Source organism: Zootermopsis nevadensis, unplaced genomic scaffold (genome assembly GCF_977971745.1).
Source record: "Zootermopsis nevadensis isolate Lab colony 2312 unplaced genomic scaffold, Znev_1.0 Znev_ptg000007l, whole genome shotgun sequence".
NCBI classification, from domain to species: Eukaryota; Metazoa; Arthropoda; class Insecta; order Blattodea; family Termopsidae; genus Zootermopsis; species Zootermopsis nevadensis.
Window position 1 is genome coordinate 5132489 of NW_028259139.1, and position 408438 is coordinate 5540926.

Here is a 408438-nt window from a genome sequence, read left to right on the forward strand (position 1 = left end):
TTTCAATTTTTCCGAAAATTTTCGAAAAATCGAAAAACGTGGGAAATCGCCCAAAAGGCGCACAAAACTAAGAATTTTTGAAAATTTTTAACTTTTAATTTTCTTTCGAATTTTCCGAAAAATTTTGGTTTTGAGCGCATTTCAGAGCGTTTGCAGCGTTTTCCAATTTTTCGAAAAATTTCAAATTTTTCAAAATTCCACCACCTCATGCGTCGCGGAACCGGACTCTCTCGGACTGTTTCTGATGTAAAAGTCACTTGTCCCAAGTCTTGACAAGTCACTTGTCCCAAGCCTTGAGAAGTCACTTGTCCCAAGCCTTGAGAAGTCACTTGTCCCAAGCCTTGAGAAGTCACTTGTCCCAAGCCTTGAGAAGTCACTTGTCCCAAGCCTTGAGAAGTCAGTTGTGTCAAGCCTTGAAAAGTCACTTGTCCCAAGCCTTAAGAAGTCACTTGTCCCAAGCCTTGAGAAGTCACTTGTCCAAGCCTTGAGAAGTCAATTGTCCCAAGCGTTGAGAAGTCACTTGTCCCAAGCCTTGAGAAGACACTTGTCCCAAGCCTTGAGAAGTCACTTGTCCCAAGCCTTGAGAAGTCACTTGTCCCAAGCGTTGAGAAGTCACTTGTCCCAAGCCTTGAGAAGTCAGTTGTGTCAAGCCTTGAGAAGTCACTTGTCCCAAGCCTTAAGAAGTCACTTGTCCCAAGCCTTTAGAAGTCACTTGTCCAAGCCTTGAGAAGTCACTTGTCCCAAGCGATGAGAAGTCACTTGTCCCAAGCCTTGAGAAGTCACTTGTCCCAAGCCTTGAGAAGTCACTTGTCCCAAGCCTTGAGAAGTCACTTGTCCCAAGCATTGAGAAGTCACTTGTCCCAAGCCTTGAGAAGTCAGTTGTGTCAAGCCTTGAGAAGTCACTTGTCCCAAGCCTTAAGAAGTCACTTGTCCCAAGCCTTGAGAAGTCACTTGTCCAAGCCTTGAGAAGTCACTTGTCCCAAGCGTTGAGAAGTCACTTGTCCCAAGCCTTGAGAAGTCACTTGTCCCAAGCCTTGAGAAGTCACTTGTCCCAAGCCTTGAGAAGTCACTTGTCCCAAGCCTTGAGAAGTCACTTGTCCCAAGCCTTGAGAATTCAGTTGTGTCAAGCCTTGAGAAGTCACTTGTCCCAAGCCTTAAGAAGTCACTTGTCCCAAGCCTTGAGAAGCCACTTGTCCCAAGCCTTGAGAAGTCATTTGTCCCAAGCCTTGAAAAGTCAATTGTCCCAAGCCTTGAGAAGTCCCTTGTCCCAAGCCTTGAGAAGTCACTTGTCCCAAGCCTTGAGAAGTCACTTGTCCCAAGCCTTGAGAAGTCACTTGTCCCAAGCCTTGAGAAGTCACTTGTCACAAGTCTTGAGATGTCACTTGTCCCAAGTCTTGAGAAGTCACTTGTACCAAGCTGCAGAAGCCGGTTGGTGGGAACGAGGCAAGAAGCAACAGGGTGAGATAGAGGCTGTCTATGGCAGAGACAGCATGTGGCATTCACCGAGACTGGCACGCATCTCTTGAGGAGACGTTTGAAGAAAATTGAAAATTTTAGAAAAATAATAAAATGCTGGAAATTGTCTGAAAAGCGCACAAAACCAATTTTTTTTGAAAAATTCTGAATTCAAATTTTCTGTCGAAAATTTCGAAAATTTTTATTTTTCTTCGCGTTTCACGCCATTTGCAGCCATTTTTAATTTTTTTAAAATTTCGACAATTTTTGAAAATTTTCAAAGGGGTACCCCTTTGAGAAATTTCAATTTTTCCGAAAATTTTCGAAAAATCGAAAAACGTGGGAAATCGCACAAAAGGCGCACAAAACTAAGAATTTTTGAAAAAATTTAACTTTTAATTTTCTTTCGAATTTTCCGAAAAATTTTGGTTTTGTGCGCATTTCAGAGCGTTTGCAGCGTTTTCCAATTTTTCGAAAAATTTCAAATTTTACAAAATTCCACCACCTCATGCGTCGCGGAACCGGACTCTCTCGGACTGTTTCTGATGTAAAAGTCACTTGTCCCAAGTCTTGACAAGTCACTTGTCCCAAGTCTTGACAAGTCACTTGTCCCAAGCCTTGAGAAGTCACTTGTCCCAAGCCTTGAGAAGTCACTTCTCCCAAGCCTTGAGAAGTCACTTGTCCCAAGCCTTGAGAAGTCACTTGTCCCAAGCCTTGAGAAGTCACTTGTCCCAAGCCTTGAGAAGTCATTTGTCCCAAGCCTTGAAAAGTCAATTGTCCCAAGCCTTGAGAAGTCACTTTTCCCAAGCCTTGAGAAGTCATTTGTCCCAAGCCTTGAGAAGTCACTTGTCCCAACCCTTGAGAAGTCACTTGTCCCAAGCCTTGACAAGTCACTTGTCCCAAGTCTTGAGTAGTCACTTGTCCCAAGTTTTGAGAAGTCACTTTTCCCAAGCCTTGAGAAGTCAATTCTCTTAAGCCTTGAGAAGTCACTTGTCCAAGCCTTGAGAAGTCACTTGTCCAAAGCCTTGAGAAGTCACTTGTCCCAAGCCTTGAGAAGTCCCTTGTCCAAGACTTGAGAAGTCACTTGTCCCAAGCCTTGAGAAGTCACTTGTCCAAAGCCTTGAGAAGTCACTTGTCCCAAGCCTTGAGAAGTCACTTGTCCCAAGCCTTGAGAAGTCACTTGTCCCAAGCCTTGAGAAGTCACTTGTCCCAAGCCTTGAGAAGTCACTTGTCCCAGGTCTTGAGAAGTCACTTGGGACAAGAACTTCTCAATACTTGGGACAGGTGACTTCTCAAGACTTGGGACAAGAACTTCTCAAGACTTGGGACAAGTGACTTCTCAAGACTTGGGACAAGCAGGTCTCAAGACTTGGGACAAGTGACTTCTCAAGACTTGGGACAAAAACTTCTCAAGACTTGGGACAATTGACTTCTCAAGACTTGGGACAATTAACTTCTCATGACTTGGAACAAGAACTTCTCAAAGCTTGCGACAAGTGACTTCTCAAGACTTGGGACAAGAACTTCTCAAGACTTGGGACAAGTGACTTCTCAAGTCTTGGGACAAGAGACTTCTCAAGAGTTGGGACGAGAACTTCTCAAGTCTTGGGTCAAGTGACTTCTCAAGACTTGGGACAAGTGACTTCTCAAGACTTGGGACAAGAACTTCTCAAGTCTTGGGACAAGTGACTTCTCAAGGCTTGGGACAAGAACTTCTCAATACTTGGGCAGGTGACTTCTCAAGACTTGGGACAGGTGACTTCTCAAGACTTGGGACAAGAACTTCTCAAGACTTTTGACAAGTGACTTCTCAAGACTTGGGACAAGAACTTCTCAAGACTTGGGACAAGTGACTTCTCAAGACTTGGGACAAGAACTTCTCAAGACTTGGGAAAAGTGATCTCAAGACTTGGGACAAGAACTTCTCAAGACTTGGGACAAGTGACTTCTCAAGACTTGGACAAGTGACTTCTCAAGACTTGGGAAAAGTGACTTCTCAAGACTTGGGACAAGTGACTTCTCAAGACTTGGGACAAGAACGTCTCAAGACTTGTGACAAGTGACTTCTCAAGACTTGCGACAAGAACTTCTCAAGACTTGGGATAAGTGACTTCTCAAGACTTGGGACAAGAACTTCTCAATAATTGGGACAAGTGATTTCTCAAGACTTATGACAAGAACTTCTCAAGACTTGGGACAAGTGACTGCTCAAGACTTGGGAAAAGTACTTCTCGAGACTTGGGACAAATGACTTCTCAAGACTTGGGACAAGTGACTTCTCAAGACTTGGTACAAGAACGTCTAAAGAGTTGGGACAAGTGACTTCTCAAGACTTGGGACAAGTTACTTCTCAATACTTGGGACAAGTGACTTCTCAATTCTTGGGACAAGAACGTCTCAAGACTTGGGACAAGTGACTTCTCAAGACTTGGGACAAGAGACTTCTCAAGACTTGGGACAAGTGACTTCTCAAGACTTGGGACAAGAACGTCTCAAGACTTGGGACAAGTGACTTCCCAAGACTTTGGACAAGTGACTTCTCAAGACTTGGGAAAAGTGACTTCTCAAGACTTGGGACAAGTGACTTCTCAAGACTTGGGACAAGAACGTCTCAAGACTTGTGACAAGTGACTTCTCAAGACTTGCGACAAGAACTTCTCAAGACTTGGGATAAGTGACTTCTCAAGACTTGGGACAAGAACTTCTCAATAATTGGGACAAGTGATTTCTCAAGACTTATGACAAGAACTTCTCAAGACTTGGGACAAGTGACTGCTCAAGACTTGGGACAAGAACTTCTGAAGACTTGGGACAAGAACTTGTCAAGCCTTGGGACAAGTGACTTCTCAAGACTTGGAATTAGAAATTCTCAAGACTTGGGACAAGTGACTTCTCAAGTCTTCAGACAAGAACTATTCAAATCTTGAAACAAGTGACTTCTCAAGACTTCGGACAAGAACTTCTCAAGACTTGGGACAAGTGACTTCTCAAGACTTGGAACAAGAACTTCTCAAGTCTTGGGACTAGAACTTCTCAAGACTTGGGACAAGAACTTCTCAAGACTTGGGGCAAGTGACTTCTCAAGACTTGGGACAAGTGACTTCTCAACACTTGAGACAAGAACTTCCCAAAGACTTGGAACAAGAATATCTCAAGACTTGGGACAAGAATTTCTCAAGACATGGGACAATAACATCTCAATACTTGGGACAAGAACTTCTCAAGACTTGGGACAAGAACTTCTCAAGACTTGGGACAAGTGACTTCTCAAGACTTGGGACAAGTGACTTCTCAGGACTTGGTACAAAAACTTCTCAAGACTTGGGACGAGAACTTCTCAAGACTTGCGACAAGTGACTTCTCAAGGCTTGGGACGAGTGACTTCTCAAGACTTGGGACAAGAGACTTCTCAAGACTTGGGACAAGAGACTTCTCAAGACTTGGGACAAGTGACTTCTCAAGACTTGGGACAAGTGACTTCTCAAGGCTTGGGTAAAGTGACTTCTCAAGGCTTGGGACAAGTGACTTCTCAATGCTTGGGAAAAGTTACTTCTCAATGCTTGGGACAAGTGACTTCTCAAGGCTTTGGACATATGACTTCTCAAAACTTGGGACAAGTGACTTCTCAAGACTTGGGACAAGTGACTTCTCAAGGCTTGGGACAAGTGACTTCTCAAGACTTGGGACAAGTGACTTCTCAAGACTTGTTACAAGTGACTTCTCAAGGCTTGGGACAAGTGACTTCTCAAGGCTTGGGACAAGTGACTTCTCAAGGCTTGGAACAAGTGACTTCTCAAGGCTTGGGACAAGTGACTTCTCAATGCTTGGGACAAGTGACTTCTCAATGCTTGGGAAAAATGACTTCTCAAGCCTTGGGACAAGTGACTTCTCAAAACTTGGGACAAGTGACTTCTCAAGGCTTGGGACAAGTGACTTCTCAAGACTTGGGACAAGTGACTTCTCAAGGCTTGTTACAAGTGACTTCTCAAGGTTTGGGACAAGTGACTTCTCAAGGCTTGGGACAAGTGACTTCTCAAGGCTGGGGACAAGTGACTTCTCAAGGCTTGGGACAACTGACTTCTCAAGGCTTGGGACAAGTGACTTCTCAAGCCTTGGGACAAGTGACTTCTCAAGGCTTGGGACAAGTGACTTCTCAAGACTTGGGACAAGTAATTTCTCAAGACTTGGGACAAGACACTTCTCAAGACTTGGGACAAGTGACTTTTACATCAGAAACCGTCCGAGAGAGTCCGGTTCCGCGAAGCATGAGGTGGTGGAATTTTGAAAAATTTGAAATTTTTCGAAAAATCGAAAAACGCTGCAAACGCTCTCAAATGCGCACAAAACCAAAAAATTTCGGAAAATTCGAAAGAAAATTAAAAGTTGAAAATTTTCAAAAATTCTTAGTTTTGTGCGCTTTTTGGGCGATTTCCCACGTTTTTCGATTTTTCTAAAATTTTCGAAAAAATTGAAATTTCTCAAAGGGGTACCCCTTTGAAAATTTTCAAAAATTGTCGAAATTTTAAAAAAATTAAAAATGGTTGCAAATGGCGTGAAACGCAAAGAAAACTAAAATTTTTTGAAATTTTCGACAGAAAATTTTAATTCAGAATTTTTCAAAAAATTTTGGTTTTGTGCGCTTTTCAGACAATTTCCAGCAATTTATTATTTTTCTAAAATTTTCAAAATTTTCAATTTTCTTCAAACGTCTCCTCAAGAGATGCGTGCAAGTCTCGGTGAATGCCACATGCTGTCTCTGCCAGAGACAGCCTCTATCTCACCCTGTTGCTTCTTGCCTCGTTCCGACCAACCGGCTTCTGCAGCTTGGTACAAGGGACTTCTCAAGACTTGGGACAAGTGACATCTCAAGACTTGTGACAAGTGACTTCTCAAGGCTTGGACAAGTGACTTATCAAGGCTTGGGACAAGTGACTTCTCAAGGCTTGGGACAAGTGACTTCTCAAGGCTTGGGACAAGTGACTTCTCAAGGCTTGGGACAATTGACTTCTCAAAAGTTGGGACAAGTGACTACTCAAGACTTGGGACAAGTGACTTCTCAAGGCTTGGGACAAGTGACTTCTCAAGGCTTGGGACAAGTGACTTCTCAATGCTTGGGACAAGTTACTTCTCAATGCTTGGGAAAAGTGACTTCTCAAGGCTTTGGACATATGACTTCTCAAAACTTTTGACAAGTGACTTCTCAAGACTTGGGACAAGTGACTTCTCAAGGCTTGGGACAAGTGAATTCTCAAGGCTTGTTACAAGTGACTTCTCAAGGCTTGGGACAAGTGACTTCTCAAGGCTTGGGACAAGTGACTTCTCAATGCTTGGGACAAGTGACTTCTCAATGCTTGGGAAAAATGACTTCTCAAGGCTTGGGACAAGTGACTTCTCAAAACTTGGGACAAGTGACTTCTCAAGGCTTGGGACAAGTGACTTCTCAAGACTTGGGACAAGTGACTTCTCAAGGCTTGTTACAAGTGACTTCTCAAGGCTTGGGACAAGTGACTTCTCAAGGCTTGGGACAAGTGACTTCTCAAGGCTTGGGACAAGTGACTTCTCAGGGCTTGGGACAACTGACTTCTCAAGGCTTGGGACAAGTGACTTCTCAAGCCTTGGGACAAGTGACTTCTCAAGGCTTGGGACAAGTGTCTTCTCAAGACTTGGGACAAGTAATTTCTCAAGACTTGGGACAAGACACTTCTCAAGACTTGGGACAAGTGACTTTTACATCAGAAACCGTCCGAGAGAGTCCGGTTCCGCGAAGCATGAGGTGGTGGAATTTTGAAAAATTTGAAATTTTTCGAAAAATCGAAAAACGCTGCAAACGCTCTGAAATGCGCACAAAACCAAAAAATTTCGGAAAATTCGAAAGAAAATTAAAAGTTGAAAATTTTCAAAAATTCTTAGTTTTGTGCGCTTTTTGGGCGATTTCCCACGTTTTTCGATTTTTCTAAAATTTTCGAAAAAATTGAAATTTCTCGAAGGGGTACCCCTTTGAAAATTTTCAAAAATTGTCGAAATTTTAAAAAATTAAAAATGGTTGCAAATGGCGTGAAACGCGAAGAAAACTAAAAATTTTTGAAATTTTCGACAGAAAATTTTAATTCAGAATTTTTCAAAAAATTTTGGTTTTGTGCGCTTTTCAGACAATTTCCAGCATTTTATTATTTTTCTAAAATTTTCAAAATTTTCAATTTTCTTCAAACGTCTCCTCAAGAGATGCGTGCCAGTCTCGGTGAATGCCACATGCTGTCTCTGCCAGAGACAGCCTCTATCTCACCCTGTTGCTTCTTGCCTCGTTCCGACCAACCGGCTTCTGCAGCTTGGTACGAGGGACTTCTCAAGACTTGGGACAAGTGACATCTCAAGACTTGTGACAAGTGACTTCTCAAGGCTTGGGACAAGTGACTTATGAAGGCTTGGGACAAGTGACTTCTCAAGACTTGGGACAAGTGACTTCTCAAGGCTTGGGACAAGTGACTTCTCAAGGCTTGGGACAAGTGACTTCTCAAGGCTTGGGACAATTGACTTCTCAAAAGTTGGGACAAGTGACTACTCAAGACTTGGGACAAGTGACTTCTCAAGGCTTGGGACAAGTGACTTCTCAAGGCTTGGGACAAGTGACTTCTCAATGCTTGGGACAAGTTACTTCTCAATGCTTGGGAAAAGTGACTTCTCAAGGCTTTGGACATATGACTTCTCAAAACTTTTGACAAGTGACTTCTCAAGACTTGGGACAAGTGACTTCTCAAGGCTTGGGACAAGTGACTTCTCAAGGCTTGTTACAAGTGACTTCTCAAGGCTTGGGACAAGTGACTTCTCAAGGCTTGGGACAAGTGACTTCTCAATGCTTGGGACAAGTGACTTCTCAATGCTTGGGAAAAATGACTTCTCAAGGCTTGGGACAAGTGACTTCTCAAAACTTGGGACAAGTGACTTCTCAAGGCTTGGGACAAGTGACTTCTCAAGACTTGGGACAAGTGACTTCTCAAGGCTTGTTACAAGTGACTTCTCAAGGCTTGGGACAAGTGACTTCTCAAGGCTTGGGACAAGTGACTTCTCAAGGCTTGGGACAAGTGACTTCTCAAGGCTTGGGACAACTGACTTCTCAAGGCTTGGGACAAGTGACTTCTCAAGCCTTGGGACAAGTGACTTCTCAAGGCTTGGGACAAGTGTCTTCTCAAGACTTGGGACAAGTAATTTCTCAAGACTTGGGACAAGACACTTCTCAAGACTTGGGACAAGTGACTTTTACATCAGAAACCGTCCGAGAGAGTCCGGTTCCGCGAAGCATGAGGTGGTGGAATTTTGAAAAATTTGAAATTTTTCGAAAAATCGAAAAACGCTGCAAACGCTCTGAAATGCGCACAAAACCAAAAAATTTCGGAAAATTCGAAAGAAAATTAAAAGTTGAAAATTTTCAAAAATTCTTAGTTTTGTGCGCTTTTTGGGCGATTTCCCACGTTTTTCGATTTTTCTAAAATTTTCGAAAAAATTGAAATTTTCAAAAATTGTCGAAATTTTAAAAAATTAAAAATGGTTGCAAATGGCGTGAAACGCGAAGAAAACTAAAAATTTTTGAAATTTTCGACAGAAAATTTTAATTCAGAATTTTTCAAAAAATTTTGGTTTTGTGCGCTTTTCAGACAATTTCCAGCATTTTATTATTTTTCTAAAATTTTCAAAATTTTCAATTTTCTTCAAACGTCTCCTCAAGAGATGCGTGCCAGTCTCGGTGAATGCCACATGCTGTCTCTGCCAGAGACAGCCTCTATCTCACCCTGTTGCTTCTTGCCTCGTTCCGACCAACCGGCTTCTGCAGCTTGGTACGAGGGACTTCTCAAGACTTGGGACAAGTGACATCTCAAGACTTGTGACAAGTGACTTCTCAAGGCTTGGGACAAGTGACTTATCAAGGCTTGGGACAAGTGACTTCTCAAGGCTTGGGACAAGTGACTTCTCAAGGCTTGGGACAAGTGACTTCTCAAGGCTTGGGACAAGTGACTTCTCAAGGCTTGGGACAATTGACTTCTCAAAAGTTGGGACAAGTGACTACTCAAGACTTGGGACAAGTGACTTCTCAAGGCTTGGGACAAGTGACTTCTCAAGGCTTGGGACAAGTGACTTCTCAATGCTTGGGAAAAGTGACTTCTCAAGGCTTTGGACATATGACTTCTCAAAACTTTTGACAAGTGACTTCTCAAGACTTGGGACAAGTGACTTCTCAAGGCTTGGGACAAGTGACTTCTCAAGGCTTGGGTCAAGTGACTTCTCAAGGCTTGGGACAAGTGACTTCTGAAGGCTTGGGACAAGTGACTTCTCAAGGCGTGGGACAAGTGACTTCTCAATGCTTGGGACAAGTGACTTCTCAATGCTTGGGAAAAATGACTTCTGAAGGCTTGGGACAAGTGACTTCTCAAAACTTGGGACAAGTGACTTCTCAAGGCTTGGGACAAGTGACTTCTCAAGACTTGGGACAAGTGACTTCTCAAGGCTTGTTACAAGTGACTTCTCAAGGCTTGGGACAAGTGACTTCTCAAGGCTTGGGACAAGTGAATTCTCAAGGCTTGGGACAAGTGACTTCTCAAGGCTTGGGACAACTGACTTCTCAAGGCTTGGGACAAGTGACTTCTCAAGCCTTGGGACAAGTGACTTCTCAAGGCTTGGGACAAGTGACTTCTCAAGACTTGGGACAAGTAATTTCTCAAGACTTGGGACAAGACACTTCTCAAGACTTGGGACAAGTGACTTTTACATCAGAAACCGTTCGAGAGAGTCCGGTTCCGCGAAGCATGAGGTGGTGGAATTTTGAAAAATTTGAAATTTTTCGAAAAATCGAAAAACGCTGCAAACGCTCTCAAATGCGCACAAAACCAAAAAATTTCGGAAAATTCGAAAGAGAATTAAAAGTTGAAAATTTTCAAAAATTCTTAGTTTTGGGCGATTTCCCACGTTTTTCGATTTTTCTAAAATTTTCGAATAAATTGAAATTTCTCAAAGGCGTACCCCTTTGAAAATTTTCAAAAATTGTCGAAATTTTAAAAAAATTAAAAATGGTTGCAAATGGCGTGAAACGCGAAGAAAACTAAAAATTTTCGAAATTTTCTACAGAAAATTTTAATTCAGAATTTTTCAAAAAATTTTGGTTTTGTGCGCTTTTCAGACAATTTCGAGCGTTTTATTATTTTTCTAAAATTTTCAAAATTTTCAATTTTCTTCAAACGTCTCCTCAAGAGATGCGTGCCAGTCTCGGTGAATGCCACATGCTGTCTCTGCCAGAGACAGCCTCTATCTCACCCTGTTGCTTCTTGCCTCGTTCCCACCAACCGGCTTCTGCAGCTTGGTACAAGTGACTTCTCAAGACTTGGGACAAGTGACTTCTCAATGCTTGGGAAAAGTGACTTCTCAAGGCTTGGGACAAGTGACTTCTCAAGGCTTGGGACAAGTGACTTCTCAAGGCTTGGGACAATTGACTTCTTAAGGCTTGGGACAAGTGACTTCTCAAGGCTTGACACAACTGACTTCTCAAGGCTTGGACAAGTGACTTCTCAAGACTTGGGACAAGTGACTTCTCAATGCTTGGGAAAAGTGAGTTCTCAAAACTTGGGACAAGTGACTACTCAAGACTTGGGACAAGTGACTTGTCAAGGCTTGGGACAAGTGACTTCTCAAGGCTTGGGACAAGTGACTTCTCAAGGCTTGGGACAAGTGACTTCTCAGGGCTTGGGACAACTGACTTCTCAAGGCTTGGAACAAGTGACTTCTCAAGCCTTGGGACAAGTGACTTCTCAAGGCTTGGGAGAAGTGACTTCTCAAGGCTTGGGACAAGTGACTTCTCAAGACTTGGGACAAGTAATTTCTCAAAACTTGGGACAAGAGACTTCTCAAGACTTGGGACAAGTGTCTTTTACATCAGAGACAGTCCGAGAGAGTCCGGTTCCGCGACGCATGAGGTGGTGGAATTTTGAAAAATTTGAAATTTTTCGAAAAATTGGAAAACGCTGCAAACGCTCTGAAATGCGCACAAAACCAAAATTTTTCGGAAAATTCGAAAGAAAATTAAAAGTTAAAATTTTTCAAAAATTCTTAGTTTTGTGCGCCTTTTGGGCGATTTCCCACGTTTTTCGATTTTTCGAAAATTTTCGGAAAAATTGAAATTTCTCAAAGGGGTACCCCTTTGAAAATTTTCAAAAATTGTCGAAATTTTAAAAAAATTAAAAATGGCTGCAAATGACGTGAAACGCGAAGAAAACTAAAAATTTTCGAAATTTTCGACAGAAAATTTGAATTCAGAATTTTTCAAAAAATTTTGTTTTTGTGCGCTTTTCAGACAGTTTCCAGCATTTTATTGTTTTTCTAAAATTTTCAATTTTCTTCAAACGTCTCCTCAAGAGATGCGTGCCAGTCTCGGTGAATGCCACATGCTGTCTCTGCCAGAGACAGCCTCTATCTCACCCTGTTGCTTCTTGCCTCGTTCACACCAACCGGCTTCTGCAGCTTGGTACAAGTGACTTCTCAAGACTTGGGACAAGTGACATCTCAAGACTTGTGACAAGTGACTTCTCAAGGCTTGGGACAAGTGACTTCTCAAGGCTTGGGACAAGTGACTTCTCAAGGCTTGGGACAAGTGACTCTCAAGGCTTGGGACAAGTGACTTCTCAAGGCTTGGGACAATTGACTTCTCAAAACTTGGGACAAGTGACTACTCAAGACTTGGGACAAGTGACTTCTCAAGGCTTGGGACAAGTGACTTCTCAATGCTTGGGAAAAGTGACTTCTCAAGGCTTGGGACAAGTGACTTCTCAAGGCTTGGGACAAGTGACTTCTCAAGGCTTGGGACAAGTGACTTCTTAAGGCTTGGGACAAGTGACTTCTCAAGGCTTGACACAACTGACTTCTCAAGGCTTGGGACAAGTGACTTCTCAAGGCTTGGGACAAGTGACTTCTCAAGGCTTGGGACAAGTGACTTCTAAGGCTTGGGACAAGTGACTTCTCAACGCTTGGGACAAGTGACTTCTTAAGGCTTGGGACAAGTGACTTCTCAAGGCTTGACACAACTGACTTCTCAAGGCTTGGGACAAGTGACTTCTCAAGGCTTGGGACAAGTGACTTCTCAAGGCTTGGGACAAGTGACTTCTCAAGGCTTGGGACAAGTGACTTGTCAAGGCTTGGGACAAGTGACTTCTCAAGGCTTGGACAAGTGACTTCTCAAGGCTTGGGACAAGTGACTTCTCAAGGCTTGGGACAAGTGACTTCTCAAGGCTTGGACAAGTGACTTCTCAAGACTTGGGACAAGTGACTTCTCAATGCTTGGGAAAAGTGACTTCTCAAAACTTGGGACAAGTGACTACTCAAGACTTGGGACAAGTGACTTGTCAAGGCTTGGGACAAGTGACTTCTCAAGGCTTGGGACAAGTGACTTCTCAATGCTTGGGACAAGTTACTTCTCAATGCTTGGGAAAAGTGACTTCTCAAGGCTTTGGACAAGTGACTTCTCAAGGCTTGGGACAAGTGACTTCTCAAGGCTTGGACAAGTGACTTCTCAAGGCTTGGGACAAGTGACTTCTCAAGGCTTGGGACAAGTGACTTCTCAATGTTTGGGACAAGTGACTTCTCAATGCTTGGGAAAAGTGACTTCTCAAGGCTTGGGACAAGTGACTTCTCAAAACTTGGGACAAGTGACTACTCAAGACTTGGGACAAGTGACTTCTCAAGGCTTGGGACAAGTGAGTTCTCAAGGCTTGGGACAAGTGACTTCTCAAGGCTTGGGACAAGTGACTTCTCAAGGCTTGGGACAAGAACGTCTCAAGACTTGGGACAAGTGACTTCTCAATACTTGGGACAAGTTGCAAGACTTTGAATCAACGTAATCGCGGAAGTATAAGAGATAATGTTTGCACAAACTTCGTATCTACGTGTTTGAAAGATTGTCGCAATAAATTAGTACTTTTAGTTTAAAGTGATCACGAGAGTTGCAATTATTGGGAAACCTCAAAGATTGTCTTGTATATACTTGACACTGACGGGAAGGGTTGAGAGACTGACGAAGTTGCAATAAGTCCTTCATGATTATATACGTATCTCTTCACCTAGTAATGACGAAGCGATGAGATCAAAGCCGATGAGATGGGATGTGTATGCAGAAGGCGTGGGAAACATTTTAGACGGAAATCTTTAACTTAAATCTTGCGAAGATTGGTGTGAATTGGTTTATCCATTCTCGACCGAGAAGCAGATATTCGTATTGCTTGTTCGGTCAGACAAGAGCTGCGAGATGCGCGGGAGGGATTGTAAGGACGCCTACTAAACTCAAAAACATAAGTGCAGATTGAATTACCTCCAGTGGCTGATGAACATTTTACAAAGTTTCTGTTCTATTTAATTCCCCATCGGCTTCTTCTGTAACGTCTTCCTTTCCCTTCTCTTCCTCACCACTGCTACAAATGCTGGTATCACTCGTTTTGTAAGTTAACTATAATGTGTTCCGAAACGTCGTCAATAACTGCAAGTAATTCTGTTCGTACTGACGGGAATTGTTGCAACTCGAGCGCCATTCTTCCCTAGTGCTTGCTATCCGAACAACATAAAACATCTTTCCCAGGATTCGAAGGAAGGAAACCTTTTCAGGCCCAGATACGATGGGCTCAACAGCGCCCGAGAGAGCCTGAAGGGAGGATACCTCTGGGAAGACTTCGGCGTAGGTGGGAGGATAACATAAAGATTGACCTTAGGGAGCTGGGACTTGATGGAGCGAACTGGACACAACTGGCTCAGGATAGACCCTGGTGGCGGGCTTTTTGAACACAATGATTAACCTTCTGGCTGAGTAAAGAAAGTGGGCTTTCTTTGACAATTCGAGTACCAATCGACTTCCATACAATATCTTGCACAATGCACTGTATGAGCAAGGTAATGGGGGCGTGGAGCGAGAGGTGTGCAACGGGTATATTCGAAAGCCTGTGTAGAAGAGGCCGCTGTGGCGACAAAGACGTAGATGGGAGGATAATATCTGGCGTGATCTATCGGAGATAGGAGTTGAAGCAGACTGGATTTTGTTGGCCCTGGGCAAGGTCTGATGGAGGGTTTTGTTTACTTCGGTGATGAAATATCTTGTTCAGTAAGCCGTCTATTTAGTTAGTTAATCAGTCACATTTACAGCTTTGTCATTTCTATATCAAAGAAACAAACTTGGTCCATGGAGCCGAAGTCGTGCTTGAGAATCTAACAGTAGCCCAGGTTATCAAATGTCTCGTATTTTATGAAACATGAAGTTTCATGACCGAGTTTAAAAGACCCTAGTGTGGAGGACAATGTGCACATTTATCAAGCGTAAATGCAATGTATGCCTACTAATTTCGTGATATCTGACAGCGTTTCCACTTACTGATTCTATCAAATACCTATACAAACAATCTTGCTAATGTGTTTCACACGGAAATTATTTCAGGGAATATGTTAATATGGACGAAAGATGGCCGTCTTCTGGGTTGTTGTGCCGTGTAGTCTGCTAGAACTTTATATGGCTCAATAACCCAGAAGACAGCAATATTCAGACTCATTGCCATGAAAACCTCAACTCCCACTTAATATGGACTGCTATGTTTATATCAAATAATATTTGTTTTCATATTGACAATAAAACATGGAACCATCTGAAAGCATTCTTATGAATGCGTTTAATGGCTTGTGCAACACATTTAACTCACCAGCAAAAGGGCATTGGACGTGTAACATGCATCTAGATCCACTGGATGATCTATGTATCAATTAACAAAATATACACAAAGTAACAAATGCAATGACAGTGCTTGTTATCTTGTTAGACGCAATAGACACTCGACTGAAGCATGTTCATCCTCCCTAGATACAAAACAAAATGACTGATACATTTTGTGCCAAATTAACTTATTTGAAGACACATCTGTTGAAAGCACCACAATTACTTTCGGATATCAGAGAACAAATTGCAAGTAGCTCCAAATACTTGAAATGTCTCTATAAATTCACTTTCTGAAGCATTTCAATGCACTAGTCTCTGCTGATTCAGTTGTCCCATGTAATGAGCAAGTTCTGAACCTATGAACTCTGTCTCATCCAGGTCTTGTAAACTGGAGTTGCTAATAATGCTCTTGGCACTGTCTGCACTCACATGACCTGGTGTCCCATGCTGTTGCTCAGTGATTATGATCTTTGCGTTACCATGTAACGGAAGACAGCTGAGCTTCTTTGCTAACACACCGATTGTACCGGCATGTGGTACAGCCTTCAACCTGTTAGTTATGACGGTTATACTATTACGCCTGGGTGGTTCAACACAATTACTATGACACTTTAGTTTCCGCCTTTCTTGACTTATAATGCTATTTTTACCCTCCGTGTATTTAGCTATATCATCAAATATCTTGATCTTGCAGTCTTCAGTAACTAGAGGATCTAATTTGGATAGTTTACAATGGCCATTAATCGTCAACGATCCATCGCGTGCGGTAGTTTCTTCACTGACCGGTAGGGCTGTTTCCGATTGACAGCTGTTACTCCCTTCTTTCAAACTGAGTTTGCCCAGTGACGTAGTTACAGTCGTTTGACCGGAGTTCGTCCATCCCATTGGACGATGAACGTACGTGGGAAGCGAACAAGACATAATGGTGTCCACAGACGATTCCGCTGGTCTGCCGTGAAGTCTGCGTTCGATCAGCGCAAAACTTTGTTCTTCATCATCTCCAGAACAGCGTCTGTTGCGCTGTTGGTATGCCTGCTGTCGTGTCTCGTTCCTTGCTGATTTCTGTTGTTCGGTGTTTGCGAACGAGGGTGTAAGGAGATGTTTCTGAGGGTCGTCTGAATTATTTCTGTGGCCTTGCAGCTGACAGTTCTGCTGTAACGACATGTGTCTGCTTGTCTGCTGACGTCGCAACACACCGCAAGTTGGCCTACGTTGTGTGACTGAAGCTTTCCGGTTATATCCACACGGATCTGCTAACGTCGACTGCAACATGAACAAAAGAGAGCCGTATTTAGGAGGAAGGAAAGGTCCAGATTCTGAAACAGTTTTCTTTTCATTTCATTAAACACAACAAAAGTTTAAACCATTAATGAGATGTCTGTATCTTACAACATGTACCCTCTTCCGCCACCATAAATAGTTTTCGAAGAAGTCCTTACTTTCTTTACTCTATAAAGTGAAAGAGGGTTTGTACTGAACCTAACTTAACCAAAATAGAATTTGTCCAATTTTAATCCACTATAAGATGCAGTTTTTCTTACAGTTTTATAATGCATAGTTTCCTACTAGTTCTGAGAGGGCTGTTAGGTAAGTAAGGCCATAGCTAAGTAAAGCTGTCCCGCTATACGCCATGTCGGCGCTTGTGGGGAGAGATGATATACGAGCTCTTAGTGGTAATGCTGTAAAGAAAACATAATTTTTAATTACGTCCTCTGTTCCTCTCAGAGGGACGGCTTCATGTTTACAGAGGCCGGCTGATGGATTGCTCTTTATCGTAAGATAAAGAAATAAGTTCTTCGAAAATGACACTGTAATTTAAGGCATGTTTCTCCTACAGATAAACACCTTTATCCGAGCAGGGTCAGGACCAGAACTTCCGCATTAGAATTACGTCAGCGATCCATCTGTCTTTAAAATTTTCACTGGTGGTGCCAAATCAAAATTTTCAAACTTTACGTAAGTTATCTCCGCGATACTGGTGATTTGTTTTGTGTGTTGTGAATTTATTGAAAAGGGAGTGCATTTAACTGCCCCCGCGATTGGATGGTATTTTGAATGCATTAATAGGTCTACGTCAGAGGACTAGCCTTACGGTGGGCAGATTCCACTCACAGAGTGATTCGTCACTGTCCAGTTCAATGAATTTACTAGGAAGAACGTTTGATCTGTAGTTAAGGACTAATCTATCATAACGCAATTTACACAAGTTGACCGTTCCACTTGGGTGATAAAGTGCGACATAATACACACCCCTGAGCGCCTACGTGGCGCGTAGCGAGATAGATTTACTTTCTTTTTACTGTTTTACATCCAGATGCTCTCCAACCAGATGTCAAGTGTTTAGGTGCATCCTGTGTTTCTGTTTTTAAGATCTGTGAGGATCCTCGTTTCAGGACCTGAAAGAATGAAATGAAATTGTTGCTATTATTTTCACTTTCGCAGCGGTTTCCCTGGCAACGCGGAGTACATACACAGAATTGGATCATCTCGTCTTGCCGACGGCAAACAACTTCCCCATTTGCTGTCACACGATTCGATCATTTGCTCCAATCAGTTCTACTCCCGACTGTGTTAAAAGTTCCCAACATTTTTTCAAGAACCAGTCTTACTGAACAAGAATCCATTTCGCAGACCGTGCTTCTAAAAGTTTGACACAGAACTCAGAAAGGATGCAACCGGATGTAAAATATTTCAGTTCCACGTTTTCTTCAGTAATGCGAATCCACACGGCGTTAGTATCAACACGTACAGAGGAGACAGCTACTCCCTTCTTCTATAATTTTGAACCCAGGGTCCATGTCTCGTGCTTGCACACGAGTCCGTCGTTAGTTGGTTGGTGTTTGCTACGAACCTGGACTGTCTTCAAACTGCACAATCCTTCTTGAGAAGGACTAACAGTCGCTCAGTTGGTCTTTTGTGTACCTCGAAGTTCATTACCGCTTTCACAAAAATGCGTTCCTTGTCACTATTCTGAGACACAGGAATCCACTCCGCGCCCTGACAAGTCTGAAGGCTTACGTCTGAGAACGTACTGTAATTATTATTATTATTATTATTATTTCCCCCACTGAGTACAAAGAAACATAAAAGGTAGAACTACAAGGAGGAATGGAAATGTATTTATTTCTCCTGCACAATGCAGCGAACATTCGAAAGATTAGGGGGCAATGCCTCTCTATAGCCGTATCTTTACTAGCCACGGAACATTAAGCTCACAAAATACACAGAATCATTGTTTATGTTCACACAACAAATCCAGGCTTGCAAGCAGAGTGGATGCCAGTCCGAATGTTTCATCGTCTCTGAGAAAAAAAGAGAGACCAATGCGTTTCATAACATTTTTTTTTAACTTCCAATAGTTTCAAAATGTTAATTCAGAAAATGGCAACTTTTCCGAAACTGTTTGGCGCCTTGTTTCTTACAGATAACAGGACGGATATAAAACGGTTTACAACTGTATGGACATGTTACAGCTCTGAACACATCATCACAACAAATTTCAAGGCCGACTCGAACTTGCCATCTACAGTAAATTCAAAAATGAGTGTTTTCATTTTACTGTAACCAAACTTGAACCGGAACTGTTTTGTGGCTAGGTTAACATTCTCACAACAATAATGACAACAATTACAATAATAAAAATAAGGCACGAAGGAAACAGGAAGCTGTAAAATAGAATAAAAAGAAGACAACAGAGCTTCGTCCTTCCTTCCTTTAGGTTTAAATTCCATTAGAGAAAAGCGACGTCTAGCTTTCACCGCGGCCTTACCTTGAACGCCTCCCTGAACTTGTGCGACATGATGTGATACAGCACAGGGTTCACCGTCGTGGACAGGTAGTAGAGGACGCCGGACGTGTACGTCAGCGTCTTGTATACGGTGAGTAGCACTGGGCTGTCCGATTTGTTGGCGCGGGCGTACACCGCCAAGAGGCGTTGTGCGTGAAACGGCGCCCAGCAAATGAAGAATGCAACCACCACCGCAACTACGAGAAATAAATCAAACGTCAGAGGCTCACGGCGTCGTTAAATGGACACGACGAGAATGTGAGTCGTCAGTCACCAGCCTCGCGTCAAAGTCCTTTACGTCTTTCCTTCATCTTTTCGCATGAAAATTGCTGGACGAATTTGGCTGAAAGATAGAAGGGATTGGGGTTTACCAAAAAATCGTCCCTCGCGTGTTTCTTTATCAGTTCGCATAAGTTATTTACGTAAAATATATTTTTTTTATATCACGATTACATATGTATCTCAACTGATCTCCTTCCGTCAGGATTACCAGCGAACATTTTGAATGCAATTACTGTTTTCCAGTGCCTCGCGTCTTTGATTCAGCCACCGCAACATTCCGCAGGCTATTAAATTTCTCCATTCTGCTGGTACACGATTCGTGTCGGCTGAAGACATTCATTCTCAGACACTTCGGTCTATGCCCCATCTACGGCGTGACCGTTTTCCACCAACCTTGGGAAGAGCGAGAAATGTTTTATTATTCTGAATTAAAAGGAAGCATTTGATTTCCGAAATTAAAATAAAAAAAATAAAAAATTCATAATGAATAGGCCTATACATAATGTTAGGTTGTTATGGTAATTGAGCAAGGAACGTAGGATGGTGTTTTTATTTATTTATAGTTTATTTAACGACGCTTTTTCAGTAACTCAGACTATATAGCGTCGAAGGATGGTGCCATTAAGAATGTACACGTCTCGTTATTTCGAGAACATTGGGGGGGGGGGGGGGAGAGAACTTCAAAAATGTACGGGCACAATTCTGGATAAATATAAAATGGTGTTCAGAGAAACAATTTCAGTGGACGTGATATCAATTGTACTGGCACGGTTTGTGGGTTTTGTGACAACGGAAATGAACCTTAGATTCTATGAAATAAATGTCTGAAGTGCGTACGAAGTTATACGTGATTAATTACAGTGCACGACTACACGAATTAAAGAAAGTGGCGTAAAACTGCGCTCATACATTCCGTTTTGCAATTGTAATCAAGATATGAATTTACTAATTACAAGTCTACCCTGAATTAATGAAGCCAATTGGTTACAAAGATAATTTTTACTGACGTTCAACATCGCATATAGAACCTCCCTCTAACAGCTAAGTTGCTTTAAGTACAGAGTACATTAATGAAGGAATGTCGACGAGCACACAGTAACAAATCCTTGTTCGCACTTGCACAAGCGAGAACTCTGTGACCTAGAAGTGCACTGCGACTTATGAATCACCCTGTACTAGTGTGTTAAGACTAGGTATGAATGAGCAAACGGTGAACTGCATGTAACATTTCTTCAAATCATGAATGATGACGGGACAGCAGAGCCAGACCCTTGGCACGGTTCCTTCCATACGCAAGTCCATTAAAATTTGGCGGAGATGCACGAGTTCCAGGTCACGTGTGTGTGTGTGTGTGTGTGTGTGTGTGTGCGCGAGTCAAGACGTCATTTAGAATAACAACCTCACCAGGAGTGGGTACAACTGAAGACAGCTCATACCAGTTTTCGAGACGCAAAGAACTTTTGTATGACCAGGATACTACTTTAAATTTCTAGAATATCTGCAGTGACAGTGTCTCAGTTAAATATGGAAATGCAACTGTTATTGAATAAATGATTCAGAGATGAACATGCAGACCTTTTTCTGCTATATTGGATAAAAACATGGATGAGGACATTCCACTGAAACTAACCAAGACACCGGTTCTAAAAGGTTGCAACTACGGCGTGTTACATTAAATATTGTTTTTTCTCGGTTAAATTCATCGTTCAGTATATCAAAATGATGCCACGACGTTCCAGAGACTGGGACTATCCCCTCCTAGCGGACCCTACAAAGCAGGTTATATCAGCTGAAGACGGAGGAGGAAACAGCCCCTAAAGCCCATTCTGACGTACTCAACGATGAATCCAGTCCATCTGAATTAAACCGAACGGTCGCCCTTCTAAAAAAGTTCTCTGCGATGATAAGCCGCGTCCACAGACAGCAAGATTCCGACGTCACTTGATCATGAGATTGACTATCCAAAAAAAATTCGTTGTATCAAATGGAAACTTCAGACATTATAACTCATATCAACCTAACTAAATAATTAATAAATATAAATGCACGAGAAGCCTGAACACAGAACAGCAGTAACGATACAGCACAGTACTCGCAGCCCCTCTCTGCCCCCCCCCCCCCCCGGAACATCATGCTTTGTAAACATTCAAGAGTAGCCTTCCGGTGATACCAGCGTTCTTGGTCGGACGGGACCGAAGTTTACTGAGAAAAACAGAAAACAAAGTTCGTTTCTCTTTAGAAGCAATTTTGAATTCCGTCGTGGATCATTTGCTACCGAGAAATTCAAAACATCTTACCAAATGGTCGCACGAGTTCCATAAAAAAGTTTCCTAACATACAAACTGTAAATTTTACTTTCATTGCTACATGGCTACATACACACAGCTTGCATTGTTAGGTTAGCCCGCATCTCAAAATGTAGGCTTTTTACGTCGTGTGAACTGCGACGCCATCAGAGAAGATGGTTCTTCGGTCAAAATTCGAACCGGGTACCAAGTAAAAATGATACTCATTATCCAATCTGATATCTGCATTGATACAATCACAGAAGTTGAAACAATAACACACCAAAATTTGATCTGAAAAATTCAAATCCGACAGAATGTAGAGTAGTCGGGATGAAATCACGCGTTCCACGGCCGGGGAACGTAGATGGCAAGGAAAGCTTAGTTTATTTGTGAGGTCAAATAGAATCAGTCGAGGTGATTCCATTTTTGAATCTCAGCTGGAACAAATGATGCAATTTAAGATCCCTTTATATTCAATGCACACGAAATATACAAGATTCTGCTTGGTCTTTGTAATATTTGTGTGGACGCTGAGCATCGCGACGCTTATAATCGTCACGCAGCCAGGGAACGCCGTATTTGTGGAATTTGAACCTCAGGGGTCATCTGCAAAAACGCCGCTACGCTGAGAAATCGACGCCTGGCATATCGTATCAACGTCGGGAAATGACGTCGAGGAGACTAGATGAACATCGACGCGAACGTGAAAGATAAGCGCTGATCGTCGCGGCGTGGAGCACGTTTCAGCTCAGTTGTGGGAAGGGACCTGAGTAGAAACGAAATGGTGCAGGATAAATCTTGCTAAGGAAATTACAAAGGTCTGATGAGTGCCCCGAGAATCGTAAGCAACTAGACAGAAAATATCCGGAAAGTAATTCGAGTAACAAATAGTTGACAATCTTTCTCGGTAGAAATTACTTTTCTCTAGTAAGGCGAAGCACTGTGTATTCAAGAAAGGCGAATTGCTGTCTTCTGAGAGCCGAGTGCTGAGGAAGACGTAGCTGGAGGCTGCTGAAAACTGCATGTTAACAAGCTTCAGAATTCATGATCTTCACATAACAGTTTTAGGGGCAAATAAATAAAGTAGGGTTTGATGGACGGGCATGTAGCACGAATGGTAAAATATAATAAATCCATACAACATTCTGATCAAGAAGTTTGGAGTGAATAAATCACACAAGAAAAATACAGTATTCAAATAGATCTTGCAGTAAGGGAATATGAGGTAGGCCTGTAACATGCCGGTTGATCCGGACCTACCGCTAAAGTATCGTACTCGGACATAAGGCAGGGATCTCTGCGAAACTGTGGTCACATTTTCTGAGGCCACTCTGTTCGAACCAAACACGTCCTAAGAATAAGCTGTGTACACAGAGCTGTCTAAACACGCAGAGGAAGACCAGTTCTTCTAGCTGATGTGTAAGGCATTCTATCGTTTGAACGGAGCGATAAATAATATGAATGTTTTAAAACCGAAAAAGCTATTCAGGAAGGAAGGCGATTTGCAGGAGAGATTTCACACTCTTACAGATCGTGATCTGCTCTTACTCTGTGTGTCTAAGAAGAGAAAATACCTGTCTCTTACGCCCTTCTAGGCATGCTTCTTTCAAGTCAATGTTGCGTTAATGATTGAATTGTCTCTTCCATCAGGTCATGAAACCATCACTTTGAACGTCATGTCACTCGTGCGTACTACACGCCCAGCTCATCTCATCCTCAACTTCATGGAATTTGGAAGGCATACTTAAAAGCTAACTTGTGCAGTGAATGAACTCATATACGTCCCAATGACAACTTACTTGTAATGACATTATCGTTATGACTAATGACTTTAAGTGTCGTAATATTTATACTTCAACATTTCATCGGTAGGTAGCAGGAAGTTGCACTCCTGATGCTAATCTATGCTTCGTATTTGCGATGCTGAACCTCTAGAATATTCTAGCATAACGTTAGTTTATGCATAACTTTCATATCGTAGATCGGCCCTGCGCTTCCAAGCCACGAGTCTAGTCACGGGACGCAGTGATTTACATGAGGACATTTGTCGACGTAGCCTGCAGAGGAGAGCCCTCGCATGTCGGGGATGCAAGAAGGAGGAGGTTCCTCGCTTCACTGACCACCTTCCACGTGTATGGTCACGTGATGTGGATGAACGAGGCTAAAACTTACTTATTTCAACCTGCATCGTATTAAGGGACAGATAAAGGAAGTCACTGCCGTCTATTCACAAAATAGACTAAGTCAGATTAGGCGGAAATATTCTCCCAGGCCGAGTTTATGACGCAGATCCAGCTGTTCCAAGTGAGGGTTTTCGTGGTTGACCTCAGTTTCTCCATCAGAGTGGGTACCTCGAAATGAAGCAGGGTCGGTTAGTTTGTCACTTTTCCAGGTTTATCCTTTTGTCTCAATAAACACTAAATAACTCACACAGTTGATACAGCGTATGCACCAAAAGTACGAAAATAAGTAAAAGAAAACATACACGCAAGATGGAGCTGAGTAATTTGGTTGACACGATTTGCAATTATCTGATGCGTCGTGTAATAATAATCTTTCCACTGTTTCCACAGCAACGTCACTCACGGGACGAGAAAATGAACAGCGACTGTGCAGGGACTAGACAGGCGTCTAATCCTAGCAGCAGCGTGGCTTCTTCATATACGCAAAAATACTGAACGTTGTGGGGTGCACAGTCTAGTCTGCAAACTGCGGTCCATTGTTTGAAGTCGAACACAAAGAAATACGCTGCGTAGGTCATGGCCTGACGCCGTATTCAAGTTATCAGAATGTGCTGCAGTTGTTGTCAAGGTGAGGTGACTCATTAACTCTTCCCCTCATTGTTACAGCAATATCCGCATTCCTGACGTTCAAATAACTCACTAGATCTGCGTTGCAATTCCTATTATATGAGCGATTCAATTCAATCAAATATTTTATGAACATCGGACAACATTAAAATTTCTAAGCTGGACAGGTTTTCAATTGAAGTTTTTCAGCGCTTAAGGGCGTCCTTCTGCTATAAGTTCATCGACGTTTCAGAGTTCCTTGCTACCTCCATCATCAGGGCGATGATTAATCGGTTTGAGGTATAGGCAACTGCAAGTCATGGCTAAGCCTCAAACCGATTCCACGGGCACGGCTTACCCATCGCCCTGATGATGGTGACAGCAAGGACCTCTGAAACGTCGGTAATCTTCTACACGGCGCTACAACCCAGAAGACAGACATCTTCGGACTCACCGCCGAGAAAACAAAAAATCGTACTTAATAAATTTCCTCTGCAATTTCTCACTTTCTTCCCAGTTTCTTCACCGCCACTTAAAACTGTCTGCAATTTTACATCTCTGGCCGTCAAACTTTCAACACACGGTAAATTCAGTTTTGAGTAAGTGAAGAAACATCGGCGTAGAAGAAAAAAAACATGGAAACTGCGCGTTACTTATTTCGCCAGGATCTTTCCGGGCTCGTCAACACTTCCGTCATTCCTTAAGTCGATGGCTTGCAGTACCACAGAGAAAAATATCGTAAATTCCGTGAACACGCGTCTTACAGCAGACTCTTTGGTCACTTCGTTATAAAGTTTTTACCTGCTTGTACGGGAGATTCAAATTCAACTGCTCATTATTCAAAATGCAGAAATATCTCTTGTTCCTTGAAGACCGTAAGATACTGAATAAGAAAACAAGAAAGCTTGAATGCACTTATAAAAATAAGTTACTGGGTGCACGAAACTTTGAGCTCCATTATGTAAACTGCGGCTTGTTGGAAGTGGGTCCTATGGTGCAGACTGTAAAATTATTCGCATTTATTTCTTACGATGCAGTCTGCAAAGCAAAGCAATGAAAATAAAATAAATCAATTACAAAAACAAAGGTTCGAGTGAAGTCACAGAAGGCGCCAGAATGTTGTTGATAAACCAGGATAACAGAGTGGTAATTTTAAATTACTTATTGCCTGTGCCTACATTTTATGTGGATTTAGGAAAACCTAGATGACTACAAGGACATTAATAGGACTCGCTAAAATCCTACAGAGGACATTAACATTTCAGCGAAAGCGAGCCCAGGTCGCCACGGTTTGACGAAAAATGTTCAGAATTATTGGACAGAAGAAACAACCAATAAAAATGCATAATATATGGGTTGGCCGCACCACACTGTAATAAGTTTTGCAACTGGTCACAATTCATATTTAATGCATTCTGTTTCTATGATTAATAGATTATCATCACAGACTCAACATTTTCTTTTAAGAAATGGCTCATGATATTTTGCTTCCAGTGTGTATTCTTTGCACAGGGCAAAAGAACAGACAGCCAGGCATGCCAACTGTCGCTTTCTAAACTCGTAAACGTCATATTAGATTTAGATGAAATTGTGTACGCTCTAAAATTTAGTTCTAAACTACAACTGTCCTCTGTCTTGTTAAAATCCTTCGAAATTATTCGACAAATACTTTAAAACACCCGTAAAAAATAATTTGTTTTTAAGAGAACAGAAACAGATTAAATGATAGTAATTCTACCACTGATTACAGCGCGTAGAACGCTAAAGTGGGTTTGTTAAAGTGTTTAGTTTTACTGCACTAGAATAGTTTTTTAGAGATCACATTAACATCCGGGCACTGTATTTTACGGAACACAAAATTTTCTTTAAATCTGACAGAAGTTTCAGGACTTGAAAGAGCGAGACGCGTCTTTTCAGACGTTAATTTTCTCTCGAACGGCAACCAGCACGCTGGAAATGAAACCGACGAGTAGCAAAACGACGCGGGATGACGGAATTCCAAAGAGATTTTTGAATATGGAACGGAAAGGAAACTCCCAGTAGGGAGATCGTGATAAAGATGGCAGCAACAGGTCAGGAGAAGGGAGGAAATGCAGAGAAACTGAGGAGGTGAAGGAGAAGCCGCGGAAAGACAAAAGACCGAGAGGCTTGGTTATCAGACGACCCACTTAAGAGCGAAGACGTCTTAGGACAAAGCGGTAATCAAGGGTACAGTTTGTTCAGTCGTGTTATTTCTAGTTCCTTGTCCCATTACAACAAAGATTCAGATTCGATAGAAATGGAGAAAGTTAGGTGAATGAAGACTGAGAAGAAGGCGAGTAAAAATTTGGGTGGAAGAATAAGGCGGAGAAAATGATGTTAGGTTCGTTTATTTTGGCGTCGGACACTAAAAAGTAGGCAAGTTGAAAAATAAATAAATAATTTTATATTTACGACGTATAAATTACATGCAAACTGAGCATGGCAGCCTGATGGGCCTCCAGCCCCACGGGGTCCCACCCACGAACTGCAGCTTGAGTCAGCAGCTTCGTCCTTGATCTGCATACAATCGGACAGTGAATCTACTGAGACCGTGTGGGTGTACAGGTATCACGTAGTTTTAAAATATACAAATATCCGTCAGTCTGCACCACACTGCAACGGAAAATTCTGTTCCTGTTATGTTTATTTCGGTCTTTTTTGATAATTATATTCAAAGATGCCTGTGACGTAACGTCCAATTGTACTGCAGAAACTCCGAAAGGTTTATCACTCATTTTCATTTCGTAGTCGAAGAGTTCAACAGCAGAAACTACACGGAACTGTTAACATTGTTTGTATGGAAACTACTTTCTTACCACATTATAGTTCTTACATGTTTTATTATTCGTTTATTTAATTACGGTTTTCAATCGCTCAAAAGTCAAATATCGTTTGTCTCCACTCGACTCGACGCTATATTCCATCAATGCAAGTGAGATTTTCCACTTATCTCTTTCTTGCAGATAATATTAATATGTTACATCTACAAAAACCGTCTTTGAAACGTTCCCATCTGCACAAGCTATTGTCAGTTCACACAACATCGACGCTTCCTAAACGCCAGTGTAAACACCTCACAAAATGACGGCTGGCATCACAAAGCAGGTGCCTAGTTTAAAATCGTTGAACGTAACGTTTGGGGAAGTCCTAAAATACGTCAAGAAACAGCCGAATTCCTGTTCACTCACGCAAATGATGAAGAATGAGGTTACGTGGGAGGTGAGACCCAGAGGCTCGCCGTTCGCACTTAATTAAAGTGATCGGACACGGGTCTCACGAGGCGAGAGCCACAATTAGACCATCGCCCGAGGAACTGCAGCTGATCCGTCCTCAGGAACTCTGCCAAAACTTTAGGAGCGCGGACGCCGTTCGCGGCGCTGCAAGGATTCAATAACAGGCGGTACCTGCCTTCAGTACCAGAGGAAAACCACGAGAACTTCACTATAAATGCTTCTGCCGACAGGAAGAGGGGAGTGAACGACGACAGAACACTGTCCCATGCTATTATAATTGTCGCTGCCTAGGAAATTTTCAGCGGAAACTCACAAAGGGAAAACCTGCATCTATTATTTTTAACGCAGTACAATCTAAAAACAACATGGCGTGAGTAGGGGCGACACTCTGATGTAATTTAAACTTCGTTTCAGTGGCTGGTGTGTTGCTCAGAATATCCACAGGCATTTATACGTTCCCGTCCCGCGCCGTAGCCGTGCGGTCTGAGGCATCGTGTTTCGGACCGGCGATACGGAACGCGCGCTGGTTCGAGTCTCAGGGAAAGAAATTTCCTATGAGATTTATCGACCAGTGTATGGGACCGGTGCCAACCCAGCATCGTGAGGAAATTGGGCAGCTACAATGAGTAGCGTAATCCGGTCATGAAAACTAGCAATGGCTGGGGGTTCGTCGTGCTGACCACACGTCACCCTATATCTGGCTGGATGATCGTTCACCTCTGCTTAGGCATGTGAACGTGAGGCCAGCAGTCAAGCTAGTCGGCTTTGGCTCTCAGAGGGCTCTTACGCCACGGATTATTATTTACACGTTTCCCGATTCACGATTAGGTTAGGTAAGCACGAGTGAGCCACTGCGACTGGCAAGCCATAATGCATACGCTTGTAATAATCACTCTGTGTACAATTGACACTCCGTAAAGGCGTATAGGGGATGTGGAGGCAAGGCAAATCACTGATCAACTCTTGGCCTTATACAGTGATACTTCTGCAGACTCAACACAACGTTGAACCAGTCGTGTATTTATTTACACGGGTCAGCATCGACACAAATTCCGCGTGAAATGGAACGCCACTGCGGATTGCAAGTGTTACATGTGGGAAAGAAAAGCAAACAATCCAAGTTGCAAAAAATGTTATTTCCGATTCGAATTCTTCTACAGAAACACAGTTATTTAATCCCCAGATCGCATAACCCGCTGAAGTGAAAGGAACGTTAAGAAAAGTGGCGTGAAACTTTCGGATCGCTTCTCAACTTATCGCTACTTACTTGAAAATGCTTATTTATGAACTTCTTTCTTCTGGTATCTCAAGTACATATAGGGAGACAATATTATTCCTCGCCAAAGTGTTTTAAGATCTTCAGTAGAAGAAATCGGTGTTGTTTCTTTGTATCAGATTTATTGGCCAACTTACAAACTGAGCCATCCCGAAAACGACACTTTCTGTGTCGTGTCATTTAGCACATTATAAGATTAAAGGCACGTCGAAACGCTGACTTACCACGAACTTCCGCCCTGTACGAAGATCTGCCGAAAGAAGTACGCCTATGACAACCATTTCTCGACAAGAAAGAAAGCATAAATTTTAAGTTTTATGAGAACGAAACAAGTCAGGTTTTTACTTACGAGGTGCGATCGGAAAGTTTCCAGACTGCGCGTATAAAAACCCGTACACTTATCTCAGGTATTAAATTCATCCATCACCCTCGAAGTAGTTCCCCTGGGAGTGAACACAACGATCCCAGCGCCGCTGCCAAGCCTGGAAATCTTTCTTTGTCAGCCTGTCAAGCACCATCTGCGATTCTGCCTGAATCTCTTCTATCGTCTCAAATCTCCTTCCCTTTAGCTGAATTTTCATCTTTGGGAAGAGGAAGAAGTCACACGGCGAATAAGGAGGGTGCGGGATGACGGCCATGGTGTTTGAGGCCAAAAACTGCCGAACTTTGAGGGCGGTGTGCGCTGGCGCGTTGTCATGATGCGTCGCATGTGGAGTTCTTCCTTTAGAATCAGCTGACAGGTCCCATAGCCTATCCCAACAATGTCGCACAAGTCGTTGATGGTACGACGTCGATCTTCGTGAATGGCCTGCCGAATCTTCGTAACATTTTCGGGCGTTGTGCTCGAAGATGGTCGTCCAGAACGCTCGTCATCATCGACAGAGGTTCGGCCATTTTTAAAACGTGAATGCCACACAAAAGTTTGTGCACGACCCATTGCGGACTCCCCAAATGCTTGCTTTAGCATTTCATAGGTTTCCGTAGCCGTTTTGGCGAGTCTTTGGCAAGAGATTCAGGCAGAATCGCAGATGGTGCTTGACAGGCTGACAAAGAAAGATTTCCAGGGATGCTTCCAGGCTTGGCAGCGGCACTGGGATCGTTGTGTTCACTCCCAGGGGAACTACTTCGAGGGTGATGGATGAATTTAATACCTGAGATAAGTGTACGGGTTTTTATACGCGCAGTCTTGAAACCTTTCGATCGCACCTCGTAGTCTTCTGAACAAAAGAGACGCAAATTATTTTAACATTGACCTGGATTTTAAAGAAGCAACATTCTAGTACGGAACCACGTAAATAAAATTAGTAAACGCAGGGTTGAAGTCAAACAACATAAAATTTCTACTTATTTGAGTCCAATACGATGCTGTTCGTTATAACTCACTGCTTAAGCAGTCGTGACAGCAGGCATAAAGTGGCCATGTAGCACGGACGCCGTAAAAGGCAGTGGTTGGCACCTAAGAGTACAGAGCCGAACTATTTGACCGCATTTATGCATTTTAGCACAGACTAAAAGGTTCGCAAATATTCGCCAATTCTTGGGATATTGTGCAATAGTTTGGGCACGCATTAGCATTTCGTTACCGTTAGAAATGTCCCACTTGGATCACCGAGGAGATGGAAGGATAATACTAGACGTATCTTAAGGAGGATGTTTGTGAGGACGGCAAAACTAACTGAGGATCGCATCTAATGGTGACCTCTGGTATTAGCAATGCAGAACAATTCAGTTGTGTAAGTTTTATTTCTAGTTAGTATCCTACGTATTTATTTTCACACGACAGAACCTATACATAAACCATTGATGTGTTTTATAGAGCAGCATTAAATAGCACGCAGTCATGGAGGGTCATTATTGGAACAAATTCAAATATTTATTATACTTCGTTGTTTTGCGCAATTACTAATGAAACTGCTATCCAGGGACTTAAATGCTCCTCTTGTCTGCGTTCTTGAGTTCCTTTTCAAAGACTTGAGACACATCGAACACGTGACCTTTTAGCGCGTCTCTAGACAATTACCAGATCAGGGAAAAGTTGTGTTGTTCAGAAGTATAAATTGAACGTACTATTGTTTTAATTTGGTGTGATTAGTGATCTTTATCTCTGAGGAAATGACACTATTTCAGGTGTCAGATTCCAGTTTCCACCGCCACGTGACAATGTTTAGGCAAAATTGGTACTTCAACCCTGACGATGTCCCCCAGATGCATAATTCACAATCAAAACCCAATTTCATGCCATACACGATAACATACGCAGCTGAAGATAGTTTGTTAAACCAAGCGACGAGCTAAACCGGAAGGTACGTGACAAGGTGTGTTCTTAAAACAATTAACTCCTTCTACATTATCCATCGTCTTTTTTTGTTGTTAAAATAACGACGTTTCGGGGACAGATTCTAATCTAATGGTTTTTAACAAAAGTCAAGATGATGGATAAAATCCAGGAAGTCAATCTTTTTAAGCAACGAACTGATTTAAACGAAACTTTCTTGAAAGGCGGCAGACCTCCTGCGTTGTATAAATTCATGCTTAGTGGAGTTTTCAACTTAGAAGTGGCTGAAAAATTGTCTTACAAGAGATATCGTTACGCGGTCTTTTTATAATGTTCCAAGATTTGGCTGGTCAGCTCTGTTTTCAAAGGACAGACAAGAGAAAACTTCTTATTTTCTCGTTACTTTGTAAGGATGGCGTTCATGGAACAGCGAATATGGAACGTAATGACGATGCCCTCTTTCCACGGCAGAGTGCTCAAGTCATTATGAAGACAAGTTCTATGACAGCGAGCGGACGCCAAGAACCATACAGGTCTTGAAATTCTTTTCAAGTGCACGTTGCTACAGCGTGTCCTTGACCTAGAAGTGATGCCTCAAAACGCCCAGTGACCTTAATTATTGTACTTCCGATGTCACGAAACGAACTAGAAGGGCTTCAAACAGCGTGTTATGTTTCTGTATGAAGCTGTTGGTTCTCAGAGTATTTTTGTGTGTGGGACGTTAAGTTTAGTATCAAACTTGCTGTGCGCATTACAGTAACAATCTCTTTTTAACGTCCGCGTCAATTATTTCATAAAACGAAGAGAAAATGGATGTGAAAGCTTCGCTGGTATCCACTTTAAACTAACTTAACTTCGTATTCTGAATTTATTAAAATTCCTGTTTTAGTAACACTTGCATCCAACGCACTATGCTCATTAAAACTATATTTCAACACCGAAGATGAGTGTCACCTGGTATTCTGGGTGGTTGTGCGGTGTAGTCACATAAATTTTCGGCGTTTTGGAAACTTACACAATGGTAACTCGTACGTTTACTGGACATAATTTTGTGAGGCGGAACAGAAAATTGAGATATTAAAAATAACGATGCCCGTAAGTGGTGTTATGCTAGTAAAATGCATCGTGACAGAATACGAACATTTTACAATACAAAATTTCGGCCTACGGGAAGATGAAACGCCGGATGACAGGTGTGATCAGAAACTCCCGAACGAGCTGTGCAGATCTCCAACTACAATTACTAAACAACACTAAATACATTTAAAATGTTGCGAAGATATTAATATCTTTCCAGCAACATTTCTTAAATGCCACAAAAAATCCTTCTAAAATTACCCTGTTTCCATATTTTTATAAGTGCTGGACGCCTCACTACAATGACATTATCCATCCAGCAGGTTACGTAAGTGGTAATACGTGTGACTCGTATGCGGAAAATCTAGGATTAAGATCTCAATTACGTCAACGGTTATCTTGAAATGTTTTAGAATTTTTGTCAATCAAACCTCGAGAAGAACAGCTTCAGATATATTATATTCACAGTTATTTCAATTCTTCCGAATGCGCACCTATTACCAGTTCCAATTCAAAACACCTACGCAGTTGATGCAGCATACTTAAATAACTGACGAATGCGTGTGTTTTTCCACAGCCTCTCTGAAACGGTTCGTGAATAACAGGCGGCTCTGTTGATTTCTTCCAGAGCGCAAGACAACCCGAAGCTCCACCCCTTTTGTAAAACAAGACGACCTGGACACAGGCCTACTACTTCAGTGGCAAAACCTGTAAACATTTTTAAGTAAAGATAAACATTAACGCAAAGCGGACCGTCAGGGCGTCTTCCTGCCTTCATAAAGTAACTTGCTAATGACATCAATGTTGAAACTTTATTAAGAGACGCAACCTATTTTCATGGCTGGAGGTCGCCCACTCATTTGAGCTGTTAGTTATTTTGTCAACTGCGAAATGTCATCGTACGAAAGTAAAAGTATTTTAGCACTGACGGTCCAGTTGCATCCCGAAACCAATCCCAGGAGAAGTCACACCGAAAGTTATGTCTCCCGCTAGGTTGTGCAGAGACACGAAAATTGTAGGTCGATGTGGACCAACCCTGAGCTAACCTTCCATAAATGTAAACAATGCCCGGGGCAGTTAGCCCACCCGCAGCGCAGCATCTACGCTAAAGTTTTTAATTGAGACGCCTCTGTATCTTTGTATCATAAAAATATTCGAGACTACTGTTCTGAAAACGTAAATAAGTTTTCTTGCAGTCGCCAACAGTGAAGGACGGACTAGCCTTGCGTTCCTCAGCAGCGCAAGGCCGACCGAGGTCCAGGCAGAGTTCAGAAGGAAAGCGGCGAATCTCTCCAAGTCCCAGAGGCACTGCTCGCTCTGCGACAGGAAATCCGTCTACACATTTTATGACCAGAGGCGGCCGCTTATTTATATTGCGACGTCTTTGGTTAACAGCGTTAACAAGCCAGTGACAGTGCTTCGAGGCCACCGCCAATGTCACAAATGTTAATATGAAGAGAAGTCAAAGCTTCCGACCTACCGCGGTTGTCTATGCAGTGTTCCTCAACGTTAAGCGTCCTGTACTTGATTTAAAATATACATAGTCCCAAAAAGATGTATCGGACAACTTAAACCAACACCACTAATTACGAATGAAATACATATTCATCATCATAATTTATTTCTTCGATATGATACATCCTCCCGTCTTGCTTTTAAGTTTGCCTTGTGAACTCATGTATGCATCTCTACTCTCTGACATGCGTAATAAAGGTTGATCTAAAAGTCACGTAACCCACATTAAAATATTTACTGACTCAATACGATTCGATTGCGTTAAGAGACCCAATATCGCTGTGGCTATACAAGAGCCGACTCGGGTCTCGTCATGTTGCAACCTGCTCGCGCCAGTCCGTCAGTTCTCTTGCAACAGCCGAAGTGCACGGATGTCTTTTTCACGAGTGCAAAGAGTGTTCATCGCCGAACATAACTTGGCATCTCTTTCTTACTTAACTTACCAGAAGAGCTTAGGGACACCTTTCCCGAAACTCCTCTGAGAAACAAATCGAAAACATCTCGTCTTGTAAAACAGTAAATGCACGCATCGCTGAACGCGGTCGATATTTTCAACACTCAATATAGCAGTTTTTTTATTTATGATTTCATTGTGATCTGTGTTTTGTCAAACAGAAAGTGTATCAGGAAAGCATTGCCCGACTTTCCGATAAACCTGTACACATCGTCAATTCAAATTTTTAAATTATCATCAGATGCTATCCACCTGTCTACCCTGACATAAAGCGACACAACCCGTCTGTGTGCTATTCAAAGTAGCATTAACGTGTAGTGCTAAAGCGGAACAAGGGTTAGGCTCCTGAAATGACCTTCCATGGAGTAACCCTCCAACTCACTCATCCACATCCGTTTAAACAAAGCACACATGACGTACAGCGGGACAGTTCTAATTTACTCTTACAGTATTTTAAAGTATTACCAGTAAACTTTATATCAAATCAGACCAGGGAAGACGTTTTTTCGGTGTACTAGTAGTGCATCACGTGACTTCGGAGTTCGCGTACGTCACAGGGACTTATTCGACTCTCGCGTACAGTACGCGCCATTTCACAAATTGCCAAAGAGTAATTAACTGGCCCCGCAAGTACGTTTCCTCAACAGCAGAATCAGGAGTGGTTCAATTTCCCTACCTCGTGATGAAATGCACTTTTATCGACGGGTCTCACCGTAGGATGAGGAAAGTTGCGTCGTCTAAAGTAACTTCAGCTCCGGGGATCATGTGAACAAGAGCTGCCTGCAGCCAATACCAGAAGCTTATTTCTCTGCGAGTGACACAGCAAACGCCCAGCAAGAAGTCTAACTTTACGGGGAATTACACAAGTTCAGGAAATGATACGTTACGTATGATAATGAACTGCATCAGTTTCTGAGAATAAGGAACACATCAAAATAGCATAGAATGCTGAGAACACCAAAGAGTGGAAGAAGGAGACACTGCGAGAAACAACGCAAAACAATCTGCAGAAATTTTGTGATAACATGAGAATAATTAAATATTGTGTAAAATGTTGCCGGTATTAAAGGGGAGAAGACTTTATCTATGGAGATATTAAATCTGAATAAACAAAATGTAGCAAGAAGTAACCATAATGGACGCCAGATTTATTCTCCGAGACAACCTCATCAAAATCTCGACGGACATCACCCGGAAGTACCGACCTGAGCAACTGTGACGTAACGAAAAGAATATCCTTAAGCAAACCTCAGTAAGACGTGTAATTTCGTTCGCGATGCTTTAAAAGCGACTCAAAATATTTAACGTCGCTCTTGAGCAAGAAGCCCTACAACATAGTATTCTGCAGGTCCTGGGTTCATATTTGTGTCCGGAGAGGGGCTAACTTTGACTGAGATTATTCGCGAATTTTCTTGGTCCACGCCCGCAAAATATGGAACGGTATATTAAACTCTGTCAAGACCGCTTTGTTCCAAATTAGTTTTAATTCGTGGCTCACGCAGTCAACCTACCATTTGACGCCGAAAAAAAAACTCCTTGAATAAAAAATAAGGAACGAAAGTTACACGACTCTTCCACTTTGTCTCGTGCTGTGTGCAATAAATACCTGCGTCTTGGACACGCAGCCTCATCACTCACCAAGCATGCGGATGACGTAGTTCTGCGGGGAGCTGCCTTTGCCGGCAAAGGCACAGTCATTGCCCTTGTCGGTGCTGCTGCTTCCGACGGACGCCCTCTTGGCGGCGGGCAAGAGCCGAGAGCGTCGTAGCTTCAGGCCGATGAGGGCGTAGAGGACGGTGATGAGCGTCATCGGGGCGACGAAGAACACCAGGGTAGAGATCTCGAACGCGTGCTGAACCAACTCCGAGGTGACGGTACACAGGGCCACCTCGGTTCCGTCTTCGGCCTTGCGCTGCAGGACGCCGAACTGGATGGCCTGTGGCACAGCGAGGCCGAGGGCCACCAGCCAGATGAGCACCACCAAGCGTACCGCTCGTGACAGCTGAAGCACGAAGCAAGCAGTCTGACGCCGGAGCTACGTTCGGTTGCAATCGCGTGCAAGTAAAATTGACATTTACTTATTCTAGTCCTGACATGAATTCTTTGAAGTTCGTAGATCTGCCTTCTTCTTACAAGTCCTTGCCGCCCCCACCATGAGGGCGATGATACAGGCAGCAAGGACCTCAGAAACGTCGGTAAACTTCTACCAGACTAAACGGCACAACAACCCAGAAGACAGTCAACTTCATGGGACTTACTTGTAATTGTATCAATAAACTCGATGATTGCCGATTATTCTTGGCGAGATAAATCGTTTAGACGTAAGTAGAATACGGTCTAGTGGAGGGCTTTTGTGAACACTGTAATGAAACCTCTGATTCCATAAAAGGTGCAGAATTTATTGACTAATCGTGCCTCTATTTCGCGATAAGGAGGGCCATGTTGGACTTCGAATGCAGTAAGAGGCAGACTAATCCTTGTGTATTTTCGAAACCGAGTTTTCTTTTTAATTCGAAACAAATGTTCTAGAGAAGCCGTCACTTTCATTCGTCATGTCATCCAAGGTCATCTTTATTACTGTAAACATACGACGTAAAAATATAAAACTACAGGTTCAAGGTCACTTTTTCTTTTCTCTCTTGTATTATTGCCAACTTATCACATATTTGGTCATTGCTACAGACAAGATGACATACAATAAGACAAACTTTTTTCTTAATTTACAAAGTAACGCAAGTGTAAATATTTACTCCTAAAGCAACAAAGTCATAACCTTTAAGATCGAATATTGTGACTGGCGAAAGAACACGCAAGCTACTTTAATTGACTTAAGTGTAACGACAATATGTCCACACATAAATGCCAATTAGATAAATTGTGGGCTCTAGTGCCGAGACACAAGTGGTAACAGTGATGAGATGTGGGGGGCTCAGTCTCAAGAAGATCGATCGATCGAACAGAAGCAACACGCACTTCGCACAGTGCTTATTGAAGGAGGAAACTCGCGGATGAAAATTCTGCACTATAATTTCATCTTAAGCCTTTGTAACTTCGTTTTGTGCACGGACGAACGGTCGGAATGTGATCTGAAACGATGTGGAAGGCAGAATTCGTGGCTTATTTTTAAGAATTATCATAGAAGGCACTGAATAAAACCACGAAAACACAATTCATAATATTGGGTACGTGAGAACCTCCCGGATACAAAAAAGGAATTCGACCCTGACAGACGTGTTGGGATTTGTCTCTTCCTATCACCACATCCCAAACTGTTCTGATGCCCACCGACCAGACAACGCAATTGGTACCGGGAGTTGTCTCTTCGGGGTGATGTGATGTGCACCTTTAGAAGAACCGAAACCCGACATTCCATTTTGTATTTACCTGTTACGAAATATTTAAGGAACTAAGATGCTGTAAAATATCAGGAGTACGTATTACACGTCGCTAGAAATGTAAGTGAAATATTCTTGCAGACATAAATTACGCCAAGGTATGTGAAGGCTAATCTTACAGGCGTGTTTACAGGTTTCTACTAGAGTCTCCAACCTCATTTCACTTCGTAGCTCGAAGATAGCGGCAAGCAGGTGAACGTATTTTACACAGGATTCGTGCAAAAGAAGTGAAACTTCGTGGTTCAGAGACGATAAACGATTTCTTCGGAAACTGTGCACGCCACTTGCGTCAACTTCAAATAACTCACAACTACAGCTACTAACTCCATAGAACAGAGCTTTTCCTGACAAGCTAATAGTGGCTTGGATGGCCAAGAATATTCCTGCCTTTAATGGAACCGAAATGTTCATTGCCGCATTTACGAGATACAGACACTAGTCGTTGTCATCGTCGCATTTTGTTCTAATCTACCAACTACGCCTAGGTCTACCAATTACCTCTCCTCTTGCGGTTTTCCAAGTAAGATGTTGATTACACCTCTTGTCTCGTGTCCCACCCAACTCATCTGCCTCAATACGATTACCCAAATTATGAAGTTCCTCACCACTGTATTTTTTCTCCAGGCAGACTTTAATGATAACGGAAAACGTATAATGAATAATGTGTTGGGATGAGAAAATACGTGGAGATACTGAGGAAAAAAGATTACAAAATGGATATAACATCACTCACAATTTATCTAATAAAAAGCAAGGTCAGCTGTTTGTAATCTGCTCATTCTTATAACTCAATGATTATGCAACTTTACATTAGACATTGCGCCTACCCACAAAATCAAAGAGACACATTTATTCACGGATCAGAACCACTCACCTTGGAGAATGTGTGTGACTGGAAGGGGTGGCAGATGGCCACGTATCTCTCCACTGTGAACGCCGTTATGGTGAGTACAGTGGCGTTAGCCGACGTTTCGGCAGCAAATCCCTGGAGGACACAGACGGTCTCCCCCAGCATGTCTGGATACCCACGCCACCAAATGTAGTACATCTCCTGAGGAAGACCCGACACCAGGAGAAGCAAGTCTGACACGGCAAGGCTGAACAAGTAGTAGTTGGTGGCTGTGTGCATGTGCCTGTTGCGGGCTATCACCACACACGTACTCACGTTTCCCACCAAACCGGTCAGCAGTATCACCGCGTAAATCACCGTGATTGGGATCAATATATACAGCGGGTCTCGTTTACTCACCACGTCATATCTGGTCAAGTTATCCCGTTCGGTGCCATTGTAAACTCTGGATGAAAACGGCTGAGGTGTGGAATTGAACAGGTCTGCATAGTCATCAAAGGAGTTGTACGTTCCATTGTCAACGGTGTCGATTTCAAACTCACTCATCATCGTGCGTCGGTTCTACTACGCGATCACCAACACTCATCGTCGCCTCCGAAGCGTAACTTATCTTAAACAATGAAGAAAATCTGATAAAACCACTGTTCACCGAATGTAAATATTGCTAACACCAAGAATTGACAAGCGTACAATCAGTAAGAAACCTTCCCTGACCTCGCACAAACACATTTCTTCACTGTTTGTTATAAACTTGACGTTCACAGTTTACATTACACGATAGTATTCAAGGTCGCCCACGTCATTCAATTAATTAATGCAGAAACGCAACACTAGAAGCTTCTTGTGGGCACAATACTGAGGAACACGTACAGCAATGTAACAATGTAAACCGATGGCCAACCGTTTGCTGCAGGTCTCCACGACCTGTCTCTTCCACGGCGCGCGGTGTTGATCTGAAGATGTGAGCGGTAGAGGCAGGACAGCTCAGTCTGTAGCAGTGGGCAAGTCCACGCGATCGCATTGGACGTGCGAGCCAGAAGCTAGCCAAATTGGGCGAATGCTGCTAAGTGACATTCTCAGAACGTAATTCACCTACAAACATCCACTTCCTACGAGACAAATTTTTGATATGCGCATTTCAAAGTTTACGCTCGTGTTTACAAACTCTTCCTTCTTCTTTTTTTTTTTTACATTCAAGAGTTTGTCACTTGGTTTTATAAAAGCATGATACGGTGTCAGGAAAAGTGTTTTGAAGTTTACTTGTTAATTTGCACTTAGATGACAGTAATAAAATATGATGTGCTGTAAAAGCACATCGTAAAAGTGAAACTGCATTACATTTGTCGCGCTTTTCTGTATGAAATATGTTGCAACTTGTGATTCTTTTTAAAAGATGCTATATAAATTTCGGCCGTCCATAATTATAACTCGGCTGATGTTATCTTGCCTTGGGACCACGTTCTTCAGAATCTGCGAAGCTCACGTCACGAATATCGACTCCTCCATTCTGAAACAAAAGTTAAACCAGCTGATGTGCGTTGTTCGATCAAGCGAACTTCAAAAATGCTATTACCATCAAGTGTCAAAACATTCTAACGAGAGGAGACGACAAATTTCTGGGGGCTCGCATATTGGGTCTAAAATGTCAGAGATAAACAATGTTGTTGGGGAGCCTTCATTGAGGGGACACGGTAGGGAGGATATTATTAAAATGAATCACAGAAATTCGAAGGTGCGAATTGCTAGACTGTGGTCGAACTTCGTATTAGCTGTAAATTTAATAATTTATTGATCAGCTGAAGCTAATTATAATCAAGAATCAATTTAATAATACGTTTCGAATACGTATTATCATACTTTTTATAAAATTAACTTGTGAATATTATTAAAAAACATGTGCATTCACTTAATCCTAAAAGACCTGTCTACAAACATCGTTAATTTGTTTGTCTTCAGAGAATTATGACAAGTCAGTCAATTTGAATGTAAATTATTAAAACTTTTGCCTTAAACACACACACACACACTTATTTATGTCGTCATCAACTAACTTCCTCTACCAGACGTTTTCTGAGAAACAGGGTGCTCATGTAAAACAGACGTTTCAGTAAGCACATCAGTTATCATATCCGAAATTTATGTGACAAGTTTCCAGACGCTCAATACAAAGGTCAGCTGAAATCCCTCTTAACAATGTGGAAGATGCAAGCGGGCGGAAGGACATGACTTCGCCTAAAACCTTCTTCACGACGCTAACAGGCGAGGGCGACGACAATCAGAATCGGGTCGCAGTTGTAAATGGAACGTTAAAATATAATAAGCGTTATTATGTACTGATGACGCATATGGACAACATAAAAAGAAAGTTTTGTTGCGAGCCCGAGTAGGAAATAGAAGGACAACGTGATTCATATTAGGGAAATCGATTAAATAAGCCCACGGGTCGCCTCCAATAATGGACTTTCTTATTATCGGCGCTGAATCATTTAATTTATGTTGCAAGACGCAGTTATTACAAAAGCTAAGGAACAAGAAGGAGTCTGCTGCTATTTATCATAACACAGCCTTCTGTACCGGAGACTAGGCCTATTAACTTGTTCGGTCCTGACAGTGAACTGAGAACTTACAGTCGTGGAAAATTTTCCGGCTTTATTTGCACGAGCCTCTGTTGAGTGGTAGGCGAACTAAGTAAGAAAATCAAAAGTTAATATTAACATAAATTAGTGGTACATTTAATGTGTTAAATTAGAATGAGTGGTGAGAACCCCTGATCTAGACGAATCCACTGTGAGGAACTGCTCTCTACTGAAACGACACGAAGGAACACTGAACAAAATTCGGGTATTCTGCGGGAGAGAAAATATCTGGGGGACAAACAACCCATGCAAGCAGGCGGAAGGTAATCGCAGATGTTGTTATTGGAGTTTTGAAAGACGATCAAGTCTCACGATGTCACGCAAAAGCTTGTGACCAGATCCCCTGAGATGTGTCGGCGTGTTGTTGGTAGTCACAGCAGACTGCCTTCAGTCAGCTGCTCTAAACTGATAATGTTTCGTGTCCGATGTGTGCTGTGCGCAGGGTCTGTGATTCGTGTGTGTTATCCAAATGTAGATTATGTCAATGGCTCACAGGAAGAATATCTTTGAGAAGTCGACATTAGTATGGAGGCCTTCAGAAACAAAGCTGCAGACACACCCCACTCCTTCCAGCTCCAGCAATTACACCCTGGATGGATGCCATTGTGTGTTAATGCAGAAAACATAGAAATCCTTTGTTCTATGGTAATGAATTGAAGGTGCTAAAATCTGACTTGGCCTACTTTCAAGAACATTTTAGTCTTCTGCCGCAGTGTATTAAGAAAACCAGAAAATTATCAAAAACAGCAAAACGAATCGACGACATCCAACATATTCGCTGCCGTAAGAATCTGAAATCTCACGGTAATGAATCTTTGGGTTGCATAAAAAATGGGAGCTTTATTGACTAGCTAAACAACTATCAGGTTAACTGTGTTAATTTGAGTTATTAATCACTAGGACACAAGAAACTCGTGGCGACATCGAGAAGTACCACTCACTATTCGACAAGGGAGGGTACGGACGAGACAAATCTCGCTCCTGCATTCCAGCACAGTTTAGCTTGTAATATGTTCTACATTAACTGCAGTAATCGCGAATTTGGAGCAAAGCAGTATTAATTTGTCGGGCTCCGGAATTAATAACTGCACTTGACTGAACAAAACGTTCCCTACTGTGTAACAGAGTTACATACCACTTGGGGCATCGTAATTCTGAGACGGTCATTGTCGTGCGAAGAAATAATTATTAAGGATAAGTAATTAACTGTAAGAGGTGCGTAGTTTTATTAATAGTGACGCTGGCATTTCTTAGGACTTGCAAGTATTCAGGTCATAATTATCAGAAGTATTTATTCTGAGTGACTGAGTACTTCCACGTACCAGGCACCAATGCAATAAAAATTAAAGACTGTCACGTATCAATAACACACTAATTTAGTAAATTAATTATTCGGTTTTTTCCGTCTAATCACAATTATATTTAAAATTTACAAATAAGATAATTAAAATATCATTTTTTGTTCCACATCGAATAATCGATTTACATTTGGAACATTTTTACAACATGTTTCGGTTTCATCGAACCATCTTCAGGTGTAAAATTATATCAATAAACTTAAAACTCAATTACAATTTCTGTTGTGTAGCTTTTTGGTGCCTTCTCGAAGGTATCACCACCTTGTCGAAGGCAATCTGCCGGGTGAGGAGGCTTGCGTGCTCAAATGACCCTTAGGGCTATGCCGGCCTGAGCTTCGGCTCATGGTAGGGTCACCCAAGCCGGACAGGTCTAAGGAGATGCGCTAGACTAAGAGTGATACCCTGGTCCTCCAGGTTGGGGGTTGGGTGTAGGGCTAACAACCTTTCACCTTTAAAAAAAATATGTGTTACGAAAAAATCAACCAAGCCTCGGATCAGGACGGACTCTTTGGCACGACCACGGCAATTGAAAAAGGACATGAGATTTGGTACCTGGAACATTAGGAGCCTCTATAGGGCTGGGGCACTGAAATCAGTGTGTAGGGAATTAGGGAATTATAAGTTAGACTTAGTGGCAGTGCAGGAAGTGCGATGGGAGGGGGAGGGCACGATCCCAGTGGACAATTTTACATTTTTCTATGGAAAGGGGAATGACAATCATCAGCTAGGGACGGGTTTTTTTGTTCATAGCAGAATTAGGGCAGCAGTTAAGAGAGTAGAATTTGTTAGTGACAGGTTGTCTTACGTAATTTTGGAAGGACGTTGGTGCGACATCATTGTCCTTAATGTTCATGCCCCAACTGAAGACAAAAGCGATGATATCAAGGATAGCTTTTATGAAGAATTGGAATCAGTATTTGATACATTTGGCAAGTATCACATGAAAATTCTGCTAGGAGATTTCAATGCAAAAATTGGGAGGGAGGATGTCTTCAAACCCACAATAGGCAGCGAGAGTCTCCATGCACTTAGTAATGATAATGGCGTCAGAGCAGTGACCTTCGCTACGTCAAAAGATTTAATTGTAAAAAGTACAAAATTTCCACACCGTGATGTTCATAAATACACTTGGACTTCCCCAGATGGCAGAACACACAATCAAATAGATCATGTTTTAGTAGATAAGAGAAGGCAGACAAATGTAATTGATGTGAGATCATTCAGAGGAGCAGATTGCGACACTGATCATTATCTGGTGGTAGCAAAAGTGAGGGAGCGGCTTTCAGTAAGTAGACGAACTAAACAAAATTTTGACACAGAAAGATTTGATTTGAAAAAATTAAGTGAGGGAGAGGCAAAGGAACAATATCAAGTTGAAATTTCGAATAGGTTTCAAATTTTAGAGACAAATGAGGATAATGAAAGTGTGGACATCAACAGGGAGTGGGAAAATGTCAGAAACTGCATCAAAATTTCAGCAAAAGAGAAACTAGGATACTACAGGAGAAAGCAAAATAAACCGTGGTTTGATGAAGAATGTTCAAAATTAATAGATCGAAGGAAGCAAACAAAATTTCAATGGTTGCAGAACCCAAACAAAACAAATGCGGATAATCTATGTAACGTGAGACGTGAGGCTAGTAGAACCTTTAGGACTAAGAAAAGGGAATACCTGAAGGGCAAAATTGCTGAACTTGAGACAAATAGTAAGGAAAAAAACATCAGAGACCTGTACAGAGGCATTAATAACTTTAAGAAAGGATATCAACCCCAGACTAATTTGGTAAAGGATGATAGTGGCAATTTGCTTGCAGATCCAATAAAAATTGTGAATAGGTGGAAAAATTTCTTTAGCGAGCTCTTAAATGTTCATGATACTGGTGATATTAGACAGATTAAAATGCATACAGCTGAACTGTTGGTGCCAGAACCTAGCTTAGATGAAGTGGAACTAGCCATTGGGAAGTTGAAAAGTTATAAATCTCCAGGAATTGATCAGATTCCGGCCGAATTAATTAAAGCAGGTGGCAAAGGGTTGCATATGAGGATCCATAAGCTTATTCAGTTAATTTGGGATAAGGAAGAGATGCCACATCAATGGAAGGAATCCATAATTATTCCTATTTATAAGAAGGGGGACAAGACTGAGTGTGGTAATTACCGAGGAATATCGCTGCTATCAACCTCATACAAAATTCTATCCAACATTCTTTTGGCAAGATTAACCCCATATGCGAATGAAACTATTGGGGATCATCAGTGTGGGTTCAGACGAAACAGATCAACGATTGATCAGATCTTTTGCATTCGTCAGATACTAGAGAAAAAATGGGAGTTCGGTGGGACTGTACATCAGTTATTTATAGATTTCAAAAAAGCCTATGACTCTGTGAAGAGAGAAGTGCTATATAATATTCTTATTGAATTTGGTATACCAAAGAAGCTAGTGGGTCTAATAAAAATGTGCTTAAATGAAACCTGCAGCAAAATTCGAGTAGGTAAATATGTATCTGAGACATTCCTCATCAAGAACGGTCTAAAACAAGGAGATGCTTTGTCTCCCTTGCTCTTTAACTTTGCGCTAGAATACGCCATCAGGAAGGTCCAAGGTAGGCAGGAGGGTTTGCAATTGAACGGGACACATCAGCTATTGGCATATGCTGATGATGTTAATTTATTGGGGGACGATATAAATACAATAAAGAGGAACGCAGAAGTTTTACTAGAGGCTGGTAGACAAGTGGGGCTGGAAGTAAATTCAGAAAAAACTAAGTACATGTTAGTATCTCGTCATCAGAAGACAGGCGGGCAAAATTATCTTAGGGTAGCTAATAAATCCTTTGAAAGGGTTACAAAGTTCAAATATTTGGGAACAACAATAACAAATCAAAATGATACTTGTGAGGAAGTTAGGAGGAGACTAAATTCCGGAAATGCTTGCTACTTCTCAGTCCAAAATATTTTGTCTTCCCGTCTGATTTCTAAGAACCTGAAAATTAAAGTATACAAAACAATAATCTTGCCTGTTGTTTTGTATGGGTGCGAAACATGGTCTCTCACTCAGAGGGAGGAACACAGATTGCAGGTGTTTGAGAATCGGGTGTTGAGGAGGATATTTGGGCCTAAGAGGGAAGACGATGGGGCGTGGAGAAAACTGCACAATGACGAGCTTAAAAATCTGTACTGCTCCCCCAGTATTGTGAGGGTGATTAAGTCGAGAAGAGTGAGATGGGCGGGACATGTAGCGCGCATGGATGGGACAAGAGGTGTGCACCGGGTACTGGTTGGGAAACCTGAAGGGAAGAGACCGCTGGGGAGACCTAGACGTAGATGGGAGGATAATCTCAGGCGGGATCTATCCGAGATAGGAGTTGAAGGAAACTGGATTTTGTTGGCCCAGGACAGGGTCCGGTGGAGGGCTTTGGTTAATTCGGTGATGAACCTTCGGGTTCGGTAAGCCATCTAGTTAGTTAGTTAGTTAGTTAGCTTTTTGGTGATGTTCATATCCAGATTATTTTCATATATTGGAGCGAATGTATTGTTTTGAAGTGAAATGCTTTTGATGTTCTACATCGGCCAAAGATGAGAGTGTAGACATGTTGATGTGTCTGGAGGTGTCTAGAAGTATTCCTACTTCAAAACAAGACATTCGCTCCAATATATGAAAATAATCTGGATATGAACATCACCAAAAAACATCACCAAAAAGCTACACAACAGAAATTGTAATTGAGTTTTAAGTTTATTGATATAATTTTACATCTTAAGATGGTTCGATGAAACCGAAACATGTTGTAAAAATGTTCCAAATGTAAATCGATTATTCGATGTGGAACAAAAAATGATATTTTAATTATCTTATTTGTAAATTTTAAATATAATTGTGATTAGACGGAAAAAACCGAATAATTAATTTAATATTTGATTCACAATATGACGCAATTATACTACACTAATTTAGTGTAAAACGCACAAGTTTATTCTGCATTAATTTATAATTTTACTACCGATCTTGAATCAGTGCCTCTTAATACGCCATGATGTCAAATGGTCGCCAGTTGGAATCTTGCTACTGACATGCATATTTACATATTTTCTCTTAACTTAATGACCTATGACCGCAATGTCGTGACCGAGCCACCAGTATGATGAGCGTGCCGTACTAAGCATCCTTTGCTTATTAACACAGTACATTCCCAATGCTGCATTATTTACCGCCACGGGGCAAAAGTGCGATGCTTTGTGTCTCCATTCCGTTAACTCGCTGACATGAAACGCGCTGAACGACACCCATTAATGTCAGCAGGCAGAGGATGCGAAATGGAGAGGCCTGTCAGCTGGAACGTTTCTTCTCCGAGAGTAGGCCACTGTTTTTCTAAACCGAAATTTGGCGCTGGGAATTTGAACGAAATGTTGCCGACTGAACGGTTCCAAACGAAGTATATTCAGTGGGGCAATGCGGTGTAACATACATTTCAGCACATGTAACAATTTATAATGTTAATTGCGAGACAGCCCATGAGAACACGCTGAAAGTCGCAAATGAAGTGGGAACATAAGCACAGTTTCGTATTCGAGAGGTCCCAGGTTCGAATCTGGGCTAGGAGACAGCTAGCCTTACGGAGTTTCCTCGCTGTTTTCCTCTGTCACTTCAGGAAAGAGCTGAAGTGGTATCTTAAAAAGCACCATGACAGCTTCATCACACATCCCGTCCAATCAATAAATCGCAAACAGCTTCATATTCGACGGTACATAAACTATTCAGTTGAACAAGAGCCGTCAAATGCGCAAAGGATCAATATATGGCACAGAGGTATGAGCTGCAATATGGGGCATGGTCGTGTGGTCTGCGGTTTTATATATCTGCAGTTTCTGTATGTAAATCTTGGTGATGTAAAAAAATACTACGTGGTCTGAGATTTGAGGATCTCACGGTGGTCACCTAATGTCGCTGTCTTCTGGGTTGTAGCGCCGTGTAGTCTGGCAGACGTTTACCGACGTTTCAGTGCCTACAACATGGTGATGAGTGTAAGAACCCAGAAGGCAGCTATCTTTAACAGACTCCAAATTCTTCAACGAATTTCGATTAAAATGGGTATAGGAGTCTGTAATAAAAGCTTCACTGGAATGCAATTTTGGTCCACATTAACTCAATAACACATAATTTGCAAGGACCTTAAAATAGATTTTATCAATGTTCCAAAATATGGCCTATTGTAAACTAAGTTTATTTATACACAGTAATATACAGATCTCATTTAAGATGCAAAAGAGTTTTGAATGCAGGAAGTTCATAAAACACAAAATGAAACTCTTGACTATTCAGTGCGTTATCTTTAACGTCATCAGATTTCAAGACCATATTTATCTTCAATAAATTTATATTAAGGATATTTTGCTGTGAAAAACTGCAAAACATGTCTTTGCACTGTTCTTCACAACTGACGAACGTGAGATGGAATGTCGCACTAAACTGAAAGCACTTCAAACGAGCGACTTCACTACTCTGTAGCTCTGAAACAGATGCAGAGCGGTGAAATATATACAGAAGTTATTCCTTACCAACACAGTCTAAATGGCGCCACATTGATAAAGTATGGGTCTTTATTCCGATGTTATAAACGTATCTGAAGCAAACAAAAATAAACGAATAACATGTTCATTTAAATATTTATCCCCACTAAACTAGAAAAGTGTAATGTTTTAGCACCGGTCACTTGAAGCACGCGGATAAGAACGTACACTAACTAACTAACTAACTAGATGGCTTACCGAACCCGAAGGTTCATCACCGAATTAACCAAAGCCCTCCACCGGACCCTGTCCTGGGCCAACAAAATCCAGTTTCCTTCAACTCCTATCTCCCATAGATCCCGCCTGAGATTATCCTCCCATCTACGTCTAGGTCTCCCCAGCGGTCTCTTCCCTTCAGGTTTCCCAACCAGTACCCGGTGCACACCTCTTGTCCCATCCATGCGCGCTACATGTCCCGCCCATCTCACTCTTCTCGACTTAATCACCCTCACAATACTGGGGGAGCAGTACAGATTTTTAAGCTCGTCATTGTGCAGTTTTCTCCACGCCCCATCGTCTTCCCTCTTAGGCCCAAATATCCTCCTCAACACCCGATTCTCAAACACCTGCAATCTGTGTTCCTCCCTCTGAGTGAGAGACCATGTTTCGCACCCATACAAAACAACAGGCAAGATTATTGTTTTGTATACTTTAATTTTCAGGTTCTTAGAAATCAGACGGGAAGACAAAATATTTTGGACTGAGAAGTAGCAAGCATTTCCGGAATTTAGTCTCCTCCTAACTTCCTCACAAGTATCATTTTGATTTGTTATTGTTGTTCCCAAATATTTGAACTTTGTAACCCTTTCAAAGGATTTATTAGCTACCCTAAGATAATTTTGCCCGCCTGTCTTCTGATGACGAGATACTAACATGTACTTAGTTTTTTCTGAATTTACTTCCAGCCCCACTTGTCTACCAGCCTCTAGTAAAACTTCTGCGTTCCTCTTTATTGTATTTATATCGTCCCCCAATAAATTAACATCATCAGCATATGCCAATAGCTGATGTGTCCCGTTCAATTGCAAACCCTCCTGCCTACCTTGGACCTTCCTGATGGCGTATTCTAGCGCAAAGTTAAAGAGCAAGGGAGACAAAGCATCTCCTTGTTTTAGACCGTTCTTGATGAGGAATGTCTCAGATACATATTTACCTACTCGAATTTTGCTGCAGGTTTCATTTAAGCACATTTTTATTAGACCCACTAGCTTCTTTGGTATACCAAATTCAATAAGAATATTATATAGCACTTCTCTCTTCACAGAGTCATAGGCTTTTTTGAAATCTATAAATAACTGATGTACAGTCCCACCGAACTCCCATTTTTTCTCTAGTATCTGACGAATGCAAAAGATCTGATCAATCGTTGATCTGTTTCGTCTGAACCCACACTGATGATCCCCAATAGTTTCATTCGCATATGGGGTTAATCTTGCCAAAAGAATGTTGGATAGAATTTTGTATGAGGTTGATAGCAGCGATATTCCTCGGTAATTACCACACTCAGTCTTGTCCCCCTTCTTATAAATAGGAATAATTATGGATTCCTTCCATTGATGTGGCATCTCTTCCTTATCCCAAATTAACTGAATAAGCTTATGGATCCTCATATGCAACCCTTTGCCACCTGCTTTAATTAATTCGGCCGGAATCTGATCAATTCCTGGAGATTTATAACTTTTCAACTTCCCAATGGCTAGTTCCACTTCATCTAAGCTAGGTTCTGGCACCAACAGTTCAGCTGTATGCATTTTAATCTGTCTAATATCACCAGTATTATGAACATTTAAGAGCTCGCTAAAGAAATTTTTCCACCTATTCACAATTTTTATTGGATCTGCAAGCAAATTGCCACTATCATCCTTTACCAAATTAGTCTGGGGTTGATATCCTTTCTTAAAGTTATTAATGCCTCTGTACAGGTCTCTGATGTTTTTTTCCTTATTATTTGTCTCAAGTTCAGCAATTTTGCCCTTCAGGTATTCCCTTTTCTTAGTCCTAAAGGTTCTACTAGCCTCACGTCTCACGTTACATAGATTATCCGCATTTGTTTTGTTTGGGTTCTGCAACCATTGAAATTTTGTTTGCTTCCTTCGATCTATTAATTTTGAACATTCTTCATCAAACCACGGTTTATTTTGCTTTCTCCTGTAGTATCCTAGTTTCTCTTTTGCTGAAATTTTGATGCAGTTTCTGACATTTTCCCACTCCCTGTTGATGTCCACACTTTCATTATCCTCATTTGTCTCTAAAATTTGAAACCTATTCGAAATTTCAACTTGATATTGTTCCTTTGCCTCTCCCTCACTTAATTTTTTCAAATCAAATCTTTCTGTGTCAAAATTTTGTTTAGTTCGTCTACTTACTGAAAGCCGCTCCCTCACTTTTGCTACCACCAGATAATGATCAGTGTCGCAATCTGCTCCTCTGAGATAATTCCCAGAATATACATTACGTGTTGAATTCTATTGAAAACACTGAATTACGCTGTAAGGGTGGACCCTGGGTTGACACGGCTGAAGACTGTACAGATGCGTAGACCTCACCTTACCAGAATCCTTTCCGTGCGTTCGAATAACGCACGAAACTTGAAGGAGCTGAAACAAAATACTGAATAGGCTGTTGGCAACACTGACCCAAAAACATTTCGCAAAGTCACACGAAATACAATAAAATGGCGGGTATATTGTCTTCGAGAAGATGGCGGACATTCTCAGAATATTCTATAAGGGCGTCTGTAAGTTCTTTACAGCTTGAAAAATTAAAAACTATATCGTCTGTCTTTTATAGTGATGACACCATAGCTTACAGATACTGCTGTAATAATGTTGCGTCTTTGGTGAAACATTCTGTACAAGAGTTAAGTCTTCAACAAACATAACATTTATTTTAGCTTTCAAGATGATCGTTCGTGTGCATTTGTTACGATGACTGCTTTATGGAGGGAGAGGTGAATTATTGTGAATTTTGCACAAAATCTGTCGTGTACGTCGTGAAACTTGAGCTAGAACGACGTTGGCGTAGATCTAAGAATAAAGGCAAGTGGCGACGTACAGGAAGATACTTAAGATTTTATAACACACGTCGGAAAACATACGAAATGTAAAGCTGAAACAGAAAAGTGTCCCTTGAAAACCAAGCCCGAACATCGGGGTTAGATGGCTGACAATCTTCGTGAGGATTGCTAACAATTCAAATTCTAGTCGGGGCATACTCTGCTCTGTAATTGTTACATCCCCCCCCCCCCCCGTCCCTACTTCAAAATGACAAGATGAAAGCGAGAAAGGCGACGGGCCTGTTAGATTGCTGGCGAGAACCTTGTTAATAAGCTTGCAGCGTGTGGCATTGATGATTTGCGAGAATAAAGCGTAATATCGCCCACAAAATTTTTACCAAAATTACAATGTTGAACTTCACATCGCATTTGTCAGGAAACTTACCTGTTACGCTGTCACCCAAAGTAATTTTATCTTAAATTCTGAACAAGTTAAACATCTTCGACGCTCCTCCTACAACAGCTCAGTTGTAAACTGCAAGTACAGAACGAAAATTCATGGGAGGACGTTTCGAGAGTGATACCAGATAAGTTCAAGGCGAACTACGTTGAAATTGCAAGCAATTTACTCTAATCGAGCACTTGGAGAAAATGAAAAACTCTATGAAGAATCCGACCTCAGACATTATCTCCCTTCCTTCGTGAACATTACATCATTACCAGATTGAATTCGCTCGTGAAACAAAGGAACGTGCAGTGTGTCTGAGGTCGAACATTACTGTCGAGTGATCGATCAGCAATCCTACACATTCGAGAGGTCGCAGATTGAAATCTCGTACCGGAAAATGGCTAACCTGGCTCAGGGTTTTCTTAGTTTTTCTCAGTCACTCTAGGCGAATTACGCCGCACAGTGCCTTAAAGTACGCCACGGCCGCTTCCTCTCACATCCTCTCAGTTCATTGCTTATCAACCTTCATAACCTAGCTTTAGTAATTAAAATTATCGCGAAGTGAATCAAGAATACACAGATGTGTATAGATTCAATCCCTCCCTTACCCACGCACTAATTCCCCAGCCCGTTACATCCCCATCTTTATTTCCTCTTCATTTCTGTTCTTATTCCTGTCTTCCGTCCTTCGTTATTTGCTTTCTTCTGAGTCTCATTTCTAAATTATTATTCAGCTTTGATGTTCCCACAATACAAAGACTACGATTCTAAATATGATCGAATCAGGTCAGCACTTACTTTGAACATAGCCTATTTTTAACATTCCAGAACCTTGATTTTATCGTGATCGTCCGTCTTTCCAACAGACCAAAGTCTCCCTCCCCGTATCCCCACATCCTAATAGAAACAAAGGAGCACGACCACTAAGAGTGGCCTTCCACAAGCAGACTGAAGCACTACTACAAGCTTTTATCGGAAATCAAGGAGCTTAATACAAGCTTCAAGCACCAAACGGAAGCCATCGACACAATGGGACGAGGCGTCTTCCTCTGTTTCCAGCACAGAACACTAGGAGGGAGAGTCGTCAAAGTGGCCTGGTTACCATCTAACGGTAAATGAAACTCGCAGTGTCCCCTCATAAAACAAACAAACTCGACGCAGCACAGTCCTTGTCTAGAAGCTGACAGTCGCGCAGCTAGTGAACAGTTTCTTCCACATTACGTCTAGTCCGCCTCTTCCTTTTACGGTTTCCTTATAAACTTTTTTGCGCATTTCCCACTTCTTCCATAAGTTTCACAGGTCCCGGCCAGCTCACCTTTCAATGACGTCAATAACCTCATCATCCCTGAAGACAACCATCTTCGTACCTCAAATGACACTGATTATATCTGGCGAAGACTTCGAATCACGAAACTTCCCATTATGCAAATGTCGTCCGTCTTCTTGTAACTTTCTCTCTGTCAAGTCAAAATGTTCTTGACTCCCTTCTCCCCTTTAGGCAACTTTCAGTCAGGCCTGGAATTTTCGTATAGAACGAAAGACCAGCAGGCCACACAAAGGAACCATTAAATGACCATCACCTAAAGGACGAGGAGTTATTCAACTTGTCGCCCATTATGGCGGCATCAGTCTCATTCATTGTCGCCCGTAACATTCGACACGTTTGGAATTCCGTCTCTTTGAGATGCAGAGACACGATGAATTAGCTCTGACATCATCTGGCGGCCCAATACGAAATACTCTTGGACGTAAATTCAAACGGGAAATCAATCGAAGTTGATGTCTTTCCAAAGAGTAGCCGAGTTCTGTTTTCTTTCTTTCTTTTTTTTCTTTTTCCCTCGTTCCTGGTGGTCAGACTCCTCGGATGTTTAACGTAATTTTCCGTGGCTGAACTGCAAAGTGGGGAACGCCGAGCAGAATGGCGATGCTTAATGACGACTGAAGACGAGCCGGAAACATGTTTAAAAAAAGTTCTGTGCATCACAAACACCCCAGCACCTCGTTGGCACGAAGCCTGTTTGGCAGGGGGACAGAACACGCGTATCTCAACACTACATTTCATATGGGCCTAATTATGAATCATTTATTACACTTCTTGCTACGTCGATGCCTTGCAGTTTAGATAAATGCTTATTGCCTCCGCCCAGGTTTTGTTAAGTGGTTTCTGCATGTAGTCCCTTGGGCCTATGGCAGGTAAGCCCTGTCGTTGCTTTCATCCTCAGCACCTCTTCTGTTGGCGGGTCTCGATTTCGATGCTCTGTCGAAACCTGTCGTAAATATGTTGAACCAGCGGAGGGGATAATGAAGATCCCACAGCGGCCGCTTGAGGTCCTTCGTCGATTTTCCCCTCGTGTACGCAGGTGGACCTGGAGGCATTCTGTGGGGGTTGTCCTGGTGTTAGGTGCTCCTGAGCCATATCCAGCGTGTCGCCCTCTGAGACCGCTCACTCTGATGATGGCAACTGCAGTATTTCCCGAAACGTTGGATACATTTCGCGGCTGGTCCCCGAAGTTTGTGCCTAAAATATAATCTCCGACTTGGATTTCCGGTTCAGTGTACTTCAAAACGAAACTATCAGTATCATGAAGTGAGAATAATCGTTTCGACGCAAAAATACACACTCATCAATAGCATGTAAGTAGCCCATGTTCGAATTAATATAAAATGTTTACAGTTCATTACCTCATGGTTGCAGTGCAGTGTAGCGTATCTGTTAATGATTACCTTTGTGAACAACTGATTTGTATAAACACAAAAATGAACGCAACAATAAAATGTCCTAGTGGTGCATTTGTGGAACACGCGGTTTACAATTAAAATCCTCTGTCATTCCTGAGGTGTGGGATAGTACCGAGCAGCCAACACTTTGTGTGACACTGCTTACACATCGTGGCTTGCGACCCGGCAGTTCTCCTGACTTCGAGTAACTAAATTTAATCAACAGGCAGACTGGTATGATGTATTTCGACAGTAATTTACATGTCAGGGCTTATTTTCATTTATGAGTTCCTCGCACTGCGTAAATAACAGTTTAGGTGTTGTTAGTCCTATGCATCGGTGTGCATTCGTGTTGGCAGTAATCTCAAGCGAGTCTGATATACGACAGCGTTTACTTTTCGTTTATGCGTCATCTGCTCTGCAGGCAAAGTACGTCATGAAGTCAGGCAAGATAAGTCCGCAAAGAGATCCAGGTATATAAAAATATCAGGACAAATACGTCAAAGTCACTTTCGTTCAGGCAGAAGTGGTAAGTCTGGTAGGTGAGCTGTTCCCAGTCCAAAGAAATGTATAGCACGAACACGGCGCTACAAGAAGAGGATCCAGGGTCTTACATCAGAGCACCCACAGACATGATCCGGAATAATACGATCCTTCTTGAGGCGTCACCGAACGTCGAGGCCGAATGGTTAGCATCCCTGCTTCGTATTCTTAGGTTTCTGGGTTAAAATATTAGCCGGAGACCGGCTAGCCCAACTTTGGGTTGTCGTGACTTTCCTCAGTCTCTGCAGGCAGACACCGGGATCGTAAATGAATTGACCACCGCTTCCTTCCACTTCATCCTCCCTTAACTATCCCATCCTTCGACGCTGCACAACCTCAGTTATTGGCAGCCTCGTTAAATTGACCGCAAACCGCAAACCGGTAACTGAAATGTGATGGCGAGGAACCACTTCTCGTATCAAAATTGTGTCGAAACACACACGAAAAATTGTTTTGGTTGTTCATCCCGTCATATTTAAATGGATGTTTAATCCGTGGCATCACTAATTCCCCGTTCCTGTGGGATTAATTATGATCCCCATCCAATTACGTTTCGGCCAGTCGCTTATAACCAACGCAGTTGATTTGGCTGTAAATCCATTAATCGACTAATTCCGTTCCTCTAATCAAACAAACCCAGCGTACATTTTGTTGACCTTTCCTCCAAAATGGCAGCAGTTAGATCGTATCTTATACAACAAATGATTAATAGGAACAGTCGTCATAAACATTGCTTGTTATAGAACCGTAAAACGTAGAATGCCTTCACTTTTGTTGCATTACATTCTTTACTTCACTCTCATTTGTTTTGTCTGATGTTTAATTCCGTACAGCGTCATGCTACGTGAAATAATCACATAAAATCTCCGGCTGTGTTGTTGCAGACACGGATTACAACAAAATATTTCTTCAGTGTTTACAGAATTGGAATTTTGAAGACATTTGTGAAAATGTCTTAGAAAATTGTGTGGATCTAAGTATCAGACTTATTCTGTTGGGCATAATTAATCTAATATAGATTTATTTGGAAATGAAGCTCAGAACAGGTGACATCGGCTTGTGACTGACTTGCATTCTTCGTTATGAGACACTAAAACCCGACCAGCAATGGGAAAGTCTCGTCGGTCTGTCCGTACGTCCGTTTGGTTCACAAAACTACTTAACGTGTTCCGGGGAAAAATTCCATATCGACAGAGGCCAAATGTTTGGAAAGAACCGGAAGTGAAAAATTTCGTGGTATTCCTCCAGCACAACGCCATAGATAGGGGCTGGTGAAAACGCCAAGGCACTTTGAGAAATTTCAGTGACTCGACCAAGTTTCGAACCCAGTGTCTCTCTTCATTACGCAACGCCAGCTGGACGAGTTTTTGCAAAGTGAATGGACGAACAGCGAGAGGCAGTGAATTCGGTTTCATGCAATTACAGGAACGTATTCCAGAAAATGTCGCGACGTGACTTTGACTGTAGGTTAATGTTGTTTTTTTACGTGTCGTACGGGTGAAATAAATTAGGGTTTTTGTGTTGTAAACACGCGCGAAATCCTTGCTAGCAAAAAGACTCCAATATCCTGATGTCTGGCCAACTAGAAAGTGTGTCGCACGAATTCCTTCGCAAGTCCATTCATTCATTTTTCCACGGGACGCGATTATCAGCACAAAAGTATTTTCCTTTCCCTCATAATAAAAATGTACGTACGATACTTAGCGGAATATAAAACGCGCGCCAAGTATCGTACAAACATTTTTACGATTTTCACTACAACTCTTTTCTCATCGCCTATGATATGTCCGAAGATGGCTTTCTTCTGGGTTGTTGCGCCGTGTAGTCTGGTAGATGTTTACCGACGTTTAAGAGGTCCTTGCTGCCTCCATCATCAGGGCGATAAAGTTTCAGAATGCTTTTCTGGACTCCTTGAACGATGGGTCGGATTCTCGCTAAGGCACATCACAAGAAAAACATTTATGCCTCGAGCAAGATTCAAACCCACGACCGCAGCATCCAAAGGATCAACACCCACGCCTTCGACCACGCGGCAACTGATAGTGGCTTTGAGGAAGACGATTATGAAAGATGTTGGTACGAGTGGCGGAGACTGCAAGGACCTCTGAAACGTCGGTAGATTTCTACCGGACTACACGGCGCTAAAACCTAGAAGACAACCATCTTCGGACTCGCAGCCCTGAGAACCTCAAATCCTGGTAAGGGCGCATAAATGATGCAGTACGATGTGTGATATGAATCCCTGAGCCAAAGAACCTTGCTTCGGTGATCACAGTTACACAGATGGGCCAGCAATTCTTCTTTGGGGTGGTCGGTTAGGAACGTACATACATCAACACCTCTTTCTTTGCCAGAATATTTCTCTGTTACATAAAGAGAGATAAGACTGTTTCTCTCGTACTTCTAAATCATCTTCATTCATAAGACTTGTGGGCAATTACACACATTCCTCATGATAGGGCCTGCGAGCGTGGAAATATATCGATGTGTTGATAAGTGGCATCAGAACTCTACTATACAAAATGCGTCGCATCAGACCGGCGCCAAACGTCGTTTGATGACCAGACAGCCACTGTATGAATCCACTTAACAGAACACGTGTTCATAAGCACAGCTCCAAGGCAACAGAAGTTCGCGCTGAACAGTTTACCAACGCTTATTCCGAAGTCTGGGTCTACAGATTAAACCGACCAGAATGCAGAGGCGTACAAACGCAAGTCACGGTCGAGTGGTTATCACTCCAGCTGCGTATTTACGCTGTCCCGAATCTCGACCGACGTGGAGGTACAATATCATAACCTAGGCTTCCGTGATTTTCTTCAGTTCACATAAGAAATCACAGAGTGGAAACTTAACCTCTTCAGTTATATCGCTTAGAAGATCTGTCCTGAAAGAACATAGCCGGAAATCTCAACATTTAGAATAAATTATTCGTCCATTTTAACCAGCACATACATTACAGGAGCATATCTAATTCTTCTTCCGTCTCTTCTGCTTCAATAAATATTCCCTTTGGTCTCCTTCGTCCTCATACAAACTCGTGCTTCCATTTTTCTTTCGTCTTCCTGTTTCTCAGAGTGCTTCGGATTTGTAACATAAATAGGAAGAATATTTTCGTCCAATGTTAAAATTCTGTTAGTGTTTTTCTATTTTATACTTCCGTTCATTAATAAAAACGCTTCCGTATTTCTCGTAAAATCCCTGAGGACAAACCGAGCTACCAATCTTACGGGTTTCTCTTGTTCAGTTCCTTTCGCATGACCTAACCTTAGCCCAATTGCATCAGGCCTATGAAGCCAATGGTAGTCACATATGACGCCAGGTGTTCAACAAATCACGCAGGTTTCTTAAATGCTCAATGGAATGCCCCAAGCCTCGTCTATCCTATCACGCTTTAAAAGATAGAATTTTGTAAAAGATAAAACTGACTACAACGTTGGCAGTGGTCCATTTGTAACTTAAAAATACACCAACATTCTATAAACGTTTAACAAATTATGTACGCACGCTAGAAACGATAAGAGTGCAATGTATGAAGGGCTGATTTGAAGCGGAATGGCGTTAGCAACAGAGCTTCGAGACCTCTCCTCCAACTTGTTTTATGAATTCAGATAAACTGACTACTTCGTTCAGATAGAGTATAAATACAACAGCACTTATTAAACCAACTTCCGTCGTACTCAACCACTTCACAACTTCACAACTCTAAAACTAAAGTACACCACCAACCATGAAGCATGTAACGGTGGACCGAACCCGGCAAAACTGCAATACCAGGTCGATCCGCGACCGGAGTGAAGCAAGCTTCTAAACTCCAGTCATTTTACAAAAAGTAGTTTAATATACTGATTCTGCGATGCAGAATGTATCAGATATTAAGCTGATAAGAACAGATACTACACATTGATCTAAGCCCAAAAGGCCGAGAAGCGATACCATTTGTAACATTTCCGGACGTTAAATTCTCTTTCCGACACCGGCCGCCACCGGCCTTTATTCCTCGACGCTAAAATTAAGCATTATACTTCGTCATTTTTTGCTACATTAAAGTGAACCAGATGCAAATCGAAAAAATTGAAGCTTACTGCTCCCTTACGCACATCATTACAATTTAAATAATTATTATTAAACTCTTCATTACTTTAATATTCTTAAATAAATACACTTTAACGCATACTGCCATCTAGTGGTAGGTAACGTAAAGTTGTTGTCCCATAGTGAAAAGACTATAGCTCCCTCTCTTTTTAGCTCCTCAAGCTCCTGAACAGGTTCTCCGAAGAGCCATTAGCATCCAACAAGGATTTGGAAGACCTGAGCGGAATGGATTTCCACGCATTGCTTGAACAAGACAAATGCAGCTGATCACTTCCATGACTCGGCTGGGTGATTCCACAAATGAATGGAGATTCACTACAAACCGCAAGTTTAAGGACCCTTGCTGATGTGAATTTTTCAAAACGTTTATTCCAATTTACATTTTTTGCTGACGCCAAGGCCTGATGATAGAGGCAGTAAGCACCTCTGAAACGTCGGCCAATCTTTACCGGACTACATAACGTACATTCCCAGATGACTGGCATTACAGGAGCCCAACGTAGTGTTCTCGTCCTCAGTAATTTTTACAAGACGAGAGAGAAAATTTATAAGCGCTGTTGGAGTGCAACATTAATAAACAAATCGGAAGCGATGAACAAATATTGTGGCCACATGTGAAAAATAAAAATGGTCCCCAAAATATTTATTCATCTACCAGAAACGTAACCTGAGTAAATTCCAGGTGTTTCTTTATATTTGACCACAATATATAACATACATCTACCAATAAATGTAAGCAGAAATTTTCCAGAAGACAAAGAGAACAGCTCAGACAAAGCGAAAGACTGGAGCCCCCCCCCCCCTTCTGGGGGCTTGGAAAATGAAAGGAGCAAGGGCAGAGGCCTGCTTCATAAGTAAGCATAAATGCCTGTCCGATACAACTTTATATAAAGAATGTCTTCAGACTCCCTCATTGAGTGAACGAAGTAGCAGATTTCACCGATCTTTTTCCTACATTGTGGTGCATGTGGTAAAATCTTGTAGCAAATCTTAAGATTTCTACAGATGGAATCGCTGTTGAATGTTTCACAAATTGATCTTCGTAGTGAGACATACAGTTTAGGCACTTAACCTACTTCGTATGTTCCAGCAACTCTAAAACTTTTGACGGAGATTAAGGTACTGTGCTTATTTCAAAATTAGTTCGTACGTGATAGAAACTATCTTCACATATCCGTTAATGTTTTAAGGAAAACTTAAGGACGTGAGCTTTATCCTTCCGTTTGGAAAATTATGTTTTCTTAAATATTCCGACACGGCAATCGCGAACAAGCTGTGACGTAATATTCTCCAGCAACGCTCACTGTGTAACATTAAATCAGTGAAGACAAAGTTCGGTCGGTATTAGACTGAGCAGTGTCTTTACGTTAAGTACCCACACTGTAACACAATGTAAGTGAAATACAATAACACTGTAACAGTAAAACGCATTTGTGAAACGACAATTCTATTCTGCTACATACCAGAACCATTTTCAAAGAAAATAATTGCAGAATGTGTAAAGTTTCTGTAGTCGATTATTACTAATGATTACATACTCGTAAAGGAAGCTTGCTACCTGAAAAGCGAGTAGTAACTTTGGTAGTTTAAGACGTAAGGTACACACGACTTTAATCGGCCACTCTTCTTCAAATGCCTCCATCCATATACAGAGCTAAACTGCAGGGGCATTAAGCATTCAATTTGGTCACGGCTACTACAGTGACATTCGTACTGCACAGATATCGGAAAACTCATACATGAATAACATAATTTTAATTACGACGGATGGAAAGTTCTCGTATATCAAAACTAAATTATGAATGTCTTCTCAGAGGAGAGACCTTGAAGTCCATAGACGAAATGTACATACACGTTTTAACATCTATCAGAGCTGATTTTAAAAATAAATTATGAACCATAATGTTTAAAAAACTATTTCTGGAGTCGTAACCGACTAGCCAACCAGTCTAATGGGTGCCGAAGAACGCAACACGCTGCTACAACCATCAGCCAGAACGCATCTGCGAAGGAATGTTAATGACTGATTCTGAAGTGGAACTAAACATGAAGGACACGTCAGATGAAACGCAAGTTACAACATGACTTCATCATTTTTGTCACGCGTAATCATATTCCAAACACGTTCAAGACGACTTCCAGGGACAGGTATGTTTATTGCTCAGTTTCGCAGTTAAGAATTAATGTACTAATTACAGTTTATTATATATCCTTCTTAGGATTAGTGTTCTTTTGTCGATGAGTGTGTAATGTTAGTTTAGCAGATCACGTCTACAAACTCCATTTCTATGTCGCCATGTTATATCGCTGACGAAGTGACAGCCTCAAGACAGCGACTGTCACATTAAGAATCTTGCTTGTCGGCAATGGCTGTTTGCTGGTGCACTTTTTACTGTAATTTACGACTACGGGGAATCCAGCGATGCGATATAATGGCGCCAGTTAAAACAAATATGCGAACGAACTGAAACACGGTGCTGCTAGTATTACAAAGTTGACAAAGGTCAGCAAGATGTTCGATCACTGTAACAGCAATAAAAGTTGTTTGAACGTTCATGTCTGAATACGCCCGCACTTGAATGTCGGCTGTTAGTGCTGTTTTAAGTGGCGTGAAGGCACGTCGTGAACAGTTCATCTTTAGTGATAATGCAGACTTAATACTTCTGCAGATTTTGTGCTACTGTGTGACTTCCCAGCATCTAAGAAGAACTAGGGAATGTAAGTTCGTACACGCTAGTAAGAAGATAGTTACTGGCGACTAAAGATTTATTTCTAAATGCTATATACCGCATGCGACTTATCCTTATTTATTTAATAACAGTGTTAACAAATGGCAAAGATCACAAATTGTAAAGCTCGTCATTATGCAGATTTATCCTGTCTCGGGTTACTAACTTTTGGGCCCAAATGCTCTTCCAGAATGGCGACAGCGATTTCACCATCTTACAAACTCCGAGGACGGTCATTAATATCGGGGCGGCGATGGCTTGTAATCGCACGCCGTTGACACAGAAGCCCATTGCCCCTACCGGGATTTAAACCCAACCGTCTAGCCCGGCTTGTCCCCCGGAGCACGGGAAGGTATTTTCACGTCGGACGCACGGAGATGTCAGTCTGCCTCTCCCATAGCGAAGTTAATGGATTCCCGTTCGTTGATAAGGGTATTTGTCTTGATGTCCATGCCGGTATAGACCGTTACCGGTCTGCAAATATTGACTGCAAGCTACGGTGACATCAATCTCCCAAAGTGAAAGAACTCCTTGAGAGCACCTGCCAGAAAAAAAAATCATATCGAGAACGAACTCCGATGTGCTACGAAGCGTCTTCAGGTCCCATTGTCGTTTATTTACTTTTATCAATTGCGGAGGTCATCCAACATTTAATCACATGCATTTGCATAATTATGAATATATAATAGACAGGAATTTAGAAGGAGGAGAAATTGTTTCATCTTAAAGTATGTTTGGCTGACGTCAGCTTGATCTACCTACGTAACGCACGTCCATACCTGGAGCAGGTTTCGAACCCGGTATCGCACGCCCCCAGACGTCCAAAATTCTAAAGCCATGGCATTAGTTATACACTGATTACAAATTCATTATCGTTTCAGTACAGACTTCGCAGAGAATAATAAAAGAACATTCAGTGAGAGAGTTACATACAAGTAGCCCAGTAATTCCTCGGATCAGAGCTCGTCTCGAGGAACTAACAGTCTAGTTCAGATAAGGAGAAGAAGAAAAAGTCATCACTTACTGTCCTCAGGGAGAAATTCGTAGGAGCATAAAGCACTGGACTGAAGACGGAGAAGGCCTGTTCTTGTACCGCAGAGAGAAAAGACTAGAAAAAAGTCGTGCTTTAAATATGAACATAGATAGCACAGAAGTTAAATCATACGGGAGGAAAACGAGGATGAGTTATGTTGGGACCAGCCACCGCTTGTTTAATGCACAAACACCCTGTCTGATATCGGCCTTCTCGTCTGGATATATGGACGAAATCTATCAGCCAGAAGGGCCACTGATTGGAAAAGCAGATGGATGGTCAGTGGCTGGTTATAAATGTTCTGTCACCAGTCTCAGGACGCTATCGCGCGTATAAACAGCAAGCCGTGATCACAACGCTCACAGACAAAGGGGGCGAAATGAACAGGCGCCCTACATCGACGTCGGAAGGACGCTTCATCGCCCGTCGCCGTGGACCTCGGTTCAACGACACGCTCACTACCTTCTGGCGTTCTAAACGTTTTACGGATTCTAGTAACTGAAAGTTTTCAAGGGTCCGATGACATTGCGGAAAGGGAAATGTAAATAAATGTCCACGTATTCCTGAACTTGGCACCGACTTCAAGAAACACGGCCTTTGGTGAGAGGTTGATTGATACTTACGTGGTACGCCAAGGTCCGAGGCTGTGTTCGTAACAGTTTGACACCAGACCCGATATTTAAGCAGATCAGCCTAATCGCTGCAATGTTAGGTTACCCTGTCGCGTGCGTCTCGTCATTACAAGCGGCTACTTTTCTTCAGGCTTTCCCACTAAAATGTATGATTTTCCTCGCCACTCCAATTCTTATCACATGTTTTACCCACCCAAGGCCCCCCTTCCGCACATCAACTTAACCATGCATGTTAGAAGAATACAAAATTACGATTTGTGATCTCACACGTTCAAATGTTTTCAGACACCCCCAGACTTTTTTTTTGGTGACTGAGGAAAATCAAACAGGCAGAATTAGAGTCAGTATTCCTGCATTTTAAGCTTCAGGTTTCCAAGTGCCATTCGAGAACAAACACAGATCCGAGCTACATGCACAGCCCATCGCCGTATTCTAAACTTCACAGTCCTGTCGACAGAGTTTCTTCAGCAGACAATACATTGAAAGACGGAGGCCGTGTTCTTCATACACGTCACCCCGAGAACCTGAAATCCTACTTCAGAAATTAATCATTTTTTGTCAAACTTCAGTAAATTCAGTCTGCGAGGTACACAGTTCACCTGAGAACTAGGCTACAAAATACATCATCCAGAAAACATTACGTTCTAGTCTCATCTGGATATCAATGCGGGATATCCTATGTTCCATCCCGTTCACATCCGACGGGAATTTTGAGCCCTCTTAGTTGTCCCTCGGCTCAAACAGCTCAACATACCACGAGGACGAGTGTCGGATGAGAACGCTGTCCCTTTCCCAAAGGGAATTTGCTTTCCGCATTCAGTCCGCCTACATTTTGCCGAACTTCGGCTACCAATTAAGACAAAGCTTTAGGGAGCTTTAATCTAGAACTACAACACGGTCCTCTTATTCAATTACAAAGGTTTAAACAAACGATCAGCCTATAATCCACTTAAAGAACGTCGATTATTAATAATATTATATTACTGTTGGCTCTTCATAGTTGGCAAACACTTTTAATAACGAATTTAATTATTGTTAATACAGTGATCAAGTTGAAGATGATGAGGTCAGCGGGATATGTAACATGTACGGGAAATGAGACAGAAAAGCGTACAAAAATTTGTCTAAAACCTTTTTTAACCACCGGACTGATTTCTGCTGTACGTTTCCAAACATTATAACATCCCACACGACAGCCATCTTCATATAATAATTAGCCCCATTCGACCCTATATTGTTCCAATATCTGATGAATGCGGAATATCTGATCAGCAATTCAAATGTGACGCCGAAATTGACGTCAGTGACGCACATTAATTATTTGTGCACGTGGAGTGAGCCATACGAAGCGCCAATCTATAAGTACGTCGAAACCGGAAAGAAAAGAAAATGCACGTCTCTAGTTAATGAAAGAGTGGCGTTCGAAGCGATGATTCGCACTGCAGAATGAAGACACCACTGTGGCAGAATGCTCACGACCGATGCAAGATATATTATCTTTCTTTTGTACTTTTGAATAGACCTGTCTTTATATTTTGCCCGAGACCTCTCTGTATTTATAATCATTTATTTAAATATAGCGTTGCGTCTGGCTTGTTTAATGTGATAAGTTACGAACATTCATGCTACGAAGTTTTCTGGTCCGTCTACAACTTAATAAGCAAAATTCAAATGCAGATTTCGTATATTACAGAAGCAGCTAGAAAAGACAGCGTAACTGGTATGGGCCATGTATTGAATTAAGAAGAACTTCCGAAACTTGTGAGCTAAGTAAAACCGACGTCTGAGACAAAACAGAACCGAGGAGCGTGCGCACTGTGTATTTGTGATGCCAGATTTTGCTTATTATTAACCGTTCACTCTTCTTGCTTTCGAAGAATGAAGAGTCTATGAGGGAACGGCTTGTCCAGTTTCCAACCCTCTCGCAAATTCGTGACGCGAAATAACAAGCCTAGATTCAGCCACGTCCTTCTTCACGTCTAGGAATAAAAGCTTAAATCCTAAATATGCATTATCGGGTGGCGCTAAGCTCTGCTTATTTTACAAGTCGGTAAGATTACTGACTTTCATATACCGACAGCATGATGCACATGGACAGTTAAATGAAACCGCTTCGTTAATCCAAAACGTTCGGTTTTCAAAGAGGGTAACAGATTTGCCATTGCATTTGACTTTGGTGTCGGGAAAAATAAATAATAACACAGACACTATTAATCACAGGCCCGTTTCTTAAGAAGCGACACTGTATTAATACAGAACAAGAAGTTTCTGATTTAATCTTTGATTACCGGTAATACGATATCCACGTATATTTTAATTAAACTGTATTATTAATTAAAATGTTACTGGGTTCGAACCAGGGAAAAAACGTGGCTGCTCCATGCGACTTATTTCAGAAGTATGAGTCATAGGAAATGTACTTGGTTAATAAATCACATTTTAATTACTAGCTAGAAACGACGCTCGAACACAATGCAACGAAAATATCTTCAGTAATTGAAATGTAATGTTCAAGCATAGGGACAGATGTTACTGCCTCACACGGTTATTTCGAGAACACACAAGAGACAAGAGTGCAGACACCATAAAGATCTACCGCTGTGTTAAACTGCATTTTCCCAGTCGCACAGTCAACGATTACCGGTAGGTTAGGTTAGGTTAGGTTAGGATATTCATACGAAGTTTAATGAAATCGCTTCATTAATTTGAATATTGTTATAGTCGCATAAAGCGACAGATGTAACTGTTCTGTACGATCCTTGCTTCAGAAAACAAGCATAACAATACAGAAATTATGAAACACGAGACGCAGTGCATTCGCTCGGATAGGAAATCACATTTCACTCCGGTCGGAAGCGTTCCCTCCTGTCCTCTGCATTTGCTTCACGACCTCTCAGTGTTCGTTCGTATTTTATAGCCCTGGGCAGTGCCCTTTATGTCCATGCCCTATAGGGCGAGCTGTGTTTATTCTCTCACACATGTTTCATTATTGGAAACATAAAACACGGGTTCATATCCACGGGATCTGGACCATGACGTCATCTATTTCAACACAGTTCTGAAAGCCGGGTTTGAGGCAGTGCTACTGAAGAATTTCTTCAAGAAACAATTTACTTGTTGCTGGAACTAATGATTTGGGTTGGTTTAAATTCACTGACAGGTGGCATCTAGATTAACTGTCGAATCTTGCGGGCATAAAACAGTACCAAGATGCCGTATTTAGGACTAACGTGTTGAATTTTTATTCAGGAACGTCTTATTCTACACTGGAGGAGAAGCAGCAGATTCTTCCGAAATTGTTACCACTTTGATATGGAGCGAAGTCTGGAATAAAATGTATCGCCGTTGGAAATTGAAGTTATTGGCTTCTTGCTGTTGGCAAACACGTAACTAAATTAATTGAATTGAATTGAATTACTAAGTTGAGAGTGTCTGAGGACAGCGTTAAGGAGACGCAACAGGAGGGCAGAGATAAGTGCCTATTCTTAACTTGAGGGTGATGGATGACTTGAGGGAGGAACTTCGATTTGACGTGTAATGGGAAGTTGGAAGCTGTGAAGAGAATCTATATTCCTTGTGGGAAATGAATTTTACACAGTATTTGGCTTTTAGAGCTCCTCCAGCTATGGTTAATGCTCCTACCACGCATTTCGAAGGTATATTCAAACGACATTTTCGTTCTTTTTCTCGGTCCGTCCAAGCAAACTCCGGGCAATTAATTTTAAACTCAACCAACTGAAACCTCGGTTATCCGCACATCCGCTCTGACATTCCTCTTCAAGTGATATTCTGCTCCTATCCCCACTTGCTCTATCTTAGGCAAAAAATCGTTTTAAAAATACTTTATTTTCGTACCACCACAATTTATGTCCTTCCGACCACACGAAACTAATACCACGATCACTTTTTCCCTCTTTAAGAAAGTTGATTTGCTCACACAAACATCCATGACGTCACTTCTCCTTAGTTCGCGTTAAGACGAGCAATTCTATGCGATGTCTTCAAGTCGATTTCCTCCATAATAAGATAAATACGCCTGACCGACTGCGTACAGAAGTGTCCCTTCTTTATTTCAAAGCAAAATACAGCTTTCTAGAACCAGCTACAGTAGGAACAAAAGAAAAACACGCAGAAGAAAGTCAATCCCGAGGGGGAAAAAATCTCATGAATTTTCTTTCATCTACACGACAATTGCGCGATGTTTATCTTCTACGACAGGCTTCTGCTTCTCCGCGAGTGATTTCTGTAAACTTATACACATTTATCTCTGTCTTCTTACACAAATATTGGATCTTTCACTTACTAAAAATCGTGAGACAGTCGAATCCCTTCTGCCCAGGTTCAAATCGGATTACGTCCGATGCATCCCGACCAACTCCTTTGAGCAGAAACATCTAAATGACTCACGACAAACAGCGGAGTTTATTTGCTTTAGGAGCCTTTTATCGTGTGTATCATCGGCTGCCAAGGCAAAATTTCAGCGAATTTATTTCGCCTCTTCGCCGGGCTATACTTAAAATGTACACAAGTTAAATGCAACTCCGGCACAAACATGTCCACTGCCAACTGCGATAGTAAAGTTACGTTCCGAACGCCGTAGCGTACAAAACGGTGACAGGCGAGGGCTCATGGGAACTGATCCTCGCGAGACACAACCAACAAAAGATTAAATAAACGCCCTGTCCCGAGACAGTTGACACAATCCATACCACACCTCCAACTGTTATAAGATCTATTTTAATATTATGCAGAAACCAATGGTCAGGTTTCCCAAAACGCATATTAACTCCCTTCAGGTTTTAGAGATTAAATTATTGTGTATTTTCGTGTTGCGTCTTCCGTTTAACTCATCATCCAAGGAAACTAAAACCTCCTTCTACTTCACTCCTTTCAGATCCAAATATTATTCTCCGCACTTCGCCTTCGCATGTGGTGATGAAGCGAGAAATCTGAAACCCCTTACTTCTGCAGCACAGTGACTGGCCACGGACTGGACGACCGGGGTTCGATCCCCGACGGGGGCAGAGGACGTTTCCTCTATCCCCTGCGTCCAGACCGGCTGTGGGGCCTACCCAGCCTCGTATCCAATGGCGGCCGGGGTGTGACGCTGACCACTCACCCCCATCTAGTGCCGAGGAGCTATACCGTCTCTCCCCCTAAGCGCCTATAAGGCGTGCAGCGGGACAGCTTTCCTTTTACTTTTTTATATTGTTCCTTTGTGTGTAGGAATCGCACTGAAGTTTAAATGTCGGTAAACCGAATTAGAGGAGGGAAATTGGATATTACGAAAAATAAATTGTAACTTTTGAAACAGGCTGTTGGGAAGATGGTATTCTCTTAGCTAGTAAAGAAATGTCCCGGCCGTTATGGAACCCAAAGTAAGAGCACGCCACCGGACTTCGAACTAATTGAAAACAATGCAGCCCATCTCGACCTAGGTCTTCCAAGTGATCTCTTTCCGTCAGCTCTCGAATAAAAATTTTACATCCATTTCTCATCTCTCCCATGCCTGCTGTATGCCCTTAACGCATCATTCCCCTTCATTTTATCACACAAACAATATTTGATTACGAGTACAATTTATGAAGCTCTTATGTTACTCCTCGTGTTTACTGATGCTACATCATGTGGCCACAATGAAACGTTTCAGCGCTATAACCGAATTACCGCTATGAAAAGTGCGATGTTTTAATTTCAATGTTTTTGTGTTTCCTTTGTTTGACACGCAGACTGACGATGGGCACTGCAGCTCACTGGGTCTGACAAGAAACCAGTCGATTCAGACTCTAAAACATTTGGAAAATTAAAAACTTTGAAAAAAATGAGATAAAAATATGTTCTTCCCTTATTAATAATAATATTTGTCCGTGATAGGGTTCTAAATTCGTCTTGAAGTTAATTTAACAAACAACTTCTTACCATTTTCAGTCTGACATCTTTGTACTGATTTTTAGTCTATAGATTTTTTGTTTTATTTTCTGGAATGTATGAGGATATCATTTTATAATGACTTCAGCCAGTATTATAATTAATTAGCCCTTTCATCAGTAGTAATTGTTAATTTGCCTTAAGTTGGTTAAAGAGACCGTTACTTGATTTCAGTCACTTAATGACTCCGTCAACTTGAAACTTTGATCAAGGCGTTAACTGGAGTTATCCAAATGCTGTAAATCTACGACCGACACATCAATCCAGCTACAAGCGAAATAAGAACTGTGAAAATTTATGAACTTACATAACGTGAATTTGTTGTTTCGTGCCGGTGCGCCCTCCTGCTTGCACTGCAATTCCCGGCCACAGCTTTGAACTGTGCGGCGAGGGGGAGCTACTTGACAATCGCAGCGTCCCGACGCTGAATGCGATGCTACGGGTCGAGACTAAGTAAAGGCGCAACATTTGAAACCAACGCGCATGTGCAGAGCCAGACAAGGTACGAAGAATGAAATAACAATGAGGGGAGAGACAGAGTACGGCTACAGGTGTTAGAATCGCTTGACATTATTACCAGCCTTAATGAACGTCATTTGTTAGGAACGTATCTGAAATGCTTCGAACTTCGTCAGCTGGTGTGAAAGTACAGTACATGAACATGGCTAAAATCAGAAACCCGTTTTTCGTTGGAGAAGTTTCGGATTTCAAGTTGGAAGTAAAGTCAGCCAATGGAAGCATTCTAAGCCAGCTCATACCAATTCCGTCTCTTCACTATCTGTCTCCCTAAGACACATCTCAGTGCGGCGTGAATGATGAATTTCAGGTGGTGGAATGAATGGCAGCGATCCCAGCCTATTATAAATTAACTTGCCTTAAAGAATTTTCCCGGAGGGACTGAGAAAAATACGGAACACGTCAGTCAAGATCACAAACGCCAGGAATTTGATTAAATCGGTGTTGATGCATAAGAAGCATTCTGCAGCATCTCAGCTGACCTCGGTAGACACTTAGGCTTTCATGTAAGTGGGAAAAGCCCCGTTTTATTAGCGGAGAGAGTCAGCGAAGAGAGAGAGACATGAAATACAACGTTTAAGGGCCGATCTCTTTCTGCGGGTGGGTTAATGAGTACATTGACTGCGAGCGTGGGAAATGGAGTAGATAAAAGAGGAGAAGAGAAGATAAATGTGACCTCAGGGGAAAGTAGGTTGGCTGTTTCCTTCCTCTAACAGACCTAGGGGCGAATAAAATCTATAAAGATACATTTATCTCATTTCTGTACATATGACACAATCCTTTCTAGAATTATCCCAACCTCACTACTCTCTCTTCAATTCTTCTTTCTTGTGGTGCAGCCCATGGAAGGCGAGACAAAACAGACCTTAACTAAAGTGTAGGCTGCAGCAAAAGAGGACAAGGTAAAAGGTAATCGATTCAAAATTCTGGAAACGTCGGAAATACAGCCTTCGTCCATGTCGTCCGGGGACTGATAATCCCTGCACTGTGCCGTGGTTCCTCTTGATTCATAACCTACAATGGATCATGTTTGTGGGCGATGATACCGTATACATTTTTATAATACTGCATCAATCCCGTTTTACGCTTAAAAATTACAGTCCAAATTAAGGTAATAAAACAACAAAGATGTTAAATAAAGATAACTCTCTTATGGGATATTGCGTCGTGGTCTAATAGAAGTTTACAGACGTTTCAGAGGTCCTCTGAAACGCTGGTCAACTACCCAGAAGACAGCCATATTCTTCTCGCATGCTTGCAATATCAACTAGCCTCAGCAAGAGGACAATCGACTTTTTAAGGATATCCAAATAACCTTCCAGGACTTCTCCAGGATTTCTCCAGCAATACTCCATGACAAAAAATTTCCGAATTACGTCTCCAGGACTTGTCCAACACTACTCTAGGACTTTTCCAGGATTTCTCCAGAATTTTTCCTGGAATTCTCCAGCACTTCTCCAGTACATTCCCACGACCACCCGATGAAGACGATTCAAATTCTCCAGGACAACACAACCCATCGTAAAACAACATTATATAACCTACCCTTAACTTAACCTTAACTAAACCGAACCTAACCTAATCCAATCTAACACAAAACGCAACCTATCCAAATTAACTTATACCAATCAAACTTAAATGAATTCAAAATAGCCGACCCGCATAGCATCAAACCCACCACCGCTTAAGGATTTCCAAATAACTTTCCAGGACTTCTCCAGGATTTCTCCTGGAATTTTCCAGATTTCTCCAGCAATACTCCATGACAAAAATTTCCGAATTACGTCTCCAGGACTTCCCCAACACTATTCTAGGACTTTTCCAGGATTTCTTCAGAAATTTTCCTGGAATTCTCCAGGATTCTCCAGCACTTCTCCAGGACATTCACACGACTACCCGATGAACATGATTCAAATTCTCCAGGACAACACAACACATCGTAAAACAACATTATATAACCTAGCCTTACCTAAACCGAACCTAACCTAACATAACCTAACCTAACCCAACCTAACAGAAAACGCAACCTATCCAAATTAACTCATACCAAACAAACTTAAATGAATTCAAAACAGCCGACCCTCATAGGATCAAACACACCACGGCTTAAGGATTTCCAAATAACTTTCCAGGACTTCTCCAGGATTTCTCCAGCAATACTCCATGACAAAAAATTCCGAATTACGTCTCCAGGACTTCTCCGAAACTACTCTAGGACTTTTCCAGAATTTCTCCAGAAATATTCCTGGAATTATCCAGGATTCTCCAGCACTTCTCCAGGACATTCCCACGACCACCCGATGAACACGATTCAAATTCTCCAGGACAACACAACACATCGTAAAACAACATTATATAACCTAGCCTTAGCTTACCCTTAACTAAACCGAACCTAACTTAACCTAACCCAACCTAACACAAAACGCAACCTATCCAAATTAACTCATACCAAACAAACTTAAATGAATTCAAAACAACCGACCCGCATAGGATCAAACCCACCACCGCTTAAGTAACGGAATTTTAGATGTTTTAAGAGCGACACTGAATATTTAGAACGGAGGATGTTACCCGGATAACGGAGAATACTCCGTCTCGCGCTGTTACGAGGAAAATCATGAAACAGTTATAGCAGAATTTGACGACGCACGATCGCTGCATCTCCTGAATGCAGACTGTGGTATCAACTCTGCTGTTTGCTAGTGATAAAGCGGGCTGGCAAGTCAAGTTCTGCTAGAATTAGGCGTACGAAGTTTGTGAATTCTTCTGTGGCGCGTCAGATAATGACGTTATCGGCCGTGTCCGATGATTGCTGAGTGGCTGAGGAGAAGCAGCTTTTAATGCACCAACAGAGCATGTCGACTCGTTAAACAAACAAACAAACACTCATTCGTAATCCCAAGTAAACGAGGTACTCCTGCTGTAGAGGCATGCGGGCGGCTGGAGTACTTCAGGGTCCTAGAATTATGGGGTCGCTGTCTAACCAAACTGCCAGGCGGACACTCAACATTACACCCCCACTTTCTGTGTTGATGCTACATGTTTTTCTTAACAAGAAACTAGAGATGAATGTGAAAACAATTTACTTTTATCGGTCTCCATTACGTTCTACGTCTTGATGAACGGAATCCAACACGAATGCAATTCGGTGGGGCTGGGCTTGATTAAGAAAGCTCCACATGGAGACCAAAGCTTAGTTACATTGAAGTACTTAAATAACCAAGCATCAGCGCGAGCCTTTACGTCAGTAACTTTGTTTATTTATACGAGACTTAAGCCTATTATGACTAACTGAACCAGCAAGACGTATTATAATGCACTAAATTAGTACTGACAAAATAAAGTGCATACTTTATTTGTGTTCGTCTTTTTCAGGCATAAATATATTTTTGAATGGTTATCACATTAAACCCGTACGCCAACTTTTAATGTCAGCAACCAATACCCAGTTTCATGACCTTCAGCGGAAGAGTTCCAGAGATGAATAGTTCGTACGGACGGACAGACATGGCGTTCACACTGTGCGTTAATTTTATACAAAGAAAGAGCAACTGATTCGTTGATGTTTCATAAACAAAACTTTCATGAGTTGGCTTCACCGCCACATTTTTCGTCAGAACCTCCCGGCAAATGCCAGGAGCGTCCCTCAAATGACGTCATTTCCTCCCAGAATTCCCCACTTCATCTTTGGGTGGGTGTTCTCGACGCTTTGGCGTGAACAAAGGAAGGATTGAGAAGGGACAGCTTTGGGGACTGGGCGTGGGGTCAATAAACCTTCGCTACAAAAAATAGTTTCTTACGAAATGCAGTACAAAGCCTCGAAATTGGTTGGATCTGTTACCAGAATGTGACAGTGGGGACACGCACTGAATTTCATACAAATCTGAGAAGAAAATGAGATCAGTTTGATTAAACGAATGCTTTGTAGTGCTGCATGTTCTCCCAATATCATGTCTAAAAAGCTAAGGATTCAAAACTGAAACTGCGGTTTCACCTGTTGTTATACATGGGTAGAGAACTCTGTCGGTCTGTCTCGGAAACAAGTCTTGTTCCGTGTGTGAGTGGGTTGACGAGGAAGGACGAAGTTTTCCTTGCCTTTTAATAAAACCTCTGCGACTGAGGTTAATTTACTTAAATTGGAGAAAATAAAACAAAGTTCGTAACAAGTTCTGTTTCAGATGCGAAAAGATGTGGAAGACCTCAAAAATACGCGGATGTCAGCACCCGTTTGCAGGAGTCAGTTATCTGGAACGCCCGAAAAAAATTTACAATTTCCACTCGGCCGTCCAGTCGACTCATGCGGTCCTCGTAAATGAGGACGTTGCCATCGAAATTGCATCTGATAGCATCGTAACAGAGAGCTGAAAACAATACACGGACAGACATGTGCGGTCTGCCCTAATTCTTCGCCTCGCGTTAATTTCGATCGTATTTCAATGACAGGCAGTCGACGCGACGTAATAACCACCCTGAACAAACGATCCATTCATGGCATTGCCTCACTGCACGGCAAAAGTCCGCACTAATTCACTGATAACAGAAGCCGTCATGTCAAAAGTGTTGCAACGAAAATCGATGTTCCGTGCAATTCACACACTGCAGGCAGCCATGTAAGATCAATTTTAATATTATACTGCTATCTCTTCGGTATTCTTTTCAGTAATGGTTCTGTGCCAGAATCATGAATGGCTGTCTTGTAACGGAGAGTCGCAGGAAGATGCTTTATGCACTTTGCTTAGTAAATTACACTGTTTTTTTTTTCAATGGCATCAAATAATCCCAGAAGTTGATATAAAGTTAACAATTAATTTGGAATAATCTAGTAAAACCGGGGTAAACGTTGTAACGACCTAGATTCAAACTGGATACGAGTCAGCTGCATTACCTCGGCTAACCCGCCGAAGGCAGCGTGACTTTCTTTTATGCACTTTGCAGCACTGAGGGAACATTCCTGAACACGAATCCTCGCCACGAGTGTTTCATACATTATTCAGAACAAAAGCAGTTCGCCCGAGTTTACACATTCCAAGTCGAAACCTTCAGTACGCATTACGCACGAATATTTCCCACATCAGGTTTACGAGTTGGCAGTAACGAACGAAAATGCTTGTGTTACGATTCGGGGTAACAGAACAGAGAAAAAGCCAAGAAGACGTCTAAGTCCCACTTCGTGGGCACTGCGCCAACTTTAAACATGAAAAGTAGAGGGATAAGCCATTTATCCAGCATTATAAAAATACGTGATACTAAGAGCCGATCCCAACTCGGTACGGACAGTCTGCAAGGGGAGTGGAGGTAATGAGTCGTATTCATAACCTCGGTACTGTGTGGAGAACAGCGATCAGCTTCGGCCATATTAAGCCCGATACCAGTGTAGAGAAGGTTGTTCAGACGCCCCTCCAACGCCCACAACTGGTTGTACAACCAGCAATCTGTCAATTTACAGAATTATTTATCCCATCATACAGCCATGTTTTATAAGCGTCTTGTTACATTACGCGTTTCGACTCATACATTTCGTGTTCCTCGTCTTCTAAATCGCCCTGTTTGCTGCCAAGAGACACAAAACCACACCCACCACTTACGCCTACCGGCTGCAAGTGCACAATTCGCAAGGATTAGGTTATTAGTTCAGATTAGGGCTAACTGCAAGATAAATGCAACGTCTACCAGGCGTCGTCTGTAATGACAGGGACAAGAATTTCTATAACAAATTTTAGTATTTTTTTTTTCGAAAATATGTCGGCTAAACTACACATCAATATTTCGGAGGATGGAGGCGACAGATCCTTCCAACATGCTAGTAATCACCCACAAGAGAATACGGCGTCATAACCACACCACATTTTCAGCGCCGCTAAACCTCAAATTTCACAAAATGTTACATTTCCACCAACGTCCAAATTTCCATTCACGTTCCTGACCAAAATTGTGATGCATTTCTCATACGCAAAATTTCGGTTGGACAAATACTTTTAACAAGGAACGAGTTACATTTACAGTCATTACTTTAATTATACCTGGGTCGACCAGCCTGTGACGTAGCAAGGCCAAAATTAGGCGAAAAACAAAAGTAGCACTGCTGTCCAGCTGTTAATTTAAACTGCAGAATTCCAGGCCCGGAGCGGTCTAGATCTAGAACGTCCGGTCAAGCAATAAGGATTCATCATAATCAGATTCCACTTCTACGCCTTTCGAAATATTTTTAGACAGGAATATCTTCGCACACAAGACGGACCTGGGCAGTCGCCATGGGGATTGTGGTAGTTCATGACGGTATCGAAGTTACCGGATTGTGACAATAGCGAAATCCGTCGACCCACACGTCTGGGGAGTTAAAACCTCGCATGGGGCTAGAAGTCACGTTTCGGGTTAATTGCTTGACTGTGAGGGGCACGGAGCAAAATTCTTGTTTCGAATTGTGAGAGACCAGATAACAGAAGTGGGAGCATATCAGTCCGTCCGCACGATTCATACTTGTTGTATGTTCTGAAAGGATTACTTGTTTATGTGTAAAAAAAAAACTGTAAATGAAACGTTGCTTATAGTCATACGCCATTCCTTCAAAATTTCGAAGGGCGATATTGAATCATCGTGTGTTACAAACGAAAAGTCAGGAAACAACCCGTCTCCTTTCGTGAACTGCTCTGCTGGGTACGTAGGTAATGCATAAAATCTGGTTTCCATATCGAGCAGATAGGCATTTGAGGTTTCCTGCGATGTTATAATTGTTAGATTTGAAATTCTGCAGCAGGAACTGAAAGTTGCATGGCTGGTTGTGCTCATTCTGTGTACGCCCTATAAAAATAGCTTCAAATAAAAGTTATATATCGTGAACATTCTTTTTTGTATGTATTTTTAGACACTAATGTTTCTCTCTGGGAGCCGGGATATTTTGAAAGGTCGATCGCAGTCCGCACAAAGTAGGAGTTGCACTGGACCCATAAAGACCAAAATAAAATAAAATTCTCTCTATAGAAGTCCCATTAAAATGTGACCGAAGTCTATGAAGAGTTTCAGGAAATGAATCAAGTGTAAGAGTTGACGGACAAGCGCGACATCCATATTACGCTTTCACTTTGATCCTCTCGTGAAAAGAGAAATTAAATTGGAAGAGGATTCAGCGCACGCCGCGGCGGAGATTAAAGTCGAAACGTTCGTAATTCAGCTATTCTGCACCACGAAGGGGCAATGATTAAAGTAGTTCCGTTTCCAAGGAGAATTTATCTGAAATAGCTGTCCGAATCGTAAACTCTGTCTTCATTTCGCCGGACTGACCTCGAAATAGCAACGGCACAGTGTTTGTCTTACTAAAGCTTTCTTCTTGCTCTCGAGAGCTTTCTCAGGGCTAGTGACTCTGACGGGGCTTAAAGTTCCCAAATGTCAGGGGTGTCTAACATAACAATGGACAAAAAATCTCGAAAATCTCTTAATGTTGGGCTCCAGTGCAATAGAGTTCTGTCTTCCGAGAGCTAACCTAACGAGCTGGGTGAGTCTGTGTTTTTTCAACTTAATTCCCAATTAATATTTTAACAAGCTACTCGCAGTTTTACCTTCCACGTCCGTATCGGAATCTCTTCAACATCCAAATGCAAATTCTACAAAGACTACAGATTTTATCGGAGGATCCTTACAATGTGGCCACCCATACGAAGCCAAGTCATGGATCTTAACAAAACCAACGATCGAGCACGGATAATCAAGTTCGCAGGTCGTCGTCAAATTGAAAACTGACAGAAAGGCACCGATGTCTAAACTATTATCCACTCCGCAAGAAGGTTATCAATTATCAACATCTGCACCAGTAAATAAAATTAAAGATATTTTTCGTTCATGACGGAACCTTCGTTATCACAAAGCGACTTACAGCCAACCGCACGTGACAGACAGGCTTCTGCTGCTATCTAGCGGCAGAATATGATACTCTTCACGCGCAGCAAAACCCCGAACAAGAGATCGGACATGGCAAAATATTGATCAGCTTCCACGAAGCCACCGAATAACCGTGAATCATACGAGGACCTTCCTGCACTTCTGTTCCATTCGTCATTGTTATTACGACACCGACAGCCGAGTTTGTAAAGCAATTTCGGATGGGATGGAAAATGTTTTCTCTCCCGCCAGACCCGCCCTCTTTTAGTGGAAATGAAACGAGCAGAAGTTTCAAGCTGACATCAAACCTCACGTGACTTCTGCCTGCAGTTATTAAAGTATTTTGTTTCTTTTCCCACATACATATTTATAATCCTCAAAACAAACAAACTTCTTCCAAAACACTTTGTTTCTGTGGACTGTGAACATTTTCCGTCCCTCACTCTGGAAAGTGAGTTTCGCCTTCCTGAACTGAAATTCGCCAAGACCCATTTGGATTCAAGTGGTAACAATGTTTACTAAATAATATAATGCTCAGTAAATCGAAATTTCACCCTCAGAATGTATTCATGGGTTTCATTACGATTCTAGTATAAACAGACTATGTTTCCGTATACATCATTAAGAAACTGTTACAGGTGCTGAATATTACCTCGGAGATGCAAATGAACTTTTGCCCCAATTTCCTTCCTTATGTTATTTGAACATGACATAAAACTTGCTGTCAGCGCGATAGTCATAACAACGAATGACTAGAAAAAAGCATTTGTGAAATTTCGTATGAAGACAGACAAGTCAATACACAAACACGCCTACATATCCTGGTTGAAATATTGTTTCCATGCCAACAGTTACGATGGAGCGATTATTTTGTGGTATATCTGGCTGATACAACGCAGTGCAAATCTGTCTTGTGGAAATTAGACCGGAAACGGAGTGCCGTATCTAACGCACTTTCTCTTCGATTAATATCCGGGCCCACGATGTGAATCTTGCATCTTTGAAAGCAGAAATATACATGAGTGAACAAAGCCAGGTACACGAGCGGATCCGAGAGCCACCGTGTCCTTTTGCATGGGAAAAGGTAAATTACTCGAGAATAAAATCCGCAAGAGAATGGTCGAATAGAAACAGATTCACGCGTCCTTCATGACTCAGACTGACGACCAATTAGAAACAAATTGTTCTACTGGTACCGTTAACAGTGCGCAGACTTCGGGACAGAAGAGACGCCAACTTCTGACCAAAACATCTGAAACAAATTAAGTTACTTTTGGGGATGCAGATTTTACGTAATTCTTAAATGGGACAGTTGAGTGTGTGGGCCTTTGTAGGACTTTAGTTTTTCACGGCAGTTGCTTCCGAAGATCGCCCTGATGATGGAAGTAGCGAGGTCTTCTGAAACATCGGTGAACTTCTACCAAACTACACGGCGCCACAACCAAGAAGACGGCCATCTGCGAAGACCTTTGTTCTGACAAGGCTAAGCCAATACAACATCAAAACTTCGCTTCTTCAGTTCCCGGCCGCCAGCGAAACTGCAACTTTTTTACGGCGAGGAAGAAGCTCTTCTGCTATGCGGGCAGTGTTTCGGAGCTGACTGCTGCCGGGTAATAAACGCCTAACACCCCCCCCCCCCCCAACGTTCGTATTCAAGACGGTCAGCACTAACCAACCCGTAATAATTTTGGCACCGCGACAAAGAAACACGAGTTCCATGTACAGCATTTAAGCTGAGTTCGTTTATTCTAAGCACGAGCGGAACTTCTCTGCTTTCGGGGATGAGACAGAGAACGGAAGGGCACAACGTAGGTCATACCTTCAGGTTCAAGGGCTAATAGAACTGCAAAACTGTAAAAATACAATATATATCTAATCAGCCAACACGCGGGCGTATTTTGGCGTTTCCCAGGCATCTGCCTGAAGTGACTGAGAAGAAAAACGATGAAAAACACCAGTCGCGTCCCCGGGCCAAGATCAGAACGCTGGAACTTTCAATGCTAGTCACTCGGTGGCGCCATTTAAAGGCGAGTTTCAAGAACACTTGCCCCTGAAACGCAACTTTTCGATGTCCTTAAACGTTTATTTCCAAGTTCACTTATTCTTCGCCCCCTCAGTCACTGCAAAGAGACATTAGGCCGAAGTGCGTCAGAGAATGCAACTAAAGCAGAAGGTATGCATGTAAATGCAAGAATTTACATGTTCATTTGCGTTTAGAAGACGTTTCAGAATCGTTTGTTTTGCATTTAACTTGTGTTAAGACGCGGCAATTATAATTCAACGGACTTTTCCCACTAGTTACAGAGACACGCGTTTTGTTTCACGTTTGAGCTACGTTTTTAGAATCTTTTAAATAATATTCGGGCTTCAGTTTGACATGCACAAGTTTAAATCATGACGTCGAAACGTTAAATCCTTCGGCTATGTTACCGCTGACATTTTGCTGAGTACTTAATTTACAGTCAGAGCACAGAATTTTCGGGGCCTCAGCGGGTTGAAGGCGTCGTTTCATCCCCGTCTAATTACAGCGGCCACATGTTCACGTTCTTCTTCAGTCTTAGGCCTTAATGGCAGACAGGCCGTGAATATGGTAGCGCTATAAACATTTGCGTACTTAACAGAGTTGGCACATGCGCCTTACGGGACGCGGTTCAACACGTATCCAGGCGTCTACCGACGCTCTCTGCTACAGTTCGGCGTCGTGACGGCTGCAGATAGGACGAACTTCACGCGTCGATTCTAAGCTACTCAGTCTCGGCTCACGTCCGTTTTAGTTTACGATTTGGTCAATAAACATGTCTGAAACCGTTTACACGACTTGATTTATGCAGTAGTTATAAAAGAGATAATCTGTTTCAAATTCTGTGCTTGTTATTATTTTAAACAATTCAGAACTCTAAGAATCTATCTCATTCTGACTTCACGGAAAAAAGTGTTTATTATTAGTGTCTTTCAGAGATGACAGAAATTATCATAAACTCATCATTGCTAATAACATTTATAATTACTACAAAATTTCAGTTAAAAACTGGGTTAAATCATACCCTGGTCTGTAATCACTCAGGTAGATTGCTATAAATCACTGTAACTACAGAAACTGGGTCACAAATAGCTCCCCAGTGTTAATGCACAGCATTAAAACGTAATTACTTTTCTGGTGATAAATCATCTGTTGATTCTGATGGTATTAAACAGGATACATCTTACGTTCGAATTGTTTTGATAACGTAACGCATTCAAAATTACTTTTACATTCGATTATTAAAATTCTATTGATATTGTAATATGATGTCACAAATTTTTAACTAAACACTGACAATCAAATTGTAAACTAAACTGAAGTTTAGAAAAACAATTTTTAGTAAAAGGAATGAGTCTCAAATAGCAAAATTTTACTAACAATAATCATGTAGTGGTCATCATTTCGTGACTCTGAGGGTACCTATATTTTTGCAGAATATTTTTTTATTTACATTTTAAGGTATGATATTTTTATTGAAATTGTTAAATCTTTCTAAATCCAGATATTAAATATAATGTCGTAAACATTCAACTAATCACCGGAACTTAAATTTCAACACGTGACCTAGGTGCAGTCGGATACTTTTATTCAAAGAATAAACTTTAGCCTTGTTTCTATCCCGAAGTGCAATGTGTAAGGTTAGGTTAGGTTCAGCCGGAAATTATGCGGTGTGACTCAGATGTTTCAAGCTCCGTTGAAAGACGAAACGCTCAATACGTTCCGTTGCTCTACTGTTTAATGAAGAACAGCGAATGTGAAAAAGTATTTGTTGAAAAGTAACGTCGATTCCGAAAATGTATGTTGCTATTACGCGGAATGTCTGCATCTTACCATCCTAAGTCCAGGGCAGGAAGAAGAACATCTGTGGCTGACTGGGTCTGGTGGTGGCTTAGGTGAGTTACGACACGCATTTGGAAATTTTAAATCCATCAAAGGCTTGCAGACAGCATGAGCGTTGTCATCGTAAGACGAAAATAATATGATTTACCTTAGGCCTACATAATAATACGTAAACATTGTGTTATTTTACATGTGCTATTCCACAGTATTAGCCCTGTAATGTATGATCTTGTGCTTAACAATAACTTTGTTATAAAAGTATTAAGTCTTCTTAACCATTCACCAAGCAGAAAGTACGTAATCATTCTACATAAAGATAAACATCCTCACAACGCAATTCACGAACTGCAATACGCATTTCTTGCGACTGAAGTTGACGATCTCAGAATGTAATACGAAGTGCAACGTTAATCATCGTTTGATTTGTATAACACAAACTGCAGAAAGATGGGAGGAGACAGGAACATAGGCTAATTAACGTAAGACACGTGTGTGTCAGATTCGGACAGGAAAGGAGAAATTGCATTATGTAATGTTAGGACAAGTGACGAGCGACGGATTAAGCCCCCCACCCACCCCACCCCGAGTAGCTGAAAGTTTGCTCAACTAGTCACGAATTTTACAACCTTGTAGGATATGAAGATTAATTATCGTCTTGGTAAGAACCCGACACTGCATCCTATCTTTACCCAGAAGAATCCATCTGAAGTCCACAAATCCTATTTATTTTATATTATAGTATTATTATTTTTCAACAAAATCTCGGGCGAGGTGTTTCCCTAGTCGCACCCGAAATTTCCTTTCTCAGATCGAATATAAAATACCTAAAACAATTTGCGAAAACTCTACCAAACGTTTCCTTGTAACACATGGCAACACATTTTTGAATTGCGATTTCGCACTCCGCGTTTCAAAGTCTTCAATCAGGAAAGGGAAGTTTCGGATCTGCGTTCCATCACGTTGGCACGACTTCAGTGGAAATTGTCTCCATGCGCCATTGCATTCCCTGCTGTAATGAAACTGGTATCTGGTGGAAGAAGGAGAAGCGATGATTAAGTAATGGCGGTGAACTAGGTGATCCGTGAAGCCTCTGGGAACTCTTTGCGATCCCAGAGGCTTCACGCTGAGATGTAAATCAGCCACATGTCCACCACAGACCGAAGAAAGATAAAGACAAGATGGCGGGAGAGAGTTTCGACGACGCATTAGTGATCCGAAATTCAGCCATCGTACAAACAGAAAGTAATCCTTGTGGCAGTGTTAGTGGGCTACTCAAGGTTCCGAAACATCGACTGTTAATTCGATATCGCATCAAATTCACACACACATACAAAGATACGAGTCTCAAATAAGAAATTTGTTACTTGTTTCCGTAACACACCCTATCGTCTGAGTCAAATCAGCATTAAACGATACCTTAAATCAAAAACTAAACAGTTTTGAATAAATGTTAACAAAGGAAGTATTAAAATTTAATGATCATTAATCTAACTTCGAGGTCGGGTGATTATCAGCTCTGCTTTGAATTTTTGAGGTACCCGGGTTTAAATATCGTGCCGAAGACAAGTATCCAGACAGAATTCTAATTTTCCTCAGTCTTGCCAGGCAAAGACCGGGACAGTACCTTAAATTAGGCTACTATGACTTTCTTCCGAATCCTTTCCAATTCCCTATTCATTAATCATTCTATAATTTGACGCCATATTTTGAGATAATGAGAGCGTCGTTAAATAAAGTACAAATAATATTTAATTATCTTCATGTGAAATCAAAAGCATCAAAATTCAATTACAAAGCATTAGGCGGAAAGCCAAAACTTGACTCACTAAGAAATGTTACAGTCCAATGGCTGCCTGAATCTTACTTCATTAACGCACTGAATTTTAATTAAAACATCATAAACACAACGAGGCCCACAAATGAGGTATTTAGGCTGTGACGCAGTTCACGGGACGACTGATCTCACGAGGCACAGCAATGAAGGAACAAAGAAAGAGAATTACGAAAGCACTGAACAGGAGGAAACAGACGAAGGATTCAAAATAAAACAGCAGGTACGAAGCTCTGCTGTTCGTTCAACTGCAGAGCGAATGTATTACACGCTCATTTGTGGTTTATTTAACGACGTTCTCAGTGACACAGGCTTATAGCGTGGAATGAGAGGATGATTAACAAAAATTAATTAGAAACGAAGTGGTCGTAGCCTGATTTACGGAATTACCCCAGAATTTGCCTGAAAATCACTAAAATACCTCAGTCGGAATATCAGGTTTCGGGTCCCATATTTCAACCCGAGACCTCTCGAGCACGAAACAGAAACGACGAGCAAATACGATAACTGTCTGACCGAAGCAATTTACTCCGTAATACAGAGTGCTCTTCGAGAAAGCAGGACTCAGGTGGTACAGCTTCAATGGTACCTGAAGGTCCATCACTCTGTCCATAAAGACCAGCAATCAGACACAGTCCACACCTTCAACCCCAGTTCTCTAACATCCATTTTAATATTATCCTCCCATCTAAAATATCTCTCGCAGTGCTCAATTCGCTTCATGATTATTAACCAAAATGTTGTAGGCAATTCTTATCTATTTCATACAGAAAACTTTCCGTTCCCAAAAAATTTATTTGGTTTAATAACCACTGTAATGTTGGGCAGTGTTACCATTTTACCCATTAAGACATTTTAAAAACATTTCATGTTTTTATTTATTATTTCGTAGGAAGGCTGTCAGCGAGCGCCTGATTGTTCGAAAGTTTTGGTATCCATTTTAATGTTTGCGAACAAATTTTCCTAGCATTATGTTGCACGACTCACTTCACTCAACGTCCCAGCAATAGCTAGCTATTTCAGTCCCACGCGTTTCGAAAATGACTGTACAGGGGCGCAAGACCTCAATAAATTATCTTCGCGACATTCAACTGTCTAAGAGCAATAGCTCCTTCGCCGCGGTGATCCGAATGAATGAACAGTACATCAATGTTAGATTAATACGCCGACACACTCGTGGAAGTTGCAGGCGACAGCATTCAAGCTGCCACAGCTGTCCTTTGAACAGTCAAAGGGTCTTACCCCCCCCCCCCTTTCATTACGAGTTCGATCATTTACACCAGATGATCAATAATGGGGTAATATTGGCCGAAACGTCATACACACAAATGTCAAACAGCTGTACTTGCAGAAGATGGCTGTCTTCTGGGCTGTTGCGCCGCGTAGTCTGGCGGAAGTTCACCGACGTTTCAGAGGCCCTTGCTGCCTCCATCGTCTTATCGCCCTGATGTAACTCTGAAGTTATTGATTAACATCATGACCCTGATTAACACAATCTTAACCTTTTTAATTTTAAACACTGACTACCACATACGTTGTGTCTTACTGGCATTCTTAATTCAGTTGATGTACTGCATGTACGTAATATTTAAGTGCTTTTCTCGTGTTACTCTTGGCTCAGCTGCTACTGGAGGATATATACAATGTGTCCCTCGATCAACATTACAAAACTTCACCAGAATGTAATCGACTTTTCTGTTTTATCGATATATTGTTTGTCTCTATAAAGGTGGCTGCTGGGTGATATTTTCAAAACTGCCCCCAATGAATTTCAGGTGTGTCTGTACAATTTTGTAACACCGAAAATAGCCGAATCTGAAAAAGTCGGCCATGAAATTATAAATAAAGAGCCTGGAAGCAAATGGACGATTTGCAGAGGGCAAGTGTTTTCGTTTGTAGCCTGATCAGGACGAGGAGAGACGAAGTCGAAAAACAAAGTCGTTCAGAACCGTTCCCCGCGGACCTGTCAGCTGAGCCCAATTTGGATTAAGAGCACTGCCTAGAAGTTCCATAAGAGCGCTATTCATATATTCTTATACCCCGCATCCTTCACTAAGAGAGCACTTCACGTGACCTACTTCGGTAGACCGTTAGAGTAACTTGCTGAAGAAAAAACAATACACGCGCTTCCTTCTAGGAATTAATGCCTGCGTTCGGCTGTCATAATGGTATCCGTTTTCACAACAACGTATCTAAGGTCAGGAATTGGAAACTGGGTAAAAATTTCAGGTACATTAAAATAAGAGGATACATAAGCATACAAGCTAATGTGTACAGGAGTAAAAGCAAGTAACCGTGTCGAAATATGTCGCCAGATAGTTACTCTGCATCCCGAAGTACACAACTGTGCAAAACCCATTTCAAATTTCCTACTGCTTATTGCTTGTAATACTGGGTCTCGGGTTCGATTCCCGGCGGTGCCCGAATTTATAACTTGTGTTGGGCAAGGCCGTGGTCTAGGCAACACGGAGTTTTCATCCGTGGCATCCCAACAATTACTCCATTCACACACAGAAGAAGGCAATGGCAAACCACTTTTGGATCATCTGCCAAGAACGTATATGAACAGGTCCCAGTCCGAGAAAAGGATGGAAGAATCCTGTTCATATGGACCTGTCGTCAGACAGAACACTAAATAAATAAATAAATAATTCACAGGAAGTATAATACATTCCTTGCAATTAATGCATGGCATTCGTGTGTGAAATATTGTGATTCACTGTCTTTTACTCTAGTTACTAAAGAACATAGAAATATTAGATGTTGGTCGATACACGAAACAAATATAAAATTATGTAATAATACAATCTAGTGTAATATATAATCATCATATTCGTCAGTCATCAAATCATAATTAATAATATATCATAATTTTCATCAAAACATCAGCTAATAAAAACCAGCATAATTAAATAATCATGTAACAAAATTATCAGATTATCACTTAATAATCATCATTGTAATTTAAAAAATCAAGTAGTTCATACTATAACTGATAGATAGCAGCACGACCTCTTAGACTGAAAATAACGATGGACAGACAGACAGACGAACAGACTTTCTATATTATTGTACCTATTACAAACTAATGTACCTGGTGTATAATGGGCCAAGATTGACGCACCGTTTCATTCAAAAGATTCTCTTTTGGCACAGACTACCGAGTTTCTTGCCAACAGTGAGAGACTACGTAGTACTATTGTAGAGCATGCCTGTTTGTTTGTTTGTTTTGTGTTCTTCTCCATCCAAAATCTTGTAAAACTAAAGTATTCAAGAAAAGAAAGTGTTTTATAAGTGAATAATGGAGATACCACAATTCTTATTTTAGTATGTAAGATCAATATATATATATATATATATATATATATATATATATATATATATATATATATTCCTGAAATAAATTATGTGGTTTCAACGATCGTCGGCTTACTTTCGACGGGAACATTGCCTATTTATACGGATTGGTGTGCTGTTAACTAACACGTTGTTTTGCAGGACAACCTCTTTTAGCTCTGTTGTTGACGACCGTGTCCCATTTTCATTTCGGAGGAATCTTCCATTTCGGGCCCAACAAAAATGTCAAATCATCATAATCACTGCATCAGATTATGAAGCGTTATTAATAGGGTCATATTTTACCGCGTGTCAGACCATCGATAAAGCGGGAAGTGAATGCACGAAGGATAGCTTGTTGCAGATAAGCCAGTAATGAAATTAAATTACATTTGAACCGAGTTAATTCACAAATACAAGTCAGTGTGAGACTAATCGCCATTTTGACACCTGGTTTTATGGTGATAGGGCAGTATTAATTTTTTTAAATGCTCATAAAGAAGTCAATACAATGTAAGTTTGCTGGCTGATCCACATTAACTATTAACCTTTCTTTAATAACTCTTACATCAGATTTTCATTTGAAGGTTCCCTTTGCTGTTGTGTTACTGACAGAGCAGTTTACAACAGCGGAAATATTTTGACTTTTACTCAAGAGCATCCTTTTTATGTTATGAATAAATAAATTACAAGTTCCTTAAAATCTTCCGCTAGCTTACACCTGGACACGTGATATTTCTTCCAACACTTTAAATAACTAAAAAAAGTCTGAATTTAAAATTGTTGACGTTGACGAGTTGTGTTTCATGTCGTGTACAAATTTACAGAAAGTTTGTCGTGAGTATTTCGTAAAGTAGACTGTTGTGTGTCCGTCACTGACCAAAACTGAATTCGCCAGACATTTATAACAGCAAATTTAATTTAAAAAAACCTTCTCTTCAAACGCGTTCCTTTTATGAAACAGTTGCATGAAAACCATAAAATTATGGGTCAGACAGCTTAATAAGAACAAGTTTCGATGTAAATTCCTGAACAACAAATCCGTTCCTGTTATAACGAATATGATCACATGTCAACGCGTGTTTTTGTAGTGTGAACTGAAGCCCTCGCTGACATTTCGGAAGTCTGCAAGGGCAGAACCCCCGGAAGTCTGAATCAGGACAGCCGGTCTCCGGTCCAGGACACGTCCTCCCGAAAAAGAAGCGTGATTTATGTCCTCTTAACAGCGACGCTCGTTTGAAACTTAAACACAGGGGGGTCATAAAAGGGTTGCATAAGAGTTAGTGCCTCATTTCGCCGTGTCCAGAGGCGGCGTCACGGCATTTGCCCCCCCCCCCCCCCCCGAAAAGTTTCAAGGTTGAAATTACCGAATACGGACGATGAACGTCAAACACCGTTCTGTTGCTCGAAGGTCACAAGTAAATGCTGGCATGATGAGGAAATTACTGCCTCATTCAGTGATGTTCTTAATTATCAGGTTGCAAGCAACTTGAGTGTAGTTCGTTAACTTCCATTGTGGCGTGCACGCAATAAACTCAACACCACTCAGTTTTCGATGTCCACGTTCAGTATCAACCGCGGTCAGCATTCTGACTGAGGTAAGTTCTGCACGTCAGGTCACTCCGTCCGTGTGTGTGGCGAGGCGTACAGGAAAGGAGGAAGCCGTCGAAATGTTTGCTGGACACTCTTCCAGGGTTCAGCCATTCCACGATTCTGAACGCCATCCGCTGCTACGCCATAAAACAACCGAATGAAACGGCAAAGAAACGCATCTTAGTGTCGGAGCAATCGATTTGTTCACAAGCACTCCTTACGTAGCCAATAAGAAAGTTCAAAATTGTATCGTGTTTGCATCAATATTTTTAATTATGTTATGCGTCATTTATCATCAAATAATTGCATAAAATTTCTGAAGACTTCTTCAACAGCGTAATTAATTTCTCCCAAGTTTGAGACCAATCTTCAACTGTATTTCTCGCAAGTTTTGGAACTGCTTGTTGCCAACGCGTTCGATCACCCTGACGACTTTCAGCCAGAAACGCCGACACAAATGTATTCTAAAATCGTGTTTCAAGCGTCTTTGGATGTCCTAACCTCGCTTTACCCACGAGGTCTTACCTTCACACATCGCGGGTTTGCTGTTCGCTGCTGCGTTCAAGAAGGGGCTCTGTGCTCTGCACACGGCGGCGAATTGAAGGACAAACTTCGATGTTTACACGGTCCTTCGGCCTAGAACGTAATCTCGCCAGCAGTTTTAAAACGAAGCTTCGGAAGTTGGCACGGTCTGTTGTTTCATAATATCGGCATTTCATTCTGTAGCTGCTGCTACGTTCATTCTTTCATGTACCAATTTCTATCCCGTGACAGAGCAAACCACTTTACATAAGCGCCGTGACTGAGCTTCGAGCTGATGCCTTAGCAATTCTATTCCAGTTGTCTTCTTCAGCATCTTCATACTCCAGCAATGTCCTTCCAGCCCAGATTTAGCGTCCACGTGCCAATGTGTGGCTAAATAACCGTACAATAATTATATATCTATAAATTAATAATACATAACGATCTAACACTAAAATAAATTTTTAGCATCTCTTTAACAAGTGGATGTCACTGGCACCGAGCCAGGCGAATTAATAGTACAGCGCTACACAAAAACCGTTGTAAAAAATTATTTCCCATGTTAGTTTCTGACTTCCATATGACCCCCTTTCGAGATTCATGCTACGTTCCCAGCCCCCGTAAATATCCTTAATTTTATATTGGCGGCACTGCAGAAGAAGAAGGCGTATTAGCGCAGTGCATTTTAGGTTTATGGAGGATCAGGACCTGAACATTTACCACCTGGCTTACTGCGAGCTCTTGAGTTCGAACAACCCACAAAATCAATGTCATTTACATATCAATTTACTTACGATCAGAACTCGTTTCAAAGCAGTCACGTTGTTACTTTGCAGTTTCTCGTCAATTATAACCCGCATGTTGAATGTCTCCTGTGTACTTCATTTTCATGGTAACAAAACGCGGGCCTTCAACAGCAATTAGGCCGCACGGACCTCTCGATCGCCAGTAAGGATCTATAATACCGATTAATGTAACTGGATCAGGCGTGCAACTGCGAGGCGAACAGGCACTCCCCCCCCCCCCCCCCCCCGGGAGATCACGTTTAGAAAGGGCAACTCTGTACCATCGAGAACCTCAAAAGAAAAGGTGGAAAATGCGATCAATATAAACGGATTTCAGCGCAGTATTAATTTCTTGACTTATCAATTAATTCTTGCGTGTGTATTCGACTCAACTGTGCTGGTTAAACGAGACGTTCAAAATAAGGAACAACGAATTCAAAACACGGGATGGTCGTTCACTGGTTCAACCGTTACGGATATGATAATGAGGTAAACGCTCTCCGAAAGCAGTAAGTCATTTCAAAGCAGGCTAGCTAATTGTACTGCGACTTCCCCAAACTTCTATCGCATGCAGCTGTGTGACATTACTACGCGGATTTCACAAATGTTTCAGTTCTGGTTATTAGGGGCGAATTTCCAGGAATAACTGCAGCATCATCCGCCACTAATGACACCAGAGGTGAATTCAACGCAATTTAAAGCTTCTACTACAGAATACAATCGGTCCTGTAATTTTATATTCAATCCTACGAATGGTTTCATTACCCGAGGGACTGAACGGGTTCGACTACAAACGCGAACAGTGTTAATTAGGAGGGTTTGTATTTAATGCTGATGAGAACACACGTGTCTTTTTCCTCCTTATATCTGCGTGCTCTGAACAGAGTTTCATCACAAACTTCTTTTTTATAATTTAAGATAAAAACTAAACAAAGGCATTAAAGAAAAATATAACGCAAGGAAATAAAGATAATTACACAGGCAGACAGACAAGCATGCAAGGTATTATCTCATCAGATACTGAGGAAAACCACGAAACATCTATCACTGCAGGCTGAAACCCGGCCTAGTTTCGAACTGGTAACCTGTGGAGCAACTAGAGGAAACAGGGCCAATCTCAAGCATTTTTCAATATTAAGTTTTTTTTACAAAATGGATAATTTATTTCGGGAAACACGTTCTAACTGGGATTCAAATGGAAATTTGGTATTGTTAATATTAATGGCATTTAAAAGCAAATTGACTGTAGACGCACAATATTTAAGACAGCATATTGCGGTCAACAATCCTGACGGTTTAATGACAAAGTGGAGCATAAATTTTGAATGATATTCTGAAATTAGCTACAATCGACCTGTTGTGAGGTCTGATCGACTGTGCACATTTATAATCAGACAGCTTTAGTACGTGACTTACAATTGTAACACACTTAAAATCGAATTAGGTTTCCGGTAATAAAAGAGGATCAGCCACATTAATTCTAAACACAAATGTCGGTCACCACACTGCACCCGATTTAAATGGAAATTCAGTGTTGGTGATGAAACTCGAATGGAGAAATATAATGGACTTTGAACACAACAATTAAATCACACTGAAATACCCTTTATTAATACGAATATCAACAAGTGATCATCGGCGTTGTATCCGAAACGGATTTGTTGTTCCCGGCATTTAATGACCTTTCGCGTGCTTCTCCATGTTCATTCACTGTTGAACAAAAGTTCTTTCTGCCTAAATTGGTTACATTTTGAATAAGCGACTGATATTTATTTCAGAGCCATGATGATAACTGCGTTCTTCCGGCTTTTGGCGTCGTGTAGATTGGTTGTTAGACGCGAACTTATTGGAGAAACATAGATTCGCACTGCCACTGCTCTTAGCCGAAATATTAGACCGTAATAAATTACAGATCCTACTCCGGCGTTGTCCCAAGCCGCGTCCAAGTTAAGTTCATAAGAGCCGTCGTTCTGTTGGTTTACATTGTACAGGGAATTATCTGCATAGTTTTTCAACGTCAATTACCAAACACCATTTCAGGAACCTAGACAGAGTGGCGCTACCCTCGCTTCCATCTTAAAAGTTCGTCATGTTTTTATTACCCATTTTAGTAAATTACGAGTCTGGGTTAGCCACTATACCAAATTTCATCATAATCCGTTCAGTGGTTCTCGAGTTGAAACACGCAGACAGACACATCAAACTATATAAGCCAACACGAGCTCATTTCGTGTACACAGATGGAAACAACGCACAATAATTAAGCCTAACCTAACCTTTCACAAAGCTTTTAGAGAAAACAAAGACGAACACAGCCTTCTACACGAAGCGACGTCCATCTACCGCAATTGCCTTCAATAAAACTCAATGCCAACGAAAGTAAGGAAAAATTTCGCTTTCTCTGCATACAAATGAAAGCATATATGCCTAATTATGCTTTTAGAGCTGCTCATTCGAGAAAAAATATGTCCGACCATCACACAGCAGGTTTAAATTTAAAGATGTATATTAAACGACAACTGTCCCACTCAACATGTCATATTTGCCTGTCTCCTTTCCAGAAACTACCAGAATTATCTCAGAATCTCTCAGCTTGCTTTCGAAGGCAAATGTACACAAAGACACTCATTCGATAAGATGAAGATAAATTCAATGTTACATTTCAGTAACACGCAATTAACGTGCAGATTTCGTACCTACAAGATGGATGGAAGTAACCAGCTACAAGCTTCCGACGCTTTACTCTCAGTGAGAGAGAGAGAGAGAGAGAGAGAGAGAGAGAGAGAGAGAGAGAGAGAGAGAGAGATTAGTGTCCATAAGACAGAAGAGGCCTGAGAACTGTTCTGGATGTGATGACCTACATTCATGTCTTTACGAAACCCAGCTGTGTTCCGGCGAACGTTTTCCTTATAAATTTCCTTATCAGTTCCCTTTATTTTTTCTCGTCGGATCATTACGCAGCCGAGCACCGTATTCCTAGCATTTCACATAAAATATACGACCTGCCGTAAAACCATCGAAGAGAGCAGACACTTGTGTGACAGAACTAACAAGTGACAGCGAGATTCGAGGTCTGAGCGCCGAGGGCGTCTTCAGACAAGAGAGAATGGAATCATGAATACCAGGTGTACATCTCACTTGCCTTGTACTGACACCTTCCAGTCTGGGTCACAATACCTAATATTTTTCACAGCAGCTCTAAAATCAGTTACTTCTGTATCTCACATGAGAAGTGTCTCTGATTATGTCCGCTTGCATCGACAATCAACAAGCTCGGAAAACGCATTCCTTACCGGAATTCACATAATATCCTCAGCCGTTCTTTGCAGCGAGCATTTAGAAGCACTAAATCGGCATTGTTCGACCGTTCCCACTTTGGCCACCAGATCGCCGCGCCTCAGCGTCTACCTCACGGCTTTCCTCATCCGTCATTTTGTTATCACAGCTCGTAGGATTTTCGAAAAATACGTTGCCGAGGTCGAGCAGAATAGCACAACCTCCACATCGAATTTAATCGAAATCCGTCAAGTGGTTCTCGAGTTGAATCGACTGGAAAGACGGACGGACAGATACGAACAAGCCATAATGGATTCTCGCTCTGCATTTCGTGCAAAGAACGCAAAATGACATTTCATCTAGTATTTATGTGTATCGTATGATTCTCGCTGTAAACAGCGTTAACCAGTTGATCTCTGTAATGGTGAAGAGATGTGTTTTCTTTGCGGTACGGACCAGATTCCTAAATATTCACACAAGCTTGTGGTCATCTTCATATGACACGATGAGAAACTTAAATTTCAGATCTAATGAAAATGTCTGTATGAATCATGTTGTGAAGTTCTGAGAAAGTGATTTTTTTAATTCTACTCCAGAATGAAAACAAATGAATGAAGGTAAAGAAGCATGATTTTGTGAGAAATGGCTCTTGCACTCACATTGTTTTGAGGATCTGAAACTAGACTTCGACATTACGAGAAGAAAACACACTACGAAGTCTTAAACGAGGCCTTTAATGCCTCACGGAAGGAGAAACGAAGACAACAAAAGAAAGAGCTAAGTACGAGTGGATTGAGTAGCAGAAGTAGCAAAGTACGGGCACCAAACACCAAATTCAATGCGAAATGTAAGAAAAATGTTATCTCCGTAGGAGCGGAGTGATTGCCAAGACACACCTCGTTACGTGTTCGCAAGAGTCCGCCACCGGGACTCATCCTGACCCAGGTCAGTGAGTAACTCCATCGCCTTCACACTGTTTCTTCAAAAGTAGGTAACTGCTGAAAGGAAGAATAAATGAACGTCGTTTAATGGCAGGAAGGGGGAGTACACTGTCTATGTAATGTTGATGACCGCAACTGAGAACCTTGGACGTTTTCCTGGACAAGGAGCCGATGGTTGTTGAACACGTTCTACGTTTTCTGGCGAATTCCTTTCTTTCAAAACACCCGCCCTTCTCACTGTCAAAACTTGTTAACTAATCAGTTTTTTTGAAGAACTGCTTTGCGCGTGACAACGCAGATACTTCATTTTACACCAAAGTGACATCGAACTTTAATAAAAATCTTAAGTTTGTTAAAATTCATCCACTAGGCCACGTAGTTCAGCGATGATTCGTGACGTCACTAGGAACAGCGCCCTTTCCGTAGACCGCTGTGATAAGTTACACAATGACACTTCTCACGTACTTTAGTAAACACATGCAAAATATTGTTTATTCTCAGAATTACGCCTGATATTTTAGACGAAACAAATTACACATGTTCACATAGCGCATTTACACGTCTCGTTAATTTTAAAGTGCCATAAATAATACGCATTATGCTTATTAGGGCTAATTTTGAAAGCGTTCCGGATAAATTAAGACTTGGCGGAAGAGCCGAGGATTAAAAGAAGTTAATGTTCTCTGTATTATTAACGTCTGCTGGTCTTAACGTTCAAGCATGCAGACATCAGAGAGCATAATTTTAGCTTTGCTTCTGAATGACTTTAAAAAAATCTAAAGGGCGCAGAGTTCTTCTGTAGTCATGGTACGCTGACATGTTAACAATCTCCGAACACTGCTGCCAACTGCAGTGGTGTGTCTGTGCCACTGAAAGCGTGCTTTGATCGTCGAATATGTTCGTGAAATGGCAGGCTTACAGCCGTGTGGTTATGGCTTTATCTTCGTAAGGATCAAGGACATTTTCTCCGCTGTAACACAGATAAAAGCTCCAGACCTACTAAACCTCTTGAAAAGAAAACAAATTCATGGCCACGCTTAACAGTAGTCATAAACTGGCAATGATGCTCGATGCCCATTTGAATATAAGCCGGGATAAATGAAGCTTCGCTTGCAAACCCACTAAAGCATAAATCGCGACTGCCCTACCTCTAAAGGATACTTGCCTCTCTGTCTTTCTAGTTTCAGATCAATATTTTATCCTATATGCATTCTGATTTAAAATTCTCTGACAAACTTTTTCCAAACTATAAAGTAGTCTACGGAGTCCATTAATTGTACGACGCGGTCCGTCTGACGCGTTCCTGATGCATCTTTATTTTGTGTCGAAGCACAGCAAAAGAAGATGTTCATTTATCCAAGCCGTTGGAGACCGTCGCCATATTTGTAGGTCGATGTTTGTCTTGTGGGTTGTAACGCTGCGCGGACTTGGAAGAGACACTAGCGTTTCGGGGTAACGCGCTGCTTTCATCTTCCTCCGAAACGTCGGTAACTGCTTCACTGCGTTACAATCCAGAAGACCAACATATTCACCGCTATGATAATCTGAGATCTCCTGTTTTTAATTGTCGTTCAAGATATACGCCAGTAAAAAAATTATAAATTTCATCTTGGAAAGTTTGAGGCTGCAAAGAAACAAATCCTTGCATGTCCCTTAATTATAAAACGGCGTTCAACAGGTACGTGTTTACAATGATACGAACCACGCATAAGAGTAAATGACTAATTTCTATACACATCCAAAATGGACGACGTCACAGACGAAGGTAGGCGACTGGAATCCAGTCGTGCCTGACTGCGTTACAACAGCGACATTAAAATTGGACGGACTGATCCTGCACCACACCTTGTTTTATGGACCATAATATCGATTGTTGACGTACGAACACGAATTTCGTGTGGGCGGACTCATAGGCCGCTAAAGTAGCCCTCTTAAAGGGGTCACAGACACCTCCAGCGAAGGCAAACACAAATAATACAAAAAAAAAATTGCCGTCCTTTTAAGGTTGTAAACGATCCAATCTTGCAGACACTAATGTTAAGCGGTTAACATGCCGTAGTCAAAATTCAAAGCGGCAAGTCGCGCCATTTCAGTTCTTGTCAATACAGCAAAAAACTTCGTGAAAAGTTTCAGTTTTCACAATGACTCGCTTTTATAAAACGTGAACATGCCCAAAACTAAGAACCCGCAGCGAATACGATGTTCTTACTAAGCCTTTAAAAGAATGTCAGAGAAAATACGTAATTTACTACATTGTTCCCGTAAGATGACGTCGAAAGAGCTCGTGGACACCAGCAGTTAATGAATTTCATATCAAATCGCTTCTCTGTGGCAACTGCGAGGTGTTGCCTAAGGGAATAAAAATAAATTTAGTGACTTATTAAACCGTTCCGTTGGTAATACGAGAAGAATTTATGAAAACAACTGAGATGTGAGGAGGATGTCAAAATTATTTCACTTTGATGTCAGCCTGCAACGGTCCAGCTTCAAAAAGCAATTGACGTTCAAGAGTTGAACGAACTTCACGCTGATCTCACTGTGGGATAATATTTTCGCAACCCCAGTGCCCTCCAAGAGAATATTTTCATTAGAATGTCGATTCTACTCGATGCAACCAGCCGATTTGATTTCCACACTCGAGCGACCTGTGAAGCGGGTCTAATGTTTGTAACGCTGTAACCAAGTGGACATGTTTTCTATAAGGACAGTTTATTCAAACAGAATGTCCATGCAGAGTGAACATAAAAGGACTTCATACTTTCAAAATTATGCGGAAAATAAATCTTCACACCCACACCAGTCGACAGAAAAACCCTCAAAGTTCTGTTTCAAATGACCCGGGTGACTGTTGTTGTTGTTGTTGTCTCTCGCCTTCTCTAGATGCCACTACCTTTGAAAATGGCTACCCCCCACAACAGAGGAATTAGAGGAGTGTTCTGAGACAGAGTCTGTAACAACTGTGCAAAGTGCATTTCGGACAGAATTTCACACGGAACCACCCAGCCAGAGTATCCATTCACGCCTGGTACGAAACCCTGATAGTCCCTCAGCCGCCCAAGAAAACTATTTTTTTCAAAGGACCTGAATGTTCATTACTGTGATCACAAAACCCGCCAATCCACTTCCTACATTAACACTATTCCTTCGATATTCTTTCAATAACATCTTCATATGTACGCCTGATTATATTACTTGACATCTCACCAGGATTTCCGTCAACAAAATCACTGTTGCCGTTCTGTGTGTTACCTAGGCGGAACCAAGACAAAAATCAACCAAAATCCTTCAAATGGAGACTTAACACATCGTTTACCCTAAAACGTGACCAGCGAAGAAACGTCGCTTGCCAATGCCCTGCCTGAGGTTCGAATACCGGACAACACAAATGCGAAACAGGAATGCTAATCACTGCCTCAATTCGTTCTAACACTGTCCTCCCATCTACAATCACGTCTTCCAGGCAATCTTTTTCCTTTAGGATTTTAAACATGTATTTTGCGCGTTCTACATACCCCGCCCATTTCATGGGTTTATGGTAGAACGTCAGACGCCTAAGACATATTTATTTTTCTCGTTACTCACTGGCGAGAACTCACCAAGATTATGAAACGAATTTTTTGTTCTTAGAATAAATCGCCAATTCTTAACCGCCGTTCCATTAAGGTTCGTTAGGAGCAGATGTGTTTTTAGCGGCCACATGTAAAAATCTTCTCTCTCTCTCTCCCCCCCCCCCCCCCATAATTGTCCTCACGGGAGGAATTGGGCTAAGTATCTACACGCCCGGAAAGCAAATAACAAAACATTAGACGCAGCTTTTCCTAGGACCCACACTTTGCTTGACGCAGTCTATAAACAATTAGCTCTGAAATGCGCCAAATGCTTCTATACACAACAGTTTCTTCACTTTAAAACCAATTGTGGGGCTCTGAAGATAGAAAGCAAGAATAAATAAAGAAACAAACAACGGAAACGAAACATTTCGTTTTTTTTTTCTGAGCTGGTGCATAAAATCGTCTCTCTCATCAAGAGGGCGCTGCTGTGAGTGTTCGGACCTGGGAAGGATGAGGCGACATAAGACTGGAGAAAATTACATAATGAGGAGCTTCATGATCCGTAAGATGAATCTACGGACGATGAGATTGGACATGTTATTACATATGAGAGCATGATAAATGAGTTCAAAATGACAGCTAGGATAACCTTAAGTGAAAAGTACATTCGGAAGACCTAGGGGTAGATGGAAGGATAATATCAAAATGTATCTTCGGTAAGATGAGGGTAGATTGTATATTGAATTCATCTGGCTCCGGATAAAAATGTTGGTGGGATGTTATGAACTCTGTAACGAACCATCGGATTCCGAGAAAGGTGGGACACGGTACTAAGAAACGGTAACGAAGGATTCCGCTCCATCGAGTTGATTCAAGTTGATTTGTCAGAGTGTTTCTGAGTAACTTCTGCAAAAGCATCCTCGTTAATTCTTCACTGCGTAGGCTGCAAGTACATATTTTTCAACATCCAATTAGCGAAGCGATTTCTGTGGCATTATTCTACACTTACCATGCGTATTAATTATCACAGATGAAAACTACAAGGTACAAGTCTCTAAAGCCTTTAGCTGATAACAGCCACACCAAGGATATAAAAATTTCCAGGCGTTGAAACGCAATGCAATTGTTGGATCTCGCAGTATGGTTGCAACTTTTACTTTCATATGTAACCAGTGCGTGTGTGTGTGTGTCTGGGGGGGGGGGGGTTCCTGATTCCAGTCGTGCCTGGATATGTAACTGCGTCGCTTAATCACTCCCAGTTTCAACAAAGTTTTATGGCTTTTGAAAGAGACAAAATGGAGTGTCCTGAAAAATAATTGAACAATTTCGTTACAGAGCGTCTGACTATTAATTTTTATGAAACCCCATTACCATAAACGTATTCAGATTACATCTTAAATTATTCTAATCTTCGTACTTTTGAATTTCTGAGGACGTAATCGTTATCTGCGTGCATACAGAGCGGCATGGGGGTAAGATGACACCCATTTCCGTTCTGATAAGCAAAGAATTCGACGGTTTTCTGCTCAACTTTCCTAATGAAACCTTTTCAGAATGAAAACATGACGACTGCATAACAGAATCGATAATCGCTTTCACAGAGTGTGCGTCGTTATGATAAGATCGGATATTTTAGTGTGCGTGGTGTCGAAGCATGAAATTTATTGTCGAGGAAACAGAGCACTTGGTATTCTTAGCACGAAACAACAAAATATCTGTGTCGTATAAGATAAAAATGTTATCTGAATGAAAGTGACAGTGGACTGGATGCATTTTTTCCCCCTTTCTGCTCACGGTGTTGGGCCTTCAAATTCCTTTATCAACTGAATTTTTAGTGTTAAAACAGACCTACGCTGTGGGTTCGATTGTTTGAATACTTATTGTGTCCTGTTCCAAGGGGCGAGCGACAGCCGAAGTGATGCACCCTATAAGGACATAGAACGTTAATGCTGAAGATTCTGTGGGTTTGAACACGACAGATGTCAATGTCACAGATCAGAAAGAATAACTAACTCCATGACGAATAGTCCTTAATGAGTGCTTCTGGTACATACAAAATTGAATCCAACATGGTTAAATACATTTTCCGTACGATATATGTATATGATGAATTTTTGGGGACCAAGATTTCGTATTTCGACTCGATCTATCGATTGCTAAATCGATCATTTTCCAGATACATTCAGAGTACAATGGGATACTGTACAGGTATTTATAGACACCAAAGGAACATCGGAGCGATATATTACGTAATATTATCACTGAGTTTGTGTATCGAAGGAACAAATGAAGTTAATTAAAATGTGTTTAATGGAAACCTATAACGAAGTCCGTATAAGCAAGCATTTGTCTGATGCCTACGCTATTCAGATTGGCCGTAAAGGAGAGATGATTTATCACTATTTCTTTGCAAAGTTTCTTTAGAATACGTCATCAGGACGTGCCAAGGAAACAAAGAGTTATTTTAATTGAATGTGACATACCACTTTCTGGCCTACGCTGATAATAATTCTCTGCGTCAACGTAAGTAGGATAAAGGCCCTACCAACGCTAGAAATGAGGCTAGTCTAGACAACGTAGTACTGTTCCAACGTCATTGACAAATCAACTGCTTATCACTTTTAAGTTATTCCGTAACTTGGACGTAGCTGATAAAACGCTCTTTCGGTAATTTCTTCGATAATTCCAAAGTTTAATTCGTGAAGTAGGGACTACATTCATGAGCATAGTAACCCCCCCCCCACCCACCCACCACTACAGAACTTGTTGGTATTTCTGTATAATCTGATAAGAGCAGGGAAAAGTAAATCCCGAATCACTCCTTCATATCACAGCAGTTGGCAAAGAGGCAGAGAACGGAAGCATCCGGAGGACACCGCCATGGGACGTCGGACTGGAAGAAACAACTAAATTGCGTAATTTCACGAAACCTCTTAAGATAGAAGAATGGTTTTGTACCCCAAAGCGACCCTGGGGCCTTAATGGTGAGGATGTACCTAAGGATTTCTTCCCTTGTCGTCTTCTGAAGAGTCCATTTAACTTGAAGATTAAAACAAACAGCAGTCCCCTCAAACAAAAGAACAAGCCATTCTCGGACATGTAGTAACTATAATAGACCCACTCGCTTTACAATTAAGTTTCAAAGCAATATTTCCACCGCTGTGAAAACAGAAAGAAAAGTTTGAATTTCACTTTTATTTCAAGGAGATCCTGCAGAATATTTAGGAGGAAATGACTGCCTGAGGGGGTCCTTCCCCTACCACTTGAATCGATGGGCGAGGAATATCTTAAAAATATCTTTCCACTACGTCTTCCAGAGGACGGGCTAATTTTCTTTATTCCTATGAAGACCATTAATTTCGGTCAGGAAAATGTCGCGGACACAATACTTCGACCAATCAGTTTCTAATCTGTAACTGTGACGAGAGAATAAAAAATACGAACCGTAGAGTATCGCGCTGCAACAAAGAAGGTGCATTCATTTTTCAGAGGCCCACAGACATCCGACAACAGACAAGGCGATATCCGTCCCCTAACTCTGCCAGTCTACAGCACGGAAGCATTTCAGAGGCAATACGTCCTGGGTTTATGGCCGGTCCGCGGTACTGAGAGCCTCCTCCCCCGGACGCAGACCGCGATCTCGCCCATCCGTAACCAGTACCGGGTCGGGGGGGGGGGGGGGTGTCAAAATTTATTCTCCTGTTTTTCTCATGCCACCGGAGATAGCAGCGCAGAACATGGGCTGGCGGACTATTCAGTTACTGTTGGAGTAGAACGGAGCCCCGCCTTGCTCGCTCTAAGGAATTATCGCTTTAAATTTGCATGCGCTGTATGTGAGGAAATGCTATGGCGAAACAAGGGTCTACATAGACCAAATGAAAGAATTTGTTGAAGCCATTTATTATGAGCGCATCTGTACTGCATTGTATTTATGAATCGCTGGCACACTCTCAGTTTGTCTGCGTACTCCATCTGTCTTGTTGAAGAAAATCTCCCAAAAGACAGGTTTCAGATTTTAATATGGTAGCTGGGAATGAAATGATTGCATTACAGCCGCCTGTGACGAGATTGAAACTAATTACCTCAGATAAAGCCATCGTCCCTTGGCAGCCCACGCGCACATTATGATAAAAGGCGCCCGATAACGCAACTTACCGGTGGCCATCCATTTGCTACTTTTAGATAGCACCGTTATTAAAGAGCTTTTTGTAACAATGACAAAAGAACGGGAAATATGAGTCGGTAAACACCATATAACAAATCTTATTAATTTAATTACTATTGTTATAAATACCTCCATTATTTAAAAAGTCAGAAATACAAATGTTGGTTTTCAGCAGTATATATATATATATATATATATATATATATATATATATATATATCTCTGCAATAATTTGGGGCTTACGACCTTTGTACTTTGCCTTCTTAAAAGGTAAAAAAACTCTGCATCCAAAATCAAGAATCAGGAATTCCCCTTCGGGAAAATAAAACAGCAGGACTAAAGAATTTTCGTTCTGAGGTTGTGTAGAATACACGGTTGAAAGTAGCTGAATGCTGGTCCATTATAAACAATGAAAAATGGACGAATGTACTGCCCGGAAATTGGATTCACGTTTTTATTTTCGACCAGATTTAAAAATTCTTTTTTCCCCAACGCTCGGCATTTGCAGTACATATGAAAATATAATTTACATGCAACATTTATATTGTTTATTAAACAATCAGTTTTGCTCATGAACATAAACTTTGATCTCGTGTTTACGTCACTTACAGGTGGACTGTACGTTTTATAAAAAAAAAATGCATTGTGACGTTCGGCGAATCGTCCCTTATACACTATAAAATAAGCCGACTTTCCGCCACATTTGTATTTGTCTTAAATAACGCACACAATACTGGGCTTTGTAACCAGAACGGTAGAAGGAAGGTCTCGCCATTTGCCTGGCATCAGCGAAGTTGTTGGGGAGGGTTGCGAGTGATTATGCTGAGCTTCAGAATAGTTAGTTATGCGAGACAGAACACCTCTATTCGATTTAAATCAAATACCAGTAGATCAGTATCAGCAGCCGGAGGACGAGAAGATAATTAGCAGAGGATGTGACACTGGAACTGAGCAACGATATTTATGTAAATTATAAAGGCACGGTAGTAAATCGTTCTATTTGCGTACTACTAATTATTGAAGGCCGTTAAACAGTCAGGAATGGAAATTATAAATTGAAGTTCTCGGAACGACAGTGGGTTAAAGTGCGGCTTTTTAAAACTAAAAAAAAGTAGATATGATTTAACATTGACAAAAATGACCGTTCAAGTTAAAAAGGAACCAAAGTTGGCATACATATTTCTAAAGCTTTTATTATGCCAATGGAACTGCAAAAGATAGCTTTACATAGAATAACTACTATAGAAACATAGCATATAGATGCATGATTCAAACTATATAGAATTATAATTTCTAAACGTTTTTATCAACAGTGGGCTAAATCGCATATTTACTTCAACATAAAAAGTGGCGTTAAATTTATATGGATGCCACAAAACTATTTATTTAAAAAAATCAAATGAAAATCTTCCTTCGATTTAATTGATTTCACGTTATCATCGCCAGATTTCAACCAAACTGGAATATGCTGACAAACCGCTGCAAACTCTCCTGACGCAAAAGTTCATAAAAATCTGTTCAGCAATTTTGGACTTGTAACACTCGGATAGAAGAACGGACAGACGTGAAAAAGCCAACAGACACATATTTGCAGGTTTAATTGCAAACGCCCTAAAAAAAAAGTTAGTTGCCCAGTTAGGGATGGAATGTATTTTTCTCTTTTTCGCATAAAAAAGGTCACCACTATGCGCCTCGATACTTCCCCTCGTGTTGTAAATTTGCATTAAGCCTTATGAGGTTAGTGTAGGAGGCAGAACGCAGAAAAGGTTTGTTTTTATTCATTTGCGCAGTGGACTCTGCGTAATAGTTCCGTATTATACTATGTACATCACGATATAGGGCATAAATTACTGTTCGTTCTGCCTAATCATGTTTAATGTCCCTCTGTTACTAAAATACCACAACCAACTTTCACTCTGCTATCTCAAAAAGAAAAGCACAAAATTAGCAAACAACGAACAGGCCAACCGCTCAGCGAATTTATTTTATTTCAACATCATCGACTTGACGACTGTAGCCATTCATTTGTTTCTAAAACGGCTTGAAGCTGGCTTACAGTTGGTCACTCGGGCGTTTCTTTCAGCGTACATTTTTTTGAGTCTGCGGGTGTTTACGTGGTACAAAATTCAGGTGCCATGTTACGCGGTTGTGCCATCTTACTTCGTAACTCTCTCACTCTCTCTCAGTGGTGCAGGATATTCTTTGAAAAGTCGACTGTTACGCCCACTTTCTTTATGGAACCCGGATGTTCATCACCGTACTCACAAAAGACCGCCACCTGACTCTATCCTCAGCTAGCTGCATAACTTACTATTATTATGTCTCTGATATCTGAATATTCAATTACGGGTTTCCTCACTGCGTTTAACCAGGGCAGTGTCGTTTTTGTGTTGTGCTGTCCTGTACAGGTAGACGCCTGACGACGAGTTATCACTCGCCCAAGGGGTCCTACCAAAAGCCAAAAAATATTAAGAATCCTCCCTTGGGTGAGTATACCAAAGTCAGTCACAAAATGCAACGAGAGACAGAAAAAGACGTAGGACAGTAAATGCGACGGGGGATAAAGGAGGGCGTCATACCCATGTAGTACTTCGGAGGTCACCCGGAGTTAGAAAGAAGTGGCTTAGAGCCCGTGGCTCGCGGAACGAGCGACAGACGTAGGGGAACTCATTCTCGACGATGCGACAGACAGGGGCGTCTGAGAACTTGGTGTCGTAAGGCGACGGTCAGTCGTGTAAGCCAGACGATGAAGTTCATTGAAATTCCTCATAGATTTCAGATGTCGGGACTGTACGCTGCAGGCGGCAAGAACTGGTTCTTCTTGCATCTATCTCAACTCACTGCCGATACTCAACCGAAGTCGCATCCCCAACATCATTTGTCTCAGCGTCTTAAAATATCAGAATTTTGTTTTATTTTTTTTATTTTAATAAGTTGCGTGACTTTTCGATCAGCGTGTAACGCGTCACAGAAAAGAATAGACCGCGATTTGGTTAGGTCTCCTGTAACGGAATTCTATTGGCCGCTGCCTGGACAGACGATTCAGGGGCCGCGACTCGGCTGGTGAATTACACGGATGGAATTTGTAATTGCACTATTTAAATTTAATAGCAACGCTAAAATACATCAAACATAAAGTACCTTTTCGCGCTTGGCGAAGTGGCAAAATGCTGAAAACAAAGAGAACAACGAACGGCCGGTGGACTACATTTGCTGGTACCTGAACCCAAACCTTTAGCGCCGCTCATACCAAATCCCAACGCTGTATGCGATCCCGTGCACAGTCCCAACCAAGACACATCTTCGAGTTCTGTTTTCCTGCGATCATCTTGACATTACTCCGCGTCTCTTAAAACGGCTTAAAATTACCAATTTTCAACAGGTGTCGCCACCAAACTCTATACCGTTTTCTTTCGGTTCCAATCCACACGTCACCCTGACGATGGAAGCAGCAAGTACCTCTGAAACGCGAGAGTCTTCGTCTTCCTTGAAGAACGAGTGTGTATGAGGACAGTCTGTAATAACACTTGAGACACTTTAATGTATTCTAAAATGAACACAAACCTTCAGACTCAAACCCCGCGGAAAAGTTTTGCGCTCATAAGGCCGTGTGTTTTCCTTCGAAGCCTTGACATTTTCGTGGAACAGGGAAATAAAACCAGGAAAGTCAGAAAATTTTCTTGTACATTACACAGCGATTTAAACTTCTTATACCGTGGTCATGTTTTCTTGGAACCATTCAGAGAAGAAATATCTCTCTGGCCTGCTGGAAAAGTATGCGTTACAACTCTCGGTCGCTCGACAACGTCCTTCGGACTAGGACAGACTTACTCTACAGCACTCTGTGTCCTCAGTCTGCCGAAATACTCGTGTATCTGCATGTAAGCGTAAGAAAAAAAAAGTTTCAGCGCCCGAAGAACTTGGCAGCTTCCATAATCGGAGTATCCGTGAAAGATGTTCCATCTGACTTGTAAGTAGCGTTGCTTTCCGCTTTCGACTGAATTTACCTGCGAAGCGAGGGCAAAAAAACAAAAGACAGGCGCAAACACGGAAATGAAGGCGCACTTGATGAGGACTCGATCGATAAGCGCGATTTTCTCTTTATCTTGCCTTCCCTTTATGTCTTTCTTTCTCGCTTTGATCTCATTTTCCTGTCTTCCTCCAGGCGAGTTTCCTCAGTCCCTTCAGGCAAATGCCAGACCAGCTTCCTTCCACATCCTTTCCAATTTATCCTTCATTAACCATCATTTCAACCGACGCTGTATAATCTGAGACCCCAAAGCGCCGTTAAATAAGCCATATTGCAATACAAAAACAAATGGACGTAGCTGCTGACTGGTTGTCACTCCCACTTCGTATTGCGGAGGTCTCGAGCTCAAATCTCAGTCCTGACAAATTTTCGCGGGGACATTGCCTAAAATTCTGTCACTATAACTTCTTTCCACATCCTTTCCAATTCAATGTTCATTAATAATCATGTCATTCGACCCTAAGTGGTCGAAGCTACTACCAGCGTACTTAAATAAACCCCACAAGTAAAATAAATAAACTCTTCCTCTGCTGAGGTTCTGTAAGTAATGTTACATAAACCAAAAACAATTGCACACCGTTTATTCAATTTCTCAGTAAAATAAACAGCGTATAAATGCGGTTCGGTTACGTAACATTTTTACCCTCTGCCTCTCTCTTCCCACTTTTAACTTCCCTGGAATTGTTCCTCAGGGGAAAAGCGGCGACCTTGGGAATGCGGACCCACGCAAACAGCTGATATTTTTGACGAAAATTTTTCTCTCCTGGGTAATAGACCTTTCTTGATACTCACCTACGCAAACAAGTAATTGCTTAACTGCCTACGTTACCTTCCTCAGCTACTTATTCGTCCCTCTCCTTCTTCATTCACCTCACACTATTTTTCTCTCTTTCACCCTTCCTTTCTTTCTTCTGTCTTCTTTCTTCGTGGTCCTCAGACCTGCCCCTGGGAGTAGCAGAGTCTGCTGCATTTTGTAATAACGACTACTGTAACTCGTGGGCAACTGTCCTATTTAAAACTCGAATTGAACTGGGAACCAACCGAATATCTACGGGCTTACATTTCTATCTCGACACTAACAAACATGACGTATGACAATTACCTCCGAGAAGTACATACACTAAACAAAGCGTACGTGATTACATGTAGCCAGACGTAGGAGACAGTTGTTTTACGTCAGTAATGAAGGGCACTGGGGGCGAAAATCCCTTAATAGAGTTGCCTTGACAACGGTTCTAATAATTCATGCGTAAGACGCAGTCAAGGGCAGTGCCTCACAAGGCCCAAAATCCCTTAACAGCTTCAACACGGCACAGGTTATAATAACGCACGCAGACATAATCACATCGGATTGTTACAGGAAACAAACTTCAATTCTAGGAGGAATGTAACCCTCTTCTCTTTTATAAAGCAATTATGTCAGACGTGCCGTTGCGAACAATGAAACGGGCAACAATGACTACGGTGACACTTGCTTTAGTTACATTTAAATATACAACGATAACAATCATTTCGAAATGAAATGGAACTCCATCAGTTCACCCGTAATTGTTGTCCAGAACAACAAACCGAATAAATGCTTCAAGACCGTGAACTGAAATGCATAAATTATTTCACAGATCGGTAAGAATACAGCTTGACCGTTCAGTATCTCATGCAGTTAGTCACCGGCTCCTCAACGTCGAAGCCTGGGATCGCGCCCAGCTCAGACCACGTGGAATTTGTGTGAGGCAAAATGGCAGTGAGGCAGGTTATTTTCAAAGCCCCTCGCCCCCCCCTTAAATATAATTCAACCGCTGCTCCATATTCACTCATGTATCATCAGGGGCTAAACAAAGGGCCCGACTAAGACAGAGATCCACAGAAACATAACCTAACCCCAACACAACAATGTACGCAAAAAGACGAACTGTTGGGACGAGGACAAACGAAAAACGCAGATTTCTTTTTAGCGACATTCAGAATGTATACAAACTTCACCCCCGACTGACGATCTTCAAAGAGAACTTTATTCACTTGCTCAGTGAGTGTGCGCCTGCCTAATGGCGCAGAAGTGCCGCAGAGAACTCCCAAGTTTTATCGCGTTCCTTGCCTTGGATTCCGTCCGCCTCATACGACCGTGTTCTTTCCCACAACTCGTTCTGAATCGGTTCTTCACAAAACGCGAGATTCATGTTCTGCCTGCATTCTGTATATAAAGCGCTTTTAGCTGAAACTTGCGTTGTTTTTAATAATAGTTTGAATGCCAAATTCTTTATTCGAGATTTGAGGTTCTCAACACACAGTTGCGAACATTGGCAAAGGAAAGAGACAAATTTGAAATAAAGAAAACCGACATTTCTTTGTTCAGGTCCTGGCCCAGACGGTATCCTTCGAGATTCTTCGTAGTTTTCCTCAGTCTCTTGAGAATAATGTATTTGAATGTTACCTTAAAACATATTCTTTAAAATTCTGCATTCACATAATCAAAGTAGTTCTAAAACCGTCATGAAGAAAAACAAGAGTGAACTATTTTTTAATTTCTCTCTCTGCTGGCATCGTTAAATAACGAAAGACTCAGTCAGTTTAAATATATCTTGCTGCACTTCCTTCTGATCTTGCAATCAATCAACTGGCCTTCTTCTCACCGTCACCCGGGGTTCAGCTGCTGTCAGCAGCGCGATGGCGTCAAAATGTGGCACTAATCTCTCCCATCACACTCTTCGAAAAGAGTAAGGATATCTCTCACTCACTATTCAAAATATAATTTAATATAAATGTTAATTACCACCAAATTTTATTCTCGTCAGTCTGAAAGTTGCGTCGACAGCACAAACGTAAAATCTGAATAAGCTATTTGGTTCGCCAGTTTAAATCCAGACACGTTAGTGCAGAGCGTGTTAAATCTAAAAGTTAAATAGTTTTGCAAGATGAAGGAAACTTACGTCAAACTTTGCTTCTCACTCCGAAGAAGAAACGCATACAGACGCTGTTTCAGAGCAAAGTTCTGAGGAGCACGGAGTAACAGGATAGTGGAACAATTGCTCAAATGCGACGTTCCTGACTTTAAAATCTATCTGAGCGACTGTCAGCTTCTCTATAAGGACTTTGCTCCATGGAGTTAGTTTTTCTTGCGTCCTATAAACAGGCTAACCGAAAAATGCAAAGAAATGACCAACAAATGTAGTCTGGTTCAAGTTCGCCACGCCCTAATGATGGCGCCAGCAGGGACCACTAAAATGTCTGTAAACGTCTACCAGACTACACGGCGCTACAACCCAGAAGACAGCAACCTTCGGACCCACGGAACTGTTTGTCTGTTCGTCTGTTCAGAAGTCGTCCTCTCACGAAGGCGCCCAGACGATCGCTGGCAACCTCGCGTTTTACCTGTCGCTTTGTAAAAGTGTCACGTGCCAGTAAGTGCTACTGAGGTTCCAGCAGCCCCATTTCCACTGGGAATAATTAAGCCATGACTCACACGTTCACGTAACTCCGAGGATTGGCGTTCAAACCTCCACCGCTTGAATATCGAACCTCCTTGTAATTCAATTTGTTTCATTCTTGAAGAGAATCCGCACAGCACCTCAACTGCTCTGTCTTCAAGGCAACATAAAATAATTATCACCAGTTGAATTATTCTGTAGAAAGAACTCCACATAATTCTCTTTCTTTCTAGATTGTGTTCGGTCCAGGAGGGCGCCATGACAACAAATGAAGTTGTTGTTTTTTTAACCACTTACGATCATTGCACGTAAATTTATTCGTCTCCACCACTCAGAGAAAATTATTGTTCATCCATCACAACAAATGAGCGTTTCAAACCCGTTCTGAACATCATAAATTAAAGCATTTACATCCACGTTTAGATCTTCCTGCATTTCGTTTTACTCTCTGAACAAATATGCAAATCACTTTATAAGTTTGCCCGTTTGTAGTTTATCCTCATGTGTCGAACTTTTTTGGAATTTCTTTAATTATCCACCAGTAGCTTGCAATACGTAAAATGAACTTTGCTATACAGAGCAGTTTGGCGTAATAGTAACACATTAAGATTCGTCAGTGCGACTAAATTCTGAAAATTCATCAGAACCAGTTTAGAATGGTTTAAGTGCTGTCTGCGTGCCAAAATTCTCATTGTCATGTCAAGGCTTAAGAGCTTATTATTTAGAATATACGCGTTTAAGGTCCGCGGTACTGCAACATCCCAAACAAAATTTGCTATTGACATAATGTTTCAGTATAATTTAGTCCTTTTACACACTGAAAGAATGCGGCGTGTCCTAAGTTACAAATTAAGGCATCTCCTTTAATACAATTCGCGGTAAAATTCTGAACTGACCTTTTGCGTGTTCTTAAAATAGAAGTTATTAAGGAAGTTGTAAGGGAAATAATATCTTGGGCCCCGGCCAATTACACAGCAACGGATGACGGGGCGTAGTACTTTATGGCGCAGAAAACTCCTCACTTCACAATTCATATTTACACTACGATAAAACTCGCATTTCAGCTGAAAATTCACCGCCATTTTGTCAACTCGATATCAGACTCTGGAAAATAAGCAGAATCATGCGGATTACGGAAATGGCTGCAAACTGTACTGACAATGTCTTCCTTGGCCTTGTCACTCTGCACAAGGCACACCGACTGACGTTCCAATGAGCCCTTTCTCTCGCTACTAAACGAAGGACGTCATGACGTCTCGAGCTTTATTAAGGCACTGTACTGAAAAATTGCTCTGGAATTTATCATAATTTATTTTTCATTAATTTGTGTTTTGTTAATTTATTTTGTATTAATTATTTTCTTTATTGTAATTTATCATGACACACCTCAAAACTATTCTCCTCCTCCGACTAAATCCTTTCTCAACTTTACTCACCCCGTTCACAATAGGGAATGGTTTTGCGCGAAATTGTATTCAACCGATAAAGTCTGAAGATGGCTGTCTTCTGAACTGTAGCGCCGTGTAGACTGGTATGATGTTACGACATTTCAGAAGTCCTTGCTGCCGCCATCTTCGCCCATAACCACACTACACGGGGCTAAAACCCAGAAGTCAGCCATCTTCACACTCACTCCCGTGAGAACCTCAACTACCGGATGGGACTCAGCTGGCAGCAGCGAAATCTCCATCTGCAGGTTATGAGCAAAGCGAAACCCGAACGAGCCGATAAGCACCGCCATTAAACAGGTGATGCCAATAGAAGTCACAGTAATGACGACTTTTGTGAAGGAGTAAACATCAAAGAAAGGTCGTGAACTTTGCGGGAGGACAAATGACAAGGCTTTAAATAAGATAAGACACAATGTGGACCTTGTGAAAATTGCTTCTTACAGTGGACAAGCTATTACAGATAAAGAAACCGTGCTGGGCTTATTACACGAAAGAAGTTAATAGGAACTACGGCTTTAGAAACTGTACCACGACATTAACTTTAAAAGTGCCGAGGTTTAAGCGGCCAGTAACCTACAGAGGTCCAAAGTTAAATGCAAGGACATTGTTACTCGTTACTAAGGCAACTATATCTATAATAATAATGACGTAAAACAATGAAACGAAAAATCTGCGATTTTCGATATTACTGAACCAGAGATAACGTTGATTACGAAACGTATTATGCGAATTTGTATTTACGTTTGCGCCACACATACACCGATTCCATGCTTAATATACGCTTTTCGAAAGAAGTTACTAGGCAATATTGTTGGGGAGTTTGCGATAAGTAGCTCCCCAGATATTCACATCGATGTAAAACCTTTGTTTCAGCTGCACATTCGAAACACAACTCTACAAGGTGAATAAACACTTGTCATGCTGCAGGTAAACGAGGAAGTGACTAACTTCGCATTGTTCAGTTATCGTAAACATCGTACTTAGCAACAATGGGCTCAACACAGATCCATACATGTGCTAACACTAACAATGTGAACACACAATATACACTTCTAGAAGTTTGCTTGTGTCTGACGGCACACATTCTTTCGATTTCTTTGACAGAACACAGGAGTGTCTCTAAATCTAAGTGCTTTGGAGGGGCGTGGGTGCAATAAGGGTCCATGTCCTTCTCTTGCACTCCGGCATTGGGCCGTATTCACGTCCTTACAAGTTCGCGCCGATTAGTTGCTTTCTAATCTGTCAGTGGCAGACTTTTTTCCCACAGGACTTGTGGGAGTATCAAGATGCTGGGCTCAAGACCAAGGTTTTCTTCCACTCCGAATGTATGATGACATTTGTTCGACATTTGTCACTTCTGTCGACGTGCTCCATGAGTGTGTTACAGTGCCGGACGACATTAGGTCTTATGGCATTTCAATGCTCGTCTCCAGAAATCCCCACTATCTCCAGAATAAATAATCCGTAGTCGCAGGTACACCTCTCTTGTATATTTTCAGAAACTGTGGTTAAATATTATACAATTTTAGTAACGTAACTTTATGGTCATGTCGCCATCAAACATATTGGGTTCCAATGATGCGGCGATCGAACTGAATGAACATTTTGCAAAACAATGTCCGCTTGTGTCCGTAATTGGAGCCCGCTGCTGACTGTCATACGCAGTCTTTGATTGCAGGATTTTGAATTCTCTGTTTTCCGAGCGATAAAATAATGAAAGCATATCATATTCGTTTTCCGCTGTTTTTGGATGTTTCGCAGTGAAGCCACCGGCCCCCTTGAAAAGGATACCGGAAAACAATTACTTATTTTGAGAGCCTTGTAATAAGCATGATTCCTGAAGTTACATCACTGTATCTCGTCCTAAGTGTGAGGAAGGAATTGGAGGAGGGTGGAGAATCACAGAAGCGATGCAGTTGCGTTTTGCTTCCCGGCAATGACTACTTTACACACCCCTGTTTTTTTCTTCAGAATGTCGCTTCTGACGTAAACCAGAGAGCACTTGAAACTCTCCTGTACTTGACATGGTTATGGCTGTAAAATACTGGTCACTTTGCTACTGCAAGCTGGATAACACCTTCGACTTCACTAACCGTGCGGATATTAGGCCACATCGTCTATCCACGACCGTAAGCACGGGGTGGGTAAACGCACCCCGTAATCGTATTGAGAGGCTCTCGGTTCGAACATCCTCCTCGAAAGTCTTTGTGGTTTTTCTCACAGAATGCCGCGATGGAACCTTGAAATTTTACCGTGGCAATTCCATCTCGAACCTTTACCCACTAATATTTCAACTTCCCATTTAATTCGGCGCTACATGGCCCCCTAGAACCGAAAGGACGTCGCTGTGAAGCTTGAGAGACGATTAGTCGCAACAAATATGACTTTTCAGACTGTACACGAGGGTCGTGTGAATTGGAGTTCAAACTTTCGTTAGGTTTAAGGCTACTTCAACCAGGAGGCCAATCAGACAGGTTTTCTATCCTATTTTCCCATTTATAACTAATGATAAAATCAGAATTCAGCTTTTATAAATAACAACACAGTCATCTTCGTCGCCCTGAGAACCTCAAATCTCACCAGACTGTGGTTTCAGAAACATCTCTCGGGAAGGTGGAGCTACGGCACACCATTTTATTCTGGTAATTTCTCAAAACGAACAGAGGCTCAAAGTCTAACTACCCTGATGAATGATGATTAGATGTTACACTAAATTCAAACTATCGTAATTTACGGTTACATATGAGGTCTTATTGTCCGGTCTGTTGCTATGTATTATAATTAATTTAGTTTGAATTAGGACTGTGACAAATTATGTTCATTCTATTCCACAGTACCACGAAAACACGTTACTCTGTTCTCCAAAATAATTAGATTTTAAACGGATTAACATAGCAGACAGCGCGAAGTAATTGGAGTAGCAGGTGTGATCGGTATACAAGAGTATGCGAGGACACGCACAACGTTTTAGTCTCTTTATATCTCACACTGAGGGTCTCATTATCTGTGCCTTCTTTGATTCATGACACAGGACATCCGCCTCATTTGCGGGTTTTTCGCATCGCGGGTTTGCTTATTCGGGGGGGGGGGGGGGGAATGTTGTGGTAATATTTCTGCATCGCCTCCATCATCAGAGCGCCCTGGTGATGGAGGCAGCCATCTACAGACTCTATCACCTTAAATAATAATAAAATTGTTGGCCATCTCCACACATCTGAACAGTCAATTATCTGAGAACGAAATTAGAATCTACTTCGAGTGGTTTCGTCTTCACCAAGCTAAAAGTGATAGACTTTTGTGTAATTTCCTAAAGCATAGATTTCCTTAACTCTGTGTGTTAGATTGCCAGGTATTTCTTCAAAGGCCCCTTTCATCAAATCAGTATCTGACGCACAAAACAATTTTATGCATCATCAACAACAACTATGGTCTTGATACTAAAGTCTCATTTTACCTGAAATGGTTAATCGGCTATCAGTGTCAAAACATGGCCTCGGGGGATATTTTTCCCGACAAATTAGCGTAATAGGAATCAGTACTACAGAAAATCATCGCATACAAAAGGTTAAGTAAATTGCTTAGATCCCTCTGGCCCCGCCGTGTATACTGGATCAGCAGGAGTGCCAACGTATCATGCTTTATTGTTACAAATTTTGCTATTTTGTTTATGTTTTGTTTCTCAAACCTCTTACACAGAACTGCACTCAAAATGTTTTCGTGTTTGAGCCTGGGACCGAATGGGTTTGTTTTGCCGTCACGGAAAAGCCCCTGGAAGTTGTTGTCCCGCCGTGTGCCAGCAGGTTTGCAGGGGAAGTGCCTTTTTATCCTGAACCAAGACCGCTAGCTCGGGGGTTGGATTCTAGAGTATTTTGAGCAGAAACCTTTAAATCATACGGAAATAACTTGTTGTAACAGCGTATCACTGCAACAGTTATAATAATTTAAGCATAAAACAGACATGCACTCATTTAAACATTGCCCTAAGAGGTCGAATGTCCTTAACAGCGCTACGTGGCTACTACTGTAATAAATTATGCATAACAGACGCAAACAATTATAAAGATTGTGCCATTAACATATAAGATACTTCTGTAATTATAATTATCAATCGCATATAATGTTAATTAATCTTATAAATCACTTAAAAGCATAGCCACGATCTAAAGTGTCCATGAACCTTGACCGGTCCAGGTTACAGTTCGGCCCCAGGAATTGATGAATATCACGTAATTTTGCAGGAGAAAGTAATGAAAGTTTCAGAGGAAGACAGAAAAACTTTTAGAGAAGTCAGTGTTGTTTTGTTTGAGGCAGAGACTCAAACCAGCAGACGTTGAAAAATGTTACTATCGCAACACCCGGCGCCTGGATAAGCGCTTTGCTTCATGCAACTACCTTAGTCATTGAACCAATCAGACGTTCGTCTTCGTTGTCAGGACTTCTCACTCAGTCTATAAATATGACAGATCCATTGCACGCTGGATGCTGTGCGTTGTGCCCTTTTCCTACAGGACCGGAGTAAAGTGACGTTCAATCTGCTCAGTTTCAACAACACCAATTTCATCTCTCGGGACATGGTCCTGGACCGTCGGCTCACGCCGGCGTCCTATTACGTGGCACAGCTGGTGCCCGCGAAAGTTGCTCGTGTGCCTGGCAGTTAACAGAAGCCCCCAAGAATCACGTGGCTTGACTAGTTATAAAACTCGTAACTTTGTATGGCACTGATGAAGGCGCGCCAAAACGTGACCGAAGACTGTTTTCCTGTCTGCCTGTCCGCGTGATTCAACATGAGTACCGCTGACGGAAAGATGTGTAATTTGATATGGACGTTGGGCCCCTGGGGACTACCCAAAAATCGTAACACATGCGCAAAAATTACCATTGACGCAAAAATGAGCAGCGATTAGATTGTCGAAAGAAATTGTTGACACCCCCCCCCCCCGGGTCTTGACGTACAAACGACGATTCCACAACATTAAAACTATGACGTGTTTCAGACTGAAGAGAAATGTGGAAAAATTAATTTACGTCACAGTACTCATAACTTGACGCATAACTGGACTGATCTATCTGCATAATACCAGCATTTCGTGCAGTTTAATTACAGCATTCCAGTTCCAATATATCAATATATCCTTGCAAACGTCCATCAGTCAGCCCACTGCCTAAAGCTCCATCTACATTCACTTAACTCACTGCAAAGCCGTCAACCATAAACCAAATACGAACCAATAGGGAGCTGTATTTCACGTGACCGCTATCACAAGTCGTTCTGAGTTTGGCGATGTGCGATTTGGTCCCAGACGCAGGTAATTGCATTAAGACGAGACAATGGACAGCAGATGGCATTTGGAATGCAGCTGAGGTGGTTAGGGGCTGTGACGTAGAAGAAAGACTGGCAAGGCGTAGTAAATACCAGAACGCGGTTTCCACATGCGTTCTTAATGCCCCTCACTGACGTGAAAGAAAAATTAATTAACTTTCTTTTTAATTTAACGCACCTTAGCGTACTCAGTTTTCGCTTGCCACCACCATCGGCTACTTACTTACAGCAAATAACTCAGAACTTAAAGCAGTTGGAGCCTCGGTGCAAAACTTTTAGATTCTAACCGATGCATATAACGAAGTCAAAGTCTGAACTCTTTTAAATTATGCACAGAAATGGACCAATAATTTATAAAGGCTTTAATATATTGTTGTTCTTGTAACTTAAAAATGTAGATTAAAACATTTGGATGCTACCGCGAGTTCTTCCAGAACGTCTTGTTTTAAGTTAATGAGCGGGTGAATTATTGTACAGAGTCACGAATGAGTTTAAGGTTTAATGAAGTAGTGCCTGGGTAGGAGATTAAAAGACTTTTGCACGTGACTCTGAAATGCCCTCAGTTCTACACCCTGATCCAGGTCACTTCTCCCCAGACACGTGTATAACGCAGAGCTTACACAACGAACTAAGTTTCAAGAGTCCCAGCGTCAAATCCCGTGGCACTTCAAATGCACGCTTCCACGCCTCTAATAACGAAGGCGTGTTCCCTAATTGCATCAGATCCTGGGTCACAGTCCAACGCGAAAATCCGACGGCTCAAAGTTGTTGTTGTTGTTTTTTGCGACAACCCCATTGAGCAGAGTCCGTTTCAGGGCGCGAGTGATACTTGAGCTAGTCAAGCAATTCCCTGCAGTTTATGGAACCGAAACTTTCATTAACGTATTCAAAAAAATCCCATCACGAGATCCCGTTTTTTTCGTAATACGCATAAAATTATACGCACTCTGACTCAACAGCCACATGGCGAGATCAAATATTCGGCTCTTGTGAACTTTCGGGTCCCACAAAAGAGACGAATTTGTTGACCACCGGAGGAACTACAAATATTTCTAGGAAGGTTCTGCAGTATGGAGTTAGTTGATAGAAGCGAAGCGATACTTTAATGAATGTGTAGGTTTCGTTATGAACTAAAGGAATTTCAAACCACAGCGCAGTCTTTTTTTGTGTGTGTGTGATTTATTCAACTTTGCAGCCAGTAGCTCAGACTGTCTAGCGTCGAATAATAGGATGATTAACCCTTTAAATCTCAGTGGGAGCTGAACGTACCACCTGCCTTAACAATTATAAACTTTTGTAATTTTCATTTATGGGTCATGTATGATTTTCAATGTAAATAGGGATTATTTCCAAGAACATAATTAACAAACTGATCTCTGTAATGGCGAAGTGTTTTGTTTTCTTTGAGGTACGGACTGAATTATTCAATATAACTGGGGCGAGCTTCGGCTTCAAAGGCCGAGTAATGAGTGTCAGTGTTCACAACGCGATCTTGATTTCCGACTGAATGGTCTCAGAAGAAAGCGGAAAATTACGTGAATTCATTCTGTAAAGAAAAACGCTTTTCTCTCCAAGAATAACCCATGTGGGCTGAAGGAGGTTGATCATTCAATTACGTCACTGCACTATCCTCGCGATCAGACATTTTCTTTTTAATGACGATTATTTATGACGGGGGCGTATAGACATAGCCACTTTTTATTGACATAACTGTAGAAATCTGTGCAGGAAATACGTGGGTCAAAGGACAAAGTTGACGGAGAAGAGATGCCGAAATTGTAAAAAGTTGCATGTATTAAATTTAACAAGGCGAAAGAAAATTCAACAGCACGCAATCAGTGAACGACTCTGAAAGATTTATTCCGGTGGCATCAAGTTCGCATCTCTTGTGGTTTTACAGCGCACTGCGATGGTACAGCTGTTCCTGCCAGCCTCGATATAAAGTTTTGCGGCCGACACACTCGATAACCTCTTCGATTCTGGCTTTCGACTTTCTCGAGTGTGAGCACTCTCTGACATCGACTCCTTTAAAAAAGAAGAAGAAGAAGAAGACGCTACGTCAGAAGACGCAGATAGCCGGCGAACTAAGAAATCCAAGCACCCGTAGAATTTCTGCTCAAGCTTTCACGAACAATTCAGCCAAAATGTGGAAACGCGTGGTATCTTTTGTTTGAGGCCTAACGGTGTTCTTCAGCATATCTAAGAAGAAATCTGGTGGACGTTTCACACGAACTTGCTGCTTCCATCATCAGGACGACGAATCGTCAGTAAACTTCAACCAAACTGTGCGTCGCAAAAATCCCAGAAGAATGTCACGTGCATTACTTGCCGCCTTAAGAAGCTAAAATGTCACGAGAAAAAGGAACCAGAAATTTTATGAACGACCTGGATGCGGAGTAACTGGAGGGGGGGAGGGGCACGACTTTCGGAGGTGAGCAAAACATATGATTTCGTTCCTAGTAATACGTGTATCAGTTAAAAACTCTGTCATTTTGAAATTTATAACATTTTTGTTCTGACCTCTGTCCATAATATAGCATTCTTTTCAAAATTGTTCTAGTAAGAGATTAAAAAATGTAAATCTTGTGATTTTGGAAGATGAGTTGATAGTAATCGGTGCCCCAACATTTTTGGTTGCAAGCCATGACTGGCGCTTTTCAAATGACGAGCGAAATGAAAAACTGCGACGCGCATGACGTCACAAATGATTCGGGGGCATTTTGGCAAGAACGCGATACACAAAACACAGCAAATATTTGGTTATTTGTGTCAGACTTCCGAATTGTGTACGAGAACGTATCCCAAACCCTGTCTCTTTTGCAGCACGAGTGACGAAACCCCAGAACCAAACAAAATTCGGTGAAACTACGTGGCACACAAAAGAGGAAGACCGAAGCAAAATACGAATTTCTTTGACCATTTTAAGCACGAAATCCACGCATATCAATTCGAGAATTTGTGTACCATAGTCAGAGCATGTGGGGAAATGTCGGAACATTGGGAGCAATCCTGGATTGATTTATTGGTTATTAATGACGTTATTTCAATCACGTGTGTCATATACCGTCAAATGAGGCAGGAATATCGTGTCAATAACGAGTGTGTTCGAATAGGCCTGTAAAAATCCTTCGGGACGTACAAGTTTATGTTCCATTCTAACAAACCAATGGCAACGACTGGTTGGGGCGCCCGGTAGGAACCGCACAGGGCTCTCTCTCTCTCTCTCTCTCTCTCTCTCTCTCTCTTTATTCGAAATTCTTTACGCGACAGCGCTTGTCATTTGTCCTGTCGCACCAACTTACTTGGCAACCTGCGGGTCACCGTGTTCCAGTCAAACATAAACAGTCATTTACTTCTCTAATTGCTTTAAAGGGTGCGGTGGAGCGGAAGTTATGAAGACGTAAATGCCATATAAAAGAACACAGAAACTGTATAAGACGCAAGTGTGGAGGTTGATCTAAAAATAATCAGAGAAAATTAAATTTATGTTCGATTCTCGTCACCAGACTACTCGAGTACAACAGCGCGCCGTTCATGAGATGCGAAAACAATAAAGATCAAGTACTGACGGTGGCGACTCTGGTAGTAAGAAATGCTGAAGAGGCTACGGTGGTGTCTGGCGTAGGTTGCTCTTGGCACGAGTCTGGCTTCAGTCGCGGAGAAGATATTTAATAAATTTTACACTTTCAGTGCGATCTGCAATGATAATGCTCGTAATGAATGTTATTACTGTCCAGCACAAAAAAGTCAATCCCTTAACTTTAATGGGCCATACTTCGCTAGTTACTAAATAAAACCTCTGAACATGTGACGAAGGCCAAATGCTCTGTAAAGACAGTAACAGACCAAAATTGTTTTCACAGATAAATTAAGAACAACTTCAATTCGGGGATGGCTGGCAACTGGACAGTACTGAATCTTCTGCCCTAACTCACGCAAACGCGCAATAAAATAACGAAGTTTGTCCTCAGTCTGGAACAAGAAATCTAAGTTAAATTCCTCCAAAATGCATTTTTCAACGTCTTTTCCCGGGGCGGGGGGGAAGCAACGAAGCGAAAAAGTGATTCCATCCACGGTTTTTTGGCTGTTATGGGGAACGTCAATACGCTCCTCACCCTCGACCGGAGGAATCCTGTTTGTCCTTGCGCCGTGCATTCTGGTATAAGGGCGATCGCCCTGATGATGGAGGCAGGAAGGACGCCTGAAACTTCGGTAAACTACTATCAGACCACACGGCGTAACAACCCAGAAGACAGCCATCTTCAGATATTTTGTGGGTTTCCGCCCGTCCTGTACATATTAATGGGTGGAAAGTCTGGCATTGCCCTTCCCCGTCGTCCGGAACGTCTCACAAAACGAGTACAAGGAACTTCCGAATGTGCATCATCTTGATGCATGCAGGTCACCAACTTTTCCTTGAAACACGCTGAAGGAAATCAGTTCTCATTCGAATGGATTAGTCGTAAATCTTTTGCTGCGTTCTGTTCCTCCCATTATTCTACACATTTTGACTTCTCTATTTCTTCATCAAAATTTTAAAGAAAACCGCAACAGGTTCTCGAGACAATGGGAAGAAATTTGAGGCTTCAGAATGCCACACAAATAGGGAAAGACGTCAAATCAAATGTCTAACTAAACCACTTTGTCTCCGTTATGAACGAGCAAAGAGATTCCAGTCGAAGATTTCATGGACGTTTCCTGCCATCACCGACAAGAGACACAACAGACACGCCCCACTGTGGGAAATCATTGCGATAAATCTTAATGGCCATAAAATAGCACAGGCCTATCATTACTCAAGACCCTTTGCAATAACGGACTGGTTATCACGGCGATGAGTCTGAAGATGGCTGTCTTCTGGATTGTTGTACCGGATATCGGGTAGATACTGACCGAAGTTTCAGAAGTGCATGCTGGCTCCATCACCAGGGCGATAGCCCAGAAGACACTCATCTTCAATAAAAGCATTTGTGAGCCTGAGAAAGTATTTTTATCCCGAATTGTGATATTCTAAAGAGAATATGAAATTCATGCTTGTCCCTATAAAGTGCGCAGTCAGTAACTTTTTGTTGAACTACAGTAACCGCATTTACATTTTTAGTGTCACCAATTTTACGTAAATCTTTTTGTATCAAACTTGGATTTTATATATCGGTTTTCACTTTTACCTAATATGCCCACATGTCTTGATTTACTTCAAACATGAAAAATTTACCATCAGAGAGTAGATATCAGCCATATTCAGAATTTATTAAACTATCAATTTTTAAGGATGAAACTACAAAGTCTGCAGAAAAATAAATAAAATATATGTTCAGTATCTGCATAGAGGGTGTCGCTACCTTCAGTTATCTCGTGGTACGGACGCAATAGGATTGCCCCTGTCACATGAATAATGATGTCAATTGAGACGATGCTGAAGCAAGTACTTAACGCATCCACTGACGCAGAGGGCGGACTCGCAAACCAAATGATGCTAATAATTAGAATTTGCTGGCTGGCAGTCGGCCGATTCCACGTGTTGCACAAAGCGAATTTCTGTACGGTTTCCTACTAAAATAAACGGACGGGAACAATGTCGGGGGCACGAGAGGAGTTGCATCGCGTTGATGTATATTGCCTCCCGTTAATCGTGGCGCTGCGATAAATACGTCAAAGCTACGTGCGATTAGTCTGATCGGTTTGCAGATAGCCACTGTACAAAATTATTAACAATATTTTTGATAATTTTCGAGAATCTCGTATAATAACGAAGTTAGACCACCTTCGTTTACCAGTACTTGGAAAGTACAACTGAAAAATATTCCTGAAAACGATCTGTTCTTTGTCGAAATATTCCGTAACAGGCATGAGACACATAATAGTTACCGATTAGTATCAAACAAAATTTTATTTACAGTTGAAGTTGGCTTGTCTTCTGGTAATCGCCCTGATGATGCAGGCAGCAAGGACCTATGAAACGTCGGCAAACTTCTGCTACATTACACGGCGCAGCAACCCATAGGACAGCCATGAAAACCTCAAATCCTCATACATTTTTCTAACGAACGTACCTTTTGACACCACAAATTCCCAATCTAGGACAAAGATTTGTTCAGCGATCGCAGTAAAGTATCACACGCATACAGAGACATCTAAAAACCAGAATACGTGATACAGTGCCCGAAATAAATTAAATTAAACGAAATGAGGAAGCTTCCTGTGCAGCAGAGAGAGAGAGATGAGAAAACATGTAAAAGTTTTGAAACATCGTATTTATGCGAGAACTTCCAGCTTCAGTGGTATTCAGTATGGTGTAACTTTGTACTGTATTAATGCACTCCATCTGTTTACGGCATTCTAGTTTAGTTTACGAAGATAATAATTGTAAAATAAATAGCACCACAACATGGCTTGCACTGAGGCGGTATATATTTTGTACACGTATCTTATATATATAAAGTGGAACTGCGGAAAATAAAAATGCCAGAAACCAGCTGAACTCTGGGACACAAAGCACACCCGTAATTTTAAAAATTTATGGTGGTTTCTATTATGTCAGACACTAAAATATGAGAAAAATTGAAACCAAGATGCATTAAACACTTGTACGGAACAGAACAAAAATATCCTTACTGTTGAGATTTATTTGCACACTCAGAGAACGAAGTGTTACTGAAAGTCCATTACAGACAGTTTCTCACATTCTCCTGCTCTTTGACTGCCAACAAAATTAAATTAACAGCTTTGAGGATGCGGCTATTTCTTCCCCAATAAGCCTTTCTCTCTTTGCGAACTGAATGCAAACACAAATTCCAAAATATTTAAATCAACTTAAGTTTAGGGAACCAAACTCACATAAATTCAGAATACGAACACCCAACATCCTAAGAGATATTCGTCCCCGATACTTATTGGATTCCGGACAAAAGAAGTGATAAACAATTTTTCCTCCGCATATTTCTTTATTAACCAACATAGATGGATTTCATTCAAAGAATACATAAGGCTGTTTGCTGTGTGTTTTTCCAGAACACATAGACTGCGTCTGCGTACAAGGAATCTTCCTGCATTCCGTTTCCCTCCCTGGTACTAACATGTCTTTAATCTTGATGCGAGTGCTTATAATCGAGATAAACTGCTCTCGTCGATTTATTTTGACTGAGGATTGCAAATGCGACGTGTGTATTAGACGCCACATCGTCGTACCTCATCTCTTTCCCTCTGGGCACAGGACAAAAAAGCTAGAGTACCAATGAAAGCCAGCGGTGCTTTCAACAAGTTTCGCTTCCGTTCTTAAAATTCTGGATGACACCGTCGGTGCCCACACCCGCGTCATTTGCGCTCCTACGCAGGTCGTTCGTAGGTGAAACAAGGCGATCTGCTTTTACATTTACCCTGACCAATGCTTAAGAATATCAAAAGTAAAAGATAGAACTAAGTTTTTTGATAATGTAACAAGAGTACTAGTCAGAAAAGCTGGTCTCACGGCGGCCTTCGATACAGGAAAGAAGGAATTGTAACCACTACAGCGTATCTTTCTCTCACGAGCGTGAAAACTGATCCACGTTGCAGCAAATACTGGTGACGCCTAGAGGGTTATGCTAACCGGGCAACTTGGAATTCGGGTGAACATTATTCGCCTGTAACTTTCATGCTTCGGTCAATCTACGAATATTAGATTCCCTTACTTCGCACGATGTGAGGCGCCTGCCAAGTATGTGTATAAAAGAGAGTAAGATCCCGAAACTGCAATTATTTGTAATTTAACGGCAACATTACCAACTAACAGCTGCTTCATTTAATTAAACGAAGTTCAAGGTGTGCTTATGAACCACATTCACTTGTTAATATCTCAACGTACCCAACGACACACACCAGTGTTCTTCTTATTATCACCTTTTCACATTCATAAACCCACGTGCTAGACTAATCTGCTTGAAAAAACAAAGCCTTACCCAGGACCTCTTGACGCATTTGCTTAAAAAATACCAATAAATAATTAACTCACACAAAGTGACAAACTAAGAGTGATTTCAAACGGCTTGCTTTTAACGCGAATCACAGACGTCGAATACGCATATTTAAAACAGCGTGTATGAAAATATATTGAATCTTCCTACTTGTTAATTAAACTAACAAACAGCAGAAACAGATTAAATCCAAGAGACACTTGCTTTAATTCATTTCAGAATCTCTCATATTCCCGAGGGTCACTATGTTCTAGAATGTTACACCATATAATAGGGTACGCATTTACCGACGTTTCAGAAGTGCTTGCAGCCTCCACCATCAGAATTATCGCCCAGAAGACCGTCAAATTCACACTCACCGTCGTGAGAACCTCAAATGGCAACTTTATATTCCCGTCTCCTACCTTAAAACGTGAATGTCAAAAAACTTTGTGATTGCTTCTTGTTTTTACGTGTGGGGAGGGGAGAGGCTGAGATCAGGGCGATGAGAATTTTCGGATTTAAAATGTGTAATGAACAGCCTCCTCACTTTTACTCCGCCAAATTTTGTGGGCGGAGCATCAACACAAAATGGAGAGGTGGGAATTACTTAACGCATGTCTTCTGTTTCAGGTTTCAGACGGCAGAGTGCATCGTCGCTAACAGAACCGAAAGACGACACAGCAAAGGATTCATTCAAGCGATCCAGTGTCTCTTCGGTGCTCCGTGATTTGGGGAACTCGCATAATCTCATAAATAATGTACAATCGTGAAGAGACAGCATATCGTGTTCGCGTGACGTTGCTATGACGTAAACCAGCCATGTTAGTAGTTCATGAAATCCCAGGAACTGACTTCAACGTCATCCCATATCCAGACAATGCCACGTTCTTCGCCGAGTTGAATTGGTCTATCTCCACGCTTCCAGTTGCAACGCTGACCAACGCATCAGCTTCTCCAGTGTCTTTGGCAAATTTGACCAGCACATGGGGACCTAAACGAGACCCTCTGTACGTCGTTGTGCCGATCACGGTGATTTACGCGGTGATACTACTGACCGGTTTGGTGGGAAATGTGAGTACGTGTGTGGTCATCGCCCGGAACAGCCACATGCAAACAGCCACCAACTACTACTTGTTCAGTCTTGCCGTGTCAGACTTGCTTCTCCTGGTGTCGGGTCTTCCTCAGGAGATGTACTACAACTGGTCCAGATACCCGTACATATTCGGTGAAGCATTTTGTGTTCTTCAGGGATTTGCTGCCGAAACGTCGGCTAATGCTACGGTCCTCACCATAACGGCGTTCACAGTGGAGAGATACGTGGCCATCTGCCACCCCTTCCAGTCACACACCTTGTCAAAGGTGAGCTCATATTCTGTCCAGTGTTGTTCTTCGGCAGCTGAACTCGTTGTTTGTCTTAAATCTTACTTTAAGAAGCAGCAGAGGCCCCCCCCCCCTCCCCGGTGTCCTAACAGCGCAGTAAGAAGACACACAGATTCCCTGTCATGGAAACCAAACTTCGACACGCAATGTAAAAGTGACTTGATATTCTTTCAAAAAATTACAGTTGTAAATGTAACTTACTTAATGGAAATTCCTCTAACCAAAATGAATATGAAGTTCTGTATTTAACAAATCTGCTTTCGTCACTTCCATTTCTGAAAAAGACACGTCTTCTTTAAACATGATCTTCCGTGTCCCTTCTCAAAGGAACCAGTTCTGTCATCCGTTCACACTTATGAAACGAAGAGTTCGACACCCAAAGACTTAAATTAATTTGATATAACAAATAAAGAATCTGAGAACTGATGTTACTGGCCAAATTCCTATGAATTCTACTGTAATCCCCCCTCCGCGAAATTTATAAGTAATAATATAGAAAAGATTTGACTGTTTTAGGACCAAAGTTTGTGATCGCTAAAGTCCCTTTGTAGAATACCGTGACCCAACGGCATTCCGCTCGCTTCCAGCTGTCGCGGGCGGTGCGTCTGATCCTCTTGATCTGGCTGCTGGCAATGGGCCTAGCAGTTCCCCAGGCCCTCCAGTTCGGCGTCGTGTACGAGCAACTTCCGGGCGGACAAGTGCTGGACGCCGAACACACGGTCTGCGCCGTCAAACGCGTCGTCATCCCGCACTCCTTCGAGGTGTCGTCGCTTCTTTTCTTCGTGGCGCCCATGACACTCATCTCGGTGCTGTACGCGCTCATCGGCCTGCAACTACGACGTTCCAGTCTGCGAAGCAGAGGGGGCAGCGTCCGGCTCAGGACTGGCGTCGGGCGACGCAGCCCCCAGCAAATGGCTCAGGACGGCCGCAAGAATTTCTCCAAAAACGCGCAGATCAAAGCGACGAAGCACGTGGTCAAGATGCTCGGTAAGTGGACAACAGCTCATGATCTGAAGCTTTCGCCGCGACCAAACTCAATAAAATCATCTCAGGAAATCAGCCGCGTAAATCGGTTAAAGACGATGCCGACGTTTCGGGAACTACTTCCGTCGGCAACACTCCAACAGAGCAGGTTACCGGCAACACTGTATACAAGTATTTCCGTCTGTAATACGATAAACTCGTGTATAATCAAGTAGTGTAGTTAGACATGTTAGTTTCTTCATCTAATTAGATGATAAGCCAATATTTTGACGTCAAGAAAAATAAAATTAGATTTAAAGCATTTTTTTAAAAACAATATATTTATAATAAAGCAAATACAAATAAATATTTTAAGGCGTAAAAAGGTGGGTGTCTTCCAGAAGCTGTTCTGTAATTAATTCCGAGCAAATAAGAGCGAAAGCATAGCTCGCTCGTCTTGTTAAACTTATATCACCGAAGTTTATAAATAATCGTCATTAGGAATTATTTATCAATGGAACATTCTGTTACAAAGGGCACTACAATTTTCATACTGCAAAACAAATCATGCTGAGACACTGCAAATTTATCTTCGTAATTACGAATATTCTTATGGGTACCTTCGTTAAGCTCTGAAAATAAATCACTCGCATAATTTGTATATGAATTGACGGCAGAATCGTGTTCATCAAAATCCCGAAACGGCATCTTTGAAGCTCATTTATGTTCCCATCACGTGATACGTCCATAAAAAGCGGATCCAATATTTACGTGCCTCAGATGAGAATCAGAACGAGAGTTAAATATAACTTAACGTATGAGATCAACAACATTCCAAGTAGGAAGGTCACGGTAACAAGTTATGGTATTTAATCTTTAACCTGTGTAAATAAATTAAAGCTTCTGTGTTAGTGTGTAAGCCAACACAATCAAGTGTTAATTTTAACCCATTCGCTGGTACAGCAGCCAGCTATCATGAATAAATTTGGTGTCTAGCAAAATCGGAGAAAGTACACTTGGGACGACGAGACACAGGAAGACCAAAGAAACGATGGAGAGTCATGACCATCTTCTTATTCTTCTGCGGTTTGGTGTCGTGTAGACTCCTAGGTAGACACCAACGTTTCGAAGATACATAATGTTTCCATCTTCAGGCTTCAAATGGTGATGCTAGGAAGTCGAGGGATTTATATATGGCTGGAGGAAGTGAAGGACAAGGGATCTACCTCCGAGTCTACACGGCGCCAGAACCCATACCAAAAGTAACATTATTATCCTCACCGCCCTGAAAACCTCAAATCTCACACGGCCATCTTTGGATTCACGCAAACAGGACTTCAGAGCAAACAACGATGAATAATTAAAGATTTCGACGAAGGTACTTGTTGCATTTCGAAGGAGTCCTGAACGTTCAAACTTGCGAAAGACAAATGTGAACGTTAATCGCACACCGCATTCTTCCATAAGCAACTGCCGCCTTGGAGAAGAATTGGTCCAGATTTGAGACAGGCTCCAGCTACCTGAAGACGGAAGCAGAAGCAACTTCCGAAACGTCGTTGCTTATTAAACACCCAGACGATGGATAAAGCCTAACCCCCCCCCCCAAAAAAAAAAAAAAAATTACACAGTGAGTCTCACCAACATCAGAAACATTAAAACTTTAATTTCTCCCAACTTTGCTCCAAATCGGATTCGATTGGTTAAGCCAAAGGCGTTGTTCTGATTGGTTTAGTGTCGCCCCTCCAGAAGAGAGAATCTCGAACTGTCGATGTTGGTCGAATGTGCTGTCACACTGCGTGAACTTCGGACTTCTCTGGCCGCCTTCTACAAATTAGAAGTCGTATTGTCACTGGTCCATAAAGCAAATACTGGTGCATTGTTATCATTACTATCGCTCATTGTTGCACTGACGTATGACGATGTCTCAATGAAGATGTGCCCGCTAGCGGACCCACAGTCTCCCGCTCCAATGTACCTCCGACATATCCTAAGACTCGTAGCTTTTACACGCCGTTTTCATATAAATTTTGCACGTGCACGACGCAAAATTCTGTAGCGGATTGGGCCTCGTATTTCAGGTAAGGAAGCCTAACGAATACCACCTAAAACGGGGGCCCCGTTGGCGTATATCCCTATAGGCTACCACCCTTGCAAAATATGGAAGAAGAGTATCGATTCTAGCAACCGACTCTCGATACTTTCAGCACAACCTACGTATAGTCATGCCATGAAGAAGGCTCTTAATCTGCTTTGCAGGGCTCAGTATCAGCGTCAGACTGCTTCCGTTTGTCTCAACCGCGTTGGTTGATGCTCAATGAATTGAAGGACAGAGGGAATTTTGGGCAACCGCAGTGCCACTGGGAAAGTTAAACGGTCCAGGCAGTGCACGGTGCCCAGGGTCCAGCCGATAGCAGAGTAATTCCTTTCTTCCCTAGGGATATTCGAAACTGCAGAACACTTTAATCCCTCGACTTCCACATTCTGGACTTCACGGCTGATGCATTGCATGTGCTCAGTCCCTATGGCATTCTTAGCCACAGTTTTTGTGTGTTAGGTTCTTTAACAACCGTGTATCAACTGCACAGCTTGAATGAGACGGGAGACGCAGAACTAAACACGATTTTAGGCTTGGAAGAACGAGGTTTTATCATTCCTTTATGTATTCTCTTCAGGATTTTCGCTTTGCAGTAAACACAAAAAGACGTTGAGGTCTGTGGAGGTACGAGGCAGGTAAAATAGCGTGCAGTATAATCAGGCTTATTTGTCGATATTCAAGGTCTGCCCCCTTTTTTCCCCAATTTTCCTCGTTGCTTCAGGAAGCAATAACCTCCCCCCACCCCTGGCGAGATGACATGTTATGGCGGATGGTCTGCCAGTTAATGCGGCGAAACGGAAGTGGAAGAAGAAGAAAAAGAAAGAACGTGTCCCGTCGGACTGGCAACAACGCGGTTCTTATAGGATCCCACGCAGCCTCGAATAATGAACGTTTCATTAAGTCATTTTGCACATTTTGTAGGACTATGCTCATACAAGCACACCTCTGAAACGTCGGTACACTTCTACCAGACGATACGGCGCTGCAACCCAGAAGACAGCCATCTTCAACTTCACACCCTGTTTAAGATCATCTTAAAGGTTCGGCTAAGTCTCCCAAATATTCTCTTCCCTGTGGGATTTATCCAGAAATTTTGTATGCATTTATCTATCACCTCCACTACGCGTTCTATATGCCTCGCCCATAACGCAACCCTTGATTTCTTAACCGTGATAAAAATGTGAAAAGTATAAATACAAATCTTTTCCTTCGTCAACTCACAAAACGTTTTAAGCCTATTAGTCAATATCGGTCAATTTTACAGTTCTTCACACCCAGTAGTTTTGAAAGCAAACACTAATTTCACACACCAACAACTGTCATTAAACCAGTCGTCATATTAAGCAGGCCAGTCCGCCACTGAAATGTTGAACTGCACTTTCACTACTTTCCCTCCATCTGACGCCCGCCCTAAGGCCACCTGAAAAACTGCGCTTTCCCTGGTTATTGTGAACAAAACGAGGAGAGAAGCCAGGGAACACACACACACACACACACAGGGCAGATGTTCTCTTGAATTTTATCGAATTCAGACTCCTCTGTCTTTGGGTCGTTTTTAGGATTTATCTCTCGGTTTTCTCACTTTCTGTTTTTATCTGGCCCCCATATCTCATTTATAATTGTCTCCCCTACTTCGCAAAGTTCCATGCTCTCCCCATAAATCCTATTATTCTGCCTCTAACCTTATTGAAATACACCGAGAAAAATCAACAAAGCGTATCGATGCAGTAAAATCTTAATCGTGGAAAATCTGACTTAAAAACCGATAAGAGTGCTTACTGCTTGAAATAAACTTTAATTGAACACTGAGACTGCTACCATAACATAGGATCCACGGCCCTTCCCTCAAGAATTGTTCTGCCAAGTTCTCGAATTCTTCTTGGGGGATCGGCCCTTAGCGTTGCCACGCCTCTAACTACACAGGGCAGTAAAACAGAAAATTTGTGGGAACACACATCCACGTCTCGAGTGAGATTCGATCCTGCTATTTCAGTGTATCTCAAAATGAACTAGGTCTAAAACTGTCCACGACATAAAACATTGGCCCACAATTCATGAAGATGTTCAACTTTTACATAAAACATTTTCCCATAGCCTACGGTTTATACTGAAGGCATTGCAATGAAATGTGCCCAATGGCTTTGTGCAGTAAAGTATCGACCACATACGAACAATAAATATACCGTCTCTTTACTGCAGATTTCGCTACGTCAGCGATCAATTTGCAATTGAAGTCCATTCATATAAAAGTCAACAACAGATGAAAAAACGCGATGAACGTATAAATAAAAAAGCGAAAATCTTCTTTCAGTTTTATTTTATGAAAGGTGAGTACTTCATTTTTATTGGCCAGCGGTACGGCATTTTAAGATGCACGCCACTTTGAATTGCTCTTTCGAAAGTGAAAAGTTATTTTTTCATCCACGGTACTTTAAAGTTTACATAAAGAATACCATTCTCTGGACTGGGCCACATAATTGCCCACAATTTCTTAAACTTCCGTTAGCAAAATGTTTCGCGGTACTGACACGAGCGGTGATCATTTATCCACTTTTCTTCTTCTTCTTCTTCTTCCTCCGACTGTCTCTTATTTAATTTATTTCGTCTTTAATGGATATTACCCTTGGACCTGCTCCAACGAACGCGACAGTAAATGTACTCAAATCTCCACAGAGCTCCCTCCCTGGGTGCGATATCTCATCAACTAACACGTGATAACACCACAACATCCAGGAATTCATCCACAGCATCATCGGGATTCGGGATGTATTAACAATATCAACACAGAGAGACGTTCCTCGATTCCGTGACACAAGATCTTATTGGAGTAGCAGACGCTCGCAGCCCGAGACCGTATCGCCGTGAAACAAAGACTTCAAAACCTGCTTCTGCGGTTAAGGTACAATTTGGCTGCACGCGACAGAGACAAGCGACCGAGGCAGGCGACAGAGTTACGAGACCGAGACTGGTCGCTTCCTGTCTGCTCTCTGTACAATCGTATGAAGTACAATTACGAGCGCGAGACAAAGACAGGCGACAGAGACAAAGCACAGGAGACCGCTCTCGGACCAGTAGTGTCTCGCGACTGGCTAAGGCAGCACGTGTGTTGTTGAGTAAAATAATGGCAGAAATTAAATTTACTGGTGACCAAGATGAGCAATTGGTAGAATTAGTAGCAGAAAACCGACCACTGACCTTCTTCGCGTCTGGTTTTGAATATTGAACTCATAGGTTTTCTTTGTTTCTTTCGCAACAAATAACACAGCAACACATCATCTTCTTCGAGTAACCTTTTTAGAAGCAATTTTGTACTCATTTTTCACAGAATATGTGCACGTATGTCTCAACAAAACAAAGAAAACAAACACTTCGCCGCATGTCTCGGTAGCCACCTCAGAAGTGTGTGGCGACAAGCTGCGATGTGTCCGTCTCCCGTCTCTGTCGCCTGCCTCGGTCGCTTGTCTCTGTCGCGTGCAGCCAAATTGTACCTTTAGACACTGAGTGACATTGTTCAAACTACCGTCCCGTCCCGTAAGCTGGTAACTAATCTGCGTTATGTTGCTCACAAGTGTGAGAATTCACTGTAATTAAGCAGAGTGAGTTTCGCTGACAACAACAGTAGGATCGACGAAGCCTGTACTTAAGGCAAGTCAGCTCCGTGTGCAATCAGGAGCACCGGAAAGTCGTTTTGTACGAGTAAAGGTGGAGGATAAAGGACAGCCCTCAGACAGTGTTGAAGAATTTGACGTTAACGCATTTGAAGACGTTATCTCCGAGATATTTACGAGAGGTAGCGAGAGAGAGTTTAATACAAATCGTGAGCACAGAGAAGTAGTACTGAGAGCTAGACTTTATGAAAATTACTTTTCGTAAATCTGCGATCTTTCTAGAATGCATTCACAAATTAAAAAAATTCATTTCCACAAATGAAAGAAAATTTCAGTAACAGCCCGCAGAATCCAACCGCGACTTCTTATTATCTCGCTGCATTATTCTTACTGTTTTATGCTATAGAAGCAGAGAGAAATTCTCATCAGTCTTAAATAAATGTAACATTCTCCACCTCTAAAGACTGATTCTTCAGATCCTCGGCTTTATCCTTATTAAACACTTGACTACACACATTTGTATACTATATTTACATTTAACATATGTCAAATTTTCATGTTAAACTCCTGACACAGTAAAAGAACTGTAAATATTTCAAGATATCGATCTTCTGCGTTGTTTACTAAAAATGTACACCTCTAAAATTTGAGATATTCTGCTCCGTCATAAATAATTATATTTGTGAATATTATTTAAATAACTATTTAACCAACTTGGCTACACTGCAAATAAAGCAAGGTTGGAAGACATTTCTGTATGTTCTCATGAAACTTCGGTCCTCGCAACAATCAGTAGTGACATGCAATCTAAACTAAGCCAGCGCACAGAGGATCCTGTAACTCCAAAAACAAATGAGCGCCACTGGCATTCAAAATCGAATTAAGACTTTGATTTTATCCCGATGTCCCACGTTAGCAAGAGCAAAGACAATCTTTAAAGGTCGCGCGTTCCTAATTAGCGAAAAACCAGGTCAGTGATGTATGCTCTAGCAAACACAACGCGCTTTGTAACAATCGCGTCGGGATCGGACTAGAATTCCAGAAAGTCCTAACTAATAACAAGGCATCAGTCCACACAGCACACATTTAAAATGGCGTGTTTAAGTAATGCCAATTATTTCATCGGTTGTTAGAATCGCCCTCCATTTAGTAATAAGTTTTCACCAAAAAAAAACCGCTGTGTAGATGTTTAGACGCCATCAAATATAAGTTACGCCCTGATTTCAGAACTTTTAAAATGTAAATAAGTGGTTCTTAAAATCGATTAATATCCCAAGGTCCATTTTTTCTTTGAAAATGATGAACATTCGGGATCACACACAGAAACATTCAAATAATAGGCCTACATCAGGCAGCTGACCCCGACTTAATGGCGAAGTATCTATAAGAATGAGAAACGATCTTTCTAGACCTGTGCTCTACCTGAGCTCAGAAAATTGGGTAATAAACTACGTCCACTTTTTATTTAAACACGCGCTGTGCAATGCCAACAATTCAACGGACAGAACAGCCATCATCAGACAGACAGAAACGTCCAAGCGTCCATTCGACGACACTAAGAGCAAAGTTGTTACTTACCCGAGGTTAATGTTCTTGCTTCTCGTGGCGCGTGAAGGTACTTTTCTCTGTGACGTTCTGCCGCCCGCCCGTAACCAACCAACGGGCAAATATTCTGCAATGAAATTGTAAAAGGGAACATCGAATTATTAAACCTGGAATTCTGTTAGGTAACATAAAGTATGAGAGAACTGCGGGGATTTCGACTCCTCTCACTCGAAAGATAATGGAGACTAAGAAATTAAAGCTTCGTGATCAGGCCAACAGAAGATACGAAATTATGTCATTTCTCGTTCGCACTGTTGGAGCACATTCAAAGATGTTCTGAAGAAAGAAAAAACCTAACACAGACTACCCGATGCAGAACTTGAGGTTATCATGGCGGTTCATTTAGAGATGGCTGTCTTCCGGGTTGTAGCGCCGTGTAGTCTGGTAGACGTTTACCAAAGTTTCAGATGTCCCTGCCGCCACCATCAGCAGGGCGATCTACCATAATACACGGCGCTACAACCCAGAAGACAGCCATCTACAGACCATTTGGGGTTGGAACGGTGGACACGAAACCTACATAACGACTATACTCGAGGTTGACACTGAAGATATTGTTTTTGTTGCAGTGGCGGTGGTGGTGGCGTTTTTCATTTGCTGGGCGCCGTTTCACGCGCAACGCCTTCTGGCGGTTTATGCGTCTGGCAGCAATGACGAACGTCCCAGTGCCTCCATGATTATTGTGTACCACACGCTCACCTACACATCAGGCGTCCTCTACTACCTGTCCACGACGGTGAACCCTGTGCTTTATCACATCATGTCCTACAAGTTCCGGGAGGCATTCAAGGTATGTTTAAAGCTCTGTATTGAATATGTGACAGAACGTCAGTTATACAAAACAATAATTTTGCCTCCTATTTACACGTGTGCGGAACATGGTCTCTTGCGTTAAGAGGTGTCTGAGAATATGGCAGTGAGGATAATGTCTGATATGTGACAGGACAGGAAAAGAAAGGTGCATCATCTGAAGCGGAGAATTCATTCACTAACTGAGCGACTGTCAGATTCTCGAGAAGGACTTTGATCCACGGAGTTATTCAGAAAAACATACATTCGTAATTTTCTTTGGTACAGAAGCATATGGCGTGTTCTTTCATGAACGCTTTGCGCGCTTGAGGTCCTGTCATGTGAGCACATGTTCAAAATGCGATCCTTCGACTCTCCACCTCCTGAAGAAGAATGTGCTGCTTGCTGACGTACGCACGATCTGAGTGGTTGCCGCAAATGAAATAAATTAAAGCAATTCTAGAAAATATCAAATGGCATAAATTATATTTTGCGTCAGATTTAATAAGCATGTATATGTAAAGACCTGAAGATGACCCTGAGTGACTGAAACACGTCTCCGAAGCAATACCTTTGATTGTCAATAAAATATGTATGACGAATCACGTATCCTCCGTAGATTTGCTAATAGTGATCACAATACGACGCATAAAACGGGTATCAGTGTTTAATACACATTTTATGCACGACGTGCGAAGAACGCGCAATAAACGAAATGCCCGTGGAACGTTACATGGTAATGTTTACTCTCAGTGCTGTGTGGAATTATTGCACAGCTTCAAAATTAACTCCTCAGCTGCGCCATATAACTTCTGTAGAGGTACAATGTACTTTGTGTTCAATAACTTGGCCGTTTCGGCATCCATTCCGTGGTTTTACACGGCAGTAAAAGTGCCTAAAGCCACTTCAGACTCTGGGCGACTTGCAGACGTCACAGAATGTCAATAGGATAATTTAAAACAGTTTCATTCGTAAACTTGCCTTGAACCCAATGCGTAAAGGAAATGTATGAACGGATTTTAGTGCCTACTCGTCAGTTCATTTACATGTTTCATGCGCTAATTAAGAAATTCTTATGAGGATCGTTACGGAGTAAAATGAATTACGAGTCAAAAACTTCCTCCCATTTGTGGAATTATGAGTCGACTTTTGTTGCAATATTAATGTAAATTCTCCAGGCTTTGCGGTTAATTACGTGTGTAGCAAACGAATGGAAGCTTTTTGATTAGAAACACAGTTACCATGCGTTTATGAAGCTTCTTTTCATGTAAGTTATATCACTGACAGAGCAACTGTTCTCTAGCAGTTATTTTTCCTCGATATGCCAATTATCGGCCCCATTTACGAAATAAACCACACGATAATTAAAGTTACAGGCAGAATTTCGCATCGAATCTGAATATATAAGATAACAATTTTTCTGAATTCTGAAATTACGCGTAATTACCCGGAGCAGAGATTAGCTTTTCTGGCATTTAAGAAGGACGGAAGTTTTGATTTAAGATCACACATGTTGTTTCCCCGCAGGACACGTTGGCGCGCTACCTGGGCAGACGACGACCGCGACGAGGTAGGTGGCAGTGCTACTCGATTCTGTCCGCCAGACACAGCAATACGAGTAACGCCAGCAGCCTGCGTCGCTACCTGGACGCCGATATGGCGCGTCTACATACGTCGCAGCGCCCTGTCGTCGTTTCGTTCCGACGTTATCATACTCAACAACAGGACACCACCGGAGATACCGAGATATCGGGAGGTTCCACGTCAACAGGGCCAGAAGTTTACATAAGCTTGGAGGAACTGACCAGAAATCTGTCTCGTAATACTTCGCGTAAGAGTAGCAAATTGAAGAAAAATAGGGACAGGCTTAATGATACTTACTTAAGCGTGATCTGCAAGCGTCCGAAATCAACTTCTAAAGACGCGAGGGACAAAAATGCAAAAGAAGAAACCGACAAAGAAGACGCTTGTTCGGGATTTCCATCGCCCGCTAACTCTTATTTCCCTTACAGTCCAAAACATGATAATCAGTCTCACGATTTTATGGTACCATCAGCGTTCACTGACAACGAAAGCAATGCACTCCATCTCACAGGTATTAATGTTGAAACGTCAAAGGAAAACTCACTGACCAAAAATAACACAGAAAAAATACTCGATAATGACACCGAAGGGTCAGGGGCATTTAAGGAGCGGATGAAATATCCCAAGGTTGAAGATATTGAAATATTCCAAGAACAACACTTAAAGATCCAAATCCCTTTGAAGAAGAAACATGTGCGTTCAAGGCATAATCGCCACCAGTCAAAAGCACCGAACGCCCTCACTTCATCATATAATACCACTGAGTATTACCACAGAGAATCACGTGACAGATTAAGGATCAAATCTGACGAAATTCAGAACGACAGAATACATGAAGGACCCCACTGCACTGTCCTTCGTTCATCAACACTTCCTTCTTTTCAGACTGCAACAAAGGACACAGAAACATGTTTTAGTGACACGGAGGCAAAGGCTGAGGACCTGAACCGGGCTCCGTTCCGTCAAAACACCTGCGACTTTCAAAGCGATGATAAGTCTGCAGGCGAAAAACAAAATGTCAGACTATCAAGGCAATTCTCAGAAAGAGTAAGTCACAACAGGTGCAAATCTCCTGATGTTCTACGTGGTAATACTATTTTCAAACCAAAATCGTATGTAATACAAGACAAGAATGAATCCGATTTAACTGATACTCCGACAAAGATAGGGCACACGCGTGTCCACAACATTCAAAATAATGTTTTAAATAGCAATGTCCCCGACGGAGTACAATCACCGCTTGACAAAGAAACCAGTTTGTTAGTAAAAGATGATAAAATACAGTGTGAAACCAACACGATTCTCCACGTACATAAAGGCGTAATTAACGAACAGGACACGTCACTTGTGTCTGAAAATGGCACCCTGCAGCCACAGAACATGGCCACAGTCATCGTCAGAGGATGTGACGTTCTTGATACAGCCCAACTCTGTTGTGAAACCACAGCCAAAGAGGATTAATGTCTCGAACACGTGGCACAAACACACGTTGCGATTCTAGAACGAAATCTTGCACTGATCTGAACATTGCCCGAACGTGTGTCAGTGAGACGGACAATGGAAAATTGCTCACATCCGACGTACAATCTTCTAGCCCACGACTGACTACGTGTGACCTGTCACTGTAAAAATAACCCAGATGACGCTGGAATAATCAGACAATAACTTTTTCGTACGTAGAGCCAATAGGAGCTAATCTAGATTTACATTATCAGCTGTGCTCAATAATTCTAGTCTCAACGTAAAATTTATAGCTGTGATCACTTGTCTGTATCATAAAAGTAGACTGTTCTGTTTTCCGAAGAAATAATGTCAAAAGGCCAGTTGGTGAAGGCTCCGACAGATGTCAGAGGCGAGCGATGACACGACATGACGAAGTGGAATTAAGGACACAGGTACTGTAAAATGTGCGAGGAAAGTGGCTTATTTGTCACGAAGAATGAACGAAAGTTTTATAAGCTTGCAGTTTTAGCGTTGTGCACGGTAGGAGCTACAAGGCTGATGATCATGGCTTACGTCACTGACTGCACGTTTGAAGTCAGAAATCGCAGCTGCAGGCAGACGTATTCCTCTGAACATACCCTCACAGAAGCTAGTCAAATTTCTAATCCAGCTTTAATGTGACGATAATGAGGGTTGTTTCTTTTCCACTGAAAAGAAGATTATGTACCACAGTAGAATCGTTCACATACCTAAATAATTAATTTGCACATTTTATGTTATAATGAAAGGTTTCCCAGTTTTAATACAACTCGGTTGACGTGACTGTCCATTCTACTTGCGATACGAAGTATGGATTTTTACTAAAAACAAATAACCAACGTCATACTGCGATTTCAAAATTGAACACGAAAATTAGAATAAATTCTGAAAGCGTGAAGTTTGAAGGGCATGGAACGAGTCGTTCACTGGTAATTTCAATGCAACAACTGAGTAAAACCACGAAAATCCTGTCATAATAACCAGTAACCTCATCAAGATTCGAACTCGGTACTCTCCGAGCACAAATATAGAGCTTTACCGTTACATCGAGCGGCTTGGTAATGTACTCGTAGTTTCAAATGGAGTACATTACTGTACTATTGTTTCAGGAAATTGTCTTTTCATCCCTTGTCGTGAGTTCTATAATCTTGAATGTTCCGCAGCATTTGCGTACATTGGATATACTTTGAGAGTATGAAATCTTTCCTGTCTAACTTTCATGAAGTTGGTCGACTCAAATCCTTACCTTCCAGTATTATAACAATTTCCTTCTAGAGACTGTAGCACAACGACGTTGTATATATAAGCTCAGATGTTTTGAATATTTAATCTAAAATAATTCCACTACGAAGATTCAAGCTATAAAACATAATGAAATTTGAAACAAAACCAGTAAGTGACAGGTGCTCTAAAAGTAAATTATTTGGTAGGATGGAGACGACAGAAGGTTTTTCTACACAGCTCATATCTCGCAGAAAACTGGGATTCTGATTTACTTAATTCGTTATTATTACCTATTTTAACTAACTCCATAGGACAGACTTCTTTTAGAAGCTAATAGTCCACAAATTTTCTGGGGCTTACATTATTTTGGTCACAGTATCCCACAGAAGAAGCCAGTTTAACCCGTGACATTTTCTTTTAATGCCAACTGCACCAGACAAACACAAGTTTTCTAGTGGTTTCTCCTTTCTAGTTTTTGCGGCAACTCTTCTCGCCATGCATTCTACGTGTACTGCCAATCTCACATTTATTCTATCTCTCAGGGTTCACCGTACAATGAATAATCAATCACCTTTCGTCACGCTGTTAGCAGCTCATCCCACATAGGGTCCAGTGATTGATGAATAAGGAATTCTAAAGGATACAAAAGAAGTAGGCGGCAGTATCCCGGCACTTCCTTGGAGTGACTGAGAAAAGCACTAAAACGCAATGCCAAAAGCGAAGGGGAAGGATTCTTTGCAGAACTGAGGTCACTGGGTCACCCTCTTATGAAACTCCTCCGTAATTTCGGATTTCGATGAGGCATTTGGCCCCCAGCTGCTCGGTCGCAGCGTCTCGAGACCTAATGTCTGCCCCTTACCCTCTTCTAGGGGTTCTAGGGACGTTACGAGGGCACTGCTCGCTAATGAACAGTTACCTGCTTTGTTGACTTACTCGGCGCAAACGTCACGGTCGTATGCAAACAGAAAACCGTCAGTCACTGGACCCACGCCATTCATTAACCCGACTGTGTCAGCCGCGGATGAAAAACTAACAGGCTTGCTCGGGCGATCTCATATAATAACTCAACTTGCATAAGACGACAAATGAATTCAGGTAAAATCTCTAGTTATCGGAACATTTATTCGTTCTGGAGAATACAGGCCAGACTGAAACGAGCATTATAAAATTACAAAAACGAACAGAAACTTTTAATGTGGAAAGAAGGGAAGTTTTTTTTTTCCCAGACAGGACTAGACGACCGACATTCGATTCCCTGCAGGGCAGATTTCTTATCTTCGCCACAGCATCCAGACCGGCTCTGAGCCTAACGCAAATTTTATTCAGTGGGGACATGGCGGCTTGGGCGTGAAGCTGCATCAACTGGGCAAGATTAAGAAGGAACTGAGGAGTACCTCCACTTCCATGCTCCACCCGCGGCACGCTTACAGATGTCTACCGAAAGGAAACAAGTGTATTTGACTGGAAATGCCTCGGCTGAAAGCTAAATATTTTACGCGGATGGCGGGCTCTTGTGAACACTAAATGAACCTTCGGCTTCCACTGATGACAAGGATTCCTTGAACAGATGAGAAACTATCAGCTTCGTCGAGCTAGATAAGAGTTTCAATGCTTGAAACCATTTCAGTTGCTTTCAAGCGCTGGTACGGTCCTGTGAAGGCGGCACCTGGCAGCCGACAACTGCCGTTTTCGAGGAACGAGTAGCTTCCATCTTAGACAAACAGACGCAGCTGGAACTAGAAATAGAGGGTCTATCTGTAGACGTTAAAGGCAGACTACGGCTACACGCGTGGGTTATTGCATTCTGTGAGTGATCAGCTTCATGTTCCGGCTACTTTACCCCCGAAACGCATCAGATGTGAGAAAGGGCAGTCTTCACGGTCGGTCCGGAAGCAATGGGGAGGATTATAATTCCTCGCCCTGAAGAGCAACCAGTAGCCAGTCACTTTTCTGAACCACCCGGTTGACATTCTAACAATCATTGGACACGGTCATAAACACAAACATCTGACTGACAGACTCGCGTATCCCGTGAATCTGGGCTTAAATACGGAGCCCATCTGACACCAAACACGAACATGACACGGCTTTCGCCAAGGAAATCCCATTAATTTGCCTCCGATGTGTTCGGAGTCCGTCGTCTTCAGCTCAACCTCGGTTTCCTGCCCCATTAAGGTTCAGCCTTGTACGTCGTATTATGTCTCTTACAATGGCTCGTTCCGTTTACGATTTTGAATGTTCTGCAAGAACGCGCCATTATTTATGTCCTCGCTCCGAAGTTACGATATCGGCTCAGCATTAAACCAAATCTCTGGTACCTACCAAAATGCTACGGTTACCTTGCAAACCACTTACGTTATAGATTCTCTACGTCCTAAATAAATCAAAAACAAGTAACGCCCATAACATGATTTACGTTGCTCTTATGTCTTTATTTTATGTATTCTTGGTCCGTTGAACGACGCTTTAAATTGCTAAGATTAAGCGTTATGCAGCGTCGAATGATGGCATGATTAGTGAATAATCAATTAGAAAGGATTGACAAGGAATGGTTGGTGGGCTAATTTAGGTACAGAAGGAAGCCACGATGAACGTCAGTCCGGGTATCTGGTGTCCTACGGACATTTCAACCGATTTCCTCCCGAATACGACTCGACGTTTGTTTGCCTTTATATCGAATTTCTTCCATTCATCAGACGTTTTAGAAACTAGTAAAGAATCATTTCCGAGCGACTCCACTTACTGGGTTGATTACTCTTACTGACGTCAAGAATGTTTTTCCAAGCTCTGCGCGGTAGTGCGAACCTGAAGACAATCAATGCAATTTTACACAATTAATTTGTAATAATATTACTGGTGCGGTGTGTGACGGATATTTACAGTGTGTCCAGCATAACGTGGAACGCGCTATGACAGCTTACCGCAGCAGCTGCGAGCGAACTGCCGGACAATAAGTTAGTCACACACCGGTATACGTGGGACTTCTGATGCGGAAGTGGTTTCTATATTGTTTTTTGATAGCACAGTAATTTCGGAAACAAATATGTCCATAAGATCGTGTTATCTCATAAACGACATTTAAACACGTTATACGGAAACACACATGTATTTCCCTTATTCGACTGATAGCTTCGTCTATTTGTCTTGTTTATAACACGCCCATCAATTCAGCAGCAAAGTGGTTAGCACCGGGACTTTGGAGTCGGATTCGTGGAGTCGGAAGCAACTTTAGGTGGAGTCGGAGTCGGTAAAAATGTACCGACTCCGACCTCGATATGAAATCTTAAGAACAATTTCTCTACCGTGTGAGCCGTCGGCGGCCTCACGCTTATTGAGCCCCATGGTGTGGGAATAATGCTTTGTAACTTTGGCTCCGGTGCCTTACGAATACGAAGGGTCTACAAATCAACCGATTTCTGCAATAATATTTAAATACAGGTTATAAGTCTAAAATGTAGGATGATAATTCACGTGGTGGTGATGAAATCTCTTATGGTGCTATTTGCCATTTTAGTAGGTTTACCCTTATTTATACCTATTGAGCTTTTATGAAAGAGTCGGAGTCGGAGATTTTAGCACCGACTCCTCAGTCTTTTCTAGTACCACATGGTGATACGCCCTTCCGTGTCTGTCCCCCTAATTATTTAAAGAACTTGATTTTTGAAGATTTCAGAAATCTTCATACTCACCGCTGTGAAAACCTCAAATCTTACAACTTTATTTTTGTATAAACGTCGTACAGACATGAAAAACTAGTAGTTATACGCGCTTTTTAATTTTCTACGATCAGTAATACCAACATGACGTGGTGCTGAAGACAAATGTCCAGCCTCCCGGCGCCAGGGATCAGACCCGAGCCGTGAGGGTTCTTTCGGCTGACATTTTCCTGACGCGACAAGAACTTGTGCGCTGTAGCGAGAGACGGTGCAATATTGCAAACAACTATTACCCAGGAAAAGGCAGTGGATAATCAATTTATTGTGGTCTCAGCTGGACTGGATTCAGTAAATGGGACAGCATTGGTCCGGCTGGCTGTTGTGAAAGTTATCTATCATTTACAATGTTGATGTTTCGTCTGAATACCCTTGGGATATCACAGACAGCACGTGTTATGAATCATTTCGCGGTAATTAAAAGAAGTAAAACAGATACTGTATTCGAACCTCGAGTGTTCATTTTTCTCAAATGCTTTCTTACACACCTCACCGACTCTCACATTCGATTATTGTAGATAGATAAAAATTGTTACAAATAAACGAGGCGAATTGTCTTTTTCTACACGCCGTCACAAATTCCTAACACCAAAAATTATTTCAAAGAAATTTTTACATAATAACGGGTGTATTTTTTTAAAGAAATTACAAAGTTCAATTCGAATTTAATTGTAATGGAGACGCGTTGTGTTTACTCTGAGGTAGGAGTTAAAGGGTTAAAAAATATGTATTATTCCAAATTTACAAACTATCGGCCAAACGTTTGTTGTGATTAGAAGATGGCTGCCGGGTGGTATGGTATACCTTTGCCGATTCAGAGGTGCTTGCTGCCTCTATCATCAGGGCGATCGTACCTCAGAAACGTCTATAAATTCCTAAAAGACTGTTCGGCGAAACAACCCACATTAACAGACTTCGATTGAAGTCGGTAAGAAAGTCCTTATTTTTTATACGTGATATTAAATCTTACAATGGGTCTGGGTCGCTCAATCAGTAAAGCGAATGGTTACGACCTTCATGTCCGTGGTTCAATTACTGGTAAGAGAGGGATTTATCTCCTTTCCACCACGTGCAGAAATACGATGCAACTCGCCGGGGATCATTCCCCGGGGAGTAAAGGAGATGGAGCGTGAAGCTACATCCTCAATTCTGAGATTAAGAGTTCTAAATCTCAGACGCGTATTCAACAAAATATGAGAAATAACGTTTATATGCAGTGTGACAACATTATTATCGATTATCGCGTGTGTCAAATTGCAAACTGTACACGTGTAAAATGTGTTGTACTCCACGACGGAATGCAATGTTTCCGTGTTCCTTTGTGGCATCTGACACGTAATTTCATCTATACAAGCTCGCCTATAAAATCAGTTCAATTATTTTGACATTAGGCGCCTCTAAATTAGTAATAAATTTCCCTGTAAGCACTCATACATCTGTAGTCTATCAAGTTAATTATTTTACAATTAAACCAGAACAATACCACGCCTGTCAAAGCAGCTGGTGGCACACAGACGAACGAAATTCTTCGCCCGTGCACGTGAATAAACACCTGGCGAATTAATGGTTAGGGTTACAGAGGACTGACCACGTGTACGTGTTAGATCAGACGCGAAACGTAAACCAAAAACAACGAACATGCACATAATAAATTCCAGCATTAATGAGAATCTGACAGTGGGCAAACGTGTTATTGCTACTGTTGACATAATGACATCTAGAAGTCCTTAGGTTCGTTTGACGTCGGTATTCAAAGACTTTGTATCAACTGCTGAAAGCTTCTGATGTCGTGTGAAGCGACGCTACATGAAATAATCGATAAGTAAGTTATCGTGACCTATCGAAAGAACTACTGGAGAACTGCGAACTTCTGTGTCAGAAGAGCCGGTGACCTGTCGGGAATTGGAACCGGGTACCTCCCAAACAAGTCAGACAAATTCGGAAAATGTTTTAAGAGATGCGACATGCGACGGAACTTGTAGTTGTGTGTCGTAAATGTTAAATTATGAACATGTTCGCCACCTAGTCACGAATGTCAGAACTACGTTAACGTCTTGACTCTGTTACCATTTAATCAATTCCGCGTGCGGGTTGTTCAAATAACAGGAAGTGAGGAATGTCTTACGTAACAATCACAAGTTTTCTCATTCCTCACCTTAACTGGAAACCGCAACAATGGGGAGAAAACAACTGTTATTTCACTTCACGTTAGTCTTAAAATGGCGACAGACGAATTTTCAGCCCCAAACATGAAGATCGTATATTCATTCCCCTGGCGTTACAACCCAGAAGACCAACACCCACCCTTTCAGTGACCACTTCCATTTTTTAGCGTTGTAAAAAAATCTCTAGCATTTCTGCTGTGGTATTGCAATTATAACAACAGTTTCTTTCTGAAGCTGTCACTCATTACGCAATGCCCCTTAGGGACTGAAAAGTGCGCATGCGTAATTGTTCATAATTCCTTCTTCTCATCCATTATTTAAATAAATGTCGAAAGAGACCAACAAATGTTAAAGTGGTTTGTTTCACTAAAATAAGCTTCAAAACACGTCGGGACATGAATTCGTCTTTCATCCAAAGTCAACGTCGGCCTTGTAGCTAGGTTTATTTGCTTAACCCAAATCCGAAGCAACGACAACACGAAACAACATTTACTATTCACATTTTAAACACTTCATTTCCATAAGAGCAGTCGAGTACGCCTTCTAGTTGGGAAAATTGTTATTGCAGCGTAAAAATATCGTATTAATTGGAAATTGATATTTATTTTGTGAAAGTGTTATTCGCGTGATGTTTTATTAATATTCCCTTCTTTGCAGAAACATTCCACTCATCTTTCAAGTATTACGTTTCGACTGCGGGAAAGTCAGGCCAGAAATACGATGCAGCCGATGTATGATACCTCCTCAAGATTACGAGCAGGTGCAATTCGTCAAGAACGCCTCACCACGATCGTTACACTGGTATGGAACAAACATTTACCCTGTTTGACTTCAAAACTTTTTACATTCTGCATCAGTAACATGGAATGTGTTTTAGTTTGTATGTATCCATGGTTATAAATCCCCGTAATTCCGTTTATAAAGTACGTTCCAAACCTGATACAAGGGTAAAATTTCAGGTTCACATAGCGCCTGTATGGGCATGGCTGTCTTGCGGGATGCTGAGTCGTAGAAATTGGCGAACGTTTCAGAGGAGCTTTCTGCCTCCATCATCAGGGAGACGCCCTCTCGACTGGTCTGTTCATTAAAGTGAATATTAATTGTGACAATTTGCGTGTCAAAGGAAGTTGTAGATTTACGTCACATTATGGCATTATTGCATTACGTTACAGTCTTATTTACAATAATCGGTTGCAGTAAAAAGCCTCGTTTGCCAGCTAAAAAAATTCATTGATACCATGACTCAACAACTCAATCCGTTTCGATACCAGTTTGTTTGTTTCTTATTTACAGGTATCACCGTTGCAAATCCAAGAACCGTGTGACGTCCACTGCCCGTTGCTTCCTTTTTCGTTACACATCAAGTTAAACACCTGGCGTTGTTAAACAAGTAACAAATGTGCAAATAAAACGCAAAAGACTCTACAAACAAACAAACACGATTAATTTATATACAACGTCCATGGATGAACTCTTACAATCGGTGCTGAAGAAACGAGGAAACATTGTCCTTCCGGCATTATTTGAACTGGGTGCAGTTTCAAATTAATGTAATACCTTGCAAGGATTCGAATAATTTGTCAAATGATTAGTAAATTTGATGAAACTCATTGTTCACATTCATAAAATTATTCATTTTAAACTGTAATTAAAGACGCTTCGTGCTTTGTTCGATAGTCTGTGATCATTGTAGAGATTTCTAGATATCGGAGCATGTGAAAGTGGTAAGTTTACCGACGTTTCGGGGGAACTTCCTGACTTGGATGGGTGACCATCACGCGCCACAATTATATAACACTTACAACGTCCTGACGAATTAGTGCTCCGAACCGACACACACATATATTTTTTTTAAGCATGCTGTATTCCTACAGAAACCTAGTCACACCACTCTTCCGTCATTTCAACCCTGATTAAGAAAGTTTCAGGTTGTTTTGAAACGTCGGGAAATTCTGTCACATTGGCACATTAATGTCGTGCTTTTAAATACCGTGTCCAATGTCTGTGTAACTGATGTGTCAAATGTGAATCTGAATTTAACCAAAAGTAACATTAATCTTCCATCACTTGAGACGTGCTTTTTTGTCGAAATATCGACACTTCATGCCATGGGATACAAAGAGCAGTAGCTTACCATTCGCGTAAACCTTTTACTGGGATTCTTTCAAGGGATCCTTATTAGTGAGTAGCTTGTATATGTCTGTCTGTCTGTCTGACTGTCCATCCCTCCCCTGTTTTGGTGGAAAATATCGATTTTATGATACCTAAATGTGGAAGTGTCATGGAAATCAGTCTTAAGGAAGCTTAACAGAAGTTTACAATGGTGATCTCCTTGCTGATTCCAGCAGTCTTTTGAACAGGTAAAAGAGTTTCCATATGTGTGGGTTTAATTCTCATAAACTACTAATTTTAGAGAAATTGTCAATAAAACAAAATGTATATTACTTTAAGTAGCAAAAAATGTTTAACTGACAGTTCAAAAATCTTATGTTGGTTATGACACATTCAGTTAAAACTGCTGCATAAAACATCTACTTCTATATTTCATAAAGATTCTTAACAAAAGTGTAAGTATTTAAGAAGCCTCAAAGGCTAATAAGTGACAAAACATTATTTTTCTTTTGACGTTGCATTCAAATGACTGGAACAGCAGATAATATAATGATTGGAAGGGTGTACACTTTTAAGTACACTGACATTCCAAATGTGTTATTCACACCACATCATGGTCATGACACGTCATAAAGAAATTTTAGCAAAGTAATCATTATGGATGATAGAATAAGTACTATTTTATTCTAGACTGTTTCCAACCGCAAGCAATTCATTAATTTAATGTACTAATGGACCAAACTTCTCAAGTTTAAGTCATTCTGAATACACCTAATGATGACTACATGGAGTAAAAACATGTGGTGAATAATATATAATGCTGACCTATGATTGTAATAAAATTATTGTGTACATTCTAAAAATAAAGTCTTTCTGTTGTGTATGACTGTAAACAAAACCAGTGAACTATACCAAATCATTTAAGATAAGTATATTTTCAGAAAATGTCTTAAAGGATCCAAACAGAAACCCATTCTTTTAGAGCGAGACTTATCAGTTTCACATTTGACAACCCAAATACAATCTCAGACCTAGAAATTGACAATAACACACTGCCACATGAATTAATAAATAAAAAAATTCCCTAACTTTTATGCAACTCAAAACTTCATTACCACATTCAAACGAGTCTGCCATCGGTCCTTATACTGAGCCAGATTAATTCAATCCACACCAACCTACCCTGCTTCCTTCAGATCCATTTTTTTAATTTTATTTTATGTAAAATTACTTTAAAATATTAACTAATTATACTTTCCTCTTCATATTAATTCATGTATTATAAATTAATCTCAAAGACTTGCAATATGGGAGCAGATAATGTGCTTTGTAATGCCCATAAATTATGGTCTATCTTAAAAATGGAAACGTAGATTATTTAATATTTGGGAAACTATGAAAGAAAGTTCAACTGGTAATTATATACACATCACTGTTACTATGAACAGAATTATGTTTCATTTACCAGATTGAATGACTACCTTCTGACAGTCTCCCTCTGCTTACCAGGACTGTCAGAAGACCGCTGCTGCAAACTAAGAAAGTACTGAAAAGATTGGGTGGAAACCAGCATGCATTTAGGAACTGTAGAAGAAAATGTTGTTGTTTTCATAAGTTACAAAGATTTAAAATTCTCCTGGGTACAGCCTAAATTATAGGTTAAAGATCTAATGGGCCTGCTTCAACATCAAGGTCAGAAGACATATTTAGTAGCGGCACATACACTATTTTCTCAAAACGGATCATGAAAAGACATATCAGATTCAGACATTATGTGTCTTATTTCTTGTTCTGTGACTTTAAATCCATGTTCAAGAGACCTTATATGCATATTACTTACCTCTGTATGATTCACCTTCCAGCCCTCTGGAGTATATTTCAACATATTTTAGATCCTTTCTAGGCACACACACTATTCACCACTCACAATATAAAATGTATAATAAAATCAAACAAAAAGATAATACTGTTAATATTAATAAACTCCAACATATCTTTTTTGTATAACTTGTGGAACAATGTTTCTCAAACTTTGGTACCAGTATCACTTGGGGTACCAGACATGCTTTCCATAGGTACCATAAATCCTTGTTCATATGCATACGTACAGTATTAATTAAACGCGAGCTTTGACAAATCCCATTGTTCACGTGCATTTAAAATTAGTACGAGACACATACATTTTGATAACCACTGTTCTAGAAGAATTCCCGCTAAAGCGAACAAAATAAAGCAGAAAACGACTACTAGGTAGCAGCACTATGTACCAGCGACATGATACAGTGCCGACTTTCTGACTACATACATAACCTGTGTGATTGCTGATTAGATGCATCCGTGATTAGAAGATGCCTCCATACACGGTAACTACAAGGGCAATAGACGCCTGCTCACCAGACTTTTATGAAAGTTATGTATGCTGCATTGAACATGACTAGAGTAATGGCTATATGGACTGCTCAATTCAAAGCTGTTTGCATTGCGTAGTTAAACTCTTCCATACATAAATGTCTTCAAAGAAGGCTCTGTACATGACCCGTGTGATGGCTATCCCGACGCCTACATATGCATTGCTATATTTGTACTATAGAAGCATCCACACATGCCGTCTGTAATAGCAATGCAGACGACCTCTGCACTTACGCCCTGCAATATTCATAGACAACCTCCATACGTTCAATTTTTTGCGAATTATAGTAGCAAATCAAAACTGTATTCATGACGAAATTATAGCTTGCTTGTTACCATGCAGCTCAGAACATTTTGTCTTCCCAACTGATAATGTAAAGATATACAAAATTATGTTTTGACTGGTTATGTATGGGAGAAAGGCTGAGGATGTTTGGACCTAAAGGGGATGAAATAGGAAAATGTTAGGATGATCAGATCAAGGAAGATGGGATGAACAGGGCATGCAACTTTGGTTGGAAAGCCTGTTGGGAACAGACCACTCACAACCAAAACATTTTGCACACATAATATACACTGCTTACAGCATTTCATCAAATTAAAACTTAATAATTTCCAGTAACACATCTATACATTCACAATGAATGTGCAAAATGTTCTGACTGCTTCAAACTTTATAAAAATTACATCTCCATTTCACTAGCCTTTACATGTCATAACATCTATGAAATCATATACAAAGAGGCAAAAACTGTTTGTCAGCTGGCTTTTGTAACAAGCAAAGCACTTTTACATATCTACAGAAAATGGACACATTTCATATTTTCATATAAGGCTGGAATATCACACAAGTATGTATAGTAGTATAAATAGACGGACAACCCACACAAAGTGTAATCATCTCACACAGAAGCAGTAGTATAAATAAGCTCTTATTCTGTTAAATATAGGTTTTCTTTAGATCTGAAATACAAATGATGATCTACTGAATATTACTGTCATTTGCAATCGGCACACATGATCAAATAGCATTTTCAAATTCAAACTGTTTACTTACTCAGTGGTTCCATGAACTGATGACAATGTCACAGTGTATGATGAAGCTAAGGCATGTTACATTAATAAGAGCACTTAACATCGCCTTCATAGTACACTGTAGACGGTTACAACAAAACCGTAAAAAAGCTCAGTTTCCAGTAAGGTTAAAAAATAAATGAAAGTTGAGAGGTTCCAAGGACATTAGTCATAGTGATTAAAAAATCATCTCACTGGGAACTGAACCTCAGCTGCCGAACCTGAAGTATCGCTGATAGCGTAAGTGCCCATACCCATTGATATGTTGCAGAATTGGGGCTGAACTGGGTTTCAGTTAACCAAGTCCGCTTGTCAGCCTCCAGAGAACTAGTGATAAAGGGAAGACGGCTGTCCTTGGACTCACCACTGGAAAACCTTAAGTCCTACTTAGTAATAAAGGGACTTAAACAGAACACTGCAAGGAAACTGTCCACAGACTTCAGCGGGCACAAGTTCTTCCAGTGCAAACAGATTTTCATTTTGTGAAGTATCATGCAGTAAAACATTACTAAATCATTTATATTAATTTTCACAGCACTGGGTTACAGAGCTTTAAAACGTAAATAAATTTGTCTTGAAGTGAAGAATACTTAGAAGCTTTTAGAAGATTCCAGAAGTGGAGTAATTAGTTTCTACCGTACAAGAGTATGAGGTGTGAAACACCACATGACAGGGCCCCCAGTTGAACTTCAATCCCACAGTTTAACAGTTTGCTGGTATGCTATCGCAACACATGGCCAATAAAGGTTAATTAAAGGGACTCATCAGTCTACAGTATTTTCATGTGATTATCACTTCTTTAAAAAAGGTCAGTCCACCCTTACCAAATATGTAAGAACTATATACAGTCCCGATTATCTGACCTTCGGTTATCCAACACTCCATTTATCCAATGTACGTGACAGAAAGCTCAATTTTACCAACAGTGAACTCTACATGTAGAGGAATAAATCGCATTCCCCCACCTTGTACTTTCTACATCTTACGTACTCAGCTGCTACATTCTAGTATTCGGTTGCTGGCATGATCTTGCCACAAAGACTAGGAAGAAAGCTCAGAAGCACATTACTAATTTCCTAAAAAATAAACTCTTTAATTTACATATTTACATTAAATAATAATTGTTTGTGAGATTTTGATGCCATATCGTATTTTCTTCTTAATTAAATAATATTGTAAGTTGAGTTATATACTGATGTAATATCTACCCTCGTCTTTTTCGTTAGTCCTCTTTCTTCTTCTTTTTTCTGACTGTCCTTTCGTCCCATTCAGGTCAGATAATTGAGACTCTATTGCAAATTGTTTAAAAGACAACTTTATAAAACACTACATTTCATGTATGCACACACACATAAACATATCAACGTGCACAATGCAGAGTTACGCAAGACATTAATTCAGAAGTTCTCATGTTTCAGTTTGCTTCTGACCCAATCTTTTGAGGCAAATCTGTTGTATTTTCATTTGTCCAAGTTTCTCAGCTTCATGCAGTATTCTGCGCACATCTTCCAGACGACTGTATTTCACTGCCAGTAAGTATGCAGTCTTCAACTGTCGGCACTTGATGTATGCTGACACCTGTTAACAATTAACTACTGTATAATGTCTCAGAAAAACCTAAGTTAAAAATGCATATATTTAAAGCAATGCAATATCTACACAGTGAAAGTGTCGTGGGTCAAAGTTACTAAACACAGAATGGATTGCATGACATATTATAATGGTCACAGACAGATCTTACGGAGGTGGACTGTGAGGAAGGTAAGTGGATGGAGCTGGCTCAGGATCATGTCCGGTGTCAAGGTTCAGTGCTGGACCTGCAGGTTCTGCTGCCATAACTCACCTTGTTTCCTGTATCAACAATTAATCTGACCAAAGGCTCCACATCTACTGGCTCCTGTTTCTCAGCCAGGACTTGCACACACAGGACAAGAACACTGTCACATACAGAACTGGTATCAGGCACTCCTGAGTTCTGGATGCAAGATATGAGCTGCTCTATATCTGTGAGGCGATAGTCACATGCCAACTTCTTCCCTGCTAAGCTGTAAATCTCTGACGATTTCAAACGGTAGTCCTCAATAATCCTTGAATAAAGAATATACATGATTTTGTATGTAAGAAACCTGAAAATCAGAGTACCTACTCTTTTAATTAGAACCCATGAATTTCATCAAATTGTTCCATTTTAACATCTAATTTCAAATTAAAACACATATTTTTAGCATAATTAACTATTTCATCCTTTGCTTCCAGACAATTTCAGTCTTCAGTTGCTGTATCTGACACTGTGCTCCTTCGTTTTTCAGTCCTGTAACTGTTCATGTGATTCACATACCAATTAACTGTGATAAATTTCTCAAATCCTCATTAGATTTTGTCCTTCTGTACTTCAGAGATTTTTACAGATTATTTATTCCACTATAGCACCCAAAAGCATGAAGAAATGGTGGTGTCATCTGTGCAAGTGTGCATGCACACACAATGGCAACCACGCGTATGAGCAAAGAAAAATTGGAACATCAATTAGGACGGAAACGTAGCCGAGAAATTAAAGTGAAATAACAACTCTATGAATGAAAAAGTTAAAGACGTGTCACGATGGCCAAAAAAATTCCTTTTTGATGATGAATTTGTCTCTCTCATATCATACTGATCTCAAACCAAATTGTAGAAAGCTGCTTTACCTACCTGAAAGCTAGGCCAAAACCTTCCTCAACATTTTTCCCACAAAGAATAGCCAACACTGCAAGCTGCACACGTTCCATGTTGGATCCAAATAATGTTGGAACTGAAGGTAACGTACGTTTGGCGCTAGGGACCGCACTTGATTGCAAAGTTTTAAGCAATTCTGGTATTAATTCTATGACATGACGCTGTTCTATCTCACAACTGTGCAAGAACTTCGTCACCTCCACTTGTCGCAAGATAGTACTTAAATGGTGATTCACTTCCTTTGGATCCAGCTTCATTGCCAACTGCAAAGTACCATCCATTGTCCTTACTGAAACAGTTAATCAAGTATTACTAAGTTCATTGCCATATAATGTTATGATATTTTTGTAAGAAAGACATGTGGATGGATGGACACAACCTCCCCATCGTGTGTCCATTACAGACTTTGTAAAAAGACTGAATAGGGATAAAGTGAAATCTCCCATTCGTGATAAATGTAAATTGCATCTGAACAGCATACTAAAGAAAACCTTAAATGAAGGCAATTTAATGGCTTAAGAGTACGTAGAATTTCAAACCAAGAAGCATTACAGTGGCATTATGGTATAATAAGAAATGACATACCTGGTGAAGATCTTGTGCTGGGTCCCCACTGAGCTGTTAAAAGTTCATTTTCTAAGTGGCTCTGAGCTGCATGGAGATGCCCTAGATTAGCAGCCAAGTCGCTGTAGCTTCTTGCTCCCTTCTGATAGAATCGTATGCAAGTCATTGCTGCTCGAACATGATCAAGCATATGAAGCTGTAACTGGTACAGCAGATTTAACAAGCCTTGTTTCTCAAAATAACGACATATGTGGCACAAGTACACCTGTAAATACAGCATAATTAAAACTGAAGCCACGAAAGTATATCTTTCAATTCAAAGCAATCAATAAATACAGAACATAATTTCTCTTAAATAAAATTTAAACATTTATTTCACTCTTGTTAATATACTTATGATGATAAAATGTCAGGTCTAAAATAGTTATTTTAAACTTTCTAAGCAAGATAAAATTCAGACATCTAATATGCCACATACCTTCCATACTCCAAGTGTTGGATCAACAGTTGATAGCTCATGATACAGATCTGAGACGAGACCTTGGCGTAAACAGGGTATGTATATCATTTCAAGAAATATCTCTGGATCCACTTTCTGTGAGAGAACATGTTTCAAAGCTGCTAACAGATCATCATGACTGAGGTAGAAACTGATGATTCCCGCATGACTCCCATATGATGAAAGATAATAACAACACTCTTCATAAAATAAGGGATCTAATTTTGGACCGATCACAAGAGGGTTCAATGGTGGTGTTGCTTGGGGATAATTCCCATGAGCAATTTCCTTCAGTGATGACAAGGTATGAAGTACAGTTAGGGCTGGTGATGAGAGAAGTGCAGCAGGTACAGTGCTTGAAGCTCGAATCTTATCAGCTTCCTGTATCACCTTGCGATCTACTGTGTATGCCCCCTCCTCCAATATCTGCACTATCTCCATGAGCAACGGCGGGCTTCGAAGAGGACGGGCCGAGTCCGGTCCGAGCGCCACTTTTTCAAGGCAATGGGAAAACTTATCACGTGCCTCATCCCAACAGCCTGCCCTTAAACATGCTTTGCCCCACGCTGCCCACACTCCAGTCCGCTCAAGGCCACTCTTTGTAGACACCTCCATGGCAAGCATCCAGAGCTCCTCTTCCACCAAGCGATCGCGCAGGCGCCGCAATGCATGGCCATTCAGGGGTTCTGCTGGGATAAGGGCAGAGCAACCACTTTTCACCAGCATGTTGAGCAGGTCCACCTGACTCAACAGTTGGTCACAATGAGCAACTCCAGTGTTCAGGCCAGATCTAGCATGCTTCACCTTAGCAGCCACAACAAGAGACCTATGAATATTAAAACAAATAAAATTGTTGTGCTAAACAATGTAGTGATATCAAAGTGACTTGTTTTCTATGCTGCTGTGCCATGCTGTCAGACAGAAGTTTACCAAAGTTTCAGAGGTGCTTGCTGCCTCAATCATCAGGGCAATCAGTAATCATTGGCAAACTTCTACCAGACTGCATGGTGCAACATTCCAGAACACAGTCATATTGATATTTGCCACTATGAGTGCCTCATCTTCTGATATTAAGTCTATGAAGTCTAATAAATAAAGTTTAATGTTACAGTTTCTGTGCAGTGACTGACAAAAGACACATTCATCACATCTGGAGAATTCTCTCTTCCCCCCCACCCAACCTTCAGCAGGACAGATGAACTCTGGCCAAAATTTGAACTGGGTACACATTAATATTTCAACCTAGAGGCTATTCTGAAATGTATCACTAAATCACAATGATGCACAGACTCACGTACCTAACCATCCTTATGACGAGGCTGTAGTCCACTTCAGGATTTGCCATGCTTGGGCCCACTGGTTGCAAGAGTCGCAGCATTTGATGACAAGCATCCAACAGAAACCTGAAGAATACAAAATGCAAATGACTCCAAGTTTTACTTTCTATGATTTCATTATTTGGAATTTTGTGTCAAAAATCAGTGTGGAAATTCATAACAAAATCAGAACACAGTCCCGAATGACTTCTGAGTGTTCATCAAAGTTACATTTTCACCAGCTCAAGGGTCATCATATCTGTTTTCACTGTTGGTTACAGCAGCACCTTCGCTTACTGCAACTGCTTGGACTCGCAATGCCATCATTTATACCACAGATCCCTAGTAACAACCGAATTCTCCCCCCAAGGCACTATACGTAGCGCTACAGGCAGCTAGCAGGGACAGTTCTTTACTGGAGAATTTCAAAGTATACAGGAAATTCCAATTCCCATGCTTTCAAGGGTGCAATGTGAGAGTGGTGACACACGGTATCAGCGTTTGATTATCACACAAAATTTAATTGCAAAACTCCATTCCACTGTAAATCCACTACACCCAAACTGGCAAAATTATGAGTCTGCCTCTGCACAAGATACATATTGACTTCATGGAATGATGACGTTAAGTTTTGCCCCTATTTTTACATTGCTTTCCTTCTGCATACCCTGAATAAGCTCAGTATGTAAATATGTTTCTGAACATTCACATCAAAATATTATTTACAACTGAACACAAGCAAGGCAATTTTTCTCATTAATAAACAAGCTGGCCAAAACAAATTTGTTTTCATGAATGCAGCAAAAGCAAATAGCTGCTGTGACATTCTAACTGCTATTACTAACCTCGGATATGCCACGTGTTCTGAATGAAGCTTAAGAATAGCCAAGCAGAGAGAAACACTTGGTGCATGCTCAAAGCCAAATTCTTCTCGAAGGGTAGTATTGTAGGCTTCGTCTGATGTCAGCTTCCACGTCAAAGTAGAATTTACTGAATCTTCGAAATTCAGTGAGAATGGAAGCTGATCGTCACCTAATGTGAGACTTGTCACCTGTTCTGAATCATTTTCCACCTCACAATGACAATCATCACATACCCTAACTGCTACAGTGCCATACCCCACAACCTATAAATTAAGAGAAAAATACAGTTTTTAAGCAGAAAAAGCAGTAAAAACTTAAGTTTAAAAATACTGTTGTTTAATTGATGGTACTATCAAATACAAATTTGTAAACCCAGAGGGTTTTATAAATTGCAATAAGCAATAGTTGCGCTGGTAAAAAACGTACTGCACTTTATTATAGAAATAAGTATATCTCGCAGATGTTTGAACAACGGAATGGTTACAGCAACATTAGTTTGTAGAATATATAAATTTAATGATATCAAACCGAATATCTACCTAACCGTTACCCACATTAAATTGTCATTCTTCTAAAATAGTAAACAGTCATGTTACATAATCAAATTCAAACCCTTCATAAACAATTTACATAAAACTTCATCAAATCTTGTATAAAGCTCTTGAAATAACAACCATAATTTAACATGATACACAGATTTAACAAGCCATTACCTTCATCCTTTGAGTGGAACATGATCCGCAGATAACACGACCACATCTCCTGCAGTGATGTCGTCGATTAAACATAGAAAAAGCCACAGACTGGCAACACATGCATTCAGTAATCTGGGAACAAAGCACCAACTCCATCTGTATTATCAAAATCAGCGTAATTTTTTTTTTTTTGTGAATGTCTAGTTACACAATTTATTACAAACATCTGGCTGTATACTACTCCCCCACACACATTGAAAACAATTTTTATTCAATCAAAACCTACTGTAATGTCAAAGGTGATGTCCATTTATGAGTGTCTTCTGCACAATTCAGGAATGGCTAGATCAGCTAAGAACAGGTAAAATACAGCCGGATTTGAGGTTTTCATGGCGGTGAGTCCTTGCTGCCTTCATCATCAGGGCTCATTACACTGATGATGGAGGCAGCAAGTATCTCCAAAATGTAGGCAAACTTCTACCAGGCTACATGGTGCTGCAACCCAGAAGACAACCATCTTCAGTTACAATCAGCAGAAATCTAGTGACAATATTTTTCTTCTACCATCATCTCCAGTTTACAAATGGTGGATATACTCCAAGTTTAATTAAAGAATAAAAAAGAACAGCACAATACCTCATCATTTGGCACCCATTCATTCTTTGATGGAACTACTGCTGGCATTAAAAACTCCTTACTGTGCGTAGATCCTAATGACAGAGAAACTAATAGTTTCTCCTCATAAGGAAAAGATTGACAAGGTGCTGGATTCCGAACAACTCTGAAATCCAGAGCTTTGCTGGCGTAGTGCCTTAGCATGGTGTCAATACTGCTCAAAGACACTGGAGAAGTAGCAGGAAGCCGAGCTAAGAGCGGGCAAACTTCTGAAATCATTTTTTCTAACATCTCCAGTCGTGTGTTCATGATGAACTGCTCCACAATCAAATGTGGTTTCCAAATCAGGTCCCAGTGATGGACCTGATCTACATATGGTATAACCGCCATCATTTGAATGCCTATAGATAAGTTTTGGTAGTCATCTAATTGTTCAGAGGATAAATATGAAGAACAAGAATTCACGATAAATGTGGTTATAAACTTCAGACATAAAACTGATCTTAGTTGTTGAATAAGTTCATTACAGATGGCAACAGTTTGATGGATTGGTAAAGACTCCAACAGCTGAAAGAGAAAAAAAAAAGGTAATGTAACAGTTGAGTTAATGTGAATGTTAACAATGCCTACACATAACAACAATTAAATAGATAATTCTTTAGATAAATCACTTTTGAATCTTTGTCCCAATAGAGTAAATTTAAATGATGCTTATATTCCAGTTTTAAACACTAATCATCTTATTCTTTCAGTACAGCAATCAAAATGTTCCCAACTCTTAAATAATTATTTGGTGTATCAGAATTCATCTTCTCACAGAATCCACTTTATGGTGCTCAATAAGGACTTAAGTGAATATAAATTGTATTTTGCTTAAGAAAGTCCTTCTTATAAAGAAGCAAAGATTTTATTTACTACCTTAAAAATAAATCAAAATATGAAGAGTACAGAGAAAGAGGAGGACATGACTTATTTCTGATTTTAAATGAGAGAAATTTAAAAAAAAAAAATCCCAGATGCTTTATAAACACTGATACTTTTAGCTAAGATTCTTACATGACTATTCCACTTCACCAGTTTTTCATGCCTGTATATTTGATTTGCTATGAAATAAATGTTGGGCACATAAGTTGCATTAAAAAAACCCTGTCATTTCCATCTTTCCTACTTTCCTCATTTCATAAGGCTTTCTGTACCATCACGTCTGTGCATCTGTCTCTCCCCTTAATGACGTCTGTAACCAACTTGAGTTCTATAAAAATTTGTATGAGCATTTAATAAAGTCTCAAATGAAGTAAATAACTTCCTCCAGTCAATAAATCACAAATTATCCTACTTTCTAAAGGAAAAATATAGTGAATATGTTAATTTCATTCATGATTTTTGTACCTCCTTTCAGATGTAATGAAAAGAAATGTATTTTACCTTTGTAGCAGATGAGAAATCTGAAGAATCATGCTCCAAGAAAAGGAGAAGAAACTTGAAGTCAACAAGGTGCTGTGCTCGTGTGGCAATGTTTTGTAATTTTGCCCACTCAAGGCAAATCTGAAACTAAGTATCAATCAACAGCTGTAAACAATCAGAGTTTTTAATTTTTCAAGAGAATTTAATTTTATTAAATAAATAATACATCAACTGATAAATAATGTTATAAAATATATTTATTCCTTACTTCCTTAGCTTCCATCAAGAGCTCCAGAATGAGACCAGGATTTTTCTCTGATGTACAGCTGACATCAAACCAAGTGTTCATACCAGCAGATTCAGCAAAGGGCACAATCTGTATATTAATTTGAAAGCATCAAAATCATTCATACCACTTCTCATATTACTGCTCTAAACATACATTGGCACGTTTATTTTTAACAAATTAAATGAAGAAAAAAGGACACAAATATGGTAGTTACATTTAAAATTGTGGTTCTGAATATTAATTTAATATAAGCCAAATTTAAGGAGAATGGTACTTGAAAAATGTACTACCTTTTCATAGATGGTTATTTTATGCAGCATCTCTTGCAGCTGTAATTTAAGTTCTGTAGAAAGTTTCTGATGGTGATGCCCCAACACGACCTTGAGAGCATCCCGACATCCTCGACCTGGCCACCGAGGTAGATGCAGTAACAAGCACTGTGCCTGGACAGACAAATCTCCTATATGCTGACAGTACCACCACGGACTGAACCTTCCTGGCAACAATCATTCATCATTGCCTATATTATACGCATTACATACATACATTTCTTACATATACATTAATCCTAAATGAAAAATCAGGGAAACTTTTAGGAAAAAAGAGTAAATTTCTGAAAGACAATGTGACCAGCTGAGCATACTATTAGATTCTCAAGGACTCTGCACCATGAAGCCAGTTAGTTAACTGAATTTATTTTCACAGCAGAAGAAAAAAGGTCACAGATCATTCTGCAAATAAGAATAACAGGTAGACACAGGATATTATGATTAAGATTAACTGTAACAGAAGGTAAGAAAGGAGAGGATAAAATGTGTCACCTTGTGTTGTTTAATGACATCTACTACACAACATTCATTCTCATTAATAAAAGTACTTTACCTTCATCTGGTAATTTCGAGGCTAGTTCATACATGACTACATCATGAAATGTTTGTAGTTTTGGGTCATTCTGCAGTTCTGTTTCAGGAAGTGCCCACAATATCTCAGCACACTGCCGCCATTCTCGCTTCTTTACGAGCTGATCAAGCAAACACCAGAGCTCTGTCATATCAGGTTTTGAATGCAGTGCGGCAACAATTAGGTTATTCTGAAAAACTGGCTTTAATACATCCACCCACTTTGATCTGAACAGCTGTTCAAGGCACTTAATCCTCTCGTCAATCATTTTATGTGATGGAGTTTCATTTACTGGTGAAGCATGAAGAGCCTTTTCCTGATGAACCCTTCGCACCAACACTGATAACATCCAACAGTGGCACTCCAAGAATTTTAGAACAGAATCTTGAACTACTCTGTGTTTCCACGTATCTTCAGAAAAATCACAATTTTCATTGGACTTGACAGCAGTAACACTGGTACCATCTTCAAATCTACTATAATCCAGCAAGATGCTGAACTCATTCATAAACTTCTCTACTTTCACAATTGTCCCTGGAAGTGACAGAAAGAAAGATAATTATGCATACAAACGTTTTATTCTCGGCTTGTTCTGCAAATCTGACACAGACCACAGACAAAGAATTCCTAACTCCTTAGAAAAGACAATGAGAGAAAGATGCATACTCAGAGACAGAAATAGAATATTTAAGAAAAATTTTACACAGACCAAAAATGTTTAGGTACCATCACATCCTAAAATTAGGGCAAAGAAGAACATGGAAAGAACAGGAGATAAAGAAATAAGATGATGTTAGAAAGATATGACAGAAAACAACAGGGGATACAAATAAAGCCTTGTGGAAATTGCTCAATTATATTTGTGAAACTGCACTGGATACTGACCCAGTATTGCAGGAAAAACATAACCACATGGAATAACGATTCATGTCAGCATTCTATCAAATTGTATCTGAAACAAAAAAATGAACCTTACCTGGAGTGTGTGTCTGTGGGTCTGAAAGAGCACTAGCAAACTTGGTAATCTCAATCTGCAGCTGTCCGCTGGTATTATCACGTAGGAAATCAACCAGCTGAGTAAGTCGCTCTCTGCTGTAGAAAGTGCTTATTTGATCATCATCTTGTTCTACATAAAAATGGTGGGGTGTCTTCACATCTGGCATGTAGAATATCAATGTTACAATTTGATTAGTGAACACACAATTCTATCAAAAAAATTCTCACATAACTTTCCGTACGTAAAAATACCGTAATAATAATTAAAATAATGCAGAAATTTGGGTCAAGTGGTAATGATTCTGACCTACTCTTTGTTAGATAATCCTAAAGTACAAAACTACTGATATAGGAGAGGATGAATATGCAAATGTGATCCGGTGAGTACATACTCGTGAAGGCCGGAACAGCAGAGTGGCTCTCTGGTTCCTGATTCAGCTGCACATAGTCCAGATAGAAGTGTAGTAGTTCAGGAATGACCAACTGTTGAGATTTACTATCAAATTTCACGCTGTGGTCCAAGAATTCTGTCATGCTTCCGTCTAACTGAACGTCCACACTTTCAGCAAACAACACCTTGAAAACGCATAAATAAATGGAATGTACATATCAGAATAGAAAACCTGAAATCTATATACTTCAATTTACAAGAAAACTTACTTGGATCTTAGTTCAAAATCACAGATGACAGACTGAACTTTTAAACCATATTACCACATTTATCCAACGACCACATGCCCATGAATAAGACAACTGCTTCAGGTTTTATGGCATTTCTAAGAAATTATTTGAAAAAAACAAAAAGTAAAACATCTACATGTGATGGCTAATAAAATTACAGCACCATGAAGAAATAACAAAAAATAAACAAGACACCATACTTGTAATTGCCAGTGTACGCTGCTGCTGCTATCACTAACTTGAGCCAATTCAATCCTGTTCACATTCTCTCTACCTATTTTTCTCTCCTTCGTTTTAGTTACTCTAATACGAAGTCACAAAAACAAATTGTTAAATTTCTCATGTAATTTCACGTATAATTTTGTAACTTTGTCTTTTGCACGCAGCTGAAAAGACGGACGTGCGTTTTCTTCTGTCTGTGTGACACATGATTTATAAAGATGTATCAAGATTCAAACTGCTGTTTCTGTAAGCAAATATGTCAAAGATCTGTGTGCAGGATCACATAATCTACAACATGAAACATATACATACCTGTATTTTTGGCGACTGCTTTTGTCCGTTTAGCAACACAAATAAAACTCTAGGATCAACTGATGACGAATCTAACAAGAAGGTATTACCCCTTAGAACTTTTCCCAGAAAAGAACAATTCTTTAACGACGACGCAGATGGGAAAGTCAATTCACCCTGCAACTGCTTATAAAGTTCTTGAAGTGAAATAAAACCTAGTTTTCCAACATTGTAACCAATGCTCATCCGAGCAACTTGTCTTTCCAACGAGTGTGAAGAAACGAGGCCAAAGTTTGTAGTCCAACACTGATCAGAAACAGAAGCGCTCACAACACTACGATCTTTCATCCTTTCTAATAGGACTGAAAGATCTGTGGACTGAGGAGGACTTGCTTCTAAGAACAGAAGGCTGTGAATCCACATAAGATTAGCCAAATTGGTATAAAACGCAAGGGTTTCATCACCCGGCACAAGAAGGTCTAGATCGATTACACCGAGTTCACATGTGTCTGCCAAAATAGTCTTCACAGTAAGATTTTCAGCCAAAGCACATAAATGTAGCTGATTTAAAATATTTTTGTCTTTGTCCATAAAACTTTCACTCTGTTCTTGAACTGTGCGAAGAACATCAACCAGCAAAGATCTGACAGCAACTTCTGGATGTCGAATTGGTCCACTCCACTGCTGTATGGATAATAAACAAATGCCAATAACATTAATAATAAATTGTTTGAAGCACCTTTTGTTAATATTCTCCTGCATTTTGGCTCTGAAACAGTATTCATTTATCTGTGCAAGGCAAGATGACTATCTTCTGGGATGTTGCACCATGTAATCTGGTAATATCTCCATCATCAAGGTAATGACACCCTGCTGATGGGGGTTGCAAGTACCTCTGAAACATCAGTAAACTTCTACCAGACTATACAGCACAACATCCCAAAATATACTCAGACATCTTCATACTGACAAACATGAGAATCTGAAATATCACCAAATTCTTTGATTAGAAAATTTATGAACATTACAAGGTCATCCTTCAAGAGTTTACCGACAATCGTTCTGTGTTACAACCCAATATGACGATCACAAAGCAATGTTACGGGAAGTGATGTGTGCCACGTCTTAAAGTTTATGGTGGACCAACTTGGGATGCCAGCAATAAGGATAAGACGCACATAAATGAAATTTACTTCTATATACTTACTCCTGAAGCATTTAAGACAATCCTTCCCCAGTTCAGCTTACATCCACTTTTAAAATTTGGTGTATCACTTAAAAGTGAATTAGGAATTTTTGGGCAACAATTGCTGATAACGTTGTACACTAGATTCAGTTTCAACTTCTTGGCTACAGGCTCCAAGTATGACGGAGAAACATCACATTCAAACACCAGCTGACCCAGTAATACCATCAGGCTACTGTTAAAAAGATCAAAATATTTCACAGGTCTTGCCAGTCCACAATGTTGCGCTGAAATAAAACATGACAACATGTTTTTGTTAAAGTTAAAAGAGAAAAAAAAAAAAACAGCGGACATAACCAACATCAAACATACATAAAACGTATATCATACCATATCAGTTGGTAAGTAAGAAATTTGATAATGGAATACTTGAGAAGAATTTATCAAAGTGAAGTCAGGAAGGGTGATGGATATTAATAAAGGCCAGTAGCTGTTGAAGGAAAACTGTGAGAATACGTAGAACATAAGCAGAGAGATCAGAATTCCTGCAGAGAAGTTGTCATTTATACAACGTAACATTCAGTTTCCTTACTGAAGAAAGAATGGGTCCTACAAATCATGCCCCAACCTTTCCCACTGATCTTATTCTTTTTGTATGATGCCACGGTGGTCTAGTGGTTAGAACGCTGGCCTTGTAATCCTGGGGTCTCGGGTTCGATTCCCGGTGGTGCCCGAATTTATAACTTGTGTTGGGCAAGGCCGTGGTCCAGGCAACAAGGAGTTTTCCTACGGGGGCTTCCCCGGTTTCTCTGTGACATCCCAACAATTACTCCATTCACACACAGAAGAAGGCAATGGCAAACCACTTCTGGATCATCTGCCAAGAATGTATATATGTATCAGCAGGTCCCTGACAACCTGAAGAGGATGGAAGGATCCTGTTCATAATATATGGACCTGTCGTCAGACAGAACACTAAAATAAATAATAAATAATGATGCACCAGTAATTAATAACCGTATCTGAGCTGCAGACACAGACGTCCTTTCACAGTATTGAAACTGTTTTGAAACTTAAGAGTCTAGCTAGTGACTCCAAATGGTAATACATTTTTCTATACTAAAACAGCAGGTTTTAGTATAGAATGCCAATACCTGGACTGTATCATGATCAGTTTAATCCAAACCACATCACTACTACCAATTTCTGTAAGTTTCAGAACAAAACCATTCTCCCTTCCCCTTCTCTCACCTGAGCTATACACATTTTGCTTAAAATAAATTAAAATAATTACCCTGGTGAGCCTAAGAGATACATTCCTCATTCAGGAACACTCGCTATTCCTTGTCACTTTCTCTCACCCATACACAAATATTTATAATAGCTCTTTGATTTAAATTAATTTAAATTAAGATCTTAAAAATATAACATGGCACTGAACAAATATGGAAAACTTAAAATAAATTTATACCTGTTTCTGAGGGATGATTCTGCTGAAGTAAAGATGTGACCAACTTGAGATATGTATACACTTGTTGAAGATAGTCTATGTAATTTCCACTGGTTCTTTCATCAACTGGTCGGCCTACAAATAATAATTACTTGTGATAAAATAACTTACAACATAACAGTTACAAACAGCATGTTGCACATCAATCCTAGAATTAAACCTTTCTTTCCTCATGGCCAATTAGAACAAAATGGAAACATCAACAAACCCCGGTCGACAGAACATGATTGAGCCAAATAATTGTGGTAAGTCATTCCAAGAGCCGTCATTTAACTTAAACATCAACTCTCTATGCAGAATATTTTTTTACCCATGGTAATTTTAATAAAACATCTAAATCAAAAGATTTTTATAGCATTTAGACCCATTTATTTACCTAATGAATCTAATATTTACAATTTATCTAACGGTCCAGAAGCTCAATATAAGACCAATTTTCTTTTCTTGTTATACATAGATCATCAGAGAATTAAAATGTTTTAGCAATTTTTACAAATGTATTGTGCCCAAAGGATCCTCTCTGCCCCTTTAGCAGTTCTAGGGTTAAGTCCAATTCCTTCTCCTAGTGGTGAAGGTAGATACGCCAAGAGGAGGAGACAATTACAATCAGAGTGAATTAGTTACTTTATACAATCCCCCCCACCAAACAAAAGAAAAATTACTGAAAATATCAGCTAATGGAATCATTCAATTAATTCTTAAGAGCATTTAAGTCAAGAAGGTAGAACGAACAGTAGAAACAAGAACAGCATACAAAAAACATTTTGGTTGCAAGACCTCATTGAATGAGATCTCTTAGAATTGTAAAAATGTAAATGAAAGGATAATATTGAAATGACTATTAGGAAATTAGGATGTGAACTCAATCATGAGAGGAAAAATTAAGAATAAATCTTTGGGTTGTGTAACAGGAAATAATTTAATGGAAGATTTCCTACCAGTCATGGAATATCATGTACTAGAGAGGTACAGAACACGTGGTACGAACGCTAGTTCACGCACAGCGTGAGGATCAAGTTTAAATAAATATGTGATGCCATTTTATTTTACCTTTGCAAATCTTCAGTAGTCTCCTGAAAACAACATGTGATTTCACAGTGCAGCCATCACTGGACATGGAAGCAACTCCCACACGTGATGAGGAACCACTCAGTGCGGTGTCTACAGTTTCCTGAAATTCAACTACCACATCATGCAAACTGTTCCAGAATGTAATATGATCCTTCATCGTTTTCAGTGACAATGGAAGGTATTCTGAGCTGAGAAGATCACAGAGGGAAGTAGTGGAAGAAAAAATGTTGCTGGAAGACTGAGATTTGTTTGCCTCTTTCAAAAGTTTGATTATGCGCCTTGTGAACCAGATATAACCTGGAACAACGTGTCTGTTTCGACTTTTTGTGCTGTCTGCATCTGCAGAGCTTTGAACCTTCCGTAGGACATCGCAGCGTTTACACGCCGCATCCAACAGACTTGCCGAATGCTCGTACGTCGCGCCGACGGTTAGTGCCAAGTCTAGTGCTGTCATTGCAGCAGAATTTTCAACACCCTCCAGCATGGCAGCTTCATGAGGATACTCTAACAAGAAATAAAATTGCATATGGTTATCCGCTAGTCTACAGAATGATTGTAAGCAGGCCAATTAATTAATTCCTTTATCACTGGTTATTTTATTCAGTCAAGTAATTAAGGCTCAAAACCTTGCACTACTCAATATTCTTCTCCAGGTACAAAATTTAGCTTGGAATGTTATACACAATTCTTAATTTTTAATCACAGTGATAATTATAGTACCAATAGCATTTTCCAACGTCTCTATCTTACGGTCTAACTGCAAAGTGCTCTTAATTCTTCAACTACTTGCAGACTTCAAATTATTCGTTAAACATAAAAGTCACTACTAAATTAGATAACATTTTAGTTTCAAGATATGTTCCCATTAATTGGTTAATTTACCAAAGAAACATCTGATGGCTTATTAGTATCTAGTAGACAAATTATTTTAATTCATATTTAATTCATGACAATTCACATTCTTCTAACCAAACATGTCTATGTCAATAAAATTAAATGGAAAATTAAATTAATGAAATATAACACATACCATGAAACATTCAGCTTTCAAAATTGTCAGTTTATTGACTACTTGATTAATACTGGAGAAGGAAAATTAAGGTTGAATTATAGCCACAATTAAAAACATTAAACATCACTTTAGATGAAAAATAATTCTTACATTTTTTGTTCTACTTAACAAATTATTTTTATGCAAAAATATCGTGGAACTTGTATAATTTTCACACTTTATTCTTAGATGGATATTCCCCGACACCTACAAAACAATATAACTACGGCTTCATAAGAACTGTAATGTAAAGGGTGGAACAAACCTGTTACAACTTTATCAGCTCCCTGTATGTCAGGAATAGGCGTGACGGATAAAAATGTCTCTATTTGATTCGTCAATGAAGTAGACTGCATTCCAGCCCTTGCTGCTTTCTTTATACTCTGCGGTAAGAAAACACTAGGATGAAGCAAAAATAATGGTTACATGATAAAAGACAGGAGACAAGGCCCTTGTTTTCAGTTTTACATTAATAATTTATAATGCTGCATAGTCATCCAAAGTTTCTTTCACTTCCTTACATTTAACCTGGCATGGAAGGCAATTCTAAGAATAACTGAGAGTCTACTGTGTAGAGTATTACACACAAATATTAACACACTTATCACTGACTTCCAAAGTAGATGTCTTCTTTCCTGGTGGCACTGACATCACTGTTTGTTGTGAATCTGTTTGGCTGCTTTCAACATAGTATCTTAACTTGTTCAGCAGAGTCTGGTAAGCTTCTATAAACGTCACTTCCAAAGCAAGTGGATTATCATTCTCTTCAAACATCTACAATCATAAATCATCATTAGTGAAACTGTTTCAATTACATTCAAACACAAACATTCCCTTAATAATTACTGAAGTTCCTACCCTACTTCTGGTCTTTAATGAGCTAAATGCAAATGCTTTGAAACAAGGAGCTAAGCAAAAAAAATTTGACCCAAGAGATATGAAGTAATATGAAAATTTATAATACCCTATAAATAGCAAAATTTCCAAATATTATCTTTGTTATACATCTTGTTTCATATTGCAAAAACAGGTGGTTCTAAAAATTATATACCAATGGGAAGGTAGATGGGAGTTCATTATAAAAATTAACTTTTAAGAAATATATTTTGAGGGTGTTCACAAGAATGAACTGGTTCTGGATTCCGCTCACAGGTTTGCTACATACTAGTGATATTGCGACAAGAGTTTGTCATAGCATAGGTAAATATCTACTGAGTGACCCTGGTAACAGCTTCTTTCTTCCTTGATCATCCTTAGCGAATATGATATAATTGCTATATTTCTGAAATAATAAAAGTACAGTTTGAATGTATGTGCAATTATTTATGCAAATGTGTTTAATTAAAATTAATGAACTGACGAATACCTAGAAAGAAGACGATAATAAAAATACAGTCTTAACTGAGTACCCAATAACGGAAAAACCAAATAAATCAATCTGATGATACAAGTAAATGAATACATTATTGTTGGGGTTATGTTGTCTAAAATCTTTAAAAACTGGCTTAAATCACATTTAAAATAAACAAAGCCAATATTTATTCTAGTTATTTCAGTAGCCAATAATAACCAATGTCAAAAGCTGCCAGATACTATCAATCAAAATGTACGAAAAAAACAGGGGTTGGTAACAAAAATATCCCAATCCTAGAAGAAAATATACCGAGCAGTGTTTACAAACATTCAGAAGGCCAAGCGTTAGCTTGCCATTGTTGTTAAAACTGTTTGTTAAACAATGCACAAACAAACGCAAACACACATAAAGAACGTAAGAAAGTTGATTTCTGTTCATTAGCAACCACAATGGTAATGAAGTTGTACATAATCATGTTATTGCTGCAACATAACGTTTTAAGCTTTTGGCTTCCGTCTTATAAAGCAGATATAACACATCATGAGAATTTCGTCCTTTCTGCTGATGCTTCATTTTCAGAAGATGATGATGAGGAAATGCTGAAGGAAGACGACACAGCCTCTTCGCATTTAATCACGGATAACGAAAATTTAGATCTTCTGCTCAAGAAATTCAAACAAAAGGAAAGTCCATCTTCCCTGGAAGAAAAAGTAAAGATTCCAACACCAGAAGAATCGTATGACATGGAGGACTCATCACTGAAAATAAGGTATCAGAACTAATGTTATATGAGTGTGATCAATAAACTCCTATTTAGTACGTAATGAGAAGGTATGTTATAGAGACATAACGCAAAATCTGCTAATTTGATCTGAAGAACAGAATATTAGAATGTAGTTTACCCGTATTTACTCGTGTATTACACGCATTATTTTTAAAGTATTCGTTCTTAAAATCAAGGTGCGTGTACGAAACATATATTTAAAGGTGGGATGGAACTGGCTGTTTTTTGCGCATAGTAGAATGTAATCAGATACAATTTCAAACTTAACATTTGTCAGCAGTTTGATTTAAATTGGGTCATCAACAATTCGAGAACATGTGTCATTCACTATCACTACCAGCTCTGCTATCATCACTATTATCATTATTCTCACTTTCACTGTCTATGTAATTTATAACGAATTCCAGCGTTAGACCTCAGTTCATGCTTCGTTGCCGTAAAGCGACCTTGAATGGCCGATTAAGAACGACATTCAGAGGTTACCTGCTACCCGGGATTACACAAAGATAGGCTCTTCATCGTCAACTTTTGCTTTCGCTCTTTTTGTAATATGTCCAGGGATGTCTAAACCTGGCATAGCTCCTAGAGGCCTTTTCCACACCACGTTCGACCATTGGAGGATAAATTCCTAAGCAATCCACCCTTGTTTTTGAACTCTCATAATAATTCCTGGTGGAAATGTTTCCTTTTGAGAGTTTTCCCAACAAATCAGAAGACGTGTGCAGGCACAGAGTGTATCAATGATTTCTAATTCCAAATTTTGAGTTTTCTGTTTCTTTCAAAGAAAAGCCACCAACAATTTCCCCACCATCTGACTGTTTAAAACACAAGTGCATCCAGTTTCATTACAAAATACCACCAGCAACAAAGAATAATTAATTTTCAGACATATCATATCACATAACCTCTTTTTGTTTTGTCTACCTACATATTATTATTTTGAAGAGTGTAATACGTGAATACTTTAATTTTTAATTTTCCAATCAAAGCATAAGGGTGCCTGTTATACATGAATAACTAAGGTAACAGGGTCAATGCCCCTTATATATGACAACAGTCAAGCCACTGATTTTGTACAAATGACAACCGAATAATACTTACAATTTGTGCTAATCTCATTAAAAAGACTGAACCATCTGAAGGAAAAGAGGCATCATACCTTCCTCCCAAGAACTTATCATACGTGATTTAACCTTAATCATATGAGTATAAAACACCAAAATAAAGGGCTGAGGGGTGCCGGCTAGGAGTTTTGTGGTATACTAGTGCGATGCATGGCCAGGAGGATTGTGAATAAGCTGTGGTGTGCAGTAGATAAAGGACAAGATAAAATACTGCAGTCTAGTAAAATATAATTGCAAAATTGTATCACAGAAGTATATCTCCAGCAAAAGAAACAGAAAACAGATTCACGTTCAAGTCGAGGTTAAGTTTCGTCTGAAGTGCTGAATATCGTATGGTTCCTTCACTGCATTTTCTCCCTCAAATAAAAGATGAAATGTTACTTGAAACTAGCCTCAATCACTTCCTCACTAATCCTTCCCACTACACCTTACTTACTCACACTCTCGTCTCATGTAACATTAAATAACCTCTAGTGTTAACACAAAAGTTTTAAATAACTTCGAAATAAATCAATATTAATACTGTTACTATTATAAAACTTATTTTCAGAAAGATGACACTGGGAACAAACCTAAAGAAAAATGACGAATTTATAAATAAAAGTATTCAAGACCAAAAAGTTGACAAGCGCTCCACAAACGAAGATAACAAAGAACAGCTAGAGACATTATCAAAGCCAGGCACTCTGGAACCACCTGAAGAATATGATTATGAGAGGTTCAACAATGAGTACTACAATGAAATAGAGAATGCACTACATAACACAAGCTTCAACTACACAAAAAATGGTTTACATGACGCATATGGAGACGCCATTTTTGAAACTACAGACTTTGAAGAAACAAAAAACTGCAGCATGGAAGAGAACAGAATCTTTGGAATTAAATCAATTAACTGTTTATGGGATGACTTCATAAAATCAAATACAGAACTGGACAAAGTACAACTCACAAAGAGAATCATAATGGGTCTGGGCATATTACTGTTGATATATATTGCAATTGCTGTACCCTGTTGGTGCAAATTTGGTAAGCAAAATATTTTACCCTTCTATTTAGTGTTCATAATTTTATTCAAAATATGAAATAGCAGCGTGCAGTGCTTGTTTGTCAGACCTAGGACACAACAAGAACAAGTGACTCACAGCAAAAATTATTTATGCCATTACTGACTGGTCCTTGATGCAAACCGAGTGCGTCCTTACCCAATCACCCTTCTTTCTAAGCAGCAAAATCTTCCAGTTTCAGAAGTATAATGATGAAAATTAAATTTTGTAAGAATAATTTAGGTTATTCAAATCTATTCATATTTGATTCGTGATGCCAAATGAATATGCTTAATCGTGACAAGTTTTGCTCCTAGCAGAAAAATGTGTCTTTTTTACAACTATAAAAAGTTGGCTGCTGCCGTAAACTAATATTCCAGACACTCTCTTATGAATCTTGACTATGTATTTATCCTAATTAAGCACTCTTCAATAATTGGCTGTTTTGCAAACTTTCATTGTCCACTAAAGAGCAACATTTTAGTAATCAGTTCTGACACTGCTTCTCTCTCAATAAAAAAAATGGCCATGTTTTGAATACTAGAGTTTTCAAGGCTGTGGCTCATTCAGTTCAACTAGTACAGGCCTGGCTTATCAGCCCAAGTATCTTCCATTCTCTATTTTCTTCTAACTAGAGCAGGGCGCTCCTTTCGGAGCTCCTACGGGGGGGTTGGTCAAGTTTGTAAAACGCAACCAAGCTTGTGTAAGAAACTAAACTAACCGTCCCGAATTGAGGGTTAAAACAATAGGGGGTTGGTTGCGTTTTGAAATCTTAAGTAACATGCTAAACTAACTGCCCTTCGGGGGGTTAGTTAAGTGTCTCATTCAAGTGTTTTAACCCTTGAGTAAGAAACTAAACTAACCCCCCCCCCCCCCCGAATGGTGGTTAAAATACTTGACGAACCTCCCTCCGGGGTGGTTGATTGCGTTTTAAATTCTTGAGTAAGACACTAAACTAACCCCCCTTCGGAAGGATTAAATTATGTCTCATTCAAGTGTTTCAACCCTTGTGTAAGAAAACGACAACTAATCCTTTCGGAGCGCTTCTTGTAATCTGATATTTTACTTCTTTACGTCGCTGATCAGAGGCCAACAGTTCTTGGTTAGTCAACTATCTACGTCCAACCCCAACCTTGCAAGTAATACCCCCTTCGCTTTTTTTATTTGTCAAGTAGGTCTTATGTTTTAGTTCTTTACGTCGCTGTTCAGAGGCCAACAGTTCTTGGTTAGTCAACTATTTACTTCCAAACCCACCCTTGCAAGTCTTAGTTTGTTTTCTTCTGCTCTTATGTTCTTGTTAAATAAGTTTTTCTACGTTCATTAATGTAAATATCCCTTCGTTTTTCTTTACTTGTTAAGTAGGTCTGATGTTTTAGTTCTTTACGTCGCTGTTCAGAGGCCAACTGTTCTTGGTTAGTCAACTATCTACGTTCAACCTCAACCTTAACCTTCCAAGTAATTCCCCCTTCGCTTTTCTTTATTTGTTAAGTAGGTCTTATGTTTTAGTTCTTTACGTCGCTGTTCAGAGGCAAACTGTTTTTGGCTAGTCACCTTTCTACTTCCAAACCCACCCTTGCAAGTTTTCGTTTGTTTTCTTCGGCTCTTCTGTTCTTGTTGAATACGTTTTTCTTCGTTTAGCAATGTAAATCTCCCTTCCCCTTTCTTTACTTGTTAAGTAGATCTGATGTTTTAGTTCTTTACGTCGCTAATCAGAGGCCAACTTTTCTTGATTAGTCAACTTTCTACGTCCAACCCCACCCTTGCAAATCTTCATTTGTTTGTTTTTGCTCTTCTGTTCTTGTTGAATAAGATTTTCTGCGTTTATCAATGTAAGTCTCCCTTCCCCTTTCTTTACTTGTTAAGTAGATCTGATGTTTTAGTTCTTTACGTCGCTAATCAGAAGCCAACTGTTCTTGATCAGTCAACTTTTTACGTCCAGCCCCACCCTAGCAAATCTTCGTCTCAAAATCGATCATAAAGTCAGTTTTTATAATAGTTTTCATAATCGTAATATATCGAATGAGTATCACTTTACCTTGTTGGAGTTGGTACTTCAAATACTTGATAACGTCTTCTTTCACTTTCCTGATGTTTTAGGACAACTGTCAGTCAATATTCAAGAATGCGACGTGCTGCTTGTAGAGCAGTGATAATGTGACTGGCTTGGTACTAAGCGTTATTTGTTTTCTCGGCATTGTTGTGTTGTACTCGGCATTGTTGTGTTCCACAACAATGCCGAGTATAAAAAAAACATAAGTTGACATTGTTGATGACGTCATTTTTTGATGACAACGACTAATCACAAATTTTTATAAGGAGAAGACAACAATAATAACATCATTATTGTTGTACTACTAATATTTTTGTCATTGTTGTTATTGATCACAGGACTGTGCTGCTGTTGCTTTCGCTGTAAGTTCTGCTGGCCTAACAGAATTATAAATGATGCTAAGAAGTACTTATCTTCTAATCCACCTGGAGTTTCAGTTGTAGACGGAATAGAGAAACAACACGATCCAACAGTTTATGAAACTAAAGCTTACGATGACCTTCTACTTTATATCCAAGAAGCATAAGAATATACACTATGATATAGGATAATGTGTTTTTCATGTTACAGATCACAATTTAACTGTAAAATTAGGAGAAAATATTACAATAATTTAGATAAAAATATTATTTATAAATTTCAAAACTGTAATATTTCATTTAAACATGTGAAAGGTTAACGAGATTCATTACACTTCATCTCTGTTGAGTACAAATATTTTCCTGGACATTTGCATACATCTTAATTTTTTTAGTGCTTTCGAAAGCACGTAAGGTCTTAGGTTTTCATTGCAGTCTGGATTCACTGCAGAGACTTCTTGGTACCATATGTGTTATAAAAATATCAATTACAGAATTTGGAGCAACTTGCTGCTGCCTTCTTCAGGTCTAATGTCAGTTTCACAGCTAAATATGTGAAAGACTCTGTAAAGCATCATAACAGTTTGTCAAAAAACAATAACTGAACTTCCCTGTATTTATTCTTATGTTAATTATGTTAATTTCATTATGAACCAAACTGTTGTTCTAATCTGTAAAAGTGGTGTTTTGGAATTAGTCCATCTTCTATATTTCAGTCAAATTACATTTCAGAAACTGGATCTTCTTCTGTCTTCAGGTAAAGAAAACAGGGAATGACAGAACCCTAGATGTTGGGCCCCCAGGGGGAACTAGCCTCAGATCTGGACAGATTCAAAGTAGGAGTGCCTGGACCAAGAAATGGCAGTCCAGGTCAGAGGCTAGCACAACCAGGGGGCCCAACATCTAGGGTCCTATCCTTCCCCTTCTTCTTTACCTGAAGACAGAAGAAGACCCAGTTTCTGAAATGTAATTTTACTGAAATATAGAAGAAGGACAAATTCCAAAACACCACTTTTACAGATTGTAATGCACCGTACGAAACCTCCAGACTTCACCAACTGTTGCTTGTTACTGTTGTTCCCATTATTATAAATCTTAAATATTTTTGAATTATGGTCTTAAATGGTAATATATCTTTGAATCGTTTGCAAGATCTACTAGGGCAATTTTGTATGAAAATGGGAAAAAAATCTGGTACCATCACATAATTTAATCATTATATGAAACTTGTACTTTGAAAGGATTACTTCAAAGACAAATTTATCACAAAGCAGTCCTAGACTGGGTTTCATTCTACTTTACTTCTGGTTCAATAGCACTGAATGGGAGTTAAATATTTTGAATGCTCTCAAATTATGGACGTTCTTTTATGAATTCACAATCTAAAGCTTTTATTTGAAATTAGATTATAAATTTTTGAGGTCAAAAGAACTCCAGGGGAAAAAGAAAACTGATCTAAAGTGAAGAAAAACATTTGAAGCAGTACATGCATGGTTGAAAGAATCACTGACCTTAATGACTTGCTTTGCTTTGGGAAGTTCTCCATAAATGAGACACCTCACAGCCAAACTACTCTGCGATGATAACATCAAGTTGATAATTCCAGTTGGTAATGAAAGAAAAGAACCGTGTTTCAGCATACACTTATTCCAGCGCACCTTGTGATGACTTGATGCCGATGTCACAGCGCCACCTAAAAATGTAACATAACCCCAACCAATTGTAGTAGTTTCTCCCTTCACAGATATTACAGAAAAGTGCTGTTTAGTACTGTCTCCTCTTTCTGGCAACGTGTTCAGAATCCTGTATCATGTACCATTCAGTAGCAAATTACACACGACTTGAAACAACCTACAAACTCCATTATCATAACTTTCATGTAAAGTCTCATTCACAACTGCCAATTCGAAAATATATTCTCTCACTACTTTTCCAATTAAATTTTCATGTGGTAGTCAGGAAACTGATCACAGATTCAGCCCTCAAAATGTCTCCTTTTTCAAATACACCTCAGAGAAAGAACATCCCAAACATGATTTTATGATGATGAATGATTTATTGTTAAAATATTTTAGAAACTTGTCAGCTCTGTACTGTTACATAATTTATGAAATTCTACCAGTACCAACCTCTTGACTTGTTGGACTGTGAACCAGATTCACTTGACTTCTCAGTCTCAGACCTTGATCTCTTGCTTGCTGGTTTCTGTGCCTTGCCGCATCCTACACCACAGATGGAAGCAGAAGGTCCTCCAGCCTCCTTTTCATCTTCGCTCTCACTCTCCTCACTGTGGTACAGCCAGTCGTCCTCCGTGTCACTGACACTTGAAATGCGCTCCGGAACAGAGATGTGACCAATTTGCTGCGCAAATTCTGCGTCTGTGAAAAGCTGCAGCCGCCATGCAGCTTCACTTACACACACAGAGAGTCTACGGCAGACAAAAAATGATCATGTAAAACACTTTTCAATCCAAATTTTTTCATCAGATATATGAACAATGGCATTTGTAACGTGATCTTTGCATCAAATGCAATTGATGTAAGAACAATGGGAGCATTGTGAGGTCCATCCACTTCTCGCCTACAAAATAACACAACAGTTATTGAAGAAACTTGGTCTACAATATAAGATGTTGGAAAAACTTAATTTCAGTCAGATCTGGCCCAATATAACTCAATTTTAACATGTCACAAAAATTTAACTATCAGTTTTCATCATACCAAAGAACTGTTACATGACAAACTATAAATCATATTAAGTGCTACAATGTTTATTTGAAACATGTTTTATTATGGTATACACTTAATGAAACACAAAATAAAAATAATTCAAGTCTCTACAAAGTGTAATAATTGTGCTATTTGCTAGCTTTGTCAACATGAACATTTATTACTCTGCAATGTGTAATCTGCACTGAGGTAAGAAAATATGCTGAGAATAAAACTGTACTCCAAACTGCACACCTTTCCCTTGTGTTCTTACAGATTTTGTTCACAGACAGACAAATCCTGATTGCAGTACCACTTCATACATCAGATGGCACACAAACCTGCATGAATTCAATAATGTTATAAAGTTGAAATATTTTTGGATGTGAAAGATCACAACTTGCACATACAGCATGATGCAGAGCTGAAGATCATTATGGTACTGAATACATGACAAGAAAACTGAAAGACAAATATGAGAAACAGGAATAAATGTGGAAACAACTAAACACTTATGTACTGATCTCGGATTATATAAATATACCTGTAACGGCCCATAAATGACCCTGCGGGAGTCATAACACATCACCCTAGTAAATGTATTATTAAAGTAATGCAAACAGCATTCATGTTCAAGAGATATTACATGGATTACGTACAAAATTCGACAGATATTGCAGAAGTTATCGTAATTTTAGTCCAAACACACATTTTTTGCGAAATCAAAGCTCCACTTCCCATCCTCACGTTATTTCAACTGATTTAAAACCTCCATTGCTGGAGTCTTTACCTGTTCATATGTTGCTGAAGTAATTCTGGTTGAACAGATGACACAACTTCAACTTTCTTTAAATTTGCAGTATGAATAGATAGGGAGCTGTAGAATGCAGCACTTGTTTCCACCAAGCATTCCTTCAGGCAGTGTAGTAAATCACGTACCAGGTACCGATTACATATAAATCCCTGATTAGTTCCCTTTATTGTCATATTGCTCACTCCACTTTGAACACTAGTATTTTCAGAACAATTGCTTTTTGTCGATTTTCTTCGCTCTGGTGGCTTTGAAAACTGATTAATGTCTCCATGTAACTGTGAAATGTCAGAATTCATATCTGAAGATAATGATGCTGACCGAACAGACTGAACAGTGTGTACCTTTGCTGTACTGTACATGTTTGGTACTGAACTATGTTTGGCATTGGATACATATCCTGCTGGCAAACTTGAGAATTTATTAAACTGACCCAACTGTGGTGATGAACATTTCTTTGTACCTGTTCGTTGCCTAGAGATGTTTTCACGTGATTCATCAGATATTTTGGAAGGAGATAACATTTCCATGACTTGTAGAGGAGATGTAGTAGGACTATTTGCAGATGTGTCATATGTTTTATGAAGATAACACTGATGCTGAGCTTCAGCAGGCAACATATCTGAAAGTTCCTGTGACGGAGACCCAGACACATGAGCTTCAATTACAGGCATCGTCCGTAATGAAGAAGATACATCGCCTATTTGCTGGAAATTGGTCATGCTGTGAGTTACTTCAGTTTCTTTAAAATGTTTATAACCTGTACTGCCAATTAATTTGGAAGTAATTTCTGATTCAGGAAGAGTTTGTTCATGATCCCCATCGTCATCATCTGCACCACTGTCTGAGGAAGCCTCTTCTTGAAGGTCCTCATATCTCAAAAATAGTAATGAAAATATATTTTCCAGAATTTCAACCCTGTTAAGACACACAAACTCAAATTAATACAATTTTACAGTATTCTGTTATTAAGGTGGCTTACACTTATAAAATTATTTATTACGCAGTCAGTATGTTTAAAAAACAAGACAAGTGAAATGTTTTAAATACAATTCCACTGTTTCTTTAAAGAAAAAACTGTTTATTGCCTAACCATTTCCTTATATTTTACATTTATTCAATCATGGGAAATTCGCACACATCATGTAATTCTGTAAAAAAAACAATCTTAAACCCTATTTTCTTACATGTCTGAATTAAAATTTGAATGCTTATGCAGATTAACTAAGGCAAATACTTTCCAACCCACCTAAAGTTTAGAGGGAACAAGTGGCACAACATGGTTTTAATTTCCTGCAGCTCTTTTGTTATTCTGTCTTTGTACAATGTTTCTACTGTAACTGGATTTGAAGTGCCATGTTCTGTTTCCAATGACGGATGTCTCAGAATGACTGAAAGAAATCATACATACAATGAACTCTTCAAAAGCGAACAAAAATGAAATTAATACATTCAGAAATACAAATGGGAAAAAACGTACAATGGAAAGAGAATAATAGTAGTTATATTAAGAATGCAATGTATGAACAGGTATAATACATGGACAACAGGATTCCCTATAAATTTAAATTATGAATATGATTCTCTGTAGGTCTGTGACCATGGTTGATACTTCATACAAATACGATGTTCACTGTCCAAATAAACCTCAGACCCAGGCAACGTTCAACTTGATATAAACAACCACTGCAGAGACCAAGTGAGATAATAAATACAAAATAAAGGTGGGAAGGAAAGGACACATATTATAAAATAATGCATAATACACAATATAAATGAGAAAACTTTGTCACAGGACAGCTCAGCTTTGTGGAAATATACTGATTTTGATAAATACCATATTAATATATTTATATGTCTGCAAGGAATGACATCAAAGTCTTGATACATTGCATACTAGCAAATCCTATACTTAAATAAAGATAAAATATACTGATACGAAAAAGCCATGCTCCAGACAGTATTCAAACAACGCGAGTATAACCACAAGCCATTTTCTTATGAGGCATGCTACACCTTAAAAGTATCTCAGCACTTTAAAATGAAAATTAATTTAGTGAATCGTGCAAACTCAATGCCAGGCTCAAACTCACGAAAGACCATTAATTACTTAAGATGAATAATTTCTTTAATATGACCTGTTGCCATATAAAATTTCATTTGCCTTAGACAGTCTACCACAAAACAAAATGTCAACATTGAATGGTGCTAGAGATTCTCCAACTCAGGCTGCCATGTTAGTATTACTGCAGGTAGGAATTAAAAATTAATACCATGGTGGCACCCTGTGTCAAAACATTCATACCAACTTCCATGGAAATCTGTTAAATGGTTTAAAAATTATTCAGTAATATTAATTAAATAAAAAGATTGACAAAATTACGCTTGTAGTATGAGTTTTAATTCTTGAGTTGTTAACACAGCTTATGAGTAATCATATGCCTTGGAAAATAAGTTTTAGAATATTGTTGACAAGACAAAGGACTGTGGAAAATGATCATACTTCTTCTGATTTATTCTATAAGTTTACATTATAAGTTACACATAAACAGAAATACAAAAACTAAAATTTCTACAATATTTAAAATTAAAATAAATGCACAAATAGCAATGAAAACACAAAACCAGTGACAGCAAGTATGAATAAAATACACATACCTGATGGATAGTTATGTATAAAATAAGCTGGCACAACAGGAATCGTTGATGTCAATGAGACATCACTTTTTGATGAAAATGAACTAGACCTGTACATTTTCTTGCCTGAAAATATTACAGATTTGGGTAGATTTCAGGTTATATTTTCAACTTGGTAAATCTGTAAGGGGTCTTAAACAGGAAGCCAAAAACATCCACAGCAGTCAGGTATCATTATCCTTATAAAGCAAGTTAAATGCAGACAGTAACAATCCCTTTCCAAAAGTTGAGGTTATGTCTTTCAAAACTGTGGCAACAATTTGCATGTAAGAAAATGTACACACTTTATATAGAAAACTGTAAATAGCTTAGCAAAATTTTTGAACTCAGAAAATTGTTGCAAAAATTTTTGAGTGTTAAGTAAAACCACATTTTTTGACAAGGGAGCAATGTATAACAGTACCTTTTTACAAATATCTGTCGCAAATAACAGTTTATTCCCTTCACTGCTAGAAAGTGTTTCACAGCCTCAAGGACTAGTATAGGCAGTAAGAGTTAGTTAAAAACCTGATATAAGTTGAATTGACAACACTTACCAATATGAAGTCCCACATAGTAAATACTGTAGACTCTGGCATGCTATGAAGTTAATTCTATAAGTAATGCAAAGCACCACATGCTAAATGCAAGCCTTGATTTGATCATCCCTTTTAACTAGAGCATAGTATGTCATCAGGCTGTAATGGAAGAGATAAACAGCTTCCAAATATGGAGAGCAGCTGTGAATATAACGAATGAACAGATACAGAGAATTGACCACTGGTGGTCCTTCAGCTTGGGGGTTGGGTAGTGGCTAAATCTCCTCACCATAAAAAACCAGAATGTTACAAAATGTTACACAGAATGGCATCACAATATTCAGCTTAAAGGCAAGAAAGCGCCACAGCAAACTTCATTACACAAATAGCTTCACTCACTCAGACGTTCAATTTCCACCGATGCTTGAAAAATGGCAAAAGCCTTCCTCAAGACACAAAAACCATCAAACGTTTTGAGCTCCCAAGAATTATTTCCAACTTCATTTATTGTGCCATGTACTTTATTTATATTTGGAAAACCTGAAATGAAATGAAACATCTAAACAAAGAAATGTTTTAAGTACTTTATGTTGTAGATACAGAACATCACTGCTGTCACATTACAAACACTGCCAATATGCAGGGTATTAAAATTAATATGGCGATGTACATTTCTATATGTATTAAAGTGCAATACCATCAATATTTATGTAATGATCTTCTCTATAACAATCAATCACCATATAACAAACAAATTTTTTTAATGCCAGCATAACGCTAAATCTTTATCATTTGTTAAACTTTAGTAACATTTTAAATTGTACTCATCTGTATACTTTGTACTTGTGTATTATTCCATATCGTCTTGTTAGTCTGACTAAGTTTTGGATGTGTCCATGTGTACAAAGCTTACATTTCACTTTATGAAAGTTTGATTCTGCGTTAGAGTATGATAACCTAATATAAAAAAATAAAACTTTGGAAATGCTTCAGCAAATTTCATAAAATTACCTTGATCATTATTCGAAAGCAGTAACATCCTGGCTTCATTCAACTCTAAATCCTCCAAACCTGCAGTTCTCCGCAACACCTCTAGGGTACTGTGTTCCATTGTCAGCTCTAGAAAGTCTCTGTTGTTCAAAGAATATCTATGACCATGATCCTTACACCATTTCACTACCAATATTTGCTGGTCCACAACAGAGCATAAGGATGAAAACACTGGATCATTCAAGCCCTTCTGCAACAGCAAGTACAAGAGATCAGAAATGCAGTGAAACCAGAGTACACAACACATGAAAGTAAGGGGACAACAAATATACATACATAATATAGAGTGAATAAAACCAACAACTATTAACACTATAATGGACACTATTGCCAAACGCGTTTCGACCTCAAGAGGTCATCATCAGTGGCATCAGGGAAATTAATACATATAGTCAAATGGTTCGAGCAAATTTCATAATTAAAATGAAAGGTAATTGACAAGATGACTGCACTAGATGCTGTTATTCACAGGAGTAAAACTCGCACTTAGCTGTTGATCCCGTTGTACGGTGGCCGTTGCTAGTCTCGGCGAGCTGTAGTTGTGTCGTCTGTACCTGTGAACTCCAGAACCGTCCACTGATGATGACCTCTTAAGGTCGAAACGCGTATGGCAATAGTGTCCATTATAGTGTTAATAGTTGTTGGTTTTGTTAACTCTATATTCTAATACACTACACGGTATGCAAAGTTTTAAGATTATGCATACATAAGGTGGAAGAGCGAACAGCATTCTTAAAATAAAGATATAACACAAATACATAATTGGAATGTCATGTTTTCAAAATTTTGCTTTTGGAGCCTCAGGATTTGAAGCACAAAAACAGAACTGCATGTTTAAAATTGAAAATGTTTTAAGTTATTATGACAACCACCTTTCTTTGATGAGAAATTCAGCATTCCTCATAACTAAAAATTAAATGAATAGCTGACTAGTAGTAGTAAAGAGCTTCAGACTTGCTACTACAGCTCTGCTGCTGAAGTTTTGCATTAAATTTATGGAATAAAAATTCATAGTAAGTTAAAAATAATGTTAAATCTTTAAAAAATTAAGATCCTTTAAAGCATCTTAATTCAAACACAAAATCAATGGGAACATCATGTTACCTCCAATCATTCAAAAATGTAACACCATTTAAAACATCCCTCTGTGGCATTTTTGCACCTTTTATATGCATTATTGTGGCACCAATGGGAACATTCAAGTTCTAATATTACAAAACTTTTCCAACAGCAGATTATTAAATCTTGAAGGAAAACATCACGCCATGACTGAATGAGCGGCTTATTTCTTGAAATATGACATTATAAAGGTTAGGAGTAAAGAAAACAATAATCATCACATACATACCTTGCACTGTTCAAGGAGAAAGCTCAAGACGGCAAATATTTCATCTCTGTCAGAGAAATTCTTCCATACATGAATCAATATGAATGGCCACAATTTACTCATTGTATGATGTAACAAAAACTTTTTCACTGCTTCAGTTTTACCGCACATCAGGAGGTGACTGCATATATCCTAAAAAAATAAAACACAGCACACACAAGAATTGTACAGGTAGTTCCTTTGATAATGAAAGGTGTTTGTGCTCTGCCATCAGCTAAAGACCTGACAAGGCACTCACTACATCTCATTGTCACCTTACACAACTGCCTTGTCACAGTCAGTCACCGATGAGTTAACATTAACTTCCAAAACCAAAGGAACTCCCTGTATATTAACTCAATGGTTTTCTTTGCTGTGGGATGCCCACCTATTCAGGTAGTTGCACTTACTGATTAGGCGTGCCCATTTAAAAACATACTTGCATACTGGGTATGTACTTAAACTGTCATCTGTACCATACTCGGTGGTCTTCATTACTGTTAACATAAGAGCACTAGTCTGTTCCTATCAATATTAGACAGACTTTTAGACAACTATGTATTTTATGTAATAATTTTCACATTTAAATAAAAACTGTAATACTTAAAAGTAGCAGAACTAAAAAATGATTATTTCAACTAAACACTTATAACTTACCACAATATCTTCAATCCAATGCTTTTCTTGTTTCACAAGGCGCAGGAACATTTCTTCAATTTGTATATTCCCAAACGAATCTAAGAACTTGGTAGAGATTTTCTGGAGACCCAGTGTATCACTGACAGTACTCTGTCTCTCATACCTATCATCTTCCAGTTTCATGAGCAGTTTTGCCAGTTTAAGCTTTCTCCGTGATAAAACACCCAGAAACAAGAGTTGTCGTGAAACAAGTCCTGATTCACACACATCCAACAATCGAGGATAGAAACGTTCAACAAGATTTTCTTCTTTGTCTTCCGACATTTCAAGCAAAGAAATAATGCACAGCAGTGTGTTGCACAGATCTTCCGTACTCTGGTCATATATGGGAGCTCCGAAGACATCTAATACATGAGCTAAAATAATTTACACAAAAATTAATAACCACGGAACGTTGAGAAAGACCAACCAATAAATCAAGTAGGTCCAAGAAGAATTTATGATACCTATCTCCTTTAAGGTGCTTTAATTTACATGGCAAGGCCAACAGAAACTATAAACTGTAATTGCACAATTTTATCATCCATGTACATACATACTTTCTAATAGCAGATTCCAACATTACATTTTCTATATAATGTTGAGGGTCGGCATGACAGCCATAGGTAACAGTTCAAATGCTAAAGTGTATGTTTTGATATAAAATTAAGCATTCTAAAGGTAAAGTAAAGTTTGTCCCGCTATGTGCCATACAGGCGCTTGGGGTGAGTGGAGGTATAGCTCCTCTCTTTCTTGACCTCGGCACTAGATGGGGGTTAGTGGTCAGCATCACGCCCCGGCCGGCTTTACCCCCAGGAAAGGACCCCGGTACCCATTGTAGAGGAGGCTGGGTGGGCCCCAGAGCTGATCTGGACGCAGAGGCCAGAGGAAAAATCCTCTGCCCCCGTCGGGGATCGAACCCCGATCATCCAGCCCGTAGCTAGTCACTATACTGACTGAGCTATCCCGGCCCATAGAATTCTACATTATGTAATTAATTTTGACTCTTAACTCCACATTTAAATACATTTACTGTATCTACATAAGAACCTCAACCTTCTGCTTCTAAGCAGGTCTCGCACCTTCTGAAAATATTTCTTGCCATGAAAAGGTTCGTCTTAAAATATTTGCAATGCACAATAAATCTTGGCACCTTTGTGTTGGAAAGTCAAAGAATGTGTTAATTATAATTTTGCAAATTAAAGCAATTACATGTTTTTATACTCATTCCACTGTTCCTGTTCTCCATTTCCAGCATACACAAGTGAAGAGCTTCGGTGTAAATGTTCTGCAATTCACAATCTACTTGCAAGAAATGAGGACACCACACACACAACAAATGCTGAATTACGGCATTTGTAGTCACTGGGTCTAGCAAGAAGCTGTTGCGTATGAAGTTGTGTGTCTCTTCTGACAGACCCTGTACCAGAGATTTCACACAATCTGCTCTAATAACCTGACCATAATGATGAAACAGTTCCTGGGGAAGAAGAAGAAGAAATATCAGTAACTACAATTTTACAAGCCATGTTAACTACATGCAACAGTCCTAAATGGATAAGTAAATTAAAATTATTGGTTTTGTATGTTAATTCTAAAAGTGAAAATCATACAATCTAAAACTTTTAATCATAATAGATCTTAAAAAATATAAAAACATTTGTTGATGAATGTAGTTTTTGCAGAATGTGACACAACACAGCAGCTGCATGTATAAAGACAACAGCTTTCTGTTCAATGTTGTAGCATATGGACCATCAGGTCCAAGCATCTGAAATTTTATAATGAAACAAGTGATTGTCTTCTGGGCTGTAGTGCCATGTAGGTTGGTAGAAGTTTACCAAAGCCTCAGAGGTCCTGCTGACTCCATCATCAGGGTGATGAGTACTCATTACCATAATAAACCTCTATCAGACTACATGGTGCTGCAATACATAAGAGCCTTTTTTGGATAATGCATAATAATCTAGTATATAAATGAGTGCTAATTATTTCCTTGTGAAAACTTTTCTATTCAGATGATAAATGCAATGAGTACAGGTAACCCTCGATTTACACCGGGGATATGTTCCTGGACGAACCGGCGAAAATGGAATCAGTGTAAATTGAAACTCTTTTTATACTGTAAATCAATGGGAAGTCAATGACATGCGATCCCGGCACCCAAACATTGACGAGTAATATAATGACATTACATTTAAAGTTCTGAAATAATGTAAATAAAATAAAAGAATTTAAAAAATATATTTTATACACTTACAATCGGCAATTCATTGGTCCCCGCAATTGACCACGATTCTTTCATGTGAATGATGTGTACAGTCATCTCTGCTGTAATGCGATAGTTGCATTCATATAAGACGCTGACCTATAGAAAATCGCGTGGTAAAAATAACCCAGGTACCTCCGCAGAGATTAAATTAGCCATTTTAAAGTTTAAAGCACCAGGAATGAAACTGCATGAGAGCAAACTCGCATATGCAAAAGTTTGCATTTCACAATCAGCTTTAACCGATTCATTGATCTCATTGGAGCAAATTAGCATTAACGATACATACATAATTGCAGAGGTGACTGTATTTATAATTTTTATCCAAAATCAGCGATGTAAGAATTACAATTTAGTATAAGAATCAGTATGAGAAACATTGTAAAACGTTATAAATAATAGCAAAATAAATTTTCTTCACTTCTTGACTTGCTAGTTTCAAAATCGGAGTTATTCTAAATCAGTGCAAATTGAGGGTTACCTGTATAGGTATAAATTTTTTTAAGAAACCTATTTTCACAGAAAATGGCTAAAATATTATCCTGAGAAATTCTACTAAGAAACACCTTTTAACCAAAAATCATGTAAATCTATTACATTATGCAGTAATATGGCTTACATTTTACTATTCTGTAGTGATTCTGATATTAAGCAAGACACCCAAGTTCCAAAATATATATCTCACATGCCCAAAGCAGGATAGTAGTTTTATAAAAACATGATACTGATGGCAGATCACTTACACAAATTACTTATCCTATGAAACCTGGTTATGTACACACCTCAAGAATGTTATAGTATGATGCAGCTTCTGGTAAACTGTATAGAATACACTGAAATTCTGTTTCTTTCTTCATAACTTCCACTTCGTTCATTGTCACAATATTTCCATCCATGATAAATGGTTTGATGGTCTGAATAAGTATTACAGCCAGCCAGCTTTGATGCCAAGGACACCTAACAATTCGAGATGAAAAGCTGAAATAAAGTAAAACTCATTATATTAAAAATATAAGTCACGACAGTTCAGTTTAACTGTGTAATTAGCTTCTTTTAAAGTATGTACAGAGTGCATGAACACAGGAGGGAATAATTCATCTCCAAAATTATAGTGACATTTGAGATACTCACTGAAAGTAATCAGAAATAATATATCCCCATTTACAGTGAAAAATCTTACAAAAAACTGGATTTGTTTCTTTCCCAGAAAATATTCTTAGGGGCATTCCTCTGACAAATACAAATTGGTAAAATCTGCACCTAGTAATAACTTCCTCTGTTACTGTACAATGAATGCATACTTATAAACAACATTCAGTACATGTCACTGCTAAGCAGCTCAAGGATAAAAAGTGTTATTTATGGTTCTTTAACGTTGCTGTTTATAAAGAAATAATGTTGCAGAAAAGTGTGCAATGCAGCCATAAATTAGTGTTTCAAAAGTGGCATTGAATAATCTTTGTGAGCAAGAAACTCTACAAATGTTATACAGATTATCAGTAAAACTGTATCACCGTTTATTGTGAGGGTCACCAGCAGCAGACCAAAGTAACTGCACCGCAAAAGCCTTCTTTTGTGGATCAACAGGTTCGTCTTCACGAAGAAGCCCTGTAACAACACTCCAAAGTCCATGTCGTAGATAGTAACAGATTTTGTCCATTTTATGTTTCACAATTCTCTCTGAACTTTCGTTTCATATCCTCCGTTAACATACGTATAACAAAATAAAGTATGAATAATGTAGACATTTCACAACATAAAGACTGCGCCATGTTTAAATTGCAATACTGTAATCGCATTTATAGTCAGCTGATTACTCAGGTATACCAACGATGAATGGTTATTTGCAAGTTTCTTTAAGTGTGAAAAATTATGCAAAACTTTTCCATTATCTGAAAATAGAGATGTCGTGAGATCATATATAAACATTCAAATATTTTTATATTATAAACGATAGGGTAGGATTTCCATATATTATAATTAATATGCAGCACATTTGTTATAGACGATATTGAGGTTAAGGTGCGATTGTACTGACCTGATGTTACTAAAAATGCTAGGTTATGTTAGATTAAATTAAAATGATCTTAGATTAACTTTATTTGTTTTGTTTGTCATTAGTAATTTTTGTGGGTGGAGAGTTCTGACTTGTGGGGCTCAATATCCCATGGAAAATGCTTGACAATTTTGAATATCTTCCTCATTTCGTCTTCCTCCATCAAGGAGGATCAGATGGGCACATGAGTAATGCATACAAAATTATAGTTGTTTACCCTGGATGAAGACACCATTTGGAAGACCCAAGCATATATGGGAGAATAATATTAAATTTCATCTTAAGGAAATAATATATGATATTTCTGGAATCATATTGCTCTGGATGATGACTGATGGCAGGCTGTTGTGAACACAATAATGAACCTGCAAGTTCCATAAAAGGCAGGGAATTACATGGACTGGCTTGGTGACAGCTTCTCAAGGATTCTGCTTCATGGGGTTAATTACTTTACAGTTTTTATTGTCTCATCATTAATATTGATCTTTTACTTCTTAATTTATAGGATAGGAATTGGTAGGAGGTGGTTGTGAATATAGTAATAATACCTATTCATCTTCTGACAGTATATTTTATTTAAGTTAGACATAAACTCATATATGCCTCCACTGCATGGAATAATTCACAATATTCATGTTTCATTAACAGGTGGGCCTACAATGTTTTACTTCAAATGGCTTAGGCGTTTCATTAGAAGACATACAAATCCCATACCTGTTGATAGAGCTGCAACTGTTAAAAAGACATTATCTGTTGCTTATATGCTACTTGCATGGAATGCATTTGGTTTTGTATGTTACATGATCTATACTGGACGTGGTGACTGGGCTAAATATTATGGTTATAAATCTGAAGCTGAAGCTTCAATCCCACCTGGTAAGATTTAAATTAATGGGTATTCCAGGTTCTTATATCAGGATGCAATATGGTTTTGTTAAACAATAAAAATGTTTAAGATAAATTATCTCTGTGCTTAGGTTAAACAGAAGAGTAGTAATGGCTAGTTTTGGTTAATAGTCTACAAACTATAAACTTTGCAGTTGTGAAATGAGCTACAGAACAAACCATATGTTGTAATTCCCTGATCATTCTGGGTAAAACCTGTAATCTCTCTGAATTTATCTGATACATTAATTGGCTCATAACAGCTGCACATCTAAATTGGTCTTGATTTAAAGTGGAAGGAAGGCACTGTAAGTCAGACTGAGTTATGTTAAAGACAGTGCTCTTTTATAATACAGTAAATTCAGTTACATAATACTGTAGCAACATAAGTTTAATATTATTATTGTTACAGCTCAACAGTGGGCCAGAACTTTGAAAATAGATAAAGCAAAAGTAATTCGGTTGAGAGGACTACACAAAGAATATGATTATGATTATGAAAATGAAGACCTGAAAGAAGGAAAAGAAGAAGTAAACAACTTGGAAAAATAATACTGTTAATATTATGATTTGTATTTGTCCATATGTCCAAAAACAATTCTCACACTAATGCTAGTTCAGTACAGAACTTAAAAAGTGTAAATGGATTTGAATGCAAGATAAACTTGGGAAGTTATTTGTAACACCTTGTTCTTCCCTCAAGTTATACTGGCATTTAAATGTGGTAGTTCAGTAGACTTAAATAAATAAAATATTTAAATTACAAAACATTTTCCCCTAAATATTATTCTCAGTTCAAAATGTTGGGCATGCAGTAAGTTCTGGCTTTTTCCTTGTACCTAATGCAGGTAAGTGAATTTTGTCTGGGAAGTGTTATAGTTAAATGAATGGTGCACTTAATAATTGATTAGTAATAATATACCTTTAATCTGAAACTAACATCATATATGTGCACAGTATCTTTTATGACAAGGAAGCACTTACTGCTGGTGATCAAGCTTATTTTTATATTGTATATTACAAGCTCTATAAGCTGATCTTTGTTCTTATAAGATGAGGAGGTAGTTATACAGAATGGTCTACTTGGATGAAAGTATGACAGACTTGTAGTCTCTCAGAAAACAGCTTATTTTTGTGTACTGTCTTTTGTTTATCAAATATAACTTAATGTATAGCATATATAAATGTCAACAACTCTATCACTGCATGCACGAATTCAGCAATCATCTTTTAAATAAGTTGATAACTTGTAATAATTTTTATTTCCAACGATATGTTATAATTTTTATATTTCTTTAATACAGATTTATGCTCACTTAACAAATTTTTATCCTGGGGTTCAGTTTTCCTTGACGGAAGTAAAAGTTGTCAATAGACTGTTGGAACTGAACCTGTGTTATATTCACATGACACTATACAGAAAAAGAATAGAAAAAAACAAGATTATTCCATAATTTAAAGTTAGACAAACCTATTCCTGAACAATTCAGGTACAGCATATACAGCAACCCCAAGTACTAAGCAGGAAGCTACATAATAAATATGACACATATAGTATAAAGTTATTCCTCCAAAAATATATATTTATATATCACATGGAAAGTTAATACATGGAACCTTCATTATTTAATTACTGCATCTACATAAGGAACTCTCAACCCTCCTGCAAGGTTCTTCTGAAGACACCTTCACAGCCTGAACTACAGTTAAGACATTAAAACGAGTGGGTTTGTGGCTGTTCACCTAACTTGTAAGGAGGAAGCAAGTAAGATATGACACATCATGAAACTTAGCTTACCAGAGTTTACTATTTACAGCACATATGTATATCATTAAAACCATTTCTCCCAATAGGTGAATACCAGAAGGAATTAAAACTTACAAATTTTGATAAAATCTAATTTTAAAGATAGATCCACTGTATGATGCAGTGGTCAGAACATAACAAAAGGCACAGTAGACTCCCGATTATACAGGGGCAGATTAACTGGGCTCTATCTACTTTAAATAAAACCTGAAGTTTACGACAACAGAACATTATTACTACCCACTAGAATCGCTTTTTTAAGAATATAGTTGGCATGTTCTGTATTAAGTTTTAAATAAAATCCTTTATCACAGCTGTGTGTGTGTACAGACACAGGGGAAAGCAGACAAAGCAACTATGGAAGCAAAATTAGTATGAATTCTAGAATTTTACAGTTACTGGCAAGTACTCTTTGAGAAAACTACTAACGAAAAGCTAAAAGCTGTCCCACTATATGCCATGTAGGCTCTGTGAAATGGTTCATTCTATAAGCTGCATTTCTTGTGGTTATACAGATGTGTTTTAAGACAAAATCTGACTTGAAATTAAGGACTTTTCATATTTCATCCATTTGCTTTGCTGATTTTTTAAAAAATATTTTGCATCAGATCTCTGTATTCAATTAAGTTAGTTGTTCAATTTCTACATCTCTGTTATTGGCCATAGCAATGATCATACAGATTAAAGGAATATTATGTAGTCACATTGAATGAGGTGGGCATGTCATGTATTTATGCCACTGACAGCTGAATGGTCTGAATCACATGTAGGAAATAACACCCACATTATTAGACCTAAAATGTAGAATATAAAGTGTGTATTACAAGTGTAAAATATTCACATACTTATAAGTCACAGGCACTTAACTACTTAAATCGTGATTCCACCATATTTTGTACACTTACCATTTCTTCATACATTGCAGTGGTGTATACAAATATTACAAGAATCAACTACTTTTACTCATTATTTGTTGGCTTTTATTTACATCATTAGATACAATTAGTCACACTAAAAAAATAACTCACAATGGGACATAATGATATTACATTCAAAACTGTCTCTCGTGATGTAAATAAATGTCAACAAATACCAAATAAAAGCACTTCGTCCTTGTATGAGTTGTTTTTTAGATATAAAGACAAGCAAACAATAAAAAAGTGGTGATTTTGCATATTATAAGCAGTACAAGATAATATGTATGTAGGAAGCAATTTTCAGAGCAGAAACAAGAATTTCAACGTATCAGAAATTTCACAAGTTGGTAACAACACACTACCACAAATATCTAAACAGGGGCTGTATTTTATCACCAGACTGTGAAATTAATGAAATAGAGAAACTCCTGCACTGACTCCCACTGGCGCACATATCCTCAGCATGTGTAATGCACACATTCAGCCACGACTACAGATTTTCTTCTGAATGTTTGCAGCTACCAGATGCATACTGTGTGTTTAACTTCAAAAATTCAGTACAAGAATTACACTTTTGTCTCCACGTGCTGAGAGAGTGCTGCTTCTTTCAACATGTCTGTAGCTGTTTCTGATTCATCTGGAGTGGGTGCTGTCAATCTGTGATCCATTTCACAAAATAAGGAAGCCCTGAAAATTTATATTAAAATGATAAGATTTCATAACACATACTTTGATTCAATATTTCTGTACCATCTATGGTTGAAAGTGATCCAAAAGATATTCAGTGTTGAGGGTATATGTAAGAACTTTATAGAGATTCGTATCAACAGTAAATCCAAATATTCATTCTTCCACAGTTAATGAAACTAATTCTAAGTTCAAACAGCTTGAGTGTATGTATTAAGTGACATGACACCAATTTTGAGGACAAAACTCAAGGCATTTATTCAAATACTACGGTTGGGTTTAAAAGCGTGACTAACCTTATAATTTAATTTATACTTGAAATGAACTTAAAACAAAATCATGTTATCCAAAGAAAAAATAAGAAAACAATTCTTACCATTACCTTCAGTCAGATATTAATGATTCTTTTAAAATAAATTCTACGGAATAAAATGTGCACATGCACAAAGCATGTGCACACACATACCTGTATGCTTCATAGCGCATAACTATTTCTTCAAGCTCCTGTTTATATAAACGTGTCAACATTGCATTAAAACAATCTAACTCTGGTAACCTGAACATTTCCCAACGAAGTTTGTGATCTAAGTCTTGAGATGCTCTTGAATATACAGTCAACCAGTGTGGAATCACTGTGAAATAACATGAAAAACATATTACTAACTCACACTTACCGTTACAAAGTGTGTACATTCCAATGTATTAAATATCTTGGAGTTATGCTGGACACACTGACTACATACTCCGATTATTTAAAGGTTCATAAATGCAGGATTTTATTTATTATATCACTTCCCCTTTCTCCACTGCTGATGGCCTCTGTGTTTTGTATATCACCCCTGTGCAGCCCAAACTTGAGTACGCATTTGCTGCTTGGAATTCCATCGATGAATCTGTCCGACCCGAGCAGCATTCAAAGAAAATTGCTGCCTTATGCTACAGCACATATTTTGTGGGTATATGCTGCAAAAATGTTTAAGGTGTACTAGCTAGACTGAATCAATGAACACTTTATTCCAGGAAGTAGCAAATGAATGCCCTATTTTTTATCAATCTACTTCAAAATAAAAATAGTTGTCGTTCCACATTCGATTCTTAGTCTTCATATCCCACTACAAAACGTAGAGACCACTCTATATTCACAATTGATCACAATTTCAAGGTTAATCCCTCAGCCACATGATACTGCAGCCAATACGATTTGAAAGGATACTGACATTTTTAACAAAGATTATATTTTGCTTATAAACCTTTTATAACATTATAGCAATTCCTCCCCATTCATGGGTTTGTGCATCATGGTTTCTTGCTTACTTACAGAAAAAACTATTGTGCATCACCTCTCAAGTGCAGAGTAATACACAACAGCTCACATTTGCCAACACATCTCAATAACTATATAGATATCTTGCCACACCGAGTGTATTTCACCTGTACTTTTCACAGTTTACTGCACTCATGTTTGATCACCCTGACAACTTTTAGCCAGTAACGCTGACATCTTCTCAATAAACACCAACACCAATGCTTTCATGTTTATTGATCATAAATTACCTATTAAGTATCACGTTTAATGTGTCTTTGGTTCCCATAAGGTATTAACTTTGCATGAAAACAAAAGCAATCTAAGACCTTACAATTTTCACTTAAATTTATCCTTCAAGAAAGAACCTCGCTATACTGGCACATCAGTATATTAAAGTCTTTCAGATTCTCAGAATAATGATTCCTCTTTTCTCCTGAAATACAACATACATCAAGTACAGTTTTTAAAGCGTACCTTCATTCAAATACGGATTTGCAGGGACCAGTACACTATGAGGATGAAAGTGGGTGTGCCTAGGGGGAGGTGCCAGAACCCGTGGCTGAACCTCCATATGAATCCGCACCTCTGGCTGATAGATATAATGCGGAGCACAAGGATGTTCATACTGAGCCTGACGAGTGATGTGACTGAAATGCAAAAAGTATCCACATACTTTCCAGTTCAAGATTCATTAATCTGACCTATTGTTTGTGTGTTCATTGCATCAACATCTTTGGTTATACATGCCTGTACACAATTTAGGTTAAAAAGTAAGCATGCCTCAGCACTGTGAGTTTCATACTTATCCCAATAAGATAGTACGTTAAATTTAACATCAACAGTAACAAAACAATTCAACTGCACAGATACCTATCATTTAAAATAATTTCAACTATACGAAGTGAATAGGTAAAATCCAGTTCCATCAGGATGGAACAATAAAATGTAATAAAAATCACCAAAAACAAACAACAGAACAAAAACAACAAGAACAGGGCCAGGATGTAAAAAAACCTGGCAGGGGCACTGAGCTATTGTCATTAAAATAAATAAATAAAATATACACGTCAAAATTCAAAGTGGCCAACCACATTTCATTAAGTGACTGATTATATATATGCAGCATATTATATTCGAAGACTTCATTCCAGAAGTGTGTAACCAAAAAGATTATGATTATAGCAGATTTTATTTTCAAACACAATTTTCTCTGGGTAAATTTCTAAAACTTGGTCTTCAAATACTCACTTGACATAATACACTCCACATTCTGGTGATTCTATTCTTTCCCAACCTGTTGGAAGACCTTCTTTCTCAAGAGGATGGCTCCAGTGAGTAGTCTTTGTGTTATGGTCAATATAATACTTTCGTCCTCGCATAGTATAATCAATAGACCAGCCTGGCGGCAAAGGCAGTTCTTCAGCCTGATCAATACCAGCACCTGAAATGAAAACCATGGGGAAAACTCTGTGGAGCAGAGTCCCTCCTAAAAATCTGGAAGTCAACCATGTTCAAAAGAGCCCACCCAAGGCCTATGTACCTCAAAGAAAACACAAGGTTTCCCCATTACAAAGATAAGCTGTTCAGTTACATTTAAGGAGATAATTGCTGTTTACTCTCAGGATCATATGAAACAATAAAAGGCAAAAGGCAAAGTTACGGATTATTAAAGTAGGTGGTATATTTAGTTACCACTGTGCTTTATAGGGTTAGCGAGTTAAGATTCAGAAACTGGTACTGATGTAATTTTACCTTGAGAAGAAGAAGCTTGCTCTCCTTGTCCTTGATGATGAGCTGGTGGGTGAGCTGGCATTGGCAGACTGTGAATATTGTGAGGAGTGCGGCAGGAGTGATGGAGCGAGTGGGGAGGTACCAGGTGTTGACCAAATGGTACTGACACCTAAATAAAAAACAAAACCAGAACACATTTAATGTCCTGTCAGGTCTATTCAGGACTGAGGATAGCTCAACCAGGGGACCCAACAGACAGGCTTTCTGTCCTCTTACACGAAGATGGAAGCAGGATCTAGCTTCCAAAAGATAGTTTAATGATTTCATAATTTGACAATGGACAAAGTCCAAAAGAACAATTACAAACATTATAATGCACCATCATCAGAAACCTACAAACTTTGATTAGCAAGCATCTACAATAAAATGTCAAACCAAAATTGAGAATTTGAATTACATGGTATATCCTGCTGAGGTTAAACCAAACCAGTAATGCCGAACAGACCTAAAGATCCAAATCTTGATGATGATCATCATATCCTATGAGGATTAAGTGCAAGGTCACTGGGCTTAAACTTATCGTATCCTGCACTAATTATAAGTGATGATGAATACAGTGCTCAGCTGGACTTTAGATAGAAACACTACTTTCTGACTGTGAAAACTAAATGTCATGTAAACGCTGCTTGTAAGATTACCTGTTGATAAGGTGATAAACGATAATCTTCTGCATGGTTATGATACACTGATACATCATTGTAACCCATTTCATGATGTAGTGGAAGTTCATCTCCACCCTGCATGGCAACATAACCGGAGCCGAGCTGAGGACCCTGAAAACAAATAAGCAGCAGCTGCAACGACAACAGTAACTGCAAAAAAATTCATGTAAGTTATGATCGCAGAAAATGTGTACATTGCCATTCTAATGACACAGAAGCCAAAGTTACATACCTGAAGCTTATCCAAATTGTATTCAGAGCCTGTATACTGGTTGATGTACGTGTGACTCATAGCAGGAGACAAACCACCTCCATATAACGGATGGGTCAGGCGTGGACTGCTGCTGGATGCTTCACTTCCGCTACTAACTGATAAGCTTGCAAATCTGGTATAAATAAACATACATTACTGCTTAATTTCAATAAATTAAAAAAATATTAGCATCTGGATGACATCCCAGACAATGATGAGCGTATTCCCACGACACACGTCCGGCTCAGCTATCACAGGCACCTGGGGTTACGTGCATGTGTATTCCATAACCCTTTGATTACTACTCTTACTGTACACAGAGCACAATGACACGTTTCGTGCAGAAGGAGCACTAACAGCATCACTGTCGGATGGTATATACCACCCCATTTGATAATAAATATCTTGAAAACTACACATCAGATATTTGCTGCATATTCTGTAAAAGGGATTGCACTGCAGAGCGGTTGTATATAAATTCTCTTCACTTTGTGTATGCGTCTATACACACACACACATACCTTTGTGCCAAGTCCGGAACAGAGCTGCTAGGAGTATATTTTCCTTCATGGCCACCTAAGGTACTTGGTGTCATTCGGGTGTTGCCAAACTTCTGTACGATACTGGTTTGCTGCACTACTGTCTGTAAACAATTCAAGGAGATTAAATTCAGTTTTGCATCTAGAAGCCATTCCATAACACAAAATAGCACTAATTACAATAGGACTTTTTCTCTATTTAAACAACAGCAGTGACTTCACATACCATATTAGGTGATGGGGTTTGATTTCCTCGGCGATGACCTTTCCTAGTGGGCTCTGTTGACCACACATTGATAACTGCAATGATAGCGCAATGTCAGTCTACCAAGAAAAAATTAAGGTAGTCTTGCATGCAAAAACTAAAAAATTCTTCTCCTTTCCTTTTGGAGCATAATTTAGTAAACTGAGTATGTATAAATTTAAATTATACATCAGATAACTTACTTGGCATTTCAGGTGGGGTTTCCTTCTTTACATATTTGCCAACAACGCCTTCCTTTATTGTCCTTAAGTCCTTTTTTCTGGACAGCATTTTATAAAGATTATATTACATACTAATGCTAAAATATGTATTGAGGGTTAGCTGAGTTCAGTGAAGTCTCACTCAGAACATAACTGCCACAGTGATAGCAGGTATTGCATCCACTCGCCAGTGTTTTGAAGCAGAAAGTCCTGAAACAAAAACAAAACTTCAGCAAGTTCATTTGGACGGACAGACAGACATGACCAGCCCAAAAGGTATTCTTCATTCACACTAGGGCATGGAGAAACCTATTAAGTAACAGACATGTCTTGGTTAGATTCATCAAAAAAACCTGTCTCTGGCCAAGATTTTACCTGCACCTCCCAAATATGGAGTCTAATCATACAGCTAAGACATTCTGTCTCTAAACACACAAGAAAGTTTTCTACAGATAACTTTTCTGCTTATCACAGGTCACTATGTCTTTGTTACAGATCAGGCAGTTCATGTACTAACATGCTCCTTTCCTAAAACATTCTGTGTAGTACAGAACACAGTAATAATACAAAAAGTTTACTCTTTTATATTTTCCAGTTGCAACATGCAATTGTTTATTAGTAAACCAAAGAAATGCTAGACAAAGTTATGCCTACAGATGAGACAAAATTACACAATGAATCAAAGTACTATTTGTTTCACAAACGTTTCTGAGTTACGAAAATACATCGCTGTCATTAATATGCATCTCACGTTACCGTTATAGTTCGACATTTCTTACATGGGGTGTTGTAAAGTACTCTAATATAACGTAACAACGTACAATTTGTAAACATTCCTTGTTAATAATAATATTACGTTATATAATTCCAAATCACATTATAAGCAAACGTTTACTACTTGCAATAACATTTACGATCATTATTACACGCCTTCTTATAATTTATTCTCCACATAATATAAACATCCATATTTTCTTCTCTGTTAGCATAACAAGGCAGCTCTTACGGTCTACCTCAGTTAGGTAACCATGTCCAGAACAACCTAACCTTCCTTCCTACGATCTATTCATTTCATGCCTCCACTACAAGGATAACCCACCACGGATTATACCATAGATAAATTGAATAAACTATATACCAACCTACTTTACGTCATTGAGTAATATCAACCAAACTGTACAAAAAGCACCACGGATTGCATATGTCTACTCCACGGAGTATATAGCACAGTTCATGGTATTTGTACCTCCCTCTAGTTCTCGTGACGAAATTTTCTCTCCTAAAGGAACGTTCCAATGTGATTGATAAATGGTTCCATCTATTAAATGATTATCGAACTTGGATTATGCAAAGGCTTCAGGAATCGATATATCTCTCATTCACACACACGATTGATAGAAGTAGTCATATTTACAGGATTAAACTATGTTACTGCCTGGATCAGGCGAAATATATTACTCATTTTGTTATGGAGTTGATACTACGACCTCTACAAGCAGGACGAAGATCGGAAACATGTTATAATGCAACAATTCAGATCTAAGTTCTGTCGATTCTAAAGTAGACACATAATTCCTTTGATGACGTTCCTGTGATATGATAGTGAATTGCTATGACTATGATAATGAAGCAGAAATTGCTCTTTAGGAATATTTATGTGTGGTAAGATATATCAAATTACAGAAGGCAGAGGGAACAATTTAGGAGCAGCAAAGGAAGTGCAGGAAATGGTCGAGAGTTTTGAACTATTTTTCAACCTAGAATTTGTTCAACAAATTGCAAAAGAGACCAACCATTGCGCTGTACAGTTTCAAAAATCGGCGGGGACGTTTGTTCGCATGGAGCCCTAGCCTTCTCCACGATCATATTTCAGCAATACATAAAATCAATAACACGTATTACATCTGGGTCTTAGCGACATCTGCTGATAGAAAGAGGAACTATTTCTTGCGTCCAGTAGTTTTCCGGCACTGCCCGCTGTTCATTTAATATCTACTGACGGAACAGAAGGCGAAAGTCTCTGAAATTGTACAAGGTCCATGGAAATCTGCCAATGTTTGTAGCCACGATTGCTTCTTTCATCGTCTGAACAAAGTTTATGGTACACTAACCAAACATGATTTGCGTTTATTTTTAACGCAAATTATTTTAATTGTATTAAAATGGCATCTAACAATTTGATGTCTGTCCTTGCTCTTCCAACGGTATATAAAGACGCCTAAACAAAATCAAATGTTATGTGAAAGAAACGTAAAAATAAAATGTTTATGACCTCCATATGGAACCCACCAACAGAGTTTAAAGGTCACACTGTGACCTGGCATTCATTGCGTTATTCATACTATAGAGATGCTCCATACTGATGTACTTCGTATTTGGTTACATATTCTACTCATTTTGTAAATAAAAAATATGTCAATATCATGGTGTGACTTCATAGCAGGATCTGCTGCTGGTATGGATGTATTCATTAAATAATTTTCAGTTATTTAGAATAATTTTAATATGTATATTAAAGCAACAAACTTGTAGCTCCTGTTGGCAGTAAAGCAAATTCATACTTAACATAAATAAAAAAATTTGCAGTTAAGTTTTCACGTTGAGGAATTATTATATAGAATTTATATTCATTCGTTTATGCAAAACCAAAATCTGATAAGGTAAAACAAACTAAAATGTAAATTTTATTTCTTGAGAAAATTATCTTTTTGAACTAGATGAGCCAATTGTAAGATGTTCTATTCACACTGTGTGCTTAGAATAATTGTAATAATCTTTGATAGGAAATGTTTTCATGGGATATAAAAATAATAGTAATTAAAACATAATTGCATCCTATTTGTTCACTTTTTGAAACGTTCTTGCAAACTTATTGTCTATCATTATATTTTTATTCTCTGCATATAACTTGATACACAATCTTTCTGAGATGTTTCAACAACTGGTCAACATCAGGCCACAGGCCTATATACGTATTATATTATATAGCATAAAGTAACTAAATATTCATGCTCCTAGTTCTCGGTCAGTAACTGCATTAATAGGCTGGAATTCACTCCAAATTCTTTTGTGAATTAAAGGTTAATATTGCAATTTAAATTAAAGACATAACTGGTACTTATCACCAACACATATAATTGTACATGAATAAAATAATATATATCAAACTTCAGAAGTGTAAATAGCTGCTGTGTTTCACTCTATATGTAGGGAATTTACACACACACAATGTGGAGTAGTCTCTAATGGCATGATGTTCAAAATGAATTTAATGAAATTCTGTAGCAAACTGAAAAAAATATATATACACACAAACAGATATGTACTAAAAGTCTAAAACTACGTTCTTACAGGTGTATGTGGATTATTAATTGGACACCCTGCAGATACAATAAAAGTTCGACAACAGATATTTCGGTCTTCAGGAAGCATACATATTGCTATCCAAACAATCAAATATGAAGGTGTAAGTGTCAAGGAGAAAAGGGTTTTTGAAGAAAAGGCATCAGATTTTTCCTTAAATCATGTGTCTGAGTCAGTCAATCAAATAACAAAATATTAGTTTTTGGAACCATGTCATGCTGTGTTGGCAAATTAAGTAGTGTTTTATTTTAGTATCTATTTTGTTTCTCAGGGTATTTTGTTGAGATATGTTAACTGCTGTCTACTTCCTATAAGAGAACACACCGATAAAGAAATAGACTTACCTGTTTTTAAGATTTTATTGGATATTCTGGACACAGACTTTGATGAATTAAGCCATACCTTTTCAAGCTGTGATTAGGCCTGTATGTTATGTCTACATCTTGGCTCTTTGTCAAATATGTAACTTTTGGAAATGTTGCACGATTCCTAATGTTTCTTATGATAGGTCATGTAAAAGAACATTCTTTATATATGTAAAGAAAAGTTCAAAGGATATATAAATTCCCAAGAATATTTAAATAATTTTTGAGTCTTTTTTTTTTACAAGTCTGTTGATGCCATATTAAATTAAACTTTGAGTTTACCTCTCTTTCTTGCAAGTATAATGACACCCACACAAAATGCCAAATAAAAAAATATTCATTGATAGGTTCAAGTGCATTGCTTAGGTCACAATTAAAGTTAGTGAAGAAAAGAATTCAACACATTTATTATGCAGTTCAAAAACTGAGATCATCTTGTCACCTTCCAAAACACAAGATTTTAAACATTTGTGAAATTTGGTTTACTTTGATGGAAGAACCTAAATTACTGGTGTGTGGAAACAGCATTTAAGAGACCCAAGACAGATAAAATAAGTAAAGAGTGGAGGATATTACAAAATGTAGACAGCTCATCAAATGGACAGGAGTTTCATGAAACAGATATGAGTTTTCTTTTCAGCTGTATGGATTTTATAAAGGTATGGGTTTTCCACTGCTCACAGCTGGTGCATTGAATTCAATATTCTTTGGTGTTTATGGAAACTGTCTAAGAGCTCTTGAGAATTGTTGTAAACGGCATGATCCAGGGAATAGTGACATCAGCAAGTACTGGTATACAAATGTGTTTATGGCTGGTGTAGGTGCCGGTATAGTCCAGGTAGCATTTGCTACTCCTATTGAACTTGTCAAGATCCAGTTGCAGTCTCAAACAGGTATGGCAGGACTGTCCTAGTTAAATTCCTGGTTGTTGCTTATTAATAATATGTATAATTTGAAGCTTTTATGGTGATTATGGTTGAAATTACTTACCCTTATAATAAGGCTGCCAGGTATCCCATGAATGTCTGTTTGCATCCATACTTGTCCTGTACTTAAATATAATGACTTGAAATACAGTTAAGCCTACCACGCAAACCACTCGAACTGCTTCCATACACAACAGTCGTGTAGGTCAGCTTTGATGAAGGACACAAACAGAATTCTTAGGTAGAAAATTCTTGAAAAGCGGTCACTTTTACAATTGCGATGATAGGAGGAGAAAATTGAAGTGGATCTTTGGAAAACAGACTGATTGTAACAGTATGAAATCAGATGACTACTCGTATATGCAACATGGCAGGGTCTCGTGTCAATGGCAATGGACGCTTTGTGGTATACTGCCAGTGGTCTCTTAAACGAGTGTCCTGCGCCTCATATTGAAAATCTAGAACAAGTATGACTCATGGTCATACCTGTGGCCAGCTTAGGATGGACTTCATCTTTATGCTAAAACTTTTGAGAGAATGTTTATCATGTAAATGGAATATGATCTTAAGCATTTATCCCAACTTCTGTACACAGACATTGAAAATTCTGTTAATAGCTAGTTCAGCTTGAAGAGCACTGTTCTAATAACTGAGAGCCTATAAGCTGCATTGCAGTGAAGTTATTCACAATATGTTTCACAGGAACATGGGAGAAGCAACACATAAGGAAACATGTGGGGCCCATTAATTGCATTTTACATATAGTTAATGAACATGGCCTACGAGGATTGTACCACGGAAGTCATATAATGTTGTATCGGTAAGTTACTATTAAACTAAACTACCTTTACTCTGAGATCAGCTTAGTGCCAAGTCAGGGAAAGCCAGTACGTAACTTATGTATGAGATACGATAATGTGCTGCTTGGTTAGGTCTACTGCACACCTTGAGAGATAATAGTAGAGGGAGTGATCTTCCCTACCTTAATTTCAGGGACTCTCTTTCATCAGGCCTTTATGTATTGACCTACGCTGTATGTCTGGACTTGTTGCACGGACCTCAACATGTATGGACAGTTATCTTTGCAGGAGGGATAGCAGGTGAGTGTTTATTATTATGATGGGCAATGGGAACAATCATTGAGCAATCTCCCTTATTTCTCATTTGATATCTTACTACAGAAGTGACATATTGCACAAACTGAAATAAAAGATACAAATGTAAGGTTATATAAATTTGACTTAACATACGAAATATCATTATAATGAACTGTGTTGCGATGGTGTTCATAACTACATTACAACAAGGAAGAAATATACTGCATGAGAGATTCGCTGTAAAATGCATTTTTTTCAACAAATACAGTTAATAATGAAAGATTATGGGCTGAAGTAGTCAATAGCAACCTTAACATATTCATTTTGTGTATATTACTAATAACATTTTGTTCAGTAGGATTTAGTGTTTTCACAGAAGAAGATGGTTGTCTCCTGAGTTGTAGTGCTGTATAGTCATTTACCAATGTTTAAGAGGTCATTGCCGCCTCCATTATCACAGTGACGTGTTCGTTTAGTTCACCGAATATCCTCATGAAAGGAAATCCACCATGCACTCCAATATGAAGTGAATTAACAAATAGTATGTTGCATTGAAGACTTAATTACACTTTTAAGGTGTAATCTCTTGGGCTTCAATAATGCCACTGGATGTTATCAAGTCTCGTATCCAAGCTGATGATTTAGCAAATCCTGAATACAAAGGCATTGTGGACTGTACAATCAAGAGCTTCAGGAAAGATGGTCTGCACGTATTTGGTCGTGGGTTTGTCATGTGTTCATTTCGATCATTCCTGGTAAATGCTGCAACTTTCCTTGGCTATGAATGGTCTTTAAGATTTTGCCAAGATATGTCGAAGGACTTCCCCACTCATCAAGAACTTAAGGACATACGACAGTAAGTAACCAGAAGACTTTGCAAATTAATATTAACCATTTTTATTCTGAAGATGGGAACAGAACTGATCTACCTAACAATAAATGGTCATTGAGAACACAGTGGCAAACCTTTCAATTTTGTAACAACAGGGAATTTCTTGATGAGCCAAATAACTACCATTCTCCATGAAAGACCCTTTATCATAGTCAGTTGTAAACATCCAGCTGAGTACACTAACAACTCTCTGTGCCCCAGTAATACTGTGCATTATGACTTAGTATTACCAACTCTGGTTGTGACCTTAAATCACAAGTTCATCTCTTTAATTCAGTGCTAATGATTTTTTTCAGAACAAACTGAACAGAAGGAACAGTTGATGCAGATGAACAAGACTGGACCAAATGCTCAACAGAACCAATAAAATTCACATTATGAATAAAATATTTTCATTTGTATGACGTCTTTCATAAATGACAACTAAGCTTAGTACAATGTAATGCCTTTGTCACCAATTTTCATCAATTTCATTTTGGATGCCAACTGAGCACACAGTTTCATAAATGTTACACCTAGTACGTTTCTGTACTAACGAGGGTTTGAACACCAAATTTGTTCTAGTTGTATCTATACATTTTGATATTTTTGTTGAGATGTTCTGCTTACCTTTGTATGATATAATGCAGTCCACATAGTTGAAGGTACTGACTAATTGCTCCAGTATCTTGTTATTGATTCAAATTTTGCTTCTAATATGGTCTTTGTTGCTTCAAGATCAAAGTAAATATTCTCCTTATTGTATGACAAACAATTTTTATTTAACTTTCACAGCTTTAATTTGAATCACCTTTGTAATAACTTTCAGCATTATACAACCGGTTCATTTGGCAAAGAATCACAGAGATGCCATTTTCTGGCGTGATGTCCCGGTGAAAGATTTGTCACTTAACAATTCTCTAAGTATGTCAACAACTAAAGGAAATAATAATTTGAAAATCTTGTTTAAATGTTATGCTGTCACCTTACTAACTTTAGTATCATTACATTAATGTTAATACTAAGCAAGAAAGAAAGAAAACGAAGCTGAATAACATACATTTTGTTTCCTTAATTTAAATCTTACAGACTTCACCATATCATTATTTCTACATACAACATAGCATATACTATCACGTAGGTTCTATGAAAACACACATCACGGATCAATTATTTTCTAAATAGCACCAATATTAGCAATGGCACTTTTAAGTGTAACTACAGGTACTACACATCTCTGTATTTTGTGTATAATGCAAAAATTCTTACTTACACTTAAATGCCCCCAATAATCTAAAAATATGTCAAATGCCAGTAAATGAACTTTGAACGTAGAAGACGATAAACAAAACATCTCCTTCGGTGAAGGCAACTGGGCTGACTTCCTCTCACAGAAAATTACGAACAAATTCTTAGGGGACAGAGAAAGAAAAGATGGCAGTTCCAGCACAAATTGTAGCTCTTTATTGTTTAAAATTTGGTTTGAATGCAGCTATACATATTATTTTTCTTGGTACTTCAGATTCCTATAAAAGACATACTCCATTTTTAACTTTGTTTTTTGTTATGGTGTAAGGGGAAAAATTAAAGTTCTTTAATCAACGCACATTATTTACACGCAAAACAACACTGCACGATCTTCGAGGATAGAAAGGCAAGGCAGGATTAAATTTGCAATGTTGCAGGGAAGTTCACTGGTAGTATGGTTCATTCATTATAATATAATTAACACACTTGAGTTTTAACTCCAAGTAAATGTTGGATGTTCATCATTGAGGAAAAATCTGACTGAGGGGGGAGGGGGGTAAAGACATGTAAACAAACTTAATCCTTCCGTGTTTCACAAACAATAATCATTCTCAACGGCTTATTTTTTTATGTTATCACTTATCAGATACTCACAGTGCATACCATTTTCCATTCTTATTTGACATTATGTATACAAGTATGGTATAATACTTTTTACATGTTGAGCTTTTGCCCCCACACACACCACTGGGAACAATAAAATGTCAGTTGTGGAAGGATACCATAACTGCACGATCTGCAACCGACCTTGGGCATCACTCTTTTACTTAATAAGGCAGTTAGGGCTAAACCTTGTGATTAGACAAGTGAAATATTAGTTGACACAAGACACCAGCTGAATGAAATTCGCGTCCAGGTTACGGTGTACACAGCAGTGTGATAGTTGATAGTTGTTACTTGTAAAACCAAACTGTTCTATAGCTGCAAGTTTGTGCCTAAATAATTTTCAGTTAACAGACAAAATAAAACAAATAAAGTAAGCTATGGTGTACCACTGGAAAGTTATAGTAAGCCTGGCTTACAAATCCATCTGAAATCTGTACAACCAAATCACCCATTAGTTCCTTTCAGTGTAACTTACTCTGTAAATACGATTAGTCTTCCTGTTCCCAACACTTACCCCAAAGTTGACTAATTTCTTCACCAGAAATAGATTTGGTGCTACACAGCTGATAATTTGTTAAGCACAAAATGAGGAAGAAACTACATAAAACTGACGTAAATAGCATCAATGCTGATAAAGTTAAAATAAATCACTGCAATATTTTTGATTTCAAAGTACCATATACATATAGTGTAATCACAGTGACTACATCAATAGAAGGGTATACAATACCATTTTACACTGTAGCAGCAACTCTTTCAATACAAAAATTACTACATTGATACAATGGTTATTATGGTTTTTAAACAAAACCATTCAAAATCTTTAACGTTCTTTGTAAAACCAATGAACATATTCAAAACAGCAACGAAACTTTCTGACAACTGAGTATCTATCATGTATCTTTATGATAAATTGAACCGATTACCATCTTTTTATTATAATCTCTGACCCTGATATTACTAATCTTCTTGAAACGTTCTATGCACTTGGAAGATCACTGAATTACTGTTCAGCTGAAGATTAAGTTAAAATCAATTTTAAATCCTTCTGTTTTGTTTGTCACAGTTCTGACAAAATAACTTACCTATCCATCCAACTAATCGCAGCTTACACTCTTACCACAGTCTCAAAGCCACATGCCTAAACTTCAGTGAATGAGTTTAAAAATTAACAGTTTAACTAATTCTTATAGATAAACCAGATTCAGAAGTTATGTGAACATAATTTTCCTCTCAATAAGAACATTGTCGTAGGATTTGAGGTTTTCACAGCGGTGAGTCCGAAGATAGTTGTCTTCTGGGTTGTTGAGCCGCGTAGTCTAGTAGAAGTTTACCAACGTTTCAGAGGTCCTGGATGCCTCCATCATCAGACTACATGGCGCAACAACCCAGAAGACAGTCATCTTCAAGAACATTGTTTCTTTCTTCAAAAATATGACTAAAATGTTTCCAGAGAATCAGTGGGTTTTGACATCCATCACGTCTTAATAAATACTACAGTATGTATATATATATATTATAAATACTGATGACAGTCAGTTGCATCTTATCCATAAAGACTTTGAGATCAAACCGGCTCACTGATAGATAACTTCAACTACTGTGATCGCTATATGCCATGAGAGCCAATACAAATGGTACCATATACCCTTACACAATATGATGCAGTGATAACATGTAAATAAATTAATATACGACAGCAACCTAGCTTGGAAATGACCCACCCACAGTTCATGTTTGACAGCGAACATCTTAAAGCTCCCACACTTGCAGCAGAATTGAAAAGACTATCTACTTCGTGCATTGGGATGATTCAATGACTGCCATCCAGTATACAATGGTTCACTTGAGTCCTAACTAAAAATCTGAAGCAACTAGTTAGTTAATATCATCAATCATGTTTCTTTATGGTTTGTCTATAGAAATAGCCAAATGAAGTCTTTAAAATACATGCTAATTTTTGTTGCCCATATCTTTTTATTATTATTTTTGGTTGCGGTTTACGTCAAATATGTATACACTATACAGTATTTTATATATAATATATGTTAATGTTATTTAAGATTTCTGTCGGTGGAAATGCCAACAATTTGTGCAGAATGGTAGCACTTGGTGTATGCACATTGATACTCAGTTTTACCTGCTAAGAATTACTGGGTTTTGGAGGTACAATTACAGGTGAACAACGATACCGCCAGGGATGTCTTCCTTTCCGTCCCGATCCGCTCGACCACCGACAAGGTTCATTCTGTATGCAAGTTTAAAAACTGAAACAATCTGAGCCTCGTAATCTCGGTTTAGCACCATGCTGGCAGCTGCATCGCTCCATTCCTCACTCACTGTTTTTGCTGCTCGAAACAGGTCGATCGACCGACTCTTAAATGATCACTTTTAATATCTTCGGGTCCAGACAATCGCACTTCTCATCACACAACAAATATAACAGCAAATAAAGTTCTATGACTTTTTTTCATTTAGATATATCACGTGGTCAATTTTATTTGGGTTATTTCTTTTTTACTTTGTTATTAACTTCAAGCTCTGACAGTCTCTTCCACAGTTCATCCCTCTCTTTCTCACGCTTCTTTTCTCTGGAAAGGAATAATTAATAATAATGACTGTAGAAAATTAATTTTTACATAGTTTATACTGCTACTTCATTCATTTTAAATTTGTATTACATACAAGATTTTAGAGCATGTTTGGTGTAAAACATTGAAATTCAAAATTAAAGAGAAATTGAAACTGGATTCAAAGAACAGCCACTGTTTCCAAATGAACACACCTTACACCACAAATGACCAAGAACACAGAAGGTACAGAAATTTTACATCATGAATACAAATTCTAACTTGCTAGCAATGAGTTTAAATTATTAGGTACAACATCTTTCAGAAAAATAAATTATTTCAAATGACACCTGTCACTGGTTTAGACATGTACTTACATTACTGCAGGACTTAAAAGTAGAAACTTTAAATATCACCAAACTTCTTACTGGGATCTCATCTCAGATTCACTGTATATATGTCAAGAGATAATACAATCATGTAAAAAGGTTCCTTCATCTTATCTTAAGAAGAAATCTTCTTTGTTATTCAGATTGGCTCAATTCTTGAACAGCGTATAACAACAGGGTTGGCAGGAGGAACACTGTATTCAATCGAGGACAAAAGCTAGCAGAACTCTGTAAATCTTTTGCACATGAGAACTAGGTATTAACATTACTTCTTATTCACCAGCTCACAGAAACAGTAACACACAGAATTAAATATACTGGTTAATCGGTATTAAACATGGCACTGACACAAAGACGTGGACTAATGAAGCAAAAGAAAAGCCAGAAAGAAGACTCTGAGGCTGGTACAGGCTTTAAGTAGTCTAGCCAATAAAGATAATAACAAGCAAGAAGTACAGAGCCTTCATGACTACTTACTTTTGTCTCTCAGCCTTGTAGGAAGCTGTGAGCTCATCAAAAAGCTTACTGTTCATCTCCATGAATGTTTTGAGCACATTGTACACAAGCGCCACAATGGTCTGATTCCAGTGCTCTTTACTGATGCGGTACAGAGCCGGGAACATTATTGGCATAATCACGTGGTTGTTCTCCTCGATCAAGCTCATAACGTATTCATTATTCCAGAAGTACAATGCGCGCTCAGCCACCTAAAGATGACGACCAATTTTGCGTAAGTCAGATTTAATTAATTATTAAAACATAATCTACTACAACAGTTGTCATGTAAGAATTCTGTGAACAAATGGTATGACATGGAGATACAAAATAAAAGAAACGTGGTTAGTCGAATAACAACTTGGCTATAAATTTAATTATTTCCACTACATTGCTGTAAATTGTACAGCTCCATACAGGGTAACAGCGCGTATCTTATTTCTACTTCACATTCACCTTTGATCATGAAACAAACAGGAACAAGGCTCGAAGCACAAGCTTTTCTCATTATAGTATCATAAATCCGTACCTGAAAGTGAGGACTGGAGACACATCTCGAAATCTGTCTGAACAATGGTTCCTGGACTTTGGCAAACTGTGATGGTTCAATTACTTCTAAAATTTCTTCAATTTCACCAAGGAACATCACCTGAAAGGAATATGCGCATTTTGCGTAAATTTTCAATCTAACGGCAGAGGAGAGATGTGGGGATGGAAGCAGTACAGAACAGACTGTTAGTCTGCAGAAATTCAACTAGCACAACTGAACGTTCGCATGGCTTCTATTCAGAAGGAAAACTTTTTCAGAGGCCAAGTGGTTAAAATTTCTAGAGTAACTTTAATAGAACATTATTTATCATGTTACATAATAACTATTCCACTTACCTCTTTTTGACTGCATGTTTTAGGCCAGAACTTGAGTAGCCCTTTGACAACAGGTTCAGTTAGCGTAGCATCCTTCTCAAGAAACTGAACGACACAATATGCCAGCTGTGCATGGTACAAGGACAAGCATTTCACTTTGTGCAATGGCAGCAGAACTTTCACGAGAAACTGCTTGTGTTCTGACTTCAATGGTAGAGCAAAGCCATTGATAATGCTGAAATCACCAAAATTCATTAGTTTTACACTCGGCACCCAAACAAAATTAATGTTGTGGTGGACGCTTCTAAAGTTCTAAAACCTAGATCTGTCAGGACCTAACACTATAACTATACTGTACTTACAGTTATATTCATATTTCTTACTGGAACAGAAATGGGCCACGGATGTTCTGACTGTAAAAGACAAGACTTCACACTTCTAAGCTTGGAGGCTGTACCAAAAATAGGTTACATTTTTCCCAGATGTCAGAAGACTTACTTGTACAATCTCAACTTTACACAAAAAATTTCCCCATTTCCAAAACAAAACTCACAAGACTGACACAAACTGTCCACTGTTCCAAAGCTAAAAGCTTCTGATGTTAGCCGTCATCTGCAGATGCCTCCATTTTATGGCACTGCGATGTAGACTTATGTCACTCTAAGAAAACACACCACCCAAACGTACATAAAATGAAAAAGTGGTGTATCATGTGATGCAATTACGGTGATGCTGATTGACCAGTTTCGTGTTCCGTTCCCAAATAGGTTACCTTATCTTTAACTTCTTTAATTACTATGTGTATCACAGCTACAAAGACTGCTAAATTTTACTTATTTTTAAGTCTTTGCATTTATTTATTTCTGTAACCGAATGACTCTAGGAAAAAATATATTAAAATGGTCTGACTCACCTTCCTAATATTTCCAACAACTCTCCAACACCATTAAAATGCTCTGTCTCATATACAAACCTAAAATTATAAATCATATTTATTAGGCAAATGTAATCAATATTTACACATTTAACATTTTAGAACGGGCATATATGTGAAATATATCAAGTATCTATTAATATCCTATGCCTTCTTTAATTACCTTTCAGCTCAGTACATGATAAAGATACTTAACCATTTCATAAACCAGCTACAGATACACTGAACATGAAATCGTGCGAATTACATATTCTGTTCAAAAACCTGCCACATAATATACAAAGAATTTTACTGGGAGATTAAATATTTAAGATTCTGGACATACCAAGATATAAATTTTACTGACCTAAGGAAGATATTATTTATTTGTTTGCGTATGAAAGCACGTAGCCCCAGAAATTTTCCATAGATGCGATGCAGAACTGTCTTCAGGAAATCACGCTCCCTAGGATCTTCACTGTCAAACAAGTCCAACAACTGCAACACACATATAATTTAATATAGTAAGCCTAATGATGTAACTATATGCAGACAATATAAATGGACAGATAAATGAACACACACACAGCATTAGGTCCAGTGTGCACTCTTCCTCAACAAAGTGCCATCGTGCTATTCATTCTTGGTTACATTGCACTACGGCCCTTACTTTCTGTAATCACTAGTGTGTGTCACTAAACACTTCCCTCTTCAGGATTCGGCATTTAAAAAAATATCTTCAATATTCTTCAACTGCTGCTCTGCTGTTACCATCGCAGAATCCACAAATGAAAATGGGCATCGCAGTATTAAGCAGGCACAAGTCGCTGATTCATTTTACCACAACGCACTGTCACAGATCAGAACCAAAAACAGCTGACATAAGAAGCAAAGAGTATCAATAGTGGTAACATCTTCAAAGAAAACTGTCATGAACGTTGCCCCTACCACCTTCAGCCGAAACTGACGCCTGTGTTGCCATCTATGAAGTATGCGTAAGCATTTGTTGTTGGCACAGTTTTAAATGTCCACAGCCTCACATCCATTGGAAGGACCAGATATTACATCACAAACCTTAATGCAGTACCAGTTTACGGACATCGGCCATTCTTTTATCATATTCTAGAGATAGAGCAATCTTGAACTGAAGCAATAAATTTCTGCAGGCATACACTAGTGTCTCAAAACTGAAAAAGAAACACCCAAGTAGTGAGAGTAGATGGCAGCGTCTCCGATTTACCTGCTAGTGGTGTGGACTAGTGCCAAGTTCTGTATCCCCATTCTTCATCACCATCTGCCTTTAGGACTCGGTGGACCAGCAATGGTCATCGACTGTTCACGATAAAAATAAACACACAAAAACTTCATATATCAAGTCGTGACCAGAAACACACATACCTGTAGCACAAATTTTTGGTCTATAACTTTCTTGCCAATGGTAGGTTGAAAATCTGAGGATTCCAAGAACCGTAGGAAAAACTCATACACCAGCTGCAAAAAAGAAACATTAAATATAAATTTTTATATACCAGTACTGAAATCTTGTTATTAAATTCTAAGAAAAATTATCTATCATTCACGCTGTTGAATAACGGAGACCTCGATACTGCATCTAGAATCCTTGGGCCTGCTCAAATATGGTGTGATATATGAGGGGGAGGGGTGGAGAGAGGGAGAGAAAACTCAGTTTGGGCAAAGCCCCCAGAGCAACAAGCGCGGGATGCAAGGCCCCAGGGAGCAAATGACAAAATGACAGTGTAAGCTCAGAATTTTGGAAACATTTTATACTTACTTGTTTTGCAACTGTTTACTTATGTTCCTGTTTAATTTTTATTTTAATCTTTTTTTACATACACATTAAATTTTTAAAAGCAGAATAGCGTGGTTTTATAAAAACGGAATTTCAGTTACCTGCAAATATTACTTAAAACAAGAAAACAATTTAGTATCTATACGGAAATACATATTCATTAACACTCCTGCATGAAATGATTCTTCAGAAAATATTTCCCATTTCCTCTCTTATGTGATAATCTTGTAACAAACTCAATTACATTACATTCAAGTTGGTACTATTTTTGGGCCACTATAATATAAAAATATTTAATTTACACACGCGCACACACAAATACAAACCTGCAAGTGTGGCCATGATGCTTCTAATGTAGGATCATCTTCTTCTGGATCAAAATCTGGGTTCTCGCTGGGCGGCAATGTCCGGAATAGATTTGCTGAGATCTGTCACACAAATTTAATATTGATTATTAGTGAAACTGACGTAATTCTTTACTAAAATACATGCAAGCGATGTAAAGTTCTTTACTTTCCTGAATGGACTTGCGAAAATAAAAAATAGGTCTACTATGATGTTCTGATTCAATGTGTTATCAATCTACTAAGGGCCACGTAAAATGAGGTGACTGTTCCTGCAGCCATCACGTGGATAACTGCTACTTCTACTAATTCCACGTTTAAGCCTATGATACATTGTTGAAATAAAAATTGTTGAATGATAATTGTTATAAGAATCCAATTATAATCGATTGATTTGAGCAATTAATTTATCTCTTAAAACTGTTAACACTTAATTTGCCTTATCAGTTACTTGTATCATGAATGGGCTATGAAACACGACTGTGACATACCATTCTGATGATCTCGGGATAAACAGGCTCAGTAAGCACACCGCGGCCTGCTGTAATGTAGTCAACCAGTTCATTCAACGTAGCCCGCTTTATCTCCTTTCCCTTCAGGTCGGCCACTGGGTCCATGAAGTCAAACGCAACACAGCACTGTCGCAGTTTGCGAATAAACAGCTCCTCCTGTTCTGATGATGGGACATCTGCAGCAAAGGGGAAACAAAAAAAATCTGGATTAAAAACATGTCCAGCTCCAGCCTCCCACTTGTTACTACTGCCTCTTGCAGTCGGTGTTTTCCTTCGACCTCCATCCTGCTGCCCGAATTAAATAACACAGTAAAATAAATAAATGTGCCTTAGGAATTCAACATCAGACAAGCAGCATTTTATCACCACTTCATTAGAAATGAAGTATTGTGACAATACGTCAAAGAATTTCTTAATATTAAAAGAATTATGTGAAATATGCCAGTGTTCTTGTCAAATCTGAATCTTCTAATTCTCAAAAGTGGTATCTATCTGACACTGTATGTACAAAGAATACTTCACAAATCCAAATACTACTAGCACATTTAGATGTATATGTGTAGAATATCGCTGTCAACACACCTATTTCTGCCTGATAGAGCCATTTTCGGGTGCACTTCGTAATAATAAATGATTATGTAACCCAATGAAACATACCGTCTCAATACCTGGACAAAAGGCTCTGATTTTATAACGATAAAAGCTCTTTTTCTACAACTAAAATGTTTAACATTATACAAGCAGGTCTAGACAGATCACATAATACACGCCACTTACATTTCCAAACAAAAAGCATAACTTGACAATTACGAATCTTCGAGCCATGCACCTCCGAAGTTATCAAACGTTATTGTACTTTTTTCAGTCACTCATGACACAGTGAGATTGTCATTCGCTGCAAGAAGAACAGAATGCATCTGGGAAGCATCAAAAATTACGAAAGACTGTCACTATCCATTCTGTCCGGATGTAGGCAACACACGTTGCAGCAGGGCTTCTTCACCAAGCTAGAATAAGGTGGCGCCTACAGACACAGGGCAACATTTTATTTCGTCCACTTCAAACGTTTTAATCTAAAAATACGAAATGCATGATACACGTTATTCAACGGGCAAGCTATTTCAACTTTCACCCGACAACTTTCTGAAGTAACTGCACAGTCAACGCCACCAGAAGAAGCTGATGACGCTCAAAGAATGCCAGCGAATTTCCAAAACAGTCCATCACAGAAAACCAATAGTGAAAAATACGACATTCCCAGTAATCACAGGCAATGACGTATTTTCCATTAAGGCATCAGCGTTTACGTAGCAAAATGAAAGACAAGGCTGCAGTGAGCCTTCGAATTAAATCACCAAAGCAACAACAAATACAAACAATTAAATTTCAAGATGGCTGTCTTCCGGGTTGTTGCGCCGTGTAGTCTGGTAGTCGTTTACCAGCGTTTCGGAGGTACTTCTACCAGACTACTCGACGCTACAAATCAGAAGACAGTCATCTTCATACTCGCCGCCATGAAACCTAAAATATCAACTAGATTTCAGAAGACGAATCACTGTGTTTTAATCACAAAAGAAGGGTCTTCTGAACAAGTGCGAAGCTCGCCCATTTTCGTTTCGTCTCGAACCCTCCATACAAAGATTTATAACGTTATTTAGTGTGAGTTCTAAAATAAGGAATATTGACTTCGCCCATTAATCTTTAATAATTCGCACAAGTTATTAAACTTTTATAGACTACGAGTAAGTGGAATGTAACCACAGTAAACCAAGCCTCTTGGCCTACTGAAAGGACTGGTCGTAAAACTGTCTTATTCTGCCCACTCAAGAGGACAGCTGTAACAGTCCCTTGCACCAACTGTTTCGCTTCTTTACGACTCAATTATGTGAACAGTGATATTGGAGAACAATGTCCATTAACAGGCGTTTTGATGTCAAAAGTAAAACAAAGGCATAATTTTCTGATGCGTCTCCAGGTTGGCCACAGGCCGAAGGACTTCTTCTCAGGATTAAGATAGAAGAAAACCAAACCCTAAAGGCCATCCTCAGGAACGTCAAAAGGACTCATTCAAATCAGGGCACGAGGTTTGAAAACACAGAGAAATGAACACTACCACTGAGTCGTCCTTTCGCCAAAAGACCAACACCCACATCAGCAACAGCTCGTATCAGCAGCTGACAACAGAATTCACCTCCGGCCTTCTGACACCGTCGAGATCCAGCTGTCTGTCTGTCGTAAGCTGCAAGATGTTTAAACATACTAACGTTTTAAAGAATATGAGAGTATCCTTGCTGGTACAAACACCCCTCAACCAAATCACGTACATAATCCATCTACGACGTTCAAACAACATACACTAAAAGTTTAACAGTTAATATACAAGGAATAAAAAACCTAGAGGTAAAAATAGCGAGAATCATCCCAATCATTATGAGACTCAATACACAGTTTCGCGCAGGAAAAAAAACGCGTATTATAAGTAAAAATACAACACCCTTCCGGAGTTGAAAAATTTATCTAGGATGAATTAAAGCATGTATCATCATACGAAACATTTTCAAAACGCCTGAACTGCTATTAACGATGGGCTTATAACCTTTATGAAGACTGTCTCTGAAGTAACTGAACTTCTATGCACGAGTATTCTGCCAAATCCTGAGATTGGTTTAACTGTTTTCTCCATTCAACAATTATCCTTACCTAAACAGAAGTTAAAACAACCGGAATTAAATATAAAGTACGTGTGATTATATGATTACACTGATTTCACATGGTACGAAATTTATGTCTCGTTGCCAGGTTATGATCAACGTAGCAACGGTGCACTGCCGCGGAAACAATTTTGACCGCGAGGAACTGAACGCAACGACAAGTTGTTCTTCCTATATCACCCTTTGTAATTTCGACGACAGGGTAACGAACAGTCACCAACTAACTAACTAACTAACTAACCAAGCGGCAACACGCGGCGAGCAGTGCCCGAGTATAATCGTAAAACAGCTCACTAGAACCCGTCCTTGCATGTCACGATGTTTTCCGGACGGATTGTACCTCCCGTTACAGCTGGGTGACCCAACAGCGCCTGCATATCTTGTTGCCATGGTAACACACATGCGTACTGCCGGGATCAAACAACGGAGAGTGTATAAAGTATCTCGGAGGGGGAATCTGTGCTAATGACGTCATGACGTTATTGGAAAATGGAGGGGGGGGGCAAGGGGACCGATTCGTCTTCACACACGTTCAGCATCAAAACATTGGGCACTTTTTGCGAAAATCAATCTTAGTCTAACAATGCCGTGCGCGTTGTATTATTCCTTTTTTTATATTTCCACTGCAACCATAAAACTTTATCGAAAACGCGCTGAACTGGCATCACACAATTGCTTCTATAAATAATACCCCTTTTCAGCCCAGCCGAGTTGATTCATCTCGTGCCATTTTCGAGTCTAATTAGCCTCCTGAGAGCCGAGTGTCGGTGTCACACTGAACGAGTGTGTATTTTCTACAAAACTCAAACATGGAGTTGATCTACTGAAACCACGAGAGAGAGAAAGTTCTCAAGGCGATGACTACAAATATGGCTGTCTTCTAGGTTGCATCGCCTTCATCAACCAGGAAATAATAGCTCTGAAGACGGAGGCACCAAGGATCTCCGAAACTTTGGGAAACTTCTACCAGACATGAAACGCTACAACCCAGAAGACAACCATCTTCGAAGACAAAAATAGTGTCCCGTAGCTCAGCAATCAACGATGAAAAGATACATGTCTGAAGCCTTCAGGGCGACTGAGTACAATGAATTCTTCTCGGGCCACCAGCCGTGTCAGGCGGTTGGATGGAGAAAACGCCGGTGTTTTGAGAAACATCCTCGTTCTCTGAGTACTGAGATCCCGTCCGTGCTCTCTCTATACCTGACCAAGTTCCGTGTTATTGGCTGCACTTTAGCCTACAGAGACTAGTGTGCAGAGTGATGTGCCCTCTATTTGCAGCCCAGCTTTCCGACTGGATAACGTGTTCCTTACCGGGTACCAGACCAGCTCAATGTGAAAACCCCGTCTCTGTTGAAGTTCCCTGAGTTCCGTTCAACTTCAACCACTTCATCCACGAGGCGGTCCACATATATGGACAGGACTCCAGTAACTTCAACGGACTGGATGCAGCAGTAGCACCTTCAAGAGGCGAGACAAGTGCTCAAAATGTGTATTCAAGTAGGTTCACACCTCGCGTCCCAGCATAAAGTGGTACAGAAGTAGGGCTATTGCTGAATTAAATGTGAAAAACTACACGACCGCTTGTATCTTCGGTACTTTGCGATGTTGAAACGTCGACGTCATGTGGACTGAGATATGGTAGTTCGACTACACATGATAAATCGGAAGGAACGTGGCAGATCGTGGGCTATTTTAAAGTCAGCCCCAAACATATGACTGGAGATATTAAATAAAATCAGATAAAGTTCAACTATTCTGCCCACATTACAACTAGCAATCACACAAATTACGGACAGGTGCTTTATCGCCATATGAATACAATCGATCTAAACAAGATAACAATGAAACATGCCGTAACCATTGCGTCATGCTCACCAAAATCTGACTTCTATAAACAGCACCAGTGACGTCAGAGCTTCCCCAATCTTCATTTATCATCTCATATACTATTTCCTCTTCTCTGGCAACGTAACGTAACCCAACACAACCTAACCTAAGCTAACTCAAACCAACCTAACGTTGCCTTACGCAATTCATCCTAACCTAATTTAACCCCTCCTCCCTTATCCTCTCTTCACTGTTCTCAGCTCACGCTTTCTCTCCAAGCCCATCATCTCTTCCCCTCTGTTCACCGAAAAGCCTTCAAGGAATAAGACATTCACCGCAGATTACTTTAGAGATGACATTTGAAGGGGCATAGCGACGGCCGACACCTTCGAGAACTTTCGTCGCGACGTCATAACAGACCACACATATGTAGAATGGTCAAGAGTGTGGCAAATAGACGACGGTCGTCGCGACGCTAATCGCCTTACGCAGCCAAAGAATGATACATATGCAAATTTCAGCTGCCGGACCATCTCAGACGACGTAGAATAACAGACTCCGGGCGTCGTTAAGCCATTCGTCACTACGTCAGTACGGAGTACACTTGGCATCGCTAGTATCCTACATGGCCTAGGACGCAAGCTTCAAAACCGACGCCGATCGTCGCGAGGCTTATAATCGCGACGCCACCAGAGGACGACGTCTGTACGGAATTTGAACCTCAGGTAATTAGTCATATCAACGGAAAACCGACGCCGGACGTCGCGACGAAACAAAAGGCCATATTTTTCATCGGTGACACTCCACAATGCCTTTCAGAAGATTTTACAAAACAAACACCAAACGTCGCGGAGCGTCGCCTAGACACTCATAAGAGACGCCACATTAATGCTAAACTGCAAGGGATGCGTTTGGAATTTGAGTTGGAAAAACCGACGATATGCGCCGTGACGAAATTCGTCCCGACGCTCCCAAAATACGCCATTATACTGTAGCTTTTCAAGGAATCAGTTTGGAAATAGTTGGAAAACCGACGCCAGGCGTCGTAATACCATTCGTCGCGACGGCGCCACAAAATGAGATATTTATCATCGGTGACACTCCGAAATGCCTTTAGGAAGATGTTACAAAACCGACGTCGAGCTACGCGACGCCAGTCGTCGGGACGCTCAAGAGACGCCACACCAACGCTGGACTGCAAGGGATGCGTTTGGGATTTGAGTTGGAAACCCGACGCCAATCGTCCCGACGTGCCCAAAAGACGCCATTATACTGCAGGATTGAGTGGAATCAGTTCGGAAACTTCGTTGGAAAACCAACGCCAAGCGTTGCGACACCATTCGTCGCCACGACGCTCTGCATGTTGCATGGTACGAACCTCTGGATTAAAACCGGCGCTAAGCGTCGAGATATTCGCAGCGGTTCATCAATAGGACGCCAAATTTGAAACACTCGAACGTCGTTATGACATCGAGCACGCCGGTAGAAAACCGACGTAAGTATAGGCGTCCACCTTCGTGACAAAATACGCCAAATAAATCGACCGATAGAGCGTCGCTAAACCATTCTACGCATTATAAAAACGACGCCGACTTTGCAATGCAACCTAACCCAACATAACCTAACAACCTAACCTAACCTAACCCAATCTATCTCAACCTAACCTCTCTTCCGTTATGCTCTCTTAACTTCTCCTTCGCTCTCTTCCCTTATCCTCTCTGTTATCTCGTCACTGTTCCCTTTTCCTCTCATCTCGTCTCTTCTCCCGCATCTACTCTCTTTACTTCTCATTTTTCCACTGCAATCTTCATAACTCGTCTCCCCTCAACACTCACCTTCTCTCTTCACTTTCTTTTTACGTTCTCCTTTCTTCTCTTCTCAGTCCCTCTCTTTTGTCTTGCTTCCACCTCATATACCACACTCTCTTCTCTCGTCTTCTCTTCACTCATCTCCTGTCATTTCTTCTATACTCTCTTCTTCCTCTAAACTCTTATCACTACTATCATCCCCTTTTCCCTTATCCTCTATCTTCTTTCCTTTGTTCCCTTACGCCCTTTTCTCATCCCTACATTTCTTTTCCCGTCTTCACTCTTCTCGTCATACACAAGGCGGCGAGTAGGAACATGGCTGTCTTCTGGATTGTAGCGCCGTGTAGTCTGACAGCAATAATACCAAGACAACAATTGTAGACTACAACAGTAATAATAGTAATGATGATAATAATAATAATAATACGTCCATGACGGTCTTCTGAGTTGTGGCAGACTTGTAGGTTGGTACCTACGTCTCAGAGGAGCATACTGCTTTCACCTTCATGACATAACAACCTAGAAGACAACTACGGGCATCTTCACTGCCGTCACAATATCAAATTTCGGATAAAACGTATTTATTGTTCCTTATGGTCACGTGTCTACAACCTCATAGACGCAGACTTCTATTTTAAAAATAGACTGTCTATAGCACATAGTTAGGGTATCAAGTACTGGACGTTTCCGCACGTCTCTGTCCCGTTAATAGTTATTAATATGGAATGCAGGAAAAGACTCCTGAAGGACAAAAGCGAGCCGGGTATGTAGGCTACCAAGTGGTGTTCTGTGATAGCAAGTACAAACAATGCATTCAGTTATTGGATTGAAACTGAAACGAACATCAACACAAAAGAAATATCTCATTACCCACTGCACACGAATTCACTACAAACACTGAGGAAAACTTTAAACGTTTATATAAGCCTGATACTGCCCCATATACAGTAAAACAATATTCTCACCTTCAAAATATTCGTCATTCACGCAAGATCGCCCTAGAAAGGGGTTAATCCATAAAAATGCAATAAAACTAAACTACGATTTATCGACTTAGAACGCAACACTTCCGAGCAGTACACAACTTCCAATTCATATTTTCATATTAATGATCCGAGGAAACTAACATACATGCCATAGTCTCTGGAACTCGTAAAGTTAAATTATTTTGAAACACAAATATGCGACTCAAACAGGAATTAAAATCACGGTCTGTCTGAGCGGAGAACTGACTCGACCTTCACACACAAGGACCTCTTTGCGCAGGCGCACAGCCGTTTAAATACGCGAAAAAGAAACATCGTCTGACTCAATTCTCCGACAGATTTATAGCTTTATTGCGCCATTTCATTTTTGCATTCTTAGTATTTAAGTTTACATAGAATTTAGCATGTTAGCCGGGTCTCAGGTAACACACAGAGAATGAAGCATCATGTACATTGCTCCTACAACGGAAACATTTTAGAAAGGGGTGATGTTGTTGGACAACAATGAGCATGTCGCGGATTCAAATTCGAGTTAATTCTCCGCTCAGACAGAGTATACAAACTACTGAACCGACCACACAAACAGTAATTGCAATGAAGTCGTATCTAATACGTTCCAGACACGAATTCAACACACATTAACTCAATTCTGCATGCCAATTACATACTGGCAGTCTCAGGCAGGTCTACTCACAAACAAGGATTGTAACTGACCCACATGGCAAAACAAAGGACGAAGGCTGCACCAAGGACCTTGAATTTATCTGATTCTTTACAGTGGAGTCGCGAAGCATAAGTATTTGCGCCGCTTGCCAACGAAGCTAACCTATTGACGAAGCATCGATCTTTATCCTTTACTTTCGCTAATAAAGTCGCTGAAGTAACACGTTTCTGGATCCCGAACGTTAACGAAAATCATGTAATACATAAAAGAGATACAAATTAAAATAACAGTAGAAGAGACAGACTCAGAAGCCACAGAATCGCGTAGAAATACGATGCTATTTATTTTATTTTATTTAGTGTTCTGTCTGACGACAGGTCCATATGAACAGGATCCTTCCATCCTTTTCTCGGACTGGGACCTGTTCATATACGTTCTTGGCAGATGATCCAGAAGTGGTTTGCCATTGCCTTCTTCTGTGTGTGAATGGAGTAATTGTTGGGATGCCACGGAGGAAAACTCCGTGTTGCCTAGACCACGGCCTTGCCCAACACAAGTTATAAATTCGAACCCGAGACCCCAGGATTACAAGGCCAGCGTTCTAACCGCTAGACCGCCGTGGCTAAGATGCTATACCATTAATAAAAACGAAAGAAGATTCACAGCTGTGTAAAAAAAATATTCAGAACAAACTAGGAGGAGAAGACCAGAAGAAGGCAAAACAAATCTAACGCAAAAACTGAACCCAAAGTGAAAAGGGAGAAGGGAGAAAGTACTTTGCTTTGAGATCCACATATCTTATTTACTATACATCATGAGAGTCCAAAGAGTCAAAACGAAGAAAGAAAACCAAAATCAGAGGAGAATATAAGGCAAATATTTAACTTTCTCTTGAGTTCTGGGCCGGGATTAGACTCAAGGAACCGGTGCGTAGGTTAGGTTCTGACTGAACGCCGTTCTGGATAGGCAACTTCTCCACCTCTTGGGCTCCGAGGGTTGTCCAAGCTACGCGCTCGCTCGACAAACCATCTCGGACCACACGCCGATGCCCCGTTCTCATGTGGGAAATAACAAAGCCGAAGTCTCTGGTGTCACTGTACGAACCCTTCCTTTTGGCCTACAGATGACATACAGAGACTTAAAGGTAATTATGCTTTCGAATGGTATTAATTATTATTCATGTTCGTTGGCTGAAAATTTGTCTATTACTTGCAAAATAATTACGTTTATAGATTAATAAATAGTGTTGTCTATAATTTCTGCCAGTTTCCAATTTTACAAAAAAAATGCCTTAGCTATGTTAGAGGTCAGTTTCAGGTAACAGCTTGGCACTAATAAGGATTAAAAGCTCAAATTGCAACTCCTAAAATTCAATTACTACTTACTGGCACGTCCTCTTATGGCACTAATGACGTGAAACAGCTGAATAAGCATTCCTCGTTTCCAACGATTTCAAGAAGTATCCGAATTCACCACATAAAACGGATATACAAGCTTTCCGTTCTTCTCATCGGCGATACGCCAGGTTAATTTATGTTTATATTCTTATTTAAAGGCTTTTATGGTATCAGACACTTAAAAAAGAAACTGGTCATTCAACTTTAAAAAATGTAGCATTTACAGGTATTGAGATAAACCTGAAATTCTGGTCATGATGGAAGTTTCTAGGTAGAATCCGCCGTCCATTAGAAGTAACAAGCTGACTGCATCCAACTCTGACATCGTATGTAGGATTTTAGGTTCACACGTCGGTGAGTCCGAAGATGGCTGTCTTCTGGGTTGTTGCACCTTGAAGTCTGGTAAAGTTTACAAACGTTTCAGAGATGTTTACTGTCTCCATATTCTGGGCGATCGCCTTGATGATGGAGGCAGCAAACATCTCTGTAACATAGGTAAACGTTTGTACCAGACTATACGGCGCTGCAACCCAGAAGACAGCCATCTTCGGACTCACCGACGTGTGAACCGAAATCCAGTAAGAATCATTGATCTAATGTCACTGAATTTGGTCGACATCTACTTAAAAACCAGGATGTTCGTTATCGTTTTCACAAGAGTTCGCCACTGGACCTTATTCGTACCCAATCAACATCCTTACATACAATTTCTTTAAGACTCATTTTAAAATTATCATTCCTTGGTCTTGCAAATGGTCTCATTTCAAGCCACTCTATTTAAATTGTCTATGCGTATCGTTTCTCTTTATGCCAATGGCTGATATACTATGAGGAGAATGTTTACGACTGTGTTATGCATAAATTATAATCACGGCCACCGTGTACCTGTCAAAGGATTTCAGACCTTAATGGGTTAATGTCCGTATCACTACGTGTATGTGTAATTCTTATATTGTTATAACCGTTGGCACTACAATGTTGTTAAGGGATTTTCGGTCTTATGGTTTGAACAGCCAGCCGTAAGACCACTGTCTCCTGGCAAACAATCGTAATCAATTTTTTTTAGTAAGTGTAGTTCTTGGCGGTCATTCGTAACATATGCGGAAATTTATTTTACAGGTAAACATGGTTCCCAGTTGTTTTTAAACAAAATAGCGGATGCCCGTGATTCTCACTGTTAACACCCGAATCTGAAAATTTTACACTGCATTATATCACCAGATTGGGAAGAGTTTGGGGTCGCAACCGCTAGGTAGCTCTGGAAGCGCGGACTGTGTAAAGGTCGACTGACGCTCCTAAGCAGACGGCGGGTCGCCTAGCTTCGCCGCCGACGCCCTTTCTGAAGGGAAGGGAAGGGCAAGCCAACAGCAGCCTCTGGGCTGTGCTGGAATCAATAACTGAAGTACTGTACTGTACCTTAGGGCAAGCACCAGCATTCCAAAGCACATGAACGACAGCGTTGTAGCATTTCGTCCGTCGAGGAAGGCGGTAGGCGCTGGGCTGGGCCCTGCGCCACAGTGTGACTCGGAGGTTTTAGTCGTCTCATTTGTTAATCGGTCAGTCACGATTCCTACAAATTATTAACAGTTTTCCATATTACTAACGTTCATAATCAGATAACAGGTAATATTTTTTGACTCTAAGAATTTCCACGTAAGACGACTTCAGAGGCAACGCGGTCTGAGGCTTGGTCTGGGGTTGTGAACACTGTAATCGTCAGATCGAAACCCCACTCGAGGCATGCATTTTTCTCTGCGTCTTCCTGTGCTGTGTGTAGAAAGAAGCTTTGCAACAGGTAGTACCCCGTTCAAATGCCGGAAGGAGAGAGTAGCCTGATGTAAACTAATCCTTAAATGTCTCATGAAACACATTTTTTCTGCAGAAAATATGTGGTCTCTTCTGCAATAGCATCGTGAACATGCAGAGGCTTCAAAACAGATAATTCTAGTAAAATTATTTACATCTGTAACACAGCGAGCCGTACAATATAAATGTTACTGGCATCAATAGGATATACTTTACATATAATTTCTGACAAAGGAATGATCACTACGTCTGGCTGCTGAGGATACAAAAAGGATGGTGATGGACCATAAGGATGGTGGACACTGACCGTGGCTTCCAGTTTCTCATTCACTGTTAAAATGCATCCTGGCCACCAAACATTCTCATACTCACGTCACAAAACCTCTGGCGTCGAGTGCCATATCCTCTTACAACTAAGTGCCACAGCATTCTTCAGACTCTGCCGGGGTGCAAAGATTCTTCACAATTAATTTACTTTCTCGTACTAGCATAAAACATGAAGATTCCTTCCGCTGCTATAACAACTCTTCCTTATTCCAAACAGAATTAACAAATTTACGGGGCTCAAAACGTAACATATTACCCCGTGCATCGATCGATTGCGCTGGAATATGATCGATCGCTAACGATTTATACGTTTTAAACTTGTCAACAGCAATGTAAATCTCAAAACAATTACATTTAATTAGTCTGCCTAACACTATGTGCATCCAATAGCTGATAAAATTAATTTTTCCAACTATTCAGAATAATGCGGGTATCTGCCAGCAGTTCATCAATTTTCACCTAATTCGACCAAGGAGATAGATGTCTCTAGTAATACTGAGGTCATGCACTAACCAAGGACATGAAAACCTCTGAAAGGGCCGACACAATGTCACCGCCGAATTTTTCATTTGCGTGTTCTGATAACTGAACTGCTGTTTAAAATTAAATTCCATACAAAATTACAATCCCTGGTTCATACCGCTTCATTTTAACCACTTTGTTCCAACGAAAATATTTCTAATCCCTCTTCGAACACAGGAATGGTATCAGCCCGCTCCCACTTCCGGACGTTCTGTTGTTTCACGGCTTTGGCCAGATAAAAATAGTGCAGCTCGACCTGCCCGGGGTCAACCAGCCCGCGTAGACCCTCGTCGTTCGTGTGTACGTATTTTAAATTCTCGCTTCGGGGCACGAATCACATTCACTTCTGATAATGTCAAAATTAATTAATCATGGAATCGGATGTTGCAACAAACCACTGAAAAGTTCAATGAATTTCAACGTAAAATAAAGTTGCCTCCGCACTCCACTGAGGCGCTTGTGGGAGGAGTAACGAGCAATGGTTGCCACGATCCTGGTCTTCTACGCTGTGACGCCAAAATAGAGGACTGTTTCACTTTGAAACGTTGGTATCTACCTAAAAATCCACACTACGCTACAGCTCAGAACATCAACTTCTTCACCGCCGTCAAATGTCATGTAGCCTGATGCATCACTTTTCCACTAATGACTCGATAGTCAGGAACTTTGCCTTTTACGGAACCGAAAGTTTCGCTGTCCACAAGAGGCCCCCACTGGTCACTATGTATCCGGTCTCTTATCTGAAATCGTACCCAAGTAGATTCTTTCTTCCACCTTTTACCAAACGGCATTTTGTATTACTCATCTCCGTGAGTGCTACATGCCCCGCCCATCTATCCTCCTCGATTGGACGGTCGCAGTAATATTTGGCTACACTCATGTTGCTCTTTTATTTTGTTCCTGTCTCTTTGAACTCGGCACCCTGTTCACGAACACCCTCGTGCAAGCAGTGATGCCTGCTTGTGTTGTAATTCCTTCTGAAACGATGACTCAATCACGCGTATGACTGATCCCGAACTACGTCAAAGTATGAGACGGATATGTGAGGGGCAAGGGGGGGAAGACGCAAGGCGCCTTATGCGCTATCGCATCCCCTCCGTCCGCGTACCTGGGGTACTTCGCCACAAACGTGCTGTAAACAAAGCACGGAGATATTTTGTGACAAGTACGTCTTCGGTTCTGAGAACTGGACTGGCGGTGGCGAGTGAAGCACTTTTCAAAGCGAGAGCTATTTTATATGTTCATGGCTCCTCCTCCCCCCATGTGGAAAAAGTCTCTGAAAAGTTAGTTTGTGTAACCAGACGAACCACTTGCGCAAAATCATACATTTGGTAACACGGCAGTTAAATGACCCACACACTCCTGGGCGAGGTGTGAGTTCGCATTGTTTTGACATGAATTTTTAGCTCAATATTTAATTTACAAATTAAAAAAGTTTAATTTTACATCTGAAGAGTGTTTTGGAAATTCCTTACATGGCTGTCTTCTAGGTTATAGCCTGCGTAGTCTGGTAGACTTTTAAAAATGTTTCGGAGGTCCTTGCTGCCGCTATCATCAGGGCGACTCTGAAACGTAGGTAAACTTCTGCCGGTTTACACGGAGCTACAACCCATGACAGCCATATTTGTACTCACCACCGTAAGAACCTCAAATCCTACCTTGGAAATTACTCGTTCTCAAAATCAGAATGTCTACTTACGTGCTACAAAGGACGTCAACACTATTACGCCAATGTCCCACTCACCTAAAAGAGAAAAAAACAACATAAGTCACGGTTCAAGCACAGCTTTCAAAAAGTCAAATTTCAAGGATGCAAATGTTTAAAGCAACTAATATTGTAAAATGAATCGAGAGCTATCAAATCTAATGGAAGCGGTGATGATTGTGAAAATGGTCTAAACTAGCCGAAAATAATGAACAGAAACATACGAAAGACGGAAAATAACCGCTAATAATCAACGCACTATCCACCAGTCTTTGACAAGAACGGTCTAAAACACCATCATTCTGTATACACGAAAACTGATAAAAGTTCATGTTGCAATATGACATCGATTATCATTATCATCCTTAATACAGCAGCCGTCACGAAACTCCATGCATCAGGGAAATGGAATCCCCCCCCACCCTCCTCAGAAGCTCCAAGTCGCCAGTACAGCGTACTGCTACGTACGCTACAAGTTTTGAGCTGTCTTCACTCACTTTGGCTGCTCTGTTAGCGCTGCAATGCTCGATCATAATAATCGATTCTCATACCAATGTCGCCTTTTCAAATTCCTACGTTATACAGCGTTCAATAACCGTGGAGGATGGCAAACTCAAAAAGTGAAAGGTGGTCGGTCATGATATAATTCAACGTACCATCACGGCATTCGTCTTAAAGAACTCCGGAAAACCACGAAGTACTTCCGTCAGGATTCGAACCGGAAACGTTCTGAATACAAGTCTACACCAATGTCGGTACACCAGTCTGTTTTGGTATCTAAATGTTTAACACGTCTATGTTTTAGCACGTTAAGTCCTGTGAATAACAAAATAAATAGACAAAATTAGCTGCGATGTGCTATGTGATCGTAATCCTGAAGATAACATACTTTTCAAAGCTACAGGCTACTACAGGCCACTTCTTCAGTATGTTACAGCAAAGTAACACACATTGCGTAAACTTTGTGCTCGTTATCTACAACGAACAGCCTCTCTCTGTCGATATCTCGATCACAGGAGAGCTCATATTTGTTTTTCTGAAATGCTGTGAGAGTATTTGCTTAGGGAAGCCGTGGAATCAAAAGGTATAGTCACTTTGTCAGTAATTTGTTCCCTGCAAGATCCACGGACTTGATGCCTCGATAGTAAGCATGGTCCCAAGATTAACTTCATTTATCACATACAGACTCTCGAATTCGAACCAGGAACTTGCTAGTGTCAAATCACTCGGCCTCAACTGATTCCGTGCCAATGGACAACCCTGCTCCAAATCAAGAGATACAGGACAAAAGATTACAACACGAACATGGATCTAAAACCGTTATTAGTACGAACTCGGCCTTGAAATTTTACTTTCGTTAATTACTCGTGTCCACGGCTAGTCAAGTATGCAAGACCTATCAGTAAACAAGGATAACTCACACAGCCTAATTGAATAATCTATACCAATCCAAAGGAGAAACTTACGAGTCTCGTAAATCTACTTCCACGCTGAAAGAGAACAGAACAACGAAGTGTCACACAGTTAACGTGTAATTAGCCCATCATTGTAATGTACGTTTACGCCAACAACAATGCCGGGAATTGTAAAACTGAAAACATTCCCGTCTCTTACCATCTTCCCACCCACGCTCAAAAGTTTCCGAGTTCCCCCCCCCCCCTCAGGCTATGTAGTCAAAAATTTGTATGTGCGATCCCACACCGCCCCTGATATGATGATAATGATGAGTCTTGAGTTATTGAAAAAACGTCGTAAAATCAATAATAAATAAATAAGAATATCACGAATGAACTCCAGGATCTCTAGAATGAGCCGAATAATGGACTGTCCTTATATTAGCATTGTTTACACTCAAGCAGTAACAAATTAATTGCTTTCTGTTTTTAATTAGACACAATCCATATTTTAACTTACGCTCACGATCGCCTGCTCGAGGCTTCTTTCACAACAGAGCCATTTGAATTCGTAAGCAATTCGTCATCACTTATTACAAAAGTTGTACCATTCACCAACGGATGTTGCGGTCTCCCATGGCGCTGCAGGCGGATTACACTTCCGGTGTAACCAACCCCTTTCTTACGCTTCACACAACACATTCAGCGAGTGTGATCACTCGACATTTATAAACAATTCTTTCATTTTTTCTTTGTTACTTACAAGACAGTTAAGTAAAAATGTCTTGTGCTATTTACTCTATATAAAAATCGGTGATAAATAAACCTCAAATTAAGTGAGTGGTATCCACGATTACAGTATCCATAAACCTTTATACATTTTGAATAAAAAACTAAAGAACTTTTGCAACATAATCTGAAACGTCACATCACGTAACATTACGGCAACCATCGCACCAGACCTAGATCGACGCAAGTTCGGAACTTTTAAGGAAGTAGCAGCCAGAAGAAGAAATATTGCAGCGAAGTCAATTCCAGTTGGAAACAAGGCTGGCTTCGTCGGCTTTTCGTGTTGACAAGGGCAAAGCAAAACATCTGGAACGTATCTCAGGCTGTGAAATTCAACAGTACCGATCGATCGACGTGCATTCTACAAGCGACGTTTCTGCCGAGCTGAATTTTACATTACAGACCACGGAAACAAAAATAAAAAGTCGCGAGTGTATGTCTCTTGGTCGACTTTGAGAAATAAAGGAACACGGAATGAGGCAATGAGGGCTCAAACTGACAGGCCTCGAATTTTGATTTAATATACGAATAATAACGCATCGGTGGATTGCTTTTCGTATGACTCTTCCATTTCAACAGTTCTTAAAGAGAAGGCATTGACTCAGACAGAACTGTTTGAAACAAGTTACAAGGAATGAAATGTTTCACGGTGTAGTTCAGATCAGTTCGGCCTGACGAGCACACAAGCTTATTCAATCATCTACGTATCTTGTGCAGATCTTGGAAATTTCAAATAATTCCTTTCTGGAAAAAACACGATCGTGTACATTGTTTAACATTTCATTTAATAACTCAATCGTTTTGAGATTCTTCTCAGACACTCCATATATTATTAATTTACAGTGCAATGTGAGTTCCAAATGAATATATCACCAAAAAAAACTACAGCTGGAATTAACTAACAGTTAGAAATATAACAGCCAGCAAGAGGCGAAGAGTGGCTACTAACATCCGCCACTGCATTAATCTGTTGTGTTTACGTCAATAAATGGCACAACTAAGTTACTTTAAAATGCCTTCGTCAGTCGTCAACTAGTTGAGGCATGTGGCATTGAACAAGGTGTAAAGCTGGTTTTTCCTAGGCTGACTGTCCGTTCTAGAAAGCGCACGAAATTGATAAGAACTGGATCACGGGAGGAGGGAAAAATCACAATAAATAAAGACACTGAATTCAACGACTCACGCTCCTCTGCAGGTGGCCCTACGTAAAAGAGTGCGTTCAATCGCACACCTCTCTATAATAAGCTCCTTGGCCCCGGCAAATGTCATGTTACCACAGTTTAACTTCTCCGTGCACTTAAAATTCTGCTGGAAAGGAAAAATATATCCAAAGTCTGAAGTTACTACACTCATCGTCTTTCTATTATGAAAAAAAAAACTTTTTATGCATCTTATGTTCACAATCTTGATCTAACTTCAACAGAAATGAAGTTTTATGTCACAAAGAGTGATGGAAAAATAAATTATCCCAGTGTCAAAATGTTCATGAAAGTTTTAATTCTTCTGAGCGTATTTCAGTGCAATACGAAAATGTTTTACGAAAGGTCATTTGCCTTCTCTTCTCGAAATAGTATTCAAAATTTTGTAGGCATTCATGGTGACGGATGTACGTAGTCCTATAAGCTTTCGACTCGATTCGATATAGCATTGTAACGAAGCCTAGCGGGGGGGGGGGGGGGGTAAGGAGGAGAAAAAGGTACGATCAGGGTCGTGTCCACTTTGTTTTTACACGCGCTCAACTCAGTGAGGTATTAGCTGACAGTTAACAGTCTAGTCGCTTGCTTACATAACAAGTGTTAAGTTCTTCCATAATAATAATAATAATAACAACAACAAAAAACGTGATTCAGAAATTTCTGTAAAAAGGCGAATAGATGGAATAACAACAACAATAATAACACACATACCGTATTTATAACTGTATGCAACAGAAATGTTGGCTCGAGTGAGATCTGATCCTCTGATCATCTGCGCAGGAGACCATGGGCTTAGCACTTTATCGTTGGACCAAAGACTTACATTACCGAGATACAACACAAAACAACACAAGACTTGTAGTACAGAAACTGTGTCCGTAGCTTCTTTTCACCAGCATCACTGACTTTGATCTGACGAGGCGCACTCAAAGCCCACATGCAGTTCAGTGTTTCTACTTCAGACGAGAGAATACCCTCCTGAATCCGATTTTGCTCCCCGTGTTTGTGACGTCACACGGCCAACACATGACGTCAATTGAAGCAGCGATCCATTACACAGCAATAAAATTACTACAGGCCGGGTATTCGTCCGTGTTTATTAAAAAGGAAACTTCGTGTAAAGCTGAAACCAGGCGATGGCACACACGACTTCCACAATGCGAGGGTTCAAAAATTGTTTTTCAGGCTGAGTTTATGCTGGTAACTTTTCTAAATATTCACCTCTAAGCACTCTTTGGAATTACTTACATCTAACAAGCTGCTGTCACAGAACGACAGAGCACAACAAATACAAATGACCACAAAGACACAGAAGACCAAGACGCAAAGAACTAAATGGACCAGAACAGAATCTGAGAACCAGAAGAAATGTTTGCGAGCCTCAATAAATCGTAAAAAGTTTTTCTTATTTTGAATTTATTCACAGCTGCAGTATGCAAGGATTGTTACAGAAGTCTGGTGTAAAATATGGCAAGAACATCGTCATCTAATGGAAAATATACACACCAGCGATACTCGACGTTTCCAACACCGCCAACCACGAATAATTACGTCATGCATTTTAACTGAATAGAATAAAGCCTAACTAAACTACAGATCAGAACATATAACTGCTTCCGTCACTTTCACTCCAACGTATGAGTAAAAAAAAAAGTTACGTAGAATGCGTAGAACTTACGTTCTACCAAGTACAATGTACTCAACTCGCGGACCCCTGGTTGACAAACACTGCTCTACGCTACGCATTGCATTACTGGGTACTGATTATATCATAAAGTCACGCCATCGTTTGAACAAATGGCATATCGATAACTTTTATACTGAACATTTCCATCAATGCAAGAAATTCAGTGAATACCTTGGCGTATAAACCCCTTACCTGTAAGACACAGATACAAATTTAAACAGTCTATCACAAACTCATTTGCATGTCAAACATTCGCGGCATACAAACAGCGTGCTTAATCTAATTTAAACTTGTAACGTAACTCGATTAAAAGTATTCAGTTTGCTCTTACGTTGACCCGAAAGAAAATGTTTGATGTTCATAAATCTCGCACGTCTAAAGAAACTAGTTCACAGACCAGCGGCACCTTTAAAGACATGTTCAGATCGAGCTCTGAGACCCTTCATTTGTCCAAATCTGTTACTTGGACACACTTGAAAATACAGCCATGCCCCGTTGTGGTGAGTTACGATGACGTACTTTCATTTTCCAAAATAACGCACAACGAAGGTGATTAAAGATTATTACGTGACAGGTAAAGAGCTTTTAGAACACTGGGTTCCTAATGTTTACCCGAAAAAAAACGTATAATTCACCAAGCGTCATTAATCTTTCGTTGATATCGACGGAGTCTGAAAACATCTGAAAATGGACACACTGAATGCATGCATATTTGGAACATGCCGACCACTTGGGATTGCTACTTTACTTTCAGTGAGTTTGCCTTTCTGTCCACGAGACCAAATAAACAGAATGCAAAATATTTCAAGAAGAAGTTATTTATCATTATCTTATTTGGCGCTCTGTAAGCGACTTTTGTACAACCGTCTCTCCCTCTCTCACTCAATTCAAAAGATGTGATCCAATTTACTTATGCTTACATCATAACAGCTTAACAGAAGTGTCTTACAAGTGCAAATGAGCGATTATACTGATAATCAACTACGCATACTACATCTTATTTATTGACTTGTCTCGCACCGCACTACCCGTTGAATAACGCATTCAGGACTTCGCCCAAAAGAGAAAACTCCTCAAAACCAAATCCTTTCAAGTTCACTTAGGAATGAGATGCCAGTTTATCCCCTTCGACCATTATGCACAAGAATCATTGTATGCTTTCCCACACGCCTGCTGCAAGTGTCACGAAACAACGATAATGTCGTAAAACCACGATTCTTTACGATTCAGTACGACATTCGCTGTTCAGAACCCACGAAAGGGTTTCAATGTCGCCTCTGATCCATGTCCTGCAACATTCGCCGACACCAAGTTGGAGCCAATGTCGGAAACAGCACTACAAGCGTTTTCTCAAAATTGCATACATACTCAATTTAATTTCACGTAAAAACCTTACGAAGAACAAACTCCCAACTGAAAAACAAATTGAAGCATTTCGGACGCCCATAGTCGCTGCGGCCAACGTACGTACGTCAGTCACATCTTATCCCAGAACGCTTCAAAAACAAGGTCGTTTAATATAAACTCCATTCCTGGAACAAACGTCGAAACGTCACTGAGTCTGATGACGACAGCAGGTCCTTAAAATACCACGCCAGTGTCTGAACAAGTGACTGGTTCCTCAGCTCAGTTCGGCGTCTCTCCAAATTCCGAAGACTCGACCGACGGTCGAGGTTTCAGGAAGAGTTTCAGCGCCCTCCGCCGTCGTGCACCCAACACGGCTGACGCACGCAGCGGTCTAAACTGACTCCCCGTATTGGACGACGGATGGAGTGCGGCCCAACGGGACAAAAATATCCCCTGGTGACGACCAAGCACATTCTCCGTCCGTCCGTCCGATCATTAATGCAGAAACACAGAGTGGAGGAAACTCGAAGATATTTCAGAGTTGCGTTACCTAACTTCCGGTGTGAAGTTTAACGCGACTTCATTTTCTGACATGGACCTTGTTTCCCTGGCCAGATCAGACCATCAATGGAGCACAGCGTAATTATTTTTGTCGATAATATTGTATAACACGAACACACACAACTACCATATCCTGGAAAACGTCAAGAATAGATAACAAACGCTATTTTCAGTAACGAACTAATCACAAAATTTGTGGGATTTCCTTTAAGTCAGCGACATGAATATCGATATCGCAACATTTAAATTCCCTTGACATCGGAACTTCAATTTTTGGTTCTCAATTATTTCCCTCGTTTTTCACGACTTAAATTTTCAATTAAATATGCTCCAGCGTATTATCATGGAGTTGCTATCTTACGTGTACAATTTTAACTATTCAGTATACACAGTATCACCTAAAGAACGAATTTTGCGGAAGACTTTTTTGTTTTGGTGAAACACAACTTGGGAGAATTTCACAGATCACTCTCTTACCCAACTGTTCACTGTTGGAGCAAACTTAATCAAAATGGCGGAAACTCGGAACTACACACCGAATGAATAAAAAAATCAATACTAATGGAGAGTCATTCACTGTTATTACACAATACACTAAAACAGCCTGTTCAAGAGATCTTCAAAGTCGTATTGTAACAGAGTATTAAATTTCCAACAAGGTCTACACTCAATTATTTCCTCTTAGCCGCTGCCATCTTACGCTGAAGCAACCTACGTGTTTGTTTTAGCGTATTTTCATAAAATTATATCACGACAATTCACGGTGTTACGTAGCGTGCCATTAAAATCGTCAGATCTAAATTAAAACAGTTCAACAGTTTTTCTCCCAAATAAACTAACCGGTTTAGCCCCTCTCGAGCTGTTTCATGTACACGGAGAGATGGGCGGATCAATACGTGCTGAAAAGAATTGCAAACGCTCCCCAAACAAACAACGCGCGTCTGCAATGGACGTTTCATTTCTCTGCCTCTGCTTAACCTATTACAATTCCCATTTCATCGCCCTATAAAAGTCCAACAAAATCCACTCTACCTAAGAATAAGCGAGATCTTTTGTCTTTGCGAAATGTTTCGTGTTCTCAACCAGTGAATATGGATGGCCAAGCGAAGCGAAGTCTTGGCTTCCTTTTGCCGTCGAACCTACTCACACGTCTCAGAAAAGTCACTAACTTTAATTTATTTGTTTCTTAAAATTACGCAGGAACTGGTTAGTGTCTGCGTGAGACATCTCATCATCAGGACCGCCCTGATGATGGAGGCAGCAAGGACCTCTGAAACGTTGTTAAACTTCTATTAGACTACACGACGCTACAATCCAGAAGACTCACTTCCGTGAGAACCTCAAATCCTACTTACAGTAAATGCCTTACAGATGAAAGTCTGTCTTTAACTCGTTTCTATATATTATCCTACATTAAAAGACAAATTTTATAGCAAAGAAACAATTGTGTCCATCACATTAGCGAAAAATTTCGAAACAGTTTTGACGCAAAAGTTGAAACTTACTTGCGTACATTCTTTTAACAGCGAAACTGAAAACATTTCCAGTACAGTCTGAACCTTATCTTGGCTTATTTGTTTACTTCCTGACATAACAAAGGTTATTGGCGCCTTTACACACACCACAACCTGTGGTTTTAATTTGTCGATCAACGCGTCTGGAGTTAACAGGAAACTCACTCGAATAAGAGTTACGTCATCTCACGATCCTCGCGGAAACGTAAATTATCACATGCATATTAAATGTTTAAATTCAGAGAACTCTTGTCGAAGTGGACAACCTTTAACCCATGTTTTGTAAATTAATTCTAGCTTCGTGACACATTTGACACGGGTGGGGTGTGGGGGGGGGGGGACTGACCACCGTAGTTGACGCTGAGCACACATTTTTTGGGATCCCTATATACAACACAATGAGTTAGCCTTGTGGTAGCGTACATACGTGGTGTCAGGACATAACAAACACTGGTCGAGTCAACTTCTTTCGTGCAGTCACCATGTTGTTTCACGTCACACAAAGAACTGCGATATTAAATTTATTTTTCGAATGCCTATTACCGTGAATCATTTTACGGCAAGGCATTACGAGGCGTTAATGTCGATTCAAACCGACAAGTTCGTTCGTCCGCTGCACAGGAAACAACAAATTTACGACACCCTCCAATGGCTTTATGTCTGAAACAAATTCCATCTAAATCTGCAAAGCGGTTCTGGAGTTGAATCACACGGTCGGACGGACGGACGCATCGTTCAAAGAATGCATAACAATGTGAACATAACAGAGAAAATGCGGGCTCAACATGACATGATCAGGATTTTGATAATTTGCATTCCACGCGTAATACTGGCAGGGCGATGAGTAGAACATGTAGCATGCATATACGAGATGTAAACATGCCTGACTGTAAAATGCATAGGAACGAGAAAATTTTGGCAAACGCCTGCAAATGGGATAGGAATACGCTACGTAGCAACACAGTAGATTCAAACTCAACATTACACGTAAATTACAACGTTTGGTGTGAACGCGGTAATAGTTACTTTGATTCAATAAAAAGCGGGAAATCTGTTAACAAACTTTTCAATTACTGCCCTGAATCACGGAGTGCGTTGCATTTCCAATTTGAAAAAAGTTTATTACAAACGCTTAAGAAACAAAATCTGCACTGCAAACATTTTGCTCGCAGTGAAGGAAGTTATTCGCGGGGGCTACACAACATGTGTTGGCGAGAACCGTGTTAAATAAAACCTCCGCTTTAGTCAACGCAAAGCAGCAGTGACTACCAAGAAGGTCGGCAAGGAAAACATAAGTTACGTAAGAAACGTATTCTGCCAGGCTGTCGACGTGTTTTGGTGATTACGTCAAAAGACGGCACCAGTTCGAATGTAACAATAAAATCTATTATTTCTATTTAAATCCCAGAACAGATTTTTCATCGAGAAACCGCAACGAAATTATATTATTTTCAAGAAAATAAATTTACTAGCTACCTTATCAGTAACATAGGTCTATGCTATATATCCCGGAAGTTGAAACTTTTACTAAACCATACCAGCTGCAATTATGACAACGGTAAACACAAATTACTGAAACTAAGTTACGTCATTTTTACATCTAGACAATGCGTAATAAATAAATCACTGCTCTGCAAATCAATTCTGGAAAGATTAAATTACGAAAAACAATACCGACATCACAACCGTTATATTCCGCAATTTTAATGCACTTCGAAACAAAATATTCTCGAACTGTGGCCAAAATTTTGCACGACAACAAAATGGTACTTGTTACACTGTTTCTCCGCCAGGTGATGTTGAAATACAAACTGCAGAATCATTTAAAACCACGAAATGCCACTCATAAGGGACGCTTTGCAAAGCACGGCCTAGCTTTTTTCAATCAACAAACCTATCTCAGACCAAATTAATATCCAGAATTTAATAATTCTCCGCATGTTGCAAATATTTTCCTTTTGACAGAGCCGAACTGTTAATTAATATTGGTAAATTGATATTCTGTGGTAACTGCTATCGATTTTTAATGCTCAAAGCACAAAAATTTAAATCACATCTATTTGCATCTGTCGCGCCAGAAAAATGTTTAATCACGTTAAACTTTCAAAATACTCCTTCACGTTTAAAGGGCGACTGTAATCTCGACTTGCAAGGAATGCAGGAAGTCCGAAGCGTTAAAGGCTGGGCAGGCATCAGGTATCAGACTACTACCTCAGATGACAGAAAAGAAGAGAGAGAAGATAACAGAGGAGAATAAAGTGTCCTCAAAAGCATAAATTCATTCAAAAAAATATACCTTGGCAAAAACAATCAAAACTTAGAATTTTATAGAAAGCCCTTTATGTAGAATTTAATGAGTGTTAGCACCAATCGGGGTTATCAAAAGCACCAATTTTCGACACAACGCCAAAGTTCCCCCCCCCAGGAGCATAATTCCCGTAGCTGGCAAAAGATTACTGAACACAGGTAGGAGAACGTGTTCCTGGAGCGATAATTTCAACAACGAAATCAAGCATTCAAATATTGTCACTGATCCATTTTAAGTGACTTACGTTGATTTATTATCGGCTAGGGACTTAGCTGTCAAGACAAGTGCCCACGCTCGCAGCGTCCGCCCACACAAACAGCTCTTTTTTTTAAAAAAAATGTCGTTATGACGGTTATGTCAGTGTAGGTCATCCATCTACGTAGCTGCATTCCCAAAAGCGAGGCAGTCTTTTATGAAAACACACGGACTGATATTGTCGAGACCATAACATGACAATGACCTGTCCGTGACCTCAAACTGACATGAGTATTGTCACTCTGATTCCTACTGATCGGCAGAAATATGCGTTTTAAAAAATAACCTTCGAATGACCTTGAGATTTTTAAAAGCCTCTATTCGGAAAACCCTTGGATTGATATTGTCATGACCTTGACATGACACTGATTTGTCTGTGACCTCAAATCTGTATGAGTATTGTCACTCTGATTCCTACTGATCGGCAGAAATATGAGTTTTAAAAAATAACATTCGAATGACCTTGAGATTTTTAAAAGCCTCTATTCGGAAAACCCTTGGACTGATATTGTCGTGACCTTGACATGACACTGATCTGTCTGTGACCTCAAATCTGTATGAGTATTGTCACTCTGATTCCTACTGATCGGCAGAAATATGCGTTTTAAAAAATAACCTTTGAATGACCTTGAGATTCTTAAAAGCCTCTATTCGGAAAACCCTTGGACTGATATTGTCGTGACCTTGACATGACACTGATCTGTCTGTCACCTCAAATCTGTATGAGTATTGTCACTCTGATTCCTACTGATCGGCAGAAATATGCGTTTTAAAAAATAACCTTTGAATGACCTTGAGATTCTTAAAAGCCTCTATTCGGAAAACCCTTGGACTGATATTGTCGTGACCTTGACATGACACTGATCTGTCTGTCACCTCAAATCTGTATGAGTATTGTCACTCTGATTCCTACTGATCGGCAGAAATATGCGTTTTAAATAATTACCTTTGAATGACCTTGAGTTCCGCAGACAGCCTCGCCTTGTCTCTCTGAGAAGCTGATCGTCGCTCAGACAAATTACCATGTTCACAACAGCCCGTCAGTGGCGCCTACCCTGAACTACACATAGCCAGTCAACGTCCTCTCGACGCATTTTTAAGGCCCATTTCAATGACAGACACAGCCTCTGAACAGAGATCTCAAACATCCAAAGAACCATTTTAACGCTATCCTCCCAACACCTGTTTCTCCAAAGACATTTCTTCCATTCATGTTTTCTGGCCGAACGTTTGTGTTATCTTTCGTCTCTCCCATGCGTCCTACGTGCCCAGTCCAACACATCCTCCCTTCGTTGATCGCCCTAACAAAATCTGCTGACGGGAACGCACTGCGTAATTTTATCTTTTTGTTATTTTCTCCACGAGCGGTTTTAATATCCTTAAACATTCTCACAATCCATGTTCCTCCCTAAGGATGACAGAAAAGATTTCACACCTTCTAAAACAGATACAATTTGAGTTTCGTGTATTTTGATCTTGTTTCGGACACGAAACCGGGAAAGCTGAAAACCCTGAAATTAATGGCAACAAGCATTCTCCAAGACGAATCTAACTTTCTTTCAACTTCTTCGTCAATGCCATTTGGATTTGCAATTATCGTTCACAAGTATCATGTTTACGAAAACTGTGTTTGTATTCTGGTGACGAAATATAAACATAGAAACCTACTGAAGCTTCCTTTATGATAGTCGATATTCTACGACAGCGCCCATTGTTTCTTGTCGGATCCTATCCGGCTAGCATGATTAAACTTTTGCCATGCAACCTGGTTTGTATAACAAAGCTCTCGCCTCATGAGGTACGTGATGCCCACACGGCGTGAACAATAGAAAATCGATATAGTCAGCCTTCAGCCACTGGGGACGTCAAAACAGCATTTATTACAGGTCTTATGAAACACGCTATTTTAACTATATATATATATACATATATATATATACACACACACACACGTGGGCTCATGAGCACGCACGCACGCATTCCTGGGGCGTGATGTGTGTTCAGTTCTAACGGCAACGATAAACGGTGCTACGCGCATATTGGCAATATATTATATAGTAGTGTGGCAGAAGTTTACCGACGTTTTAGAGGACCTTGCTGCCTCCATCATCAGCGCGATTTGCCCGGCGCAACAAACCAGAAGGCAACAAACTTCACACACTCCCACTTTTTCCTATTATTTTTCAAAGTGTCAGCCAAGCTCACACGATTAACATGAACGCTCCAGCCTGACTTCGGTTGGAACACAACTAAAATTCCCTAAGAATTCTCTATTTATGCCTACTTAGCACCTGTTTGTAGAAATAAAATTAAAACAAATAACGCAAATGTGCTCAAAAGACAACGACATTACACATATAATTTACTGGTGGCCCATGTAACACACCACATTGTGGCTTCTTGCCCAATTCGTGTCGTAAGCGAACACGGAATGCAGCGGGCGATCATTTTACGAAACCCGCGTGTAAGCCTACCTGGCGTGTAATCTACAAGTGAACTACCGACATGTTTGTATCTTTGGACTACTTAAGACTTCAGCAGTTCGCAATTCCCCCCCCCCCCTTCCGTGCCTGAACGCCCTTCCATGAAGATGTACATGGCGTTAACGTGAAACGCATTCGATAGCTCGACTGTGCATATGATCGACTGGCAGCTTCACACTTCGGTTCCTACACCCACTGAATATAAGGCTGGAAGATCCATGGCAGAGAATAAAAATTCCTCCCTCTGCCAGGGATAAAACCCTGGTCTTCGGTTCATTAATTAGACACCTTAATATCTGAGAATTCCCTGCTCACAGCCTGTACAATCAACGCAAAAATATTACTTAATTCCATTTCGCACTCTCGATAATGCCACTGAAATGAGAAATCAAAAGTTTACGGATCGAGAGATTTTGCATCTTGTCTGCTGTTTTGAAACTTTCGGCTCAGTGCCTGCTGAAGCCACATCGACTTTTAACCACCGGATGACTCCAAAAAATCACTTAAGAGAAAGCTTGAGTGATAACATCTGTTCCAACGTACGTTGTTCTAAGATGCTTTAAAAATGGTTGGCATTACACAATTCTCATAGTGGTTGCATTGCGAATTAAATTTCAGTACGGACGACTCTGGTTATCCACGGTGGTTGCGTTCCTGCAAACAGTCGTGTATACTGAAAACGCGTAAAATAAAAAACACACAGCAACAGACATTTTAAAGTTTGAACTGGCGCCAGAACTCGTTTATGCTAAACGTATCTGGAACACATTCCTTCATTAGCGTCCAGAAGGCTGGTTTTAAAATTTTGCCGCGGATAGCGAGAGCGCGTACAAGGAGATTTACATGTACTGCCATATAAATATTTGCTTGGTTGTACTAAAATACGTGTTATATGGTCCTGAACGGGTCCCGTAGTATTCATGACATACCACAAAAAGTAAAACTTTCTCGCTACGCGCCATGTAAGCGCTCGGGGGAAAAGGAAGGGTGTATCCAACTCATTCTCAAAGCCGGCAGTACAAGGAGGTGAGTTAGCTTCACGCCCCGGCCGGTTTTACCCCCCGGGGAAAGGACCCCGGTACCCACTGGACAGGAGGCTGAGTAGGCCCCAGAGCCGATCGTCCAATCCGTAGTCAGTCGCTACACTGACTGAGCTTGATATGCCACAAACGAATATAAATGAACTTTCGCCTTTAGACTACACTTTCAGCGCTTCACGGGGAGGAAAATCAATTCCAGGCGAGACGAGGAGGCAAAACCATTACAAATTCGACTTCGGCACGACCTATGAAAGTACGTCTACACTTACTTACTCCATGGAGCCAGGTGCTTACTGACAAGCTAACAGTCGCTCAGCCACTCAAGAAATTCCCAAAATCTTATGAAACCCGAAGGTCCATTACCGTGTTCAGAAGAGCCCACCACCGGTCCTTACCCTGAGCCAGATGAATCCAGTCCACACCACCCCATCCTATTTCTCTAAGATCCACTTTAATAATATCCTCGACACCAACGTCCAGGTCTTCCAAACGTCTATAGGAAGCAAAATTACTGGCGCGACATATGCCCTTCTACAACGGATCACGAGAGATATTCTGCAGCGAATTGCATTAGTGTAACTGAGTTGGTGGAACTCGGCACAAATATTTTATTTTAAATACAGACGAGTAGCGCAGTGAATCAAGACTCTTAGAGCAGTCTTGAACACGTGGCTTTGAGGCTGAAAATGGGATGCACGGGCTTGAAAAAAAAAAAAAGCAATTTCAAAGGGACGAGCTGGAAAATCGAGGACATGAGATGGCGCACTGGCAACATAAGTAAAAACGTGACTCAAATGAACAATCTTAGGATTGCGACAAATGGCTGGTTTATGTGATGTTACAGATTTCTACGAAGACTTGGTTAAGACTTCCTCAGCAAAACCCTACCGCGGGGTCCTCAGGAAAAGACCAAAATCGTGCGTTGCATAACTTGGTAGGATTTGAGGTTTTCCGGGCGGACAGTCTAAAGATGGCCGTACGAGATGGGACAGTTTGGAACAATATGTTAGGATTCACTCAAATATCGATATAAAAAAAATTCGACACAATTCAATGACAAGAGATCTGGTAAATGGAACACTTAAAGTCCTTGTAAGGCCAAGATGGATGTAAAAAGTGATCGAAAACATAATGCAAGAGAACTGAAATAAAGCTGTACTGCGCAGACAAAACGTCGTCATAATTACAGTCATCTATTTTACGGACGGACTCTCAAATCATAATGTATGGATTCACTTCGCAACGATTCCTGTTTGAGGCAATCACACTGTTGTCTTAGCAGCGCAACTCCGACAGACAGGCCACGCTTGAGGTCTCTTGAGGGACGATCGATCGTCGGTCAACAGCCGACATTCTTAATGACGTAAGGAACTGCCACCCGGGTGACCTTGGTATGAGTAAGGCACGGGTTATATGGCCCATTGTCAGATGCAGCCCGACTGAACGGCGGATAAGAAACTTTACGCAGTCTGGACCCATCACCTAATGAAAAAAACAGTAAACGTAGAATAATTTACTATCGAAGGTCACCGTAAGGTGTGTTAAAAAACGAGAATCGTAAATTTCAAAACTTATTTTTCTATCCATACGTGTATGCATAAATCACGCAAGTATTAAACTTAGGTTCAAATATTTCCTAAACAAAAAATGTCGAAAATCACTGTTCTTCGTATTCGGCAGGTTCTAGGCTCAAATCTCGACCCGGTACCGGCTATTCTGACTGTTCCGTGGTCTTCCTCACGTTCTTCAGGCAAATTCCAAGACAGAACCTTGAATCCTTCCCACATTATCAGTCATTAAATCATCTTGTGATTCGACGCCATGTAACCTACTGAGGGGGTCGTTAAAAGAACCATAGATGAAATGAATGATAAAACACCAGATTACTTCTCGCACTGTTCTCCAAAAAGGATTTCATGAACAAAAGTGTGCGAAACCTCAAAACTAATGGTCACAACAGCAAGCGACCATTTTTAAAATTCGTCGGCGGAATACAACATCGATTACTTCCCAGCGTTAACCAACTGAGCTTTGTAATGGAGACGCGTTGTAGTTTCCGTGAGGTAGGAGATGGTGCGGTGTAAACCCGGTGGTAGACGTCCATACGTTTCGCAGAAATCTACAGTCTCCATCTTCTGAACTTCGGCGCCAAAACCGAGGAGATCACCATCATCGAAAACATTCTTTAGAACTTAGAACAGATTCGACTTCAAAGGGTTAATATCCGCTTCTGGCACTTTAAAGGATTGGGCACCCTTGTAAAAGGCGGCGTGAGTCACGGAGTCTGCGATCGATAGGGAAGGAAATACGACCAGGCAGAAGACCGCAACAGCAATCTCAGAGCCTAAATGGATCCATCATCAATTACCAGGAATCACACCACGCGTAATAAGTTAGGCAGAGTCCGCGATGCTTCGTTTCTACCACTAGTTCCTACACTGGAATTAAGCTATTCAGTAATCTTCCCCCTACTATCAAAGGCCTGAATCTCACGATATAAAAAGGTTTACGCCAGCACTAAGAGAGTATCTCCTATCTCACTCGTCCTACTCCACAGAAGAATTTATCGCATTCAAAAACTCTCAGCAATAATCATGACGATTTTTTGTGTAATTATTTTCGCTGTAATACTAGAGGATACTGTAAATCCCCGTTTATTTATGCTGACATCCTTGACCCACGAAGGATGTATAGAATGTTGAGTACATTCTATTCTGCTGTCCGATGACCCCCTCCGACATCTGAACCATTAACTCGAAACTGCACGAAACGTAACAAAATGTCACTCCTCTTATTAAAAGAAGCCTCACCCGCCTCCTGGTAATCTCCAGCTTATCATTCGCCTTGATGGTTTACGCTCTGTGTTATGATGATTACGGCATTAAGCGATTGTGATTCCAGATTTAGTTTTCCTGTAGCGATTTTTACTTCCAAAGCGTTACTTTCGATCCATATTCTATTCCACATCCTTCTACTGAACGTTGCGGTCGAGTGGTTAGCACTCCTACTCCATATTCGGGACTTCCCGGGTTCGAATCATTGCCCGGTGACCGGCTATCTCGCATTTTCTCCTAACTGTTTAATTGTAACACCTACATTCTGATTTAAGTTTTTTGTGGCAGTTATATTTTATGCAAATCCATGCGTTGCCTACCCCAACCACTTGCAGTGCGTAAAATTTGAAACTGAATCACGATCTCTGCTGGTTACATCAAATAAAACAGTCCGTCATTCAACTGTTGTTGTTTTTTTCCTTGTATAACAATTATAATTAATTTTACTTCTGATATTTTATGCATCAATCTCAGCACGTTTTTCAACCCTACTTGGAATTAACCTTCCCCGTCTTTTGTAATTAAACCTTCGTGCGAGTGTATTTTGTTAAAATTTATATTGACACTGAACTTCAGCAATCTCAATTTCGTATTCTGGTATTTATTACGCTATACGCATTTCCTTTTTCTTCGGCGTGTATTATCAGAATGAACAAATCTTAAAGGCACGCGATGTGGCACAAGACGGGGCACGTACGCACGCACGAGATGAAGAAATTCTTAAAAATTTTAATCATTAAACTTGAACGGGACAGACCACTTGGGCTACCTAGGTGTAGACGGGAGGATAATATTAAAAACTTAAAGATATGACAGGCGTCATGGTCTGCATTCATCTGGCTCAGGAAGGAGGTCACTGGGAGGTTCTTACAAACACGACATTGAACGAAGATGAATGGATCAATTAAACATGGTCAAACACCTCATAAACAAAACTTCTATAACAGTCCTCAACCAAAGCTGTTCATTTAGCGGAATTTTATATTTGTGATGTTAATGCTTTTATAGCAGAGGTGGGGCAGCTCAGGTGGTGTTCCAACTAGGGTACAGGGTGGACAACCAAAATTCAATTTAAAGCATGAGCAGAGATTTCTCTCTTTACTGCATCTGCACAGACTCTTAAATCCTGCCTGGCCTCTTATCCAATGGGTAGTGAGGACTCTTACCTCAGGGGCAAAGCATCCAAGTTGTGTAGTTGCCCACTCTCATTTGGTGCCACAGTGAAGAATGTGCGGACCTACGCTCCACTTCCCCACACACCTTCATGGCACAGCGTTCAAGTACTTTGTGTTATGGTGTCATGGTAAATTAGTACCTTCAGTACGATATTTGAGGTTATCACAGTGATGACAATGTCGATGGTGGTCTTCTCAGTTGTGATGCCAAGTGGACTTATAGGTGGGTACCAACATCTGAGATGAACATATTATCCCCATCTTCAGCCTTGAAGATGGAGGCAGCAAGGAAGATGCAGACAGTGTGTTGACCTGAAACGCTGGTACCCACCTACAAGTCCACACAGCATCAACATCACACCAGCACAAAATCTTACATTTAAACCAAGAAACTTCCCACAACAGCTGTCACTTACTGCCATTACACACTGGGGAACACCTTATAATATAGTCTGATTTGGCCATTTACTATGTCCCCAATAAAAAACGTTCTGAAACTATGCATCCTACGCTGCTGTGGTTAAAAAAAACTGAATTTCCAGCACTCAAATAAAATATGGAAAAGCCTGAATCATTTACTTCTCTGCATACGAATCAGCATTTAAATAGTAGCAAGACTGGTGCCAAAACATGCCAAACTGCTCTACAAAACATTAATCGGTCAAGTGGTGGATTGTCCTCTATCCAATCACCTTTGATATTTAAAAGAACTGTGGCTGGCAGAAGACAGCTGTTGAGTTCTTTGGTGGTTTCATGTAAGGTCCAGAAAGGAACTGATTCTGTCACAGGACTTTAATAATAGTAGCAGCAGCAGCGAGTGGGTGGGTGTACCCACCATCCCTTAACATGGTCTCTATGTACATCCTGTTAAACTATGTATTTCATAAGTAATGCAAACCACCACAGTTTCACATCTCTAATTTAAATTAATGTTATACTTAAAAAAAGATTTTATTCTACACTGCTACATTATAAACAAATACAATTAAAAAAATCACAAAATACTAGCTCAGGCTTCTTTAATATTGTGTAGAACGAATGATGGGGCACGGGTGATAACAACGCTGATCACATACACTGTGGTGGCAGATACGTTTTTGACGAAACTCATAATACTACATCAACATGGAAGCTCTCCTTGCTGAATACAGCCATGGACCTGTGTGCCAAGGTAAAAATCCTTCCTTGAAACTGTATGATGAAAGACAAATTTTGCCTATTAACCTTTTAAAAATTAAACAGTGCATAAGTGATGGCAAACTCCCCTTTTCACCACAGAACAACAAACCTGCTACAGTTCTAAAAACTGCTGTAAGAAAATTAACCATGCAGCAGTAGAAGACGTAAACCAGAATAATGACACAAAGAATGCCTAAACACATACCACAAAAGGAAAATAAATGTTAATATAACTAAACACAAATTAAATGACAGGCCAGCATCCAATATCAAAATCCTCAGTCTGTAGCAATTTGGAAAATTATGAGTGTCAGAAGAATATAAGAAGTAGCAACTAAACTTTGAACATTTGAGAGTAGTTACTTATGATACCACATAATTACCACTGCTGTATAAAATCTAAAATTTGCTGAAATAAGTGAAGTCTAGAGCGCAATACCACACACTTCAGTTCCAAGTCAAAATGTGTATAAAAACCACCTTATATCCAACATGCATTGGAAGTGTTCTTGTCTGTAAAAATAAATTCCTTCACATTCTTTGGGGTAAGAAGGAGGTGTGAGGGAAAACTAAATACCTACAACAGTTACTTCCAAACAGCATAATAAAATCAGAAAATAAATGTTCATCTTTCCAAAATGGACCAACTACACCTTATAAAAATGTGCCAGCTGATAATACTTGTTCCACATAACCATTTAAATAAACATCCCTTAACAATGAACCTTTCATAAAACTGTTGACTTCTTAGATTTAACACCGTTATCATAAGAAACCTAGAGACGAACACTAACGCTCGTAAATGGTAAAAGCTTTAAAGTTGCCATACCTTTGAGGAGTGGGAGAGGCTGTAATTCCAAATCTGCAGAATTCCTGTATCTTGATGATCCCTGCGACTTTTTGGTTTTCTTCTTCAGGGAACGTTTCGCAAATGGATCTATCCTATCCACAAAGGTAGCAGAAGACATGTTGTCTGATTTATACTCTACTGTAACAATCTTGCACCTTTCATTAACTTCGTTATTTAAAGTTTCTCTTAGATTGCACACTACGCATTAATTCAAACATTATTGCTTATTGCACGTAATGATAAAATTAAAATATTATCTAAAGTTAAGCACGCCTTGAAACAAATATATCACTGTTTCTTAAATCACATACAAACACTGATACTCCAGCTTATACTGTTCACAAAACAATTACACAATTCACTCTATGTTGATTTACAAACATATATCCGAAAACTGTGTAACCGTCTATTAAAATCCATACGCGTGAACGTGATAGTTCCTATTTTGCACGCCCAGCTCAACTCACTATCCTCAGGCTTATCGCCTGCCGGTTTCAGGATTATTGAACATTACACGAATTCGACTGAACGAACACACTCCCGATACTTGCATATTAAAATTTCCTACAAGCAATACATGGCAGACCATCCCACTTCTATTTTCAGTAGAAATGGACGTTTATTTTCGATCTTCTACAGCTCAGATGACTCCCAAGTTCACGAAATGAGAGATGCACAAACAGCTCTCCACCGCCATCATCTGCTGATTTTCTGCCACCTTCTTCATTTTCACAATGAACAAAGATTTTGTCGAAACAAAAAATATATATCCCACATACTTAAGTTCCAAATAACTGCACTAAACTAAACCTCCGATTTTACCGAAAACGTATAAAATATCACTTTTTGTCACAAGACATCATTAAAGTTCGAAATAAAACCGTCACACAAACCGTGAGCTGAAAATAGTAATCTGGATATCTCGTAATTCACGAGAAGAAACAAACTACACGTTAGTTATTAATACTACCTGAAGATGGCATACCAGCACACTGAGAACAAGTCAAATTATAAACCATAACGCATTTATTAACTTTCCATACCGCACATTATTTCATTCGCAACACATTTCTATTTAATCTATTTTTAAGTATTTTAATTATGGTACAGATGTATTATACTCATACTAATTAGAAGCCAACTTGAGATCGTTCCCAAAGACATGGCAATATTGGATCACTCCCCATAGTAACGCATAGAGAAAGTGGCAATTTTCCATTGAATTACTAATATCAGAGCCTACTTAAAAAATCGATCAGTTTAAGACACTGTTTGAAAATAATGCATACGGAAAGTGAGTTAATGTAGGAGATTTGAAGTTTTCATGACTGTCTTCCAGATTGTGAAGACTCGTAGTCTTATTGATGGTTAAAACTTTCAGATGATCCAATGTTAGAAAGTTTTATAGGAACGTATTACCTCTACTTTCAAGAAGATGATAGCCGATATTTATATCACATTTTTCCACTTCCTTTCACTTCAAACATGTTATTGCAAATCCATTTTCACCCAAAAAATCTAAATTATAAAGAGATTGTCATGTTTTTACGAGTACATTTTCAAAGCATTTGCATTACCAAGGCAAAAAATGTCAAAAGAGTTATTTACTATTCATCCCAACCCATATCATGACAACTGGAGGATGATGTACTAGTTCTGTAACAAAATGAAAATTCTCCTCGGATTAGCCCACAGAGTTTCGTGATGACAGTTTTAGTGTAACGCTTATTCATCATTGAAGACGATTTTATCGCGTTTTGGTATTATGTTAAATGTGCTAATCATCCTCACATGGGCAGTTTGTCCGTAATACGTATCATTGTCTGTTAACTCTCGAACGAACATTAACCGATATGGTTGCAAATTTAGGTCGACTTTCATATGGTTTTGCATTGCCGAATCTGATATTTCAAGCTCTGCGAATCGTTTTACGGGTTGGCTTGTGTGGTGAACTGGTAACAAATTCCATGAGTGTTCAGTGGAGGGAAACACAGCTAAACACATATTACACGTGATTGTACCGTTTTATTATCCATATTGTTCTAAAAGTTATGACATGGTCATAAAAGGCTTTTCGGTATTTATGACTGTATAGTTCTGAAATGTGGTTCTTGGAATCTGTGTATCGAAAAACAAGGGTTCCGTGCATCAAATGTTTGAGCAGTACCCTGGTGCCTGCAGGTTTTGCGTCATAGTGAAGTGTCTTTACGTCTCAAGGTCCTTTGTCACTCTAAGCAAGTGTTGATTTGTATAGCTACGTACATGTTTATCATGTGTTTGTAATTGAAGGAGTATTCATTCTGTCAATTGTATCGTTTCCGAGACTCAAACAGTATCTTAAAAATCTAAAATATGGGTAACAGGTCATCGTTGCTGCTGCGAGAAGAAGAGATTGCTCAAATTCAAGAAGAAACGGGATGTAATAAATGGTTTAATTTATTTCATTATTTTAAGCGTTATAAAACGTGTACTTTGCCCAACAATTAACCTCGTATGTGCACTGAAATCAAAGTGAAACCTGTAATAGCTGCTATAAAAGATACAAAAAACATGATAAAATTTATTTGTGAAACTCGAAAAAATCCCTCAAATTTGTGTTAATTTTGGGGATAAAAAGTCAGCGTCTCTTATTACAGAGAATACTGTTATGTTGACTTTTATTGACACGACCATATTCAAGCAGAGTATGTGAGGTTAGAATAAATTTAGGGCAGGGATGGAATGGCTTTTGTTAGGTCCAGTAACTTGTTGCCTGATAAAATTGTATGTTGATCGAATGAACTGAGAAATTAGATGTAGATTTAATTCAGAATTTTGTAAGGGTATATGTTTTTATCAACAGTTTATAGTATATTGTTTTTCTTAAATCACGATGATCAGTTTGGTAGACTGGGGTTAGGCAAGAAATGCTACTGTGAGATTTATTATTCAGTGCTAGAAGAGGGGAAAAGGAATTGGGATGATGCATTTTCATTTTCTATTACAAAGAAAAGTGACATTATGTGGGAAGTGCAGTAACAAGCATATACATAATTCTAGGTTTCTGAAGGAATGTATGAGTTTGCTGGCCCAATGAAGGGTGGTTAGTTTTTACAAAACCCAAAGATCTTTAACCATACAAATTTTAATGGGTGCCACATTGATGACTGTAAATTATGGTGTCATAAATTATGGTAAATTATGCTGCATCAAGTGCAGATTTTATTTTACATCTTTGGAATCTTACAAATCTGGGATATGATTATTGTTTGTTTAAAGCATCACATATTTAACCCCTATCTTATTCAATTTGGTGTAGCTATAGTGTCTTGAATGTCAGTTATTGAATTTAGTTTTCCTAGTGTAACATTTTCAGATAGTAGTGGACTTCCGAACTCAAAACCTTTTTTTTTTTTTTGCTTTCTTCTAACCTACATTATTAACCTACCAAGTTATAAATTGTATATTTGTTTGTTAATAGTTACACCCAATCAAATAGAGCGTCTGTACAGCAGATTCACAAGTTTAGATCGTGGTGACTGTGGGACTCTGAGCCGCGAAGACTTCTTACGTATTCCAGAACTTGCCATAAATCCTTTGGGTGACCGCATAGTACATGCTTTCTTTGAAGAAGGCTGCAGTGATCGAGTCAACTTTCTGCAGTTTATGCAAGTTCTGGCCCACTTTCGTCCCATAAAGAAAGGCAGGGACAACAAACTGAACTCAAGGGAACAGAAGTTAAAATGTGAGTGGCACAATACAGTATGATTGCTGCCTCCATTATCATCGCTGTGATGATGGAAGCAGCAAGTACCTCTGAAATGTTGGTAAACTTCTACTAGACTGCATGCTGATTTAACCCAGAAGACACAATGCAGAGTTGCTGACTGTTAAAGTGGGTGGTACATGTAGTTATCATTGGGTTTTAAGGGTTAAACTTTATAGTGTCTTTCAGGCACTTTATACTGTTTTTTTCTACCAAGTAGGGTGAATGTTTACATCGCTATCCATAGTGTAGGCAGGTACACAGGTGCTTGAGATGAATGTTATTTTACAACCACATTAAATAAATAGTGTTTTGGAAAATTATCTTACTCAGGACTGAAAGTGTAAAAATTGTTCGCTTGTGATTTTCAGTTGCATTCAAGATGTATGATTTGGACAATGATGATAAGATTTCCAAAGATGAACTCTTAGCTATTCTTCACATGATGGTTGGGGCAAATATCAGGTAAGAAACAAACAGAACAAGAAAACACTTTCATAAAATGACTTGCATATACTAGCAGTTTATATTTTACTGATTTTTTTTTCTTTTTTCCAGTGAGGAGCAGTTGACGAGCATTGCTGAGCGTACAATTGTAGAAGCAGATCAGAATGGTGATCAGATGATTTCCTTTGAGGAATTTTGTAATGCATTAGAAAGAACTGATGTCGAACAAAAGATGTCGATCAGGTTTCTTAACTGAAATATTAATGAATTTAGAAGCTTAATTTGTTGTTATAGAAAGGTAATTTCCTTTGTGAAAAGTATGAAGATATGTAAAAAGCCTTTGTATTCCATTATCAAGATATTTTATATTAGTTTTGAAAGGTAGGTTGCTCTTCAGTAACATCTCAAATGCTGTAATGAGATTACTGTATGTGTATTATATTTTGATTGTGCTGGTAATCATAATTGTACCATATTCAGCACTGTAATATATGAATAAATGCAGTTATTTTAATGTGAATGTGTTCATTAAAAAAATAGTGTTCCTGTATAAATTAAATATAATGTAGGTAAATAACCTCAATTTTAATGATAATTCTCTAAAGGTTTGATATATGGGTCATTCAGTAAGGTACAAATACTTTAAGCATTGTTAACTGTATGAGGATCATTTGATAACACCCATTCTTTGATTTATAAACATTTCGTTTGATGAAAACTGTTTTTAAAGTGCCCATTAATTTACCTGCAACAAATTGTGGTTCCAAACTTCCAGAAAAAAAGTTAGAATACTGTATACAATCATTAAATAACAACAGTATTACTTGTTTATGATAGCAAAAATAATGTTTGTAGGTTGAAAATTGGGTACAAAATTACAGTTGCACAAATTTTTAATTTCTGTAAAATTGGAGACTTCATTACTTTGATTGGCTGATACCTTCTCTGGTCAACACTGCATTCTCATTCTTCACCATTATTTTTCTTTTCTTTTATGGAGTGTAAAAGGAAGAAGCAAAAGAATTAGAGTGGACATCAACATTAGTCACATGCATTGGATCTGCCTCATCTTATAAATCATCTAATAGTTACTGCAACACACTGGGCATTATTCCAGGATAACTTCACTCTTTTTAATACTTTTTGTATGTTTTCATTGATTTTATTAAATTTTAGACCAGAGGTGGTAAATCTATCTGCTCTCTGGTTCAAAATTAACATTACATTGACTAAATTTAAAATTAGACTAGCATAAAGAAAAATATATTTTTACAATGAATTCATGGATAAAATGGAATACAACTGTCACAGGGACTCCTGCCACCGCAATGTCGTGAAGACTGGTAAGTGCAGCTTCCACAGATGTTCACTTGGCCCAGTGACCAACAATGCTGCAATTGATAGCATGAACCCCACACACTCGCTGCAGTTGCTTGTTGTTTCCAGCAGTCTCCTCACACACACACCCACACCAAGAATTAAATTACATTGCTTCTGACAGACATCAGTGGGTGTAGCAATCAAAGTTTGATGAATGCTACAGCAGTCATTTGTGAGAGGATATATTTATGATAAAAGTAAGTGGGGAGGATGTATCTATAGCCTGTACAAGTATGCTGTTGAATAAATATTGATCTCAAAGAAAATTATGGGGAAATTACTTCTGTTGTGATCCTCATACATTCATGTCAGTATTTTTATCTGAATGCCTATATTGGTACTTCATGGTCACATCTGCCTGTCAAGACTGCAACTGTTCATGGTAACATGCACCCTTCGGTCCACAAACTCAGAAGATAAAAGCAGAGGTTGGTGTGGAGGTACTGGTGACAAATGAGGATACATGCTAACAAAAATATGGTAAGAGTAAAGGGGGGGACAAACCAAAGGTTGCAGAAGGAAGATAGTGAAATTGTGCAGGGAATCATGTCTGTTGTGAATTCAGTATGGGACACTGAAATACACATAATTCACAAATTCAAAATTTTAATACCCTTTGACATTTAACTATATGAAGTCTATTGACGTGAAACAAGGGCTGATCATAAAATTCTGGAACTTATTCTACTGGATGCTAAAACCTTAATCTTAGTCCATACTGAAGATAAGCTCTTTCTCATGGGACGAAATGAATGATGCGGGTAATCGAAAAAAGTAACAAAGTAAACAATGCAAATGTTCTTTTGGAGACATATTTTGGGTACATAAATCAACAATTTCTGACCACAGAATTCATATGCTTTCAAGTTTAATTAACCTGCAATACATGGTATCATTTGTCCTAGATTTGTTATAGATTCACCAACAAAACTTGTACAAGCAACGTCTTGTCTAAACAATGGGTTTAATAACTTCCACCTCCCAGATAACTTTAACCTAAAAATTCTCAAATTCTGTTTATTAATTTATTTAGCCCTCTTTAGAATACTACTGACTGGAAAAAGCTCATTTTCTGAAGTGATTCTTAAAAATTATGGGATACAGTGCCGTCTTCAGCTTCATCAAATCATGTGGTCCAGATGTCTTCTTATCAAACTATATTTATCTTAATGACAAATTTTTGCACTGCCAGTCTAGACACCCTCATATGCACTATCTTCTCTCAAACACAACTGTCTTGTAAAACATTTCTCCCATACAGAAGTTCTTTAACCACTGACATGACAACTAGAATCATTATGTTCAATCACGGGTGGACTACTTTGAAGGCAATGAATGTGATCAACTGATATGATTTTCAGTTTTCATAAAAAAGTCCTGGAATTTTATGACCTGCCCTTACAAATTTAATTTACAATGACTGAGAACTTCCTTATATTTATAACATTTCTGAACAGTATTAATAAAAAATAATTACGGAAAGAGACCTTATTAAATAGACTGACTACAGTTTGAATACACAGTAAGTATATATAATTCAGGATGCAAGTGTTTCCACATTAAAGTTGTGTGCAACAGAGCTGAAATACTGCTCAACAGTAATCACACAATATGTACCACAATTAATGCACCAATGAACATAAAGTTCATAAAATCTACGCAGTTGAAGAAACAGCCAGCTTCTTGAGATGTTCCATAAAAACTTGCAAGCTGACATCATCTGTTAAGACAGGAGAACCACTTTCCTGAAATGTTGAAACAAAAGTAGTTACATATTTTGCTTAAGTTAAGAATATCTAATACTAAGAATTAATATTTAATGTGATATAATTATCCACTTAAAAGATCTATGGTAGGAGAAAAGCCATCTCACAGAAGAGGCTAACATTTATGTTCCATTCACCAACAAAGGAAGCTGTTATACAAGATGTTCATTTAATCTGGCTTCATATACACCAAATCTCTACCTTCTCATGACTATGCTGCACTAATAGTGTATTTATATTAGTTAAAATTACCACCCACTAGCCACATTAATCCCTGAAGCAATATGTGCAAACTGAAAATAAGACTTTTTTCATTAAAGTTGTTTACAATTATTTATACTACATATCCCCTTGTAGTCAGCAACTTTTCTTCACTCAGCACAATTATACTATATTAACAAAGCAAAGTAATGGTGCCTGAAACAGGCACATAAATACACAAGGAGCAAATGCAATGCCTTATCTGTGAAGTCACAGGATTACATTCTGAGTAACAGCAATGACAAGTGAGGAAGAATGGGTAAATTGAGACATTTAATGATATCTCTCAACTGATGTCGAGAGAATACGGCTGGTGTCAAAAGGCAAACTCACATAAATAGTGCTGATTTTTTAAAATAAATAGCTGATGAAGATTATAAAGGATTACTGAATATTTGGAAATACACTGATTCTTTATACAAATGCTTTTAAGTACTCAAAAATGTGATAAGGCAAGCCTGAAAAGTAAATAACCTTAGCAACACAATATTCACAGCTAAGATGGGGCTGAGAACTTCAAATCTACTTGTAACTAAGTCCCAACTGCAGCCATGGGGCAAGATGTACAGGATGAATAACCTGCACAAATTATAAATGGGGACAGGAAAATGAAGAATGAGTACTGACGAGAACAAGGCAAAGATTGTGTCAATACCACATGAGATATAGCAATACATATGTACAGGCCAAGTTATGCATTCATTTCACTACCCCACTAAAGAAATCCAATGCCAACCCTGTAAGCAAACACAGCAGGCTAAATGAAAAGTTAAGACAGAAAGCAAAGCCTTGTATTGGAGTCATGTGATGTCTCCAACACAAATCAACATCCATTTCAGTCGTGCATTTAAACCACTGTTATCCAAATAAAGTTCACAGCTGCAAAAACATGGAGGATTACACATTAATTTATAAAAGAGCAGCTGACAATTAAATTGTATTAGTAAGTGAACATCTTGTACATAATTACATAATACCTGACATCTGTTTCAGATGCTTTGAAAAATTTAATGTTTTGTAACTTCATCCCTTATATTTGAACCTGCCACATTAGACTGAAACATGAAGTTCAACAAACAGAAACTAATGAACAGTGTGTGTGTGTGTGTAAAAGTGACTGAGAATAATAATCAAGAATTCATCAGGTAGGTAAAACTCATGAAGTACCACCCATTTCCACAATGTTTTGACAACAAAACTAGGACTAATGGACATGGGTTTTGTTTAAAGGTTAATATTACATAAAAAATAACAGATAATTAATTTGGAACATATTAATACTGTGAAGATTATGAGTAATTCTTAAAACAAGAACTTTATTACTTTATTACATGTTGTTTCATGCAATGTAAATTTAATTAGGTTCAAAATGAAGATGGCATTGATAGATGTTGAAAATGTTATAATATCCAATACTTTCCAATGTATTATGGGCCAACTGGTCCTTATGATGACCAAGTACTTAGTTCTCACCAATTTAATTGTGTCAGCAGAAAACATGAAAATATTATTGCAACTTCTGTGCTCAAATTGGAGAACAAGATCTAAATACACAACATGAAATATTTAAAAACTGCCTCCCACCACCAAAAAGTAAGAATATAAAAATAACACTACCGCATTTGGAATCGGCATCGCCTGTTGAGAACAAAAAGAAAAAAAAAATATTAAACTGCTGAAAAACTAGCCATGAATAACACATAACAAATTAAGATCATAATGGTTAAATGTTTCCATTAGACGGCCTATTCACTTGTGAGTGTTCAAAATGGGAACTTCATTAAACATACTTATAGACAAAGGAAAATAGAACAAACATTTGAATGTTAAATTGACTAAAAAGTGTCCCAATAAGTGATACTACTGTAAACAAAGTATTTCAGGAACTTTAAGAAGATACATTTACATCATGTTTTGTGTTCTAAACAGCTTTATTAGCCACAAAAGAAAAAGTTGAGCTGTCTGCTCAAGCCAGGTAACACTAATCTGAAACACACATATAAAGTACCAGGTGATTCAAAAAGGACTTCACAACTTTGAAAGTGTATAGAAATTTAATCAGAAAGCTTACAGAATCGGTTGAGGTGTCATTTTGTAGCAAAACAAATCGAGTTTGACTCATGTTGTGCTGTAGTACCGAATTCCATCACCGTGAGCGCAAGCGGCAGTGCATTTGAAAATGGCTAGTTTTACAGGTGCGGAGCGCACTCGCTGTGTGCTACGGTTTGAAGAAACGAAATCTGCGACAATGGTTCAACGAAATTTTCGCACCCAGTATGGTAAGGATCCTCCTAGTAGACGTACAATTTACTCTTGGCACAAGAATTTTGTTGAGACTGGTCGTTCTGTTCGCCATGAGAAATCTCCAGGTCGCCCGCGTGTTTCTAGTGCTGTTGTGGAACACGTTCATGACAGCCCAAAGGTGAATGTGTTTTGTGCCCTTAGCAAAGTTAAAGTGTATGGCCCGTTCTTTTTCCATGAGAGAACCATGAATGGTATCGTGTATCTGGATATGCTCGAAAATTTTCTCATACCACAGTTAGACAAAGATGACCAAAAAGGACGCATTCACTTCCAGCAAGACGGCGCACCACCTCACTACATCACAGAAGTCCAGGATTTCCACAATAACCGTTTCCCAGGTCGGTGGATTGGTTGAACAGGGTCGATAGCATGGCCACCTCGTTCTCAAGATTTGACACCTCTCGATTTTTTCTTATGGGGTTTCATTAAAGATTGTGTGTATGTTCCACCCTTACCAGCCAATCTCACTGAGCTCAAAGCTCGAATCACCGCCGCAGTTGCAGAAGTGACACTGGATATGCTGGATCGTGTTTGGCAAGAAATTGATTTCAGGTGGGATGTCTGCAGTATCACCAATGGCAATCACATCGAACCAAAATGACTGTTTGAGGTAAAACTTGATTTGTTTTTCTACAAAATGACACCTCAACCGATTCTGTAAGCCTTCTGAATAAATTTCTATACACTTTCAAAGTTGTAAAGTCCTTTTTGAATCACCCTGTACTTCAAAGCTGATACAAATAACTGCAAATAAATGGGGGTAGAGGGTGGGAGGGACAGGAACATAATTACTATTTTGCACCACTGTCAAAAACATTCACCCTTTTTATGAACTTCTTCCCACTTCTCATCCACAAGCAAAGAAACAAGAAATCTATGAAAAGTGCAGAAAATTAAAAAATCAACCAAAATTAGATTTTTTGTCTCAAATAATGCTTCTACCAAATACTAATCTGTGAATATCCCCTACTGCATGAATGAAAAAATTAAAATTAAGTAATGCTATGAGAGCAACACACAAAAATATAAAGCCAAAATTATAATACTTACCCCTCCATAGGCATACATGTTGTTATGAGTTTGTGAAGGATTGACTTTTGACAGCAGAAATCGGGCCTGTAAAATGCAAACACAGAATCTAACCTAAGACTAAACGTAGGATTCAAATTACATGGTAAATATACTTTAAATTCTCTGGGTAAGATTTGTAAGCAGATGTGTGTCTGATAAGAATCTTTAAATTATTCAAGGAATTATTACTGCTGACATACCTCAAGAAAAACTTGGATATCTCAGGGTTGCATCTGTGTAGGTGTTAAACAGTGATATTTTATATTTTAAATAGAAAGCTGACTCCTTGTGACTGTGCCTACTGCATTTCTATTCATGTTTACTTATTACCAGTACAAATCTACCACAGATAATACACAGCTAAATACACCAGATATTACATTTTAAGAAAAAATATTTTCCCTTCTATTCTGTTAGACACATAATAAAGTATTTAAAAAGAAAAAACGCATATTGATGAAATCTATATGTTGTGTTACGTACCACTTCTTTTGTGCACTGGGCTGTTTTTTTTAAAAACATTATAAAATCTTCTGAGTAGTTCTGAAGATCAAACATCTCATCTCATCTCATCTCATGCACTTAAATACATGCTAAAAAAAACTTCTGTTGCTGAAACTGTATTACTGACCTGTGAGCCCCCCTGCACTGTATCAATATAGCGAGGCATTGGGAATCGTGTCTGAAGAATTTCTTGTGCATCATCTATAGGTGCCTGGAGCAGCTGCAGGAAGTTCTCATATTCTGGCATATCTTGGTAATGTAAAGATCGCCACTGAGCTATGGTCTGAGGAAGTTAAAATTAAGAGAAAATTCATAATTTATCTGTCATTAGAGGAAAATAAATTTCTGGGTAGTTGTTGGGTTTTATGGCAACATAAGACTTGTTACAGGAACCTATAAATATAATTAATAACAATGACTTGAGTGACATCTATACAACTAATTAACAAATAAACCTGTTTCTACAGAAGTAATAGGTTATCCTGTTTTAAGGAACAATAAACTTGTTTTCAATAAGATTCATTTCATGTTCCAATTATTATTCATCTCTATGGCTACATTAAGAAATAAATAAATTTATTCAAAGTAATTGTTAATTTTCTGTAACTGGTTTACAGGACAATTACATATCTGGTTCCAGTCAGAGGAATTTTCTGGTCTAAGTGTAATTCAGATTCCATTATTATTATATGTTACTTCTGCCGGTTCAAAAATTGAGCAAACATGAGAAACAAACAAATAACATTATCTGGGGATTCAACAAGCTGATGCAATACCGCCAAGCTATTGGTTTCCTTGACTGCTGACCTTAGGGTCTCTATGACACTAGACATATTGTTGGTAAAATTAGTTACTTTAATAACACTTTATTATATCTGATAGGTAAGCATGTTTGAAACATTCCACTACAGCAGTGGATTTGACTCCTTACAGCAAACAAATTACCTTATTATCCCTTTGCATCCAGTATACACATTTTAAAATTATAAATAACCCTACCTCTCCATGGAAGATGAGTATCTGAAAGAATGTGTCCATAAGGAGAATACGGTCAGGCTGTATACTGCTAGTGTCCAAAAGTACGGGCTCGGGTGGCCCATTGAAGCTGTAGCTGTATAGTATTGGTTGGATCATAGTGAGAGATTGCGCCACATCCTCTCTCATTAACATATGCCTGTAAAAAGACTTCAAATTAATTCCTTAAACAATGAAACCTACATGTAATGACTTACTTTGAAATGATACAATCTCTTTGATGTTATCGCAATATCAAAAGAGACCGTTCCACAATCGTGCCTTCTATAAACTATGCTTCAGACACTGTGCTGTTTAATTATTGAACAAAGTTGCTTAACCGTTACCAGATTTCTTTACAGCCAAGCAATTATTATTTTGAGAATCTACATGACAAATGAAATCAAATTATGTCAGTTCTAAATGTAGGTCTCCAGGATGAGAAACAGTCACATGACTTTGAAACCAATCACAATATTCCACGCACCTCCTAAAATCTAGAACACTAAACTGATAAACCATATTTCCCTTCCATAGCAAAGCCTCACAATGGAGAACTCTTCTACAAGACCACAAGTATTTGTTTATCCACAACTGTTTAAAGTTTCACTAAGAAAGAAAAGAAAATACTATGTATCTTCTGCCACTGAATGAGTGTTCCATTTCATCCGCGTCACATAGCATTGAGACATTCTGCACAAACTCTTCTGCTATGGATTTATTTATTAATAAACATGGAGAAGTGAAGTGAACAACTAATCTACTTGAACATTCTATGTTTTCCTTACCTGTAGTAGGATGTTTCATCAGGGCTATTATTGAAAACTTGGAGAAAATGTGACCGCCGTAGGTGATACATAAATTGTGGATAAAGAGTAAAGTTGTCTGGTAGGCGGAAGCTGTTTGGATCATCTTTTCCATATTCACCAAACTTCTGACACTATGGAAAACAAAATCAATTTATGAATTAAATTTATATATCATTTAAATACACACACACACATGCATATAATTGATTGTATTCCTGAAATTATATTACTCGCACAACTTTCCGCAACATTTTACTTACAAGTCTGATGAGCATGCGATCTACCCATCGTAACACATCTGGCCCGTCATCTGTCTCCGCTCTATACACAACCATCCTGGCCATTAACACAGCTGCAGCTTCTTGGTCGAATCCAGCACTTATATGATGTAAATTGGTTGAAGCATCTGCCCAACTTGAGAACAAAAGAGCTCACAACATACTGAATTGTACAGACAAGAAACACTTTCCCCCTATAGCGTAATGTTATTTATACCACCATTTTCACCTCAAATTCAGGTTTTGATCAATTCCCTACAGTACGACTGTACACAGTAGGTGAAGACTAGTGGGTAGTGATTTGACTGTACGATTTAAATAATCTGAGGAAAACAGTGTACTGCTCCGACAACATGATCAGTAGACACAGAAAATTTTAAGGAAACATATGAGTAACTTGCATAACCTTGTGTCCACAGTCAACATTATAGATTTTTAGTTATACCTGGCAGCATTACAAACCAACCAACAATTCTAGTCCACAAAAGAATTCGCCTTAGAAACTATGAAGAAAAGTTTGTAAATGAAATTAAGCATGTCCTTCGCAGTAAGACAAGAATCTCTACTATTCTGTACACAAAGCCAATATTTACACATACGAAGAGAAGAAGAGGAAGAATAAAATTTCCAGTTATGAGCAACATTAAAGTCGGACATTACTTACTTTCTAGCTATAGTTGTGACTCGTATGCGCCTCTGTCCACTGGAATGCTGATACTGTGTGATCATTTGGATACAGCCTCTACCACCTTGAGGTATCGGTGCAGGATGCTGAACATAAAAAAGTAATTATAAAGGCATGTTACAAGAAATCCTTTCACAATTTTCAGATTCACCTGAAGTACACTGTAACATTATTTGCTTGATGACAATCTTTCTGGTTACATGTTTCAACCTCAGTGGTTCATCTTCAGACTTTTTCTCTGAATACAATATTTAGGCCAATGATATTATATTCATTATTATGGGTGCTGTTCAGTTTTCTTGATCATATGTGGGAATTGACAATGAGACATAAAACATAAATTTAAAATATGAAAGTTACAAATAAACATTTGTAAGACTTAAAGTTCAAAAATTCATTTTTCATGTTCCTATTAACCGTACATTCTACTGTTGGCTTATACTTACTTCATAATACATTAAAAATGGTGCTGTTGTTTTTGTTGCTGGAGATGGGGTAAGTGTGTACACAATTTGTCATATATCTGATAACACACAACCATGTTTCAGGGTGTAGCATGTGTAATAGTGCCAATGGCAGTAGGTTTTCTGCACACACAAAACTTGAATGTGTTTTGATTTGTGTGCATGTTTTACCAAATAAACTTGTTTGGTTCTTATTTTCTTTTTGACTGTAAACATAATATAGAATGTATGTTTTATGACTGATATGCTCAAGTACTGAGTGTAAAGTCTGCATATAATTTTACCATCAGACTGTCAATAAACACCATCATTATTAATAAATAAATAAAATAAAAAAGGGTACCCAAAGATGACAGTTTCAAAAAGGCTGTTATCAAACAAATAAGGTGAGCATGTGAACTGTTTGAAATGTTAACGATAAATGTACTGTGTGTGTGTGTGGGGGGGGGGGGGAGGGTTGAAATATGCATTACAGTTATTAATTTTACACTTATGATACTATTACATGATGATAAGATAATGATACACATGTTCCTTACTTTTTACACTTTTCCTTATATACAGACAGTAGTATGTGAACAATTTACAATCACAATTACCTGACTCACAACTTCAAAGAACAGTGCACATGTTGAATTTGGATTGAATGTACACAACTTCCACTGGCACGTACTTCCCATTCCTATTTCTGTGTCAGAAACACACGGTCCTTTCACATTAAGGGACACACATGAACCAATGGCTCCTGATACTGAAATTACAGAAAGAAATTAACTTAATATGTTGCTCTGACAAACTGCAAAATTTAGTTTCTTCTTAAATTCAACAATACAGTGGAAGTTTCTGATAACTACTGATCTCATAATAATAATTAAAACATTTTTATATATAATCCTTTGACAGGCGGATTTTAGTTCAGCATAATCATGGTTACATATTTTATTCAGGGTTATAATTATTCCAGAAATTCACTCATTGGGAGTCCCCCCCCCCCCCAAACGTACCTTTCAACTCTCTTGAAGTCTTCACTTCTAGGGTCCCATTGAAAGCCATTTTTAATTCTCCTTTCTGGTCCCTAGAAAATACTCTCTGAAAAGTCTGTTTAAATAGAGATGAGTCGAAGCAATCACCCATAACCATGTGGCCACTGAAAACATGAAATGACTACTAATGCAATGTTTTACACTAAAGTACATGATCAAAATGACATCATTACTTAGAAATATTTTGGTTAGGTTAAATAACCTGAAAGTTTCACAGCTACTAAGTGAAAGAATTACACACATTTATCTTATGAACAAAATTCACATTGTGAAAAGACGTTTTATGAACATAATCACTTATGAATGTAACAGAAGAAGAAAACAAGATAGTTCATAATCAACATTTTTTATTTAAAGATTTTAAACTTTCTAAATGAACTGTTAATATGATTGCATGTCAGCTTATGGCAGAACTATCTGAACATTACATACATTCAATTCCACAACCCCCACATTATTATTTGCTTGATAACACACTTTCTTTGTACATAACGCTTCTATCTGGCAGTGATTAAATGCTGCAACCACAGATATTAAAAAAATATGTAAACCGCATATACCAGCTACAAGGGTCAATATTACAACAGGAAAGTGTTTTGGAACTCACCCTGTAGAGTTACAACACTGCTTCATTTCTAACAGCCCTGTTTGGTCCAGAGCACATGAATAAATATCTACGGCGTGACCATTTGTGGCGGCACGCACGGCCAGGGCCTCATAATGTTTTGTGGCCTTCTTCATGTAGGTCGCATTATCTCTGTGGATGTCATGATGCGACCTGATTGGTTGACGAAGATCATCATTCACCACTTGACCAGGTCCTTGAGAGCAAGGCCCTCCTACAAATAGCATGATCCTTGCTCCTGTATTTGGGTATGTGCACTGCAGAGAACAAACAGTTATCAAAAGGAATGAACCAAGAGAGTTTCTTGCATGTCAATATCACATATATGCTACAAAATGTGTTTACAATCCAACTCACATGGTGCTGTATTACCTTTCTTGAAGTCTGAAGCCAATGTGCACCTCTGTGACCAATTTTACACTATGTATGAGTTTATTAAACTTTTAGAGCTGCTAATTAAATCACAACTGTATTTATATACCAACAGCTTACAACATATGATCTGGAAGAATTCTAATGGTTAAAGCAAATTTATTAATATTCTCTAAAATTATTTCAAAATAAGCTTCAAGTTAATTAAATTTCCATTTCTTAAACTAAAATTTTAATAGAATTAATTACCAAACGTACAATTATTTAGCGAACTGGAAGGAAATAAAAATGTTACTCAGAATCCACTATACACAGCACATAGCATTCTGTCCTGGCACTAGTAAACTGGTTCAAAGAAATTTGAAAGAAGCACACAAACAATACACAAATGTGATTAAATTTAATTATCACAAACGGTGTGTTAAAGTGTGATTCAAATGATTACAGCAAAACCCATGAGAATAACTATTATGCCACATAGAATTTCATCAAAGTGGAAGGCCAAAAAGTGTATCTCATCAAAATTAACCCAAAATAATATATTAATCGTGTCCACTTTTCTTGAAGTTCTAACAGAGTTTGAAGATTCATTCTATGTGCTAAGTGCTTAAAACCTTTCCAAACACAACCTCATACAATCTTTTATGCTTGTAAGAAACAAATGCACTAGAATAAATATCAGAAAGCTGCGAGAATCTAAAACATACACTTGAATAACCTTTAAAAACAGCATTCCTCAGCCATGCAATGAAAAATGTTGCTGGCTTGTTACACTAACTGTATACCAAAGGTATAAACAGAACCAGGTAGAATGTAAAAGGGGGGGGTGAAATATAATATTGTTAATATGCAATGAAATCTTTTCTAATTTAGAATTAGTCCTAAAACAACAGATTACTTAAGGCATTTCACAGGGCTCAATGGAGAGGGTATCAGCACAATGCAAGGCCTCTACCTACACAGAGGAAAATGGACATACATCCATACACTAAGCGATTCAAACTCGCAAACAAGCTGAAATCATTTAGGACCACATGTTCCAAAGATCACAAAGCTCATATAACTGAAACTGCATAAATTCACATATAAGAAACAAGACTGTTCATGTAGGTGTCCATCCAGTCTGTCACAACTACATTGGATAATGACCATTTTATAAGATTTTTTTTATATTCATAAACATAAGTTACACATTTCTGCCATGCTACAAAAAAGTATTTAACACAAATCTAAAAGAATTTTAAGTAGTTACAGCAACATTCCTGGGATGCACTAGATATCCAGTAAAAGCCTTGGGCGCTGGGTTTATATCTCAACCATTGCCACTACAACTTAAATGAAAATAAACAAACATACGAGTATAATAACCTCAAAACTCACAAAACATCAAATATTCCCCAGACAATGGACAATGTCCAACATTCCTGTAATGCACAGAATCAGCTGTTGCCACAAATATTTAGATAATCACAACCATTGCAAGACATAATAAACTCAAATGTCTTGACATTCTTTGACGAGTCATATCGTTACAAAAAAAAAAGCAGTCTGACAAAAGAAAACAATGATTTACCATGATAGTAGTGATTTTAGAAACAGGAGCCAAACCAAGAGAAACCTACAAAGAATAAATTGAAGAGAAGAAAATATTTAAATACAATCAAAAGAAAAATGTGCCAATATAAACACCTCATAACTAGACCAACTCAACGTAATTAATATTACTTGCCTCCAGTAATCCAACAGCAATGGACAAAGCAACGCCTGTAGATCGGAGCGACCGTTTACCTTGGGCCACTGGCCAAGGATCACGCTGCAGTTCTCCAAGTAAATCAGTAAGGCTCATGTCACATTTGTGCACTGGCTGCAGAAACCTGAGAGTAACAAATACAAAAGACAATTTGCTTACATCGTCAGTTTTCACGTGCCACGATTAATTACGTTTGTCTTCACTTGAATCAAATCTATATGATATACGCCATTCCTTGCTTGTACATACGTGGCTACATAACATGGTAAGCATATATAATGTGCACAATATACCTGTTAGCTGGTGGTAACACCTGTCCTCCAGGACCTCGAGGTTGCTGCTGCTGAGGTGCGCTGAATTTCCCGATTCCTAGCATATCTTGAATCTGCTTTGCTGTGTAATCTTTAGTGCCCCTAAAAGCATAGCTTTTTGAAATTCCTTCGCAGCCCAGCTCATGCACCTGTATGATTTTTCCAAATGTGACGAGACCAATAAGAGCATCAGGAGGAAGTAAACTAAGAGACATTTGCAGAGAATCTTTCAGTGCACTTAATTCTTCATCATCAATACATGTGTCCACCACTAGGAGGAAAATGGGTGGTAAACATTGTGCACGCTGAAAAATTGAAAATTAACATTAATCAAAACAGGTAATTTAAAAAATAAATAACAACAGCATTATCATTAGCATCACTGTTTGAGCCATCAGACCAGACGATGACAGCATTTGACAAAGGATTTTAACTTGCATTATGATACTGAATATTTGTAGTCTGTAGGAATTATGGGGCATATTTTAAGCACAATCACATTTGCCTGGAGCAAACTTAAAAAAATAAAATAAAACTCCTCAGAGCAGTGAAGATTTGAGACCATCACAATGATTACTCACAAACTTTTTATCTGAACCAGATCACTCTTGGTTCAACCTTTATGTAACCAAATACACGTGGCTTTAGCAACACTATTCAACTATATTCCATGAAAGAAGAAGCACTCACAGTTATGATATATTCAATGGTAGAAAACATTGGAATGACTTCTGCTGGTTGATGTTGTTCTGATATTGCGGCATACTGTGGTGGAAACTGAAATACGACAATACCTCAAATTATCTAATATCCTTACTCAATAAAAACTGCTATTTACATGTGAATTTTCTGGAAATATTCAGATTTCATGTCACCTAGAGGTTCATTAATAATTCAGTCACACTGAAAACTCAATGATACTGATATTTTGGGATAAGCGTGCCTGCACATATAGAAAACCCTTTTTTACTGTTCTTCAGAAGAATATTACTTCCTTCCTTACTGAACATGGTCAACTGAATAACAACTAAGTGAACATTTGAATATCATAGAATAAGTGTACAATGACTTTATTTTAATGACACAAAACTCATTAAATAATAAATCAGTGTATACTCACAGGATTCCTTTGTAAGCAAAAATTGCACACCCAGAGTTTAGCACGATAGTCCACCTGACACAAAGGGTTGAGAATTGCTCTACATGTGTTCCGGCTGCATAACACTGGGTCATATTGAATTGGAGGTAAATCTGAAATATAGTTACACCATCACTTCAATGACCGAAGTTACATGTCACATTTCTTAGGTTATGTACTTTTTTGTATAAAAACATGTGACGCGAGGATGAGTTCAGTTAGGTCCTTAGATCAACTGCCTTTTGCTTCTACAGTTTAATGTAATCTTTATTATTATGTAAATGTAATTTTAAAATAAACTTGTTAGCAGGATGTAATTCTGTAGGTAATTTCCTATCTGCATGTCAGTAGCATTTCATGTTTGGAGACAGGAAGGGTGACATTCGAACAAAATATGGCACTGGGAAGATAGGTTAAGAGAATAGGGAGAGGTTACAGGATAAACAGGGCAGGCCATAGCATGCAGCTTCTAAAACTTTTCTAATGGTATTTGATCAAAACAATGTGTCTTGAAAATATTTTTGCTCCTATAAAAAGGGGGGAGGGTGAGATAGTATTGTAGTTCTTCCTTTTTCCTTTGTAAATGAAAAAAATATTATTGTATGCAAGATGACCACAAAGCCTTGTATTTAAATAGATCTTCACGTAGTGAACACCATCTTACCTCAAATTTGAGGTTATAGTGGTGATGTTCTTACCTGGTCTCTCCTTTAATGGCTGATACAAACAGCCAAGAGGCACAACTAAACGTGTTGTCTCTATTCGGCTCGATGGCCAAACATTCCATGTGAATCTCACCCCATCGCGTTCTTCATTCTGCTGGATGAATTCCTCGTATGTTGTCATCCTTGATAATAAAACACAAAATAAACCTGAATAAAATGCCCTTGATGCTTGGAATAACAAAGGGGATTTTAAAAAACTGTAAGCGAATAAGATCTGAGAAACAAAAACCAACATCATTCTTCTTTATACTTGACATCAAGTGTGGCTTAAAGAGGAGAGTCGCAGTACAACACAAACAGAATGTTAGGTTAGAATCAAGTACGAGCACATAAATTACATTGTTTTATTCAAAATAGAATGGATAGTCTCAGTTCAGATCATGCAACATACAAAATCAGACCAAATTTTAACGTACAAAAGTAAAACCAATTCCAAATTGTTTTGAAATTATTTGTGGCAAAAAAATTGCGTATTTAGTAGATTAATGTAAAAAGGATTAACTTGGTAGAACCAAGTTATACGGAATATATATTGGCAGAGTCCTTTTCTTACCTGTATGCTTATATGCCAAGTTACACCACATCCACAATCATCCTTCTACCAGACCTCCCCGTCAGCAACGGTCCACGTCATTCACTTTAAACAGATGAACAAGACTATCCGGACCTCCACGTCATTCGTTTCAAACAGATGAACACTATCGATACTTATATCAATGTAAAAACGCAATGACATTCATACGATTTAAATTTTACGTTTGTTTATCTCTTTTTTTTTATTAATTTATTTCTTACTTTACTCACATTTAAGAATGACAGAATTGCAATGTGAAAGGTTGAAAATAATCCCCCTCCTTGACTCTTGTAGGATGGGTCCAAGATATCAACAAGAAACAAAAATCAGACACTTGTGAATTAAACAAAAATTGAGTGTTGACACCAAATATTTCGGCAAAGAAGTCACTGGAATGACCACTATCATAATTCAAAACCAGAGCTGAATTGGAGTTTCAACTGACCTGGTTTCAATGAAATTTTTTTCATCACCTTAACTAAACCATGTGGTTACTCCCTATCATTGTTACTTCTCTCTTCATCCAATCACGCCTTTACCTCCAACACATCACTCGCTCCCTAATCTAGAAAGAGTTTCTGAATCCTTCCCAAAGATAGCAAGTGCAGTTTGCTGAATCACTGGATTATCTTCAACATTCTACTCAACTTATCCCAAAAAGCCAATGTTACATATTAAATACCAGATGGGAAACTGTAGGGACAAGAATTCTTACCGAGACCATTCATTTTTACTGGAACATAAGTCATCACAGCCCTGCCATGTAACACCATACAGCAGTCACAATTTTAAATGACCAAAAGGCAATCATGGCAAAAAATGTGTTCTTTAGGTTACTTACAATATGAATTCCTTTAAATATCCCACACTTCAATCGGTATGTCTGTATTATCATTTAGACCATCAGTCTGTTTCTTGGGGCATTACAATTTAAATAATTAGCTCAATATCATCATTTGTCTTTAATTAGATAAAAGATATCATGAAAATGGTTTGAATAAATGACAATACAAATGATTTGACTGCACTCTATGAAAATTTCTGTCGCCATCATCATCATCACCTTGATGATGGAAGCAGTAAGTGCGCATCAGTGAACGTCTACCAGATGAAATGGTGCAACATCCCAGATGCCAATCATCTTCATATTTACTGCTGTGAGAATCTGAAATCTCAGCTGCACTTCATGACTGTTACCTGTAAAGAAGGTGCTACCAGAAATAACTACTCAAATGATTTACACAAATAGTCTGAATCAAGTCTCTCAGCACACATGTAAACCAAAGAAAATTCCTCTTAAACCCTTATGGCAATTATCAAGAACATTTGTGCGGACTTACTACAGCAAAACAATGTAACTACTATACAAGTATTCCTGAAACACATTTTATTTACAACTCATGAAAACACATAACAAAAATCTTGACCCTCCTGGTTAGTTTAAAATATGCTGGCCAGCTGGAATGGCAAGAGAGATTCCATATATTCAAATAAGTATTTAACCATTTAATATATTTGTAACAGATGTAAACTGAAAACACATTTACATATACAGAGTAATGAAAGACACAAAAAGAATAAACAATAAATGGAATGTTAAATAGAATATGAGTAATAACTGCTTAATCCAAGCATGTCAACCATAACTGGCACATCTGACCCACCTTCTTTATGCAGAAGAAATCTGCCAACTACTTGCAGAACACTAAATACATTCAACAGCAAGTATACTAATATTTCCTTACTTGACATACCATACATCAAAACTCTGCACAACGAACTCCATAATTCTTCTAAACTACAAACATACATACTTCTTAAGCTTAACTAATACAGTAACATCTGCAATACATATTCCACTCATGAAACTGATGACTTGTTAAAATGTCGGCTTCCTTTCAAATTCAAATTCCTTCGTAAATTTGTTATGGTAATTACAGACAAGGTACAATTCACTTATACAGACTGCCTTTACTTAAAGTATGTAGAGACAACTTATTATAATTCTAAATGAAACTGTATATAACTCATTTTTATACAGGAAATAAAACTCTATAATGGTGGATTCTGGACTTTTGATGCAGTCACACAATCCAGAAGACCACAAAACATATTACACTGCTGTGAAAACCCCACATTTAAAAATTGTAGACATCAATTATTCTATAACTTGTATGTAGAATGTAGGAATGTCCATGCATGCGTGTGTGTGTTAATTTGCACATTTGTATTATATATGAGATTTCTTCAAATGGCAATCTCAGGTCAGTAACTCGTTGACTAATAGTGTGAACCATTCATTCACTAATCACTAACTTTCATTCTGCTTCTCCTTCACCCCCATCCTGTTCAAACTTGTCCAGAGGGTTTGGCTGGGAATTTGAGACTTTCCTATCATCTATTCCGGATACAGAATCAACTTCTTCTTCGAATTTGCTTACAAATGCTGCATCTACTGCCTTTATCTGATTTAAAAGATGTTCCCGTTCAAATGATCCCCAAGTTTCCGACCATTCTCGAAACAACTTAATGCGACACTGGAACAAGCTAGGAGGCCGATCGTCTCTGCAGCCCAGTCCTTCAACTCCAGATACTAAACCGTTTACGTAACTTGAAGGAACAAACTGTTGGGCCAACACAGGTAAAAAGTCTCCCCGCTGCATTTCGCTCCATTCATTAAACCATTCCACAACATACTGTACTTGCGCTTGTACAGGGGGCCTGTATCCTGCGTTGGAACTCATTTTCTGTATACTTACATTAACCCTTCACTTTAACTTTGTGAAGAAATCAAATGCATTTGCTTGTCACTATTTGGACTCTCAGCAAGATCAAAATTAACGTATTTCCACACATTTATGTTCACAATATTAATAAAAACCGTATTCATTCAGAAAACGGTTTCTTCTACACGAATGTGATTGTGGCGCAAAACATCCTTCAATTTTCTTCTCGTAAAGTTTCATTGACCACCACAGATGAAGAAAGACCACAGCGTGGTGTTGGCAATACTGCAAAAATAAGGCACATCAAATTGTTGCTGAAGCTAATTTCCCCCAAACTTGTGTAAACGTATGATCACCCGCAGAAAAGGGAGAATTGGGGGCTGCAGGAGGTAGGGGAGATCAAACAGTTTTCACGCCTATTACTTGCAACAGTATTTTCAATTAAATTCATTATTTATTTACGTAATGACTTAATTACCAAAGGCTACTTAAAATAAAAAACCGCCGTTCTTTTTCCAAACCCTTACCATCATAAACCCCAAAATCTCAAAATGGTTCGGTTGGCAGACTCCATTGTGTGGTATTCTAAAAACATGTTTTAAAGGCTGGATGTGTTCATCTGCAGGTGTAATGAACGGGGACACCTATTTTGTTGGGTCCATTTGAAAGAGCTAACCCCAATCACTGGATATTTTGTTTTTAGAATACCAAATGATGGACAATGTCCAAAAACTCTGTAATCCAGATTGTAAAACACCTAATTATATTATATGGGCATAATATATCATTTTCCAAAGAATCAAAGTTCTCAAAAAAAGAAAAAACTATGGACAAAACTTGGATTATAATACCTGCTAAATAATTCAAAATCAATGAATATTTAAAAGATACATTCCATTAAATTGAATGAGCTCTATTGCAGTTTAATTTTCTTTGAAAAAACACTTTCATCTTCACCTTCATTGCTTTCCTCATTGTCTTCATCACCTTTACTGTCTGAAATACAGAAGATCAAAGATTACTCCAACAAAATTAAAAAAAAAACATGATCTTTTCATTACTAATCCCATGAAACTATTTGTACTTTCTATTTGTATTTTCCCAGTTAAGACTTCAATTGCACAATGCATTCAGGTTTAAGGGTTCCCTTGTATGCTGCATATTATGAAAATAAGTGAATAACCAATGCACAGGAGCTTAACAGACCAGTGGAGTCTGATTTTTACAACTACTGCCACGACTTTAAAGTCTTCTTTCTTATGTAAGATTTGAGGTTTTCACAGCGGTGAGTATGAAAATTTCTGTCTTATGTCCCCAGCCCCAACCACGGGAGTTGAAGGAGAGAATGTCTAACTACCACTTTGAGAGTACAGCAACTATTCAGAAATCTAGCTGCATCGGTCAGAATGTCCACTCCCTCATAGTCATTACAAACTATTAATGATAATTTAAAGGTAATGCTTGTGAGATATGCATTACTACCACTACTACTATAATAACTATAGCATGACAGTGTTTCTCAATCATGCTTTTCATGTATGGCATACACCAAGATGAGAACATATACCTGTAATCTTCAGTTTAGTCTTCATTTTACTCTGCTCTCCTTCAACATCTAGTTTTTTAATATGGGAAGAAGAAACCCCCCCACACACAGAAAAGTGGCAAATTTCTTTTCAAGAATAAAAACATTTCAGACTCCGATGAGAGAGACAGAGAACTAGCACTGTAATTTGCTGTTTTATCAAACCATACGTCTAGAGTACCACAAATCTTGTAAACCAAGAAACCACTATGAGACCCTGTGCAATCCTACAAGCAAGCTAACGAAGCTCAAGTGATATCATATGGTGAAGGAGTTTGAATGATGCACACGGCATATGAGCTGGAAAAAAATTATTTTATCTCTTGCTTACCTTCTTCAACACCAATACTTTCAAGTTTGCTAATGCCCTGAGAAGTCTGTTCATGCACAAGTTTAGTCAAAAATTCATTGGTTTCCTGTTGGACTATTCTAAGCGAGTCAATAATATATTTCAGACTTAGATCCCCAAACGCTTTTTCACATGTTGATTCGTTAAGTAACGTCCCCTGACTGTCAAAAATTGTAACTTTTGGACCACCATAACCTCCTTCAGCCATGTCAAACAGAACAGAATGTGAATTTGGTGTTTGAACATTGGCAGCAATTCAATATGACGGGAATTGGGTCGTTGAAGAGCAATGTGGAATCAATCGAAATAATATATCTCATTAGGTTTATTTTGAAAATCAAGCCCGTAATAATATGTTCCAACATAGAGGCGTGTGAATGAAATAAAGTGATACGTTATATATTTTATGTTTTTTATTCACATTAAAAACTGACGTACTGGTATTGTATATGTTGGTATTATCTGTGATTGGTATGCCAACATGGTGCTTTTGGAGAATGAGAGCGTATGTATGGTAACATATTTATTTAATCATTGTCTATATTACGGATTTATTTTCATCCACAAAGTGACTGTTTACATATTTCTTATCTTTTCTTACAGTTTTTAACCGAACTGACTTGGATGTTTCGGAAAGCACGAAATAGTGGATCTGTTACTGTAACTATGAAAAGGTGTAAGTTTGCACATAAAAGGGCAGGTTGTACTTGATGCAGTCTAGTTCAGCGATATAATTAAAATAGTGTTTCTTATATGTTGTTGTTAGATGATGGTCGAACGAAACCTACACCCCGAGACGGGAAGAAACCATTTCCTGAGCCATCTGAATACATGTGCTTAATGAGAGCTACATTAAGGAATAAGAAAATTAGCACTGTTGTAAGTTGGATGAATAGAGGAATTATGCATATGTTGCTGTTGTCACTGCATTTTCTACACATTGTCAAAAATAAGATCATCCTTACCACCATGAGAACCTAAAATCTCAATTATTATTTTGGTTGATAGCTTTGTACTGCCTCACACCAAAGGCTAACCAGGGAAGTAAGTCGTGGATGTCAACTAGATTCAAGTGATTTAGTATTGAACCTTTGGTTTTCGTTACCAGTGAGTCCTGTTTTAATCCTGTAAACTGCCATAAAGGCACTTATGATTGATACAAATGTTTTGCATTCATGATTACTTCCGCATACATTGTTATGCCCTTCAACTCTGTCTTGTGTACCAGTAGTCATGCCAGATTTTCCTTCATTTATTATTTGGTGTCCTTTACAGGTACATCCTAAGGAAGTAAACAAATTTCAGCAGGCATACTGCAATTTGCTCAAAGGAAATTTGGATGGTTTGAAGAAACTGAAGAAAACTAAAACAAAGGCAAAGGCAACACAGTGATTTGTTATGCAAATCTTTGACTTTTTTCTCCATGTACGGCTTATGATATTTTTCAGTTTACTCTATCCACTTTCCAGAACAGACAAACTAGTTATGCCAGTTTTTGGAAGTGCATATAAAACAAGTTTCACACATTCACATTCCGTATAGTGGTTTGTGAAGACAGAACGGACATTTATAGTTATATGCACCTGTTGCATCAGTCTGAGATGTTTAGAACAAAATGTGGTTAATAACTTATATAATATAAATTCATTTGCTTGAGACAAGAAATTTGTTTTATTTTTACATTTCACATTTGATATTGTTTTGGGATCTGAATTTTTCTTTTGTTTGGTTTTATTTGTCAAATGTTTGACATGAAATTTATACAAACTTAAGTAAAACTTATTTGGAATGTGTATTATGAAACGGGTTAAATCAAGAGTTGCATTAAAATGTTTTCCTTGAATATCATTTGCATTTATTACTCCTTCACCTTCAAAATATGCTCTTGATGTTCAAAATAAATGTATGTAGACTAATGTATAAAAGGAGTAAAATGAACACTGAATGAAAAGCTGTACTGGAAGTATCCATTCTGGAGTGGTCAAATCTCAACAGAGTAGCAAGCTACTTGTCATGATTGACAGACAGTCCAAAATATGGACAAGTTTTATGCCAGATTCTGTATCTAGACATACATTTGTACAGGGAAGGATTTTTCTCTTCATCACAATGTCCAGACTGGATCTGAGGCCCATCCAACTTCCAATCCACTGGATACCAGGGTTCTATTATCAAGTGTAAAGCAGCTGTGGCATGAAGTTCACCGTTCACCTATTGTCAAGGTTAAGAATGCATTGAGCTATACCTCCACCTCCCCTCATGTCTACATGATGATATGGTGCTTATTTAAGCACCAACAACTTTACATTAACAATTTCTTCCCTGTAGCAATTAGAGCCAGTGCAATGATTTTCTGCATGCAGCTGCTATCTATTTTCATGAATAGCAAAATTTGTTCCATCCTCACATTTACTTTTTTTTCTGCATACCCATAATAAATTCAGCTTCTAAAAATATTTTGCATGTTCAATGATGGAAGTTCCTTACATACTGTGGAACATCCATTACTTGAAACTGAAAATGTGGCGAAAACCGATATCTTCTCATGGTAAATCTTTGCTTCAAAATGGCTGTAATAGTATATATTTATTTATATACAGACATTTCTACAGCAAGCATAGTTGTAGGTACTGTTATCAGAAATACTAGGTATGTATGCATGTAACTCTGAAGGAGATCAAAATATTGAGAACTTTGGTTTGGGTTTTTGACACGATACAATGGGAATTTCATTACAGCACATTTACCTTTCAAAATCCTGGATCCCATTTAGTCTCTTGTTGTTCCTTTCTTATCTCATAACAGACTAATGTATCTCCAGCTCTGAAATTGATGGTACCATCTGCCAGCCGGAGACCACATTCAACATCCTTCTTGATGCTGTCTACTTCATTTTTAAGGTGGCGCATGGAAGCCAACAGTCCTAATGTAAGAGTAATATATTACAGTTCATACAATCTATTGCATATTATGGAGAAAATTCCAAAAGCCTATGAAATGACATTCAAAAGGTCTTTTAACCTTTAATGTACAGAATACAAACCCAACTGTAGAGAGAGAAACATTATCCTGTGTGGTAGCTAAATGGTTCAGGTGAAAAATGTATACTGGATTACAGAAAGAGGAAACACCAGAGTAAAATTTCTGAAGGTACACCACATATTTTGTTCACTCTGAAACTTTCCCTGAAATAACCAGTTAGCCAATACACAGTTTGATGTATGTCAGTGCAACAGATCAGAAACAGGCAACTTGATATTCTCTATTTAAAAAAAACAGCAGCTGGGAAGTGCAGATTTAAAAATTAGCAAATGCTCTATAAAGGCTATGATATTTATGTTAGGATATCTAGGGGATGGATCATATACATTCATACAAAGAAACTTGGTGATAATTAAGTGAAACAAGATGTTTATTTTTTAAATTGTAGAAACCAAATGACAGGTGCATCTCAGCTATAGAACCCTGCTGCTAGAAAAGTGAATAGAGTAAGCAGAATACTAACCATCATATACAGTTTCCTGTCCTCTCTGTAGTCGGTATCTTCCCGTTTTCTTAAGAATTCCTTTTGTACATCTGCAACCAGCGACATGCACTTTCCTTTTTCCTTCTGTGACTTCAAAATCTTGAAGGACATTTGCTTCACCTGAGGATCATCAATACAGAACTGACATGAAATAGATCTGAACATATACAATTTTTTGCTGTGCATCCTAAAAAGGAAGAAATATAGCAATCGAGTCAGATTACAGCAATTTGATTGAGAAACATAACAGAGTAGAATCCCTATTTCATGTTTATGTAGGGATAAGCTTTTTAAGTGCATTCACAACACTGTGGAGTGCCTTTAAAGTCACTCCATCCATCTGTACACATGTTAATGACGAGAAAAACAGCTGAACAGATGCAAAGATGAGGAAGAGGATATTATTTCAGAGTTGTGTTAGTATAATGGAGATGATAAGATTCGCTTTGGATTGGACTAAACACTACAACTTCATGTGAAGTGAAATTACATGCTGAACTTAAAACATGCAGTCATCCATTGCAATCAATGTAACTGTTACATAAGTTCTAATATAATAAGTTAATAAGTTCTAATATAATAAACTTAAAACTTACCCAGTTCTTCCTCCACATCCATGAGTGGTAACTGAGAATTGATTTCTTTCTTGAGATCATCTACCATTTTATAAATTATATTGTGTGAACGGATTGATATTTTATTTGACTTTGCCAGTTCTGTGATTTTATCTGGAGTATTAACATTGAAACAGTAAATTATTGCTGAAAAAAACAAAACAAAAAATTACTATAAAAATGGAAACATTAGCATATGGCACAGCACAACTTTTATGAACAATATTTTACAATTGTACTGGGCAGTGTTTACATTTTAAGATATTCCTCTTTACTACATACTTTTACATTTTAAACCTAAGAATCAAAATTGCTTATCCCTCTGCAAAATCACATCTTGAAAATCAAGGTGTAACAGAACCGTTATTTCCACAATAAACAAACTGTTATACTAACCTTTAAATGCAGTTGCTAATTCCACATCTGTCTCTGAAACATTACCAACCCCATAATGTACTACATCCAATTTGCAAACACTGTCACCATCGTATGTTTCTAAGACATCAAGAATTGCTTCAACAGATCCATCAACATCCCCTGAAAATAAAAGCCTTGCTTACATGGCGAAGTGTAAACAATTTATTGTACTGCAAATGTTAAATCTGATGATCTGTTCTCCTCTCATGAATTATAGTGAATGCAGACAGAGTGAATGTACAGTCACAAAGCTCTAATGTTTTCCTGGGAGACAAGAATTTTAAGTGCATTCACAGTCCAACAAGAATTCACATATCTCTAGATATACCTTTTACAATAACACTGACTCTTGGTCCTATGTCATCTTTAATTTCTTTTTCTCGAGGCCCAGTTGGCCGCAGTTTGTACCTTCCTAATCTTCTTCTTGTTTCCAACTGTGTTTTGTATACCTATAAAAAAATCATCACAATTAGGATAACGAATTTTCAGAATAAAAAATGCATAATGTTAACACAAATCTAAGACAATTATTCTGTATGATATATTTGTATAAAGGAGAATAAGTACAAGTTAAGAAATGTGAATGAGTTTCACTGAACCTTGCATATGAATGTGATTCATAACAAACACAAAATATTCCTGAATGACTTCATATCCTATGTACTGTGACACAATTTGCTTGTAGCACTAAAGATAGTTCAACTCTGAGGCTATACTACACACAGGGAATGGTGGAGGGGCCCGGATTTAGTGTTTTCATAGTTCCGACATTGTTGATTTCATAGAATTTTTCAAATATGCACACCCAGACAAATGGGTGCTGCTAGGAAACAACGGAAAACACTGCATATTCTTATAATTATTTAATGTTTAGTACATTAATATTTCACTGTATAACACTGCAGTTTTCTACATGTAATACTATAATACCTTCAAATGTTCTTCAATTTTACATTCAACTGCTTCCCTCTCAGCTTCTTGTTTTTCAGTCAGTTTCACTGACTGCCTCCATTTCATCACTTCATGGGCACGTTTCTAATGAACACAAATAAAAAAATGTTATTAACCAGACAAACATGAACATGGCATATTAGATACACTACATAAAGTGTTTGTGTTACTACAACTTTAAAAATAAAAATAATGTAATATTAAGCGTTTCTTACTAATGTTACACACTCTCTGCTTCAAGGGACAATTTCTTAAAATAGCTCTTTATCTGTAGCTCTTTAACATATAAATTACCTCTTACCTAATTTTCATATACTGGTAAATGAGAAGAAAATTGGTACATCAGTATCTAATAAATAACCACAAACTAGGTGTCAATAATACAAGCCAATGGACATATTAATAAAGGTTCCTGACCTGGCTGTACAAGAATTATAAAAATTAAAGCTAAAAAACTTGAAAAAAGTAGCATCCTACCTCAGATTCAACTTCAATGATTTCATCTCCTGCTGACGGAAGTTCCCTCCAGCCTAACACCTCAACTGGTGTGGATGGTGGTGCCTGCTGGATGGGTTGGCCCCGATCATTAAACATTGCACGTACTTTAGCCCAAGCCAGTCCAGCTACAAGAACAGTTCCCTTCTGTAGCATACCTCTCTGAACAATAGCCGTAGAAAGTTTCCTGCACAAAGATTCCGAAATACTGAAATATTTCTCCCGCAAAGCATACCTGTTTCTCCAAACTAAAATTTAAGTAATCATGATTCAATATTAGAAACATTCTTTAGAAATAAACAGGATTCATTAGCACATATTTTTGACATGTGATGACAAAATTTGACATGAGTTTTGAAGATGGAAATTACTCTGAGATCATCTTCTGTACATGGATAGAACAGAACATTAAATTCAGGAATCCTATAAGAACAATTCTGTCTTGTTATCATGAGAGAAACATTATATCAGAAATTGTAAGATGGAAATTGACGTACATTATTTATAAAGTTGATGTTGTGAATACAAAGGAAGAGTGATAACAACTCAGCCATGATGTTCAATGAACCGTCTTTTAAGAATGCCAAATTCCATTAGGTCAAAACAAATTATGATAACAGACCAGTTAGGAGGACAGACATCAGACACCTTCAAAAGTGATGGAAACACCAACTTAAGGCCAAACAAACCAAATGGCTTAATCTGATGATAATAACAGTAAGAACACAGAAAAATTGCTTGTTACTTGATATCCATTACTACATCTGAACCATAACCACGTACAACATCCATACCCTCTATGTAGATCTGTCCTGGACTCAACAACAACTCCTTCTACCCTGCCCCTTGGATCACCCTTGAGGTTCATCAATTCTGCTTGCAGCACGATTGCCTCTGTCAGTGTATCAAGGTTAGTTCCATTAAGAGCTGATATTGGAATTGCTTGAACATCACCTCCTCTATCTTCCACTTGGATACCGTGTGGCAACAGCATATCTTTTGTATGCTCCTGAAATAATATATTATTCAAAATCTAACACTGTAGTCCAAAATATTTCCAGGAGAGGCATGGGTGTGGTTTGTAATCACAGCAGTTCAATGAATGGGTGGACCCAGATCATGACCTAAGAGTTAGTACAGCCTTGACAGAGATCGCCTGATCTGTCACCCAATGGAGGGTGATGAGGAAAATGTTAATGAACCTGGGTTGATCCCAGTAAGCAAACAGAAAACTTGTGAAGGTATCATCCTGGGGAAAGCATCAGAAGATGGTGCAAATGATTGTGACTTTGTGACTACAGACTGCTGTACATTATTCAAGACACCCTTAACAGACTCTGTAGGAACAGTAGAAAAATAAATGACTACTTTAAATAACCCTTTCACAAAGTTAACAGTAAAATCAAAATACAATTTACAAAAATGATAACAATAACCAATGCCTACTGTGTGTGTACATATAAAGTGACTTATGAATATTTAAGATAAATCATTAAACGTTCTCACAATCAGAGACTAAAAGAACGACATAAGTAATATATATCTCATAAGTAGTTTTTCGATTTTGTACTTACACTTTCATCTCATAAATGCCATCACTACAGTGCTACTAGTTACCTGTCACAACAATCATAATAAATGCAACATTTCACGGTTTCAATTATTCTTCACAAAAATATATGTACAGTGTTGTTCATAAGTAGTTGCAGCTGAGGACATACAAATTGCATTTAGTGAGGCAGCAGAGGATGCTCAGTAAAAAAATACTTTTCACATTAACCTAACCCAAAGATGAGGTTCCTGTCACTCTTATTTTAATTTTAAAAATCTTATATTTGTGACTAGAAATAATATCTATAAATATGTGATTCAGTAATTTATGGGGAAACAGTCTCTGCCAGCAGCGGATAAGAAAGAAGTATAATGGTACCCCCTTCACTTAAGTAAACTTTTATTAGATTGCATGACTATAGCAATAATAATTCTTATTAGCTAGTTTTAATAAAAACAGAAGGACTGTTTACCTACAATGTCTGCTTCTTGCTTGTCGATCTTGTTTATAGCAATAATGATAGGAACTGAAAAAAAATACAACAAATTATTCTCTCAAAATTTGCATCTGAAGTATTAGCATACAGGAAGAATAATAAAGCAAGTTTCATCACTGCTTGCGTGTTACAATAGCATACAACTAAACTGTTAACTCTGGAATTAAGACCAGCCAGCAGTCCAGAAGTATGGTCGTTTAAATCCACTACTCGCATAAAATAATGGTTAACAGACTGTCGTCCTTGTTTATACAACAGAAAAAGCTTCTATAAAATACTGTGGACGTACCTGCTTCCGCCTTTGCCATCCTGATAGACTCCACAGTTTGTTCCATGACTCCATCGTCAGCAGCTACAACCAGTACGACCAAGTCAGTGACCTTTGCCCCACGAGCTCTCATAGCAGTGAAAGCTGCATGACCAGGTGTATCTAAGAAGGTGACCGTTTCCCCACTTTGTAGTTTCACTGTGAAACAAACACAATTCATGACCCTTACGAAACCAGTAACAAAGAAATAAACAAGCTAGGGTCGAAGTTTGAAGGCTTCTAGTGAGGGGGTTGCTAGATCCTCCATCGGGTGCCTCCCCAGGTGGCAGATCGGGGAAAGCCTCCCAGATATTGGTGGTACTGAGGAAATCAAATACTCGGGGTGGACCAAAATCTAGCACTGGTGGAGGGCAGCAGTTTCACCAGAATCAAACTGCGGTATGGGAAGAATGACTCTGAAGCGGCGTAGTATTGAGTATCGGAAAGCACAGCTGTAACAGCCCAAACGGTTTCCGCACTGCGGTACAGAAAGGAAACGGAATTTCTATTGTACTATTTTTTCTAAATTATCTTAATGGCTGACGAAACTACGCTGGCCATTTGGATCGCCAACCTTTGCAAGAAGACGGCGTAATAATAATAAGAAGAAGAAGTGATGGCACATTATAAAGTGTAAAACTATTCTTTTGGACTTTGTCCATCATCTAAGTAATAAAATCACAGCATTTTGGAAGCTGGATTCTAATTGTGTCATCAGGACAAGAAAGGCTGGTAGAATTCTGGCTTCAAAATTGAAAGCCAGCAAAAAGTGAAGAAAATAAAAATTTAATTTCAGCGACTGTTCCCAGACAAGAGCCATATGTCAAATTTACCTGAAAACGCTCCAATATGCTGTGTGATTCCTCCAAATTCACTTTTAACAACTGACGTATTTCGAAGAGAGTCTAAAAGGGTTGTTTTCCCATGGTCCACATGCCCCATGACAGTTACTACTGGGGGGCGTTTCACAAGAACTGATGGATCAGGTGGTGGCCTGCAACCACAGTACACAAAATAATACATGTAATGCAGTGTTCCTATCTTTTTTGTTGAAACACTGAGCTCAAAGCTTCACAAGGAATATACAGAGTGAAGAAGTTCTGCCAATTCTTACCAAATACAAATTTGCAAGATGAGGTGTAAATGCAAACTGTATTATCCCATCTGGCCATTGTGTGTTTATGCATGGGAAAACCTGCTTATATACAGTTTGTCTATACTAGCACAAAACTATCTGGTTGAGAAATGTCATACCAGCTAACAGTATGAAGTGCAAATTCACTTTTACTTCTCCAGTAACTCGATCCTCTGTAGCTTCTTCTACCCCTTAAAACTTTCAGAGCAGAAAATTAAATTGCACATTGTTACTTGTAATAACAATTTTCCAGACAAAAACTAAAGTAAACTACTTCTGTTACAAAATTAAATAAGTAAATTCTCTTATCCAATCTACCTGAACCCTAATTTTCAAAATGTTTCTGAAGTTTGCTGAATGTGGTGTGCTCAAGGAACCTGACATCTACATTTGGAAACAATTAGTGGAAGTTTTAAAATAACAAGCGAATGTCAAAATTGATTTTACAAACCACTTTGTTGCATCTTTATTTATCCGTTCAGGATCACTCAGGTCTGGAGGAGACACTGTCCGAGCTCTCATGCCAGACTTCTTCACAATCTCTTGAATAACTTGCAGACTGTCAATAACAGAAGTTGACTTGTCATAATCCACAGTATTGTCCACATACATCATAACCTCAAATACATGATCTGCAAAAGAAAGTGAATAAGAGCTATAAGAACTAAAGATAATGTGAACAATTTCACATTTTAGTCGCAAATGGAATCTACTCCTAATACACTAGCCAGTGCCTGGTACACTTGATTGGATGAGTGTGCTGTTTGTATGCTACGGCCAGACTGAAATTAAGTTCTGATTGTGGCGACTCTGATAGCAAAAAATGCAAATGAGGCTATGGTGACGCCCATGATGTAATCTGGTAGAGTCTGTAGTATGGAGTCAGGCAATTAGTTTTGTCTTGGCATGGTTGGCAGGAATCTGGTTTCAGTTGCCTCGAAGATGTTTTCACATCTAATTTAGTTTATAAAGAAATTTCATAACTGTACTTTCAGTATGATCTGCTAAGATAATGCTACAATAAATTGTATCACATTTCAAAACATGACACTACATCACAGAAGACAGCCATCTTAATTTTGAGACTGAATGTCTGGGCCAAAGCAAAATTATATATATTACTTACCAACACTTTTTCCCATAGCATTAGCCAGATTAGCTACTGTCATGTATTTCCATATATCTATAACTGTGTGTTTTCTTTTAGTTTTAGATGAAAAGTGTATGGCTGTAGGAGATTTCTGAAAAGGTAAAATTACAAGCTATACATAACCTTCACAGACAAAACAAAATTCACTTAACTATTTCAGTGCATATTTCCAAATCCAAATTTCATCAAAATCTATTCAGTAGCTTCATAAATAAATGTTGCAAATGGTTGCACAGCTTAAAACTCCCTGCTATGTATGCAATTTATGCATGACAAACAAAAGTGTACAAAAATACAGAAAATTTAAAAAACAAATTGAAAGCAATAACGTTCAGCTCTCAGACAAGCTTCACACCTTCCTGTTAACAAGGCCTGCAAACAGCGGTACTACAAGTACCACACACCTCTGTGTAATTTCCTTTTTCCCTTCCTTTTTTAACTGGGAAGATAATTCATACAGAATAATTTTCTTGGCACGAATATAGTGTAGCCTCAGCTACATGACTGAAAATATGCATATAGACAGAGAATTACCAGATTTCCTTGATTTTAAGATGTCATCAATTGTAAGATACAGCCTTGATTTAGTAATAGGCTTTTCTTGGGGGGAGGGGGGAATTTTGTATATTACAACAGGAATGGTCAATACTTAAACATAAAACTTCTTTGCATTAATCATTTTGGAATATTCTTTGTTGCAACCTTTGTGTTTATTGACCCATGACTACTGCTATGGACTTGAAGCTTTTCCTTGAACTTAGTCTTACAATGTAATTTGATGACAGTGATTCCTATGTCACTGTAGTTACATTAGGAACCAGAAACATGCTAACCTTCTCCTCTGGACTCTTTCGCTTCTTGCACCATTTAGAAGAAAAATGCAAGAATCGACACAGAACACAGATGTTAAACTGTTGAGACAAACACTTACTCCATACATAGGAATGGTTTTTATTAATACTCTTCTTCCAAAGTGGGCCATACAAACTAAAACAGTCACAACTTTGAATTAAAAAAGGTTGGTAAGTATTTAGTACTTTGTGCTGCAAAACAAAAAACAACGTAAACAAGAAATTAAAACACTTTGCAGATTTTAATTATATAGCTAGCTACGAATGTGCCCCAACACAGTTTGAAAGCAATACATTCACCACTTCAAAGAAGCGCCTGGGCACAGTTCAGATAATAAAAGAAAGTTTAGGTTATACTTGCAAAAGCCAAACAAAAAAAGAACTTTTTATATACCGGTACTAAAATTACAGAATTAAGTATCCAAATTATGATAATAATCAGTAGTACCTTCTTAAAACACTTATTCGTATAATAGGCGTAGCCATACTACATACAAACATTTTCGATAAACGGACTATCCAACCTCAGCCGCAGGATCTACTTCCAACCAAAATTTCAATTGCCATCATTTTCATCGACACAAATACCAACATCACACATTCTCCAGGCAGTCCAACCCCACGAATGACCAACATACACATTTTAACTCTGTACTGATGGAATGAAAACGTAACACGAAGGTTAACGTGGATAATACCATACACAACTTGCCTACAAGAACACAGATAATAAAAACATAAAGCAACCATGAGCTACTCATAATAGTTAAAACAATTGATTGTGCCGTGACTTCTTCTACATCCTTGGCTTATTGAGGTATTATTTCATCCTTCCATTTGGCTCTCCTGACCGAAAATCATTTCTAGTGTGAGGAAATAGGTTGTATTTAGTATATAGGTTTCATATGTGTGGTGTTTGTACTCATAATAAGTTGCAGGATACATGTAACTTTTAAACAAAACTTACTTGTACGCAGTATTCTGTACTGTAGCACATAAATATGATTTTGGGAGCATTAAAATTGTGGCAAAGGTACACATGCCTTAGTGTGGCAATGTGTGTACCAAGACAGAATGTCCATCTATCTTGTGCAAAGATGATTAAGGAAAGTAAGGAAATACTTTTATAGGAATTAGGTTTCGGAACCACGTATATATGCTGTTTATTTAATGCTTAATTTTCGGTTGATCAAACATACTTCAGCCATAGTGAAGCCTCCTAACCTATATCTGATGTTGATCTTGCTTTTTTGGTATCATACTAACATACTTATTAACCCTTTATCCATTTACGTCAAGATCCCATTACATACGAACTTATGGTGGGCAGTGACATGAAAACTTTCCATACAAGCAGTGAAAGCAGAAATCATGAAGTATTGATTTAAAAAGTTCTTATGTAGTGAATTTAGTATACTTATCCATTATTGCTATAAATTTCTTTTGTGTTGATGTATGTTTACAGACACTGATTGAAATCACTCCACATATCCTTTTCACACTGTGAGGAAGTGTTATTAAATAGTCTCTCCTCTGTCTGTTTAGGAAATCACTAGAATAGAGTATTGTTTGCTTCTCTTGCTCTGGACAGAAGTCATCACTGTACAAAGTAACTGTTAATGTTGTATATGTGAAAATAATTGTACTATTATAGTCTTCTTTGTTTAATTTCAGTTCATGAATCACAAGAAGGAAATGTTCGTATATTTCAAGGTGTTAACATTCTCTCTCCTAGGGAACCTTATTTAGTTAAAACAGATGATTCTCGTGGATGTTGCACCATTTGCAGTTTAGGACTAGATGTCAAGCACACGGTAAATTATATCTAACTGATTTTAACATATGCTTTCCTTATCTTTATGGCTCATGATATCTAATTGCACCAGAATAAATTATACATTATTTTTATATTTGTTTCTGAAACCATGTTTTTTTTAAACATCATAAAATGTTGTAATTAGTTCCCTGTTGTTGTAGGATGTCCTGATTTTAAGCCAGTTTCTTAGATCTGATGGCTGTATGCTTCCACGTCGTGTCACAGGTTTATGTAGAAACCAACAGAAGCGAATGAGTAAGATGGTAGCTATGGCACAGAAAGCTGGTAAGAATCCTTCCAATATTTAAATCACCTTATATTTTAAGTGTGTCATTCATTGTAGCAGTACAAAAAATGTCAGTTGAATGCACGTGGATGAAAAGGGCAGGTCACAATTTTTCCAAATTGGTGTGTTTATGGAGTACCATTCTTTCAGTATAGACCCGTGAACTTGTATGCAAACATATATCCCATTCACATCTAGTTTGAGTTCCATCATTGTTTTACAAGTTATATGACGTCACATGCCACTACTTGTGCTGTTTTCATAACAACAACTGTTTTTTAGTGATGTGTTGAAATTCTAATCTATCACTGCTGCAAATATCTTTGCAAGAATTTGGAATAAATTACATAAAAATAATGTCACATTTTTATCTATATCATAAAGGGCAAGTTTTCAGTAACCATGTGAGATTGCTACTTCAGCACGGAGTATAAACAGTGATGACCAAAACTTTCAAAAAGAACACTGTGTTAGTTCAGTCCTACAGTAAAGCTGTTCCTAGGTTATTAATTCTTCTGTTTCACAGTATTACATGCATGAATACACCTCCCAAAGACTAGGATAATTCATCACAAATTATTTCACTGACGACAAGATGACAACCAAAATATTTCTGTAATACAAAAAACTAATTTTTTAATAATTTTTAAATCAAGGCCTGTGCACTACTGCAGCTCAACATGTACTTCTTTTTCAGGTCTAATGCCAAATATAGCACCACCTAAAAGCAAAATGGATCCAAAAAGGAGATATAAGTGGAAAAAGTACAATACCTATTTTGATGAATCAACAATCAAGGATGTGAGAAGTATAACTTCTGGAAAGAAAGGTGCCAGTACTCAGATGTAACAACTAGGAAGGTGTTACTTTATAAATAAACAAAGAAATAAAACTTTAAAACACTGAGTAAATAATTTCTTTTTAAACTAATTTAATAAAAACATCAAAGTTATTCATGTACAATTTTGCTGTTTCCATGTATGAGTATCCTACAAATTTTTAATATGGTTACTTTTATTTCAACATACTATATTTAAAAAAAAACAGTGTCAAAGAAAGTATTCTTACTGGGAAAAGGACCACAACCAACATGTGAACATCTGTTAAGAAACACAATTTGTATTAGTTCACATGCTTCTTCCCAAGATATTTCCAAGTGCACCTGCTATTAATGGAAAATGTTAATAAAATGCAGTGACAGAACTGGCGCGCATTTCAGAATTAATGGTCCAAGGGCAAAAGTAATCGTGAGACTTGCAGGGTGAGTAAGTGGGGTGAAGGAGGAAAGCTAGCGCCTGCATTCCTTGCAAGTCTCAAGATTACAGTCGTGGACTATACTTACACCACTACCAAAATGCAAATTGTGGGGAATACCAAAGAAAGCTGATAGAAACAAAAATCCAAATTAAAGCAATCCTTCATATATTCTGTGCTACTTACTCAAATGTTGTAGCAGCTCATAACAGTGCTAAGTGGAACCGGTGCATATTTTGTAGTAGATGGTGGCATAAACAATATGCAGATATTAGAGATTCTCTACAGTTCATGTGTATTAAATGTAGCCTGTAATAATGAAGTGCAATTAACATCATCCTGGCATCTCATTTTCATTGGCTAATTAAGAGTAAACTGTTTCTTCAAATTTGCTTCTGTAGGACTGTAACTGATGTTAAGAACCTGTCAATGGTACTGCCACGCACACATCAGTATTACTACATACCACTAAGCTTCTTCAATTAATTTCTGTACAATGTTTATATATTTATTTGTTTATTATATACGTATGACTATAGAACCCTTTGGACATCCTTCAGTATTTAGCACATCAAATTACATAATTTACTTACAACATAAATGACCTTATATTAAAAATTATAACCTTTACCGTCCTGGAAAGAAACCAATCGTACCACTTCAAGAAAGCAGTTCTCATTCCTGCAGTTTCTGAACAGTTAAAGGGCATTACATATACTGGGTGACCAATGTTTTGTAAAATAATATATAGCTTCCTAAAACCCCAGTGTCTTTCTGAACACGTGCATCAGACATGTTGACTCTGAGGGGAATATTACTTGTACGTACAATTCTCAATGCAAGTACTGTAATTCCAAATATGAAGCAGGCCAGAAGTTTACAGCACTTAAATAAGCTTATTCATAATGAACACGTTAGTGCCTGGATGCAAATGTGTGTTATCAAAATATCCTGCACATGACAGAAATCTGGATTTCTTGGGGTCAATTGTGAATGTCAACTGGCACAAATACCACATTTAACAGAAATTAAAATGACAAAATTTATTTGCAAAAAATTAAAAATGCAGCACAAATTTATCTAGCAGAATGTCAGATTAGGGTATCTCTGTATCTGGATATGAACATTTTCAGTATCGCCCTGATGACGGAGGCAGTATGACCTATGAACTACACGGCGCAACAACCCAGAAGACAAAAATCTTCATAATCACCGCTGTGAAAACCTCAAATCTTACATTTTCAGTATCTGACTGAACAACTGCATTTTTATACAAATTCTTAAAATGAAAATCCAAACTTCAGACTGGAAGAAAAAAACTAAACTAAACATTCAAACTGTGGATTGTTTTAATGCCATATATTTGGAACTATTTTACAAGCATTTCACACGTATTTTAATTGCAGTCAGACTCAATCCTATACATTCATGGAAATGAAAGTGAATTCATATTTTGAAGCAGTGTATGATCCCTTTTAATGCAATTAATATTTTAATATAAAATAACATGTATCTTTCCAATAAATGCAAGCATTCAATCACTTCAAAAATAAAGTGTTACAGTGTAACAAGCTTCAGAAGAAGGAAATAAAAATATAAATTGTTATGGTTATATGAGATAAATGATTAGCATAGAATTGTAATTTGCTAGTCATTGCATTTCGTTGCTAACAAAAAAACCAGGGGCCAAATGTTAGCACCCACTACTGTATACAGTAACAAATAAAAGAAACAACCTTAAAAATGTTGGGGCATGATTTTGAAATGAGAACAGCATTCTCAAGAACCTGGTATTATTCCATGGGGAATTAATGCCCTGTTTAACAGCATTCGTGGAAAGCAAAATCAGAGCTGTATGATTAAACCAGATATGGTTAGCAGAGTTGTGGAACTTGATGACAAGTCAGTGTGTCAGGAAATTGCATACAAACAGCAGAAGGGACATGCTTGACAGAGAAACGTTATGCAGCAAATGAATTGCTCAAGGCATCTCAGAAGGAATGCAATTAACTTTTTTTTTTTAAAAAAAAGAGTTGATGTTTGAATTATCACAATGCAAGTTATCTCTGAAGTATGCAGAGACACTTATGGAGGCTGCCCAAGCTGCTTGTAGAGGGGATGGAAGTGTTCGAATCAGTGAGTTTGAAAGTCAGTTGACAAAAATGAAGGAAGAGCTCTTTAAAAAACAGGGCAGAATTAAGGAATTGTAAGGTATTCTGGAGGATGCAGAGGTAGACTATAAGCAGCTTGATGATGACTTGAAAGCAACAGAAAAGGAAAGATATGCCCTTGATCTAAAGCTTGCAGAGAAGGAAAGTGAACTTGGACGCAGTGTGGACGCTTTGAGTGATAAACAGCACATATTTGACAAGCAGCTGCTTAGCCTACACAAGAAGGATGAGTGCATTGAAATTCTGGAAAAGCAACTAAAAGAGCTGCAAGAGAAGTATGATGGTGACATGAAAACCATGACATTGAAAAATGAAGAACAAGAAAAAGCACTGAAAACATTAACGGACAATAAATCATTAAAATTATTTATGGCAGATGTATTGAAAAAACAAGAGGAAAACAACAATGAGAATGAACATAATCTTCAAGAATTGAAAAATAAATTAACGGAATCTGTATCTGCAGTAATTTATCTTCAGATTCCTTTAATTTATTTTTCAATTCTTGAAAAATAAATTAAGGGAATCTGAAGATAAATTACTGCAGATACAGGAACTGGTACAAATTCACCAGAAAGGAGATACGTCTGCTTCATCGCTAACAAGCAATAGAGATTATCAACAATTGCACAGTCAAATTGAGACCCTTATAAATAAAGTTGAACTGAAAAAACAATTGGCACTGGAGCGCTCTGACCGTAGAAACTGAACTAAGACGAGAGCTGTGTGACTACTTCTCCAATATGATGGTTGAAGCACGAGCAGAGTGGGAGTCTTGACTGCAAGACACGCAACAACGATATGAGCAATTAGGTGACAAGAGATTGCGCAATTTGCAGGATTACTATGAACAGCAGCTAACAAGAAAAAGACATTGTGCTGATTCCTCCAAGGATGTGGAAGGGAAGATATTCAATTTACAACACAGCTAAAGCAAAAGTATGAGCCAGGACCTGTCCAAAGGAATCTTCCAACTATAAACTATAAACAAACTTTGATGAACGTTTGAAGTTACGAGTATGGCTTATAAAAATTCATAACAACTAGATTTGATACAGAAATTATATATAAACAATGAACACTGCTATCATGAATCCTCATAAATGTAATAATGTAATTTATCACATTCCTTTTTTTTTTTGGGGGGGGGGGGGGGGGGGGTTAAAAATTACTTATCATGAACTGCTCTTAGGGCAGCTTGAATGTATTCTCATTTTAGTTCTTCGAAGATGGAAGAACAGTGAAACAAGAACTAAGTAGACACATTTCTCTCTAACACATGTTAAACTGTATGCACAAAATAATAATAAAATATAATTATTAATAGTATACACATGTAATGGACTGAAGTGCAATGAGAAGAAGTAAACACTTTCAATTTGTAAGTTAACACTTATGAAATTTGATAATAAGGATAAAATGCAAGAACCTTCTAAGCCACACATAATTTTTATAGAACTATCATAACAAGCTTTTTGATGCGAAGAATTTATGGTCCACACATTGTACGGATTCATAAGTATAAAATGTCATGTCTCTACAAGTAGCATATTCTGTCAACATATAAATGATGTAAGACAATGACTGTAAGAAACTGGTACCCTATTTCCACAACATTTCCACAGGCAATTTCTATATAATTAGTTTTCATATTCCAGATGTTTAGTAACAAATAGTTATTTTCCATTTTTCACTATTGCCACCTGAAAATTCATATAATACCTAGTGTCTATGATACGCATAGCGCACCGTATCCCCACACATACACACACACATTTAATTTATAGAATGGTAATTTAATCATTATTCTCATATGCTGGAGATGTAGGTGAATAAGTGGGGGAGGTTGGAGAGTACCCTGGCACAGCAGGTGAGTATGTAGGTGATGAAGGGCTGTAGTTGGGGGAAGTAGGGGTATATGTCGGACTTGTGGGAGAGTACTTGGAGCTTGACGGCGAGTACTGGGGACTCGTCGGAGAGTACGTAGGGCTCGTTGGCGAGTAGTTAGGCGAAGTGGGTGAGTAGCGCGTGGAAGCACCTGGTGTATGCTGTGGTGAGCTGGGAGAGTACGATGGACTCGTTGGGCTATATGTTGGGCTTGTGGGCGAATACTGTGGCGATGCTGGAGTATATTGTGGCGATGAGCCAGGAAAGGATGGGGACGTTGGAGAATAGGATGGCGACGTTGGAGAGTACTTGGGACTGCTAGGTGAGTAGCTGGGGCTAGCAGGTGAATACTGTGGTGAACTTGGAGAATAGCTTGGACTGGTCGGTGAGTATGACGGAGAGGCGGGCGTGTAGTTAGGAGAACTGGGAGAGTAACTTGGGCTGGTCGGACTGTACGACGGACTTGTCGGCGAATAAGACGGAGTCGTCGGAGAATATGAAGGGCTGGTAGGAGAGTAACTTGGACTTGTTGGTGAATAGGATGGACTGGTCGGGCTGTAACTAGGGCTTGTTGGACTGTAACTTGGAGATGTTGGACTGTAGCTTGGACTTGTTGGAGAATATGATGGACTAGTTGGGCTATAGGATGGACTGGTAGGACTATAGCTGGGACTTGTTGGACTGTAACTTGGAGAAGTAGGGCTATATGAAGGAGAAGTAGGAGAATAAGATGGGCTTGTTGGAGAGTAGCTGGGGCTGGTTGGTGAGTAATTTGGTGATGTGGGAGAATATGACGGACTTGTTGGACTGTAATTCGGACTTGACGGCGTGAGGCTGGGTGAAGGAGCATATGCTGGACTTGATGGGGAATAGTTTGGTGACATGCCACTCACTGGGCTTGGAATGTATGGACTCATTGTTGGACCAGGTGAAGACGGACTTCCAGGTTGCGGGGAATAAGGAGAATATCCTGGTGATAAACCGCTTGCATCACTGGCACCTGACGGTGAGAAACTCGGTCCACCTGGAGTTGCACCACTACCTAACACTGAAACATTAAAATATTTATTGTAACAGTTATCTTACAATCCCCATTTGTACATCTTTTGGACTGTGCTGATAAATGTATGAACACTAAAACCCTGTACTTACTATTGCCTGGAGACCATGAACTAACATAGGCTGGAGTTGCACCCTGGTTCCATGGAGTCATGTGTGGACTCATGGATGGTGTTGCTGCACTGCCAAAGAACATACCTCCTCCCATCATACCTGCACCCATGCTCATTGGTATTTCTATACCAGCTTTGCATTTCTCTGCATCGAGCAGCAAATCAAATGCTCCTTGAAAAAATAACATTAAAGATTGAGTGCTATAACATCATTTTATAATTGCAGTGGCTTCTAACCCATGAAGCCCATTCAACATACAATGTATATTCATAGCAACACTAAATTTTTGGTGTAAATTTTGCAGGCCTTTCTTCCCCAGTAAATTTAAAATCTGTTGGCATGTGCTGAAAGATTTAATCATGAGGTTTCTGTTTGTATATGGAACATTATTTCATGATGTACAGTGTCTCGTGTATCTTGCCTCTAGTCTATCCCTTCATCAAGGGTGCTGCAATACAATAGAAACACATTTCTATGTAGTACAGGATTTTCAAACTCAGATTGTGCAACAGTTTCAGGAATCGAAATCTCTCTCATTCACGTATGATTGACAAAAGTAGTCAAAATATATGGATATATTGCTGACATTACATGCCTTCTGTTTATGTTTGTACTGAGTCTCAGTCACCGTATAAAATTACAGGAAGATATTTATATAGAATTAAATATTCCAATGTTGAAGGGGGAACAACACACATGATTACTCACCTGTGCCAAGTCTAGGAAGTTGTCCCATAATGATATTTTCTGATACACCTCTCATGGGGTCTACTTCAGCATGTGATGCAGCATCCATTAATACATCAACTGTTTCTTCGAATGAACACCTCATGAGTGCGCCTGTATCTTGTCGGTTGATCCCGTGACGCGTAATGGCCATCAAATGGCCTTTGGCAGTCATTACGTCACACAGCAGGGCAAGATGTCGATAGTTTACGTACAAACCATAGAACTGTAGAACTGTATTCATTTCTTTCTCCACTGATTTACGTACAGCCTCAATTCCAAGAACCTGACAGGGGGACAACATTAAAAAATATAAATACTGCACCATTCTTGTACTAAGAATGAGTGCTACTAATGGATGGATATTCAACCTAAAAATCTAGGCACTACAATGTTTTAAATTCAAAAAGAAAGGAATAATCCACACAGAATTAATAAACAATGTGAGAAAGACTCATTATTTTAAATATATATACACACACACCGTAATGACTCTGAAATGCAAAATACTTACAGAGAAAATTTCACAGATGTCATTGGAGAAAGTCCTGTTTGTATCAACATCTCTTTCACTCAATACTTTCATCATACTTGTTCCATCAGTTTCCAACAACCACTCGGCAATTGCTTTGAATTCTCCTGTCTCAGTTACGATTATTCGTTTTTTCGAATCTGTTTGGGGCAAGTGCATGTACACTTTGCCTATGGCTTCAATGCCCTGTTAAAGAAGAAAAAAATAACTGTGTGTAAAATGCGGTGCATGAGGATATTTTTAAGTCACAGATAAGGAGAATTATAAATTACTTTATATTCTTTTTAACAACTTCCATTTATTTTGAGAAAGTGTTTAATGATGATTGGCTGTTTTTGACTCCTCACAGTGGTACAAATTTTCCTCATAGACCCTTGCAACACCCCCCTCCCCCAATGCAGACAGTATGGTGCAGAAAGATGACAAAAGGCTAGCTCAGTAATTTTGGAACAAAACCTCCAATTATAACAATGCACTTGGGAAGCAGCGACTTGCTTTACAAACTTTCTCCAGGAATGTAACTATTCATAAGAGTGGAAACTGCCTGCACTAAATATTTAAACATATGTCATATCTACTTTCCACCAGAATTTTAAAACTGCAATTATATGAAACATCATGTAATGACAGTAATATGCATACTGAAAGGAAACAAATGCAAACTATATTTAGTTCTTGAAATCTTATTATCATCATTAATGCACAAGAATTATTTTATCCTCATTTTCTGACAACGGGTAACAAGTAGAATCGAGATGCAAGATGCATACAAACCTGCAATGTCATGTCCGACAACATATTTGCTTCAATGCACCGAAGGAACATGTCATCTTCCATTTTGTCCACAGTCTCTTCTTCATCTTGGAATTTGTTATCATCACTGTTCATGATACGAATACGCAAAACTAGTTTCTCTGCATTGTCATCATTAAAGATGCAATTGAGGTCATCACCAAAACCTGCATTAATTTTTTCTGCGATCTGTTCCATGGTTAATTTTTTGTCTGTAAACAGAGATTAGTCACAGATAAACTTGTAAAATTTGCACCGAAAGGAAATGTAAAAACTGACAAAAGTACAAAATGTGTCTCCTTGTAATACTTTGTGGGTATTTACATGCTTCCGTTCAAGCTAGAAATGTTAAATCTTCATATGCATACTCCATTTTGACCTTCAAGGACACCCCAGAGAACTTCAATAGCTCTTTAGAAAATGTCTGTGGCTTTGAGTAGGATTGTTCTGGTTAGAGTCCTGCTGAAATTTGATTTTATCAATGATAAACTTTTAAGTAGCAGGTAGTTTTAATTGCAACATGCAGCTGACCTGTCATCCGCTTTCGGTCAAGCTCAATGCGGAGCAACCAGGGAGATATGCGTGTCGGGTCAAAGTCAGGCATCTCATAGTACACATTAACAAATTCCTGATCCTCAGCAATTACAGTGTTTTGAGGATCTGGATCATAATAAATGGCTGTATTTGCAGTCACCTAGAATTGGAATAGGAACAAATATGATAACTTCCTTACAATTAAACTACAACAACACACAAGAAACTGAAACAATATGAAACAATGGGCACAGGCATAAAAGTCTTTATTCCAATGACAAACAACAGTCTGAAGTCTGAATGTGCAGAAATGCAATATTATTAAATTTCACAATCATGGTTATCAATCATTTGAGGCCATGTACTGCCTCCATCTTCACGGTAGTAGTTGCACAGTTATGACAGTTATCTCAAATTTCTTAATCACTTCATGCGTGTAACAAATGTAACAGATGTGTTCACTCTCTACGAAGTTTAAGATTTTTAAGTTTCTCTGAGCCTATACTTACCTTCCTCAATGTAGTGTGTTCCAAGCGACACAGGACATTCTTAGCCTTCTCGGCATCTCTCGCCGCAGCACCAATGAGGAACACCGTAAGTGAAGGAGCTTTTGGCTTCTTGCTTATATTGATAATTTCTTTCAGACGAGGCACACCCAGCGTTACATTCTTGGATGACACTCCAGCAAAATGGAATGTGTTCAATGTCATCTGTGTGGCAGGTTCGCCGAGCGACTGAGCAGCCAAGGCTCCTACCATCTCACCTGGGCTAACCTGAAGAATGACACACAATAATACATCAGGCTAAATCGCACATGCATGAAATAACATAAATGAACATCAAATTTCAGTTAGCAGGAAAACTGTCTGTCAAAAATAATGGAAAAGTCCAAGTACTACTGAAAAAACACATTTTTATTGAATAGTGCAACAAAGCAGCACATGAATATTAAATTCATTATTTGTATGTTCTTAATTATGAAAGCTGCGAGGAGCTAACACTTAAAACACCTGTTTGACAGCATTGTATAGATATACGTGTACTAGAAGGCCTCATGTAACAGCACTACCATTGCAATGTTTACAATATTATCCAATAAAGCATCACACTAATAAAATACATTACACTACATTACTATAATATCGCCATCTTTCATACCTGCGCCTGTTGAAATCGTGTTTCAATTTCACCAATAAGCCACTCAAATGCCTCAGAAGATAATCTGAACTCCTCAGAAACACACTTGGTGCATAGTGTGGAGCGCACAAGGCATTGGAAAAGCAAAGTTGCATTTTCATTAGCCTGCTTGCTAAGGTGGTCATCACCGGCCACAATGATGCACTTCTTCAAAAGATCATTTACACCTGTGAACAAACACCATCTTAATTTGAATTAGATGCTAAAATACAGTAATCAACATTCTATTCATAGATGAGTGACTCATCACCGTGATGATGGAGGCACCAAGGACCTCTGAAACACTGGTAAACTTCTACCACACTACACAGCACTACAACATGGAAGAAAGCCATCTTTGGAACAACCGCTGTGAAAACCTCAAATCCTAACATTCCATTAATTAGGAAGCACAAAACATTCAGGTTATTACTACTTAACTCCTTTTATTCAACAAATGTTTATAGACAGCACAATCTAAATGAAATTTAACATCACCTTAAGATAGGCAGAGTAAACAGTGATATTAACATTTTTTGGATTACAACTTAAAAGAGACAGTGAAATAAATTATAAACACAATTTTAACAAACACAAAATTTACAGACTATTACATTAACATCCTTTAGGTCCTCGAGAATAATGGCAATTTTTGTCATAATTCCTTAAAGCATAAAAAGAAACAATGTAATTACCTTGAATGACTCTTAGCGGACTCAGATCAGTTGGTGCACGTTTATTAATATGGAAGATCTTCTGCACATTCCAAATCATACGCTGCAGGTTGCACGGCAATACCACTTTGCTTTCTCCACTGGGAAAAATCTGTCGCAGTGCTTCACGATCCTTTACTAGCTGCTCCCACTCCTTTTCTAACTCTGATATTACATCACCACTTCCCATGAGTTCCTTCAGAATATCCTCATTGAAGATTCTACGCAAGTATCTAGAAAAAAAGTAACATGGGTTAATTCAAGGTACAAAAAGCACTGCAATCAATTCACCTGATAATGTGTGTGTATGTCGTCTTGCTCTGAAATGGTAAACCCACCTTTCAGAAAAAATGAAGAGTTCTCATCTGTAAGGATCCTACAAAATACTTTGCTTTTGCCTAATGAATGGTTCATTAACCAGAACAGCTTTTGCTTTTCCTTGGCAAAACCAAGAAAACAACAGAGAGATCACCAAATCTTTGTACGTAATTTTGGTCATTATAATAAAGGTTTTGTTGTAGGAAATACTTGTTCACCGAAGTTACACTTTATTCATAACTAGGAAAAAACAGCATGGAAACATTTATACGCAAAACTCTTTTTCTAACAATTATATAACAGTATGAAGATTTCCGTCTTCTGGGTTGTTGCTGTGAGAACCTCAAGTCTTACATATAACAGTATGTTTAAATTCATTAATAAATCAAATAATAAATTTAGAATATACAATTTAAATGAAACCCCATTAATTTCTATAAAGTAATTAGCACACTGTAATTACAAAGTTCCTCACCTTTCATTTGTTGGATCAAATTTGAATTTCTTTTCAAAGGATTTGTTTGACAATTTGATTGTAGGCAGATTCTGAAATTCTACGGTTTCTCCACACAGACCATCCTCACCGTAACGCAACTGAATCAACTGCCCCACAGAGTTACGCACTGTTCCGTCATAATGAACCATGACAGACTCCATAGCCTTGATCAGCCGACGCTGGATATATCCTGAAGAAAATTATTGACAAATGTGAAAAAAGACTGGAATTATATTAGCTTCTAATAACAATTAACAAGATAACAACTGTTGTCAGTACCTCCAAATAATTCAAAATCAATTCACATTCAATTTATTTTATCAGCATATGGAAATAAAGCCTGATCCTGTACCCCCAAATTGTAAATGCCCCCAAAAGCATGTGAGTAAAATTCTGAAGTTACATTTCAATCAGTGACAGAAAACACACGTATACCCAACTTACCTGTCTCAGCTGTCTTGACAGCTGTATCAATGAGACCTTCTCGTCCTCCCATAGCATGGAAAAAGAACTCGGAGGGAGTAAGCCCAGCCAGATACGAGTTTTCTACAAAACCTCTTGATTCTGGACCATAATCGTCCTTGATGAAGTGAGGCAGCGTCCTCTTCCGAAATCCGAAAGGAATGCGTTTCCCTTCAACGTTCTGCTGACCCACACAAGCAATAACCTGCAAAGTTAAGAATGTATAAAAATTATGATTCTGCAAATATAACACATATCATAATTCCACACTCTCATCTTTACACAACTTAATCAGCGTTTATTGCACTACTGTACCACTTCAATGGACTCCGGTAAAAACAAAATCTAAATACAGATTTCATGCACTTGTGTTGTTTTACATCCTATAAAAAGGATTACCTTTATAAAAGCCATATATTTTTCAAAGATCATTACAATCAACTAAGCAAAGCAAATTTCTGGTTCTCATCATAGTAAGTATTCTAGGACGTTGTGGTGTATAGTCTAGCAATGTTGATATACACAAACACACACAAGTGACTGGCACATCTTACAACCACAATACTAGTGAAATAGCAAAATGGGCAAATTAAACCCCATATTGATTGACTGAAGTACCATTAAGATTATGAGCCGGGATAGCTCAGTCAGTATAGTGACTAGCTACGGGCTGGACAACCGGGGTTCGATCCCCAACGGGGGCAGAGGATTTTTCCTCTAGCCTCTGCGTCCAGACCAGCTCTGGAGCCCACCCAGCCTCCTCTACAATGGGTACCAGGGTCCTTTCCCGGGGGTAAATCCGGCCGGGGCGTGATGCTGACCACTCACCCCCATCTAGTGCAGAGGTAAAGGAAGAGAGGAGCTATACCTCCACTCACCCCAAACGCCTACATGGCGTATAGTGGGACAAACTTTACTTTTACCATTAAGATTAAATTTCGCTCCCTCACTAACTTACTCTCTCTATGGTGCAGGACATTCTTTGAAAAGTCAATTACATACTTGGCTTATCAAAGAATAGCCCACATTCTTTACGGGACCCAAAGGTTCATCGCTGTGTTCACAAAAGCCTGCCACCGGACTCTATACTGAGCTAGCTGGATCATATTTCAACTGCATGCAATTACTTTCTTTTTCAAAAACTTCTACTTCTCCGTGGAAGAAATATTACCTGTGAGATATTAATGTTGGAACCCTTAGATCCAGATACTACCATGGCCTTCAGGTTGTTGTATTCTGTTAGAGATTTCTTAGCCGAGCCTCCAGTCTTGTCTCGAGCATCATTCAGAATGCGGTTCACCTGTGAAGAGTAACATAATTATAGCAACACTTTTTTTTACATTTGAATCTCAGATTGAGAAAAATGGTCACCTATATAAACAATCTAATTACTTTTATTTACAAGCATTCAATAAACACACAGCATAAACTTTACATAGTAATCTGCTTTACCTGATTCTCGAACGTTTGCCTTAGAGTGTTACCAGGTGTAGGTTCAAGTTCCATGTTGTGAGCTTTTTGGATCACTTCTATCACATCTTCCTTGGCTTTCTTGATGGCCTTTTGAATTTCTAAGTATGTCTGAGGATCTGCAATGGTGTCTCCAATACCAATAGAATGACCTGAAAACCAATACAATAAATCTGCCTTACAAACTTCAGTATCAGCACAATTTTTCAAGATGCATACACAGTAATTAGAAACAATGAGACACAAGAAAATCCAGATATTGAGACTTGTGTTGCATAATACACTCTTACAAAATTTCCTTCACTACACATTACTTAACTCCTCATTTTATCTTGAGAATGGAAACATAAAATATAGGAATTACACATTTCAGAAAGGAAAATATACGCATTTTACCTTCTAGGAGCAGCCAGTTGTTCACAACAGTCTGAATGTTTCCATAGAACTGCCCACACACTTCATGACCCAATTCTAACATACAAATGTGCAGCAATGATCCTGCAGATGTTCCAAGGGTCTTCTTGCACAAGATACCCATCACAAGTTCACCATGCTCTACCATTACCTGCAACAATTACAATTACAGAACTCCAAACAAGTAAACGCTCATCACTACATTCTTTCAAAATTAAAGAATTATAATACACTTAAAATATAGATTTCAATTATTACAATATTATGATTCAGAAATATGGCATTAACCTTTGTATCCCCAGGAGAAATCCATTTGAATGGACCATCATCCTCTTCATCTGGATGTGTGGAATGTGTTCGGATCATGTTTACATTTCCAGGGATGATGAGGGAGAATACCTGCTTTCCTGTAAAAACAAATTTTATTAACCAGTGGGACAGCTTTACTTTTTATATGCATTAAGAAGTACTTTCATTACACTTCTTGTCAATTTTAAGAATCTTTTCAACAGCTACATTTAATAACAAAAGTATGCCTTGTTCACAAAGTCCACAAAGAAGTAATCTCTGAATTGTGGTTCTGACCATTTAACCCGTCCGTGTTTTCGCAGAAGCGTCACCTTACCTGTCCATAAAGGCTTTGGTTTCATAATAGCTGGTTGTGGCATTTTTCCATCCCAAATGGGAAGAAACATCAATAGATTCATCATTTGTTCCTAAAAAGGAATAAATCAAAATACAGATCAGAATGAAGTCTGAGGATTTCAGAAGCACAAACACTGATTAATCACTATTCTGTGCCAAGTCTTTACTTGCGCCTTAAGAATTTATGATTATATGTTTAACAATGACATTTGCATTTTCCCCATAAGCATACCACCAGTTATAATCACAATTTCATAATGCTAAAGAAATTTCCACTGATACTGGTTAATTTAATAACACTAAATCAAAATGCATAAATTATGCAGTATTCACAAGAAATGACATACGGAGGACATAATCAAGCAGATTTTAAGGTAATATCACAGTATTTGCCTGGAGGGTGAGGAAAGCGACAAAAATGCTGTCACACTGCCTGCTTTTCAGGTAAACAACTGAACTTGCTAAATACAAAGCACAAGTGTGAACCAATATACATGGCACATGGAGTTCAGATAAGGTATAAAACATAACCTCAAATTACAAGGTCTATATGTCTCACAGTCTGATTTCATCTCCGAAGAAAAATTAAGAAACGTTAAGCTGTAATACTATCAAAACTGAGACACTGTCTGTTTGTTGCATAATACGTAAGATTTTAATTAAACATTCATGAGAGCTTAATTTTCTCACTTTCTCAAGGAAGACATCTCGCTTTGTCATCTTCCTGACAGCTGTAAGTGTATCTTGCACAATACCCATTACAGGTTTGTTGGCCTGTGGTGTGATGATCTGGCGAGGTGTCACATGAATATTCTCCACCTCAGCTCGTGTCTCCATTGACTGTGGGACATGCAGATTCATTTCGTCACCATCAAAGTCAGCATTGTACGGTGATGTGCAGCTACAAAGGACGAAACAACATAATCACACAACAAAACACTCCAAACTTTACTTACCTACAAGATATAGTTTACAACCCCTATTTTTAAATGTAAAATTGAGCATGCTTTCTTCTGCGACATAATGCACGAAACTTATTTAAAAAAGGTCAATGTAATGCAAGTGGACCGGTTTACCCGTTTCGAAAGCACATGTTTATTTTAGATCTAGGGACAGAAACAGAATACTGGATTGTCTCATATAGTTATAGAATACAACTTTTCCCTTAAGTTAATAAAATTACATTTTCTAATTTCATAAAAACTTAATTCATGTTCTATATGTACACACAAATGTAAAACTTGAAGTAACTAAAGTTCATTAAATTACAAAATCTACCTAAAAACAATTGTAACTGAATTCCTTAATGACAAAATTCTATCACTTAAATCAGCTAAGCGAACAAAAACAATATTTTTAATAATTTACTGCCTACCTGAGATTCATCCTGAATGTTGACCATGGCAGAACTTTTACTCTGTGGCCCATCATGGACATTTTGTGTAGTGTAGGTTGCCGGTTGAATATAACCAAGTCACCATCACGTATATGTCTTTCCACTTTATAACCGCACTGCAAATGAAGGTCAGATGACTTCGGATGAAAACGTAGATCGATCCGTTCACCATTGTCTCGCACAATGTACTTTGCTCCTGGGTACTGGGAATTCCCCCTGCGCACTAATTCTTGCATTCTATGGCAAGAAAATGATCACATATGAAATGGAGAAACATGTTTACTGTCCAATCCTTCATCACAATTTGCATATGTTGCACCAAGATTTATGAACCATATTTTATGAAAAAATTAAATTTGTATAAGTCATCTTACTTGTCAATATTGAATGGTGTCACAATTTCTGGAAATGTCATGTTCTGAGCGATTGATCTTGGAACTCCGACTTGGTCAATACGGAGATTGGGATCAGGTGTAATGACAGTTCGAGCAGAGAAGTCCACTCGTTTCCCCATCAAGTTACCACGGATACGGCCTTCCTTTCCTTTCAGCCGTGCTTTGATTGCCTTCAGTGGCTTTCCAGATTTCTGCATTGCTCTACATTACAAAAGGTAAATAATTACACAATACATTTATATAAATAATTCCACAGAATCCTTAACATACAAATTAACGTTGTTGTATAAAAATTAAAAAAAAAGCTGATTATATTGAAAGACTTAATTGGTTATGACAGCCGAGAGCTGAGAAGAACGCATCGTTCTGTATTTCTCTGAGACACCTGTTTTTTAAAGCAAATTCAAAATCCAATAGCAACTTGTTGGATTCGGATGTGAGATTTAATCCACCACTCCTTATCATATTTACATTCATTTCCTTTTCTTACCATGTTCATTTGTGCATAAGCAAACTACTGCCTGAAAACAATCACGTCAATGGCAAAAATTTCTGCTTAGAGACAAAACACCAGTACATACAAAAAATTATTTACTAACCTTGGTAAGCCTGGCATGTCATTGTCAACAAGCGTAGCCACATGAAACTGAAGCATTTTGATGTTTTCTGAGATAACATGTGCCGCAGCACCCGCTTGCTCATTTCTGATTAGTTCGTTGTTTGCTTTTATAATGTCCGCAAGTTTGTGTGTCAAATCATCCTAGAATAATAAAAAATTTAAAACAGGAAGTGGAAGCCCACACTGTTAATTACCTAAAATACTGCTCAATTAACTACAGGAATTGTTTCCTTTCATCTCATATGTAACAATAAATATTTTGCGAACAATACAATACTGTCCATAAACACAACTTGTGCTCTTTTTATCTTACAAGTAGCATCTATACATGTTTCAAATATAAATATATGCACATAATACACCAACACCACAGATACACAGTATAATTTAACGTTTACCCTGCTCAAAAATATAACATGATGTATCAAACAAACAAAACTTAATAGTTACTAGAGTTTCTTTTACAGAACCCATAACACAACAACTAATGTAACAGAAATCACTAATTAACTCAATGGGTTCTTTATTTTAAATATGAATTTACTGATCTCATAATAATTTACAAATAATTATTTTCTTCATCGCAGTCTTCTACAACCATAAATCACAAATCTTGACCGATCAATCTCCTGCCTAAATTGCACACTGGTATTAATCATCGTCTTCTTGCAGTACGATGCGCACATGAACACACACATGCAGGCGTGCGCACACCTAACCTAATCACTGCTTCTTGTCTCTAATCACTAGCACTGACAATAATCAACTACTGTCTACAAGGCTCTAGCATGTATTCAGAGGTCAGAGGGTCCCAGATCCTTTGATTGCTGTCTGACAATTCTAAAAATAACAAGTTTTATGCACGTGCAAGCCAGGCAACACAACTCACAGAAGCCCCCATGGCCGACATTCACAATGCTATTTTATCTGCTTTAATAACAACCAAAAAGTGAAAAGTAAACATATGCCTACTCAAAATAAGAAATGACGTACCTGATTTCGTGCTGAGCCATACATAACAACAGCAGGTCGAACCGACAGTGGTGGAACGGGCAAAACTGTTACTATCATCCAGTCAGGTCGAGCAAACTTGGGATCCATTCCCAAGATATAACATTCTTCATCTGTTATATGCCTGAGAATCTCCCACACTCTTTCAGCACCCAAACTTATTTTCTTCTCCTGCGAATCTTCGTTCACATGTTTCCATTCAGCTGTCAGGTCAAGTCCAGTTCTTCTGATGTTTGGCTGATATCGACCACAGCCTCCATGCCCTTGTTTGCGTGGCTAATAAACAAAAGTTTAAAATCGCATACAATGTGTCAGTCTGAATCAATGACACATTATGTTACATTGGCCGGTGTGTCAATGGTACTCCTGCCCTGATGCCTACGGTGAATATTTTTAATGACCGCAACTCCTTTGCCAAGAACAGTCCACAATCGGGTTTCAGTTAATTACCCGCATTGTTATTCCATACTACTTCATTTCAAACGTCCAATATTTTGTGCTTCATTAAACTAAAGTTTAATGAAGCACATGATATAATCATAGATCCCATGGATTCAAATGGGGCTTCCTTCATTCTCTCAAATACCAAAGGAATGAACAACTGTGTGGCACAGGATACACAGTTTCTTCTGCGTCAAAATGAGGCTATAACAGTACAAGTTCTGGTTACAGCTTCAATAACACACCAAGCTAAAGCTGTACATTACCAGAGAAAAGCAAAATTACAGGTTCAAAAAATAAAGATGACTTACTCTGCTGCCTTACTAAACTGTGCAAATTATACTCACTTGTTGGATGTTTGGGTCATCTGCATTATCTTTATGAATATCCATCTCATCACCACCCTCACATATATTTTTACCTTTGCAAAGGTCATATACAAAAGTTAAACGTTTTCTGGGCTGTCCTTTTGATTTCATTACCACTTCTTTGATCTTAGGGTTCGTCTGAAAAAGAAGAAATAAAAATTATCTTCGTCTTAAACAGGAAATCCCTCTTACTACTGCTACTTCTTGAGCAATCCTGCACATCCGCATCATCTGTACTTCCAGCTAATAGTAATTTTTAAAATTAAAGCACAGGTAATTGATTGTTAAATGTGTGGATGGTTTCAGGATTCAAAATTGTATGCCTTAAGTGGGCTACATACGTAACTGCATACTTGAGCAGTATGCTTATACAAATTTATTGTACAAGCATACCTGAGTGCCATATAGCCTCCACATGGCACAAGTATACATGAACAGTGTCAGCGTACGCTTGAACCATGTCATCGACGGACGATGACGACGCGCTCGCTTTAGCTGCTCTCGTTTTAGTTCTTAAGAGAAAGAAAACAACAAAGAAATGTAGCTTTTGGTGTAAAGACTGGCTAAAGAAAAGAAAATCTATTAAATGAATTGATAATTTACCCTCGTGATTGGCATAATTACTTGCGAATGGATGAAGAAACGTACTTGAAACTTTTATCACTAGTCACCCCTATGATTAAAAGGAAGGACACAATCATGAGAGAGTCTATAACCCCACATGAAAGATTAACAACAACCTTGTGATTTCTTGCGACAGGAAGAAGCTACGACGATCTGAAATTTTCAACTATAATTTCACCACAAGCATTAAGTTACATAATTCCTGAAACATGCCGTGCAATATATGACGTGCTGAAACCAAATTATTTGAAGGTAAGCAATAAAACATTGTGTATACTCCAAATTTATTTATTAGATAATAACAAATTTAAGAAGTTAACAATCGTTGTAGTTAGAAATAAATGGGGCAAGAGAATGATTAGAGTCTTCGGTAGCACTGTAATTATTATCAACATCAACATCTCTCCCTAGGGGTATGTAGTGGTGGCGAAACTGTGATGGTATCTTGAGATCCGAGAGCTTTAACAGGAGGAGGGACCGAATTTATAAAATTGGAGTTATAATATTGAGGCGCATTAAATGTAGAAGATGCAGTAATACAATGTGACAGGTTGAGCTGACCCATTTCGGTCATAAACAATGCCTCATTTATTATCTTTTCTGCCAACAATCTTTGAATATTATTCGTTAAGTCTTGCAATTTCATCGATACATTTTTTCCAAAAATATCATATCGGTCATCTTTCAATTTAGGTTTCTCAAAATGATCTTCTATAGTTTGTAGAACACTGTCACATTTATCTGATGCCATTCGTTTTCGTTTTGGTGTTGATGATCGAATCGAATCTTCTGCAGGTGAATTACATATTCCAACTGCTGTTGGCTGCATTGTTTGAGATTCTTCAACTGATGGCTCCTCAGCTTCCTTTAAAAAAAAATTACGCTTTTTTCCAGTTCCCGCAAACAGAAGATGATTGGAAGATTATAGCAAATGATTGTAAAGAGAGGTGGAATTTTCCTCATTGTGTTGGTGCTCTGGACGGTAAACACGTTGAAATCATACCTCCACCAGGAAGCGGTTCATATTTCTACAATTATAAGCAAAATATCGGTTTGTACTGTGATTTTGGTACTAATGGGAGGGTTTCAGATGGTGGTGTTCTTCAAAACACAGTGTTTTTTAAAAAACTACAGAACAACTTATTAAACATTCCCAAAAAATCTGAAGTGACAAATGGTTTAAGAAAACTGCCGTATGTTTTCGTAGCAGATGATGCCTTTCCATTAAGAATCAACATGTTAAAACCATACAGGCAGAGTGATTTAGATTGCATCAAGAAATTTTTTTTACAACAATCGAATATCTAGAGTTCGGCGCATTGTTGAAAATGTATTTGGGATTCTGACAGCACGTTTTAGAATTTTTCATACACCTATAAATGTAGCATTGGAACATATCGATTCTATAGTAAAAGGAAGTTGTGCTTTACATAATTTTTTAATATCAACATTGAGTCATGTCTACGCTCCGCAAGAATCTTTGGATTTTGAAGATATCGAAAATGGCACTATCAACACAGGTTTTACATCGGAGGATTCGAATATGGAGCCTTTACAGAGATCCCGTGTAGGAAATGTATCGTTAAATGCGAAACAAGTGAGGGAAGAATTTATGAACTACTTTGTAAATGAAGGGCAAGTGACCTGGCAACACAACTTTATACATTAATTTATAAAAATATTATAAAACAAAATTAAAAACAATCAATAAAATTAATAATAATACTTACATCTCTTTCATTTAAATTGGAAGATGAGCTTCTAGGAATATCTTGGTCTCCTAAAAAATCATGTGCGCGGAGATTCTTGAATTTTTTTTCTTTTCTTTTCTGTGATTTGTTCTCAAGCTATTTATTTTTTTTACCACTTTATCGCGATCGGCGCTTGGATCTATTTGCTTCCATTTTTCCACTAGTCTGTTGTAATCAGCATCTCTTTTCCCCTTGTCATGGTAATCCTTTGATTTGATGCGCCACAGACATGGCTCGCTATGGTAAATGCGAATAAATTCTTTGATTACCTCACGATTACCTTTTCGCAGATTGCTCGACATTGCGCGAAACTGTTAATTTTAACTTGTACCTCCAACAACGCCAAGCGTTCGTTCGCTACTGATTCAGACTTGCACAAGTCTGTGCTTCTTCTACACACGCTCAATTATACTTGCGAAAATACAATATGTGCAAGTATACAGTATAGAAATTCAAACATTTTCATGTCGCTTGTACAGTCAAAATACTTGTGCAATATTATCATACACACGCTCATGTATACTTGTACAATAAATTTGTACAAGCGTACCGCTCAAGTATGTAGTTACGTATGTAGCTCGCTTTAGCTTTCATGCTAAATATTGTTAAATTTTTCAGAAGAAATCTTCAATTTTTATAATGAACAATGAAAATTGCAATTGCGAGAAAGACATCCTTGCACGCAACTGTTTGAAGGCAATTGATGGACCAACACATGCAGGTTACAACATGATATGACCTACAGTCCCAATGATATCGTGTGTTGTTTAATTTGTACTAAACTGCAACATCAGCAAATATTGTAACAAGGGATCTGTAATTTCCTAAATTTAACAAAAAGAAAGCACTTAAAGAAAGAGGTGGACCATTTTCAGAACAGAAACTTTCAGCATCTTTGAACAGAAATGCTAATGAAGCTTTGAACACTGAACAATTTAGATGGTCACTGAAACTGACTGATACCAAGGAATGGGGCACAAATCAGGAACATGACATGGCACTCTCATAACATTTAACTAGTTTAGGACACGCATTACAACCCAACATTCTGCACACGTAATGTTACCATGACATTCCACATAATATTTTAAGAGAACTTACTGGACTGACAAGCATTTTGGAGCAATAAAAGCATACACATCTTAAGATTTTAATCGTCTTCGTAATGAAACCAACATGGAAAACAGGTTTGGCCAGGTCTATGTGTCCAAAGTGGCCAGGACATTCAGTCTGGTTACCTGCAAAGAGACACATAGAATGTTTAGTAGATAATTCACACTGCACTCTAAAATATTTCACATTACCAGTCCAGCAATGATATAGTCATCAGATATCATATTCATGCTTTGATGAAACAATAAATGAAGGCATGGATCACATATCTTCAAACTGCAAAACAGTCAAGTTCTTACCAGCACAAGTCTGGCAACGAGAATTTCTATCCATGACACCTTGACGAGGGTCCATAAGACCCTGAAGTTTTGGTCTGCCACCTTCATATGTTTCTGGAAAACGAATGCCTCCTTCTGTTACTGACATACGACGCTACAAAAGAAGAACAAAGTCTCAATTATATTGATCAATATCAAAATATTTCACTGTTACTACAACCTAATTTATTTCTATAGCCATATAGACCATGTCACTGAATATTATGGAATTTCAGTATATCAAAGACATAAGAAATATGACAAATATTTCTTTTCCAAATCTGAACTTCAAGTTTTTAACAGATGACTATTTAACGGTTCGATCCCAAAAGGCACTTCAAGCTTCAGCGTCCTTCATTTTTTAATTAATTATTTTAACCCACGGTATTTTTGTGCCATTTTAGCAGCATGTTATAATAATCTAGCAACCCATACCACACAGCAAGTTTCATAAACATCACATAAATAATTTACACTTTCAAGGACTTCAACTCTTTCTGAGCATTGAAAGGATGTGAAAGAAGTTTCCTAGCTTATTACATGCAAGGAAACTCTGCACTATCTTACTGTTTGAGACAAATTTAAACTCTTCTTTAAAAGACTATATTTCCTGTATTTCTAAACAACTTGCAACAACTTCCCCTTCAGCTAGTTTCATATCAGCAATATTCATGTCAATAGCAAATGGCTTTTAGTCCTACTTCATCATATGCTACAGAATCAACCAATTCTTTACATATTCTCTTTATTTTCAAATCCACTTTACAATCTGAATCACATCACAAAGTTTTTCATAACTAGCTACATATCTACACAGCATTAAAACTCAAAATGCCACTTCTTGTCAGATGAAGACATGAACATGCGGTTCCATGAACAAGGCACACAATTCTATCGTGACAAACTCATGAAACTACATGAACATTGAAGAAAGTTTGTGGACTGCAGAGGAGATCATGTTGAGAAGTAACTGTAATATTACAGCATAAAGTTCAACAAACATACTGGTGGTCTGCACTTGCCAAAAAGTATGACAACCTCATGATCCCAAGTAATTGTCCACGCAGCAATATTATGGTTTCAATTAAAAAAATACAAACTGCACACCATAAACATTCATGGCAGTGAATCAGAATAGAGAACAATGAGTACATTTCCTCTCCCAAAATTAAATACACAAAAGATGATGATAGTAATAATAATCCTGCTGATATCAATACAATTGGTGTGGGGCAAAGATAACCACATTACTACAAGTGTATGATCTATGAGATTAAAATTAAAATTAATTTCCATTCCACAGATCCTTCACAATACAAGCCAAGGATGTGGAATATGTCATAGCATATGCAAAAAAATGGGTACACTAACTAATAATAGATTCTAATTACATCCAAATCAATTATAAGTAGTGAACATTCATATAAAGATGTTTGAGTACTGATACTGAGCTGTAAGATGGTCACATTCTTGAGTGGGTAATGTCTAAAAAGACAGCAATATTACACAATATGATAATACAATGGTAATTATAATTGCTATTACGACCCTACGATCAAAAACATTGGGGACTCCTACCCTAGATATCCAAGGATATGGTACTGAATTTTAAATTTCTCAAACACCAAATTACATACAGTTTAGGTTGGTTTCTGGGTATAGTAAAAATATTGTCAGTGTTAAATGTTTACATTTCTTACTGGTCACAATGTAAGGTCGAGTAAAACTGTAAAAAAAAATCTTTGTCCCCAAGCCATTTCAATCAACCAAAGGTTCAAACCAAATACTGTTAACAGAACAAAGTCCATTGATAAACCCAATTGAATTTATATTTTACGTTTAACCACACGACATAAAGCATTTCTTAATTACACTCACAATTTCATCGGGAGCCAATATTCCAAATTGGACCCGCTTCACACTGCGAACTGGAGCTTTCGAATCTACATACGCCATATTGCCTCCTCTACTGCTGTTCGCAGCAGTTTTATCTGGCGTTTGAGGTTGTCCCCGAGTCCTCGTCTTGTGCGATTACGCAATATGACGACATTATTGGCAGGTGCAACAACATACATATTTGTCTGAACTCTGTACAGTTATTATAAACTGTATACAGGGTTAAGTGCGGTTGTGAAGGTTACACCGTAAACCTTTCCACATAATTAATGCTATATGCATAAAAGACCTCTGAAATTAATTTAGAGTCTCGTAAATAAGAAGCCAGAAAGAAGAAATGTAGTAATTTGGAGTGATCTATACATTATGGTGGTGGCAATGGCGTATATTTTCTGGTGCTATATAACTGAATGTTAATATTAATACATAAATATTTGCTTTACATTACAGTACTATGTGTTTCGAAATGTGTATTCAAGATCATTTCACAGCCAGAATTAAACGATTACATTTAAATTACTGTAAACTTCTCGGACACTGATAAAAAAATAACACAACTTTAATGCTGCCAACCTTTAAAACTAATTCGAAATGAAATCAGCTAATTAGCAATGCTGAGTGGTGCTGATGATATGTTGCGAAATAGTGTAAATGCTTCGCATGTGATGACAGATCGCGAAGAGTCATTTCTCAAAGATTTCTTTACCCATGTTGCAAATTTGGGTTCTGATAAAGCCAAAGAACTCGTGGTAAGTGATGTTTGTTAGTAATAAAATGATGAAGGAATGTTAGTGCATTTGTTTCTGTCGGAATGGAGCAGTGCTTCTCGATACATAAATACGTCTATGCGGAAGGGTCATTCGGCAAAAAGGCGTAACGAAAATGTGAAAGATCCATATCAACAATGTGTAAATATGGACCGACAACAATGGTCAGCTTCTATATGAACTCCTTCGTACATTGTTGTTACCTAAGAAACTAATTGTTGCGTCATCTGTTTACTTGGCAATGTTGTTACATTACTGCCGTCAACAATCCGCTCAGAAGCACTTCTTATTTAGGTGTGATGTCCCATAAAGGTCAAATTCAACTGACATTTATTCATGTAACGAACTGTATTTTTATGTTACCGTACAGGAATATGAACGCGAGTCAAAACATGGTCAGTCTGGCCCCTGGGGGATGCTAGTCACTCACCTACCTCAAATAGCAGTTGCTGAGCGATCATATGGAGATCTTGGATTTTTACTCACTAAAAATAAAGGATTTCTCAGGAAAGATGTAAGTCAAATACAGAATGTTCAGGGAGGAAGTACACAAATTGAAAGAGGTGATCAATCAATTAATTTTGAATAACAAAATTGTTATAATGAGTCCTATTCAGAATGGTTACATAGTTATGGGTATTTTAAGTATGAAAACTAAGGAAAAACTTTGTCAGGATATCCAGTCTTTGGACTGAGACTTGAACCCAGGACCTCCTGAACACAAAAGAGCACTAATGACTTAACCATGATATTTGATGACATCTGCTCTTAATTTTACATGCAGGGATTTGACTTACTGATATTGTCCATAAATTGTAGCATACTGCATGTTCATAGGAAAGCAGTTGTGGCCAATCTGAGCTTAGTACGACTGCATGCCACCACTTGCTACAGCATATTGGTGTATGTCACACACACCACCATGATACTGTACATATTCTCGTTGAGTGACCAATATGTTACATGTGTTCTGTAAAAGTGGTAACATGTATATTTTCTTGCACTTTCCACATCCAAGACCAGTGTACATAGCTGCACTACTAAAGAGACATACTATATGTATTGTTAACAATGTTATGACACTATCTCAGTAGTTACTTTACTTTAAAAATTTCAGAATTTTCTTTATTTGAGTGTAATTGTTTTCAGAATTCATTGAAATCAATGTATGATTCTGCCCGATCAGACTTCAGACGAGTGGAGGAAATGACAAAATTTACTAATTCAGATCGGCTACCCTCTACATTTAACAATGAGATGAGAACGTTCACCTCAGTTGCTAATGAATTGTGTTTGTTTCTCACAGCACGTATTGAATTAATTGATCTGTATCCTTCAGAAATAAAGAAATGTATTTATAAAAACTCTAAATCTCCTGCTGACTAGATAGGGACCTACCAACTCAGCTCAGTTTTAGTATGAGGCTCACATACAAATAATTGTAGCTGTACAGTATTAAATTATAATGACATGACCTTAAGAACGTCTGGGACAAGAGCCATATACTAAATCTGGTGGCATTAAGAATCCCTTATATGCAGTTACTTTCAAGACACCATTCTTCAATAGCTACAATTTATACCAGCATTCGTAAGTTCTTGCCCTTCAGTTTTCGAGGTTTGGGGTTAGCCAAATCAACCAGTCACATACCTTTATAGAATCTCTGAGATTAAAATGGATTTATTGTCAGTATTAAATATGATTCCTTAGCTTAACACTAGCTATGAAAAGATGCATCTCATGGGCTCAGGAAAGCAGATGAAATACGAAGAAGTGCTTGCACAGGTTGAAGACATCATGGAACGAAATGCACCATCTGTTCCTCAGATGTGTCTTACTCCTATAGAAAATATGCTCAGGTAATGTATCGTGCAGCAGACTTCTGATTAACAGGGGGCTGATTAACCTGGGTCTATGTGGTTTAAATGAAAGTTAAAAAAAAATTCAGAAAATCTGTTGTAAAAGTTAGAATATTTAAAAAGGAAGGAATAAATACAACAGTGACGTAACTTAACATATCACCATAAATCAGTTGTTGCTAAAACCTGAAGTTCATGACAACAGAACATTATTACTATCCACTGAAATCTGGCGTACATTCGTTTATTAACACTGTTATGATAATTTTTCCATGTTGTAACTGTATCTACTGTATGAAATTTTTTATAAAATCCTGTTACTAGTAAATATTTAAAGTTTAAGTAGTGCATGTCTATAAATACACTTACATATTTGTTATGTTTGTGTGTGTTTCTATAATTTTTGTTGATTATCTGGGAAAATATATTTCCCGACCAACCTGGAGTCTACTGTACTGGAAAAGGTGCAGTGGGGCGAGACTATATTTCCATGGAACTGGGCCTCTAATGGGCCCTTTGTCCATCCCACAGATGACATATGAGTGAATATCGAGCAGCGTTGGAACGATACTGACATGGAAAAACTGAAGGACTTGGAGAAAAACCTGTCCTGATGCCAATTTGTTCACCATAAATCCCACATGGACTGGCCTAGTCACAAACCTAGTCCTCTGTGAATAAAACATTTACAAGAAGTTCTTGTAGCTTTGAGACTATCAGACTACCAGAAGACAATCCGCATTCCCACACACTGTTTTTAAAATGTTTAACATTAACTGAAGTTTCTGTACAGTTCAAAAAGAATTGGCATATTCATACAACTTGATAATCCTTGTAAATTCTTTAAACACTGTTTAAAGTAACTGCAAGCAGTGGAATTAGGTATGCCTAAATTACAATCACAAGAATGCTTATTGTCTTTCCAACTTTAATGTACAAAGCTAATAAGGGAAATATTATACAGCTTGGAATGTGAGATACTGATCCATTTGCTGAGAGCACAACTTGAAATGCAGATGTGGAAGTTCTTTCCGTCCCTTATGCTACTTCATCTTGCTTCTACCCGACTCGCTGCCTGGGAATCCAAGCTTCAGAACAGAGAGGTGTGTGAGTTGGATAGTTGTTTCATTTCCGTCATTCAATATATTTTTTACTATTACGTGTATGGGAAAAGGTCTGGAACATTGCCTGTCCACTTGCTTGAATCTATGACACACAATGACTGTAAAAAACATCCATGCTTATTTTGAGATAAAGGTAAAGTATCGACTGCAGTCTTCTGGAGTACGATTCTGTGTAGTCTTGTAGTTGGTTGGGAGGAAGTGATAAGGTTTAAAGTGTTGGTAACCACTTAAAAAAATACCACAACCCATCAGAGATTGGACGTTTCTGTCATCGGTGAAAAGAATGGGAGTACATATTCTGTTGGGTTAATTAGAAACAGTTTATCTCAATGCTGATGATGTTAATTTACTGGGTGATGACATAAATATCATAAGGGAAAACAAAGATGCTTTTCTCAACCAAGGTATTTAATTATTCATATGTTTTGCACAACATGAATTTATATTTTCTGTTAATTTCAGCGGGGAATATTACAAACATGTCAACTACTGTTTTCTTTCCAGTCTTGGAAATTAGGTTTTGGTGCTACGTTCTTGAAAACAAGTCAATTACCAGCACTCTTGCAATGGTTACTGAAGTTGAAGACTGTGTTTCTGGCAAAATTTTCTCTGTACTTCTACTCAACATTAGTACAACAAACGTCTGCTCCAGAGATGAAGACTCTCTGCGGCAAGCTACAGACAAATGATTACTTCCACAAGTATGTGAACAAAGTTTAATTTAATTTTGAAAGAAGTTAAAATGGTAATATCTTAACAGAAAGAACTGAAACAAATTAATTTGCTAAAGTTGTATTTTTGTAAGTAATGAATCTGATAGTACCTTCATTAAATATGTTTGTTCTGTGTTGAAAAACGTATGCTTCTCTTGACCCTTTTCCTGACGGTAAAATTACTGATATAACAAGATCTATTTTGCTTGGCCTGCCATGATGCAGTCTGCCCAAAGCTTAGAGTCTGTTTATGCGAAGCAAGAAACTTGTATATATGTTATGTAAAATGTGCAAACATGCGTAATATTTTATTTAGAATACTTTAATGCTTTTCATCATGAGGAATAAGGATTTCTCTTATATTACTCACAGAAGGTGAAACAACTTGGCAATTCTTGCTACATTCTGTCTCACAGGAACAATCCTGACATAAACAGAGGGGTGGAGAATTTGCTTGTAGCCAGGCCAGATGACTGGTAGAGACGAATTTTCATGTGCTTAATTTTATAAGGTGTACATAAGTCTTTGCAACACTGTGTTGCATTAAGGAGGAGGTACTTTTGAAGCTTCTGGAATTGGTATTAATTTCTACACAAATACCCAATACCATTACTGTGCTGAACACACACATATACAGAGACATCCTGTCTACTGCACTCAGGACACATTTAGTTACAATATGCCTACCTCTGTTTGGAATCTTGAGGAAGTTCAATGTCCAACATAGAACCATCTTCCTTCTTCACTGTAATTCTCATCGCTGGAGTTGGTGATAAGTCATCTCAACAATGTTATTTGTCAGCCCATCCAGTTGCCAGAGTAAATCTTCTTTAACTGCATGCTGTACACTATTTGACCATTTCTCTGCTGTTTCAAGCAAAGCCTGAATTTCCTTCTATTTGAAGTATTGTTCCTGACAGCGTATCCTTTAAACTGATTCCATATTAGTTGTAGTGGATTGAGGTTACAGTGATAGAGTGGTAGCCTCAGAACAGCGTGCCCTGTTCTTTCTGGTGTGTCATCAACAATGTACTTGCCATATTATGCTCTTACTTTCTTCACTGCCTCTGTTAATTATATGATTTCATCACCATGTGTGCATTCACAACCTTTAAGCCACTTACGAATATTGTCCTTTGGCCACAGCATAGTTGGAATATGTTCTACTTTGACTACGATAAGGAATGTAAAAGTCTGATGTGAAGATAAGTGGAAGGGAAGAAACAGCATCATATTAAAATCTCAAATTATTTTGCAGTGTCAGAAATTTGAAGGATAAAAAGGACATCTGTTGATTAGTGTGTTAGTATATTTGGAAGGGTCAAAGCTATGTGAGACTACAGCATACAATCTGATTGAGTGACAATAAATATCTGTTTATTGCTTATTGTGCAGGATGCCAATTGATATTGCAGTAAAGGTTCATTTTACTAGAACACATGAATGTTAGCATTATGTCTCTTAATAACAAAATATTTTTCCAATAAACTTTTCAGGATTCAAAATTTTCAGCGACGTTATGACGCTGTTGCCGTAATGTTAGTATTTGATGCGCATGGCTTGGAAGATTTCAAAGGACCAGGTTACCATCATCCAGACAAACCTGCTGAATCCCCACAAGACCTGGAGTGTTATCCGATCGCAGTCAGCTGTCCTATTGTAAGTGATTTAAGTCATTTTAGTTGCTTCCTGTATGTGTATAAGCATGAATTTCTGGCTTTCTGTGTGGTCCCACTCTATGATAATCAGCAACCAGGGCACAGTGAATCAAGCACAAGACTAAGTAAAGTAAGTTCAAGAAAATAACTTCACTGAATGACCAATAAAATTGTCTGTTTATAGGGCCATGAAAATCTTGGAATATTTCACTGGTACACAATTTTCAACCTACAGATCCAGTTATGACTTCTGTAATTGGCTTTTTTACAAAATAATAGCAATGGTCCACATGTGGATAAATAAGGAAATTATGAATGAGTGGAATTACTACACCAGCTGTACACTTACATCATTTCCAGTTTTGGACTTTTGAAATTTTAAGTGCTTGATTTCTGTTGCACAGAGTCTAATGAGTATAAATAAATCAATGCCTACATGGTATTTATTTGCAGAAGCCACTAAATCACATGCCAAATGTTGTCAAGGTCATTACAGAACGAGCAAGTGAACTGGCTGCAATGGACAAAGTTGTATACTACTTCAGTCCAAAGGTGAGTTTAATATTTGTCTGAAAACATGAAATTATCTGGAAAATTTAAGAGTATATGTACTGGATCAAGGGCCACCACCAGGTATGGTTACATACCATGTCTGTGCTTCATTTGTTGTTAATTTCTGGCTTCACTACATCAGCTATGACAAAGGATTTGTGCTAAATTCTTCACTGCATCGTTAAGATAGTTTGTTTATGTACTGTAACACTTGTTCTCCTTTAAAGTCTTCAGACTCACCGCCGTGAAAACCTCAAATCCCACAACTTCATTATGTCGCAGTAGTGACAGGAATGTTTCAGAAAGTGGAGTGAGGAAAAAATACCTTAACATAAAATGAATTTTGAAGCAGACTATGTTGTGTTCAATTCTTATTTCCTTGGTGAAAAATTTCATAATTTTACACTGGCTTTCATTGGGACCATAGAAATTTTTGAATAAAAGCATATTTCCATTTAATCAATATTCCTTTTGTAGACAGTTTAAGTGTATTTGTTTTCAGGTTCCATCTGGGTGCCAGAGTCTACTAGATTTGTACAAATGGTCTAGTTAGAAACCATCTTGATAATAAAACTGTCATTTAAATAATTTGTTTCAGGATCAAAGTACATATGTTATGGCATGCACAGATCCTCGTATGACACTGGTGGTTGTTTTTGACAGCCAGAAAGCAGAGAAAGATAGTCACATCACAAACTTTGTGTCTGATCTCGCGCTACAACTCCGATGCAATAAAGTGTTTGCAAACCTCAAACCTAATACGAAGTAACCAAAGTTATCAGAATTACATTAGTTCCTAAGAATATGCTGTATTATGGGTTTTTATGTGTGTGTAACAGATATAAATAATACATTAGACTACAAACTATGTTTACTTTATTTTTAGAATTCAACAGAAAGCATTTTCTCTGATCCCCATGTGTATTATCAGATATGTTATACATTCTTCATAAAATCTGTCTTTCTGTAGTTCATCTGTATGATTATCATAAATACAACATAGTCTTAGATGAAAAAGTTATTCCTAAACACTGCACAAAACTATGAGGTATTTAAAATTATGTCCAAGTAGAAGAAGCTTACGAACTGCATACGTGCATTTGCATTATGTTCATTGTCTCCATTCGATTATTCCTTCAATCACACTCTCTGCATGTGCAGTCAGGAATGAGGTGTCCAGTTCATGGTTTAAACCTTTGAAAAAATAAATATAGCAGTCACAATTGAGCATAATCCTAAAAAATCATCAATTTGGAAAATACTGTTTATGTAGAACTACAGCATATGAACAAAACTTAAAATTTTCAGCATAACATGATTTAATAAAATAAACAGGAATAAATTCGAGTGTAAGTAACTTCTCTCAACTACTTTTAAAATTACATCAACTTCTAGTTCTTAATCATACTGCTGGCTGATCGATGGATGCATCACTGACATCAAAATTAGAAATAAAATCAAACAAATGTTAACACAGATAACTCGGGATCAGATTTCTTTAATCCGCAAGAATGCTGGCATCCCCTTGAGAGACACATGAAAACCATACTGCATTTGCCAGTCTTCCAATACTGTGTAATATTTGCAGACTCATTAATATTTTTGGGACTTCTCACACTTTTCAGTAAAACTGCTTAGTTTTCTATTCACTTTGACACTCCAAGGGTTAAATTATCCAGTCAGAAAGTGATAATAAGCAAAAATTCTTTAATTTCAAGTTAATTTAAACTTCACTGTAATAACAGCCACATAAGACGCAACATACACACCTATATTTTTTTGTAAGAAATCCAAGATAAGATGGTTGTTTATTCTAGATGCTATGACTGGGGGAAGTTTCTTCATTTTCCAGTTAAGCCAGTAACCCACTAGATGTGGAGTATCAGCCTGACTTTCATGGGTTGTTCCTCTAGAAATTGAATAAATATCAATGTTGAACCTTTTGATATGCAATAAAGGAAATATTGTAGTGCAAACACTAATGATGGTGTTAAATCTGGATATCAGCAATATCTTCCTCCTTATGCCCCTTCCTTACACGTGAGTCCACTTGACATTTACTGTGTATATTTCCTTTTCACAAATCTATTGTTTTGAAAGCTGTGACATTTGGAAGAATGACTGTTCATTATATGGATACATCTAGGAGCCAGAGGATGTTTACAAACAGGTAAAAATATTCAGAGGGTGATGATGTGCAGCCATCAGTTAACATGTACTGAGGTTGAGAAATAGATTAACTGAATCATCAACTGAGAAAAAAAGCATGTCATTCTCCTGCCTATGCCATCATTCACCATGAGCTGGGAAACCATTAAGTTTGCACTAGATGGATCCTGGAGCAACTGACATACATGCATTAAATATGAATATTTGGAAGTCAGCAAAAAGCATTTGAAAAAGTAACATGTTGGAGATACTTTCCAAAATCCAACGGTCAGCACAGATAAGACGTGGATCTATCATCGAGTCTGAGAGTAAGAAACAAACAATACACTACCAGACAATTCAAATGATTCTGAAAGAATCTGGAAACCACTAGATCAAATGAATTGAAAAACAGGCAATTATTTAGAATAATAAGATACGTCTAACTGAACGATCATTTTTCAACACTCACAATAAAATATCTTTTAATCTTTTGCTTACCTCATAAATTACAAAAGAATTTTAACAGCAGATCTGCTGCATTTACTGTGCAAATGTGTGATAACCTCAAACAGCAATGTACATAAACATACTTGATCGTGAAAACAGTCCGCTTTCCACACTCATCTGGTGTACTGTCAGTGTATCTCTTTACAGCATTGAAATTTGTTGCTACATGAAATGTCTCCGTATTGACAAACAGTAATGGCTGCTTAATTATGTTTGGTAGATCTAATTCTTCCTTCAGGGAGAACATCCATGGATCCAGTATTACACCAAATCTAAAATACGAAAGGGCTTTATGACGAGAATGCCATATAGATGAAGCATAATTTTATAATTTCAGTGTTCATATGTTTTAAAGCAACTTGCTTCAATCGACAGTCGCAGCCAAGAGTTAGGAGGGCTGTAGCTCCACCAAATGAATGTCCCATCATGGTTAGGCTCGTCAGATTTAGTCGGTCCTGAAATAAAAATTATGTATGATTTGAGGTTTTCACAGCGGTGAGTATGAAAATTTCTTTCTTTTGGGTTGTTGCACCGTGTAGTATGGTAGATGTTTACCAACGTTTCAGAGGTCATACGATGAATGTCATCACCCTGATGATGGAGGCAGTAAGCACCTCTGAAACATCAGTAAACTTCTACCAGACTTCACAGCACAACAACACAGAAGACAGCAATGAGTAACTGAAACCTCAGTGATTAAATCATACCTTGAACTGTCCAAGTTTGAAGTCTCTGCCAAGAACATTCTCAATATATATTCCACTATTTAGTTTTTCCAATATGTCAATCACTTTCCTGCATTCCTGTACCCTCTTTGTTACCTGTATGAAGAATGTACACATAATTATCTGAGCAACAAATATTACAATAAAATTTTATTTTTATGAACCATTAACTCTAAAATAATACATGACATTCTTCCCTGAAATACTGGACAGTGAAGCTGACCTGCTACACACCGTGAAAGTATTTTGGGAGAGACAGGGTACAGCCCATACTCATTCTTCATCTTGGCACTAGATGGGGGTGAGTGGTCAGTGTCATGCTTCACCTGCACATTCTCCCTGGGGAAAGGACCCCTCACACTCACTGCCTATTTCTTAATTCATGTGCATGATACAGTATTAAAATCAGAGATCACAACCCATGACAACTGATTAATCATACTTACTTGCTTCTTCCTGGCTGCATAGTGTCCAGGTCCCAGACCTATCACTTTAAACTTCATCCACGTAGGTGTCACATCAGTATATCCATCCTCTGACTTGTAATAGTATGACGCAGAAGCTGATTTATCCCTAAATATACAAATAACAAATCAGCAAATGTATGGAGAGCCTGACAATTCTGGTGTGCCAGCCAGGATTTGACTTTCGTCCCATGAAAGACTGGAAGAACACTGCTCATAGCACAGTAACCATGGAGAAAGGAAAAGAGTAATATAAATGTATTGTTTGCTTTTATTCATGTCACAGAGGACGTCACTACAGACGATCATCCTCCCATTTCACAAGTTTGAGCATCCACTGGTAATACCAATTGTAGGAAAATAAAACATACACAACTGGAGTAACCTCCAATGGCATATCTCCATACCAAATTTAATGAAAATCCTTTCAGCCATTCTTGAGTTGTTATATGCATATGAATGGATTGATGGATGGATGGACAGACAGACAAAGTAATTTAGTAGTAAGTGCTCCACTGGGATGTGAATGTGCCTAAAAGCAATTAATAAACTAAACAAATATATATGAAACACAAACTTGTTAATCAAAGCTTTTGTTAATTAATTTACAATGACAGAATATGTTGTTATTCTCATTTTGTAAGTATTCTGAATATCCCTAGCTTCTTTCCCTGTTAATTAATACGGCAGATTGGATTACGTGATTTATTTAATTATACAGTAAGCTCTTATATGATATTATCCACCCTGGTGCTAATGTCTCCAATTAACAGACTGCAACAACAGACTTCCATACAACACTTCTTATCTTATTGTCTGTTCCCCCACTCCTACATTATCTCTCCCGATGTCCCTTTGTGCATCATACCACCAGGCGCACACATTAAATCATCATCATCATCATCATCAGACTGGCACAGAGTAAGGTGATTTGCTGAATTATTCCAGTCACTATTGTCGAAACAGTTGACAAATGTGCGAACACTTGTGCTCACCTGTGTTCAACTGCTGCTACCACAAAACCATGGGATGCTAATTCCACACAGACAGAAGAATAAAAGAAACGTGTAGCACCAAGGCCGTGGGAGAAAACAACGACTGGTAGTTTTCCACCTTCTTGTTTCACATCCGCATTCCACACCGCCGGAATATGACAATTGCCTACCGTTAAAATATTTGGAAATTAATAAATTACCAAACTATTTCTTACAATACAGAATGTAGATATGCTTGCTATAATGCATTTCAGAATCGTTTTGCCTTCTTTTCTACTATTTGAAAATATAAATATTAATGCGAAAACTATAGACCAATATGCCTATCCTCAGTAATCCTTAAACTATACACTAGGATCTTGGAAATCAGATTGAGAAGAGTAACAGAAGAGGAATTGGAAGAAGAGCCAATGGCTTTTAGACCCAATAGACAGACACAAGATCATATATTTTCAATACGAAATATATGTGATAAATTTATAGAACAAGGAAAAGAACTATACTTGGCATTCATAGATCTAAAATCTGCATTCGACAATATAGGAAGATCGGAAATTTGAAAAATACTGGAGAAAAAATCCGTACCTTACAAACTGTGCGAAGCAATTAAGAGTACATTTAGTAATGTCCAGGGAATAGTAAGGATAAGAGGACAGGAATCCAAACCTTTCCAAATAGAGAAGGGAGTGAAACAAGGCGATAGCCTTAGCCCTCTATTATTTATATTAGTGATGGATGAGATACTCAAAATATGTAAAAGAAGAACAGCAAGTAGGTAATTGGAAAATGAGGAGTATATTGACACAATCACTAATATATGCAGATGACATCGTGCTAATAGCGGAAAACCAAGTGAAATTACAAGGTGCAATAACTGAATGGAGAGAAGAATTGGAATTAAGAGGCCTAAAAATAAATAGTACTAAAAGTAAAATTATGAAAATAGGGAGGCATGTATTAGAACAGGATGAAAGAGACATAGAAATATACTGTGGAAATGAGAAATTGGAACAAGTAGGAACCTACGAATACTTGGGGGTCATGCTAACCGAAGATGGAAAAACTGATAATGAGATCCTAAATAGGGTAAAGAAGGCAAATAATGCTTATTACCAATTAAACAATACAATATTTGGAAAGAAAGAACTGAATATAAAAACCAAGAAACAATTCTACCAATTAGTTATAGAACCAACACTATTATATGGCAGCAAGAGCTGGCCAAACTTAAATAAATATTCATCTAAAGTTACAGCGGTGGAAATGAAATGCCTCAGAAAATCAATAGGGAAAACGCGTAGGGATAGAATAAGGAACACCAAAATTAGAGAAGAGGTGGGAATTAAATCAATTAGAACAAAATTGAAGGAAAAACAACTGAAATGGTTTGGACATGTTGTTCGAATGGCAGATGAAAGAAAGGCGAAACAGTTTTTGGAAGCTAGAGTTGAGGGTTCCAGAACAAGAGGAAGACCTAGAAAGAGCTACATGGATACTATTAGAAAAATAGGGCAGGAAAAGGGGAAAAGTTTAACGCAGATGAAAATCTTAGCAAGGGATAGGAAGGAATGGAGGAGGTGGACCAAGCAATCAACCCCGACGCCGTGAAGGCAAAAGGGAGATGAGAAAGAAGAAGAAGAAGAAAATATAAATATTATAATATACAAAACTATAAATTTACCCATCATTTTGTATGGGTACAAAACTTGGTCTCTCACATATGGGATTGGGAGAGGGGGGGGGGGGGGGGTTTGAGAAATGTGTGCTGAGAAGATGACTTGGATCTGACAGGAAGGAAATGACAGGAGGTTGGAGAAAACTGTATAATGAAGAGCTTCATAACTGCACTGTTTGTAGTTCATAGTAAGGTAGTTCTAATGACATATAAGACTCCTTTCTAAAATAAATATCAGCTTACCTGCTAGTAACCAAACAACAAACTTGATCAAAAACTTCCATATTTGCAGTACACGAGCAAATCCCTCAAAGTACATATCATCTGCAAGCCATGGAATCCATCTTGCTGAATGTTTCTGCAAAAAATAAACTAAAGCATTTCATTCATTCATTCATTTAAGAAGCTTAAAAACCTAAAGTTAAAAGAAGAGGAATGTATCCACAATAAATCTGTCAAAATTTTGCAGACAAGAACACAGTAACCATTTATTAAGCCAGGTATGCACAAATCCTGGGATGCCAGGTCATCTAAAATTTTCATTAAAGTTCTAGAATTTTTGGCACTTTTATATATACTCTGGCTCCTAAATTCATGTGGAATTGTTTCAAGTCTATATTAAACTATCATTCCATACAAAAACTGACCATGTATTACTGTATTATCTGTAATCAATAGTATAGTGTTCTTTCCTTGTTTAACTCAGACCATTCTATATTACTCAAACCAAGGTTTACTAACCACTCAAAAATGTCCCTTCCTCTAAACATGTTCTTATGATAAATTTGGGCATTATGCTACCACATTAATCAAATTCACTCAGGTGAGATTTCATGTCATGACAGCAGGTAAGAAGATGACTATCTTGTAGCATGTTGCACCGTGTAGTCCGGTAAAGTACTGATGTTTCAGAGGTGCTTGCTGCCTACATCATTAGGGTGAAGATTATTATGATGGAGGCAGCAAGCACCTCTGAAACATCAGTAAACAACTACCACACTATATGGTGCAATGTCCCAGAAGACAGATCATCATTCAATTCCTTTTACTTCATATGATTTAATCAAGTGTACTAGCAGTTTACAGTGCACAACAATTCCTTAATGCTACTAGATCATGCACATTTAAGTAACATGAAACACAAAAAATTCTAGTATTCATGCAAAAACTACCTTAATATGGGACAAGGAAGTTGGGTAGAAGAGTCTTATAAAACAGCCATCACGAGAAAATTCTGTCATCAAATCACTACATCCTGGAACAATAGGTCCTGCAAATGGAAGTTAATATAATTGGTAGTGGACAAGTAAACAACAAGCATTATTCTCAAACATGTGAGGAACAGAACATGGATTACTGTGCTCCACAGCTGAAGACTACATTATCCAACATATATGTTTAAGGTGCATACAGGGCGTACGGCACACAGAAGATTCAGAACAGTCCCTAAGTAAGTTACACGACACGGTAAATTATTTTTATACGCCTAAAGTACAATTTACTACCTTTGGTGGCACAAATACTGATAATCTTACTAAAACTTACTAAAACAATGTCTTAATTTCCTAACAACATCACTTAATCTCACAAAATTCAGAATTTTTTGTTTTTTTTATTGAAAAAAACTGTCCTATTATTCTCTGATCACTGAATAACAGAACAGGTTTTTGATAAAAGGAATTGTCCTAATGCTCAGAGAAACTGTTTTCTGTTTGTGAACTTTTAATTTCTGTTAGCAACTTGTTACACATTGTAATTCCTGAATAGTATATTAAGTTTTGGAGAACTTTAAGATTAGAATGAATGAAGAAAATTTGCTTACAAACTTACATTTAAGACCAACTTTTGTGGGGAAGTTTTGTATTTAGTACAGAAAAATAAATTATTTAAAAATATTTTCTTTATTATTGGTATTATATTTGGTGTATTTGCTTGTATATTTCATTTCAATTTTTCTTTTTGACCTAAATCTGGGGGCAGGGGGGCAGAAGCCTGGTTTCATGCAGATTGAGACACACACAACAAACACAAGAAATAAATATGAGCTGCAAAAGCTGAATGCTAACCTCACTAAATATAAGAATGGAGTGTACTATATAGGAATCAAATTATTCATTATCCTTCCAGCAACCATTAAGGATATGAATCATGACATACAAGCATTTAAATATAATTTCCTAGCTCACTCCTTCTACCAATATAGAACTGACTTTAACAAAAAATTCAAATATTGTAATTATATATGATGATTATGGTTCTTAGACATAATTATCCTTTAATTATCCTTGCTCTGTATAATTTAATGTCACGTAACTATGTTAAAATTATTAAAAAACAAAATTACGTTAGCACAACGAACTAATAACAGCAACCACTGCTTTCAAAATCAATCATAACCTTCTGCCAAAGGTAGATGATGAGGGACTTCTCTCTTCCACCACCACATTTCACTTCAGAATACGTTCAAACTATGATTTTCCGTTTACGATTGTCATTATCATACACGTGATTATGCAAGCAGGATATCATCTGATTTGCATTTCTTATATCTACAACGCAAAGTTCAATTACGGCAAGTTATCTTGTTATGGTCGCTACAAAAATCGGTATATGGCAATTCGGAAACGTTTAAGAGAACACAGAACCATGGTTACTATGTAGATTACTGATAATAACACACTGAAGGTTTCAAACAAATTATAATATACGTAGTATAAACACAAGCCATAAATATGACCTCCATATACCTAATTCTAACCTCATTCTAATCGAGTTATTCAGTACTCTTCCACTTAACATTAACAGTTAAAATCATGATATAAAAGTATTTAAGCCAACATTGGAATTAGCGTTGTTGGTGGTTAAATTCAAACTGCAGGGACCATGGTGGATGTAAAGAGGAACTGACAGGTTTTGCCTTGGTGCATACCATTAAGCTTGCAACTTATCACAGAAGTGCCAGCATAATCTTGCCTTCACATGAATTATCTCTCGCAGAATGCTAAAAGATCTCTTCTAAACAACCTGTAATATTCATTAAAATCTTATATTGCAAGAAGTTCTCTCAAAATTTGTCATTATGAACGTATGTAATGCTAATACTAAACATTCGCTGTGAATATGTCATCTCTTCTCATTGACTACTACCAAGATACAGGCAGCAGAATTTACTTTGACGAGAAGTTTATTTGGAACTTTCAATTTATAGAATGGTTTATTTTTATTTTTCTCTTTTGGTGAAAATATAGGTCATTGCTGATCTATTCTATAAGAAGCTGAGGAAAACATGTAATATGACATATAACATAGCAGGGTGGTGGAAAACTTGAATTTAAATACAAGACATAAACATGATCTCTATGTGCCAAATGCTAACCTTACTGAATATCAAAAAGGAGTGTACTATTCAGGTATGAAGTTATTTAATAATCTCCCACAACAATTAAAAGTCTAAATTATGATATAAAGGTATTCAAGCCTGCATTGAAAGATTACCTCTTCACTCACTCTTTCTATTATGTAGATGATTTCATCTCTGCTGAAAATTTTTAAGCTTTATGTATATCTATAATCTATATGTAAAGCAAGTTTTGTATTTATATTTAAAATTCTGAGGTTTATGTATATTAATTTGTAAAATTAGTTTTCATACTTGTATTGCAGAATCTGAAGTTTATGTACATGATATGTAAAATATGTTCTTGTACTTGTGTTGAAAGTTCTGAAGTTAATGTATTAATATATTGTATGAAATGACATGTTCTACATCCTTTGATTGAGTCCTAAGAAGGATCTATGGAATGTAAATAAACTACTCTAAGGTTCCTTTAGAATATTTATAGCTCAACTATCTCTGTGGCCTCTTGGGGATAGTAGTTCTCAAGTTCTGCCATATCTCAGTGTGCGCTTGAACTTGGAGATGGGATATTTAACTCCAGTCCCATTCCATGTTTATACCACTGGAATCGGGAGTTTTAATCCCAGTTCCTTCTCCTTGGTTGTGCCTCTGACTTAAATATCACTTATTTATCATTAATATATAGACAGCAAATATCTTCTTAAGAGTATAGTTTATAAGTGATACCCTCAAAACTTGTATGAGGTGGAATATGCTTTTCAATTTTTTTGCTGATATACCTGTATGTTAAATGGTGGGAGAAGGATGGAATTGAAATAAATGCACCAGTAAACTTTGTGCTTTTTTTAGAAAAAAATGTATTGTCAATAATCATGTTACTATCAAACTTTGCATTGATGTTTTTACAGAAACAATAACTATAACAATATTCTGAGGCTGTAGATACTACTTCATTGTAGTAACACTGTGAGTAACATTTTGAAAATGTTGGAACAATACAGAAATTTGCAGAGAAGTTGAGCTTTTAATTAAACCATGGACATATAATAAGATAGAATGAACAAAAATGACCCTATGTTTGAGAAACATATATCAAGAATGAAACTAAAAATTGACATCTTTTAAAGACTCACAGAATGTGACAGTTAATAACTTGTGACTATTTTAAGTGTATATTCTTCATTTATGTACCAGTTATGCCTTTCACTTCACCAACAAACTTAGAAAGTGTACGCTGTACTGGAATTCAGCGTTCATTTGAAGGTATTAAACCCACCTTCTTTGATAGTTCTCATTTTGGCCACCAGATCACAGCACTTCAGTGTCTACCTCATGACTTTCCTCGCCTGTCATTTTATTACCACCACTTGTAGGATAATCAAAATACGGTTTTGATTCACATCAAATTTTATTAAAATCCATCCAGTGGTTGAGTTCAATTGACTGGACAGATGGATGGACAGACATGCTTTGGCTTAATCATTACTTTAAATGGAGGACAGAAGACAGCAGCATGGTTTGTGTGCATTTCAGATTAAGCTGGCATCTTTCAGCCAGACAAACATGCTATAAGTGAGCTCTTAATCATTTGAGTAAATAGATGGAACAGAAAGCATGAATATCTAAAAAAAAGTGGGTTTGAGACTCTTACAGCAGTGAAGATGTTCATGGTTATCTTCTGGGTTGCGAACATCATGTTGACTTGTAGGTTGGTACCACTGTTTCCGAGGAATATGCTACCTCCATCTTCGGCTGCAGATGGAGGCTTTATGTTCCTCAAAAATATTGTTACCCACCTACAAGTTGACATGACATTCAGTGGTGGGAAAGGGGGTGGGCAGAGTGGGTGATGGCCGAGGGCATCACAATTGGTTCTTCTGCCTCGGAATCACAACCAAAAGACAACCATTGATCATTCAATGTTGTCTATTTCTTACTCTGCATTATGAATTATACATGCTATTAACATGATCATAATTTTATTGATTATAAGTACAGTAGTAGCATAGTGCACTGTCATGCAGAGGAAGGTCTAATCTTTACTCCTTCTCTTACTGTCAGACTCATTACATCATCCAACGACAGTATGCAGAATGCGAATGCATCATAAAACAGATTGTAGAAATACATACTGTGAAATATGGGAGGTAGATAATATATGCGTGGGTTCACAGGACATGCAATTTAGTAACCTTCAATAAATCAGACATGTAATTCAGTTTGAAAGAAAAATGATCTGAGCATAGATAATCAAGCATATACTGCGGTAAGAAAAGGAACATCGCGGTTTCACATCCACTTCAGAAGTGAAATAGCAACCCATCACACTTCAAGCACTGACTGAAATGTACTAGAGAGTTGTACCTGTTTGTAGAACCATCTTCATAAAATGTATTAGCTTTTCAAAATTAGTTACTCACATTGTTTGTTTTGTTGACAGTGCATTTAAATTACTGTGTTTTGAGTATGATACACTTTCTTTTTACAAAAAATCATATAGCATCTTTTTTACAAATCTCAGAGTCATACATTCTTTCACATACACACAGATATATTTTATAGTACCAGTTAAATATTAAAACTATGTTGACACATTAAAAGATGAAGTATCAAAATATTTTTATGCATGTGATATTGTGTTAGAGACGAAGTAGTGGTAGCAATAGTAGCAACATGGTCGCTCTTCATTTTCACTTATAACGGAGCTTCCATGCAAACCAACTGCAAAGACTGAGTTTTCACTACACATTCCTTAACACTGATTGGTCCATACAAATCCTAACAAAACTCGATTTTGGCAGTCAGCCTAAGTATACTAGTGCTGTACATAGAATTCCAGTCATAATGTCCACACATTGTCCGTATCCTAAAATAAATTTGCTTGAGCATTTTAATGACCTAGTCATCTTCATTGGTTCTCAAAGATCTCACTGGCCTTCACTATCACTATCACTTTTATCTGAAAAAAGAAATTGGTTTTACCAATTAAGTTAGTAAGTGAGGAGTCCTTTGCTCTCTTCTTCTTCTTATTCTTCTTCTTCTTAGGATGTTTCCACTTTATGTGGGTCAAAAGAAACAGGTAAATGTTTATGTCACATTATCACAATGTAGAACAAAATCATATGAAGACAGTTAATAACTTTCAAAACTGGATCAGAAGTTGAAATACCACATTTGGGAAACACCAGGAACAAGTTGAAATTATATTCATGAAGAAATTAAAAGCAGATTTAATTCAGGGAATGCCTGTTATCACTCAGTTCAGAAACATTCATTTTTCTGTCTCCTACCTATATGAAAACATTAAAATATACAAAACTATAACTTTACATCTTGCTTCAGATGTGTTTAAACCTTTAAAGGAAAAATATAGATTGTGTGTGAGGACAGTGCTAAGGAGGTTAATGATTTCTGTTTCTGGGAACAATGCTGAGAAGAATGTTTAGGCCTAAGAGACAGGAAATGACAGACCACTGGTGAAAACTGCATAATGATAAACTTCATAATTTGTACTCTTAGCGAAATATTATGGGGGTGATCAAATCAAAGATGATGAGATAGGCACGGTGTGGTGGAAATCAAAAATGGATACCAAATTTTAGTCAGAGAACCTAAAGGGAAATATCACTTAGAAGACCTAGCCAAGAATGGGAGGATAATACTAAAATGGTTCTAAAAGCCAGGGTATACAAAGATTATCTGGCTGAGAATGGAGTCCAGTGGTGAGATTATGTAAACATGATAATGAACTTTTGGGTTCCATAAAAGGCTGTAAATTTCTTGACTGACTGAGTGACTATTTGGTGCATAGAGTTAGTTACATGAAGAAGACATTACATTACCTTTCTTGCCTGGGTAAGCATGACGCTTAAGTCTGTCATAGAGATCCTCCTTGTTGCCATAAATACTTGCATTAGATCGCGCTAGACTATTCATCTTGCCTCCATTATGTAGGCTCTCTATGTGGAGAAAACATAAGTTTTAGTGATCATATCAATGGAACACATTTTTGCAACCAGATTTTTATATTATTTGCTATCTCTTCATGTTCTAAACAAAAATTATATTTTCCTTCTGCAAGGGTCTCTGTGGGTCTTGCTCTAGTAATGTTTCCTCCTGTTTCACCAATTTTTATATAAAATGTCTTTGGTTAGCAGCAATAAATTAGTCAAAATTAGGAGTTCTGCCCCATATAGATAAATAAACATGCAAGAAAACATGGTTATTATTAGCTTTTGCATATCAGATTAATAAAATAACATAATAAAAGTAAACTGTATACTGACAGACATGTTTAATTTTAGGAATTAATGCCAAATACACAAAGCTTAATTATTTGTTCTTGAGGTCTTCAGGTTACTGAGGTACAGAATAAGAAGTTGAACATAAAAATGGGTGTATATTATTACAATATATATATTTATTTGTGGTCTGTTCTGTTTGCCTGTAACAGATATATACTAAAATGTCTAAGTAGAAACTTCCAGTTGACAAATTATACAAATCTGAAAATTTAATTCACCAGGGAAGAGAAGAGTAAGATGGATGTCCATACTTTCAGCATATAACGTTTTTAATGAAGTGTACTTAAAAAGCGTTTTTTTATTTGAATAATATATTAATCCTTAGTGTGGTTTTTGAAATACCAAAAAGAGTATGATGTATGTCTTTATAGACTTTATCGTACAAGTGTACTGAATTCCTGTTAGGACTATGAGATACTACAAATGATCATTTGTTGTTTCAAACAAAATATTGTTTTACACAACAAAAATAATATTGATACAGTGATGACTGCGACTCTCAGAGATTAAAATAAGGATCAATTTATGGTGATGTTCCTATTGGTTCTGGTGCTGTGTAGACTTGTTGATAGATGCCAACATTTTGAGAAGCTGAATATGGAGACAGTATGTTTCTTCAAAACACTGTCATCTACTGACAAGTCTACATGATGCCAGAACCCAGAAGATCATCATCCTCACTGCCGCACAAGAATCTATTCCAATTATTTACATGCCAGGATAAAGAAAGATACTAACATGGCATCTTGTACATATATATATGTAAAAGCTATGTATATCTGTCATCAGGCTATAAATTCAAAGTTAGTTATTTCTCTAGTTGGTAGGTAATTCATGAGTGGGTACTTTTGTGAAGATGATGTCTGATGTCTGAATATTTCAAAAGACAAAGCATCTTTACTTGCTTTTATTGGAGAAACGTACTTCATTCCATCTGAGTGCAGTAGCTAACAGGAAGGCTGTATGCTGTAGAGTGTACTGTTGTTTTTGTATTGCTGAGTATCTGCCAAGAAAGCAGTGTGCTGAAAATATATTGCTATTCCCTTGGTTGCCCTGCTCAAGTCATTGCTCCTTACATAGCGTAAAGAACACCTTTGGAAATTTAGCGTATTCTAAAGAATACACATTTTCAGTCTTGTTTACATTGGCATGCTCTTTGACACTTGCACCTTTTGCTTTACATGTTCTGGTCTTCCAGGTTTGAGTACTTTTGGTGGATTTATTCAATTATGATATGATCCCAACTTTCTCATATTGCCCAGAATGAGCCATCAAACATGAGGTTTATACAAGATTGCAACACTGTCCAGGCTGAATAATTGTGTGTCATTGGCAGGACATTGCAATATCTGACCAATACAGAAGTAAGAAAAAATTGTCTGCCTTCTAGTTATTGTTTTTATCATTACTGTATGAGATATTGAAAAATAACTTAGCACAACAGCTTAGTATTGCAAAACATGCAAATTTCAAAATGCACTCCAATATAAAAAAACTCATGAGCTCTGACAAAGGGCCAGTAGAACAAAACAGACCACCAAACTTGTCTCACTTCAGTTTGAAACTGGTTGGAAATGAATGCAGTCAACCTCAAGAGAGAAATCAGACCCACAGGCCAGTCAAATGACTTGCCTTAAAACAGAGGACCATTCTTGCAGTGTTGTGTAAGAACAGCAAACAAATTAAGAACTACAAAGTTTTAGTGCTAATAGACCTGTGTTTATGTATTTATGAAATGTAAATTTCTTAAAGTTTTTTAAAATATGGGAAGGAAAATATTTCTAGTAAAATAAGAGCTGAAGGTATGGATTTGTATATCTAATATTTTGTTTTGTTTCATAAATCTGTTTTATAGATATAAAGTTTTTTTTTTCAACATTAGGGATTAAAATCTGGCTGCCAGCCCCACTAAATGGAGATTAAAGGTTAAAAGAACCCTGAAGTCACTTTCTACTTGTCACATCATCAAGTAATCATTGCAGTCAAGATGGGGAGATAAATGTAATAATATTATGAATATCAGTCATATCTCTCTACGAGGAAAAATTGAAAAGAAATCATAATATTAACATCAAACTGAAAAGTACATTGGGCATTGCAAAGCCTTTGAAAATACTGACTCAGAAAATTTTTACAATAATTTATTCAGTTTAGATAGTCAATTTTAATCTTCATGCCATTCTGCATATAAAACATTTTCAACATAACTATTTTGCATTTAGACATGAGCAAGATTGACTATTTGTCTAACAATGTAGTCATACTGTTTAATAAAAACCATTCCATTCTTTTAAATATACCAGTTTTCATTCAGTTACCTTTCATATAAGTTTCATTATAGAAATTGGGCATTTCCCAACCATCCTCTTCATCATCATAATAGTGAGCATACGTCGAGTGATGGGACGGAGCAATTGACTCTGCATATGGTGTAGGTGCTCCATAATAGAAGTTGACCTGTGACCCATTCTGCTCTGTGGCTGCAGTCAAAATTTTCTTTGGTTCCTTTCTGCGTGCTGACCTATTTATTAGTCAAAGAAATAAACCATTATAATTTTTTTCATATTTATCTTAACTCTGAACACTTCATACTGATTGTTGTTATGGATATCCAACCAAAGATGATTACAGAGGTAGAACATGTAGCACACATGGGGAAATAAGAAATGTGTACAAACTTTTAGTTGGAAAACCTCAGACCTCTTGGGAATAGAGAGGTGAATAAAAAAAAAACAGAATGTAAAAGTGGGGACTTCATTCAATTGGTTCAGAATAGAGCCTGGTGGCAGGTTTTTGTGAACATGGGTTCCACAAAAGATGAAAAAGGCAACAAATTTATTTACCAGGTGCATGACTGTCAGCTTCTCAAGAAGGCTCCTGCTCCAAGGAGTGAATTGATTTTTAATATAATACTTGTCTGATTTGATTCTCTGTCTCTATTGTGTATTTTTCTTCAGACTAATTATAATTCATTTTAATTAATCTCAATGAAGTCAAATAAATGTGTAACACAGCAAGCGAGCTACAAAGGCACTTGACTCAACCCACTAGCCCCCACCCCAATGGCTCATGCTCAGAGCTGAACATGGGCTCAGGGCAGGTATATACGTGGGACAGTCTGGACACACTTACATCACAGCCATGATGATGGGGACAGAGGCGGTCCCTGAAACATCAGTGATATTTAACCAAGTGACACAGCTGGTAGCTCAGAAAGATTTGATCAATGTTGGATGCCATAAAAGCTTTCAGACATTCACATGGGTACTGTGTTGATTGAATAAAATGTTGACAGTGGATTTCAGGGTTGTCACACCATGTAGTTTTGTCGGTAACCGCCTACACAACTACACAGCATCACGGTCCTAAAGACCACTGTCAACATTTTGACCGGTGTGAAGTCCTAAAATCTCATACGAATACAGCGTCGTAAAAGGAGCAATTGCCATAAATTAGGATGCAGGATGAAAACTAACCTAACACAAATCATCCAGACGAGGAGTACAATGATAATGATGAAGATAACCGCTCCGGCAATACCACCAGCAATGTACGCAAACTCTGACTTCTCCTGGCAGTGTTTCCCTGTGAAACTGCCGACGCAACGACAAGATGGTTGCCCCCGTGTGTCTTTCACACAGGTACCCTCATTGTCACAGTAGCCGGTACATACATCTGTAAAAAATTGTTCTTGCATCATCTCTGACATGAACAAAAAAGGAAACTGCAGTGCACAAATGTATTTTCATGTTAGTGTGTTAATAGCATCATATCTCTCATACCTGTACACACTTTTCCAGTACCATTGTAACCCGGTTTGCATTCACACTTGAAGTCACTTGTCTCAGGAATCAACAAACAATAAGCATTGGGGTCACAATGCATGCCTGGTCCATTCATTTCGCAAGGATTACTGCACTCTGATTTGCTTGTCTGTAATAAAATAATAAAATTAACCACTTTACTCCTTTCAAGTAACCTCAAATACGGAATAAAAAAACATAATTAAAAGAAAACTGATCTCGATAAAGTCGAAAATACTATATGTTCGTGCACTTAAGTGAATAGTTTGATTGTTTCACACATTACTGCTATCATCTTATTACTTCCATCTGGCTGGCTGATTTGGTGGAAGATATCACAGTCACACAATTATTAAGCAAGTGTAGAACTGATTTTCATACTATTGTTACAAACTGAATGCAATACATGTATTTTAATGAGGTTTCATGAGACATATTAATACATACCGCAGCTGTACCCTTGGTGCTAGTGTTTGGTGGACAGGCAATACATATTGTCTGTTGTGGATCTGGTTGATATGTGCCTTTCTTGCAAGGAATGCAGCTGTTCTGTGTACCATTCAAGAAAGTTCCAGGCTGACACACCGGCAATGTGCATTCCTCCACAGTTGCAGCGCCAGGTCTGTGTGTGGTGCGACCAGTTGGACATCCATGACAGGCTGCTTGTACACCCATGGTTCGGTATGTTCCTCGTGGACAAGGTTCACACTTCCCTTCTACTCCTAACTGTCTTCCTGACCCGCATTCATCACGGCATTCCTGTAAAAGGTGCACCAGTTTCAGTAACATTATCTTATATCTCTTAGAAGAAGTGATGTTTTACAGTCACTCTATGAGTTCAACATGAAACTGTACATAAAGTTGCTACTCATAGATAGTTCAAGTGAATGTAAGTTGTAGACATTTTGATTATTATCTTAATGCTATATGAAGGGATATCCCAAGTCTTCAGCAAGAACATCACATGAAACCAAAGATATCTATGAACTGAAGATGTAAATACATTTCCATAGTCATTTTAATATGATTTTTATTTCCAGTGGATTGCTAAATGATTCATGTAATATAAAACTGTCATTATCATTAGGGAACATACAGGTACTGATCTATTACTTCATGATGGCTCTTGGCTAGTGCAAACACAGGAAGAAAATGGAAGGAAGATAAACAGTGGGAGAAAGTGAAACAAAAGAAATTCTGATGTTGGTTACAACAGGACAGCAATGCTTCCATTACCACCAGATATGGAACTGATGTACTATGCAGGAATTTTACTGTTGTTACACTAGACTTTTGAATGTAATGCAATTATTTCAAAATTTATTCACTGTGACTGTATCTGCATGTGTGAATGTATATATGTATTAACATAATTTAATCCACATACTATAGGGCCACTCACAGGCAAATAGTTTACTAATTGGCTGGATTATGTGTAAACTGCACAACACAATCAAGGAAGGTTAAATTAGTAGGAGTACCTCTGGTGACACGGCTTCAGCAGTTCTAGTAGTCTTCCCAAGACCACAGAGTAAACAGTTAAAGCTACCCTCATTTGGCTGGTAGAAACCATGGCCACAGCTTCTGCATAACCCTGCTTCATCATCAAAGTACTTGCCTGCTGGACAACGTTCTGTAACCACAAGAAATGAAATGTTGAAATGATAAGAATTCTCTCCGACAAACATTTGTCACAGAATAACTATACTGGACAGGCAAGTTTGTATTTAAAAGTTAAGACTACAAACCTTTACAATCATTTGCACTTCTGGCACCTGGAGCAATGGTGACACCTTGGCGACCAGCGATAATTGGGCAGACTGAACACTGCAACTGTCCAGACTCACTCTGGTACATACCAAGAGGACATGGCTCACATATTTGTGACTCCTCTCGGTAGTATGTTCCCACAGCACAAGGTACTGTGAATAACAAGAATAAAAGTTTCCACTAATATTCCTCTGTTCAGTACGGTAAAATCATAAAACAGAGCCAATGTGTTGAAGAAGACATGACAGAATGTAAGGCTGGAGCAATAATACATATTTTATTTTGAGGAAAATTACTACACTATGAATATTACTGACTACCAAATACTACAAACCTGTATTCACGTCATCGATGCAGAGATAAATCATTAGTTATTAAACTGTATATGGTTGCATACTTACCACATATATTTATTACATCTAGATACTTGGTCAATTGTCAGAATTCTAAATTAAATTCAGGCCTTTATTGGCACATGTATTGTGTACTAAACAATGTAAATGAACTTCTGGTTGTCTACAGGTTCAAATCCTGTAACAACTTTTAACTCCTTAAATGTACCATTTTTTAGACTAATGACAGAATTTACAAGATATTAAAGGGGGAAAAGACTCATCTATGTATTTACATGCTGATAATTTCAAATTAACAGAATACAATTTGCAATGATCATGAAAAAATTTATGAAGACTAATGGAAATGAAGTCAGTGGTCTACTTGAACAGTATTTTTTTTACATCTTATTCATTTTATGTCTTCCCAGTATCTGATATTCTTTCCTTAAATCAAAATGTTTTGTGCTATTTAACTACTATTTGAAAGGTAAGATACATGTTACAACATTCAAACTATGACTCTGTATGCTTTATAAATGAAATTTTTTTTTAAATTACTTTTAAACACTTTTCTTTGTAACAGAATATCACAGAACAAAATTTGTGAACACGCCACATTTTGAGTTGTGAAGTATTCCCATAAAATATGACAGTATCATTAACATTTTATCTTTTGTCTGCAGGTTTATAGTGTTAGTACATGTTTTTGTTTACAATAAAAATATAAATTCCTAACACAAAATAACTATTATTTCTATGTAGTGGTATGAACAAATACCTGTTTCAAATATTGTAACTTATTTGTGTATTAAGATTGAATTAACAATATTTTGTGCAATAAAATATGGGTGCTTATACAAAGTTCCAGAAGTGTAAAGTCAATTTACCACAATCAGGAGCCATTACTACTTGTCCCACAGGACAAGCATAATCTGATTTCAGTTGAAGTGATGCAGGATCAGGCATGGTATTGGGCAAAATGTCATGAACATCAAATTGATCCTCTTCTAGAATCAGTTTTTCAAGAAGACGTTTCACGCTGGATCGCTCATTGGAATTAGAATTAATAACTGGGTCACTAGAAGAGAACATATATAAATGAAATCAGTTCTAATATTATTTTATGAAAGGAAGCTGTTTGAAATTGTCTTGCTGAAATTAATAAAACATACACAAGGTGAGTTTTCAGGTTCTCATGGCAGTGAATACAAAGATGAGTGCCCTCTGGGTTATTGCTCCATGAAGTCTGGTGGAAGTTTGCAGACATTTCAGAAGAGTTTGCTGTCCTCATTATCTAGATGATTCATCATCGATAAATCTCTACCAGCCTGCGTGGTTCAATATCCAAGAAGGCAGTCAGTTTCAAAGATACATATTATTGTGGAATGCATATATTTTTAAAGATGTGACATAATTTCTTGGTTTTTGGTGCCACTGTTACAGAACACTGAAATCACCTGCTGGAAGTAAATGTTAACCACAATGAAAATACAGTGCATCTTACCTGGGATAGAAGAGGAGTTTCAGCAAGTTTAAATATAAGAAAATGTTTGATAACTGTTATATGGGTGGAAATAAAAAAGTATTGGAACATATATTATTATTAAATACACACAATAGCATGCTTTAATTTGAAATAAATTTCTTCAATTGGACAATTGAATAGGGTAAAATTTAATTTCATATTTCAGTCAAGTGAAGTGAAGTCATTCTTCTTGTTACAGGAAGTGATATTTAAAGAAACACAGTCTTAGACAGGTTTATTTTCCTGTCTTATCATATTTGGATACAAATTCAAATAATGTTTGAAACAAAATAAAGATTAAATATCAATTTTTACAAGAAACTGGTCTCACTTATATCAAATTACATACTTGCTACGCTGAAAACAAGCTCCAAGATCAATAAGTTTTCGTATAAGGTTGTGCTATACGGCAAGCAATTATTGAAATAGATACCAAGTTTATATTTAAGTCAGTCAAAAGAATCAAGCAACTTCATCAATAGGCAAGGTTACTCTACTAGACTACACAGTGCAATGTTCTTTTGTCTTCATGCCAGCCGTCTACACCCCCCTTCCCTCCAACAAAAAAGACATATTAAATAGAATGAGCTTACTTGATAGCTGGGAAGGAGATTTCCACACTGTAAGTGTCGCTGGCCTGGCGAGATTGTCTATGCAGCCTAGAGAAAGTCAAGAATAGCATCACATGCAGTGCCATTTAAAATAATTATTGCACAAACTACATCATTTTTTGAAAACACAAAAGGCGCATACACTATGTGCAATCTAATAGCAGAGCATGATACTACACTGTTGCAGGCTTCTATCAGTATTTCTGTTCATGAACCTACATTACAAGTAAGAACGAAAATCTAAATCAAGCAAAGAATATCTACATAAACAAGCAGAAATTTGTACCAAGTAACTTTACAGTATGTCATTCAATTAACATAGGGTAATTCTGATTTCTTTATATCTGCAGAATGGAAGTCTTTAGCTATTTTCTTGTTATGTGAACACTTCATAAATCAGAGATGCAGCATAAAATAATCACTCTGCATGCAGATAGATCTTAGCCGATGACTAGACACGAGGTATAATTCTTCAACGTACGAGACAAATAACATGCTCTTGTATAATTTGCAAGTCAGTGCAGGCCTTTACAGAAGATGATCTCAGTATCTTACTTCTACTCCTACCAAAACCCAACAATATCAGTTAAACTTAGATTAAATAAATATTTTCCTTCTATACAAGAGCCCAAAATAATTTGTTTCAACAATTATATTCAATTTAAAGAAGTCATAAAAGTGATTTTAAGTTCCAACAACTACAGTGCAAGCATTACTGAGAGGTATGGTCATTAACTGCCCCTTACTTGTCTGCAGGGAAGCTGGCATTTAAGACATATGTTTCTTCTGGTTCGTCTGTCTGCCTTGTAGACCGAGAACGATGGTCACATTTGACATCAATGTTCAGATCTTTGCACTCTCGAGTACCTGAGGAATTAAAATTCTCATGAGAATATTAATGTATCTAATACAATATATGAGTTTCAATCAAATATTTAATTTCAAGGAGACAAAAGTATATATTATTATAGAAGGTTATTACAGAAGACAGCCACTAAGAGAACAATAACTGAAAGTACCTGTAAGGTTGAACAGTATTAAAATGGAAATGTTACAATAAACTCCTGCCTCCATCATGAGGGTGACTATCCTGATGATAGGGGAAGCAAACACCTCGAAATATCAGTAAACTTCTACCAGGCTACAGAGCATTATTACATCCTGGAAGACATTCATCTTCATACTCACCACTGTGATAACCCAAAATCTCAACTGTTTTCATTTCTAAAACTTTATAGATTATAAGACTAAAACAAACCTTCAATGGAGTATGAGCAGAAGTTCCAGTCACGGTTGAGAGCATTAACTGCATTGCGCACCTTCTGCCGCAAAACACCTTGACCAGCACTATTACAGAGCACAGAAGTGGGGAATAACATGTTGATCTTGAATACTCTCTGTGCTGACTTAGATGCTGTAATTTTATAATACAGTGGAAGTGAGTTAAATGTATCTTTCTTAAAAAGGCAAACCCTTAAAAGATTAATAGTAGACTATATAATAGCAGATTGCACAGATAACTAGGACCATCTTCAGTGATTGGTTTGTTGAATATTTCTTGCCAGAAATAAAAAAAATATTAAACAAAGGAGAATGATACATTATTTTTAAATGTGGTTTATGAAACTATCATACATACCAGTACAAGCAGGATAAACCAAAGGTAGACTTGGATTACTTGTTGGGCGCCAGAAACCTTCTGCTGCACATGTGTAGAACTTAGGTACTGTCTGTGAGAATCGTAGTCCAGCATTGCAAGCAATTTCACACACCTTAAACTGGCCTCCTGACCCCCAGTCCTTACACATTTGTGTGCCTCCAATTGGATCAGAAAGTTCAGGGCAAAACTCAGCTGGAAATGAAGTCAGTTTCTACAATATTACAATTCAGTGTTCATAATCTAGGTATATTATATCACAATTATATTACAATAGACTTCAATTGCAAATAATTGGAAATGTATAAAAAATAATTTGATGGTATAAAATTTCAGAAAATTTAACACTTTTCAAAATGTTATTTAAATTGAGTGAAGTAATTTCTAGTAAACATCTACATATTTATGAGAACTACAACCAGATCCATGGACAATTGCCCTGGACCCCCTGACTTCAGGGGCCTCATAGTGTGAGCATGTGCTTAAACTTTCTAGAAGTATTTACAAGTACCTCAATAATATATTTATGGACATCTTATCCCGTGTTGTACTAAGTTTCCATATAATTCCATGTTGTGCTCTAAGACATCAGAAGTGCATAATCAGCAAATGGGAGAAAGAGTGACTGTATGGTCAAAATGTAATATCAGCAGTTATACACCCCAACAATAAATAAACCATTTTCTCCAGGACTTGTAATTAAATTGCTTTTAAATCTTTCCCTATCTTATTTTCTTTTTAAAATATATACAAATTTTGTACTGTTATTTTGTAAGGTCTCTCTTTCTTTGAAAAAAAGTTAGGTTAGGGAGCCCAAGATCATTCTTTGTCCAGGGCCAGCCATTGTGTTAAAGTGGCCCTGCCTATGAAACATGGAAACTACGTTCAAAATTGTCAATAATCTTTGATAATGTTGTCTACTTACCAAGCAAATAGACTTTGAATGAGCATGTTTCTGAATTTCCAGCTCTGTCGTAAGCCACGTAGGCTACTGTATACGTCCCCCACATGAGTGTTTGACCAGGATAGTGATTATCTCTTCTCTCTACTCGGCCAACTCCCACATTGTCCGTGAAAACTGGTTCATCCCACCGGACTATTGCTGATCCATTCTTAGCAATAACCCAGAGATCACCAGGACAATACTCTACAACTGGTGCCACCTGCAAGATAATAATGTAACTTAGCATGCGTGTGTGTGTGTGTATCTATACCAGAATCCAGAACAAACATGCAAATAATCAAGAATTTTGTTCATATGAAAGTGCATGATTTGTAAATACAAACTTGAATCTGATCACCTGATTTCAGACAGCCACTGTTAAACAATATTATCAACCACACTGATTTGTAACATTGTATTTGGAAGATGAGATAAAGGTCTTGTTACAACTATATGAACGAAAGTTTAGAAAAGACTGGCCAAACATAATTTACTTGTTATACACAATGCTGTACAGACCAACCTCTCCAGCTACATCCTAATTCATAGTTATAATTACAATACTTAAGAACCTACAGCATGTAATTCTATTCCAGCATAGACTGGACTTCCATTTTCCTTTTCTGACTGTGTTCCTTCCTCACCTTGTCAATCTGCAGCTGTTCACAACGACCCCCACCGTATCCAGCAGGACACACTCTTTGGCCACAGTGCGATGGCACAACTCTCTCCACGCCGCCTACTGTGTCATCATATCCAGCCCAAGTCAGAGTGAGTCCACGATAAAGCACAGGCTCTGTGCGGCAATCTCTGACCTAACATAAACAGAATTCTGATTATACAATGTATGTAATAACATATAAATAATTTATATGCAATTCATTTACTCGATATTTGGTTTAATACAAAATACTACCAAACACACACACCTATAGTAAGAGCTTGATGAACAAATTATAACCATAAAACTTATGAGTAATAAAATATAAGGGAAAGGTATAAAGATATTCTTGTCCTCAGAACTATGCCATGAGCCTCATTTCTAGAAGTAGTCCAGTAATCTGCTTCACACACCAGCCACTTTGCTCTTAGGAAAAGTGTTTTTAGTAACCCTGGTTTACCTCAGGACTATTCTGGACAAGGAAGAGAAAAGTTGTGCCTGTAACAAACTGAGCCTTGACTATCCAGTCCATACACTGTCATTTTACTTACCAAGTTCCAATTTCTTCTTCCTCTGTGTACAAGGTTATTATATGCATATTAATTTAACTCTCAATTTTGTTCCACTTTACCTCTTATGAATTAATTAAAACAATTTAATTCTGTAAGATACAGTAGGCCTACCTGTTTTTGAATCTCATTTGTAACATCCAGTGCCCTTCCCCATATTTGTAATTTGGTCAAATGTCCCTGGAATCCAACTTGGGTGTATGCTCTAGGATTGTCACTGTTTGGTTTTCCAAGTGTTACCCAGCCACTACAAAATCAAAATAACCATAAGAAACACTTGATGTATGTTGGAAAAACCATGTAACACTTGACAGTGAATAATGTGGTTCCATCTGAGCCAGGAAAGTGACAGTCCATAATGTGTTGTACTCACTGCTGAGGGAGCTTTCTTCCACCACCATAACTCTCCACTTTGCTGGCAATGAGGCCTTCTGTTATTAGTGTCAGCTCACCGCCCTTCTCACCATCCCACACGATAGCAATATGGTGCCACTGACCATCATTAACAGTAGCATATTCCCGGAAGCTAAGGAACACATCTTGTAAGTCTGGGAACAAGGAGACTTGAATACCATTGCTCTGTGCCTGTACCATGACACGACGCTCATGAGCTACATATGCAGATCTGTAATGCAAATTATTGACTCATTAGCACTTACTCTACTGTGTATTTATAGGTAACATTTGCTTTAGACTAAATGTTTTCTTGAGTATTGTGTTCTCAGACAAAACTTCAAGAGACTAAGTTTCACAGCCACATAAAATAAATTGCAAATTTTTTTATACTGCCCGATTTTTATTTTTCACTTAAAAACTGTTGTTTTATGATTTGATTTCAAAAAAATGGTCACAAGGAAAGAATAAATGTGTACTATATTTTTTATACATACGAGACACTGTATAGGCTAAAGAAGATGCCTCCTTCATCCTTCTGAGTGAACTGGACCCACATGGCTATCGTAAGACTAGATTTAGCACCAAGAAAGAATGGCACAACCAGTGAGGCACTGCTTCTTGTTGGATCACTGAAGTATAGATCATAATCCACTTGAATAGCTGAAATAAAAGCAATGCAGCTCATTATACATTTTGAAATCTTACAGAAAGCTAGGAAACAATGATAAAAAAGGTCTTTCCAATTTGATGGGAGAAGTACTTACTTTTCCTGCAGTCGTCACCAGTGAGATTGAAGGGACACTGACAGTAGAACTTGCCAGTGAGGTCAATGCATGTTGCAGATGGAGGACAAGAATTCTCTTTGCAATCTACTATGTCCTCATCACAGTTTTTACCTGCAAGGATAACTAATTCAGTACATATCTATATAATAAATTAACTCTCTTATTTATGTATAAAGTGAAGCTTTTGTGGCAACTGAAGTTAATGAAAGACTCTCTTATTGCTGAATGGTGAATAAACCATTCAGCCACCTGATGCAGCTTGTAACCCGAGAGTCTTTCTTCAACTTCAGTCACCACGAAAGCTTCACTTTATATAACTCTCTTATGTTACTTATACACAAAAAACACACTCACACACATACATACAAATAGTGCTGTCTTTCTAGGAATAACGATGTCAGTATTCAGATATAAGGAGTGTAAAATTTATTTTATCTTTTTATAATAAACACAGTACTTAAATGCTGAAGATTGTGGGGTCATACTAAGTGTTAGAAGAATATATTTATAAACAAAGTTTTGTAGTGACTAAATTATGCAGTGTATCTCCTTCAAATTACTTCCCTGTGAGTTCATATACCATGCCCAGAGAGCATATTGTTTGTTCTAGTTGGGCATTGCAAACACACAACATCTTTGTGACACACAGGTTGTAATATGCTCTCACCATCAGTTGTCCTTTAACAGTTGAAGTGCAAGGATGTCTTTTTCACAAGTAACAAGTGTTCATTGTGAAACACTATGTGGTATCTCATTCTTACTTAACTTTACAGAATGGTTTAGGGATATATTTCCCAATTCTCCTGTGCCAAACAAACTGATAATATCTCATCTGGTAGACCAGTTCCATGACAGATGATGCTGATGTGTGCATTACAAATGTCACTGTAAAAAGTCTTAACCAGGTTGCACCAAACATGAGAATAAGGTGGGATGCCTGTATCACTGCAAATGGTGGACATTTCCAACACTCCATATAACATTGATTTTTTTTATGGATTTCAATGCGATTAAATGACAAACAGAACATGTATCAAGAATGTGTTGCATGACTTTTCAATCACTCTGTATAAAAGATCTAGTAACAAAACAGATTGGTAACTCACCAGTGTAACCATGTGGACAGACGCAGGTGTAACCAGGACCATTATCAATACAAGTAGCCCCATTGTGGCATGCCCCCGCTGCACATGCATCATATTCATACTGGCAACCAATACCAGTGTAATCATCCGGACAAGAGCAATTAAGACCTGAACCGAAGTCTTGGCAATGTCCTCCATGCATACATGGGTTGCCAATGCAACGTTCAGGTGCCGTCTCACAGTGTTTACCATCTGTGCCAGATGGGCAGCTGGAAAGAAGATTTTATGAGAACAATGACAGATTTATATAATACATAAAATGTCCCAAATCATCTGCCACCCCACAAAATACATAAAACAGGATACATTTTATGATTGACTGTGTGTGCGTGTTATGCATGACTGCCCACATTCTCAGTAATGACAATAAATCGCAGTATGTTCTATTATATGTCCTCCTACCATTAGGTTTCTTTTAGAAGTAGTGTTTCTAAAGGAAAAATTGGGACAAGGGTACAAAAGAGATGAAGGAAGGAAAGAAAGAAAGATGAGAGAGATTAAGATAATAAAGAAACCACTCCCCATTAATTTCTACAGACATATTCCACTGGCATGTGTTCATTTGTATTTGAATGGTTCCTGAATTTGATTACTCATATATATATATAACAGTGTTTGCCCTGGGAAATTGGTTGTCTATACAAATAAATTCTGGTAAATGTTGGTCTATGTCTAGGAAATGTGAGCACCTCAATGTCTAGATTCAAGTTGCAGGAGATGGTACTGAGTATTGTTTCAATCTGCTAAAGGTGTTGAAAGTTGTGAATGAAGTACTTTGTGTTCTTTAACCTTATCCTTGCGATTGTATGTTTTTTAAAGAAATGTTTCCCCCCATCAAATTAAATTAATTTAATGATTCAAGGTTAAATTAGATGCAACAACTGTTTCATACATAGTACTTACACACAAAAGAAATCCTGGAATAAGTTAATACAGTTGGCATCATTCTGGCAGGGTTTGCTCTGACAAGTACCAATATCAGATTCACAGCGGGAACCAGTCCAACCAGGCAGGCATTCACAACGGTATCCACCCACTTCATCCTTACAAGTTGCTCCGTTCAAACATGGCTCAGAAGCACAATCATTCACGTTCACCTACAAGGGTTTTGGCACAACGTAAGTTCTCTGTTGTTACTTGTGAGCACAAAACATTTCTGATTGAAAGCTCTATGATTGTTTTACACCAATAGCAAACCATTATTAAAGAACATAATATCACAAGAATTTCAATTACTATGCAGCCATATGCCAGCATGTTCCATAATGATATTTAAAATTGATGTACATTCACAGGAATGTAACTTTATTTACAATGTGTGTCTAAAATGTTTGTAGAAGATCTAAACTTGCCACAGACTTATTTTTAAACAAACTGCCCACTTCTGAGGCATGGTTTTGCTTAGCAAAACCCTGTGACACACTGAAAGAAATGGTATTGTTGTAACATGTTTATAGTTCTCTTCTAGAAAATGCTTATTCTTTGTTAGTCTGCTGAACCATATGAAGACATTATAAACTGCATCTGCTCATCTCATTTCCTTTCATAAAATGATAATATAATGTTGAAATAGGGGTCTGCAACGTATATCTCATGTAACATTTATCAGCCTAATGAGATAAGTTTTCCTTGTTATATGTAAATTAATTTGTGATACTGTCAATCTTTAATTCAGTGTTCGCACCTCACAGAACTTTCCAGTGTAGCCTTCATGGCAGTGACATAAGAACCTGTTGTCAAGATCAATGCATTGTTTGGTTCCCTCAGGATTGCATGGATCACTGAGACATTCATCAATCTCTGCTTCACACTGCAAACCTACAAAGAATAAAATAATCACATTGAGAATTATCAGTGACTGTGCCAACTGAATAAATTTGTTCTCAGCTAGAAAATCAACTGATCTGATGACTCAAATAATGCTAGCCCTGTTGTAATACAATTTAAATTATGCTTAATGGCTGGTTTTCTATTACTGCAATCCATATAAATGTTAACAAGATGACACAACCATGCAAGATATTTTATTTTAAACACTTTCTGACTTTTAGCTCTGTTGTAGTTATTCTTATGTTACTAATAATTTATAAAACACTCTGGGAATTCATGCAAAGCATATAGAACTATGTTTGGTAGTAAAGAGGTTAAATGATGACATTTCATTGTTTCAGTTACTTACCAACAAACCCTGGTCTACAGTTACAGGCAAAACCATCCAGTTTGTCCACACATGATGCTCCATTTTGACAAGGCTCAGAGGCACAATCGTCAACTGTGTGTTGGCATCTCTTTCCTGTGTAACCTGGTTCGCAAGTGCATCGGAAATCATTTATACCATCCTCGCACTGTCCGTCATTCTCACATGGTGCACTAGCACAATCATTTATATTTACATCACAAGCTGCACCTGTAAATAAATAATAAAATAAATCAATTCCATTACAAGTGTATATTCATTACCAAATTTAGGTAGACATCATTATCTGATGCTTATCTTTGTAATTACTTATAAATGGGAAATTATCTGTATTTAATAAATCACCTTACCTGTCCAACCAGGATGACATATGCATTGATGACTGAAAAGTTTATCAACACATATTCCATGTTTGCAAGGATTCGTACTACAAAGATCAATCTTCTCGTGGCAACGCTTGCCAGCGAAACCAGGAGGACACGCGCATCTGAAGTCTGCTATTAAGTCAGTGCAGTTAGCCCCCAGCAAGCAAGGGCGTTCTGAACAGTCATCTAAAAGAAATAATTATTGCATATTAAGGAATCTAATTATCCCCATTAAGCTGTCACACATTTACAATGCCATCTCTTTCCCTCTATTAAGAAAATAATGAATTTTTTTAAATTATTACCTGTGTTGATCTCACAATGCTGTCCCTCCCATCCAGGCAAGCATTCACACTTGAAGCGACCTTGTTGCAATGCTACACACGTTGCTCCATTGGCACATGGGTTGCCATTTGCTGTGCATGGGTTTATCTGTCAAATACATATTACAATAACATATTGGCTGCATTCATAAGTGATTTCTTAAACTTCTGAATAAAATTTCAAAATTAATTTCCATGCATGACTAGCTTAATTGACTACGTAGTTTCTAATTGTGAATGGCACAGAAGCTGACCCATTTAAAGATGGATACAACAGTCAGTGTATATATGTTTTTAATTCTTTTACTCTTATTTCTAAATGTTCAGCATGCTATTGAAGCAAATGTACCGTGACATCGCAGTCCAATCCCGTGTATCCCGAACGACAGAGACAAGTATAGTTGTTGATGCCAGGTTCATTTTTACACATGGCCCTTTGTGGACAAGTGTCATTTTGACAATCTGACTGCTCCACCTGGCAATTTATTCCACTGTATCCTGCAAGAGTTAATAAGGGACTTGTATGAGTTCAAATAAATATAATAAATTATATGTATCATTGTTCAGATTTTTAATAATTAAGAGAAGTACATATTTTATTTACATTATTCAGTCATTAAACTTGTGAAATTTTTAGTACAACTCACCAGGAGCACAATGGCAACGATATCCCTGGGGTAAGTCCACACAACTGGCACCATTGTAACAAGGCTGAGATGAACATTCATCAATATCAATTTCACAACGACGCCCAGAGAAACCAGCAGGACAGAAACACTGAATTCCATGACCTGTGACAGTATAAAAAGTTATAAACATGCTTTTAAGAACAAATTTATCATATTAATACGCACTAAGAAAGTAGCATTTTTTTAATACTTACATTCACTTCCAACAGCATAATAAATGGCAGAGTATATTATTTTAGTTAAGTATGTCCAGTATTTTTGGACAGCTACAAGAGGACCCAGTCAAAACCCTCTGATTCAGCTCTGGTTCTGCAGAACCTTCTCTGACTTCTTGGCCAAAATATTAGGTAACAACACTCCATAATTTCTCTGTCACAACATTTTATTTTCCCCTTTCTTCACTGTTAGTTAAGTCTTAGAAAAGTAATGTAACTAATTTTATTAAACTTGCCAACCAACTGTAAAGAATGTGAAAAATAAAATTATATACCACTGACCACTTCATCCAATACTCTTTACAGCTTAAATCTTGCATCTGTATTAATTGTTTTCCAAATTTAAAACTCAGAGACGACCAAATTTTATTAATACATAAAAAATAAAACATGCGATTGAAATTTTAAAAGTGTAAAATACCCACCCATGAGCACACAGAGTCCTCCATGCTGACAGGCATTGTCTGCACACTGAATAGCTTCACACTCTTCACGTCCAATTGCCCCAGGCCCAGCAGTGCGCATATTAGTGGGGCATTCGAAGCAGGTTGTCTGACCAGGCTGAGGCTGAAAGAAGTTGCGTGGGCACTGAGCACACGGGGCCAGACCCATGTCTGAATACTGGCCTGGAGAACATTTGGCTGCAATGCAAATTGAGAATGTGCAGCACAGACTTTTTACATAAATTAAATTAAAAGTTTCATCAATTGAAATATCCATCCCCTTTCCTGAACATAAATAAATCTTATATATAAAGCAATATAAAAGCTGCTTCTACAGTTTGTGTACACTGAACAGTGCGGCATACCTCTGCAGTTGTCCTTTCCGCCAGCCGCAGGCTGATAAGTGTAAGTACTTGCTGGGCAAGCCTGACAGTCCTTGAAGCCATCAGTAGGCGGTTCTCCTGTGTAGCTATTACGTGGACATTCTAAACATGGCACCAAGCCTGTTGGAGAGTATGTTCCATAACCACATACAGGAACACAATCTGCTATGCGCTTTGAACCTAAAATAGGAATATTTATCATGCAATTAATTGGTTACAATCAGTCAACAAAACATTTTTTACAACAACAACAAAAAACACAGAAATAAATGTTTGCAGCATAGGAAAGCAAAATCTTTGTGTGACAATATAAATATCTTTACAATTTTTACATAAATATTTTCTCCTGTAATAGTTCTATCTCCCTCACAATGCACATTGTTTTACAGCAAAATACTGGTGTACCATAAAACAATGGAACAGGAGTGATGTATTTAATGACACATCAGCAGTACTTACTACTACGTAAAGTTGTTACACTGATTCTTGTACACAACTTGTTACTTGATAAATAGCTGAATCTTGCATTTTTGCTATTTTGTAATAACTCCTACCTTCCTCACGAGTGTATGTACCCATTGGACACCGAATACATGAACCCTGACGATCTCTATTTTGATAAAAGCCACGAGGACAGTGGGTGCATTGCTGTTGTTTCTCCCCCGCATATGTTCCAGCTGGACAATGTACTGCAATACACAAAATAAATTATTATCTGTAGTTTAGTATTCCAGTGTGTTTTGTTGAATTTAACAAGTTTCACACACTCTGTTCACTACAACCAATGTGGCCTTCATCAGGTTCACTTCCCTGCTTCAATGTCATTGCACTAAGGATATTCTCCCCAATGCTCAGAAATAATGAAAAAACTATATATTAAAGTGTTTTTAATTTATTAAACACATACAATTGGCTCATAGAAGAAGTAGAGGAAGGGAAATCAAACATTTTTAACTTAAATCAAAGACTGTTGTGTTTTTCTCAACCCTTACTAACTCAAAATAATTAAATAAAAAATGAAAGGTGAAAGAAAATGAAGAATTTTCATCCGTCGACCCATACAAAACAGAAAAACAATGCTAGAAGAAGAAAATAATTAAAATAAAGTATTAGGTTCAAGTTTTGTTTCAAAAGAAATCAGAAAATGAACTGTAGTACTCACGGCAACGTGGCACATCATTTGTGTCCATATTCAGAACTTCTCCTACGTTGCAGTCAAAGCCTCGTGAAATATTTGATTTCAATGCTCTGATAGGTGGACAAAGGTTACCAATAGCTGATACATTGAGCAGGGGCTCAATCACAGCACTGGCGTACGGTACTGACAGGTCAAATATCAAATTCAACGTGGAGCCACACAGATCATACAACTGAGGCTGTCTCACAGCAGGTACAATGACCAAAACAAAGTCCATCTGCACATACAATTTCAGAGAGAACACAACAATTAGTTTTGTTAATTTTATGTGAAACTTACAGACCATGAATTCATGGATAACTTCATAGTAGAACAAGAAACCAAATATATTTATATACAAAACTCATAACTGTGTTGTTTTATGCTTTAAAACCTCCAATGCATGTATTAGTGGTAATTTATCAAAACAAGTAGTTAAAAAATGTCGCATATTCTTCAGTTTTTAATTAAAAGATTAAATTTTATTTAAATTACAGACAGTATTCTTCCCAGGAGCATCATCTAAAAACTCAGCAATTACTTAAATAAATTTACCAACCCAATTTCTGTTTAGAAATTTTCTCTTTGTGTAAACTGTAACAGTTAATAGTACATTACCTGAACAACATTTTCCTCAATTAGTCTTGGTTTCGAATCAATAATAGACACACTCATGTTAACATTAACAGCTGAACATCGCTGTGTTAAGACATTATTGAGGCTTGTGTAATACTGAGCCAGAAGATCTGAATACTGTGCTAAGCAAGGTACTGCCACAGCCCCATTTGCTCGGTACCTCACAGACGCCATCACATGATAGTCAGCTTGCTGGGTGTCTGGAAGCATTCAGAACAAAAACAAAATCACACTCATGAACACTTGAGCTACTGAGTTGAAGAAAAATGCCTTTTTACAACTTGAAAATAAATATGTGTTCCTTCAATCTCTTTACCTTCAGACTAACATAATGTAAGCATACAAGTCCTAAAATTTAAAAACCATTTACAGCTTGCCTTGAATGTAAATAATATTCATGAATATCCATCATCTACATTAACTTATTTGAAACTATTACAAAATGACACTGCTTTTCTTAGATCATTATCATATTTACTGTTAAATTGTTTTCAGTTTTCTTCTTTCACACATCTATTCCCTTTACACACCAAGCACTTATACACAGTACGTACTGTGAGCCACATATATCAAAACTGTACCTTCAGACACGCAGTCAGGAACAACGGCTGTTGGTGTCCAAGGATTCTTCTCTTCACAGCTGAATGTCTTTACTGGTTCACCATCAGTAAATCTGTAAAATTATGAAGTAATATGCATTATACTTCCAATAATGCACATTTGTATTGTTGAAACATTACAAGATTGCATTATTTACACCTGACTCTAAAATAAGTGGACTGATTTTTGGAAACAGGAAGCACATAAAGCATTAGCAACAACAGTAGCAATAATTCAATAATGGGATTATATTTTTGGAAGTCATACTGAGATTAATTAAGCCTCAATATAAAAAGAATCAAATAAATGGTTATAAATAATAAATTAGAACATTTTGGAAAAAAGTTCATATTAGAATAGGACTATAGCTGTCAACCATAGCACAGTCACTTTTTTTAATACTGGTGTGGCAACAGTTTGTTTTGATAAGGATAAAAAGGTCTAATTTTGTATGTAAAAGTTAAAAATTTAAGTTTACAACCGAATAACGATGCCAAAACAACCCTTCATTATAAATGAAGCAACACCATCTAAACCAACACATTTGGACACTTCATAGCCCTACTTCAGGTGCAGAGAGAGTCATCGTAGATAAAAGGGGTTATGTTTGGACATAATGCGTTACAAATGAATTGAAAGTCCTTAGCAAAACCATCAGCAATAGTTTTTCAGTTCATTATCATTCACTATAATTTTAATAAAAGAAATATCCTTATTTAAGATTTAAAACAAGTTTCCTCAACTACTGATATCATCATTAAATAATCCACAAATAAATATATTTAAGTTGCCAATTTTGAACATATTAAAATATCAAGCTTTAGTTTTTAATCTTACCTGAAACCAGGGCTGCAAGTAGCAATGCACTGTAGTCCCTTCTCTCCTGGTAAGCAGTTGAGTGCACCATTTGCGGGTGGGCGTAATTCCCAGTCTACACATGGTGTTGCCTGCACCGCCACCTACAAAAGTCACAGAGTTTACAATCAGTTCAGATATACCAAAGACCAATTTGTTGTTCATATGGCATATGTGACGATGACCATGCAGAGTGCTACTTTTACCGCACTGAAACTCCATCACTTCTCATTACATCCTGACTACTAAATGATTTTGTATACCATCAACTACATGATCTGGTCATCTATAGCAGAAATTTGTAATTACATCTGACAAATATAATAAAAAAAACCAATAATTTGAAAACTCATACACATTATACAAATTATAATATATTATGTGGTAACTGAAGAATTTAAAAATGTAGTATTAAAGAAAACAGAAGTTGCTGCAATTAAATGTATTCATTATCAACAGCTTCTAGTATACTCAGTTCATTAAGTTGTGCGAAACAATGAAATAATGTCTACAATTATAGTATGAGCAGTCCATCTAGCCCCATATTCTTCCCCAAATCAAATAACATGTAACAACATACGGCATAAAACAAGGCTTATCTTTACAGCTCTGTCACTCTTCCTTCCTTACAGAAAGGGAAATGTTCATTGTTTAGTTAGATATAGCTTGCATCCTTCTTCTCAAGCTATGGTATCATCTCACTTGGCATTGACATTGACATTTATATAATAGTATGACTTGTATTTGTATAACATGTATTGTATTATTATGACTTATTCTACATCCTATTGTCATCTGACTAACTTATGGATCCATGGAATGTAATAAAGATGTATGTAAGTATGTATTGCTGTTTTTGAGTGAGTTCTATGTATGTATGTATCAACTACTTGCACTATTAACTGAACATTCTTCACATATGGATAAGCAGAACTGTTCTTTGCTTACAGATTACTTTTTTAAAAAAAGTCAGTGTAGTTGTGGTTGAAAACCTATCAAAGCTATGAAACACACAGCCAAATCAAAACTTAATACATTATAAAAATTACATTAACTGAATAAATGTGTTATATTGAAACCATGCACATATCTCACTGAAAAATCTTACTTGGAAGTGGCAAGTTGCTTGGTTTCCAGATCTGTCTGTTGCCACAACTGTTACATTCTCAAAACCTCCAATGGGAATGGTTGCTCGTTCAGGTATAAAATGAATTCTCACATCTCCGGATGCATCTGATGCATTGACACGTCGTCGTGTATCATTAAAGTTTACGGCATAGCTCTCCTGTCTGTCTACCAACTCAATAACATAGCTCTGAGGGCAGCTCAGTAAAGGTGGGGTTTCATCTGAAAAACAGGCACATTATAGTGTACAGTTACATCTGGGAAAAAGAATATTTACATAAGATTTTATGTAGATGACTCACAAAGTAAGAATGTCTTAGGAAGAAAAAGAATTTAAATTGCTTTCTCTGTAAATAAAATGATACACATATGTATTTATGAACTTACCAGGTACTGTAATATTTATTTCACAAATGGCTACATTTCCATCATAGTCAAATGCCACATACTTGACCACCATGTCATGGAACACCTGGATTGGTGTACGGAAGCTCTGAGGTTTCACCTCAAGACGAGCGATGCTTCCACTGTTATCAACTGCAACTGGCTCTGTGAAGTTTACAGGTTCTAAACCATTAGGACCTTTCTGCACAATAACTGGTTGTTGTGGGCAGTTCTGGAATACTGGTGGCTCGTTATCTAGAAAAATGAGATGTTAGCCTTACATTGAAGTAATAATATTTCAGTGAATGTAACTACCGTACTTTCCTGGCATACCAGACAACGTGGTGCATAAGATAACCCTGGATTTTCAAGTAAAAATGCAAATTTTGAAATATATATGGCAGTTAAGACTATAAAGCAATGACCATTGGTAGGATTTGAGGTTTTCATGTGATGTCAAGTTCATCTGAACAATTTTCCAGTTATGATACTTGTGGTCATGCCATCACAAACACAGAACAAACTACACTTTCACTTACCGACACAGGGTGAGTAACCATAATCATAGCCCAACAGGGGCTCCACAACAGGTTCCTCACATCCCATTAGTTCAAACTTGAGACAGGCATTGTCCATGTAGCTCACAATACCTGGAATATCATGAATTAGAATTCATCAATCTAAAAATACAGATGTTTTCAGATGTTAGTTGCCCATTTTGTGCCTGCTGATCATATTGCACACAATTAAATGTGAAAATTGTTACAAACTTATTGATACAGTTACATTAATGGTTGCCGATTCTTTGTAATTCTAATTATTGTTTCACTGTAACAAGCCATTTTTCCACACTTTATGCATTAAAATACACTAGAAACTACGTACTATAATACTGACAGGGAAAGAATGAAAAGAAATTACCTGTGTAAATCACAAATTATAATTACAGTAAACTCCCAATCATCCATGTGTAGATTATCCATGCATGACATTCCAATTTTTACATAAACGCAGCCATATATGAGCTAGGCGCTATAGTGTGTTGACACTTTACTGTACTACATCAGTCAGACAGGGTTCAGATATAGTACAGCCACAAGGAAAATTTATACTAATGTGAGGAATCTAAACTGTTTACAAAAACAAACAACCATTATAAAATATTTCTCGAAATAAATGTGAATTGTGTAAAAAAATTAATGTAATTTCTGACATTTTATTAATTCACCAAACAGAATACTTTCGATTATCTGTCTTCTCTCTTTGATTACCACAGATAATAACGAGTTTACTTAAAACTGAATTGCTCACTTACCTAAAATGACAAACCTTGCTTGTACATATTTCGGCAGAGTGATCATGGCTAATTCGCCATAATTTCCTGGATCCCTCATTGTTAGATTGAAGTTGGGAAAGTACACAACATAATTCTCACTCTCTGCCTGCTTGTAGAAGAAACGAATCTCAGTGGGACGGCCAACAATGTCGTTTGTTACCACTCCTTTTACTAGAATTGCCTTCACTCTGAATACTTGGCCCAGATCTACACTCACGTACGTGAATGCTTCTTGTTTACCACACCATCCTGTCACCGAGTTCAGACGCACATTACGAGCCTCATAGTTTGGCCTGAAAGGGACCAGTTTGTATTACAGTTAATGCACCTGGATATGCATATCCCATATTGAGAGCTACAATTTATATTAAATTACTAAGTGAGTAAAACTACTTGCCATTAAATTTAAAATGTAACAAAACTAAGAAAACTTGTGATATGAAATACTGCAATCAAAATTAAAACTCTACATTTTTCACTAACTAAATATGCATACTTATCCACTGTACAATTATAATTTAATTTGTTACAGTAAATGGATCAATTTGTTCCTCAAATAGATGAATATGAGGAGTGGGTTTTCTGTAAAGTGTTGCATAAGACATAAGCACTAATTTATTGCTATTCCTGGAATACATTATTTAAATTTACTTTATCAAGCAATAACCTTTTATCCCATTTATCTTACCTCTCAGATGTAGCATTTATGGCTGAATCTGGTACAGCACCAGAAGCGAGTCCCAAAGGTTTTACAACCTTACACTCAGGCTCGCGAATGCAGGTAATTGGACGGGGATTGATAAGTATGTAACCAGGACGATTACAGCCAAATTCTACCTCTGAGCCCTGTTCATAGCTACGTGCTACTTGGAACCCGTCTGTTGGTCGCCCAGGATCAGCACAAACTGGCCCTTCACATCGGAGATCACCAAAATCCCACACAGCGTTTGCTTGGCACCTTGTACAAATATGAAATAAGTGCATTTGAATTATGAAAATTCAGTGTCATAGAAACATTAACTGGTTTTTCTTGTATGTTAAGATCATTAAAACTAAAATATGGTGTACTATTAGTGCATGAATAATAATCAGATACTGAGTTCTGAAATTATTATTGTGTGCGCATGTGTATATACACACACATGTAGAGGAAATGACCTTTGCCTGATTTTCTTATTTCTACATATAAGAATTATTCACTATTAATAGTAACAAAAGTGTTTTGCTGATAAGCAACAAGACACGCACTGTGGTATTTTGTGAAGATATTAAAGATGAAATTTGTTGAAACTGTCCACTCTGAGTGAAAATTTTCTACCAAATTTAGAGATCTTTATGAACACCTTCAGATACATAAAGCAAGATCTCATTGTTTTGGCTACTTAATGTGACACTACAGTCTGTTACTATGAAAGTCATAAACTTCACATTTTGACATGGGTATATCTGACGAATATGTGTACAACATTTTCTACAGCCTGTAGGAAACAAATTTAGTACCATTACCACTGATACTGATCTATGATTCATATTCATATAACCGCACTTACACCTTATGAACGTCATTTTATATCAGCACCATTACATGTGGTTTGTATCAATATTGCCTCTTACCTAACAACATTATCATGATGATTGGTCTGGCCAGCCAATTTGAAGGTATCTTGGCAGCCAAAAAAGAAGGATGATTGATATTTGGTGTCAAGATATTTGCCATATTCAGCTCCAGGAGTAGACTGCGGAAAACCACAATCAGCTCGAGGACAGGCTGGAGGTAATCCTGATAGCCAGTAATCAGGAAGACCCTGAAAGAAGCAACATAGCTGCAATATTCTCTATGCAGTTGTCTCTTTAATAAGAAAGTTTGCACAACTGGATTTTAAAATAAACAACGATTCCTGATCCTCTTTTTAACAGACAAAATTGAAATGTTCAAATTACTGCTCTCTATAGCTGTGCTTGAGAGACTGTGTCTCGGCGAAACTGTATGATCATGCAGTTTCATTTTCCACTAGTATGCATGTTGCATGTTGTATCTGTGGTGCTTGGTAAGAATAGCTGAATTATTAAAAATACATTAATATTATTACAATTTGCATGTTTCTACTCACAGGCTTTGGATCGTAAACACATTGGCGGAAACCTGAAGTGGCAGTCTTCCTGAGAACTCTTCCAGTATTGCTACATGTAAGTGTAACATTCTCTCTAAACGGCACCAGAACATTTGTTGAATCAGCGCGTACAACTGCCAACCCATCTGATTTGTCATCTGGTAGAGCTACGCATTTAGCATCTGCAGGAAACAGAAATACCAATGAGATTTCCTACTACTAACCCAGTGCCTTTCAAATGAGATTGAGTAATGATCTAGGGGAAATATATATATTGAAAGTTAAAAATATTGTTATTGGTGATAAAACTATTTTGTTTTTAATAATCTATTTAATAATTCCTTCAGACAATTCCTTTATCAGCTGCCAGTGGAACATTGCACTTTGTGAACATTCACCAAACTCTGTGCCTATTTGTAGCTTGGAACATTCTTTGTAACTACCAATGATCTTCTGGACTGTTGTGTACTGTAGTATTTTGAGTGTGTGTTGTTTCTTTGGTATGTACTGCCTCCATGATGAAAGCAGTACGTTCCCCTGAAACACTGGCACACAGCCACAGCAACTGCACTGTTGTAAAAACCTCAAACCTTCAAAATTACTTTACATATTACGTATTACTTTTTGGTATGACATTTCTGACGCTTGTTAAATTTGAAATATGTAAACTTACAGTGACACTCAGGCACTGTGCCATTCCAGGCCCCAGCTGAAGTGCAAAGAAGAGATGTTGAGCCAGACATGACAAAACCAAAATTGCATTGGAAGCTCACCAGATCACCAAAATGGTACATTTCCTGTAACAGCAAATATTACTTCCCTGAATCAAATACTCTATTAACATTTGTCATATGGAAACAGGGAATTGATATGTCCATTATTACAGGGCTGCCAACTTCAGGGTTGACAGTACAGCTACTGTAACAAATGACAGGCTAGAATGCACATAAATCACTGCACTCCACAGAGGTTTAAAAATATCTTTATACTTTGTTGAAGTGGTTAACATGGGAAAATTAAAATGAAGATCATCATCCTCAATATCTTCAGCATTACCTGAAGAGAGAAGTTACAGATTTTCTCACATGTACATGATCTTTTGTAAATGTGAATTAGGGTTTCTCCTTTACAACATTTTTGTTTGTCAAATGTTAAGAAATTGATGGTGACCATTATTTTGTTCACTGTAATGAAGTTCTAATTATACTTATGGTGCAATAAATTTCTCTACCATTACTCTGAAATATACCTTGGTTGAGAGAATAAGTCCATTTTCAGGTGCTTGTAGTGGTGGGCACATAACAGGTACGCAAGACTTAGTGCGCTGAAAAATGTCGCCATCTCTCTCGCCACTCTCTGATGGTGCAACTGAGAACCCTGCAGTACCATTTTGCAGGAACAGTTCAAAACCCACATTGCACCCACAAGAGTAATTCCCAGGACTGAAATTATGAAAATAATTCTACAGTCAAACACTTACTCAAATGCTACAAAAAGTGGGACCTACTTGAAACTTTAATAGATATCTTGGCTAATATTTAGTCAAATTACATCTGGTTAGTGTATTAGGATTGTATATAGGTGCTTCAAATATAATCTAAACTAAACAGAAAGGTTCTTTAAGACCTATACCAAGTTGTCTGCAAAGGATATTTTATAGACAAAATCCAATTCAATTTATGGTTCAGATGTACTTTGATTTCAAGTTTAAATCACTATAGAACACAGTCTAATACGAACTTATCTATTATATTATCTCATCACAGGAATATGAAGACTTACTAAAATCACAAAAGACTAAAAGTTTTATTTGAGGTTACAAAATTTACTGTTACCATTGATTTTCTATCAACTTCCAAAAGCATACTTACTTAGTTTTAATAGGGACATACAGATTGCCCAGCTTAATTGTTACATGCTTACCTATTGACACACTTCTGGTCACAGCCACCATTGTTAACTTTGCACTCATTAATATCAATACATTCAAGTCGTGTGCAGCCCATAATTTCCAGTCGTAAGCATGGTGCACCAATATAATCCTGCATAAACATAAACCATAACATATGTCACCTTCACCATGAAGCATGTTATAAAAATAGTAAAAATCGTACTTAAAATATCAAAACGTTTAAAACTTGTAACAAACCTGGATCCGAAAACGAACAAACTGTGCCTCAATGGGCACAGGAAGGTTCAACACAGACAAACTTGGCTCTAGGATACGGAATTCTACTGGTGTTCCGTCTGGATTTGTGTAGTCACGGAACAAGTCTGTCAGATTATCTGTGTACTGGATGGAAAACACAAATGTGTATAATTAGCCACTTACATTATCATGAACCATAAAAACTGACAAAAGAGTCTACAATATTGGGCCAGAACAGATTATATATTGAACTTCACGACAAGAAGAAAAATTATTCTTTGGCTATCGTTGATTCCTGATAGCTGAACATTCTATGCTCCATGGCTTATTTTTGTACTGTGGATGGCATAATGCCAATTCAGCCGTCCACACAGTCTGAACACAGACTGAAGGTCTCACAACGATGCTAATATTTTTTTAAGTATGAGAATTTACCTGTATTCTTACTGCTGATGTAAATGCCAAGTTACCATCTGGTCTCAACACACTCTGCGTTCTGAAACCTCGAATAATTGTCGGTGCTTTAAGGTCAATAAGTACCCAGTTTGTTCCTGGCTCCATGTTGGTACCACACCATCCTCTACCACTGTTCAGCCGAACCATCTGTGAAACAAATTAGAGAAGTAATATGAATGTATGAACATTTATTAGCACATGTACAGTTTTTAGAACCTTACACATCTCCTGTAAGTTACATTCATGCAGATATGTGCTACTCACTATTATATGTCACAAAGTTTCAGATACTAAGAATAAATTAACAATATGCAGTGGTCTTCCGTATTCTAAAAGGAACATTAAATTGTGATTGCATATTGAAAAGGCATGTTACTAGTAAACAGATAAATAGCTTAATTTTTTCTGAGATCACATGTACCTGCTTAACAGAAAACATAATCAAATATATGCAAACAAGTCATGGCATAAAAGGTAAATCTCTTGGACACACAAACTTCTCACCAGTTATTTAAGTTTACTAAAATGAAAAAGCAGGAGATTACCGTTTTATCATATTCAGCTTCCTCATCAGACACAGTAATAGCATCATCAGGGATGCCTCCTGTCACGAGTCCTAAGTCTCCTACGGGTCGACATTCCAAGTTCGGAGTAAAACCTTTACGACAACGACAATGGAATGCACCAGCTGTGTTAATGCATTCACTTGAAGCAAGATCACACTGGCTGTTGGCACACTCATTTACATCTGTAATTAACACCATGATATAAATTAACATACCAATTTGATGAACATTTCAATGTTTATGTGTATAATGTAATTTGGATTGGCTATATATAGAATAAAAATAGCAAGAAATAATTATGAATTTGACACTATTGTCATCGTCATTTTTGTGTTCAGCACTGTTACCTCCTGATTACAAAATAAGAACATATGATCTTTCCATTAACTGTAGTAATGAGTGGAGTACCTGAGCCACTTGTTAGTCTATTGCAGTTTCACCTCAAACCACAACTGGAAAAATGTAAATAGACTAAAAGGAATACCTGTTGATTTCCTAGGTTTTTTAATAATGCTGCATCAACTGCGGGCTATACAGTCCTGAATGATGAATGGTGTATCAAATTTAATAAAAATACATACAGACAGATAAGACTGAAAATTAAGTACTTGTTGTTCACACTTTAAACCTGGACATAGCCTACAAAATTCTGAGATCAGACTATTCATCCATCATGGTGGTTGGTGATCCTCAGAAATGTGTTGTGTCTCCATTCTACTTTTCAGACAATTTATTACTTATGCTAGATGCTCACCTTCACACTTTGGAGGATTTAAAAACTCTTGGCCAATACCACATTTAATGATATTGGATCCGGTTAATTTGTATCCTTTGTAACACTGAACCCGAGCCTCATCACCAAAGTAGTAGACACGGGACACGTCTGTTACAAACCCATTCTTTAACACAGGAAATTCTGGGCATCGAGCTCCTGTAAAATTCAATTAGTATTTACATTTTAGAAAGACCTGTTCACATTTTTATAACTTAAATAAATATTTATAAGTGAAACAAACCACTAACACTATTAACACATTTATAAATTAAATCACAATGCACAATTATATAATTTTCTGTAACAATTCACATTAACAAACTGTTAATACTTCTGATGAGTTCTCCAAAAGATGTGTATCTCGTTAAACAAACTGTTACAAATTAAGACTACGAAATTCTTTACTGTTACAGATGCAACACTCTTGCCACATTGATAAACATTGTATTATGGAATGTACTATTCCACAAAATATAGAGTGCTGTGACACAAAACTCTTTTTCTTTTAAAGTGGAACAACTAAAATGGTATGCATGAAATTTATGACTCAAAAGACAAACTCAGATTTTAAAGATTACATATGCAAGGATGAAGTATTGCACTGATGTTCACATTCTGACCATCCGCTGAGTACTAACAAACATACAGCTGACTGACAGTGACTTCAACACTGAAATGGTTAACCCTATGAAGCTGATGATCATTTCAATAATATTTAAAAATTCAGGCAATACATAAAAAAATCTCCATTGCAAATATCAACTGGTTAAAGCTATTTAGAAAAATTATCGCTGTTCATTCTACATTCTTTGGACGAAACACGGGGTTACTGATTGTTAAGAGCAGGTGGTACTTACAGCTACAAACAGGCTTTAAATGATTAAAGGAGTAACTATAACTAAGAAGAAGCTATATTTATTAGGAATTCTGAAGAGATTTTAAACAAAAAAATTTATCAGGTTAATTATCATACCTACAGTTTCTTATTCCTTTCACTCTTATTTGTATAAAATGTAAACATTATGACTTACTTGAGCAAGTTGGAACTTCCCCAGACCAAGTACCGTTACTCATACACAGAATTACAGGATGCCCGCTGCGGACATAACCTGGTTCACATTCATAACGCACAATGGTTCCATAACTGCGCCCTCCTCCATTGAGAACTGTTACATTTGCACGCAGTGATTCAGGCAGAGGAGAACACTGTGAAGCTAAAAACAAAAAAGTATTTCAAATATACGTTGATTTCTCTTCTTTGTGGACAAAAGCATTTCATGAAAGAATATGGGTGAAACTAAATTTGTTGTTGCTAACCTAGGCAAGTTGGAAGCCTCTCCCAGCGACCATCAGCGAGACAGGACACTCTTTCTATTGGCAGACCAGATGGAAAAGCGAAGCCTGCGTAGCACTGGTACATAGCTTGGCCGCGGTATGTTACATTATTTGAGCCAATAGAAAATCCATTGTCAATTTGTGGTACAGGTCCACAGTACACCTCTGTAAACACAGAAAATAATTTATAATAAAATGAAAATTTGTAACAATATTGATAACATATTCCTGATTGTTAGTATCATATTTTTGAAATATAGTCTTTTATAATTTGAGCAGACAAATAAATCATCCCAGAACGCTTTGTATCATTTACCTTGACAAGGTGGGATGTAAGCGACAGACCAGTTGCCTCCAAGCAAACATTCTGTGGTGATGCGAGCATGCCCGGTGGCAAATTCCTGTCCCACAGGGCAAGTAAATGTTACAACGGTACCGAACGCTGTATCACGGCTTGATGCAAGTGCTCCCAGCCCAGGTTGTAATGGCGGGCAGTCTGAAATATTTTACCATACATCAAAAACTCATGTACAAACATACAGATTCTAACACTTTGCTCCTTTAATCATAAAAAATCAAGCCTCATTTATTGTACGTGTTTTCTTCTTCTGCATTCATGATTTGTGCTCTCAGTGTAAAATATATGCAATTAAACATATACAAAGTTACAATTTTCACGACTCACAATGAGACTTTGCTGTACAGACGTCATTATTATATGTTCCTACCTGCAGAGAAAGTAGCTTTCCAGCCTCTGTTATTATGCAGAGCATCTGTAACGAATCTGATCAACATTTCTCCACTAGAAGCAGTGAGTGTGATTCGTGGAACTGCATTTGATGTAAAGCCATTATTGGAGTGTAGACGCAATCCACTAGTAGTTGCTCCGTCATAAACCTAAGAAGCATAAATCTTAATTTTAATCATCCAGTCTTGTAGTCTATTAAAAGTTAAGTATCAATTTTCACATCTTACCTGCACAAAATCAGATTGATGCACATCAAAATCTTCAAATTTGAGAGACAGTGCCCCACCTCCAGGTTTCTTGATCTTGTAGAGACACTCTTGGTTACTGGGATAATCACTTAGGCCAAAAGCTGGCGAATTGAAGGTGCCATTCATTGACGTTATAGTTGCCTTACATCCTGAACACAGATTGAAATGACTAAAATTATTAAAGGCTTGTTTTAAAGGAACAGTTACATCAAAATGCATTGGATCAAGAAATAAACCATATATACTGCAGTTTTAATCTAAATAAACATTATAAAATATAGAATGAATTTATTTACCCATGTACGTTTATAAATACGACACAACACAGATTACCGTCGATGTTCACAACACCGTTAAAGCCTCAAATCCTGCATACTATTTCGGTATTATCTAAGGCTAGCAAATGTGATGTCGGAATTCCGAAGAGATTTAAAACTACATATGTAACACAAGTACAAACCTTGCAAGTACTTGATTCTGAATCCACGACGAGAATCACCCAGACTAGTTTTAAAATACAAGTACAATTGACTTCCAGTGGACATTATAAGATGTGGATTGTCCTCTGCTCTTCCAGTTAGGCGAGCAACTGGCTGACTCTTTGGATTATCACCATTTCGAATGAGGATATAATCTCGATTTGTCTCCAAATCCAAGTCTTCTATTTCTAGAGTAATAATGCGTCCAACTTGAGCTCCGATGATGTACAAGCACTCTAATCCACCAGGATAATCTTGAGGATAACCAGGTGATGTCAAAGTTTGGGGCTGTGGGGTGGCTCGAAGTATACCTCCACAAATCTGGGGTTCTGTCTTCCAGGAAGCCCTGTAGGTTAATTTGTAAAATTGTAATACAAAGTAGAGAAACGTTTCATAATGAATATTTACTTCTGGTTCCATTTCCATACCAATACTAACATCGGCCATGACAGCAGAGGAAACAAGCAGCACAAATATTGAACTTATTCCATTGTATCAAGTCAACCTCAACTTGTGGTAATTCAACTGTTAGGACAAGCCCAGAGCTACTGTACCATGACCTAAGCCACTGCAGTCCAGTTCATACGTTCACAACACAGATCCTTTAGATATGTTATCACAATATGTTCCTACATGCAAACAGTGGGTAATTCAGTAACAATTTTCTTTCAGCTGAAATATGCCTTTATGCACTTACAAGACAGTCTGAACAGCTGCATGGCATTCTGGAATTTACAACCCATAATTCTGGTCTTGATAATAGAATTTAAAAAGTTTGCAGTCAATATTTTATTTGTGGTTTATTTAACAACACTGTCTGTGGCTCAGACTATATAGTGTCAAATTATATAATGATTAATGAATAACAGATTGCATAGGATATCAAAGTGCTTGTGGCCTAGTGCAACGTACTATCCTGGCATGATGCCAAGACATGCTGCAAAGTATAAGGAAGAGAATGTGAAAAAGCACAAGAGAGAGTTTGAGGTTTAACAAATTCCTAATTGTAATACCAAATATCATAAAGATACAGAATGTGCAACTAACAGACTTAATATGACTGTTCTTTTATTTACAACACAAAAACAGGATTTTTGTTGATATTATCATTTGTAGCATCAATAGTTGCATGTGGAGATGCAATAAAAGGCCCTTTGAAAAAATGTTCTTGTAGCAAAAGATATTAAAAAATAAGACAATTCTTTTATATACACAATTTTTCAGACTTCTCATTGACAGTCTGAAATGCAAGTAATTTATTCATGAGGGTAAACAAGTAACTGTAGTATCTTAAAGACTGATGCTGTGCTAACCTGAATCCTTTCCTTTCTACAGACGCATCAGTGCTGAATTTGACGATCATGAAGTTTGAGGCTGAAACAAACAGCTTACTGCTCAAATCCTGTTTTCCTGACAGTGTTGCCAAATTAACTGCCTTGTCTTCAGTACGTCCACCCACCAGAATCTGAACTGTATCAAATGACTGCTCTGTTTCAAATTCCTGAAACTGTTTAAGAATAAAATATGCAAGACACGCACAACAACGACACTTCAGGTGGGAACTAGAAATCATGTCGAAATAGTAAACAGCAAGAATCTTGCATTTATGATTCAAATTTCTAAGCAGATAAATTTCTGTAGAGAGACATTCTAATTCTTACCCCACAATGTACAGGAAATATATATTTTTATAATCTATGATTTGAGGTTTTCACAGCGGTGAGTATGAAGATTTCTGTCTTCTGGGTTGTTGCACTGTGTAGACTGGTCGATGTTAACATCGTGGTCGATGTTAACATCGACCAGTCTACACAGTGCAACAACCCAGAAGACAGAAATCTTATGATTTTAATGTTTTAATTGCAAGTCACGAATTTTCTTTGTGTACACAATGAATTAACCTTACCTGCAACAATATATTATGACCCTGAGGACCCTCAAGGGTCCATTTGCAATCTGCCAAGGGTTGGTACTTGTGGGGATAATTTGGGCTCTCCACAACATCGCCGCTGCTAGCCATATAATAATGGCAGCTGGCTGGGCAGTCTAATTCATCTGACCAATCACCACAGTCATTTTGGTTGTCACAACGAAACTCTGCATTGACACACTGTCCATTGGAACAGTGGTATGATCCTGAAAAGAAAAGACAAAAATGCGTTACTCAACCGTTAATACTTTTTAATAATGGCCACTCGGTTTTCTCGCCGCATCACCCACAATGGCTTTGTCTTTTATCTTCCCACAAACTTCTCAAATGCAATATGGGACAGATTCCTTAACAGGACATAGTTACTTTAGTTATCACAAATTTAATTTTTTAAATCAATAGCATCTCCATTACCCTACACAAAGAACAATAATAATTTATATTCAAAATAAATTTAGGAGTGTCCTGTTAGACAGAGAAGTATGTCAAGTTGGCAAGTGTGTCACAGACACCGCTCACACACAATGTCTAAGCAAGGGGTCACCAGCATGTTGGGTAAAAGGCAACCAGGAGAAGCTTACAAGTATAATTTATAGGAGGCACTAAATTAATCCACTGAAAAATATTTTAATTAAAATAAATACATTACAAACAGATATGAACCTTGTCTTTCATATCAGGCATTTCTAAAACACAGATATTGCGTAACCTACTTCACAAGAAATATCTAACAAATAATAAGTAACTTACTTAGAAAATGTCATATACCATTATTTACACCCAAATCTCTTAAATAATGACATCATGAATATTTTGAAATATTTTAAGGTCAGGACTCAGTTGGTTATGTGCGTTATAGGCAGCTGAAGTTATCACATTGGTGAGTACAAAGATGGCTGTCTTCAGAATGATCATCCTGATGGTAGGGGCAGCAAGGACCTCTGGAATGTTGGTAAACTTCTACTAGACTACTTGGCACTACGACCAAGAAGACAGCCATCTTCCAGATGACCTGAAATTCTTGGTGCTTCTAATGTGTTCTGCTTTACTGTCATAAATGATTAATTTTTAGGTACCATTCAGTTATCGCTTAAAACATAAAGACTGAGTGGTATGACTTACCAGCAGGACAAGCCGTAGCTCTGCAGAGGAAAGGCAACAATGACTCACACGTTGTTAGTTCCCATGACTGGTGGCTGTCCACTAATGTCACATCTACACACTCGCCAGAGCGCGGGTTAGGCTGAGTTTGATCCCAAAAACCTGCATGCCAATGCAAAGAGGAATATGTACAGGCTCCTACATTCTTTATCTAATTATCATTTATTTTAAAAAAAGTATATTTTATCCTTGGTGTCACAATATTAATTGGATAACAAAACATCATAAACAGTAGTACCAATCTTCTAAAAAAATTACTTTCTGTCCACATTACAGTTCATGTAATCCAAAGTTACAGTTGAGCACAGTTTATTTTGTTCTTTTAATGTGGACACATACCAGCATACTGTGAGACTAGAAGTCCGGCCGCGGACTCAAGTGTATTGGTGCGTAAATCATCCAGAGATGCGAGTCCAAGCCAATAATGTTGTCCATGTCGGTCTGCTGGTCCCGTACTCCTTGTAGCCAGTCCAGCAGTAAAATTATTTTCAGCAAATGATTCCACTAAAACCAAATCACTCCCATACCTATAATTTAAGAACACAAATTGGTACGCATTAAAATGTATTAATAATTGAGTTGTAAGGTATGTAATGATGGATGTTAAAATTATGAATCATAAATCTGACTCTCCTGACATGACCTTAAGAGGATTAACAAAATTCCTAAGCAAGAGTATTTGTAAATGTAGGTCTGTCATTATGTTTCAGCACAGTGTTACACAATTTACAAACCCACCCGCTCGGTACTATCTTGTATGATACCAAGAACTGCTGGCAGCGTATTACAAAGCTGCAAACGCAAACACATATTTAATTTTTTGCGTGAACGATGAATGGAATGCTTATCTTTAATTGTTGTATTCCAAATCAGAAAACAGTCAACTGTTTATGAAGTCATACAGCAGTAGATTTAGTAGCGATTATGTAGTATGAGATTCCTAAAGATTAGGCAGTCTGATCAGTAACAGTTGCCAGCGATCTGTTGAGGATGACGGTGTGATTGTTGGAGCCGATTTTACAGGAGCAAAGAAATTAAAATACAACCGTTAAAGCTCACGTAGAAACTGCTGTTGCCTTTTTTTTAGAGTAAATATGGGAGCAGCGCGCAATTTAAATTCGGTGTGATAAAAAATATGGATTCCTGGCTTACACATGATTGTGAGTTTGCCAGTGACATCCGCTTGAAATTATGCGCGGTGAAAATTGTGGTCAAGCAATTAAAGCAATTTGTCTTTCTAATATCATAAAGTGACGAATTGGATCAATGTCGGAAGACATCAAAGATTAAATGTAGTCAGCCGAAAAATTCCAGGCGAAACAGGCATAAGTAATTGGAGACCTAATGAGTGCTTTGTGCCCTAACCATGAAATTAGCGACACGCATTTCCACCACACACCGAACTCTCTCGCAGGTCCATGTATAACTACTTTTGGGGTGGCGTGTTGGAGGAAGGTGCAATATGGCCGTGTCTGGGGACGTCATGCCCCCTTCCTCATTGAGACATTGCCCCCCACATGTGTACATGTTGGAATGAATGGCTGTATAACAAACTACTGGCTGCAAGCCATCATGGGCCGACCTGACACCTTCACTATCCTGGCTGGGGGGTCAAGGACCTCTTGAGTCAATATCACCCAAGTCTGCTGACGAGACTTCTAAAGCAGGAACACTTCATCTAAAGCAGCGTGTCCAAACCAATTGCCTCGAGCCATGCTTGGAGAGATTATATATTTTTTCGGGGAAATCCATAGTATTTGAGGTGTTAAAATCCAGGGAATCCCTGGTGGTACTTTCCAGTGATATATCCCTCCAGATCAAGTTTTGCCTCTTCTTGGATATTGGGGTTAGATGGAAAAAAAGGACACCTGGAAATCTCACGCGTAGCCACCGAAGAGTTACTACTTTTTGGAACGACACATTTGTGTATGACGGGCCAAAAGCCCGAAGTTTTTGGCTAATTTAGATCGAACATTTCGAAGCACACTGGAGGAATATTTATAAAAAGCTTTGTGAACGAAAGAAAATCAATAAGAAAATAAAGGCATATGTTATTTTACCTTCTACATAGTTCGGCAGCTTTCTCCCACGAATGTCGTATACTGAAGAATTTATAACAGTGCAGCCCTCGAAGTTCCCAGCCTGCAAACAAAGGAAACAAATCATAGCATGAACACATATAATTAGCAAACAAAACACAATTTTAATACTCGGAGGCAAACACGAGTAGCTATTTCTATTCTGATGCTGAATGTCACTTAATTTCTGGTAGACTGGCGTATTTATATCGCCCTAAGTTCTTGGACAATAAACCTGATTATTGTTTTATGCAACAGCGTCTGGGTGTAACTTAAACTTAAGCTGTTACGTCAGTCCATAAGTTTAATCTAAAATTTGTCGTCGTTCACATTTCTTCCAGCTAAATGCCAGGAAAGTACCTTAAATTGTACAACTATCATTTCCTTCATATCCTTTCAGATTCATTACCGATTAATCATCCTATTAATCGACGCTAATGACAGGGTCGTTAAATGACCAACAATTTTTTTAAAAAACGAGAGAAACTGATGTCATAGTTAGTATTTAAGCTGTACATTTAATGGAACATTATAATTAATTTAACAAAATATTTACTCATATTTACAAAACTTCTGCTGATAGGCTATTTAAAAATTTCTTGTCTGCAATCTGTAACTTTCTCAAAACGCAAGGTCATTGATCAACAGCTCCAGATATAAATTCCTTATACGCACTTTGAAGTGTATCGACGAGAATAGAAATAAGAAACACGTTCATTGAAGAAAGAAGTGTGTCCTGAACGAGCTTTCTATCTTGTGGTTACGCCAGGAACCTGCTCATCCACCGTCCATCTTGCTGCGTGTCTAGAGCGATTCTGTTCTCCACCAGCTGAAGTTGGTCAGTGGTTTCAACAACAGAAGATAAACTCTGTTTGTGCACAACGGAGCGTCTATTAAAATATAAATCATCATTTTCCTTGCCGATCGCGTCTCCTCCATCTTCAGAATGAAGCCACGTTCCTCACAGACGTCTCTGATCTACAAGACCAAGCAGCCACACGTCCAGCGACACAGAATTATTGTACAGTCGTCTTTTGGATCTCCAAAAGCATCGGTATCCGTGTTATTTATACTGCAAGTAGCTAGTGTATGACCCTTCAAGTTGGAGAAGATAAACCAACCAAGTCTAAAATATATCTTGTTAACTTTATGCTTTCTGCTAACACGTAATGTAGGGCACGGATAAAATGGCGATGTGTTAATATGGCTAGCATCAAACACGTTTTGCCGTAACCGGTTTTGAAGTCCGGTAACATCCACTGGGGTTAAGGGACTTCTGGGCAAACAGAACCAAGGGCAATAAGAATTTTTATTAAACAAAAGTCCTGCCTCACAATTAGAAGGGTAAGTGACAAGGTCTTAACGAATCTCTCATATCAAATCGGATTATGTGACCTAGTGTTCGGGGTTCTCTGAATCAGTTCCATGCCAAGAATCTGACTTAAACAGATCACGGTTTCTCCTTACCGAAGGCACGTATAATTATTTTTGGCTTCCATACGAATGTACCATTAAATAAAGCTCACTACTCGGTCTGGATAAGTGAGGAAGACGACCTGGAATAAATAAATTATTAATTTCTTACAACATGCGTCATTAAGTCTCTTAAACGCCTACATTAATCATTTACACACTTCACAAACAATATTAAAAATGAGAAGGTATTTACAGTTCTTAACTATCATTAAATCGGATTATAAAATTGAAAAGACATAATCAGTTATATTTTATATTATTCAATGCCGTAGTACGGTGTTGGCACTAAGTAATGTAAACACCAAATCGATCCCTTTATGCATTAAACCGTAAACTGTTACTTTGCAATGTCACAACTGTGGACGTGAACCACCTTGGCAGCGTGGACTTGTAGTATACCGACGTTTCGGATAGACATACTGTTTCTTCCTCCGAAATGTTGGTAGCCGTCTATCAAACTTCGTTATCTCTTTATGCATTATTTACTTTATGGTCTTTTAGGAACGCTATAGATACAGAAAAGACTGTGAAAAAACATTATTTTATATTACAGATGCGTTGGATACTAAGCAATAAACACGAGAAAGTAGTTAATGTAGAAACTGGCTCAGTTTCTAGGCGAAATACTTGTAGCAGTGCAAGACAAATGCGGCCTATGCTGTCTGATGACCTCAAATTATTTTTTTTGCAGACCTGCAGTGACTGGCGATCTGAAATTCCTGGAAAACGTTAAAACGTACTAGCTTCAGCAGCAGAAAAGCCGGTTTAAGTTTACGTGAACCCAGATTATGTACCATAAAGTAAGAGGACTGTTACAGATGCCCAATGCACCAATAGTTTAACTGCTCCTTTCAACTCCAAAGGTTATTGAATCGAACTCGAAATGATATTTGATTCATCATTTGCAGTAGAATACGATACACAGAGATTACTTTAGCAAATTGTGGACAATTTCTTCCTGATATAATATAGAATTTGCGATCTGAGGTTATGACGCCGTATTGTCTCGTAAGTGGTTACCAAAGTTTCCCATCTTCAAGGTTGAAGTGACACTTAAATCCTTCAATCGTGAACTACTTAAAAATTGAAAACAGAATTCAGTTGCAAACATCTGGGTCAATGAAATGAGTGGCCATTGGCTGGCGAATGGAGTTAGATTCCCGGAAAACGATAAGATTTTTCCCTACGCCACCGCGTGCAGACTAGCCTTCAGTGGGTACAGAGGTTGGAGGCCCAGCGGCTCCTTTCCAGAGGATAAATAAGACAATCATTAAGCTGACCGCTCAGTTCTACCAACTGCCAAGGTCTAAATTGACAGGGGTTTAACCTTCGAGTCCTCTATTCGCTTTCACGGTATGGTGCTTAAGTACAGAGCGTAATGACAAGTTCCAGATGCAGGGCTGAGTATATTCTGCCGTCTCATTCGCCATAGCGAATCCGGAGGCCACAGTCAGTAAACTGCACAGAGCCTGACGCACATATCTTTTACTTTCGGACATTTCATTAGCGGACAACATAAGTTTTGATGTAAATGTAATTACAGATATCGGAGGTAACACACCGACCACAAGATATTTACTTTTATATAGGTCTAAATCTGTTTAAAATATAAAATCTCACGTCTCATACACGGGCCAAAGAGGCTATTTAAGTTTAATAGACACTTTTAATAAAGTCTGACATCCACCCGCTTATCTGCTGGTTTCCCGTTATGCTAATTGAGCTGAGTGTAACATGGTTACAGGAAACAGCTTCGTTCGAGTATCTGCAGAGATCTTCGCCATCACAAGACAGCACAAAGTCGGAAAACAAGAACACCGAAGTTCCAAACGGGACCAGAGAACAGGCCCCAAATTTCACGCGAGCCTTACATGAGTTTAATTTCCGTACTGAAATACAACATATCTGAAGGAGAACTATGGTAAATTCATAGCGATGATTCGAAGGCGTTTTGTAACATGGCGGCGTGCTAACAGACTGCGGAATGCGAGGCCAGCGAGGCTCAAGGCGTCGGATTCATGTTTTTCCCCTTCGGATGACTCCAGAAAGGTCAAAGTGTTAGTGTGCTTTCACTGTTTACGCCAAATGTTCTTCAAAGAAAAACACAGAGACAAAGAAGCAACGTTGAACTACAGCGAGCCACGCGAGTTATAACCTGCGTGCTGATTTCTTTAATATTTTTGCGGTCCACAAACACATAGCTGTCATGGCGACAATGCGACAGCTCAAAATATAACACACACCAGTCTTATCGAAGTCCGTAACTCAGACATGGCTCTAGACAGAAATTCCAGGCCAGGAAAAAAATAAAACTAGAAAATACAGTAATCCTTCGATTTGACGGATTTCGGATTTACACTATGTTCGATACGTTTAAAATAACATACATATGTGGGCACTGATAAAGTGTTCATGACGAGAAAACATTAGCACTTATGGTCCACCTGCTTTAACAATCAACAAGACAGCGTCTGTCATTTATTTTTCGCTTTATATTGGATGTAAATAAAGATAATTTCCTTAACAGCGATAACAAATTTATTTCGTAACGGCAAAGTGCGGTGTTTTCTTTGCGGTACGGACTGAATTATTAAACATTAAATGGATAGGCTTTGGCTTTAAAGGGTTAAAAGATGATATGACGTATCTAGGTCAAAATTTATTTAATTATTATACGGCATACAGCGGCACTTATGTTCTTAACTTGGCGATTCTATGTGCATACAAATTTGTATCGATATCTGATGGCCTTTGTCCGTCTCTAAGCAAGTGGGTGGAAAACACCAAAAGATCAGAATAATACTGAAATGCTGCGCAGATATGACACGCTCTGATGACTTGTTTCACCAGCCACACTAGGTGCCCCTTAGGTGAATGAACTGAGATAACATCTTTGCTGGATTCGTAAAGACAATTAACATTTCCAATTGGTAGCTACAATTAAATTTCGACTGAGGCTTGAAATGTAGGCGGCTGTCGGCGTCGTGTAGTCTGGTAGAAGTTCACCGACGTTTCAGATGTTCTTGTTGCTTCATCACCCTGATGATGGAGGCAGCAAGCACCTCTGAAACTCTTGTAAATTTTCACCAGACTACATGGCACAACCCACAAAGAAACCATCTTCATAATCGAAACTGTGAGAACCTCAAATCTCACGTGAGCTGTAATGCTATATGATTCTCATTTGAAAATGTCAACTTAAATTTTTGCCGAAACGTCGGCTGACTCCAAACATTCGACGCGTGTCTCAGCCCAAAATCCGGAGTTAGAAAATAATAATTTCCTATTCTTGTCATCGATAAAACAGTTCCGGGCGCCGAACTGCTAATCCAGTAGCGACTGGCGTAGGTCTTGTATGCGTCACTATGGCGTCGTTACGGTAACCTCCAGCTGCTACTGAGACGCGGGAAAACATCCGCGTTCTGCTATACTTTCGACACATTGGTAATTCACGGCACGGGTCGTCCTGCTAAGCCATGACACGATTTTCAGAAGCACTGAAAGCGCTTTGCAGCCAAGAAGCACACTGGCGGGTCCCGACCTAACCAAGTTTCCACGTCAGCATTTTATTTTAAGGCCACCCAGCGGTCAGCATAACTTTCATTCTGGAGGTATAAAATAGGCCACTACAAATTCCTTCCATATATTTCTCAACTCACGATGCACGTTCATTATCACGTCTGAATCTATGCTAAATACCTTACGCAGCTGAAACAGTTTTAAATGACCTTGAAATAAGTAAATTAATTTTAAAGCTAAAGCTGACATTTAAATGTTAGACTCACCCCAAAGGATTCGTTTGTTTATTTTTACCATTTATTGTCTAGCATTAAGTTATTTTTTCACCATAAAATAGAAATTTAATCTCAAAAATAAATGCGATAAGCAAATCAGTATTTTTATACAAAAAAGAAGCTTCAATCAATACTGAAAAACATTTTTGTGCGAGTTTTATATAATTCAATAAAATTTAATGCCGCTGATCTCAAACTGTTCGCTCCAGAGGATAAACAGACGAGAACATTAATAATTATGCAGGCTTTGTTTGTTCCGAAATGTATTCTAGCCCCAGATATCCGATATTGTTATGGGGATTTAATGCTCCTCGTCGCCGCCTGCTTGTGACGTAGAAAGACACAGCTCGGGCAGAAAAATGTAGCTTTGCTGACAGATGTTTTCTAGAATTGGAAAGACCGAAGCGTGCAATCGCAAGTTTGCAGAAAAATGGAACTTGAATACTCCAACAAACAGTCGCGTTGTGGCAAGGATGATCAAATCTCGATTGTTCGTTTGTTGCGTCACTTTGTAGTCGCAAGTGGCCGTTCTGTCATCCGCCATGACGAATGTGCCCAGAGGCAGAGCGTCCTAAATCGTTGTCCACCTCAAGAAAAGATCAGCACGGCTGTCCTAATCGACGTGAACTAGCTGCAGTTAATTACTCGTTACCATTAATTGAACAAGGTTAATGTGTCCTGGAATGTGACAAAAATGTCGCTGCGCTAAGTCTGAGCAGGGGTTGTTTGTGTAACTGGTTTCGGATCAACTAACGCTGATGTCTGACAAACAAAGTCAAGATATCTTTTGTATGTGATTACGACAGCAAGATGCTGCCTGTGAAAGAGTGCGTTTAGAAAGTGTATAACGAAGCACGCCATTTTTGGTCCGCCAGTTATGATGGAGGCAGTAACCACCTCCGAAACGTCGGAAAACCCACAACAATTGTAAACATCTCAAAGGAAAACGAAGCTCACTTGTCTGAATAACACTAGAAATATTCATGTAACAACACAAATATACTTATTTATCCTGTTACATAAATTATATAAACATATAATTAAATATTTCATAAACCACACTATCATCAACAGAATAAGCTTGTTCCTTGAGCCTGTGGATGTGGAGTATCTTAGCAATATCCGTAGTAGAAAGAGTGCAGTGCTCTGTCTAACGAAGAATTCGTGTTATGAATGACCTAGGCGGCCTTGTTCGACTCCTACCTAGCTCGCGATACTGTCGTAGTCCTTCAGACTCGACATGACTGCAGCATGAAGTCCCCACACTTCATAACCTGAGGTTCGTATGCATCAGTAGGTCTGCTATTTTGTTAGAGTGGATTGCCTTCGCCACTAACAACAAATCAAGGCTGATTCTCACTAGGGTCAGGTCTCAAAAAGGATAAGGACACATTTTGGCAGGAGCATTCACGATGGTAGGTCAGATCGCGGTTGGGACAGGAACACAAGGGCGATGTGGTATGTGCCAGGATGTCTGACAGTTCGGATGCGAGGGTGCTTATTTTGGCGGAAATTTCTGGAGAAATACAGGGGAAAGGGGAAAAGGGAAAGAAATATGAAGAGGACGAGAATGTTGATAAATTTCACACGGTGTTTGAAAGACTGCGCAAAGACCGGTTGGTTATACTGCGTTCCAGTGTTATTGGCCGCTGAACTTTGTGAATTGGAACCTCGGAGCGAGTCACTTACCAGAAGTTTTCTAGGAGGGATGGCAGCAGGCCGCGTACAGTACACTCCAAATAAAATATCACCACGGAGTGCAACACAGGACAGTCGATTTCACTACACTAGAAAATTAACACTGCAGAGAGTATCTTCTTCACAAGTCTTCGGTCCTCTTGCAATTCTTCCGCTCCTCACAGACCATCGCTTTCTGACATCACTCGATTCATCAGTTTTATATATATTAGTGACCAATCGTGATTAGGCGTGACACCCTTTGAAAGTGTGACGAGAGGACACCACAAGTGTTAAAACATCACCAAGATTTTAAAAGCGTGACCAAGAGTGACAGGGCATAACTACGCGTGGCGTACTGTAATGGCGTGACGAGATGTGCCCATAAGTGTCGAAAAGTGTCGAATGTATTCAAAACGGTACAGAATCTAACAACCTAACCGAACGTAACCTAACCTAACCTAACTAAACCTAACCAAAACCACGAAACCGAATATAATGTAACCTAAACCATTAAAACATAACCGAATCCAACATAACAACCGTATTCGATCACACCCATCAACCCTTAAGGACCTCCAGAAAACCTCTCCAGGACTTCTCCAGCCACTCTCCAGAATTTCTTCAGGATTTTTTCAAAACAGCTCAAGGAATCTAAATAACCCCTGCATACCTTTTAACACCTATTTAGGAGTTCTCCAGGATTTCTCCAGAAGTTCTCCAGCACTTCTCCAGGATTTCTAAAACTCTTCTCAAGGACATCTACAGAACCTCTACATGACGTTTCAAACACTTCCCTAGGATTTCTCCAGGACTTCTCTAGAATTCCTCCAGCAATTTTCCAGGACATATACACGCCCATCAGATACCCACGATAGAATTCTCCAGGAAACTACTGAACCATTTCTAAAACCACAACTTTAACTAACCTAACACAATATAACCCATAATTTAGGGACCCGTCACATGAGTCCAAGTAAAGTTTTTCACTCTTAAACCACGATTTCTAAGCGAAAACAGTTTATGGTGACACGTCTTTTATTATTATATTAATTTCGATCTCATTCTGTTCTATGCCATTCTATTATATTTTACTCTATTCCATCATGGTGTCTTCAGTTCGTGCAGAAGAACTGTAAATCTTAAACACTTAACAGAGAAATTGCTATACGGCGAGTTCTTTCAAGTGCTCCCTTGGCCAGTGTTTCTCATTACATGGCCAGCATGAGTTATGAAGGAAAACCACGATCAGAGGACAGCAGTACCAGCCAAGCTCCCATTACTTGTCAATTCCGTCACTGGAATGTCACAGTTGCTCGCTTCTGCATCGAGAAAACGCAGTGCACAGCAAATACAAGAAGATATAAGGGTGTGTCGAGGTCTTAGAAAGTAACAAATTGAAATATTCTTTGCGGTCGTCCGCACATTAAAGCTATGTCGCTTAATCCGAATAAGGAAATAGTTAGTTGATTTGCGTACATGGCTTGGTAGCAAGCTGAAAGCTGTTAGCGTGGTAGTGAAGTTTACCCTGAGATTTGCAATTTTTCCAAATCATAGCGAGGTCATTTGAAATAAATTAGTCGCGGTTTAACGTTTCGTAACACCGATCACATTGGCCTTGCACTGGGAGCCTCATTCGAAAACTCTCGTCCGTGATTTGTATGTCCGAATTTTCCTCTTTTGTTTTGTAACGACTTGGCGTCGGGCTGATCTCCTGCCTGAGATTTCCTATCAAAGTATAAAATGACTGTTTAAAACCTTAGATCTAAATCGGAATGCGCCATAAGGCCAAATCCCTAAAGCTTCATTACAATTCTGGATTTTCATGTCTAAGAATGGCTACACAACTCATATTTGCACACCGTTATTAATAAACCCCGAGGCAATTATCCGGACTCGTTACGCGAAGGACGCCTTTGAAAAACGTGGAGGAATTGCTCTCGGGCATCGCCAACCGTGAACGGACTGTCAAGGGCTAACCAATTATTATTCTTCCAACACAGAGATGGGCGTCATCTTTTGTTATCCCACAAGATATTTCCATATGCATGCGACAATGCAATTTAGGCGTTTGTGAAAGGAAATGCCAAGATAATACTTTCTGACAATGGGCGACGAATTGGCAGACCTTGCAAATAACATTGGCAGCAGAAATACTTCTAGTTGAGAGACTGACCTTGAAATTTTTAACTACCATAAATGCATAGATGTCTCTGATTATCCTATTATCGTGTACTGACAAAATCAAATATGGAAGAAGAACTAATTTTTTTTAAATAATTTAAAAATAAGTATGGCCTCTGAATGCCAAAGTCTGTAATAAACCGTTGGGGGATCCAGTCTAGCTAATAGGATACCACCATAATTATCACACAAAAATACGTCCATCTGCTACAGTACAAACCATCCGTAAACAAAAGATACTCAATGTGCTGACAGTAGTTGAGTATACGTAACCCTTCGGGCTGAGGAACTCCTCCTCTAACAAAAATGAGCAACATTACTTATAAAGTAATTGATAATGAAAAATACTGCAACTGCGTCTTTATAATCGAGTGGTTTCCTCACCACTTCGTAATATTTTAACAGTCTTCCGTGGTCTTTCCTATCAATCGACGTCTTTCGTATGGGACTAAATACTGTAAATGAAATGTGTGCTACGTTTCTATAGTTAAATATATACAAAACAAAAGCACTTACCATTTGGACATGAAAATAGACTACTATTCGATCCCTGAAAAGAAAGGAGAAGTTTTTGTTAGAATACACACGTTTTTCAGTTCAAACACAATCAAATTAATTACACTTCCTAAATAACAAATAGGTGTGATGTGTCTGTAGAAATTTCTTCATGCGTTTGGATCCTTTACGGTACATCTTGAAAGAATGTTGAATTATGATGGATATTAAGAGAAAAAAATTAGAATTTTCAAAACTACTTTATTTTTCCCCTCCCCGTCAGAAATTCTGTGCTAGCGTTTTAGCTTAAGCGTGAAAAGAAAAGAAACAAGAAGGAAAAGGTAACACTAGGAAAATATAACGATAAACATGCGTTTCTTATATTCCAATGGAGTTAAATGTAAGAACGCGTATCCTACTCAGTAAGGCAAAATCAATCAAATTTTTACGACGCTAATAAAAATGTCCATTATTATTATATTTTATCATGGACTCCCAAGTTTCTTTTGTGGCACATTTCACGCACACCGGTTTGTTTCACGACAACAACAATTGTTCGTCCTAACATTTGTTGTGTGCGGAGGAATACAATGCTTCAATTGAAGTCGCTTGAAATGTGCGTCTTCCTACGTCTCTCTACTTCCGGTTAGTCAGAAAGTTGAAAATGGCTTCTCCTCATCACGTTACCCCTTCATTGTGAGGGGTTTGGTGTCTGAAACTGCAGTGCACCAGCACCTGGTCCAACGTTACTTATCTGTGACTTCTTTAACGACGTTTTCAATAGGTCAGCCTATACTGCGCCGAACAATAATGATGATTAGTGGATAATAAATTGAATGAGATGTGGAAGGAAGCGGTTGTCGCCTAATTTCAGAAACTATACCGGTATTCGCCTGGAGGGACTGAGGAAAACAACGAAAATCTCCTCTGTCAGGATGGTCAGTCTGAGGGCGGACGTTTGAACCCATGGTTTTCCGAATACGAAGCAAGCGTGGAGGCATTATTGAGATAAAAATAATCATGGGACACAAGATTTCTCGGGCGTAGGGTCTTTTTGCAGAATGATCTGAAGGTTGTTTCGTAATTAACACATTTCGTAAAACGTGAAAGTAAACGAGGGACAAAACGAGCCATTACAACGCAAGACAAATGGCCTACGTTTGCTGTGCTTTACGACAGTAGTCCGAAGGTACCAGCACCCAATCGTTTGCGTCATCGTCGAGGTAGGGCCAGACCACATTCTTGGCGAGTTCGTTTGCTCCGTGTGACAAGATCAGGCCTCATCGGGTAGTAATTGTGACTCACAACGTTTTATGGGCGATGCTGTAGGTCGGATAGCAGCGAGCAAAATTAAGATTTTAGGTTAAGTACAAGCCACAAGTCATGTGAAATAAGTCACTGTTTTCCACGCTGTCCTCCTCCCCAAAATTGAAATCCGTGCTCTTCTAGGAATAAAACTTTCCCTTAAAGGAAATCTCCTGTTCAGTACATTCCACGAGCAGCATTCCATTAGCAGCTGGTGGACTGCTTGGATGTACACAATAGGGATTATCTCACAACTTCATAACATCATGGACTAAAAATAGATACGTGAAAAAAAAACATGGGAATGGTGAAAAAAGCTGCACTACACAAAGAAGCTCCGACAGCCAGTCCGTATTTTTAACAGTGAAGTCACTAGCTGTATATTACCTGCAACTCGTCTGTTACGATTTAATTAACTAAACTACGTTAAATAGGTCCCTTGGCGCATTCCTCCTTCAAAAGAATTTGGCCAAAGAGCCACTCCGAAGCTAATTAAACAGCTTCTGCCATCTATTTTTATCGGCCTACATTACATTATAAATTCGAGTTTGCCACTATAAACTTTCGGGGGGACGGGGGGGGCCCATCTTTTCTGCATGTTCTTGGAATTTCAGCGGGTATTGTTGATCATACTTTCTGTGGTTTTTGTTTATGACTTATCATATTCGCTTTTTCTAATTTTTCATTTATCTTTCGGCAATTTTGATCATTGGTTTCAGAAATTTCATTTAAGCTTCTGTCCTACTTTGCTCTTTGACTTCAATACCCATTTCTTCCTTCCATATTCCAACAATGTATTAAGCATTCATAACCTCATTTATGTTCTCGTATTTCTCCCCAGATGCTCTGTCATCCATCCAATTAATACATCAGTTCCATGACATTGTTTGGCCCAGTTTAATGTTTCAGTCGAAGGACTCTATCGAGGGAAAAGCCCATTTGAGACGCCTGAATCTTAAAGACACAGGCGGCAACAATGTGAACTAGATTGGATTGCCTGATAATAGTCTTGTGGCAGTTTTTGTTGACGCGGTTATGAACTGAACGGTTTAATTAAGGAATTTCTATATCATCTGAATATTTATCAACTACATCAAGTAAATGTTCTGTTTTTGGAGTTCCTTAGTTAAGTAATGCCAATCAGCAGATAAAAGTGGAGCTTCGCATTGAGAAAGTTCCACTGCTCGGCGAATCACTTATGAATTGCTATAAATGCAGATTGTTAAGAAAATGACAACTTTACAAGTATCATTGAATGTTCAGTACAAAAGTGATGAATTGATCCTTGCCTTAAAACAAGACGTAAGCCAGATTGTCATTTCAATAACATTATTCCCACAACTTTCTCTCGTTAAAAATTGTTTCTGCAGTTTACGTCGATACCAGTTGATTATGAAGCAAAGTAAACAAGTACGAACAAAGCTTACAGCTTACCTGAGAATACAGCGGTGTGAAATATCCTAATATGGCGACCAATATGGCCGACGGGTGTCTTATGAGCATGGCAGTGCCTCAAGTAATCTGTAAAAAAAATAGAAATGATGAATTAGCAAATTACTTTTCAGGCAGAGTCTAATAAAATCAATCTCAAATAACAATCCCAATAGAAATATTGTCTACGCTACTGAGCTGTGATCTTAGATAAATAGTACGTTTTATGTAATGCAGGATGTTTTATAACCAATGCTCATCGGCAACATCTTACAAAAATATGAACGATAAATCGACAAATTATTACTTGTAGGCAGAAATGCTTTCATTTTGCGATTACAACTCAGCATTGCGTTTAGACTGATCACTGTAATAGAATCTAGGGAGGAAATTGGAATCGTTTGTTAAACTTCTTAAAATACAGTTTAAGAACCACGGGCCTGCGAGTTTATCGCAACAAATAATTCGAGATCATTGCAATGTGAAATCTGTCTGGCTCCACTGGAGTGCATCGTACTACGTTAACGCTGCTGGGCTGTTAATTCTGCAGCTGCTGATTATATGGGGGAAAAAATTAAAAAAAAAATGTATATATATATATATATATATATATATATATATATATAGAAATAGTGCTGACTTCAGTCACGTGTTCGTCCTTTCGCAAAGTGTGGCCCTAAAACGGCAGAGTTTATTAATTTTGGCGGATGTTTTAATGGCAAAAGTAAATCCCCAGGAACTCCCGCTTTTTATTTTGAGAATCATATGAAACCCACAAACACACCCTATGCACAAAATTCTGAGTTGCTTAATGCCAAAAGAGGTAGTTGACGTAGTTATCACTTGGCTTCGAGGGGTAAAGAATTTGAAAGGTCCGTAAAAATGTAATTTATAATTGTTATTAGGTTCGTATAAAATATTTTCGAATAAAATTCAATATTATTTCTGGTTACCACACCCCGATAGTCCATACATCAGCACAAGATTAAATCAGCTAGTGTCAAGACGGATCACAGGAGCTGTTTAAATCATTCTTGATCTCCGAGTAGTGCTTCATTACAGGCAAATGAGAATGTGCATCTGTTCCGAAACGGAACTAGCGACTCCATCATTCTACAGGGAAAATTTCTTCTTGGCCACGCCTTCACGTGACGCGTCTCTACAGTCGGTGAAGGGCGCCTTAAAATCAGCCGTCACCCAGATGACGTAAGGCTTGACTTTAAACTATGGCCGTGTTATAGAAACTCACCAGTGCTGAAGCATACATTTGCCAGCCACACACTGACACCAGCGCTACCACGTAGACAGCCGTCGGCCTTTGTCGGTTTATATTTGCAGATCTCATTGTGCCTTGAGTTTAATTATTTTTCTTTCCGGCTACGCACGTAATACAGCGTGAAACAGAGTCACTACAAACGATGAATTAATAATCTGAATTGAAATGAAAGTATCCCGTTATGAGACAGTCGACCAGCATACATCTTGAGGAAATGAGAGACGTCTTCCAGATATTATCCTGTTCGCAAACAGGCTCAATATTTTGTCCACGCCAGCTTCTGGATTGTGACGCCGTACGGACTTGCAGGCGTCTCGTATTCGCTTAACTGCGATGTTTGTTATTTCAAGAATTGTTTATTGCATATCAGATCTGTTAGTGATCACTGTTCAGAGCAGATTCTCAGGCAATGTAATTTACAACAGGAGAGAAGTTTTGCCTCTGTAATGATCACCTTACGTGAATCCTCTATTTAACACACAAAGACCCAGACAAAGAAGCTTTCACTTGCTACTCTACCAACTTCTTAATGGTGGCTGTTGTTAATATGTATTTCTTTTCCGGAAGAGGATTTGGAAAGCAAAGTTAATTTAATTATCTGGATGTTATATAAACAGAACACCGTGGATTTAGTAGCGGACAGCCGAATATAGGTTGGATGAAAAAAATACAGGTGTCTGGAACACAAAATAGGAACATTTGCATTCTTCGTTCTCGTCTTGAAGCCACAGCGCTTGTACCACATACATATTGCCCGAGGTTGGCCGAAGACGAATTCGTAACGCGGTGCTGCTGGGAAGCCATCTATGTGGATAACGGTATTATGACACATGCTGTAGGCGCATTCCTCAGCGCTGTAAAGAGGCTGCCATTACCAATTCTGTGGGAAAATACCAACTGATGTATTGCAAGACTTCCCTCAGCAAGACATTTATTTGCAGGATTTGAGGTTTTAATAGCGGTGAGTCTGAAGCTGGCTGGCTGTCTTCTGGGTTGTTGCGCCGTGTAGTCTGGTACGAGTTTGTCGACGTTTCAGATGGTCCTTGCTGCTTCCATCATCATCGTCCTGATAATGGAGGCGGCAACTATCTCTGAAACATCGGTAAAGTTCTACAAGTCTACACGGCGCAACAACCCAGAAGACAGCCATCTTAATTTTCATTTTATTTGTCGCCTCCTTAATTTATATAACAACGGTTTTTCAACTACGTATGTTATATAGAGTCAAATGATACAAATGACCGTGAACAAATAATTTGACGGACCTGCAGGGAAGTAGTAATGCCTTACCACTCCGGCATTTAAGTGGAAGGTCTAAGAAAAACCACAATAAATCAGTGAGGGTAGCTGGGCTCAGCACAAGGTACTGAACTCGGGACTTCCCTAGAAAGAAAATAAATAACCGCTCAACCGTAATGTTAAATAAATATATTGTTACATCAAGAACACCCTCACGAATTAGTCTCAAGGCCCAAGGGGTGTGTCCTTTCAGCCTCCCTCTTCCTTCGGTTTCCACGTGTTGACACGAAACGTACAGACCAAAGGCGCACCTGAGGTTCCTTAATAAGTGTGTACATAGCGTAATAGCGCGTTCGAACAAATTTGCCCCATGACCTTTGCGAATGGAGCCAGTGACGTCATAGTTGTCTGGGGGTCAATAGTCTTTGCGTAGGCATGGTGTGTGAGAGACTACTGACGACGTCACCGCAGAGGATGATTCCTCCTCAGGTTACCATGGCGACAAAGATAAATATCTGTAGTAGAACTGGGATAAGCTCTAGTATTTACGCTAAAATGTAATCCGGTTGTTGAAATTGTCCAATATAGATCGAAGTTGAAATTCGGCGACAACTTTTCGCAAAATTCCTCAGTATCAATTTTCATGAAAAATTGTGTTATCAATCTTCGAATTATTTTATGGGTACGGACAGACGGAGCTGACGTAAGCGTTTAAGTGAAAACATTTAACTGATATGGCCGTGTTGGAGGACATGATCTTAGCAGCGCTAAAAAGTGTCTACACAGCAAATATGTGCGCATAAACAGTGAACCGTTTGTCAAATTGCAGTTCCGTTTTCGTCACAACGACCATGAGAATTCTCGAGGATTACTGCAAGGAAACAACACCTGGTGTTTCGTAAGAATGTAACAGCATGAGAACTGTTATAAATGTGTTACATTTCGAAATTTTCTGGAGAAAGCCGCACTGTAATTCATATTTGTAGCTTTAGTTGCATAATACCAGGGGATGAGGTTGCGCAAGGTGACAACTGCGGGTGAATGTCAATTACTCTGATCGTCCAAATAAGAATCCATGGAGGTGAGCCCAGCTTGATCTGTATTCGATTCGACTTCATGCCCGGCATTCCGCTGACCCGAAGGTCCCTGATGAAATTTTCTCAGGCCGTTCAAGCAAATGTCTGGATCCGGGTTTTCCAACCTTTTCCATGTCCGACGCTGCGTTAACCTTTTCATATCGAGTCGCATTCCGCAATTTGTGCAAGAGAACAATTTATTAGAAGCATTGAAAATAATTTCACACATTACACGATTTACTTTTACAAACTCAGTCGTTGGTGAGATTTCAGATTCTCGCGGCTGCGAGTATGCAGATGGCTGTCTTCTGTTGCGTCGTATATAGTCTGGTAGAAGATACCAACGTTTCGCCTGCTGCCTCCATCATCAGGGCGACCGCCCAGACAGCCATCATCTGTGTATTGAATTAACATCTTTGCCATACGCGCTACTTTGCCCACGAGTCATTCTCACTGGCTACATCACCGTAATATTTGGTGGAGAGAAAAAATTACGAAACTCCTCATTATGAAGTTTCTCCGTTAGATCATAAAACATTTCTGTTCATCTGTTCTTTGGCGTCCAGATGGTCCCCTCAGCACTGCATTCTGGGACGCACTCACTGCATGTCCCTCAAGACCACAGGGCTCTGTTGATAAATCTGACACCTGGCCGTCAATTCGTGGGACACGTTCGCTGTTTAGAACAGGTAAAACAGTTGAACACACAACTGTGAGTCTAGCAGGTGCATATAACAAGCATGTGCCCGTTGCAACCCATTGTCAGGATCATGACACTTGTAGCACCCGGAAGCAACGGACGATGTAAGGGGGGATGACACTGTAGCCTCACATCATACATTCCCACTGTCATCATCTGAAAGGAAACTCTTCAGAATATCATATTCGAAAGCAAGTTCTAAGTTACTTTTTGCAGTACACTGGCATTCCAAAGGTGTTCTTCACGTAGGTCATTGATGCACTAAAATCACTTTTGGACACCAATGTGTTCCAACAGGAAATTCGAATAAAACACCGAGAGGTTTCGGACCTTCCCAGTAACTGAGCGACTGTTGCCTTCTTCAGGAAGAACTCGACTAAGTATGTGTTCCAGCAGTGTTCTTAGGTCATTTGCACTGACCATCACAATTGTTACACAACGAAGTATTTCAACGATAAATTCAGTCCACATTGTTGTTCAACAACTGCCCTATCTCCCAGGAAGAAAACGCAATATATAGACAGACAGGCTCATGCTAAAGCCTGAAGAACATTACAAACCGACAGCACAAAACGGAATTGGTCCTGATTAAAGCTGTGGATGTTGTGAGCATTTAAACTTCCTGCAAAAGACATCGCTGACGATAATAAACCATTTTGGTTTGAATACTATCACAGCTTTGGTGTTCAACAATATGTGCGGAAAAAAATCTGCAATTTCTTTGTTAGGTTAGGCTAACTGAGGCGTTTTGTTCATGTGAACAATGCCCAGGTTAGGGTAAGAAAAGACATTTCTAGCCTTCGACGCCGAATTCCGCCTGAATAATATTAAAGAAATCGGTCCGTAAAAAAACTACATTTTACCATTATGAATATCAATTTGGTAATTCTGTTTAAGGGAAATCAGGCCTGCTTACTCCAAGAATCTGCTGACTGATAAAGCAGGTAGTTCCCACTGCGTTTTAAAGGGTTAAATACCTTACCTAATCAGACGTCAGGTGTGAGACTCTTTACAGTTCATCCATCGCTCAGAGATTCCAGTTGACTGTTCGTCCAGAACAACATCGCAAGAACAATCACTGAGAAGTGCCTCAAAGAAATGCCCTCTTCACCGCAAACAAACACACAGAAGCGCTTCCGTAATGATGATGATGATGATGCCGAAGATGATCACCTCTTATATAAATGATAAATTCTAAAGTATTCTAATGTTTGTGCGCCATGATATGTAAAATTATTTCTTTGTGCTTTGTAAAAATTACAATATTGTAAAACTACGACGTTTCGGAAGCCGGATTCTGCTTCCATCTTCAGGTAAAAAAATGGGAAGACGACATAAGACTATTGGTTGCTGCCTCTGGTTGAGGTAGCCTCACTCCCGAATGTACCTTGCTGTTTGTTTGAGGCCGTAAAATCTGGAGATCTTCCAGACTATAGTTAGGATACCGCTGTAAAACTTTTTTTTTTAAACTTGAGCATTTTCCAGCAGAAAGTTCACATACTCCTGTTTTTTTCTTATTTTGGCACCTTGAGATTTGCGTAGTTGCTATTACACACGTCACAGGCTTGAGCAGACAAGTTTTTAAAGCAGGTAAGCTAGATGCAGCATTCCAGTGCATAATAATAACAATAATAAACATAAAAAATCACCAATAAAAATCCCGGCTATTTGCAACATAATTTAAGTAAGGAAGAATTTTCCTTGTAAGTTCTCACCTTCTGTCATAAAGAGAAAACTTCACACACGCCAATGTAACAACAGCAAATGTTTGACTGTGTGACTTTCAGATAGGATCCTGCTATTTACAGGATAAGAAACCATAATATTATTATACGGAATGATAATTTACAATATTTCTTAACCATCACCTTTTTAAGCATGTGCGTGGCCTGTAACTTCAGTATTTTATACAGTGCATTCCAGTTTTACTGAACACGCAAATAACAACAGAAAAGTGGACAAATATCGATGCAGATTGATAAAGAGTCTTCCACACCATTCAATAAAATATAAAACACTATCTCAGTCACTTCAAACTGAATACAAGCAATAAAATAACAAATTATAAAATAAAAAAGAATCAAAAGGACTGTAAGAGTCAGAATATGCTGTAGTTTGATGATCTCACCGATGGTGATGTTAATCCAAACTGAATAAATTCCCAGACTGGGCTGGGTTTAACCTACTTCTTCGATATATCGAACGTGTATGACGCAGCCCCACGGAAGTAGTTTTAATTGATTTCTCTTTAACCATTTTACTGTAGACTAATCATTTACACCTGATGAAAGTGGCGAGGTCAGTTTCCGAACCTACCATGATCCGATTTAAACAATTCACTCTAAGCTACATTTACAGTGGTCTTAGGATGACCCTTTCTGTGACTTTTCCGTTGCATCTGTTAAACTGAAGATACTTTCCACGGTGTGGTGACTACGGAAGAGTATTTATTACAAGCAACAGCAGTATAGCGATACGTGACGGACAAGGCGGGAATACTACAAAGTGCGGAGATACTCGGAAAGGCAGTAGGTCACAGCTAAATTGTTTTTAACGAAGACCGGATCTGTTCAAGCAGAAAATATCTCTCTCTCTCTCTCTCTCTCTCTCTCTCTGAGAGGCTGTATTGCACAGGTTACTTGTCAAGCTCCTGGCAAACAACATTTCTCGTCATTTATTCTAGTCTGCGGGTTCATTCATAAGGCAATGGTCGAAAATAAAGAAGCAATAATTATCATCATCACATGCCATCAAGTACATTTCGTTTCGAAGCAGAACTCGATTAAATAAAAGATACTGAAAAAATGTATTCTTGTAACTCCCGTCTCCTGAAGATAAGAAACCACTCCGAAGACCTTTCAGTACATAAAGGATAATATTAAAATAAATCTTAGGGACACAATGTTTGGGGGGGGGGGGGTTGATTGGATTCATCTGGCTCAGGATAGGGACCAATGATGCGCTCTTGTTGAACGTGGTAATGAATCTTCGGGTTCCATAAAATGCTGTCGTTCTCCTGAGTAGCTGAACGTGGACAACTCGCCCCCAGCTTGGTCTATTAACGAAAACAGTTCCGAGCTAAGCACCATCTCGTTCTGTTTGCGGGTTACAGGCAGGCCAGCAAACTTCCCCCTTTCACTTTACGTAACAAATATCCCAATTCCCGCCAATATTTGTACGACATGAAAGCGTTTCTAACCTCTGATTTGCCCAGTGATCAGTGTTAGTTCATTCCATTATCACTCCGTTATGGTCTGTCTGTTTACCGTTACATCTCTCTTCACGCTTCTAAAGTGTCACAGTGTTACAGGATGTCCCCGTTTGAGACAAAATTAAACCAAGCCCGTTTTAATGGATTCCTGAATACTATGAAGAATAGTTTGCAAATGGATAAGTCTCACTTAATTAACTTACATCTTTTGTCATTTGAATGGCCAGCCATATTTAATCAGGCATTAAGAATTACATCCTGCAAACAGAACCAGCTCTTCCTGAAGTACAATCGAGTCACGTATCAAAAACGTAATATTAACACTATTGAGTTTCTTAGTTGTTGCAAATTAATAACAATCATAATAACAACAACTACTGGGTCTTGGAAATGCAATTAATTTTGTGAGAAAGCTGATTGTCCCTTGAATATGTGAAGAAATTTCAGTTTCTGAAGTGTTGCGGCATATAGTCTGGTAGATACCTCTGAAACGTCGGTAGATATCTATTAGACCAGTGGTATTAAACCTTTTTTGTTCGCGTACCCCCAGATATAATTTCTCTTCAACTTTGTACCCCCAAAGTCGGTGTATAATTCAAGTTATACATAGTATATAATCTACATCTAAAATAAATTAAATAAATTACATTACTGATTATGGAGTGTTTATCATAATTTTTTTTTTTTTTTAAATTACACATACCCCCTAAGATGTCTTCGCGTATCCCAGGTTGAATACCACTGTACTAGACTATACGGCGCAATATCCCAGAAGGTATCCGTCTTCATATTTATCGTCGCCAGAACCTGAAATCTGTCCCGTAAGTCATGTACGTAGTTTGGTTAATAAGAGAGGAAGTTGTAAGAAGTCGTTCAAAAGCGTGGTGGGGTGCGAACAACAGAACAGCGGAGGATGGGTTGGCAAGTAGCAGCGGTTGGGTCACAAGGACCTCATCATCCATCGCTCGGCCTACTGCCACTAGGCCATCCGTACCTGTCAAGTGTCAGAACCACGGATGCCAGTACATTCAGCCTCCGACTCACCATCGGTCGTTCATTTCAACCACCACCATCACCACTCCCGAGGGCTAAACAATCTTTCACTCCAAGGGGCAGGATCCTTATTGACAAATTGATAGTCAGTCAGCTGTACAAGGAATACCCAGACATTTGTGGAACAAAATTAATAACCAATTTTCGTTATCTTTGACAATACTTGAAATATAGCGACACTGATTAAAATCCGAACTAATTATTGTAGAGTTAAATATTATTTTGAATTTGCTTCTGAAAAAGCTTGTTCAAGTCCTTCGGAGTAAATAAAATAAATTAGCTTGTAGGGACGAGTAACAAATTGACAAATGCCTTCGTGGGCCTCGTTACAAGCGGTGTCGGGCCGGATGTAGCCCGCGGGGCGTCAGTCTGAAGAAACTGCTTTGTGGAATGCAGTTTTCTCTATCTTTACGCCGTGAGTTTGCTTTGTTTCTTCTTCTTACATCCAGTAGCAAGGCGACTGGACAGAGGGAATCCATTAGAAGATAATGCGTTATCTTCCACTCTGCTCTGCAATTCAAGTGAACCGTTTTTAGTGTAACCCACGGCGGAAGTCCACGCATCAAGGAACACATCCCCGATAACCCAGTTTCTCTTAGGAAACAACATATTGCAACAGCAGTTACTATCTCCCTAACATGCAGGTGCGTATGAGAAATTGTTAGGTTACGTCATAAGCTCAGTGCACGTAGGTTTTACAAGAACTATAACAATTATCTGTCGGCCCCTTTTCAATTATATGAGAAATTAATTAGAGCGCGTAATTGTGTTAAGCGTTAAACACTGACACATATATATTTCAAGTTCTGCAAATTATTTTATTAAGAACGTAGACCGCAGTAGCTTAGAACGTGGACTTACGGTATGGATGACTGGGGGTTCGATTCTCGGCAGGGGCACTAATTGTTCTCTGCACCACAGATTCCAGACCAGATTTGGAACCCAATCAGCTTCTTATCTAATGGATACCAAGGGCTATTTCCCTGGGGGTAAAGCTGATCACTCAACTGTGGTTAAGAATGCATGGCGCTGTATCACCTGGACTGCATAACATTCGTCTTACGTATAAAAATGATCTACATTCGTATTAAGAAAATTTCTGCCGAATGCAAAGGTGTCAGATTTGATTGCAGTGAGTGTAGAAATGATTTGTTGATTTTTTTGTTATAAGACCGTTTTACAGGCCTCTAAAAATGCGAGGTTTTCTGAGAAAACAATTTCGTCAATGCGAACGTCTTACATAAATAGCGGATTCGCGTATTTTCTTCTACCAAAAAACCGCTCTATAAGAATACTCGCAGAAATTCTATTATAAATTATCTTAATGTGTCCATTACACAGTCACTTGAGAGTAATTTAAAAGAAAAGCTGTAATTGGCCACATCTGAATTTTGGAGCAGCCTCTTGGGAGTTGAATTATTGGTGATTATCCGTAACAACTTCAGAGTACAAGGCCATGGCAGGAAAGACGATGTGGTCAATAGCATCGGTGCATAATCTTCCAAGAAAGAAAAGGGGGAACCCCCTCCACAACTTCATCAACAAAAGCAAGAACGGAAACAGATGGAATATGCCCACAAAGGCAGAAAAGGGCTGTACAAATCACCTCTTTCGCAACCAACGCGTGACAGCAATGTTACGTGCTTCTTACGCAGTTGCTATGGCAACAACTATGAGAGACCAACTTAACTGTCAGCATCTTATTGAGTTATGACAAAAGGCCAATCGATCGTCGAAATTCACTGGTTAAAATAATTAGATAAAACAAAATTAAATTAAACATATTTAAATTAAAGGCATTATAATGGTCCGTGTCTAATTTGCACCTACTAATTGCTTTATATGAGATACGAAAATGTTACGGCATTTCTACTTTGAATATTGCAGGTAATATTTTTCACCAAAATGATAGCAACCGACGATCAAACAGATACAGCCCACTGTACTACTGCAAACTTCAAAACGGCAGTTATTTTCGTCATAATTTCATAACTCTTCCAATGTACAGATTTTTTAATTTAAAACGCAACCCTAACTAAAACAATGCGGCTATTTTTAAGCTTTGCTGACATCAATATAACATGAAGAGTTGTTTCTTTTTCAGTTTTTATTAGGAATACCGAACAGAACAGCTTAACAGGAGATGATAAAAACGCCCACCATCTTCTCGAAGACAAGTATCCACCATTTTAGTGTTTCGTGCGACTTCGCGACGTGTCACCAATCGATATATTTCCTTATTCGATACTTCCTTTATTTTTCTTTGTCTTAAGACATCACTTCGTTGTTCTACATTTTATTCTACATCTTCTGCTCTTTTTTGGAGGACGACCTCAAAGACGAAATTGCGAAGGAATATCAGTGACAAGATTACGTAATGTTGACATAGACTTGGTGATCGTATTTCCAGCACATTGCACTTCTCATTCGGGGCTTATTACTTGGCGTAACAGTGCGTGTGCATTCTGGTGGACGGGCTACAGCAGGCCAGAGACCTCACACACAGCCGCTTTGTATTCCTTTGGCTAGTAACTTCTTCGCCTTCCCTACTCCTTCATGCACGTCAATACAGCTAACTTCCGGGGACATCATACATGGTCAAGGTACTGGGAGTCCAGTGCACGTGGACAACTTTAAAATGGTCACACACAATATATTATGCAATTAACCATGACATTATTGCATCTCGGGTCGTATATGTAACCTTAATTGATTGTTAACCGTTAGATAATTCACTCCCAAACACGAATGGAACGGCAACATTTATTTACAAGACACGCGGTCGGTACAGTAAGACCATTAAATAGCCTATTCGTTAATCCAATGTATCTTTTGACGTTTTATAGGGCAATGATAACACGTATACCTACTGCTTTATTGTTATATACGGTATTTGTTGTTTAAAAGACAGCCGATAAAATATGTCTGCCCGCTGCAAGGATGCAGGAACTAAGTCATTAAATATTATTACCATTATCTAGTGAAGTAACTGAAGATAACATGCCGACACTACTAAAAACGGTGAAAAAGGATAGAACGTATGGGTTAAAGGCATGAAAACAGAACACCAAAACCACTCCGAAACAATTCCTCCGTATACATAGCTCTTTGTAATGTGTTTAGAATCAACTGCAGAACAAAATGGCATGAAGATTATTTTTGTGATTTAGTCAAAGAGAAAGACATGGTTATATGAATAAAAAATCTTCAAACATTGTGGCAAACCGTTGGAAAGTTTCTTAAAACCCGAAAAAGTACACTGCGCTAACTCAGCACCAATAAACGACGCCATTTTGCTTAGCGTGTTACTACGACTGACACAAGACAAACATGCAATAGCAATAAATACAATTTTATCCGGTAACAAATAACAGAAGTTCTGTCGTAGGCGTTGGATGTTTTAATAATTCATGTTCATTCTGTATTTTGTTACGTATCAACCCGCTTCAAGTAATTTGTCACCCGCACATTCGATTACCCGCATGAATTTTCCTGCAGAGGCAAATGAGACGCGATAAACAATGCAGGTCTACGAAACAGATCTTTCGAACCCCGGAAATGAGTAACCTAGCCAAAGCTAAAGAGTGCGTGATAAATTACAGTGGCAAATCTGCGGAACAGTAATAACTTATTTTTCTCATTTCGCCTTCTTCTTTGACGCAACATTCGATTCCAGCCATGGCTTCTGGCAGATATTTCCTAGATTCTTATCCTGATGAACGGCGCACTTCCTTGAACTGAACACTGGACAATCTGAAGCATTTTACCGCCACCAGAGAATGCAAAAGACAACGAAAGAAAAGCGAGAACAAGCATCCACATGGGTTCAGTGTTTGAGAGCTGCCTGTAACAGGAGGTTCCTCAAAGTCGCAACTGGTAAAAGCTGCATCCCTCTTACTATTTTAAGCAGAAACCAACGCTAATATCTTCTGTTGTAATGACGAACCGATAAAAACCAGTTTCCGTTTTGAATGCCGACTAGTAGCCACATATTTTAATAGTTCAACGCCCAAGCCGACATTAGAATTCGACGGAGCAGTCTCTCTTGGGTGGATCAGCTGCCCCTCACCCAGTGGGTAAGACGCGGGTGGATCCCTTATGTGCTGGCCTTATTGTATGCACACCGCGGACGTGAATGTCTTGGAAAGCCAGAGAGTAATGGCACTGTACATATCACAGCGCACAAGTCACAAATTATTTTCCTTGTATTTAATTAAATACTTACCACAACAAAAAACAGAATTTAAAATAAAAATATATGTGTAATGGGACCTATACTTTATGTAATGCATTACTTTTCATATGATTACCCTATTTTCAAAGCATTTATGATGTTCCATCGTAGTAGGGGTCATGCAGATTAACTAACTAACTAGATGGCTTAACGAACCCGGAGGTTCATCACCGAATTTACCAAAGCCCTCCACCGGACCCTGTCCTGGGCCAACAAAATCCAGTCATGCAGATAAAATATTAAATGTTTCCAATAATTCTTGGTGCAGGATACAACGCAAAACGTCACCGCAATCCTTACAGAAAAAATTATAGATAAAATATTCGGACGGACGGACGGACTGACAGACATTGTGCATAAACTTCACATATCATTTTCAGAAACGAATAAAACAATTTCAGTCAGGACTTATCACTGATCTTGGTACGTCGTATTACGCTAACATCTTTCCTTACCAATATCTAACTAATTCACAACCTGTTAATCATCACGGTAACTCAGCGGGCCTTAATAGAATCCAAAGAATGTAGCATATTTGTGTTGCATCACGGTTTGCTACAATAAATATATAAATGTATTTGACAAAATTTACAAACCATTAAGCCAAATTAATTATCAAGATGTTCAATGGATGTTTCTGTGAATAAAAAAAACAGAGGCGAATTAAGTGGCTGGAGTCTTTAATGTAATCGTCTGTAGGATTGCACAATAATACGACACTTTCACCGTCTTCTGTTCTGTGGGAGTCAAGAGTTTGCTAACATATTCAATGCAAAAATAATGAAAGTACATTGTAGGGAAATGAAGACAGTTGTAGGCCTGAAAGTCCTGTACTTATGTTTGGAACATTTCGTAGTAATATTTGGTATTTCGTAATTTCCTGGAAAAACTCGAATGTTAAAGAAAAACATTTTAATATTTTCGATAGATCATTCCGTGCCAGGATGTATAAATTCGGATACGTCACTTCCTTTCAGAATCATACCCATTTACTTCAATAATAAAGAGAAAATGCTCAATATCCCAAAAATAAAACATTTGGATAGGAATTTCCACTTTTGGGGAATGGGGGTACCATTCAGTCATTTGTTCTGCCACATTCTCAAAATTGTGCATGTCGTAATGAGGAATAATAATCATTTGCATTTTGTTATAAAACGTGCTCTTTTCTGGAACCCAACTATTTTGATTGATGCCCCCATCGATGTTGTGAGCTAAATATTTATAAGTTTTTCTAAAAACCATTAAAATCCCAAGTGCGGGTGGCACATAAATTTTTCCACTCCACGGCCACGATTTTTCATGCATCACGGATGATTTGACCGATATAATTATTCAGCCATGCCTATTAATGTACTGTTATACTCTATACAGTACACAGTCTCCGTCATTTAAAAATAATTCTTCTATATTCACCAAACGCCACAGTAGGCTTATAGTGTCAGCATCCCTCCTTCAACTTAGGAAGATCCCGGGTTGCTATCTCGACTTAGAGACCAGCTGTCCTCCGATAATTTCGCACTTTTCCTCAGGGTCTTCAGGCCACGAACCTTCTTCCACGTTCTTTTAAATTCACGAATCGTTTTGATAAAACGATTCAGCGCAAACGTTCTATATCCTACGCAGAAAATCATGTTCTCTTAAGTCAGAAAGAAACACTTTGACGTGGACTGACTTGGTGTGGTTTAAAGATACAAGCAATAATTTCGAATCAAATAAGATGAAATTTTTCATTTCAGGTAGACTCTGTTCTGAAACACACTAGGAATAACGTCATACTGACGCAAAATTTATTATTGGTTTCATGGGTGGAATTGGTTAATTACTCCAATTAATACTTTACGAATTAGCAAGATGTTATCGTTTTACTGCCTGCTTTTTTATACCGCGTTTCTAGATAGAAGTTTCTATTAATTAATTTGGTCACGGCCTATAACTAAACAAGTCTCGAGAGGGAAAAATATACCTTTGTTGTCTCATTTATTGACGTTTATAGCTCACGATACATTCCAAAATCGTATTCTGCGTTCAGATATCAAAAATCCTTTCCCGAATCTTGTGACGTTACATTTTGTCCAAAGATATTATTAATTCCTCGATTGATAATTCAAAATGACATGTGTTAATAAAATAGGGTAAAGAAACTCACCGTTATGTTAAATATCAACAAGTTCTTTTTCTGTAGCACATTAACGCAAAATAATTAAAAATAATAATACATTGTCAAATACTTTGTAAAAAAAGTAGTCAGATCCTAATATACTAGTCCACACAATCACACACGTCCGCACATCTGCACAAATATTAACTTAAATCCACTTGAACGAACGAGCACGCTTCCTTGTGACACCAACCCGCACCTTCTCGAGACTGATAGCCACAGCAAAGCAAAGTCTCGAGAGGAGACCGCAACGAAGGAACAAGCTGACAACCCACATCAGCGTACGTAAGGTTCATATTCCCGTACAGTAAAACTCAAATGTCGTCTTTAAGCGCAAGACACTGCACCTTCACTCAGCTTACCCGGACGAAGTTGTTCATACCTGGCGTACAACAGGTAGAAAATGTCAAAGAAGTTATGGTAAAGAGAAAAGATTCCCGTCTGGAGAAAAGGAGCTCAGCTTCTTGGAGATCGTGATGAACCCTTGAACAACGTTTAAAAATGTATCTCACTACACATGGCGCAGTAGGACAACTCGTTGAAGTCAACTGAATTCCTGGCATTCCACTAAATATATTTCTGTCGTATGTTTTTTTCTTCAAAACTGCTGCCATAAGTAGGGTACCAGAACGCAATAAGTTAACAGTGGTTTATTGTAAATCAGCTGACCCCTACCCTTGACATACACCCACTGAAACTTAGCAAGAATAACCCCTTCCAACAGCCTTGGTGATATCATCGGTCTGAAGATGGCCGTCTTCTGGGTTGTTGCGCCGTGTAGTCTGCTAGAAGTTTACCGAAGTTTCGGAGGTCCTTGCTGCCTCCATCATCAGGGCGATGAGTGGCTGAAACGTTGGTAAACTTCTTCCGGACTACACGACGCAACAACCCAGAAGACAACCATCTTCAGACACACCGCAGTAAAAACCTCAAATCCTACATCATCGACCAGATTTGCGTTTTGTTTGTGGTATTTATCGTCGTAAGACTGAAAGACGCACTTAAAAACCATCTTCATATTCGCCGAAGTGAGAAATTCAAATTTAAAAAAATGTTAACATGTTTTGACTGAAATTAGTTTTTAAATATCCAGTAAATGGAACGAAACACACAAAACGATTAAACATCCTGATTCGTAAGTGCCACATGAATAGATACCGTACTATATTATATATATATATATATATATATATATATATACTGTTATTTGAGCTGATCAAAGCCCGTTTGCCGATCATAGGTCAATATTGTATTATAGTACATCGCATCTGTTATAAAGCAGATGACAGCCATTGTTCCCATATAAGTGCACAGTACCTTCGTAGAGGGCTAAATATACCCAGACAGGTCTGTTGAACTAAAATATACCTACTTATTGTAAACTGCTTTATAAGCCTTTTGTTCTACTTTATTCAACTTCTGGTGCATGAACAGACCATAGACTTTTCATATCACCCTTACTACTACAGATGACAACGGTATCTTTCTTGAAATAAATTTATCGATGTCGTGAGGAGAGTATTTGGTATAATGTTGACCGCAGAAAAAAAATATATATGGCCCTTAACCTAATGATATTATAACAGGGTGATCGAGGCAGAAACGTCGTAATGGGAGGAGCATGTAGCAAGCACGTGATCTAAATTTTAGTCGCAGAACCTGAAAATGAGAGACCGCTTACACTATCTAGGCACAGAAGGGACGATAGTACTAAAATGTATCTTAACATATTAAGGTGATGTGATTCATCTGGCTGAGGTCAGTAATCGGTAGCGGACTCTTGTTTACACGGCGATGAACCTTACATAAAAGGCGAGTAACTTTTTGTCTAGCTGAGTGGTTAGGCCAATTGAATAAAATTTTTGGATATTATCCATCGTCTAGTAGAATATAAAATATAAAACGTAAAACGACGTTTCGGAGATGGGACTCTATCTCCGGAGATAGGGATTAGCTGTATCTAGTGGGCCCAACTGTGTAGGAACCTGAAGACGGAGATAGAGTCCCATCTCCGAAACGTCGTTTTACGTTTTATATTTACTAGACGATGGACAATATCCAAAAATTGTATTCAATTGACTCTTCACCATCGTCAAGAAGTTTTAGATTTGAGTGGTTAGGATTTAAGGACGACTCTGCTTCAGAAGTCTTGACGTAATTAATGGAAGGGCGTTAATAGTACGTCATCATTAAATTTCCGTAAATTGTTCCCGCAGGTTGGTATAATGGCACTGTAGGGCACCAGGTTCGAGGTTCGAATCTCTTCCAGGCTACCGGCTATACTGAATGATTTTATGCTTCCTTTGTTGTGCAGTTTTGTTTCCTGTTACCAATTTATCACAAATACCGTTCACCGTGACTACAGACGGTGCTTTTATCACCCCCGGATGTCACTCTAACGTTAGTCAGATTAACGGACTGAGTATGATAACTGAAAAGAGGTCAAGAGTGTTGAATTCCTTTCTTGAGGGGTGACGACGTTTTTGTTGCGCATAACGGAACAGGGTCTGACGCGTCTTACAGCTCTATATAGTACCTGCTTGCCACCGTGTGATGGGCGAACCAGAAAAAACTTAATGTTACAGTAGGAGGACACATCTCAACCGTAAACCAGGGAACTGTTCGCAGCTCACCCACGCATCGCCTTGAAGTGGGTTGTACCCGACACCACAAAACCTTAAAATCTCCTAATAAGCAATTGAGTGGATTCAAACCTTTGCAGCAGAAGCTCATTTAAATCATATTTAATAATTCAATCCGTACCGCAAAGAAAACACAACAGTTCACCATTGAAAAGATCCAGTAGTTATGGACGCCAAAAGAATTCTTTAAAATGGCCAGTTTTGGTCCATTCGCCGGCCTACAATTAATCTAGCCAACCTCAACTTAGTCATGACACAAAGATTGGGAGTAAGTTTTTGCTTGGAACATGAGAGGTTCAATCTACCAGCAGTTGTATCATCTGGGGGGGGGGGGGGGGACGGAGTCGTCGCGTGCCTCAAAATAACCACGTCTTGCGCGTGAAACTACGAAAAGCGGGTTAAAGAAGCAATAAAAAACTGCAGAATGCATTGTTGGCTATTATTGACACTCTGAACAGCAGCTAATAATTTATTTTCGATTGTCTATTTCCAGTCTGCTAAAAACGTAACGTAGTTTATTAACAATAACAACAGTAGTTGATATACTTCACTGCAACACGCATCTGACACTTCAATTATAGCATAAAAATGTTAAAACTTAATCATCCTTTTTGAATCTTTGTTAAAAATCTTCCCGGATATTTTGAAAACGTGTCCGTTCTCATAATTTGTACTCCGACTGACAACATTTACATATTCTTCTTCATTATTCTGATTAACTCCATAAATTGTGAGCAGGTCTGTGGAATCGGCGCTAAAATCTCCGACTCCGGGTTCGACGCCGACTCCGACCCCGACTCCTTCATAAAATCTCAATATGTATAAATAAGGGTAAACCTACTAAAATGGTAAATGGCACCATAAGAGATTTCATCATCACCACCACGTGAATCATCAGACTACTTTTTAGACTTATAACCTATATTTAAATATTATTGCAGAAATCGGTTGATTTGTAGACCCTTCGTATTCTTAAGGCACCGGAGCCAAAGTTACAAAGCATTATTCCCACACCATGGGGCTCAATAAGCGTGAGGCCGCCGACGGCTCACACGGTACAGAAATTGTTCTTAAGATTTCATATCGAGGTCGGAGTCGGTACATTTTTACCGACTCCGACTCCACAGCCCTGGTCGTGAGTACAGTTAAAAACGTCCAGATATGATACTTCGTTAGTGCTTCATAAGTACATACCAGTCAGTAAATTTTTAAGCGAGACCATGGAGCTGTCTTTCTTTATTCCTGTTTATAAACACTTTAAGAATCTCTGTGACAGCTGGCAAGCTGTTGTTTGCCTTGGTAAATCCTTGGCAATATTCCGTAAATATCCCCACGAATATAAATTGTCTCGTTATTTTTCCCTGACACACGGTTCAGACAGATCACGATTCTCAAGTGAACCTATTTCATACGCGTGTGTGGCCAAGGTTTAAAATTAATAGACTCTTTTTGACTTTAATCGTACATGTGAATAGCAGACATTTTATCGTCTTTCAGGCACGTGCCAAACTATAACCAATCTCCCTCAAATCTGTCTAGTTTCTATTACTTGCTAAATTGATTTGAATATAGTTTAGCTTCCCTGAATTCTTCGGCAAGCTGTTAGGTGTTCCAAGTATGGAGGCCAGCCACACACTATATGTAACGGTACCAGCATTCTTACCGTCCACTGGCATCGCCTTATCGTGCCTAACAGCGGTTATAGACATTCCAGCATCCGACTGCTGTTTCTGAAAACGAACTTTACCCATCGGCGGTCACGGTTTTACAGCGTTAATTTCTGCAGCGTCCTAAGTCGTATAACGTTAATACATCAATCATAACTAATGAACCATATAAAGCCGAAAATAATCTAATTAATCCATGTACTTAAATGTTCAAACACTTTTATTAGCTGTTGTTGATAACTAGTGTTGCAATATGCCCTATTCTGTCTGCTGTTTAACGAGGCATTGCTTTGCGTAATCACTTAATTATACTCACGGATGTAGAGGTTCAATACAACAAATCAGTTCAACAGCGACGCTAATTGTTACACGTGCACATGAACTTAAAATTATTATGTGCAAGTCAAGAAATTAATGGCACAGACAATGAAATTTGAGCAAAGTTCACGAACATAAACATACTTGAAAGATTTTAGAGTTTGTAACATATAAATACGATTTGAGGTTCTCAGAAGAGGCGAGTATGAAATAGGCTGTCTTCTGGGTTGTAGCACCGTGTAATGTGGTAGACGTTTACCAACGTTTCAGAGCTACTTGCTGCCTCCATCATCAGGGCGATTAGTTACGTAATAAGCCAACTGGATAATAATGCATGTCCAACCAACAAAATACGTACAGCTGATAACGCAGAGGATACAGCGCAAAATGAGGTTTGAGGATGATAATGGTAAATAAGTAAGAATTTGGAAGGACACTGTCGTGTGAACTTAAAACCTCAGGAAGAATTGCTAACACTCGGAGTTCTGTGACTGCGTGAAAGGATGAGTGTGTTCAATCAGCCATAATGGCTATATTAAGCCGTTTTTTACACCCGCAGATGGATAAAGCCTTTCTTTCCCCAAACAGGTCAAATTTCAAGATTCGCTTTCCTATCTTCTGGTTTGATGAATCAAGAAGAAAAATTCTGACAGTAACTTTTGTGACATATTTCCAATTACGTGCCAAGCAATCTCTCGTTTCTCTCGTAGTTTTCAGTCGATTTCACGTTGAAAATATCTAATGCTTTAGGATTTCCTGGACGTGTCCCCCGCTCCCACGATCAAGCGTTGCCATTGCCCATAATCATGGTTACAGCGAGCTATAGATACGTGCCATCTGCAGATCTGTGTCAATGGCATCCGAGACCTCACTCAGCTTGAATTAAACCCGGTAACAGGAGGAAGGTGCTGACGGTAACAAAATTCATCTTCCGACTGCCTGAACGGCAGACGTTCGTTTCCCACGTCCTGCACGGATATAATACGTCAAGTACAGATGACTCTCGTTATACACGGGGGTTGCAGCGTGTATCGAGAACGCCCAAAACGAGACACGTATAAATGCCGCGTGTATTTTATGAGTGATACATCGGACGAGTCAGCGAAACTGCGCGCGCAACTCAGTAGTCTTGCCGTAGCCGCGGATAGGATACTGACACCCCTCACTACTCAAAATTCCTGGCAAAAATTTGTTGCCGGTGGGAAAGAAGGAAATCATAAGTCAACAGAAAAAGTCAAAACCCAAAATAACTGAAACGTTTCAGGAATAAAAAATATATAGTGTAAGAGTATAAGAATCATCTGTTCAAAACAACTACAATTTCTTTCTCGTCCAGCGTGTGGTCACAAACATAGGCAACCAGAAGTTTCTCGAAATTTCGCGGGTATTCCCGAACGTATAGGGTTGCCATCTACATTTATTACACGTGCCCCATCTAAACATTTGGTACTTCTCACGAATCACCACGTGCTTCATGATCACCAGCTTCTAATCAGGGTTTGCTTTTCCAGCACTCTGCTCACACCGATGATTCAAACAGCAAAAATCTCTGGCAGCTAAGAGAGTCGCGTTTTACACGTTTCAGTGTTTAAATTCTGATCGCGTATTCTCTGAATCGCGCTGACATTTTCTTTAGAGGTCTTTGACACCAATTCCATTCCTGTCCAAACTTCTTCTCTAGCGTCGGATCAAGACTTCGCCGCGTCGTACGTTACAATAAGGATGAAGCCTTTATAAAAAATTTAAAAAAGCTGTAAAGGAATTTTTATAAACATTAAATATTATTTAATTTGTTCGAGTGATTACAAGTGTAGACTTTTCCATGACAGGGATTAATTTAACAAAAATAAAGACTGCTTTCAACGTACATAAAACGTTAGGTAGGCCTATAAAATATTCAAAACACTGTTGAATTTATCTTCACTTCTTTTTAGAGTGAATGACATCTTTGGATGTACAGGCCCCCTAAAATATGTTATAGTTAGATCTGTCCAAAAGTTAACTTTCGTCCTTCTAAGACGTAATTTTCGTTCGTAATTAAATAAAATACTGATCAGAACATAGCGGTTAATATCTACAGTTAATTACTTTCTACTCAGAAACTCAAATTTACAGGCCTACACTTACTAGATTACCAGAGCTGTACGAATTTTTAACTTCCTGAAATGCTTTGCATAAAACTGGAATGGGACCTCTATGCGGAGAATACACGGTTCGACACTTGGTCCGGGAACCAGATACCCTGACTAAAGGTTTACACTGTAACCTGACGATATCAGGAAAATTACCATTCGCATCTTTCTTTCCTTCATTTCTGCCAAAATGTCCTTTCAAGATAACCTTTCAGAATACGAAATGCATTTAACTTACTTTTATCACATTCCGCTACTGCATTAGCTTTGATGTTATTGAAAGTGTTTTAACATATTTTGGCTTTTCAAGAAGCCCACGTTACATTAGACAGTGTTGTTGTTTGCCAAAATTTGTTAAGCAGGCATAAATGAAAGAAGAAAATTAAATAAGTGACGCAGCAGTCAACTTCGGTCTCCTGAATAATAACAAGAAGTCACTAACAGTGAGGCAAATTCTTCGGTAAAGCGAATTACAGTGAGAATAATAAATCATTCCAATCCAACACAGAACAATAATGGATACCAATATAAAAATAATTACGATAAATAATTAATATAATTCAACAGTGCTGTATAAAATATTTAAATAATTACGGTATAAGAGAAATATAATACAAAGTTAGGGGAAATGACCAAAAATTCCATTATATAAATGTGAATCGTTTTAACGTATTACCAATGACATCTGAATGCATGCATTCTGAAATGTTTAGGGCATGGAAACAATGTTTGTTGCATGTTCAAAAAGTCTTCCTGTGGGAATTTTAAAAAAATTATTATTACCGAAATGTCTACAGTTTGAGATAAAATGACACATTATTATCACGAACTACTGTTATGTTTACCAATAAAGATCGCAAAACATGTTATGTTATTGTGAAGAACAATAGACTAGGCACAGTGGAGCTGACAGAAAACAGAACATTATAACAATGTAAAGGCAGAAACTTCCTATTAATAGCAAAGTAAAACACATTAAAACAGTGAACTTCAAAATGCAGTAAAAGTTAACTTTTTCATAACAAGATTTGAAAGCATAAAATCGAAAATTATCATGTAAACATACTGACAAAGGAAAATACTCTGTACTATTAGATTTGTGTACTGAGTTCACACATTGTCATTTAACTCAAAGTTGGCTGCTCTTCCAAACCATAATCTAAAAGCACAAGAAACACTGATAGAAGTAATTAGTATTAATTATAACTTACTTTCGAAATCTTCACTGGATATCTGCTCCAATAAACTGACCATAGATTGCACATAAAGTCGTGTCCGTTTGACCAATTGTGTGTCACAGCCGTTTGCCTGTCAGGTAACACACGCGCCCTCTACAGCCCACCCAATGCTTCTACGACCCTGAAAATAAGTCTGTATCGATCGTCCACGAAAACACTGATCAGATGACCAATCGTGAAAAATATTTTCGACGAAGCTAACACAAGCGGTAAAACGACACAAATTTATAAACATTTTAAAGTGCCCCATGGAAAACACGGCGTTTGTGTATAAGCTAATCGATGTATCGTTCAACCGTGGATAAGAGCCATGTCTCGTGTATGGACTCACAGCATTTGCTTATTATTTTACGTCCTTATTCTGCTTTTATTGTTTTCGGCATTTTATTCCCAATCCTCATTCGCAATGTCACGAAGCGCAATAGTACTGATAACGTTCAATAAAGACTTCCGGTGTTATTAAATGTCTGTCGATCTCAATACATTTCTTCGACCTTAGGTCGATTGCGTTGACTGCAGAAAGTGCCAAAAAGGTATAACCGCTGCATTCAGCATTCAGTCAAACGCACACACAAAGAAACTGCGTAATCGATCAAAGATACCTCCGTTGTTAGACTGACAACAGTGGTAAACTTTGACCATAAAATCATAACAGAGAAACACCACAAAACATACTTTTGCACACAAAGCTTGAAAACCGCGCTTTATCAACACGCCATCTTGCAGAGTACCAACATAACCAACTTAACGGCACAAAATTTAAAAACATTCTATGAATACATTAGCCAACATTGCTGGCGTATCATTTTACTTATCTCTGTAATTTTAGACAAGTCTCTAAGAATGGAAATCAATATTCAAACACCAATAAACTATATAAACAGAAAATTGTATTTCGTCGGCCAACGTAACAAGTAATTAGTGATAATTAATAAAGAGATAAAATGTGGGTAATCTTCACCTTTTAACTACATAATTCAATTAACCACCCTCAACTGCCGAATCCGAAGGCTGTTTTCCGGCTAGACGCATATGATTAGTCCGGTTTTACCATGTCAGAATTATTCCACTGCACTAGCATTACATGGGATGATGACTGCGAGTGATGATGGAATAAAACGAATGTGGAAGGGGTGATTGTAATCTTGGTTTATCGTAAGTCTTTAATCCCAGACTTTGGAGGAACTGAGGAAAGAATTAGCTTTCATTGACTTACACTGTTCCTACATTTTTGTAGCTAATTGTTTCTCAAACTTTCGTTTTTATTTTGTGTGGTTTACATCTTGTTTGGCGTAGACCAATCGGAAAATATCAAAGACGACAAAAGGCCTCTGGGTCGGAAAACAAACCAGGACTTTCCGATATGAAAAATTACTCGACTTTGACTTTCGGTAGATGTTGGTTGTATGTCTCTGTCATGAAGGCACTGGATTCAAATTTCGACAATTGACATATTTATTAATTTTCTCAGTCCTCCTTGGGTGTTGTATCATGTAGTCTGTCTCCATGATCGCTCTGATGATGGAG

At 38.6% G+C, this 408438-nt stretch overlaps 18 protein-coding genes and 1 non-coding gene across 63 annotated transcripts; 8 read left to right on the plus strand and 11 right to left on the minus strand.

The window, feature by feature from the left end:
• Positions 1 to 14564: 14564 nt before the first annotated feature.
• LOC110829506 (uncharacterized) lies at positions 14565 to 148094 on the minus strand. Of its 3 annotated transcripts, XM_087344060.1 has the most exons (7): positions 148077 to 148094; positions 133141 to 133234; positions 39135 to 39927; positions 38445 to 39030; positions 35814 to 36177; positions 18948 to 19162; positions 14565 to 16441 (listed from the first exon to the last, which is right to left on the minus strand). In XM_087344060.1, the coding sequence occupies exons 4-7, from the start codon at positions 38967 to 38969 to the stop codon at positions 15479 to 15481; spliced, it is 2067 nt and encodes a 688-aa protein (XP_087200186.1). In that variant the 5' UTR covers positions 38970 to 39030; positions 39135 to 39927; positions 133141 to 133234; positions 148077 to 148094; the 3' UTR covers positions 14565 to 15478. The 3 variants fall into 3 exon arrangements, with proteins under 3 accessions (XP_087200186.1, XP_087200187.1, XP_087200185.1); XM_087344061.1 differs by having other exon boundaries at positions 38820 to 39927; XM_087344059.1 differs by lacking the exons at positions 133141 to 133234; positions 148077 to 148094 and adding an exon at positions 69417 to 69538 and having other exon boundaries at positions 38445 to 39927.
• LOC147874586 (U2 spliceosomal RNA) lies at positions 58433 to 58626 on the minus strand. Its single transcript, XR_015534028.1, has one exon. It is a non-coding gene; the product is annotated as a U2 spliceosomal RNA (small nuclear RNA).
• LOC110829262 (pyrokinin-1 receptor-like) lies at positions 80206 to 147119 on the plus strand. 4 transcript variants are annotated; one of them, XM_087344056.1, is made up of 8 exons: positions 80206 to 81412; positions 124147 to 124875; positions 125484 to 125883; positions 133737 to 133957; positions 135484 to 137435; positions 144782 to 144925; positions 145084 to 145213; positions 145418 to 147119. In XM_087344056.1, the coding sequence occupies exons 2-5, from the start codon at positions 124336 to 124338 to the stop codon at positions 136999 to 137001; spliced, it is 2679 nt and encodes an 892-aa protein (XP_087200182.1). In that variant the 5' UTR covers positions 80206 to 81412; positions 124147 to 124335; the 3' UTR covers positions 137002 to 137435; positions 144782 to 144925; positions 145084 to 145213; positions 145418 to 147119. The 4 variants fall into 4 exon arrangements, with proteins under 4 accessions (XP_087200182.1, XP_087200181.1, XP_087200184.1 ...); XM_087344055.1 differs by having other exon boundaries at positions 145084 to 145199; XM_087344058.1 differs by having other exon boundaries at positions 135484 to 135526; positions 145084 to 145199.
• Positions 148095 to 149335: 1241 nt separating the features above from the next.
• On the minus strand, positions 149336 to 187203 carry Sptz (zinc finger FYVE-type containing 26 spastizin). Of its 4 annotated transcripts, none has more exons than XM_022062793.2 (33): positions 186916 to 187202; positions 186184 to 186379; positions 184357 to 184612; positions 183112 to 183509; positions 182437 to 182607; positions 181050 to 181278; positions 180438 to 180578; positions 179482 to 179586; positions 178073 to 178214; positions 176803 to 177741; positions 175434 to 175732; positions 174816 to 174997; positions 167200 to 167361; positions 166853 to 166970; positions 165516 to 166040; positions 164427 to 164540; positions 162977 to 163242; positions 161791 to 162453; positions 160968 to 161151; positions 160556 to 160735; positions 159562 to 160113; positions 158970 to 159175; positions 158659 to 158766; positions 158412 to 158537; positions 157008 to 157553; positions 156390 to 156503; positions 155659 to 155939; positions 154796 to 154900; positions 153477 to 154323; positions 153020 to 153263; positions 152411 to 152723; positions 151563 to 151806; positions 149336 to 151297 (listed from the first exon to the last, which is right to left on the minus strand). In XM_022062793.2, the coding sequence occupies exons 1-33, from the start codon at positions 187059 to 187061 to the stop codon at positions 151127 to 151129; spliced, it is 9273 nt and encodes a 3090-aa protein (XP_021918485.2). In that variant the 5' UTR covers positions 187062 to 187202; the 3' UTR covers positions 149336 to 151126. The 4 variants fall into 4 exon arrangements, with proteins under 4 accessions (XP_021918485.2, XP_021918478.2, XP_021918494.2 ...); XM_022062786.2 differs by having other exon boundaries at positions 184345 to 184612; XM_022062802.2 differs by lacking the exon at positions 179482 to 179586 and having other exon boundaries at positions 184345 to 184612.
• On the plus strand, positions 168364 to 174512 carry LOC110829299 (uncharacterized). Its single transcript, XM_022062886.1, has 3 exons — positions 168364 to 168710; positions 170400 to 170878; positions 173284 to 174512. Exons 1-3 carry the CDS (start codon positions 168391 to 168393, stop codon positions 173469 to 173471), a joined length of 987 nt encoding a protein of 328 aa, XP_021918578.1. The 5' UTR covers positions 168364 to 168390; the 3' UTR covers positions 173472 to 174512.
• On the plus strand, positions 187109 to 189112 carry LOC147874587 (uncharacterized). 3 transcript variants are annotated; one of them, XM_087344067.1, is made up of 3 exons: positions 187109 to 187222; positions 188106 to 188333; positions 188755 to 189112. In XM_087344067.1, the coding sequence occupies exons 2-3, from the start codon at positions 188117 to 188119 to the stop codon at positions 188892 to 188894; spliced, it is 357 nt and encodes a 118-aa protein (XP_087200193.1). In that variant the 5' UTR covers positions 187109 to 187222; positions 188106 to 188116; the 3' UTR covers positions 188895 to 189112. The 3 variants fall into 3 exon arrangements, with proteins under 3 accessions (XP_087200193.1, XP_087200192.1, XP_087200194.1); XM_087344066.1 differs by having other exon boundaries at positions 187220 to 187359; XM_087344068.1 differs by lacking the exon at positions 187109 to 187222 and adding an exon at positions 187619 to 187897.
• Positions 189113 to 189585: 473 nt separating this feature from the next.
• On the minus strand, positions 189586 to 197875 carry sav (scaffold protein salvador). 7 transcript variants are annotated; one of them, XM_022062859.2, is made up of 11 exons: positions 197783 to 197875; positions 196752 to 196979; positions 196531 to 196604; positions 196287 to 196408; positions 195745 to 195898; positions 195489 to 195623; positions 194812 to 194959; positions 194308 to 194500; positions 193534 to 193706; positions 192220 to 192385; positions 189586 to 191753 (listed from the first exon to the last, which is right to left on the minus strand). In XM_022062859.2, the coding sequence occupies exons 2-11, from the start codon at positions 196837 to 196839 to the stop codon at positions 191633 to 191635; spliced, it is 1374 nt and encodes a 457-aa protein (XP_021918551.1). In that variant the 5' UTR covers positions 196840 to 196979; positions 197783 to 197875; the 3' UTR covers positions 189586 to 191632. The 7 variants fall into 7 exon arrangements, with proteins under 7 accessions (XP_021918551.1, XP_087200188.1, XP_087200190.1 ...); XM_087344062.1 differs by having other exon boundaries at positions 197700 to 197866; XM_087344064.1 differs by having other exon boundaries at positions 197684 to 197866.
• Positions 197876 to 198127: 252 nt separating this feature from the next.
• Positions 198128 to 205690, plus strand: LOC110828918 (methylated amino-acid transporter SLC25A45). Of its 5 annotated transcripts, none has more exons than XM_022062110.2 (7): positions 198139 to 199224; positions 200123 to 200235; positions 201138 to 201390; positions 202126 to 202243; positions 202417 to 202523; positions 203097 to 203376; positions 203709 to 205690. In XM_022062110.2, exons 1-7 carry the CDS (start codon positions 199182 to 199184, stop codon positions 203716 to 203718), a joined length of 924 nt encoding a protein of 307 aa, XP_021917802.1. In that variant the 5' UTR covers positions 198139 to 199181; the 3' UTR covers positions 203719 to 205690. The 5 variants fall into 5 exon arrangements, with proteins under 5 accessions (XP_021917839.1, XP_021917832.1, XP_021917802.1 ...); XM_022062121.2 differs by having other exon boundaries at positions 198139 to 198431; XM_022062147.2 differs by lacking the exons at positions 203097 to 203376; positions 203709 to 205690 and adding an exon at positions 202879 to 202993 and having other exon boundaries at positions 198128 to 199224.
• LOC110828897 (serine/threonine-protein phosphatase 2A 56 kDa regulatory subunit epsilon isoform) lies at positions 204833 to 248508 on the minus strand. 6 transcript variants are annotated; one of them, XM_022062054.2, is made up of 11 exons: positions 247550 to 248508; positions 226953 to 226997; positions 213182 to 213378; positions 212673 to 212774; positions 211935 to 212027; positions 210904 to 211034; positions 210537 to 210596; positions 209645 to 209858; positions 209289 to 209408; positions 208742 to 208971; positions 204833 to 207896 (listed from the first exon to the last, which is right to left on the minus strand). In XM_022062054.2, the coding sequence occupies exons 1-11, from the start codon at positions 247686 to 247688 to the stop codon at positions 207812 to 207814; spliced, it is 1416 nt and encodes a 471-aa protein (XP_021917746.1). In that variant the 5' UTR covers positions 247689 to 248508; the 3' UTR covers positions 204833 to 207811. The 6 variants fall into 6 exon arrangements, with proteins under 6 accessions (XP_021917746.1, XP_021917765.1, XP_021917755.1 ...); XM_022062073.2 differs by lacking the exon at positions 247550 to 248508 and adding an exon at positions 231049 to 231293; XM_022062063.2 differs by lacking the exon at positions 226953 to 226997 and having other exon boundaries at positions 247550 to 248507.
• An 885-nt stretch (positions 248509 to 249393) lies between these two features.
• On the plus strand, positions 249394 to 252276 carry elm (calcineurin like EF-hand protein 1 elm). The gene is made up of 4 exons (XM_022062645.2): positions 249394 to 249989; positions 251031 to 251294; positions 251687 to 251780; positions 251874 to 252276. Exons 1-4 carry the CDS (start codon positions 249923 to 249925, stop codon positions 252016 to 252018), a joined length of 570 nt encoding a protein of 189 aa, XP_021918337.1. The 5' UTR covers positions 249394 to 249922; the 3' UTR covers positions 252019 to 252276.
• A 1455-nt stretch (positions 252277 to 253731) lies between these two features.
• On the minus strand, positions 253732 to 268899 carry Sec23 (transport protein Sec23). 4 transcript variants are annotated; one of them, XM_022062365.2, is made up of 18 exons: positions 268816 to 268899; positions 268236 to 268384; positions 267520 to 267650; positions 267090 to 267176; positions 266382 to 266704; positions 266068 to 266212; positions 265912 to 265956; positions 263949 to 264223; positions 263303 to 263445; positions 262898 to 263049; positions 261814 to 261920; positions 261132 to 261285; positions 260851 to 261002; positions 260048 to 260222; positions 259176 to 259331; positions 258524 to 258589; positions 256787 to 256807; positions 253732 to 254887 (listed from the first exon to the last, which is right to left on the minus strand). In XM_022062365.2, exons 2-18 carry the CDS (start codon positions 268381 to 268383, stop codon positions 254798 to 254800), a joined length of 2370 nt encoding a protein of 789 aa, XP_021918057.1. In that variant the 5' UTR covers position 268384; positions 268816 to 268899; the 3' UTR covers positions 253732 to 254797. The 4 variants fall into 4 exon arrangements, with proteins under 4 accessions (XP_021918057.1, XP_021918074.1, XP_021918064.1 ...); XM_022062382.2 differs by lacking the exon at positions 265912 to 265956; XM_022062372.2 differs by lacking the exon at positions 256787 to 256807.
• LOC110829130 (uncharacterized protein C14orf119-like) lies at positions 268816 to 273704 on the minus strand. 5 transcript variants are annotated; one of them, XM_022062537.2, is made up of 4 exons: positions 273479 to 273704; positions 272520 to 272558; positions 269900 to 270033; positions 268816 to 268899 (listed from the first exon to the last, which is right to left on the minus strand). In XM_022062537.2, exons 1-3 carry the CDS (start codon positions 273702 to 273704, stop codon positions 269927 to 269929), a joined length of 372 nt encoding a protein of 123 aa, XP_021918229.1. In that variant the 3' UTR covers positions 268816 to 268899; positions 269900 to 269926. The 5 variants fall into 5 exon arrangements, with proteins under 5 accessions (XP_021918229.1, XP_021918238.1, XP_087200205.1 ...); XM_022062546.2 differs by lacking the exon at positions 268816 to 268899 and adding an exon at positions 271596 to 271847 and having other exon boundaries at positions 269780 to 270033; XM_087344079.1 differs by lacking the exon at positions 268816 to 268899 and adding an exon at positions 271596 to 271847 and having other exon boundaries at positions 269780 to 270033; positions 272414 to 272558.
• Positions 273705 to 273859: 155 nt separating this feature from the next.
• Positions 273860 to 275339, plus strand: Srp14 (signal recognition particle 14). Its single transcript, XM_022062569.2, has 4 exons — positions 273860 to 274001; positions 274100 to 274172; positions 274263 to 274375; positions 274772 to 275339. Exons 1-4 carry the CDS (start codon positions 273978 to 273980, stop codon positions 274886 to 274888), a joined length of 327 nt encoding a protein of 108 aa, XP_021918261.1. The 5' UTR covers positions 273860 to 273977; the 3' UTR covers positions 274889 to 275339.
• Positions 275327 to 285764, minus strand: mIF2 (mitochondrial translation initiation factor 2). The gene is made up of 16 exons (XM_022062413.2): positions 285439 to 285764; positions 284973 to 285126; positions 284116 to 284230; positions 283441 to 283621; positions 282688 to 282848; positions 281837 to 282013; positions 281528 to 281577; positions 280294 to 280508; positions 279482 to 279686; positions 278984 to 279088; positions 278382 to 278502; positions 278033 to 278173; positions 277619 to 277783; positions 277002 to 277142; positions 276244 to 276419; positions 275327 to 275707 (listed from the first exon to the last, which is right to left on the minus strand). The coding sequence occupies exons 1-15, from the start codon at positions 285489 to 285491 to the stop codon at positions 276247 to 276249; spliced, it is 2157 nt and encodes a 718-aa protein (XP_021918105.1). The 5' UTR covers positions 285492 to 285764; the 3' UTR covers positions 275327 to 275707; positions 276244 to 276246.
• A 61-nt stretch (positions 285765 to 285825) lies between these two features.
• Positions 285826 to 288295, plus strand: mRpS18A (mitochondrial ribosomal protein S18A). Its single transcript, XM_022062515.1, has 4 exons — positions 285826 to 286100; positions 286665 to 286804; positions 286968 to 287091; positions 287790 to 288295. The coding sequence occupies exons 1-4, from the start codon at positions 285992 to 285994 to the stop codon at positions 287939 to 287941; spliced, it is 525 nt and encodes a 174-aa protein (XP_021918207.1). The 5' UTR covers positions 285826 to 285991; the 3' UTR covers positions 287942 to 288295.
• A 1382-nt stretch (positions 288296 to 289677) lies between these two features.
• Polr2A (RNA polymerase II subunit RpII215) lies at positions 289678 to 311943 on the minus strand. The gene is made up of 25 exons (XM_022062354.2): positions 311769 to 311943; positions 309873 to 310005; positions 309562 to 309698; positions 306065 to 306223; positions 305259 to 305552; positions 304246 to 304406; positions 303626 to 303847; positions 303231 to 303488; positions 302546 to 302756; positions 301836 to 301926; positions 301499 to 301617; positions 301193 to 301361; positions 300779 to 300948; positions 300498 to 300626; positions 299309 to 299531; positions 298844 to 299054; positions 298033 to 298283; positions 297320 to 297525; positions 296671 to 296934; positions 296159 to 296321; positions 295610 to 295839; positions 294818 to 295021; positions 294286 to 294589; positions 293557 to 293748; positions 289678 to 293452 (listed from the first exon to the last, which is right to left on the minus strand). Exons 1-25 carry the CDS (start codon positions 311844 to 311846, stop codon positions 292314 to 292316), a joined length of 5718 nt encoding a protein of 1905 aa, XP_021918046.2. The 5' UTR covers positions 311847 to 311943; the 3' UTR covers positions 289678 to 292313.
• A 307-nt stretch (positions 311944 to 312250) lies between these two features.
• LOC110829081 (KICSTOR subunit 2) lies at positions 312251 to 319327 on the plus strand. 3 transcript variants are annotated; one of them, XM_022062425.2, is made up of 9 exons: positions 312251 to 312535; positions 312924 to 313067; positions 313703 to 313881; positions 314275 to 314412; positions 315377 to 315515; positions 316041 to 316237; positions 317746 to 317908; positions 318361 to 318459; positions 319058 to 319327. In XM_022062425.2, exons 1-9 carry the CDS (start codon positions 312398 to 312400, stop codon positions 319226 to 319228), a joined length of 1368 nt encoding a protein of 455 aa, XP_021918117.1. In that variant the 5' UTR covers positions 312251 to 312397; the 3' UTR covers positions 319229 to 319327. The 3 variants fall into 3 exon arrangements, with proteins under 3 accessions (XP_021918117.1, XP_021918137.1, XP_021918126.1); XM_022062434.2 differs by lacking the exon at positions 312251 to 312535 and adding an exon at positions 312582 to 312717; XM_022062445.2 differs by lacking the exon at positions 313703 to 313881 and having other exon boundaries at positions 314264 to 314412.
• On the minus strand, positions 319319 to 327882 carry LOC110829093 (platelet-activating factor acetylhydrolase). Of its 6 annotated transcripts, none has more exons than XM_022062483.2 (10): positions 327735 to 327880; positions 326149 to 326246; positions 325220 to 325334; positions 323302 to 323467; positions 322289 to 322415; positions 321825 to 321938; positions 321481 to 321572; positions 321201 to 321389; positions 320229 to 320368; positions 319319 to 319653 (listed from the first exon to the last, which is right to left on the minus strand). In XM_022062483.2, exons 2-10 carry the CDS (start codon positions 326215 to 326217, stop codon positions 319571 to 319573), a joined length of 1095 nt encoding a protein of 364 aa, XP_021918175.1. In that variant the 5' UTR covers positions 326218 to 326246; positions 327735 to 327880; the 3' UTR covers positions 319319 to 319570. The 6 variants fall into 6 exon arrangements, with proteins under 6 accessions (XP_021918175.1, XP_021918149.1, XP_021918157.1 ...); XM_022062457.1 differs by having other exon boundaries at positions 327724 to 327878; XM_022062465.2 differs by lacking the exon at positions 327735 to 327880 and adding an exon at positions 327374 to 327708.
• A 2414-nt stretch (positions 327883 to 330296) lies between these two features.
• uif (sushi, von Willebrand factor type A, EGF and pentraxin domain-containing protein uif) lies at positions 330297 to 399130 on the minus strand. Of its 6 annotated transcripts, none has more exons than XM_087344069.1 (62): positions 398903 to 399129; positions 383968 to 384054; positions 381250 to 381283; positions 371585 to 371666; positions 369864 to 370051; positions 369486 to 369626; positions 368340 to 368569; positions 367747 to 367940; positions 366415 to 366779; positions 365934 to 366103; positions 365687 to 365855; positions 365275 to 365454; positions 364941 to 365123; positions 364655 to 364837; positions 363603 to 363779; positions 362828 to 363030; positions 362262 to 362429; positions 361827 to 361970; positions 361601 to 361719; positions 360927 to 361119; positions 360351 to 360474; positions 359678 to 359859; positions 359181 to 359371; positions 358255 to 358524; positions 357546 to 357859; positions 356770 to 356880; positions 356234 to 356485; positions 355830 to 356068; positions 354704 to 354825; positions 353848 to 353939; positions 353249 to 353466; positions 352616 to 352868; positions 352008 to 352142; positions 351436 to 351633; positions 351053 to 351268; positions 350371 to 350514; positions 350073 to 350221; positions 349706 to 349832; positions 349386 to 349586; positions 349018 to 349245; positions 348523 to 348656; positions 347742 to 347935; positions 346800 to 347047; positions 345673 to 345804; positions 345403 to 345568; positions 344886 to 345137; positions 344627 to 344759; positions 343927 to 344097; positions 343265 to 343502; positions 342322 to 342534; positions 341941 to 342096; positions 341429 to 341549; positions 340665 to 340730; positions 339434 to 339624; positions 338190 to 338363; positions 337923 to 338074; positions 336889 to 337200; positions 336421 to 336571; positions 336115 to 336313; positions 334957 to 335159; positions 332177 to 332293; positions 330297 to 331293 (listed from the first exon to the last, which is right to left on the minus strand). In XM_087344069.1, exons 2-62 carry the CDS (start codon positions 384034 to 384036, stop codon positions 331262 to 331264), a joined length of 10713 nt encoding a protein of 3570 aa, XP_087200195.1. In that variant the 5' UTR covers positions 384037 to 384054; positions 398903 to 399129; the 3' UTR covers positions 330297 to 331261. The 6 variants fall into 6 exon arrangements, with proteins under 6 accessions (XP_087200195.1, XP_087200196.1, XP_087200198.1 ...); XM_087344070.1 differs by lacking the exon at positions 398903 to 399129 and adding an exon at positions 398170 to 398188; XM_087344071.1 differs by having other exon boundaries at positions 331252 to 331389; positions 398903 to 399130.
• Between the last annotated feature and the right edge of the window lie 9308 nt (positions 399131 to 408438).

Excerpts from the sequence above, each read along its gene's own strand:
- LOC110829262 (XM_087344056.1), top strand. The coding sequence starts at position 124,336 with ATGTTAGTAGTTCATGAAATCCCAGGAACTGACTTCAACGTCATCCCA. Across the intron at positions 125,884-133,736 it reads GCACGTGGTCAAGATGCTCG|TGGCGGTGGTGGTGGCGTTT; the intron begins GTAAGTGGACAA and ends TTTTTGTTGCAG. Across the intron at positions 133,958-135,483 it reads AGTTCCGGGAGGCATTCAAG|GACACGTTGGCGCGCTACCT; the intron begins GTATGTTTAAAG and ends GTTTCCCCGCAG.
- LOC110829081 (XM_022062425.2), top strand. The coding sequence starts at position 312,398 with ATGCTGAGTGGTGCTGATGATATGTTGCGAAATAGTGTAAATGCTTCG. Across the intron at positions 312,536-312,923 it reads ATAAAGCCAAAGAACTCGTG|GAATATGAACGCGAGTCAAA; the intron begins GTAAGTGATGTT and ends GTTACCGTACAG. Across the intron at positions 318,460-319,057 it reads TATACTACTTCAGTCCAAAG|GATCAAAGTACATATGTTAT; the intron begins GTGAGTTTAATA and ends AATTTGTTTCAG.
- LOC110828918 (XM_022062110.2), top strand. The coding sequence starts at position 199,182 with ATGTCAATATCATGGTGTGACTTCATAGCAGGATCTGCTGCTG. Across the intron at positions 200,236-201,137 it reads AAACAATCAAATATGAAGGT|CTGTATGGATTTTATAAAGG; the intron begins GTAAGTGTCAAG and ends TTTTCTTTTCAG. Across the intron at positions 202,524-203,096 it reads CTTTGCAGGAGGGATAGCAG|GTGTAATCTCTTGGGCTTCA; the intron begins GTGAGTGTTTAT and ends TACACTTTTAAG.
- Polr2A (XM_022062354.2), bottom strand. The coding sequence starts at position 311,846 with ATGGCGTATGTAGATTCGAAAGCTCCAGTTCGCAGTGTGAAGCGGGTC. Across the intron at positions 302,757-303,230 it reads ACATTCAGGATGAATCTCAG|CTGCACATCACCGTACAATG; the intron begins GTAGGCAGTAAA and ends CGTCCTTTGTAG. Across the intron at positions 296,935-297,319 it reads CACGATTTCAACAGGCGCAG|GTTAGCCCAGGTGAGATGGT; the intron begins GTATGAAAGATG and ends GTCATTCTTCAG.
- Sec23 (XM_022062365.2), bottom strand. The coding sequence starts at position 268,383 with ATGACAACATACGAGGAATTCATCCAGCAGAATGAAGAACGCGATGGG. Across the intron at positions 258,590-259,175 it reads CAGTGCAGGGGGGCTCACAG|GCCCGATTTCTGCTGTCAAA; the intron begins GTCAGTAATACA and ends TGCATTTTACAG. Across the intron at positions 254,888-256,786 it reads CGATGCCGATTCCAAATGCG|GAAAGTGGTTCTCCTGTCTT; the intron begins GTAGTGTTATTT and ends TCAACATTTCAG.
- Sptz (XM_022062786.2), bottom strand. The coding sequence starts at position 187,061 with ATGGACAAAATCTGTTACTATCTACGACATGGACTTTGGAGTGTTGTT. Across the intron at positions 161,152-161,790 it reads AGCAGTCGCCAAAAATACAG|GTGTTGTTTGCTGAAAGTGT; the intron begins GTATGTATATGT and ends TGCGTTTTCAAG. Across the intron at positions 159,176-159,561 it reads CTCGAAATTACCAGATGAAG|GAAGGTTCAGTCCGTGGTGG; the intron begins GTAAAGTACTTT and ends GATTGTTGCCAG.
- LOC110828897 (XM_022062054.2), bottom strand. The coding sequence starts at position 247,688 with ATGTCTTCTGCTACCTTTGTGGATAGGATAGATCCATTTGCGAAACGT. Across the intron at positions 212,028-212,672 it reads CATCATGGCCACACTTGCAG|CTGGTGTATGAGTTTTTCCT; the intron begins GTTTGTATTTGT and ends TCTTTTTTGCAG. Across the intron at positions 209,859-210,536 it reads TTGTTGGAAATATTAGGAAG|CATTATCAATGGCTTTGCTC; the intron begins GTGAGTCAGACC and ends TGGTGATTTCAG.
- sav (XM_022062859.2), bottom strand. The coding sequence starts at position 196,839 with ATGCTGTCCAGAAAAAAGGACTTAAGGACAATAAAGGAAGGCGTTGTT. Across the intron at positions 195,624-195,744 it reads ACAATTTGGATAAGCTTCAG|GGTCCTCAGCTCGGCTCCGG; the intron begins GTATGTAACTTT and ends ATTTGTTTTCAG. Across the intron at positions 192,386-193,533 it reads AAATCCGTATTTGAATGAAG|TGATTCCACACTGGTTGACT; the intron begins GTACGCTTTAAA and ends GTTATTTCACAG.
- mRpS18A (XM_022062515.1), top strand. The coding sequence starts at position 285,992 with ATGATTTTGGGAGCATTAAAATTGTGGCAAAGGTACACATGCCTTAGT. Across the intron at positions 286,101-286,664 it reads TGCAAAGATGATTAAGGAAA|TTCATGAATCACAAGAAGGA; the intron begins GTAAGGAAATAC and ends GTTTAATTTCAG. Across the intron at positions 286,805-286,967 it reads GACTAGATGTCAAGCACACG|GATGTCCTGATTTTAAGCCA; the intron begins GTAAATTATATC and ends CTGTTGTTGTAG.
- uif (XM_087344069.1), bottom strand. The coding sequence starts at position 384,036 with ATGCTCATAAGACACCCGTCGGCCATATTGGTCGCCATATTAGGATAT. Across the intron at positions 345,569-345,672 it reads TGGTGACGACTGCAGGAAAA|CTATTCAAGTGGATTATGAT; the intron begins GTAAGTACTTCT and ends CTTTTATTTCAG. Across the intron at positions 342,097-342,321 it reads GGTTTATCCTGCTTGTACTG|CATCTAAGTCAGCACAGAGA; the intron begins GTATGTATGATA and ends ATAAAATTACAG.
- LOC147874587 (XM_087344067.1), top strand. The coding sequence starts at position 188,117 with ATGTTTTACTTCAAATGGCTTAGGCGTTTCATTAGAAGACATACAAAT. Across the intron at positions 188,334-188,754 it reads TGAAGCTTCAATCCCACCTG|CTCAACAGTGGGCCAGAACT; the intron begins GTAAGATTTAAA and ends TTATTGTTACAG.
- Srp14 (XM_022062569.2), top strand. The coding sequence starts at position 273,978 with ATGGTGCTTTTGGAGAATGAGAGC. Across the intron at positions 274,002-274,099 it reads TGCTTTTGGAGAATGAGAGC|TTTTTAACCGAACTGACTTG; the intron begins GTATGTATGGTA and ends CTTTTCTTACAG. Across the intron at positions 274,376-274,771 it reads ATAAGAAAATTAGCACTGTT|GTACATCCTAAGGAAGTAAA; the intron begins GTAAGTTGGATG and ends TGTCCTTTACAG.
- LOC110829093 (XM_022062457.1), bottom strand. The coding sequence starts at position 327,775 with ATGTTAAGTGGAAGAGTACTGAATAACTCGATTAGAATGAGGTTAGAA. Across the intron at positions 323,468-325,219 it reads TGTTGTTTGGTTACTAGCAG|GCAATTGTCATATTCCGGCG; the intron begins GTAAGCTGATAT and ends TTTTAACGGTAG. Across the intron at positions 322,416-323,301 it reads GTAGCAGCAGTTGAACACAG|GGATAAATCAGCTTCTGCGT; the intron begins GTGAGCACAAGT and ends TTGTATATTTAG.
- LOC110829506 (XM_087344060.1), bottom strand. The coding sequence starts at position 38,969 with ATGATGAGTGAGTTTGAAATCGACACCGTTGACAATGGAACGTACAAC. Across the intron at positions 19,163-35,813 it reads CTACGTCATCCGCATGCTTG|TTGCGGTGGTGGTTGCATTC; the intron begins GTGAGTGATGAG and ends TATTTCTCGTAG. Across the intron at positions 16,442-18,947 it reads AGTTCAGGGAGGCGTTCAAG|TCGACGTTAGCAGATCCGTG; the intron begins GTAAGGCCGCGG and ends TTCATGTTGCAG.
- mIF2 (XM_022062413.2), bottom strand. The coding sequence starts at position 285,491 with ATGTTTGTATGTAGTATGGCTACGCCTATTATACGAATAAGTGTTTTA. Across the intron at positions 279,687-280,293 it reads AGGACAGATCTACATAGAGG|GAAACTTTCTACGGCTATTG; the intron begins GTATGGATGTTG and ends ATCTTTGTGCAG. Across the intron at positions 277,143-277,618 it reads GGATGTGGAGGAAGAACTGG|GTGAAGCAAATGTCCTTCAA; the intron begins GTAAGTTTTAAG and ends GATGATCCTCAG.
- LOC110829130 (XM_087344078.1), bottom strand. The coding sequence starts at position 271,580 with ATGAGTTCCAACGCAGGATACAGGCCCCCTGTACAAGCGCAAGTACAG.
- LOC110829299 (XM_022062886.1), top strand. The coding sequence starts at position 168,391 with ATGGTAATGAAGTTGTACATAATCATGTTATTGCTGCAACATAACGTT. Across the intron at positions 168,711-170,399 it reads GACTCATCACTGAAAATAAG|AAAGATGACACTGGGAACAA; the intron begins GTATCAGAACTA and ends ACTTATTTTCAG. Across the intron at positions 170,879-173,283 it reads ACCCTGTTGGTGCAAATTTG|GACTGTGCTGCTGTTGCTTT; the intron begins GTAAGCAAAATA and ends TATTGATCACAG.
- elm (XM_022062645.2), top strand. The coding sequence starts at position 249,923 with ATGGGTAACAGGTCATCGTTGCTGCTGCGAGAAGAAGAGATTGCTCAA. Across the intron at positions 249,990-251,030 it reads AATTCAAGAAGAAACGGGAT|TTACACCCAATCAAATAGAG; the intron begins GTAATAAATGGT and ends GTTTGTTAATAG. Across the intron at positions 251,781-251,873 it reads ATGGTTGGGGCAAATATCAG|TGAGGAGCAGTTGACGAGCA; the intron begins GTAAGAAACAAA and ends TCTTTTTTCCAG.